This window comes from Mobula birostris, chromosome 4 (genome assembly GCF_030028105.1).
Source record: "Mobula birostris isolate sMobBir1 chromosome 4, sMobBir1.hap1, whole genome shotgun sequence".
NCBI classification, from domain to species: Eukaryota; Metazoa; Chordata; class Chondrichthyes; order Myliobatiformes; family Myliobatidae; genus Mobula; species Mobula birostris.
This window is the reverse complement of record NC_092373.1, coordinates 106,386,173-106,927,979: the sequence shown is the minus strand read 5'-3', so window position 1 is coordinate 106,927,979 and position 541,807 is coordinate 106,386,173. Positions and strand designations below refer to the sequence as shown.

The 541,807-nt window shown below is 44.8% G+C and overlaps 4 protein-coding genes across 5 annotated transcripts; 1 reads left to right on the top strand and 3 right to left on the bottom strand.

Moving 5' to 3' along the window:
- The first annotated feature begins 15,606 nt into the window (after positions 1–15,606).
- LOC140196530 (calcium uniporter regulatory subunit MCUb, mitochondrial-like) lies at positions 15,607–112,775 on the top strand. Its single transcript, XM_072255885.1, has 8 exons — positions 15,607–16,140; positions 83,765–83,840; positions 85,545–85,715; positions 99,765–99,869; positions 106,081–106,241; positions 107,536–107,739; positions 110,768–110,884; positions 111,882–112,775. Exons 1-8 carry the CDS (start codon positions 16,048–16,050, stop codon positions 111,957–111,959), a joined length of 1,005 nt encoding a protein of 334 aa, XP_072111986.1. The 5' UTR covers positions 15,607–16,047; the 3' UTR covers positions 111,960–112,775.
- A 17,483-nt stretch (positions 112,776–130,258) lies between these two features.
- On the bottom strand, positions 130,259–186,743 carry LOC140196527 (caspase-6-like). Of its 2 annotated transcripts, none has more exons than XM_072255873.1 (7): positions 186,502–186,743; positions 173,261–173,297; positions 169,434–169,583; positions 165,853–165,929; positions 158,774–158,949; positions 145,221–145,380; positions 130,259–131,401 (listed from the first exon to the last, which is right to left on the bottom strand). In XM_072255873.1, the coding sequence occupies exons 1-7, from the start codon at positions 186,518–186,520 to the stop codon at positions 131,163–131,165; spliced, it is 858 nt and encodes a 285-aa protein (XP_072111974.1). In that variant the 5' UTR covers positions 186,521–186,743; the 3' UTR covers positions 130,259–131,162. The 2 variants fall into 2 exon arrangements, with proteins under 2 accessions (XP_072111974.1, XP_072111975.1); XM_072255874.1 differs by lacking the exon at positions 186,502–186,743 and adding an exon at positions 186,423–186,487.
- Positions 186,744–222,547: 35,804 nt separating this feature from the next.
- cfi (complement factor I) lies at positions 222,548–457,946 on the bottom strand. Its single transcript, XM_072254679.1, has 13 exons — positions 457,866–457,946; positions 419,872–419,919; positions 407,083–407,356; positions 390,258–390,411; positions 301,222–301,424; positions 299,920–300,036; positions 297,751–297,858; positions 264,281–264,310; positions 263,298–263,413; positions 260,236–260,339; positions 249,707–249,990; positions 239,456–239,557; positions 222,548–223,393 (listed from the first exon to the last, which is right to left on the bottom strand). Exons 1-13 carry the CDS (start codon positions 457,926–457,928, stop codon positions 223,176–223,178), a joined length of 1,821 nt encoding a protein of 606 aa, XP_072110780.1. The 5' UTR covers positions 457,929–457,946; the 3' UTR covers positions 222,548–223,175.
- Positions 457,947–493,532: 35,586 nt separating this feature from the next.
- LOC140195990 (lecithin retinol acyltransferase-like) lies at positions 493,533–540,353 on the bottom strand. Its single transcript, XM_072254677.1, has 2 exons — positions 539,859–540,353; positions 493,533–493,765 (listed from the first exon to the last, which is right to left on the bottom strand). The coding sequence occupies exons 1-2, from the start codon at positions 540,306–540,308 to the stop codon at positions 493,613–493,615; spliced, it is 603 nt and encodes a 200-aa protein (XP_072110778.1). The 5' UTR covers positions 540,309–540,353; the 3' UTR covers positions 493,533–493,612.
- Between the last annotated feature and the right edge of the window lie 1,454 nt (positions 540,354–541,807).

Below are 541,807 nucleotides of genomic sequence, written 5' to 3'. Positions count from 1 at the left end.
GTTGAATCTCAAGTGGTAATGTACAGTAGTCAATTAGCCTTTGGGAGAAAACAGGAGCTGTCAGGAAAGCCATGTGATCACAAAGAGAATGTGCAATTCCCCAGGTTTAATTATATGTGAGGTAGCATACTGCTTTACCATGTTTATTCTGCACCTGTGGTATTCTATCAACAGATTACCAGATAATCTTCCAGTGCCACTAGTGAAGAGGGAAGTATTTCTATATGAAATGGAATATCCAGTAATCTCTTCATCCAAAGGGAGGCAGTGCTACCAAATTGGCATTTACTCATTCCAATTAGCACTGGAATATTGGCCCATTTCCTTTCATTGGTGCTGCATGACCCCTTTGAGTTTCTTGTTTATAGCATTGGAACATTTACCTAGTTCAGTTCCTATTGTGAAATTTGCTTCTGTTCCACTCTTCCTTTACCAACATTGGAAAGGTTGGTTATAACCCTTGAGTTAAGAAAATTACTGTTGTTTTGAACATTTTAACTCTTTTGGAATCTTCCTGTCTATTGTACTTAATTTTACATATCACAAAATAGAAATATAGCAAAATAGAATATAAGCATTCATATTATTTACAATCTACAGTGCCTTTTAGTACAGTCCCCAACCCTTAGTTCACATAAGTGAGTATTGCAACCAGCGAATTTTGATCAATTTAACTGAGAATTTTTATTTGTGAATCACATGCTCATGTTTTCACAGCAGAGCCCCAAAAAGGAAAAATTGTAAAGCATGGAAAACTTAAAATTCAAAACCTGAAATGTCAGCAGTTCAAAGTATTCATCCCCCTTTGCTCGGTACTTTGTTGAACCACCTCTCACAGTTATTACAGCCAATAGTTTTTTTGAATAAAACTCTATTAGGTGAGTAAACTCTCCTCAGGCTTCCAGCCAGGTATAGGCTCCCTAAGATACACACAGAAGCCTATCATCATCAGAGGGTTAGATTATCTGACTTACTACCTTGCTAAGCATTTAACAACCATGCTGTCTCCCTTTGGGGCTGTGAGCATCACATCACACCACACATTCCCCAAATTTTGTTAAAATGATAACCAACATCCAGCTGAATCTAGAGGACATAATGGTCAGTTTCAAACTGCTGTCCCTGTTCATGAGAGTTTCCATTAAGGACAGCTTGGTCCTCCTGTGGTCAAAGATACCATTTGCTTTTTTGAACAGACCCTTACATCAACATACTTCCTCTATAAGGGGAACTAGTGTGAACAAATGGACGGAGGGGCCATGGGATCACCCTTGTCACCGGCAATTGCTAATTTCTACATGAACTTTGAGGAGAAGGTTCAGAGATCATCGCCCTTACGCCCAAAATGCTTCTTCAGATATGTCTATGACACCTCCTTAATATGGCCTCATGGAGTTGAGGCACTCCAGCAGTTTCACGACCATCTGAACAGTATACATCAAAACATTCAATTTACAATCGAGATGGAGAAGAATGGTTGCCTCCTGTTCCTGGACATTCTAATATGACAGAAACTGGACGGTAGCCTTGGACATGGCGTCTATCAGAAACCCACTCACATGGACTTACAACAATAACAGCCACCATCATGCCTCCCAACATAAAGTGGTTCTTTCTGCTTTGGACCCAGAGAGTCTCCCCAAGGAAATAAGACAAATACACACAACACTCCAACAGAATGGCTACAAGGTGAAAGAAATCAATCAGGTCTTAAAAGGGCCGACATATAAACCAGTTAAACTAACAACAAAGTAGAACCTGTCGCTGCTGCCTGTCTTCCCTATATTTCCATGGTTTCTGGAAGGATCGTGAGGCATTTACAGAATTCCCTGTGAATGTGGAGCAGCGTATATCAGCCAGATGGGATGCACAATAGAAACCTACAGCAAGGAGCACAGGAGGTGTATCCTTTTGGGTAACCCAGAGAAATTGGTGGTAGCAGAACATTGCATTCACAATGGCCATAGGATTGACAAAACTACTGTGCCACACCAATGGCTTTTGGGACTGTCTGGTAAAAGAAGCCATTGAAATAAAACTAGAGAAAACAAATTTTAACAAAGACGAAGGTTTTGTTCGAAGTAAGAACTGGAAACTGATTGTAAAGAAGGTGGGAGAGTGGAAACCTGATTGGATAAGATCCAAACAATCAGGAGAAATAGGCCACAGGGGTATAAATACCACTAGACTAGACATGCCTGGGCATCAATCCTGATGAAGATGGCACAGTTTGTCATCAAAATGTGGATTATAATTGATACCTACATCTGACTGGAAGCCCAAGATGAGTTTATTCATCATATATGCCAGGAAAGCACTAGATCCTTTTTCAGTCTCGTAGCCTTGCAGAGTGTGATGGAGCAGGATTTGCTCATTCATCCTTGCAGGTAATTTGGGGAGCAGCGCTGGACAGCAATCTTAAGGTCTTACCAGAGATATTTGATCGGGTTAAGGTCAGGACTCTGGCCAATCAAGAGCATAAAGTTTCCTCATTTGAAGCCACTCCATGGTTGCTCTGGCAGTGTACTTTGGGTCATTGACCTGCTGAAAAACTAACTTCTCCAGTTTAAGCTTTCTGGCAGAGGCTAACAGGTTTTTATCTGGGATTTCTCAGTATTTAGCAGCATTCATCTTCCCATCAATTCTGAAGAGATTTTCAGTCCCGCTTAGCACTTGCTGTCAAAAATTTCCACTTTAGTCTCTACTGACTACAAAACATTCTTCCACATCTTTACAGTATTTTCTAAGTGAAGCTTTGCAAAGTGTTTATGAGTAAGGATATACTATTTTTTAGCAGTACATGTGGCATAAATCTAATACTGCATATCAGCCAGGTAAGGTAACACCATCCCTATTGTAAAGTATAGTGGAGGTAGCATCATGTTATGGGGATGCTTTTCATCAGGAGAGACTGGAAATTAGACATTTCAATCTGAGAAAAAGGTTGTCTACTCTATACCTCTCATAATCTTATAAATCTCTATCAGATCTACCCTCATCCTACGCCACTCCAGAGAAAACAACTTTGTCCAACCTCTCATTATAGCACATACCCTCTAATCCAGGCAGAATCCTGGTGTACCCTTTTCTGCACCCTCTCAAAGTTCAACATCCTTCCTATATTAAGACCATAAGATGAGGAGTAGAATTAGGCCAATTCCCTTTAAGCCCTGATCTCCTGCCTTCTTCCCATATCCCTTCATGCCCTAATCAAGAATGTATCAACCTCTGCCTTCAATATACCCAATGACTTGACCTCCACAGCCACCTGTGGCAACAAATTCCAGATTCACCCACTGTCTGGCTAAAGAAATACCTCCTCATTTCCATACTAAATAAACATCCCTATATTCTGAGGCTATATCCTCTGGTCTTAGACTCACCCTCTGAACCCTCTCTAATGTCAGCACATCCTTTTTTAGAAAAGGGTCCAAAACAGCTCACAATGCTCCAAATGAAGCCTCACCTGTGCTTTATAAAGCTTCAACATTACATTCTTGATTTTATATTCTAGTCCTCTCGAAATGAATGCTAACATTGTATTTGCCTTCCTCACATCTGACTCAACCTGTAAATTAATATTTAGGGAATCCTGAATGAGCACTCCCAAGTCCCTTTGCACCTTCGATTTTTGAATTTTCTTTCCATTTAGAAAATAGTCTATGCTTTTTATTTCTTCTACCATAATGCAAGACCAGACAATTCCTGACACTGTATTCCATCTGCCACTTCTTTGCTCATTCTATTAGTATGTCCAAGTCCCTCTGTAGACTTTCTGCTTCCTCAAAACTACCTGTCTCTCCACCTTTCTTCATATCATCCACAAATTTGGCCACAAAGCCATCAATTCAGATCATTGACATATAATGCAAAAAGAAGCAGTCCCAACATAGAACCCTGTGGAACACCACTAGTCACTGCCAGTGAACCAGAAAAGGCTTCCTTTATTCCCAGTCTTTGCCTCTGCCACTCAGCCAATGCTCTATTCATGCTAGTATTTTTCTGTAATACCATGGGCTTTTAACCTGTTAAGCAGCCTCATGTGTGGTACCTTGTCAAGGACCTTCTGATAATGAAAGTACATGAGATTGACTGATTCTCCTTTGTCTATCCTACTTGATATTTCTTAAAAGAATTGCAACAGAAATGTCAGGCAAGATATTACCTTAAGGAAACGATACTGACTTTGGCCTATTTTATCATGTGCCTCCAAATACCTGAAACCACATCCCTAACTGTTTGTTCCAACATCTTCCAACCACTAACTAGTCTATAATCTCCTTTCTTCTGCCTCTCTCCCTTCTTTAAGGATGGAGTGACATTTGCCATTTTCCAGTCCTCCAGAACCATGTCAGAATCTATTGATTCTTGAAAGATCATTATGAATACCTCCACAATGGGATGGTTTGGTAGCCTAATGGTTGGCGTGATGCTTTACAGTACAAGCAACCCAGGTTCAATTCCTGCCACTACCTATAAAGAGTTTGTACGTTCTCCCCGTAACCATGTGGGTTTCCTCTGGGTGCTCTGGTTTCCACCCACAGTCCAAAAAATTCCTGCTTGGTAGTCTAATTGGTCATTGTAAATTGGCCTATGATTAGGCGAGCATTAAATTGGGGATAGCCAGGTGTTGTGGATCGAAGGGCTAGAAGGGCCTACTCCATACTGAATCTCAATAAATAAATGTATAAAGCAATCTCTTCAGCCACCTCTTTCAGAACCCTGGGGTGTAGGTCATCTGGTCCAGGTGACTTACTTACCTTCATACCCGTCAGTTTTCCAAGCACCTTCTTCCTAGTAATGGCAACTTCACTTACTCCTGCCCCCTGGAACTCCTGAACTTCTGACATCCTGCTGGTGTCTTCCACAGTGAAGACAGATGCAAAATACTTATTCAGTTCATCGATATTTCCTTGTCCCCCATTATTACCTCTCCAGCATTGTTTTCCAGTGGTCCAATATCTATTCTCACCTCTCTTTTACACTTTATATCTGAAGAATCTTCTTGTGTCCTCTCTAATATTCTTGGCTAGCTTACATTCATATTCCATCTTTTCCTTCTTTGTGACTTTTTAATTGTTTTCTTTGGTTTTTAAAAGCATTCCAATCCTCTATCTTCCCACTAATTTTTGTTCTATTATATGCTCTCTCTCTCATCGGCTTTTATGTTGGCTTTGATCTCTTGTCAGCCATGGTTATATCCTGCTTTTTCTTTGGGATGTGTACATCCTGTGTCTTCCAAATTGCTCCCAGAAACTCCAGCCATTGCTGCTCTGCTGTCATCTCTACTAGTGTTCCCTTCCAGTCAATTTTGGCCAGCTCTATTTGTGTGTCTCTACTTCCCTTTACTCCCCTATAATACTGATGCATCTGACTTTAGGTTCTCCTTCTCAAATTGCAGAGTGAACTCTATAATATTACGACCACTGAACCTTAAGGATTCCTTTAACTTAAGCTCTCTAATCAATTCTGCTTATTTGCACAACACCCAAACCAGAATAGCTGACCCTCTGGTGGGCTTGAGCTGCTCTAAAAAGCTGTCTCATAGGCATTCTACAAATTCTCCATGTACAATTTTAAATTGAATTAGAGAATGACTGGCACAAATCGAAGAAGAGTTAACCAGCTTCAAAATTCGCAACCAATCCTCTGTTATCAAGGTCATATTAAGCTCTCTTTCCCAATCTTGCTTAATCTTAAGTAAAGGATAATTATCCTGTTGTAATAGTAAATTATAAATTTTCCCTATAAAACCTTTCACTAAAGGGTTCATTTTTAAAATAATGTCTAACAGGTCAGAGTCTTGTATATATAGAAAATTACTTAAATATTCTTGTAAGAAACGTCTGACCTGAAGAAATTGCAAAAAAATTTAGTTACTAATTTCTCAAAGGACATCAATCGACCTTCTTGAAACAAATCCATAAAGGAAAAAATTCCTTTATTCCTCCAAAGAGAAAAGGTAGGATCACTAAGTGAATTGTACAGGTAAAGGAGCTCCTAATAACCAAGTTATATGAAATTGTTTCACAATTTTCAATTCCAAATTAACCCAAGATGGTTGTTCCTTTTTATCGGTCCAATATAACCGAGAACATGCATAACGTATATTAACCGCCCAATAATACATTCTTAAATTAGGCAAAGTAAGACCTCCATCCTTTTTTAATTTTTGTAAATGACATTTTCCAATTCTTGGTCTTTTATTATTCCAAACAAAAGATGAAATAATAGAGTCAACCTGATCAAAAAACTTCTTAGTTAAAAAAAAGGAATATTTTGAAATACATATAAAAATTTTGTTAAAATCATCATTCTAACTGCATGAATTTGACCTGCTAACGAAAGTATAAGTGGATTCCATCTAGAAAAAAATTGCTTCATAAAATCCACCAAGGGAACTAAATTAGCTCTATAAAGGTCTCCATAATTAGACCTATTTCATTATTAAATGTGGATGCCAAAATTCTTTCAAAAATAATGGCTAATCGGACGGAGAATATACTACCTAAAATTATTTCTCAGGATCAAACGGGTTTTATAAAAGGCCGTTATTCTTTTTCTAACACTCGGAGATTGTTAAATATCATATACTCATCCCTCTCTAAGACTCCCCAGTGTGTTGTTTCTCTAGCTGCTGAAAAGGCATTTTCTGTTATTTAATTTGATGTTGGAACCTTTGGCTATTGCACTTCGTGAAGCTAAAAATATTCAAGGAATTTCTATAAATGGGACTATTCATAAGATCTCCCTTTATGCAGATGATCTTTTGGTTAATGTTTCGAATCTCAAAGAATCTATTCCTAGTTTATTGAAATTATTAAATGAATTTGAATTGTTTTCAGGATATAAATTAAACCTGCATAAAAGTGAATTATTTCCTTTAAATGATTCTGCTTCTATATATGATGACATTCCTCTAAAAGTTATGGATTCTTTTAAATATTTAGGCATATCATCACTAAAAATTCTACAAATTCTCTCTTGGGACCCAGCACCAAGCTGATTTTCCAAATCTACATGCATATTGAATTCCCCCATAAGTATCTTAACATTGCCATTTTGATATGTCTTTTCCATCTCCCATTGTAATTTGAAGAGGAAGTCAACTGTTAGGAAGTCTGCATATAACTCCTATCAACCAGAACTGTATGCAATACTCCAGATGCAGCCTAACTCGACTTTTATAAAACTGTAACATAACTCTGTAACTAATTGACTTTTGAACTCGATGCCTCAACTAATACAGGCAAGCATGATATATGTCATCTTAACCACCCCATCAACCTATGTAGCCACTCTCAGGGAGCTGTGAACTTGGACCCCAAGATTCCTCTGCTCATCAACACTTTTAAGGGTCTTGCTCTTAACAGTGTACTATCTCATTACATTTCACCTACCAAGATGCACATTTGGCCAAGTCAAACTCCGTCTGCCATCTCTCTGCCATACATATCTGATCTATATCTTGCTGTATTCTTTGCCAGTCTTCTACATTATCCACAAAACCACTAATCTTTATATCATCTGCAAACTTACTAACCCACCCATCTACATTTTCAACCAGGTTATTTATATCTATCACAAACAGCAGAGATCCAGTACAAACCCCTGTGGAACACCACAAACCATAGATCCCAGCTAGAATATGTTCCTTTGATCACTACAGGGGGAATGCCATACTAGGCCGACTAGGGGGAATGCCATAATAGATCTAGTACTAGGTAATGAACTGGGTCACATCACAGATCTCTCAGTGGGTGAGCATCTGGGGGACAGTGACCACCGCTCCCTGGCCTTCAGCATTATCATGGAAAAGGATAGAATCAGAGAGGACAGGAACATTTTTAATTGGGGAAGGGCAAATTATGAGGCTATAAGGCTAGAACTTGCGGGTGTGAATTGGGATGATGCTTTTGCAGGGAAATATACTATGGACATGTGGTCAATGTTTAGAGATCTCTTGCAGGATGTTAGGGATAAATTTATCCCGGTGAAGAGGATAAAGAATGGTAGGATGAAGGAACCATGGGTGACAAGTGAGGTGGAAAATCTAGTCAGGTGGAAGAAGGCAGCATACATGAGGTTTAGGAAGCAAGGATCAGATGGGTCTATTGAGGAATATAGGGAAGCAAGAAAGGAGCTTAAGAAGGGGCTGAGAAGAGCAAGAAGGGGGCATGAGAAGGCCTTGGCGAGTAGGGTAAAGGAAAACCCCAAGGCATTCTTCAATTATGTGAAGAACAAAAGGATGACAGGAGTGAAGGTAGGACCGATTAGAGATAAAGGTGGGAAGATGTGCCTGGAGGCTGTGGAAGTGAGCGAGGTCCTCAATGAATACTTCTCTTCAGTATTCACCAATGAGAGGGAACTTGATGATGGTGAGGACAATATGAGTGAGGTTGATGTTCTGGAGCATGTTGATATTAAGGGAGAGGAGGTGTTGGAGTTGTTAAAATACATTAGGACAGACAAGTCCCTGAGGCCTGATGGAATATTCCCCAGGCTGCTCCATGAGGCGAGGGAAGAGATTGCTGAGCCTCTGACTAGGATCTTTATGTCTTCGTTGTCCACGGGAATGGTACCAGAGGATTGGAGGGAGGCGAATGTTGTCCCCTTGTTCAAAAAAGGTAGTAGGGATAGTCTGGGTAATTATAGACCAGTGAGCCTTACGTCTGTGGTGGGAAAGCTGTTGGAAAAGATTCTTGGAGATAGGATCTCTGGGCATTTAGAGAATCATGGTCTGATCAAGGACAGTCAGCATGGCTTTGTGAAGGGCAGATCGTGTCTAACAAGCCTGATAGAGTTCTTTGAGAAGGTGACCAGGCATATAGATGAGGGTAGTGCAGTGGATGTGATCTATATGGATTTTAGTAAGGCATTTGACAAGGTTCCACACGGTAGGCTTATTCAGAAAGTCAGGAGGCATGGGATCCAGGGAAGTTTGGCCAGGTGGATTCGGAATTGGCTTGCCTGCAGAAGGCAGAAGGTCGTGGTGGAGGGAGTACATTCAGATTGGAGGGTTGTGACTAGTGGTGTCCCACAAAGGCCTGTTCTGGGACCTGTACTTTTCGTGATCTTTATTAACAACCTGGATGTGGGGGTAGAGGGGTGGGTTAGCAAGTTTGCAGACGACATAAAGGTTGGTGGTGTTGTAGATAGTGTAGAGGATTGTCGAAGATTGCAGAGAGACATTGAGAGGATGCAGAAGTGGGCTGAGAAGTGGCAGATGGAGTTCAACCCGGAGAAGTGTGAGGTGGTACACTTTGGAAGGACAAACTCCAAGGCAGAGTACAAAGTAAATGGCAGGAAACTTGGTAGTGTGGAAGAGCAGAGGGATCTGGGGGTACATGTCCACAGATCCCTGAAAGTTGCCTCACAGGTGGATAGGGTAGTTAAGAAAGCTTATGAGGTGTTAGCTTTCATAGGTCGAGGGATAGAGTTTAAGAGTTGCGATGTAATGATGCAGCTCTATAAAACTCTGGTTAGGCCACACTTGGAGTACTGTGTCCAGTTCTGGTCGCCTCACTATAGGAAGGATGTGGAAGCATTGGAAAGGGTACAGAGGAGATTTACCAGGATGCTGCCTGGTTTAGAAAGTATGCATTATGATCAGAGATTAAGGGAGCTAGGGCTTTACTCTTTGGAGAGAAGGAGGATGAGAGGAGACATGATAGAGGTGTACAAGATAATAAGAGGAATAGATAGAGTGGATAGCCAGCACCTCTTCCCCAGGGCACCACTGCTCAATACAAGAGGACATGGCTTTAAGGTAAGGGGTGGGAAGTTCAAGGGGGATAGTAGAGGAAGGTTTTTTACTCAGAGAGTGATTGGTGCGTGGAATGCACTGCCTGAGTCAGTGGTGGAGGCAGATACACTCGTGAAGTTTAAGAGACTACTGGACAGGTATATGGAGGAACTTAAGGTGTTGATCAGTATTGATCTTTCAAGAATCACTAGATTCTGGAATGGTTTGGGATGACTGGAAAATTGTAAATGTCACTCCACATTTCAAGAAGGGAGAGAGGCAGAAGAGGGGAAACTGTAGGCCAGTTAGTCTGAGATCAGTGGCAGGGAAGAAGTTGGAGTCGATTATTAAGGATGTGGTTCCGGGATACTTGGAGGCACATATGCTGTAGTCAGCATAGTTTCCTCCAGGGAAAATCTTACTTGACAAATCTGTTGGAATTCTTTGAAGGATAGCAGGATAGATAAGGGGAATCGGTGGATGTAGAAACATAGAAAACCTACGGCACAATACAGGCCCTTAGGTCCACAACGCTGTGCCGAACATGTACTTTCTTTAGAAATTACCTAGGGTTACGCATAGCCCTCTATTTTTATAAGCTCCATGTACCTATCCAGGAGACTCTTAAAAGACCCTATCGTTTCTGTCTCCACCACCATCGTTGGCAGCCCATTCCAGGCACTCACCACTCTCTACGTAAAAACTTACCTAACATCTCCTCTGTACCTGCTTCCAAGCACCTTAAAGCTGTGCCCTCTCATGCTCGCCATTCCAGTCCTGGGAAAAAGCCTCTGGCTATCCACATGATCAATGCCTCTCATCATTTTGTACACCTCTATCAGGTCACCTCTCATCCTCCGTCGCTCCAAGGAGAAAAGGCTGAGTTCACTCAACCTATTCTCAGAAGGCATGCTCCCCAATCCAGGGAATATCCTTGTAAACCTCCTCAGCACCCTTTCTATAGTTTCCACATCCTTCCTGTAGTAAGGAGACCAGGACTGAGCACAATACTCCAAGTGGGGTCTTACCAGGGTCCTATATATCTGTAACATTACCTCTCGGCTCCTAAACTCAATCCCATGGTTGATGAAGGCCAATACACCGAATGCCTTCTTAACCACAGAGTCAACCTACACAGCAGCTTTGAGTGTGCTATGGACTCGGACCCCAAGAGTCTTACCATTAATACTATATTCCAGGGGTCCCCAACCTTTTTTGCACTGCTGACCGGTTCCATATTGACAATATTCTTGCGGACCGGCCGACCGGGGGGTGGGGGGTAGGATTGCCAATGGACAAGAGTAGCAGTCAAATATGTTGTTTACCCCGTAAGACTACAAGGACCATGAAGCCTTGCGCGGGCACCAGTGCGCATACGCGATTTCTGCATGCATGTACATGCCGATCTTTCCTACAATTTGTTTTTGGCGATTCTGTTGGGGGGGGGTGCGGAATATGGGTGATAAGTGGCTAATACACTGAATTTCGTTTCTAAAAGGGTTTATCTAACGAATTTAATATTAAACACACAGCGCATATTTTCCTCGCATGAATATAGCGATAAGTCAATTATCGGGGAGGACAGGGGAGCTTGAAGTAAGTGTTGGACGAACTTCCAGTAGAAGTGGTAGAGGCAGGTTCGATATTATCGTTTAAAGAAAAATTGGATAGGTATATGGACAGGAAAGGCATGGAGGGTTATGGGCTGAGTGCAGGTCGGTGGGACTAGGTGAGAGTAGCGTTCGGCACGGACTAGAAGGGCAGAGATGGCCTGTTTCCCTGCTGTAATTGTTATATAGTTATATAAGTAAGTCAATAGCATCATAACATTTTAAGTAACGTTTGGATATTAAACACACAGCACATATTTTCCCCGTATGAACATATAAAATCATTGCAACATACCAATATCGCTGAATCAGTGGGAGCCCTGGGCTTGTTTCCCTGCAACAACATGGTGCCATCGAGGGGTGATGGGAGACAGCAATACTCGAAGGGGGTTCCTTATGTCCAGTCTATTCCGCAATTTAGTTTTCGTTGCATTCATTGCAGAGATATGATGGAAATGGAAGAAACATTTTCAGTGCTTTTGTGGCTATCTCAGGATATTTAGCCTTGACTTTGATCCGGAATGCTGGCAGAGATGTTATGTCAAACATACTTTTCAGCCCGTCGTCTTTTGCAAGCTCGAGGAGTTGATCTTCTTCCCGCGCTGACGTGGATGACGCGCAGGTAATGACCTTGCGTGCGTTCAAGCTCAACAGTGCGTGACAGGGAATGAGGAAAGGTGCAGCTGACTCATATCGCCAAATCATATCGTTTCCTCGCGGCCTGGTAGCGCATGCTTTGAGGTGGTTGGGGACCGCTGCTATATTCTGCCATCAGATTTGACCTACCAAAATGCACCACCTCACACTTATCTGGGTTGATTTTCATCTGCCACTTCTCAGCCCAGTTTTGCATCCCATTGATGTCCCGCTGTAACCTCTGACAGCCCTCCACACTATCCACAACACCCCCAACCTTTGTGTCATCAGCAAATTTACTAACCTATCCCTCCACTTCCTCATCCCGATCATTTATAAAAATCACGAAGAGTAGGGGTCCCAGAACAGATCCCTGAGGCACACCACTGGTCACCGATCTCCATGCAGTATATGACTTGTCTACAACTACTCTTTGCCTTCTGTAAGCAAGCCAGTTCTGGATCCAGAAAGCAATGTCTCCTTAGATCCCATGCCTCCTTACTTTCTCAATAAGCCTTACGTGGGGTACCTTATCAAATACCTTGCTGAAATCCATATACACTTCATCTACTGCTCTTCCTTCATCAATGTGTTCAGTCACATCCTCAAAAAATTTAATCAGGCTCATAAGGCATGACCTGCCTTTGACAAAGCCTTGCTGACTATTCCTAATCATATTATGCCTCTCCAAATGTTCATAAATCCTGCCTCTCAGGATCTTTTCCATCAATTTACCAACCACTGAAGTAAGACTCACTGGTCTATAATTTCCTGGGCTATCTCTACTCCCTTTCTTGAATAAGAGAATAACATCTGCAACCCTCCAATTCTCCGGAACCTCTCCCGTCCCCATTGATGATGCAAAGAACACTGCCAGAGGCTCAGCAATCTCCTCCCTTGCCTCCCACAGTAGCCTGGGGTACATCCCATCCGGTCCCATTGACTTATCCAACTTGATGCTTTCTAAAAGCTCCAGCATATCCTCTTTCTTAATGTCTTAATGCTCAAGCTTTTCAATCTGCTATAAGTCATCCCTACCCTCGCCACGATCCTTTTCCATAGTGAATACTAAATCTTGCATTCTTGGATTTCAGAAAGCCTGTGACAAGATTCCACACATGAAGCTGCTTAACAAGTTAAACACCCATGCTATTACAGTAAAGATACTGGCATTGATAAAGCAGTGGCTGATTGGCAGGAGGCAAATAGTTGGAATAAAAGGACCTTTTCCTGGTTGGCTGCTGGTGACTAGTGGTGTTCTACAGGGGCCTGGGTTGGACCTATTCTTTTTACATTATATGTCAGTGACTTGGATGACAGAATTGATGGCTTTGTTGCAATGTTTGTGGATGATACAAAGGTAGGCAGAGGAGCAGGTAGTTTTAAGGAACCAGAGAGCCTACAGAAGGCATTAGTCAGATTAGTAGAATAGGCAAAGAAGTGGCAGATGGAATAGTGATGGGAAATGTATGGTCATGCACTTTGGTAGAAAAATAAAAGAGTTGACTATTTTCTAAATGAAGAGGAAATTCAAAAATCTTTTCTTTGGAGTCCTTGGGTCCTGATGAAGAGTCTCGGCCTGAAACATCGACTGTACTCTCTTCCTAGATGCTGCCTGGCCTGCTGAGTTCCACCAGCATTTTGTGTGTGTTGCTTGGAATCCTTGAGCAGGATTCCCTAAATGTTAGTTTCCAGGTTGAGTTGGTGGAAAGGAAGGCAAATGCAATATTAACATTCATTTCAAGAGCACTAGAATATAAAAGCAAGGATGTAATGTTGGAGTGTTGTGAGCAGTTATGGGGCCTTTACTGGGACTGAGAGGGGAAAGGATATGCTGACACTAGAGTCAAAGGAGGTTCGTGAAAATTATTCCAGGATTACATGGCTTGTCAAATGAAGAGCATTTGATGGTTCTGGGCCTGTATTCACTGGAATTTAGAAGAATGAAGGGTGAGCTAATTGAAACAGACCAAATGTTGAAAGGCCTTGATAGAGTAAATCAGGAGAGGATGTTTCCTATGGCAGGAGAGTCTAGGACCAGAGGATACGGCCTCAGAATAGAGGGGTGTCCTTTTAAACCAGAGATGAGGAATTTCTTTAGAGAGAGTGGTGAACCTGTGGAATTCATTGCCTTAGGTGGTTGTGGAAGTCAAGTCTTTATGTATGTTTAAAGCAAAGGTTAATAAATTCTTAATTGGTCAGGACATGAAGATATGGGGAGAAGACAGGAGAATGGGACTGAAAGGGAAAATGGATCAGCCATGATGGAATGGCAGAGCAGACTCGATGGGCCAAATGGCCTAATTCTGCTCCTATAAGTTATGGTTTTATCTACTAGCACTCTCTGGCATCTCCCATGATATGTACTTAGAAAATAGACAGGAGAGTTTCAAGGTGTGTGGGCCAATTCCTGGCAAATGGAAGGGTTCCGGCCCGAAACATCAACTCATCATTTCCACGGATGCTGCCCGACCTGCTGAGTTCCTCCAGCATGTTGTGAGTGTTGCTTTGACCCCAGCATCTGCAGAGTATTTTGTGTTTTGAAATCAGTTTGCATGGCACCATTTTTGGCATGGATGCATTTGCCAAAGGATCTGTTTCTATAGTTTATGAATTCATATTCTGGAAATGTAAACTAAAAGCAGAAACAACTGGAAATACCCATTATCTCTGGCAATAGGTGTAGAGCAAGAGAAAGGTCAACACACACAAAATACAGGGGGAACCTATGTACCACCCACGGAGGGAAATGAACGGTCCCTTTCTGCCCAAACCCTTCATCAAGACTTAAAACGTCAACTGTTCATTTAGCTTCATAGCCCGGCCTTTCTGAGCTGCCTCAGCATTTTCTGTGTGTTGCTCAAGACTTACAACATCTGCAGAATCGCTGTGATGTTTCAGGTCTATTTCGTTATAATCTATTATTTATTTAACGAAGTCGTCCAGGAAACTTGATATTTGTATTCTTTCCTTTCACGTAGTAATGTATCAACAGTAATCTGATTTTAAATTATCTCTTCCATCAAGGCCTTAGCTTCCTCTTCTGCTAATTTGACTGCTGTTCTTTGTTTACAATTCATTGCTCCTGCTCCGCCCTCCAATTCACTACAAGTAGCTCCGGTTCAGCAAACCATCTTCACCTTATCCTTTTCCATGTAATTATTGTCTTTCAGACGTTCTTTAGATCCTGCTCCACGTTCGTCAGATCCAGCAAAAATAGCAATTACACTGCAAGCATTACCGGAATTTCCCGTTGTCTGTGATACTAGTTCAGTGTAATCCCCGCCCACCCCATCTCTCTTTGCATCATTATATCTCATTGATACAATATTGTTTTACATTTTAAAAGCCAAGAACAATACGTAATAAAAAAAAACAGCTCTGCCGACCGACAATGGATTAAAATAATTTCAGTTCGAGTACAGAGAAAAATCAATTTACTCACACATTTTGTTTTTTTTTCGGGTTTGAGCAGCAAGCTTGGAAACTCACTTATATTAAATCAATAAACATTTATTTGTATCTCAGCTACTGAGAGGAGGCAGACACAAGAATAAGACATTCTTCGTAGGGACACCGTAGGAAGTGCCTTCGATGCAAGGATGATGCAAACAAGGCAAAGCCGTATTTCGGGGAGCCGCCACTGAATAACTTGACGGTCCCAACACTTTATGGGAGCTTGTCAACACAATGTCTGCCCCGTTTACGGCCATCTTACCAACGGCAGCGCATCACGACATCTCGAAAGAAGTTATATGAACACACGTCTCTCTTATTACCAGCACAATTCCTCTAGCGTCGCATAGAACCAGTTCTGGATTTTTGTTTTAACATTGCCTCCTCGCCCATCACCTGTGAGGGCGTGGGACGGTGGTGAGCGGCGGCGGCAGAGGTCGCTCCGCTCCGCTCGGCTCGGCTCGGCTCGGCTCGGCTGGGCTGTCACTCGGCCCTGATTCAACGGCGGCTTCCTCCCGAGCCGTCCGGACTTCACTCGGCAGTTGAGCTCTGGGAGGATGCAGAGCGGCGCGGAGGAGTGAAGAGGGAGCTCAGCAAGGCATGGCGTGGGGTCGAAGAGCCTTCGGCGCGCTGCTCCCGCTCGGCAGGACCATCCCGTGGGCCGGCAGGTGGCCGGCGGCGCGGACACAGCTGGTGAGTGAGTAGTGGGCATCCCAGTCCCGACCCTTCTCAATGTACGCACCAAACTCCTCCCCACCCCCCGAACACCGAGAATACCACCCCTCTCCAAACACTGAACACAACCACCCCACCCTCTCCCAATCACAATGCAAGCTGAACCGGGGCAATATTTTTGGAGATAGACACACACTGTTCCCCGTTCCATGACCTCCTAACCATGGTGCAACGTATTAATAGACACCCCCCCCCCCGACATGGCAACACCATCCCTGAATGTGTACTCAACATTACTGTTCATACTAAGGAGGATAGTAAAAGCTTCTTTAGGTATGTGAAAAGGAAAAAAATTGTTAGACCAAAATTGGGCCCTTGAAGATAGAAGCCGGTGAATTTATTATGGGGAACAAGGAAATGGCAGACGAGTTGAACAGGTACTTTGGATCTGTCATCACTAGGGAAGACACAGACAATCGCCCAGATGTAATAGTGGCCAAAAGACCTAGGGTAATGGATGAATTGAAGGAAATTTATATTAGGCAGGAAATGGTGTTGGATAGGCTGTTGGGTCTGAAGGCTGATAAGTCTCCGGGACCTGATGGTCTGCATCCCAGGGTACTTAAGGAGGTGGCTTTAGAAATCGTGGACGCATTGGTAATCATTTTCCAATGTTCTATAGATTCAGGATCAGTTCCTGTGGATTGGAGGGTGGCTAATGTTGTCCCTCTCTTCAAGAAGGGAGGAAGAGAGAAAACAGGGAATTATAGACCAGTTAGCCTGACGTCGGTGGTGGGAAAGATGCTGGAGTCAATTATAAAAGATGAAATTATGACACATCTGGATAGTAGTAACAGGATTGGTCCAAGTCAGCATGGATTTATGAAGGGGAAATCGTGCTTGACTAATCTTCTGGAATTTTTTGAGGATGTAACTATGAAAACGGACAAGGGAGAACCAGTGGATGTAGTGTACCGGGACTTTCAGAAAGCCTTTGATAAAGTCCCACATAGGAGATTAGTGGGCAAAATTAGAGCACATGGTATTGGGGGCAGAGTACTGACATGGATTGAAAATTGGCTGGCTAACAGAAAACAAAGAGTAGCGATTAACGGGTCCCTTTCGGAATGGCAGGTGGTGACCAGTGGGGTACCGCAGGGTTCAGTGCTGGGAGCGCTGCTGTTTACAATATATATTAGTGATTTAGATGAGGGAATTAAAAGTAACATTAGCAAATTTGCTGATGACTCAAAGCTGGGAGGCAGGTTGAAATGTGAGGAGGATGTTATGAGAATGCAGGGTGACTTGGACAGGCTGGGTGAGTGGGCAGATGCATGGCAGATGCAGTTTAATGTGGATAAATGTGAGGTTATCCACTTTGGTGGTAAGAACAGGAAGGCAGATTATTATCTAAATGGAGTCAAGTTAGGAAAAGGGAAGCACAACGAGATCTAGGTGTTCTTGTACATCAGTTACTGAAAGCAAGCGTGCAAGTACAGCAGGCAATGAAAAAAGCTACTGGCATGCTGGCCTTCATAATAAGGGGAATTGAGTATAAGAGCAAAGAGGTCCTTCTGCAGCTGTACAGGGCCCTGGTGAGACCACACCTGCAGTACTGTGTACAGTTTTGGTCTCCAAATTTGAGGAAGGACATTCTTGCTATTGAGGGAGTGCAGCGTAGGTTCACAAGGTTAATTCCCGGGATGGTGGGACTGTCATATGTCGAAAGATTGGAGCGACTGGGCTTGTATACTCTGGAATTTAGAAGGCTGAGAGGGGCTCTTATTGAAACATATAAGATTATTAAGGGATTGGACACGCTGCAGGCAGGAAGCATGTTCCCGCTGATGGGTGAGTCCAGAACCAGAGGCCACAGTTTAAGATTTAGGGGTAGGCCATTTAGAACTGAGTTGAGGAAAAACTTTTTCACCCAGAGAGTGGTGGATATATGGAATGCTCTGCCCCAGAAGGCTGTGGAGGCCAAGTCTCTGGATGCTTTCAAAAAAGAGATGGATAGAGCTCTTAAAGATAGTGGAATCAAAGGTTATGGGGATAAGGCAGGAACTGGACACTGATAGTGGATGATCAGCCATGATCACAGTGAATGGCAGTGCTGGCTCAAAGGGCCGAATGGCCTGCTCCTGCACCTATTGTCTATGTTTCTATTACTCGCCCCCTCTCACAAGTAAATACACAACTCCCAAGCCAATATATTTGATAACTACATAGAATTTTGGATTATTACTTATTTATCCCAACAACTTGCAAATGTCTTCCTTGCTGCTGGGCTAGAAGACTCTTCCTCATGGGTCTGCACATTTTGTGTCCCAAACACACTTCTACTATTACGATTAACTAAGGTCACTAACTGCCTTCAATTGCAAAGCTGATCATTTTGCTTTGAAAGATATTCCTTTCAGGCAGCATAGCAATTATGTTAAGCTGTGTGATGGATATTCTGTCTCTGCTAATATTGCCATAAGCAACAAAACTGCTGCATGAAGATGGCCACACAAGCTGATAGGATGGTAAAGGTAGCAAAGGCATTCTTGCCTTTAATAGTGGACGCATTGAGTTCAAATGTCAGGAAGTTATGTTGCAGCTTTATGAAACTGGTTAGGCTGTATCTAGAGTATTGCAATCAATTCTGGTCTCTTCGATGTATGAAGGATATAAAGAGGGTTCTGAAGTTTTTGCGAAGATGCTGCTTGGATTAGAGAGTATGAGCTATAAGACAAATTCATACTATTTTCTCTGGATTGTCAGAGGCGGGGCTGAAGCTAACAGAAATTTATAAAATTCTAAGATTCTAGGGTTGACAGAATCTTTTTCCAAGAGTCAAATAGATTAAGGTGAGGGGGGAAAAAGGGGATGGAGTGGAGCAAGTTTTATATAGAGAGTAGTGGGTTCCTGGAAAGCGCTGCTGGAAGGTGATATTTAAGAGGCGTATGAATGTACCGAGAATGGAAGGTTGGGGGTCATCTGCATGCAGAATATATCAAGTGTCATTGGCTTAATTAGTTTGGCATGACATCTTGGGTCAAAGGGCCTGTTCCTGTGCTGGATTTTTCGATTTTCCTGATGAACTGTGCTCTGCGGTATTTGTCAGATGCTTGTTCACCATGGTTATAAACTAGCCAGATGTCAAAGCATTTCTCTTATTTCAAACTTCTTTTCTAGCTCAAGCAATTTAGCAATCCCATCCTGTGTCCAGAGAAATGGGTGCAAGTGTCACCTTGTAGTGACATCACCATCAGAACCACTTCCAGCTGCTCTTTAGGAATTATATAGAAATGGGTACTTCTGCCTGTGTTGCTGCCATAAGGCTACTCTGGACCTTGGAGAAATCCTGTTAATTTCATTACACCATTCACCCCTTTTCTCTTTTTCATGCCCACTTATTGCCCTGATTCTCCTACCACCCATCTGCAGTAAGGGTTATTTAACACACTAGCACATTCCATGTGATCACAGGGAGAATGTACAAATTCCTCACAGCACGCAAGTTGGAATTGAACCCAGGTGGCTGGAACTATGAGACAATAGTGATACCTGTACCTCTTGCCGGATCCTGAGGTATTCCTAGCATATTACCACTACTATGTCGACTCAGACCTAGGGGGCTAGCATCAGGCACGATGACAGACTCTCCACTTCTCCCCCCCCCCCCCCGCCCCCATCAGTGTGTTCAGTTCATCTACATTAGCCGCGCCGCTGTCTTCTAGGAGCGTGTTGACCATAGTCTTGGGAGGGTGCCCAGGGTTCATCCTCCCGTGCTTGGGCTCCCATATGATGACTAGGCTGGCAGGTAGCTCGGGGTGGTGTAGACAGTGCCCCGCTAGTTGCAGTCTTCTTGTCTCGATTTTAGTGGAGAGCATCGGTAGGTCGTCATAGAGCTCGACGTTTGTCATGTGCTGTTGCCAACTCACGACAAGAGCCATCCAGGGCATTCGTGTATAGCAACCATCTAGAGACTTTCGCATAGTCTTGGTGAGCGTCCACGTCTCGCATCTATACGTGAGAATGGACTCTATGACTGCTATGAAGATCCTCTTTTTAAGCCCCCGGTCAGGTTCGACTTCCAGATTTCCTTCATGTCGTTCATAGCCCTCCACGCCAGTGCCTTCTGTATCTTTATGTCCTCCTCTGAACTCGTCATTCTTGACCCGAGGTACTTGTAGTCAAAGACTTACTTAGTGGTATTATTCTTTATGGTCTTGAGAGTACTTTCGCTTTTAAACACCATGTACTCTGCCTTTTTAGTGTTTGGGTGAAGTCCAACTTTATTGCACTCAATTTCCACTTTTGTCAGTAGCTGCTGTGCTTCTTCCATCTGGTCAGAGAGCAAGACTATGTCATCTGGTCATAGAACATTGGATCTATATTGGTCACCCATAACATACAGAATGTCCTCACAATGTAGACATACATTGCATGTCTTCGAACACAAACACCACATGCCCTAGTACGTATTTCCTTCCAACAGGTAAAGCACAACTCCCTATGACACACAAACACAAATATCAAAACACTCCCCTAAAGCATGTAGTTCTGCTCTTCCCTTAGCACATTCTCCCCCCTCCACAATTGCACAATTTTTTCAGAAATGTTCTCACTTGACTGTCAGATGTAAATTGTATGAGGTTCTGGGCTATCAGAGGTAGCTGATGGTTTTGCTGAAGGCCTTTTTTTCAGTGAGGAGTCTCCATATTGAAAACAGCCTTCTGCCATAGTGAAGCCATTTGTCAAGTATTTTGAGAAGTTATTTATTTAGGGATCTAGCACTGTAACAAGGCCCTTCTGGCCCAACAAGCCTGCATGCCCTGTTACACCCATGTGACCAATGAACCTACAAACCTGTATGCCTATAGCTGTGCACTGAATCTAGGCGATGGCATTGAAATTGACTTCACTCACATTCTAGAAACTTTATGCTTCGGGAATAAAGTTCTTAAACCAACAGTAGGAGAATCTAGGGCCAGAGGGCACAGCCTCGTAATAGAAGGCCGTTTTTCAATGTGCCAAGCACGTGGCCTGGAAGACTAGTGCGCCTTCAGGGTGCCGGATTTTTCGTGGCTCTGGAGGTGGGCTGACTCGAGGTTGGTGTTGTCGCCTGATGTGTCATGGGAGTACATGGAAGATCGAAAGCAGCGAGCTGGCTGCTGGTTGTGTGCCCAGAGACCCGAGTTCTTTGGGCACAGAGCTTGGAAAAAGCGACATAACGGACTTTTAACACTATAAATTGGCGAGTTGTTTTGTGTCTCCCCTCTTGCTGTGAAATGGGGACATCCCTTTTTTCCCTTATTAGGGAAAGAGAGCCTGTTGTATGTTGAATACCAGGTGAATGAGTAGTCTTTGGGGTACTGCGTCTTTACTGATGCTTGAGTGCTTGGTGGGGGGTGCCGATGCTATTTTTGCTGGTGGGGGGGGGGGTCATTGCTTTGCTGCTGCTTATGCATGGGAGGGGAGAGTTGGGGGGGTCTTCGGGGTTCTAACATTTAACTGTCATTCATTTTTGGGACACTCCTCTGTTTCCGTGGATGTTTGCGAAGAAAAAGAATTTCAGGATGTATATTGTATGCATTTCTCTGAAATTATATGTACCTATTGAAACCTTGAGAGCAAGGGTGAGCACTTTCTTTAACCAGATGGTAGTGTATCTGTAATTCATTGCCACAGGAGGCTGTGGAGGCCAAATCATAGGGTGTATTTAAAGCAGAGGTTAACAGATCCTTGATGAGTAAGGGCTTCAAGAGTTACAGGGAGCGGCAAGAGAGTGGGTTTGAGAGGGAAAATAAGTCAGCCATGATCGAATGATCTAATTCTGCTGTTATGTTTTATGGTCAAGTGCAATGAAGGATTAAGTACTAATGCAAGTGCAACTGTAAAATGAAAGTGTTTCCTATAAAAATACCAAATAAGAAGACGTAGCTTAACTTGAGAAGTTGAGGATATAGGCATAAAATGATATTACAATTCACCAATGCAAGTGTAACACTTCTTTTGTTTCCAGAGTTGAATTCCATTCAGAAATCGAAAATGAATTAAATATTTTGTTTTGTCAGGTTGTGTATATATTGTTTGTTCTAAATTAGCATAGATTATGTTTTTTCCATGGAAATAAAGAATATAGGCAGATACATTGAGGATATTTTACTCTTAGATAGGCATATGGATGTTAGGAAAATGAAGGGCTATGCCAGAAGGCCTGTGTGGTCTGCGATGTTGTGCTGCTATGGTCTATGTTTTATATGTAAAGGATCTAATTTACCAAATGGAGCTTATTGCTGTAATGTTGTTGTGCTTCCAAAGCTATAACAACGCGTAATTATTTGTTTAAGAAAGATAAAATTCTGACATCATATGGTGCAGATTGTGCTAATTTTAATCCACTGGAATGAGAGTTTAATGTTCCTTTTAATTAAGCCTTGATTTGATATCAGATAATATGTCAGATGAACTAAATTTCCTCTCATTCTAAATCTGCACAACTGGAATTCAAAGGCCACCCTTGAGTGTGGAATTTCCTGGGATGATGTTTGAATTTTCTCTCTGCTTCTCTAATTGGTGATTGTACCCAGGCTGAGAGCCTCTGCAAGGAGCATCTTTAACTTATTATTTGTCTGGTTGCGCCAGACCATGGTGTCAACCAAAGGGGCTGGAAATACTGCTACATCATTCAAGAATGACTCTTTAAAAAATATTTCACCTTGTTCCCTTTTTTATTTTTGAGACCAGATGTCAGTCTCTGCAATTATTTGAACAGAAATGGTATAGGAACTGAAGACGCCACTCAGGTCAAGTGGGTTTCATTGTGCAGTTAATTCATGACTGATTTGCATCTTTAACTCTCTAACTTAACTTGGTCCTTATTGTTTTGAAAGCAAAACCTGACTACAGCTACTAAAGCTGCTTTTATACCTTCTGGGTAAGAAACTATTTACCTTACTGGGAAATTTCAGATAAGGGGGCAAGAAAATTGAAGACAGGTTGTTCAAAGCTGATGTGGGAACCACTTCTTCACACACTGCAGAGGTATTCAGGTGCTCACTCTCCACTATTAACGCAGAAGTTAGGGTTTAGTTAGAAATTCAAGCTGATGCTCAAATATCGGCTTTCCAGAGGTCAGAAAAAGGTTTTAATCAGAAAACAACCAAGCAAGCAGATGCAAACAATTAATTGTATGTAAGGTTGGTAAAAAGCTAGATATATTGCTTTATTACTACTCCCTAGATGTCTGTTGAAGTTGTCACATAGTGAAGATTACAAATTTTGTGCCTTCAAAATGCCAGAAGCTATAATTCAGGGAAGAGCTTCTCAGCCATTAGGAGGTGGTGATTGATGACTTTCTGTGAGCTAGATTGCAGGGAGACCCAACTGAATAGTTGGATTGTTTCCTTTTGCAAAGATAGTCAAAATTGCTGTACCTCTGATGTCCCCAGCTATGTCTTTCACATTCTAGATGTGGGCAGCAAGTTATGGATTCATAACTTTAGGTCCTCATTGCTGAATTTTAGTATATAAGCAGGGATACTGGCATTTCAGAGACTAAACTATTCTTATTTTCATATGGCCATTGATTTCTTGTCAGTTCTTGGAGGTTACTAGCTGAATCAAATAGTTTGCAGAGGGGCTAGAGTCAGGGGCAGTCTGGTGAAGGACAGAGTTGCAGTTGAAAAGATCCTTGAAGTGTTCTACTCAGTGTGTCTTTGAAGTTTGAATGTTCTTTGTTGCCAATGATGTGGGATACGCTGGAATTTTGGTTTGATGGCCTTCACAGCATTAGTTACCTGGAAGTAGTTGCAGAGCCTCCTTTGTTTTTTTTCCCCTCTAACTTTCTGTTCTTTTTGCAGAAGTTTTTCTCTTGGACTACAGTCTTCAGGGGCCTGTAGAATATGATTCAAATCTGTATTCTTGCAGTTGATTACCTTCTGGATTCTGGTTGTCTTTGGTGAAGGAACTAAGAGAGTCTTCACACTTGCTAATTATAGTGTACTTGAGGAAAGACTGTGTATGCTTTTAGGCACATATTGGTAATTAGTGCTGTCTAAGAACTTTTTTTCCTGTGATACTTGAGGGCTTCAGTACTGAAAATAGAATGGGAATAGGCTTTCCACCTTCAAGTCTGTTCTGCCGTGGGATCATAGTCAGTCATACAGCACAGAATCGGGAAGTGCAGTCCACCAAGTCCATGCCGATCTTTTTGCCCACCTACAAAAATCCCATTTTCCAGCATTAAGGCCATGTCCTCTTATTTTGTTTAGGTGTCCATCTAAATAAATGTCTCATAAATCATATAAAAGTGCCGATTCCATAATCACCCCTGTGTTTTGCACGCAAAACTTGCTTCTCAGATTCTCTTTAAAGCTGTTTCCTATTATCTTAGAACTATGCCCACTTGTCTTTGATACTCCCATTGTGCGGGAAAAGGTTTGATAAACTTCTATCATATCATCCTTCAATCAAGGGAAACATGCCTAGCCTGTAATATCTCTCCTCATAATTGCTGAGCCTCTGGCGATGATCTTTGCATCATCAATGAGGATGGGAGAGGTTCTGGAGGATTGGAAGGTTGCAGATGTTGTTCCCTTATTCAAGAAAGGGACTAAAGATAGCCCTGGAAATTGTAGACCATTGAGTCTTACTTCAGTGGTTGGTAAGTTGATGGAGAAGATCCTGAGAGGCAGGACTTATGAACATTTGGAGAGGCATAATATGATTAGTCAGCATGACTTTGTCAAAGGCAGGTCATGCCTTACGAGCCTGACTGAATTTTTTGAGGATGTGACTAAACACATTGACGAAGGTAGAGCCGTAGGTATAGTGTATATGGATTTCAGCAAGGCAGTTGATAGGTACCCCATGAAAGACATTGAGAAAGTAAGGAGGCATGGGAGCCAAGGGGACATTGCTTTGTGAATGCAGAACTGGCTTGCCCACAGAAGGCAAAGCGTCATATTCTTGTAGATGGGTCATATTCTCCATGGAGGTCAGTGACCAGTGGTGTGCCTCAGGGATCTGTTCTGGGACCCCTACTCTTTGTGATTTTTATCAATGACTTGGATGAGGAAGTGGAGGGATGGATTAGTAAGTTTGCTGATGACACAAGGGTTGGGGGTGTTGTGGATAGTGTGTTGAGCTGTCAGAGGTTATAGAGGGACATTGATAGGATGCAAAACTGGGCTGAGAAGTGGCAGATGGAGTTCAACCCAGATAAGTGTGAAGTGGTTCATTTTGGTAGGTCAAATATGATGGCAGAATATACCATTAATGGTAAGACTCTTGGCTGTGTGGAGGATCAGTGGGATCTTGGGGTCCGAGTCCATAGGACACTCAAAGCTGCTACACAGGTTGACTCTGTGGTTAAGGAGACATATGGTGCATTGGCCTTCATCAATCGTGGAATTGAGTTTAATAGCCAAGAGGTAACGTTGCAGCTCTATAGGACCCTGGTCAGACCCCACTTGGAGTACTGTGCTCAGTTCTGGTTGCCTCACTACAGGAAGGACGTGGAAACCATAGAAAGGATGCAGAGGAGATTTACAAGCACGTGGCCTGGATTGGGGAGCATGCCTTATGAGAATAGGTTGAGTGAATTCAGCCTTTTCTCCTTGGAGCGATGGAGGATGAGAGGTGACCTGATAGAGGTGTATAAGACAATGAGAAGCATTGATTGTGTGAATAGTCATAGGCTTTTTCCCAGGGCTGAAATGGCTAGCACGAGAGGGAAAAGTTTTAAGGTGCTTGGAAGTAGGTATAGAGCAGATGTCAAGGGTAAGTTTATTTACACAGAGAGTGCCGGTGATGGTGGTGGAGGCAGAAATGTTAGGGTCTTTCAAGAGACTCCTGGATAGGTACATGGAGCTTAGAAAGATAGAGGGCTATGGGTAAGCCCTGGTAGTTCTAAGGTAGGGACATGTTCGCTATAGCTTTGTGGGCCGAAGGGCCTATATTGTGCTGTAGGTTTTCTATGTTTCTATAATGGAAGTCTTCCAATCCAGGCAATGCAACCATCTGATGTATCCGCTCTACTCTCTCCAGTGCAATTATCCTTTCTGTAGAACTGAACACAGTATTTAAAGTATGGCCCAACCATTGTCCTGTAACATAAGCTCTTGCATTATATGCCCCACTGTATGAAGGTAAGCATATGACATGTCTCTTCATCACCCTATCCAGTTATGTTGCCACTCTGTGAAATATGAACTTCCACCTTATATCACTCTCTTCATGAGTGTTGTTTAATCCTATCTGATTTCTCAATCTGCTTTGTCTTGCACTTGTTAGTATTAAATTCTATCTGTCATTGCTTTGACTTTCCATCTGATCAGTATTTTGCTGTACATAGACAACCTTCCTTGTCATCCATAGCACCACTGATGTGTCGTCCACACCCACCTCCTGCATTGGTATCCAAATCATTGATATCACAAGAATTGTTGACCCTTATGCGAAGTTGTATACATGCCTCCACATAGTAGCCGTGATGTGGGGTACATATTACAGTGGGAGATAAAAAGGCATGTAAAAAGGGCAAGGTTATGATGGTCATGTGGGATTTCAATATGCAAGTAGATTGGGCAAATCAGCTTGGTACTGGATTCCAGCAGAAGGAATCTGTAGAATTTGAATTTGGATTCTGATTTATTTATTACATGTACTTCAAAACACATAGTGAAATGCTTCAACAACCAACACAACAGAAAGGATGTGCTGCCTATGAGATGGCTTTTTATAGCAGCTTATGGTTGAGCCCATGAGATAAAAGACAGTCAACAGGAATTCTGCAGATGCTGGAAATTCAAGCAACACACATCAAAATTGCTGGTGAACGCAGCAGGCCAGGCAGCATCTCTAGGAAGAGGTACAGTTGACGTTTCAGGCCGAGACCCTTCATCAGGACTCAGATTGCCGATTGCATCGCCTCTGATCTGGGCCGACAATTACGTGCTAGGCAGCACCTAATTAATTAGCATGTTTATTTCGGCTTTTTTCTTAAAGATGTGCTGTGTGCCTCCCGGCTACCGCTGCATTCTTCGTGAATCGGTACAGTATCTGTCCGGGGCCCGGGTGGTGGGACACGGGGGTGTCATCTCATCGTCGATCAGGGCAGGCAGCTCATCTTCTCCTGTGACTGCTCGCCTCGATGTCGAAGGTCGAGTTTTGTCGTCTGCTGTGGCTGATGTGGAAGGCTTGCTTGACTGCTGAACCGCGCGCATTTTTCTATCATACAGTTGTTTGTAAGCACTCAAACCATCTTGAAAATGTCCCCTAAACCTACGTGCTCTTTCAAAATTAAAGTCGTACTTTATCATTGCAGTGAAAATCTCACGCAGTTGCTTCATTTTCTGCATTCGGTTTTGATTGTTATCCTTTCCTCTTCCAATTGCATCAGCTCTTCATCTATCAGTTCTTGGTCATGGGATGCCAAAACCTGTTTAACATCATGTTTGTCAGCTTCCACAAGCCAAACTCACTTTGTCCTTACTTCGTTCACCACGATCGAAACGCTTAATCATGTCTAGTTTTACACTAAGTGTAACACCCTTACTCTTTCAGGCTTTTCCGACACCTTAGAACTCATCTTGATAACAGCTGCTCAATGCAACGTGTTTCAGCAATGCCGTTCCGAATCCGGGGCAGAGCGGCTGCTCGGGGCGCATGCTGATTTTTATCGCGCGCTGATTTTTTATCGTGCGCTGCCTTTCTTTGTAACAGTGAAAACACCTTCTGAAAGCGAAAACAGGGTACTAACGTAGGTCTTTCATAACAGTGAAGTTTTGTAAAGCGAACATTTGAAAAGCGGGGGACACCTGTAATATATTTCACCTTGCAGTTTGAGAAGGAGAAGCTAAAACCAGATATATCAGTATCACAGTTGGTTAAAGATGACTACAGAGGCATGAGAGTGGAGCTGGCCAAAGTTAATTGGAAGGGGATACTAGCAAGGATGATGGTAGAGCAGCAGTGGCTAGTTTCGGGAGTAATTCCGAAGATGCAGGATTAGTTTATCCCAGAAAAGCAGCAGCATTCTGAATGGAAGGTGAGGCAACAGTGGCCGACAGGGAAAGTCAAAGACAGCATAAAAGTAAAAATTAAATAAAAGCTTAGAGCAAAAGTAGTGAGAAGCAAATGGTTCGGGAAGATTTTTAAAAATCAAAAGAAAACAAGTTTTTAAAAAAAGCAATAAGCAGAAAAGGTGAAATATCAAAGTTCAAAGTAAATGTATTATCAAAATACATATATCATCATATATAACCTTGAGATTCATTTTATTGCGGGCATGCCTAGTAAATCCATAAAATAATAACCATAACAGATTCAATGAAAGAAGTGCAAAAGTGTGCAAAAGACCACAAATGTGCAAAAATAAAATATAAAAATAATAAATAAGCAATAAATATTCAGAACATGTGTGAGTGTTGTGGAAAGTGAGTTCATTGATTGTGGGAACATTTCAATGATAGGGCATTTGAAATTGAGTGAAGTTATCCCCTTTGTTTTAAAAGCCTGATGGTTGAGGGGCAATAACTGCTCCTGAACCTGGTGGCATGAGTCCTGAGGCTCTTGTACCTTCTAACCTGATGGCAGCAGCAAGAAGAGAGCATATCCTGGGTGGTGGGGGTTCCTAATGATGGTGCTGCTTTCCTGCAACAGCACTTCATGTAAATGTGCTTAATGGGGCTTTACCCATGATGGGCAGGGCCATATTCACTACTTTATGTAGGATTCTCCATTCAAGGGCATTGGTGTTTTCATACCAGGCTGTGATGCAACCAGTCAATATACTCTGCATTTTACATCTATACAAGTTTGTCAAAGTTTTAAATGTCATGGTGCATCTTTGCAAACTCCTGAGAAAGTAGAGGCGCTGCCGTGTTGTCTTCATAATGGCACTTTCGTGTTGGGCCCAGGACAGTTCTTCTACAATAATAACACTGAGGAATATGAAAATAAGTTAGCCAATAACAGAGAAATAAAAGAGAAAAACAAAACTATTTTTGCAGATATATAAAGAGTAGAAGAGAGGTGAGAGTGGGAATTGGACTGCTGGGAAATTATGCTGGAGAGGTAGTAATGGGGAATGAGAAAAAGATGGAAGAACTGTACAAGTGTTTCGTGTCAGTCTTCACTGTGAACACACAAGAAATTCTAGAGAGTCTGGGGGTAGAAGTGAGTGTAGTTGCTATTACTAAGGAGAAGGTGCTTGGGAAGCTGAAGAGTCTGAAGGTAGACAAGTCACCTGGACCAGATGGACTACACCCCAGGGTTCTGAAATAGCTAGGGGCCAGTCAGCAATCCGAAGGATGAGAGGACGTAGCTCACTCAGGTTTGCCGATTGAGTACATAAGGCATCGATTTGTGGCAGTTTAGTGTTTTGTGCAGCAGCCAATCTGTGATTGGAAACAATTGGCAAAAACAAATAGAAATAAAGCAGGAACAAATGAAGAGCCTTTGTTGGCATGGACAGTGTTAAAGTGGGGGTTTAGGCTTTATCTCTTCAAGGCATCATCGAGGAGTGGCTTGAGTGAGAGAAGGTGAAAAGGCTGTAGGCTATTTTTCCTCTGTTTATTTATTCTTTTCCTTTGCATTTGCACAGTGAGGACAGTAGGGATGCCAGGCAAGATAGCTAAATGCTCCTCTTGTGGGATGTGGGAAGGTAGTGAGACAGCCAGTATCCCTGATGACTACACCTGCAAGAAGTGCATCCGGCTGCACCTTTGAACGAACCATGTTAAGGGGTTGGAACTAGATGATCATTTGGGAGGTTCAGTGAGTGATAGACAGGACATATAGAGATGTAGTTGCACCCAAGGTGCAGAACACACAAGACTTGGGTGGCAGTCAGGAAAGGGAACGGGGTTAAACAGTCAGTGCAGAGTACCCCTGCGGCCATCCCCTCGACAACAGGTTTGGATACTGTTTGGTGGGGGGGTGGGAGATGACCTAGCAGAAGAAAATCACAGCGGCCAGGTCTCTGGCACTGAGTGTGGTTCTGTGGCTCAGAAGGAAAGGGGAGAGAAGAGATGAGCTGTGATGATAGGGGATTCATTAGTTAAAGGAGCAGAAAGGAGGTTCTGTGGAAGAGAACAAGATTTCCAAATGGCAAATTGCCTCCTGGGTGCCAAGGTTCAGGATATTTCTGATCAAGTTCTCAGCACTCTGAAGTGGGAACGTGAGCAGCCAGAGGTTGTGGTCCATGTTGGTACCAATGACAAAGGTAGGATGTGTGACGAGTTTCTGCATTGGGAGTTCATGGAGTTAGGTGCTAATTTAAGGACAGGACCTTCAGGGTTGTGATCTCAGGATTGCTATTCATGCCACGTGCTAGTGAGGCCAGAAATAGGAAGATTGTACACTTTAACGCATGACTAAGGAGACAGTGTAGGAGGGAGGGCATCAGATTTTGGGATCATTGGCTCTCCTCCAGGAAAGGTGGGACCTGTACAGAAGAGTCAGTTTGTACCTGAACTGGAGGGAAACTAATATCGTAGTGGGAAGCTTTGTTAATGCTGCACAGAAGGATTAAACTAGAGTTGCAGGAGGATGGGAACCAGAGTGCCACACAGTTGGGTGTTTGGGAGACATGTTGTTAAGACCTCAGGCAAAGTTAGGAATCAGAAGGTTGAGCATGGCACAACTAATGTTCTGAGCTGCGTATATTTTAAAGCAAGAAATATTGTAGGAAGGGCAGATGAGCTCAGGACATGGATCAACTCATGTAGTTATGATATTGTAGCCATTAGTGAGACTTGGTTGCAGCAGGGCCTAGACTGGCAGCTCAATATTCTGGTGTTCCATTGTTTTAGACATGATGGAATGGGAGGGATTAAAGGGGGAGGAGTGATGTTAGTAATCAGCGAAAATGTCATGGCAGTGCTCAGTCAGGACAAACTGGCCAGCTCATCTAGTGAGGCTTTATGGGTGAAAAGAAAATGTGATCCCTGGGGTATGGGTGCCAAAATCTAAGGTGGGGACAAATTATTGGGTATATTTAAAGCAGAGGTTGATAGGTTCTTGATTAGTCAGGATGTCAAAGGTTACAAGGAGAAGGCAGAAAAATGGGGTTGAGAGGGATAATGGAATGGCAGAACAGACTCGATAGGCCAAATGTCCCAATTCAACTCCTGTGTCTGATGGTCTTAATATGACATTGAATTTTTGAAGTCTGGTTGCATCTAGGAATAGAGGCGGAGTGAGTGGGTGTTAGTGTCAAAAAGAGTTTTCACAGTGTTGTCCTTGCATCTATTATATTTTCATGTGGCCATGTTGGGTTCTTCATTGGTCAGTCGACTGTTTCTGAGCCATCTGAGGTGTTTTGCTTGGATCCAGGTTCTTGATTAAATATTGTGGTTAATCATTCTTACCTTTGGAATAATGATCTCAACCCTACAGAGTTAAATTAGTTAAAATCCATTGAAGATGTAGAGAGCAGGGACTGCACACCGATCAAAATGGTGCTGAGCTGCAATCTGTCGAGGTCACGGTTCAGATTTAGTTACTTTTTAGGGGTTTTTGGTTGATGGGGATGGTTTTGGTGATGGAGAGGGTAGTTAGTGGTCAGGTTAGTGTTTGGAGATGGATGTGGGGGACTTGGAGAACAGGCTGGAGCCTAGGTCTAGGACACTGCTCAGTGGTCAAAGGCCAGCGGCATGAGTGTGGATGATGTCAGATGTCAGACGGGCAGATCGTGAGGCTCAGCGAGACTGGAGCTCAAGATCTAGTTTTCAAGGCCATGACATTGGCGAATGTGACATTCAGGGTCCACATCTATTATTATCTGTAAGTCCTGGGTCAATGCGGAAGATCAAAGCCCGAAGGCCAGTCGGAGTTCTGGTTGGAAATTCAGAGTTCAGATCATACCTGGAGTTATGGTGCAGAGCCCAGGATCCCAGACTGTAGGCCTGGATCAGAGGCCAGGGTCGGACGTCTGGATCGGGGCTCTGGTCTGGATGGAACGCCTGGAGATCTGGCCGCCGATTTTTGGTTGAGGTCCAATTACTGGAGCATCAAGTTTGTGAATCTCTGTGGGTCTGCTGGTGAAGTTAGGCCCAGTGTCTGTGAATCCAGGAGTCTGCTGGAAGCTGAAGACAGCCGGTCCTGAGAACTGCCTATGTACATGGGCAGGTTCCACTTGGTATGTTCTGTTTTATTGTTTTCTCTGTTGTTCCACTGAACATTTTGGGCATGCTATGTTGGTGCTAGAATGTGTTGTGACATTTGCGGGCTGTTCTCAGCACATCCTTGGGTGTGTTGATTATCAACTCAAATAATGTATTTCACTGTGTTTCGATGTGTTAAATAAATCTGAATCTGCAGTAGGGGAACTATTAATATGAAAATAATACTAGTCATCAGGATTTTGATTGTCCATGTTGAATGCCTTGTTGTCATGTTGATAAGCAGTTGGCGAACTAATTAGGACTCCTCTTGGTCCAGAATTGATTGCCCAGTCAATGCACTTTCCTAACATAGAGTTAGTGACATTATTCAAGTCTCCCACAGAGTTCTGAATTAAAGCCATTAATGTAGTGTATGGTTCCAATTAGTCTGAGCTCAATATGATTTTACAACCTTTCATCATTTTGACAATTTTGATTTTAAAAAAACGGAAGAATTGAAAATGCTGTGCTAGTATGGATTAATCTTCTGTGAGTGTATTTGAATTGTTCAAAATGGCTCTCCACATAAAGCCATTCGACTATTCCTCAAACTTGATGTCATTTTACATTTCATGCCTTTAGGCAAGATTCACTAAGTAAATATGATTTTTCCAAGGAGACAGTTGTTGTTTATAGTCTGATTGTTCTTGCTTCTGGAGGCCCAGTTTGTTTTGTATGAACATCACGTTACTTATGTAAGCTGTTTTTTACATCATTTCCTGCGCAGGTTAATTTGGATTTCAGTTTGAAGCACATGGTGGAAAGGCATCAATCTGCATCTTCTCTTTATTTGCCCTTGAAACAGCAATATCTTTTCACAAGTAAGATCTCATTTAAAAACCCTGAAGAAAGCTTCCATCTCGGGTGATTTTCGAAAAGATGTTTAACTCACTGCATAGCTTTTATCTTTAGTTTCAATCCATATGGTGGGGTGTATATACATTTCAAGCCATTAATGTGCTATACCATCTCATGAAAAGTAACAATAGACTTTTAAAGTCTTCTAAATTGCGTCATTGCATATGTGGCCACCAAATCTTCCAGCACAGTATTTGGTAATTGCAACAATACCATTTTTTTTTAAAAAAACGAGCTGCCTATAAACTCCCTTCTCTTACATTCTTTCTTTTAAAGTGGATGTCTAAATCCATTTGAAAGTTACTATTGTAATTGCTTCCACCAAGCTTTCATACAGTACAATTCATTTCAAAACTGTTTGCTTGAAAGAAATTCTTCTCATCTCTACCCTGATTATTTTGCAAGTTGTTTGAAATGAATAGAATTTTAAAATGATGCAGTGCAGAAACAGGTTGTTCAGCTCACTGTGACCAATCAGTACTTATCCTATTTCCCACGAATTGGCCTGTCACCTGCCATGCTGTTGCAATCCAATTCTTATTTAAGTGTTGTAAAAATACCTGCTGCCATTACCCCCAAAGCCATCGATTTCCTGTTTTCAACCACTCTCTGGGTGAACAATCTTCCTCCAATTCCCTGTAAACCTCTTACTCCTTACCTCAAGCCTGCACCCTTTGGTTACAGACACATCTGTAATGGTGTCAATGTTCCAACTTTCTGTCCTATAAGTGATTGTGCTTGAGAATTCTCCATAACCTTATCAGAATCAGAATCAGGTTTATTATCACTGGTATGTGATGTGAGATTTGTTAACTTAGCAGCAGCAGTTCAATGCAATACATAATCTAGCAGAGAGAGGAAGGAAAAAAAATCAAGAAAATAAAACATAAATAACAAGTAAATCAATTACATATATTGAATAGATTTTTTAAAGATGTGCTAAAACAGAAATGCTGTATATTTAAGAAAAGTGAGGTAGTGTCCCAAGCTTCAATGTCCATTTAGGAATTGGATGGTAGAGGGGAAGAAGCTGTTCCTGAATCACTGAGTGTGTGCCTCAGGCTTCTGTACTTTCCTACCTGATGGTAACAGTGAGAAAAGGGCATGCCCTGGGTGCTGGAGGTCCTTAATAATGGATGCTGCCTTTCTGAGACACCACTCCCTAAAGATGTCCCAGGTACTTTGTAGGCTAGCACCAAGATGGAGCTGACTAAATTTGCAACCTTCTGCAGCTTCTTTCGGTCCTGTGCAGTAGCCCCTCCATACCAGACAGTGATGCAGCCTGTCAGAATGCTCTCCACGGTACAACTATAGAAGTTTTTGAGTGTATTTGTTGACATGCCAAATCTCTTCAAACTCCTAATAAAGTACTGTACAGCCACTGCCTTGCCTTCTTTATGACTACATCAATGTGTTGGACCAGATTAGATCCTCAGAGATCTAATCAGGTCAACATTTAGCCTTCTCCATGCCAAAGACTAGAAAACCAGATAATTCAGTCTCTCCTGATGATTGAAACGTTCCTCTCCAGGCAACATGATCGTGAATTGCTTCTGTACCCTTTTGAGAGAAATCGCATCCTTCCTGTTGATTGCACATAGACTTACAGTGTTCCAAAATGAAGTTTTTTGAGCAGCATCTGTGGGAGGAAAGGACATTGCCGTTCCTTCTGTGGGTTGTTTTCTTTATCTATTGTGTAAGCTTTAGCTTTATTAGTCCTTGCATTTTTCAACATTAACCTCCAATATCATGCCCACATTTAGAAAGGTCTGCCATATTAGCTACTTGTCATACCAATTTGCACCAAAAACAAGCAGTGTGTAGATGAGAGGCCTTGATCATGTAGATAGTCAGAGGCTTTTTCCCGGGGCTGGAATGGCTAGCACGAGAAGGCACAGTTTTAAGGTGTTTAGAAGCAGGTACAGAGGAGATGTCAGGGGTAAGTTTTTTACGTAGAGAGTGGCGAGTGCATGGAATGGGGTGCGGCGACGATGGTGAAGGCGGATACAATAGGGCCTTTTAAGAGACCCCTGGATAGGTACATGGAGCTTAGAAAAATAGAGGGCTATGGGTAAGCTGAGGTAATTTCTAAAGTAAGTACATGTTCGGCACAGCATTGTGGGCCGAAGGGCCTGTATTGTGCTGTAGGTTTTCTATGTGTCTTGAACAGCCTTTATCAAGTCATTGTTACAAGTCTGAAAAAGCAGTTTTGAAATGCTGAAGAGATTTGGTAGAATTTGAGAGTGTAGCAGGTGTGTTAGATTTTTGGTGTTGGTGTGTCTGAAACTAGACATATCATTTGTATGTCAGTTTATTAAAATGATACGTCGTGCAGCAGCCTTTGTTTCATTGAAACTTCCTGGTGTAGTGAACCAGATTAAATGTGCCAAACAGACAGTAGTGACGTCAAAAGCAGGGATTCAGGAATTTCTGTTTCAATCTAATTGCAGTTAGACAATAAGACATAAAAGCAGAAATAGGCCATTCAGCCCATCATGTCTGCTCCACCGTTACATCATCGCTGATCCTGGATCCCACTCTGCCCCATACACCTGCCTTCTTGCAATGTCCTTTGATGCCCTAACCGATCAGGAAACTATCAACTTCCGCTTTATACATACCCACGGACTTGGCCTCCACCACAGTCTATGCCAGAGCATTCCACAGATTCACTACACTCTGGCTAAAGAAATTCCTCCTTACCTCTGTTCTAAAAGGTCGATCCTCAGTTTTGAGGCTGTGCCCTCTAGTTCTGGATACCCCCACCATAGGAAACATCCTCTCTATATCCACTCTATCTAGTCCTTTTGATATTTGGTAGGTTTCAATAAGGTGCCCCCACATCCTTCTAAATTCTAGTGAGTACAGGTCCAATGCTGCCAAACACTCCTCAATGTTAACCATTTAATTCCCAGAATCATTCTTGTGAACCTCCTCTGAACTCTCTTCAATGACATCACATCCTTCCTGAGATATGGGGCCTAAAACTGTTGACAATAGATAATAGTCTGCACTATTATTCCTTTTACGAAAATGCATTATCGTACATTTCCCTGTTCTGTATTCCATCTGCTACTTTTTCCCCACTCTTCCAATTTGTCCAAGTCCTGCTGCAATTGCATTGTATCCTCAGCATTGCCTACCCCTCCACCTATCTTTGTATCATCTGCAAACTTTGCCACAAAGCCATCAATTCCATTATCTAAATCATTAACAAACAATCTGAAATGTAGTGGTCCCAATACTGACCCCTGAGGATCACCACTAGTCATTGGCAGCCAACCAGAAAAGGCTCCCTTTATTCCCACTTACTCCCTCCTGCCTGTGAGCTATTCCTTTATCCACGCCCAGTATCTTTCCTGTTATGCCATAGGATTTTATCTTGTTAAGCAGGTGCCATGAAATTATCAAAAAAAGAAAACAGGCGGCACAGTTGTATAGCTAGTAGAGCGGCTGCTTCGCAACTGCCCGGGACTTGAATTCTGACTTTGGGTGCTGTCTTTTTGGAATTTGCTCATCCCCCTTGTGACAATATGGGTGTCCCCAGCTGCTTCTTTCCTCAGCCCAGATGTGCAGGTTAGTAGGTTTCCTCAACCCAGAGATCATAGAAATCTACAGCGCATTACAGGTCCTTCAGCCCACAACGTTGCGTCAACCATGTAACCTACTCTAGAAATTGCCTAGAATTACCCTACTGCGTAGCCCTCTATTTTTTGAAGCCCCGTGTACCTATCTAAGAGTCTCTTAAAAGACTCCATTGTACCACCTCTACCACTGTCGATAGCAGTGCATTCCATGCACCCCACCACTCTGTGTTTTTAAAAAAAAAACTTACCTTTGACATCCCCCCTTGTACCTACTTCCAATTACCTTAAAACTATGCCCTCTTGTGTTAGCCATTTCAACCCTGAGGGAAAAGCCTCTGGTCAAAGCCCCTTATCATTTATACACCTCTATCAGGTCACCTCTCATCCTCTGTCACTCCAAGGAGAAAAGGCCAAGTTCACTCAACCTATTCTCATGAGGCATGCTCTCCAATCCAGGCAACGCCCTTGTAAATCTCTGCCCTCTGGCTGTAGTATCCACATCCTTCCTGTAGTGAGGTGACCGGAACTGAACACAGTACTCCAAGTGAGGTCTAATTAAGGTCTTGTTTAGTTTTGACATTACCTTATAGCTCTTGAACTCAATTGCACGGTTGATGAAAGCCATCACACCATACGCCGCCTTAACATCTCTGTCAACCTGCACAGCAGCTTTGAGTGTCCTGTGGACATGGACCTCAAGATCTTGCTGGTTCTCCACACTGCCAAGAATCTTACCATTAATATTATATTCTGTCTTCATATTTGACCTACTAGAATGATCCTCTTCACATCTGGGTTGAACTCCATCTGCCACTTCTCAGCCCAGTTCTACATCCTATTGATGTTGATCTGTAATCTCCACCAACTTTTGTGTCATCGGCAAACTTATTACTTCCTCATCCAGGTCATTTATAAAAATCACAAAGATGGGGGATCCCAGAACAGATCCCTGTTGAACACCCCTGGTCACTATCCTCCATGCAGAATATGAACCATCTACAACCACCTTTGCCTCTGTGGGCAAGCCAGTTCTGGATCTACAAAGCAATGTCTCCTTGGATCCCATGCCTCCTTACTTTCTGAATGAGCCTTGCATGGGGAACCTTATCAAATGCCTTACTGAAATCCATATACACTACATCTACTGCTCTACCTTCATCAATGTGTTTTGTTACCTCCTCAAAGAATTCAATTAGGCTTGTAAGGCACAACCTGCCCTTGACAAAATCATGCTGACACTAGTCAGATTATGTCTCTCCATCTGCTCATAAGTCCTACCTCTCAGGATCTTCTCCAACAATTTGCCCACCTCTGAAGTAAGACTGGCTGGTCTATAATTTCCTGGGTTATCTCTACTCCCTTTCTTGAACAAGGAACAACATTTGCAACCTTCTAATCCTTTGGTACCTCTCCCGTCCCTATTGATGATGCCAAGATTATCGCTAGAGGCTCAGCAATCTCCTCCCTCGCTTCCCACAGTAGTCTAGGGTATATCTCACCTGGTCCCGGTGACTTACCTAACTTAGTACCTTTCAACAGCTCCAGAACATCCTCCCTCTTAATGTCTGTACACTCAAGCGTTTCAGTCTGCTATAAGTCATCCCACAATTGCCAAGGTCTTTTTCCCTGATGAATACTGAAGCAAAGTATTCATTAAGTACCTCCGCTAGCTTCCATGCACGTTTCCACCATTGCACCTGATTAGTCCTATTCTCACACGGGTCATCTTCTTGCTCTTCATATACTTGTAGAATCCCTTGTGATTTTCCTTAATCCTGCTCGCCAAGGCTTTCTCATGGTCTCTTCTAGCTCTCCTAATTCAGCTCTTCAGCTCTTTCCTAGCACCCTTGTAATTTTCTAGAGCTCTAACAGTACCTAGTTTCTTGAACCTTTCATAAGCTTTGCTTTTCTTCTTAACTAGATGTTCTACATCCTTTGTACACCATGGGTCTTTCACCCTACCATCCTTTCCCTATCTCAGTGGAACATGCCTATGCAGAACGCCATGCAGATGTTCCCTGAACATATGCCACATTTCTGCTGTGCATTTCCCTGAGAACATCTACTCCCAATTTGTTCCCAAGTTTCTGTCTAATGGCATCATATTTCCCCCTACCCCAATTAAATGTTTTTCCAAATTGTCTGCGCCTATCCTCCTCTAGCACTATGGTGAAGGAGATGAGAGTTGTGAACTCTACTTCCAAAATGCTCTCCCACCAAGAGATCTGACACCTGACCAGGCTCATCTTCCAATACCAGATCAAGTACAGCCTTTCCTCTAGTTGGCTTATCTATATATTGCGTCGGGAAACCTTCCTGAACACACCTAACAAACTCCACCCCATCTTAAACCCCTTGCTCTAAGGAGATGTCATTCAATATTAGGAAAGTTAAAATCACCCATCACAACAACCCTATTATTATTGCACCGTTCCAGAATCAGCCTCTCTATCTGCTCCTTGATGTCTCTGTTATCATTGGGGGGGGGGGGATTTATATAAAAAAAACACCCAGTAGAGTTATTGCCCTCTTCCTGTTTCTGACTTCCACCCACAATAACTCAGTAGACAATCTCTCCATAACTTCCTCCTTTTCTGCAGCTGTGATACTATCCCTGATTAGCAATGCCACGCCCCATCTCTTTCACCTTCCTCCCTGACCTTTTTGAAACATCTAAAGCCCTGCACGTTCAGCAGCCATTCCTGCCCTGAGACATCCAGGTCTCTGTAATGGCCTCAACATAATAGTTCTACATATTGATCCATGCTCCAAGTTCATCTGCCTTGTTTATGATACTCCTTGCCTTAAAATAGACACATCTTAAATCGTCTGGCGAAGTGCATCTTTGCTCTATCACCTGCTTATCCTTCCTCACAAACTCCCTACAAGCTGTCTCTGCCAGCCGCCCCATTCTTTGCCTCTTCACTTCGGTTCCCACCGCCCCTTCAAATCTAGTTTAAACCCTCCCCAATAGCATTAGTAAACCTCCCTCCCAGGATATTGGTTCCCCTCCAGTTCAGGGGCAACTTGTCCCACTTGTACAGGTCACTCGTTCCCTGGGAAAGGTTCCAATGATCCAAGAATGTGAAACCCTGTCCCCTGCACCATCTCCTCATTCATCTGCACTCCCTTCCTGTTCTGACCTTCCCTTGCTTGTGGCACTGGGAGTAATCTGGAGATTACCACCTTGGAGGTCTTACTCTTCAACCTCCTTTCTAGCTCCCTAAACTTACTGTGCAGGACATCTACCCCTCTCCGGTCTATGTCATTTGTACCAACATATACCACAATCTCTGGCTACTCACCCTCCTCTTTAAGAATATTCTGCAACCGCTCAGAGTCATCCTGGACCCTAGCACCTGGGAGGCAACACACTACCCTGGCATCTATTTTTGCTGCAGAATCTACCATCTATTCCCCTTACTATCGAGTCCCTTATGACTTCTGCTTCGCCAGACTTCACTCTACCCTTCTGAGATTCAGAGCTGGCCACAGTGCTATTGATCTGGCTGCTGCTGTTTTGCCCAGATAGGTCATCCTCCTCAGCAGTATCCAAAGGAGTATACCTGATGTGCAGGTTAGTAGATTTCCTTGACCCAGAGATGTTCAGGTTGGTAGATTAATTAACGGCTGTAAAATTGTCCCCAGTGTGTAGGTCAGTGGGGGAATCTCTTTGGATAAGTGTTCCCAACCTGGGGTCCACAGAGTCCTTGGTTACTGGTAGGGATCCATAGCATAAAAAAGTTGGGAACCACTGTCTTGGGGAGCTGGTGGGACTGGTAGCATAACTGGGTACTTGATGGTAGGTGCACCAAAGGACCAGAGTCCATGCTGTTTCTCCCTGTCACTCCAGCCTCCCATATGGGATCTGGCCAAAGGCCTTACTGAAATCCCTGTAGAGTAAATCAACCATGCTTCTCTATTCAACAGTCCTCCTTGCCTGTAAAGCCATGGCCCTGTATGAATTACGGTTGTCATAATTATGGTTCCCATATTTGTGATCCTTTGATCATCTGATACCTCATAATTATTCAGCAAAGATTTCAAAATGTTTGTTGGGGGCTAGTAATTTCCTCTCTCGCCTCCCTTAGCAGCCTGGGAAGTACTCCTCGGATGCTGGGAAATTATCCTCCTTTAAGATGCTAAAACATAATAAAACCATTTCCCCTATGTTTTCCACTGTAGAAACTGGGCATCTTGAGGAAACGCACACATTCATGGGTAGGATATATAAACTCCTTACATACGGCTTGGAATTGAACCCTGAACTCCAACACCCTGAGCTGTAATAGTGTTGTGCTGACCACTACGCTTCCATGTGCCCTCAGTAAAAAGTGACACAGTTTTTTAAAAAAAAGCATCTCTGTAAAAAAAAATCCAACTAGTTAATCTGTGATATTTTCAGAAAAGTTTGGTTTGTCTCCTGAAATAACTGCAATAGTTATTCCACAGGAGAGAGTAATTCAATAAATGTTGACCCATCCCTCAGCTTCCAAATCCCAAGAAAGATTACACTCACTGGTGTTCAAAGGTTAGTTAAAAGCCCTGAACAACTATATTAATGACCTTCTACTTTATGTTGCTAATCCCCATAAGGTGAAGAAGACATAGGAGCAGAATTGGGCCATTCACCCATCGAGCCTGCTGCACCATTCCATCATGGCTGATCCTGGATCCCACTCAACCCCACACACCTGCCTTCTCTCCATATCTTCTGATGCCTTGACCATTCAGGAAACGATCAACTTCCGCCCTAAATATACCTGCGGCCTCCATCTCAATCTGCGACCTGACTCTGGCTAAAATTCCTCCTTAGCTCAGTTCTAAAATGTCGCACCACAATTTTAAGGCTGTGCCCTCTACTTCTGGATACCCCCACCGTAGGAAACATCCTCTCCATATCCACCCTGTCTAGTCCTTTCAACATTCGGTTCGTTCCATTGAGATCCCCCAGTATCGTTCTAAATTCCAGTGAGTACAGGCCCAAAGCTGCCAAACGCTGCTCATGTTAACCCTTTCATTCCCGGAATCATCCTCTTGACCCTTCTCTGGACTCTTTCCAATGACAACACATTATTTCTGAGACATGGGACCCAAAACTGTTGACAATACTCCAAGTGTGGCCTGACTAATGTCTTATAAAGGCCCAGCATTATCTTCTTGCTTTTGTATTCTATTCTCTTTGAAATAAATGCCAACGTTGCATTTGTCTTCTTTACCACAGACTCAAACTGTAAATTAACCCTCTGGGAGTCTTGCATGAGGACTCCTAAGTCCCTCTGCACCTCTAATGTTTGAACCTTCTCCCCATTTAGATAATACTCCACTGTTGTTCCTTTTACTAAAATGCATTATCATACATTTCCCAACACTATATTCCATTTGCCACTTTTTTGCCCATTATTCCAATTTGTCCAAGTCCTGCTGCAATCGCATTGCTTCATCAGCAGCTCTACCCCTCCAACTATCTTTGTATCATCCACAAACTTTGCCACAAAGCCATCAATTCCATTATCTAAATCATTGACAAACAATGTCAAAAGTAGCGGTCCCAGTACTGCTCCCTGAGGAACACCACTAGTCACTGGTAGCCAATTAGAAAAGGCCCCTTTAATTCACACTCGCTGCCTCCTGCCTGTCAGCCATTCCTCTATCCATGCCAGTATCTTTCCTGTAATGCCATAGGATTTTAAGCAGTCTCATGTGTGGCACCTTATCAAATGCCTTCTGAAAATCCAAGTAAATGACATCCACTGCCGCTGCTTTGTCCACCCTGCTTGTTACTTCCTCAAAGAACTGTAACAGATTTGTCAGGCAAGATTTCCCTTTACAGAAACCATGCTGACTTTGACTTATTTTATCATTACTCTCCAAGTACCCTGAAATCTTATCAATAATGTACTCCAACACTTTCCTATCCACTGGGAACTGGCCTATAATCTCCTTTCTTTTGCCTTCCTCCCTTCTTAAAGAGCGAAGTGATATTTGCAATCTTCCATTCCTCTGGGACCATGCCAGAATCAAGAGATTCTTGAAAGATCTGTTATGAATCCACTATCTCATCAGCAACCTCTCTCAGGACTCTGGCATGTAGTCCATCTGGTCCAGGTGACTTATCCACCTGAAGACCTTTCAGTTTTAGCACTTTTTCCTTTGTAATAGCAATGGCACTCACGGACCTCTGGCACACTGCTAGTGTCTTCCATAGTGAAGACAGCTGCAAAGAATCCATTAATAGTCATAGTCATACTTTATTGATCCGGGGGAAATTGGTTTTCATTACAGTTACACCGTAAATAGTTAAATAGTAATAAAACCATAAGTAGTTAAATAGTAATATGTAAATTATGCCGGTAAATTATGAAATAAGTCCAGGACCAGCCTATTGGCTCAGGGTGTCTGACCCTCCAAGGGAGGAGTTGTAAAGTTTGATGGCCACAGGCAGGAATGACTTCCTATGACGCTCTGTGTTGCATCTCGGTGGAATGAGTCTCTGGCTGAATGTACTCCTGCGCCCAACCAGTACATGTAGTGCATGGGAGACATTGACCAAGATGGCATACAACTTGGACAGCATCCTCTTTTCAGACACCACTGTCAGAGAGTCCAGTTCCATCCTCACAACATCACTGGCCTTACGAATGAGTTTGTTGATTCTGTTGGTGTCTGCTACTCTCGGCCTGCTGCCCCAGTACACAACAGCAAACATGATAGCACTGGTCACCACAGACTGGTAGAACATCCTCAGCATCGTCCGGCAGATGTTAAAGGACCTCAGTCTCCTCAGGAAATAGAGATGACTCTGACCCTTCTTATAGACAGCCTCAGTGTTCTTTGACCAGTCCAGTTTATTGTCAATTCGTATCCCCAGGTATTTGTAATCCTCCACCATGTCCACACTGACCCCCTGGATGGAAACGGGGGTCACTGGTACCTTCGCTCTCCTCAGGTCTACCACCAGCTCCTTAGTCTTTTTCACATTAAGCTGCAGATAATTCTGCTCACACCATGTGACAAAGTTTCCTACCGTAGCCCTGTACTCAGCCTCATCTCCCTTGATGATGCATCCAACTATGGCAGAGTCATCCGAAAACTTCTGCAGATGACAAGATTCTGTGCAGTAGTTGAAGTCCGAGGTGTAAATGGTGAAGAGAAAGGGAGACAAGGCAGTCCCCTGTGGGGCCCCAGTGCTGCTGATCACTCTGTCGGACACACAGTGTTGCAAGCACATGTACTGTGGTCTGCCAGTCAGGTAATCAAGAATCCATGACACCAGGGAAGCATCCACCTGCATCATTGTCAGCTTCTCCCCCTGCAGAGCAGGGAGGATGGTGTTCATCTGCCATTTCTTTTTCCCCCATTACTACCTCACCAGCTTCATTTTCCAGTGGTCTAATAACAACTCTCACCTCCCTTTTACTCTTCACATAACTGAAAAATCCTTTGGTATCATGCTTTATATTATTGGCTAGTTTGCCCTCATATTTTCACCTTTTCCCTTCTAGCTTTTTAGTTGCCTTTTGTTGGATTTTAAAAGTTTCCCAATCATCCAACTTCCCACTCACTTTTGCTACCTTATATGCCCTTTCCTTGGCTTTTATGCAGCCCTTGATTTCCTTTGTCAGCCACAGTTGCCTACCCCTGCTATTTGAGATCTTCCTCTGTGGGACATGTCTATCCTGCGCCTTGCGAACTATTCCCAGAAACTCCAGTCATCTCTGATCTGCCGTCATCCCTGCCAGAACCCTCCTGCGATCCACCTGGGCAAGCTCCTCTTTCATGCCTTTGTAGTTCCACTGTGATACTGATACATGTGAGTTATGCTTCTCCCTCTTAAACTGTAGAATGAATTCAATCATATTATGATCCAATCCATTAATTACCCTGATTCCCTTCCCCACACTGCACCCCGATCCAAAGATAGATATTCTATCTGCTTTGGTAGGCTTATAGAATCCAGCCAAACTATTAGTGACTGGACCATCCCTAGGCTCTCATACGACAAATGCTTAATTTACCATAGCTTGCTGTATTGTATTGAAAAGCTAGTATATTGCTCATTCTCATACTACAACACATCTTTCAAGTTGCATCACTTAGAGATTGGTGTTGAAGTGGCATGAGTCATATGGAAATATTTCCTATGGAAATAGGGTGAACAAGAGTGCACTGCTGAATAGTAAAATGCAGCAGTTTTTACTTAGTTTTTCAAAAAGTTCAATTATTTGTTATCCTGTTTTCAAACACTTGCTTCTTCTGCCTCTGCACCTTCTACACGCCGAACTCTTAGTCAGTTGTCTGAAATTTGTCCTCTATCCCACAACTTTGAACATCTCTCGTTTGTCCTTTTGTACTGTCTAGAGAGCAGCAGAGCTTCTCCAATCTCTCCATACAATTTGAGTTGCTTATGTCTGGAATCTTTATAAATCTATCTTGCAGTACCTCTGAAACCTTGTCCTTCTGTCAAGATGTTGATCAGTCTTCTCAGTTCAGTATTAATTAGTATTTATAAGAAGAACAGTACTTACTTTGTTTTGTACTCTTCGTCTGTTTATACAGAGAGGCAGAGCAACGCGGTTTCATTTGGTTGTATTCATTGGTATTCATGTAGGGTTGAATAAATAACAATTAAACTTGAACTTATTTACTGGCTCCCTCAGCCTTTCCTTACACACCCTAAGTTTCCTTGTTCCTGCAGCTACTTTTGAAATTGTGCTGTTCACTTCATATTGCCCTTGGTTGTTCAGTGTTAGTGTCATAGATATGGGTTGTGCTCCTAATCCATTTGGTGTTACCACAAGAAACCAGCATAAAAACAGAATTTTGTTTAAATGAGCAGAAAGTAAAATTGACCATAACTTAGAGTTTGTGCAAAGAACTATTCAAATTGCAACACAGCACTGAAACTGAATTGAATGTAAAAAAGTTCAGGAGTATTATCCTTTACTGGGTACTGATTTTACTCTCTGTCATTGTGCCAGTAAAACTACTTGTCAGTTTCCACGTTCTCTTTTTCTGAGAGTAGATATCTCTTTGTGCCTTTTCCACGTACCTGTACAAAAGCAGGAGAAGGCGCAAGTGTGCAGAAGCCTTGTCGAACAAACGGTGGCTACAGTGGAATGTTCATTCACTGGTTTTTACATGAACAGACCATTAGTGTGATTGGTTAAATCTCTAAAAGTGTCAACCTGCTCATTTATGAGGAAGGTGGAGAAGGTTAAAAAAATGATTTCCTCCCTGGATTCCAGTTCCCCATTGATCTTGGTATGCCTTGATATATTCATCAGGCTTCTGTTACGTTGGCACAGACTGAAGTTGCTGAACTAGTTCTACCACTTCCCCTATTTACTGTTGATGCCAATCCCATTTTGGAGTTTCCATCAATTCCTGTGTAAGCACAATTTGCTGAATTGCGTGCAGTCATACTTATCAATGATTCATCTGAACAGGCTCCTTAAAACCTGAGCACAAGATATTCTGCAGATGCTGGAGATCTAAGGGTCTCAGCCCAAAATGTCAACTGTAGATGCTGCCTGACCTGTTGAGTTCCTCTAGCATTTTAACTGTGTTCTTTAAAACATGATGGCACTTTTGCAGTATGGCAGTTTTGGAGGGGTCTCCCTGTGTGCCGTCACCAGCGAGTGAGCTCTCTGACTGTGTTGGTACTTTACCTCGGCAGTGGAAGTGTAGACTGAGCCAATGAAGGGGAAGCTAGTTGCATGATGTGCTGCTGAGCTATGTCCACAACTTTGCAGTTTCTTGAGTCTTGGGAAGAGCAGATGTCATACCAAGTTGTGAACGTTTGGATAGGATGCTGTCTATGGTGCATCTATTAAAATTGGGTAGGGTTAAAGGGGACATGCCAATATATATTTTTAGCTTCCTAGGGAATAGAAACGCTAACGAACTTTCTGGCCATGATGTCTATGTGATTGGACCAGGATGGACTATTGGTGATGTTCACTCCTAGGAATTTCAAGCACTTAAATTTCTTGACCTTGTGTAGACAGGAACAGTGCACTATCCCCTTCCTGCAGTCAATAATCAACTCTTTTACTGACATTGAGGGAAACATTGTTGTCATGACCCCATACTACTAGGCACTCTCTCTTTCTTGTACTCGGAATCAACGTTATTTGAGATTTAGCCCAGTACATCTGTAAACTAGGGAGTAAAGTAACACCATATACAAGTTTGCTGACTACACCACTGCTGTGGGATGTGTCAAAGGTGGTGATGAATCAACTACAGGAGGGAGATTGAAAATTTGGCTGAGTGGCGTAATAACAACCTTGCACTCAATATCAATAGGACCAAGGAACTGATAGAGGGAAACTAGAGGTCCGTGAGCCAGTAATTCTTAGAGGATCAGAGGTGGAGAGGTCAGTAACTTTAAATTCCTGGGTGTCACTATCTTAGAGGATTTGTCCTGGACTTATTGTATAAATAAAATTGTGAAGAAAGCATGACAGCACCTCTACTTCCTCAGGAGTCTGTGGAGGTTTGGCATGTCATCAGAAACCTTGGCAAACTTCTATAGATGTATGGTGGAAAGTGTGCTGACTGACTGCATTATGGTCTGGTGTGGGAACACCAATGCCTTCAAGTGGAAAATCCTACAGAAGGTAGTGGATTCAGCCCAGTACATCCTGGGTAAAACCCTCCCAACCATTGAGCACATTTACATGAAAAGTTGTCGTAGAAAAACAGCATTAAAGATCCTCACCATCCAGGCCATCTCTTTTCTATCTGCTGCCATCAGGTAGAAGGTAGAAGGTACAGGAGCCTCAGGACTCGTACCACCAAGTTCAAGAACAGTTACTACTCCTTAACCATCAGGCTTTTAGATAAAAGGGGATAGCTACACTCGTTTGAGGACTCTTTTATCTTGTTATTTCATGTCATTATTTATTGCTATTTATTATCTGTATTTGCACAGTTTGTTTAGTTTACATCTTACAGTTTATAGATCCAGTTTATGGTTACTGTTCTATAGATTTGATAAGTATGCTCACAGAAAAAAGGGAAGGCCAGGGTTTCTATGCAGAGATATTTAAGTACTCTGATGACAAATTTTACTTTAAACTTTGAAAAGTAGAGGGCTGAGGATGCAGCCTTGTGTAGCATCAGTATTGACGAAAATTGTCGCAGAGGTATTACTGTCTATTCTTACTGATTGCAGTCTGTTGCTCAGGAAGGCAAATATCCAGTTGTAAAGTTAAGTGTTGAGTCCAAGGTCTAGGTGTTTTGAGATGTGTTTGCTTGGAATTTACATAAATTTGCTGACATCATTATGGTTATAGGATGAATTACAGTTGCAATGAGTCAGCTTCCTGGAGTGAGATAGGGCACCTGGTTGAGTTGTGCCACAATGACCTCTTGCTGAATCTCAGTAAAACTAAGGAGATGATTGTTGACTTCAGGAAGGGAAAGGAAGGCGACATGCACCTCAATGCTGGAAAGAGTCACTGAGCACTCTAACAAACATCTACAGATGTACTGCATTATGTCTGGTATGGCAACTCAAATGCATAGGAATGGAAGAAGCTGCAGGAAATAGTGGACTCACTCCAATACATCACGGGCACATTCTTCCCCCATTGGTGACCTCAACAGGAGGCACTGCCTCAAGAAAGGAACATCCATCATGGAAGATCCAGCCTTCCAGGCAGTCCATCTTCTCACAGCTACCATTGGGCCGGCATAGAAGTTTGGAGTCCTACGTCAGCACTTTTAAGAACAGTGCTTGTCTTCAACCACTTGATTCTTGAACCAACCAGCACAGCCCTATAACTACAATTTAGCAATTTGATCACTTTGCATTAAAATCGACTTGCTTTTGTTCATACTACTAATTAAAATTTCATATAATTTGATTTTTCTTGTGAATATTCCTTCTATGAAACTCAAATTCGTTACTGCAGAAGACAGTGGAGACTAAGTTATTAAATATATTCATGAAAAAATGAATATACAATCATCATGCCAAGATATCAAGAGAGGATAGTGCTGGAACAGTGTTCTGAGCGAACCAGGCCATGAGCTCATGAATACTCCCTCACTATTCTTCTTTTATACTATTTACTTATTTGTTGTAACTTTTAAGTCTTGCACTGTACTGCTGCCCCAAAATAACACATTTAATAATAAATGCCAGTATAATAAAACTGATTCTGTGTAGCCAGACATAACCCATGAAGCAAGCAAATTAGACTTGTTAATTATAAGATAGGCTTGAATGTGTAATGACTCTTGTGTTGGTGTGTGTACTGAATGAGTGGTTAAATTCATTTGCATTCCAAGATTAATCATAAATATGCTGATTTTAATTTTACATATAATGGGTACATTTTTTACGCAGAGAGTGGAAAGTACGTGGAATGGGCTGCCAGTGACGGTGGTGGAGGTGGATACAATAGGGTCTTTTAAGATACTCCTGGATAGGTACATGGAGCTTAGGAAAATAGAGGGCTATGGGTAACCCTAGGTAATTTCTAACATAAGGACATGTTCAGCATAGCATTGTGGGCCGAAGGGCCTGTATTGTGCTATAGGTTTTCTATGTATACTGACAGAAGGAAATTCAGCCATGATGATGCAACTGTTCCCTTCAGGAAGGGTAAGACGAGGGAACACGAACCAATCCTTATAGAAGGATCAGAAATAGAGTGAACAATTTCAAGTTTCTGGGTGGCAAGACCTGTTCCCAACATATCAATGCAGCTATAAAGAAGGCAAGACAGCAGCTATATTTCATTAGGAGTTTGAAGAGATTTGGCTTGTCAACTAAAACACTCAAGCTTCTATAGATGTACCATAGAGAGAATTCTGACAGGCTGCATCACTCTCTGGTGTGGGGGGCTACTGCACAGGACAGAGATAAATATAGAAACATAGAAAATAGGTGCAGGAGTAGGCCATTCGGCCCTTCGAGCCTGCACCGCCATTTATTATGATCATGGCTGTTCATCCAACTCAGAACCCCGCCCCAGCCTTCCCTCCATACCCCCTGACCCCCGTAGCCACAAGGGCCATATCTAACTCCCTCTTAAATATAGCCAATGAACTGGCCTCAACTGTTTCCTGTGGCAGAGAATTCCACAGATTCACCACTCTCTGTGTGAAGAAGTTTTTCCTAATCTCGGTCCTAAAAGGCTTCCCCTCTATCCTCAAACTGTGGCCCCTCGTTCTGGACTTTCCCAACATTGGGAACAATCTTCCTGCATCTAGCCTGTCCAATCCCTTTAGGATCTTATACGTTTCAATCAGATCCCCCCTCAATCTTCTAAATTCCAACGAGTACAAGCCCAGTTCATCCAGTCTTTCTTCATATGAAAGTCCTGCCATCCCAGGAATCAATCTGGTGAACCTTCTTTGTACTCCCTCTATGGCAAGGATGTCTTTCCTCAGATTAGGGGACCAAAACTGCACACAATACTCCAGGTGTGGTCTCACCAAGGCCTTGTACAACTGCAGTAGTACCTCCCTGCTCCTGTACTCGAATCCTCTCGCTATAAATGCCAGCATAAGCTACAGAAAGTTGTAAAATCTTGGGTATTAGCCTCCATGGTATCCAAGACATCTTCAAGGAGCAGTGCCTCAGAAAGGCAATGCCAATTATTAAGGACCCCCTTCTCCCAGGACGCGCACACAGTAATTCAGGGGCAGCAGCTTCTCCTCTGTCAGACGACACATAAATGGACATTGAACCCATGAACACTACCTCACTTTTTAAATATATATTATTTCTGTTTTTGCACTACTTTTAATCTATTCAATATACATATACTGTATATGCTTACTGTAATTTACTTTTTTTAAAATTCCTCTCTATATTATCATTGAACTGCTGCTAAGTTGACAAGTTTCATGATGTATGCCGGTGATAATAAACCTGATTCTGAACTGTCAGGTTGGAGGAGTGAAACCTCATATACCGTCTTGGTAGCCTCCAGCATGATGGCATGGATGTAACTTCTGGTCATTTTTTTCCCTCCCCTTCCCTCTTCTTACATTCCACACTCTGTCTCCCCTCTTCTCTTTACCTGTCTATCACCACCCCCCTCTTCCTTTTCTCCCTTGGTCCACTTCTCCTCTCCTATCAGATTCCTTGCCTTTCCCACCTATCAATTACCAGCTTCATCCCCCATTCCCCTCTCCACCCACCTGGCTTCACCTATAGCCTTCTAGTTTGTACTAGTTCCTCTTCGTTCACCTCCTTATTCTGGCTTCTTCCCCATTCCTTTCCAGTCCTGATGAAGGGTCTCAGCCTGAAACATTGACATTTCTCATTTCCAGTGATGCTGCCTGACCTGCTGAGTTTCTGTATCATTTTGTATGAAGTAGTGCATGTGTGACGTGTGCTGGGATTGAACAGCTCAACGAGCAATGGCTAGATGCAGAACTCCTATTGAGAAGATGGCATCATACTTGCATTCTACTCAAAGGGTGGAGTTTCTCATTAAGCACCAGCACAAGTATAGCAGCATAATGGTGACTTCATCTTTTGAAATTTGCAGTTTTGATGTGAAGATGCAGACTTTTAGCTATTTTGTTTTGATTTCTATTCTTTTGATGATTGCAGATAAGTATTAAATAGGAAATAGTTCTGATGGATATTCACTGTCCAGGGCCAGGGGGCCTTTTGCCAAGCTCAGCTTTCTACCAGAGCAGCTGACACTTGTTCTTGAGTAAGTTAAACTTCCAACCAACTCTTTGTTCAGCTTCTTGTCATAAACAAGAGCCAGTCTTCAGTACTTAATGTAAATGGAAAGCAGTAATGAGCCTTGGGTTAAAAGGACATTTTTGCAAATAAACAGTACTGTCTATAGAGCACAGACTGCAGGCCTACAGTATGGGGCTGATTGCAGTGTAAAACAATGGGATTATTTTAATTGGTCTGCATCAAACCAAATAACACTGCCTAATTTGTTTAGTTCAAGGAAGCTTGCAGACCAGATTGATACTTTCAGTTAGCACATCAAATAGCTGATCTATTAATAGTTGGTAGTTGGTACTCAGTAAGTCGGCTTCACAACATTAATTTTGGGTGTCCAGGATATCTGTCCCCATCTGTGTGAAAGAAATACCACATGTATGTGAGGTCACCAAGTGGCAAAAAAGCATGTGGATGTAAGAAAGCAGTCAGGCTTGTTAGGGATGGTCAAAAAATGACAAAGGTGGGCTGAACTAGAATTCATTCCCCTGCCTTCATTTTCTGTGGTGGTTGACTCGTTGGTTTGCAGTTCATTGGTATGTTCTTTTAGCTTAAGGGAATTGTACCTGTATGTGTTTTGGAAATCCTTTATGTTTTAGAAATCATTTGTAGTTTGAAAATCTATACAAGATTGAAATCCTGAGTTTTAAATGTGCACCGCTGAAATAAATGTTTAAACTACTTTGTCAGCTAGAAGTATCTTTTACTTGGTAGTGAAGGACGACCCACGACCCACTACTCAAATAGTGGGTATTGGCAGTTAAGCTTGCTATGGAGGATCCCCAGCCCCCACCCTCCACCCCTTTAGTGAGTGTACCCATTGCTATCTATATCAAATAGGGCTAAGGATCTTTCTCTGACTTTAGAACTTCAAGGTCAGCAAACCCAATGCCATCACACAGTAAGAGCACTATGTCTGCATTAGAATTTTAAAGTGCATCCAAAATGGGTGTTTTGTTCTTTTGTTAGAAGTTGATAAAGAGGAAAGAGGATTAAATCCATGATTGTCAGCATAATCACTGGAATCCGTTGGATGTGCAGAAAATAAGAGTCCATTATTTTAAAAGAGGAAATGTGTTTAGTCACAAGAGTGACTCAGGATTCGGTGCTGTTTCTTATTTGTCAAAACCTTTCTGTTCCAGGAAGTGCTTATGTGGCATTGTCCCAGCTGTTTTAAATTAGTCACAGGTTTCCCTGCTTTCCATAAGTAACTTGGGCATAAGAGACAAGTCCAGCACCCTTATTTGAAATAATGCAATTACACATTTCATAGAAATGTAAAAAGTTGCAGGACAGGAGAATGCTATCTAGTCCATCTTTCCTGTGCTAGCTTTCTTTTTTTAAAAAAAAGTAAAACTTGTTTCATTCCACTTTCTAGCTTTTTGTCATTAGCCATGTAAATATTTTATGCATTTACCCTAGACGTTATTTGTGGAGTTAGTTTCAGGTAAGACATTTCAACTGAGATAGAAACTTTTCCTCTTAGGTATATGTGCAGGAGTGGCAGTAGATCGCTTCTCAGTCTTTTGGCTAAGGTCAAGTGTAGTATCATGGTGGATGGCAGAGGACACCAGCATTGAGACAGAAGAGGGACTGATTGTTATCGGGGGGGGGGGGGTTTAACCTGCTGACATAGGGCTGTGGTTCCTTATGCTGATTGGGAAACCAGTCTACACCCCTTTGCAGCAATCAACATCAGCCAGTGCATTGATTGAAGGACCTGGGATCCAAAACACTGTCAGAGTGGTAGTGAAGGATCTCAGTAAGAGAAACCCCTTCAAGTGGGACTGTTTCTTTCAACTGTGTGGAAGAGGGCTCTGCAGGATTTTCAAATGAAAGGGAACAAGGCACAACTGTCGCTGCTGAAGGAGCAGCCACTTTTTATATTCTCCCCCCACCCCAGGAGTGTGTGATCATTTTTTTATATTCTCCCCCCCACCCCAGGAGTGTGTGATCACATGTTACATTCTCCCCCCACCCCAGAGGGAGTGTGTGATCATATTTTACATTCTCCCCCCACCCCAGAAGGAGTGTGTGATCATATTTGACATTTCCCCTCCACCCCAGGAGTGTGTGATCACATTTTACATTCTCCCCAGGCCCCCCAGGAGTATGTGATCACACTGCACGTGTTCAGCCCACATGTGCCCATTGTGGACGTCCTCACCTTCCTTGCCCCTAATGTTGAGGGAGCAGGAGCCTGTGGATATCGAAGCTGTATTCAGCATCTGGAGAAGCAAGCGCCAGGTGAAGCTCAAACTAAGGGTGGATTCGAACTGCTCCATCATCCACCCCCTCCCCCTCAGTCTTTGCCATCAGAGGGAACGTGTTTACAGGTGAATGCCCAGTGCAGTGCAGTGATCAGCGAGAACTGCGAACAGGAAGGTTGCCTGAAAAAGGACGGTCAGGAAGGCAAATGCTGCAACCTCTGTGGGGAGGCATGTCCCCTCTACAAAGCCTGCTCAAAACACACCTGCACCTGTGCACAGACAATAAGAGGGGGAGCTGGCACTGATGATGCTCAGGAAAATGCTAATATGCCACCACCAGCGCAGAGGCCACAGCCAACACCAAAACCCAGACTGACTGTCGAACGGCCGACCACCCTGCAGCTGAAAAACCCCAGGATGAAGTGTCCATGAGGAGGGGAAGGCAGAAGGACAAGAAATGGACTGGTGGGTGGTAAAGAGAATAAAGTCGCAGAAGGCACCATCCAAAAGACAACAGGCTGCCGAGAATAAAAGGAACAGGAAGAAAAAGGTCAGGGCAGCAAACAGATGGCAGCAACGTCTCTTCACTGGAGGATGAATTAAGCGCGGGAAAGTGATGAAGCACCAAACAACCGAGGGAAAAGGTGAAAGGAGCCACAGGCAATTATGGATGAAGAAGGAGTTCTGCTGACCAAACCCAAGCTCTGGGACAGCACAAAGGCCATTAGCCCTCAGCTCCAAGAGACTGGGAGCACAGCGTCCAATCAGAAAACCAGGAATTGCACAGGGGCCACTGGCTTCCAGCTCTGAGAGACTGGGAGCAACACAGGAGGGTGGCAGTCAACCTCCAGTTCTGAAAGTCCAGGAGCAGACCAGCGTCTGGCACATCTCAGCTCAGAGGTGGAGGGTGCGGATCGACCGGAGCTGGATGTTAGATGAGGAGCAGTGATCAACCTCCCACCAGGCACGTTACCAGTATCGCCCTGACCGGGAAGGATCATCCTCAGTATCTGAACCCACTAACAGTGTGGCAGTTTACCAAGGCTGTGGGCATAACACCACCTAATGAGTGACAAGTGAACTGTGATCCAAGAACTCAATCATGGTCATGAAGTATATGCACTCATCTTTGTATATGCACAGTGTGATATATCAAAGCCTTACAATACCTGAGCAAGGTCAAGGCCGATGTAATATATTTTTACGGGAGTGCAGGCCTCCACAACACCCACAAGGTGGTCATAATGGTGGCTGCATGGTTTGTCTGTGTGGTTGGAGGGCAGTGATTGTTGGCTTTCCGGCCTCGGAATTTTACTGCGGGGTGGCAACAACTTCTCAATAACCCAAGTCAGAGAGGTGGTTTGGGGGAGGGGCACCTCCTTGAGGCAAATGTAACATACTGAAACACTCCACTCTGGCGAATTAATGTATACACCCCACCTGGGCAGAGCAAGTGGCTGGCAATCCTGGAACATCTTTGCCACTGTTGGCAATACCACATCGAGTTGTTTTGGTCAGTTATTGGTCAATGCCACTGTGCCAGTCTGCACCCAACTGCTCTAGCTGAGTTGGGTCTGGACACCATTACTAGCCTTTTCAGCCAGTGCCCATGCAAGTAGCAAAGTTAGTTGTAATGCCCCTGTTAGTTGATATGAAGAACTCTAGGCCTGACTAGGTAGTGCATGGCATATAGTCCACAAGCCTCATAAGTATATGGGACATTTCATCTGGCCCTCCTCCATCAGCTCCCTTTCTGACCTGCATTTACTAGCAGTGGCAGCCTACTCCGCAGTGTAACCAAAGATCAGTACATCCCTGAGGAGCACAGGAAGCACAGGGCCATCCTGTGGTAAATAGTTAGAACCCCTTGTAGAAGTACCTTGGCAGCTGGTTAAATCATGTGGCCAGAGTTACTAACTGCCAAAACTGTTCAGAGCTTTCAAATGTCTGTAAAAAGAAAAAAAAATGTATCTAAAATCGCAGAGTTATACTGGCCTTATGGCCCAATTGGTCAATCCCTATATACTTCCATCCCCCATCAGGAAGGTCTCAAAACTCTCCGCTACTTTTTGGATTCCAGACCTAATCAGTTCCCCTCTACCTACTACCCCACCAGCCTCCGGGTCCAACATATAATTCTCCGTAACTTCCGCCACCTCCAACGGGATCCCACCACTAAGCACATCTCCCCCCCCCCCCCACCTCTGCTTTCTGCAGGGATCGCTCCCTACATGACTCCCTTCTGAGGATCGGAGCGGGAGTGCGGAGGAAACCATTTTTGAATTTTTTGGGTTGTTTTCCATGGGCGTTCAGAGAGGCGGGACTGTGCAGGCGTGTGACATCGGGCTGTGAAGCGCGGAAGATTTAAAAGGAACAGAGCCTCATACAGCGGGCTGCGGAGTGAGCTGGGAGCAGAGTGAAGGCTTAAGAGCTTTGGCTCAATGGGCTTAGGTGGAAACGGGCGAGGCGAGGAAGGTTTGGTATTCATTTTTTTTGTTATTTGAGGAGAGGGGCAGTATGAGTGTGAGGGCAGTTTGTTGTTCTCCGTGCTGGATGTGGGAGACCCTGGAGTCTCCAAGCCTCCCGGACATCCACATCTGCGCCAGGTGCACAGAGATGCAGCTCGTAAGGGACCGCATTAGGGAACTGGAGCTGCAGCTCGACGACCTTCGTCTGGTCAGGGAGAGTGAGGAGTTTAGATAGAGAGGAGTTACAGGCAGGTGGTCACACCAGGGCCACGGGAGGCAGACAAGTGGGTCATGGTTAGGAGGGGGAAGGGGAAGAGTCAGGTAATAGAGAGTACCCCAGTGGCTGTGCCTCTTGACAATAGGTACTCCTGTTTGAGTACTGTTGGGGGGGGGACAGCTTACCTGGGGGAAGCGACAGTGGCCGTGCCTCCGGCACAGAGTCCGGCCCTGTAGCTCAGAAGGGTCGGGAAAGGAAGAGGAGGGCAGTTGTAATGGGGGACTCGATAGTAAGGGGGTCAGATATGCGTTTCTGTGGACACAGTCCAGAGACCCAGATGGTAGTTTGCCTCCCTGGTACCAGGGTCCGGGATATTTCTGATCGCGTCCAAGATATCCTGAAGTGGGAGGGTAAGGAGCCAGAGATCGTGGTACACATAGGTACCAATGACATAGGTAGGAAAAGGGAAGAGGTCCTGAAAGGAGAATATAGGGAGTTAGGAAGGGAGTTGAGAAAAAGGACCGCAAAGGTAGTAATCTCGGGATTACTGCCTGTGCCATGCGACAGTGAGAGTAGGAATGCAATGAGATGGAGGATAAATGCGTGGCTGAGGGATTGGAGCAGGGGGCAGGGATTCAAGTATTTGGATCATTGGAACCTCTATTGACGCTGGTGTGACCTGTACAAAAAGGACGGGTTACACTTGAATCCTAGGGGGACCAATATCCTGGCGGGGAGACTTGCGAGGGCTACTGAGGTGGCTTTAAACTAGAATGGTTGGGGGGGGGGGGAATCAAATTAAAGAGACTAGGAGAGAGGAGGTTAGTTCACAACAGGGGGATGGGAACAAGTGCAGAGAGACAGAGGGGTGTAAAATGAGGATAGAGGCAAAAAGTAGTAAGGTGAAAAGTAAAAGTGGCAGGCCGGCAAATCCAGGGCAAAAATCAAAAAGGGCCACTTTTCAACATAATTGTATAAGGGCTAAGAGTGTTGTAAAAGCAAGCTTGAAGGCTTTGTGTGTCAATGCAAGGAGCATTCTTAACAAGGTGGATGAATTAAAAGTGCAGATTGTTATTAATTAATATGATATAGTTGGGATCACAGAGACATGGCTCCAGGGTGACCAAGGATGGGAGCTCAATATTCAGGGATATTCAATATTCAGGAGGGATAGACATGAAAGAAAAGGAGGTGGGGTAGCATTGCTGGTTAGAGAGGAGATTAACGCAATAGAAAGGAAGGACATTAGCCAGGAGGATGTGCAATCTATATGGGTAGAGCTGCATAACACTAAGGGGTGGAAAACACTGGTGGGAGTTGTGTACAGGTCACCTAACAGTAGTAGTGAGGTTGGGGATGGCACTAAACAGGAAATTTGAAATGCGTGCAATAAAGGAACAGCAGTTATAATGGGTTGCTTCAGTCTACATATAGATTGGGGGAATCAAATTGGTAAGGGTGCTGAGGAAGAGGATTTCTTGGAATGTATGCGGGATGGTTTTTTGAACCAACATGTCGAGGAACCAACTAGAGAGCAGGCTATTCTGGACTGGGTATTGAGCAATGAGGAAGGGCTATTTAGCAATCTTGTCGTGAGAGGCCCCTTGGGTAAGAGTGACCATAATATGGTGGAATTCTTTATTAAGATGGAGAGTGACATAGTTAATTCAGAAACAAAGGTTCCGAACTTAAAGAAGGGTAACTTTGAAGGTATGAGACGTGAAATAGCTAAGATAGACTGGCAAATGAAGGGTTGGCAAGCATTTAAAGATCTCATGGATGAACTACAACAATTGTTCATCCCAGTTTGGCAAAAGAATAAATCAGGGAAGGTGGTGCACCCATGGCTGACAAGGGAAATTAGGGATAGTGTCAATTCCAAAGAAGAAGCATACAAATTAGCCAGAAAAAGCAGCTCACCTGAGGACTGGGAGCAATGCAGAGTCCAGCAGAGGAGGACAAAGGGCTTAATTAGGAAAGGGAAAAAAGATTATGCAGACCATAATGAGAGAAAACTGGCAGGGAACATAAAAACTGACTGTAAAAGCTTTTATAGATATGTGAAAAGAAAAAGACTGGTTAAGAGAAATGTAGGTCTCCTGCAGCAGCAGTCCCCAACTACCGGGCCGCGAGGAAATGATATGATTTGGCAATAGGAGTCAGCTGCACCTTTCCTCATTCCCTGTCACGCCCACTGTTGAGCTTGAACGCACGTGAGGTCATTACCCGCACGTCATCCATGTCAGCGCGGGAAGATCAACTCCTCGAGCTTGCAAATGACAGCGGGCTGAAAAGTATGTTTGACATAACATCTCTGCCGGCATTCTGGATCAAAGTCAAGGCTGAATATCCTGAGATAGCCACGAAAGCACTGAAAACGTTGCTTCCTTTTCCAACATATCTCTTCATGAATACAACGAAAACTAAATTGCGGAATAGACTGGACATAAGGAACCCCGTTCGAGTATCGCTATCTCTCGTCACTCCTCGATAGGACAGTCTTGTTGCAGGGAAACAAGCCCAGGGCTCCCACTGATTCAGCGATATTGGTGTGTTGCAATGATTTTATATGTTCATACGGGGAAAATATGTGCTGTGTGTTTAATATCCAAATGTTACTTAAAATGTTATGATACTATTGACTTACGTAACTATATAACAATTACAGCACAGAAACAGGCCATCTCTGCCCTTCTAGTCCGTACCGAACGCTAATCTTACCTAGTCCCACTGACCTGCACTCAGCCCATAACCCTCCATTTCTTTCCTGTCCATATACCTATCCAATTTTTCTTTAAATGATAATATCGAACTTGCCTCTACCACTTCTACTGGAAGTTCGTTCAACATTTACTTAAAGCTCCCCGTCCTCCCCTGATAATTGACTTATCACTATATTCATGGGAGGAAAATATGTGCTGTGTGTTTAATATTAAATTCGTTAGATAATCCCTTTTAGAAATGAAATTGAGTGTATTAGCTAATTATCATCTATATTGCGGTCGTGATTAACACCCCCCCCCCCCCCGAACAGAATCGCCAAAAACGATTTGTAGAAAAAATCGTACACGCATGCGCACTGATGCCCGCGCAAGGCTTCATGGTCATTGTAGTGTTTCTGGGAAAAACCCAGCGTATTTGACTGCTACTCTTGTCCGTTGGCTATCCACCACCCCCCCCCCCCCACACCGGTCGGCCGGTCCGCAAGAATATTGTCAATATGAAACCGGTCCGCAGTGCGAAAAAGGTTGGGGACCCCTGCCCTACAGTCAGAAGCAGGTGAATTGATTATGGGGATCAAGGACATGGCAGACCAATTGAATAACTCCTTTGGTTCTGTCTTCACTAAGGAGGACATAAATAATCTTCCGGAAATAGTAGGGGACAGAGGGTCTAGTGAGATGGAGGAGCTGAGGGAAATACATGTTAGTGGGGAAGTGGAGGGATTAAAGGCAGATAAATCCCCAGGGCCAGATGGTCTGCATCCCAGAGTGCTTAAGGAAGTAGCCCAAGAAATAGTGGATGCATTAGTGATAATTTTTCAAAACTCTTAGATTCTGGACTAGTTCCTGAGGATTGGAGGGTGGCTAATGTAACCCCTCTTTTTAAAAAAGGAGGGAGAGAGAAACCGGGGAAATATAGACCGGTTAGCCTAACATCGGTGGTGGGGAAAATGCTAGAGTCGATTATCAAAGATGTGATAACAGCACATTTGGAAAACAGTGAAATCATCGGACAAAGTCAGCATGGATTTGAGAAAGGAAAATCATGTCTGACGAATCTCAGAATTTTTTGAGGATGTAACTAGTAGAGTGGATGGGGAGAACCAGTGGATGTGGTATATTTGGATTTTCAAAAGGCTTTTGACAAGGTCTCACACAGGAGATTAGTGTGCAAACTTAAAGCACATGGTATTGTGGGTATGGTATTGATGTGGATAGAGAATTGGTTGGCAGACAGGAAGCAAAGAGTGGAAATAAACGGGACCTTTTCAGAATGGCAGGCAGTGACTAGTGGGGTACCGTAAGGCTCAGTGCTGGGACCCCAGTTGTTTATAATATATATTAATGACTTGGATGAGGGAATTAAATGCAGCATCTCTAAGTTTGCGGATGACACGAAGCTGGGCGGCAGTGTTAGCTGTGAGGAGGATGCTAAGAGGATGCAGGGTGACTTGGATAGGTTGGGTGAGTGGGCAAATTCATGGCAGATGCAATTTAATGTGGATAAGTGTGAGGTTATCCACTTTGGTGGCAAAAACAGGAAAACAGATTATTATCTGAATGGTGGCCGATTAGGAAAAGGGGAGGTACAACGAGACCTGGGTGTCATTATACACCAGTCTTTGAAAGTGGGCATGCAGGTACAGCAGGCGGTGAAAAAGGCGAATGGTATGCTTGCATTCATTGCAAGAGGATTCGAGTACAGGAGCAGGGAGGTACTACTGCAGTTGTACAAGGCCTTGATGAGACCACACCTGGAGTATTTTGTGCAGTTTTGGTCTCGTAATCTGAGGAAAGACATTCTTTCCATAGAGGGAGTGCAAAGAAGGTTCACCAGATTGATTCCTGGGATGGCAGGACTTTCATATGATGAAAGACTGGATCGACTAGGCTTATACTCTCTGGAATTTAGAAGATTGAGGGGGGATCTTATTGAAACGTATAAAATCCTAAAGGGATTGGACAGGCTAGATGCAGGAAGATTGTTCCCGATGTTGGGGAAGTCCAGAATGAGGGGTCACAGTTTGAGGATAAAGGGGAAGCCTTTTAGGACCGAGATGAGGAAAAACTTCTTCACACAGAGAGTGGTGAATCTGTGGAATTCTCTGCCACAGGAAACAGTTGAGGCCAGTTCATTGGCTATATTTAAGAGGGAGTTAGATATGGCCCTTGTGGCTAAAGGGATCAGGGGGTATGGAGGGAAGGCTGGTACAGGGTTCTGAGTTGGATGATCAGCCATGATCATACTGAATGGCAGTGCAGGCTCGAAGGGCCGAATGGCCTACTCTTACACCTATTTTCTATGTTTCATCCCCCAATCCCTCCCCACTGATCTCCCTCCTGGCACTTACCCTTGTAAGCGGAACAAGTACTACAGATGCCCTTACACTTCCTCCCTTACCACCATTCAGGGCCCCAGACGGTCCTTCCAGGTGAGGCGACACTTCACCTGTGAGTCGGCTGGGGTGATATACTGCGTCCGGTGCTCCCGATGTGGCCTTCTATATATTGGCGAGACCCGACGCAGACTGGGAGATCGTTTTGCTGAACACCTACGCTCTGTCCACCAGAGAAAGCAGGATCTCCCAGTGGCCACACATTTTAATTCCACATCCCATTCCCATTCTGATATGTCTATCCACGGCCTCCTCTACTGTAAAGATGAAGCCACACTCAGGTTGGAGGAACAACACCTTATATTCCGTCTGGGTAGCCTCCAACCTGATGGCATGAACACTGACTTCTCTCACTTCCGCTAATGCCCCACCTCCCCCTCGTACCCCATCCGTTATTTATTTTATATACACACGTTCTTTCCCTCTCTCTCCTTTTTCTCCCTCTGTCCCTCTGACTATACCCCTTGCCCATCCTCTGGCTTTTCTTCCCCTCCCCCTTTTCCTTCTCCCTGGGCTTCCTGTCCCATGATCCTCTCGTATCCCCTTTGCCAATCAACTGTCCAGCTCTTGGATCCATCCCTCCCCCTCCTGTCTTCTCCTATCATTTTGGATCTCCCCTTCCCCCTCCAACTTTCAAATCTCTTAATAGCTCTTCCTTCAGTTAGTCTTGATGAAGGGTCTTGGCCCTAAACGTCGACTGTACCTCTTCCTAGAGATGCTGCCTGGCCTGCTGCGTTCACCAGCAAATTTGATGTGTCTTGCCTGGTCAATGCCAACCAAGATTCCCATCTAAGCTAGTCCTGTTTGCCTATGTTCGGCCATGTCCCTTTAAACTTTTCCTATTCATGTACCTGTCCAAGTTCCTGTTAAATGTTGCGAATATGCCTTCCTCAATCACTTACTCTGGCAGTTCGTTCCATATACTGACCACCATCCGGGTGAAAAACGTTATGTCTCAGGTTCAACCTCTTACCTTAAACATATATCCTGAGGTTTTTGATTCACCGACCCTGGGGAAAAGACTGTGCACATTGATCCTATCTCTGTACCTCATGGTCTTGCCTACCTCTAAAGGATCTGCTGTCATTCTACCACACTCCAAAATCTTACCTACCTCTATAAGGTCTTCTGTCATTCTACACTCCAAAGAAAACCACCCAACCTCTCTCCATTGCTCAGTTCTTTGAGTCCCAACAATATACTTGTAAACATCCTCTGTACTTACTCCAGCTTATTGGCATCTACTGTAACAGGTGACCAAAACAGAGCATTGTGTTCCAGTGCTGCTTCACCACCATCTTGAACAACTGCAACATAACATCCCAACTTGTATACTCAGCGTCCTGACTGATAAAGACCAGTGTGCCAGTAGCCGCCTTCACACTGTCTACCTGCAATGCTACTTTCAGGGAATCGTGTAGTTGCACTCCCAAGTTCCTCTGTTCCACAATGCTCCTCAGTACACTATTCTTTCTGAACGTCCTACCCTCATTGGTCTTCTCAAAATGCAGTACTGTGCACTTATCCGAATTGAACTCCTTTTGCCACTTACCCAGCTGATCAAGACTCCTCTGTAAATCATGTTAACCATTGACACAGTCAATAACACCATAGTTTAGTGTCATTTGCAAAATTAGTAACCAGGCTTTGTACATTCTATCCAAATTATTGACAAGGTTGACAGATTGCAGTGAGCCTAGTAGCAACCCCAGGGGAGAACCACTATCATGGGTCCCCAGTCTGAGAAATTATCTTCCTGTATCAATCAACAACACACACAAAATGCTGGAAGATCACCAGATCAGCCAAGAGAGGAAAAAACATTTGATATTTTAGGCCAAGACCCTTTATGAGGAAGAGGAAGAAAGTGAGGGAGAGGAAGGAGTACAAGCTGGCAGGTAATAGGTGAAACCAGGTGAGGGGGAAGGTGAGTGGGTGGGGGGAGAGAATAAAGTAAGAAGGTGGGAGCTGAAAGATAGAATAGGTAAAGGACTAAAGAAGAAAGAATCTGATGGAAGAGGACATTGCACCATGGGAGAAAGGGAAAGAGAAGAGGCACTAGAGTGAGAGGGTTCTCTCTTACTGCTTCTTACCAGATAGACAGGTGAGGAGGAATAAGAGAAGTCCATTAATCTCTGCTTCCTACCATCACATCAATTGTGCATTCAAATAGCTAGCTCTCCCTGGATTCCATGCAGTCTAAAAGATTAGAAGTGCTTACAATCTAAGAACAGTTAATTCTATTAAAATATTGCCAAACATTGAAAATTTTGGAGCTTTAATTGATGCTTTAGTTTAAATTTTCACTATCACATTATTGACTCTTTGGGGTATGTGTGTCTTTGACTTGCGAAGCTAACGACAAGCTTAGCACTTCCTGTAAAGGAATACAATGGAGGAATGCCCACAATGCATTTTACATAAGATAGCAATGAGTGATTATAACTGACGTTTCAATGGCAGACTCTGCCACTTTCTTCAGGGATAGTGGAGTTTGTCATCGAAACGTTGATTATTATCGATACCTGTACCCTGCAGGAAGCCCAAAAGGAGTTTATTTGTTATATACACCTGGAAAGCACTAGATCCTATTTTACTTCCCTGTATATCCTGGAAGCCCAAGATGAACTTATTTGTTATAGAGAGAAGTAGTTACACTCAGGCTGAAGGACGTGGGTAACTGGATGACTGTCAGGACGGGTAAAGGGGATAGGCAGGACACAGGTTATAGGATGTCTGTAAGGAAGGGGAAAGGAGATAGACAGCCTGGGTGGGGTATCCAGTGGCCATTCCGCTCAACGACAGGTATACTGCTTTGCGGAGTATGACCTAACAGAAGAAAGCTAGGTCTCTGGCACCAGAGATCTCTACCACATTCAAATTTTTGATCTCTGACTTTGTATGTAGGCTTAATAACATCTTTCCCCACACACCCCACTATCTATTTTGGCACTCTGGTTCCCATTCCCCTGCAACTCTAGTTTAAACCACCCCATGCAGCATTAGCAAACCTTCCCACTAGGATATTAATTCTCCTCCAGTTCAGGTACAAACAGTCCCTTCTATACAGGCCCCACCTTCCCTGGAAGGGAGCCCAATGATCCAAAAATCTGAAGCCCTCCTTCCTGCACCAACTCCTTAGCCATGTGCTAAATGGTATGATCTTCCCATTTCTAGCCTCACTAGCATGTGGCACAGGTAGCAATCCTGAGATCACAACCCATACAGGACCTGTGTCCTGCCTATCCCCTTTACCCCTCCTGACAGTCATCCAGTTACCCATGTCCTTCAGCTTGAGTGTAACTAGCTCTCTCTATGACAAATGAACTCTTCTTGGGCTTCCAGGATATTCAGAGCTGTGTATGCATCGATTCTAGGAGAATTGTAGAAACGATGGATGAGTTTAGGGCATTGATCAAGACATAGAATTATAACGTTGTAGCCACTAGTGAGATTGGTCACAGGAGGAATAGGACACCAGCTCGGTGTTCTGGGGTACCTGTGTTTTAGACATAATAACAGAGTGGGAGAGATTAAAGGCAAGGGGTAGCATTACTAGTCTGGGGAAATGTCACAGCAATGCTCAGACAGGAAAGACTGAAGAGTTCATCTAGTGAGGCTTTATTGATAAAACTGAAAGAAAGGTATGACTATGTTAATGGGGCCATATTATAGACCTCACAACAGTTTGCAGGAATTGAAGCAAATTTGTAGAGAGATCACAGGCTGTTGCAAGAAACGTAAGGTTGTTATAGTAGGTAATTTTAGCTTTCCACATTAATTCGGACTCCCATACTGTAAAAGGACTAGATGGAAAGGAGTTTGTCAATGTGTTCATGGGTCAGTTCCTTAATTCATACATAGAATCCCAATGAGAGAAATTGTGAAATTAGATTTCCTATTAGGGAGTGAGACAGGACAGGTGACAGAAGTTTGTGTAGGGGAACACTTTGCATCTAGTGATCATAATGCCATTAGATTCAAGGTAATTATGGAAAAGGTTAGGTTTGGTTCTCAAGATGGGATTCTAAATTGGAGAAGGGCCAATTTTTTTTTAGATTATGAGGACACACAGTCCTCTTTTATTGTCATTTAGTAATGCATGCATTAAGAAATGATACAATTTGTTCCTCCAGAATGATATCACAGAAACACAAGACAAACCAAGACTAAAAAAACCTGACAAAAACCACATAATTATAACATATAGTTACAACAGTGCAAAGCAATACCGTAATTTGATGAAGAACAGACCATGGGCATGGTTAAAAAAAAAAAGTCTCAAAGTCTCTCGAAAGTCCCATCATCTCACGCAGGCGGTTGAAGGGAGAAACTCTCCCTGCCATGAGCTTCCAGTGCCACAAACTTGCTGATGCAGCATCCTGGAAACACCCGACTACAGTCCGACTCTGAGTCCATCCGAAAACTTCGAGCCTCCGACCAGCCCTCCGACACCAAGCACTGAGCACCATCTCGGCCGAGCGCTTTGACCCTGGCCCTGGCAACAGGCAAAGCCAAGGATTTGGGGCCTTCCCCTCCGGAGATTCTTGATTGCACAGTAGCAGCGGCAGCGAAGTGGGCATTTCAGAAGTTTCTCCAGATGTCCTTCCATGCTTCTCATGTCTGTCTCCACCAAATCAGGATTGTGCACAAATACGATATCATTTTGGAGCGGCCGTGCGCACTGCGTCGCATCGCTATCTTCTCCCCCCCCCCCCCCCCCCCTTCAATTCTGATGGAATCACAGGATCTGGCCAGGTTGTTTTCTGGCAAATGTGTACGGAGCATACAGAAGTGAGGAAAAGCATGGAGGATGTAATGAACCATATACAGATGACAGAAGAGGAGCTGTTTGCTGTCTTGGGAAATTAGGGTGGATAAATACCCAGGGCCTGACAAGGTGTTTCTTTGTACCCTTTGCAAGGCTAGTGCAGAAGTTACAGGGGCCCTAGAAGGTGTCAATAAAATTGAGAGAGTACAGAGGAGATTTACTAAAATGTTGCCTGGGTTTCATCTCCTAAGTTATAGAGAAAGGCTGAACAAGTTAGGTCTTTATTCTTTGGAACGTAGAAGGTTGAGGAGGACTTAATAGAGGTGTTTAAAATTATGAGGGGGATTGATAGAGTTGACATGGATAAGCGTTTTCCATTGAGAATGGGGGAGATTCAAACAAGAGGACATGAGTTGAGAGTTAAAGGGCAAAAGTTTAGGGGTAACATGAGGGGGAACTTCTTTACTCAGAGAGTGGTAGCTGTGTAGAATGAGCTTCCAGCAGAAGTGGTTGAGGTAGGTTCGATGTTGTCATTTAAAGTTAAATTGGATAGATATATGGACAGGAAAGGAATGGAGGGTTTTGGGCCAAGTGCAGGTCGGTGGGACTAGGTGAGAGTAAGAGTTCGGCATGGACTAGAAGGGCCGAGATGGCCTGTTTCCGTGCTGTAGTTATTGTATGGTTATATAGAAGAGATATTTAAAGCATCCTTATCAATGGGTGAGGTGCTGGAGGATTGGAGGATAACTAATATTGTTCCGTTATTTAAGAAAGGTTCTAAGAATAAGCCTGGAAATTATAGGCCGGTGAGTCTGACATCAGTAGCGGGAAAGGTAATTGGAAGCAAGGGACCAGATATGTAAGTATTCGGAATACAGGGCTTTGTGCATGGTAAGTCATGTCTAATCAGTCTTGGAGTTTTTTGGGGGGAAATTACCAGGAGAGTTGATGAAGGCAAAGCAGTGGATGGTTGTCTACATGGACGTTAGCAAGGCATTTGACAAGGTCCCGGGCGGGAGTTGGTCAAAAAGGTTCAGTCGCTTGACATTCAAGATGATGTAGTAAATTCAATTAGACATTAGCTCTTTGGGAGAAGCTAGAGAGTGAGAATAGATAGTTGCCTTTCTGACTCAAAGCCTGTGACTAGTGGAGTTCTGCAGGGTCTGTTGTTGTTTTTCATCTATATCAATGATCTGAGTGGTAGTGTAATAAATTAGATTAGCAAATTTGCAGATGACAACAAGATTGAAGGACAGTGAGAAAGGCTATTAAAGCTTGCAGCAGGAACTGGACCGGATGGAAAAATGGACTGGAAAATGGCAGATGGAATTTAATGCAGTATGAAGTATGAAATGTAGCACTTTGGGAGGACCAACCAGTGTAGGTCTTACACAGTGAATGGTAGGACACTCAGCAGTGTGGTAGAACAAAGGCATCTGGGAATACAGATCCATCATTCCTTGAAAGTGGCATCACAGGTAGATAGGCTCATAAAGAAAGCTTTTGACACATTCCCTTCATAGGTCATTGTATTAGTACAAGAGTTGGGATGTTATGTTGAAATTGTATAAGACATCGGTGAGGCCTAGTTTGGAGTATTGTGTACAGTTTTGGTCACCCACCTACAGGAAAGATGTAAATAAGATTGAAAGAGTGCACTGAAGATTTACAAGGATGTTGCTGGGTCTTCAGGACCTGAGTTATAGGGAGAGGTTGAATAGGTAAAGACTTTATTCCCTAGAACGTAAAAGATTGAGAGGAAATTTGATAGAGATGTACAAAATTATGAGGGGTCTAGATAGGGTAAATGCAAGCAGGCTTTTTCCATTAAGATTGGGTGAGACAACAACTAGAGGTCATGGGTTAAGGGTGAAAAGTGAAATTTTTAAGAGGAACATGAGGGGAAACTTCTTCACTCAGAGGGTAGTGGGAGTGTGGAATAAATTGCCAGTACAAGTGGTAGGTGCAGGTTTGATCTCAACATTTAAGATAAATTTGGATAGGTACATGGATGGGAGGGTTATGGAGGTCTATGTTCTGGCTGCAGGTCGATGGGATTGAGCAAATTAATAGTTCTACACAGACTAGATGGGCTGAAGGGCCAGTTTCTGTGCTATATCGTTCTATGACTCCATGAGTGTCTGCTGCTTTTTTTGACATTAGTGAACATCACTGATGTTGCATATGTAATTGTATTAGGGACCAGTAGAACAGGAAAAAGTAACTCCGTCAACTTGGCCTTAGGCGCTGAAGTCAACTGTTGTTGCCCATAGGCTAAGCTAAGCTGGTCAAGTTGTGTTATTACTTTGTAGAAAACCTCTGTTCAGTCGCAGTAGTGAACTTGACCTTCCTGTAAAGTCGATGAAACAGTCCACTGAGTGGTATAGGTTTATAGGTACAGATGTGAACTGAGCTCCATTTGATAAAAGTGAGCTGTGGGAATTCAACAGCTAGTACTCAGATGCTAGCAACAAGAATGCTAGAGTCCAGAAGGCGGTTCCAGCACTCTGATATGGAGAGTAAATCACACAGGTTGTGCCACCTGAATCAGTGCGTTGTAGTGTGTGGGATGCAAGTCTACAGGGCAGGGTGGTGAGATTTATAAACACAGTAACAAACATATGGATGGTGTTACAAGGATTACCCCTTCATTATAATGATCAGTTAGGCACAGAGAGAATCTGTATTTACTGACAATTAAATTTATTACCTCAGTTCGCAAGCACGCAAATTCACACAACGGAATACCTGTGTACACATCTACTAAATGTCCCTGGCCCTTCAGGGACAGTCAATTAATAGAAAAGATATCCTGGGAAAAAGTCTATGTTGGCCAGGTGTTCTTTCAGCTCCTGATGTGACCTCCATGTGTTCGACATGGGGTCCTCTACATCCGTGATGATTATCTCCAGAGAGTTGTCACCAATAACTCCCAAAGTCCTCTATTCTTATACTTTTCCTCATCAGGTAAATCTAAGATGTTTCAATTTTGTTAGCTCAATGTTATCAGATGTGTCAGTCAGATTCCCATTGGGTGTAGCCATGTTGTTTTATGGCCTTTGCCTTTAAATTCATGTCTTAGGTGACTTGGTCTATTCAGCTCTGACTGTTCCAAACCAGTTAAACTGGGTCAACCAGACACTGTGTTCCAATGATGAGATTACTTCTGCAAACCTGCCATTTTACGCAATAAACAGATTCTTATCTGAGAATGGCCTTAGGTTTAGTAGATCATTAGCGGAAGCTCCTAGTGCCCACATCTAGTTGCTCTGATTAAATTATCAAAGAGTAGGAATCAGTTCACAAAATGGCAGCTGCGAGGACAATCTCACAAAATGGCCACCTCTATTCCTGTTCACTGATTGTAGTTCTTTCTGGTCAACAGTGGGCTGATTATCCATGCACAAAAGTTTTAGTGTAGGGAAAGGTTATTCGTAGTAATCCCCCAACGTATCTTTTTCCTTGTTACGTAGTCATATAATAAGCTTTCACTAAACTCACTCATTTTAAAGGGAGTTCCAGTGAGTTTTAAGGGAGCAGGAAATAGAATCCCATGGGTTTTAGCACAGCAGATACTTTATTTACATGTACTCACATTGCTTGGTCTATTGAACTCCCTCAAACACATGGCATATTTAGTCAGCACTGCACATTCCTCCAAAATCAAATCCACTGGAATGAGAAACAAGGAAATATCTTAAACATTAAAATACAAATTGTAGTCACGTGGTGTTGGGCAGGCTTTCTCCTTCACGTGCCAGAGTAAAGCTCTAGATACTGTTTTCCAAACATCACAGGAAAAGATTCAAGATCTCAAAGCCTCCTTGCAAGGAGGAGTTGACTCCTCCACTTATATCTGGGAATTTTGCTTGTTTCGTAGTATAATAAGTGTAGCAGTTAGAGCAAAGCTTTTACAGCTCGGGGCATCGGAGTTCACAGTTCAATCTCAGTATCAGGTCTTCCTTCCTGTGGAATACGTGGGTTTCCTCCAGGAGCTCCAGTTTCCTCCCACAATTCAAAGACGTACTGGGTACATTAATGATGAAAAATCCGATGAAGCCATGAACCCTGTAAGTTGTTGAGTGATTAGGTTAGGGTATAACCGGGGTTGTCACGGGTTGCTGGGTGGCACAGCTTGTAGGGCCAGAAGGGCCTATTCCGCACTGTATCTCTGAATAAAAATAAAAAACGTTTACTTACACCGAATTTTAAATGCGTAGTCCAGAATGCAAGGTGTAAAAACAATGGAAAATAAATATTGTCAGATTTGTGCCCACGATTTAATGTGATGAAAATATTTCCAGGTATCGGGGCCAAGTAATAATGCCTTGGATTAACAGGGTGAGACAAAACAGCTTCAGGCATCGTTAACATGGAACCAAGTAGAGCCATGAACCAAAGGAATGATAATTAGCACTATTTTAGTTTTGTACAGCTGAATCATCTTGTTGATTCATCTATATTTTTGTCGGCTTAACTATGCATAAATATTCACCTACAAACGTATATCAACAATTTATTGAAGGATTCTGCAAAATTTCTAATGATATTTTTGCTGTAAAATACATGTCATTCTTACAATGAAAGAAACCATTTCAATTACAAGATCTGTGTAGATTCATAGCACAGTATTCATATTTGTGTGTATAATTATGTGCAGATGCGATTATATTCCTGGAATGGAGTTAGAAATTTTTAAGTCATTTGTAAAGGTTTACAGAGATCAGCAACTCTCTGTCTGCTAATCGGATTGGGAGGAAATATTAGCATTGGTTTTTGATTATCAGATAAGTGTTGTTAAAGACAGGAAATGTGTGTCGCTGTGGTCTGTGGTAGAGCAGTAGCCTAGTACCAATACCAGAAAATACAACAAACTACCGGATTCGATAAAATGTTACACTTACTTTCTTAAAAGTTCCAGTTGGTCTGACAAAAAAGAAATATGTTAGAATGTTTTGGGAGGTGAGCAATGATAATTTTTTAATTTACTTTGTGAGATTTTGGCATGTCCCACATTTATTGCCTACCGCGAATTACCTTAAAGAAAGTGGAGTGAGTCATTTCTTGAATGGTTGCAGACATTGTTGGTCACAAGCTTGTTGTGAAATATGGAGAAGCTAAATTTGAAGGCTGTGTACAGAACCAGAAAGCAGCGGAGGAATAAGAAATTGCTGACAACACTACAAGTGGAGCAATGGATATTTTTCAAAACCCTTCCACCAGTTTTAGTGAAAACTGCTTTAAGCACAGTGCTTTACATTTCTTAAGGAACTCGAGGTCGAAGATGACATGCTTCCACTGAATTGAGAGTTCTGATAGAACCTAACACAACTGAGGCAGGAGAGTAGATAGTTTCTGAGGAGATTTGCTCTATTCATAGATAATCTGAGGCTGCTTTACTCTCAAAAATGTCAGGCTTGAATATTGTTGGAGCTGCATCAATCCATGAAAATCAGGAGTATTCTATTTTAATCTTGACCTGTGCCTTGTAGATACCAGCATTTTCTTCTTTAAACAGCCGGGGTGAGTTATTTACCACAGGAAAAAAAAACAGCTTCTTGTGTTTTTCATCAGTGGGTGACCAAGTGGGGGGCCTTTAAAAGTGTGATGTCAAGAGCTCAGGGCCTGGATCCTGGGGCCTACGTTGATAGGTTCTTGATTAGACAGGACATGAAAGGTTACGGAGGAAAGGCATGAGAATAAGGTTGAGAAGGATAATATATCAGCCTAATGGAACTGCAGAGCAGACTCAACGGACCAAATGGCCTAATTCTGCTCCTATGCCTTATGGTCTTGTGTTCCTCTTCAGTGAATGGGACAGAGTGTGGTTTTCAGGAACCCTAGCTGACAAGAGATATTCAGGCTCTGATTAGGAAAATGGAGGGAAGCATATACTGCGCCTAAGCATTTGGAAACTAGGGAATTTGTTGACTACAAGAACAGTAGGAATGCATTTAAGAAAGAGGTTAGGAGTGGAAAAGCGGATATGAGAAGGATCTGGCAGGGTAGCTGAGGAAAATCCTAGGACATGAGGTATATTGAGAGTAAAAGGGTGGCTAGGAAGAGGTCTCCTTGAAGATCATCGTGACTGTCTGTGTATGGAACTGAAGGAAATGAGAGAGAATTTTAATGAATATTTTTCTCTGTGGAGAAAATGATTGGAGCTAAGGAAATAAGGGGAATGAGTAGTGTTGCCTTGGAGCACACATGAAGTAGCAAGAAGGAGGAATTGAAGGCCTTGAGTATAGTTGTGTAGGAAAATCCCCAGGGCCTGACCTGATGTATTCTCCAAACATTTGAAGAGCTATAAATTTTTGTTTCATCTCTGGCTGGGAAAGAGTAGCAAAAACAAGCCATGCAGATGAATGTGAAATCAGTGGTGTGTAAATGGCTCAGTTACAGGATCTGAGAATGACACAGCCTGATTTGGGATATCAGTACGGATTGGTGCATATCTGACAAATCTCTTGCAGTTCTTTGAGAAGGTAAGCAAGCGGGTAGATGAGCAAGCGGCTGTGGTTGTTGAATATATGGTCTTGGGCATGCCCTTGACTAGGTCCTCATGGCAAGCTTGTCCAGAGGTTAGATCAGGTGGGATCCAGGGATAACAGCAGGTTGAATTCAGAATTGGTACAGTGGTAAGAAGTAGAGGGTAATGTTCGAGATTGTTTTTCACACTAGAGACTTGTGGTAGGCTACAGGGTCAGTTCTAGGACCATGGTAGCATGTAGAGGGTAATGTTCGATGCTGTTTTTCCACACTAGAGACCTGTAGTAGGCTACAGGGTCAGTTCTGGGACCTTTGTTGTTTGTAATTTGTATAAATGATTTGCATATGAATATACAGGACATGGTTAGTAACTTATTGGAAGATGCTATAAAAGATGTAGATGTGTAGTTATTACAGGAAGATGTTGAACAGTCAGCTGTGTTAGTTGAGATTGACAAATGTTTTTCAAACCAGATAAATGTGAGGTGTTGCATTTTGGGAGATCAGACCATGGTGAGACTTGTACAGTAAACAGTACGTCCCTGGGGAGTGTTATGTATCAGTGAACGGTACGTCTCTGGGGAGGGTTATGTATCGGTGAATGGTACATCCCCTGGGAGTGTTCAATAGTTCAACAGGTACATTTAATGTCAGATAAATACATACAATATATATCCTGAAATTCTTTTTCTTCACAAACATCCATGAAAACAGAAGAGTACCCCAACGAATGAATAACAGTTAGACGCTAGAACCCCAAAGCCTCCCCAGCTCCCCCATCCCATGCATAAGCAGCAGTAAAGCCATCAATAAAGTCACAGACTTGCAGTACCCAAAGATTACTCGTTCACCTGGTAATTCGACATACCACAGGCTCTCTCTCTCCTTAATAAGGGAAAAAGAGGTGTCTTCCATTCACAGCGAGAGGGGAGACATAACAAACAACTCACTGATTTATGATGTTAAAAGTCTGCTGCATTGCTTTTTACAAGCTCTGTGTCCAGAGAACCGGCCCTGGAAAGGTTCAGGTCTCCTGGACACATAGCTCCAGATGTTCTGTGTTTTCCCGTGACGCCTCAATCAGGGGCACCAGCTTTGAATCAGCCCATCTCCAGAGCTACGAAAATCTGGCACCCTGAAGGTGCACTTGCCTTCCAGGCTGTATCGTTGGCATATCAAAATGGCTGGTTGTGAGGCCCTAAGAGTGGGTACCATTCCTGCAAAGAACCGAAATGTGAGTGTTATGGAACAGTGAACGGTACATCCCCAGGGCGTGTTATGGAAAAGTTTTGATCACCCTGTTATAGGAAAGATGTCATTAACCTATAAAGGGGGCAGAAAAGATAAACCAGGATGATCAAGTTCAGTTTCAAGTTTATTGTCATCTGACTACATCTAAACAGGAGCAGGTGTTTGCTATTTTGACGCAAATTAGGGTGGACAAATCCAAGGGGCCTCCCAAGGAGGACGTTAGAAGGGCCTTCCTGAAGGTAAATCCAAGGAAGGCGATGGGCCCAGATGGCGTCCCGGGACGGGTTCTCCGGGCCTGTGCAAGCGAGATAGCTGGAGTGTTTGCTGACGTCTTCAACTGCTCCTTGCTTCAGTCTAAGATCCCCTCGTGTTTTAAGAAGGCAACGATAATCCCGGTGCCGAAGAAGAGCAAGGTGGCATGCCTGAATGACTATCGACCTGTGGCTCTGACATCAATTGCTATGAAATGCTTCGAACGATTGGTTATGGCACACATCAACCACAGCCTACCAGTCAACCTCGACACTTTGCAATTCGCCTACAGGAGCAACAGGTCAACAGCAGATGCCATCTCTCTGGCCCTACATTCCTCCTTAGAACACCTGGAGAATAAAGACGCATACGTAAGGCTCCTTTGCATTGACTAAAGCTCTGCCTTCAATACCATCATTCCAAATAAACTATAAGACCATAAGACAAAGGAGCAGAAGTCGGCCATTTGGCCCATCGAGTCTGCTCTGCCATTTTATCATGAGCTAATCCATTCTCCCATTTAGTCCCACTCCCCCACCTTCTCACCATAACCTTTGATATCCTGGCTACTCAGATACCTATCAATCTCTGCCTTAAATACACCCAATGACTTGGCCTCCACTGCTGCCCGTGGCAACAAATTCCATAGATTCACTACCCTCTGACTAAACAAATTTCTTCGCATTTCTGTTCTGAATGGGCGCCCTTTAATCCTTAAATTACGCCTTCTCGTACTAGAGTCCCCCATCATGGAAAACAACTTTGCCACATCCACTCTGTCCATGCCTTTCAACATTCGAAATGTTTCTATGAGGTCTCCCCTCATTCTTCTAAACTCCAAGGAATACAGTCCAAGAGCGGACAAACGTTCCTCATATGTTAACCCTCTCATTCCCGGAATTATTCTAGTGAATCTTCTCTGTACCCTCTCCAACGTCAGCACATCCTTCCTTAAATAAGGAGACCAAAACTGCCCACAGTACTCACCAGTGCCTTATAGAGCCTCAACATCACATCCCTGCTCCTATACTCTATTCCTCTAGAAATGAATGCCAACATTGCATTTGCCTTCTTCACCACCAACACAAACTGGAGATTAACCTTACGGGTATCCTGTACGAGGACTCCCAAGTCCCGTTGCATCTCTGAACTTTGAACTCTTTCCCCATTTAAATAATAGTCTGCCCATTTATTTCTTCTGCCAAAGTGCATAACCATACACTTTCCAACATTGTATTTCATTTGCCACTTCTTTGCCATTCTTCCAATCTATCCAAGTCTCTCTGCAGACTCTCCATTTCCTCAGTGCTACCGGCCCCTCCACCTATCTTCGTATCGTCAGCAAACTTAGCCACAAAGCTATCTATTCCATAATCCAAATCATTGATATACAATGTAAAAAAAAGCAGCCCCAACACGGACCTCTGTGGAACACCACTGGTAACGGGCAGCCAACCAGAATAGGATCCCTTTATTTCCACTCTCTGTTTCCTGCCAATCAGCCAACGCTCTATCCACGTATGTAACTTTCCTGTAATTCCATGGGCTCTTATCTTGTTAAGTAGCCTCATGTGTAGCACCTTGTCAAAGGCCTTCTGAAAATCCAAATATACAACATCCACTGCATCTCCCTTGTCTAGCCTACTTGTAATTCCCTCAAAAAATTGTAATAGGTTTGTCAGGCAGGATTTTCCTTTAAGGAATCCATGCTGAGTTCTGCCTATCTTGTCATATGCCTCCAGGTACTCTGTAACCTCATCCTTGACAATCGACTCCAACAACTTCCCAACTACCGATGTCAAGCTAACAGGTCCATAATTTCCTTTTTGCTTCCTGGTCCCCTTCTTAAATAGCGGAGTAACATTTGCAATCTTCCAGTCCTCCGGAACCATGCCAGAATCTATCAACTTTTGAAAGATCATTGCTAATGCCTCCGCAATTTCCACATCTACTTCCTTCAGAACACGCGGGTGCATTCCATCTGGTCCAGGAGATTTATCTACCTTTAGACTATTCAGCTTCCTGAGTACTTTCTCTGTCGTAATTGTGACTGCGCACACTTCTCTTCCCTGCCACCCTTGAGTGTCCGGTATACTGCTGATGTCTTCCTCAATGAAGACTGATGCAAAATACTTGTTCAGTTCCTCCGCCATCTCCTTATCTCCCATTACAATTTCTCCAGCATCATTTTCTATCGGTCCTATATCTACTCTCACCTGTCTTTTACTCTTTATATACTTGAAAAAGCTTTTAGTATCCTCTTTGATATTATTTGCTAGCTTCCTTTCATAGTTAATCTTTTCCCTCTTAATGACCTTCTTAGTTTCCTTTTGTAAGCTTTTAAAAACTTCCCAATCCTCTGTCTTCCCACTAACTTTTGCTTCTTGTATGCCCTCTCCTTTGCTTTAACTTTGGCTTTGACTCCTTTTGTCAACCTTGGTTGCATCCTTTTTCCATTCGAAAATTTCTTCTTTTTTGGAATATACCTGTCTTGCACCTTCCTCACTTCTCGCATAAACTCCAGCCACTGCTGCTCTGCCGTCCTTCCCGCCAGTGTCCCTTTCCAGTCAACTTTGGCCAGTTCCTCTCTCATGCCACTGTAATTTCCTTTACTCCACTGAAATACCAACACATCAGATTTTGGCTTCTCTTTTTCAAATTTCACAGTGAACTCAATCATGTTATGATCTCTGTCTCCTAAGGGTTCCTTCACCTCAATCTCTCTAATCATCTCCGGTTCATTACACAATACCCAATCCAGTACAGCCGATCCCCTAGTGGGCTCAACAACAAGCTGTTCTAAAAAGCCATCTCGCAGACATTCACAAATTCTCTCTCTTGAGATCCAGTGCCGACCTGATTTTCCCAATCCACTCGCATGTTAAAATCCCCCACAATTATCATAACACTGCCCTTCTGACAAGCCTTTTCTATTTCCTGTTGTAATTTGTAGTCCACATCACTGCAGCTGTTTGGAGGCCTATAAATAACTGCCATCAGGGTCCTTTTACCCCTGCTATTCCTTAGCTCAACCCATAAAGATTCTGCACCTTCCGATCCCTTATCACCTCTTTCTAATGATCTAATATCATTTCTTACCAATAAAGCCATGCCTTCCCGTCTTATTACCTTCCTATCCTTCCGATACACCGTGTATCCTTGGATGTTCAGCTCCCAGAGACATGCATCCTTTAGTCACGTCTCAGTGATGGCCACAATATCATACCTGCCAATCTGTAGCTGTACGACAGGATCATCCACCTTATTTCTTATGCTGCGTGCATTTAAGTATAACACCTTAAGACCTGTATTTGGTACTTTTCGCTTTGATTTCACTGCAACTTTATTGCACTGCAACTCATCCCAATGGCTACAAATTTGCCCCATCACGTGCCTGTCTTTTCTGACATCTTTACTGCTCTTTATCTTCGATTTATTTCTGTTTTCCCCTTCCTCTGCTCTATCATTCCGGTTCCCATCCCCCTGCCAAATTAGTTTAAACCCTCCCTAACAGCTCTATTAAACCTTCCCGCCAGGATATTGGTCCCCTTCGGGTTCAGGTGTAACCTGTCCATTTTGAACAGGTCATACTTCCCCCAGAAGAGATCCCAATTATCCAAGAATCTGAAGCCCTGCCCCCTGCACCAGTCTCTCAGCCACACATTCATCTGCCTGATCCTACTATCCTTGCCCTCGCTAGCACGTGGCACAGGTAGCAATCCCGAGATTACTACCCTGGAGGTCCTGCTTCTCAGCTTCCTTCCTAACTCCTGGAAATCTCTCTTCAGGACCTCCTCCTTTGTCCTATCTATGTCATTGGTACCAACATGTACCAAGACAACTGGCTGCTCACCCTCCCCCTTCAGAATATTCTGGACCCTAAATTCTGAAACTGATTCCTAAGCTCCAGAACCTGGGCCTTAGCACTCAGATCTGCAGCTGGATCTTCAACTTCCTCACAGACAGGACCCAGGGTGTACAAATAGGGGACAAGCTCTCCTCTACAATCACTCTGAGCACCAGTGCCCCACAAGGCTGTGTACTCAGCCCCCTGCTGTACTCACTGTACACCCATGATTGTGTAGCCAAGTTTCCATCAAACACAATATATAAATTTGCTGATGACACCACAATTGTAGGCCATATCTCAGATAAGGAGTTTGAGTACAGAGAGGAAATTAAGAACCTGGTGGCATGGTGTGAAGACTATAACCTATACCTCAACGTCAACAAGACGCGAATTGGTTGTTGACTTCAGAACGAATAGTGGATCGCACAACCCCATTTACATTGGTGGTGCGCAAGTGGAACAGGTCAAAAGCTTTTAAGTTCCTCGGGGTCAATATCACAAGTGACCTGATTTGGTCCAACCAAGCAGAGTCCACTGCCATGAAGGCCCACCAGTGCCTTTACTTCCTGAGAAAACCAAAGAAATTTGGCCTGTCCCCTAAAACCCTCACTAATTTTTATAGATGCACCATAGAAAGCATTCTTCTAGGGTGCATCACAACCTGGTATGGAAGTTTTCCTGTCCAAGACCGGAAAAAGCTGCAGAAGATCGTGAACACGGCGCAGCACATCACACAAACTAATTTTCCGTCCTTGGACTCACTTTACACCGCACGCTGTCGAAGCAGTGCTGCCAGGATAATCAAGGACACGACCCACCCAGCCAACACACTTTTCGTCCCTCTTCCCTCCGGGAGAAGGCTCAGGAGCTTGAAGATTCATACGGCCAGATTTGGGAACAGCTTCTTTCCATCTGTGATAAGACTGCTGAACGGATCCTGACCCGGATCTGGGCCGTACCCTCCAAATATACGGACCTGCCTCTTGGTTTTTTTGCACTACCTTACTTCCCATTTTAATATTTTCTATTTATGATTTATAATTTAAATTTTTAATATTTACTAATTTTTAGTATTTTTAATATTTTTAGTATTTAATATTTGTAATCCAGGGAGTGGGAAGCGCAGAATCAAATATTGCTGTGATGATTGTACGACGGGTGAGTTACTGGAGGATTGGAGGGAAGCTAATGTTGTTCAGCCGTGTAAGAAAGTCTCTAAAAATCAACCAGGAAATTGTAGGCCGGTGAGTCTGACATCAGTAGTGGGAAAGTTATTTGACGGTATTCTAAGGCAGTGGTCCCCAACCACTGTCTTAGGAAATGATATAATTTGGCGATATGAAACGGTATGAGTCAGCTGCACCTTTTGTCATTTCCTGTCACGCACTGTAGTACCCCCCCCCCACCCCGACAGCCGGTCCGTGGTGCGCAAAAGGTTGGGGACCCCTGCTGTAAGGGATGAGGTATGAGTATTTGGATAGATAGGCTGATTAGGAGTAATCAGCATGACTTAATGCATGGTAGATTGCGTCTAACTAGTCTTATAAAGTTTTTCAAGGAAGTTACCAGAAAAGTTGATGAGGACAAGGCAGTAGATGTGATTACATGAACTTCAGCAAGGCCTTTGACAAGGTTCCGCATGGGAGGTTGATCGAGAAGGTTCAGTCACTTGGCATTCTTGATGAGGTAGTAAATTGGATGAGACATTGGCTTTGTGGAAGAAACTAGAGAGTGGTATTAGATGGTAGCCTCTCTGACTAGTGGTGTGTCTCAGGTATTGGTGCTAAGTCAGTTGTTGTTTGTCATCTGTATCAAAGGTCTGGATGATGTGGTTAACTGGATCAGCAAATTTGCGGATGACACTAAGACTGGGGGTATAGTGGACAGCGAGGAAGCTTGCAGCGGGATCTGGACCAGCTGGAAAAATGGCCTGAAAAATGGCAGATGGAATTTAATGCAGACTAGTGTGAGATGTTGCAGTTTGGAAGGACCACTCAGGGTACACATTAAGTGGTTGGGCGCTGTGGAGTGTATAGGAGCAGAGATAGAAACATAGAAAACCTACAACACAATACAGGCCCTTCGGCCCACAAGGCTGTGCCGAACATGTCCTTACCTTAGAAATTACCTAGGGTTACCCATAGCCCACTATTTTTCTAAGCTCCATGTCCCTATCCAGGAGTCTCTTAAAAGACCCTATCGTATCCACCCCCATCACTGTCGCCGGCAGCCCATTTCTCACACTCTGGGTTTTTGAAAAAAAGAACTTACCCCTGACATCTCCTCTGTACTTACTCCCAAGCACCTTAAAACTGTGCCCTCTCGTGCTAGCCATTTCAGCCCTGGGAAAAAGCCTCTGACTATCCACACGATCAATGCCTCTCATCATCTTATTCACCTCTATCAGGTCACCTCTCATCCTCTGTTGCTCAAAGGAGAAAAGGCCGAGTTCACTCTACGTGTTCTCATAAGGCATGCTCCCCAAACCAGGCAACATCCTTGTAAATCTCCTCTGCACCCTTTCTATGCTTTTCACATCCTTCCTATAGTGAGGCGACCAGAACTGAGCACAGTACTCCAAGTGGGGTCTGACCAGGGTCCAATATAGCTGCAACATTACCTCTCGGCTCCTAAACTCAATACCGTGATTGATGAAGGCCAATACACCGTATACCTTCTTAACCACAGAGTCAACCTGTGCAGCAGCTTTGAATGTCCTATGGACTCAGACCCCAAGATCCCTCTGATCCTCCACACTGCCAAGAGAATGACCATTAATAACTATATTCTGCCATTATATCTGACCTACCAAAATGAACCACCTGACACTTACCTGGGTTGAACTCCAACTGCCTCTTCTCAGCCCAATTTTGCATCCTTTCGATGTCCCACTGTAACCTCTGACGGCCCTCCACACTATCCACAGCACCTCCAACCTTTGTGACAGCACTCAACAACAAGCTGTTCTAAAAAGCCATCTCGCAGACATTCTACAAATTCTCTCTCTTGAGATCCAGTGCTGACCTGATTTTCCCAATCTACTCGCATGTTAAAATCCCCCACAATTATCATAACACTGCCCTTCTGACAAGCCTTTTCTATTTCCAGTTGTAATTTGTAGTCCACATCCCTGCAGCTGTTTGGAGGCCTATAAATAACTGCCATCAGGGTCCTTTTACCCCTGCTATTCCTTAGCTCAACCCATAAAGATTCTGCACCTTCCGATCCTATATCACCTCTTTCTAATGATTTAATATCATTTCTTACCAATAAAGCCACACCTCCCCCTCTGCCTACCTTCCTATCCTTCCGATACACCGTGTATCCTTGGACGTTCAGCTCCCAGAGACATGCATCCTTTAGCCAGGTCTCAGTGATGGCCACAATATCATACCTGCCAATCTGTAGCTGTACGACAAGATCATCCACCTTATTCCTTATGCTGCGTGCATTTAAGTATAACACCTTAAGACCAGTATTTGATACTTTTTGCTTTGATTTCACTGCAACTCATCCCAATGGCTACACATTTGCCCCATCACCTGCCTGTCTTTCCTGACATCTTTACTGCTCACTATCTTAGATTTATTTCTGTTTTCCCCTTCCTCCACTCTATCATTCCGGTTCCCATCCCCCTGCCAAATTAGTTTAAACCCTCCCTAACAGCTCTATTAAACTTTCCCGCCAGGATATTGGTCCCCTTCGGGTTCAGGTGTAACTTGTCCTTTTTGAACAGGTCATACTTCCCCCAGAAGAGATCCCAATTATCCAAGAATCTGAAGCCCTGCCCCCTACACCAGTCTCTCAGCCACGCATTCACCTGCCTGATCCGACTACTCTTGCCCTCGCTAGCACGTGGCACAGGTAGCAATCCCGAGATTACTACCCTGGAGGTCCTGCTTCTCAGCTTCCTTCCTAACTCCTGGAAATTTCTCTTCAGGACCTCCTCTTTTGTCCTATCTATGTCATTGGTACCAACATGTACCAAGACAACTGGCTGCTCACCCTCTCCCTTCAGAATATTCAGGACCCGTTCCGAGACATCCCATCTCATGGTCATGGTAGTCTTTCCTGGGGTAAAGTGTCCCGGGATTTGACTGCTACTTTTGTCCTTTATTTGAGAGTGAGAAAGTTGGCAACCCTTACTGTAAAAGACATGTTGAGGTGAGTTTAACCCTAGTTGGATACCGCCCCCCCCCCCGAACGGCCGGTCCGCGGTGCAGAAAAGGTTGGGAACCCCTGATCTAACCACTGCTAACTTCTTTCATCATTCCTTTTTCTTTCCGCTCCTTCCCCTTTTACTTTGCCTCTGCCCCTTTGCCTTCCAGTCCTGATGAAGGGTCTCAGCCTAAAATGTCAATGTTCATTTCCCTCCGTAGATGCAGCCTGATCTGATGAGTTCCTCCAGCATTGTGCAAATGTGTGTGTGTGCATGTGTGTGTGCGCATGTGCGCGTGCGCATGTGTGTTAGTCAAGAATTCCAGCAGCTGCAAAATCTCTCATCTACATCTTGTTGCATTTATATAGGGTGAGACTACACCTGGAGTATAGGGCTGGCCTACCTCTCTAAAAGGGGATATGATTACAAGAGAATGCAGCCAAGGTTCATGAACAACAAACAACAGGAATTCTGCAGATGCTGGAGATTCAAGCAACACACATCAAAGTTGCTGGTGAACGCAGCAGGCCAGACAGCATCTCTAGGAAGAGGTACAGTCAACGTTTCAGGCCGAGACCCTTCGTCAGGACTAACTGAAGGAAGAGTTAGTAAGAGTTAGTTAGAAAGGTTCATGAGATTGATTCTTAGGATGCCAGTTATGTTATATGAGGAAAATCCAAGTAGGCTTAATTACAACCACACGATCACCTCAGTGTGTACACTCAGAGTTTAGAAAAAGGAGAAACAATCTCATGGAAACACATAAAATGAGTGCTCAACAAGATAAGTGCATCCTTCCCAAATCCGGTGAGCAGAGCTCCAATGTTATGCTAGCTGCAGGCTAGGTCATCAGATCATAAGGTCATAAGGGAGCTCTCTATGTGGCAGCTGCAGAACAGTTGCTTATAAAGTTGTCATGGAGGTGATTTTAAAAAAACATAGGGGAGAGGGAGACAGCAATCTTTTATGATAAGACACCCCTCATTATCTCTGAAGTCCAATGCCACAATTCCTGGACTAACGCAAGGATCTGAACGATCAACAAGGCAGAAGTTCCAGGATAATGGACTACGGTGTTTAAGGTAAAGGTTTATAATCAGTGATTGAAATAGCAATACTCATTTCTTGACCATTATATAAGGACTATGGTAGCCATAAGATGGTGTCAGAGAGAAGACCATTTAATTTTCCCTCATGACGCTCTACACATGCAGCAACTGTGGCAGAGCCTGCCGTTTTAGGATCGGCCTTAATAGCCACAGTCGACGCTACTCGACAAACCAGTGACTACCAGAGGTGCAGTACCCATGGTCGACCATGACTGACAGAGGCCACACACGCATTGATGATAAAAGTAGTTTTGCTCTTTTCTTTTAAATTACTGTCCTGTCTCATCTTTCATCACTCTTTCTAAATTTTAAATATTTTTATCATGAACTATCTGAAATCCACTCTAATCTTAGCAGCCAAGTGTTTAGATCCTTTTGGACTTGTTGTAAGATGTTTCACGTGCAATCTCTTATGTCCTGCAGCAAAAGGATTCAGAATCTCGCATCCACCTGAGACAAAGTACAGTGACCTTTCACAGCACCCTGGTTTCATCTGATGGTAGGTCAACACTATATTTTGAATAACTTTATAGTTTTCTACCTTATTACAGCATTATAGGCACCGACTGTTTTCCTTTTAGTAATCCTCTATTCTAGTTCAGAGGCAAATTACTTAGAAAGTTGAGTAACATGTACAAACTGCTGGAGGAACTCAGCTGGTCAGGCAGCATTGAGAGACAGGAATAAAAAGCCGACGTTTCAGGCCTAGATCCTCTATCAGGTGTCCTCCAGTGCTGTGTGTGTTACTCTGGATTTCCAGCATCTGCAAAAGCTCTTGTGTTTACTTGGAACATTTTCTTTTTACAAATAAAGATGACCAACTGTTATTACACTGTACCAATTAGTTTTTTAACAAAATATACTTTATTCAAAATAAAATAATTTACAATAAGCCATTCAATGACTCTGACTCCTTTACAGACATTACCATTCCATTCTATACATTTCCACACTTCCATCCACTCACGTGCCGCTCTGGTTTATCTTTACCCATCATTGTTGAGGGGTATACTCCCCACCACCCGACCCCTCCCACTCCTACGGGAGAAGAACCCTAAACCATGGTCCTTCCCCACCGGGCCCTTGCGGTGGCTGCACCGAGTTTCAGTGCGTCCCTCAGCACGTACTCCTGCAACCGAGAATGTGCCAGTCAGCAGCATTCTCCCACAGACATCTCCATGTGCTGGTAGATCATCAAGTTTCGGGCCGACCAAAGAGCGTCTTTCACCGAGATGATGATCTGCCAGCAGCACCGGATGTTGGTCTCCATGTGCGTCCCCGGGAACAGCCTGCAGAGCAGAGAGTCCTCGGTTACGCAGCTGCTGGGGATGAAGTGTGACACCCTCCTCCACACCTTCTCCGCAAACCCACAGTGTGAAAAGAGGTGGGTCACAGACTCCACCTCACTGCAGTCCTTCAGTGGGCAGTGGGGTGTAGAGATGACATGCCGGGCGTTCAGGAGGGATGTGACTGGGAGGGCCCCTGTCACCGCCAACCAGGCAAGGTCTTGGTGCCTGTTGGTGAGTTTGGACTCTTCAACTGGTGTTCTTGATATTTATTGCTTATTTATTTATTATTATTGTTTCATTTTTGTATTTACAGTTTGTTAATCTTTTGCATATTGGTTGTTTGTCCACCCTGTTGCAGTCTTTCATTGATTCTATTATGGTTCTTGGATTTATTGAGTATGTCTGCAATAATCTCAAGGTTATGGTGACATATATGTACTTTAATAATACATTTACTTTGAACTTTGAACAAAGCTCACCTCTACTCCAGTTCCAGTGAAAATGTATATTTCTTGTAAAAATTGGCTCTACAATTATAAAACTAATGACAAATTAAATTCTTTTTGTAGTGTTATTATTGTAATGTAGGAAGTAGAGCAGTCAGTTCCATGGCAATATGATAATAGAAACATAGAAAACCTACAGCACAATACAGGCCCTTTGGCCCTCAAAGTTGTGCCGAACATGTCCCTACCTTAGAAATTACTAGGCTTACCCATAGCCCTCTATTTGTCTAAGCTCCATGTACCAATGACAATTTATTTTTAGTAATGTGGAGTGAGAGATAGATATTGATCAGGATTACAAAACCAGCATCTCACTAAACACTGTCAGAGGTTTGGAAACCATACTTCATCATTTGTTTAATGTAATGAAAATGCAATTTGTGATTGAATTATGCTTTTATTTTCCAGAGGTGACTGTTGAACACAAGAATAGGTTTACAATAATTTCCATCACACTCCCCTCCAGAAATGAGCGCTGCCAGTTTATTGTGAAGCCATTGTTGGTGAACGTTGGAGACTTTCTCAAGGACATAAAGGAAGAGGATCAAGGCATCAGCAATGTTGCAATATTTTCAGGAGGTGATTATTGATATAATGATTTATATTGATATATAAATCCTACCCCTCTTGCATTAAACTTCTGCCCTATAGTTTTAGATTTTCCTACTTTGGGAAACAGACTTTGGCTATCTATCTATGTCCTTTATAATTTCAAAAATCCCTTGAAGATCAATTCTCAGCCTTCCTTGAGCAATGAAAAACAATCCCAGCCTATCCAATTTCTCCTCATACTGTATCTCAAACCCTCATTCTTACATTACACTTAGTCAGGTTGGAGACTACCCTGGCAGAATATAAGGTGTTGCTCTCCATCCTGAGTGTGACCTCCTTGTGGCAGTAGAGGAGGCCATGGACTGACATGTTGGAATGGGAAGCAGAATTGAAATGGGTGACCACTGGGAAATTGCAGCGAAGTTGTTCAATGAAGCGGTCTCCCATTCAACGCCGCTCCCAGTGTGCCTTCCTGTATATCAGTGAGGTGCTCCTGGTGTGACTTCCTGACTATCGGTGAGGTAAGTTACCGTATCCGATGCTCCCAGTGTTGGCCTTCTGTGTATCGTGAGGTCATCTACTGTATCTGATGTTCTTGGTGTGGCCTTCTGTGTATCAGTGAGGTCACCTATGTCAGTGAGACCCAATGTAGGTTGGAAGGCTGCTTCATCAAGCACTTTTGCTCCATCTGCCACGAAAAGCAAGATTTCCCGGTGGCCACCCATTTCAATACTATTTCTCTTTCCCATTCCGACATAAGACCATAAGATACTGTATATGAGCAGAATTAGGCTATTTGGCCCATTGAGTCTGCCCCGCCATTTCATCATAGGTGATCCATTTTTCCTCTCAGTCCCAATCACCTGCCTTCCCCTCCTCCCCCATATCCCTTCATGCCCTGACCAATCATGAATCTTTCAACCTCTGCCTTATTTATATATATATATATATATATAAATGAAAAGACTTGGCCTCCACAGCTGCATCTGGTAACAAATTCCACAGATTCACTACTCTCTGGCTAAAGAAATCCCTCCTTATCTCCATTCTAAAAGAATGTCCCTCTATTTTGAGGCTGTGTCTTTGGTCCTAGACTCTCCCACCATAGAACATCCTGTCTACATCCACTCTATCAAGGGCTTTTACCATTCAATAAGTTTCAATAAGGTCACCCCTGATTCTTTTGAATTGAATACAGGCCCAGAGCCATCAAAGGCTCTTCATGTTTAATCCTGGAATCATTTTCATGCACCTCATTTGAACCTCATCTGCATGTCCTTTCTAAGATAAGGGGAACAAAACTGCTCTCAATACTCCAAGTGAGGCCGTGCCAGTGCTTTATAAAGTCTTAACATTACATCCTTGAGCATGTCAATCCACGGCCGCCTCTACTGCTGCAATGAAGCCACACTCAGGTTGGAGGAGCAACACTTTGTATTCCTCCTGGGTAGCCTCCAACTTGATGGCATGAACATTGATTTCTCATACTCCTGGTAATTGCCCCTCTCTTCTCCCCGTCAACAATTGTCTGCTGAAAATATACTGTCTGATGCTCCTCCCCCTTCCCTTTCTTCCAAGGTCTTCTGTCCTGTCATCAGATTGCCCCTTCTCCAACCCTTTATCTCTTTCACCAATCAACTTACCAGCTCTTTACTTCACCTCTCCTGGTTTCACCTATCACCTGCCACCTTGTGCTATGTCCTCCCCTCCCCCCCAGCTCCTTATGCTGACTCCTTCCCCCTTCCTTTCCAGTCCTGATAAAGGGTCTCGTCTGGGAACATCGACCATTTACTCTTTTCTATAGATACAGCCTTGCCTGCTGAGTTCCTCCAGCATTATATGTCTGCTGTTTTGGATTTCCAGTATCTGCACCTTTTCTCATGTTTGTCAGCACTACTTCCTCCTTGATATCAACATATCCTGATTGTCGGCAGACCTCTACTATACCTTGCTGTCCTCCATGGCCTTTGCCTTGGGGAGTACTGATGTGGTACTAAGTACCTTACCCACTTCCTCTGGGTCCTGACATACATTCCCCTTTTTGTCCTTGAATGGTCTTTCCCTCTCCCAAGCTATCTTGTGGTTTCCATGTATATTTAAAGTCCCTTGGGATTTTCTTTAATCATATCAACCAAGGTAATCTCATGCCCCCTTTTAGCTCTCTTGATTCCTTGTATAAGATTTCTCCTGCTTCCTTTATATTCCTTAATGGCCCTGTTGGATTCTGGCTTTCTAAACCTTACACATACAACTCTTTCTAAACTCCCACTGAAACTCCTACCACATTTTCCGAAATGACTCTAGGATGCCCCTTCCTAGTTTGATCTTGTCATCCAAGATTCACAAGCCTTGTGATCTCTGTTTGTCTTACTTACAGGAACATCTTGGTCCTGAATTCATACTAGCTTCCTTTAAATGTCTCCCACATATCTGATGTGGGTTTGTCATCCTTCATCTACTCTTCCCAGCTCCTGTCCCTCAGTTTAGCACTTTGCACCAAAATTCAGTCTTATCCTCACCCATAAGTATCTGAAAACTTATGGAGTTAGGATCACTGGTCCAAAAGTGCTCTCCCCTTGAAACTCCTATCAGCTGGCCTACTGCAGTTCCCCAAACAAACTCTACAAAGCTCCTTCCTGGTTCTATTATCCTCAGTGGTACTTGTGAACTACCTGTTTACATTAAATTGTGTTGTTAATTTGTGTTGTTATTATGAATGCTCCGTACAATTGGATACAGTATAGTTGTCTTTTAAATATTTATATGGTGTTCAGATTTTTATTACAACCTATTCATCTTGTTACCATGTTTTCTTTCTTGAACCCACTTGCTGCTTTACCTTCCCTCTTCCTCACACAGTTTGGTTATCCTTCCCCAGGTCACTTTATAATGCCCCACTACTAATGCCCGTAGCTCTTGAATCAAAACTCTCACAGCATCCTTTGAACTGTAATACTGACCAGTTAATCTCAGAATCAACATCAGGTTTGTTGTTTTGTGGCTAAAGTATCTTGCAGTAACATAAAAGCACTCAGAAATTCAGGCAGAGCATTTGAGGAGGAACAGTTCAGGCAGTATATGTGGAGAGACTGTCACTTCTTTGCCCATTCTCCTGATCTAAGCCCTTCTGTAGACTCTCCACTTCCTCAAAACTACCTGCCCCTCCACCTATCTTCATATCGTATGCAAACTTTGCAACAAAGCCATCGATTCATCATCCAAGTAATTGACATATAATGTAAAAAGAAGCAGTCCCGCACAGACCCCTGTGGAACACCACTAGTCACTGGCAGCCAACCAGAAAAGGCTACCCTATTCCCACTCTTTGCCTGCTGCCAACCAGCCACTGCTTTATCTATATTTGTATATTTCCTATAATACTAGGAACTCTTAACTTGTTAAGCAGCCTCATGTGTAGCACCTTGTCAGAGGTTTTCTGAAAATCTAAATATACAGCTTCAACCGATTCTCCTTTGTCTTTGAGAATTACAACAGATTTGTCAGGCAAGATATTCCCTTGAGGAGAACATACTGATTATGACCTATTTGATCACGTTCCTCCAAGTACACTGAAACCACATCCTTAATGATCATTTCTTACATCTTTCCAACCACTGAGGTCTGACGAACTGTTTTAAAATAGTTTTATTTTCTTCTGCCTCTGTCCCTTTTTGAACATTGCAGTGACATTTGTAATTTTCCAGTCTTGCGGAACTATTCCAATATCTAGTGATCTTTGAAAGATATCTACTAATGCCTCCACAATCTCTTCAGCCACCTCTTTCAGAACTTTGGAGTATACACCATCTGGTTCTGGTGATATACCTACCTTCAGACCTTACAGTTTCCCAAGAATTTTCTTGCTAGTAATGACGACTTCACACATTTCATTACCTCTGACACCTGGAACTTCCAATATACTGCTCGTGTCTTCTACAGTGAAGACTAATGCAAAATACTTATTCAGTTTTTCCGTCTTCTCCTTGTCCCCATTACTACCTCTCCAGCAGTCCAATATCCACTCTCGTTTACACTTTATGTAACTGAAGAAACTTTTGGTATCCTCTTTAATATTATTGGCTAGCTTACTTTCGTATTCCACCTTTAACTTAATGACGTTTTATCTGCCTTCTGTTGGTTTTTAAAAGCTTCCCAATGTTCTAACTTCCCAATAATTTTTGCTCTATTATATGTCCTCTCTTTGGCTATAATGTTGGCTTTGACTTCTCTTGTTAGACACGGTTGTGTCATCTTTCCATAGAATACTTTTTCCTTTCTGGGTTCCAGATTACTTCCAGAAATTCCAGTCATTGCTGTTCTGTCATCATCCCTGCCAGTTCCAATCAATCTCAGCCAACTCCTCTCTCATGCCTCTGTAATTCCCTTTACTCCACTGTAATACTGATACTTCTGACTTTAGCTTCTCTTCTCAAATTTTAGGGTGAATTCGATCATATTATGATTGCTTTCTCCAAAAGGATCTTTTACCTTAAACCCTCTAATCAATACCGGTTCATTGCACAACATCCAGTCAAGAATAGCTAGTCAGCTATACTGGATTGGGTGTTATGTAATGAACTGGAGATGATTAGGGAGCTTAAGGTAAAGAAACCCTTAGGAGGCAGTGATCACAATATCAACTTGCAATTTGATAAGGAGAAAGTAAAATCTGACATAGCAGTATTTCAGTGGAGTAAAGGAAATTGCAGTGGTACAAGGGAGGAGGTGGCCAAAGTAAATTGGAAGGAGATGCTGGCAGGGATGACAGCAGAGCAACAATGGCTTCAGTTTCTAGGAAAAATGAGAAAGGTGCAGGATAGATGTATTCCAAAAATGAAGAAACACTCAAATGGTAAAATAGTACAACCATGGCTGACAAGGGAAGTCAAAGCTAATGTAAAAGCCAAAGAGAGGACATACAACAAAGCAAAAATTAGCAGAAAGATAGAGGATTGGGAAGCTTTTAAGAACCTGCAGAGAGCAACTAAAAGAATCATTCCAAGGGAAAAGATGAAATATGAAAGCAAGCTAGCAAACAATATCAAGGTGGATAGTAAAAGCTTTTTCAAGTATGTAAAAAAAAAAAAAAGGGAAATGGGAGTAGATATAGGACCACTAGAAACAAGGCCAGAGAAATAATAATGGGGGATAAGGAGAGATGGTGGATGAACTAAATGAGTGTTTTGCATCAGTCTTCACTGTGGAAGATATTAGCGGTGTGCTAGCTATTGAAGAGTGTGAAGGAGGAGAAGTGAGTGCAGTTACTATTACAAGGAAGAAGGTGCTCAAAAAGCTGAAAGACCTAAAGGTACACAAGTCACCCGGACCAAACGAAATACACCCTAGGGTTTTGAATAAGTTAGCGGTAGAGATTGTGGAGGCATTAGTATTGATCTTTCAAGAATCATTGGATTCTGACATGGTTCCAGAGGACTGGAAAATTGCAAATATCACTCCACTCTTTAAGAAAGGAGGGGAGGCAGCAGAAAGGAAATTATAGACCTGTTGGCCTTACCTCAGTGGTTGGGAAGATGCTGGAGTCAATTGTTAATAGTCATAGTTGTACTTTATTAATCCCGGGGGAAATTGGTTTTCGTTACAGTTGCTCCATAAATAATAAATAGTAATAGAACCATAAATAGTTAAATAGTAATATGTAAATTATGCCAGTAAATTCTGAAGTAAGTCCAGGACCAGCCTATTGGCTCAGGATGTCTGACCCTCCAAGGGAGGAGTTGTAAAGTTTGATGGCCACAGGCAGGAATGACTTCCTATGACGCTCTGTGTTGCATCTCGGTGGAATGAGTCTCTGGCTGAATGTACTCCTGTGCCCACCCAGTACATTGTGTAGTGGATGGGAGACATTGACCAAGATGGCATGCAACTTAGACAGAATCCTCTTTTCAGACACCACCGTGAGAGAGTCCAGTTCCATCCCCACAACATCACTGGCCTTACGAATGAGTTAAGGATGAGATTATGGAATACTTGGTGACACAGGACAAGATGGAACAAAGTCAGCATGGCTTCCTTAGGGAAAATGTTACCAAACAAACCTGTTGGAATTATTTGAGGACTACTTGAATTTACAAGTTGGATGCAGCGAATGTTGTATATTTGGACTTTCAGAACGCCTTTGACAAGGTGCCATACATGAGGCTGCTTACCTAGTTAAGAGCCCATGGCATTACAAGAAAGTAACTAGCATGGTTAGAGCATTGGCTGATTGGTAAGAGGCAGTGAGTGGGAATAAATGGATCTGTGTCTGGTTGGCTGCCAGTGACTAGTGGTGTTACACAGGGGTCGCTGTTGGGACCACTTTTTATGCTGTATGCCGATGATTTAGATGATGAAATAGGTAGCTTTGTTGCCAAGTTTGCAGATGATAGGAGAGTGGGCAAGGAATTGGGAAATGAAATACAATGTTGGAAAATGCATTGTCATTCACTTTGGTAGAAGAAATAAATGGGTAGATTATTTTTTTAAACGGGGAGAAAAACCAAAAATCTTAGATGCAAAGAGCCTTGGGAGTCTTTGTGCAGAACTCCCTAAAGGTTAATTTGCAAGTTGAGTGGTGGTCAGGAAGGCAAATACAATGTTAGAATTCATTTTAAGAGGTCTAGAATATAAGAACAGGGATGTGATGCTGAGGCTTTATAAAGCACTGGTGAGGCCTCACCTTGTGTAATGTGAACAGTTTGGGCTCTATATCTAAGAAAAGATGTGCTGACATTGGAGAGGGTTCAGAGGCAGTTTACAAGGATGATTCTGTGAATGAAAGAATTATCAGGGGAACTTTGGATGTCTCTGTGCCTGTACTCACTGGAATTTAGAAGCAAGAGAGGGGATCTGATTGAAATCTTTTGAATGTTGAAACGCCTAGACAGAGTAGATGTGGAATGGATGTTTTCCATGGTGGGGGGAGTCTATGACAAGGGGCCACAGCCTCAGGATAGAGGGGTGTCCATTTAAAACCGAGATGAGGAGAAATTATTTTAGCCAGAGAGTGGTGAATTTGTAGAATTTGTTACCACTAGCAGCTGTGGAGGCCAGGTTGTTGGGGTATTTAATGCAGAGATAGGTTCTTGATTGGCCACGGCATCAAGCGTTTGAGGAGAAGGTTTGTCGGGGTAGGGGGGAGAGGATCAGCCGTGATTGAATGGCAAAGCAGACTCAATGGGCCAAATGGCCTAATTCTTCTATGTCTTATGATCTGCTATTGAAATCCTCTATGAGTATTGTAAGATTGCCCTTTTGGCATTCATTTTCTATCTCCCATAGTAATTTGTAGACCACTTCCTTACTGTTGTTTGGGGGGTCCCTATATAACTCCCATCAGGGTCTTTTTACCCTTGCAGTTCCTTAGCTCTGTTCATAACAATTGCCTATAACCTTCCGATCCTATGGCATCTCTTTCAAATGATTTGATTCTGTTTTTTTTATCAACAGTCACCCTATCCCCTCTGCCTTCCTGACTGTCCTTTTGATACAATGTTTATCTTTAGATATTATGCTCTCAGCTATAATCTTTCAGCCATGGTTCAGTGATGCCCACAACGTCATGTCTGCCAATCTGTAACTGTGCTACAAGTTCATCTACTTATTCCGTATACTGCGCGCTTTCAAATACAACACCTGTATTCGCCTTTTTTGAATTTGTCCACCTTATACATTGCAACTCATCCTGTTGACTGCAATTTTGCCCTATCACCAGCCTCTCCTTGCTAGGAGTCCCACTACACACTGCCTCTGTTTGTAAACCTGCTACCTCATCTTCAGCACTATCACTCTAGTTCCCAGTCCCCTGTTAAATCTGTTTAAGCCCTCCTGAACAACTCTAGCCGACCTGCCCACATGGATATTGGACCCCTCGGGTTTAAGTGTAGCCTGTACCTTTTGTACAAATAAGCAAGAAATATCAAGAACACGAGTTGTAGAGTCCTTGAAAGTGAGTCCATAGGTTGTGGACTCAGTTCAGTGTTGGAGTGAGTGAAGATGAGTGAAGTTATCCCCTCTGGTTCAAGGCCTGATGTTTGAGGGGCAATGAATATTCTGAAATCTCGTGATGTGTGACCTGAGGCTCCTGTACCTGTAACCTTGCTGATGGCAGCAGTGAGAAGAGAGCATGACCTGGAAGGTGTGGGTCCTTGCTGATGGAAGTTGCTTCCCTGTAATAATGCTCCATGTAGATGTGTTCAATGGTGGGGAGGGTTCTAACTGTAATTGCAGTGGCTATATCCACTACTTTTTGTAAGTTTTTCTGTTCAAAGCCATTGGTATTTCCATACCAGGTTGTGTTACAGCCAGTCAGTATATTTTCCACCACGCATCCTCTAAGAAAGTATGTATGTTCTTCCCCTGAGTGTGTGGGTATTCCCCGGGTTCTGCAGTTTCCTCGCACAGTCCAAAGACGTACCAGTTAGTAGGTTAATTGGTCATTATAAATTGTCTTGAGATTAAGCTAGGGCTAAATAGATGGGTGCTGGGTAGTGCAGCTTTTTGGACCAGAAGGGCCGATTCCTCACCATATCTCTAAATAAATAAAAGTAAAAGTTTATCAAAGTTTTAGATGACATGCTGAATCTTTGCAAACTTCTAAGAAAGTAAAGGAGCTGCCATGCCTGCTTTGTATTGGCACATCGGTGCTGGACACAGGACCATAAAACCATATGGCATCAGAGCAGAATTAGGCCATTCAGCCCAACGAGTCTGCTCCACCGTTTCATCAGGACAGATCCGTGGAAATGGTAATGCCAGAAATTTACAGTTGCTGCCCCTCTATCTCTGATCCCTTGATGGATACTGGCTCATGGATCTCCAGTTTCCTCTTCCTGAGGTCAAGAATCAGCTCCTTGGTCTTGCTGACATTGAGTGAGAGGTTGTTGTTGTGGCACCACTCAGCCAAAATTTCAGTCTCCCTCCTATATGCTGATTCATCACTACCTTTGATTTGGCCCACACAGTGATGTCAGCAGCAAACTTAAATATGGCGTTGGAACTGTACTTATCCTTCAGTCATAAGTGTAAAGCAAGTAGAGCTGGGGGGCTAAGCACACAGCCTTGTGGTGCACCTATGCTAATGGTGATTGTGGAAGAGATAAATGGAACATAGAAATCTACAGCACATTACAGGCCCTTCGGCCCACAATGTTGTGCCGACCATGTAACCTACTCTAGAAACTGCCTAGAATTTCTCTACCACATAGTCCTCTATTTTTCTAAGCGCCATGTACCTATCTTAGTCTCTTAAAAGACCCTATTGTATTCACCTCTACCATCGTCATTGGCAGTGCATTTCACGCACCCACCACTCTAAAAAGTTACCCCTGATATCCTGTTGGTACCTATTTCCAAGCACCTTAAAACTATGCCCCCTTGTGTTAACCATTTCAGCCCCTGGAAAAAGCCTCTGACTATCCACATGATCAATGCCTCTCAATATTGTATACACCTCTATCAGGTCACTTCTCATCCTCCGTTGCTTCAAGGAAAAAAGGCCATGTTCGCTCAACCTATTCTCATAAAGCACGCTCTCCAATCCAGGCAACACCCTTGTAAATCTCTTCTTACTCTCTCTATAGTATCCACATCCTTGTTGTGAGGTGACCAGAACTGAGCACAGTACCCTAAGTGGGGTCTAACTAGGGTCTTGTATAGCTGCAACATTACTTCACGGCTCTTGAATTCAATCCCAAAGTTGATGAATCCCATCACACCATACACCTTCTTAACAACACTGTCAACCTGCGCAGCAACTTGGAGCTTCTTTTGGACATGGACCCCAAGATCTCGCTGATCCTCCTCACTGCCAAGAGTCTTACCATTAACATCATATTCTCTCTTTAAATTTGACCTACGGAAATGAACCATTTCACACTTATCTGGGTTGAACTCCATCTGCCACTTCTCAGCCCAGTTCTCCATCTTATCGATATCGCGCTGTAACCTCTGACAACCCCCGAGACTATCCACAACACCCCCAACCTTTGTGTCATCAGCAAACTTACTAACCAAGCCTTCTACTTCTTCATCCAGGTCATTCATAAAAATCACAAAGAGGAGGGGTGCCAGAACAGATCCCTGTTGAACACCGCTTGTCACCGTCCTCCATGTAGAATACGAACCATCTACAACCACGCTTTGCCTTCTGTGGGCAAGCCAATTCTGGATTCTCAAAGCAAGGTCTCCTTGAATCCTATGCCTCATTACTTTCTGAATGAGCCTCAAATGGGGAACATTATCAAATGTCTTACTGAAATCCATATACACTACTTCCACTGCTCTACCTTCATCAATATGTTTTGTTACCCCCTCAAAGAATTCAGTCAGGCTTGGAAGGCACAACCTGCCCTTGACAAAGCCATGCTGACTATCCGTAATCAGATTATGTCTCTCCAAATGCTCATAAATTCTGCCTCTCAGGATCTTCTCCAACAACTTGCCCACCACTCAAGTAAGACTCACTGGTCTATAATTTTCTGGGTTATCTCTACTCCCTTTCTTGAACAAGGGAACAACATTTGCAACCTTCCAATCCTCCAGTACTTCTACCATCCCTATTGATGATGTAAAGATTATTGCCAGAGGCTCAGCAATCTCATCCCTTACTTCCCCCAGATCTCACCCAATTCCGGTGACTTTTCTAACTTAGTAGCTTTCAAAGGCTCCAGAACATCCTCTTTCTTCATGTCTGTATGCTCAAGTGTTTCAGTCCGCTGTAAGTCATCCGCACAATTACCAAGGTCCTTTTCCCTAGAGAATGCTGAAGCAAAATATTCATTAAGTACCTTTGCTACCTCTTCCAGCTCCAAGTACATGTTTCCACTATCACACCTGATTGGCCTTATTCTCACATGGCTCATCTTCTTGCTCTTCATATACTTGTAGAATTCCTTGGGGTTTTCATTAATCCTGCTCACCAAGACCTTCTCATGGCCCTTTCTAGCTCTCCTAATTTCATTCTTGAGCTCCTTCTGGCACCCTTGTAATTTTCTAGAGCTCTAACAGTACCTAGCTGTTTGAACCTTTCATAAGCTTTTCTTCTTAACTTGCATCCTTTGTACACTATGATTCTATGCAGAATACTATGCAAGTATTCCCTGAACATTTGCCACCTTTCTGCCGTGCATTTCCCTGAGGACATCTGCTCCCAATTTATGTTCCCAAGTTCCTGCCCAATATCATATTTCCCCCAACCCTAATTAAATATTTTCCCAAATTGTCTGCTCCTATCCCTCTCTAGTGCTATGGTGAAGGAGATAGAATTGTGGTCACTACCTCCAAAATGCTCTCCCACCGAGAGATCTGACACCTGAGCAGGTTCATTTCTCAATACCAGATCAAGTACAGCCTCTCCTCTAGTTGTCTTATCTACATATTGAGTTGGAAAACCTTCCTGAACACACCTAACAAACTTCACCTCATCTACATCCCTTACTCTGAGGAGATATAAGTCAATATTTGGATAGTTAAAATCACCCTTCACAACAACCCTATTATTATTGCACCGTTCCAGAACCTGCCTCTCTATCTGCTCCTTGATTTCCCTGTTACTATTGGGGGGGGGTCTATAAATAAAAACCCAGTAGAGTTATTGCCCCCTTCCTGTTTCTGACTTCCTTCTTTTCTGCAGCTGTGATACTATCCTTGATGAGCAATGCCACGCCCCCACCTCCTTTGCCTCCCTCCTTTTTGAAATGTTTAAAGCCTGGCACCCTCAGCAGCCATTCCTTCCCCTGAGACATCCAAGTCTCAGTAATGTCCACAATGTCATAGTTCCACATATTGATCCACACTCTAAGCTTATCCACCTTGTTTATGATACTCCTTGCATTAAAATGAACATATCTCAAACCATCAGGCTGAGCATGTTTGCTGTACAGTATTGTCGGCTGAACTGACTGGGGTCTGCAAGTGAGGAAATTGAGACCCAAGTGCACAAGGAGGGATTGAAGCCAAGAACCTGGAGCTTACTGATTAGTTTTGGGGGTATGATGGTATTGAATGATGATCTGTAGTCGAATAAGAGCATCCTATTATATAGAAACATAGAAAACCTACAGTACAATACAGGCCCTTTGGCCCACAATGCTCTGCCAAACATGTACTTACTTTAGAAATTATCTCAGGTTACCCATAGCCCTCTATGCATCTAGACTGTCCAGATGTTCCAGGATTTAGTGAAAAATGAATGATATAGCAGCTGCTGTGGACCTGTTGCTCCTGTAGGCAAACTGGAGTGGATCCAAGTTGCCTCTCAGACAGGAGCTGATGGTTTCATCAGCAATATCTCAAAGCACTTCATCACTGTGGGTGTACGTGCAATGGGGGATAGTCACTGAGGCAGGTCACTACGTTCTTTGTGGGCCCTGGATAACTGAAGCCTGCTTGAAATGAGTGGGTACCTCAGATTTCTGAAGCAACAGGTTAAAGATATCAGTGACTACTGCAGCTGGTTGATTAGTGCAGATCTTTAGTACACAGCCAGGTGCTGCATCTGGGCTATCTGGCTTTTCATGGATTCACCCCATGAAGGATGATCTCACGTTGCCCTCAGAGACTGAAATCACCAGGTGTGGGAATTCGTGAAGGTGATTCCATGCTTTTTTGCAGTCCAAGCAAGCATAAAAGGCATTGAGCTCATCTGGGAGCAAAACCTTGTGTCACTTGGTTTCAAGTCCTGCCGCAGCTTTTGAGCCGTCTTCTGCGATTCAAGTTTGGTCCGGAATTGCCACTTCTCATGTGAGATGGCTTTCCAGAGGTTGTACCTATACCTCTTGTGTTTTACTTTTCACCCTGACAGATTGCAGAGTTCTTGGTTCATCCAGGGCTTTTGGTTGGGGAAGACTGAATGACTTTATGGGCATACAGTACACTTGTCCCCAACAGACTTTATAAATTCATGACAACCGTGCTGTATTCATTTAGATTCTCTGAGTCCTCAGTCCAGTCCACAGACTCAAAACAATCCTGCAGCTGCTGCTTAGCCTCCCACTACTACCTCTTTGTTGTCATTACCTGTGTATCATTGCTAGTTATGCCCTACCTCTTTGTTGTCATTACCTGTGTATCTTTGCTCATTATCATCTACCTCTTTGTTGTCATTACCTGTGTATCATTGCTAGTTATGCTCTACCTCTTTGTTGTCATTACCTGTGTATCTTTGCTCATTATCATCTGCCTGTATGCAGGCAGGAGGACAGCCAGATGATCCCGAAATATGGTCTAGGTATGGAATGGTAGGAATTCTTGTTGGTAGTGTAGCAGTGGTCAAGTGTGTTGGGACCCCTGGTGCTACAGGTGATATGTTAATGATAACTGGACAGAGATTTCTTCAAGCAAGCTTGATTGAAGTCTGTGGCAATGATTTGGAAAGCACCTGGACTGTTTTTTGTTTGCTTCTTGCAGTATTCAATACATCGAGTGCTTGCTTAACAGCTGCTTTTGGCGGTATGTAAACTACAGTCAGGATCATGGAGGAGAAATCTCTTGGTTAGTAGAACGGTGATACTTAAGTTTCATATACTTTTACAACATAGCTTGCTGATTCTTTTGTTAATGTAGTTGAACCATTTTTCAGTAATAAAGTAACATCCCCCCCAAAAAATTTCACCTCATTGTAAATATGCAATCAATAGCAATTTCTCAGTTTATAAATTATATCCTATGACTATAAAACTTTAGGGTGGTGTAATGTTAGTAACTGATTAACGTCCGCACATTGTTATTTGTTAGCCAGCTATGTTAACTCTCGTGAATCGTGCTAATTTTCATCAATTAAGAAGGAAAAATGAGTGATAGAGAAAAGATGTCTTCGCTTAATTTCTGAAAATTCAGTGTGAGAATTCTGTCAAGGTGAATATCATCTGGCAGTGGGAGTTGAGAATACCTTTGTCTCAATGAAGTTGTGTTGAATCCTAATAGAATGGTCAATACTGCTGCTCTTGATACTATCACTGGGGTCATTTATAGCTGGCATCGAGCACCATATCTTGAATAAAGAGTGAGAATAAAACATTTGAGTTCACTGGATTTTTTTCCTGTAACTTTCAAAGGTATTTTATTGTTTTCCTGCAGATGGCGCCAGAGTTTCTGCCTGCACACCAATGACTGTTCTGCTATCAAATAACTTTCAATTAGTTATTAACAAGGCAAATTATTTTGTAACACCTCCTCATAAAGGTAAGGTGAGCATCTTGACATTGGGTTACTTCAGTTAAGATATTTTTATTTATGATTTTCAGAGCTATTTTTCACTGTTTTCTTTAAAATATTCTTGTAAACAAGTAAAACTGTCTGATCAGATTAATTTCTGTCTCTTTACCTTGGACAGTACTGTAGCATAGCAGTTAGCACCAGCGCCCTGGATTCAGTCTCACCACTGTCTGTACATTCTTCTAGTGAATGTGTGGCTCTCCTCCACGTGCCCCGCTTTCTCTCACATTCCAAAGGTGTAAGGTTTAGTAAATTTTGGGCATGCTATGTTGGCATCGGAAGCATGGCGACACTTGAGGGCAGTCATTACTCATTGATGTAAGTGACACTTTTCACTGTACATTTTGTTGTACATGTAACAAATAAAGCAATCTTTCATCTTGCATTTGCATATGATCATTGCCTACATTCAGTCTAGTAAAGTACTAGAGCAAGATCTGAGTGTACATGACTGAATTGAAATTATTAAAGGCAAAATATTCAGTTTATTACCAGTTTTTAGAAGCCAGCGCCTGAATTTTATATTTATCTTGCTGTTAGTTTGCTGTCAACTCGCTGCACCCCCCCCCACCCCCACCATCGCCTTGCTGCAACACACATCAAAGTTGCTGGTGAACGCAGCAGGCCAGGCAGCATCTCTAGGAAGAGGTGCAGTCGACGTTTCAGGCCGAGACCCTTCGTCAGGACTAACTGAAGTAACTTCCTTCAGTTAGTCCTGATGAAGGGTCTCGGCCTGAAACGTCGACTGTACCTCTCCCTACAGATGCTGCCTGGCCTGCTGTGTTCACCAGCAACTTTGATGTGTGTTGTTTGAATTTCCAGCATCTGCAGAATTCCTGTTCCTTGCTGCAACCCCCTTGTCTGGCATGAATGTGTGATATTTAAGAAAGTTAAAAATGTTTAGTGTTGTGCTCAATTTCGAACAAGTTTAATATGGATTTACACATTGTAATATATAAAAGATTAAGGGCACATATGTTAGAGCTTTCCCTGTGCAGGGAAAGACATTACCTGAGAGATTACTGCCTTCAATCAAGGATGTGTCTACCTCTGTAACTAACAGGACACTGTGACAGGTAATAAGAGCCTATGGACACTATATCCATGTCATTTGGTTCAATCTTTGTACCATAAGAATCTGAATATATATTCTATTTACTTATTGTATATGAAGAGTAACCAGTGAGAGTTCAGTTCAGACACACCCCAGTTTATCTCCATGTCTGCTGTATGATCTTATTGCTCATTGCCTCCTATCATTTCATTCAAATAACAGTTTGGTTTTCACGGACACAGGCCATTGAGTTTACCACAGCCACATCAATCAATGGACACTCATCCATATTAATCCTATCTTCCAGCACTTGGCCCATTGCCTTCTACTCCAAGTGATTCAAGTGTTCATTGAGACTCTCCTTCATGCTGTCAGTGCTCTGCTGCCACCTCTCTCTTTGGCAGTTCATTCCACATACTCACCACACTCCCTCTCAGGTCCACACAAAATCTCATACACCCTGACCTAAATCAATGTCCTCTAGTTTTATTCAACAAGTTTTATGTAGTTTACACTATTTATGCCACTTATAAACATAGAAAGATAGAAAACCTACAGCACAATACAGGCCCTTCGGCCCACAAAGCTGTGCTGAACATGTCCTTACCTTAGAAATTACCCAGGGTTACCCCTAGCCCTCTATTTTTCTAAGCTCCATGTACCTGTCCAGGAGTCTCTTAAAAGACCCTATTGTATTCTCCACTACCACTGCTGCTGGCAGCCCATTCCACACACTCACCACTCTCTGTGTAAATTAAAAGAAAACTTACCCCTGACATCAATATCAGTCCTGTCCCTTCTAACCTCCACCACCCTTGCAAAGGCTAACCTAACTTCTCCTGTCTCGCCTCATAACTAAAACTCCATCCCAGGCAACATCCTGATGAATGTCCTCAGCACCCTATCATATCCTTAATGTAGCTTGATGACCAGAACTGTATGTCTAACCAATGTTGAATCATAACCTCTTCACTTTAGTATTCAGTACCCTGACTATTGAAGGCTGGTATCCTATGTGCACCTCAGTTTTCCTCAATATTTCATAGGACCTTACCACTCCTAGTGTATCACCTAGCCTCATTACAAATTGCACAATCACATTTATTAGGATTAAACTCCATCTGCCATGTTGTAGCCAAGTTGATCAGCTCATTGATGACACTCTGTAGCCTAATACTACCCTCTACATTATACACAACTCAGTCAATCTTCTTGTCATTTGCAAACTCATGATTGTGCCACCTAATCCAAATCTAAACCATTTATGTATATTGTAAGCAGCAAGGGCCCTAACAATGATTCCTGTGGAATATTACTAATCACTAGCAAAGTATACCCTCTGATCATCACTCTGTCTCCTTTTCCCAAAACAATTTTGGATCCCATGTGCTCTAACTTTTTGAAACAGAATCTCAAGCAAGACCTTGTCAAAGGGCTTGCTGAAGTCCCTGTAAACCATCTACTGTGAGAGACTTTGTCAAAGGGCTTGCTGAAGTCCCTGTAAACCACATTTACTGTGAGAGACCTTATCAAAAGGCTTATAAAGCCACATGTACTGCATTGTCCTAAATAAAATCTATTTATGCATCTAGTGTCTGGTTGTACTTTTACATATGTATTTTTAAATCCACATCCTAATGAGTGATAATGATGTATATGGGCACTGAGGAACTGGTAAGTGAAAACTGAGGTGTGTCATAATTGCGTTTATGGGGTGGCGAGAGGAGAATGGGGAATGTGTACAATTCTCTACCATACAGCAGGCTAGATCTTGGAAGTGTCTAGACAACAGTTCACCCTGAATTGATCCCTATGGCACACTGCTGATGTCACACCTCCAGTCTGAAAAACAACACTCAGCTACAACCCTCCAACTCTGGCTTGGTGCCAGTGCAGGGTGTGTTCAAGGACAGTCAGCATGGCTTTGTAAAGGGCAGATCATGTCTAACAAGCCTGATAGAGTTCTTTGAGGAGGTGACCAGGCATATAGATGAGGGTAGTGCAGTGGATGTGATCTATATGGATTTTAGTAAGGCATTTGACAAGGTTCTACACGGTAGGCTTATTCAGAAAGTCAGAAGGCATGGGATCCAGGTAAGTTTGGCCAGGTGGATTCAGAATTGGCTTGCCTGCAGAAGGCAGAGGGTGGTGGTGGAGGGAGTACATTCAGATTGGAGGATTGTGACTAGTGGTGTCCCACAAGGTTCTGTTCTGGGATCTCTACTTTTCGTGATTTTTATTAACGACCTGGATGTGGGGGTAGAAGGCTGGGTTGGCAAGTTTGCAGATGACACAAACGTTGGTGGTGTTGTAGATAGTGTAGAGGATTGTCAAAGATTGCAGAGGGACATTGATAGGATGCAGGAGTGGGCTGAGAAGTGGCAGATGGAGTTCAACCCGGAGAAGTGTGAGGTGGTACACTTTGGAAGGACAAACTCCAAGGCAGAGTACAAAGTAAATGGCAGGATACTTGGTAGTGTGGAGGAGCAGAGGGATCTGGGGGTACCCTCGCAGGTGGATAGGGTAGTTAAGAAAGTTGCCTCGCAGGTGGATAGGGTAGTTAAGAAAGCTTATGGGGTGTTAGCTTTCATAAATCGAGGGATAGAGTTTAAGTGTCATGATGTAATGATGCAGCTCTACAAAACTCTGGTTAGGCCACACTTGGAATACTGTGTCCAGTTCTGGTCACCTCACTATAGGAAGGATGTGGAAGCATTGGAAAGGGTACAGAGGAGATTTACCAGGATGCTGCCTGGTTTAGAAAGTATGCATTATGATCAGAGATTAAGGGAGCTAGAGCTTTACTCTTTGGAGAGAAGGAGGATGAAAGGAGACATGATAGAGGTGTACAAGATAATAAGAGGAATAGATAGAGTGGATAGCCAGCACCTCTTCCCCAGGGCACCACTGCTCAATACAAGAGGACATGGCTTTAGGGTAAGGGGTGGGAAGTTCAAGGGGGATATTAGAGGAAGGTTTTTTACTCAGAGAATGGTTGGTGCGTGGAATGCACTGCCTGAGTCAGTGGTGGAGGCAGATACACTAGTGAAGTTTAAGAGACTACTGGACAGGGATATGGAGGAATCTAAGGTGGGGGCTTATATGGGAGGCAGGGTTTGAGGGTCGGCACAACATTGTGGGCCAAAGGGCCTGTACTGTGCTGTACTATTCTATGTTCTATGTTCATGTGAATCTGTGCCGTCTTTTCATGGATTAATTCTATGAAAACAAATGATTGAGGCAGAGAGGAGAATTAGTTATGGGTCAAGGCTAAGTAGTAGCCAAAAGAAAACCATAATGTATTGGTACTCTATGCGACAGGTTAACATGGGGAAAATAACAATTCTGTGGACCAAACTGTAGACACAACAAACTGCAGATGCTGGATTCTGGAACTACATAAGATGTTGGAAGAATACAGTGGGTCAGGCAACATCTATGGAGGGAAATGAACAGTTGACATCTCAGATCAAGACCCAACAGCTGGCTCAGTATCATGCCTGTTACAATAAATTGTACCATTATGTACTTATTAAAAAATCAAATATGACGTGGAGTCAGATTAAAAATTCACAGGGTCAGATTTTTGGCTACAAATACTGAACAGGGAATGAAGTAGCTGCTGCTGAAAGAGTTCACATTTAAGAAATGATTAGAAGCCCTGTAAGGTCACAACAAAGTAAGGTCATGATGGCGTAACATTCTATCCTGTAAAGGTAAACATTTCATCTGCTTTGACAGCAATTCATTTAAATTTACTGAATATTTTATCTCTACATGAGGTGTCTTGCTTAATTAACATATACAGTATATATTTTTAGTAGTTATTTTCTGGATGAATGTGTACAAATGTCAGTGTTCTGAGTACATTGTCTGTGGTTTTCTTTTCAAAATGTTGAAAGTTGCTTTCTGTTTTAAGAGTCTGGGGGAATGTCAAAGCCAGCACAGCTCTACTTCTTCACAGCCTGTCCTCAGCACAATCCATTATGTTTAATACTTCAATTCAAAAAGACTTACATTTTGACCCAACTATTGACACTAACACTAATGTATCTGTTAAAGAGTGAAGGAGGAGTTTATTGTACATATTTACCCTCCAGCTTCTATATCAGAAGACTACAGATTCGAGCCACTTCTGAGGCTTAATATAATCAAGCCTGGACCGAATAAATGATCTGTTGTTGATGTTTTGAGCTGAGGTTCACTTGACCTTTATTGTGCTTTTATATATCATACTAGTATTTTGACCAACGTTACCTAACATTAACAAAGGTGAGACAGTGAAAATTCAGGGTCAGCATGTTCCCTGGAGCACAGAAAGCTAAGGGGTGAACTTATAGAGAGGTATTTAAAATCAATATATAGAGTGGGTGGTCAGTATTTTTCCCATAATAAGGCAAAAAATTGAAGAGTTAAGTTTTTCCCACAGGTAGGTATGTTAAACAATTTAACAGAGGATGTGGTATAGACAGGTACAATTGCAATATTTAAAAGGGATTTGAATAGGTGCATGAGGAGAGACAGGTACAATTGCAATATTTAACATGAAGAGCAGGGATTCCTAACCTGAGGTGCACAGACCCTTCGGGGATCTGTGGATAGATTCCAGTGGGTCTGTCCTTGGATGGGAAAAAATTTACATATTCACTTTCACTAACACCTGACTGAAATTTAGCATTTTCTTCAATTATTTGTTTATTTTTAAATATTTTGATAACTCTGTTTCCATATAAATGGTTTCTTTTGTGATCCAATGTATTTAAATACATTATTCTGAGAAGGGGTCCGTCGGCCTCAGGGCACTGCCAACGGGGTCCGTAGCATAACAAAAGTTAAGAACCTCTGGTTTAGAGAGAGATGGTAAATGGAACAAGCTCATTTAGTTTGTATGGGCCAGGTGAGCTGTTTCTATGCTGTATAATTATGATTCTATGACAGTAAAAACGTTGCTCTGGATTATTCAATTTCCCATTCTTCAGCTTCATCAGTAAGTTTATTCTTGATGAACATCGACATTAATTGGAAATGTTGTGATCTATATTGTGGTTTTGCAAAATGATCAGCTGATTTGATTGTTCAGACAATGTGTTAATTCTTTCTTGACTATTTTTTTCATCACCTTAGACCAGATAAGTAGTGAGCGGTCTGTGGAAATGGATGGTATAAAAGATTTGACTCATAAGCTTTACATGGCGTTTCATATACAAGAGCACCAACTGCACAAAGAGTGGGAACTCCTGGAGAAACTGGAAAATCTAAATGGACAACTACAGATTTTCAAACAGGTGAAACAGTTCATAGTAATTGTTCTTAAGCATTTTAAAAATCTATTTTGTCTAAAGATTGTATACACAACCAGTGGAGCAAGCAATGAGGTTTAATAATGTTGTCAGCTACAGGTGTTTCATTATCAATGTTAATGACTGAGCTAGTTCAGGACTATAGCTGAAAATGTCTCATAAAATTTTTCTGTGACATATGTGTGATTACTAACCATGAAATACAGTAAAAAGAGTGTGTCTGGCCTAGATTATCTAGAAAGGCCTAGGTATAGAGTGGATGTGGAGAGGATGCTTCCGATAGTGGGGGAGTCTCGGACCAGAGAGCATAGCCTCAGAATATATGGATGTCCAGGTGAGCAGGAATTTCTTTAGCCTAGGGGTGAGCAGGAATTTCTTTAGCCTAGGGATGGTGAATTTTGTTCCCACAAGTGCTTGTAGGGGCCAAGTTATTTAAGGTGAAGGTTGATAGGTTCTTGTTTAGTCGTGGGCGGGGAGAAGGCAGGGAATGGGATTAGGAGGGATAATGGATCAGCCATGAAAAATTACAGAGCACACTTGACGGGCCGAATGGCCTAATTCTGCTCCTATACTTTATGGTCTTATGGTCTACTGTATACTCTATAGTTGTAAGATAAAATGATTAAGAATATCTTGGTGATCAATTGGAGTGTTGGATCATGTTATTCATTATGATTTCATATGCATATAATTAGTTTTTAATATTTCATTTGGTATGACAGTCAGCAGTTATGAGCAGTCAGCTGATTCCCTGTGCATTTTGTTTTGGAATTGGTGAATTGAGTTATTGTAATAGAATTAATTGATTGCACAAGGGGATTAAGATAAAACTAGAATTAGAACATAGAATAGTACAGCACAGTACAGGCCCTTCAGCCCACAATGTTGTGCTGACCCTCAAACCCTGCCTCCCATATAACCCCCCACCTTAAATTCCTCCATATACCTGGACATAACAATTTTGCATTTGCTGTCAAATCATTAAGTGCTGCTCCAGTAGCTTGTCTCTTTCACAGTTGTAAAGAACCCTCAGGTGCATTTCCGGATAATGACCATTCTGGGTTAAAAAAAAAGCGCTATTGAACCAGTTCGTTGAGCCAACCATACATGTTCTGTGATACGGTTTTAAACTGCGATGTAAATGCTCTCAGGATCAGTGTGCTGTACAATAGAATCTAAAACTAATACAAAGCCTAGGTGTTTACAGACTGCAGCGATTATTCATGGTGTGTTTCAATTATACAAGACTTGTGAGTAACTATACCCTCCATGCCTCTAGATGAAGTCGCGATTATTCCTGAAAGCTGAAGCTAAATCCAGTCGGTTGCTGTGGATAGGTTTGGCTCTAATGTCCACACAAGCTGGAGCATTAGCCTGGTTAACATGGTGGGTCTACTCCTGGGACATCATGGAGCCTGTCACCTACTTCATAACCTGTGGGAGTTCCATGGTCTTTTATGCATACTTCCTCATCACTCGTCAGGTAACTATTACATAAAAGGGTGATTTTTGTTTTTCACTCTTCAGTCAAAAGTACCTTCATGTGCAAAAGCCTAAATAATTCCATCATTTGCTTCTGTATTCACCATGGAAGATATCAGCAGTATTTCAGAAATTCGAGAGTGTCATAGGACAAAATTGAGTGAAGTTGCTCGTGTTTGGGAAGCTGAAATGCCAGAAGGTAGACAAGTCACCTGGATCGGATGCACCCCAAAGTTCTGAAAGAGGTGGCTGAAGAGATTGTAGAGGCATTAATAATGATCTTTCAAGAATCACTAGATTCTGGAATAGTTCAGAAGGACTGGAATACTGTAAATGTCACTCCACTCTTTAAGTGGGGAGGGATGGCAAAAGACAGTATAATGTAGGCCGGTTTGGCATTTTATAGAGGGAATAATAGCATAGATGATTTTCGAAACAGAGCAAATTCAGAAGTCGGATGTGCAAAGGGACTTGGGAGTCCTCGTGCAGGATTCCATGAAGGTTAACTTGCAGGTTGAGTTGGTGGTAAGAAAGGCAAATGCAATGTTAGAATTCATTTTGATCAACAGTAGAATTAGAATTTTTCAAGATTCTGAATTCGGCTTACAGTTCAATACCAAGTAAATCAATTTCTCGATTTATAATGCCCTCTCTCATGCCAAAAATGAAAACACATTGTATATTAAAGAGAAGTGGGAGAAAGAAGCAGGGTTGGTACTTTCAGAGGAGGCTTGGGGGAAAATATGCAGCTTCCAGTGGTCTTCAACTAACTCTTTGATTTGGAGAGAACATTGTTGGAAAAATATTAATAATATACTTCAAGACCCCATACCAGGAAAAATATAAAGACACAAACGTGGAGTGTCGGAGAAGGTGTGGTTCCAAGGAGGCAAATCATTTCCATATTTTTTGGGATTGCCCTAAATTAAGTTTATATTGGGAAGGTATTCATAGAACATTAGTTACTGTATTTAAGACTCAGATACCTCTGAACTTTGAGACTCTCTACTTGGGCATGTATTGTTTTTGGAACAGAAGAAAGATATAAAGCTGCTGCAGGCCCTTTTAGCGGCAAGTAAGAAATCAATCACCAGAAAGTGGTTAAATCCAACATCACCTACATTAGAAGATTGGCATGAAATCATTTTGGAAATATTTAAAATGGAAAAGAATTTCTCTCTGAGAATTCAAAAGGAAAAAAATTATCAAATTTGGAATAAATGGATTGAATTTATAACCCCAGAGCGAGCAGACTTTAGATGATTCTCCTAATGGTTTATACTGTTTGTCTCACCAACATAGTAATGGTGTTAACGTAAGCACCCTTGGCTCGGCTTGAATGTTTGCTGTTTTTTTTGGAAAATGTGGAATTAACACAAGTAAAGAAAAGATCTGGGGAAATTTTAGACCAGAAAGAAATGGACCAGAAGAGATACATGGAAGTTAGTATTCAACCACAATTATTAATATTTTTTATAACAACTATTTTCATTATTTAGTTTAATAGAGTGGAATTACAATTGCACATAAACATCTATTTGGGTGCCTAATTATTTTCTATATTATCTCAATGTGCACTTGTGAATGTACAAATTAATATAGATTTACTCACATAAAAAATGGAAAAGGTTATATATGTTAAAAAAAGTTTGTGTATTACTTGTGAATACCTTATCCAAATTAAAATAAAATTAAAAAAAAAGAATTCGTTTTGAGAGGACTAGAATATAAAAGCAAGGATGGAATGGTGAGGATTTATAGGGCATTTGTCAGACCATATCATGAGCAGTTTTGAGCCCCTTATCTAAGAAAGGATATGCTAGAACTGGAGAAGGTCCAGAGGAGAGCCTGAGAATGATCCTGGGAATGAAAGGGTTAATATACGAGGAGCTTTTAATGCCTCTAGTACTCACAGGAGTTTAGAAAATTGAGGGAAGGGAATCGCAATAAAATCTATCAAATATTACAAGGCCTAGATAGAGTGGACATGAAGATGTTTCCTATAGCGGGAAAGTCTAGCCCCAGAGGGTACAGCCTCAGAATAAAAAGACGTTCCTTCAGAACAGAGATGAGGAGGTACTTCTTTTGCCAGTGAGTGGTGAATTTGTGGAATTCATTGCTACAGGTGGCTGTGGAGGCCAAGTCATTGGGTATATTTGAAGCTGAGGTTGACAGGTTCTTGTTTACTAATGGTATTAAAGGTTACAGGCTGAAGGCAGGAGAATGAGGATGAGAGGGATGAAATCAGTCGTAATGGAATGGCAGAGCAGACTCGATGGTCTGAGGGTCTGATTCTCTACCTATGTCTTATGGTTTTATATTAAAGAATGACATTTTTAGTGTTGATGAATTGACATTTATGACTTGTGAGCTGTAGTTTAGAGAGATTCAGAAAAATATTTAGTGGTTCCAAGCTTCATATCATTGAGTGAAGGATGGGATAAAAGGACAGATTATATGAAAATCATACCAACTCAGAGGATGTGCAGGAATCAAACTAGCTTATGCGTACATCTTTAAAAATTCCAAAATATAGAATTATGGAAAGACACCACAGAAACAAGCCTTTTGGCCTGCCGACTTCACGCACTAAATCTCAATTTCAGTATTTTATTCTTATCAATTCTCTACAGATTCTACTACTTATCTATAGGGGGGGGGGGTGGAGTGGATTCAAAGTAACCAATTAAACTACCATTTCCAGCATCTTGTTTCCCATCTAAATGCCTTTGGTTTGTGGGAGGGAACTGGAGAACCTGGAGGAAATCTTTGAAGGCAATGGAAAATGTACAATCTCCATACAGACAGCTGTTTCATCCCTCTTCAGGGAAGGAGATTAGCCATCCTTGTCCTGCATTGGATTTCGCTCTCATCTGCTTTAGATCAATAAGGACTAACAATAAATGCCAATGTTACCAGCAGTATACACATCTCGTGTACAAGTAAATATTTCTAGGATCTGTTTTATTTTGCTTTTTCATTGGATGGCATTTTTATACAATTTACTGAAATTGTGTCCTTTTTTTTAGGACTGGGTGTATAATGAAATGAAAGAAAGACAGAAACTTCACTACTTTCATCGATTTGCCAGAAGATGTAGATTTGATGTAGGAAACTACAACAAAATCAAGGAAGAGATAGCTAAGGTTAGGTAGCACCAAGTTCAAAGCATGAATTATTTGATCAGAAATCTTAGCCTCTGTTTTTCTCTGCTTATCTCAACACCAGAGCTGCCTTAGGGTCAGCAAGTGGTCAGCAATCTTGCCTTTGTTTTCCCTTCAGATAGTTTATTCATTTGCAAACAACTTCTGTTCAGCCACTATCTTACTTCAGATGAGTTCATTTTAAATCCTGGCTTTGTTTAAATCTTTGATCAGAGATACTTAATATTCTTGACGGTATGATGAAATTTGTGAGCCACAGATGTGGTAGAACTACCACCAAATTCAAATGGCAAAAACTAGAATCTTCAGCAGCCAGTGCAAACTTTGTGCCATTCCATTATTTTCAAACCCCTCTCTGCTCATTGCCACTTGCTAAAGGATGCTATTCAAAACATTTTGGTTCGCCTTTGTATCGTATCCGAAAAGTGCGTACTTCTATAACATTAACCATTCTAACCAACTTATTCAAACTTTATTTCCAGACTCAACAATTTTTCTGGCCAGGCTGCTACGTATGTAAACTTCAGTTCACCTGATACTCTGCCACCAAAAGATCTTAATATGCATGCTTATCTCTTTTCGACATTGCTATAAACTGAATAATGGGATCCAGAAATCAACATTTTAAAAAACAAAGCCTCGTGTTTGAGTCTCTCCATTGTCTGCTATTAGTATCCTTCAATTTCATAACCCACTACCTCCAACTATTGTCTCTTGTAGTAATTTCCTCACCATTCTCCATTTCCTTCCAAATGTCATTGGCAGCAATTTATTAGGCCGTCTATTACATATTTCAGAATTTGCCATTTAGACACTTCTACCACACTTTTTTTACCCATATGACACTCACTTCTCTCTCATTCTACTTTCTTTTCCTTTGGCATGGCACTTCATTTCCATTTAGTAATATCTTTGTTTAAAATGTGCAATTTTACTCCATGTTCGTGGTTTTTGCTGATCCAATGTCCTTATTTTGTAGGTAGAAGAGGATCTCAGACGACTGAGGAACCCTTTAAAACTGCATCTTCCGATTGAACAGTTAAACAGCAAAGACTGAAATTCTACAGCTGATGTAAATTCTACAGTAAATTGGGACTTGAGTTTGTATGACATATCCAAGATTTGATCACTCTTACTGTTCTGGTCATGTTTGATTTTATTCAATCCTTCTTTTTGGAAATACCCACTGCATTTTGTCAGTGAGGTGCTGTGAAAGTGATGTATATAATCTCTGCTTTCAGGGCACATGTCATGTTTTTGACATGATCCCTTGCATTTCTTACACTGAAAACTCACTGCTTTTTTATATATGCAACACACAGCCCAATTTGCCAGGCATCTTCCCTAAGGTAAGCTAGAACAACAGCTAGGACTTCGCATTGTCTCACTTAGAACACAGTTTTATAAGTGCTATCTGTCCAACATCTCATTACTGGGAGCAGGTTAGAGGCAGGAATGAGCCGTATGCACGGCTTCTCAAATTTGGATCAGATTTGTGTTTGAGTGAGTTTTCAATGACAGAATCTGAATCCGAATCCAAATCAGGTTTAATATCACTGCATAAGTTGTGAATTTTTTTGTTTTGCAGTAGCAGTACATTGCAATACATAAGAATAAAAACTATAAATTACAATAAAACATGCCTTATTATTAAATAAGTTGTACAAAAAGAGAACAAAAAAAGGTAAAAATAGGTAGTGTACATGTGTTCATTGTCCATTCAGACATCTGATGGCAGAGGGAAAGGTCACAAGTTAATTACAAAGCAATGGTCCTCATTAATAGAAAGCTTAGCAGGGTTGTGAAGTTAACAACACAATACAAATTTCCTTTACCAACTGATCATGAATAATCACTGATGTTCTAATTATTTTAGAAGATGAAAGGATTTTTTAAAGAGTTACTATAAGTAACTGCAATAAAAAGAGATCCAATTGATTTTGTTATGGAACTAAATTCCCGTATGCTTAAGGAGACAGATATGCAAGGATGGCAGTAAACTTATCTGATGAGGTGCTGTGATAAAGGAGATGTTTAAACTTTTATTTGAATCTGAGGAAGAGCAGAACTGGAGAATGATGCAGTCCTTCTACTGTGCTCAGTGATGATAGTTCCCATGGGGTTTATCTGTTGTAACAAACACAGCTATCCAGGTACTTTAAAATGGGTGTTTCACAAACCATACTCCACTGCCTTGGAAAAAAATTACAGTGGATGGAACAAGATAGGGTTAGGGTTAGCGTTAGGTTTAGGGTTAAACCCTAACCCCAAACCCCTCCCGGGAGCCAAGTACACCCCACATCACCAGCGCCACGTCACCCCATAAACATCTCCAACCCTACACCTCACCCTAACCCTAATTTCCAAGGGACCGTGCACCCCAACTAAACCGGACAGCACCCCAAATAACCCAAACCACACCACACTAAAGGGCTTATATAATAGTCCTTTGCCCTACCACTAAACCTAACACCTCCAACCCTGCTACACACCCCCAGAAACCCAAACCCTCACCCCATCAAGGGGCCAAATTCACACAATATCACCAGCAGTTGGGCTCCTATTTCAGCCCTCCCCTCTGCTGCAAGGGCAACCCCCCCCCCCCGCAAAACCATTTGCCACCCACCCCACCTCGCTTTGCCGTGAATCCTGAACAACCATTAACCTAACTCTACCCCTGGGCATGTCCTTCCCCACACACCCCTCAATTAGCTACTGCACAGCCCCCAGATCACAGCACGCAGGCCCTATAAAAAAAGTCCCCAAATCCAAAACACGATCCACAGGCAAGAACTCCACCATTTTAACTTAAACTCCAGAATGGAAGTCAAAGAGGAAGAAGATCCCAATAAAGGCAAGTTGCGGACTGAGATGATTACAACGTGGGCCAAAAACAAAGTGGCAGGGTGAAGTGATACTGCATCTCCAGTAAGAGATCCACAAATACGTGAGCGATATTTTGTCCACTACTCGCATCCTAGCCCAAGCCCTAGCCCATTCCCGAACCCTAACCCGAGCCAATTCCCTAACCCTGGCCCCAGCCCATTCCCTAACCCTGACCCGAGACCATTCCCTAACCCTAACCCCAGCCCATTCCCTAACTCTGACCCAAGCCCATTCCCTAAACCTAACCCCAAACCCATTCCCTAACCCCAGCCCATTCCCTAACCCTGACCCTAGACCATTCCCTAACCCTGACCCTAGACCATTCCCTAACCCTAACCCCAACCCTAGCCCATTCCCTAATCCTAACACAAGCCCATTCCCAAACGCTAGCCCTTGCCCTAACCCTAGCCCTAGCCCATTCCTTTACCCTAACCCTAATTGAATCTCAAGTGAAGAGATCAAAAAGCACAAGAGGGCTGATTTGTCCACTGCCCGCAGAGTCTCAACCTAACCCTAACCCAAGGGGGCACACACCCCGACAAACCCTCGGCACATCCCGATTATCTCTGCCACACCCCCACAAACCCGAGGCACACCCCGACTAACCCTGGGCACACACCCACAAACCCGATTACCTTTCTCAGGAGGGGTAAGATCCAAGAAAGGCAAGTGTTGCACCTGGTTAATGAAGGCATGGGCCAGATCAAAGTGGCAGAATTGCGTGAAATTGAATCTCAAGTGAGGAGATCAAAAAGCACAAGAGGGCTGATTTGCTCACTGCCCGCATACTCTCAACCTAACCTAACAGTGACACGCTCTTCATTCTCCCGGTCGACAAAATGCCAAGAAAAAAGCTCAGGTGCCCAGACGGCGAGAGAGAACCAGAAGGTTGGACACAAGCTGGGTCCACAGAAAACATGTCACCACTAAACTCAGGTGCAGAGACACCGAATGCCCAGTAAACACTGTCAATTTAACCCATGCAATCCCAGGCATACAGATGCCAGGTAATGATGTTTAAAAACGTCATTACCCTCATAGTTACATGCCTCTCATTATTCTGTTCCATGGGAAAACACAAGCCGAGCTTGATCAACTCTGGCTGGGTCGCCTCGGGGAGGGTGTCTAATGATGAAAGACCCGAAACACCCCATGATCCGAGGATGCATTACTGATGATGTGTCCCAGTGTACACCCGGTCCATTGAACCAAGTGGTGTCGGACCACAATAATGAAAGGCATGTGCCAGATTCACCTGGCTTCACCACATCAGCCTATGCGCCACAGCACCTCATACCTCACCACTCCAAACTCTGCAGCCTTACCTATCCCAGTCACATATACATCCACCAGCCCAACACTCAAACCTAATCCGAAAGTCCAAGGGGGCACACACCCCCACAAACCCTCGGCACATCCCAGAGATCATGCCACACCCCCACAAACCCTAGGCACACCCCGACTAACCCTGGCCACTCCCCCACAAACCCGATTACCTTTGTCAGGAGGGGCAAGATCCAAGAAAGGCAAGTGTTGGACCTGGTTAATGAAGGCGTGGGCCAGATCAAAGTGGCAGGGTCGCGTGAAATTGAATCTCGAGTGAGGAGATCAAAAAGCACAAGAGGGCTGATTTGCCCACTGCCCGCATGCTCTCAACCTAACCCTGACTCTAGCCCATCCCCTAACCCTAACCCTAGCCCATCCCCAACCCTAACCCTAGCCCATCCCCTAACCCTAGCCCATTCCCTAAACCTAACTCTAGCTCAAGCCCTTGCCGTTGCCCTAAACCTAGCCAATTCCGTAACCCTAACCCTACTCATTCCCTAACCCTAACCATAACCCTAGACCATTCCCTCGCACTAACCCTAACCCTAAACTTAGTCCATTCACATTCCCTAACCCTGACCCTAGCCCATTCCGTAACCCTAACCCCAACCCTAGCCCATTCCCTAATCCTAACACTAGCCCATTCCCAAACGCTAGCCCTTGCCCTAACCCTAGCCCATTCCCTAACCCTGGCCCATCCTATACCCTAACCGTAACACAAGCCCATTCCCAGACCCGAAACCTGACCCTATCCCATTCCCTAACCCTAACCCTGACCCTAGTCCATTCCCTAACCCTAACCCTAATTGAATCTCAAGTGAGGAGATCAAAAAGCACAAGAGGGCTGATTTGCCCACTGCCCGCATACTCTCAACCTAACACTAACCCAAGGGGGCACACTCCCCCACAAACCCTCGGCACATCCCGATTATCTCTGCCACACCCCCACAAACCCTAGGCACACCCCGACTAACCGTGGCCACAGCCCCACAAACCCGATTACCTTTGTCAGGATGGGTAAGATCTAAGAAAGGCAAGTGTTGGACCTGGTTAACGAAGGTGTGGGCCACATCAAAGTGGCAGGGTTGCGTGAAATTGCATCTCAAGTGAGGAGATCAAAAAGCACAAGAGGGTTGATTTGCTCACTGACCGCATACTCTCAACCTAACCTAACAGTGACACGCTCTTCATTCTCCCAGTCGACAAAATGCCAAGAAAAAAGCCCAGATGCCCAAACGGCGAGAGAGAACCAGAAAGTTAAACCCAAGCTGGGTCCACAGAAAACATGTCACCACTAAACTCAGGTGCAGACACCGAATGCCCAGTAAACACTGTCAATTTAACCCATGCAATCCCAGGCATACAGATGCCAGGTAATGATATTTAAAAACAACATTACCCTCATAGTTACATGCCTCTCATTATCCTGGTCCATGGGAAAACACAAGCCGAGCTTGATCAACTCTGGCTGGGTCACCTCGGGGAGGGTGTCTAATGATGAAAGACCCGAAACACCCCATGATCCGAGGATGCATTACTGATGATGTGTCCCAGTGCACACCCAGTTCATTGAACCAAGTGGTGTCGGACCACGATAATGAAAGGCATGGGCCAGATTCACCTGGCTTCACCACACGAGCCTATGCGCCATAGCACCTCATACCTCACCACTCCAAACTCTGCAGCCTTACCTCTCCCAGTCACACGTACACATCCACCAGCCCAACACTCAAACCTAATTCTAAAGTCCAAGGGGGCACACACCCCCACAAACCCTCGGCACATCCCAGTGATCATGCCACACCCCCACAAACCCTAGGCACACCCCGACTAACCCTGGCCACTCCCCCACAAACCCGAGTACCTTTGTCAGGAGCGGCAAGATCCAAGAAAGGCAAGTGTTGGACCTGGTTAATGAAGGCGTGGGCCAGATCAAAGTGGCAGGGTCGCGTGAAATTGAATCTCAAGTGAGGAGATCAAAAAGCACAAGAGGGCTGATTTGCCCACTGCCCGCATACTCTCAACCTAACCTAACAGTGACACGCTCTTCATTCTCCCGGTCGACAAAATGCCAAGAACAAAGCCCAGATGCCCAAACGGCAAGAGAGAACCAGAAAGTTAAACCCAAGTTGGGTCCACAGAAAACAAGTCACCACTAAACTCAGGTGCAGAGACACCGAATGCCCAGTAAACACTGCCAATTTAACCCATGCATCCCCAGGCATACAGATGCCGGGTAATGATGTTTAAAAACAACATTACCCTCATAGTTACATGCCTCTCATCATCCTGGTCCATGGGAAAACACAAGCCGAGCTTGATCAACTCCGGCTGGGTCATCTCGGGGAGGGTGTTTAATGATGAAAGACCCGAAACACCCCATGATCCGAGGATGCATTACTGATGATGTGTCCCAGTGCATACCCGGTTCACTGAACCAAGTGGTGTCGGACCACGATAATGAAAGGCATGGGCCAGATTCACCTGGCTTCACCACATGAGCCTATGCGCCACAGCACCTCATACCTCACCACTCCAAACTCTGCAGCCTTACCTATCCCAGTCACACATATACATCCACCAGCCCAACACTCAAACCTAATCCTAAAGTCCAAGGGGGCACACACCCCCACAAACCCTCGGCACATCCCAGTGATCATGCCACACCCCCACAAACCCTAGGCACACCCCGACTAACCCTGGCCACTCCCCCACAAACCCGAGTACCTTTGTCAGGAGCGGCAAGATCCAAGAAAGGCAAGTGTTGGACCTGGTTAATGAAGGCGTGGGCCAGATCAAAGTGGCAGGGTCGCGTGAAATTGAATCTCAAGTGAGGAGATCAAAAAGCACAAGAGGGCTGATTTGCCCACTGCCCGCATACTCTCAACCTAACCTAACAGTGACACGCTCTTCATTCTCCCGGTCGACAAAATGCCAAGAACAAAGCCCAGATGCCCAAACGGCAAGAGAGAACCAGAAAGTTAAACCCAAGTTGGGTCCACAGAAAACAAGTCACCACTAAACTCAGGTGCAGAGACACCGAATGCCCAGTAAACACTGCCAATTTAACCCATGCATCCCCAGGCATACAGATGCCAGGTAATGATGTTTAAAAACGTCATTACCCTCATAGTTACATGCCTCTCATTATCCTGGTACATGGGAAATCACAAGCCGAGTTTGATCAACTCTGGCTGGGTCGCCTCGGGGAGGGTGTCTAATGATGAAAGACCCGAAACACCCAATGATCCGAGGATGCATTACTGATGATGTGTCCCAGTGTACACCCGGTCCATTGAACCAAGTGGTGTCGGACCATGATACTGAAAGGCATGGGCCAGTTTCACCTGGCTTCACCACACAAGCCTAAGCCCCATAGCACCTCATACCTCACCACTCAAAACTCTGCAGCCTTACCTCTCCCAGTCACACATATAGATCCACCAGCCCAACACTCAAACCTAATTCTAAAGTCCAAGGGGGCACACACCCCCACAAATCCTCGGCACATCCCGATTATCATTCTACACCCCCACAAACCCTAGGCACACCCCGACTAACCCTGGCCACACCCCCACAAACCCGATTACCTTTGTCAGGAGGGGCAAGATCCAAGAAAGGCAAGTGTTGGACCTGGTTAATGAAGGCGTGGGCCAGATCAAAGTGGCAGGGTCGCGTGAAATTGAATCTCGAGTGAGGAGATCAAAAAGCACAAGAGGGCTGATTTGCCCACTGCCCGCATACTCTCAACCTAACCTAACAGTGACACGCTCTTCATTCTCTCGGTCGACAAAATGCCAAGAATAAAGCCCAGATGCCCAAACGGCGAGAGAGAACCAGAAAGTTAAACCCAAGCTGGGTCCACAGAAAACATGTCACCACTAAACTCAGGTGCAGAGACACCGAATGCCCAGTAAACACTGTCAATTTAACCCATGCAATCCCAGGCATACAGATGCCAGGTAATGATGTTTAAAAACGTCATTACCCTCATAGTTACATGCCTCTCATTATCCTGGTACATGGGAAATCACAAGCCGAGCTTGATCAACTCTGGCTGGGTCGCCTCGAGGAGGGTGTCTAATGATGAAAGACCCGAAACACCCAATGATCCGAGGATGCATTACTGATGATGTGTCCCAGTGCACACCCGGTCCTTTGAACCAAGTGGTGTCGGACCATGATGGTGAAAGGCATGGGCCAGATTCACCTGGGTTCACCACACGAGCCTATGCGCCATAGCACCTCATACCTCACCACTCCAAACTCTGCAGCCTTACCTCTCCCAGTCACACGTACACATCCACCAGCCCAACACTCAAACCTAATTCTAAAGTCCAAGGGGGCACACACCCCCACAAATCCTCGGCACATCCCGATTATCATTCTACACCCCCACAAACCCTAGGCACACCCCGATTAACCCTGGCCACACCCCCACAAACCCAATTACCTTTCTCAGGATGGGCAAGATCCAAGAAAGGCAAGTGTTGGACCTGGTTAATGAAGGCGTGGGCCAGATCAAAGTAGCAGAGTTGCGTGAAATTGAATCTAAAGTGAGGAGATCAAAAAGCACAAGAGGGCTGATTTGCCCACTGCCCGCATGCTCTCAACCTAACCCTGACTCTAGCCCATCCCCTAACCCTAACCCTAGCCCATCCCCAACCCTAACCCTAGCCCATCCCCTAACCCTAGCCCATTCCCTAAACCTAACTCTAGCTCAAGCCCTTGCCGTTGCCCTAACCCTAGCCAATTCCGTAACCCTAACCCTACTCATTCCCTAACCCTAACCATAACCCTAGACCATTCGCTCGCACTAACCCTAACCCTAAACTTAGTCCATTCACATTCCCTAACCCTGACCCTAGCCCATTCCGTAACCCTAACCCCAACCCTAGCCCATTCCCTAATCCTAACACTAGCCCATTCCCAAACGCTAGCCCTTGCCCTAACCCTAGCCCTAGCCCATTCCCTAACCCTGGCCCATCCTATACCCTAACCGTACCACAAGCCCATTCCCAGACCCGAAACCTGACCCTATCCCATTCCCTAACCCTAACCCTAATTGAATCTCAAGTGAGGAGATCAAAAAGCACAATAGGGCTGATTTGCCCACTGCCCGCATACTCTCAACCTAACCCTAACCCAAGGGGGCACCCTCCCCCTCAAACCTTCGGCACATCCCGATTATCTCTTCCACACCCCCAGAAACCCTAGGCACACCCCGACTAACCGTGGCCACAGCCCCACAAACCCGATTACCTTTGTCAGGAGGGGCAAGATCTAAGAAAGGCAAGTGTTGGACCTGGTTAATGAAGGTGTGGGCCAGATCAAAGTGGCGGGGTTGCGTGAAATTGCATCTCAAGTGAGGAGATCAAAAAGCGCAAGAGAGCTGATTTGCCCACTGTCCGCAGAGTCTCAACCTAACCTTACAGTGATACGCTCTTCATTCTCCACGTCGACAAAATGCCAAGAAAAAAGCCCAGATGCCCAAAAGGGGCGAGAGAACCAGAAAGTTAAACCCAAGCTGGGTCCACAGAAAACAAGTCACCACTAAACTCAGGTGCAGACACCGAATGCCCAGTAAACACTATCAATTTAACCCATGCAATCCCAGGCATACAGATGCCAGGTAATGACGTTTAAAAACATCATTACCCTCATAGTTACAGCCTCTCATTATCCTGGTTCATGGGAAATCACAAGCCGAGCCTGATCAACTCCGGCTGGGTCGCCTCGGGGAGGGTGTCTAATGATGAAAGACCCGAAACACCCGATGATCCGAGGATGCATTAATGATGATGTGTCCCAGTGCACACCCAGTTCATTGAACCAAGTGGTGTCGGACCATGATAATGAAAGGCATAGTCCAGATTCACCTGGCTTCACCACACGAGCCTATGCGCCATAGCACCTCATACCTCACCACTCAAAACTCTGCAGCCTTACCTCTCCCAGTCACACATATACATCCACCAGCCCAACACTCAAACCGAATCCTAAAGTCCAAGGGGGCACACACCCCCACAAACCCTCGGCACATCCCAGTGATCATGCCACACCCCCACAAACCCTAGGCACACCCCGACTAACCCTGGCCACAGCCCCACAAACCCGATTACCTTTGTCAGGAGGGGCAAGATCCAAGAAAGGCAAGTGTTGGACCTGGTTAATGAAGGCGTGGGCCAGATCAAAGTGGCAGGGTTGCGTGAAATTGAATCACAAGTGAGGAAATCAAAAAGCACAAGAGGGCTGATTTGCCCACTGCTCGCATACTCTCAACCTAACCTAACAGTGACACGCTCTTCATTCTCCCGGTCGACAAAATGCCAAGAAAAAAGCCCAGATGCCCAAACGGCAAGAGAGAACCAGAAAGTTAAACCCAAGCTGGGGCCACAGAAAACAAGTCACCACTAAACTCAGGTGCAGAGACATCGAATGCCCAGTAAACACTGTCAATTTAACTCATGCAATCCCAGACATACAGATGCCAGGTAATGATGTTTAAAAACAACATTACCCGCATAGTTACATGTTGCCTGGGCTTCATCTCCCAAGTTACAGAGAAAGGTTATACAAGTTAGGTCTTTATTCTTTGGAGCGTAGAAGGTTGAGAGGAGACTTAATAGAGGTGTTTAAAATTGTGAGGGGGATTGATAGAGTTGACGTGGTTAGTCTTTTCCAATTGAGAGTGGGGAAGATTCAAACAAGAGGGCATGGCTTGAGAATTAGAGGGCAAAAGTTTAGGGTTAACATGAGGGGAAACTTCTCTACTCAGAGAGTGGTAGCTGTGTGGAATGACCTTCCAGCAGATGTGGTTGAGGCAGGTTCTATGTTGTTGTTTAAAGTGAAATTGGATAGATATATGGACAGGAAAGGAATGGGGGTTATGGCCTGAGTGAAGGTCGGTGGGAATAGGATAGGGTAAGAGTTCGGCATGGACTAGAAGGGCCGAGACGGCCTGTTTCCATGCTGTAATTGTTATATGGTTATATATGTTTATAAGATAACCTTCTGCATGGATTTTATCTTTATTTGCAATGTAAATTAAAACACAATCTGAGCTGCTCTATCTTTGTTAAAGGCAAAAATAATTACCCAAGTCTGTTGTAGGAATTTTGGCTTTCTTTTTCACCATTGAACCGTACTGACAATTTGAGACCATTCTTCAGCATTGCTGCAAAAGGCCATAAGAATATTCTTCACGCTGTGGATTTCAAATGAGAAAGAACCTCATAAATTTTTCTATTGAACATAATTTTATATTCCCATTTGGTTATGAAAAACTTGGTTTTAGGGTATTTTTATAACTTCCAATAGTAATTTTAAAGCAAGTGCTGCAACTGCTCATGGCTAAGCTCCAGGGAAGTGTCAAAAGTGATTATATTTTCTATTTGTTACTGGTTCCTTAAGTCTTGCTTTAATTTGGAAAATTGGAAGTTGTGATCCTATTTGTTAATGTTCAAAGTAAATTAAGTATTAAAGTATATCACCATATACAACCTTAAGATTCATTTTCTTGCTGGCATACTCAATAAGTCCAATAACCATAATGGAATCAATGAAAAACTGCATCAACAGGGCATAGAACCGGTGTGCAAAGGACAGCAAATTGTGCATATTCGAAAAGAAAGAAGAAACATTCATGATAATAAATAAATAAATAAGCAATAAATATTGAGAACATCAGGTAAAGAGTCCTTTAAAGTGAGTCCAGTAGCCAACCGGAAAAGGCCCCTTTTATTCTCACTGTCAGCCAATCTTCTATCCATGCTAGCATCTTTCCTGTAATAACATTTGCTCTCATCTTGTTAAGCAACCTCATGCACAGCACCTTGTAAAAGGTCTTATGAAAATTCAAGTGCACAGCACCCACTGATTCTCCTTTGTCTATCATGCCTGTTGTTTCTTTAAAGATTTCCAACGTGCTTGTCAGGCAAGATTTCCCCTTAAGAAAACCATACTGACTTTTGCTGATTTTATCGTGTGCCTCCAAGTACCACAACACCTCATTCTTAATAGTGGACTCCAACATCTTCCCAACCACTGAATTCAGGCTAACTGGCCTATTATGGTGCATAAAAATAGCTACCTTTCAGTCAGGTCCGCGCTCAAGATTTAAAAAGCAGAACTTTGCGGCGATTTTCCCTGAGTTGGACGATCAATGTCAGGGGTGTGTAAAAAGAGCTAGCTTCTAACCAATCAATGCACACAAAATGCTGGAGGAACTCAGCTGGAAAATGCAGATGGAATTTCACGCAGCCAAGTGTGAATGACAGGGTACAGGGTACTAAGGAGTATGGCAGAACAAAGGGATTTGGGAATACAGGTCCATAATCCATTGAAAGTGGTGTTACAGGTTGACGGGGTCATAAAGAAAGCTTTGGCTACATTGGCCTTCATATATCAAAATATTGAGTGCAGGAGATGGGATGTTATATTGAAGACATTGGTGAGGCCTGATTTGGAGTATTATGTGCAGTTTTGGTCACCTACCTACAGGAAAGATGTAAATAGGGTCAAAAGAGTACAGAGAAAATTTACAAGGATTTTGCCATGTCTGGAAGACCTGAGTTATATGGAAAGATTGTATAGGTTAGGGCATTATTTCTTGGAATGTAGAAGATTGAAAGGAGATTTTGATAGAGGTAGACAAAATTATGGGGGGTATACATAGGGTAAATGCAAGCAGGCTTTCTTCATTGAGGTTTGGTGGGACTACAACCAGAGGGCATGGGTGAAAGGTGGAATATTTAAGGGGAACATAAAGTTCTTCATTCAGAGGGTTGTGTGAATGTAGAATGAGCTGCCAACACAAGTGGTGTATGCAAGTTAAATTTTTACATTTAAGAGGTGTTTGGATAGGTGCACGGATGGTGGGGGTGTGGAAGGCTATGGTGCTGGTGCAGTTTGATGGGAGAATGCAGTTTAAATAGTTCGGCACGGACTAGTTGGACTGAGGGGCCAGCTTCTGTGCTGTACTTTTTTATAACTCTATGATTCTAACTTCTCTCCTCGGCAGCCTGAGGTACCCGGCTGCTTAAAACTAGCTTCAGTCATGCCAATTCCCAAGAAGAACCTGCCTCAATGACTGTCATCCGGTAGCACTTACATCCACTGTGATGAAATACTTTGCGAGGTTGATCATGAAGTTTATCAACTCCTTCCTGAGGAGTGCCCTGGATCTGGCAACATCCTTGTAAATTTTCTCTGTACTCTTTCAATTTTATTTACATCTTTCTTGTAAGTAGGTGACCAAAACTAGACTCAATATCACAAATTTTGCCTCACCAACATCTTATGCAATTCAGTATAACATCCCAACTCCTATACTTTGTACTTTGATTTTGAAGGCCAATGTGCCAAAATTATTCCTTACAACCCTATCTCCCTGTGATGCCACTTTCAATGAATTATGCGTCTATATGCCCAGATCCTTCTGCTCCACTGCACTGCTCAGTGCCCTTCTGCTCACCGTGTAAGACCTACCCGAACACGTTGCCTGCATTAAATTCCATCTTAAACAAGAGAAATCTGCAGATGCTGGAAATTGAAGCAACACATCCAAAAAGCTGGAGGAACTCAGCAGACCAGTAGCAACTATGGAAAAGAGTACAGTTGACATTTCAGGCCGGAGCTCTTCAGCAGGACCTGTACGACTGAAGGATCTCAGCCCAAAACATTGACTGCTTACTCTTTTCCATAGTTGCTGCCTGGCCTACTGAGTTCCTCCAGCATTTTGTGTGTGTTGCTTAAATTCCATCTGTCATTTTTCAGCCCATCACAGGCCTCCAGTCAGAGGCAACCATCTAATACCTCTCTGGCTTCTCCCATGAAGCCAATGTCTAATCCAATTTACTACCTCATCCTGAATGCCAAGCGATTGAACCTTCTGACCTCCAACTGGGACCTTGTCAACGGATTTGCTCAAGTACATGTAGGCAATGTTTCCTTTATCAACTTCCAAGTTCATGTTAATTGTCATCTGACTAAACATATATACTGTACTGTACAACCAAATGAAACATTACACAAGTAAGCAGTAAACAGCTTGGTGTCCTAGAGATGAGACCTCAGTGGTGGCAGGGTATTCATTAGTCTCCCATCCCAAGGAAAGAAGCTATTACCTAGTCTGACCTAGGCCTAATCCTAGTCCTGATACTTCTGTACCTCCTTCCTGACAGTCCTGGCTCAAAGCAATTGTGGGATGGGTGGTAGAGATCGTCAACAATGCCTTGGGTCCTTTGTCTGCAACATTCCCAGTAAATGTAATAAATTGGGAGGAGGGAGACCCTGGTGATCCTCTTGGCAATTTTCATTATCCTCTGTAGGGTCTGGCGGTCCGATGCCTTGCAGCATCTATATCACACAATGATGCAGCCAGACAGGACATTCTGTAGAAAGTGGTTAGAATAGGGCAGGGATGCCTCAATCTCCTCAGAAAGTGCAGACACTGTTATGCCTTCATGACTGGTGAGGAGGTGTTGTGGGTCCAGGTAATATAGTCTGTTATGTTCACACCAAAGAACTTTGTGCTCTTCATTCTCTCCACTGATGTGCAATGAAGAGGCATCGACATGTGCCTTCCTGAAGTCTACAACTTCTTTCATCCATGTTCAGATTCAGGTTGTCGTTCTTGCACGACCTGACAAACCTTTCTGCCTCTTCTCTGTATGCTGACTCATCATTGTTGCTGAAGAGGCCAGCTACTGTAGTATCATCAGCAACCCTGATCATGTGGTTTGAGTTGAATCTGGCAGTGCAAGTGTGAGTCAGCAGTGGGCTGAGCACGCAGCCCTGGGGGGGGGGGGGCACCAGTTCTCATCATGATGGAGCTTGGGACGTTGCTGGCAAATTGGACTGACTGGGGTCTTCCCGTCAAGCTGCAGAAAGGGGCGTTGAGTCCCATCGAGGGCGGTTGACCCACCACCCTCTGAGGCATGATGGTGTTAAATATCGAGGGAAGTTAATGACAAAACTCTGGCATATAAGGCATGGTTTTCCAGGTGGGACAGGATGGAGTGGAGGGTCAAAGCTATGACATCATCAGTGGACCAGTTTGAGTGGTAGGTGAACTGGAAGGTGGGATTTCATGATTGTTGACGTCAGTGCCACTGGGGGGTAATGATTTAGGTCAGTTTCCATTATTCTTTCGGGCTACCTTCTAGCCTGCAGGGAGAGTGGACTGTTTCAGTAAGATATTGGAGATGTCTATTAGACCTCTGTTAGCTGGGCCACACAGTCCCTCAGAACCTGATCAGGTATGTTGTCTGGCCTTGTGGCTTTGCGTGGGCTTCCCCGACTAGGGTCCTCCTCACTTCACCTGTGGCCAGATAGGGTGCCCGTTCCTCAGGAAGAGAGAGGGCTTTCCTTGATGTCACATCATTCAATTGGTCAAATCGAGCATAGAAAGCATTTGGCCTATCAGGAAGAGGCTTCACTGTTGTTGGTGTGCAGGGTGGACTTGGTATTGGTTATGATTTGTATACCTTGCCACATGCTGCACGTCCCTGGGGTCACAAAGTGTCTGTGCATTTTCGGTGCATACTCATACCTTGCCTTCCTGATGGCATAGGAGAGTGCAGCTCTTGCTGACCTTTGACTTGTCCTGTCCCCCAATCTGACGGCAGTGTCCTGATCCCTAAGCAGTGCACAGACCTCTGCAGCCAGCCATGGTTTCTGGCTTGCCCAGATAATGTCATGTTTAATCACACTGACGTCCTCAATGCACTTTCATAAGTAGCCAGTCACCGATCCTGCATATTTGTCAATATTGGCATGATTTATTGAGATGCAGCACCAAATAGGCCGCTACAGCTCTTTGAGCTGTGACGCCCAGCAATCTCCCAATTTAACCTGAGCCTAATCACAGGGCAATTTACAATGCCCAATTAATCTACTAAACTTTGGATTGTGTGAGGAGACTGGAGCACTCGAAGGAAAACTACAAGGTCACTGGGAGAACAGACATATTCCTTATAGACAGCAGCAGGGACTGATCTCGGGTTGCCGAGACTGTAGAGCGTTGTGCTAACCTCTACATTACTAATGGTCGTAGGTAGCTGCCTCCTTGAGTTTGCTCCAGTCTGTGCTTTCGAAGCAGTCTTGCAGCACTGTGGTGTCACCTTCTGGCAAGGTCCTGATCATCCTGTGAACTGGTTTGACTTGCTTAACCAGTAGTCTGTGTTCAGGGATTAGCAAATGGATACATGGTTTGAGTATTCAGAGTATTCAATTAGAGTTGGAGCAATGGCAGATTGCTGTTACTCCATCAGCCACCACCAGGAAATCTCAGTTACCTCTCATCCTTCGTCACCCCAAAAAGTCATAGCTCACTTTCCTAATGGACATATTCTCTAATCCACGCAGCATTCTGGTAAATCTCTGTGTCTTCTCTAAAGCTTCCACATTCTTCCTATAATGATGCAACTAGAACATCATGTGTAGTCTAACTAGAGTTTTATGGAGCTGTAACTTTACCTCACAAGTGTTGAACTAAATTCCTCAACTAATGAAGGCCAACACACCTTAGACCATCTAAACCACCCTCCCAACCTAGGGACCCATGGACCTGGACTCCAAGATCTCTCTATTCCTCTGCCCTGCTGAAAATCCTTCCAAAGACCTTGTATTCCGTCTTCAAGTTTGATCTGATGAATTGTATCACTTCATACTTTTCCAGAATTAACTCCATCTGCCACTTCTCTGCCCGGCTCTAATCGAGGTGAGATTTATACAGTGAATGGTTGGGCCCTGGAAAGTATTGTGGAGCAGAAGGACCTGTGAAGAAGTTGATTGAAAGCAGCCATCACAGATAGACATGCTGGCTTTCATCAGTTACAACTCCACTGAAATTGCAACACTATGTTACAAGTGTTACAAAACATTGCTGAAACTGCACTTGGTGTTTTAATCGTCTATTATAGGAATGACATCCTTAAACTGGAAAGAGTGTGTAGAAGATTTACAAGGAAGCAGGATAAGAGCCTGAGTTATAGGGAGAGGCTGGGCAGGCTAGGAATTAATAACAAAGCACTGTAACAGGAGATTAGGACTCAACTGCTGACCCCGGAAACATTCTACAACTCTCGATGCCTGGAGTGCATTTGTAATACCATTAAAGACCGATTCCATCTGGGACACTGTCCGTTCAAATTCCTTCCATCTGATAAGAGATACAGAAACGTCTTGGCCAAGGAGATACGGAAACATCTTAGCCACGGAGATATGAAACGTCTTAGGCAAGGTGGTATAGAAACATCTTGGCCAAGGAGATACGGAAACATCTTAGCAAAGGCAGTGAGACTGACAAACAGTTTCTTCCTGAGAGCAGCTGTATAGCTGAATAACGCTACACCCCAGCTTGTCAGTGGCCTTTGAGTGTCATGGACTATCAAAGTCACTTGCTGCATGTAAATAAACATTATAAATATCCATTTTTGCACAGACTGGAGTAGCACTGCAATCTTGTCTCGAGCAATGACAATGAAGTTCTATTCTATGGAACTAGCAGATTGAGCGATGACCTTATGGAAGTGCAGAAAACAGTGAGGGGTATAGGTAGGCTGATAGCTGGACGGTGGTGTAGTGGCATCAACACCGGACTTCGAAACCAATGGTCCCAGGTTCAAATCCAGCCAGCTCCCTGCACACATTTCACCCATGCTGGGTTGAGCATCAAGCTAGCAACTCAGCCTCATAAAGAAAACAAACACTAAGGAAACTGCAAAAAAATGCCACCCCATGCACAAGGCTCAAAAAGGAACAAGAATAGATAGGGAAACGAGTAAACCTTCAGATGCAACACACACAAAATGCCGAGTCTCAGCAGGCCAGGCAGCATCTATGAAAAAGAGTACAGTTGATGTTCTGGGCCAAGACTCTTCAGCAGGATTGAAGGAGGAACCTTTTCCCCAGGGAAGGGAAATAAAAAAACAGAGGGTATAGCTTTAAGTTGAGAGGCGAACAATTTGAAAAGGGACCTGAGGGGCACAAACTCACAAAGGGTGGTGTGAACGTCAATCAGCTGTCAGAAAAAATGGCTGTGGCAAGTATAACAACATTTAAAAACATTTGGATAGGAGGGGTTTAGAAGGGTATGGGTAAACGTGAGGTAATGGGACTAGCTTGGTGGGCACCATGGCTGGCATAGATGAGTTGGACTAGCATGGATGAGTTGGGCTGAAGAGCCTGTATGATCCTAAGTGGCAAATGGTGCGGACGGGTTCTGAGGAGATTTTTTTGCCAGCCAGAGGATTGTCCATGGAGGGAATGGAATGAAGATTCACGAGGGGCAGTGTAGGTTTGCAATATAATATACAAGGGAGGGTAATAGGCAAGGCCTGTGTTCCCTTGAATTTAGGACAATGAGAGGCGATCAAAATGAAACTTTAAAACAACAGGAGTCAAGAATAGGTGCTTTCCTTCACTGAAGACTTCAGGACCAGTGGTCACAGTCTCAGAATAAAATCAGAATGCATAGAAATGCAACATACATAAAAGTTGCTAATGAATGCTGCAGGCCAGGCAGCATCTATTGGAAAAGGTACAGTCGACGTTTCGGGCCAAGACCCTTCGTCAGGACTAATGTTCAGGCCCGAAACGTCGACTGTACCTCTTCCAATAGATGCTGCCTGGCCTGCTGCGTTCACCAGCAATTTTTATGTGTGTTGCTTGAAATTCCAGCACCTGCAGATTTCCTTGTGTATGCATAGAAATTCCTCACTCAGCAGGTGGGGTGTTTTTGGAACTGCCCACCACAATCACTGATTTATTCAAAATACAGGTTCATAAACTTCTGGACATTAAGGGAGATGGGGTTGTGCAGAAAATGGAAAAGCCATAATCGTGAACAATGTGCAGCAGGCATTAAGGATTCAATGGCCTACTCCTTTTCTTTATGTTCCAATTTTCACGACAGCTGCTTGCATCGATGCCATGAACCAGAGTAGGTTCTTTCAATTCTGTAAATTCTAAAGCTTGTTGGGATATAGTCAAGCACAAGGACACCATCTAACTTCATAACCTATTAAGATTATTCTCCCAAAACTTAGCTTATTAATTATCAACATTTTAGAATGACTGGAATTTTCAACTTGTGTTATTGGTGCAAAATGCAAACATGATTATCAAAATCATTGTTCCAACATTTATTTAAAACTGTTTAAGATTATAAAAAATTCACATTATGTCTGTCTTACAAGAAAACAAATACACAGCTGACTTCACATCCACAGTCTATTTCTGTGAAATGGGTAAAGGCACTAAATTCTCACAAATGCCTCCAAGGAAGCTAAGTAAAGAAAAAGGGATTTGGAACAAATAGGTTGCCTGAGAATCTATGACAGAATTTTCCCCTGAACAGTACATTTAACACGAAGCTTGCACCAAGAAAAAGCCACATGCATTAAATCAATTGATTAGTGCTTCACTGAAGAGTATTGGAGGGAAGAAAATAGAATAAGCACCAGATCTACAAAAATAACTAGATTTTAAAAAAACGCTGGGTAGAAAAAATATCTTTCATTATTTTTTTTAAAACTCCCTTAGTTCATTTCTAAAATTAACTTACTGTATGAAGACAAGACTGCTATGTGATCATATCTAAAAGCATTATTTAATTGCCCTTCAGAAGTTTTGGAGACGAGCAGATGTCTATTTGAGCAGCACACTACACCCAGTTTTAATCAAAAATGGTACAGCCATATAATTTTAATTATTTTTAAAGATTGACATAATTCTAACTAAACGTTCTTATGACTTGATGGAAGCACAAGACAGCTCTTAGTAAACCAACTACGTAAATCATATTTTATGATTGTACAATTGTACAGTTATCACAGCCAAAATATTTGTATTAGTTGACTGTCAGTTTTGCTGTTCATTGTTTTATGTTCACAGTTGCACATCCAATAACCCTTTAAATATAACGTTTCAAAATTCATTCTACAAAAGCGCAGGTTATTAAATCACACAATGATTTAATAACTTTCCAATTTCCTCATCTGTCCAAATAAAACAGACACCTAAGCAAACAAATTATTAATGGCTATGAAGTCTTTGGTTTGAAATACAATTTCTTTGTAAGCATCGAAGAGAAGCAGGGGATTTGTTTCTTCCCTATTGCAGTACGATCAGCGCAGTTAAGCACACTTCGCTGTGACACCTTCCTATTCACCAGGGTGAGAAGTTCTGTGAACTCAAACTGTGAGCCATAGGTTTCGATTGCCTTGCAAAGATCCTGAATGTACCAGGAACCATTTATGGTTTCTCGATGAGAGTAGAAACCTAATGTAAAAAAAATCAGAAATTTAAGACAAAAAGGATATAATTTGAAGGTAAAAATCATATTCTAGTTTGCAAAGGTATTATTTTGGTTTTAAAAAGAGTTCCAGTTCTTCTCTCATACCACTGTAATTTTCTTTACTCCACTGAAATACTGCTACATTAGACTTTACTTCTTCCCCTTATCAAATTTCAAGTTGAACTTAATCATACTTTTTTTTTCTGCGGCAGTTGAACGGGGCACGACTGCGCAAGCACGTGTAAGTCGGACTGTGAGGCAGCGGGAGTATTTAAAAGAGAGCAGATTAACAGAGCGGGCAACGGAGTAGAGGGAGACAGAGTAGGAAGGCTTTGGCTCCTGAGGTTTCGGCGAGCAGAGGCTGAGGAAGAGCTTCACTCCAAGTGAGGTAAGGCCGAGTAAGTTCCTTTAATAAATCTAATTACCTTAGGAGTAGATAATGGAGGCAGCAGTCAGGGCAGTTGAGTGCTCTGTTTGCAGGATGTGGGAAGTCAGGGCGAGCACAATTGTCCCTGATAACTACACCTGCGAAAGGTGCATCCAGCTGCAGCTCCTGACAAACCAAGTTAGGGAACTGGAACCTGGAGCTGGATGAACTTTGGATCATTTGGGAGGCAGAGGCAGAAATAGAGAGGAGTTACAGGGAGATGGTCACCCCTGAGAGTCAGGAGACAGGTAGCTGGGTGACTGTCAGGAAAGGGAAGGGGAATAGACAGAATGAGCACAGCACCCCTGTGGCCGTTCCCACCAATAACAAGTACATCATTTTGGATACTGTTGATGGGGATGACCTACCAGGGACAAGTTGCAGTGGTTGCGTCTCTGGCACCGAGATAGGACCCTCAACTCACAAGGGAAGGAGGGAAAAGAGGAGAGCACTAGTGATAGGGGATTCGATAGTTAGGGGGACAGATAAGAGGTTCAGTGGAAGAGATCGAGAATCCCAGATGGTCTGTTGCCTTCCTGGTGCCAAGGTCCGTGATATCTCGGATCGAGTCCTCGGTATTCTCAAGAGGGAGGGTGAGCAGCCAGATGTCGTGGTCCATGTAGGGACCAATGGCGTGTGTAGGAAGAGTGTGGAGGTCCTGAAGGGTGAGTTTAGGGAGTTAGGCGCCAAGTTAAAGGACAGGACCTCCAGGATAGCAATCGCAGGATTGCTACCAGTGCCACGTGCAGGTGGGTTTAGAAATAGTAAGATAGCGCAGATCAACACGTGGCTGAAGACATGGTTCAGGAGGGAGGGCTTTAGATTTATAGATAATTGGGCAGTTTTCCAGGGACGGTGGGACATGTTCCAGTGGGCCGGTCTACATCTGAATTGCAGGGGGACAAATATTCTTGCAGGTAGGTTTGCTAGAGAGGCTCCGGTGGATTTAAACTAGATACGGGGGGGGAGGGGAACCAGAGTGTAAGAACAGATGTAGGGAAGGAAGAAAAAGAAAATAGTAAAGTTGTTTGCACCGTTAGTGATAAACAGAGAGAAAGAGGGGGAAAATTTCTTAAATGCATTTATGTTAAAGCTAGGAGCATTATAGGAAATGTGGATGAGCTTAAAGCATGGATTGATACCTGGAAGTATGATGTTGTAGCTATTAGTGAAACATGGTTACATGAGAGGTGTGATTGGCAACTAAAAATTCCTGGATTTAATTGCCTCAGGTGTGATAGAATCAGAGAGACAAGAGGGGGAGGTGTTGCATTGCTTGTCAGAGAAAATATTATAGCGGTGCTCTGACAGGATAGATTAGTGCGCTCGTCTAGGGAGGCTATTTGGGTGGAATTGAGGAATGGGAAAGGTGTAGTGACTCTTATGGGGGTGTATTATAGACCACCAAATGGGGATTGAGAATTGGAGGAGCAAATTTGTAAGGAGATAGCAGATATTTGCAGTAAGCACAAGGTTGTGATTGTAGGAGATTTTAATTTTCCACACATAGACTGGGAAGCCCATACTGTAAAAAGGCTGGATGGTTTAGAGTTTGTAAAATGTGTGCAGGATAGTTTTTTGCAGCAATACATAGAGGTGCCAACTAGAGAAGGGGCGGTGTTGGATCTCCTGTTAGGGAATGAGATAGGTCAGGTGATGGAGGTTTGTGCTGGGGAGCACTTCGGGTCCAGTGATCACACTGCTATTAGTTTCAATATAATTATGGAGAAGGATAGGTCTGGACCCAGGGTTGAGATTTTTGATTGGAGAAGGGCTAACTCTGAGGAGATGCGAAAGGATTTAGAAGGAGTGGATTGGGAAAATTTGTTTTATGGGAAGAATGTAATAGAGAAATGGAGGTCAATATATAGAGGGACCAACTAGAGGGGATGCAATATTGGATCTCCTGTTAGGAAACAAGTTAGGACAAGTGACGGAAGTCTGTGTAGGGGAGCACTTTGGTTCCAGTGATCATAACACCATTAATTTCAATTTGATCATGGACAAGGATAGATCTGGTCCTAGGGTTGAGGTTCTGAACTGGAAGAAGGTCAAAATTTGAAGAAATGAGAAAGGATCTAAAAAGCGTGGATTGGGACAGGTTGTTCTCTGGCAAAGATGTGATTGGTAGGTGGGAAGCCTTCAAAGGGGAAATTTTGAGAGGGCAGAGTTCGTATGTTCCTGTCAGGATTAAAGGCAAATTGAATAGGAATAAGGAACCTTGGTTCTCAAGGGATACTGCAACTCTGATAAAGAAGAAGAGGGAATTGTATGAAATGTATAGGAAACAGGGTGCTTGAGGAGTATAAGAAGTGCAAGAAAATACTTAAGAAAGTAATCAGGAGGGCTAAAAGAAGACATGAGGTTGCCTTGGCAGTCAAAGTGAAGGATAATCCAAAGAGCTTTTACAGGTATATTAAGAGTAAAAGGATTGTAAGGGATAAAATTGGTCCTCTTGAAGATCAGAGTGGTCGGCTATGTGCGGAACCAAAGGAAATGGGGGAGATCTTAAATAGTTTTTTTGTGTCTGTATTTACTAAGGAAACTGGCATGAAGTCTATGGAATTGAGGTAATCAAGTAGTGAGATCATAGAAATTGTACAGATTGAAAAGGAGGAGGTGCTTCCTGTCTTGAGGAAAGTTAAAGTGGATAAATCCCCAGGACCTGACAGAGTGTTCCCTCGGACCTTGAAGGACACTAGTGTTGAAATTGCGGGGGCCCTGGCAGAAATATTTAAAATGTCGTTGTCTACGGGTGAGGTGCCGGAGGATTGGACAGTGGCTCAGGTTGTTCCATTGTTTAAAAAAGGATCGAAAAGTAATCCGGGAAATTATAGGCCGGTGAGTTTAATGTCGGTAGTAGGTAAGTTATTGGAGGGAGTACTAAGAGAGAATCTACAAGCATTTGGATAGACAGGGACTTATTAGGGAGAGTCAACATGGCTTTGCGCGTGGTAGGTCATGTTTGACCAATCTATTGGGAGTTTTTCGAGGAGGTTACCAGGAAAGTGGATGAAGGGAAGGCAGTGGATATTGTCTACATGGATTTCAGTAAGGCCTTTGACAAGGTCCCGCATGGGAGGTTAGTTAGGAAAGTTCAGTCGCTAGGTATACATGGAGAGGTGGTAAATTGGATTAGACATTGGCTCAATGGAAGAAGCCAAAGAGTAGTGGTAGAGAATTGCTTCTCTGAGTGGAGGCCTGTGACTAGTGGTGTGCCACAGGGATCAGTGCTGGGTCCATTGTTATTTGTCATCTATATCAATGATCTGGATGATAATGTGGTAAATTGGATCAGCAAATTTGCTGATGATACAAAGATTGGAGGTGTAGTAGACAGTGAGGAAGGTTTTCAGAGCCTGCAGAGGGACTTGGACCAGCTGGAAAAATAGGCTGAAAAATGGCAGATGGAGTTTAATACAGACAAGTGTGAGGTATTGCACATTGGAAGGACAAACCAAGGCAGAACATACAGGGTTAATGGTAAGGCACTGAGAAGTGCAGTAGAACAGAGGGATCTGGGAATACAGATACAAAATTCCCTAAAAGTGGCGTCACAAGTAGATAGGGTCGTAAAGAGAGCTTTTGGTACATTGGCCTTTATTAATCAAAGTATTGAGTATAAGAGCTGGAATGTTATGATGAGGTTGTATAAGGCATTGGTGAGGCTGAATCTGGAGTATTGTGTTAGTTTTGGTCACCAAATTACAGGAAGGATATAAATAAAGTTGAAAGAGTGCAGAGAAGGTTTACAAGGATGTTGCCAGGACTTGAGAAACTCAGTTACAGAGAAGGGTTGAATAGGTTAGGACTTTATTCCCTGGAGCGTAGAAGAATGAGGGGAGATTTGATAGAGGTATATAAAATTATGATGGGTATAGATAGAGTGAATGCAAGCAGGCTTTTTCCACTGAGGCAAGGGGAGAAAAAAACCAGAGGACATGGGTTAAGGGTGAGGGAGGAAAAGTTTAAAGGGAACATTAGGGGGGCTTCTTTACACAGAGAGTGGTGGGAGTATGGAATGAGCTGCCAGATGAGGTGGTAAATGCGGGTTCTTTTTTAACATTTAAGAATAAATTGGACAGATACATGGATGGGAGGTGTATGGAGGGATATGGTCCATGTGCAGGTCAGTGGGACGAGGCAGAAAATGGTTCAGCACAGCCAAGAAGGGCCAAAAGGCCTGTTTCTGTGCTGTAGTTTCTATGGTCATTTAAAGGTGAAATTTTGAGAGTACAGAATCTTTATATTCCTGTTAGGTTGAAAGGAAAGGTTAAAAGTTTGAGAGAGCCATGGCTTTCAAGGGACATTGGAAACTTGGTTTGGAAGAAGAGAGATATGTACAATAAATATAGGCAGCATGGAGTAAATGAGGTGCTCGAGGAATATAAAGAATGTAAAAAGAATCTTAAGAAAGAAATTAGAAAAGCTAAAAGAAGATATGAGGTTGCTTTGGCAAGTAAGGTGAAAATAAATCCCAAGAGTTTCTACCGTTATAATAATAGCAAAAGGATAGTGAGGGATAAAATTGGTCCCTTAGAGAATCAGAGTGGACAGCTACGTGTGGAACCAAAAGAGATGAGGGAAATTCTGAACAATTTCTTTTCTTCAGTATTCATTAAGGAGAAGGATATTGAATTGTGTAAGATAAGGGAAACAGGTAGGGAAGTTATGCAAACTATGATGAATAAAGAAGAGGAAGTACTGGAGCTTTTAAGGAATATAAAAGTGGGTAAGTCTCCGGGTCCTGACAGGATATTCCCTCGACCTTGAGGGAAGTTAGTGTGGAAATAGCAGGGGCTCTGACAGAGATATTTCAAATGTCATTAGAAACAGGGATGGTGCTGGAGGATTGGCGTATTGCTCATGTTGTTCCATTGTTTAAAAAGGGTTTTAAGAGTAAACCTAGCAATTATCAGCCTGTGAGTTTGACGTCAGTGGTGGGTAAATTGATGCAAGTATTCTTAGAGATGGTATATATAATTATCTGGATAGACAGGGTCTGATTAGGAACAGTCAACATGGACTTGTGTGTGGAAGGTCATGTTTGACAAATCTTATTGAATTTTTTGAAGAGGTTACTAGGAAATTTGATGAGGGTAAAGCAGTGGATGTTGTCTATATGGACTTCAGTAAGGCCTTTGACAAGGTCCCACACGGAAGGTTGGTTAGGAAGGTTCAATTGTTAGGTATTAATATTGAAGTAGTAAAATGGATTCAGCAGTGGCTGGATGGGAGACGCCAGAGAGTGGTGGTGGATAACTATTTGTCAGATTGGAGGCCGGTGACTGGTGGTGTGCCTCAGGGATCTGTACTGGGTCCAACGTTATTTGTCATATACATTAATGATCTGGATGATGGGGTGGTAAATTGGATGAGTAAGTATGCAGATGATACTAAGATAGGTGGAGTTGTGGATAATGAAGTAGGTTTTCAAAGCTTGCAGAGAGATTTAGGCAAGTTAGAAGAGTGGGCTGAAAGATGGCAGATGGAATTTAATGCCGATAAATGTGAGGTGCTACATTTTGGTAGAACAAAATAGGACATACATGGTAAATGGTAGGGCATTGAAGAATGCTGTAGAACAGTGGGATCTAGGAATAATGGTGCATAGTTCCCTGAAGGTGGAATCTCATGTGGATAGGGTGGTGGAGAAAGCTTTTGGTATGCTGGCCTTTATAAATCAGAGCACTATAGCAGTTGGGATGTAATGTTGAAATTGTGCAAGGCATTGGTGAGGCCAAATTTGGAGTATTGTGTACAGTTTTGGTCACCGAATTATAGGAAAGATGTCAACAAAATAGAGAGAGTACAGAGAAGATTTACTAGAATGTTACCTGGGTTTCATCACCTAAGTTACAGAGAAAGGTTGAACAAGTTGGGTCTTTATTCTTTGGAACGTAGAAGGTTGAGGGGGGACTTGATAGAGGTATTTAAAATTATGAGGGGGATAGACAGAGTTGATGTGGATAGGCTTTTTTCCATTGAGAGTGGTGGAGATTCAAACAAGAGGACATGAGTTGAGAGTTAAAGGGCAAAAGCTTAGGGGTAACATGAGGGGGAACTTCTTTACTCAGAGTGGTAGCTGTGTGGAATGAGCTCCAGCAGATGTGGTTGAGGCAGGTTTGAAGTTGTCATTTAAAGTTAAATTGGACAGCTATATGAACAGGAAAGGAATGGAGGGTTACGGGTTGAGTGTAGGTCAGTGGGACTAGGTGAGAATAAGAGTTCGGCACGGACTAGAAGGGCCGAGATGGCCTGTTTCCATACTGTAATTGTTATATGGTTATATCTTGTGATCGCTGCCTCCTAGGGGTTCTTTTACCTTACATACATGGAATTATGATGTAGTGGCCATTACAGAGACTTGGCTGGCACCAGGGCAGGAATGGATTCTCAATATTCCTGGATTTCAGTGCTTTAAAAGGGATAGAGAAGGCGGAAAAAGTGGCGGAGGGGTGGCATTACTGGTCAGGGATACTATTACAGCTACAGAAATGATGGGTAATGTAGCAGGATCCTCTTTTGAGTCAATATGGGTGGAAGTCAGGAACAGGAAGGGAGCAGTTACTCTACTGGGGGTATTCTATAGGCCCCCTGGTAGCAGCAGAGATACAGAGGAGCAGATTGGGAGGCAGATTTTGGAAAGGTGCAAAAATAACAGGGTTGTTATCATGGGTGACTTTAACTTCCCTAATATTGATTGGCACCTGATTAGCTCCAAGGGTTTAGATGAGGCAGAGTTTGTTAAGTGTGTCCAGGATGGATTCCTGTCACAGTATGTGGACAGGCCAACCAGGGGGAATGCCATACTAGATCTAGTACTAGGTAATGAACCGGGTCAGGTCACAGATCTCTCAGTGGGTGAGTATCTGGGGGACAGTGACCACTGCTCTCTGGCCTTTATAATTATCATGGAAAAGGATAGAATCAAAGAGGACAGGAAAATTTTTAATTGGGGAAAGGCAAATTATGAGGCTATAAGGCTAGAACTTGCGGTGTGAATTGGGATGATGTTTTTGCAGGGAAACGTACTATGGACATGTGGTCGATGTTTAGAGATCTCTTGCGGGATGTAAGGGATAAATTTGTCCCGGTGAGGAGGATAAAGAACGGTAGGGTGAAGGAACCATGGGTGACAAGTGAGGTGGAAAATCTAGTCAGGTGGAAGAAGGCAGCATACATGAGGTTTAGGAAGCAAGGATCAGATGGGTCTATTGAGAAATATAGGGAAGCAAGAAAGGAGCTTAAGAAGGGGCGGAGAAGAGCAAGAAGGGGGCATGAGAAGGCCTTGGCGAGTAGGGTAAAGGAAAACCCCAAGGCATTCTTCAATTATGTGAAGAAAAAAAGGATGACAGGACTGAAAGTAGGACCGATTAGAGATAAAGGTAGGAAGATGTGCCTGGAGGCTGTGGAAGTGAGCGAGGTTCTCAATGAATACTTCTCTTCGGTATTCACCAATGAGAGGGAACTTGATGATGGTGAGGACAATATGAGTGAGGTTGATGCTCTGGAGAATGTTGATATTAAGGGAGAGGAGGTGTTGGAGTTGTTAAAATACATTAGGACAGATAAGTCCCCAGGGCCTGACGGAATATTCCCCAGGCTGCTCCACGAGGCGAGAGAAGAGATTGCTGAGCCTCTGGCTAGGATCTTTATGTCCTCGTTGTCCACAGGAATGGTACCGGAGGATTGGAGGGAGGCGAATGTTGTTCCCTTGTTCAAAAAAGGTAGTAGGGATAGTCCGGGTAATTATAGACCAGTGAGCCTTACGTCTGTGGTGGGAAAGCTGTTGGAAAAGATTCTTAGAGATAGGATCTATAGGCATTTAGAGAATCATGGTCTGATCAGGGACAGTCAGCATGGCTTTGTGAAGGGCAGATTGTGTCTAACAAGCCTGATAGAGTTCTTTGAGGAGGTAATCAGGCATATAGATGAGGGTAGTGCAGTGGATGTGATCTATATGGATTTTAGTAAGGCATTTGACAAGGTTCCACATGGTAGGCTTATTCAGAAAGTTAGAAGGCATGGGATCCAGGGAAGTTTGGCCAGGTGGAATCAGAATTGGCTTGCCTGCACAAGGCAGAGGGTGGTGGTGGAGGGAGTACATTCAGATTGGAGGATTGTGACTAGTGGTGTCCCACAAGGATCTGTTCTGGGACCTCTACTTTTCATGATTTTTATTAACGACCTGGATGTGGGGGTAGGAGGGTGGGTTGGCAAGTTTGCAGATGACACAAAGGTTGGTGGTGTTGTAGATAGTGTAGAGGATTGTCAAAGATTGCAGAGAGACATTGATAGGATGCAGAAGTGGGCTGAGAAGTGGCAGATGGAGTTCAACCCGGAGAAGTGTGAGGTGGTACACTTTGGAAGGACAAACTCCAAGGCAGAGTACAAAGTAAATGGCAGGATACTTGGTAGTGTGGAGGAGCAGAGGGATCTGGGAGTTCATGTCCACAGATCCCTGAAAGTTGCCTCACAGGTGGATAGGGTAGTTAAGAAAGCTTATGAGGTGTTAGCTTTTATAAGTCGAGGGATAGAGTTTAAGAGTCGCGATGTAATGATGCAGCTCTATAAAACTCTGGTTAGGCCACACTTGGAGTACTATGTCCATTTCTGGTCACCTCACTATAGGAAGGATGTGGAAGCATTGGAAAGGGTACAGAGGAGATTTACCAGGATGCTGCCTGGTTTAGAAAGTATGCATTATGATCAGAGATTAAGGGAGCTAGGGCTTTACTCTTTGGAGAGAAGGAGGATGAGAGGAGACATGATAGAGGTGTACAAGATAATAAGAGGAATAGATAGAGTGGATAGCCAGCGCCTCTTCCCCAGGGCACCACTGCTCAATACAAGAGGACATGGCTTTAAGGTAAGGGGTGGGAAGTTCAAGGGGGATATTAGAGGAAGGTTTTTTACTCAGAGGGTGATTGGTGTGTGGAATGCACTGTCTGAGTCAGTGGTGGAGGCAGATACACTAGTGAAGTTTAAGAGACTACTAGACAGGTATATGGAGGAATCTAAGGTGGGGGCTTATATGGGAGGCAGGGTTTGATGGTCAGCACAACATTGTGGGCCAAAGGGCCTGTACTGTGCTGTACTATTCTATGTTCTATGTTAAGCTCCCTAATTGTCTCTGGTTCATTACATAACACACAATCCAGTATAGCTGATCCCCTAGTAGGGTCAATGACAAACTGCTCTAAAAAGCCATCTCGTAGGCATTCAGCAAACTCCCCTTCTTGAGATCCATTTCCAACCTGATTTTCCCAATGAACCTGCATGTTGAAATCTCCCATGACTATAATAACATTGCCCTTTTGATATGCCTTTTCTATTTCCTGTTGTAATCTGTGGTCCACATCCCAGCTACTGTTGGGAGGCCTGTATATAACTGTCATCAGCGTCCTTTTAACCCTTTCTTAACTCAACCCACAAGGCTTCAACATCTTCCGATCCTATGTCAAATCTTTCTGCTGATTTGATGCCATGCTTTACCAGCAGAGCCATGCCAACCACTCTGCCTACCTTCCTGCCCCTCCAATAAGACGATATAAACTCTCTAATCAATTCTGGTTCATTACACAACACCCAATCCAGAATGGCTGATTCCCCTAGTGAGCTCAACCACAAGCTGCTCTAATAAGCCATCTCATAGGCACTCTACAAATTCTCCCTCTTGGGATCCAAATTCAGCACCAACCTGATTTTCCCAATCTACCCGCATATTGAAATCCCTCATAACTACGTAACATTGCCCTTTTGACATGCATTTTCTATCTCCCTTTGTAATTTGTAGCCCAAATCCTGGCTGTTGTTTGGAGGCTGTATGTAACCTTCATCAGCATTTTTTTTACCTTTGCATCTCAACTTAACCCACAACAATTCTACATCTTCTGATCCCGTCTCACCTGTTTCTAAGGATTTAATTTCATTTTTTTTTTTTACCAACAGAGACACCCCACCTCTTCTGGCAACCTGCCTGTCCTTTTGATAAAATGTGCATCTCTGGATGTTAAGCTCCTAACTCTAATTTTCTTTCAGCCGTGACTCAGTGATGCCCACAATCTCTAACTACACTGCAAGATCATCTACCTTATTCCACATACAGTGTGCATTCAAGTATAACACCTTCAGTCCTGTATTCATCATCCTTTTTGATTTTGTCACCGTTACACTGCAATTCGTCCCACTGACTGCTATTTTGCTCTGTCGATCTCCGGTCCTTCCTGATAGTCTCACTACACACTGCCTCTGTCTGCTCCATCCTCAGCGCAACCACTCTGGTTCCCACCCACCTCCCCAAAAGTTCTAGCAAACCTGCCCACAAAGATATTGGTCTCTCTCGGGTTTAGGTACAACCTGTTCCGTAACAGGTCATACCTTCTCCAGAAGAGATCCCAATGATCCAGAAATCTGAAACCCTGCCCCTGCACCAGCTCGTCAGCTACACATTCACCTGCCAAATCATCCCATTCTTACCCTCACTGATGCATGGCACAAGCAGCAGTCCAGAGATTACTACCCTGGAGGTCCTGTTTATGAGCTTTCTACCTAGCTCCCTAAACTCTCTCTTCAGGACCTCCTCCTTTTCCCGACCTACTTCATTGGTGCCAATATGCACCAAGACTTCTGGCTGCTCACCCTCCCCCTTTAAAATATCGTGGACCCCATCCAAGACATCCCTAACCCTGGCAGCTGTGAGGCAATATACCATCCGGGTGGCTCTATCGTGCCCACAGAATCTTGTGTCTACTGTTCTAACTGTGGAATCCCCTATCACTACAGCCATCCTCTTGTCCCCACTTCCCCCGAGCAACCATACCAGAGACCCAATTGCTATGTCTTCCCCTGGTATCCAAAGTGATAAGCTTGTTATTGAGGGAGGAGCACGGGCACAGGTGTACTCTGCACTGGCTGTCCGTTTCCCTTCCTTCTCCTGACAGTCACCCAGTTACCTGCCTCCTTCAACCTAGGTGTGGTAACCTCCCTGTAGCTTCCATCTATCACCTGAGTTTCCTATCTGAGTTGAAAGTTATCGAACTGCAGCTCCAGTGTAAATGAACTTCAGCGATTTCAAGGGGATAGAAAACATAGAAAACATAGAAAATAGGTGCAGGAGTAGGCCATTCGGCCCTTCAAGCCTGCACTGCCATTTATTATGATCATGGCTGATCATCCAACTCAGAGCCCCGCCCCAGCCTTCCCTCCATACCCCCTGACCCCCGTAGCCACAAGGGCCATATCTAACTCCCTCTTAAGTATAGCCAATGAACTGGCCTCAACTGCCTCCTGTGGCAGAGAATTCCACAGACTCACCACTCTCTGTGTGAAGAAGTTCTTCCTAATCTCGGTCCTAAAAGGCTTCCCCTCTATCCTCAAACTGTGGCCCCTCGTTCTGGACTTCCCCAACATCGGGAACAATCTTCCTGCATCTAGCCTGTCCAATCCCTTTAGGATCTTATACGTTTCAATCAGATCCCCCCTCAATCTTCTAAATTCCAACGGGTACAAGCCCAGTTCATCCAGTCTTTCTTCATATGAAAGTCCTGCCATCCCAGGAATCAATCTGGTGAACCTTCTTTGTACTCCCTCTATGGCAAGGATGTCTTTCCTCAGATTAGGGGACCAAAACTGCACACAATACTCCAGGTGTGGTCTCACCAAGGCCTTGTACAACTGCAGTAGTACCTCCCTGCTCCTGTACTCGAATCCTCTCGCTATAAATGCCAGCATACCATTCGCCTTTTTCACCACCTGCTGTACCTGCATGCCCACTTTCAATGACTGGTGTATAATGACACCCAGGTCTCGTTGCACCTCCCCTTTTCCTAATTGGCCACCATTCAGATAATAATCTGTTTTCCTATTTTTGCCACCAAAGTGGATAACTTCACATTTATCCACATTACATTGCATCTGCCATGAATTTGCCCACTCACCCAACCTATCCAAGTCACCCTGCATCCTCTTAGCATCCTCCTCACAGCTAACACTGCCACCCAGCTTCATCTCATCCGCAAACTTGGAGATGCTGCATTTAATTCCCTCATCCAAGTCATTAATATATATTGTAAACAACTGAGGTCCCAGCACTGAGCCTTGCGGTACCCCACTAGTCACCGCCTGCCATTCTGAAAAGGTCCCGTTTACTCCCACTCTTTGCTTCCTGTCTGCTAACCAACTCTCCACCCACACCAATACCTTACCCGCAATACCGTGTGCTTTAAGTTTGCACACTAATCTCCTGTGTGGGACCTTGTCAAAAGCCTTCTGAAAATCCAAATATACCACATCCACTGGTTCTCCCCTATCCACTCTACTAGTTACATCCTCAAAAAATTCTATGAGATTCGTCAGACATGATTTTCCTTTCACAAATCCATGCTGACTTTGTCCGATCATTTCACCACTTTCCAAATGTGCTGTTATCACATCCTTGATAACTGACTCCAGCAGTTTCCCCACCACCGACGTTAGGCTAACCGGTCTATAATTCCCTGGTTTCTCTCTCCCTCCTTTTTTAAAAAGTGGAGTTACATTAGCCACCCTCCAATCCTCAGGAACTAGTCCAGAATCTAACGAGTTTTGAAAAATTATCACTAATGCATCCACTATTTCTTGGGCTACTTCCTTAAGCACCCTGGGATGCAGACCATCTGGCCCTGGGGATTTATCTGCCTTCAATCCCTTCAATTTACCTAACACCACTTCCCTACTAACATGTATTTCCCTCAGTTCCTCCATCTCACTGGACCCTCTGTCCCCTACTATTTCCAGAAGATTATTTATGTCCTCCTTAGTGAAGACAGAACCAAAGTAATTATTCAATTGGTCTGCCATGTCCTTGCTCCCCATAATCAATTCACCTGTTTCTGTCTGCAGGGGACCTACATTTGCCTTTACCAGTCTTTTCCTTTTCACATATCTATAAAAGCTTTTACAGTCCGTTTTTATGTTTCCTGCCAGTTTTCTCTCATAATCTTTTTTCCCCTTCCTAATTAAGCCCTTTGTCCTCCTCTGCTGAACTCTGAATTTCTCCCAGTCCTCAGGTGATCCACTTTCTCTGGCTAATTTGTATGCTTCTTCTTTGGAATTGATACTATCCCTAATTTCTCTTGTCAGCTACGGGTGCACTACCTTCCTTGATTTATTCTTTTGCCAAACTGGGATGAACAATTGTTGTAGTTCATCCATGCAACCTTTAAATGCTTGCCATTGCATATCCACTGTCAATCCTTTAAGTGTCATTTGCCAGTCTATCTTAGCTATTGCTTTTGTGTTCACCTTGTGGGGTGAGAAGTTCCAAACAGTACACAAAGGATGGAAATAAGAAATAAACGACCATGTTGACCAAACCCGCTACAGTTTGTTACCTTCAGCTACTGAGTAGCACATGACGAAATCGGCGCCAGCTGGTAGTGTGTGCATCGTTCCAGCATCAACAACAACCTCGTTTTCTGCTCGGCTTTCACAGACTGAATCCACCTCATCTTTGGGCATCACTGGATCATCATGCTTGTCCCCTCGACATGCCTGAAAAATTATTAAGATGGGATTGATTAAAACAGAAAGAGTAATTCGCACAATATAATTATTGATGGATACCACATTTAGACCGTAAGATATCAGAGCAGAATTAGGCCACTCATCCCATTCGTCTGCTCTGCCATTCCATCATGGTTGATTTATCAGCCCTGCCTTCCCCCTGTAAACTTTGAAGTCCATAAGACAAAGAAGCAGAATTAGGCCATCTGGCCCATCGAGTCTGCTTCACCATTCAATCATGGCTGATCCTTTTTTTATCTCCTCCCCAACCCCATTTTCCAGCCTTCTCCCCGTAACCTTTGATGCTGTGTCTAATCAAGAACCTATCAATCTCTGCACTAAATACACCCTATGACCTAGCCTCCACAGCTGCATGTCACTCTCCCACCATGGGAAACATCCTTTCTACATCTACTCTGCCTAGTCTTTCAACATTTGGAAGGTTTCAATGAGATCCCGCCATTATCTTTCTAAATTCCAGCAAGTACAGACCCTGAGCCATCAAATGTTCCTTGTATGATAACACTTTCATTCCTGGAATCACTTTGAATCCTCTGGACCTCTCCAATACCAGCAAATCTCTTCTAAGATGAGGAGCCCAAAACTGTTCACTATACTCATGATGAGGCCTCACCAGTGCCTTATAAAGCTTCAGCATCACATCCCTGCTCTTGTATTCTAGACCTCTTAAAATGAATGCTCACATGGCATCTGCCTTCCTCACCACTGACTCAACCTGCAAATTAACCTTCAGGGTGTTCTGCACAAGGACTCCCAAGTCCCTTTGCATCTCAGATTTTTGGATTTTATCTCTATTTAGAAAATAGTCTGCATATTTATTTCTACTACCAAAGTTCATGGCCATTGATTTTCCAACATTGTATTTCATTTGCCACTGTCTTGTCCATTCTCCTAATCTGTCTAAGTCCTTCCATATCCTACCTGCTTCCTCAACACTACCTGCCCCTCCACCAATCATTGTATCATCTGCAAACCTGGCAACAAAGCCATCTATTGCATTATCTAAATCATTCATATACTGTGACGGGATCCTGAATTATCCCTTCTGGACTGTGCCTTTAAAAAGAGAGAGAGAGAGAGTGTGCAGCTGTACAGCACAAACAGCTTGTTACTGAGAGAGAGAGGGGTGAAGACTGCTCACAGTTTGTTTGGGATTTCTACAAGGACACTGCCAGTTTCTGAGTTCCTACAGAGAGAGGAGGGAGGAGCTACTTGATGGTCAGCTGGTGTTCAGCACAACAGTATTTAAACCAGCATAATTGCTTGTTTCACAGGACACGCAAACGCACTAAGCTGTGGTGAAGATACCACTATCCTGTTCAGCTGCCCACGAGTGTGGGACTGAGGATCGACTGAGAGGAATCGATCTGTGATTGTTAATGCGGGAAAGAGCGACCCTGTGGAGTCTATCAGTGTGTCTAACCTTTGCTGCGTTGGTAGACTATCACTGGAAGACGGTGCTCTTAAGTTGGTCAAGTTTGGCTAACTTGGAAGTTTCAGAGGACAAAGGGAAGAATCGATGGCATCAGCTCACTCGGACAACCACCATATCTCTCTCTCTCCCCATCACTACTCAACTCAATACCATGAACTGAACTGATTTCATTTACCCATCACTGTAAGACTGTATCCATTTACCCCCTAAGCTTGAAGAAGCCTGGTTTTTATATTTCCACACTTATATATATATAATCATTGCTAAGCTGTTTGATATACCTGAATTTATATTACTGTGTTATGTAGTTACTAATAAACGAGTATTAGTTAACAGCAATACCAGACTCCAAGGTGTTCTCCATTTCTGCTGGTTCTTTAACCCGTTACAGGGTACGTAACAAAACTGGGGCCTGCGCCTATGACTTGAACAAACTGGTTGGGAGCTTATTTGAATTGATTGGGGAAAATTCCTTTTGATTTGTTTGTGTGGAAAAACAGCAGAAATTGATGTTGATAAATTTCTGGAAGTGCCAACCTCTGAGGCACTAGAGGACGCCAGAAGGTTTGAGTTGTTGAGTATTGCTAGAAAGTTGAAACTTATTGAGATGAAATCAACCATGAGGGGGTTGCAGATACAGAGGATAATAGCCGAGTATTATGTATCTGAGGAGGTGTATAAAGTGGAGTTGGCGTTGTTTCCTGAAAGTAAACCTAGCGGGTTTGAGCACCAGTATCAGATGGAAAGATTAAGGATCGAGGCTGAGGAGAAGCGAAGACAGCAACAGCTCGAGTTTGAGTTCCGAGTGAAACAGCTCGAGGCTGAGGAGGCAGACAAGCAGAGGGATGAAGGAGAAAGACAGAGGCGGTTTGAGCTGGAGAAGATAGAGAAATTGCAGAAAAGAGGTTTAGTGTTAGACCCTGCTGATTTTTACAGCTTGAAAGAGCTGGTTTTGATTGAAGAATTTAAGAAGTGTGTCCCCGATGATGTAAGGGCATACCCAGATGAAAAGGATGCTGCTACCTTGCGGGAGTCTGCTAAGACAGCAGACGAGATTGTTTTAACCCACGAGGTTGAGTTTACTCCGGATGAGAGTTTTCCAGAGAGTAACTGGGAGGTTCGGGGTGACCTTGAATTTGAAACTGGGACTAGTGATGAAGGCCCAGAAGAGGCAGCTGTCCTGATTGCCTGTGTTCAGGTTGCTGAAGTACCTGTGGATTCACAGGGTACTGAACCTTGTGTTGAAACTCAGTTAAGGTCTGAGGTGTTTGACTCGGCTGAAAAGGAATGCGGTCCTTTTGTGTCAGATGGACTTGGTTCAGTGAATAAGGGGGTAATCTTGGTACCAGTGGAAATTGAGGATTTTCAGTCACTTGTATTAGGCAGTGTTCTAAAAGCGGGTGATGAGATGAAAATTGGTGAGGTTAATGTTACTTCACCAGTCCCATGGGAAAATAGCTTGGAAGAGGCCTTTGAAAGGAAGCTCTCCAAGTACGCAGGACTGGTCAGCAACTGTCAGCAGGCTGGATGGAGAGTGAGGTGTCTCCCAGTGGAGGTTGGTTGTAGGGGATTTGCTCCTTAGTTAGAGCCTTCAGCATTTTGGGCATCGAGGGACAGAGGAAGAGGAGAGCCATCCGCAGTACCACCGATGTGGCAGAGAGGGCCTCAAGATGACTGCTGCTCAAAAGGGGGGAGCCATGGAGTCATAAGTAGATAGCCATCTGGACATAAGCTGGGGTCTGATCAGCCCTGGCTGGGTCACCTGGAGGAGGGTGTATGATGTAGAAAGACCCGAAACACCCGATGATTCCAGGAACATCAATGAAGATGTGTCCAGAAGCATCAATAGATGTATGTACACAGCTTACTGAAGATATTGAGAAGGGTGCTGTTTCTGGACTTCTGAATAAAGTACTTTTGGAGTTTGGATTAGTTTCGCGACCTTTGACCCTGCTTTCAGGACAATGCCCTGCTAAAGTAGTATGTGCCACCCTGTTGAATTTTGTTTTAACATTTGGATGTAAACACCTTCAAGATTGTGGAATTGCTTTTCACGATTGCAACGTGGAGAAAAAGGATTGTTTTGGTTTTGAGAGGCCATTTGCAGAGATTACTATGGAGACAGCTCGAGCTAAAGGTTGTAGGAATGGAATAAATGGATTGTTTGGAATTTTTCACAATGGACACATGGTTTTCGTATTCTGGTGGTAGTGCTGAGTTTAGTAAACTTTGGGGGTAGGTTGACACCTATCCAGGGTGACGTTTATTCAGCAGTGCAGCTAATGAGCAAGCAGGCTGCTAAAGAGCCTCCCATGGATACTGATGTTTACCCTGTATGTGCAGCGACTCGAAGCCTGTCTAAAAATGCTGCTGATGCCCATGATGATTTATCAGAGACTTTCCTACGAGAAAGGCTTGTCCCTATATAGAAAGGAATTTATAGAAGAACAGAATCAAGATCCTGAAATTGTGGCTTTAAAGGAGACAGCTCTCTTGGAGAATGAAATTCAGAAAGAGTCAGTGGGATAATACCTTAAAGATGGGGTATTAATGAGGAAGTGGAGATAACCACTGTGCCTGCAAGTGAGGATTGGGCTATTGTGCACCAGGTAGTGGTTCCAAAAGTTTACAGGGCTGAAATTTTAAACCTGGCCCATAATAACCCTTTAGGTGGACACTTTGGGGTAAAGAAGACAGTGCACAGGATTATGAAGCAATTTTATTGGCCCAATGTGAGGAAGGATGTTGTGAATTATTGCAGAATTTGTCATACGTGCCAGGTGGTGGGAAAACCTAATCAGACCATCCCAAAAGCTCCACTTTGGCCGATACCTGCTTTTGGTGAACCATCTTCCTGAATCATAGTGGATTGTGTTGGCCCACTGCAACAAACAGCAGCTGGCCATCAGCACATGTTAACTATAAATGTGTGCTACTTCTAGGTTCCCTGAGGCAGTTCCTCTTCAAAATATTAGGGCTACAACAGTGGTGAAAGCTCTCATTAAGTTTTTTTACTATGGTTGGCCTGCCCAAAGAAATTCAGTCTGACTAGGACAGTAACTTTACATCCAAGTGCAATTTTATGGACCATACCAAATAATTAAGAAAATTGACTCTCTGGATTATGTTGTTGAGACTCCTGACCGGAGGAAGGCTACTTAAGTGGTACACATAAATATGATAAAGCCTTATTATTATGACTCAGAGATAGCACCTGTGAGTACTGTTATGAAAACAAGTGGAGTCGTGGAGGCTTGTAACGAGGTACAAGATAATTTTAACTAGCTAAGGATAGTCTCAACCAGGCTCGAGAATTCCATTGTTTTGAAAAACATTAATAACAAAGTCCATCATTTGGAGCGTGCACAGCAAAAACAATTGAAAGAATTAATTGGCAATTATGAGGATTTGTTTCCTGATGTCCCGAGATGGTGCACAGCTGCGGTGCATGACGTCACTGTAGGCTCAGCCGAGCCAAGCAAACAGCATCCCTGCAGAATGAATTTAGGAAAAAAGCAAAATGGTTGAAGAAGAAATTGGGTACATGCTAGCAACCGGTATCATTAGGCAATCTACCTTAGACTGGGTGTCGCCCTGCATTATTGTACCTAAAACGGACGGCAGCAGGAGATTCTGTACTGACTACAGGAAAGTTAATGCAGCAACCAAAACAGATGCTTATCCTATTGCAAGAGTGGATGACTGTATTGATAAAGTGGGAAAGGCTCAATACCTCACAAAAGTTGACTTTCTAAAAGGATACTAGTGTGTTTCCTTGACAGAGAGGGCTAGAGAAATCTCAGCATTTGTCTCACCATCTGGACTGTATGAGTATAATGTCTTACCCTTTGGGATGAAAAATGCTCCAGGGACATTCCAAACGATGATCAATTCTGTGATTCAAGGTTTAGGAAATACAGGGGCTTATATTGATGATTTGGTTGTATGGAATGACATGTGGGAAGAACATATTGTGGCAGTAGAAAAGCTGTTTGCCAGGCTTTCTAATGCCAGTTTTACTTTGAACCTGGTTAAAAGTCAGTTTGGTCATGCTACTGTTACTTACCTTGCTACATAGTAAGCCAGGGCCAACAGGCTCCTGTACAGGCCAAGGTACAAGCTATTGCTGAGGTTCCCATTCCGATGGGCAAGAAAGTTTTAAGAAGGTTTTTGGGAATGGTTGGGTATTATCGGAAGTTTTGTAAGAACTTCGCAGATATCGCTCTCCCCCTAATGAAACTACCAATTGAATGATTGAAAACTATTCTGTGTTACCAACCTGTGCTCAAAGCACCTGATTTTTCAAAACATTCTCTATAGCGACAGACGTTAGTGATGAAGCTGCTGGGGTAGTACTGTTACAGAAGGGTAAGGATGACATTGAACATCCTGTAGCGTATTTCTTGAAGAAATTTAATGTGCACCAGCAAGAACTATTCCACTGTTGAAAAGGAGTTGCTATCACTTATTCTGGCTTTACAACATTTTGAAGTCTATGTTTGTCCTGCCCAGAAACCACTGGTGATTTACACAGATCACAATCAGTTTGTGTTTCTAATTAAGATGAAGGATAAGAATAGAAGGTTATTAAACTGGAATCTGATATTGCAAGAATATGGCCTGAAAATAAAACATGTGAGAGGTACTGACAACATTATAGCTGATTGTTTATCCAGATGTTAAGTTAGAAGTTGAACATGTTTTGCTCTGTTATCTGATAATTATATATGTATTGTTTCAAACTTTGTAATCTACAGTTAGATAAATATCTTGCTCATTGATCAAAATTTTTGTGAAAGGGAAGGAAGTGTGATGGGATCCTGAATTATCCCTTCTGGATTGTGCCTTTAAAGGAGAGAGAGAGAGAGAGTGTGCAGCTGTACAGCACAAACAGCTTGTTACCGAAAGAGAGGGGGCGAAGACTGCTCACAGTTTGTTTGGGATTTCTGCAAGGACACTGCCAGCTTCTGAGTTCCTACAGAGAAAGAAGGGAGGAGCTACTTGATGGACAGATGGTGTTCAGCACAACAGTATTTAAACCAGCATAATTGCTTGTTTCACAGGACACACATATGCACTAAGGTGTGGTTAAGTTACACTATCCTGTTCAGGTGCCCACGAGTGTGGGACTGAGGATTGATTGAGAGGAATCGATCTGTGATTATTAGTGCGTGAAAGAGCGACCCTGTGGAGTCTATCAGTGTGTCTAACCTTTGCTGGGTTGGTAGACTATCACTTGAAGACGGTGCTCTTAAGTTGGTCAAGTTTGGCTAACTTGGAAGTTTCAGAGGACAACAGGAAGAATCGATGGCATCGGCTTACTCAGACAACCACAACATCTCTCTCTCTCTCTCCCCCCCCATGGCTACTCAACTCAATACCACAAACTGAACTGATTTTATTTACCCATCACTGTAAGACTGTATCCATTTACCCCCTAGGTTTGAAGAAGCTTGGTTTTTATATTTCCACACTTATATCAAACAGGTTAGCAATGATTTTATATATATATATCTGAATTTATATTACTGTGTTGCATAGTTACTAATAAACGAGCATTAGTTAGATTATGAGAACACTCAGTCCTCTTTTATTATCATTTAGAAATGCATACATGCATTAAGAAATGATACAATGTTTCTCCGGAGTGATATCATAGAAAACAAGACAGACCAAAGACTAACACTGATAGAACCACATAATTATAACATAGTTACAGTAGTGCAAAGCAATACCATAATTTGATAAAGAACAGACCGTAGGCACAGTTAAAAAAAAAGTTCTCAAAGTCCCGAGTTGATCGACTCCTGAGTCCCTGATAGTAGGCTGCAAAAGGGAGAAACTCCCTGCCATAAACCTCCAGGCACCGTCAACTTGCCGATACCTTGGAAGCAGCCGACCCCAAGTCCATCCGTCCGAAAACTTCAAGCTTCCAAGCAGCCTCTTGAGTGCCATCCTCTGCCGAGCGCCCTCGACCTCTCCCCGGCCGCTGAAACACACAAAGCCGAGGATTTCGAGGCCTTCAGCTTACCACACAGTAGCAGCGGTAGCAAAGCAGTCATTTCAGAAGTTTTCCAGATGTTCCGCTGTGCTCTCACGTCTGTCTCCATCAAATCAGGACTGTGCACAGTCCCCTACTTGACAAATAACAGATATTCATCACCGAAGTGGCTGCGTGCGCTGTCGTTGCACCGCCATCTTCTCCCTTCTTGCTTTTATAGTTAACAGCAATACCAGACCAAGGTGTTTTCCATTTCTGCTGGTTCTTTAACCCGTTACGGGGTACGTAACAATACAGCATAAAAAGAAGTGGTCCCAACACTGATCCCTGCAGAACACCAATAGTCACTGGCAGCCAGGCAGAAAAGGATCCTTTTATTACCACTCACTGCCTCCTACTAATCAGCCAATGCGCTAACCTTGTTAGTAACTTTCCTGTAATATCATGGACTCTCAACTTGGTAAGCAGTCTCATGTGTGACACCTTGTTAAAGACCTTCTGAAAGTCCAAATATACAACATCTAATGCATCCCCTTTATCAATCCTACTTGTAATCTTCTCAATGAATTCCAACAGGTTCACCAGGCAGGATTTTCCCTAAAGGAAACCATACTGACTTTGTCCTATCTGTCCTGTGTCACCAAGTACTCCATAACCTCGTCCTCAACAATCGACTCCAACATCTTCCCAACCACTGAGGTCAGGCTAACTGGTCTATAATTTCCTTTTTGCTGCCTTCCTCCTTTCTTAAAGGGTGGAGTGACATTTGCAATTTTCCAGTCCTCTGGCACCATGCCAGAGCCCAATGATTTTTGAAAGATCATTGCTAATGCTTCCACAATCTCTAACCCTAGGGTGAAGTTCCTCTGGTCTGGGTGACTTATGTACCTTCAGGTCTTTCAGCTTTTTGAGCACCTTCTCCCTTGTAATAGTAACTGCACTCACTTCTCTTCCTTCACATACTACAATATCTGGCACACTGCTAGTGCCTTCCACAGTGAAGATCGATGCAAGGCTCAGTGCTGGGACCCCAGTTGTTTACAATATATATTAATGACTTGGATGAGGGAATTAAATGCAGCATCTCCAAGTTTGTGGATGACACGAAGCTGGGTGGCAGTGTTAGCTGTGACGAGGATGCTAAGAGGATGCAGGGTGACTTGGATAGGTTGGGTGAGTGGGCAAATTCATGGCAGATGCAATTTAATGTGGATAAATGTGAAGTTATCCACTTTGGTGGCAAAAATAGGAAAACAGATTATTATCTGAATGGTGGCCGATTAGGAAAAGGGGAGGTGCAACGAGACCTGGGTGTCATTATACACCAGTCATTGAAAGTGGGCATGCAGGTACAGCAGGCGGTGAAAAAGGCGAATGGTATGCTGGCATTTATAGCGAGAGGATTCGAGTACAGGAGCAGGGAGGTACTACTGCAGTTGTACAAGGCCATGGTAAGACCACACCTGGAGTATTGTGTGCAGTTTTGGTCCCCTAATCTGAGGAAAGACATCCTTGCCATAGAGGGAGTACAAAGAAGGTTCACCAGATTGATTCCTGGGATGGCAGGACTTTCATATGAAGAAAGACTGGATGAACTGGGCTTGTACTCGTTGGAATTTAGAAGATTGGGGGGGATCTGATTGAAACGTATAAGATCCTAAAGGGATTGGACAGGCTAGATGCAGGAAGATTGTTCCCGATGTTGGGGAAGTCCAGAACGAGGGGCCACAGTTTGAGGATAGAGGGGAAGCCTTTTAGGACCGAGATTAGGAAGAACTTCTTCACACAGAGAGTGGTGAGTCTGTGGAATTCTCTGCCACAGGAGGCAGTTGAGGCCAGTTCATTGGCTATACTTAAGAGGGAGTTAGATATGGCCCTTGTGACTACGGGGGTCAGGGGGTATGGAGGGAAGGCTGGGGCGGGGCTCTGAGTTGGATGATCAGCCATGATCATAATAAATGGCAGTGCAGGCTTGAAGGGCCGAATGGCCTACTCCTGCACCTATTTTCTATGTTTCTATGTTTCTAAAATACTCAATTTAGTTCACCTGCCATCTCCTTGACCCCTATTATTTCTCCTGCCTAATTTTTTATATCTACTCTCATCTCTCTTTTATTTTTTACATACTTGAAAAATCTCCTTGCTATTCAAGTGTCTATCAACCTCTGCTTTAAATATACCCAATGACAGCAGTCTGTGGCAATGAATTCCACAGATTCACCACACTCTTGGTTTCAAAGGTCCTTGTATTGTGAGTCCTAGACTCCCCCACTACAGGAAACTACCTAGGCCTTTCAATGAGATCCCCACTCCCATTCTTCTAAACACCAGCGAGTACAGGCCCAGACTGCTCCTGATACGTTAACCCTTTCATTCCCAAGATCATTCTTGTGATCTTCCTTTAGTCCCTGTCTAATGCCAGCACATCCTTAGATAAGGGGCTCAAAACCACTGACAATGCCCAAGTGTGCTCTGCCTTATAAAGCCTCATCTTTTATATCATCCTTGCATTTATAATCTAGTCCTCTCAAAATTAATGCTAGCATAGCATTTGTCTTCTTTACCACTGAGCCAACCTGCAAATCAACCTCTAGGGATCCTGCACGAGGACTCCCAAATGCCTTTGCACCTCTGGTTTCTGAATTTGCTCCACTTCAGAAAATAATCTACTCCTTTATTCCTTTGACTAAAGTGCATGACCAGCACTGTATTCCATCTGATACTTCAATGCCTATTCTCCTAATCCATCTAACTCCTTCTGCAGACTGCCTGCATCAACCTGACCGGCCCCTCCAACTACTTTTGTATCGTCCACAAGCTTGGCCACAAAGCCATTATCCTGTCATCCCTATCGTTGGCATATAACCTAAAAAGAAGCAATCCCAACACCAATCCCTATGGAACATCACTAGAAACCATTAGCCAACCAGAAACGACTCTCTTTATTACCACTCTTTGCCTCCTGCTGATCAGCCACTCTATCCATATTAGTGTCTTTCCTGTAATACCATGGGCTCTAATCATGTTAAGCAGCATCACATGAGGCATCTGTCAACAGCCTTCTGAAAATCAGAGTAAACAACATCCACTGACTCTCCTTTGTCTATCCTACCTGTTATTTCCTCAAAGAGTTCCAACAGATTTGTCAGGTAAGATTTCCCCTTGTCAATTTTGGTTCCTGAGTGCAAAAGTACCCAAACTTTTCAACCTGACTAACTTTATTCACTAATCAACACCATACCTTGGTCACTACGGTTAGTCCTAGGATTGTTTAATGCTTTAGTAATTGAACTACAAATTATCAGAGAGACTCTTCACTCTTTGGTTCTCACACAAGGGAAATGAGTGCAGACCCCACACTAAGAATGTATTCCAGTGGCTGGAGATTACCGGGAGGCAAGCAAGACATTTTAAAAAAATGGAAAATGTTGGAAAGGCTTAGTTGATATGACAATGTACAGGTGTTACACATTTACCAGCAGCACTAAAGTAGATTCACCTTGATTACTATTCAGATTAAGGTCACAATTCAATCTTCTTTTTGAAGAAAGGTTAAGAAACTCAAGTCTCACTATATTCTCATTGTAACTCATATTTGTAATGTTTCTTGACTACAGTAAGTCCTGGAAAGTCATTTTGTCACAGTGGGGTGCTGGGAATGGACCCAAATGCAAGACACAGACACTGAAGTACAAGGATCAGGATTTGACTAGAGTAGGGACGTGACAGCATTCAGGCAAGGAGCAGGGACAAGAACACAGAGTTGAGCTAGGGAAAGCGGGACCAGAGCTAGGAACCATGGACCAGGAGACAAGGCTTGGACTCCGAGCCCAAGACTGGACAAGGACCCAGAACCGGCAAGGACATGACATGGCTTCAGGACAGGATGTGGCTGGGGTCTAGAGGCCTGAGCTTGGGGACAAGACAAGGCTCGGACTCCAAGCCCAAGACTGGACAAGGACCCAGACCTGCGTCTTGCCTTGGGCTCGGACCCCAGAACCAGGCTTGAGGCTGGGGTCTTGGATCTTGAGTTTGGCTTGGGATCCTCGAGGCTTGGGGTCTTGGGTCTTGAGCTTGGCTGGGGATCCTTGAGGCTTGGGTTCTTGGAGCTTAGCTTGGGATCCTCAAGGCTTGGGGTCTTGGGTCTTGAGCTTGGCTTGAGACTGGGGTCTTGGGTCTTGAGGCTTGGCTTGGCTTGGGATCCTCGAGGCTTGGGGTCTTTGTCTTGAAATGCAGAGGCTGCTAACTCGGAGATTGGAGCTAAGAGACAGACTGGGAACTGAGCCGGGACTTATCCTTCGACAAGCCAGGACTCATCTTTAACACAACACAAACATGAGACAGGACAGAACATAGACATAGAGCCGGGACTTATCCTATGACAAGCCGGGACTCAACTTCATCTCCACACCAAGGTGGGACAGATCCACCTGTTGGGTAATGGCAGGATGGCCAGACTTACCCAACGGAGGCAAAGATAAGACATGTCCCCGCACAAGGCAACGGCAAGATGGCCTGACTTACCCCACAGAGGCAAGGACAAGACAAGACATGAGCCCCCGCAGGGCAACGGCAAAACAGCCTGACTTACCCCACGGAGGCGAGGACAAGACTAGACAAGACCCCCCGTGGGGCAATGGCAAAACAGCCTGACTTACCCCACAGAGGCAAGGACAAGAAGAGACAAACACCAAAGAACGACGGACAGTTCCATCTCTGCTCCGGGGAAGCTCCGCGTCTCAGTTCGGCCAGCAACCTCAGCTGGCTACGGCAACAGCCAGATCCCTACCTAGCTTGGAGTGGCTGGCAGCCACTCAGCTGGCCTGGGAAACAGCCGAATCCATACTGCAAAGACCACTCCAATGAGTGGCAACAAGGCTCCATGAAGCAGTGGTCCTCCCACCAGGCCTAGAGATCACAAATGGTTTCACTAGCCTTTCATCAGCAGGTTGCTCCAAGGGGGACTGACAAGACAAACCAGCAGCCCACACTCAATCCCAAGGCTACTTATATTGCAAGCCCAAGGATGGGAATCAGGTGCCTTTGGTTTAGTCAAACAAAGGACAGCTGGAAGACCCGGAGTCCTGAGTCCATGGACCGGACCGTGAACCGGAATACGGACTTCATGGACCAGACCACGACATATTTAAATCGCAGATCTGCAAATTACTCATATTCTGCAGTTTAATAATGAAGCGTACAGCTAAGTACAAAATGGAGAGCAAGCCTTTGCCCATGCAGAAGGCTCCCCTTCTCCATGCAGCTGATGAATCCAAAGGAACTGCAGAGACTGACACAAGTTAGGAAATATGAAGAATTTGAAGGTATCGACAATCATCTTGATTGTTACAATAAAAATGAAGATTTGGATGATTCAATCGTTGACTGTATTGCATTGTATGAAGGCACTAGTATTACCTGCACTAGTATTGTTAGTGTTCAAATTTGTTGTATATTTCGTTAAAATACATAATTTATTACTCAGTTTGTCTTTTTTCATGCCTTTTAACTATTTCCATGAATCTTCAGCTAATTGTGGCAGCCGCTTAATTGAGCCAAAATGTACTGTTCCCAATGTGTCCCAATTAACCAGAATCCACTGTAATATTTTAAAAACCTGCCAAGTGACAAGTCATGGACTTTCATTATTTGAATTTTCTATGAATGCTGCTTTACCGATAATAGTACCACTACTTTGTGGCTGGTGAAATATAAATAGACATTTTGTGTAGACCTACAGAGAACTTAATAAACACCCTGTGCATTAAGACTGAAGGTTATCATTTAACTAATACGTTCCAATCACATATTAGTATCCCAAATGCAGCACCAATACTTAAAAAAAACCACTTTAATATCTTCAGAAAAATAGAAAGCATCAAGTATTTGCTCTTCTATTCACAAAATATTGTGATTTACTTTACCTGAATTATGAATATCTTAGGTTTTCCAACCAGAGAGGAGCACTTGTCTCCTCTAAAACGGGCAGTTATGTCCTGTAGGTTTATCTTTCCATCGTAAGCGAAAACATGATTGTTCTCCCCGTGACTGAGGAAGATGCATAAGAAGCAATCTGCATCAGAATGATCTGAAGTGGCCTCTTGTGATTAAAAGAAAAAACAATCAAACCCTGATTCAGAATATTAAGCAAATATCAAGAATATTATCACATACAGCCTAAGTCTTCATAACTGCAAGAGATTCTGAAGCATCTGGAAATCCAGAGCAACACACACACATAAACACACAAACTGCTGGACGAACTCAACAGGTCTGGCAGCATCAACGAAAGTGAATAAACACTTGACATTTCGGGCCAAAACCCTTCATCAGGACTGGAAAGAAAGGGAGGAAATGCTAGAATAAAGAGGTGGGTGGGGGCAAGGAGGCTAGCTAGAAGGTGATAGGTGAAGCTAGGTGGGTAGGAAAGGTACAGGGCTGGAGAAGAAGAAATCTGATAGGAGAGGAGAGTGGACCATGGGAGAAAGGGAAGAGGATGGACATCAGGGGGAGGAGATAGGCTGGTGAGGGGAAGAGGTAAGAGGCCACAGTGGGGAATAGAAGGAGGCTGAGGGAGGGGAGAAGTAAAAAGGAAAAAAAATAATCAGAAGAAATCGATATTCATGCCATCAGGTTAGAGGCTACTTAGGTAGAATATGAGGTGTTCCTTCTCTACCCTGAGAGTGGCCTCATCATGGCAAGAGGCGGCCATGGATCAACATGTTAGAACAGGAATTGGGGATAGGAGTTAAAATGTTTGACCACCAGTAAATTCTGCTTTTGGCAGATGAAGTGGAGGTGTTCGACAAAGTGGTCTCCCAATTTATATTGGGTCTCAGCAATGTAGAAGAGGGCCGCAACAAGAGCACCAGATACAATAGATGACCGAAGCAGATTCCCAGGCGAAGTGTTGCCTTGCCAGGAAGGACTGATTGGGGCCCTGAATTGAGGTGAGGGAGGAGGAGAATGGGTTGGTACAGCAAATGAGTGGAGGGAGCCAAATGTACAAGGAAATCATGCTGGAAGCGGTCCCTACGGAAACCAGAGAGTGGGAGTGGGGGGGGTGGGAAGAGGTAATGGTGTGCTTGATGGTAGGTAAGGAGAAGAGGAACTCATCAATTTTAAGGTGGTGGGAAGATGGGGTAAGCATGCAAGTCTGGAAAATGGATGAAATGCGGGTGAGGCAAGGAAGAAAGATGGGAAGGTACGCATGTGCGTGGACTATAGGACCCTGAACCGGTGCACTGTCCCCGACCAGTATACGGTCCTGAGGGAACCTTCGTTCCCAGTCATATGAGACAGCACTATCACCCCAAGAAATGATAACATGAACACCCATTGGCTAATAGCACCCTGCTGTCTGTATTAACCCAAGCAAATGTCTAGCTAGAGACTTTCTCAGCATTTAACATAACAAAGAAACCATTTTAATCCACATACACAGCAGTTTAAAAGATTAACATAACATAGAAGCCATTTTAAAGCTAACATGCAAAGAAGAACCCCCGTACATAAAATAAGGGGCCCAAAACTGCTCTCAATACTCCGAGTGAGGCCTCACTAGTGCTTTATAAAGCATCAATATTACATCCTTGCTTTTATATTCTAGTCCTCTCGAAATGAATGCTAACATCACATTTGCCTTCCTCACCACCAACTCAACCCGCAAATTAACCTTTAGGGAATCCTGCATGAGGACTCCCAAGTCCCTTTGCTCCACAGATTTTTGAATTTTCTCTCCATCTAGAAAACACCCTATACTTTTATTTCTTCTACCATAATACATATACCTCCTGACACTGTATTTCATCTGCCACTTCTTTTCCACTCTTCAAATCTGTCTAAGTCTTTCTGTAGACTCTCTGCTTCCTCAACACTCCCTGCCCTTCCACCTGTCTTTCTATCATCCACAAACTTGGCCACAGTTTCGTCATTCAAATCAATGATAGCGCAGAAAGCTGTCCCAAGATAGGTCCCTTTGGAACACCATTGGTCATCGGCAAACAACCGGAAAAGGTTTATTCCCACTGTTTACCTCCTACCAAGCAGCCAGTGCTCTCACCCTGTTAGTATCTTTTCTGTAATACCAAGGGCTCTTAACTTGTTAAGCAGCCTCATGTGTGGAACCTTGTCAAAGGCCTTCTGAAAATCCAAGTAAACAACATCAACAGAATCCCCTTTGTCTATCCTGCCATTTACTTCTTCAAATAATTCAAAAGATTTGTTAGGCAAGATTTTCCCTTGAGGAAACCATGTTGACCACCTATTTTATGACGTGCTTCAATCACCACCCTTTTTGATTTTGACCTCTTTTTACTTTGTAACTCATCCTGTTGACTGGAATTTTACCCTACCATCAGCCTCGCCTTGCTAGCAGTCTCACTGCACAAGTCTCAGTCCCTCTGTTTGCCAACTATCTCACCCTCAGCACTATAACTCCAGCTCCCATTCCACTGCCAAATGAGTTTAAACCCTCCCCAACAACTCTAGCAATGCTGCCCTCAACGATATTGGTCCCCTCGGATTCATGTATAACCCACCCATTTTCTACGTTGTACCTTCCCCAGAAGAGATCCCAATGATCTAGAAATTTGAATCCCTGCCCCCTGCACCACTCAAGATAGGTTTATAAAAGATGTCATTCGACAGCTTGTCTGCAGAGATGGAGACAGAGAGATCGAGAAAATGGAGAGACAAATCAGAAATGGATTGAGTGAACCTAAGGGCAGGGGTAGAAGTCAATAAAATTGACAAGCTGAGCATGGTGCAGGAAGTAGCACCAATATTGCACAGTTGTCAACGTTGCACAGAAAGAGTTGGGGAGCATTACTATGGAACGTTCCAGGAAGCCAATGAAAAGCAGGCATAGCTGGGGCCCACGTGGGTGTGTATGTCTGCACCTTGAGTTTGGAGAAAGTGGGAGCTGCAGAAGGAGAAATTGTTGAGGGTGGGGACCATTTCTGCCAGATGGAGGAGCATGGTCATGGAGGGAAACAAGTTGAGTGTTTTGCTGAGAAGGAAGCAAGAGAGCTTTAAGGGCTACTTGATGGGGGGATAGAAGCGTATAAAGACTGGATATCCATGGTGAAAATGAAGCAGTCAAGGCCAAAGAATTTAAAGTTGTTGAGGAGATCAAGAACGTGTGAAGTGCCAAGGGTGTAGGTGGGAAGGGCCTTTATAATGCCTTTTGAAATGAGATTTTACAACCCATTCTGTTGTAATAAATAACAGATCATAACCGTGATTTGAGGGGAGTCATTTCGTTTCCCAGGAATTAAAGATTTATCTGTTGATACAAACTAAGTACCAGGGCAAGGAAATGAATCACAAAAGTAAAACTCTCTCTTTGTCACATATGGAAGCTATGATCATGTGGAGTCATTCCAATTCTCAGACTCTTCCAAGAAAGAGGAGGATATTATTCAACTTCCATCACTTCATTGAGACGGGTGCCCCAATATCTCTATCAACTCTTCTGTGGATGATGTGTCTAAATGTCATCTCAATCCATTTTCTATGAATTACTCTTTATATGAATAATGGCTCATGAACATCCCACCTAGGGTCGGTTCCAACATTGGACTATTTCAGAACATTTCTACTGCATGCCATTCATGGTCAGAAGGTCTTGTTCAATCTTTGCTATTCCTACGGAAGTCAAATTTCTGTGGAATTTGAATTACCCATGTTCGTTAATGTAAACAAATTTAGAAATTGTTTTAGATCTAAGAATATTACTTCTATTGCCTCTTCAGAAAATACCCATGATAACTACTGCTCTCATCAGATTTCATCTGTTCCACTTCCCAACCTTTTGCCACTGACCAAAGCTATCCTACATTTGAAATCCCCTTTCTCTTCCCCTCCCCAGGCCATATGAGATTTCCATCTTTTCTCTGCTATAAGCAACCCAAGCCTAAAAGCTTCTCCCTCTCCAACTAGATTACTGCAATGCTTCTTCAATTAGCTTTCTTCTGTCGGCTATATCTGAATAAGCTTGCTTCTTTCTCCAGACAAAGAGGAATTCAAAATTGAGGTGAGAGAAAAGCTGCACAGAGAGAATAGTCCACATCTGAAATTCAGTGTCTGAAACTGTTGCAGAGGCAGAAATTCTCAATGTGTGCATGCAGATATCTCTAAAAAAACAGAGAGCTGTAACCTACCATGCTACAGGCCAAGACAGAGAGGGGAAAGAGCCCTATAGTTCTTCATCAGCTGTCATGGAATCAGTGGGCCAAGAGGAGCCACCTTGATCACTGTCACTGAGGACCTCCATCACTGTCACTTATGACCAGATTAATGGCCTACTAAATTTCAGTCACCTCAAAAGGCTCCCTAAGCTTTTGGCTGATAGTTATAAAACCAGGACAAAATACAATTCAGAATTCTTCATGATGACAAAGCTTTCATTTTGAAATAATTGCTTAACAAGGTACGAGGGATCAGAAGTGGAGAGAGTGAGCAGCTTCAAGTTCCTGGGTGTCAAGATCTCTGAGGATAGAACCTGATCCCAACACATAGACGTAGTTATAAAGAAGGCAAGACAGCGGCTATACTTTATTAGGAGTTTGAAGAGATTTGGCATGTCAACAAATACACTGAATAACTTCTATAGTTGTACTGTGGAGAGCATTCTGACAGGCTGCGCCACTGTCTAGTATGGAGGGGCTACTGCACAGGACCGAAAGAAGCTGCAGAAGGTTGTAAATCTAGTCAGCTCCATCTTGGGCACTAACACCAACACATATTCCACTCTCCCCTCCTACCCCTCCTCACAGTCATCCACCCTGCTCCCATGACTATATGACACGAAACCACCATGGGTGGGCTTCACAGTTGAACAGGTGAGAAGACAGCTGAAACGTCTCAACCCAAGCAAGGCTGCAGGACCGGATGGTGCCAGTACCAGGGTGCTCAAAGCCTGTGCTCCTCAGCTACGTGGAGTACTTCGCCATGTCTTCAACCTGAGCCTGAGGCTCCGGAGGGTTCCTGTGCTGTGGAAGACGTCCTGCCTCGTCACTGTGCCAAAGACGCCGCGCCCCAGCGGCCTCAATGACTACAGACCGGTGGCATTGACCTCCCACATCATGAAGACCCTGGAAAGGCTTGTTCTGGAGCTGCTCCGGCCTATGGTCAGGCCACACTTAGATCCCCTCCAGGTCGCCTACCAGCCCCGACTAGGAGTTGAGGATGCCATCATCTACCTGCTGATCCGTGTCTACGCCCACCTGGACAAGCCAGCGAGCACCGTGAGGGTCATGTTTTTTGACTTCTCCAGTGCGTTCAATACCATCTGCCCTACTCTGCTGGGGGAGAAGCTGACAGTGATGCAGATGGACTCTTTCCTGGTGTCATGGATTCTTTATTACCTGACTGGTAGACCACAGTACGTGTGCTTGCAACACTGAGTGTCCGACAGAGTGGTCAGCAGCACTGGGGCTCCACAGGGGACTGTCTTGTCTCCCTTTCTCTTCATTTACACCTCGGACTTCAACTACTGCACAGAGTCTTGTCATCTTCAGAAGTTTTCTGATGACTCTGCCACAGTTGGATGCATCAGGAAGGGAGATGAGGTTGAGTACAGGGCTACGGTAGGAAACTTTGTCACATGGTCTGAGCAGAACTATCTGCAGCTTAATGTGAAAAAGACTAAGGAGCTGGTGGTAGACCTGAGGAGAGCGAAGGTACTGGTGACCCCTGTTTCCATCTGGGGGGTCAGTGTGGACATGGTGGAGGATTACAAATACCTGGAGATACAAATTGACAATAAACTGGACTGGGCAAAGAACACTGAGGCTCTCTACAAGAAGGGTCAGAGCCGTCTCTATTTCCTGAGGAGACTGAGGTCCTTTAACATCCGCTGGACGATGCTGAGGATGTTCTACGAGTCTGTGGTGGCCAGTGCGATCACGTTTGCTGTTGTGTGCTGGGGCAGCAGGCTGAGGGTAGTAGACACCAAAAGAATCAACAAACTCATTCGTAAGGCCAGTGATGTTGTGGGGATGGAAATGGACTCTCTGACGGTGGTATCTGAAAAGAAGATGCTGTCCAAGTTGCATGCCATCTTGGACAATGTCTCCCACCCACTACATAATGTACTGGTTGGGCACAGGAGTACATTCAGCCAGAGACTCATTCCACCGAGATGCAACACAGAGTGTCACAGGAAGTCATTCCTGCCTGTGGCCATCAAACTTTACAACTCCTCCCTTGGAGGGTCAGACACCCTGAGCCAATAGGCTGGTCCTGGACTTATTTCCTGGCATATTTTACATATTACTATTTAACTACTTATGGTTTTATTACTATTTAATTAATTATGGTGCAACTGTAATGAAAACCAATTTCCCCCGGATCAATAAAGTATGACTATGACTAACCTACAATGTACCCGGGACATCTTTAGGGAGTGGTGTCTCAGAAAGGCAGTGTCCATTATTAAAGACCTCCAGCACCCAGGGCATGCCCTTTTCTCACTGTTACCATCAGGTAGGAGGTACAGAAGCCTGAAGGCACACACTCAGCGACCCAGGAATAGCTTCTTCCCCTCTGCCATCCGATTCCTAAATGGACATTGAAGCTTTGGACACTACCTCACTTTTTTAAAAAATATACAGTATTTCTGTTTTTACACATTTTTAAAAATCTATTCAAAATATGTAATTGATTTACTTGTTTATTATTATTTTTATTTTATTGATTATTATTACTTTTTTTCTCTGCCAGATTATGTATTGCATTGAACTACTGCTGCTAAGTTAACAAATTTCATGTCACATGCCGGTGATAATAAGCCTGATTCGGATTTTGATTATGTCACATCAAGCCCAAATCACTGTGTTTAATTGAATTAATTTTCAATCTAGAAGTTTCAAACAACTGTCAAGAGTTTTGTAATACCCACATTTCCTTGAGAAAAAGTACCACAACTGTCAGTATTGTAATACCCACACTTCCTTGGGAACAAGTAATTGCCGAACTAGGCTGGAATCTGACAGATTACCTTTGTGAATTATCTCCATGATGTCTATTGATTTGAGATTGTCGTAAGTAGACACATCAAAGCCCAGATCTCGTAACCTAATAGAAATGAATAAAGTATATTCCAAGTTACACAGCAGTAGCTTTAATGCAGCTTTTAAAGCCACACCCCTTTGAATCTGCCAAAATAAGTCCACACTAGTTAGCAACAATCACACTGTAAGGAAGATCGCTGCCATTGTACGTGCAAGTTTGCAGCCAGAGATTGTGTCTGGATGCATATTTCACCAGCTGAAACGTACAAACTTAAATTCACGAGGTTCTATTTCCTGTTACTTTTTTAACTCACTGAGCTCAGTATCCCACTGAATTTGAATTCAGTCGACCCCAACATCTTCCAAATAATCAAACAGAAACGTAATCTGAAGCAAACTTGGCTGGGGAACACAGTGGGTTGAGCAGCACCCTGATACATGACTTTAACCATTCCTTTACCTCCATGGATGCTGCACAACCTGCTGAGTTCTTTCAGTAGTTTGAAATAAAAGTGTGTTGGGTATTAACAGGAGTAACATTCAATCATCTAGAAAATCTTCCAGACCAGCATTAGTAAAATATACTGTAATATACATTCAGAAGTCACTTTAATAAGTACAGGAATGTACCTAATAAATTAGTTACAGGTGTGGAACCCAGTGTGATCATCTACTGCTGTAGCCCATCCAAGGGTCGACATGTTGTGTGTTCAGAGGTGCTCTTCTGCACACCTCTGTTGTAACACGTTCGAGTTACTGTCACCTATCAGTCAGGCCATTTTCCTCTGTCCTCTCTCATTAACAAGGCATTTTCGCGCACAGAACTGACACTCACTGGATTTTTTTTGTATTTCAATCCATTCTCTGTAAACTCTAAAGACTGTTATACATGAAAATCCCAGGAGATCAGCAGTTTCTGAAATACTCAGACCACCCCGTCTGGCACCAACAATCATTCCATAGTCAAAGTCACTCAGATTACATTTCTTCACTATTCAGATGAGTAGTCTGAACAACAATTGAACCTCTTGATGCTGTTGTGCATTGAGTTGCTGCCACATGATAGGCTGATTGGATATTTGTATTAAACCCATCTGGTTTGGATTGTAGATGGCGGTCCATTTGATCACAGAGGCTTCTACAGGGTCAACCAGAAGTATTATTGTCCTTTTTAAATACATCTTTTATGATCACATAATGCTGCTGGATATTAAGAACTTAGAAGTATTGTAGGTCTACCCCATCGGGGTGTCGCTTGTTGGTGGAGAAACTGAAGCAGCCGGATGGTGCGGATCAAGCTGCTGTCTGCATCAGAGGAGTCAATGCATGAAGAAGGTGTGTAGTCTTACAGCGAGTAATTGCCATACACCCTATCCTCGTTATATGCGTCTTCAGACAATGCCGATTCACAGTTATGCAAGGAGCCTATTTCTACCAACGTCTCCTTACATGCATCCAAAGCTCACAGTTATGCGAGGAGCACTGCCTTCCTGCCAATACAAGTCATGTGTGCATGCCTCACAGTCTCACTGTTGGGATGAGAAGCACCGCTTTCCCGCCAATACAAGTCAGGTGTGTGCGCCTCACATTCTCACTCCCGCCAGTCTCGCATTGGTTTTGGCAAGGTGTGGATAAGCGATCTTGCGTTCTTAAACTTTTGTTGGTTTTACCTACAGTGCAGTGATTTTGTGCTTGAAATATTTAACTATGCCTCCAAAGTGTCCAATGTCATGTCCTGGGCCATCAGCTGAGCGGCAGAGAACCACTTTAACACTTGTAAAAAGTTGGAAATTATAAACAGCGTGGCATCAGCTGAAGGTAACACAGCTCTGGGACGCTACTGCCAGGAACAGGATCTTGCCTTTAAAGTTCTTTTGTTGCTTAACAATGTGCCAGCCCACCCTAAACATTTGGACAGCACTCATCCTAATATAACAGTGCGTTTCTTGCCACCTAACACAACATCGCTGATTCAACCACTCAACCAAGGTGTGATCCACATTCAAGGCGTGTTCTTTTTTTCACGGTGAACTCTCTCAGATGTTGCAAGCAACAGACGATTTTAAAAATCCTGGGAGTTTACTAACAGTGAGGGAATGGTGGAAGTCGGAACACTTGGCACAAATGGCGATGGACATGGACCCAAGTTTAGAACGGAGTCTGCATTTCAGTCAATCCCTGCCGTCAACCCTTCTTCCCTACAAGCAAATTTATGCTGAAAAACAAAATGCTGCCAAGCAAACAACCCTCACCACTTTCTTCAAATCGGTTTCATCTCCTGTTGCCGGTAGTTCTAAGAGTTCTGTGAGTCTTCCTTCACCCCCTGCTGTGCTTGATATTATCCTGACAACCACACCATCCACCTTTTTCGTGTAAAGCTGCCCGACACCACAACAACCACTCATCTTCCAGAGTGAACACACCTGCCACTGTTGGTGAGTACTGTACACCCTAAGATGTTAACTTTCTATGATTTATTACATTGAATATTACCTTAAATTGATGAAATATAATACAAATGTTGTCTTGTAGTACTGCTTTTGTGTCGCATTGATATGAAAATGTGAATAAATTACAGATAAAACATAATTTAGGAAGCCCTCTGGAATGCATCCCTATTTTCTCCATTTAAATAATTATTCACATTATGCGTTGACTTCGAGGAACGTATCCCCTGCATATAACGAGGATAGGGTGTACTTATTTTTCTTGCAATCGCAAGACCCTGTTGGACACTGTTACTGTGCAATGCTACCAGTCTGATTCACTGATTTAATTGGTGGACAGTGGGGAAGCCGTGTAAGCCCAGTTGTGGTAAGGACTAGGCCTCAAGTTGCGGTTTCACATACTTACAGCCGTCCAGGACAGAGTTGTTGAAGTCGGTGAGCTCCCCAGGGCAGAGTGGCGCGGCGTTCAAGTTGGAGTCAGTGCTGCCCCCGAGTGTTCGCTCAGCAGAAGACAAGCTGTATTGTGTTCATCAGCAGATTTCTGCAATACTCATGGACTCATGGTCCAGAACTATTTTTTTTGTGTGACTGTATCTTACCAATATCTTATACGTGCCATATGTGCCTTGTGCTGTGTGTGATTATTGGTACCGTGTCTTGCACCCTGGCCCCCTAGTAACGCTGATTTGTTTAGCCATATGCATGTATGATTGAATGGCATTTAAATTAACCAAGTGTACAGGTGTGCCCAATAAAGTACCACTTAGAAGCAAAAGGAAATAGAGAAAGGAGAAAGATTGTTTTGAGAGGGAGAAAAGGAGATTACAGAAAATTTATCCTTTTTTGAAATATTATAAATCTTTTGGCAAGATTGATCAACTTCAACAGTAGGTCAGTAGGTCTGCTGTAGACAACCTCACATTTACACGAGATTAACAGTGAGGCTAAACCAGTCATTGTACATTATGCAGTGATTCATGACTCACTGCACACCTTTACAACGCAACATTGCAGAACTATTTATAAAATAACATATTCAAATATTGCACATGAAACTTAATATTGTTCCTAACATGTACTATGTTACTGAAGCAGTACAATGAAGACGATGGTCGATATACCTTCTTTCCAGGTTCATTTTGTCAGCGTTAGTACCTCCTCTGCTGGGCAAACCCAGATACCAGTAAAAGTGTTCGTGATTGAAGATTAGGGCAGTCCCTCGCCTGCGGTGTTTCATGTTGTATTCAAGACTTGGATCCATTTGATCAATACTGTGACAAAGAACATTGGGTCAAACTCCATGAAAGTAATAAGGTGCATTTGATAGCAAGTAAGAAAAGCTATGTGCCAAGAAAATACCAAGGCAAAAGCAGAGAAGTTTAATCAACTCTCAGTGACGTGAGGCAACAGAAGTTAGGAATTTTAAAATGCAAACAGCAGGAATTCTGCAGATGCTGGAAATTCAAGCAACACACATCAAAGTCGCTGGTGAACGCAGCAGGCCAGGCAGCATCTCTAGGAAGAGGTACAGTCGATGTTTCAGGCTGAGACCCTTCGTCAGGACTAACTGAAGGAAGAGTTAGTAAGGGATTTGAAAGTGGGAGGGGGAAAGTGGGTTAGGAATTTGCAATTTTTGAAAAATTCACTTGATCTCTTAAGCAAGTTTACCACACATATTTTAAAGTGTACAGAAATATCAATGACAGGTACCTCAACTATCTTGCTGTAGTATGGAAATAATTTTTATATATAAAAAGAATCAGAGTTGTACAACACAAAAATTAGCTTTAATCCAACTTCTCTATGCTAAGGGTGATGTCTGCGGTTATTTCATTTGCCTACATCTCTCCACTCACTTTCTATCCAAGTACTTGTCAAGTGCCAATTGTAACTGCATTGGACTTTACCAGATCCTCTGGTAGCTTCTTCTTCCATATAACCACCATCCTCTATTCCTCAAATCTCCTTTAGATTTCTCCCCTCTCATCCTGAAGCAATTCCCATCAATTTCTGACTCCACCATTTGAGGGAAAAGACTCTTTGTCTCTCAATTTTATAAACCTGGAAAGATTTTCAGGTTTATACCTTCCGCGGTCTCCAATGTTCAAATGAGAATAAATGCAGATGATCTACAGGGCAAACTGCAGGTCTCCATTCCCGTTTAATCTCTTTTGTACTCTTTCTAATGCTACCACATCCTTTATGATTTGATTCAATAAGTTAGGAAGTAATTAGTTCAACTTTTCTTTACCCAATTGCAATACTATTGTACTGCCATACTAATTGGGTAGATATTTATCCTTGATGAGTTTTATGACGTTAACAATTCTTTGAAGACACAAGTTGTATTTCTGAAGTACCTGGTTCTGAGGCTACAGCCAGCTCCTGATTTGGGTGCAGCATTGAACTGGCTACCAGATTGTGAGCTCACTTTTGAGGGCTAATGTTCTGTGGATTATTTTTTATCTTTTAATTATTTGCACTTTTTGTCCTTTCTTTTTCACACATTGGATGAATGACTGTCTTTGTGGTGTGGGGTTTCTCGTGAACTCTATTGCATTTCTTTGATCTTTGGCTGTCTGCAAAAAGATGGATCACAGGGCTGCGTGCCAGGGGATGCGTATGGGCTACAAACGTTGAATAATGCTGTGCACTAGTGGTCCTATTTATGATGGCGCTAGTGATCAACGCTACCAAAGGTGATGTCCTCAAGATCGGTCACAAATCAATTCCTTTCACATCTTTTTATTTGAGAAATTGCTCTGTTACTGTTAGAGCCTGTAATCTACCTTCTGGCTGTGTGATTTCAGGCCAACTGGGTGATCTGGTGCTTTGCTGCTTCTGTCAGGGTTCCATGAGGCTGCGACCAAAGCCTGTGGCCGGAGGCCACGAAGCCAGGAAATGCAACGCCAGCCCACTATCGTCTTCATCTCTCACCGAGAAGGGTACGCATGGTGGGTGAATTACCAGCCTCTCACTCCTGCTGCTGGAGTTGTCTGCACATGGTGGTCTCTCACTCACTGCTTCTGAGGGAAGGTCCTTGAATCCGAGTGACCCCTCTCTCCCTTGATGTTGTCGGTAGACGGTACTGTAGCAAGATTTAATTGACATGGATGGTAGATTTGGACTCTCAGGTTTATGACGTGTGCTAGCTCTGGTCACATTTTTTTGTTACTACTTCGGGTGATTTTTGAATGTGACTCCAGAGAACTCCCATACATTGCCACCAAACTCAGTTCCCCTTGCTTCTACCATCTACCTAACATCTACAAGCCTGACTGTTCAGGTATACCTACTGTCTCTGTCTGCTTCTGCCCCACTGAACACGTGGCCTCATACCAGCTATATTTTATCCACCTTGGTTCAGGCAAGCCTGCTGATAACGAACACTGAGCTGAACTGTATTGAAAGATGGCTTTTGTGTTTTGCATTCTGTGTGTCTTTCACTGCCGTTTGTGTTTTTTTTGGCTGGGGGAGGGGGTTGATGTTTGATGCTTTTCTTTGGGTGGGTTGGTTCCATGGTTCTTCTTGTGTCGTGACTGACTGTGGGGAAGACAAATTTCAGGGTTGTATACTACATACAAACTTTGATAAATAAATGTACCTTGAACTTTGACTTGGCTCTTAAGAGTCTCTAAAAAGACCCTATTGTATCTGCCTCCACCACTGTCACCGGCAGCCCATTCCACACACTCACCACTCTCTGCGTAAAAAACTTACCCCTGACATCTTCTCTGTACCTACTTCCAAGCACTTTAAAACTGCCCTCCAGTGTTAGCCATTTCAGCCCTGGGAAAAAGCTTCTGACTATCCACACGGTCAATGCCTCTCATCATCTTATACACCTCTATCAGGTCACCTCTCATCCTCCGCCGCTCCAAGGAGAAAAGGCCGAGTTCACTCAACCTATTCTCATACGGTGTGCTCCCCAATCCAGGCAATATCCTTGTAAATCTCCTCTGCACCCCTTCTACGGCTTCCACATTCTTCCTGTAGTGAGGCGACCAGAACTGAGCACAGTACTCCAAGTGGGGTCTGACCAGGGTCCTATATAGCTGCAGCATTACCTCTCGGCTCCTAAAATCAATGCACCGTATGTCTTCTTAACCACAGAGTCAACCTGTGCAGCAGCTTTGAGTGTCCTATGGACTCGGACCCCGAGATCCCTCTGATCCTCCACATTGCCATTAATATTATACTCTGCCATCATATTTGACCTATCAAAATGAACCACCTCACACTTATCAGGGTTGAACTCCATCTGCCACTTCTCAGCCCAGTTGTGCATCCTATTGAGGTCCTGCTGTAACCTCTGACAGCCCTCCACACTATCCACAACACCCCCAACCTCAGCAAATTTACTAACCCATCCCTCCACTTCCTCAGCCAGGTTATTTATAAAAATCATTAAGAGAAGGGGTCCCAGAACAGATTCCTGAGGCACACCACTGGTCACCAACCTCCATGCAGAATATGACCCGTCTACAACTACTCTTTGCCTTCTGTGGGCAAGCCAATTCTGGATCAACAAAGCAAGGTCCCCTTCGATCCCATGCCTCCTTACTTTCTCAATAAGCCTTGCATGGGGTACTTTGTCAAATGCCTTGCTGAAATCCATATACACTACATCAACTGCTCTACCTTCATCAATATGTTTAGTCACATACTTAAAAAATTCAATCAGGCTCGTAAGGCACAACCTGCCAGTATGCTAACAGGGACAGATTCACTTTCCACTCAACAATGGCAGAAGCCTAGGTGGAGGATATACCCTATATCAAGAAATTGGGAAGGTCAAATTCACCAGATTAATCCGAAATAGTAATAAAAATCCGACAAGTCTTCATGATGGATTTATCACATTGCCACCAAAGAGGAAAATGGTTAATTAAATATAAATATTGAAATACACATCATTAAAATAATTATAATTAAATCCATCTCATACCTTTGAAAAATTGTTGGATAGTCAACTTCAGTGGTATCTGAAAAAGAAAAGTATTTCCATCAGCACCAATTCGACTTTCCTTTATTTCTTTTAACCTTTACTAATTGTTGAGGTCTTCTGCTCTGATTTGAAGATACTGAAGCAGTCAAGACACTGAAAATACTGTAGCTCTTTGCTTCAACTTCTGTGTCAGACTTAGTAGTTGGATTTTCTCTTGTTAGACATCATTATTTCCCGACACTTCTAAGGCACAAATGTTACTTGCCATCTATTATCCCAGATCTGGACATTGTCCATGACCTACTGCAACTGGATGTTTATTTAACTCTGGAGCTCAGCTCTTTCATCCACACTTAGACAATGTCTTAATGTTCATAAAACAGTCAAAGTCCATAGATTTCACAATTATCTCAGAGGCCATTTAATAAGTATATAAGGAAGGAGCAAGAGGGTATCTAGGGAAATAGTTGATCCCCCAAGGAACTAAAAGTGTGGAGACAGAGGACGTAGGCAAGATCTTAAATGGATGCTTCTTGTTTATATTCACCGAAGAGAAGATAATGGGGCATAGCATGCTCAGAGAAGAACATGTTGCAGCATATCAGTATAAAGGGAGCTGAGGTGTTATTTACCCTGAAGTACACAAGGGTAGATACATTCCAAGGACTAGCTGAGATCCATCCCAGAATGCAATGGAAAAAGATATTGCTGGGCCCCAGTAGATACTTCTGCATCTTCGTTAGACATGGGTGTGGTACCAGAAGATTGGTAGAAAGCTAGTATTGTTCCTTATTTAAGAAGGGTAGCAGGGATAAGCCAGGTAATTATAGGTTGGTGAAAACAGTATGCTAGTGATAGGGAATCTATTGGAGGAAGTTCTAAGGGACAAGATTTGTGTACATTTGGAAAGGCTGAAATTGATTAGGGACTTGGTGAAGAAAAAAACTGGAAACACTGATTGAGTTTTCTGAGGAGGTAAAGGAATGAAAGCAGTGTGGTAGATATTGTCTACCTGGGTTTTAGTAGGGGATTTGATACTATAGGAAGGGTGCAACCATACTGTAGCAAGCACAAAGGAGATTCACCAAGTTATTTCCTGGACTGAGGACTTCAGTCATGGGGAGAGATTCAGTGTACTGATTTGATTGCTGCATGGTGAAAAGGCTTAAGAAAATAAGATCACAGACAGGGGAGATAACAACAATCCTTTTCCCATGTAAACAGAATCAATAACAAGACAGCATAGGTTTAAGGTGTAAGGAAGGTGCTTTAAAGGGGATATGAAGGGTACCTTTCCTTCTACAGAGTGCAGTTAATATATGGAACATGCTGCCAGAGGAGACTGCAATCAGGTACAATTACTACATTTAAGTGACCTAGAGACAGGCACTTAAATAAGAAAGACAGGGGAGGACACGGGCCCGGTGGGGAGAGGCAGGGGTGGGTATCGTCCCAATAGGAGCAATGGACCAAATGGTCCCAATAGGTGAACGCAGCTATTACCAACTGTTGGGAGGGATATGCCCATGATATATTGGGCAGAATCCACTACTCTCTGTAGGTTCTTACAATCTGCACATTCAATCTGACCATGATGCTGCCAGTCAGGACACTCTCCACAGTACATTTGTAGAAGTTAGAGTGTTTCTTTGTTAAGTGTGACAGCCCAACCTCATTATCTCCTTAGAAAGTAAAGAGACAGGCACGATTCCCTTAGGATTGCATCTATGTGCTGGGCTCAGAACACGTCATTTGATATGTTATTGCCCAGGAATTTTAAGCTCTGGAATCTCTCCACTGCCTATCCCCTAACTTACATACAATTAAAAATTAAATAATTTGCACTCTATCTTGTCTATGCCTGTCAGTAGCTTTTAGCTTTCTGTGCTCCATGGAAAGGAAAGTCAAAGTATCCCTATCTCCTCAACCATTTCCAGCAACATCCAGCTCCTTCCCTACAGGGAAGGAGAGGGGGATCCAGAGGGAGGTGATGGGTAGAATGAAAAGAGAAAGGGGGAGGGGAAGAAGTTAGAGAAATCAGTGTTTGTGCCATCAGATCAGATCATACCATCGTGTTACCCAGGCAGAACATGTGCTGTTGCTCCTCCAACCCAAGTTTGGCCCCACCAGACAGTAGAGACAGCCAAATGGATAGACAAGTCGAACTGAGAACAAGGAGTCAAACTGAAATGGGTAGGCATTGGGAGAGATTCCACCTTTTGTGGTGGACAAACTGAAGGTGCTTGACAAAGCGATTCCCCAACTGATGTAGAGAAGGCCACACTAGAGCACTGGATACAATAGATGATCCCAACAGATTCATCTGATTTATCACTGCACTGGATTTGTATGCTCAGGTCTCTGCAGTAAAACTGGAAATGATCTTAACATAGAAATGAGCTTTCTGGCCCATCATTCCATACTGACCCTTTTGCCTATCCTCACTAATCACACTACAACTGTATCTTTTTTATGCCTTGCCTAGTTAAAGTTTTTAAACATGATAATTGTATCTAACTCCACAATGTATTTTGGCAGTGTTTCCAATATTAACAACTCTTGAAAAAAAACACACGCCCTCAAGACCCCTTTTAAAATGGCTACCTCTCACATTAAACCTTCTTGTTTTTGATATCCTTACTCTAAGAAAAGAAAGTTTGGCTGTTTACCCTGTCTATGACTCTCAGAATCATATACACTTCTTCCAAGTCACCGCTCAAGGGAGCACAAGCCCAGCCTATCCAATCTCTCCCCATAACCAAAGTATTCTAATCGAAGTAATATCCTGATGAACCTCCTCCGTATTCTATCCAACATCATCACAATCCTTCCTGTAGTGTGCCAACACTGTATTCCATCTGCCATTCCTTTGTCCATTTTCCAAATCTGTCTAAATCCTGTAGCCTACTTCTTCAAAATGACCAGCCCCTCCACCTATCTTCATATCATCCGCAAACATTAGAACAAAGCCATCAACTCCATCAATCCAAATCATTGCCATATAATGTAAAAATAATTCATCCCAAAACAGACCCCTGTGGAACACCACTAGTCACTGGCTACCAGCCAGAAAAGGCTCCCTTTATTCCCCCTCTTTGCCTCCTACCAATCAGCCATTACTTTATCTTTCCTGCTAGAATCTTTCCTGTAATACTCTGGGCTTGTAGCTTGTTAAGCAGCCTCATGTGTGGCACCTTGTCAAAGGCCTTCTGAAAATCCATGTACACAACACCGCCCGATTCTCTTTTGTCTATCCTGTTTGTTATTTCTTCAAATAATTTCAACAGATTTGTCTGTCAAGACTTTCCCTTGAGGAAACCATGCTGACTACAGCCTATTTTACCATGTGCCTCCAAGTATCCTGAAACCTCATCCTTGGCGATCGACTCCAACATCTTCCCAATTACCGAGGTCAGACTAACTGGCCTAAAGTTTTCTTTCTTCTGTCTCTCTCCCTTCTTGAAGAGTGGAGTGACATTTGCAATTTTCCAGTCTTCTGGAACCATTCCAGAATCTAGTGATTCTTGAAAGATCATTACAAATGCCTCCATAATCTCTTCAGCCATCTCTACCTTCAGACCTTTCAGTTTCCCAAGAACCTTCTGTCTAGTAATGGTAACTTCAACACCATGACCCCTGACACTGGAACTGCCACTATACTGCTAGTGTATTCCACAGAGAAGACTGGTGCAAAATACTTATTCAGCTTGCCATTTCCTTGCCCCCCATTACTACCTCTCCAGCATCGTTTTGCAGCGGTCCGATATCCACTCTCGCACTTGATGTATCTAAAGACTTTAATATTATTGGGTGGCTTAATTTTATTCTATCTTTACCTTCTTAGTGATGTTTTTAGTTGCCTTCTGTTGGTTTTTAAATCTTCCCAAGCCTCTAGACACAGCCTAACACGTACAAAGCCATACTGACTATCCTTAATCAGTCCATGACTATCCAAATGCTCATGTATCCGGTCCCTTAGAATCCTTCCAATAATTTTCCCACTGCTGATGTCAGGTTCACCAGCCTATAGTTCCCTGGTTTATGCTTAGAGCCTCTCAAACAGCTAAACAACATTGGTTGCCTTCCAATCCTCTGGTACCTCACCTGTGGCAAAGGAGAATTTTTTTTACATATCTCTGTTAGGGCCTTAGGAATTTCTACATTTGCCACCCACTGTGTCCAATGAACACCTTGTCAGGCCCTGGGGATCTATTGACCTCAATTTGCCTCAAGACAGCAAACACCTCCTCCTCTGTAATCTGTATAGGGTCCATGAAGTTGATGCTACTTTGCTTCACTTTTATAGACTCTGTGTCCGTCTCCTGGGTAAATACAGATGCAAATTATTTATGATCTCCCTCATCTCTTTGTGCTCGATGCACGGATTACCATTCTGATCTTCCACTGGACCACTCCTGTCCCTTGCAATCCTTTTGCTCTCAACATATCTGTAGAATCCCTTAGGATTCTCCTTCACCTTGTCTGCCAAATAACTTCATGCCTTCTTTCAGCCTTCCTAATATTTTTCTTAAGTATTCTCTTGCATTTCATATGCTTCATAAGCCCCTCATTTGTTCCTCCCTGCCTATACCTGCTATTGACCTTTTTTTTCCTTAAACAAGTCTTCAACATCTCTTGAAAACTGAGTTTCCTTACACCTGTTCTTTCTACCTTTTATTTTGACAGCATATAAACTTTGTACTCTCAAAATTTCACTTTTGAAGGTTTGTCACTTACCAAGTACACCTTTACCAGAAAGTAGCCTGTCCCAATCCATGTTTACCAAATCCACTCTGATACTATCGAAATTGGCCCTTCTCCAATTTAGAATCTCAACCTGAGGACCAGACCCATCATTTTGAACGCAAACACAAGGAAATCTGCAGATGTTGGAATTTCAAGCAAATCTCTTACTACCTCTTCTTTCAGTTAGTCTTGATGAAGGGTCTCGGCCCAAAACGTCGACTGTACTTCTTCCTATAGATGCTACCTGGCCTGCTGCGTTCACCAGCAACTTTTATGTGTGTTGCCATCATTTTGAATATTTGTTTTGGAAGCTAATGGCATTGTGAGCACTAAATCCAAACTGCTTCCCAACACAAACTTCAGTCACCTGCCCTGTCTCATTCCCTAACAGCAGATCCAGTATCACACGCTCTCTTGTTGGAACTTGATTAAGGAAACTTTCTTAAACACATTTGACAAACTCTATCCCATCCAGTCCCTTTACAATATGGGTGCCGCAGTCAATATATGGAAAGTTAAAATCACCTACTATAACAACCTTATGTTTCTTGTAATAGTCTGCGATCTCTACAAATTAGTTCCACTAAATCATTCAGACTGATGTGTAGTCTGTAATTTAGCTCCATTAACGTGGTCATACTTTTCTTAATACTCAGTTCAACCCATAATGCCTCAGTAGACAAGCTGTCCAGTCTGTCCTGACTGAGCAGTGCTGTAACATTTTCCCTGACTAGTAACACCACCCCTCCCCCTTTAATCTCTCCTGCTCTATCACTGCTAAAACAACAGAAACCCAGAATATTGAGCTGCCAGTCCTGCCCCTCCTGCAACCAATTCTCACTAATGGCTGCAACATCGTAATTCCATATGTTGTTCCATGCCCTGAGACCTGCCTTTCCTATGATAGATCTTGCATTGAAACATACACAGCTCAGGACATTAGTCCCAACATGTTCAAACTTTTGATTCCTCACTTTCTCTGAAGACTTAACAACATCTGCCTCCACAATCTGTTCTGGCACTCTGGTTCCCATCCCCTACAACTCTCATTTCTGGAGGTCCAATCAGCAGCAGAAGCACAGCATGGTGGCAAGGTCGGTGACACTTGTTTAAAAGGAGAGCTCTGTGGGTGTTTGGACATGCCGGAGGCCCAAGCAGCGGCAGGAACAGAACACAATGAATTAAATAAAGTACAGAAGGGACAAGTGGGACGGCCGCTGTTGGGAGTAGGCCAGTGGTGAGAGTAGGAGTGTCCGGCTTTGGCTCAAAGGAGGCTTCAGCTCCGAAGAGACATTGGATCTGGGTAAGTATCTGTTAAGGCTCCCTTTTTCTCTCTCTCTTGCTGTGCCCATTGTCTGTTCCTCATGCCAGATGTTGGAGTCCTGAGAGACCCCAAGTCTCCCAGAGAACTACATCTGCGAGAAGTGCATCCAGCTGCAGCTCCTTGAAGACCGTGTTAGGGATCTGGAGCAGCAACTGGATGACCTTCGACTTGTACGGGAGAGTGAGGAGATGATCGATCAGAGTTACAGGGAAATAGTCACCCCAAAGTTGCAGGAGGCAAGTAGCTGTGTGACTGTCAGGAGCAATGGAAATGTGAATAGGCAGTTAGTGCAGAGCACCCCTGTGACCATTCCCTTCAACAAGTATACCGTTTTGGATGCTGTCATTTGGGATGACCTCCCAGGGGAATGCCATGGAGACCGGGTTAGTGGCACTGAGCATGGGTCCGTGGTGCACAGGGAAAAGAAGGAGAAGAGGGGAGCAGTAAAGATAGAGGGCTGACAGGACTGACTGTCAAGGGAACAGACAGGAGATTCTGTGGACATGAACGGGACACCCAGATGGTATGTTACCTCCCAGGTGCCAGGGTCAGGGATGCCTCGGGTCACGTCCACATCATTTTAAGAGAGGGAGGGGGAGCAGCCAGATGACTTGGTACATATTGGTACCAATGACGTAGGGAGGAAAAGCAATGAGGTCCTGAAGAGAAAATTTAGAGAGCTGGGCAGAAAGCTGAGAAGCAGGACCTCCAGAATAGTAATTTCTGGATTGCTATCTGTGCCAGTTGCCAGTGAGGGTAGAAACAGGATGATCTGGCAGGTAAATGTGTGGCTAAGAAGCTGTTGAAGGGGGCAAGGCTTCAGGTTCTTGGATCATTGGGATCTCTTCTGGGGCAGGTATGACCTGTACAAAAGTGAGGGGTTGCACCCGAACCTGAGGGGGACCAATATTCACTTGGGCAGGTTTGTTAGGGCTGTTGGGAAGGGTTTAAACTAATTTGACGGGGGGGTGGGAACCAGAGTGAAGGGACTTAGGATAGGACAGATGGTAAAAAAGCAAAGATAGCGTGCAGTCAGATTGTCAGGAAGGGCAGGCAAATGATAGGACAAAACTGCAGCCAGTAGAGCGAGTATCAGTGCATTAGAAATGCAGATTCAAAAAAGGGTAGCAAATACAATACTCAAGGTGTTATATCTCAATGTACAGAGTATAAGAAATAAAGTGGATGATCTTGTTGCACTATTACAGATGGTCAGTTATGACGTTGTGGCCATCTCTGAATCATGGATGAAGGATGGGAGCTGAATGTTCAAGGTTACACGTTCTATCAGAGGGATAGGAAGGTAGGCAGAGGGGGTGGTGTGACTCTGCTGGTAAAGAATGGCATTAATTTAGTAGAAAGATGTGACATAGGATTCGAAGATAACTGCCAAGGGTAAAAGGACCCTAATGGCAGTTATATACAGACCTCCCAACAGTGGCTGGGATGAGGACCACAGATTACAAAGGGAAATAGAAAGGGCGTGTCAAAAGGGCAATGTTATGGTAGTCATGGGAGATTTTAAACGGAGGTCAATTGGGAAAATCAGGTTGGAAATGGATCTCAAGAGAGTGAGTTTGTTGGGGTTTTACAGCAGTTTGTCGTTGGGCCTACTAGGGATCAGCTATACTGGATTGAGTATTGTGTAATGAACCAGAGGTGATTTGGGAGCTTCAGGTAAAAGAACCCTTCGGAGGCAGTGATCACAATATGATGAATTCAACTTGAAATTTGAGGGGGAGAAAGTAAGGTCTGACATTTCAGTGGAGTAAAGGAAATTACAGTGATAGGAGAGAAGAGTTGGCCAGAGTAAATTGGAAGGAGCTGTTGGCAGGGATGACAGCAGAGTAGCAATGGCGTGAGTTTCTGGGAATAATGCGGAAGGTGCAGGACATGTGTATTCCAAAAACAAAGAAATACTCAAATGACAAAATTGTGGCTGATAAGAGAAGTCAAAGCTAATGTAAAAGCAAAAGAGAGGGCAGACAACAAAGCAAGAATTAGCAGAAAGACAGACAATTGGGAAGCTTTAAAAAACCTAGACAGCAATTAAAAATTATTAGAAGGGAAAAGATGAAATATAAAAGCAAGCTAGCAAATATGATCAAAGTGTATAGTGAAAGCTTTTTCAACTATGTAAAAAATAAAAGAGAGATGAGGGTGGGTATAGGACCGTTAGAAAATGAAGCCGGATCTGGCAGGTGAACTAAATGAGTATTTAGCATCAGTCTTCACTGTGGAAGACACTAGCAGTATACCAGATGTTGTAGTGTGTGAAGGAGGAGAAGTGAGTGCAGTTGCTGTTACAAGAGGGAAAGTTCTCAAAAAGCTGAAAGACCTAAAGGTACATAAGTCACCCGGACCAGAGGAACTGCACACTAGGGTTCTGAAGGAGGTAGCAGTAGAGATTGTGCAGGCATTAGAAATGATCTTTCAAGAAAAATCATTGGACTCCGGCATGATGCCTGAGGACAGGAAAATTGCAAATGTCACTCCACTCTTTAAGAAAGGAGAAAGGCAGCAGAAATTCAGACCAGTTAGTCTGACATCAGATGATGTTGGAGTGATTTGTTAGGGATGAGGTGATGGAGTACTTGGTGACACAGGACAAGGCAGGACAAGGTCAGCACGGTTTCCTTAAGGGAAAATTGGAATTCTTTGAGGGAATTACATGTAGGATAGATAAAGGGGATGCAGTAGATGTTGTATATTTGGACTTTCAGAAGACCTTTGACAAGGTGCCACACATGAAGCTGCTTAACAAGTTAAGAGCCCATGGTATTACAGGGAAGTTACTAGCATGGTTAGAGCATTGGCTGATTGGTAGGAGGCAGCGTGTGGGAGTAAAAGGATCCTTTTCTGGTTGGCTGCCAGTGACTAGGGGTGTTCCGCAGGAGTCGGTGTTGGGACCACTTTGTTTTATGCTGTATATTAATGATTTAGATGATGGAATAGATGGCTTTGTTGGCAAGTTGTAGATGATACAAAGAATGGGGGAGGGGCAGATAGTGTTGAGGAAACCGGAAGGCTGCAGAAGGACTTAGGAGAATGGGCAAGAAAGTGGCAAATAAAATACAATGTTGGAAAATGCACGGTCATGCACTTTGGTAGCAGAAATGAATGTGCAGACTATTTTCTAAGAGGGAAGAAAATCCAAAAATCTGAGATGCAAAGGGACTGGGACTCCTTGTGCAGAACACCCTAAAGGTTAATTTGTAGGTCGAGTCAGTGGTGAGGAAGGCAAATGCAATTTCAAGAGGACTAGAATACAAGAGGAGGGCTGTGATGCTGAGGCTTTGTAAGGCACTGATGAGGCCTCACCTGGAGTATTGTGAACAGTTTTGGGATCCTCATCTAAGAAAAGAAGTTCTGGTATTGGAGAAGGTTCAGAGGAGGTTCACAAGGATGATTCTGGGAATGAAAGGGTTATCATACGAGGAACATTTGATAGCTCTGGGTCTATACTCGCTGGAACTTAGAAGGATGAGGAGCGATCTCTCTGAAACCTTTCGAATGTTGAAAGGCCTGGACAGCGTAGATGTGGAAAGGATGTTTCCCATGGAGGGGGAGTCTAGGACAAGAGGGCACAACCTCAGGATAGAGGAGTGCCCATTTATATAGCTAGGGGTGCACATAAATTTATATAGCTAGAGGGTGGTGAATTTGTGGAACTTGTTACCACAGGCAGCTGTGGAGGCCAGGTTGTTGGGTGTATTTAAGGCAGAGCTTGATTGGTTCTTGACTGGTCACGGCATCAAAGGTTACAGGGAGAAGGCCAGGGAATGGATTGAGGAGGGGAAAAAAGGATCAGCCATGATTCAATGGAGGAGCAGACTTGATGGGCCAAATGGCCTAATTCTGCTTGTGTCTTTTGGTCTTATGGAGCTGGAGAAATTGTAATGGGAGATAAGGAGATGGCAGAGGAACTGAACGAGTATTTTGCATCAGTCTTTACTGAGGAAGACATCAGCAGTACACCAGACACTCAAGGGTGGCAGGGAAGAGAAGTGTGCGCAGTCACAATTACGACAGAGAAAGTACTCAGGAAGCTGAATAGGCTAAAGGTAGATAAATCTCCCAGACCAGATGGAATGCACTCTCGTGTTCTGAAGGAAGTAGCTGTGGAGATTGCAGAGGCATTAGCAATGATCTTTCAAATGTCGATGGATTCTGGCATGGTTCCGGAAGATTGCAAATGTCACTCCGCTATTTAAGAAGGGGGCAAGGAAGCAAAAAGGAAATTATACACCTGTTAGCTTGACGTCGGTGGTTGGGAAGTTGTTGGAGTTGATTGTCAAGGATGAGGTTACAGAGTACCTGGAGGCATATGACAAGATAGGCAGAACTCAGCATGGATTCCTTAAAGGAAAATCCTGTCTGACAAACCTATTACAATTTTTTGAGGAAATTACCAGTAGGCTAGACAAGGGAGATGCAGTGGATGTGGTATATTTGGATTTTCAGAAGGCCTTTGACAAGGTGCCACACATGAGGCTACTTAACAAGATAAGAGCCCATGGAATTACGGGAAAGTTACATACATGGATAGAGCGTTGGCTGATTGGCAGGAAACAGAGAGTGGGAATAAAGGGATCCTATTCTGGTTGGCTGCCGGTTACCAGTGGTGTTCCACAGGGATCAGTGTTGGGGCCACTTCTTTTTACATTGTACATCAACGATTTGGATTATGGAATAGATGGCTTTGTGGCTAAGTTTGCTGACGATATGAAGATAGGTGGAGGGGCTGAGGAAACGGAGAGTCTGCAGAGAGACTTGGATAGATTGGAAGAATGGGCAGAGAAGTGGCAAATGAAGTACAATGTTGGAAAGTGTATGGTTATGCACTTTGGCAGAAAAAATAAACGGGCGGACTATTATTTAAATGGGGAAAGAATTCAAAGTTCGAAGATGCAATGGGACTTGAGAGTCCTCATACCGGATACCCTTAAAGTTAACCTCCAGGTTGAGTCAGTAGTGAAGAAGGCGAATGCAATGTTGGCATTCATTTCTAGAGGAATAGAGTATAGGAGCAGAGATGTGATGTTGAGGCTCTATAAGGCACTGGTGAGACCTCACTTGGAGTACTGTGGGCAGTTTTGGTCTCCTTATTTAAGAAAGGATGTGCTGACGTTGGAGAGGGTACGGAGAAGATTCACTAGAATGATTCGGGGAATGAGAGGGATACCATATGAGGAACATTTGTCCGACTTGGACTGTATTCCTTGGAGTTTAGAAGAATGAGGGGAGACCTCATAGGAACATTTCGAATGTTAAAAGGCATGGACAGAGTGGATGTGACAAAGTTGTTTCCCATGATGGGGGAGTCTAGTACGAGAGGGTATGACTTAAGGATTGAAGGGTCCCCATTCAGAACAGAAATGCAAAGAAATTTTTTTAGCCAGAGGGTGATGAATCTATGGAATTTGTTGCCACGGGCAGCAGTGGAGGCCAAGTCATTGGGTGTATTTAAGGCAGAGATTGATAGGTATCTGAGTAGCCAGGGCATCAATGGTTATGGTGAGAAGGCGGGGGAGTGGGACTAAATAGGAGAATGGATCAGCTCATGATAAAATGTCAGAGCAGACTCGATGGGCCCAACGGCCTACTTCTGCTCCTTTGTCTTATGGTCTTATGGTTTTATGAAATAAATGCCACCCCCTCCACCCCGTGCAGCACTAGCAAACCTTATAGGGGTAAGGGAAGGATGACAGAGGTGGATTTTCTTTTTAATACAGAGTGGTAGGTGCTTGGAACACGTTGCCAGAGTGGTGGTAGAGGCAAATACATTGAGATGTGCAAGAGACTCTTAGGCACGAGTGACATTAAAACAGAGGACTTCTGGGAGCGAAGGCACAGATTGATTTTGGAGTAGGTTAAATGATCGGCACAACATTGTGGGCCAAAGGGCCTGTACTGTTCTATGATGTAAATGATACACCTGCCATCTTGCTATATCTCAATGTCAATGGAAGCAAAGCATATTGAATTGTATCTACATTGGCTGAAAACCTCAAAGATAGTGTTAAGCTAAATTCACAGACTTGCTTTACTAAAGTAGATGCACTGGGTCATTTTTACACAGAGAACAAGTCAGATTGTCAGATACAGATTTGGGAATCCCATAACCTGACAGAATCCAAATGAACAAACACAAAAAGTTCTGGAGAACAGCAGGTTAGGCAGCATTCTATAGAGAGGCGTTTCCGGCAGAGGCCCTTCATCAGGCCTGGAAAGGAAGGGGAAAGAAGCCAGAATAAGGAGGTGGAAGGAGTACAAGACAGCAGGTGATAGGTGGAACCAGGTGAGGTAGAAGGTGGGTAACGTGAGAAGCTGGGAGGTGATAGGTGGAACAGGTAAAGTGATGTCTGAAAGAAGTATTGACCATGGGGGGAGTTGGGGCACCAGAGAGAGGTGATGGGCAGCAGGTAAAGAGATTAGAAGGAGTAAGAGGGGAATCAGAATGGGGAATGGAAAAGAGAGAGGGGGGAGAGAGAAATTACGGTCAGTTAACGAAATCGATGTTTATACTATTAGGTTGGAGGCTATGCAGAGGTGTTACTGCTCCAACTTGAGAGTGGGCTCATCATGGTTGTACAGGAGTCAACAGACTGACGGGTCGGAATGGAAAAGGGACTTTGTTATCACAAAAAACACATAACATTTTGGTGTCTCAGATTTCTGGTACCTGTAACATTTGCTCCCGTTTTGAGTTACGGCCTTAGTGGGCAAGCACAGCCCTGGTTACATTGAGACGCGTAATGGAGAGTGCTTCACATTAGGATGCAAAATAATACTCAAATCAGAATAGTGCAAGACCTAGAGGTGCATCTGAAGATCCTCCTATATCTATCTAATCAGGGCCAGATAATGTTCCTCAGCCTTCGCCTATTAATGCGCCTTGCTGCCGCAGAGAAAACAATGATGTCTCCTGAGTATTAACAAGGTTGTTTTGTTTAATGCAAAAAAAAACACCCTGCTGGAGGACCTCAGCCGGTTAAACAGCATCTGTGGAGGCAAAGGTACGGTCAACGTTTTGGATAGACCCCCTACAACAGGTAGCTGTAAACATTCAATCAAGGCTGAGTAACTGACCCGAGTCACAGACAGTGCTGTCACTAGTCTCTGGCAACACCACCACCTCAGTTCACCCAACGAATCCCCTCCACGTTACCTCTGGCCATATCTGCCATGATTGCAACAAAGACTTTAGCGACCGCGCTCAGTCCTCTCCACTATGGCCTCGTCCTTTGTCTTTCGGAGCAGAACTTCCTGGATGCCCCACCTGCTGCTTTCCCTCCCCCACCTCCCGGTGCGGATTGGCCGACAGGCTGTCAGTTACTGGCCGGAACGCCCCGGCCCCCGGCCCGGACGCTTTCAGGGGTATTCCCGTAGGGGGACGTCTCGAAGCATTTCATTGCTGGTCCGCTGCTGAGATTCTCTGCAGTGTGACCTGGAACGTGCAGAATCGGAGTTATATTTTCGCCCCACTCCTTGTATGCATGTCGTCAGCACGTCAGTTACGCCTAACCCATACCTACCGTACCAATCCGGTCAAATTGCGGTGGTTCATGCACCGAACTATATCTTGTTGTTCCGACTATCCCCAACGATGATTTAGTATTCTCACAAAATTGAAATCTAGTGGCTGATATCAACACGAGCTCGTTATCACAAAAACAGCCTTACTTCCTATTAGACGTGGTGCAGAGAGGGGTAGGGTGGGGTTGTGGTCTCCCGCAAGGAGTTTGCCCCCAACAAAAACTTTGATGAAGAAAAAGATGATAGGTTTGTTGAAGGACTCCCTTGCTCTTCCCGAACCTCGTCTTCCAGTGAAAGGAAGATTTGACAACAATCTAATATTTGCAGAGAACATAGTGCCCTTCTGTCACTGACCACTGTGGCGCTGGAGCCCATGTTTAAAAAATGTGGGAAAGAAAAAATATGTAATGCTGATACTGGGGAGATTGTGATAATGGATTTGTAAGGCAGTAGCGGAGTTTGGAGAGGGAATGCCCAAAGATGGGGAGAGCATTGAATCAGAGGTGAAACAGGAGAAGAGGGAGGCTCTGATTTGTCCTTGAGTTTGAAAGAAGAACAAGATAAAATTAAATGACCGATAATCACAAGATTGCAATTTCTTTTAGGTTACATTGAGATTCCTTTCCAATGATAAATGAACCTAAATAACATAATTATCAACTAAGAATATAAGACATAGGAGCGTAATCAAGCCATTTGGCCCATCGAGCCTGCCCTGCTATTTCATCATGGCTGATCCATTTCCCTCTCAGCCCCAATTTCTTCATATCTCCTCATGCCCTGACTAATCAACAATCATTCAAATTCTTCCATAAATATACATAAAGATTTGGCTTCCACAGCTGCCTTTGGCAAAGAATTCCACAGATTCACCACTCTCTGGCTAAAGAAACTCCTCCTCATCGCCACTCTAAAACGACAACCCTCTATTCCAAGGCAGTGCCCTCTGGTCTTAGACTCTCCCTCCTTAGGAAACATCGTCTCCAAATCCACTCTATCAAAGACTTCCACCATTTGATAGTTTTCACTGAGGTCACCCCTCATTTTTCTGAATTCTGGGGAATACAGGCCCAGAACCATCAAATGCTCTTCATAAGACAAGCCATTCAATCCTGGAATTATTTTTGTGAACCCCCTTTGAACCATCTCCAGTTTCAGCACACATCCTTTCTAGATAAGGGGTCCAAACCTGCTCACAATACTCCAAATGAGGCCTCTCCAGTGCTTTATAAAGTTTCAACATTGCATCCTTGCTTTTATATTCTAGACCTCTTGAATTGAATGCTAACACTGCATTTGCCTTCCTCACCACCAACTCAACCTGCAAATTAACCTTCAGGGAATCCTGTACAAGGACTCCCAAGTCCCTTTACACCACAGTTTTATGAATTTTTTCTCCATTTAGAAAGTAGTCATCCCTTTCATTTTTTCTCCAAAGTGCATGACCATACACTTTTCAACACTATTACCTCTGCCATTTCTTTGCACATTCTTCTAATCTGTCTAAATCCTTCTGTAGCCTCTCTACTTCCTCAAAACTACCTGTCCCTCCACCTATCTTCATATCGTACGCAAACTTTGCAACCAAGCCATCAATTCCATCATTCAAATCATTAACATGCAATGTAAAAACAAGAGGTCCCAACACAGACCTCTGTGGAACACCACTAGTCACTGGCAGCCAGTCAGAAAAGTCTCCCTTTATTCCCACTCTTTGCCTCCTGCCAATCAGTCACTGCTTTATCCATACTAGAATCGTTCCTGTAATACCATGGGCTCACAGCTTGCTGAGCAGCCTCATGTGTGGCACCTTGTCAAAGGCCTTCTGTAAATCCAAGTAAACAACATCAACCAATTCTCCTTTATCTATCTTGCTTGTTATTTAACCATATAACCATATAACAATTACAGCACGGAAACAGGCCATCTTGGCCCTTCTAGTCCGTGCCGAACTCTTACTCTCACCTAGTCCCACCGACCTGCACTCAGCCCATAACCCTCCATTCCTTTCCTGTTCATATATCTATCCAATTTAACTTTAAACGACAACATCGAATCTGCCTCAACCACTTCTTCTGGAAGCTCGTTCCACACAGCTACCACTCTCTGATAAAGAAGTTCTCCCTCATGTTACCCCTAAACTTTTGCCCTTTAATTCTCAACTCATGTCCTCTTGTTTGAATCTCCCCCACTCTCAATGGAAAAAGTCTATCCACATCAACTCTATCTATCCCCCTCATAATTTTAAATACCTCTATCAAGTCCCCCCTCAACCTTCCACATTCCAAAGAATAAAGACCTAACTTGTTCAACCTTTCTCCGTAATTTAGGAGATTATTTCTTCAAAGAGTTCCTGAAGATCTGTCAGGCAAGATTTTCCCTTGAGGAAAGTATGCTGACTATGGCCTACTTTATCATAGTCATAGTCATACTTTATTGATCCCGGGGGAAATTGGTTTTCGTTACAGTTGCACCATAAATAATAAATAGTAATAAAACTATAAATAGTTAAATAGTAATATGTAAATTATGTCAGGAAATTAGTCTAGGACCAGCCTATTAGCTCAGGGTGTCTGATCCTCCAAGGGAGGAGTTGTAAAGTTTGATGGCCACAGGCAGGAATGACTTCCTATGACGCTCTGTGTTGCATCTCGGTGGAATGAGTCTCTGGCTGAATGTACTCCTGTGCCCACCCAGTACATTATGTAGTGGATGGGTGACATTGTCCAAGATGGCATGCAACTTGGACAGCATCCTCTTTTCAGACACCACCGTCAGAGAGCCCAGTTCCATCCCCACAACATCACTGGCCTTATGAATGAGTTTGTTGATTCTGCTGGTGTCTGCTACCCTCGACCTGCTGCCCCAGCACACAACAGCAAACATGATAGCATTGGCCACCACAGACTCGTAGAACATTCTCAGCATCGTCTGGCAGATGTTGAAGGACCTCAGTCTCCTCAGGAAATAGAGACGGCTCTGACCCTTCTTGTAGACAGCCACGGTGTTCTTTGACCAGTTCAGTTTATTGTCAATTCGTATCCTCAGGTATTTGTAATTCTCCACCATGTCCACACTGACCCCCTGGATGGAAACAGGGGTCACCGGTACCTTAGCTCTCCTCAGGTCTACCACCAGCTCCTTAGTCTTTTTCACATTAAGCTGCAGATAATTTTGCTCACACCATGTGACAAAGTTTCCTACCGTAGCCCTGTACTCAACCTTTTCTCCCTTGCTGATGCATCCAACTATGGCAGAGTCATCAGAAAACTTCTGAAGATGACAAGACTCTGTGCAGTAGTTGAAGTCCAAGTAACCCGAAACCACGTCCTTAACAATCAACTCCAACATCTTCCCAACCACCAAGGTCAGCTTAACTGGTCTATAGTTTCCTTTCTTCTGCCTCTTTCCCTTCTTGAAGAGTGGAGTGACATTTGCAATTTTCCAGTCTTCCGGAACCATTCCAGAATCTAGTGATTCTTGAAAGATCATTACTAATGCCTCCAGGATCTCTTCAGCCACCACTTTCAGAACCCTGGGGTGGTCTAGGTGACTTATCTACCTTGAGACCTTTCAGTTTTCTAAGAGCCTTCTCCCTAGTAATGGTAACTTCACATGCTTCATACCCCCGACAGGTGAAACTTCCACCATACTGTTAGTGTCTTCCACAATGAGAATGATGCAAAATACTTATTCAGTATGTGCACCATCTCATTGTCCACCATTGCTACTCTCCAGCATTGTTTTCCAGTGGTCCGGTATCCATTTACACTTTGTGTATCCAAAGAAACTTTTGATATGCTCTTGAGTTACAAAATACACATGGACTAAGATGTTAACTGTCCTGTACTATCACCAGCGGGATCATCAGTTGATCTGCCACCTGTCTTCAGGAGTTTCGGCCCGCTTATGATCAAGACTCCCTCGAGGTGGTGGGCCAGCAGTGCTAAAGCACCACCTCCCACTGGTGAGCTCAAAAACTTGGCATCTGCCACTATCAGAGTTGTTGGTCACTTCCATCCAACAGATAGTCTACTCTTCAGGTGTCTATTTAACTACTGAAGGGTTTGCAAGATATGTATACACTGTCTGACTATCTGCCCCTCTGGACATACTTGGTCCACACCCATGCTGATCCTTTCTCTGCTGCCTCAGCTACAGCCCTGCTGGTTGACTTGATCTCCTTTCTAGTGAAGCTAAGGTCACGCAGCCACTTCTGGAGAGTGAACGCAATAAACCTACGGCAGCCTACTTCGAATGGATAGCATGAGACCTTCCACTCTCTGTCTCTGCACTCTGATCCTAACTCTGCATATTTGGTTAACTTGCGCTCATGGGCTTCATCGATGTTGTCTTCCCAGGGGACTGTGAATTCACCAATAACCACTTCTCTACTGCTGTCAGACCATTCGATTATATCTGGACGCAATGTTGTGAAAGCTATTTGCTCCGGGAAACTGCTCCAGGAAATTTGCTCCAGGTCAGCCTTGACACACCAATCATTGGCTGAAGAAAGTATGCTTGATCATGAGCCTATGCTGTACACCCTTGACTTGGAGCCTTCTTTCACAAATGATATGCGATGTTCTGTGCAGCATGGGGCATGAGATAAGTTGTGCTGTAGTACTCTCTGCTCAACCGCTTCTGTTACAACTTTGAGAACGTTGTTACGTCTCCAAGTGTACATGCCGCTGGAAAGATTGACTCTGCATGCACTCAAGATATGTTGAAGTGTTCCCTTCTCGCCACAAGCAGCACACCTGTCTGTCTTATCTTCATACCAGGTGCTGAGGTTGGCAGGTGTTGGGAGCAGATCGTACGCTGCTCTGCATAAAAAAGAAATGCGGAGTGGTTCCATCTGCCACAGAACATTCCAAGATAGATGTCATTGTTCAACACTTTCCCACCAGGTCCAAGCCCCTTGTTTGGCCAGGCCAGCTGTTTTAGTTAACCTCTTCTCCTCTTCTACCTCTGGTATCTCTTGCATTACAAGCTCACGGCGCTCCTTACCTGTAGAAGATGACCACCACTTGTGGGTTGTCCATCCAAGTCCCTGGTGGCCTAGCTGGATAGCCCCAACCGTCTCCTTGTGCTTCAATCTGGACTCTGCCTCATCAGCTGCTACACAGGCTGACCACTTCCTGCCTGATCTCACATCTGGCTGGGTGTTCTTGATGACAGGGTCTTTTGAGTCTCGAAGCATCAAGAATGATCTTACCTTGGCTACCTTGATCTCTTCAACAAGGGATTGCACTGGGATGGTAAGCTTTGTCTGGCTACTGTGGATTGCAACATTGGTGAGGCTGCTCGGTACTCCAAGCCACTTCTTCACATACTTGTTGATCTTCCGTTCCATTGCCTCAACGTGGGACATTGCCACTTCATAGACAGTTGGCGGCCACATTATCCGTGGCATCAGTTCCTACTGCAAGCACCACAACTTCAACTTGCCAGGCAAGCCACACTTGTCAACAGACATCAGACCTCTGCTGATCTGTTCTGCTGTCTCTTGAACCCTCTTGGTGTCTCTCAGCTCCTCTGTGTACCATCACCTGAGGCTCTTAACTGGTTGGTCCTGAATGGATGGAATCTCCTCTCCACAAAGGGTGAAATGAAAGTCAACCAGCTTTCCTCTCCTAAGAACAAGGCTCCTTGACTTCTTGGTCTTGAACTTCATTCTTCCCCAATCCATTAGCTCCTCAAGTCTAGATAGTACATTTTCCACTGCCTCCGTGCTGGGACCCAAAAGGGTGAGATCATCCATGAACGCTTGTATTGGTGGTAACTCCTCTCCGCCATCAAGTGCGACACCTGGTCCCACTGATTCTACAGCCCTCACAGTAACCTCCATGGCTAACACAAAAAGGATAGGTGAAGTTGCACATCCCAATGGGATTCCAACATCCAAGCTCTGCCACCTAGTTGTAAACTGCTGAGTGGAAAACCTCATCTGAAAATCGTTGTAGTACCGCATAACAAAGTTTCTCACCTTCGCAGGAATCCATAGGAATTCCATCGCAAACTCAATCAGGACATGGGGAACAGAACCATACGCATTTGCCAGATCAAGCCAAACTACAGCCAGATTTCTTCTCAACCTTTTTGACTCCTGGATGGTATGCCATATCATACTAGAGTGTTCAAGGCAGCCTGGGAAGCCTGGTATTCCTGCCTTCTGCACAGATGTATTTACCAATCCATTCTCTATCACAAATGAAGATATTCTTTCTGCCAGAATGCCAAACATAATCTTCCCCTTTAATATTATTGGCTAGCTTAATTTCACATTCCCTTTGCCTTCTTAATGATGTTTTTTAGTTACCTTCTGTTGGTTTTTAAAAGCCTCTAACTTCCCACTGATTTTTTTTCTATTATATGTCCTCTCTTTGGCTTTTCTATTGGCTTTGACTTCTCTCGTTAGCCATGGTTGTGTCGTCTGTCCTTTAGAATATTTCTTCCTCTTTGGAACGCATTGTTTCAGGAATTTCCGGCTATTGCTGCTGTCATCTCTGCCAGTGTTCTTTTCCAATCAGTTCCCTCATGCCTCTGCAATTCCCTTTACTCCACTGTAATACCGATACCTCTGACTTTAGCCTCTCCTTCTCAAATTTCAGGATGAATTCAATCATATTATGATCACTTTCCCCTCAGTGTTAAGCAGTCTAATCAATTATGGTTCATTGCTCAACACCCAATCTGGAATAGCTGATCCTCTAGTGGGCTCAACGACAAGCTGCTCTAAAAAGCCACCTCATAGGCATTCTGTTAAATTCCCCCTCCTGTAATCCAGCACCAACATGATTTTCCCAATCTTCCTGCATATTGAAGTCACTCATGACTACTGTAACATTGTCCTTTTGACATGCATTTTCTATCTCCCATTGTAATTTGTAGGACACATCGTTACGACCGTTTGGGTGTCTGTATACAACTCCCATCAGGGTCTTTTTACCCTTGTAGTTCCTTAGCTCTGTCCACAACGATTCAACACCTTCTGACCCTATATCATCTCTTTCTAATGATTTGCTTTCATTATTTACCAGCAGAGCCAAACCACCCCCCTGCCTTCCTGCCTATCGATCCGATACAATGTATATCTTTGGACGTTCAGCTCCCAGCTATAATCTTTTAGTCATGATTCAGTGATGCCCACAACATCATACCTGCTGATCTGTAACTGTGCTGCAAGTTCATGTACCTTCTTCTGTATACTGCACGCATTCAGATAGAATACTTGCAGCCCTGTATTCATCCTTTCGATTTTGTTACATCACACTCAATCTGTTGATCTCTAACTTCGTCTGAGGTCTTACCAACATCTACCTCCACAATCTCTCCACTAACTTTTCTGGCACTCTGGTTCCCATCCCCCCACAACTCTAGTTTAAACCCCACCATGCAACATTAAGTAACATTCCTGTTAGGATTTTAGTCCCTCTCCAGTTCAGGTGCAAACCATCCCTTCTGTACAGGTCCCACCTTCCCTGGAAGAGAGCCCAATGATCCAAATATTTTATGCCCTCCCTCCCACACCTACCCCTTAGCCTCATATTAATCTGTATAATCTTCTTAGTTCTAGCCTCACTCGCACGTGGCATTCTGTCTTCAGAATACTTTTTCTTTGGATGTACTGTATCCATCCTACACCTTCTGAATTGCTCCCAGACACTCCAGCCATTACTGCTGTCATCTCTGCTAATCAATTTAGCCAGCTCCTCCCTCATGCCTCTGTAATTCCCTTTACTCCACTGTAATACTGAAACATCTGACTTTAACATAGAAACATAGGAAACCTACAGCACGATACAGGCCATTCGGCTCACAATGAACATGTCCTTACCTTAGAAATTACCTAGGGTTGCCCATAGCCCTGTATTTTTCTAAGCTCTGTATACCTATCCAGGAGTCTCTTAATAGATCCTATACTATCCGCCTCCACCACAGTCGCTGACAGCCCATTCCACGCGCTCACCACTCTGCGTAAAAAAACGTACCCCTGATGTTCCCTCTGTACCTGCTTCCAAGCACCATAGCACTGTACCCTCTTGTGTTAGCAGGGGCGGCGCTAAGGTAGTGCTAGCTGGTGCTATAGCCCCAGCAGAAATTGCAATAGCACCACCGTAGCACCACCAAGAAATTAACTGAAATTTCACATATGAATTGCAGCTGCTTTGCTTTCTCTGTATAGTTTTGAATACAGCTTGTTTCTCCAGTTGATCTAGTGAAACAGTGCCCCCAATTACCATAGCACCCATGCAGCAATAAAGTTATAAACTCTGTCAGATCCACTCTACACTTCTGCTTATTTGTTCATTGTCAATGTCTTGCCGTTGCTGTCCTCAGATCAGTTAAGCTGTGGTGATGTCACTCACTCTCACTCACATGAGAGTTTGATAGTGTACAATCAGGCGCAGATCCATGGTCTCGTGAGACTAATGGATGCCCCACACACACACATTGGGCTTTTACAAGCTAGCGTAGGTCTGGTACGTGCATTATTTTGGCTGGCGTGAAAAATGGATCGATTTTTAGTGAGAAAGTGACCTCATCCAGAGGAATCGATGGTGTCTCAGCCTGAGCATGTCTTAATTGAAAGTGACATGCAGAAAAAAGTAAGTGGGGATGAGGACGACAGCAGTTCGTCGAAGGAGTGTGAGGGCGAAGTAGAGGAACAAGAAATGGAACGGGATTCGGAAGAGAATGTGGATGAAGCTGCTCTTAGTGCTAGTGGGAATACTGTTAGTGATGTTAGCCAGCAGCCTGAGGAAGGACCCTGTCGGCCTGCATTGAAAAAGAACCATTGAAAAAGCTCGCAACAGTTTGGCAATCAGCAAAGGAGTTTTATTCGTGGCTGGTTTGGTTGGCTGGAATATTCGATCAAAAAAGATACTACGTTCTGCTTCGCATGCAAGCATTTCCTGTGTGGAGGACATGGGTTCCATTCTGAGTCTACCTTCACTGTCACCGGTTACCGCAACTGGTGGAAAGCTAAAAAAGCTTTCAAAACCCAGCATGTAATCGAACAAGACTGTCCAAGATTGGGAAATATGCTTGACAAAGGACGTGCAAAGATTGTCCAAGAAAATCATGAGTATATGAGAGCAGTGGCTGAGTCTCTAGCAAGGACAGAAAGTGAATGACACAGTGGAATTTCTAGCTCCAATGAGACCCTACCACGATGCATTTACAGATTTATACAAACTAATCTGCATATCACTGACTCTACCTGTGTCACACCGGCGGGGCATTGGGTGCAAGGGTGGACCCAAATGCAAGACACATCTTGTAAGGTGAATTAGATTTAGTTTATTGTTCGATACCAAGAGAGCAAAGCAGAAGCGGGAATAGCGAACAGGATAAGGACTCAGGACTACGACTAGGCTGGGACCAAGGGTCTGGGCTTGGACTAGGAATCGGGCTCCTAGAACTAGAGGAGACATGAACAAGCTAGGGTACGGACTCCGAGCCCGAGACTGGGCAAGGACCCAGTACCTCGGTCTTGCCCCGGGCTCGGACCCCAGAACCAGACATGGACATGACATGGGCTAGGGAGAGGAGGAACATGGGAACACAGAGCCTCGGTCTAGGGAGAGCAGGTACATGGAACCATGGACACATACACAGAACAGAGAGCCGGGACCCCTCCTTGGGTACAGGACATAGAGCCGGGACTCATGACCCTCCGCAAGACGGCCTGACTTACCCCACGGAGGCGAGGACAAGACACGACAAGACATGACCCCCCATGGGGCAATGGCAAGACGGCCTGACTTACTCCACGGAGGCGAGGACAGGACAAGACAAGACACGACTCCCCGCGGGGCAACGACAAGACAAGACAAGACCAACACAAATGAACACCATACAGTACCTATCTAGCTCCGGTGATGGAACTAGACCGAAGTGCAGGCGGGGTCTGCAGATGAGGGCTAGAGGCGAGAGGGGCAGAGAAGGGATTCAGACAAGGAGGTAGGACAGGGATCACAGACCGCCAGGGCCAGGACTTGACTCAGAACTGGGAAGCCGCCAGGGTCAAAACTTGACTTGGTGCTTGAATGCCGCCAGGACCAGGACTTGACTTGGTGCTAGAATGCCGCCGGAGCCAGGACTTGACTTGGGGCCTCCGGGTAGTGGCGAGCTCTCGACTCGGCCCGGGAACAGTAGACAGCGGTTTTTGATTCCCTCCGGCGGGTTAACTGACGGACCCACCTCGGTGAGGAAACTTTGCAGGCTCGCTTTGGCGAGGTAACTGGACAGGGTTGCTCTGGTGAGGAAGGGTGAATTACTGGCACTCGCTTCGGCAGAGACTAGGCTTGCTCCAGCCAGATGACATCGGCACACCGTACCTTAGATGACTTTGCAGACGCTCCCGCCCCGAACAGCTGAAAGCCGGAGACTATAAACTACCGGTTCAGACGAGTGTTAATTGCCTCTAATCACCAAAGTCGAGGGACATGGGAAAACAGGGAATCAACGGTCTGGATCATAACATAAACAAGGTAAATTTAAAGGGACCCCGATCTGGACCATGACAACCTGTGACTTCTGCCTCATGCAAACGGAGTTTCTCTTGCCTCAGACGCCTCAAAAACTACTAAGGAATAGCAGCGGTGATGCTCAGAACAGCAACTTGGCCCTGTTGTCCGTAAACAGCCGGAGGACCAAAGCACTTGACATCCAGAAAATCATTGATGCTTTCGCCACCAATCACAACAACAGATGGATTGTGCTTCTCTGAAAACATCAATGGCGAGTGCAGTTGATTTTTTAAAAATTTGGGCCAAGTCTAATGGTGATTATTATTTTTATTATTTTGTGGTGGATATCCCATAGTCCTTATATTTCCTGCAAATCCTAAACTATTACATTTATTGCTATTAAGCCTACTGGTTTTGCTTAGACTTCCAAGCGGTGATTCTGTTGACTTTTGTTTTAAATTCAGTAGCCAAATTAATTGAGATATTGCATGGTCAGAGCATGATTTGTCCAACTCCTGGTAAAGCCTTGCATCTGTTTGTCTTATTTGACTTTAATAACAGTGTATCTTTTGGCATTGTCTGTCTATGTAATGCGAATAGCAGTGGATGTTGTGGGTTAGTGTTGTGTTTTTCAGTTGAAAAGCACGCATTTGACGCTGATTCCGGGATTGGTGCGTGATTCACGTTGTGCGCTGTGGGTCGGATGCTCTGTTGGTTTGTTTGTTTATGCTCTGTGTAGCCCGGGTTGTCTCTGATGCTGTTGACACTGTCACAGTTCACTTCTATATTATATTTATCAATTGCTGTTGCTTGTGAATCAACAGAGGTATTTATAGTAGGCACATAATGCTTGAAACTGACTTTTGAAACTGACTTTTGAACGCCACGCGTCTGGCCTTGAGAATACATATTACCATAGGGTTCATCCCTCAGCACCATCACTGAATAATTCAGCCCCACTGTAGCACCAGCAAGAAAAAAAATTTCTGAAGCCGCCACTGTGTGTTAACCATTTCAGCCCTGGGAAAAAGCCTCTGACTATCCACATAATCAATGCCTCTCATCATCTTATACACCTTTAATGGGTCACCTCTCATCCTTCCTCCCTCCAAGGAGAAAAGGCCAAGTTCACTCAACCTATTCTCGTGAGGCATGCTCCCCAATCCAGGCAACATCCTTGCAGATCTCCTCTGCATCCTTTCTATGGTTTCCACTTTAGCTCCTTCTTCTCAAATTGCAAGGTGAATTCCATCACATTATGATCTCTTGTCCCTAAGGGTTCCTTTATCTTAAGCTCTTTAATTAATTGTGATTCATTGCACAACATCCAATCCAGAATAACTGATCCCCTAGGAGGCTCAACCATAAGCTGTTCTAAGAAGCCATCTTGTACGCATTCTACAAATTCCCCTTCTTAGGATCCAGCACTGACCTGATTTTTGACCTTTTGATTTTGCCCCTTTAACATTTCAACTCATCGTGTTGACTGCAATTTTGCCTGATCATCAGCCTCTGCTTGCTAGCAGTCTCACCCCATACAGCCCTATCACTCCGGTTCCCACCTCGACCAAATTAGTTTAAACCTTCCTGAGCAGCTCTCGCAAACCTGCCTGCAAGGATATTGGTCCCCCACTTCTTTCCTACTTATGACATTGGTGTCAAAATGTACCAAGACTTCTGGCTGCTCACCCTCCCCCATCCTCCCTTTCATCATCTGCTGTCATTTCTTATTCTCTTGGTAAACCAGACAGCATATTCAAAGACCCCACCCACCCCACACATCCTCTCTACTCTCCCCCACGCCCCCGCCCCCATTGGGCAGAAGGTACAGGAGCCAGAAAGCATGTACCACCAGGCTCAAGGACAGCTTCTACCCCAATGTTGTATGGTTATTGCATGGTAATAAGATAAACTCTCAAACTCTCAACCCCACAATTTCCCTCCTATGGCCTTGCTCCTTATTGTCAACCTGCATGCAAAACGTTTTCTGCATTCTGTTTTTGTTTTACCTTGTACTACCTCTATGCGCTGCTGTTTGTCACTGTACTTCAGTACATGTTACAATAATAAACCAATTTACTCATCTTAAAAAAATCCCAGATGCCTAGACTTCAGAACAGCTACTTCACCTCTGAGCCAATCATATCTTTCACACCCCTTTCCCAGTTGTGCTGCCATAAATTGCACCTTTTTAGTTATTCTGTTACTGTTGCTTCAGCATTTATTTTTGTGCTACTTCAGCCTGCACTACCATCTTTGCACATTTATTGTGCCAGTCATTGTATTTATTGTTGCTACAGTATATTACTGTTTACACTGTGAACTTTAAGCGAACAAGAAATGTCATTGCACCCTGGCATACATGATAATAAACTAATCTAGTCTAATCAGTGAAACCTAAGATCGAAGTCCATACTTGTCTGGAAGTGGCAACACAGTTTGATAAATGGTGAGGAGGGCACAAGGAATGCATCATAAAAGTTGGCAGCTTATGTCCCAACTTTACAAAACACTGGTCAGGCCACCCACTTGAAGCACTGCATCCAACTTGGGTCCCCACACTACTGGACGGATCTGGAGAGAATGCCCAGGACATTAGATTAGATTATTAGATTATGAGGACACTCAGTCCTCATTTATTGTCATTTAGAAATGCATGCATTAAAAAATGATACAATGTTCCTCCAGAATGATATCACAAAAAACATAGGACAAACCAAGACCAAAACTGACAAAACCACATAACTATAACATACAGTTACAACAGTGCAAAGCAATACAGTAATTTGATAAAGAAGAAGACCATGGGCACGGTAAAAAAAAAAGTCTCAAAGTCTCGATAGCCTCATCATCTCACGCAGACGGTAGAAGGGAGAAGCTCTCCCTGCCATGAACCTCCAAGCGCTGCAAACTTGCCAATGCAGCACCATTGGAAGCACCCGACTGTAGCGGACTCTGAGTCTGTCTGAAAACTTCGAGCCTCCGACCAGCCCTTCGACAGCAAGCACCAAGCACCATCTTCTGCCGAGCACTTCGACCCCGCCCCGGCTGCCAAGCGACAAGCAAAGCCGAGGACTCGGGGCCTTCGCCTCCAGAGATTCTGGATCACACAGTAGCAGCGGCAGCAAAACAGAGATTTCAGAAGTTTCACCAGATGTTCCTCCATACTCTGACATCCGTCTCCATCAAATCAGGATTGTGCATGGCACCCTACTTGACAAGTAAGAGACATCACCACCGGAGTGGCCGCTGCGAGCTGCGTCGCGCAGCCATCTTCTCCACTCCTGGATTGCTTGGATTGGAGAGCTTTAGTTATGGGAAGAGGTTGAATAGGTTGGGCTTGTTTTCCATCAAGCAAAGGAGACTGAGAGGTAACCCAATGAAATTAATATCTGTTTCCATTTGACCTATCTCTCATAATTTTGTATATCTCTATTAAATCACCTCTCATTCTCCAACACTCCAGGGGAGAAAAGATCCTAATCTATTCAACCTTTCTGTATAATTCACATCCTCAAGTACCAGCAACATCTTTGTGAATGTTCTCTGTACTCTTTCACTTTATTAATATCTTTTCTGCAGATAGGTGACCAGAAACACATACAATTCTTCAAAGTAGGCCTTACCAATATTATCAATTTCAACTCAACATCCCAACTCATATATTCAATACTTTGATTTATGAAGGCCAATGTGCCAAAGCTCTCTTTAGACCCTATCTCGCTGGGACACCATTTTCAAGGAATTATGTATCTGTATTTCTGGACCCCTCTTTTCCACTGCACTCATCAGTGCCCTGTACTCGCACTGTGCTACTTCAGCCTGCACTACAATCTTTGCACATTTAGTGCAAAGTCTGTGTAAGACTTACTTCTCAAAATGCAAAACCTCGCACTTGTCTGCACTAAATTGCATCTGCCATTCTTCCTGCTGGTCCAGTTTCCACTGTAAGTTTTAATAGGCTTATCCACTGCCCACTATGTTCCCAATCTTGGTGACATCCATAAATTCACTGATCCAGTTAACTACATTATCATCCAGGTCGTTGATATAGATGACAAACAACAATGGACCTAGCACCGATCCCTGCGACACATCACTAGTTACAGTCCTCCAGTCAGAGAGGCAACCCATTTACTACCATTCTGGCATGTTGAATCAAAGTTACTACCTTATCCTGAATGCCAAATCACTGGATCATTTTGACCAGTCTCCCATGCTGGAATTTGTTAAAAGCCTTGCTAAATTCCATGTAGACAGCACCCACTGCTTTTCCTTCAACTTTGCTGGTAATCTCTTTGAAAACTCCATAAGATTGGCTAGACATAACCTACCATGCACCTCACCCATAGCTTGGGACATTTTAGGTGTCTCTGCCAGGGTCCCTGTAATTTCTGCATTAGCCTCCCACACTGTCCGAGGTGCCACCTTGTCAGGGACTGATCCACCCTAAATTACCTCAAGACAATAAGCACCTCCTCTTCTGTAATTCGTAAATAGTCCATGAACTCACAGCTGTTTTGACTCAGATCTATAAACTCTGCATCCTTCTCTAGAAGCAAAAAATCCATTGAAGATCCCCCCGCCCCACATCCATTTTGGCTACATGCACAGATGATCACAGTCAGCCAATTTTGCCCCTTGCTATCCTTTTCCTCTTAATAAATCTGTAGAGGTCCTGGGGATTCTCCTTCATGCCTTCTTTTAGCTTTCCTGATTTCCTTCTTAAGTGTTCTGATACTCCTCAAGTTCCTCATATTTTCCTTGCCAAGCACCTTCTTCTTCTTAAGCAGAGCCTCAATATCTTTTGAAAACGAAGGTTCCCTAAACCTGTTCTCCTTTCCTATTACCCTGACAAGGACACATAAGTTCTGTATTCTCAAAATGTCACTCTTGAAGGCCTCCCATATACCAAGTATTCCTTTGCCAGAAAACAACCTATCCCAATCCACACCCTCCAGATAATTTCCAATGCCATCACACTGGGCTTTCTCCAAGGATGAGTCCTCACCATCTCCATAATTATCTTGAAAATAATGGAATAATGATAACTGGATCCAAAGTGTTCCCCTGCACACACATCTGTCAAATGCCCCATCTTGTTCCCTAATAGGAGATCCAATATTGCACCCTTTTGAGTTGGGACCTCAATATATTGATGAAGGAAACTTTCCTGAATACATTTGACAAACTTTATCCCATTGAGTCCTTTCACAGCATGGGAGTTCCAGTCACTATGTGGAAAGCAAGATGGTGCTGGTGAGGCACAACGACATTTTGCAGGCTGCAAACAAAGCTACTTATCATTCTATTAACTACACCTTTTTTGAAGTACCATCGCTGCAATCTGCAGTCTGTAATTTCCCTTTGGGAGTTGTGCTTTTAAGGCAGATGAACAATCTGGTGTTTTGCAGTACCCTGAAGCATTTGGTGAACTGGACCTTCAAGAATGCAGGTACGGCCACGTCAGCCATTTACGGAGTGGACTTGGGTCCGGATTGAAACTTTGGGCTGGATTGAAGCAGTGGGGCTCAGGCCTGAGAGCAAAAATGAACCAACATTTAGCTGACGAGCACCAAGCCAGATTAAAAAGATCAAGAATTTGAGGCTGAGGGTGAAAGGACAAGCTGGTGTCCAGTTCACTACTCTGTGAGGCTTTATTCACCTCAGCCAGCGCTGAACTGTCTCTGCAGCTGTGGCCTGAAGCTCCATCGGGCTCCTGGACCAGCTGCAGCACTGTACTTGCTCGGGGCTGTGGACTCACTTTTGAGGACTGTGTGGTTCATGTCCTGTGTGTTATTTGTTTACTTTTTTATTGTCTGCACAATTTGTTCTTATTTTTGCACATTGGGTGTTTGATAGTCTTTGTTGTGTGGGGTTTTCTTTAATGAATTCTGTCATGTTTCTTTGTTTTGTAGCTGCCTGCAAGAAGATGAATCTCAAGGTTGTGTATTGTATACATATTTGGTAATAAGTGTACTTTGAACTTTGAAAATCATCTACTGTCATTACTTTTCATGCAACTGCATGCTATCTCTCTTCACTCCCCTGAATCCCACAGACTATTGGATGGTCTATAATATAATCCCATTAATGTGGTCATCCCTTTCTTATTCCTCAGTTCCGCCCATGTAGCCTCTATAAATGAGCCCTCCAGTCTCTCTGGGCACTGCCATAACATTTTCTCTGAGTAGTAATGCCATCCCTCCCACTCCATTCAGTCTGAAACAATGGAACATCAAAACATTCAGCTGCCATTCCTGTAACCAAATCACTAATTTCTACAATGTCATAATTCCATGTGCTCATGGGCCATATCTACAATACTCCTTTCATTGAAATTAGTCATATTCATAGTCATAGTCATAATTTATTGATCCCGGGGGAAATTGGTTTTCATTAACACAACTCAAAACATTATCCCCACCAGGCTCAACCTTTTGATTCCTGTCTCTGTCTATAGGTTTAACTTCATCTTTCTCCATAGCCACACCACTATCTGCTCTGGCACTCTGGTCTCTATCCCCTTGCAACTCGAGTTTAAACCTTCCCTCCAGTTCAGGTGCAAACCTACCCATCTGCATACATCCAACTTTCCTTGGAAGAGAGTGTAATAGCCCAAAAAACTGAAGCTCTGTCTGCTGCACCATCTCCTTGCCACATGTTAGACTACTTTATCTTCCCATTTCTGGCCTCACTAACACAAGGCATTGGTAGCAATCCTGAGATCATCTCACAGGAGATCCTGTGCTTTAACTTAACTCTCAGAACTCACTTTGCAGGACCTTATCATCCTTCTTGCCTACATCATTGGTCCTGACATGGACCACGACCTCAGTCTGCTCATTCTCCCTTTAAGAATGCTATGGACTGGATCCAACATGTCCCTGATCCTGGCAGATGGGAGCTAACATAATATTCAGCATCTCATTCTCATGCACAGAACCTCTAGTCTGATCCCATAACCAATGATTTCCCTGTTACCACAGCTTGCCTTTTCTCCCCCCTTCCCTTCTGAGTCACAAAGACAAATTCAGTGCTAGAGGTCTGGCTGCTGTAGCTTTTCTCGGTTAGGTAGATTCGTCCTCTCTCCCAAACACTATCCATGCCAAAATGCTTGTTTTATTGGGTATAACAATAGGGTACCTTGCACTGGCTCCTTACCCCGTTTCCCTCTCCTGACAGTCAACCATTTACCTGTGATCTGCACCTTAGGTGTAACTACCTTGTATTTCTTGTCAAGCAACTCCACAGCCTCCTAAATGATCTGGAGTTCATCCATCTCCATCTCCAGCTCCCTCTCACACTCAGTCACCACAAGCAATGGCTTGTGTGATCTGAAGCCTGCTGAATGTCCTGACTCACCCTCCGTGATTTTTAGGTCAGTTAGGCTGTACATGGAATACTGTGTGCACTTCTGGCCATCCTTTTCCAAAGAGGACATAGAGGCTTTGGAAAGAGTACAGAAAAATTCACCAGGATGCTACCTGGACTCAAGGAGCATTTGGACAAAATTGTGTTGTTTTTTCTGAAGCATCAGAGATTGAATGAAGACTTGATAAAAAAATATAAAATTATGGGAGGCAAAGACTGAGTAGATAATCAAAATCTTTTTCCCATAGTAAAAATGTCATAGAGGACACGATGTTGAGAGGGGGAAAGGTTTTCCACACAGTGTCTTGGAGGTGCCTGGAATGGGCTACTCGGGTTAGTGGTGGAAGTATTGGAGGATGTGGATCATATACAGGTAGAAAAGATTTAGTTTGGTTTAGCATGGTGTTCAGCACAGACATCATATTATGAGGAGCCTGTTCCTATGCTGTACTGTTCTATTTTTTGTGTTCTAAGCTCAGGTGAGAGTAGATAATCAAAGTTATTTACCCAGGGTAGGGGTATTAAAAACAAGAAGGCATGGTCTTAAGGGGAGAGGAAGGAGTTTTCAGGAGGAACAAGGGATAAGTTCCACTCTTTCAAAGGAGGTGGTGGAATTAAATGCATTTACTGTGTTAAGAGGCATTTAGGCAGATACTTGTAGGCAAAGCATACACAGCTCTTATGGGGCAAATAAGAATAGTGTAGAAGGGTTAAAAGGCTGGTGGATGTGATAGAATGAAGGGCTTGTTTCTGTGCTGTATTCTCATCATCCTCAGCGATCACTTGTAGTTGACTATGATTCTTCTCCTGGTGGTTGATCTGGTCACTTGTGGGTCTTGAAATGACTGAAGAGGCCGATCCGTGATCCACAAGTCCTATTGCAGTGTTGGCAGGTGTAGGTCATTGAGGTGGTGGTGGAGGTAGCTGGCTGGGCCTTTCCCAGTCTCTCCTTCTCTCCTTATGTTGAAGCCACTTAGTCTCAGCGGCATGCGGAGGCATTCTTTGAGCTGTGCAGTTCCCTCATACAGTGTCCTTCTCCAGCTTTTCCTATCCGGTGCTAATTTCTCCCAACTATACAGGTTCATGCGGCACTTCCTCAGCTGGGTCTTGATATTGTCCTTGAACCACTTTTTCTGCCTTCCAGGAGTGCACTTTGCATTCTTGAGTTGGCCAAACAGGAGTTGTTTAGGGTAATGGGAGTCACGCATAGGGGTGATGTTATAATTTGTTTGGGGTGATGGGGGTCAAGTATGTGGGTGATATTATAGTTTGTTTAGGGTAATAGAGTCAGACATAGGGGTGATGTTATAGTTTGTTTAGGGTAATGGGAGTCAAGCATAGGGGTGATGTGGCCAACCCATTGCATTGGTATTGAGCCACGATTGTAGCTATGGAGTTAATGTTATCTTCCTCCAGGATGGTGGAATTAGTATGTCTGTTCTTCCAGCCAATTCTCAAAATCTTTCAGAGGCTTCTTACATTGAAGTTTCTAGGGATTTTATACACCTGCTGTTATGTTGTCCATGACTCTGCTCCAAATAGCAAGGAGGGGAGGGCGATACCTTTATCGACCAGAAGCTTAGTGTTCATCTTGATATCCGGATCTTCAGAAACCCTCTTTCTCAGCCTGGCAAAAGCTCCACTTGCACAGCCTATTCTGCGATTTATTTCAAGGTCAATGTTGGCTCTTGAACAAAGAAGGCTACCAAGATATGGGAAATGATCAGTATTCTCCAGAGGGATGTTGTTGTGGTTGGAGGTTTAGGAGCTTGATCTGGAGCAGGTTGGTGCAGGATTTGAGTTTCCTTGATGTTTAGATCAAGTCCCAGGCATAGTTCTCTCTAAGCTGTGCGCGTGTGCACACACGTTTTTCAACCAGCGCACAAAGGAAATTAATGTGCGCACAAAAGGTTAGTTATTTAAAATAATGTAGTAGTTAATAATTATACTTATTGAAAATAATCTTTTAGCTAACTGTTTCTGTTAACTAGTTAGTTGGTTTTTCAAATACCACAATGCACATCACTAATTTACGTCACCTCACCTATCCTGTTCCGGTTTGTACAGCTGCATCACGGCGGTAGCCATGTTTGGCGGACAGTGTTCATATCGTAAAGTTTGCAAAGATCTATTTCAAGTCCTGTAGATAGCTTATTAAGTTTTTGTTGGAAAAATATTGATTCACTATGTCGAATTCAAAAGAAGTGAAGGGTGTGAAGCACAGAAGAACTGCAAATTTGTTTAAAGTTGAATGGCTTAACAAAGTAGTAGAAACTATTACACCGTAAGCTCATGAGGTCATGGACGTTCAGATATGAGAAATATTTATGTATGATTCGGGAACTGGAATTATCTGTTTGTATTGTCGTGATGCAAAAGTTGCTGGAGAATTTGCTAGTGGAAAGAAATGGGATGATAGTTGGAAACTTGACTTTTTGAAGCGTCATTTGGCAAGTAAATCGCATTTGGACCGTGTACAAAAGCTCAGGCAACAGAACCGGTCATTACCCGTTACAGGAGTGCTTCGCATGTTACGGTTGAGTGCAGATGAACAAGAGTGAAAATGATCAAACTCAAAGATCAAAGTTGAGGTACAAGAATGGTCAGCTTTTGATTTCTCCACATTTGCAGATTGGGACTTCACATTTGGCGATGAACAAGTTAATGCCTTGTCTAAAATATCATGATTTTCTAACTGAAAATATTGTAATAGTTAGACAGTTTAATGATTTCAAATTTTCCGTGCAAGAAAAAATTAAATCCAAACTGATTTCAAACTTTGCTCAAATGGTGGCATTTGTACTTCAAAATGAACAGTTTTGCTACCTTGCACAGTTGATGGACATTGGGGGAAACTGTCTTGTGTCTAGTGCGGACTGTGAACGAGGTTTTAGCCTAATGAATCAACTCAAAAACAAGCTGAGAAACCGTTTAGGTGAATGTCATTTGGATATGTTAATGAGAATCAATATCTATCAATGGGTTGGAAGTTCTATTAGTCGAGATAGAGTTTACAAAGAATGGGTAAATGCTAACGACAGGAGAGAGAAAAATAACTGAGTGACTTAAATATGATAATAATTAGATATCTCCAACCTGATGGCATGAACATTGACTTCTGTAATTTCCGTTAATGCCCCTCCTCCCTTTGTACCCCATCCCTTATTTATTTATTTATTTATTAATTATTATGATTTTTTTCTTTCCCCTTTTTTTCTCTCTTTTTTTCTCCCTCTGTCCCTCTCACTATAACTCCTTGCCCATCCTCTGGGCTTCCCCCCAGACTTTCTTTCTCCCTGGGCCTCCCATCCCATGCTCCTCTCCCTTCTCCAGCCTCATATCCCTTTTGCCAATCAACTTTCCAGCTCTTAGCTCCATCCCTCCCCCTCCTGTCTTGTCCTATCGTTTCGGATCTCCCCATCCCCCTCCCACTTTCAAATCTCTTACTATCTCTTCTTTCAGTTAGTCCTGACAAAGGGTCTCGGCCCGAAACGTCGATTGTACCTCTTCCTATAGATGCTGCCTGGCCTACTGTGTTCACCAGCATTTTTTGTGTGTGTGACTTAAATATGTATGTTATTTTGTTGTTATTCTGTGCAGTTTTATGTCAAATATTTTGTAAACCTACATAAACTGTCCCATGTGTGCATTCAGTGCGCACACACTTTTGTCACAGGAAAAAAATTTGCACAACATAAGAATTTTGCGCACACTGACTACTAAAAATTAGAGGGAACATTGGTCCCAGGAGCTTGTATGCTCTGGCAAAAGCATCCATTATGCACTGCAGATCCTCCTCAGTAAGCTAAGATGACATTGTCGTCTGCATATTGGAACTCCATGATGGAAGTAGTTGACACTTTGCACTTTGCCTTGAACCTGTTAAGGTTAAAGAGCCCCCCCCCCCCATCTGTCTGATAGAGAATCTGGACTCCTTGTGGGAGGTCTTGGCCTGTGTGATGAAGAATAGTTGCAATGAAAACAGCAAACAGAGTGGGGCAATGATGCACCCCTGTTTGACCCCGGTCTCAACCTTAAAAGGTGCTGTTGCTGATGACTGCTTCACTCACATCATTGTGTAAGAGCTGCAGGATCTTGAGGTATTTCTGTAGGGACCTGATTTTGGACAGTACCTGCCAAAGGCAGGACGATTTACAGAGTCAAATGCTTCTATAAGGTCTGTGAAACCCATATAAAGTGGGAGATTTTGTGTCACCCCTTCTGAAGAGTGACAATCAAGGCAACCCTCCGTTCAGCTGGAATCTTCTCCTGGTCACAGATCTTGACAAGATCACGAATATAATTTAAACATTCTGTTCCACATTTCTTGAAGATTTCTGCTGGAATCCCATCAGCCGAGTGTTGTTCCTCAATTTCTTGCAAACCATCAGCACCTCTTTGATACTAGGAGGCTTACTCATGTCCTCCTTCATGGGTCGTTGTGGGAGCTGGTTGTTGACTTCAATATAAACAGTGGTGTCATGATTCCATAGCTCCTGAAAGTGTTCCTTCCATTGTAAGTAGATGGCATCATTGTCCTTTATCAGCCTTTGTCCATCTTTGGAGGGGATTTAAACATAGAAACATAGAAAACCTACAGCACAATACAGGCCCTTCAGCCCACAGTGCTCTGCCAAACGTGTACTTACTTTAGAAATTACTTAGGGTTACCCATAGCCCTCTATTTTTTCTAAGCTCCTTGTACCTGTCCAGGAGTTTCTTAAAAGACCCTGTCGTATCCGCCTCCACCACCCTCGCCGGCAGACCATTCCACGCATTCACCACTCTCTGTGTTTTACAAAAAAACATACCCTGACATTCCCTCTGTACCTGCTTCCAAGCACCTTAAACTGTGCCCTCTCATGATAGCCATTTCAGCCCTGGGAAAAAGCCTCTGACTATCCACACAATCAATGCCTTTCATCATCTTGTACATCTTTATCAGGTCACCTCTTATCCTCCGTTGCTCCAAGGAGTAAAGGCCAAGTTCGCTCAACTTGTTCTCATAAGGCATGCTCCCCAAATCCAGGCAACATCCTTGTAACTCTCCTCTGCACCCTTTCTATGGTTTCCACATTCTTCCTGTAGTGAGGCGACCAGAACAGAGCACAGTACTCCAGGTGTGGTCTAACCAGGGTCCTATATAGCTGTAACATTACCTCTCAGCTTCTAAATTCAATCCCATGGTCGATGAATGCCTTCTTAATCACAGAGTCAATCTGCATAGCACCTTTGAGTGTCCTATTGACTCGGACCCCAAGATTCCTCTGATCCTCCACACTGCCAAGAGTCTTACCGTTAATACTATATTCTGCAATCATATTCAACCTACCAAAATGAACCACCTCACATTTATCTGGGTTGAACTCTATCCATCACTTCTCAGCCCAGTCTTGCATCCTATTGATGTCCTGCTGTAACCTCTGACCACCCTCCACACTATCCACAACATCCCCAACCTTTGTGTCATCTGCAAATTTACTAACCCATCCCTCCACTTCCTTATCTAGGTCATTTATAAAAATCACAAAGAAAAGGGGTCCCAGAACAGATCCCTGAGCCACACCACTGGTCACCGACCTCCATGCAGAATATGACTGGTCTACAACCACTTCTTTACTTCCGTTGGCAAGCCAATTCTGGATCCACAAAGGAATGTCCTTTTGGATCCCATGCCTCCCTACTTTCTCAATAAGCCTTGAATGGGGTACCTTATGAAATGCCTTGCTGAAATCCATATACACTATATCTAATGCTCTATCTTTGTCAGTATATTTAGTCACATCCTCAAAGAATTCAATCAGGCTCGTAAAGCACGACTTGCCTTAGACAAAGCCATGCTGACTATTCTTAATCATATTATGCCTCTCCAAATGTTCATAAATTCTGGCTCTCAAGATCTTCTCCATCAATTTATCAACCACTGAAGTAAGTCTCACTGGTCTATAATTTCCTGGGCTATCTCTACTCCCTTTGTTGAATAAGGGAACAACATCTGCAACCCTCCAATCTTCCTGAACCTCTCCCATCCCCATTGATGATGCAAAGATCATTGCCATCTCCTCCCTTGCCTCCCACAGTAGCCTGGGGTACATCCTTATCCAACTTGATGCTTTCCAAAAGCTCCAGCACATCCTCTTTCTTAATATCCACATACTCAAGATTTTCAGTCTGCTTCAAGTCATCTCTACACCCGCCAAGATCCTTTTGCGTAGTGAATACTGAAGCAAAGTATTCATTAAATACCTCTGCCACTTAAATCTCCCACCACGGACAATCCTGTTATTTAGGCCATGATGGTTTGGGCCTTACACCGGTTCCATACACATTTTTCCACTGTCACACTTGATTGGTCCTATTCTCTCACATCTTATCCTCTTGCTCTTCACATACTTGCAGAATGCCTTGGGGTTTTCTTTAATTTTGCTCGCCAAGGCCTTCTCATAGCCCCTTCTCGCTCTCCTAATTTCATTCTTGAGCTCCTTCCTGCTAGCCTTATAATCTTCTAGATCTCTATCATTACCTAGTTTTTTGAACCTTTCGTAAGCTTTTCTTATCTTCTTGACTAGATTAACAACAGCTTTTATACACCATGGTTCCTGTATCCTACCCTGTCTCATTGGAATGTACCTATGCAAAACTCCATGCAAATATCCCCTGAACTTTTGCCACCTTTCTTCCATACATTTCTCTGAGAATATCTGCTCCAATTTATGCTTTCAAGTTTCTGCCTGATAGCCTCATATTTCCCCTTACTCGAATTAAACACTATCCCAACTTGTCTGTACCTATCCCTCTCCAATGCTACGGTAAAGGAGATATAATTGTGATCACTATCTCCAAAATGCTCTCCCACTGAGAGATCTGACACCTGACCAGGTTCATTTCTCAATCCCACATCAAGTACAGCCTCTCCTCCTGTAGGCTTATCAAGGTCAAGTAACTTGACCTTGTGGCAAGGAACCTTCCTGAACACACCTGACAAACTCCATCCCATCTAAACTCCTTGTCCCTTTGTTCTTGGGACATGCCAATCAATATTTGCGAAATTAAAATCTCCCACCACGGACAATCCTGTTATTTAGGCCATGATGGTTTGGGCCTTACATTGCATTGGTGCCAATAAAGAAACCCCTGATATCACCAGAGTCAGCAAGCTGCTGTTTTTCTACAGCCCTCTCAGTCCACCACTGATTCTTTATTTCACTGAATCATAGAATCATATTCTATGATTCTATAAATACAATTTAGATATGAGAGAAACAGGCAAAATAACTAGAAGCCAAAAAATATATGGATCAGAGGGAAGAGCGAAAAGTTTTTAATTTACCGGAGATAAACGGATTGTCTTAACGACCATCATCCAGTTGCACTTACATTTATGGTGATGAAGTGGTTTGAGAGGTTGGTTATGGCTAGACTGAACTCTTGTTTCAGCACGACCTGGATCCACTGCAATTTGTCAATCACCACCATAGGTCACGGCGGATGAAATCTCATTGGCTCTTCACACAGTCTTGGATCACCTAGACAATGCAAATACCTATGTCAGGATGCTGTTTATTGACTACAGCTCAGTGTCTAAAACCTTCATTCCTACAGTTCTGATAGAAAAGCTCCAGAACCTGGGCCTCTATACCTCCCTGTGCAACCTGATCCTTGACTTCCTAACCAGTAGACCACAAACTGTGAGGATAGGAAACAAATCTCCACCTAACTGACAATCAACACTGGCACATCTTAGGGATGTGTGCTTAGCCCACTGCTCTACTCATTCTATACCCATGACTGCGTGGCTAGACACAGCTCAAATGCCATCTATAAATTTGTTGATGACACAACCATTGTTGGAAGCATTTCAGATGGTAATGAGGGGGCGTATAGGAGTGAGATATACCATCTGGTGGAGTGGTGTCACAGCAATGACCAACATCAGGACGACCAAAAATCTGATTGTGGACTTCGTTAAAATAAGGAAACATACATCCGTCCTCATAGAGGGATCAGAAATGGAAAGAATGAGCGACTTCAAGTTGCTGGCTGTCAGTAACCCTAAGGATTTTACCTGGACCCAAGATATCAAAGCAGTTAAAAAGAAGGTATGTCATTGATTTTATTTCATTAGGAGTTTGAGGAGATTTGGTTTGTCACTAAAAACACTCAAAAATTTCTACAGATGTACCGCAGAGAGCATTCTAACTGGCTGTGTCACCACCTGACATGGTGGGGGTGGGGTGGGGGTGTTGTTACTGCACAGGATCGAAGTAAACTCCATCATGAGCTCTAGCCTCTGTAGTATCCAGGACATCTTCAGACAGCGATGCCCCAAAAAGGTGACATCCATCATTAAGGACATGCCCTGTTCTCATTGCTACCATCAGGAAGGAGGTACAGAAACCTAAAGCATACATTCAACGATTCAGGAACAGCTTCTTCCCCTCTGCCATCGGATTTCTGAAAGGGCAGTGAACCCATGGACACTACCTCACTTTTTACATATATATTATTTCTGTTTTTTGCATGATTTTTAATCTATTCCATATACGTATACTGTAATTGATTGATTGATTGATTGATTTCTTTATTTATTTTCTTCTTCTATATTATGTATTGCATATGTTACATACCCCGTAACTGGGTTGCCAAACCAGCAGAAATGGAACACTTGTTGGAGTCTGGATTACTAGGAACTAATAAAGTTTTATTAAAGAAACAAATAATACAGTACTCTAATCATAAGGATATAAATGTAACAGGTTAGCAATGATAATACACACCTATACACAGAACTAGGGTAATAGGAATCAACCAAGCTCTATCGCAGTCTAGGGGTAAAATGATCATTCTTACAGTGACGCAGAGTTCATTTCAGCTTGCTGCAGTTCGCAGTAATCGCTGTTGTTCCGTTGGAAAGAGAGAGAGAGGGGGGGGATGCAATTTGGTTCAGGCAGACCTTTGATGTCTTTGCAGTTGGTTTCGGGCAGACCCTTTTTGATGTCTTCTATCCCGCTGGGGTCACCGACTGTGACCCCTCCGTTCCGGATACGATCGTTCTTCTGCGGTGAACGCGGCACCCAGGCAAGGGCGGACACACACCCCAGGTTCCCACCGATCGTACTTTTACACCCTGTGAGCCTATGGTTGGTTCCCACAAACCAGACCTCCATATTCCCACCACTTGTGGGGGCACACCGCTCTTTCCAGGGTCTCGTTGTCTTGTGGTCTTGTGGTGTCCCGTGCCTTAGCGAACCTGCTCTTTTTATCCCCCTGCTGGGGTATCACCTGTCCATCAAACTTCAAACAGTTCTGGTTCAAAACAACCGGTCTGTCAGTATTCTGAATTGTGTTTCTTTTCCGTTAATCCCTCTGTTCTCTGTTATTAGCATTTTGAATGTTTCTCCATTGTCTCTCTTATCTCTCTCATTAGCATCAATCGTCCGATAGCCTGGTTTGGCGTTACACATAGAACTGCTGTTGTTCAGTTAACAAATTTCACGACATATGCCGGTGTTATTAACCCTGATTCTGATTCTGATTCTGTCACGAGTGACGGGGTGGGAAGAGGTTTGGTCACGAGTGACGGGGTGAGAGGAGGTTTGGTAACGTGTGACTTGGTGGGAGGAGGTTTGGTAATGAGTGAGGGGGTAGGAAGAGGTTTGGTCACGAGTGACGGGGTGGGCAGAGGTTTGGTAACGAGTGACGGGGTGGGAGGAGGTTTGGTCATGAGTGACGGGGTGGGAGGAGGTTTGGTAACGAGTGACTTGGTGGGAGGAGGTTTGGTAATGAGTGAGGGGGTAGGAAGAGGTTTGGTCACGAGTGACGGGGTGGGAGGAGGTTTGGTCAAGAGTGACGGGATGGGAGGAGGTTTGGTAACGAGTGAGGGGGTGGGAGGAGGTTTGGTAACGAGTGATGGAGTGGGAAGATGTTTGGTCACGAATGACAGGGTAGGAAGAGGTTTGGTCACAAATGATGGGGTGGGTAGAGGTTTGGTCATGAGTGACGGGGTGGGAGGAGGTTTGGTAATGAGTGACTGGGTGGGAGGAGGTTTGGTAACGAGTGAGGGGGTAGGAAGAGGTTTGGTCATGAGTGAGGGGGTAGGAAGAGGTTTGCTCACGAGTGACGGGGTGGGAAGAGGTTTGGTAACGAATGATGGGGTGGGAGGAGGTTTAGTAACAAGTGACCGGGTGGGAAGAGGTTTGATCACGAGTGACGGGGTGGGAAGAGGATTGGTCATGAGTGATGGAGTGGGAAGATGTTTGGTCACGAGTGACAGGGTAGGAAGAGGTTTGGTCACGAGTGACAGGGTGGGAAGAGGTATTACTATACACCGTCAGAATAGATCTGTAGAATCTCTCAAAAGCAGAGGTGGAGGAGTATGCCTCATGATCAACTTTTCTTGGTGCACAAATATATCAGTGCTGTCCCAATTCTGCACACCAGACCTAGAATAGCTAGCAGTTAAGTACTGTCCTTTTTATCTACCGTGGAAGATTTCCAGGATCATTTTGGTAACAGTATACATTCCACCTCAGGCCTACATCAATACTTGCTTATTGCTGTTTTTTTTGCACCACGTATTTAATGTAACAATTTTATATTTTATTACTGTAATTCAGTTTTTTCTATTATTATGTATTGCATTGTACTCCTGCCACAAAGTCAAAAAATTTCACAAGATATGCCGATGATATTAAACTTGATTTGATTCTGATTCTGATGATGGGGATGGCTGTGCCTGTGATGGACTGGACTGTATCCAAAACATTTTGTAGAACTTTTTTGTTCCTGGGAACTGGCGTTTCCACAAAAGGCTGTGATGCAACCAGTCAGGATACACTCCGTGGTGCCTCTATAGAAACTTGTCGAAGTTTTAGATGATGTGTCGAATCTATGCAAACTTTTAAGAAAGTAGAGGCACTATCGTACCTTCTTTATGATGGCATGTGCGTTTTGGCCCTCGGACAGACGCTCTGATATGATAATGCTCAGGAATTTAAAGCTACTGACCCTCCCCACCTCTGATCCTGTAATGAAGACTGGCTTGTGGATCTTTGGCTTCTTCCTGCTCTTTGGTTTTGCTGACATTGAGTGAGAGGTTGTTGTGGCACCACTCTACCTGAATTTCAATCTCCCTCCTCTCTGCCCTTCTGTCACTACTTTTGATTCAACCAACCACACTAGTACCATCAGCAAACTTAAATATGGCATTGGAACTGTACTTGGCCACAAAACTCCAATGCCATATTTAAGTTTGCTGATAATACCGTTGTTGTTGGCTGAATCAAAGGCGGTGACCAAGTCTGTGAGCTGAGGATTTCTACATGTCTTTCAAACCACTTAAATGTGAGGTACTGCATTTTGGGATATCAAACCAGAGTAGCACATACAGTGAAAAGTAGGGCCTTGGTGAGTGTAATTAAACAGAGATCCCCTCAGTGCAAGTGTGTTGTTAAACCATGCATTTGGGGATGGAAGAGGTTCAGGAAGATTGGAGGGTTGCAGCTGTTGTTCCCCTATTCAATAAAGGGAGTAGAGATAGCCAAGGAAATTATAGACCAGTGAGTCTTAATTCAGTGATTGGTAAGTTGATGGAGAAGATCCTGAGAGGTAGGATTTATGAACATTTGGAGAGGTATAATATGATTAGGAGTAGTCAGCATTGCTTTGTCAAGGTCAGGTCATGCCTTATGAACCTTATTGAATTTTCTGAGGATGTGACTAAACACATTGATGAAGGAAGTAGATGTAGTGTATATGGATTTCAGCAAAATAAGGTACCCCATGCAAGGCTTATTGAGAAAATAAGGAGGCATATTATCCAAGGGAACATTGCTTTGTGGATCCAGAACTGGCTTGCCCACAGAAGGCAAAGAGTGGTTGTAGACGGGTCGTATTCTGCACGGAGGTCGGTCACCAGTAGAGTGCCTTAGGGATCTGTTCAGGGACCCTTACTTTTCATGATTTTTATAAATGACCCGGATGAGGAAGTGGAAGGATGGGTTAGTAAGTTTGCTGATGACACAAAGGTTGGAGGTGTTGTGGATAGTGTGGAGGGCTGTCAGAGTTTACAGCGGAACATTGATAGGATGCAAAACTGGACTGAGAAGTGGCAGATGGAGTTCAACCCAGATAAGTGTGAAGTGGTTCATTTTGGTAGGTCAAATATGATGGCAGAATACAGTATTAATGGTAAGACTCTTGGCAGTGTGGAGGATCAGAGGACTCTTGGGGTCCGAGTCCATAGGACACTCAAAGAAGCTGTGCAGGTTGACTCTGTGGTTAAGAAGGCGTATGGTGTATTGGCCTTCCTCAATCGTGGAATTGAATTTAGGAGCTGAGAGGTAATGTGGCAGATCTATAGGACCCTGGTCAGACCACACTTGGAGTACTGTGCTCAGCTCTGGTCGCCTCACTACAGGAAGGATGTGGAAACCATAGAAAGGGTACAGAGGAGATTTACAAGAATGTTGCCTGGATTGGGGAGCATGCCTTATGAGAATACGTAGAGTGAACTCGGCCTTTTTTCCTTGGAGCGACGGAGGATGAGAGGTTACCTGATAGAGGTGTAGAAGATGATGAAAGGCATTGATCCTGTGGATAGTCAGAGGCTTTATCCCAGGGTTGAAATGGTTGCCACAAGACGACACAGGTCTAAGGTGCTGGGGAGTAGGTACAGAGGAGATGTCAGGGGTAAGTTTTTTTACTCAGAGAGGGGTGAGTGCGTGGAATGGGCTGCCGGCAATGGTGGTGGAGGTGGATACGATAGGGTCTTTTAAGAGACTTTTAGATAGGGACACAGAGGGCTATAGGTAAGCCTAGTAATTTCTAAGGTAGGGACATGTTCGGCACAACTCTGTGGGCCGAAGGGCCTGTATTGTGCTGTAGGTTTTCTATGTTTATAAGTTCCTTGTATAATAAACTTTTCATTCCCAGAATCATCCTTGTGAACCTCCTCTGGACCCTCTCCAATGCCAACACATCTTTTCTTAGATGAGGAGCCCAAAACTGTTCACAATATTCAAGGCAAGGCCTCACCAGTGCCTTATAAAGCTTCAGCATCACATCCCTGCTCTTGTATTCTAGACCTTTTGAAACGACTGCTAGCATGGCTTTTGCCATTCTCACCACTGACTCTACTTGCAAGTTAACCTTTGGGGTGATCTGCACAAGGGTTCCCAAATCCCTTCGCATCTCAGAATTTTGGATTTTCTCCCCACTTAGAAAATAGTACATTTATTTCTACTACCAAAGTGCATGACCATGCATTTTCCAACATTATATTTCATTTACCACTTTCTTGCCCATTTACCTAATTTGTCAACACCAACGCCAGAAAAGGACCCTTTTATTCTCATTCACTGCCTCCTACCAATCAGCCAATGCTGTAACCATGCCAGTAACTTTCCTGTCATACCATGGGCTCCCACTTGGTAAGCACCTTGTTAAAGGCCTCAAGAAAGTCCAAATATACAATATCCACCACATCCCTTTATCTATCCCACTTGTAATCTTCTCAAAGAATTACAACAGGTTTGTCAGGCAAGATTTTCCCTTAAGGAAACCATGCTAACTTTGTCCTATCTTGTCCTGTGTTATCATGTGCACCATAACCTCATCGTTAACAATTGACTCCAACATCTTCCCAACCACTGTGGTCAAGCTAATTGGTCTATAATTTCCTTTTTGCTGCCTTCCTCCTTTCTTAAAGAGTAGAGTCACATCTGAGTGCCGGTGCCCCACAAGGCTGTGTACTCAGCCCCCTGCTGTACTCACTGTACACCCATGATTGTGTAGCCAAGCTTCCATCGAACTCAATATATAAGTTTGCTGATAACACAACAGTTGTAGGCCGTATCTCGGGTAATGATGAGTTTGAGTATAGAGAGGAAATTAAGAACCTGGTGGCATGGTGCGAAGACAATAACCTATCCCTCAACGTCAGCAAGACGAAGGAATCGGTTGTTGACTTCAGAAGGAGTAGCGGACTGCACGACCCAATTTACATCAGTGGTGCACAAGTGGAACAGGTCAAAAGCTTTAAGTTTCTCGGGGTCAATATCACAAATGACCTGATTTGGTTCAACCAAGCAGAGTTCACTGCCATGAAGGCTCACCAGCGCCTTTACTTCCTGAGAATACTACAGAGATTTGGCCTGTCCCTTAAAACCCTCACTAATTTTTATAGATGCACCATAGAAAGCATTCTTCTAGGGTGCATCACAACCTGGTATAGAAGTTGTCCTGTCCAAGACCGAAAGAAGCTGCAGAAGATCGTGAACACGGCGCAGCACATCACACAAACCAATCTTCTATCCGTGGACTCACTTTACACCGCACGCTGTCGGAGCAGTGCTGCCAGGATAATCAAGGACATGACCCACCCAGCCAACAGACTTTTCATCCCTCTTCCCTCTGGGAGAAGGTGCAGGAGCTTGAAGACTCGTACGGCCAGATTTGGGAACAGCTTCTTTCCAACTGTGATAAAATTGCTGAACGGACCCTGACCCAGGTCTGGGCCGTACCCTCCAAATATCCGGACTTGCCTCTCGATTGTTTTGCATTACCTTACTTCCCATTTTTCTATTTTCTATTTATGATTTATAATTTAAATTTTTAATATTTACTAATTTTAACTATTTTTAATATCTTTAATATTTAATATTTGTAATCCAGGGAGTGTGAAGCGCAGAATCAAATATTGCTGTGATGATTGTACATTCTAGTACCAATTGTTTCACGACAATGAAGCATAAAGTGCATGAATTGAGGTACCTCAGAGAGAGTTTCATGAGATAGGGAGGAAGTTAAAAAGACAAAACTTCAATGCTTATATTACTCCCAGTGCAGTGCGCCAGTGAAAGTAGAAATAAAAAGATTAAGATATGGCTGGAAGCACAGTGCAGAGGAACATCCTTGGTCAGTTCACTTTCACACCAGATAGGAAGGTGTTATGTCTGGATCTGATAAAGAAAATGAAATTAATTTGTAAACCAAATGGGAATAAAAGTTGCGTAAGTATGATCATCATATTATAACTCTTCAATTCAATCTAGAGGCCACCATGGTACAATCTAGAACATCTAAAGTGGAATTGGGCTAAGTTTGATGGAATGAGAAGACCCACAAGCTCACTAGGGAATGTGTAACCTCCAGCACACCCTGGTGCACTATTTTGGGGTTGAGAATGACTTGTTTCAAGTTCATTTTAAAGAAATAGAAGGTATCTATACTTTGCACATCTGAGCTTGATAGGAGGAAGCTTGAGTGTAATGGTATAGTCCAAGATGATTGGAGATGGGCTTTATTCCATAAACTTTAGTGCCTGCATATAACATGGTGCAGCCCCTAGTACAAGCACAACCCCTTTCTCAGCTCTCCCAACATAACACCTTCCTGCTGTGGTTCTTTGCCCCTTCTCTCCCCAACATTTGCACCCCCCAATTCCCAGCTCTCTGCCCCTTCCTTTCCCTTCAAATCCCTCCTCTTACTTTTCACTACTATGTAGGGCCACCTTCACCCACATGTGCATGAATCATAATGGGCATGATTTTTTTGTGGTTCAGTGGCAAACCTGACAGATTACAAGTTGGAGTTATGACAGGAGAAGATCACACAATGCCTCATGATATACTCCAATACATGACATGGATTAAGTGGGTGGGAGCATCAGTACCAGTGTGCAGTTTTATGAAATACAGCTGTAGCATCCACACTGGTTTTAACACAGAAACCAAATGCTGTATGGAAGCTGTACCCACAGGAATTGGAATAAGATGGGCAGTATTTGTAGGACAGGGAAAATACTGTAATTATTTATTCAGAAATGGAGGAATGCAATGTTCTCTGAGCAATGGTACTCTGTGTAACATTCCTTCGAGCATACTGATAAGAGGATATAGCTTTTAATGCTATTAAATTGTCGGTGAAAATCAAGAGATATACAAAAATCAATTTTCCTACTTTATACCACCTTTAACCAAAGATTTAACGCAAATAAAACAAGTCCTGGGTTAGACTTGTCTACCCTTTTGAAGCAGAAAAGTGAAAACACACAGGGCATGACCAGTATAAAGATTAGATTATATCAGATTAGAGGATAGTTTGGACAGAGGTACAAATGAAAGGATACATCCTTGAACAAGGATTATATGCAATATATTTTTGATATTATGATTTATATTGGTATTTATCTTATTAATAAAGATGTATGTGCAGTGTAAAAGACAGATAATGGAATTGTTCAAAGAACCAGCCACGTATATAAGTATTATATTTTACAGAATTAATAAATAGTATAAAATGTAGATAGCTAAGGCCGTAAGATATAGGAGCTGATTTAGGCCATTTGGTCTCCTAAGTCTGTTCCGCCATTTCATCACGGCTGATCCATTTTCCTCTCAGCCCCAGTCTGCTGCCTCCTCCCCATATCCCTTCATGCCCTGACCAATCAAGAATCTATCAACCTCAGCCTGAAATACACCCAATAAGTTGGCCTCCACAGCTGCCTGTGGCAATGAATTCCACAAAATCACCATGATCTGGCTAAAAAAATTCCTCCTTAACTCCATTCTAGAAGATGTCACCACATCTCAAATGTCCTCTTTCTTTAAGGATCGTGGTTTCCCTTCTACCGTCATCAATGATGCCCTCACCTGCATCTCCTCCATTTCCCGCACTTCGGCCCTCACCCCATCCTCCCGCCACCACAACAGGGACAGAGTTCCCCTTGTCCTCACCTACCACCCCACCAGCCTCTGGATCCAGCACATTATCCTCCGTAACTTCCGCCACCTTCAACAGGACCCCACCACTAAGCACATCTTTCCCTCTCCACCCCTCTCCGCAGAAGCAGAGATCGGTCCCTCCCCACGGATCTCCCACCCGGCCCTTATCCCTGTAAGCGTAATTGCTACACCTGTCCCTACACCTCCTCTCTTGCCACCATTCAGGGCCCAAAACAGTCCTTCCAGGTGGGGCAACACTTCACTTTTGAGTCTGTTGGGGTCATCTATTGCATCCGGTGCTCCTGGTGCAGCCTCCTCTACATCGGTGAAACCCAACGCAGATTGGGGACTGCTTTGTCAAGCACCTCCACTCCGTCCGCCTCAACAGACAGGATCTCCCAGTAGCCACCCAATTCAACTCTGCTTCCCATTCAGATATGTCCATACATGGCCTCCTCTACTGCCATGATGAGGCTAAACTCAGATTGGAGGAGCAACACCTCATATACCATCTAGGTAGTCTCCAGCCCCTTAGTATGAACATAGAATTCTCCAACTTCCAGTAATTCCCTCCCCCTCCCTTCCTCTATCCCTATTTCACTCTGCCACCTCCCCCAGCTGCCTATCAACTCCCTCATGGTTCAGCCTCCTCCTACTACCCATTATGTTATCCCATATTCCTTCTTCACCTTTCCTGCCTGCCACCTCCCTGCTTCCCCTCCCCCACCCCTTTATCTTTCCCCTTACTGGTTTTTCACCTAGAACCTACCAGCCTTCTCCTTCCCACCCTCCCCCCACCTTCTTTATAGGGCCTCTGTCCCTTCCCTCTTCAGTCCTGACGAAGGGTTCCGGCCCGAAACGTCGACTGATCATTTCCACGGATGCTGTCCGTGTTGTGAGTGTTCCTCTATTCTGAGGCTGTCCCCTCTGATCTTAGATTCCCCCACTATAGGAAACATCCTCTCCACATCCACTCTATTCAATGGGTTTCAATGAGGTCACTTTTCACTCTGCTACAATATGTTGTCTACTGATCCTCTGTTCTCTTCACATTAGATGTGATTAGTTAAATAATTTTATACACTAGTCATAGGTTTGTGGAGATAAAAGACATTTAATGAAATCAAGTGATGGTAAAACAGCTTGTTCTGTTTTACAGATGACAGGAAAAGGAACTTGACTGGAATCATTGACTCTCTTACTCTCCCCACAGCTGTTGTTTGACCTGCTGAATGCTTCCAGTATTTTCTGCTTTTGTATTGAAAATCTTGTTTGACATAAAGTTTACTTAGATGAACAATCAGGCCTTTCAAAATTTCAAGACCCTCATTTAAACATCTTCCAGCAACATCAACAGAATGCAGATGAAAGAAAGAGTAAGTTCTTACTAGGTAATTGTTTTTTCTTGATTAATCTTTTGGTTTCAAATGGAAACAATCTGAATAGTCTCAATATTATGACTTTGAAAAGACTGGCATTTTACACAAGGTAGCTCAAGGCTGCAATAATGCCATGTCTCTTTTGTAGTACAAAGTTTTGGGCAAAAAACTCCTCTGTTTCTCAATGTTTTTTATACTTCCTAATAACAATGTATTAATTATGTCTGCAATTGATTTTGGAATGGTATTTAATTATGATTTTTTATAATCTTTCTGATAAAAACATGAGTTGCAAAGTTTGAACTAGAAGCAGGATATCTGTGCTGCCAGAACTGAATTGACACGAAACAATCAGGCATTATATTTAGAAATAACATTTCTACCAATATGATCACTTATCCAATTGAAGTAATGAGACACTTTTGTGTAAACACCGGGATATCCGGGTTGACCGCATTTTTCACCCCAGCTCACTAGTCCCCACACATAAGCTTCGTTTCTTTCATCAGTACAGACTAAAGGTCCTCCTGAATCTCCTTGGCAGGAATCAGCAGTTCCATCAAGTTTTCCTGGAAAAGAAAAATAACATTTATATATTTGTAATAAATTGAAATACAAATGTTTGCCCATATCTAAATGATTCAAAACAAAATTAACAATTTCATTTTAAGACTGAATTTTGAAATATTAATATCACTTTGAATGATTGAAAGTTTTGGTGTGATGAAAGCATTAAATAATTTGGAAAATATTCACAAAAACATTTGATTTGGGAAAAGGGACTGAGCAAACATCTCTGAAAAAATCAGTAATTGCTCAATTAGAAAAAATTGTCACCTGCTTCCATTTTATAAAATTCCATGCCTCTGAAAGCTCTATATGGTCCATTTTCAATCCTGCTAATCAGAATCAGATTTACTATCACTGACCTATCAAGTGCAATTTGATGTTTTGTAGCAATATAGTGCAGGGCATAAAAAATACTTAAAGTAGTGCAAAAGATCGATAACAAGATGGATGGTGGAAGGGAAGGAGCTATTCTTAAAATGGGTCTTGAAGTTCCTGTACCCCCTCCCCAGTGGGACATGATCCTATATGATGACCGCTGCACTCTTAAGGCAGTGCCTCTTGAAGATATTCTCAATGGAAAGGAGGATAGTAACTGTGATGGAACTGCCTGAGTCTACAACTGTCTGCACTGGAGGCTCCATACCAGGCTGTGAGGCAACCTGTCAGAACATCTCCACCATGGGCCTGTAGAAATTTGCATGACTTTGGTGATATACAGATTTCTGCAAACCCCTAATGAAGTAGAGCCACTGGTGAGCTTTCTTTGTGATTGTATCACTTTCCTGGGCCTGGATAGATCCTCTGAGATGTTGACTAGGAACTTGACCCTGCTCACTCTTTCCACCAATGAATTCTCAATGAGTACTAGTGTGTTCTCCCTATTTTCCCTTCATGAAGTCCATCATTATTCCTTGGTCTTTAGGATTCTAGCAATATTTGGTGCTTTCTTTTTACTATCTCAGTGTTATGGCAAGAGGACAGGAAATATTGAATATTCCCAAAAGTTTGCACATTAATGATGTAGGTGAATGTGGCTAGAAATTCATATGCTCCTCTTTTGGAATGCTTTGTAGCGCTCCCAGGCTGCATCATAGCACCAGAACATTTCTGTCAGGAATCTCTTGCATGTGATATTGTAATTCAACCAGGAAGCAATCACGTGTTGACTGCAGTGCTTTAACTGCGAGGGACAGCTCTCACAGCAGCCTAATCCAAACACATGCTACATTTAAAGACATAGCTTTGCAATAAATCACTATTTTCCCCACTTTATTTCAGTGAAAGCATATCGGTTGATCGTGGGAGAAGGGTAATCTCAAACGAGAGACAGACACAGAAAGAAAAAACAATGCACATGTCCAGAGAACAGATCAATATGTAGTGGGAGGGAGGGGGAAGTGGGAAGTGGTTATTGCTCTAAAAGAAATAGATCCATACATTACAAGAACCTCTCTAGTGAGTATGTCTTGTGTTCTCTTCTTATCAAACAATCCTTTCTGAAATATCTAAAAAGTACACTTTCTCCTACATTTGTCCTTTCCTCCAGAAGCACCCGGAATATTGCTTAGCCGTGAACAGCTGGTGCAGGGTATTGCGAGAACATACCATTTGCTCCCTACAGCCCAACTAACAGCACAGCAAGAGGATCAAAAACAAGCTAACCAAGCCAGGGACGATGATACACAAAAAAAAAAAGCACAAATGTCCTCACACTGACACTCCAGTATCTTCTCAGGTACTGATATTAAGGCCAGATGATAGGAGGCTGGAAACTGCACAGATATCTGCTCTGGTAAATGCAATGGGAGAGGATGCATTGATAAGTTGATGTGGAATCTTTATTTTTGGGTGAGGTTATGCAGCATTTAAATGTTAAGGAAGTGGAATATTTGAACAAGAGCCTGAATCTCATAAATATAGCCAAAGACTGGCTGAAGGTTAGAAAGTCTGACAATGCTACAAGTCCATGCTTAAGAAATTGCCTTCTCATCAGTAAAGGGAAAGTTGAGGAAGTTCCTTCTCTTTGAACAGAGTGCCAGCAGCAATTGTTTATATTAATTTTCATAAAACATATTGACTAGGTAGGCCATTCGGAGGGTGGTTCTGAGTCGAGCACAATGTAGATATGAAGTCACAAAGGGACTGCCAGGTAACAATGGCAGTTTTTCATGCTGATGGCTTTGATCATAATCGGGTAATTTCACAGGGTCATCATTAAGCAAGAAGTCAGGACAGGCTAATCTGGAACTAAATAAAACTTTATTTCTGCAAGTAGAATTTGAACTAATGTTTCTGGATTATTTATTCAGGTCTGTGGCCCAACTGTTTGGTCTTTGGGTCACTGTTCCCATCCCTAACTCTACCATCAGCACCCTGGTAGTTATCCAGAAACTCAACTAGGTCAGCTACAAGCCTTTGGTGCAGGCCAGAGGTCTATAAACTTTAATAAGTCATTCACCCGCTGGCATACCAAAGCCTTTCAACCATGTATGAGGCACCAATCAGGAAGGTGATGGAATCCTTGTCTGGTTGAGTTCTACTTCAATAACATGCTAGAACTTCAACAGTGTCTGTAACAAAGCAGCCCAATTTATTATCAAACCATCCACTGTCCTTAACATTTCTCATTCCATCAGTGATGTTTAATGCCTATAGTGTTTCATCTACAAAATGCAGTACTGTCAATCTCCTAGGCCACTCCAACAGCACCAGCCGAACCTGTGGTCTTTATTACCAAGAAGTACAAGAGCAGCAGGCACATGAATACACCATGGCCTTCATGTTCCCCTGCAAGTCACACACCATTCTGACCTAGGAATATTATTTAGTATATTACTTGACTATGAACAATGGGTATCTTCATCGTTATCATGCCGACAGAGGCCAATGAGTTGCATTGAAACGCAAACTAACATATGTGGACCTCTTGGTTGATGTTACAAATATCGTTTAGCTGAAATAAATGAAGCTAGAAGCCTCGAAAATAAAGATAATCCTATCTGTTCCCCAAATACAAACACTTGGTGAGCTTCCTGTTTGCCTCAGCTACTCTTTGTGGAGATTAGTTCCACATTCCAACCACTCTTTGGGTAAAGAAGATTCTGAACTCCCCATTTGGTTTCTTGGTGAGTTCCCTGTCTGCAGGGAATCAATCATAAGCCACTACTAACATTTGGAATCAGGAACTCAGGTTGCACAAGCTTTCAGAGTCAACACTCCATAGGACGGAAGGCCTAGAATTTTTGAGTAATTGGAATTGGGCAAACTAGATGCGAGTAAGCCAACAATCTAGGATGATCATGCAGATTATATTCTTTCTGCCACTTCAGTTCCTGCAGAATACAATCTCTAAATCAGAGTTATTTCTTGCAAATTTAGAAGTGCATAAAACCCATTTTGGGGGAAGCAAGCATGTAATCATTTCAGGTTGGTTTTCTACTATTTATGGTATTGCTGGAGAAGACTGAACTAATGTCAGGACCAATGAGATTTTCAACTATATAAGCCATATAAATTTAGAATCTTTTGTTTCCTGAGAAATACATTTTTAATTTTTGATCAGTTATTTACTTTCCAGGTTCAAATCTTGTAACCAGCATGAAGCTTCCCCGTATGGAATGGAAGGTGCATCTCATTCATCTCCTTGTTCTTGCTCTGCTGTTCAATAACATAATGGCTTATTGACCATAAGACCACAAGAGTTTGAAGCAGAATGAAGCCACTCAACTCATTGAGTCTGTTCCACCATCTCATCATGGTTGATCCATTTCCTTCACAACCCATTCTCCTGCCTTCTCCCTTAACCTTTCATGCCCTATCTAATCAAGAGGTTATCAACCTCCACTTTAAGTATACCCAATGGTGGCTTTCACAGCCATCTATGCAACAAAGTCCACAGATTCAAAACACTCTGGCTAAAGAAATTCCTCCTCACCTCTGTTCTACATAGGAAAGAGGGGTGTCCGAGGTTGTGACTCCCCCACCGTAGGAAACATCCTCTCCACATCCATTCTATTTAGGCCTTTCAACATTCAATAGGTTTCAATGAGATCCCCCCACTATTCTTCTAAATTCCAGTTAGTAAAGGCCCAGATCCATCAATTACTCCTCATATGATAAGCCTTTCATTTGGACCTCCTCTGTTCCATCTCCAATGGCAGCATATCATCCCAAAACTGCTCACAATACTCCATGAGGCCTCCTCAGTAGCTTATAAAGCCTCAGCATTACATCCTTCCTTTTATATTCTATTCCTCTTGAAATGAATGCCAACATCGCATTTGCCTTCCTTACCACTGACTCAACCTGCAAGTTAACCTTTAGGGAATTCTGCACGAGGACTCCCAAGTTCCTTTGCACCTCAGATTTTTGATTTTTCACTCCACTTAGAAAATAGTTTCTGCTTTTTATTCTTTCTACCAAAGTGCATGACCATACACTTTCCTACACTGTATTCCATTCGCCACTTCTTTGCCCATTCTCTGAATCTGTCTGGGTCTCTCTGTAGCCTTCCTGCTTCCTTAACACTACCTGCCCCTCCACCTATCTTTGTATCATCTGCAAACTTGGCCACAAAGCCATCAGTTCTGTCATCTAAATCATTTACATACAATGTACATTAATGCACCTCAGCACCACTTCCCTAAAGTGACTTTATATCCCATAAGATCATATATAGGAGCAGATTTAGGCTATTTGGCCCATCAAGTCTGCTCGGCTATTACATCATGGCAGATCCATTTTCACTCTCAGCTCCAATCTCCTGCCTTCTCATGCTTTGACTAAGCAAAAATCTATCAATTTCTGCCTTAAATATACCCAGTAATTTGGCTTCCATAGCAGCTTGTGGCAAAGAATTCCACAAATTCACGATTCTTTGGCTAAAGAAATTCTTCCTCATCTCCATTCTAAAAGGATGCCCCTCTATTCTGAGACTGTTTTCTGGTCTTAGACTCTCCTCTAACATTGGAAACATCCTCTCCACATCCACTCTGTCAAGGCCTTTCACCATTCAATAAATTCTCCTTCATTCCAAAAAGAAATCTCACTTTTGAATATACCCAGTGACCAAGTCTCCATAGCACTCATAAGTAGGAAATTCCAAAGATTCATTTTGCTCAGGGTAGAAATGAAGATCTAGAATTCTTTGTAGATAAGGCTATAGAGAGATCATTTGGAACTTTCGCCTTCATTAATCAAAGTATTGAGTACAGGAGCTAGGATGTTATGTTGAAGTTGTATAAGACATTGGTGAGGCCTAATTTGGAGTATTGTGTGCAGCTTTGGTCACATACCGACAAGAAAGATATCAATAAAATTAAAAGTGCAGAGAATATTTATAAGGATTTTGCAAGGACTTGAGGATCTGAGTGTTAGGGAATGATTGAAAGGGTTAGGACTTTATTTCCCATAGGATAAGGAGAGGAGATTTGAAAGAGGTATGCAAAATAATGAGGGGGTATAGCAGGCTATTCCCACCAACGTTAGGTGGGACTACAACTAGAGGTCATGTGTTAAGGGGAACATGTGAGGGAACTTCTTCACAGAGGGTGGTGAGAGTTCAGAATGAATTTCCAGCGCAAGTGGTGGGTTCGATATCAACATTTAAGAGAAATTTGTAGAGGTACATGGATGGGAGGGGTATGGAGGGCTATGGTCTGGGTGCAGGTCGTTGGGCATGCCAATAGTTTGACACGCCAATAGTTTGACATGGACTAAATGTACCAAAGGCCTGTTTCTCTGCTGTAGTATCCTATGACTCTACATAGAAGTCTTAGAAAGACCATAAGATATAGGTGCAGAAGTAGGCCATTCGGCCCAAAGTCTGCTCTGCCATTCAATCATCACTGATTCAATTCTTCCAGTCATCCGAACTCCCCTGCCTTCTCCCCATACCCTTTGATGCCCTGGCTAATCAAGAACCTATCTCTGCCTTAAATGCACCCAATGACTTGAGCTCCACAGCCACTCGTGGCAACAAATTCCACAGATTTACCACCCTCTGACTAAAGTAATTTCTCCACATCTCTGTTCTAAATGGACATCCCTGAATCCTGAAGTTGTGCCCTCTTGTCCTAGACTCCCCTACCATGGAAAATAACTTTTCCATATCCAATCTGTTCAGGCCTTTTAACATTTGGAGTGTTTTTATGACATCCCCCTCTCATTCTCCTGAACTCCAGGGAATACAGCCCAAGAGCTGCCAGACGTTCCTCATACGGTAACCCTTTCATTCCTGGAATCATTCTCTTGAATCTTTGAACCCTTTCCAATGTCAGTATATTCTTTCTAAAATAAGGAGCCCAGAACTGCATACAATACTCCAAGTGTGGTCTCACAAGTGCCTTATAGAGCCTCAACATCACATCCCTACTCTTATATTCTATACCACTAGAAATGAATGCCAACATTGCATTCACCTCTTCACAACCAATTCAACCTGCAGGTTAACCTTCAGGGTATCCTGCACAAGAACTCCCAAGTCCCTTTGCATCTCTGCATTTTGAATTCTCTTTCCATCCAAATAATAGTCTGCCCGTTTAGTTCTTCCACCAAAGTGCATGACCATTCACTTTCCAACATTGTATTTCATTTGCCACTTCTTTACCCATTCTCCTAAACTATCCAAGTCTTTCTGCAGGCTGACTGTTTCCTCAACACATTCCGCTCCTCCACCTATCTTTGTATCATCAGCAAATTTAGCCAGAAATCTATTAATCCCATAGTCCTAATCATTGACATACATCGGAAAAAGATAGCAGTCCCAATACCAACTCCTGTGGAACTCCACTGGTAACCGGCAGCAAGCCAGAATAGGATCCCTTTATTCCCATTCTCTGCTTTCTGCCAATCAACTGATGCTCCACCCATGCCAGTAAATTCCCTGTAATTCCATGGGCTCTTATCTTGCTATGCAGCCTCATGTCAAAAGGCCTTCTGAAAATCCAAGTACACCACATCCACTGCATCTCCTTTGTCTACCCTGCTTGTAATTTCCTCAAAAAATTGCAGTAGGTTTGTCAAGCAGGACTTTCCTTTCAGGAAACCATGCTGGCTTTGCCCTATCTTGTCATGTGCCTCTAGGTACTCTAATCTCATCCCTAACTAGTGATTCCAACAACTTTCCAACTACTGATGTCAGACTAACAGGTCTATAGTTTCCTTTCTGCTGCCTCCCACACTTCTTAAATAGCAGTGCAGAAGTGATTCACCACGATACACCTGAACTAGAGGGCATGTCATTTGGTGATAAGTTGAGCAAGCTAGAGCTTTTCTCTTTGGAGTGAAGGAAGATGGTGAGGACAGGTGTGTGTTCCCTCGACTTCTCCTTCCTGAAGTCCACAATCAATTCCTTTGTCTTACTGAAGCTGAGTGCAAGGTTATTGCTAATAGGAGATCAAGTATTGTAAACTCTCTCGTTGGGTCCTCTATGTACTATTTAAGGAAACTATCCTGGATGTGTTTGACAAACTATCTCATCCAGTCCTCTTACAATATGAGAGTCCCAGTTAATATGTGGAAAGTTAAAATCACTTACTATGGCATCTTTATGTTTCTTGCAACAGTCTGTGATCTCTCTACAAATTTTTTCCTTTAGATCCAGCTGACTGTGGGTGGTCTATAATGTAATTCCATTAGCCTGGTCATCCCTTTCTTATTCCTCAGTTCCTTCCTATACAGAGGTGACCAGAACTGAACACAATACTCCAAGTGTTTTATAGGTCTTCAACGTTACCTTGTGATTCTTGAACTTAATCCCCCTACTAATGAAGGCCAACATGCTATAGACCTTCTTAACAACTGTATCAACTTGTGCGCCAACTTTGAGAGATCTATGGAAATGGACCCCAATTTCTCTGTTCCTTCACATTGCCAAGAACCCTGCCATTAACTCTGCCTTCAAATCACACATCGCATGCTTTTGTAGTTATCCACCCTACCACAACCAGCTCACATCACATGCTTTTGTAGTTTGCTTCACTTAGATTTAATACACTAGTTTTAGATTGAAATGGATCACTTTCAATCAGAATGTAATCTCATGTTATCATTGTTTGTGAAAGGCTATAACTATAGATTAATAATTAGCCCTTTTCTTTGTATGATTGCTCTAAAGTAACTGGTTTCCCGGTTGGTGGCACAAGATTTAAAGAGTTTAAAATTCATTTGTCATGTATACAGTACAAAGCACACAGTGAATGTGTTGATTGTGTCAATATCCAACACAGTCCGAGATGTGCTGTGGCAGTCTGCAATTGTCACTATGTTTCCTAGACCAACATAGCATGCACAGAGCTTACCTACCCTAACCTGTACATCCTTAGAATGTGGGAGGAAACTGGAGCACTGAGGATATCTACATGGTCAATAGACAATAGGTGCAGAAGTAGACCATTCAGCCCTTCGAGCCTGCACCGCCATTCTGAGATCATGGCTGATCATCTACTATCAATACCCGGTTCCTGCCTTGTCCCCATAACCCTTGATTCCCCTATCCATAAGATACCTAACTAGCTCCTTCTTGAAAGCACCCAGAGAATTGGCCTCCACTGCCTTCTGAGGCAGCATGTTCCACACCTCCACAACTCTCTGGGGGAAGAAGTTCCTCCTCAACTCTGTCCTAAATGACCTATCCCTTATTCTTAAACCATGCCCTCTGGTACTGGACTCTCCCAGCATCTGGAACATATTTCCTGCCTATCTTGTCCAATCCCTTAATAATTTTATATGTATCAATCAGATCCCCCCTCAATCTCCTTAATTCTAGTGTGTACAAGCCCAGTCTCTCTAACCTCTCTGCATAAGATAGTCCGGACATCCCAGGAATTAACCTAGTGAACCTACGCTGCACCTCCTCCACAGCCAGGATGTCCTTCCTTAACCCTGGAGACCAAAACTGCACACAATACTCCAGGTGTGGTCTCACCAGGGCCCTGTACAAATGCAAAAGGATGTCCTTGCTCTTGTACTCAATTCCCTTTGTAATAAAGGCCAACATTCCATTAGCCTTCTTCACTGCCTGCTGCACTTGCTCATTCACCTTCAGAGACTGATGAACAAGTACTCCTAGATCTCTTTGTATTTCACACCATTCAGATAATAATCTGCCTTCCTGTTCTTGCTCCCAAAGTGAATAACCTCACACTTATTCACATTAAACGCCATCTGCCAAGTTTCTGCCCACTCACCCAGCCTATCCAAGTCACCTTGAATTCTCCTAACATCCTCATCACATGTCACACTGCCACCCAGCTTAGTATCATCAGCAAACTTGCTGATGTTATTCACAATGCCTTCCTCTAAATCATTGACATAAATCGTAAACAGCTGTGGTCCCAATACCGAGCCCTGTGGCACCCCACTTGTCACCACCTGCCATTCCGAGAAACACCCATTCGCTGCTACCCTTTGCTTTCTATCTGCCAACCAGTTTTCTATCCATGTCAATATCCTCCCCCCAATGCCATGAGCTCTGATTTTACCCACCAATCTCCTTTGTGGTACCTTATCAAATGCCTTCTGAAAGTCAAGGTACACCACATCCACTGGATCTCCCGCATCTATCTTCCTGGTTACATCCTCGAAAAACTCCAATAGATTAGTCAAGCATGATTTGTCCTTGGTAAATCCATGCTGGCTTGGCCCAATCCTATCACTACTATCAAGATATGTCGCTATTTCATCTTTAATAATGGACTTTAGCATCTTCCCCACTACTGATGTTAGGCTAGCAGGGCGATAGTTCTCTTGTTTTCTCCCTCCCTCCTTTCTTAAAGGGTGGGATAACATTAGCCATTCGCCAATCCTCAGGAACTGATCCTGAATCTAAGGAACATTGGAAAATGATCACCAATGCATCCGCAATTTCCAGAGCCACCTCCTTTAGTACCCTAGGATGCAGACCATCTGGACCCGGGGATTTGTTAGCCTTCAGTCCCATCACCGTTTCCTTCCTAATGTCAATCTGTTTCAGTTCCTCTGTTACCCTATGTCCTTGGCCCATCCATACATCTGGGAGATTGCTGGTGTCTTCCCTAGTGAAGACAGATCCAAAGTACTTATTAAATTCATCTGCCATTTCTCTGTTTCTCATAACAATTTCTCCCAATTCATTCTTCGAGGGCCCAACATTGTTCTTAACTGTCTTCCTTCTCTTCACATACCTAAAAAAACTTTTGCTATCCTCCTTTATATTCCTAGCTAGCTTGCATTCATACCTCATTTTTTCTCCCTGTATTGCCTTTTTAGATAAGTTCTGTTGCTCCTTAAAAATTTCCCAATCATTCGTCTTCCCACTCACCTTAGCTCTGTAATACTTTTTTAATGCTATGCTATCTCTGACTTCCTTTGTCAACCACTGTGGCCACTTTCCCCCCTTTGAATCCTTCCTTCTCCAGGGGATGAACTGATTTTGCACTTTGTGCATTATTCCCAAGAATACCTGCCATTGCTGTTCCACTGTCTTTTCTGCTAGGATATCCAACCAATCAACTTTGGCCAGCTCCTTCCTCATGGCTCCATAGTCTCCTTTGTTTAACTGCAATACTGACACTTCTGATCTGCCTTTATCCCTCTCAACTTGCAGATAAAAACTGATCATATTATGGTCACTACCTCCTAATGGTCATGGGCAGAATGTACAATGAGGTATTAATTATTTAAATTTTGTGCCCACAGTGGGAATTGAACCCCAGTCTTTTCTAACCAGCTATGCTACCATACTGCCCCAATCTGAAGTATGCACTTCAGAAACTTGTTATCCATGCTGTTACTAATAAATTGATTTCAGCAGCCCATATGTCAATTAGGTCCCCCATGGTTACTTAATAATCTTTGGTATATGTGCCTTGAATTTTCTGATTCATATTACACTCTGAACTACCATCATTGTTTAAAGGCCTACAGATAATCCGCCCACATCACACTGGAGGAACTCAGCAGGTTGGGCAGCATCAGTGGAAACGATGAGTCGACATTTCAGGCCGGAAACCTTCATCAGGACTGAAGAAAGAAGGTGGGGAAGGGTTGGAAGAAGGCTGGTAGGTTCAGTTGAAAAACCAGTAATTTGAAAGACAAAGGGGTGGGGGAGCGGAAGCAGGGAGGTGATAGGCAGGAAAATAACGGGCAGTAGGAGGCGGAACCATGAGGGAGGTGATAGGCAGCTGGGGGAGGGGGCAGAGTGAAATAGGGATAGAGGATGGGAGGGGGAGGGAATTACCGGAAGTTGGAGAATTCTATGTTCATACCAAGGGGCTGGAGACTACCAAGACGGTACATGAGGTGTTGCTCCTCCAACCTGAGTTTAGCCTCATCATGGCAGTATAGGAGGCCATGTATGGACATACCTGAATGGGAATGGGAAGCAGAGTTGAATTGGGTGGCTACTGGGAGATCCTGTCTGTTGAGGCGGACAGAGTGGAGATGCTCGACAAAGTGGTCCCCCAATCTGTGTTGGGTTTCACCAATGTAGAGGAGGCTGCACCGGGAGCACCGGTTGCAATAGATGACCCCAACAGACTCACAGGTGAAGTATTGCCTCACCTGGAAGGACTGTTTGGGGCCCTGAATGGTGGCAAGAGAGGTGGTGTAGGGACAGGTGTAGCACTTACTCTTACAGGGATAAGTGCTGGGTGGGAGATCTGTGGGGATGGAAGTGTGGATAAGGGAGTCGCGGAGGGACCGATCCCTGCTGCAAGTGGACAGGGGTGGAGAGGGAAAGATGTGCTTAGTGGTGGGGTCCTGTTGAAGGTGGCAGAAGTTACGGAGGATAATGTGCTGGATCCGGAGGCTGGTGGGGTGGTAGGTGAGGACAAGGAGAACTCTGTCCCTGTTGTGGTTGCGGGAGGATGGGGTGAGGGCCAAAGTGCAGGAAATGGAGGAGATGCAGGTGGGGGCATCATTGATGACGGTAAAAGGGAAACCACGATTCTTAAAGAAAGAGGACATTTGAGATGTCCTGGAACAGAAAGCCTCATCCTGGGGGCAGATGCGGCGGAGACGGAGGAGCTGGGAATAGGGAATGGCATTTTTGCATGTGGCGGGTTGGGAAGAGGTATAGTCGAGGTAGTTATGAGAGTCAGTGGGCTTGTAGAAGATGTCAGTGGACAGTCTGTCTCCAGAGATGGAGACCGAGACATCGAGAAAGGGGAGAGAAGTGTCCGAGATAGACCAAGTGAATTTGAGGGCTGGGTGGAAGCTTGAAGTAAAGTCGGTGAAATTGACAAGCTCAGCATGGGTGCAGGAAGCAGCACCAATGTAGTCGTCAATGTACCAAAGGAAAAGTTGGGGAGCAGTACCAGAATAGGTTTGGAGCACAGACTGTTCCACATAACCAATGAAGAGGTAGGCATAGCTGGGTCCCATGTGAGTTCCCATAGCTACACCCTTAGTCTGAAGAAAGTGGGAAGAGCCAAAAGAGAAGTTACTAAGTGTGAGAACCAGTTCTGCTAACCGGAGGAGGGTAGTGGTGGTGGGGAACTGGTGAGGGCTATTATCCAGGAAGTAGTGGAGGGCTTTGAGGCCTTCTTGATGGGGAATGGAGGTGTACAAGGATTGAACATCCATAGTAAAAATGAAGCGGTTGGGACCGGGGAACTGGAAGTTATTGAAGAGGTGGAGGGCCTGGGATGTATCCCAGATGTAGGTGGGGAGGGACTGAACTATGGGTGACAAAATGGAGTCCAGGTAGGCAGATACCAGTTTTGTGGGACAGGAGCAGGCAGAAACTATGGGTCTACCTGGACAGTCAGGCTTGTGTATCTTTGGGAGGAGGTAAAACCGAGTGGTACGGGGTGTGGGAATAATGAGCTTAGCGGCTGAGGATGGAAGGTCTCCGGAGTTGATAAGGGCAGTGATGGTGCGGGAGAATGTTTTTTGGTGGGGTCCTGTTCCAGGGGTAAGTAAGAGGAGGTGTCAGAGAGCTGCCGTTTGGCCTCAGTGAGGTAGAGGTCTGTCCGCCAGACTACTACAGCACCACCTTTGTCAGCAGGTTTGATGGTGAGGTTGGGATTATTGCAGAGAGAGTGGAGGGCAATGTGTTCAGAGGGAGTGAGGCTGGAACAGGAGAGAGGAGTGGTGAAGTTGAGACGGTTGATATCTCGGCGACAGTTGGATCAACTGCCTGAGCAAGGAACTGGACCTGTTGCAATTTCCCTAATGCCACAATCTACAGCGGATGAAATCTCACTGGCTGTCCACTCGGCCCTGGATCACCTGGACAGTAGCAATATCTACGTCAGGCTGATTACAGCTCAGCATTCAACACCATCATCCCCTCAGTACTAATCAACAAACTCCAAAACCTGGACCTCTGTACCTCCCTCTGCAACTAGATCTTTGTCCTCCTCACTGAGAGACCACAGTCTGTATGAATCAGAAATAACATCTCGCTGACAATCAACAATGGTGCATGAGTTTTACACCCATGATAGGCACAGCTCAAACACTATCTATAAATCTGCCAATGACAACTGTTGTTGGCAGAATTTCATATGGAGACAAGGAGGCATACAGGAGCGAGACAGATTAGCTGGTTGAATGGTGTTGCAGGACTCGACGCGAGTTAGACCAAGGAACTGACTGTGGACTTCAGGAAGGGGAAGTCGAGGAAACACATACCAGTCCTCTCTGAGTGATCAAAAGTGGGAAAGGATGAGCAATTTCAAGTTTCTGGGTGTTACACCTCTGAGGATCTATCATGGGTCCCACATATTGAAGGAATTACAAAGAAGGTATGACTGGCTATCTTTCATTAGGAGTTTCAGGAGAATTGGTATGTCACCAATGCCACTTGCAAATTTCTACATACTAACCAAATGCATTACTCTCTGGTATGGGGGGGGGGGGGGGGGGGGACACTGCACAGGATTGAAATAAACTGCAAAAAGTTGTAAACACAGCCAGCTCCATCATGGGCATCCCCAGCATCAAGGATTCTCTTCTAAAGTCTTTCAAAGCCTTCACATCTTTCCTGTAATGGGACTGCCAGAATTGCGCACAATACGTACTTCAAATATGGCCTGACCAAAGTTTTATATAGCTGCAACATGACATCCTTACTCCTATAATCAATACCCTATAATCAAAGGCAGCAAGCATGCCTACATCATCTTTATGTCTCAATCTACTGGTGCGGCCACTGTTAGGGAGCAATGGATTCAGGTACCAAGATTTCATATACTTGACTACCCAAAGTACAGTATTTCACACTTGTTAAAGTACTTTTTGTTCGGGGGGGGGGGAGGAGAGTGGGAGGGTGGGAGTTGAGGGTCAATGTTCTTTTGTGTTTCGTGTGGAGGAAAGGTTTGGATGCTGATGTCCTTGTTGTGTTTTTGTGCGGAGGGAGGGACACTTGTGGGTTGATGATTGTGTTGCAATGCTTTTTTTTTGTGGGAGACGTGTGGGGGTTTGCTGTTTCTCTTTGAACTTACTTCCATTACTTTGTTTTGTGGCTATCTGGAGCAGAATCTCAGAGTTCTATATTACATATATACTTTGATAATAAATGAACCTTTGAATCTTTACACCTTTACTCATACATTTTATGAATAATGCATGCATTCAGATATTGATTTTCCCTTATTTTAACTCAAACAACAGGTTTTACCTTTATGTTTATAAACCAGAGTCATAGAAAAGTACAACACAGAAACAGACCCTCTGACCCATCTAGTCCATGTTGAACATTTAAAGTGCCTACTCCCTTTGACCTGCACCAGGACCATAACCCTTCATACCCTTACCATCCATGTACCTATCCAAACTTCTCTTAAACGTTGAAGTTGAGCTCACATGGACACTTGTGCTGGCAGTTCATTTCACTCATGACCTTCTGAATGAAGTTTCCCCTCAGGTTCCACTTAAACTTTTCACCTTTCACCCTTAACCCATGACTTCTAGTTGTAGTCCAACCCAACATCAGTGGAAAAAAATCTGCTTGCATTGCCTTATCTATACACCTCATAATTTTGTCTACCTTTATTAAGTCTCCTCTCAGTCTTCTACATAAATCTATTCAATCTTTCCTTATAACTCAGGTCCTTCAGATTTGGCAACATCCTTGTAAATTTTCTCTGTACTCTTTCAACCTTATTTACATCTTTCCTGTAGATAGGTGACCAGATCTGCACACAATACTCCAAATTAGGCCTCACCAACATCTTCTACAACTTCAACATTGCATCCCAACTCCTGTACTCAGTACTTTGATTTATGAAGGCCAATGTACCAAAAGCTTTCCTTATGACCCTATCTACCCATGATGCCACTTTCAATGAATTATGGATCTGTATTCCCACTGCCCTACTGTTCACTGTGTAAGATCTTTCGTGTTTGGTCCTACCGAAGTGCAACACCTCCCACCTGGCTGCATTAAACTCCATCTGCCATTTTTTAGCCTATTTTCCCAGCTGGTCCAGATCTTGCTGCAAGCCATGATAGTCTTTCTCACCATCCACTACATTCCCAATCTTGGTGTCATCCACGAGTCTGGTGATCCAGTTGACCACATTATCATCCAGTTCATTGATATATATGACAAACCTGTTACTAAGGATGATTTAAATATCTCTGCTAGGGGGCTCAGCAATTTCTGCAGTTGCCTCCTGCAGGATCCAAGGAAACTATGCTAGGCCCTGGGGATTTATCTACCCTAATTCACCTCAGGACAGCGAACACCTTCTCCTCTGTAATCTGTAGTCTCTATGGTTATCATTTTCATTTTGCTACTCTGCATCGTTCATTGCTTAACTTTCTATATTTCCCCTGAAATGAATCTTCATCAATAAGTTCAGTATTTATTTCCCATCCTTAATCCCTTCAACTGAGTGGTTTGCAGCCATTTCAGAGGATAATTAAGTATCAACAAAATTGCTGTCATTCTAGACTCTCAAAGGAATCAGCTGGATGAAGTGAGGCCGACACCTCATCATCTTCACCAGAAGTCATTTACTGTCTGATTCATTCGTGCCCCAGATCTGACGATAAAGATTCAAGTCTTCTGGGTCTGTACAGTAAAAGACCAACCTTGCTTTTCCTGAATGAGATCAAAGTTTTAATCTTACCTGCACATTCCATTCCTTTAAAAAATGCAGATTTGTAAATTGACGAACAGTTTCCAATTATGTCAACCTCAGCCCAACGTAGAATGCTTACTCTGTCGTTTCCTATAATTGGAAATTGCAGCAAAATGACATCACAATTCAATCTTCCACAAGATGTTTAATATAATTTTGCAGATGGAGAATTGAATACTTGAACAAAACTAGTTAAAATGGGGTTAAAGGAATTTTAAACAATTGATCACTAGTTTACTTAACTTAGTGTATACATAGTTCAGAAACCTTATAAATTTTTTACTTTATACTTTATTGTCGCCGAACAATTGGTACTAGAACATACAATCATCACAGCGATATTTGATTCTGCGCTTCACACTCCCTGGATTACAAATATTAAATATTAAAAATAGTTAAACTTAGTAAATATTAAAAAAATTTAAATTATAAATAGAAAATAAAAAAAATGGGAAGTAAGGTAGTGAAAAAACCGAGAGGCAGGTCCGTTTATTTGGAGGGTATGGCCTTCCAAATAATAGGGATTGCAAATAATTAGTCATCCAGTGCTGAGTCCTGAAATCTTGTTCAAGCTTTGGGCATCTTAAATCATTTCCACATAAACTGGCATTAGAAGAATTTGAACAATGAGGCACGTTTTTGATGACCACACAAATTCATTGCAAGGGCACTGTTTGTAAGGTTTCTGAACTGAGAAAACTGTTCAGATTATTGCTGCCTCTGAGCCGATTATGTGACAGCATACTTTCTTTGATACTGATACCCAGTTCTTCTCAGCTCATCAGCTGCCAAAAGTGCCATTCATGCTTTTCGTAAGACAATAAGACATACCAGGGGTGATTGATAAGTTAGTGGCCTAAGGTAGAAGGAGTTAATTTTAGAAAACCTAGCACATTTATTTTCAACATAGTCCCCTTCTACATGTACACACTTAGTCCAGCGGTTGTGGAGCATAAGGGTCCCTTCTTTGTAGAATTGGTCCACAACAGGGGTGATTAACAAGTTTGTGGCCTTGGGTAGAAGGAGATAAGTTATTAACTTCAAACTTTCTGCATGATCACTCGAAGAGTTGAACCACATGTGCATGTAACAAGAGCTTCTTGTACCTTCAGGTGGTCCATAGCAGGGGTGATTGATAGGTTTGTGGCCTAGGTAGAAGGAGATGAGTTATACAGCTCTTGTTACATGCACGTGCAGTTCAACTCTGAGTGAAAATGCAGAAAGTATAGAGTTAATAACTCATCTCCTTCTACCTTGTGTTGGGTACGTGGCCAAGTGGTTAAGGCGTTAATCTAGTTATCTCAAGGTTGCTAGTTCGAGCCTCAGCTGTGGCAGCATATTTGTGCCCTTGGGCAAGGCACTTAATCATACATTGCTCTAGTCTGTGCGAGGAGTGGCGCCCCACACAGACTTCTAATGTGCACCTTGTAAGGCGTGAAAATGCCCGACGCAGGCCTCTCATGGTCTGAGTTAAAGTACGATGACATTCCTTCTACCTTAGGCCGCAAACTTATCAATCACCCCTGCTGTGGACTGCTTCTGGAGGTCCAAGACGCCGACTTCTGCAAAGTAGGAATCCGTATGCTCCATGACCACTGGACTAAGTGTGATACTGAAGGACTTATCCTCAGATCAAATACTCCACATTCTTTCGCAATATCATTCCCTACCCGACTAAAGGTATCCCTCTGAAACCTCCCATTTTCCCAGCACTCCTGCAACACTCCTTTAGTAGGGTGAGAATCATTGTGCCCCTGCAAGCTAGCCCAGTAGTTTGCCATCAGTTGCATCCTTCTTAGTTCCAAAGGCATTATTCCCATTTCTACCTGTAGGGCTGACACTGATGACGTTTTAAAAGCCTGAATCACATCCAGTTTCCTTATAAGAGACCTAGCTGCTGATCCATATACTATATTTCCATAATCCAATACAGATCTTACTAAAGCCACATACATTCTCTTCAAAGCTGAACAACTTGCTCCCCATTCCCTACCAGTCAAACATCTCATCACATTTATTACTTTTTACATTTCTCCTCAACTTTCCTGATATGGTCTGCCCATGTTAATTGTGAATCAAATATAACTCCCAGAAACTTAAATGATGCAACCTTTTCTAATTCAACCCCATACATCCTTAACTTCTTCCCTACCTCAACCCTTTTCCTGGTAAAAAATACAGATTGAGTTTTGTCTACTGAAAATCTACACCCCCAATCATAACCCCACTCCACCACTTCATCAATTGCTTCTTGTAGTTTCCTGATTCTATGGTCCATGTTCCTGCCTCTTTTCCACAAGGCCCCATCATCCACAAACAGTGACCTACCTATATCCACTGGTACCTTTGTGAAGACATCATTGATCATAATGATGAAAAGTAACGGGCTAATCACACTACCTTGAGGTGTGCCATTTTCCACTATGTACTGTTTTGATAATTCTGATCCAATCCGAACTTGAATTTTTCTACCAAACAAAAAATCTTTAATCCAATTAAAAACTCTCCCACCAACCCCCATCTTGTGCAGTTTAGTTAATAATCCTTCTTTCCACATCATATCATAGGCTTTTTCAATGTCAAAGAACACTGCCACTACTGACTCTCTATTTGTCTGGGCCTTCCTTATTTCAGTCTCTAACATAATCACCGAGTCCATGGAATTCCTTCCCTTTCTAAAACCACTCTGATAACTTGCCAACATTCCCTTTTTCTCAAGCTCATACAATAACCTTTCTGTTATCATCCTTTCCATTATCTTACATATACTTGATGTTAATGCAATTGGTTTGTAGCTAGTGGGTTTTGACAGATCCTTGCCAGGCTTCCTTATTGGAATTACTACTGCTTCTTTCCATGCACTTGGTAATCTTCCCTCCTCCCACACTGTTATAAAAATGCAGCAACTTCAAGAGCACTCCTCTCCTAGATTTTTTAGCATCACAGAGCATATCAGATCTTTCCCTGGGGAGGTTAGTCTTGATCTCTTTATTGCTCTCACCATTTCTGCTAATGTAAATGGATCATCAATTATATCATCTGTTCCTTCCCTCCTGCTTAACACACCTGGGTGTTGGCTCATTATTCTTTCCCTTCTTCTCCCTTCTTCAGACAAATTTTCTGAACTGTGTATCAGTACAAATGACTTGGCCATGACCTCAGCCTTATCCCTACTGGAGACTGCAGTTTCCTCCTCAGATATCATTACTGGATATTCCCATTCCCTTCTATCTTCTCCCATCCTCTTAATCATTCCCCATATCTCTCCCACAGGTGTTGTTCTTCCTACCTTGTCGCAAAAACTCCTCCAACTTGCCCTTTTAGCTTGACGTATAGTTCTTCTCACCACTGCCTGTGCTTTCTTATATTGAACCAAATGCTGCATATTATGGGTTCTTTTAACTAGCCTGAATGCTCTATTTGTTTTTTTTATAGCCTGACAACATCCCTCTGTCCACCATGGTACCAGTTTTCTATTCATCCTATTTTTACTCCTAGGTATAGATCCTTCTGCTGCCATGATATTTGCTGAAGTCACCTGACTGCTTAATTCATCTACATTTCCAGAAATATCAATCTTTGTCAACCCTTCTTCACTCAGTTTCTGGAACTTACCCCAATCTGCTTTTTCAAGCACCCACTTTGGGGTTCCGCCACCTGGTCTTACTTCAACTCTTTCACCCACTGAACACAAAACTGGGTAGTGATCACTGCCTACTTTTGAAGTAGACCAAACTCCCCAGTTACTAATGCCAGCCAAGGTATTAGACACTAACGTAATATCTAACACTGACTCAGTTCCTGTTGTTATATCTATCCTTGTGCCGCTACCATCATTCATGCACACCAAATCCCTTTCTTCCATCAAATCTTCAATTACCTTTCCATTTGGATCTGTAATCTGATCCCCCCATATTGTGCTATGAGCATTGAAATCTGCACACCACACTACTTTGTCTGTTTTGTCCTTGTATCTTTAATAGGCTGTCCAAATCCAACCTTTTACATGGATTGTAGTAGTTAATTATAACCACTCCCTCCCCTCTCTCCCACACTTCCACCACTATGTATTCCTGATCATCTTTTTCCAGTACCCTATATGGTATACCTTGCTTGATTAACATAGCACAACCCCCTCCTCCCCCTAGATTTCTATCTTTCCTTATCATTGTATACCCATATACCACAAAGTCTAAAGTTGGTTTTAACCAAGTTTCCTGAATACACACTACATTCGGTTTTACAACCATTTCTTTAATAAAGTGCTTGAATTCCTGGCTATTGGCCAGTAAGCTCCTTGCATTCCATTGTAAAAGAATCACCATAATTAGTATTAACCAACACATGACACTTCCTGGCGTGATTGATTACTGAGCTTCTCCCTCACTTCCTCCCATGTCAGTCCTACTAACCCTAAATGGTTTACTGCTGCTTTTACCACCAGCTGAATTTTGTCACTTTTTGACTTTACCTCAGCCGTACTATTAGTCACTCCTGCAATGAATGTTACTAGAGCCTTTTTGTCTACATAAATCCTGTCATTTGTTCTTTATTGCATCTCTCGTATCCCTATTGCTCCCTGTTCATTAGGAGCATTATTCTGTTCTCTTGACATTCTTACAGCTTCTGCATAAGTGATCTTTCTTTTCACTCTTATTTCTTGAATTTTAGTCTCCCATCTGACAACCTCATACCCACTATATGCAACATTATGAGCTCCTCCACAATTGCAGCATTTTGGTTGAACTCCTGTTCCGCACTTTCCATATTCATGATCACCCCCACATCTAGCACATCTCCTCTGCCTTTTACAGTTTTTAGCTATGTGTCCAAACCTTTGACAATTATAGCACCTCAGTGGCTTTGGCACATACACCCTTACTGGGTAATTCATGAAACCCAGGAACACCTTCCTTGGCACTCTTTCTTCTTCAAATTCAATCAATACTGATTCACTTTCCTTTTTCACTCCCTCCTTTGTTGTTTTCAGTCTTTGAACATTCATTACTTTCCCTCCTTTGATATTCCTCTTTATCTCCTCCATATTTATACTCATTGGTATCCCCGTGATCACTCCTTTACGACCACTGTTTTGTGCTCCCACCCTGCCAGTGTATTCCACCTTGCATTTTCCTATCTCTTTTAGCTTGAGTGCTTTCTCAAGTTGTTCTTCATTTGCACATCTTACCAATAAGTTGCCATCATTAAGGACTTTTGCAAATACTATTTCCCCTACCTTATTTGTCAGAGTTGTTGTTAGCACAAACAGGTTAATTTTCTTCATATGTCCCTGAGCCTTCTCATTAAACCTAATTATGACAACACCTCCTCTGAGCTTGTTCATCTTCCTCACTTTCAGAGTTTTCTCCACAATCATTTCTTATTCTTTTATTCCCTTTGTCTTGGTTTTTATTCATCCAACCCCTCACTACCTCTTCATTTCCTTTATTTCTCCCTTCACAATAATCCACCTCTCCCCAGCTGCCTACCTCTGGTCCCAAGTCTCTATCCCTCTCCTTCTCCACTTTCTTTCCCTCAACCCCACCTCTTATCTTGTCCACCATTACCGGACCCACACAACCCCCTCCCAGCAATTTCCATTCCTTCCCCACTCTCTTTCCCTCAACAGGTTCCAAACCACATTCACACATCAAGCAAAACACAGCCCACTTCCAGTCAAGCCACCTCGAGTCAGCATCCCCAGTCAGAGGCTGTCTATTTGTATCTTGTTTTACGGAGGTTGGCATCCAGCTTAATGGTGCATTACCACCACCCTCTGCTCCAGAATGTGCACTAGACATACATTCTAAATCCCTTCACCCAATCTCTCACACACACAAACCTACACTTCACCCTCCCATCTTTGACCATCCTAGTATCCTATTCCTGTTTATTCGTCATATTCTATAAAAAACCCCTGTACCCCTTAAAAACGCTAAAAATACCCAGACTTGTGCTCTCTCACCCATGCCCAGCAACCCTTTTAATGTTAATTCCTGCATCCCCAACTCCCTTAATTTATTTCTCATCATCTCTCTCTGTATCCCATACTTCCTGCAACACAAAACTACATGTTCTACTGACTCATCTTCCTGACATTCCTGTCTGGTGTTTCCCTATCATTTTCAATGTTTTGTTTAATACACAATGCCCCAGCCTTAACCTAGTCCACACAATTTCCTCTCCCCTGTTTCCATTACCTACCCTAGTAACTGCAACACTCTTTTGTATTTGATATAAATGCCTCCCTTTCCCCTCCCTGTCCTATCTTTCTTGCCACATTCGGTTGACTTTTTCCCAGATTACACACTTAACCTCTGCTTTACTGATACTAATGTGCATTTCCACATTTTCTTTCTTTAACGCCCTCTTTGCCAACTCATCCACCCTCTCATTCCCCTTCACCCCTACATGTGCTGGAACCCATAGAAATTTTACCTGACCTCCCTGATTTGCAATTCTTGTAACTAACTGAAGGACTTCATAAAGCACATCTTGCCAACTGTTTGTGTGAAAAGACCTTAAACTTGCTAGAACTGAGGATGAATCTGAACATATCAATGCTTTGACTTGTCTGGCTTTCTGCACCCATTGCAAGGTAACCAACGCCGCCAGCTTCTCCACTGTAAACACTCCTAACTTATTAGATGTTCTTCTGCTGATTCCAATTTCTTTTGCTGGTATGACCACCCCAAACCCTGTCACTCCTGTTGCAGGTTCCTTCGCACCATCCATATAAATGTGAGTATAATCACTATACTTTTCCATCACATGACAGTTAAATGCATTTACCAAATCTGTTTTATATCTTTCTTTCCCTTTTACCTCTAACAAATGCCAGTCTATGTCAGGCCATACAAGCTTCCATGGAGCTACAACCGGATAAACTGCTGAAGGACTTATCCTCAGATCAAATACTCCACATTCTTTCACGATATCATTCCCTACCCGACTAAAGGTATTCCTCTGAAACCTCCCATTTTCCCAGCACTCCTGCAACACTCCTTTAGTAGGGTGAGAATCATTGTGCCCCTGCAAGTTAGCCCAGTAGTTTGCCATCAATTGCATCCTTCTTAGTTCCAAAGGCATTATTCCCATTTCTACCTGTAGGCTGACACTGATGATGTTTTAAAAGCCCCACTGCACACTCTCAAGGCCTGAGCCTGAATCACATCCAGTTTCCTTATAAGAGACCTAGCTGCTGATCCATATACTATATTTCCATAGTCCAACACAGATCTCACTAAAGCCACATACATTCTCTTCAAAGCTGAGCAACTTGCTCCCCATTCCCTACCAGTCAAACATCTCATTTATTACTTTTTTACATTTCTCCTCAACTTTCCTGATATGGTCTGCCTATGTTAATCGTGAATCAAATATAACTCCCAGAAATTTAAATGATGCAACCCTTTCTAATTCAACCCCATACATCCTTAACTTCTTCCCTACCTCAACCCTTTTCCTGGTAAAAAAAAAATACAGATTGAGTTTTGTCTACTGAAAATCTACATCCCCAATCATAACCCTACTCTACCACTTCATCAATTGCTTCTTGTAGTTTCCTGATTATATGGTCCATGTTCCTGCCTCTTTTCCACAAGGCCCCATCATCCACAAACAGTGACCTACCTATATTCACTAGTACCTTTGTGAAGACATCATTGATCATAATCATGAAAAGTAATGGGCTAATCACACTCCTGAAACTATTTATGAAGTCAGCCTAAATGAGAATCAGCTGCCGCAACAGAAACTAGGGTAAACCAGAAAACCTGGAATAAGGAATATGGACTGGACTGTGAACCGGAATGCAGATTTCACAGACCAGACCATGACAAGGTTTGCTACCAATACAAAGGTGGAAGGGCAGGTAGTGGAGAGGCTAGAGAAGGACTTAGCCAGATTAGGAGAATGAGCAAAGAAACAGCAGATCAAATATAGTGTTGGAAAGTGTTTGATCATGCACTTTGATAAAAGGAATAAAAACATAGACTATTTACTAAATGGGGTAAGAAATTTCAAAAATCAGAGGTGCAAAGGGACTTGGGTGTCCTCATGCAGGATTCCCTAAAGGTTAACTTGCAGGCTGAATCAGTGGTGAGGAAGGCAAATGCAACGTTAGCATTAATTTTGAAAGGACTAGAATATAGGATGTAATGCTGAGGCTATATAAGGCACTGGTGAGGCTTCACTTAGAGCAGCGTGAGCAGATTGGAACCCTTATCTAGGAAAGCATTTGCTGACATTGGAGAAGATTTAGAGCAGGCTCACAGGAAGGATTTCAAGAATGAAAGGTTTATCATATGTTAGAGGTGTACAAGATAATAAGAGGAATAGATAGAGTGGATAGCCAGCGCCTCTTCCCCAGGGCACCACTGCTCAATACAAGAGGACATGGCTTTAAGGTAAGGGGTGGGAAGTTCAAGGGGGATATTAGAGGAAGGTGTTTTACTCAGAGAGTGGTTCGTGTGTGGAATGCACTGCCTGAGTCAGTGGTGGAGGCAGATACACTAGTGAAGTTTAAGAGACTACTGGACGGGTATATGGAGGAATTTAAGTTGGGGGCTTATATGGGAGGCAGGGTTGGAGGGTTGGCACAACATTGTGGGCCGAAGGGCCTGTACTGTGCTGTACTATTCTATGTTCTATGTTCTATATGAGGAGAGTTTGATGGCTATTGGCCTGTACTCGCCGGTATTTAGAAGAATGCGTGAGGATCTCATTGAAACCTATCGAACGTTGAAAAGCCTCAATAGAATGGATGTGGAGAGGATATTTCCTATGGTGGGGGAGTCTAGGACCAGAGGGCACAGCTTCAGAATAGAGGGACATCCATTTAGAATGGAAATGAGGAGGAATTTCTTTAGCCAGAGGACAATGAATGCCGCAGGCAGCTGTGTAGCCCAGGTCATTGGGTATTTGTGGTTTCTACTGCTCTCTGGCTCTCTGGCCACATCCTTACCAAAACTTGTTTGCCTAATGCAGGGTTTTGACCTGAACTGTCAATAGTTTGGTTCTCCCATAGGTGCTGCATAATCTGTTGAGTTGCTTCCGCAGACTGCATCTACATTGTCCATGACTGAAATAATGTATGTGTACTTTTAACAATGTGTGAATACATTGTAAATATTACAGACTTGGAAGATTTTAGATATGTGCTTTGTGGCTGTTTTTGTTCAAGCCTTCCCGTGTGTTTATAATTGTGGATGTGTTTTTGTATGTTACAATGTGTATATACACTTACTTGTATGCTTCCATTTGTGCACATGCATGTGTGAGCAAATATATTGGGAAGAGTTCAAAGAGGAAAGGGGAATCAGAAGAAAGTGCTATGGAAACCAAATATTTTTCCCACTTTTATCATTGATCATTAAAAGGCAGTAAGGGCCTTTTGTGACTTTTCTTTATGTAGATTTTTAGATTATAATTAGGAACAGTGATTTCTTGATAATGGACATATACCCTGAAGAATTTCAGTTTCTCTTGTTTGTTATTGGTTTGAGCAACATCAGACAACAGAAGTGAAAGTTAACCATAAAGTATTAAAGCCACATTTAGGCATATTAATCTAAGGATACAAGACCTAACCTATGCAGATGTACATATCTTGAAGTCAGTTGACAATGTTGAAGGGAAGGAACCAGAAATCAGAAATATGTAAGAAATAAAACTCTAAAATTCTAATTAGAAACATAGAAACATAGAAAACCTACAGCACAATACAGGCCCTTCAGCCCTCAAAGCTGTGTCGAACATGTCCTGACCTTAGAAATTACCTAGGGTTACCCATAGCCCTCTATTTTTCTAAGCTCCATGTACCTATCCAGGAGTCTCTTAAAAGATCCTATTGTATCCGCCTCCACCATCATCGCCAGCAGCCCATTCCATGCTCTCACCACTCTGTGTAAAGATCTCACCCCTGACAACTCCTCTGTACCTACTTCTAAGCACCTTAAAACTATGCCCTCTCGTACTAGTCATTTCAGTCCTGGGAAAAAGCCTTTGACTATCCACACGATCAATGTTTCTCATTATCTTGTACACCTCTATCAGGTCACCTCTCATCCTCCGTCGCTTCAAGGAGAAAAGGCCGAGTTCACTCAACCTATTCTCAAAAGGCATGCTCCCCAATCCAGGCAAAGTTAATTTTCTCTTAAAGTCATTAGTGACAATTTTGTCAGAAATGCATCTTTTTAAAGTAAAATCTTCAGAATATTTAGCACATAGTAAAGTTACCTTTTGCTTGACCCCAGCCTGAAATGATACAAGATTTGTTAGGTCTGAATAAGTACTCAGTCCAGGGAACACAGACTGGTAGAACATCTTCGCTCAGTGGAATGCATTCTTCATTTTTATAAATATGTTTTATTTTTAATAGGGCAATGTCGTTCTCATATGTTTTGGAATTGTATTTATAGTGAACAACAATCTTCTCGACTGGTAAAATCTCTTCACTCTTCGAAACATTTCTTTTATTATACTTTCCAATCCTCACTACATAGTTGGAGGACTGGTGGGATCTAGAATAAGAATGAAATACAGCATAAGACATCACAAATACAGCATAATACATCACAAATCTTGTCAAATACAGCATTATACCAATGACATAGGACAGTAATGCTGGATAAATAGCATATTTCCAATCTCCAAGGTCTTTTAATGATTACTTTATTCTTTTTGGGCTGCTAACTATCCTGATTACTGGTGTAAATTCCTTTCCAGTCCTGAAGAAGGGCTTTGGTCTCAAAATGTTGACTGTTTATTCATTTCCATTGATGCTGCCTGACCTGCTGAGTTCCTCCAGCATTTTGTGTGTGTTGCTTTGGACTTCCAGCATCTGCAGATTTTCTCTTGTTTCTAAAGCCCATTTGTCCATCCACAGAATGGAAACCATTGGAAAAATTGCCAATCACAAAAATGGTGGTAAATTAATTATTTGAGCAAAGAGTGAATGGAGGATGTCAACATATAGGCAGCGAAATAATAAATGATAAATATTTATTTAAACTAAAGGAAAACTGACACAAACCAAGCAACAACTCATTGGTCTTGAGTCATTTAGTAACTGTATGTATTTGGAATCTGGGTGAAGATCAGCTTGCATTTTAAGTATCAGATAAATCAGACAAAGTATTTTGCTGTTATAATTATTAGATTTCATTGCCCAAATTTGAATAGAAAAAAGGAGAATTTTACATTGACCTGTATCATGTTTGAAATAAGAATATTTACAGTCAGAATATTTGGTTTGCATTCATTGTGGTCACTTATACCAAACACCCATGGGGTTAGCATCTGATGAAGGATTCTTCCCGAAACAGAGATTGTAGGTATGGCAGAAGATTAGCTTCCTACACTCATGGAAACAGTTTTGCTGGCAGTCCTTAAAAGAGCTTCCAGGTCAAAACATATTCAGACATCAGTTTTAAAAAAGTTTCTGCTAGATTCTTCTCTGTCCCTTGTGTTCACTTCCTCAAATCCTACAGACACCTTATTTCACAGACAAGTTTCCAGAACCTGTTACTCTAGAATCAATGGGACTTGAAACCAGTTTCTGTCAGGCCTTGATAACAGACGTTCAGCATTAGAAATGCTCGATTTATGTTAAGTGGTAAAGATTCCTATATTTTGCACCATATTTGCTCCAGATTTTAGCATCTGTAGTCTCTTGTGACTACCAACTACCTTGTTGCTTTTACATCTTTCCATCACCTGCCTCTATCTGCTTCTCTCTCAGTTGCCGGCTACTGGGATGGCTATTGTTTAGCCCCATCATTGTGATTGAACCTTTCCTATTCCTAATATTGACTGAGTCTTCCTGGATGTTCTCTATAAATACCATTGTGACATTCCCCTTGATCAATAATACTATTCTCCCAGCTCTTTTACACCCCCCTCTATTGCATTGGAAACATCTAAATCCTAGAATGATGAACTAACATTCCTATGTCTTGCTCAAATAAATAACTGTACTGGCCAGAACATCAAAGTTCAATGTACGTTTGTACTAACTTAGACCCTAACTACAATTAACTTATCCATAATATTTGATTGAAATGTGGAACCAGAAAGAGAGAGTTGTACTTAACAGGTTTTTGTAATTTCAGATTGACTAATCAATGGAATATAATATTTTATATTCACAAAATATGTAAGGTATGAAAATTAAATGTTTTAATCAGAGGCAGTTATCAAATATTTCCAGGAAACAAGCTGCACTTTGAAATGGTAGAATGGGGAGTGCAGGATAATTAACATATCATCACTGTGCCTCTATTGATGCTTAAAATTCATTTGATAAAGTCCACAGTAAGAAAATTGTGGCAATGCTAAGGCACATTAAAGAAATTCAAATACAGTCAGAGAACTGCAAAATGGATAAAATTAAAAAGCAGCACAGTCGATCAGAAGGAACGACTGGACCTTTGTGTGTGTCTACCAGAATAGTTTGGACCGACACAACCACACACACACAGGCATTAACAGAATTTGTTCTTACATACAGACAGCATAACTTAAAACTTAAAACTTAATTTGTGTAAGTGTGAATGCAGAAAAATAAACTCATGAAAAGGCTAAATTGCAGTTTCAGTTTTATTAATGTGGTCTTGTAATTCAAGGTTTTAAAAAGTACAGATTAATTTGTATGGCTTTGTATGGCTTTGTGAAGGGCAGATCGTGTCTAACAAGCCTGATAGAGTTCTTTGAGGAGGTGACCAGTCATATAGATGAGGGTAGTGCAGTGGATGTGATCTATATGGATCTTAGTAAGGCATTTGACAAGGTTCCACACGGTAGGCTTATTCAGAAAGTCAGAAGGCATGGGATCCAGGGAAGTTTGGCCAGGTGGATTCAGAATTGGCTTGCCTGCAGAAGGCAAAGGGTCGTGGTGGAGGGAGTACATTCAGATTGGAGGGTTGTGATGAGCGGTGTCCCACAAGGATCTGTTCTGGAACCTCTAATTTTCGTGATTTTTATTAACGACCTGGATGTGGGGGTAGAAGGGTGGGTTGGCAAGTTTGCAGATGGCACAAAGGTTGGTGGTGTTGCAGATAGTGTAGAGGATTGTCGAAGATTGCAGAGAGACATTGATAGGATGCAGAAGTAGGCTGAGAAGTGGCAGATGGAGTTCAACCCGGAGAAGTGTGAGGTGGTACACTTTGGAAGGACAAACTCCAAGGCAGAGTACAAAGTAAATGGCAGGATACTTGGTAGTGTGGAGGAGCAGAGGGATCTGGGGGTACATGTCCACGGATCCCTGAAAGTTGCCTCACAGGTAGATAGGTTAGTTAAGAAAGCTTATGGGGTGTTAGCTTTCATAAGTCAAGGGATAGAGTTTAAGAGTCGCGAGGTCATGATGCAGCTCTATAAAACTCTGGTTAGGCCACACTTGGAGTACTGTGTCCAGTTCTGGTCGCCTCACTATAGGAAGGATGTGGAAGCATTGGAAAGGGTACAGAGGAGATTTACCAGGATGCTGCCAGGTTTAGAGAGTATGCATTATGATCAGAGATTAAGGGAGCTAGGGCTTTACTCTTTGGAGAGAAGGAGGATGAGAGGAGACACGATAGAGGTGTACAAAATAATAAGAGGAATAGATAGAGTGGACAGCCAGCGCCTCTTCCCCAGGGCACCAGTGCTCAATACAAGAGGACATGGCTTTAAGGTAAGGGGTGGGAAGTTCAAGGGGGATATTAGAGGAAGGTTTTTTACTCAGAGAGTGGTTAATGCGTGGAATATACTGCCTGAGTCAGTGGTGGAGGCAGATACACTAGTGAAGTTTAAGAGACTACTGGACAGGTATATGGAAAAATTTAAGGTGGGGGGTTATATGGGAGACAGGGTTTGAGGGTCAGCACAACATTGTGGGCTGAAGGGCCTGTAATGTGCTGTACTATTCTATGTTCTCTGTATAAAGTATTAGACTGCAGTTAGTGTCCAGGAGAAAATAGATGTTTCGATAATGTAATAGGATAAAAACATTTCATCAGGTTGAAAATGAGTGAAAATTATTGCCAATTTTAAATTGATTGATAAAACAGAGGTTTGGATATTTCTTTTTACACAGATGATTGCTTTCGCAATCACAGAGAATGATTTTAAGAGAATATTGAGGATATTTGAAAAAGAGAATATTTGAAACAGTAAGATACAAGAATTTAGCAAGCCTAAAATTGTGAAATTAGATTAGCTTCCTTGCTGCAAATATCTATCTTACTATAAACAGCCAGACAGAAGAAACTGTGCAATATAGGCCCACTGGCCGTTAAGGACACAAATAATTATGACCATTAAAAAGGGGAATGTGAATCTTTAGGTTTGCATCTGATGGGTAAAGGAAATAAAATTGAACTCACTTATATCACATTTGGAAAAGTACAAGTAGAATTAGAACATATAGAACATAGAATTGTACAGCACAGTACAGGCCCTTCGGCCCACAATGTTGTGCCAAACCTCAAACCCTGCCTCCCATATAATCCCCACCTTAAATTCCTCCATATACCTGTCCAGTAGTCTCTTAAACTTCACTAGTGTATCTGCCTCCACCACTGACTCAGGCAGTGCATTCCATGCACCAGCCACTCTCTGAATAAAAAAACCTTCCTCTAATATCCCCCTTGAACTTCTCACCCCTTACCTTAAAGCCATGTCCTCTTGTGTTGAGCAGTGGTGCCCTGGGGAAGAGGCGCTGGCTGTCCACTCTATCTATTCCTCTTAATATCTTGTATACCTCTATCATGTCTCCTCTCATCCTCCTTCTCTCCAAAGAGCAAAGCTCTAGCTCCCTTAATCTCTGATCATAATGCATACTCTCTAAACCTGGCAACATCTTGGTAAATCTCCTCTGTACCCTTTCCAATGCTTCCACATCCTTCCTATAGTGAGGCGACCAGAACTGGACACAGTACTCCAATGTGGCCTAACCAGAGTTTTATAGAGCTGCATCATTACCGCACAACTCTTAAACTCTATCCTTTGACTTATGAAAGCTAACACCCCATAAGCTTTCTTAACTACCCTATCTACATGTGAGGCAGCTTTCAGGGATCTGTGGACATGTACCCCCAGATTCCTCTGCTCCTCCACACTACCAAGTATCCTGCCATTTACTTTGTACTCTGCTTTGGAGTTTGGCCTTCCAAAGTGTACCGCCTCACACTTCTCCGGGTTGAACTCCATCTGCCACTTGGCAGCCCACTTCTGCATCCTATCAATGTCTCACTGCAATCTTCGACAATCCTCTACACTATCTACAACACCACCAACCTTTGTGTAATCTACAAACTTGCCAACCCACCCTTCTACCCCAACATCCAGGTCGTTAATAAAAATCACGAAAAGTAGAGATCCCAGTACTGATCCTTGTGGGACACCACTAGTCACAACCCTCCAATCCAAATGTACTCCCTCCACCACGACCCTCTGCCTTCTGCAGGTAAGCCAATTCTGAATCCACCTGGCCAAACTTCCCTGGATCCCATGCCTTCTGACTTTCTGAATAAGCCTACGTGTGGAACCTTGTCAAATGCCTTACTAAAATCCATATAGATCACATTCATTGCACTACCCTCCTCTATATGCCTGGTCACCTCCTCAAAGAACTCTGTCAGGCTTGTTAGACATGATCACAAAGCCATGTTGTCTGTCCCTGATCAGACCATTATTCTCTAAATGCCCATAGATCCTAGCTCTAAGAATCTTTTCCAAAGCTTTCCCACCACAGACATAAGGCTCTATAATTACCCAGACTATCCCTACTACATTTTTTGAACAAGGGGACAACATTCGCCTCCCTACAATCCTCCAGTACCATTCTCGTAGACAACGAGGACATAAAAGTCCAAGCCAGAGGCTCAGCAATCTCTTCCCTCACCTTGTGGAGCAGCCTGGGGAATATTCCGTCAGGCCCCGGGGACTTATCCATCCTAATGTATTTTAACAACGCCAACACCTCCTCTCCCTTAATATCAACATGCTCCAGAACATCAACCTCACTGATATTGTCCTCACCGTCATCAAGTTCCCTCTCATTGGTGAATACCGAAGGGAAGTATTCATTGAGGACCTCGTTCACTTCCACAGCCTCCAGGCACATCTTCCCACCTTTCTCTCTAATCAGTCCTACCTTCACTCCAGTCATCCTTTTCTTCTTCACATAATTGAAGAATGCCTTGGGGTTTTCCTTTACCCTACTCGCCAAGGCCTTCTCATGCCCCCTTCTTCCTCTTCTCTGCCCCTTCTTAAGCTCCTTTCCTGCTTCCCTATATTCCTTAATAGACCCATCTGATCCTTGCTTCCTAAACCTCATGTATGCTGCCTTCTTCCACCTGACTAGATTTTCCACCTCACTTGTCACCCATGGTTCCTTCACCCTACCATTCTTTGTCTTCCTCACCGGGACAAATTTATCCCTAACATCCTGTAAGAGATCCCTAAACATTGACCACATGCCACGGGGTTCCAATGTTTCAGATGTGATCGAGGCAGAGGAATGAAAGGTGGGGGAGTAGCATTGCTTGTTAGGGAAAATATTACAGCAGTGCTCAGGCAGGACAGATTAGAGGGCTTGTCTACTGAGTCCTTATGGGTGGAGCTGAGAAACAGGAAAGGTATGGCCACATTAGTGGGATTGTATTACAGACCACACAATAGTCAATGAGAATTGGAAGAGCAAATCTGCAGAGAGATAGCAGGCAACTGCAGGAAACATAAAGTTGTGGTGGTTAGGGATTTTAATTTTCCATATATTGATTGGGACTCCCATACTGTTAGGGGTCCTGATGGTTTAGAGTTTGTAAAATGTGTTCAGGAAAGTATAGAGGGACCAACTAGAGGGGATGCAATATTGGATCTCCTGTTAGGAAACCAGTTAGGACAAGTGACGGAAGTCTGTGTAGGGGAGCACCTTGGTTCCAGTGATCATAACAGCATTAGTTACAACTTGATCATGGATAAAGATAGATCTGGTCCTTGGGTTAAGGTTCTAAACTGGAATAAGGCCAAATTTGAAAAAAATAGAAAGAATCTAAAAAGTGTGGATTGGGACAGGTTGTTCTCTGGCAAAGATGTGATCGGTAGGTGGGAAGCCTTCAAAGGAGAAATTTTGAGAGTGCAGAGTTTGTATGTTCCTGTCAGGATTAAAGGCAAAGTGAATAGGAATAAGGAACCTTGGTTCTCAAGAGATATTGCAACTCTGATAAAGAAGAAGAGGTTGTATGACATGTATAGGAAACAGGGAGTAAATCAGGTGCTTGAGGAGTATAAGAAGTGCAAGAAAATACTTAAGAAAGAAATCAGGAGGGCTAAAAGAAGACATGAGGTTGCCTTGGCAGTCAAAGTGAAGGATAATCCAAAGAGCTTTTACAGGTATATTAAGAGCAAAAAGATTGCAAGGGATAAAACTGGTCCTCTTGAAGATCAGAGTGGTCGGCTATGTGCGGAACCAAAGGAAATGGGGGAGACCTTAAATAGGTTTTTTGTGTCTATATTTACTAAGGAAACTGGCATGAAGTCTATGGAATTAAGGGAAACAAGTAGTGAGATCATGGAAACTGTACAGATTGAAAAGGAGGAGATGCTTGCTGTCTTGAGGAAAATTAAAGTGGAAAAATCCCCGGGACCTGACAGGGTATTCTTTCGGACCTTGAAGGAGACTAGTGTTGAAATTGCAGGGTACCTGACAGAAATATTTAAAATGTCGCTGTCTACAGGCGAGGTGCCGGAGGATTGGAGGGTGGCTCATGTTGTTCCGTTGTTTAAAAAAGGATCAAAAAGTACTCCAGGAAATTATAGGCCGGTAAGTTTAATGTCGGTAGTAGGTAAGTTATTGGAGGGAGTACTAAGAGACAGAATCTACAAGCATTTGGATAGACAGGGACTTATTAGGGAGAGTCAACATGGCTTTGTGTGTGGTAGGTCATCTTTGACCAATCTATTGGAGTTTTTCGAGGAGGTTACCAGGAAAGTGGATGAAGGGAAGGCAGTGGTTATTGTCTACATGGACTTCAGTAAGGCCGTTGACAAGGTCCCGCATGGGAGGTTAGTTAGGAAAATTCAGTCGCTAGGTATACATGGATTAGACATTGGCTCAATGGAAGAAGCCAGAGAGTGGTGGTAGAGAATTGCTTCTCTGAGTGGAGGCCTGTGACTAGTGGTGTGCCACAGGGATCAGTTCTGGGTCCATTGTTATTTGTCATCTCTATCAATGATCTGGATGATAATGTGATAAATTGGATCAGCAAATTTGCTGATGATACAAAGATTGGAGGTGTAGTAGACAGTGAGGAAGGTTTTCAGAGCCTGCAGAGGGACTTGGACCAGCTGGAAAAATGGGCTGAAAAATGGCAGATGGAGTTTAATACAGACAAGTGTAAGGTATCGCACGTTGGAAAGACAAACCAAGATAGAACATACAGGGTTAATGGTAAGGCACTGAGGAGTGCAGTAGAACAGAGGGATCTGGGAATACGGATACAAAATTCCCTAAAAGTGGCGTCACAGGTAGATAGGGTCATAAGGAGAGTTTTTGGTACATTGGCCTTTATTAATCAAAGTATTGAGTATAAGAGCTGGAATGTTATGATGAGGTTGTATGAGGCATTGGTGAGGCCAAATCTGGACTATTGTGTTCAGTTTTGGTCACCAAATTATAGGAAGGATATAAATAAGGTTGAAAGAGTACAGAGAAGGTTTACAAGGATGTTGCCGGGACTTGAGAAACTCAGTTACAGAGAAAGGTTGAATAGGTTAGGACTTTATTCCCTGGAGCATAGAAGAATGAGGGGAGATTTGATAGAGGTACATAAAATTATGATGGGTATAGATAGAGTGAATGCAAGCAGGCTTTTCCCACTGAGGCAAGGGGAGAAAAAAACCAGAGGACATGGGTTAAGGGTGAGGGGGGAAAAATTTAAAGGGAACATTGGGGGGGCTTCTTCACACAGAGAGTGGTAGGAGTATGAAATGAGCTGCCAAACGAGGTGGTAAATGCAGGTTCTTTTTTAACATTTAAGAATAAATTGGACAGATACATGGATTGGAGGTGTATGGAAGGATATGGTCCTTGTGCGGGTCAGTGGGACTAGGCAGAAAATGGTTCGGCACAGCCAAGAAGGGCCAAAAGGCCTGTTTCTGTGCTGTAGTTTTTCTATGGTTTCTATGTCCATAGTACATTTCCCTGCAAAAACATCGTCCCAATTCACACCCAGAAGTTCTAGCCTTATAGCCTCATAATTTGCCCTTCCCCAATTAAAAATTTACCTGTCCTTTCTGATTCTATCCTTTTCCATGATAATGCTAAAGGCCAGGGAGTGGTGGTCACTGTCCCCCAGATGCTCACCCACTGAGAGATCTGTGACATGACCCGGTTCATTACCTAATACTAGATGTAGTATGGCATTCCCCCTCGTCAGCCTGTCAACATACTGTGACAGGAATCTGTCCTGGAAACACTTAACAAACTCTGCCCCGTCCAAACCCTTGGAACTAAACAGGTGCCAATCAATATTAGGTAAGTTAAAGTCACCCATGATAACAACCCTGTTATTTTTGCACCTTTCCAAAATCTGCCTCCCAATCTGCTCCTCGGTATCTCTGCTGCTACCAGTGGGCCTATAGAATATTCCCAATAGAGTCACTGCTCCCTTCCTGTTCCTGACTTCCACCCATACTGACTCAACAGAGGAGCCTGCTACATTACCCACTCTCTGTGTAGCTGTAATAGTATCCCTGACCAGTAATGCCACCCCTCTTCCCCTTTTTCCCCCATCTCTATCCCTTTTAAAGAACTGAAATCCAGGAATATTGAGAATCCATTCCTGCCCTGGTGCCAGCCAAGTCTCTGTAATGGTCACTACATCATAATTCCATGTATGTATCCAAGCTCTCAGTTGTCACCTTTGTTCCTGATGCTTCTTGCATTGAAGTACATGGACTTTAGCCCTTCTACCTTACTACCTTTACACCCTTTATTCTGCTTCTCTTTCCTCAAAGCCTCTCTATATGTTAGACAACAGGAATTCTGCAGATGCTGGAAATTCAAGCAACACACATCAAAGTTGCTGGTGAACGCAGCAGGCCAGGCAGCATCTGTAGGAAGAGGTGCAGTCGACGTTTCAGGCCGAGGCCCTTCGTCAGGACTAACTATATGTTAGATCTGGCTTTACTCCATGGACTTCTTTCACTGCTCTATTGCTCCGAGTCCCATCCCCCTTTCAAATTAGTTTAAACCCTCCCGAACCATGCTAGCAAACCTACCTGCAAAGATATTGCTCCCCCTCGAGTTCAAGTGCAACCCATCCAATCTGTACAGGTCCCACCTTCCCCAGAAGAGATCCCAATGATCCAGAAATCTAAAACCCTGCCCCCTGAACCAACTCCTCAGCCACGCATTCGTCTGCCAGCTCCTCCAATTCTTACCATCACTGTCACATAGCACTGGCAGCAATCCTGAGAACGCCACCCTTGAGGTCCTGTTCTTCAGCCTTCTGCCTAGTTCCCGAAACTCACACTTCAGGACCTCACCCCTCATCCTGCCTATGTTGTTGGTGCCAACATGTATCACGACTTCTGGTTGCTTTCCCTCTCGTACCAGGATGTCGTTCACCCGGTCAGAGACATCCTGGACCCTGGCACCTGGGAGGCAACAAACCATGCGGATTTGCCTCCATTTTAAACAAAATGCATAAAAGTAATGAAAAAAGTGTCATGAAGCTTATTTAGAATTAGAATTTGAGGTCCAGTGAGGACAGGATTCACACCTTAAACAATGTGCAGCTGTTAGAATCCAACAACCACCAATGAAGACTCCCCCACAGTTCAGAAATTCACCATCATAAACAGCTATTTGCCAAGGGAATTGACCCTGTGGAGACAAAATAATGTAATTTTGTTGTACTTATAAGAGTGTATCTGAGAAAAGAAAGGTGCAAAATCTATTATATAAGTTAAATGTTTCAAGCAGAGCAGAATATTCATACAACATAGAGCATGAACATAATCCCACTGACACAACACCTCCAAATACCAACCAGCACATGCTCTCTTACGGCAGCATTTCCTCTTGTACCCTCAACTCCCCCACAATTCTCCTGCCATCCATTCACTGCTAGGGGCAACTCACAGCAGCTAACTAACCTCCCAACCAGGATGTAGGTGGAGATCAGAGCACCTGGGGGAAACCAATATAGCCACTAGGAGAGCATACAAAGCCTACAGTGATAGCACCTTAAGATCAAGATCGAACCTGGGTTCTGGATCTGTGAGGCTGCGGTGCTAACTAGCATCATCCTGCTAAGACTCATGCAAGATACAATGTTTCTGATCTAAATATCCAGGATGATCTTCTAAACTTCCTCTTATTTTAACTTCCAAATGACTGCTAACTTTACAGCCAGACAATAACTGTGGAATTCAGCACATTTTATCCTAAAGAGTTTTGGTTGTACAGAAAATGAACTTAAAAGATCAGCTCATATCTATCTTGCACCCTGCTTCCCACAGTGGCTATTAATACACCCTTTGCGGATCAACACTATCATTGATGAATATCTGGTTATGTTCTGCAAAGGTATAGTATCAGAACAATGAAACAATCTGTCTTTAATAATGGCTTACCGCTGGCAAGACATTCCACAGTTTGCTGCTTATGCTCCCATACATGTGCTACTGGGGAGGAAAGTCTAAGGTCTGGCATGAGGGGCTCCAACCATTACTATTCTGCAGGGCATCATTAAGAGGCTGGCCTTAGGTGGCACTCCTAAGATATTTCTATGTATTCTCCCCAACGTCATGAGAGATGTGCCTCCAATTCACCTTTTAATCTAAATTCACCTTTGAGATTCGAGTGTGTTCTGTTGAGACTTCTAAGGAAGACAACGTTTCTCTGCCATTTCAAAAAAAAAGCATTATTTTGTTGTCTGAGATTAAAACCTGCACTTATATGTGATATCCTTTGAATGTCATACATTACAAGTGAGAGGGCATGAATTCCATGATGTCAAAATGTTGGGTGGCATTCTCCTCATCCTCAGCATGTCCTGGGTGGGTGTATCAATATTTTTGTGTCATCTGCTGACTTAATGTGACGGGATCCTTATGAACAGTGCTTTTAAAAAAAGAGAGTCAGAGCTGTACAGCACAAACAACTTGTTATTAAGAGAGAGAGAGAGGTGAAGACTGTTTACAGATTGTTTGGAATTTCTGAAAGGACACTGCCAGCTTCTGAGTTCCTACAGAGAGAGAAGGGAGGAGCTACTTGATTGACAGCTGGTGTTAAGCATGCTGAGATAAATAGAAGGTCAGCTAGTAGACAGACAGACATATGATTTTGGACACTGGATGAGCTTTGTTGTGCTCCAAGAAAGATGGGTTTTTGGAGGATCGATCAGGAGAATCGACCAGTGGCTCTCGCAGTGTGGAAAAGGGGTGACCAGTGGGAAGTTAAGAGTGTGTCCAACCCTCACCTGGGTTGATAACTCCACCACATAAAATGGTCCCCTTGTTGTGGTCACATTCAGTGACTGCTAAAGGATTTCAGAGGACAACGGGAAGATTGATGACATTGGCTTACTCGAACAACCACAACACCTCTCTCTCTCCATCACTACTCAACTCAATACCACGAACTGAATTGAACTTTACTCATTATCGTAAGACTGTGTACATTTTACCCTTAGGCTTGAAGAAGCTTGGTTTTTATATCTCTACACTTATATATATATAAAATCATTGCTAACCTGTTCGATATATCTGAATTTTATTACTGTATTGTGTAGTTACTAATAAACGAGTATTAGTTAATAGCAATACCAGACTCCAAGTTGTTTTCCATTTCTGTTGGTTCTTTAACCCGTCATGGGGTACGTGACACTTAATAATAATCACTCTTACATTCACATCCAGATCATTAATGTATGTAACAAACTCTGAGGGTCTCAGACCTCCCTTCCCCCCCCCATAGTCACAGCATTCTAATCACAAAAACAAACCTCCCCACAATGACTTTAGAACCCCTCCCACTATTTTTCCCACTAACTTCCTGGTCACCTGTGTTAGACTCATGTGCCTATTATTATCTGACTTATCCTTGTTATCCTTGAATAAAGGTATGAGGTGGAATCTGAAGGATGTCAATGCAGGACAGAATGGAAAATGGTGTGAAGAAGCCTTGTACAATGTCTCCCCAGCATTGTCAATCAACACACCCGGACTTGCCTTGCCTGTGACCACCAGCAAACTTTCCCCACGGAGAAGTGTGAGGAATAGCCACCTCTGGAAAAAGTTTTATATAATTTTCTTTGCCAGAAAACTGGAAATGAGACAGTGATATCTTTGTTAGGACTATAGAAAATATATTGTAATTCTTTCATTGATATGTGATGCATATGATGCATGATGTAAGTAGGCGAGGGTATAGTTATGAATCAGAAGGAAGTGGAATTTTGCTGTGAATGTAGAAGAGTGCAGAGAAATTATAGATGAAGAGACACTGTAAAGAGATTTAAAATGATGCACATTTGATAGAATAAGATGATTGAGTTTGTATCTTGACAACACTCGTGGTTTGATTGAGATTTCAGTATTACAGCCATTTTCTGGGAGCTAAGCTCCTGCAGTTTGTTCTTCCCTGAGTTGACAAAGGAATTGCCTCGAGGGCAATCAAAGGAACAAAAAATTAAAGGATGATGTGCAGCAGGGTGACCAACTAAATTCCTCGTTTTACAGATTTGCATAATAGTCAAGATCCACCTTGAGTTCTTAATTTCAAAAGGGAGCGAGAAAAGGGACATTTAAGGTAAAGAAATGAGAATTCTAATTTTACCTGTGAAGCCTCTGTACCTCCTATAAGCCTCTTAGCTCTCCTGTTCGCCGTGTTTAGAGTAACATTTGTAATCCCACAGGATAGTTTAGATATTGATGACTTGAGTTGGCTTCTTTCTAAAGTACAGTAACATACTAATTATGAGCCAGGTAATACATGAAGATTAGGACCATTCACACCAACAACAATCTTGTATGTTTGTGGCCCCAAAACAAGATTATTTCTACATGTGGTACTTCTTACAACTTTACTAATTTTCATTTAATACCCATTGTGTTTACTTGCACCCTGATTAATCTACACAAGGCATAATTGGTAATTAAAAATCAACTACCTATGTGAGCGTAGGTAACAGCTTCCATATTTCCTTTACTTGGTTGGAGAAAATAAGATTGGAGAGATTTCTATTCAGTTGATGCAGAGTCAAGTTTTTTCCTTTCCATTTCAGGTCCCTTATGCTTCAGTGAAGTTCAACATTTGAAATATCTATTACTGAACTGCTCTCCAAGTAGAAAGATTCACTGTGAGACCCTGCAAAACATAGGTTACTTCCTGCATGTTGGGAGCCAATGCCAGAGAAAGTCAGGCATCGATAAAGCCAATCAACTCTGTTTTGATATCTAATTATACTCCATTTACTGTGTTGTTGGCATGTCTATCCCAGATTCTTGAAACAGACACTTTGTTCAGAGATCTGTCATGGAAACAGTGAGGAAAAGATTCAAGGATATGCTCAAAGCCTCTATAAAGAACTATAATACTCCCAGTGACTCCTGGGTACTCTTGACCATGCCTACTCAAGACAGGGAAGGCCCTATCTATGTCAAATCTGGTTGCGGAAAAGCATTGTTGCACCAGCTAAGATAGAACTTTGATGAGTGAAATGTTATCTGAGAGTTTAGACTATGGTGTTGTATGAATTGGAAACTTAGTTTAAAGTACTTTCACACTATTTCTAGAAAGCAAATAATATGTTTGCCTACCTGTTTCATAATCTTTAGTTGTATTCACTTCTTCATGAAACAAAGATCATAAGAAAATATATTAATCATATGCATATTAGTACCATCCTTTTCATGTAATACCTCTCACATTATTTCTTTAATGACTTACAATAGCCTCTAATACATAAATATACCCACACAACGACTAAAAAACCAACTCATAATCAGGTTAGTCCAATCAGGGTAGTTAGTCCAGTTAGGGTAGTTGGCCCAGTTAGGGTAGCTAGTCCAATAAGGGTAGTGTTTCCAATACGGGTAGCTAGGCCAAGAGGGGTAACGTTTCCCATGAGGGCTGCTAGTCCAATGAGGGCATCTACTCTAATGAGGGTATTTGATCCAATGAGGGTTGTTAGTCCAATAAGGGTACCTAGTCCAATAAGGGAAGCTAGTATAAGTTTAGCAAATCCAATAAGGGTAATGTTAGAATAAGGGTAGCTAGTCAATTAGGGGTAATGTTTTCAGTAAGTGTAGCCAGTCCAATATTGTAACTAGTCTAACCAGTGCAGCTAGTCCAATAGGGTAGTTAGAACCAGAAGGCTAGCTAGTCCAATTAGGGTAGTTGGTCCAATTAGGGAACCTACGAGGGGTGATTGATAAGTTCGTGGCCTAAGGTAGAAGGAAATTAGTTATTAACTTCAAACTTTCTGTATTATCACTCAAAGAGTTGAGCTGCACATGCATGTAACAAGAGCGTCTTGGACCTCCAGATGGTCCACAGCAGGGGTGATTGATAAGTTCGTGGCCTAAGTTAGAAGGAGATGAATTATGCAACTTTTGTTACATGCACGTGCAGTTCAACTCTTTGAGTGATAATGCAGAAAGTTTGAAGTTAATAACTTATCTCCTTCTACCTTAGGCCACGAGCTTATCAATCACCCCTGCTGTGGACCAGTTTCTGGAGGTCCAAGATGCCCACTTCTACAAAGAAGGGATCTGTATGCTCCACGACTGCTGGACTGTGTGTGTAAATGTATGAAAAATAAATGTGCTAGGTTTCCTAAAATTGACTCTTTCTACCTTAGGCCATGAACTTATCAATCACTCCTCGTAGTCCAAAGGTAAACATGAGGTATTCTGCAGATGCTGGAAATTCAAGCAACACACGCCAAAGTTGTTGGTGAACGCAGCAGGCCAGGCAGCATCTCTAGGAAGAGGTACAGTCGACGTTTCGGGCCGAGACCCTTCGTCAGGACCTGTTGAAGATCATGGCTGATCATCTACTATCAATACCCGGTTCCTGCCTTATCCCCATAACCCTTGATTTCCCTATCCATAAGATACCTATCTAGCTCCTTCCTGAAAGCATCCAGAGAATTGGCCTCCACTGCCTTCTGAGGCAGCATGTTCCACACCTCCACAACTCTCTGGGAGAAGACGTTCCTCCTCATCTCTGTCCTAAATGACCTACCCCTTATTCTTAAACCATGCCCTCTGGTACTGGACTCTCCCAGCATCTGGAACATATTTCCTGCCTCTATCTTGTCCAATCCCTTAATAATTTTATATGTCTCAATCAGATCCCCCCTCAATCTCCTTAATTCTAGTGTGTACAAGCCCAGTCTCTCTAACCTCTCTGCGTAAGATAGTCCGGACATCCCAGGAATTAACCTAGTGAACCTACGCTGCACCTCCTCCACAGCCAGGATGTCCTTCCTTAACCCTGGAGACCAAAACTGCACACAATACTCCAGGTGTGGTCTCACCAGGGCCCCGTACAAATGCAAAAGGATTTCCTTGCTCTTGTACTCAATTCCCTTTGTAATAAAGGTCAACATTCCATTAGCCTTCTTCACTGCCTGCTGCACTTGCTCATTCACCTTCAGAGACTGATGAACAAGTACTCCTAGATCTCTTTGTATTTCACTCCATTCAGATAATAATCTGCCTTCCTGTTCTTGCTCCCAAAGTGAATAACCTTACACTTATTCACATTAAATGCCATCTGCCAAGTTTCTGCCCACTCACCCAGCCTATCCAAGTCACCTTGAATTCTCCTAGCATCCTCATCACATGTCACACTGCCACCCAGCTTAGTATCATCAGCAAACTTGCTGATGTTATTCACAATGCCTTCCTCTAAATCATTGACGTAAATCGTAAACAGCTGTGGTCCCAATACTGAGCCCTGTGGCACCCCACTTGTCACCACCTGCCATTTCGAGAAACACCCATTCACTGCTACCCTTTGCTTTCTATCTGCCAACCAGTTTTCTATCCATGTCAATATCCTCCCCCCAATGCCATGAGCTCTGATTTTACCCACTAGTCTCCTATGTGGTACCTTATCAAATGCCTTCTGAAAGTCAAGGTACACCACATCCACTGGATCTCCCAAATCTATCTTCTTGGTTACATCCTCGAAAAACTCCAATAGATTAGTCAAGCATGATATAAACTAGTATAGTAAATGTAGCAAGTCCAATAAGGGTAGCTAGTTCAACAAAGGTAACGCTTTCATTAATTTTAGCTAGTCCAACAAATGTAGCTAGTCCAATAAGGGTAACGTTTCCAATATGGGTAGCTATTCGCATATGGGAAGTCAGTCCGATAAAGGTAGCTGGTGCAATGAGGGCCACTATTGCAATGTGATCACAATATCATTAGTTTCAATATAATTATGGAGAAGGATAGGACTGGACTCAGGGTTGAGATTTTTGATTGGAGAAAGGCTAAACTTTGAGGAGATGTGAAGGGCTTTAGAAGGAGTGGATTGGGACAATTTGTTTTATGGGAAGGATGTAATAGAGAAATGGAAGTCATTTAAAGGTACAGGATCTTTATGTTCCTGTTAGGTTGAAAGGAAAGGTTAAAAGTTTGAGAGAGCCATGGTTTTCAAGGGATATAGGAAACTTGGTTCGGAAAAAGAGAGGGATTTACAATAAATATAGGCAGCTTGGAGTTAATGAGGTGCTCGAGGAATATAATGAATGTAAAAAGAATCTTAAGAAAGAAATTAGAAAAGCTAAAAGAAGATATGAGGCAGCTTTAGCAAGTAAGGTGAAAATAAATCCAAAGGGTTTCTACAGTTATGTTAATAGCAAAAGGATAGTGAGGGATAAAATTGGTCCCTTAGAGCAGCGGTCCCCAACCACTGGGCTGCGGACCGGTACTGGGCTGCAGAGCATGCGCTACCGGGCCGTGAGGAAGCGATATGAGTCAGCTGCACCTTTGTCAATATTAAACCGGTCCGCAATGCAAAAAAGGTTGGGGACCCCTGTATTAATGATCTGGATGATGGGGTGGTAAATTTGATTAGTAAGTATGCAGATGATGCTAAGATAGGTGGCGTTGTGGATAATGAAGTAGGTTTTCAAAGCTTGCAGAGAGATTTAGACCAGTTAGAAGAGTGGGCTGAAAGATGGCAGATGGAGTTTAATGCTGAAAAATGTGAGGTGCTACATTTTGGTAGGACATACATGGCATTGAAGAATACTGTAGAACAGACGGATCTAGGAATAATGGTGCATAGTTCCCTGAAGGTGGAATCCCATGTGGACACGGTGGTGAAGAAAGCTTTTGGTGTGCTGGCCTTTATTAATCAGAGCATTGAGTATAGGAGTTGGGATGTAATGTTGAAATTGTATAAGGCATTGGTAAGGCCAAATTTGGAGTATTGTGTGCAGTTCTGGCCACTGAATTATAGGAAAGATGTCAATAAAATTGAGAGAGTACAGAGGAGGTTTACTAAAATGTTGCCTGGGTTTCATCTCCTAAGTTACAGAGAAAGGTTGAACAAGTTGGGTCTTTATGCTTTGGAGCATAGAAGGTTAAGAGGGGACTTGATAGAGGTGTTTAAAATTATGAGGGGGGTTGATAGAGTTGACGTGGATAGGCTTTTTCCATTAAGAGTGGGGGAGATTCAAACAAAAGGACATGAGTTGAGAGTTAAAGGGCAAAAGTTTAGGGGTAACATGAGGGGGAATTTTTTTACTCAGAGAGTGGTAGCTGTGTGGAACAAGCTTCCAGCAGGAGTGGTTGAGGCAGGTTTGATGTTGACATTTAAAGTTAAATTGGATAGATATATGGACAGGAAAGGAATGGAGGATTATGGGCTGAGTGCAGGTCGATGGAACTAGGTGAGAGTAGGAGTTTGGCATTGACTAGAAGGGCCGAGATGGCCTGTTTCCGTGCTGTAATTGTTATATGGTTAATGTGGTTACCTAGTCCAGTAAGGGTACTTAGTCCAGTAAGTATACCTTGGCGAATAAGGGCAGTTAGACCAAAAGATAGCAAGTTCAATAAGGGCAACCAGTCCAATAAGGGTAGTGGTTCCAATACAACAAGGGTACCCAGTCTAACTAGGGTAGCTTGCCATTTAGGATAGTTAGTTCAATAGGGGCAGCAAATCCAATAGGGGTAGTTAGTGCCATAAGGGTAAGTAGTTAATTAGGATAGCTAGTCAAATAAGGGTAGCTAATCCAATTAGTGTAGCTAGTCCAATTAGGGTAGTGTTTCCAATAAGTGTAGCTAGTCCAGTAGGGGTAATGTTTCCAATGAGGGTTGCTAGTTCAATGAGGGCAGCTACTCCAACGAGGGTAGTTAGTCCAATAAGGGTACCTAGTCCAATAAAGTGAAGCTAGTATAATAAGTGTAGCAACTCCAATAAAGGTAACGTTACAATAAAGGTACCTAGTCCGATATAACATTTTCATTAAGTGCAGCTAGCCCAATAATTGTAGCTAGACCAATAAGAGTACCTTGGACAATAAGGGTACCTAGTCATATAAGGTAGCTTGGCCAATAAGGGTAATGTTTCCAATATGGGGAGCTATTTCCATATGGGAAGTTAGTCTGATAAATGTAGCTGGTCCAATGAGGGCAGCCAGTCCAATGACAGCAGTCAGTCCAATACAGGTAGCTAGGCCAATAAGGGTAACTAATCCAATAGGGGGAAGCTAATTGAATTAGAGTACCTAATCCAATTAGTGTAGTTCAATTAAGGTAGTTAGTCCAATTAGGGTACCTAGTCCAATCAGGGAAGCTAGTATAATAAGTGTAGCTAGTCTGACAGGGATAACGTTTTTATTAAGTGTAGCTATACTTAATGAATAATTGTAGCTAGCCCAGTCAGGACAGTTAGTCCAATAAGGGTCGCGAATCCAATGGTGTTTCATTTTCATTAAGTGTAGCTAGTCCAATAATTGTAGCTAGTCCGATAAGGGTACCTAGTCATATAAGGTTATACAGTCCAAAAGGAATGCTAGTCCATCAGGGTGACAAGTCCAATAAGGGCAGCGAGTGCCATAAGGGTAGATAGTCAATTAGGGTAGCTAGTCCAATAAGGGCGGCTAGTCCAATAGGGGTAATGTTTCAATAAGGGCGGCTAGTCCAATAAGGGTAACGTTACAAAAAGGGAAGTTAGTCCAATAAGGGCAGCTGGTCCAATAAGGGTAGTTAGTCAATTAGGGTAGCTAGTCCAATAAGGGTTATATTTCAATACGGGTAGCTAGACCCATGAGGGTACCTAGTCCATTTAGGTTAGCTAGTCCAATTAGGGTAGCTAGTCTAATTGGGGTAACATTTCCAATGGGGGCAGCTAATCCAATGAGGATACCTAATCCAATTAGGGTAGCTAATCCAATGAGGGTAGTTAGTCCAATAAGTGTAGGTAGTCTAATAAGGGTTATGTTTCATTACAGGTTGCTGGTCCAAAAAGAATAGCTAATCCAATTAGGGTATCTAGTCCAATTAAGGTAGTTAATTCAATAAGGGTAGTTTGTCCAATAATGGTAGCTACTCCAGTAAGGGTAACGTTTCCAATGAGGACAGCTGGTGCAATAAGGGTAGCTAGTCCAATTAGGTTATCTAGTTCAATAAGGGTAGCTAGTCCAATTAGGTTATCTAGTTCAATAAGAGTAGCTAGTCCAATAAAGGTAACGTTACAGAAAAGGTAGCTAGTCCAATAAGGGTAATGTTTTCATTACATATAACTAGTCCAATAATTGTAGCCAGTCCAATAAGTGTAGCTAGTTCAAATACTGTATCTAGTCCAATTAGGTTACCTAGTTCAGTTAGGGTAGCTAGTTCAATTAGATTAGCTAGCCCAAATGAAATGATATCATATTTCTTAAATTGGGGGCTGTGCACAATTCTGATTTGATGGAGACAGACGTGAGAAGCACAGAAGAACATCTGGAGAAACTTCTGAAATGCCTGGTTCGCTGCCGCTGCTACTGTGCGATCAAGAATCTCTGGAGGGTAGGCTCCAAATCCTCGGCTTTTCCTGTTGCTGGCAGCCGGGGCTGAGGTCGAAGCGCTCGGCAGAGGTGGTGCTCGGTGTCGGAGGGCTGGTTGGAGGCTCGAAGTTTTCGGACTGTGGTCGGGTGCTTCCAGGATGCTGCATCAGCAAGTTTGCGGTGCTGGAAGGCTCATGGCAGGAAGAGTTTTCTTCCTTCTCCCGTCTGTGTGAGACCATGGGACTTTTGAGAGACTTTGAACTTTTTTTTTACCGTGCCCATGGCCTGTTCTTCATCAAGTTACGGTATTGCTTGCACTGTTGTAACTATATGTTATAGCTATGTGATTTTTGTCAGTTTTTCTGTGGTATCACACCGGAGGAACATTGTATCGTTTCTTAATGCATGCATTACTAAGTGACAATAAAAGAGGACTGTGTGTCCTCATAATCTAATCTAATCTAATTAGGGTAGCTAGTCCAATAAATGTAGAAAGTCCAGTAAGGGTAATGCTTTCATTAACAGTAGGTAGAAAAACATAGAAACATAGAAAACCTACAGCACAATACAGGCCCTTCGGCCCACAATGCTGTGCCGAACATGTGCTTACTTTAGAAATTACCTAGGGTTACCTATAGCCCTCCATTTTTCTAAGCTCCATGTACCTATCCAGCAGTCTCTTAAAAGTCACAATCCTATCCGCCTTCACCACTGTCACTGGCAGCCCATTCCATGCACTCATCACTCTCTGCGTAAAAAAAACCTACTCCTGACATCTCCTCTGTACCTACTTCCAAGCACCTTAAAACTGTGCCCTCTTATGTTAGCCATTTCAGCCCTGAGAAAAAGCCTCTGACTATCCACACGATCAATGCCTCTCATCATCTTATACACCTCTATCAAGTCAGTTCTCATTCTCCGTTGCTCCAAGGAGAAAAGTTCACTCAACCTATTCTCATAAGCCATGCTCCCCAATCCAGGCAACACCTTTGTAAATATCCTCTGCACCCTTTCTATGGTTCCCACATCCTTCCTGTAGTGAGCGAAGTACTTCAAGTGGGGTCTGACCAGGGTCCTATATAGCTGTAACATTACCACTCGGCTCTTAAACTCAATCCCACGGTTGATGAAACCCAATATTGTTGACGTTTCAGGCTGAGCATTTCGGCAGGATTGGAGAAAAAAAAAGCTGAGGAGTACATTTAAAAGTTCTGGTAACTTTGCACACTTTTGTGCAGTTCTACAATGATAACCCCTCAGGAAGCTGGTGGCCATTTGGGACTCTGGGAGGATGGTGGGATACTGTTTTACAATGTGCAGTTCCACAATTATAACATCTCAGGAAGCTGGCGGCTATTTGGGACTCTGGAAGGATGGTGAGATACTGTTTAATATTATGGAATAACCATTGGAGTAATAATGATACCAATAATCTGATTACGATTATTGTGCTCAGTCGTATGCCCAAAAAGGAGGGGACATCAGCGCTCTGGGTCCTCATAGGTAATGGACAGGATAAAAGGGAAAAGAAAGCTTTGAGAGCCGAAGCATTATCACCTTAAAGACATCACTCACTTCGTAAGGTCCTGATAATATTGGATGTCTGTTGTCAATGAATAACAAAGAGGAGTACTTGTAAGTACTTGATGTGACAAAATGGAGTTGTACAAAGTCCAGAGTGCTGTGCTACTATGTTGCAATATATGGCTGTGACTAAAGTAGCAGGGTGAAACTCCAAAGAATGTGCTGACTAAAGGAACACGTGACTGCAAACACTGAACATTGTGCAAAAATGAGGAAGTAGCAGAGAGGACTCAACCACAGATGGAAGCCTACAACAGATGTATCAGAAAGACTGAGCTCACTGGAAATAGTAACCTTGTCTCGTTCTTATGTACAGAAGGAACATTTTGTAAATGCTATGTTTGAAGTCCCCTATAATCCCTGGTGAGAATGGAGGTGAAATTTCTCCTTCCAGATAATAAAGAATGAAGGTGCTTGATAAAGATCACTCAATGTCGGTATTGTCTTTTGTGAGACTTAGCAGAGAGATACTTGACAATGGGTTAAGGGTGAAAGGTGGAATATTTAAGGGGAACATCTGGTGAAACGTCTTGAGGGTCATGAGAGTGTGAAATGAGCTTAACCCACCCACAAAATGGGTTCCCCTGAATGGGGTTGAGCCCAAAAGTGTGGTTCCCTCAAATAAGCTGGTGCCAACCAGAGACCAGGGTCTTGGGGCTGATTTGGTGCCACCAGAAAGCATGATGTGTGCCCCTGGTGATCGACACACCTATGGTAGCTGTTGGCACTTGGGGGAGCCAGTGTTGCACTTGTATGGGTGGGCAGAGATATCTCAGAGTCAGCAGATGGGAGGTCTTGGTATCAGTTGTAACAGGGGTTACCCAACAATCACCTCTCCAGTGCCAGTACAGTAACACTTAGCTGAGCCTGGAGCTGGAGCACGGTAGGTTCCTGTTGCTGCTGTGGACATGAGGTACAACATGGGGGAAATCCCATTGTCAAATTTCACCAAGAAGTAATCAGACCAAACAACATCAGGCAGAACTGGTCAGGATGACAAGCACACATTGGCACACAGAAATGGCAACTTTTAAAATTAGAAATAAATCAATGTAAAAACAAATGTAGAGGTGGAAGAGTGGCCCCTCTGATCCCAGGATGGATGGGATGGAAATGGTGAGGCGACCTAGGTGGCCACAAAACTCTCCCTGGGCCCTGCCCTTCATTCTGTATGTTCTGCTCTGGTTTAATTTACCAACATCCATCAAATGCTACTTAAGTTCAACCTACCATTCCTTTGCCCACTTTCCCGGTTGGTCTTTATCCCATTGTAACCTCAGACAACCCTTACTTTCACCACACACCAGTTTTGGTATCATCCACAACCTCACTAATTGTTCGACCTACATTCTCCTCCAAATCATTAACACATGTGACAAACACCAGATTACTACAAGAAGACAAGATCATTTATACACATGTAGCAGATGAATGGTCCCTCCCAAATATGAACTTACTGGTGTAGTCCAATAATTGTAGCTAGTGCAATAAGTTCAGCTAGTCCAATAATTGTAGCTAGTCCAATAAGGGTTATATTTCAATATGGGTAGCTAGTCCCATTAAGGTATCTAGTCCAATTAGGTTTACTAGTCCAATTAGAATAGCTAGTCCAATTAGATTAGTGTTTTCAATAAGGGTAGCTAGTCCAATATGGGTACCTAGTTTGATAAGGGTATCTAGACCAATTAGTGTAGCTAGTCCAATTAGGATAGTTAGTCTAGTAAGGATAGTCCAATAAGAGTAGCCAGTCCAATTAGGGTACCTAATCCAGTAAGGGTAGCTAGGCCCATAAGAGATGCTAGTATAATAAGAGTAGCAAGTCCAATAAGGGTAACGTTTTTATTAAGTGTAGCTAGTCCAATAATTCTAGCTAGTCTAATAACTGTAGCTAGTCCAATAAGGATACCTAGTCATGTAAGGGTACACAGTCATATAAGGAAAGCTTAGCCAATAAGGGTATTTATCGCCATAAGGGTAATTAGGCTGCTTAGGGTAGCCAATCATATAAAGGTAGTTAGTCTAATAATGGTAGTTAGTCAATTAGAGCAACTAGTCCAAAAGGGTAGTTAGTCAATTGGGGTAGCTAGTCCAATAAGAATAATTAGTCCAATAAGGGTAGCTAGTCCAATAGGGGTAACTTTCCAATGGGGGCAGCTAGTCCAATGAGGGTAGTTAGACCAATTCGCATATCTAGTCCAAAAGGGCACCTAGTCCAATAAAGGAAGCTGGTATAATAAGTGTAGCAAGTCCAATAAGGTTAATGTTATATTTATGGTAGCTAGTCCAATTAGTGTAGCTAGTCCAATTAGAGGTTAGTCCAATTAGGGGAGTTAGTCTTATCAGGGTCGCTAGGCTAATAAGTGTAGCTAGTCGATCAGGGTAGCTAGGGCCTCCGGTCTGGGCCAGTTGCTGGTTGGAGGGGCTGGCTGTGTTTTGCTTGATGCGTGAATGTGGTTTGGAACCTGTTGAGGGAAAGAGAGTGGGGAAGGAACGGAAATTGCTGGGAGGGGGTCGTGTGGGTCCGGTAATGGCAGACAAGATGAGAAGGGGGGTTGAGGGAAAGAAAGTGGAGAAGGAGTGGGATAGGGATTGGGGATCAGAGGTAGGCAGCTGGGGAGAGATGGATTATTGTGAAGGGAGAAATAAAGGGAATGAGGAGATAGTGAGGGGACAGATGAATGAAAACCAAGACAAAGGGAATAAAAGAATAAGAAATGATTGTGGAGAAAGCTCTGAAAGTGAGGAAGATGAACAAGCTCAGAGAGGAGGTGTTGTCATAATTAGGTTTAATGAGAAGGCTCAGGGACATATGAAGAAAATTAACCTGTTTGTGCTAACAACAACTCTGACAAATAAGATAGGGGAAATAGTATTTGCAAAAGTCCTTAATGATGGCAACTTATTGGTAAGATGTGCGAATGAGGAACAACTTGAGAAAGCACTCAAGCTAAAAGAGATAGGAAAATGCAAGGTGGAATACACTGGCAGGGTGGGAGCACAAAACAGTGGTTGTAAAGGAGTGATCACGGGTATACCAATGAGTATAAATATGGAGGAGATAAAGAGGAATATCAAAGGAGGGAAAGTAATAAATGTTCAAAGACTGAAAACAACAAAGGAGGGAGTGAAAAAGGAAAGTGAAACAGTATTGATTGAATTTGAAGAAGAAAGAGTGCCAAGGAAGGTGTTCCTGGGTTTCATGAATTACCCAGTAAGGGTGTATGTGCCAAAGCCACTGAGGTGCTATAATTGTCAAAGGTTTGGACACATAGCTAAAAACTGTAAAAGGCAGAGGAGATATGCTAGATGTGGGGGTGATCATGAATATGGAAAGTGCGGAACAGGAGTTCAACCAAAATGCTGCAATTGTGGAGGAGCTCATAATGTTCCATATAGTGGGTGTAAGGTTATGAGACGGGAGAATAAAATTCAAGAAATAAGAGTGAAAAGAAAGTTCACTTATGCAGAAGCTGTAAGAATGTCAAGAGAACAGAATAATGCTCCTAATGAACAGAGAGCAATAGGGATACAAGAGGTGCAATAAAGAACAAATGACAGGATCTATGTAGACATAAAGGCTCTAGTAACATTCATTGCAGGAGTGATTAATAGTACGGCTGAGGTAAAGTCAAAAAGTGACAAAATTCAGCTGGTGGTAAAAGCAGCAGTAAACCATTTAGGGTTAGTAGGACTGACATGGGAGGAAGTGAGGGAGAACCTCACTAATCAGTCAAGCCAGGAAGTGTCATGTGTTGGTTAATACTAATTATGGTGATTCTTTTACAATGGAATGCAAGGAGCTTACTGGCCAATAGCCAGGAATTCAAGCACTTTATTAAAGAAATGGTTGTAAAACCGAATGTAGTGTGTATTCAGGAAACTTGGTTGAAACCAACTTTAGACTTTGTGGGATATGGGTATACAATGATAAGGAAAGATAGAAATCTAGGGGGAGGAGGGGTTGTGCTATGTTAATCAAGCAAGGTATACCATATAGGGTACTGGAAAAAGGAGATGATCAGGAATACATAGTGGTGGAAGTGTGGGAGAGAGGGGAGGGAGTGGTTATGATTAACTACTACAATCCATGTAAAAGGTTGGATTTGGACAGCCTATTAAAGATACAAGGACAAAACAGACCTAAAGTAGTGTGGTGTGCAGATTTCAATGCTCATAGCACAATATGGGGGGATCAGATTACAGATCCAAATGGAAAGGTAATTGAAGATTTGATGGAAGAAAGGGATTTGGTGTGTATGAATGATGGTAGCGGCACAAGGATAGATATAACAACAGGAACTGAGTCAGTGTTAGATATTACGTTAGTGTCTAATACCTTGGCTGGCATTAGTAACTGGGGAGTTTGGACTGCTTCAACAGTAGGCAGTGATCACTACCCAGTTTTATGTTCAGTGGGTGAAAGAGTTGAAGTAAGTCCAGGTGGTGGAATCCCAAAGTGGGTGTTTGAAAAAGCAGATTGGGGTAAGTTCCAGAAACTGAGTGAAGGAGGGTTGACAAAGATTGATATTTCTGGAAATGTAGATGAATTAAGCAGTCAGGTGACTTCAGCAATTATCATGGCAGCAGAAGGATCTATACCTAGAAGTAAAAATAGGATGAGTAGAAAACTGGCACCATGGTGGACAGAAGAATGTTGTCAGGCTGTAAAAAAACAAATAGAGCATTCAGGCTAGTTAAAAGAACCCATAATATGCAGCATTTGGTTCAATATAAGAAAGCACAGGCAGTGGTGAGAAGAACTATACGTCAAGCTAAAAGGGCAAGTTGGAGGAGTTTTTGCGACAAGGTAGGAAGAACAACACCTGTGGGAGAGATATGGGGAATGATTAAGAGGATGGGAGAAGATAGAAAGGAATGGGAATATCCAGTAATGATATCTGAGGAGGAAACTGCAGTCTCCAGTAGGGATAAGGCTGAGGTCATGGCCAAGTCATTTGTACTGATACACAGTTCAGAAAATTTGTCTGAAGAAGGGAAAGAATAATGAGCCAACACCCAGGTGTGTTAAGCAGGAGGGAAGGAACAGATGATATAATTGATGATCCATTTACATTAGCAGAAATGGTGAGAGCAATAAAGAGATCGAGACTAACCTCCCCAGGAAAAGATCTGATATGCTCTGTGATGCTAAAAAATCTAGGAGAGGAGTGCTCTTGAAGTTGCTGCATTTTTATAACAGCGTGGGAGGAGGGAAGATTACCAAGTGCATGGAAAGAAGCAGTAGTAGTTCCAATAAGGAAGCCTGGCAAGGATCTGTCAAAACCCACTAGCTACAAACCAATTGCATTAACATCAAGTATATGTAAGATAATGGAAAGGATGATAACAGAAAGGTTATCGTATGAGCTTGAGGAAAGGGGAATGCTGGCAAGTTACCAGAGTGGTTTTAGAAAGGGAAGGAATTCCATGGACTCAGTGATTTATGTTAGAGACTGAAATAAGGAAGGCCCAGGCAAATAGAGAGTCAGTAGTGGCAGTGTTCTTTGACATTGAAAAAGCCTATGATATGATGTGGAAAGAAGGATTATTAATTAAACTGCACAAGATGGGGGTTGGTGGGAGAGTTTTTAATTGGATTAAAGATTTTTTGTTTGGTAGAAAAATTCAAGTTCGGATTGGATCAGAATTATCAAAACAGTACATAGTGGAAAATGGCACACCTCAAGGTAGTGTGATTAGCCCGTTACTTTTCATCATTATGATCAATGATGTCTTCACAAAGGTACCAGTGGATATAGGTAGGTCACTGTTTGCGGATGATGGGGCCTTGTGGAAAAGAGGCAGGAACATGGACCATATAATCAGGAAACTACAAGAAGCAATTGATGAAGTGGTGGAGTGGGGATGTAGATTTTCAGTAGACAAAACTCAAACTGTATTTTTTACCAGGAAAAGGGTTGAGGTAGGGAAGAAGTTAAGGATGTATGGGGTTGAATTAGAAAGGGTTGCATCGTTTAAATTTCTGGGAGTTGTATTTGATTCACGATTAACATGGGCAGACCATATCAGGAAAGTTGAGGAGAAATGTAAAAAAGTAATAAATGTGATGAGATGTTTGACTGGTAGGGAATGGAGAGCAAGTTGTTCAGCGTTGAAGAGAGTGTATGTGGCTTTAGTGAGATCTGTGTTGGACTATGGAAATATAGTATATGGATCAGCAGCTAGGTCTCTTATAAGGAAACTGGATGTGATTCAGGCTCAGGCCTTGAGAGTGTGTAGTGGGGCTTTTAAAATGTCACCAGTGTCAGCCCTACAGGTAGAAATGGGAATAATGCCTTTGGAACTAAGAAGGATGCAACTGATGGCAAACCACTGGGCTAGCTTGCAGGGGTACAATGATTCTCACCCTGCTAAAGGAGAGTTGTAGGAGTGCTGGGAAAATGGGAGGTTTCAGAGGGATAACTTTAGTCGGGTGGGGAATGATATCGCAAAAGAATGTGGAGTATTTGATCTGAGGATAAGTCCTTCAGTAGTTTATCCGGTTGTAGTTCCATGGAAGCTTGTATGGCCTGACATAGACTGGCATTTGTTAGAAGTAAAAAGGAAAGGAAGATATAAAACAGATTTGGTAAATGCATTTAACTGTCATGTGATGGAAAAGTATAGTGACTATACTCACATTTATACAGATGGTGCAAAGGAACAGGAGTGACAGGGTTTGGGGTGGTTATACCAGCAAAAGGAATTGGAATCAGCAGAAGAACATCTAATAAGTTAGGGGTATTTACAATGGAGATGCTGGCAGTGTTGGTTGCGTTGCAATGGGTGCAGAAAGCCAGACAAGTCAAAGCATTGATATGTTCAGATTCATCCTCAGTTCTAGCAAGTTTAAGGTCTTTTCACACAATTTGAAGAAATTTGAAGAAATGAGAAAGGATCTAAAAAGCGTGGATTGGGACAGGTTGTTCTCTGGCAAGGATGTGATTGGTAGGTGGGAAGCCTTCAAAGGAGAAATTTTGAGAGTGCAGAATTTGTATGTTCCTGTCAGGATTAAAGGCAAAGTGAATAGGAATAAGGAACCTTGGTTCTTAAGGGATATTGTAACTCTGATAAAGAAGAAGAGGGAGTTGTATGACATGTATAGGAAGCAGAGAGTAAATAAGGTGCTTGAGGAGTATAAGAAGTGCAAGAAAATACTTAAGAAAGAAATCAGGAGGGCTAAAAGAAGACACGAGGTTGCCTTGGCAGTCAAAGTGAAGGATAATCCAAAGAGCTTTTACAGGTATATTAAGAGCAAAAGGATTGTAAGGGATAAAATTGGTCCTCTTGAAGATCAGAATGGTCGGCTATGTGCGGAACCAAAGGAAATGGGAGAGATCTTAAATAGGTTTTTTGCATCTGTATTTACTAAGGAAACTGGCATGAAGTCTATGGAATTAAGGGAAACAAGTAGTGAGATCATAGAAACTGTACAGATCGAAAAGGAGGAGGTCTTTGCTGTCCTGAAGAAAATTAAAGTGGATATATCCCTGGGACCTGACAGGGTGTTCCCTCGGACCTTGAAGGAGACTAGTGTTGAAATTGCAGGGGCCCTGGCAGAAATACTTAAAATATCGCTGTCTACAGGTGAGGTGCCGGAGGATTGGAGAGTGGCTCATGTTGTTTCCTTGTTTAAAAAGGGATCGAAAAGTAATCTGGGCCAGTAAGCTTAGGCCAGTAAGTTTAACGTTGGTAGTAGGCAAGTTATTGGAGGGAGTACTAAGAGACAGAATCTACAAGCATTTGGATAGACAGGGACTTATTAGGGAGAGTCAACATGGCTTTGTGCATGGTAGGTCATGTTTGACCAATCTATTGGAGTTTTTCAAGGAGGTTACCAGGAAAGTGGATGAAGGGAAGGCAGTGGATATTGTCTACATGGACTTCAGTAAGGCCTTTGACAAGGTCCCGCATGAGAGGTTAGTTAGGAAAATTCAGTTGCTAGGTATACATGGAGAGGTGGTAAATTGGATTAGACATTGGCTCAATGGAAGAAGCCAAAGAGTGGTAGTAGAGAATTGCTTCTCCGAGTGGAGGCCTGTGACTAGTGGTGTGCCACAGGGATCAGTGCTGGGTCCATTGTTATTTGTCATCTATATCAATGATCTGGATGATAATGTGGTAAATTGGATCAGCAAATTTGCTGATGACACAAAGATTGGAGGTGTAGTAGACAGTGAGGGAAGTTTTCAGAGCCTGCAGAGGGACTTAGACCAGCTGGAAAAATGGGCTGAAAAGTGGCAGATGGAGTTTAATACAGACAAGTGTGAGGTATTGCACGTTGGAAGGACAAACCAAGGTAGAACATACAGGGTTAATGGTAAGGCACTGAGGAGTGCAGTAGAACAGAGGGATCTGGGAATACAGATACAAAACTACTGAAAAGTAGCGTCACAGGTAGATAGGGTCGTAAAGAGAGCTTTTGGTACATTGGCCTTTATTAATCAAAGTACTGAGGATAAGAGCTGGAATGTTATGATGAGGTTGTATAAGGCATTGGTGAGGCCGAATCTGGAGTATTGTGTTCAGTTTTGGTCACCAAATTACAGAAAGGATATAAATAAGGTTGAAAGAGTGCAGAGAAGGCTTACAAGGATGTTGCCGGGACTTGAGAAAGTCAGTTACAGAGAAAGGTTGAATGGGTTAGGACTTTATTCCCTGGAGCGTAGAAGAATGAGGGGAGATTTGATAGAGGTATATAAAATTATGATGGGTATAGATAGAGTGAATGCAAGCAGGCTTTTTCCACTGAGGCAAGGGGAGAAAAAACCAGAGGACATGGGTTAAGGGTGAGGGGGGAAAAGTTTAAAGGGAACATCGGGGGGGCTTCTTCACACAGAGAGTGGTGGGAGTATGGAATGAGCTGCCAGATGAGGTGGTAAATGCGGGTTCTTTTTTAACATTTAAGAATAAATTGGACAGATACAGGGATGGGAGGTGTATGGAGGAATATGGTCCGTGCGCAGGTCAGTGGGACTAGGCAGAAAATGGTTCGGCACAGCCAAGAAGGACCAAAAGGCCTGTTTCTGTGCTGTAGTTTCTGTGGTTCTATGGTTTAAACAGTCAGCAAGATGTACTTTACGAAGTCCTTCAGTTAGTTACAAGAATTGCAAATCAGGTAAAATTTCTATGGGTTCCAGCACATGTAGAGGTGAAGGGGAATGAGAGGGTGGATGAGTTGGCAAAGAAGGCGTTAAAGAAAGAAAATGTAGAAATGCACATTAGTATCAGTAAAGCAGAGGTTAAGTGTGTAATCTGGGAAAAAATCAACCAAATGTGGCAAGAAAGATGGGACAGGGAGGGGAAAGGGAGGCACTTATATCAAATACAACAGAGTGTTGCAGGTACTAGGGTAGGTAGTGGAATAAAAGAGAGGAAACTGTGTGGACTAGGTTAAGCCTGGGACACTGTGCATTAAACAAAACATTGAAAATGATAGGGAAACACCAGACAGGATTGTGTGAGGAATGTCAGGAAGAGGAGTCAGTAGAACATGTAGTTCTGTGTTGCAGGAAGTATGGGATACAGAGAGATGATGAGAATTAAACTAAGGGAGTTGGGTGTGCAGGAATTCACATTAAAAGGGTTGCTTGGCATGGGTGAGAGAGCACAGATTAGGGTATTTTTAGCGTTCTTAAGGGGTACATGGTTTTTTTATAAGATATGACGGATAATCAGGAATAGGGTACTAGGATGGTCAAAGATGGGAGGGTAAAGTGTAGGTTAGTGCGTGTGCGTGTGCGAGCGAGAGAGATTGGGTGAAGGGATTTAGAATACATGTCTAGTGCACATTCCGGAGCAGAAGGTGGCGGTAATGCACCATTAAGCTGGATGCCAACCGCCGTAAAACAAGACAGACAGACAGACAGACAGGGTAGCTAGTCCAATAAAGGCAGTGAGTCCATAAGGGTAGTTAGCTAGTAAGGGCAGCTAGTCCAATTAAGGTAGCTAGTCCAATTATGTAGTTAGTCCAATCAGGGCAGCTGGTGCAATGAGGGTAGCTAATCCAATTAGTGTAGTAGGTCCAATAAGAGTACCTAATCCAATTAGTGAAGCTAGTGTAATAATTGTAGCAAGTCCAATAAGGGTAACGTTACAATAAGGGTAGCTAGTCCGTTAGGGGTAATGCTTCCATGAAGTGTAGCTAGGCCAATAATTGTAGCTAGTCCAGTAAGGGTAACTTTACCAAATGGGGCAGCTAGTCCAATGAGGGTAGTTAGTCCAACTAGGGTTCCTAGTCCAATAAGGGTAACTAGGTTAATAAGGGAAGCTAGTATCATAGGTGTAGCAAATCCAATAAAGGTAACATTACAATAAGGCTAATGTTTTCATTAAGTGTAGCTAGTCCAATAAGGGCTGCTAGTCCATTAGGTGTAATGTTTCCAAATGGGGCAGCTAATCTAATGAGGGTAGTTAGTGAAATTAGGGTACCTAGTCCAATAAGGGAAGCTAGTCTAATAATGGTAACTGGTCCAATAGCGGTAACGTTTCAAATGAGGGCAGCTGGTGCAATGACGGTAGATAGTCCAATGAGTGTACCTAGTCCAATAAGGGTTAGTTTTCAATATGGGTAGCAAGTCCAATAGGGGTAATATTTCATTGTGTAGCTAGTCCAAAAGGGGTAATATTTCATTAAGTGTAGCTAGTCCAATAGGGGCAGCTAGTCCAAATAATGGTAGCTAGGCCATAAGCGTAGTGTTTCCAAAAATGGTAGTTAGGCCAATAAGGTCAGCTAGTCCATTAGGAGTAGTTAGTCCAATGTTGGTAGTTAGTACAATGAGGGTAGCTAGTCCAATAAGGGTACAATAAGGGTTACAATAAGGGTAGATTGGCCAGTAATGCTACCTAGGCCATAAGGGCAGTGTTTCCAAAAGAGGTAGTTAGGCCAATATGGGTAGCTGGGACAATAAGGGCAGCTAGTCTAATAGGGGTAGTTAGTTCAATGATGATAGTTAGTGCAATGAGGGCCACTAGTCCAATAACGGTAGGTAGTGCAATGAGTGTAGCTAGACCAATAAGGGCAGCTAATCCAAAAATGGCAGATTCTCCAATAAGGGCAGAGAGTCCAATAACAGTAGCTAGTCCATAACGTTTCCAATAAGGGTAACATAGGAACGTAGAAACATAGAAAACCTACTGTACAATACAGGCCCTCCGGCCCACAATGCTGTGCCGAATATGTACTTACTTTAGAAATTACCTAGGGTTACCCATAGCCCTTTATTTTTCTAAGCTCCATGTACCTATCCAGGAGACTCCTAAAAGACCCTATCGTATCCACCTCCACCTCCGTTGCCAGTAGCCCATTCCATGCACTCACCACTCCCTGCATAAAAAACATACCCCTGACATCTCCTCTTTACCCGCTTCCAAGCACCTTAAAATGGTACCCTCTCGTGCGAGCGATTTCAGCCCTGGGAAAAAGCCTCTGACTATCCACATAATCAATGCCTCTCATCATCTTATACACCTCTCATCCTCTGTCGCTCCAACCTATTCTCATAAGGCATGCTCCCCAATCCAGGCAACATCCTTGTAAATCTCCTCTGCATCCTTTCTTTAGTTTCCACATCCTTCCTGCAGAGAGGTGACCAGAGCTGAGCTCAGTACTCCAAGTGGGGTCTGACCACGGTCCTATATAGCTGCAACATCACTTCTCGGCTCTTAAACTCAATCCCATGGTTGATGAAGGCCAATGCACCGTATGCCTCCTTAACCACAGAGTCAACCTGCGCAGCTGCTTTGAGCATCCTATAGACTCGGACCCCATGATCCCTCTGATCCTCCACACTGCCAAGAGTCTTACCATTAATACCATATTCTGCCATGGTACTTAACCTACCAAAATGAATCACCTCACACTTATTTGGGTTGAACTCCATCTGCTACTTCTCAGCCCAGTTCTGCATCCTATCAATATCCCGCTGTAACCTCTGACAGCCCTCCACAACACCTCCAACCTTTGTGTCATCAGCAAATTTACTAACCCATCCTTCCACTTTCTCATCCAGGTCATTTATAAAAATCACGAAGAGAAGGGGTCTCAGAACAGATCCCTGAGGCACACCACTTGTCACCAACCTCCATGCAGAATATGACCCATCTACAACCACTCTTTGCCTTCTGTGAGCAAGCCAGTTCTGGATCCACAAAGCAAGGTCGCCTTACTTTCTCAATAAGCCTTGCATGGGGTACCTTAACAAATGGCTTGCTGAAATCCATATACACTACATCTACTGCTCTACCTTCTTCAATGTGTTTAGTCACATCCTCAAAAAATTGAATCAGACTCGTAAGGCATGACCTGCCTTTGACAAAGCCATGCGGACTATTCCTAATCATATTATGCCTCTCCAAATGTCCATAAATCCTGCCTCTCAGGATCTTTTCCATCAACTTACCAACCACTGAAGTAAGACTTACTGGCCTATAATTTCCTGGGCTATCTCTACTCCCTTTCTTGAATAAGTGAGCAACATCTGCAACCCTTCAATCCTCTGGAACCTCTCCCGTCCTCATTGATGATGCAAAGATCATTGCCAGAGGCTCAGCAATCTCCTACCTCGCTTCCCACAGTAGCCTGGGGTACATCTCGTCCGGCCCCAGTGACTAATCCAGCTTGATGCTTTCCAAAAGCTCCAGCACATCCTCTTCCTTAATATCTACATGTTCAAGTTTTTCAATCCACTGCAAGTCATCCTTACAATCGCCAAGATCCTTTTCCGTAGTGAATACTGAAGCAAAGTATTCATTAACTACCTCTGCCATCTCCTCCGGTTCCATACACACTTTTCCACTGTCACATTTGATTAGTCCTATTCTCTTACGTTTTATCCTCTTGCTCTTCACATACTTGTAGAATGCCTTGGAATTTTCCTTAATCCTGTCCACCAAGGCCTTGTCATGGCCCCTGCTGGCTCTCCTAATTTCATTCTTAAGCTCCTTCCCACTAACCTTATAATCTTCTAGATATGTATCATTACCTAGATTTTTGAACCTTTCGTAAGCTCTTCTTTTCTTCTTGACTAGATTTTCAAAAGCCTTTGTACACCACTGCTCCTGTACCCTACCATCGTTTCCCTGTCTCATTGGAACGCACCTATGCAGAACGCCACACAAATATCCCCTGAACATTTGCCACATTTCTTCAGTATATTTCCCTGAGAACATCTGTTCCCAATTTATGCTTCGAAGCTCTTGCCTGATAGCATCATATTTCCCCTTACTCCAATTAAACACTTTTCTAATTTGTCTGTTCCTGTCCCTCTTCAATGTTATGGTAAATAAGATAGAATTGTGATCGCTATCTCCAAAATGCTCTCCCACTGAGACCTGACACCTGACCTGGTTCATTTCCCAATACTAGATCAAGTACAGCCTCTCTTCTTGTAGGCTTATCTACATATTGTGTCAGGAAATCTTTCTGAACACACCTAAAAAACTCCACCCCATCTAAACCCCTTGCTCTAGGAAGATGTCAATCAATATTTGGGAAATTAAAAACTCCCACCATGACAACCCTGTTATTATTATTACACCTTGCCAGAATCTGTATCCCTATCTGCTCCTCGATGTCCCTGTTACTATTGGGTGGTCTATGAAAAACACCCAGTAGAGATATTGACCCCTTCCTGTATTGAACTTCCATCCACAGGGACTCAGTAGACAATCCCTCCATGACGTCCTCCTTTACTGCAGCCATGACACTATCTCTCATCAGCAGTGCCACACCCCCAGATCTTTTGCCTCCCTCCCTGTTCCTTCTGAAACATCTAAAGCCTGGCACTCTAAGTAACCATTCCTGCCCGTGAGCCATCCAGGTCTCTGTAATGGCCACAACATCATAGCTTCAAGTACTGAACCACATTCTAAGCTCATTTGCTTTGGTAGTTAGTCCAATAAGGGTAGCTAGGCCAATAAGGGCAGCTAGTCCAAGTCGGGTAAAGTTATAATAAGGGCAGCTAGTCCAATTTGGGTAAAGTTATACTAAGGGTAGCTTGGCTAATAATGGTATTTAGGCCATTAGGGTAGCGTTTCCAAAAATGGTAGTTGGGTCAATATGGGTAGCTAGGCTGCTCGTCCAGTGATGGTAGTTAGTACAGTGATGGTAATTAGTTCAATGAGGGTAGTTAGTACAGTGAGGGTAGTTAGTACAATGAGAGTACTTAGTACAGTGATGGTAGTTAGTACAGTGAGGGTAGTTAGTACAATGAGGGTAGTTAGTACAGTGAGGGTAGTTACCATAGAAACCACAGCACAGAAAAAGGCCCTTTGGCCCTTCTTGGCTGTGCTGAATCATTTTCTGCCTAGTCCCACTGACCTGCACATGGACCATATCCCTCCATACAACTCCCATCCATGTATCTGTCCAATTTATTCTTAAATGTTAAAAAAGAACCCGCATTTACCACCTCGTCTGGCAGCTCATTCCATACTCCCACCACTCTCTGTGTGAAGAAGCCCCCCCCTAATGTTCCCTTTAAACTTTTCACCCCTCACCCTTAACTCATGTCCTCTGGTTTTTTTCTCCCCTTGCCTCAGTGGAAAAAGCCTGCTTGCATTCACTCTATCTATACTCATCATAATTTTATATACCTCTATCAAATCTCCCCTCATTCTTCTACGCTCCAGGGAATAAAGTCCTAACCTATTCAATCTTTCTCTGTAACTGAGTTTCTCAAGTCCCGGCAACATCCTTGTAAACCTTCTCTGCACTCTTTCAACCTTATTTATATCCTTCCTGTAATTTGGTGACCAAAACTGAACACAATAGTCCAGATTCGGCCACACCAATGCCTTATACAACGTCATCATAACATTCCAGCTCTTATACTCAATACTTCGATTAATAAAGGCCAATGTACCAAAAGCTCTCTTTACCACCCTATCAACCTGTGACGACACTTTTAGGGAACCTTGTATCTGTATTCCCAGATCCCTCTGTTCCACTGCACTCCTCAGTGCCTTACCATTAACCCCGTATGTTATACCTTGGTTTGTCCTTCCAATGTGCAATACCTCACACTTGTCAGTATTAAACTCCATCTGCCATTCTTCAGCCCATTTTTCCAGCTGGTCCAAGTCCCTCTGCAGGCTCTGAAAACCTTCCTCACTGTCTACTACACCTCCAATCTTTGTATCATCAGCAAACTTGACAATGAGGGTACAATGAGTTAGTACAATGAGGGTAGCTAGTGTAAAGAGGGTAGTTAGTACAGTGATGGTAGTTAGTACAGTGATGGTAATTAGTACAATGAGGGTAGTTACTACAATGAGGGTAGTTAGTACAGTGATGGTAGTTAGTATAGTGATGGTAGTTAGTACAATGAGGGTAGCTAGTGCAAAGAGGGTAGTTAGTACAATGAGGGTAGCTGGTGAAAAGAGGGTAGGTAGTACAATGAGGGTAGTTAGTACAGTGATGGTAATTAGTACAGTGAGGGTAGTTAGTACAATGAGGGTAGTTAGTACAGTGAGGGTAGTTAGTACAATGAGGGTAGGTAGTACAGTGAGTAGTTAGTACAGTGAGGGTACTTAGTACAATGAGGGTAGCTGGTGCAAAGAGGGTAGGTAGTACAATGAGGGTAGTTAGTACAGTGAGGGTAGTTAGTACAATGAGGGTAGGTAGTACAGTGAGTAGTTAGTACAGTGAGGGTACTTAGTACAATGAGGGGAGTTAGTACAGTGAGGGTACAGTGATGGTAGTTAGTAAATGAAGGTAGTTAGTACAGTGATGGTAGTTAGTACAGTGATGGTAATTAGTACAGTGAGGATAGTTAGTACAGTGATGGTAATTAGTACAGTGAGGGTAGTTAGTACAATGAGGGTAGTTAGTACAGTGATGGTGGCTAGTGCAAAGAGGGTAGCTAGTGCAAAGAGGGTAGTTAGTACAGTGTTGGTAGTTCGTACAGTGATGGTAATTAGTACAATGAGGGTAGTTAGTACAATGAGGGTAGTTAGTAAAAAGAGGGTAGTTAGTACAGTGAGGGTAGATAGTACAATGAGGGTAGATAGTACAATGAGGGTAGTTAGTACAGTGAGGGTAGTTAGTACAGTGATGGTAATTAGTACAATGAGGGTAGTTAGTACGGTGATGGTAGTTAGGACAAAGGGTAATTAGTACAATGAGGGTAGATAGTACAATGAGGGTAGTTAGTACAGTGAGGGTAATTAGTACAATGAAGGTAGCTGGTGCAAAGAGGGTAGTTAGTACAAAGAGGGTAGTTAGTGCAAAAGGGGTATCTGGTGCAAAGAGGGTAGTTAGTACAATGAATGTAGTTAGTACAGTGATGGTAATTAGTACAATGAGGGTAGTTAGGACAGTGATGGTAGTTAGGACAAAGGGTAGTTAGGACAAAGGGTAGTTAGTACAATGAGGGTAGTTAGTACAATGAGGGTAGATAGTACAGTGAGGGTAGTTAGTACAGTGAGGGTAGATAGTACAGCGAGGGTAGTTAGTACAATGAGGGTAGCTGGTGCAGAGAGGGTAGGTAGTACAAAGATGGTAGTTAGTGCAAAGAGGGTAGTTGGTGCAAAGAGGGTAGGTAGTACAGTGAGGGTAGTTAGTACAGTGAAGGTACAGTGATGGTAGTTAGTCAATGAGGGTAGTTAGTACAGTGATGGTAGTTAGTACAGTGATGGTAGTTAGTAAATGAGGGTAGTTAGTACAGTGACGGTAGTTAGTACAGTGATGGTAATTAGTACAGTGAGGGTAGTTAGTACAATGAAGGTAGTTAGTACAGTGATGGTAGCTAGTGCAAAGAGGGTAGCTAGTGCAAACAGGGTAGTTAGTACAGTGATGGTAGTTAGTACAATGAGGGTAGTTAGTACAAAGAGGGTAGATAGTACAATGAGGGAAGATAGTACAATGAGGGTAGTTAGTACAGTCATGGTAGTTAGTACAGTGATGGTAATTATTACAATCAGGGTAGTTAGTACAGTGATGGTAGTTAGTACAGTGAGAGTAGCTAGTGCAAAGAGGGTAGTTGGTACAGTGAGGTAGTTAGTACATTGAGGGTAGCTAGTGCAAAGAGGGTAGTTAGTACAGTGAAGGTAGTTAGTACAATGAGGGTAGTTAGTACAATGACGGTAGTTAGTGCAAAGAGGTTAGCTGGTGCAAAGAGGGTAGTTAGTACAATGAGGGTAGTTAGTACAGTGATGGTAATTAGTATAATGAGGGTAGGTAGTACAGTGAGGGTAGTTAGTATAGTGAGGGTAGTTAGTACAGTGAGGGTAGTTAGTACAATGAGTGTTGCTGGTGCAAAGAGGGTAGGTAGTACAATGTGGGTAGTTAGTGCAAAGAGGGAAGCTGGTGAAAAGAGGGTAGGTAGTACAGTGAGGGTAGTTGGTACAGTGAGGGTACAGTGATGGTAGTTAGTAAATAAGGGTAGTTAGTACAGTGAGGGTATTTAGTACAAAGAGGGTAGTTAGTACAAAGAGGGTAGTTAGTGCAATGAGGATATTTAGTACAGTGATGGTAGTTAGGACAGTGAAGTTAGTTAGTACAATGATGGTAGTTAGTATAGTGAGGGTAGTTAGTACAGTGATGGTAGTTAGTACAATGAGGGTAGTTACTACAATGAGGGTAGTTAGTACAGTGATGGTAGTTAGTATAGTGATGGTAGTTAGAACAGTGAGGGTAGTTAGTACAATGAGGGTAGCTAGTGCAAAGAGGGTAGTTAGTACAATGAGGGTAGTTAGTACAATGAGGGTAGTTAGTACAGTGAGGGTAGTTAGTACAGTGAGGGTACAGTGATGGTAGTTAGTAAATGAGGGTAGTTAGCAAATGAGGGTAGTTAGTACAGTGATGGTAATTAGTACAGTGAGGATAGTTAGTACAGTGATGGTAGCTAGTGCAAAGAGGGTAGTTAGTACAATGAGGGTAGTTAGTACAGTGATGGTAATTAGTACAGTGAGGGTAGTTAGTACAATGAGGGTAGCTAGTGCAAAGAGGGTAGTTAGTACAATGAGGGTAGTTAGTACAATGAGGGTAGTTAGTACAGTGAGGGTAGTTAGTACAGTGAGGGTACAGTGATGGTAGTTAGTAAATGAGGGTAGTTAGCAAATGAGGGTAGTTAGTACAGTGATGGTAATTAGTACAGTGAGGATAGTTAGTACAGTGATGGTAGCTAGTGCAAAGAGGGTAGTTAGTACAATGAGGGTAGTTAGTACAGTGATGGTAATTAGTACAGTGAGGGTAGTTAGTACAATGAGGGTAGCTAGTGCAAAGAGGGTAGTTAGTACAATGAGGGTAGTTAGTACAATGAGGGTAGTTAGTACAGTGAGGGTAGTTAGTACAGTGAGGGTACAGTGATGGTAGTTAGTAAATGAGGGTAGTTAGCAAATGAGGGTAGTTAGTACAGTGATGGTAATTAGTACAGTGAGGATAGTTAGTACAGTGATGGTAGCTAGTGCAAAGAGGGTAGTTAGTACAATGAGGGTAGTTAGTACAGTGATGGTAATTAGTACAGTGAGGGTAGTTAGTACAAAGAGGTTAGTTAGTACAATGAGGGTAGTTAGTACAGTGATGGTAGTTAGTACAGTGATGATAGTACAAAGAGGGTAGTTCGTACAAAGAGGGTAGTTAGTACAGTGATGATAGTACAAAGAGGGTAGTTAGTACAGTGAGGGTAGTTAGTACAATGAGGGTAGGTAGTACAATGAGGGTAGGTAGTACAATGAGGGTAGTTAGTACAGTGAGAGTAGTTAGTACAATGAGGGTAGCTGTTGCAAAGAGGGTAGTTAGTACAGTGATGGTAGTTAGTACAGTGAGGATAGTTAGTACAGTGATGTTAGTTAGTACAGTGAGGGTAGCTAGTACAATGAGGGTAGTTAGTACAGTGAGGATAGTTAGTACAGTGATGTTAGTTAGTACAGTGAGGGTAGCTAGTACAATGAGGGTAGTTAGTACAGTGAGAGTAGTTAGTACAATGAGGGTAGTTAATACAGTGAGGGTAGTTAGTACAATGAGGGTAGCTGGTGCATAGAGGGTAGTTAGTACAATGAGGGTAGCTGTTGCAAAGAGGGTAGTTAGTACAATGAGGGTAGTTGGTACAGTGAGGGTAGTTAGTACAATGAGGGTAGATGGTGCAAAGAGGGTAGTTGGTGCAAAGAGGGTAGCTAGTACAGTGAAGTTAGCTGGTTCAATGAGGGTAGCTGGTGCAATGAAGGTAGCTAGTGCAAAGAGGGTAGTTAGTACAGTGATGGTAGTTAGTACAGTGATGGTAGTTAGTACAGTGATGGTAGTTAGTACAGTGATGATAGTACAAAGAGGGTAGTTCGTACAAAGAGGGTTGTTAGTACAGTGAGGGTAGTTAGTACAGTGAGGGTAGTTAGTGCACAGAGGGTAGTTAGTACAGTGAGGGTAGCTAGTACAGTGAGGGTAGTTAGTACAGTGAGAGTAGTTAGTACAATGAGGGTAGCTGGTGCATAGAGGGTAGTTAATACAATGAATGTAGTTAGTGCAAAGAGGTTAGCTGGTGCAAAGAGGGTAGTTAGTACAATGAGGGTAGTTAGTGCAGTGAGGGTAGTTAGTACAATGAGGGTAGATGGTGCAAAGAGGGTAGTTGGTGCAAAAAGGGTAGCTAGTACAGTGAAGTTAGCTGGTGCAATGAGGGTAGCTGGTGCAATGAGGGTATTTAGTACAATGAGGGTAGTTAGTACAATGAGGGTAGCTGGTGCAAAGACGGTAGGTAGTACAATGAGGTTAGTTAGTACAATGATGGGTAGTTAGTACAGTGAGCGTAGTTAGTACAGTGATGGTTGTTAGTACAGTGATGATAGTACAAAGAGGGTTGTTAGTACAGTGAGGGTAGTTAGTACAAAGAGGGTAGGTAGTACAATGAAGGTAGTTGGTGCAAAGAGGGTAGTTAGTACAGTGAGGGTAGTTAGTACAGTGAAGGTAGTTAGTACAGTGAGGGTACAGTGATGGTAGTTAGTAAATGAGTGTAGTTAGTACAGTGATGGTAGTTAGTACAATGAGGGTAGTTAGTATAGTGATGGTAGTTAGTACAGTGAGGGTATAGTGATGGTAGTTAGTAAATGAGGGTAGTTAGTACAGTGCTGGTAGTTAGTAAATGAGTGTAGTTAGTAAAGTGATGGTAGTTAGTACAGTGAGGGTAGCTAGTACAGTGAGGTAGTTAGTATAATGAGGGTAGTTAGTACAGTGATGGTAGTTAGTACAATGAGGGTAGTTAGTACAGTGAGGGTAGTTAGTACAATGAGGGTAGTTAGTACAATGAGGGTAGCTGGTGCATATAGTTTAGTTAGTACAATGAGGGTAGTTAGTGCAAAGAGGGTAGTTAGTGCAAAGAGGGTAGCTGGTGCAAAGAGGGTTGTTAGTATAATGAGGGTAGTTAGTACAGTGAGGGTAGTTAGTAAAATGAGGGTAGATGGTGCAAAGAGGGTAGATGGTGCAAAGAGGGTAGTTAGTGCAATGAAGTTAGCTGGTGCAATGAGGGTAGCTGGTGTAATGAGGGTAGTTAGTACAATGAGGGTTGTTGGTACAATGAGGGTAGCTGGTGCAAAGAGGGTAGTTAGTCCAATAGAGGTAAGGTTTTCAATAAGGGTAGTTAGCCCAATAAGAGTAGCTAGTTGATAAAGGGTACCTAGTGCCCTAACGGTAGCTTGGCCAATAAGGGCAGCTAGTCCAATGAGGGTAGTTATTGCACTGAGGGAAGCTAGTTCAATGATGGCAGCTAGTCCTATAAGGGTGATAGTCCAACATGGGTAGCTGGTCCAATAAGGGTAGCTAGACCAATAAAGGTAGCTCGTGCAATTAAGGTAGTTAGTCCTATGATGCTAGCTAGTGCAGTGAGGGTAGCTAGTCCAATAGGGGGAAAAATAAATAAATACATAAATAAATAAGGGATTTGGTAAGAAGGGGAGGAGGGGCATTAATGGAAGTTAGAGAAGTTAATGCTCATGCCATCAGGTTACCCCATCATTCATTAATTCATTTATTATTTTTAATTCCCCCCCCCCCCACTTTTTTCTCTCTCTCTTTTTTCTCCCTCTGTCCCTCTCACTATAACTCCTTGCCTGCTCTCCATCTTCCTTTGGGATTCCCTCCCCCTTTCTTTCTCCCTAGGCCTCCTGTCCCATGATCCTCTCCCTTCTCCAGCCTTGTATCCCTTTTGAGAATCAACTTTCCAGCTCTTAGCTTCATCCCCCCCCCGTCTTCTCCTATCATTTTGCATCTCTCCCTCCCCCTCCCACTTTCAAATCTCTTACTATCTCTTCTTTCAGTTAGTCCTGACAAAGGGTCTCCGCCCGAAACGTCGACTGTACCTCTTCCTATAGATGCTGCCTGGCCTGCTGTGTTCACCAGTATTTTGTGTGCGTCGCTTGAATTTCCAGCATCTGCAGATTTCCTCGTGTTTGCGTTTCCAATAAGGCTAATTAGTCCATTAAGGGTAGCTAGGTCAATAAAGGTAGTGAGGCCAATAGGTTTAGCCAGTCTAATATGGGTAGCTAGTCCAATAAGGGCAGCTAGTCCATAACAATATCGTCCTTCCTGTACTGAGGCGACCAGAACTGAGCACAGTACTCCAAGTGGGGTCTGACCAGGTTCCTATATAGCTGCAATATTACCTCTCAGCTCTTAAACTCAATCCCACGACTGATGAAGGCCAATGCTCCATATTCCTTCTTAACCACAGAGCCAACCTGCGTAGCAACAATGGGCAGCAGGATAGATTGTGCAATGAGGGTAGTTAGTGCATTGAGGATACCTAGTGCTTTGAGGGTAGCTGGTCCAATAACAGTAGCTAGTCCAATAAGTGCAGCTAGTGAAATAAAGGCAGCTAGTCCAGTAAGGGTAATTAGTCCAATAAGGGTAGTTAGTCCAATAAGGGTAGCTAGTCCAATGGGAGTAAGGTATTCAATAAAGGTACTAGGCCAGTAAGGGCAACTAGGCCAATCAAGGCAGCTAGTCCAATAAGGGCAGCAACTCCAATAAGGGGAGCATTTCCAGTAAGAGTAGTTAGTCCAATAAGGGTAGTTAGGCAAATAAGGGTAGCAAGTCCAATAGGGGTAACCCTTTCAATAAAGGTAGCTAGGCCAACAAGGGTAACGTTGCAATCAGAGTAGCATTTCCAATAAGGGTAGCTACTCCAGAAAGGTCATCTACTCCAATGAGGGCAGCTAGGTTAATGAGAGCAGTTCATCCAACAGGGGTAATGTTTTCAATAAGGGTAGCTAGTCCAATAAGGACAGCTAGTCTAGTAGAGGTAATGCTTTCAATAAGGGTAGCTAGTTCAATAGGAGTAAGGTTTTCAAAAAGGGTAGCTAGTCTACTGAGGGTCGTGTTTCCAATAGGGTAGCTAGTCCAATAGGGTAAAGTTTCCAATGAGAGCAGCTAGTCCAATGAGGGTAGTTTGTCCAACAAAGGCAGCTAGTCCAATAAGCGCTGCTAGTCCAATTCAGGGTAGCTAGTCCATAAGGGTAGCGTTTCCAATAATGGTAGTTAGTCCAATAAGGGTAGCAAGACCAATAAGGGCAGCTAGTCCAATAAGGGTAGCTAGACCATAACAGTAGCATTTCCAGTAAGGGTGGCTAGTCCAATAAAGTTAGCTAGTCTAATAAGGGTTGCTGGTCCAATAAGGGTAAAGTTTTCAATAAAGGTAGCTCGGCCAATGAGGGCAGCTAGTCTAAGCAGGGTAGTTACTGCCATCAGGGTAGTTATTCAATTAGGGTAGCTAGTATAATAACGGTAGATTTTCAGTAAGGGTAGTAAGGTTTTCAATAATGGTAACTAGTCCATAACGGTAGCAATTCCAATAAGGGTAGGTAGGCAAATAAGGGGAACTAGTCCAATAAAGGTAGCTAGTCCAATAGGGTTAACGTTTTCAATAAGGGTAGCTAGTCCAATGAGGGGAGGTACTGCAATAATGGTAGTTAGTCCGATTAGGGTAGCTAATCCAATAAAGGTGCTTAGTCCAATAAGGGCAGATAATCCAATAAGGGTAGCTTGGCCAATAATGGTAGCTCGGCCATAAGGGTACCATCTACAATAATGGTAGTTAAGCCAATATGGGCAGCTAGGCCAATATGAGTAGTTAGTGCAATGAGGCTAGCTAGTGCATTGAGGGCAGCTAGTCCAACAAGGGCAGCTAGTGCAATAAGGGTAGGTTGTCCAATTCAGGGTAGATAGTACATAATGGTAGTGTTTCCAATAGTGGGAGTCAGACCGATAAGGGTAGCTTGCTCAATAAGGGAAGTAAGTTGGATTAGGGTTGCTAATCCGATAAAGGTAGTTAGTCCAATCAGGTCAGCTAGTCCAACAAGGGCAGCTAATCCAATAAGGGTAGTTAGTCCAGTGAGGTTAGTTAATGCAATTAGGATAGCTAGTCCAGTAAGGGCAGCTGGTCCAATAACAGTAGCGAGGCCAATAACGGTAGCTAGTCCAATTAGGGTAACCAGTCCAATAAGTGTAGTTGGTCCAATAGGGGTAAAGTATCCAATGACAGGAGCTAGCCCAATCAGGGTAGAAAGTGCAATAAGGGCATCTAATCCAATAAGGGTAGGTATTCCATAACAGTAGTGTTTCCAATAAGGATAGGAAGGCCAATAACGGCAGCTAGGCCAATAAGGTAATGTTACAATAAGGGTAGCATTTCCAATAAGTAAAGCTAGTTCAATAGGGATCGCTTGTCCAATAAGGGTAGCTAGTTAAATCTTTTTCCTATGGTAGAGGTATCAAAAACAAGAGGGCATAGACTTGAGATGAGAGGAACAATTTTTAAAGAGGATCTGAGTGTGAAATGATATTTATATTTGATATCTATAACATGATTCTGGGAGAGATGGTGAAATCAGATAAAGTTACTATTTTGAAGAAGCATTTAGACAAATATTTGAAAAGGCAAGAATTTGAAGACCCTAACATGGGTGACTATCATTAGATTGATGAGCAAAAATATCGGCAGAGAAGGGCCCATGTCTATGCTGTCATGGTCTGGATCGGGGTCCCTTTAAATTTACCTTGTTTATGTTACGATCCGGACCGTTGATTCCCTGTTTTCCCATGTCCCTTGGCTTTGGTGATTAGAGGCAATTAACGCTCGGCTGAACCAGTAGTTTATAGTCTCCGGCTTTCAGCCGTTTGGCACGGGAGCGTCTGCAAAGTCATCCAAGGTACGGTGTGCCCATGCCATCTGGCTGGAGCAAGCCTAGTCTCTGCCGAAGCAAGTGCCAGTAATTCGCCTCTCCTCACCGGAGCAACCCTGTCCAGTTACCTCGCCAAAGCAAGCCTGCAAAGTTTCCTCACCGAGGTGGGTCTGTCAGTTAACCCGCTGGAGGGAAACAAGAACCGCTGTCTACTGTTCCCAGGCCGAGTCGAGAGCTCGCCACTACCCGGAGGCTCCAAGTCAAGTCCTGGCTCCGGCGGCATTCTAGCACCAAGTCAAGTCCTGGTCCTGGCGGCATTCAAGCACCAAGTCGAGTCCTGGTCCTGGTGACATTCAAGCACCAAGTCGAGTCCCGGCCCTGGCGGCACTCTAGCTCCAAGTCAAGTCCTTTCCCTGGCGGCTTCCCAGTTTTGAGACAAGTCCTGGCCCTGGCGGTCTGTGATTACTGTCCTACCCCCTTGTCTGAATCCCTCCTCTGCCCCTCTCACCTCTAGCCCTCGTCTGCACCCCCCGCCTGCACTTCCGTCTAGTTCCATTGCCGGAGCTAGGTAGGTACTGTCTGGTGTTCATTCGCGTTGGTCTTGTCTTGTCTTGTCCTCGCCTCCGTGGGGTAAGTCAGGCCATCCTGCCGTTGCCCCGCGGAGGGTCATGAGTCCAGGCTGTATGTCCTGTACCCAACGAGGGGTCCCGGCTCTCTGTTCTGTGTGTGAGTCCTGGCCCTCTGTCCTGTACCCAAGGAGGGGTCCCGGCTCTCTGTTCTGTGTATGTGTCCATGGTTCCATGTACCTGCTCTCCCAAGACCGAGGCTCTGTGTTCCCATGTTTCTCCTCTCCCTAGCCCATGCCATGTCCATGCCTGGTTCTGGGGTCCGAGCCCGAGGCAAGACCCAGGTACTGGGTCCTTGCCCAGTATCGGGCTCGGAGTCCAAACCCTAGCCTCTCATGTCTCCTGTAGTTCTGAGAGCTGATCCAGAGTCCTAGCCCAGACTCTTGGTCCCAGCCTAGTCATAGTCCTCAGTCCTTGTCCAGTTCGCTACTCCTGCTTCTGCCTAGCTCTCCTGATATTGAACAGTAAACTAAATTTAATTAACCTCACAAGATGTGTCTTGCATTTGGGTCCACCCTTGCTCCCTATGCCCCCGCCATTGTGACATATGCAGCATGGCTAATCGTCTATAACCTCATTCTCTACTTCCACTCACTCATTGATCAGATAACCTTGTTTACAGATTATCCCTATGATCATCCAGGTTTTACCCTATGAAATGTCTTTCCCATCCTCCAACCTCCCTATTGCTTAACAGACTTACTATCTAACCTTCCCAGTTCTGTCAAAGGGTCTTTGATCATACAAATTTACATCTACAGAGAATGTTCCTGAGTCCAGAGTCAGGGACATTTCCTCTTTTGTTGTATGGGGAAAAATTATAATTCCAATTTCTTTGGAATTCTGGTCACAAGCTAACCACTCAGAGCCAGAATTAAACTGTAAATGCTGGAAATATCCTTGAATCTGGCAGCATTATGGAGGGAGAGAGAGAGTAATCTTGAATATTATTTCTTACCAATACAGTTATTCTCATCACTTCCATCCAAGCAATCATCTTCGCCATCACATAATGAAAAATTTGGAATACATACGCCGGACTTGCAGGAATAAGAATGGTGGCAATCTATTTTAGCAAGAGAAAAAGATATCAAGCTTGAGGAAATGCCATGGGCTCATTTGGTTACATTTTCATTGCACTGATGATATTCCCTGGCACAGGGGAACAAGCAGCTGCTACCTTATATCTCTAACGAAATGGGGTTGATTCTGATCGATGTTGCTGCCTGTTATGGTGATCGTGTGGAATTCTCCTAGGTGCTCAGCTTTCCCTCCACATGTCAAAAATGTGTCCATTGGTAGGTTAAATTGGCTATTATATAGAACATAGAACATAGAATAGTACAGCACAGTACAGGCCCTTCGGCCCACAGTGTTGTGCCCACCCTTATACCCTGCCTCCCATATAACCCGCCACCTTAAATTCATCCGTATAGCTGTCTAGTAGTCTCTTAAACTTCACTACTGTATCTGCCTCCACCACTGACTCAGGCACTGCATTCCACACACTATCCACTCTCTGAATAAAAAACCTTCCTCTAATATTCCCCTTGAACTTCCCACCCCTTACCTTAAAGCCATGTCCTCTTGTACTGAGCAGTGGTGCCTTGGGGAAGAGGCACTGGCTATCCACTCTATCTATTCCTCTTAATATCTTGTATACCTCTATCATGTCTCCTCTCATTCTCCTTCTCTCCAGAGAGTAAAGCCCAAGCTCCCTTAATCTCTGATCATAATGCATACTCTCTCAACCAGGCAGCATCCTGGTAAATCTCCCCTGTACCCTTTCCAATGCTTCTACATCCTTCCTATAGTGAAGCGACCAGAACTGGACACAGTACTCCAAGTGTGGCCTAACCAGAGTTTTATAGAGCTGCATCATTATCTCGCGACTTTTAAACTCTATCCCTCGACTTATGAAGGCTAACACCCCATAAGCTTTCTTAACTACCCTATCTACCTGTGAGGCAACTTTCAGGGACATGTACCCCCAGATTCCTCTGCTTCTCCACACTACCAAGTATCCTGCCATTTACTTTGGACCCTGCCTTGGAGTTTGTCCTTCCAAAGTGTACCATCTCACACTTCTCCGGGTTGAACTCCATCTGCCATTTCTCAGCCCACTTCTGCATCCTATCAATGTCTCCCTGCAATCTTTGACAATCCTCTACACTATCCACAACACCACCAACCTTTGTGTCATCTGCAAACTTGCCAACCCACCCTTCCACCCCCACATCCAGGTCGTTAATAAAAATCACGAAAAGTAGATGTCCCAGAACCGATCCTTGTGGGACACCACTAGTCACAACCCTCCAATCCGAATGTACTCCCTCCACCACGACCCTTTGCTTTCTGCAGGCAAGCGAATTCTGAATCCACCTGGTCAAACTTCCCTGGATCCCATGCATTCTGACTTTCTGAATATATTGCTCCTGGTGTGTTGGGGAGAGCTGATATGAACTGTGCAGAAAGTAAGAAACATTAATTGAAGGAATAGGATTGCTTGGTGTGTTGCCATGGATTCAATGGGATGAACTTCTTGTATATCATAGGGGCAATATAAAATCAAATAAAGCTTGTTTATCCAGTATCATACATCTGGAATTCTTGTGCAACCAGTAACAATATTTATTTCATAGAAACAAGCCCGAGCAGCGCACTTTATTTTAAGCATTACTGAAAATATATGTGAGAACACAGTATTAGTTTATTTATAATGGCAGTGCAGTTGCAGGCTGATTAGAAGGAGCATCTCTTTAAGGATTTGGCAATCACATGTGGTGGTGAGAACAATCAATCATTTGGAAGTCAGTCACATCCCTGGAATATAGATTTGCAGTTTAAAACACTGCTTTTTAGTGGGTGAGGATATGACATATAATGCATGAGGTTGGTTCAAGATTTATGCATAGAAAATTAACGTATGATGTACAGTAATTATTTTTGATTAATTCTCATGTAAATAGCATATGATTGAACCAGTACCTCCCGTTCCCTGTGAATGCTGAATGGCTGAGAGTATAATGTATATGAAAGAGTATAACGTATATGAATTTACAGAACATTAGCTAATATCAAAACCCCTGTGACATGAGTAGAAGAGATCAAGGTTGTGTACTTATACCTGTACAGCACAGCTCATCACTTAAGTCAGCACAGTCATCAATGCCATTGCAAACTTCCATCAGTGGGATACATTTGCCATTTACACATTTAAATTCATTATTATTGCAATTCTTATCTGGTAACAAAAGAAAGGAACAATTTTAGCAAAAGCAATATATTAAGTCATATTAAAAGTAGTGACAGCATAATTCAATATCTCACTTGCCAGACTGGGAACTGGTGAATGACTGTCACAGGTAAATTCTGAGTGAAGTTCAAATTATACTTATAGCTTGATTGGATGATTGTAACCTGGCATAACTCATTCAGTTTCATTGATGACATTGCCTTCTGTGTATAACTGAGCACTGTCTGGGAATCAGAAATCCACCACAAATATTCTCTGATTTTCCTCTTTGAATCTTCTGAGGAAACGGCGACTCCTTTGCTTGCATCTTCGGAAACAGCTCTATTTCCATCTTTAATATCTCTATTTTTTCCTTTCAGGGTTCTTTTGAAGACCCTGACCTGGAGTTACATGCTGACTACGGTTCTTTGCAGGAATGGGACCTACTCTCGGGGTTTCACGACTGGCCGTTATTCGGCACGCCAAGGGCTCAGCCTAAGAGCTTAGCTCGCCTTCGGAGGGCCAAGATTTCGTGGCTCTGGAAATGGGCGGATTGAAGGTCGGTATTCGGACAGGAGATCAGTGTGTCGTGGGAGATGGAAGATCTAAGGCTGTGTGCCCAGAGACCCGAGATCTTTGGGCACAGAGCTCGGAAAAAGCGATGCAATGGACTCTTATCATAAACCAGCGAGTTGTTTGTTATGTCTCCCTTCTCACGGTGAAACAGAGACACCTCTTTCTCCCTTATTAGGGAGAGAGAGAGCCTGAGGTATGTCGAATGCCACGTGAACAATGTAGTCTTTGGACTACTACAAGTCTGTGTCTTTGCTGTTGCTTTACTCACACTTGAGTGCTGATGCTTTTTTTTTGCCGGTGGGGGAAGGGGGCATCATTGCTTGCTGCCATTTACACGTAGGAGGGAGGGGAGCTGGGGGGACTTTGGGGTTCTAGCATTTAACTGTCATTCATTATTTGGGGGCACTCCTCTGTTTTCCGTGGATGTTTGCGAAGAAAAAGCACTTCAGGATGTATACTGTACACATTTCTCTGACATTAAATGTACCTTTGAAACCTTTGAAAGATAAGCAAGAAAGCATCTCGACTTGAGAGTTTCCTAATGGTCTCCTTGGCAATTCAAGCACAGTGGCACAAAGCTCTCTAATCAATGGCATATAATGAAAAACAATCAAAAACCTGGAGGATGATTGTAACATTGAACTGCGGCAATATGCATTCCCTCGCAGCCATCCTGTGGTCTTCCAATGTCCGCCAGTTGGAAACATTCTGATAGGCTTGTCTCAAAGCCTCTGCAGCGTGTCCTATTAGACCAGATGACCATTGTGCTGTTCTTCCATTTGTGCCAAACTTCCCTATTTTTTAAGAGATTCTTTGCTCCCCTGCAAAATGAGTAAGACTTTAATAACAGGGGCACAGAATTTTTGCCCACTGAGTCTGTGCTAACCGTTGCATATTTGTTTACACCGATCATCTTCTATTTTCTCGTATACCCATCACTCGGCCGCAATTCTAGTGTGCACTTACACACTAGAGGCAATTTACAGTGGTCAATAAACATAACAACCTCAGGTGTGGGAGCAACCTGGTGAACATGGAGAAAATGCATTGATCACAGGGAGAATGTGCAAACTCCACTCAGTCAGAGTTGGAGATCTTTGGGGAGAATGTGGAACGTGCATATCATCAAAGCAAACATTGAAACTCTACTCAGACGGCGTTGGAGATCTTTGGGGAGAGTGTGCAAGCTGCACTGAGACAGTGTTGGAGGTAATTGGGGAGAGTGTGTAAATTCTATTCAGATAATGTTCAAGGTCATCAGGGGAATGTGAAAATTCCACTCAAACAACATTGAAGGTCATCAGGGAGAATGTGCAATCTCCTTTCAAAAAGCACTGGAGGTCTTTGGGAAAAATGTGCAAAGTGCACTTAGGCAGTGTTGCAGATCAATTGGTAGAGTGTCTTCAATTCATACTGCAATCTGAGGGGGAGAAGTATAACTCACATGTATCAGTATCACAATGGGATAAAGGAAATTACAGAGGCGTGAGAGAGGAGCTTGCCCAGGTGGATTGGAAGAGGATACTGGTGGCTATGACAGCAGAACAGAGGTGGCTGAAGTATCTTGGAATAGTTCACAAGGTGCAGGATAGATATGTCCCACAGAAGAAGTTCTCAAATGGCTAGGGTAGACAACTGTGACTGGCAAGAGAAGAGTTCAGGACTTCATAAAAACCAAGGGAAGGGCTTATAAGGTAGCAAAAGTGAGTGGGAAGTTGAATGATTGGCAAGCTTTTAAAATCCAACAAAAAGCAACTAGAAAAGCTATAAGAAGGGAAAAGATGAAATGTGGGGGCAAACTAGCCAATAATATAAAGCAGGATACTAAAAGTATTTTCGGTTATATAAAGAGTTAAAGGGAGGTGAGAGTTGATATTGGACCACTGGAAAATGATGCTGGTGAGGTAGTAATGCGGAACAAAGAAATGGCAGATGAACTTAACGGGTACATTACATCTGTCTTAACTGTAGAGGACAATAGCAGTGTGCCAGAGGTCTGTGAGTGTCAGGGAGCAGGAATGAGTGCCATTGCTATTACAAAGGAAAAAGTGCTAGGCAAACTAAAAAAGTCTTAAGGTGTATAAGTGACCTGGACCAGATGGACTACATCCCAGAGTCGTGAGAGAGGTTGCTGAAAAGATAACAGATGCATTGGTTATGATCTTGCAAGAATCACTTGATTCTGGCATGGTTCCGGAGGGCTGGAAGATTACAAATGTCACTCCAATCAGAAGGGAGGAAGGCAAAAGAAAGGAAACTATAGACCAGTTAGCCTAACTTCAGTGGTTGGGAAAGTGTTGGAGTATTATTAAGGACGAAGTTTCAAGATACTTGGAGACTAATGATAAAATAAGTCAAAGTCAGCATGGTTTCTGTAAAGGGAAATCTTGCCTTATGAATCTCTTAGAGTATTTCAAGGAAATAACCAGAGGAGAGGCAGCGGACGTCATTTACTTGGATTTTCAGAAGGCTTTTGATAAGGTGCCACACATGAGGCTGCTTAACAAGACAAATTCCTATGGTGATACAGGAAAAGTACTGGCATGGATACAGGAATGGTTGACAGGCAGGAGGCAGTGAGTGGGAATAAAAGGGCCTTTTCTGGTCAGCTGCTGGTAACTAATCGTGTTCCTCAGGGATCAGTATTGGGTCTGCTACTTTTCACATTGTTTGTCAGTGACTTAGATAATAGAATTGATGGCTATGTGGCAAAGTTTGTGGTTGATATAAAGATAGGTGGAGGGGTAGGTAGTGTTGAGGAGGCAATGCCATTACAGCAGATCTTGGACAAATTGGAAGAGTGGGCAAAAAAGTGGCAGATGGAATATAACGTTGGGAAATATATGATATGTATTTTGGTAAAAGGAACAATAGTGTGCACTATTATCTAAATGGGGAGAAGGTTCAAACATCAGAGGTGCAAAGGGGCTTAGGAGTCCTCGTGTAAGACTTCCAGAAGGTTAATTTACAGGTTGAGTCTTTGGTAAAGAAGGCAAATACAATGTTGGCATTTATTTCAAAGGGAGTCAATTATAAAAGCAAGGAGATAATGCTGACTTTATAAGACACTAGTCAGGCCACATTTGGAGTATTGTCAGCAGTTTTGGGCCCCATAACTCAGAAAGGATCTGTTGTCTTTGGAGAGAGTCTAGAGGAGATTCACAAGGATGATTCCAGGGATGAAAAGGTTAACATATGAGAAGCATTTCAGGCAGCATCTATGGAAAAAAGTACAGTTGATGTTTTGTGCAGAAACCCTTCGGCAGGACTGGAGAAAAAAAGCTAACGAATAGCGGAATAATGTTTCGGCACAGACTAGGAGGGCCAAACGGCCTGTTTTCTGTGCTGTAGTGTTCTATGGTTCTATGACCAGTAGATTTAAAAGGTGGGAGGACTGTACTCTTATCCATAGATGCTGCCTGGCCTGCTGAGTTCCTCCAGCATTTTGTTTGTGTTGCTCGGATTTACAGGATCTCCTGATTTTCTCTTGTTTGAAGAGCATTTGGCAGCTTTGGGCTTGTACTCACTGGAATGTAGAAGAATGCGGGAGTGGGGTGGGGGGATCTTATCAAAACCTACCGAATGTTGAAAGGACTAGATAGGGTGGACGTGGGGATGATGTTTCCTAAGTTGGAGTATCCAGATCTAGAGGGCACAGCCCTAAAATTGAGGGGTGACCTTTTAGAAAAGAGGTAAGGAGGAATTTTTTAGCCAGAGATTACTGAATTTGTCGAATACTCTGTCACAGAATGCAGTGGAGGCCAAGTCTGTGGGTACATTTAAGGAGGAAGGTGATCATTACTCGATCACTCAAGGCATCAAAGGATATGGTGAGAAGACAGGTGCAAGGGTTTGAGTGGGATCTGACATCAATCATGATAGAATGGCAGAGCACTTTCGATGGGCTGAATGGGCTATTTCTGCTCCTATGTTTTATGGTCTTCTGGGAGACTATGCAAACTCCACTCAGTCGCTGCTGGAGGTCTACAGGGAGAATGTGAAAGTTCTACTGAAACAGTTTTGAAAGGCATTGGGCAGAAGGTACAAACTCCACTCAGAGAGTGTTGGAGGTTATTGGAGAAAGGGTACAAACTCGACTCAGAGAGTGCTGGAGGGCATTGGGGAGAGGGTACAAACTCCACTCAGGGATTATTGGAGGGCATTCAGGAGAGGGTACAAACTCCACTCAGAGAGTGTTGGAGGACATTGGGGAGAGGGTGCAAATGCCAATCAGAACGTGTTGAAGGGCATTGGAGAAAGGGTACAAACTCCACTCAGAGAGTGTTGGAGGCCACTGGGGAGAGGGCACAAACTCCACTCAGAGAGTGTTGGAGGGCATTGGGGAGAGGGTGAAAACTCCACTCAGAGAGCGTTGGAGGGCATCGGAGAGAGGGTGCAAACTCCACTCAGAGAGTGTTGGAGGGCACTGGGGAGAGGGTAAAAAACCCCACTCAGAGAATTTTGGAGGGCATCAGAGAGAGGGTGCAAACTCCACTCACAGTGTTGGAGGGCATCAGAGAGAGGGTGAAAACTCCACTCAGAGATTATTGGAGGGCATTGGGGAGACGGTAGAAACTGCACTCAGAGAGAGTTGGAGGGCATTGAGGAGAAGGTGCAAACGCTACTCAGAGAGTGTTGATTAGGGCATTAGGTAGAGAGTACAAACTCCACTCAGAGAGTGTTGGAGGGCATTGGGCAGAGGGTGAAAACTCCACTCAGAGAGTGTTGGTGGGCTTTGGAGAGAGGGTACAAACTCGACTCAGAGACTGTTCGAGGTCATCGGAGAGAGGGTAAAAACTCCGCACAGAGAGTGTTGGAGGGCATTGGGGAGAGAGTACAAACTAGACTCAGCGACTGTTGGAGGGCATCGGAGAGAGGGTGCAAATTCCACTCGGGGAGTGTTGGCAGGCATTGGGGAGAGGGTGAAAACTCCACTCAGAGAGTGTTGGAGGGCACTGGGGAGAAGGTACACACTCCACTCAGAGAGTGTTGGAGGGCATTGGGGAGAGGGTGACAACTCCATTCAGAGAGTGTTGGAGGGCATTGGGGAGAGGGTGAAAACTCCACTCACAGAGTGTTGGAGGGCATTGGGGAGAGGGTGACAACTCCATTCAGAGAGTGTTGGAGGGCATTCGGGAGAGGGTGCAAACTCCACTCAGAGAGTGTTGGAGGGCATCGGAGTGCTGGTGCAAACTCCACTCAGAAAGTATTGGTTGGCATCGGCGACAGGGTGAAAACTCCACACAGAGTGTTGGAGAGCATTGGGGAGAGGGTAAAAACTCCACTCAAAAAGTGTTGGAGGGCATCGGAGAGACGGTACAAACTCAACTCAGAGAGTATTGGAGGGCATTGGAAGAGGGTGCAAACTCCACTCAGAGAGTGTTGGAGGGTATCGGAGAGAGATGCAAACTCCACTCAGAGAGTGTTGGAGGACATCGGAGATAGGGTGAAAACTCCACACAGGGAGTGTTGGAGGGTATGGGGGAGCGGGTGCAAAATGCACTCAGGGAGTGTTGGAGGTCATTGGGGAGAAGGTGCAAATTCCACTCAGAATGTGTTGGAGGACATAGAAACATAGAAACATAGAACATAGGTGCAGGAGTAGGCCATTCGGCCCTTCGAGCCTGCACCGCCATTTATTATGATCATGGCTGATCATCCAACTCAGAACCCTGCACCAGCCTTCCCTCCATACCCCCTGATCCCCGTAGCCACAAGGGCCATATCTAACTCCCTCTTAAATATAGCTAATGAACTGGCCTCAACTGTTTCCTGTGGCAGAGAATTCCACAGATTCACCACTCTCTGTGTGAAGAAGTTTTTCCTAATCTCGGTCCTAAAAGGCTTCCCCTTTATCCTCAAACTGTGACCCCTCGTTCTGGACTTCCCCAACATCGGGAACAATCTTCCTGATTCTAGCCTGTCAAATCCCTTTAGGATTTTATACGTTTCAATCAGATTCCCCCCTCAATCTTCTAAATTCCAACGAGTACAAGCCTAGTTCATCCAGTCTTTCTTCATATGAAAGTCCTGCCATCCCAGGAATCAATCTGGTGAACCTTCTTTGTACTCCCTCTATGGCAAGGATGTCTTTCCTCAGATTAGGGGACCAAAACTGCACACAATACTCCAGGTGTGGTCTCACCAAGGCCTTGTACAACTGCAGTAGTACCTCCCTGCTCCTGTACTCGAATCCTCTCGCTATAAATGCCAGAATACCATTCGCCTTTTTCACCGCCTGCTATACCTGCATGCCCACTTTCAATGACTGGTGTATAATGACACCCAGGTCTCGTTGCACCTTCCCTTTTCCTAATCGGCCACCATTCAGATAATAATCTGTTTTCCTATTTTTGCCACCAAAGTGGATAACTTCACAGTTATCCACATTAAATTGCATCTGCCATGAATTTGCCCACTCACCCAACCTATCCAAGTCACCCTGCATCCTCTTAGCATCCTCCTCACAGCTATCACTGCCGCCCAGCTTCGTGTCATCTGCAAACTTGGAGATGCTGCATTTAATTCCCTCATCCAAGTCATTAATATATATTGTAAACAACTGGGGTCCCAGCACTGAGCCTTGCAGTACCCCACTAGTCACTGCCTGCCATTCTGAAAAGGTCCCGTTTATTCCCACTCTTTGCTTCCTGCCTGCTAACCAATTCTCTATCCACATCAATACCTTACCCCCAATATCGTGTATTGGAGAGAGGGTACAAACTCCACTCAATGAGTGTTGGAGGGTATCGGAGAGAGGGTGAAAACTCCACACAGAGAGTGTTGGTGGGCTTTGGGGAAAGGGTACCATCTCCACTCAGGGAGTGTTGGCGGGCATTGGAGAGAGGGTGAAAACTCCACTCGGAGTGTTGAAGGGTATTGGGGAGAGGGTGCAAAGTCCACTAAGGAAGTGTTGGAGGGCATTGGGGAGAGTGTACAAACTCCACTCAGAGTGTGTTGGAGGGCACTGGGGAGAGGGTGAAAACTCCACTCAGCGACTGTTGGAGGGCATCAGAGAGAGGATGCAAACTCCACTCAGGGAGTGTTGGCGGGCATTGGGGAGAAGGTCCACACTCCACTCAGAGAGAGTGTTGGAGGGCATTGGGGAGAGGGTGAAAGCTCCACTCACAGAGTGTTGGAGGGCATTGGGGAGAAGTTGCAAACTCCACTCAGAGAGTGTTGGAGGGCAATCGGGAGAGGGTGCAAACTCCATTCAGAGAGTGTTGGAGGGCATTGGAGTGCTGGTGCAAACTCCACTCAGAAAGTATTGGTCCGCATTGGCGACAGGGTGAAACTCCACACAGAGTGTGGGAGAGCATTGGGGAGAGGGTGAAAACTCAACTCAGAAAGTGTTGGAGGGCATCGGAGAGACGGTACAAACTCAACTCAGAGAGTGTTGGAGGGCATTGGAAGAGGGTGCAAACTCCACTCAGAGAGTGTTGGAGGGTATCGGAGAGAGATGCAAACTCCACTCAGAGAGTGTTGGAGGGCATCGGAGATAGGGTGAAAACTCCACACGGAGTGTTGGAGGGTATGGGGGTGAGGGTGCAAACTCCACTCAGAGAGTGTTGGATGGCATTGGGAAGAAGGTGCAAATTCCACTCAAAATGTGTTGGAGGACATAGAAACATAGAAACATGGAAAATAGGTGCAGGAGTAGGCCATTCGGCCCTTCGAGCCTGCACCGCCATTTATTATGATCATGGCTGATCATCCAACTCAGAACCATGCACCAGCCTTCCCTCCATACCCCCTGATCCCCGTAGCCACAAGGGCCATATCTAACTCCCTCTTAAATATAGCCAATGAACTGGCCTCAACTGTTTCCTGTGGCAGAGAATTCCACAGATTCACCACTCTCTGTGTGAAGAAGTTTTTCCTAATCTCGGTCCTAAAAGGCTTCCCCTTTATCCTCAAACTGTGACCCCTTGTTCTGGACTTCCCCAACATCGGGAACAATCTTCCTGATTCTAGCCTGTCCAATCCCTTTAGGATTTTATACGTTTCAATCAGATCCCCCCTCAATCTTCTAAATTCCAACGAGTACAAGCCTAGTTCATCCAGTCTTTCTTCATATGAAAGTCCTGCCATCCCAGGAATCAATCTGGTGGACCTTCTTTGTACTCCCTCTATGGCAAGGATGTCTTTCCTCAGATTAGGGGACTAAAACTGCACACAATACTCCAGGTGTGGTCTCACCAAGGCCTTGTACAACTGCAGTAGTACTTCCCTGCTCCTGTACTCGAATCCTCTCGCTATAAATGCCAGCATACCATTCGCCTTTTTCACCGCCTGCTGTACCTGCATGCCCACTTTCAATGACTGGTGTATAATGACACCCAGGTCTCGTTGCACCTCCCCTTTTCCTAATCGGCCACCATTCAGATAATAATCTGTTTTCCTATTTTTGCCACCAAAGTGGATAACTTCACATTTATCCACATTAAATTGCATCTGCCATGAATTTGCCCACTCACCCAACCTATCCAAGTCACTCTGCATCCTGTTAGCATCCTCCTCACAGCTAACACTGCCGCCCAGCTTCGTGTCATCCGCAAGCTTGGAGGTGCTGCATTTAATTCCCTCATCCAAGTCATTAATATATATTGTAAACAACTGGCGTCCCAGCACTGAGCCTTGCGGTACCCCACTAGTCATTGCCTGCCATTCTGAAAAGGTCCCGTTTATTCCCACTCTTTGCTTCCTATCTGCTAACCAATTCTCTATCCACATCAATACCTTACCCCCAATACCGTGTATTGGAGAGAGGGTACAAACTCCACTCAGTGAGTGTTGGAGGGCATCGGAGAGAGGGTGAAAACTCCACACAGAGAGTGTTGGTGGGCTTTGGGGAAAGGGTACCATCTCCACTCAGGGAGTGTTGGTGGGCATTGGGGAGAGGGTACAAACTCCACTCAGAGAGAGTGTTGGAGGGCACGGGGGAGAGGATGCAAGCGCTACTCAGAGAGTGTTGGAGGGCATTGGAGAGAGGGTGCAAACTCCACTCAGCGAGTGTTGTAGGGCATTGGGGAGAGGGAGCAAAGTGCACTCAGAGAGTGTTGGAGGGCATTGGGGAAAGGTAGAAACTCCACTCAGGGAGTGTTGGAGGGCATGGGAGAGTGGGTACAAACGCCACTCAGAGAGTGTTGGAAGACATTGGGGAAAGCGTACAAACTCCACTTAGGGAGTGTTGGAGGGTATTGGGGAGAGGGTGCAAACTGCCCTCAGGGAGTGTTACGAGCATTGGGGAGAAGGTGCAAACTCCACTCAGGGAGTGCTGGAGGGCATCGGAGAGAGGGTGAAAACTCCACACACAGAGTGATGGAGGGCATTGGGGAGAGTGTGCAAACTCCACTCAGAGAATGTTGGAGGGGATTGGGGAGTGTGTACAAACTCCATTCTGAGAATGTTTGAGGGTATTGGAGAGACGGTACAAACTCGACTCAGAGAGTGTTGGAGGTGATTGGGGAGAGTGTACAAACTCCATTCGGAGAAAGTTGGAGGGCATTGGAGAGACGGTACAAACTCTACTCAGTGAGTGTTGGAAGGCATGGGGGAATGGGTGCAGACGCCACTCAGAGAGTGTTGGAGGACATTGGGGAAAGGGTACAAGCTCCACTTAGGGAGTGTTGGAGGGTATTGGGGAGACGGTGCAAACTGCCCTCAGGGAGTGTTACGGGCATTGGGGAGAGGGTGCCAACTCCACTCAGAGAGTGCTGGAGGGCATCGGGGAGAGGGTGCAAACTGCACTCAGAGAGTGTTGGAGGGCATTGGGGAGAGGGTACAAAATCCATTCTGAGAATGTTGGAGGGCATTGGAGAGAGGGTACAACCTCAACTCAGAGAGTGTTGGAGGGCTTTGTGGAGAGGGTACAAACTCCACTCAGGAAGTGTTGGCGGGCATTGGGGAGAGGGTGCAAACTGCACTCAGAGAGTGTTGGAGGGCATTGGGGCGAAGGTACAAACTCCACTCAGGGAGTGTTGTAGGGCATGGGGGAGAGGGTACAAACTCCACTCAGAGAGTGTTGGAGGACATTGGGTAGAGAGTATAACCTCCACTTAGGGAGTGTTGGAGGGTATTGGGGAGACGGTGCAAACTGTCCTCAGGGAGTGTTACGGGCATTGGAGAGAGGGTGCCAACTCCACTCAGAGAGTGCTGGAGGGCAGCGGGGAGAAGGTGCAAACTCTGCTCAGAGAGTGTTGGAGGGCATTGGGGAGAGGGTGACAACCCCTCTAAGAGAGTGTTGGATGGCACTGGGGAGAGGACGCAAACTCCACTCAGAGAGTGTTGGAGATCATCAGAGAGAGGGTGCAAACTCCGCTCAGAGAGTGTTGGAGGGTATTGGGGAGAGGGTGGAAACTCCACTTAGAGAGAATGTTGGAGGGCATTCCGGAGAGGGTATAAACTGCACTCAGAGAGTGTTGGAGGGCATTGGGGAGAAGGTACAAACTGCACTCAGGGAGTGCTGGAGGGCATCGGGGAGAGGGTGAAAACTCCACACAGAGCATGTTGGAGGGCATTGGGGAGAGGGTGACAACCCCTCTCAGAGAGTGTTGAAGCCCATTGGCGATGAGGTACAAACTCCACTCAGGGAGTGTTGGCGAGCAATGGAGAGTGGGTAGAATATCCACTCAGGGAGTGTTGGCGAGCAATGGGGAGATGTTTTAAAACTCCACTCAGAGAGTGTAGCTGGGTATTGGAGAGAGGAGAGGATGAAAACTCAACACAGAGAGTGTTGGAGGGCATTGGGAAGAGGGTGACAACTCCACTCAGAGAGTGCTGGATGGCACTGCGGAGAGGGTGCAAACTCCAATCAGAGAGTGTTGGAGGGCATCAGAGAGAGGGTGAAAAATCCACTCAGAGTTTATTGGAGGGCATTGGGGAGAGGGTACAAACTCCACTCGGAGACAGTTGGAAGGTATCGGAGAGAGGGTGCAAACTCCACTCAGAGAGTGTTGGAGAGCATTGGGAAGAGAGTGACAACTCCACTCAGAGAGTGCTGGATGGCACTGCGCAGAAAGTACAAACTCCACACAGAGAGTGTTGGAGGGCACTGGGGAGAGGGTACAAACTCCATTCTGAGAGTGTTGGAGGGCATTGGAGAGAGAGTACAAACTCCACTCAGAGAGTGTTGGAGGGCATTGGAGAGAGGGTACAACCTCGACTCAGAGAGTGTTGGAGGGCTTTGTGGAGAGGGTAGAAAATCCACTCAGGGAGTGTTGGAGGGCATGGGGGAGTGGGTGTAAACGCCACTCAGAGAGTGTAGGAGGACATTGGGTAGTGAGTACAAACTCCACTTAGGGAGTGTTGGAGGATATTAGGGAGAGGGAACAAACTGCACTCAGGGAGTGTTATAGGCACAGGAGAGAGGGTGCAAACTCCACTCAGAGAGTTCTGGAGGGCATCGGGGAGAAGGTGCAAACTCCACTCAGAGAGTGTTGAAGGGCATTTGGGAGAGGGTGCAAATTCCACTGAGAGAGTGTTGGAGAGCATCAGAGAGAGGGTGCAAACTCCGCTCAGAGAGTGTTAGAGGGCATCGGGGAGAGGGTGGAAACTCAACACAGAGAGTGTTGGAGGGCACTGGGGAGAGGGTGAAAACTCAACACAGAGAGTGTTGGAGGGCATTGCGGAAAGGGTGACAACCCCTGTCAGGGAGTGTTGGATGGCACTGGGGAGAGGGTGCAAACTCCACTCAGAGGGTGTTGGAGGTCATTGGGGAGAGGGTACAAACTGCACTCAGGGAGTGCTGTAGGGCATCGGGGAGAGGGTGAAAACTCCACACAGAGAGTGTTGGAGGGCACTTGGGAGAGAGTACAAAATCCACTCAGACAGTGTTGCAGGGTATTGTTGAAAGTGTGCAAACTCGATACAGAGAGTGTTGGAGTGCATTGGGTAGATGGTATAAACTCGACGCAGAGAGTGTTGGACGGCATTGGGGAGGGTAGAAACTCCCCTCAGGGAGTGTTGGCGGGCACTGCGGAGAGGGTAAAAACTCCACTCGGAGGGAGTCTTGGAGTCCATTGGGGGGAGGGTGCAAAATGCACTCAGAGAGTGTTGAAGCGCATTGGGGAGAAGGTACAAACTCCACTCAAGAAGTGTTGGCGAGCAATGGAGAGTGGGTAGAATATCCACTCAGGGAGTGTTGGCGAGCAATGGGGAGATGTTTTAAAACTCCACTCAGAGAGTGTAGCTGGGTATTGGAGAGAGGGTAGAAACTCCACACCGAGAGTGCTGGAGGGGATTGGTGAGAGTGTACAAACTCCATTCTGAGAATGATAGAGGGCATTGGAGAGACGGTACAAACTCCACTCAGTGAGTGTTGGATGGCATGGGGGAGTGGGTGCAAACTGCCCTCAGAGAGTGTTATTGGGCATTGGGGAGAGGGTACAAACTCCACTCAGAGAGTGCTGGTGGGCATCGGGGAGAAGGTGCAAACTCTGCTCAGAGAGTGTTGGATGGCACTGGGGAGAGGGTGCAAACTCCACTCAGAGAGTGTTGGAGGGCATTTGGGAGAGGGTGCAAACTCCACTCAGAGAGTGCTGGAGGGCATCGGGGAGAAGCAGCAAACACCACTTAGAGAGCATTGAAGGGCATTGGAGAGAGGGTGCAAACTCCACTCAGAGAGTTTTGTAGGGTATTGGGGAGAAGGTACAAACTGCACTCAGGGAGTGCTGGAGGGTATCGGGGAGAGGGTGAAAACTCCACACAGAGACTGCTGGAGGGCTTTGGGGAGAGGGTGACAACCCCTCTCAGAGAGTGTTGGATGGCACTAGGGAGAGGATGCAAACTCCACTCAGACAGTGTTGCAGGGTTGGTGAAAGGGTGCAAACTCGAAACAGAGCGTGTTGGAGTGCATTAGGTAGAGGGTATAAACTCAACTTGTGTTTGTTGGAGGGCATTACGGAAGGTAGAAACTCCACTCAGGGAGTGTTGGAGGGCACTGGGGAGAGGGTAAAAACTCCACTCAGAGAGAATCTTGGAGGGCATTGGGGAGAGGGTGCAAACTCCACATCGAGAGTGTTGGGGAGCATCGGAGAGAGGGTGCAAACACCACTCAGTGAGTGTTGGAGGGCATCAGAGAGAGGGTGAAAACTCAACACAGAGAGTGTTGGAGGGCATTGGGAAGAGAGTGACAACTCCACTCAGAGAGTGCTGGATGGCACTGGGGAGAGGGTGCAAACTCCACTCAGAGTGTGTTGGAGGGCATCGGAGAGAGGGTTCAAACTCCACTACAAGAGTGTTGAAGGGCATCAGGGAGAGGGTACAAACTGCACTCAAAATGTGTTGGAGGGTATTGGGGAGAGGGTGCAAACTCCACTCACCGAGTGTTGGAGTGCACTGAGGAGAGGGTACAAACTCCACTCAGAGAGTGTTGGAGGGCCTTGGGGAGAGCCTACAAACTCCTCTCAGAGACTGTTGAAGGTAATCGGACAGAGGGTGAAAACTCCACTCAGAGAGTGTAGCTGGGTATTGGAGAGAGGGTAAAAACTCCACACAGAGAGTGTTGGAGGGCATTGGGTAGAGGGTACAAACTCCACTTAGAGAGTGTTCGAGGGTATTGGGGAGAGCGTGCAAAGTGCACTCAGGGAGTATTGGAGGTCATTGGGGAGAGGGTGCAAACTCCACTCAGAGAGTGTTGGAGAGCATCAGAGAGAGGGTGAAAAATCCACTCAGAGAGTGCTGGATGGCACTGCGGAGAGGGTGCAAACTCCACTCAGAGAGTGTTGCAGGTCATTGGGGAGAGGGTGCAAACTCCACTCAGAGAGTGTTGGAGAGCATCAGAGAGAGGGTGAAAAATCCACTCAGAGGTTATTGGAGGGCATCAGGGAGAGGGTGAAAACTCCATACAGAGAGTGTTGGAGGGCACTTGGGAGAGAGTACAAAATCCACTCAGACAGTGTTGCAGGGTATTGTTGAAAGAGTGCAAACTCGAAACACAGAGTGTTGGAGTGCATTGGGTAGGTGGTATAAACTCGACTCAGAGAGTGTTGGACGGCATTGGGGAGGGTAGAAACTCCACTCAGGGAGTGTTGGCGGGCACTGCGGAGAGGGTAAAATCTCCAATCGGAGGGAGTCTTGGAGTCCATTGGGGGGAGGGTGCAAAATGCACACAGAGAGTGTTGAAGTGCATTGGGGAGAAGGTACAAACTCCACTCAAGGAGTGTTGGTGAGCAATGGAGAGTGGGTAGAATATCCACTCAGGGAGTGTTGGCGAGCAATGGGGAGATGTTTTAAAACTCCACTCAGAGAGTGTAGCTGGGTATTGGAGAGAGGGTACAAACTCCACACAGAGAGTGTTGGAGGGCATTGGGGAGAGGGTACAAACTCGACTCCGAGAGTGCTGGAGGGGATTGGTGAGAGTGTACAAACTCCATTCTGAGAATGTTAGAGGGCATTGGAGAGACGGTACAAACTCCACTCAGTGAGTGTTGGAGGGCATGGGGGAGTGGGTGCAAACTGCCCTCAGAGAGTGTTACGGGCATTGGGGAGAGGGTACAAACTCCACTCAGAGAGTGCTGGAGGGCATCGGGGAGAAGGTGCAAACTCCGCTCAGAGAGTGTTGGATGGCACTGGGGAGAGGGTACAAACTCCATTTAGAGAGAGTGTTAGAGGGCACTCCGGAGAGGCTATAAACTGCACTCAGAGAGTGTTGGAGGGCATTGGGGAGAGGGTGCAAACTCCACTCAGTGAGTGTTGGAGGGCATGGGGGAGTGGGTGCAAACTGCCCTCAGAGAGTGTTGGCGGGCATCGGGGAGAAGGTGCAAACTCCGCTCAGAGAGTGTTGGATGGCACTGGGGAGAGGGTGCAAACTCCACTCAGAGAGTGTTGGAGGGCATTTGGGAGAGGGTACAAACTCCATTTAGAGAGAGTGTTAGAGGGCACTCCGGAGAGGCTATAAACTGCACTCAGAGAGTGTTGGAGGGCATTGGGGAGAGGGTGCAAACTCCACTCAGAGAGTGTTGGAGGGCATTTGGGAGAGGGTACAAACTCCATTTAGAGAGAGTGTTAGAGGGCATTCCGGAGAGGCTATAAACTGCACTCAGAGAGTGTTGGAGGGCATTGGGGAGACGGTAGAAACTGCACTCTGGGGGTGCTGGAGGGCATCGGGGAGAGGGTGAATACTCCACACAGAGAGTGTTGGAGGGCATTGGGGAGAGGGTGTCAACTCGAAAGACTGTTAGAGGGCACTTCAGAGAGCGTACAAAATCGACTCAGACAGTTTTGAAGGGTATTGGTGAAAGGGTGCAAACAAGAAACAGAGAGTGTTGGAGTGCATTGGGTAGAGGGGATAAACATGACTCAGAGTGTGTTGGAGGGTATTAGGGAGGGTAGAAACTCCACTCAGGGAGTGTTGGAGGGCATCAGAGAGAGGGTACAAACTCCACCCAGAGAGTGTTGGAGGGCATTGGAGAGAGGGTGTCAACTCCAAAGACTGTTGGAGGGCACTTGGGAGAGGGTACAAAGTCCACTCAGACAGTTTTGCAGGGTATTGGTGAAAGAGTGCAAACTCGAAACAGAGAGTGTTGGAGTGCATTGGGTAGCGGGGATAAACATGACTCAGAGAGTGTTGGAGGGCATTAGGGACTGTAGAAACTCCACTCAGGGAGTGTCAGCGGGCACTGGGGAGAGGGTAAAAACTCCACTCAGAGAGAGTCTTGGAGGGCATTGGGGAGAGGTACAAACTCCACTCAGAGAGTGTTGGAGGACATTGGGGAAAGGGTACAAACTCCACTTAGGGAGTGTTGGAGGATATTGGGGAGAGGGTGCAAACTGCCCTCAGGGAGTTTTTCGGGCATAGGGGAGAGGGTGGAAACTCCACTGAGAGAGTGTTGGAGAGCATCAGAGAGAGGGTGCAAACTCCGCTCAGAAAGTGTTGCAGGGTATTGGGGAAAAGGTACAAACTGCACTCAGGGCGTGCTGGAGGACATCGGGGAGAAGGTGCAAACTCCGCTCAGAGAGTGTTGGAGGGCATTGGGGAGATGGTGACAACCCCTCTCAGTAACTGTTGGATGGCACTGGGAAGAAGGTGCAAATTCCACTCAGAGAGTGTTGGAGGGCATTTGGGAGAGGGTACAACCTGCATTTAGAGAGAGTGTTAGAGGGCATTCCGGAGAGGCTATAAACTGCACTCAGAGAGTGTTGGAGGGCATTGGGGAGACGGTAGAAACTGCACTCAGGGAGTGCTGGAGGGCCTCGGGGAGAGGGTGAAAACTCCACACAGAGAGTGTTGGAGGGCATTGGGGAGAGGGTGTCAACTCCACTCAGTGACTGTTGGAGGGCACTTGGGAGAGGGTACAAAATCCACTCAGACAGTTTTGCAGGGTATTGGTGAAAGAGTGCAAACTCGAAACAGAGTGTTGGAGTGCATTGGGTAGAGGGGATAAACATGACTCAGAGAGTGTTGGAGGGCATTAGGGAGGGTAGAAACTCCACTCAGGGAGTGTTAGCGGGCACTGGGGAGAGGGTAAAAACCACTCAGAGAGAGTCTTGGAGGGCATTGGGGAGAGGGTACAAACTCCACTCAGTGAGTGTTGAAGGGCATTTGGGAGAGGGTGCAAACTCCACTGAGAGAGTGTTGGATGGCACTGGGGAGAGGGCGCAAACTCCACTCAGAGGGTGTTGGAGGGCATTCCGGATAGGGTATAAACTGCACTCAGGGAGTGCTGTAGGGCATCGGGGAGAGGGTGAAAACTCCACACAGGGAGTGTTGGAAGGCACTTGGGAGAGGGTACAAAATCTGTGTTGCAGGGTATTGGTGAAAGAGTGCAAACTCGAAACAGAGAGTGTTGGAGTGCATTGGGTAGATGGTATAAACTCGACTCAGAGAGTGTTGGACGGCATTGGGGAGGGTAGAAACTCCACTCAGGGAGTGTTGGTGGGCACTGCGGAGAGGGTAAAAACTCCACTCGGAGGAAGTCTTGGAGTCCATTGGGGGGAGGGTGCAAAATGCACTCAGAGAGTGTTGAAGCGCATTGGGGAGAAGGTATAAACTCCACTCAGGGAGTGTTGGCGAGCAATGGAGAGTGGGTAGAATATCCACTCAGGGAGTGTTGGCGAGCAATGGGGAGATGTTTTAAAATTCCACTCAGAGAGTGTAGCTGGGTATTGGAGAGAGGGTACAAACTCCACACAGAGATTGTTGGACGGCATTGGGTAGAGGGTACAAACTCCACTTAGAGAGTGTTCAAGGGTATTGGGGAGTGCGTGCAAACTCCACTCAGTGAGTGTTGGAGGACATCGGAGAGAGGGTGCAAACTCAAATCAGAGAGTGTTGGAGGGCATTGGGGATAGGGTGGAAACTCCGCTAAGAGAGTGTTGGATGGCATCCGGGAGATGGTGAAAACTCAACACAGAGAGTGTTGGAGGTCATTGGGAAGAGGGTGACAACTCCACTCAGAGAGTGCTGGATGGCACTGCGGAGAGGGTGCAAACTCCACTCAGAGTGTGTTGGAGAGCATCCGAGAGAGGGTTCAAACTTCACTCAGAGGGTGTTGCAGGTCATTGGGGAGAGGGTGCAAACTCCACTCAGAGAGTGTTGGAGGGCATCAGAAAGAGGGTGAAAAATCCACTCAGAGGTTATTGGAGGGCATTGGGGAGAGGGTACAAACTCCACACGGAGACGGTTGGAAGGTATCGGAGAGAGGGTGCAAACTCCACTCAGGGAGTGTTGGAGAGCATTGGGGAGAGGGTGCAAACTCCACTCAGAGAGTATTGGCGGGTATCGGGGAGAAGGTGCAAATTCCACACAGAGAGTGTTGGAGGGCATCGGAGAGAGGGTGATAACTCCACACTGAGAGTGTTGGAGGGCATTGGAGAGAGGGTGCGAACTGCACTCAGAGAGTGTTGGAGGGCGTTGGAGAGAGGGTACAACCTCGACTCAGAGAGTGTTGGAGGGCTTTGTGGACAGGGTACAAAATCCACTTAGGGTGTGTTGGAGGGCATGGGGGAGTGGGTGCAAACACCACTCAGAGAGTGTAGGAAGACATTGGGTAGAGAGTACAAACTCCACTTAGGGAGTGTTGGAGGGTATTAGGGAGAAGGTACAAACTGCACTCAGGGAGTCTTATAGGCACAGGGGAGAGGGTGCAAACTCCACTCAGAGAGTTCTGGAGGGCATCGGGGAGAAGGTGCAAACTCCACTCAGAGAGTTTTGAAGGGCATTTGGGAGAGGTGCAAACTCCACTGAGAGTGTATTGGCGAGCATCAGACAGAAGGTGCAAACTCCGCTCAGAGAGTGTTGGAGGGCATTGGGGAGAGGGTGAAAACTCAACACAGAGAGTGTTGGAGGGCATTGGGGAGAGGGTGACAACCCCTCTCAGAGAGTGTTGGAGGCCATCACGGAGAGGTTGAAAACTCAACACAGAGAGTGCTGGAGGGCATTGGGGAGAGGGTGACAACCGCTCTCAGGGAGTGTTGGATGGCACTGGGGAGAGGGTGCAAACTCGACTCAGAGAGTGTTGGAGGGCATTGGGGAGAGGGTACAAACTCCACTTAGAGTGTTAGAGGGCATTCCGGAGACGGTATAAACTGCACTCAGAGAGTGTTGGAGGACATTGGGGAGAGGGTACAAACTGCACTCAGGGAGTGCTGTAGGGGCATCGGGGAGAGGGTGAAAACTCCACACAGAGAGTGTTGGAGGGCACTTGGGAGAGGGTACAAAATCTGTGTTGCAGGGTATTGGTGAAAGAGTGCAAACTCGAAACAGAGAGTATTGGAGTGCATTGGGTAGATGGTATAAACTCGACTCAGAGAGTGTTGGACGGCATTGGGGAGGGTAGAAACTCCCCTCAGGAAGTGTTTGCAGGCACTGCGGAGAGGGTAAAAACTCCACTCGGAGGGAGTCTTGGAGTCCATTGGGGGGAGGGTGCAAAATGCACTCAGAGAGTGTTGAAGCGCATTGGGGAGAAGGTACAAACTCCACTCAGGGAGTGTTGGTGAGCAATGGAGAGTGGGTAGAATATTCACTCAGGGAGTGTTGGCGAGCAATGGGGAGATGTTTTAAAACTCCACTCAGAGAGTGTAGCTGGGTATTGGAGAGAGGGTACAAACTCTACACAGAGAGTGTTGCAGGGCATTGGGGAGAGGGTAGAAAGTCGACTCCGAGAGTGCTGGAGGGGATTGGTGAGAGTGTACAAACTCCATTCTGAGAATGCTGGAGGGCATTGGAGAGACGGTACAAACTCCACTCAGTGAGTGTTTTGAGGGCATGGGGGAGTGGGTGCAACTGCCCTCAGAGAGTGTTACGGGTATTGGGGAGAGGGTGCAAACTCCACTCAGAGAGTGCTGGAGGGCATTGGGGAGAAGGTGCAAACTCCGCTCAGAGAGTGTTGGAGGGCATTGGGGAGATGGTGACAACCCTCTCAGTAACTGTTGGATGGCACTGGGGAGAGGGTGCAAATTCCACTCAGAGAGTGTTGGAGGGCATGTGGGAGAGGATGACAACCCCTCTCAGAGCGTGTTCGATGGCACTGGGGAGAGGATGCAAACTCCACTCAGACAGTGTTGCAGGGTTGGGGAAACGGTGCAAACTCGAAACAGAGAGTGTTGGAATGCATTAGGTGGAGGGTATAAACTCAACTTGTGTTTGTTGGAGGGCATTACGGAAGGTAGAAACTCCACTCAGGGAGTGTTGGCGGGCACTGGGGAGAGGGTAAAAACTCCACTCAGAGAGAGTCTTGGAGGGCATTGGGGAGAGGGTGCAAACTCCACTCCGAGAGTGTTGGGGAGCATCGGAGAGAGGGTGCAAACACCACTCAGTGAGTGTTGGAGGGCATCAGAGAGAGGGTGAAAACTCAACACAGAGAGTGTTGGAGGGCATTGGGAAGAGAGTGACAACTCCACTCAGAGAGTGCTGGATGGCACTGGGGAGAGGGTGCAAACTCCACTCAGAGTGTGTTGGAGGGCATCGGAGAGAGGGTTCAAACACCACTACAAGAGTGTTGAAGGGCATCAGGGAGAGGGTACAAACTGCACTCAAAGTGTGTTGGAGGGTATTGGGGAGAGGGTGCAAACTCCACTCACCGAGTGTTGGAGTGCAGTGGGGAGAGGGTACAAACTCCACTCAGAGATTGTTGGAGGGCCTTGGGGAGAAGCTACAAACTCCACTCAGAGACTGTTGAAGGTAATCGGAGAGAGGGTGAAAACTCCACACAAAGAGTGTTGGAGGGCATTGGGGAGAGGGTGCAAACTGCACTCAGGGAGTGTTGGAGAGCATCAGAGAGAGGGTGCAAATTCCGCTCAGAGAGTATTGGAGGGCACTGGGAAGAGGGTGACAATTCCACTCAGAGAGTGTTGGATGGCACTGGGGAGTGGGTGGAAACACCACTCAGAGAGTGTTGGAGGGCATTGGGTAGAGGGTACAAACTCCACTTAGAGAGTGTTCGAGGGTATTGGGGAGTGCGTGCAAAGTGCACTCAGGGAGTGTTGGAGGGCATTGGGGAGAGGGTGCAAACTCAAATCAGAGAGTGTTGGAGGGAATTGGGGATAGGGTGCAAACTGCGCTCAGAGAGTGTTGGAGGGCTTCGGAGAGAGGGTTCAGACTCCACTCAGAGAGAGTTGCAGGTCATTGGAGAGAGGGTACAAAATCCACTCAGACAGTGTTGCAGGGTACTGATGAAAGGGTGCAAACTCGAAACAGAGAGTGTTGGAGTGCATTAGGTAGAGGGTATAAACTCAACTTGTGTTTGTTGGAGGGCATTACGGAAGGTAGAAACTCCACTCAGGGAGTGTTGGCGGGAACTGGGGAGAGGGTAAAAACTCCACTCAGAGAGAGTCTTGGAGGGCATTGGGGAGAGGGTGCAAACTCCACTTCGAGAGTGTTGGAGGGCATCGGAGAGAGTGTGAAAAATCCACTCAGAGATTATTGGAGGGCATTGGAGAGAGGGTACAAACTCCACTCGGAGACGGTTGGAAGGTATCGGAGAGAGGGTGCAAACTCCACTCAGAGAGTGTTGGAGAGCATTGGGGAGAGGGTGCAAACTCCACTCAGAGAGTATTGGCGGGCATCGGGGAGTAGGTACAAACTCCACACAGAGAGTGTTGGAGGGCAGTGGGGAAAGGGTACAAACTCCATTCTGAGAGTGTTGGAGAGCATTGGGGAGAAAGTAGAAACTCCACTCAGAGATTGTTGGAGGGCTATGGGGAGAGGGTAGAAACTCCACTCAGAGAGTGTAGGAGGGCATTGTAGAGAGGGTACAAAATCCACTTAGGGAGTGTTGGCGGGCATTGGGGAGAGGGTGCAAACTGCACTCAAGGAGTGTTGGCGGGCATTGGGGAGAGGGTGCAAACTGCACTCAAGGAGTGTTGGCGGGCATTGGGGAGAGGGTACAAACTGCACTCAGGGAGTATTATGGGCACAGGGGAGAGGGTGCAAACTCAACACAGAGAGTGTTGGAGGGCATTGGGGAGAGAATGACAACCTCTTCCAGGGAGTGTTGGATGGCACTGTGGAGAGGGTTCAAACTCAACACAGGGAGTGCTGGAGGGCATTGGGGAGAGGGTGACAACCCCTCTCAGGGAGTGTTGGAGGGCATTGGGGAGAGGGTAGAAACTCCACTTAGAGAGAGTGTTGGAGGGGATTCCGGAGAGGGTATAAACTGCAATCAGAGAGTGTAGGAGGACATTGGGGAGAGGGTGAAAACTCCACACAGGGAGTGTTGGAAGGCACTTGGGAGAGGGTACAAAATCTGTGTTGCAGGGTATTGGTGAAAGAGTGCAAACTCGAAACAGAGAGTGTTGGAGTGTATTGGGTAGATGGTATAAACTCGACTCAGAGAGTGTTGGACGGCATTGGGGAGGGTAGAAACTCCACTCAGGGAGTGTTGGCGGGCACTGCGGAGAGGGTAAAAACTCCACTCGGAGGGAGTCTTGGAGTCCATTGGGGGGAGGGTGCAAAATGCACTCAGAGAGTGTTGAAGCGCATTGGGGAGAAGGTACAAACTCCACTCAGGGAGTGTTGGCGAGCAATAGAGAGTGGGTAGAGTATCCACTCAGGGAGTGTTGGCGAGCAATGGGGAGATGTTTTAAAATTCCACTCAGAGAGTGTAGCTGGGTATTGGAGAGAGGGTACAAACTCCACACAGAGAGTGTTGCAGGGCATTGGGGAGAGGGTGCAAACTCCACTCAGAGTGTGTTGGAGGGCATCGGAGAGAGGGTTCAAACTCCACTACAAGAGTGTTGAAGGACAACAGGGAGAGGGTACAAACAGCACTCAAAGTGTTTTGGAGGGTATTGGGGAGAGGGTGCAAACTCCACTCACCGTGTGTTGGAGGGCAGTGGGGAGAGGGTAGAAACTCCACTCAGAGAGTGTTGGAGGGCCTTGGGGAGAGGCTACAAACTCCACTCAGAGACTGTTGAAGGTAATCGGAGAGAGGGTGAAAACTCCACACAGAGAGTGTTGGAGGGCATTGGGGTGAGTGTGCAAACTGTACTCAGGGAGTGTTGGAGAGCATCAGAGAGAGCGTGCAAACTCCGCTCAGAGAGTATTGGAGGGCACTGGGAAGAGGGTGACAACTCTACTCAGAGAGTGTTGGATGGCACTGGGGAGTGGGTGCAAACACCACTCAGAGAGTGTTGGAGGGCATTGGGTAGAGGGTACAAACTCCAATTAGAGAGTGTTCGAGGGTATTGGGGAGAGGGTGCAAACTCCACTCAGGGAGTGTTGGACGGCATCGGAGAGAGGGTGCAAACTCCACTCAGACAGTGTTGCAGGGTACTGGTGAAAGGGTGCAAACTCGAAACAGAGAGTGTTGGAGTGCATTAGGTAGAGGGTATAAACTCAACTTGTGTTTGTTGGAGGGCATTACGGAAGGTAGAAACTCCACTCAGGGAGTGTTGGCGGGAACTGGGGAGAGGGTAAAAACTCCACTCAGAGAGAGTCTTGGAGGGCATTGGGGAGAGGGTGCAAACTCCACTTCGAGAGTGTTGGGGAGCATCGGAGAGAGGGTGCAAACACCACTCAGTGAGGGTTGGAGGGCATCGGAAAGAGGGTGAAAACTCAACACAGAGAGTGTTGGAGGGCATTGGAGAGAGGGTACAAAGTCCACTCAGACAGTGTTGCAGTGTATTGGTGAAAGGGTGCAAATTCGAAACAGAGAGTTTTGGAGTGCTTTCGGTAGCGGGGATAAACATGACTCAGAGAGTGTTGGAGTGCATTAGGGAGGGTAGAAACTCTTTCAGGGAGTGTCAGCGGGCACTGGGGAGAGGGCAAAAACTCCACTCAGAGAGAGTCTTGGAGGGCATTGGGGAGAGGTACAAACTCCACTCAGAGAGTGTTGGAGGACATTGGGGAAAGGGTACAAACTCCACTTAGGGAGAGTTGGAGGGTATTGGGGAGAGGGTGCAAACTGCCCTCAGGGAGTTTTTCGGGCATAGGGGAGAGGGTGGAAACTCCACTGAGAGAGTGCTGGAGAGCATCAGAGAGAGGGTGCAAACTCCGCTCAGAAAGTGTTGTAGGGTATTGGGGAGAAGGTACAAACTGCACTCAGGGAGTGCTGGAGGACATCGGGGAGAGGGTGAAAACTCCACACACAGAATGTTGGAGGGCATTGGGGAGAGGGTGACAACCCCTCTCAGAGAGTGTTGGATGGCACTAGGGAGAGGATGCAAACTCCACTCAGACAGTGTTGCAGGGTATTGGCGAAAGGGTGCAAACTCGAAACAGAGCGTGTTGGAGTGCATTAGGTAGAGGGTATAAACTCAACTTGTGTTTGTTGGAGGGCATTACGGAAGGTAGAAACTCCACTCAGGGAGTGTTGGCGGGAACTGGGGAGAGGGTAAAAACTCCACTCAGAGAGAGTCTTGGAGGGCATTGGGGAGAGTGTGCAAACTCCACATCGAGAGTGTTAGGGAGCATCGGAGAGAGGGTGAAAACTCAACACAGAGAGTGTTGGAGGGCATTGGGAAGAGGGTGACAACTCCACTCAGAGAGTGCTGGATGGCACTGCGGAGAGGCTATAAACTGCACTCAGAGAGTGTTGGAGGGCATTGGGGAGGGTAGAAACTCCACTCAGGGAGTGTTGGCGGGCACTGCGGAGAGGGTAAAAACTCCACTCGGAGGGAGTCTTGGAGACCATTGGGGGAGGGTGCAAAATGCACTCAGAGAGTGTTGAAGCGCATTGGGGAGAAGGTACAAACTCCACTCAGGGAGTGTTGGCTAGCAATAGAGAGTGGGTAGAATATCCACTCAGGGAGTGTTGGCGAGCAATGGGGAGATGTTTTAAAACTCCACTCAGATAGTGTAGCTGGGTATTGGAGAGAGGGTACAAACTCCACACTGAGAGTGTTGCAGGGCATTGGGGAGAGGGTACAAACTTCACTCAGAGTGTGTTGGAGGGCATCGGAGAGAGAGTACAAACTGCACTCAAAGTGTGTTGGAGGGAATTGGGGAGAGGGTGCAAACTCCACTCACCGAGTGTTGGAGGGCAGTGGGGAGAGGGTAGAAACTCCACTCAGAGAGTGTTGGAGGGCCTTGGGGAGAGGCTACAAACTCCACTCAGCACTCAGAGACTGTTGAAGGTAATCGGAGCGAGGGTGAAAACTCCACACAGAGAGTGTTGGAGGGCATTGTGGAGAGGGTGCAAACTGCACTCAGGGAGTGTTGGAAAGCATCAGAGAGAGGGTGCAAACTTCGCTCAGAGAGTGTTGGAGGGCACTGGGAAGAGGGTGACAACTCCACTCAGAGAGTGTTGTATGGCACTGGGGAGTGGGTGCAAACACCACTCAGAGAGTGTTGGAGGGAATTGAGTAGAGGGTACAAACTCCACTTAGAGAGTGTTCGAGAGTATTGGGTAGAGGGTGCAAACACCACTCAGTGAGTGTTGGAGGGCATCAGAGAGAGGGTGAAAACTCAAAACAGAGAGCGTTGGAGGGCATTGGGAAGAGGGTGACAACTCCACTCAGAGAGTGCTGGATGGCACTGCGGAGAGGCTATAAACTGCACTCAGAGAGTGTAGGAGGGCATTGTAGAGAGGGTACAAACTCCACTTAGGGAGTGTTGGCGGGCATTGGGGAGAGGGTACAAACTGCACTCAGGGAGTATTATGGGCACAGGGGAGAGGGTGCAAACTCAACACAGAGAGTGTTGGAGGGCATTGGGGAGAGAATGACAACCTCTTCCAGGGAGTGTTGGATGGCACTGTGGAGAGGGTTCAAACTCAACACAGGGAGTGCTGGAGGGCATTGGGGAGAGGGTGACAACCCCTCTCAGGGAGTGTTGGATGGCACTGGGGAGAGGGTGCAAACTCGACTCAGAGAGTGTTGGAGGGCATTGGGGAGAGGGTAGAAACTCCACTTAGAGAGAGTGTTGGAGGGGATTCCGGAGAGGGTATAAACTGCAATCAGAGAGTGTAGGAGGACATTGGGGAGAGGGTGAAAACTCCACACAGAGAGTGTTGGAGGGCACTTGGGAGAGGGTACAAAATCTGTGTTGCAGGGTATTGGTGAAAGAGTGCAAACTCGAAACAGAGAGTGTTGGAGTGCATTGGGTAGATGGTATAAACTCGACTCAGAGAGTGTTGGACGTCATTGGGGAGGGTAGAAACTCCACTCAGGGAGTGTTGGCGGGCACTGCGGAGAGGGTAAAAACTCCACTCGGAGGGAGTCTTGGAGTCCATTGGGGGGAGGGTGCAAAATGCACTCAGAGAGTGTTGAAGCGCATTGGGGAGAAGGTACAAACTCCACTCAGGGAGTGTTGGCGAGCAATAGAGAGTGGGTAGAATATCCACTCAGGGAGTGTTGGCGAGCAATGGGGAGATGTTTTAAAACTCCTCTCAGAGAGTGTAGCTGGGTATTGGAGAGAGGTTACAAACTCCACACAGAGAGTGTTGCAGGGCATTGGGGAGAGGGTGCAAACTCCACTCAGAGTGTGTTGGAGGGCATCGGAGAGAGGGTTCAAACTCCACTACAAGAGTGTTGAAGGACAACAGGGAGAGGGTACAAACAGCACTCAAAGTGTTTTGGAGGGTATTGGGGAGAGGGTGCAAACTCCACTCACCGTGTGTTGGAGGGCAGTGGGGAGAGGGTAGAAACTCCACTCAGAGAGTGTTGTAGGGCCTTGGGGAGAGGATACAAACTCCACTCAGAGACTGTTGAAGGTAATCGGAGAGAGGGTGAAAACTCCACACAAAGAGTGTTGGAGGGCATTGGGGTGAGTGTGCAAACTGTACTCAGGGAGTGTTGGAGAGCATCAGAGAGAGCGTGCAAACTCCGCTCAGAGAGTGTTGGAGGGCATTGGGGAGAGGGTAGAAACTCCACTTAGAGAGAGTGTTGGAGGGGATTCCGGAGAGGGTATAAACTGCACTCAGGGAGTGCTGTAGGGGCATCGGGGAGAGGGTGAAAACTCCACACAGGGAGTGTTGGAAGGCACTTGGGAGAGGGTACAAAATCTGTGTTGCAGGGTATTGGTGAAAGAGTGCAAACTCGAAACAGAGAGTGTTGGAGTGTATTGGGTAGATGGTATAAACTCGACTCAGAGAGTGTTGGACGGCATTGGGGAGGGTAGAAACTCCACTCAGGGAGTGTTGGTGGGCACTGCGGAGAGGGTAAAAACTCCACTCGGAGGGAGTCTTGGAGTCCATTGGGGGGAGGGTGCAAAATGCACTCAGAGAGTGTTGAAGCGCATTGGGGAGAAGGTATAAACTCCACTCAGGGAGTGTTGGCGAGCAATAGAGAGTGGGTAGAATATTCACTCAGGGAGTGTTGGTGAGCAATGGGGAGATGTTTTAAAACTCCACTCAGAGAGTGTAGCTGGGTATTGGAGAGAGGGTACAAACTCCACACAGAGAGTGTTGCAGGGCATTGGGGAGAGGGTGCAAACTCCACTCAGAGTGTGTTGGAGGGCATCGGAGAGAGGGTTCAAACTCCACTACAAGAGTGTTGAAGGACAACAGGGAGAGGGTACAAACAGCACTCAAAGTGTTTTGGAGGGTATTGGGGAGAGGGTGCAAACTCCACTCACCGTGTGTTGGAGGGCAGTAGGGAGAGGGTAGAAACTCCACTCAGAGAGTGTTGGAGGGCCTTGGGGAGAGGCTACAAACTCCACTCAGAGACTGTTGAAGGTAATCGGAGAGAGGGTGAAAACTCCACACAGAGAGTGTTGGAGGGCATTGGGGTGAGTGTGCAAACTGTACTCAGGGAGTGTTGGAGAGCATCAGAGAGAGCGTGCAAACTCCGCTCAGAGAGTATTGGAGGGCACTGGGAAGAGGGTGACAACTCTACTCAGAGAGTGTTGGATGGCACTGGGGAGTGGGTGCAAACACCACTCAGAGAGTGTTGGAGGGCATTGGGTAGAGGGTACAAACTCCAATTAGAGAGTGTTCGAGGGTATTGGGGAGAGGGTGCAAACTCCACTCAGGGAGTGTTGGACGGCATCGGAGAGAGGGTGCAAACTCCACTCAGAGAGTTTTGGAGGGCATCGGAGAGAGGGTCTAAACTCCACTTAGAGAGAGTATTGGAAGGCATTCCGGAGAGGGTATAAACTGCACTCAGAGAGTTTAGGAGGGCATTGGGGAGAAGGTACAAGCTCCACTCTGAGAGCGTGTTGGAGGGCATTGGGGAGAAGGTACAAACTGCACTCAGGGAGTGCTGGAGGGCATCGGGGAGAGGGTACAAACTGCACTCAAAGTGTGTTGGAGGGTATTGGGGAGAGGGTGCAAACACCACTCACCGAGTGTTGCAGGGCAGTGGGGAGAGGGTAGAAACTCTACTCAGAGAGTGTTGGAGGGCATCGGAGAGAGGGTGAAAACTCCACACATAGAGCGTTGGAGGGCATCGGAGAGAGGGTGCAAACTCCACTCAGAGAGTGTTGGAGGGCATCGGAGAGAGGGTGGAAACTCCACTCAGAGAGTGTTGGAGGGCATTGGGGAGAGGGTACAAAATCCTCTTAGAGAGTGTTGGAAGGCATTGGGGAGAGGGTGCAAAATCCACTCAGAGAATGTTGGAGGGCATTGGGGATAGGTTGCAAACGCCACCTAGAAAGTATTGGAAGGCATCGCAGAGAAGGTGAAAACTCCACCAGAGAGGGTTGCAGGGCTTTGAGGAGAGGGTACAAACTCCACTCAGGGAGTGTTGGAGGGCATTGGTGAGAGGATGAAAATTCAACGAAGAGAGTGTTGGAGGGCATTGGGAGGAGGGTGACAACTCCACTCAGAGTGTGCTAGATGGTACTAGGGAGAGGCTGCAAACTCCACTCACAGTGTGTTGGAGGGCATCGGACACACGGTGCAAACTCAACTCAGTGAGTGTTGGAGGGCATCGGAGAGAGGGTGAAAATTCCACACAGAGAGTGTTGGACGGCATTGGGGAGAAGGTACAAATTCCACTCAGGGATTGTTGGAGGGCTATGGGGATAGGTTGCAAACGCCACCTAGAAAGTATTGGAGGGCATCGCAGAGAAGGTGAAAACTCCACCAGGGAGGGTTGCAGGGCTTTGAGGAGAGGGTACAAACTCCGCTCAGGGAGTGTTGGAGGGCATCGGAGAGAGGGTGAAAATTCCACACAGAGAGTGTTGGACGGCATTGGGGAGAAGGTACAAATTCCACTCAGGGATTGTTGGAGGGCTATGGGGATAGGTTGCAAACGCCACTCAGAGAGTGTTGGAGGGTATCGCAGAGAAGGTGAAAACTCCACCAGAGGGGGTTGCAGGGCTTTGAGGAGAGGGTACAAACTCCACTCAGGGAGTGTTGGAGGGCCTTGGGGAGAGGGTACGAACTCCACTCAGAAACTGTTGAAGTTAATTGGGGAGAGGATGCAAAATCCACTCAGGGAGTGTTGGAGGGCATCGGAGAGTGTGTGCAAACTCCACTCTGAGAGTGTAGGAGAGCATTGGGGAGAGGGTAGAGACTCCACTCAGAGAATTTTGGAGGGCATTGAACAGAGGGTGCAAACTCCACTCAGAGAGTGTTGGAGGGCATCGGAGAGAGGGTGAAATATCCACTCAGAGATTATTGGAGGGTATTGGGGAGAGGGTACAAACTCCACTCAGAGACTATTGGAGGGTATCAGAGAGAGGGTGCAAACTCCACTCAGAGAATGTTGGAGGGCACTGGGGAGAGGGTACAAAATCCTCTGAGAGAGTGTTGGAAGGCAGTGGGGAGAGGGTGCAAACACCACTTAAAGTGTGTTGGAGGGCACTGGGAAGAGGGTGAGAACTCCACTCAGAGAGTGTTGGATGGCACTGGGGAGTGGGTGCAAACACCACTCAGAGAGTGTTGGAGGGTATTGGGTAGAGGGTACAAACTCGACTTAGAGAGTGTTCGAGTGTATTGGGGAGAGGGTAGAAACTGCACTCAGGGAGTGTTGGAGGGCATTGGGGAGAGGGTGCAAACTGCACTTAGAGACTGTTGAAGGTAATTGGGGAGAGGGTGCAAACTACACTCAGGGAGTGTTGGAGGGAATCGGAGAGAGGGTGCAAATTCCACTCAGAGAGTTTTGGAGGGCATCAGGGAGAGGGTACAAACTGCACTCAAAGTGTGTTGGAGGGTATTGGGGAGAGGGTGCAAACACCACTCACCGAGTGTTGCAGGGCAGTGGGGAGAGGGTAGAAACTCTACTCAGAGAGTGTTGGAGGGCATCGGAGAGAGGGTGAAAACTCCACACATAGAGTGTTGGAGGGCATCGGAGAGAGGGTGCAAACTCCACTCAGAGAGTGTTGGAGGGCATCGGAGAGAGGGTGAAAAATCCACTCAGAGATTATTGGAGGGTATTGGGGAGAGGGTACAAACTCCACTCAGAGACAGTTGGAGGGTATCAGAGAGAGGGTGGAAACTCCACTCAGAGAGTGTTGGAGGGCATTGCAGAGAGGGTACAAAATCCTCTTAGAGAGTGTTGGAAGGCATTGGGGAAAGGGTGCAAACTCCACTCAGAGAATGTTGGAGAGCATTGGGGATAGGTTGCAAACGCCACCTAGAAAGTATTGGAGGGCATCGCAGAGAAGGTGAAAACTCCACCAGAGAGGGTTGCAGGGCTTTGAGGACAGGGTGCAAACTCCGCTCAGGGAGTGTTGGAGGGCATTGGTCAGAGGATGAAAATTCAATGAAGAGAGTGTTGGAGGGCATTGGGAGGACGGTGACAACTCCACTCAGAGTGTGCTAGATGACACTAGGGAGAGGCTGCAAACTCCACTCACAGTGTGTTGGAGGGCATAGGAGATACGCTGAAAACACCACACTGTGAGTGTTGGAGGGCATTGGGGAGAGCGTGCAAACTGCACTCAGAGAGTATTGGAGGGTATTGGGGAGAGGGTGCAAACTCCACTCACCGTGTGTTGCAGGGCAGTGGGGAGAGTGTAGAAACTCCACTCAGAGAGTGTTGGAGGGCATTGGAGAGAGGGTGAAAACTCCACACATAGAGTGTTGGAGGACATTGCGGAGAGGGTGCAAACAGCACTCAGAGAGTATTGAATGGCACTGGGGAGTGGGTGCAAACACTACTCGGAGAGTGTTGGAGGGCATTGGGTAGAGAGTACAAACTCCACTCAGAGAGTGTTGGAGGGCATTGGGTAGAGGGTACAAACTCCACTCGGAATGTTAGAGGGCATCGGAGAGAGGGTTCAATTGCCACTCCAAGAGTGTTGGAGGGCATCGGAGAGAGGGTGCAAACTCCACTCAGTAAGTGTTGGAGAGCCGTGAGGAGAGGGTACGAACTCCACTCAGAAACTGTTGAAGGTAACTGCGGAGAGGGTGCAAACTCCACTCAGGGAGTGTTAGAGGGCATCGGAGAGTGGGTGCAAACTCCACTCAGAGAGTTTTGGAGGGCATCGGAGAGAGGGTGCAAACTCCACTCAGAGAGTGTTGGAGGGCATCGCAGAGAGGGTGAAAAATCTACTCAGAGATTATTGGAGGGTATTGGGGAGAGGGTACAAAGTCCTCAGAGAGTGTTGGAAGGCATTGGGGAGAGGGTGCAAACTCAACTCAGAGAATGTTGGAGGGCATTGGGGAGAGGGTACGGACTACACTCAGAGAGTGTTGAAGTGCATTGGGAGAGGGTGAAAACTCAACGAAGAGAGTGTTAGAGGGCATTGGTAAGAGGGTGACAACTCCACTCAGAGAGTGCTAGATGGCACTGGGGAGAGGCTGCAAACTGCACTCAGAGTGTGTTGGAGGGCATTGGAGAGACGGTGCAAACTCAACTCAGTGAATGTTGGAGGGCATCGGAGAGAGGGTGAAAATTCCACACAGAGAGTGTTGGAGGACATTGGGGAGAAAGTACAAACTGCACTCAGGGAGTGCTGGAGGGAATCGGGGAGAGGGTGCAAACTCTACTCAGTGAATGTTGGAGGGTATTGGGGAGAGGGTGCAAACTCCACTCACCGTGTGTTGCAGGGCAGTGGGGAGAGTGTAGAAACTCCACTCAGAGAGTGTTGGAGGGCATCGGAGAGAGGGTGAAAACTCCACACATAGAGTGTTGGAGGACATTGCGGAGAGGGTGCAAACAGCACTCAGAGAGTATTGGATGGCACTGGGGAGTGGGTGCAAACACCACTCAGAGAGTGTTGGAGGGCATTGGGTAGAGGGTACAAACTCCACTCCGAGAATGTTGGAGGGCATTGGGGTGAGGGTGTAAACTCCACTCGGAGAGCGTTGGGGGTCATTGGAGAGAGGGAACAAACTCCACTCAGTGAACGTTGGAGGGCATCGGAGAGAGGGTTCAATTGCCACTCCAAGAGTGTTGGAGGGCATCGGAGAGAGGGTGCAAACTCCACTCAGTAAGTGTTGGAGGGCCGTGAGGAGAGGGTACAAACTCCACTCAGAAACTGTAGAAGGTAACTGCGGAGAGGGTGCAAACTCCACTCAGGGAGTGTTAGAGGGCATCGGAGAGTGGGTGCAAACTCCACTCAGAGAGTTTTGGAGGGCATCGGAGAGAGGGTGCAAACTCCACTCAGAGAGTGTTGGAGGGCATCGCAGAGAGGGTGAAAAATCTACTCAGAGATTATTGGAGGGTATTGGGGAGAGGGTACAAAGTCCTCTTAGAGAGTGTTGGAAGGCATTGGGGAGAGGGTGCAAACTCAACTCAGAGAATGTTGGAGGGCATTGGGGAGAGGGTACGGACTACATTCAGAGAGTGTTGAAGTGCATTGGGAGAGGGTGAAAACTCAACGAAGAGAGTGTTGGAGGGCATTGGTAAGAGGGTGACAACTCCACTCAGAGAGTGCTAGATGGCACTGGGGAGAGGCTGCAAACTGCACTCAGAGTGTGTTGGAGGGCATTGGAGAGATGGTGCAAACTCAACTCAGTGAGTGTTGGAGGGCATCGGAGAGAGGGTGAAAATTCCACACAGAGAGTGTTTGAGGTCATTGGGGAGAAGGTACAAACTCCACTCAGGTATTGTTGGAGGGCTATGGGGATAGGTTGCAACGCCACTCAGAGGGTGTTGGAGGGCATCGCAGAGAAGGTGAAAACTCCAGCAGAGAGGGTTGTAGGGCTTTGAGGAGAGGGTACAAACTCCAATCACGGAGTGTTGGAGGGCCTTGGGGAGAGGGTACTAACTCCACTCAGAAACTGTTGACGGTAATTGGACAGAGGGTGCAAACTCCACTCAGGGAGTGTTGAAGGGCTTCGGAGAGCGTGTGCAAACTCCACTCGGAGAGTGTTGGCGAGCACTGGGGAGAGGGTACAAGCTCCAGTCAGAGAGTTTTGGAGAGCATCGGACAGAGGGTGTAAACTCCACTCAGAGATTATTGGAGGGTATTGGAGAGAGGGTACAAACTCCACTCAGAGACTATTGGAGGATATCAGAGAGAGGGTGCAAACTCCACTCAGAGAATGTTGGAGGGCATTGGGGAGAGGGTACAAAATCCTCTTAGAGAGTGTTGGAAGGCACTGGGGAGAGGGTACAAAATCCTCTTAGAGAGTGTTGGAAGGAATTGGGAGATGATGCAAACTCCTCTCAGAGAGTACTGGCGGGCATCGGGGAGAAGGTACAAACTTCACTCAGAGAGCGTTGGAGGGCATTGGAGAGAGGGTAGAAACTCCACTCAGTGAGTGTTGGAGGGTATTGGGGAGAGGGTGCAAACTGCACTCAGAGAGTATTGGAGGGTATTGGGGAGAGGGTGCAAACTCCACTCAGAGAGTATTGGCGGGCATCAGGGAGAAGGTACAAAGTCCACTCAGGGAGTGTTGGAGGGCATTGGGGAGAGGGTACAAACTCCATTCTGAGAGTGTTGGAGGGCATTGGAGAGAGTGTACAAACTCCACTCAGTGAGTGTTGGAGGGCATCGGAGAGAGGGTGAAAAGTCCACAAAGAGAGTGTTGGAGGGCTTTGGGGAGAGGGTACAAACTCCACTCAGAGAGTGTTGGAGGGCATCGCAGAGAGGGTGAAAAATCTACTCAGAGATTATTGGAGGGTATTGGGGAGAGGGTACAAAGTCCTCAGAGAGTGTTGGAAGGCATTGGGGAGAGGGTGCAAACTCAACTCAGAGAATGTTGGAGGGCATTGGGGAGAGGGTACGGACTACACTCAGAGAGTGTTGAAGTGCATTGGGAGAGGGTGAAAACTCAACGAAGAGAGTGTTAGAGGGCATTGGTAAGAGGGTGACAACTCCACTCAGAGAGTGCTAGATGGCACTGGGGAGAGGCTGCAAACTGCACTCAGAGTGTGTTGGAGGGCATTGGAGAGACGGTGCAAACTCAACTCAGTGAATGTTGGAGGGCATCGGAGAGAGGGTGAAAATTCCACACAGAGAGTGTTGGAGGACATTGGGGAGAAAGTACAAACTGCACTCAGGGAGTGCTGGAGGGAATCGGGGAGAGGGTGCAAACTCTACTCAGTGAATGTTGGAGGGTATTGGGGAGAGGGTGCAAACTCCACTCACCGTGTGTTGCAGGGCAGTGGGGAGAGTGTAGAAACTCCACTCAGAGAGTGTTGGAGGGCATCGGAGAGAGGGTGAAAACTCCACACATAGAGTGTTGGAGGACATTGCGGAGAGGGTGCAAACAGCACTCAGAGAGTATTGGATGGCACTGGGGAGTGGGTGCAAACACCACTCAGAGAGTGTTGGAGGGCATTGGGTAGAGGGTACAAACTCCACTCCGAGAATGTTGGAGGGCATTGGGGTGAGGGTGTAAACTCCACTCGGAGAGCGTTGGGGGTCATTGGAGAGAGGGAACAAACTCCACTCAGTGAACGTTGGAGGGCATCGGAGAGAGGGTTCAATTGCCACTCCAAGAGTGTTGGAGGGCATCGGAGAGAGGGTGCAAACTCCACTCAGTAAGTGTTGGAGGGCCGTGAGGAGAGGGTACAAACTCCACTCAGAAACTGTAGAAGGTAACTGCGGAGAGGGTGCAAACTCCACTCAGGGAGTGTTAGAGGGCATCGGAGAGTGGGTGCAAACTCCACTCAGAGAGTTTTGGAGGGCATCGGAGAGAGGGTGCAAACTCCACTCAGAGAGTGTTGGAGGGCATCGCAGAGAGGGTGAAAAATCTACTCAGAGATTATTGGAGGGTATTGGGGAGAGGGTACAAAGTCCTCTTAGAGAGTGTTGGAAGGCATTGGGGAGAGGGTGCAAACTCAACTCAGAGAATGTTGGAGGGCATTGGGGAGAGGGTACGGACTACATTCAGAGAGTGTTGAAGTGCATTGGGAGAGGGTGAAAACTCAACGAAGAGAGTGTTGGAGGGCATTGGTAAGAGGGTGACAACTCCACTCAGAGAGTGCTAGATGGCACTGGGGAGAGGCTGCAAACTGCACTCAGAGTGTGTTGGAGGGCATTGGAGAGATGGTGCAAACTCAACTCAGTGAGTGTTGGAGGGCATCGGAGAGAGGGTGAAAATTCCACACAGAGAGTGTTTGAGGTCATTGGGGAGAAGGTACAAACTCCACTCAGGTATTGTTGGAGGGCTATGGGGATAGGTTGCAACGCCACTCAGAGGGTGTTGGAGGGCATCGCAGAGAAGGTGAAAACTCCAGCAGAGAGGGTTGTAGGGCTTTGAGGAGAGGGTACAAACTCCAATCACGGAGTGTTGGAGGGCCTTGGGGAGAGGGTACTAACTCCACTCAGAAACTGTTGACGGTAATTGGACAGAGGGTGCAAACTCCACTCAGGGAGTGTTGAAGGGCTTCGGAGAGTGTGTGCAAACTCCACTCGGAGAGTGTTGGCGAGCACTGGGGAGAGGGTACAAGCTCCAGTCAGAGAGTTTTGGAGAGCATCGGACAGAGGGTGTAAACTCCACTCAGAGATTATTGGAGGGTATTGGAGAGAGGGTACAAACTCCACTCAGAGACTATTGGAGGATATCAGAGAGAGGGTGCAAACTCCACTCAGAGAATGTTGGAGGGCATTGGGGAGAGGGTACAAAATCCTCTTAGAGAGTGTTGGAAGGCACTGGGGAGAGGGTACAAAATCCTCTTAGAGAGTGTTGGAAGGAATTGGGAGATGATGCAAACTCCTCTCAGAGAGTACTGGCGGGCATCGGGGAGAAGGTACAAACTTCACTCAGAGAGCGTTGGAGGGCATTGGAGAGAGGGTAGAAACTCCACTCAGTGAGTGTTGGAGGGTATTGGGGAGAGGGTGCAAACTGCACTCAGAGAGTATTGGAGGGTATTGGGGAGAGGGTGCAAACTCCACTCAGAGAGTATTGGCGGGCATCAGGGAGAAGGTACAAAGTCCACTCAGGGAGTGTTGGAGGGCATTGGGGAGAGGGTACAAACTCCATTCTGAGAGTGTTGGAGGGCATTGGAGAGAGTGTACAAACTCCACTCAGTGAGTGTTGGAGGGCATCGGAGAGAGGGTGAAAAGTCCACAAAGAGAGTGTTGGAGGGCTTTGGGGAGAGGGTACAAACTCCACTCAGAGAGCGTTGAAGGTAATTCGGGAGAGGGTGCAAACTCTACTCAGGGAGTGTGGAGGGCATCGGAGAGTGTGTGCAAACTCCACTCAGAGAGTGTTGGAGGGCATCGGAGAGAGAGTGAAAAATCCTCTCAGAGATTATTGGAGGTATTGGGGAGAGGGTACAAACTCCACTCAGAGACTGTTGGAGGGCATCGGAGAGAGGGTGAAAAATCCTCTCAGAGAATATCGGAGGGCATCGGGGAGAGGGTACAAAATCCTCTTGGAGAGTGTAGGAAGGCATTGAGGAGAGGGTGCAAACTCCACTCTGAGAGCACTGGCGGGTATCGGGGAGAAGGTACAAACTCCACTCAGAGAGTGTTGAAGGGCATTGGGGAGAGGATACAAACTCCAATCTGAGGGTGTTGAAGGGCAGTGGAGAGAGGGTACAAACTCCACTCAGTGATGTGTTGGAGGGCATAGGAGATACGATGAAAACACGACACTGTGAGTGTTGGAGGGCATTGGGCAGAGCGTGCAAACTGCACTCAGAGAGTATTGGAGGGTATTGGGGAGAGGGTGCAAATTCCACTCACCGTGTGTTGCAGGGCAGTGGGGAGAGTGTAGAAACTCCACTCAGAGAGTGTTGGAGGGCATTGGAGAGAGGGTGAAAACTCCACACATAGAGTGTTGGAGGACATTGCGGAGAGGGTGCAAACAGCACTCACAGAGTATTGAATGGCACTGGGGAGTGGGTGCAAACACCACTCAGAGAGTGTTGGAGGGCACTGGGTAGAGAGTACAAACTCCACTCAGAGAGTGTTGGAGGGCATTGGAGAGAGGGTGAAAATTCCACACAGAGAGTGTTGGAGGAAATTGGGGAGAAGGTACAAACTCCACTCAGGTATTGTTGGAGGGCTATGGGGATAGGTTGCAACGCCACTCAGAGGGTGTTGGAGGGCATCGCAGAGAAGGTGAAAACTCCAGCAGAGAGGGTTGTAGGGCTTTGAGGAGAGGGTACAAACTCCAATCACGGAGTGTTGGAGGGCCTTGGGGAGAGGGTACGAACTCCACTCAGAAACTGTTGAAGGTAATTGGGCAGAGGGTGCAAACTCCACTCAGGGAGTGTTGAAGGGCATCGGAGAGTATGTGCAAACTCCACTCTGAGAGTGTTGGTGAGCACTGGGGAGAGGGTACAAGCTCCACTCAGAGAGTTTTGGAGGGCATCGGACAGAGGGTGCAAACTCCACTCAGAGAGTGTTGGAGGGCATCGGAGAGAGGGTGAAAAATCAACTCAGTGAGTGTTGGAGGGTATTGGGGAGAGGGTGCAAACTGCACTCAGAGAGTATTGGAGGGTATTGGGGAGAGGGTGCAAACTCCAGTGAGAGAGTGTTGGAGAGCATCAGAGAGAGGGTGCAAACTCCACTCAGAGAGAGTTGGAGGGCAATGGGAAGAGGGTTACAACTCCACTCAGAGAGTGCTGGATGGTACTGGGGAGTGGGTGCAAACTTCACTCAGGGTGTATTGGAGGGCATCGGAGAGAGGGTGCAAACTCCGTTCAGAGAGTTTTGGAGGGCATCGGAGAGAGGGTGCAAACTCCAATCAGAGAGCGTTGGAGGACATCAGAGAGACGGTGAAAAATCCACTCAGAGATTGTTGGAGGGCATTGGGGAGAGGGTGCAAACTCCACTCAGAGAGTGTTGCAGGGCATTGGGGAGAGGGTGCAAACTCCACTCAGAGAGTGTTGGAGGGCATTGGGGAGAAGGTGCAAACTCCATTCTGAGAGTGTTGGAGGGCATTGGAGAGAGGGTACAAACTCTACTCAGGGAGTGTTGGAGGGCATCGGAGAGTGTGTGCAAACTCAACTGAGAGAGTGTTGGAGAGAATCAAAGAGAGGGTGCAAACTCCGCTCAGAGAGCGTTGGAGGGCACTGGGAAGAGGGTGACAACTCCACTTAGACAGTGTTGGATGGCACTGGGGAGTGGGTGTAAACACCACTCAGAGAGTGTTGGAGGGCATTGGGTAGAGGGTGCAAATTCCACTTTGAGATTGTTGGAGGGCATTGGGGAGAGGGTGCAAACACCACTCAGAGAGTGTTGGAGGGCATTGGGGAGAGGGTGCAAACACCACTCAGAGAGTGTTGGAGGGCATTGGGGAGAGGGTGCAAACTCCACTCAGTGAGTGTTGGAGGGCATCGGAGAGAGAGTGAAAAATCCTCTCAGAGATTATTGGAGGTATTGGGGAGAGGGTACAAACTCCACTCAGAGACTGATGGAGGGCATCGGAGAGAGGGTGATAAATCCTCTTGGAGTGTGTAGGAAGGCATTGAGGAGAGGGTGCAAACTCCACTCAGAGAGTACTGGCGGGCATCGGGGAGAAGGTACAAACTCCACTCAGAGAGTGCTGAAGGGCATTGGGGAGAGGATACAAACTCCAGTCTGAGGGTGTTGGAGGGCAGTGGAGAGAGGGTACAAACTCCACTCAGTGATGTGCTGGAGGGCATAGGAGATACGCTGAAAACACGACACTGAGAGTGTTGGAGGGCATTGGGGAGAGGGTGCAAACTGCACTTAGAGACTGTTGAAGTTAATTGGGGAGAGGGTGCAAACTCCACTCAGGGAGTGTTGGAGGGAATCGGAGAGAGGGTGCAAACTCCACTCAGAGAGTTTTAGAGGGCATCGGAGAGAGGGTCCAAACTCCACTTAGAGAGAATATTGGAGGGCATTCCGGAGAGGGTATAAATGCACTCAGAGAGTGCTTGAGGGCATTGGGGAGAAGGTACAATCTCCACTCAGAGAGAGTGTTGGAGGGCATTGGGGAGAAGGTACAAACTGCACTCAGGGAGTGCTGGAGGGAATCGGGGAGAGGGTGCAAACTCTACTCAGTGAGTTTTGGAGGGCATCGGGGAGAGGGTACAAACTGCACTCAAAGTGTGTTGGAGGGTATTGGGGAGAGGGTGCAAACTCCACTCACCGTGTGTTGCAGGGCAGTGGGGAGAGTGTAGAAACTCCACTCAGAGAGTGTTGGAGGGCATCGGAGAGAGGGTGAAAACTCCACACATAGAGTGTTGGAGGACATTGCGGAGAGGGTGCAAACAGCACTCAGAGAGTACTGGATGGCACTGGGGAGTGGGTGCAAACACCACTCAGAGAGTGTTGGAGGGCATTGGGTAGAGAGTACAAACTCCACTCAGAGTGTGTTGGAGGGCATCGGAGAGAGGGTGAAAAGTCCACAAAGAGAGTGTTGGAGGGCTTTGGGGAGAGGGTACAAACTCCACTCAGAGAGCGTTGAAGGTAATTCGGGAGAGGGTGCAAACTCTTCTCAGGGAGTGTGGAGGGCATCGGAGAGTGTGTGCAAACTCCACTAAGAGAGTGTTGGAGGGCATCGGAGAGAGAGAGTGAAAAATCCTCTCAGAGATTATTGGAGGTATTGGGGAGAGGGTACAAACTCCACTCAGAGACTGATGGAGGGCATCGGAGAGAGGGTGAAAAATCCTCTCAGAGAATATCGGAGGGCATCGGGGAGAGGGTACAAAATCCTCTTGGAGAGTGTAGGAAAGCATTGAGGAGAGGGTGCATACTCCACTCTGAGAGCACTGGCGGGCATCGGGGAGAAGGTACAAACTCCACTCAGAGAGTGTTGAAGGGCATTGGGGAGAGGATACAAACTCCAATCTGAGGGTGTTGAAGGGCAGTGGAGAGAGGGTACAAACTCCACTCAGAGAATGTTGGAGGGCATTTGGGTGAGGGTGCAAACTCCACTCGGAGAGTGTTGGGGGGCATTGGAGAGAGGGAACAAACTCCACTCAGTGAGCGTTGGAGGGCATTGGAGAGAGGGTTCAATTGCCACTCCAAGAGTGTTGGAGGGCATCGGAGAGAGGGTGCAAACTCCACTCAGTAAGTGTTGGAGAGCCGTGGGGAGAGGGTACGAACTCCACTCAGAAACTGTTGAAGGTAACTGCGGAGAGGGTGCAAACTCCACTCAGGGAGTGTTAGAGGGCATCGGAGAGTGGGTGCAAACTCCACTCAGAGAGTTTTGGAGGGCATCGGAGAGAGGGTGCAAACTCCACTCTGAGAGTGTTGGAAGGCATCGCAGAGAGGGTGAAAAATCTACTCAGAGATTATTGGAGGGTATTGGGGAGAGGGTACAAATTCCTCTTAGAGAGTGTTGGAAGGCATTGGGGAGAGGGTGCAAACTCAACTCAGAGAATGTTGGAGGGCATTGGGGAGAGGGTACGGACTACACTCAGAGAGTGTTGAAGTGCATTGGGAGAGGGTGAAAACTCAATGAAGAGTGTGTTGGAGGGCATTGGTAAGAGGGTGACAACTCCACTCAGAGAGTGCTAGATGGCACTGGGAAGAGGCTGCAAACTGCACTCAGAGTGTGTTGGAGGGCATTGGAAAGACGGTGCAAACTCAACTCAGTGAGTGTTGGAGGGCATCGGAGAGAGGGTGAAAATTCCACACAGAGAGTGTTGGAGGACATTGGGGAGAAGGTACAAACTCCAATCACGGAGTGTTGGAGGGCCTTGGGGAGAGGGTACGAACTCCACTCAGAAACTGTTGAAGGTAATTGGGCAGAGGGTGCAAACTCCACTCAGGGAGTGTTGAAGGGCTTCGGAGAGTATGTGCAAACTCCACTCTGAGAGTGTTGGTGAGCACTGGGGAGAGGGTACAAGCTCCACTCAGAGAGTTTTGGAGGGCATCGGAGAGAGGGTGAAAAATCCACTCAGAGATTATTGGAGGGTATTGGGGAGAGGGTACAAACTCCACTCAGAGACTGTTGGAGGATATCAGAGAGAGGGTGCAAACTCCACTAAGAGAATGTTGGAGGGCATTGGGGAGAGGGTACAAAATCCTCTTAGAGAGTGTTGGAAGGAATTGGAGAGAGGGTAGAAACTCCACTCAGAGAGTGTTGGAGGGCATCGGAGAGAGAGTGAAAAATCCTCTCAGAGATTATTGGAGGTATTGGAGAGAGGGTAGAAACTCCACTCAGAGACTGATGGAGGGCATCGGAGAGAGGGTGATAAATCCTCTTGGAGAGTGTAGGAAGGCATTGAGGAGAGGGTACAAACTCCAATCTGAGGGTGTTGGAGGGCAGTGGAGAGAGGGTACAAACTCCACTCAGTGATGTGTTGGAGGGCATAGGAGATACGCTGAAAACACGACACTGAGAGTGTTGGAGGGCATTGGGGAGAGGGTGCAAACTGTACTTAGAGACTGTTGAAGGTAATTAGGGAGAGGGTGCAAACTCCACTCAGTGAGTGTTGGAGGGCATCGGAGAGAGGGTGAAAATTCCACACAGAGAGTGTTGGAGGACATTGGGGAGAAGGTACAAACTCCACTCAGGTATTGTTGGAGGGCTATGGGGATAGGTTGCAACGCCACTCAGAGAGTGTTGGAGGGCGTCGCAGAGAAGGTGAAAACTCCAGCAGAGAGGGTTGTAGGGCTTTGAGGAGAGGGTACAAACTCCAATCACGGAGTGTTGGAGGGCCTTGGGGAGAGGGTACGAACTCCACTCAGAAACTGTTGACGGTAATTGGGCAGAGGGTGCAAACTCCACTCAGGGAGTGTTGAAGGGCTTCGGAGAATATGTGCAAGCTCCACTCTGAGAGTGTTGGTGAGCACTGGGGAGAGGGTACAAGCTCCACTCAGAGAGTTTTGGAGGGCATCGGACAGAGGGTGCAAACTCCACTCAGAGAGTGCTGGAGGGCATCGGAGAGAGGGTGAAAAATCCACTCAGAGATTATTGGAGGGTATTGGGGAGAGGGTACAAACTCCACTCAGAGACTATTGGAGGATATCAGAGAGAGGGTGCAAACTCCACTAAGAGAATGTTGGAAGGCATTGGGGAGAGGGTACAAAATCCTCTTAGAGAGTGTTGGAGGAATTGGAGAGAGGGTAGAAACTCCACTCAGTGAGTGTTGGAGGTTATTGGGGAGAGGGTGCAAACTGCACTCAGAGAGTATTGGAGGGTATTGGGGAGAGGGTGCAAACTCCAGTGAGAGAGTGTTGGAGAGCATCAGAGAGCGGGTGCAAACTCCGCTCAGAGAGTGTTGGAGGGCAGTGGAAAGAGGGTGACAACTCCACTCAGAGAGTGCTGGATGGTACTGGGGAGTGGGTGCAAACTTCACTCAGGGTGTATTGGAGGGCATCGGAGAGAGGGTGCAAACTCCGTTCAGAGAGTTTTGGAGGGCATCGGAGAGAGGGTGCAAACTCCAATCAGAGATTATTGGAGGGCATTGGGGAGAGAGTACAAACTCCACTCAGAGACTGTTGGAGGGTATCAGAGAGAGGGTGCAAACTCCACTCAGAGAACATTGGAGGGCATCAGAGAGAGGGTGAAAAATCCACACAGAGATTATTGGAGGGCATTGGGGAGAGAGTACAAACTCCACGCAGAGACTGTTGGACGGTCTCAGGTAGAGAGTGCAAATTACATTTTGAGATTGTTGGAAGGCATTGGGGAGAGGGTGCAAACTCCACTCAGAGAGTGTTGGAGGGCATTGGGGAGAGGGTGCAAACTCCACTCAGAGAGTATTGGCAGGCATCAGGGAGAAGGTACAAACTCCACTCAGGGAGTGTTGGAGGGCATTGGGGAGAGGGTACAAACTCCATTCTGAGAGTGTTGGAGGGCATTGGAGAGAGGGTACAAACTCTACTCAGGGTGTGTTGGAGGGCATCGGAGAGTGTGTGCAAACTCAACTGAGAGAGTGTTGGAGAGAATCAGAGAGAGGGTGCAAACTCCGCTCAGAGAGCGTTGGAGGGCACTGGGAAGAGGGTGACAACTCCACTCAGAGAGTGTTGGATGGCACTGGGGAGTGGGTGTAAACACCACTCAGAGAGTGTTGGAGGGCATTGGGTAGAGGGTGCAAATTCCACTTTGAGATTGTTGGAGGGCATTGGGGAGAGGGTGCAAACACCACTCAGAGAGTGTTGGAGGGCATTGGGGAGAGGGTGCAAACTCCACTCAGAGAGTGTTGGAGGGCATTGGGGAGAGGGTGCAAATTCCACTCAGAGAGTATTGGCGGGCATCAGGGAGAAGGTACAAAGTCCACTCAGGGAGTGTTGGAGGGCATTGGGGAGAGGGTACAAACTCCATTCTGAGAGTGTTGGAGGGCATTGGAGAGAGTGTACAAACTCCACTCAGTGAGTGTTGGAGGGCATCGGAGAGAGGGTGAAAAGTCCACAAAGGGAGTGTTGGGGGGCTTTGGGGAGAGGGTACAAACTCCACTCAGAGAGCGTTGAAGGTAATTCGGGAGAGGGTGCAAACTCTACTCAGGGAGTGTGGAGGGCATCGGAGAGTGTGTGCAAACTCCACTCAGAGAGTGTTGGAGGGCATCGGAGAGAGAGTGAAAAATCCTCTCAGAGATTATTGGAGGTATTGGGGAGAGGGTACAAACTCCACTCAGAGACTGATGGAGGGCATCGGAGAGAGGGTGATAAATCCTCTTGGAGAGTGTAGGAAGGCATTGAGGAGAGGATGCAAACTCCACTCAGAGAGTGCTGAAGGGCATTGGGGAGAGGATACAAACTCCAATCTGAGGGTGTTGGAGGGCAGTGGAGAGAGGGTACAAACTCCACTCAGTGATGTGTTGGAGGGCATAGGAGATACGCTGAAAACACGACACTGAGAGTGTTGAAGGGCATTGGGGAGAGGGTGCAAACTGCACTTAGAGACTGTTGAAGGTAATTGGGGAGAGGGTGCAAACTCCACTCTGGGAGTGTTGGAGGGAATCGGAGAGAGGGTGCAAACTCCACTCAGAGAGTTTTGGAGGGCATCGGAGAGAGGGTCCAAACTCCACTTAGAGAGAATATTGGAGGGCATTCCGGAGAGGGTATAAATGCACTCAGAGAGTGCTGGAGGGCATTGGGGAGAAGGTACAATCTCCACTCAGAGAGAGTGTTGGAGGGCATTGGGGAGAAGGTACAAACTGCACTCAGGGAGTGCTGGAGGGAATCGGGGAGAGGGTGCAAACTCTACTCAGTGAGTTTTGGAGGGCATCGGGGAGAGGGTACAAACTGCACTCAAAGTGTGTTGGAGTGTATTGGAGAGAGGGTGCAAACTCCACTCACCGTGTGTTGCAGGGCAGTGGGGAGAGTGTAGAAACTCCACTCAGAGAGTGTTGGAGGGCATCGGAGAGAGGGTGAAAACTCCACACATAGAGTGTTGGAGGACATTGCGGAGAGGGTGCAAACAGCACTCAGAGAGTATTGGATGGCACTGGGGAGTGGGTGCAAACACCACTCAGAGAGTGTTGGAGGGCATTGGGTAGAGAGTACAAACTCCACTCAGAGAATGTTGGAGGGCATTGGGGTGAGGGTGCAAACTCCACTCGGAGAGTGTTGGGGGGCATTGGAGAGAGGGAACAAACTCCACTCAGTGAGCGTTGGAGGGCATCGGAGAGAGGGTTCAATTGCCACTCCAAGAGTGTTGGAGGGCATCGCAGAGAGGGTGAAAAATCTACTCAGAGATTATTGGAGGGTATTGGGGAGAGGGTACAAAGTCCTCTTAGAGAGTGTTGGAAGGCATTGGGGAGAGGGTGCAAACTCAACTCAGAGAATGTTGGAGGGCATTGGGGAGAGGGTACGGACTACATTCAGAGAGTGTTGAAGTGCATTGGGAGAGGGTGAAAACTCAACGAAGAGAGTGTTGGAGGGCATTGGTAAGAGGGTGACAACTCCACTCAGAGAGTGCTAGATGGCACTGGGGAGAGGCTGCAAACTGCACTCAGAGTGTGTTGGAGGGCATTGGAGAGACGGTGCAAACTCAACTCAGTGAGTGTTGGAGGGCATCGGAGAGAGGGTGAAAATTCCACACAGAGAGTGCTTGAGGACATTGGGGAGAAGGTACAAACTCCACTCAGGTATTGTTGGAGGGCTATGGGGATAGGTTGCAACGCCACTCAGAGAGTGTTGGAGGGCATCGGAGAGAGGGTGAAAACTCCACACAGAGAGTGTTGGAGGGCATCGGAGAGAGGGTGAAAAGAACACACAGAGAGTGTTGGAGGGCATTGGGAAGAGAGTGACAACTCCACTCAGAGAGTGCTGGATGGCACTGGGGAGAGGGTGCAAACTCCACTCAGAGTGTGTTGAAGGGCATCAGGGAGAGGGTACAAACTGCACTCAAAGTGTGTTGGAGGGTATTGGGGAGAGGGTGCAAACTCCACTCACCGAGTGTTGGAGTGCAGTGAGGAGAGGGTACAAACTCCACTCAGAGATTGTTGGAGGGCCTTGGGGAGAAGCTACAAACTCCACTCAGTGACTGTTGAAGGTAATCGGAGAGAGTATGAAAACTCCACACAAAGAGTGTTGGAGGGCATTGGGGAGAGGGTGCAAACTGCACTCAGGGAGTGTTGGAGAGCATCAGAGAGAGGGTGCAAACTCCGCTCAGAGAGTATTGCAGGGCACTGGGAAGAGGGTGACAACTCCACTCAGAGAGTGTTGGATGGCACTGGGGAGTGGGTGGAAACACCACTCAGAGAGTGTTGGAGGGCATTGGGTAGAGGGTACAAACTCCACTTAGAGAGTGTTCGAGGGTATTGGGGAGTGCGTGCAAAGTGCACTCAGGGAGTGTTGGAGGGCATTGGGGAGAGGGTGCAAACTCAAATCAGAGAGTGTTGGAGGGAATTGGGAATAGGGTGCAAACTGCGCTCAGAGAGTGTTGGAGGGCTTCGGAGAGAGGGTTCAGACTCCACTCAGAGAGAGTTGCAGGTCATTGGAGAGAGGGTACAAATTCCACTCAGTGAGTGTTGGAGGGCATCGGAGAGAGGGTGAAAACTCCACACAGAGAGTGTTGGTGGGCATTGGAGAGAGGGTGCAAACTCCACTTCGAGAGTGTTGGGGAGCATCGGAGAGACGGTGCAAACACCACTCAGTGAGTGTTGGAGGGCATCAGAGAGAGGGTGAAAACTCAACACAGAGAGTGTTGGAGGGCATTGGAGAGAGGGTAGAAACTCCACTCAGTGAGTTTTGGAGAGTATTGGGGAGAGGGTGCAAACTGCACTCAGAGAGTATTGGAGGGCATCGCAGAGAGGGTGAAAAATCTACTCAGAGATTATTGGAGGGTATTGGGGAGAGGGTACAAAGTCCTCTTAGAGAGTGTTGGAAGGCATTGGGGAGAGGGTGCAAACTCAACTCAGAGAATGTTGGAGGGCATTGGGGAGAGGGTACGGACTACATTCAGAGAGTGTTGAAGTGCATTGGGAGAGGGTGAAAACTCAACGAAGAGAGTGTTGGAGGGCATCGGAGAGAGGGTGCAAACTCCACTCAGAGAGTGTTGGAGGGCATCGCAGAGAGGGTGAAAAATCTACTCAGAGATTATTGGAGGGTATTGGGGAGAGGGTACAAAGTCCTCTTAGAGAGTGTTGGAAGGCATTGGGGAGAGGGTGCAAACTCAACTCAGAGAATGTTGGAGGGCCTTGGGGAGAGGGTACGGACTACATTCAGAGAGTGTTGAAGTGCATTGGGAGAGGGTGAAAACTCAACGAAGAGAGTGTTGGAGGGCATTGGTAAGAGGGTGACAACTCCACTCAGAGAGTGCTAGATGGCACTGGGGAGAGGCTGCAAACTGCACTCAGAGTGTGTTGGAGGGCATTGGAGAGACGGTGCAAACTCAACTCAGTGAGTGTTGGAGGGCATCGGAGAGAGGGTGAAAATTCCACACAGAGAGTGCTTGAGGACATTGGGGAGAAGGTACAAACTCCACTCAGGTATTGTTGGAGGGCTATGGGGATAGGTTGCAACGCCACTCAGAGAGTGTTGGAGGGCATCGGAGAGAGGGTGAAAACTCCACACAGAGAGTGTTGGAGGGCATCGGAGAGAGGGTGAAAAGAACACACAGAGAGTGTTGGAGGGCATTGGGAAGAGAGTGACAACTCCACTCAGAGAGTGCTGGATGGCACTGGGGAGAGGGTGCAAACTCCACTCAGAGTGTGTTGAAGGGCATCAGGGAGAGGGTACAAACTGCACTCAAAGTGTGTTGGAGGGTATTGGGGAGAGGGTGCAAACTCCACTCACCGAGTGTTGGAGTGCAGTGAGGAGAGGGTACAAACTCCACTCAGAGATTGTTGGAGGGCCTTGGGGAGAAGCTACAAACTCCACTCAGTGACTGTTGAAGGTAATCGGAGAGAGTATGAAAACTCCACACAAAGAGTGTTGGAGGGCATTGGGGAGAGGGTGCAAACTGCACTCAGGGAGTGTTGGAGAGCATCAGAGAGAGGGTGCAAACTCCGCTCAGAGAGTATTGCAGGGCACTGGGAAGAGGGTGACAACTCCACTCAGAGAGTGTTGGATGGCACTGGGGAGTGGGTGGAAACACCACTCAGAGAGTGTTGGAGGGCATTGGGTAGAGGGTACAAACTCCACTTAGAGAGTGTTCGAGGGTATTGGGGAGTGCGTGCAAAGTGCACTCAGGGAGTGTTGGAGGGCATTGGGGAGAGGGTGCAAACTCAAATCAGAGAGTGTTGGAGGGAATTGGGAATAGGGTGCAAACTGCGCTCAGAGAGTGTTGGAGGGCTTCGGAGAGAGGGTTCAGACTCCACTCAGAGAGAGTTGCAGGTCATTGGAGAGAGGGTACAAATTCCACTCAGTGAGTGTTGGAGGGCATCGGAGAGAGGGTGAAAACTCCACACAGAGAGTGTTGGTGGGCATTGGAGAGAGGGTGAAAACTCAACACAGAGAGTGTTGGAGGGCATTGGAGAGAGGGTAGAAACTCCACTCAGTGAGTTTTGGAGAGTATTGGGGAGAGGGTGCAAACTGCACTCAGAGAGTATTGGAGGGTATTGGGGAGAGGGTGCAAACTCCAGTGAGAGAGTGTTGGAGAGCATCAGAGAGAGGGTGCAAACTCCGCTCAGTGAGTGTTGGAGGGCAGTGGAAAGAGGGTGACAACTCCACTCAGAGAGTGCTGGATGGTACTGGGGAGTGGGTGCAAACTTCACTCAGGGTGTATTGGAGGGCATCGGCAAGAGGGTGCAAACTCCGTTCAGAGAGTTTTGGAGGGCATCGGAGAGAGGGTGCAAACTCCAATCAGAGAGCGTTGGAGGACATCGGAGAGACGGTGAAAAATCCACTCAGAGATTATTGGAGGGCGTTGGGGAGAGAGTACAAACTCCACTCAGAGACTGTTGGAGGGTATCAGAGAGAGGGTGCAAACTCCACTCAGAGAAAGTTGGAGGGCATCGGAGAGAGGGTGAAAAATCCACACAGAGATTATTGGAGGGCATTGGGGAGAGAGTACAAACTCCACGCAGAGACTTTTGGACGGTATCAGGTAGAGAGTGCAAATTCCATTTTGAGATTGTTGGAGGGCATTGGGGAGAGGGTGCAAACTCCACTCAGAGAGTGTTGCAGGGCATTGGGGAGAGGGTGCAAACTCTACTCAGTGAGTTTTGGAGGGCATTGGGGAGAGGGTGCAAACTCCACTCAGAGAGTATTGGCGGGCATCAGGGAGAAGGTACAAACTCCACTCAGGGAGTGTTGGAGGGCATTGGGGAGAGGGTACAAACTCCATTCTGAGAGTGTTGGAGGGCATTGGAGAGAGGGTACAAACTCTACTCAGGGAGTGTTGGAGGGCATCGGAGAGTGTGTGCAAACTCAACTGAGAGAGTGTTGGAGAGAATCATAGAGATGGTGCAAACTCCGCTCAGAGAGTGTTGGAGGGCACTGGGAAGAGGGTGACAACTCCAATCAGAGAGTGTTGGATGGCACTGGGGAGTGGGTGTAAACACCACTCAGAGAGTGTTGGAGGGCACTGGGAAGAGGGTGACAACTCCAATCAGAGAGTGTTGGATGGCACTGGGGAGTGGGTGTAAACACCACTCAGAGAGTGTTGGAAGGCATTGGGGAGAGGGTGCAAACTCAACTCAGAGAATGTTGGAGGGCATTGGGGAGAGGGTACGGACTACACTCAGAGAGTGTTGAAGTGCATTGGGAGAGGGTGAAAACTCAACGAACAGTGTGTTGGAGGGCATTGGTAAGAGGGTGACAACTCCACTCAGAGAGTGCTAGATGGCACTGGGAAGAGGCTGCAAACTGCACTCAGAGTGTGTTGGAGGGCATTGGAAAGACGGTGCAAACTCAACTCAGTGAGTGTTGGAGGGCATCGGAGAGAGGGTGAAAATTCCACACAGAGAGTGTTGGAGGACATTGGGGAGAAGGTACAAACTCCAATCACGGAGTGTTGGAGGGCCTTGGGGAGAGGGTACGAACTCCACTCAGAAACTGTTGAAGGTAATTGGGCAGAGGGTGCAAACTCCACTCAGGGAGTGTTGAAGGGCTTCGGAGAGTATGTGCAAACTCCACTCTGAGAGTGTTGGTGAGCACTGGGGAGAGGGTACAAGCTCCACTCAGAGAGTTTTGGAGGGCATCGGAGAGAGAGTGAAAAATCCTCTCAGAGATTATTGGAGGTATTGGAGAGAGGGTACAAACTCCACTCAGAGACTGATGGAGGGCATCGGAGAGAGGGTGATAAATCCTCTTGGAGAGTGTAGGAAGGCATTGAGGAGAGGGTGCAAACTCCACTCAGAGAGTACTGGCGGGCATCGGGGAGAAGGTACAAACTCCACTCAGAGAGTGCTGAAGGGCATTGGGGAGAGGGTACAAACTCCAATCTGAGGGTGTTGGAGGGCAGTGGAGAGAGGGTACAAACTCCACTCAGTGATGTGTTGGAGGGCATAGGAGATACGCTGAAAACACGACACTGAGAGTGTTGGAGGGCATTGGGGAGAGGGTGCAAACTGTACTTAGAGACTGTTGAAGGTAATTAGGGAGAGGGTGCAAACTCCACTCAGTGAGTGTTGGAGGGCATCGGAGAGAGGGTGAAAATTCCACACAGAGAGTGTTGGAGGACATTGGGGAGAAGGTACAAACTCCACTCAGGTATTGTTGGAGGGCTATGGGGATAGGTTGCAACGCCACTCAGAGAGTGTTGGAGGGCGTCGCAGAGAAGGTGAAAACTCCAGCAGAGAGGGTTGTAGGGCTTTGAGGAGAGGGTACAAACTCCAATCACGGAGTGTTGGAGGGCCTTGGGGAGAGGGTACGAACTCCACTCAGAAACTGTTGAAGGTAATTGGGCAGAGGGTGCAAACTCCACTCAGGGAGTGTTGAAGGGCTTCGGAGAATATGTGCAAGCTCCACTCTGAGAGTGTTGGTGAGCACTGGGGAGAGGGTACAAGCTCCACTCAGAGAGTTTTGGAGGGCATCGGACAGAGGGTGCAAACTCCACTCAGAGAGTGCTGGAGGGCATCGGAGAGAGGGTGAAAAATCCACTCAGAGATTATTGGAGGGTATTGGGGAGAGGGTACAAACTCCACTCAGAGACTATTGGAGGATATCAGAGAGAGGGTGCAAACTCCACTAAGAGAATGTTGGAGGGCATTGGGGAGAGGGTACAAAATCCTCTTAGAGAGTGTTGGAGGAATTGGAGAGAGGGTAGAAACTCCACTCAGTGAGTGTTGGAGGTTATTGGGGAGAGGGTGCAAACTGCACTCAGAGAGTATTGGAGGGTATTGGGGAGAGGGTGCAAACTCCAGTGAGAGAGTGTTGGAGAGCATCAGAGAGCGGGTGCAAACTCCGCTCAGAGAGTGTTGGAGGGCAGTGGAAAGAGGGTGACAACTCCACTCAGAGAGTGCTGGATGGTACTGGGGAGTGGGTGCAAACTTCACTCAGGGTGTATTGGAGGGCATCGGAGAGAGGGTGCAAACTCCGTTCAGAGAGTTTTGGAGGGCATCGGAGAGAGGGTGCAAACTCCAATCAGAGATTATTGGAGGGCATTGGGGAGAGAGTACAAACTCCACTCAGAGACTGTTGGAGGGTATCAGAGAGAGGGTGCAAACTCCACTCAGAGAACATTGGAGGGCATCAGAGAGAGGGTGAAAAATCCACACAGAGATTATTGGAGGGCATTGGGGAGAGAGTACAAACTCCACGCAGACACTGTTGGACGGTATCAGGTAGAGAGTGCAAATTACATTTTGAGATTGTTGGAAGGCATTGGGGAGAGGGTGCAAACTCCACTCAGAGAGTGTTGGAGGGCATTGGGGAGAGGGTGCAAACTCCACTCAGAGAGTATTGGCAGGCATCAGGGAGAAGGTACAAACTCCACTCAGGGAGTGTTGGAGGGCATTGGGGAGAGGGTACAAACTCCATTCTGAGAGTGTTGGAGGGCATTGGAGAGAGGGTACAAACTCTACTCAGGGTGTGTTGGAGGGCATCGGAGAGTGTGTGCAAACTCAACTGAGAGAGTGTTGGAGAGAATCAGAGAGAGGGTGCAAACTCCGCTCAGAGAGCGTTGGAGGGCACTGGGAAGAGGGTGACAACTCCACTCAGAGAGTGTTGGATGGCACTGGGGAGTGGGTGTAAACACCACTCAGAGAGTGTTGGAGGGCATTGGGTAGAGGGTGCAAATTCCACTTTGAGATTGTTGGAGGGCATTGGGGAGAGGGTGCAAACACCACTCAGAGAGTGTTGGAGGGCATTGGGGAGAGGGTGCAAACTCCACTCAGAGAGTGTTGGAGGGCATTGGGGAGAGGGTGCAAATTCCACTCAGAGAGTATTGGCGGGCATCAGGGAGAAGGTACAAAGTCCACTCAGGGAGTGTTGGAGGGCATTGGGGAGAGGGTACAAACTCCATTCTGAGAGTGTTGGAGGGCATTGGAGAGAGTGTACAAACTCCACTCAGTGAGTGTTGGAGGGCATCGGAGAGAGGGTGAAAAGTCCACAAAGGGAGTGTTGGGGGGCTTTGGGGAGAGGGTACAAACTCCACTCAGAGAGCGTTGAAGGTAATTCGGGAGAGGGTGCAAACTCTACTCAGGGAGTGTGGAGGGCATCGGAGAGTGTGTGCAAACTCCACTCAGAGAGTGTTGGAGGGCATCGGAGAGAGAGTGAAAAATCCTCTCAGAGATTATTGGAGGTATTGGGGAGAGGGTACAAACTCCACTCAGAGACTGATGGAGGGCATCGGAGAGAGGGTGATAAATCCTCTTGGAGAGTGTAGGAAGGCATTGAGGAGAGGATGCAAACTCCACTCAGAGAGTGCTGAAGGGCATTGCGGAGAGGATACAAACTCCAATCTGAGGGTGTTGGAGGGCAGTGGAGAGAGGGTACAAACTCCACTCAGTGATGTGTTGGAGGGCATAGGAGATACGCTGAAAACACGACACTGAGAGTGTTGAAGGGCATTGGGGAGAGGGTGCAAACTGCACTTAGAGACTGTTGAAGGTAATTGGGGAGAGGGTGCAAACTCCACTCTGGGAGTGTTGGAGGGAATCGGAGAGAGGGTGCAAACTCCACTCAGAGAGTTTTGGAGGGCATCGGAGAGAGGGTCCAAACTCCACTTAGAGAGAATATTGGAGGGCATTCCGGAGAGGGTATAAATGCACTCAGAGAGTGCTGGAGGGCATTGGGGAGAAGGTACAATCTCCACTCAGAGAGAGTGTTGGAGGGCATTGGGGAGAAGGTACAAACTGCACTCAGGGAGTGCTGGAGGGAATCGGGGAGAGGGTGCAAACTCTACTCAGTGAGTTTTGGAGGGCATCGGGGAGAGGGTACAAACTGCACTCAAAGTGTGTTGGAGTGTATTGGGGAGAGGGTGCAAACTCCACTCACCGTGTGTTGCAGGGCAGTGGGGAGAGGGTGAAAATTCCACACAGAGAGTGTTGGAGGACATTGGGGAGAAAGTACAAACTGCACTCAGGGAGTGCTGGAGGGAATCGGGGAGAGGGTGCAAACTCTACTCAGTGAATGTTGGAGGGTATTGGGGAGAGGGTGCAAACTCCACTCACCGTGTGTTGCAGGGCAGTGGGGAGAGTGTAGAAACTCCACTCAGAGAGTGTTGGAGGGCATCGGAGAGAGGGTGAAAACTCCACACATAGAGTGTTGGAGGACATTGCGGAGAGGGTGCAAACAGCACTCAGAGAGTATTGGATGGCACTGGGGAGTGGGTGCAAACACCACTCAGAGAGTGTTGGAGGGCATTGGGTAGAGAGTACAAACTCCACTCAGAGAATGTTGGAGGGCATTGGGGTGAGGGTGCAAACTCCACTCAGAGAGTGTTGGGGGGCATTGGAGAGAGGGAACAAACTCCACTCAGTGAGCGTTGGAGGGCATCGGAGAGAGGGTTCAATTGCCACTCCAAGAGTGTTGGAGGGCATCGGAGAGAGGGTGCAAACTCCACTCAGAGAGTGTTGGAGGGCATCGCAGAGAGGGTGAAAAATCTACTCAGAGATTATTGGAGGGTATTGGGGAGAGGGTACAAAGTCCTCTTAGAGAGTGTTGGAAGGCATTGGGGAGAGGGTGCAAACTCAACTCAGAGAATGTTGGAGGGCATTGGGGAGAGGGTACGGACTACATTCAGAGAGTGTTGAAGTGCATTGGGAGAGGGTGAAAACTCAACGAAGAGAGTGTTGGAGGGCATTGGTAAGAGGGTGACAACTCCACTCAGAGAGTGCTAGATGGCACTGGGGAGAGGCTGCAAACTGCACTCAGAGTGTGTTGGAGGGCATTGGAGAGACGGTGCAAACTCAACTCAGTGAGTGTTGGAGGGCATCGGAGAGAGGGTGAAAATTCCACACAGAGAGTGCTTGAGGACATTGGGGAGAAGGTACAAACTCCACTCAGGTATTGTTGGAGGGCTATGGGGATAGGTTGCAACGCCACTCAGAGAGTGTTGGAGGGCATCGGAGAGAGGGTGAAAACTCCACACAGAGAGTGTTGGAGGGCATCGGAGAGAGGGTGAAAAGAACACACAGAGAGTGTTGGAGGGCATTGGGAAGAGAGTGACAACTCCACTCAGAGAGTGCTGGATGGTACTGGGGAGTGGGTGCAAACTTCACTCAGGGTGTATTGGAGGGCATCGGAGAGAGGGTGCAAACTCCGTTCAGAGAGTTTTGGAGGGCATCGGAGAGAGGGTGCAAACTCCAATCAGAGAGCGTTGGAGGACATCGGAGAGACGGTGAAAAATCCACTCAGAGATTATTGGAGGGCATTGGGGAGAGAGTACAAACTCCACTCAGAGACTGTTGGAGGGTATCAGAGAGAGGGTGCAAACTCCACTCAGAGAAAGTTGGAGGGCATCGGAGAGAGGGTGAAAAATCCACACAGAGATTATTGGAGGGCATTGGGGAGAGAGTACAAACTCCACGCAGAGACTTTTGGACGGTATCAGGTAGAGAGTGCAAATTCCATTTTGAGATTGTTGGAGGGCATTGGGGAGAGGGTGCAAACTCCACTCAGAGAGTGTTGCAGGGCATTGGGGAGAGGGTGCAAACTCTACTCAGTGAGTTTTGGAGGGCATTGGGGAGAGGGTGCAAACTCCACTCAGAGAGTATTGGCGGGCATCAGGGAGAAGGTACAAACTCCACTCAGGGAGTGTTGGAGGGCATTGGGGAGAGGGTACAAACTCCATTCTGAGAGTGTTGGAGGGCATTGGAGAGAGGGTACAAACTCTACTCAGGGAGTGTTGGAGGGCATTGGAGAGTGTGTGCAAACTCAACTGAGAGAGTGTTGGAGAGAATCATAGAGATGGTGCAAACTCCGCTCAGAGAGTGTTGGAGGGCACTGGGAAGAGGGTGACAACTCCAATCAGAGAGTGTTGGATGGCACTGGGGAGTGGGTGTAAACACCACTCAGAGAGTGTTGGAGGGCATTGGGTAGAGGGTGCAAATTCCACTTTGAGATTGTTGAAGGGCTTTGGGGAGAGGGTGCAAACACCACTCAGAGAGTATTGGCAGGCATCAGGGAGAAGGTACAAAGTCCACTCAGGGAGTGTTGGAGGGCATTGGGGAGAGGGTACAAACTCCATTCTGTGAGTGTTGGACGGCATTGGAGAGAGTGTACAAACTCCACTCAGTGAGTGTTGGAGGGCATCGGAGAGAGGGTGAAAAGTCCACAAAGAGAGTGTTGGAGGGCTTTGGGGAGAGGGTACAAACTCCACTCAGAGAGCGATGAAGGTAATTCGGGAGAGGGTGCAAACTCTACTCAGGGAGTGTGGAGGGCATCGGAGAGTGTGTGCAAACTCCACTCAGAGAGTGTTGGAGGGCATCGGAGAGAGAGTGAGAAATCCTCTCAGAGATTATTGGAGGTATTGGGGAGAGGGTACATACTCCACTCAGAGGCGGATGGAGGGCATTGGAGAGAGGGTGAAAAATCCTCTTGGAGAGTGTAGGAAGGCATTGAGGAGAGGGTGCAAACTCCACTCAGAGAGTACTGGCGGGCATCGGGGAGAAGGTACAAACTCCACTCAGAGAGTGCTGAAGGGCATTGGGGAGAGGATACAAACTCCAATCTGAGGGTGTTGGAGGGCAGTGGAGAGAGGGTACAAACTCCACTCAGTGATGTGTTGGAGGGCATAGGAGATACGCTGAAAACACGACATTGAGAGTGTTGGAGGGCATTGGGGAGAGGGTGTAAACTGCATTTAGAGAGTGCTCGAGGGTATTGGGGAGAGGGTGCAAACTGCACTCAGGGATTGTTGGTGGGAATTGGAGAGAGGGTGCAAACTCCACTCAGAGAGTGTTGGAGGGCATTGGGGAGAGGGTGCAAACTCCACTCAGAGAGTATTGGCGGGCATCCGGAAGAAGGTACAAACTCCACTCAGAGAGTATTGGAAGGCATTGGGGAGTGTGTACAAACTCCATACTGAGAGTGTTGGAGGGAATTGGAGAGAGGGTACAAACTCCACTCAGTGAGTGTTGGAGTGCATCAGAGAGAGGGTGAAAAGAACACACAGAGAGTGTTGGAGGGCATTGGGAAGAGAGTGACAACTCCACTCAGAGAGTGTTGGAGGGCATTGGGGAGAGGGTGCAAACTGCACTCAGGGAGTGTTGGAGAGCATCAGAGAGAGGGTGCAAACTCCGCTCAGAGAGTATTGGAGGGCACTGGGAAGAGGGTGACAACTCCACTCAGAGAGTGTTGGATGGCACTGGGGAGTGGGTGGAAACACCACTCAGAGAGTGTTGGAGGGCATTGGGTAGAGGGTACAAACTCCACTTAGAGAGTGTTCGAGGGTATTGGGGAGTGCGTGCAAAGTGCACTCAGGGAGTGTTGGAGGGCATTGGGGAGAGGGTGCAAACTCAAATCAGAGAGTGTTGGAGGGAATTGGGGATAGGGTGCAAACTGCGCTCAGAGAGTGTTGGAGGGCTTCGGAGAGAGGGTTCAGACTCCACTCAGAGAAAGTTGCAGGTCATTGGAGAGAGGGTACAAACTCCACTCAGTGAGTGTTGGAGGGCATCGGAGAGAGGGTACAAAATCCACTCAGACAGTGTTGCAGGGTACTGGTGAAAGGGTGCAAACTCGAAAGAGAGAGTGTTGGAGTGCATTGGGTAGAGGGGATAAACTCAACTTGTGTTTGTTGGAGGGCATTACGGAAGGTAGAAACTCCACTCAGGGAGTGTTGGCGGGAACTGGGGAGAGGGTAAAAACTCCACTCAGAGAGAGTCTTGGAGGGCATTGGGGAGAGTGTGCAAACTCCACATCGAGAGTGTTAGGGAGCATCGGAGAGAGGGTGCAAACACCACTCAGTGAGTGTTGGAGGGCATCAGAGAGAGGGTGAAAACTCAACACAGAGAGTGTTGGAGGGCATTGGGAAGAGGGTGACAACTCCACTCAGAGAGTGCTGGATGGCACTGCGGAGAGGCTATAAACTGCACTCAGAGAGTGTTGGACGGCATTGGGGAGGGTAGAAACTCCACTCAGGGAGTGTTGGCGGGCACTGCGGAGAGGGTAAAACCTCCACTCGGAGGGAGTCTTGGAGACCATTGGGGGGAGGGTGCAAAATGCACTCACCGAGTGTTGGAGGGCAGTGGGGAGAGGCTACAAACTCCACTCAGAGACTGTTGAAGGTAATCGGAGCGAGGGTGAAAACTCCACACAGAGAGTGTTGGAGGGCATTGGGGAGAGGGTGCAAACTGCACTCAGAGAATGTAGGAGGACATTGGGTAGAGAGTACAAACTCCACTTAGGGAGTGTTGGCGGGCATTGGGGAGAGGGTACAAACTGCACTCAGGGAGTATTATGGGCACAGGGGAGAGGGTGCAAACTCAACACAGAGAGTGTTGGAGGGCATTGGGGAGAGGGTGACAACCCCTTTCAGGGAGTGTTGGATGGCACTGTGGAGAGGGTTCAAACTCAACACAGGGAGTGCTGGAGGGCATTGGGGAGAGGGTGACAACCCCTCTCAGGGAGTGTTGGATGGCACTGGGGAGAGGGTGCAAACTCGACTCAGAGAGTGTTGGAGGGCATTGGGGAGAGGGTAGAAACTCCACTTAGAGAGAGTGTTGGAGGGGATTCCGGAGAGGGTATAAACTGCAATCAGAGAGTGTAGGAGGACATCGGGGAGAGGGTGAAAACTCCACACAGAGAGTGTTGGAAGGCACTTGGGAGAGGGTACAAAATCTGTGTTGCAGGGTATTGGTGAAAGAGTGCAAACTCGAAACAGAGAGTGTTGGAGTGCATTGGGTAGATGGTATAAACTCGACTCAGAGAGTGTTGGACGGCATTGGGGAGGGTAGAAACTCCACTCAGGGAGTGTTGGCGGGCACTGCGGAGAGGGTAAAAACTCCACTCGGAGGGAGTCTTGGAGTCCATTGGGGGGAGGGTGCAAAATGCACTCAGAGAGTGTTGAAGCGCATTGGGGAGAAGGTACAAACTCCACTCAGGGAGTGTTGGCGAGCAATGGGGAGATGTTTTAAAACTCCACTCAGAGAGTGTAGCTGGGTATTGGAGAGAGGTTACAAACTCCACACAGAGAGTGTTGCAGGGCATTGGGGAGAGGGTGCAAACTCCACTCAGAGTGTGTTGGAGGGCATCGGAGAGAGGGTTCAAACTCCACTACAAGAGTGTTGAAGGACAACAGGGAGAGGGTACAAACAGCACTCAAAGTGTTTTGGAGGGTATTGGGGAGAGGGTGCAAACTCCACTCACCATGTGTTAGAGGGCAGTGGGGAGAGGGTAGAAACTCCACTCAGAGAGTGTTGGATGGCACTGGGGAGTGGGTGGAAACACCACTCAGAGAGTGTTGGAGGGCATTGGGTAGAGGGTACAAACTCCACTTAGAGAGTGTTCGAGGGTATTGGGGAGTGCGTGCAAAGTGCACTCAGGGAGTGTTGGAGGGCATTGGGGAGAGGGTGCAAACTCAAATCAGAGAGTGTTGGAGGGAATTGGGAATAGGGTGCAAACTGCGCTCAGAGAGTGTTGGAGGGCTTCGGAGAGAGGGTTCAGACTCCACTCAGAGAGAGTTGCAGGTCATTGGAGAGAGGGTACAAATTCCACTCAGTGAGTGTTGGAGGGCATCGGAGAGAGGGTGAAAACTCCACACAGAGAGTGTTGGTGGGCATTGGAGAGAGGGTGCAAACTCCACTTCGAGAGTGTTGGGGAGCATCGGAGAGAGGGTGCAAACACCACTCAGTGAGTGTTGGAGGGCATTGGAGAGAGGGTAGAAACTCCACTCAGTGAGTTTTGGAGAGTATTGGGGAGAGGGTGCAAACTGCACTCAGAGAGTATTGGAGGGTATTGGGGAGAGGGTGCAAACTCCAGTGAGAGAGTGTTGGAGAGCATCAGAGAGAGGGTGCAAACTCCGCTCAGTGAGTGTTGGAGGGCAGTGGAAAGAGGGTGACAACTCCACTCAGAGAGTGCTGGATGGTACTGGGGAGTGGGTGCAAACTTCACTCAGGGTGTATTGGAGGGCATCGGAGAGAGGGTGCAAACTCCGTTCAGAGAGTTTTGGAGGGCATCGGAGAGAGGGTGCAAACTCCAATCAGAGAGCGTTGGAGGACATCGGAGAGACGGTGAAAAATCCACTCAGAGATTATTGGAGGGCATTGGGGAGAGAGTACAAACTCCACTCAGAGACTGTTGGAGGGTATCAGAGAGAGGGTGCAAACTCCACTCAGAGAAAGTTGGAGGGCATCGGAGAGAGGGTGAAAAATCCACACAGAGATTATTGGAGGGCATTGGGGAGAGAGTACAAACTCCACGCAGAGACTTTTGGACGGTATCAGGTAGAGAGTGCAAATTCCAGTTTGAGATTGTTGGAGGGCATTGGGGAGAGGGTGCAAACTCCACTCAGAGAGTGTTGCAGGGCATTGGGGAGAGGGTGCAAACTCTACTCAGTGAGTTTTGGAGGGCATTGGGGAGAGGGTGCAAACTCCACTCAGAGAGTATTGGCGGGCATCAGGGAGAAGGTACAAACTCCACTCAGGGAGTGTTGGAGGGCATTGGGGAGAGGGTACAAACTCCATTCTGAGAGTGTTGGAGGGCATTGGAGAGAGGGTACAAACTCTACTCAGGGAGTGTTGGAGGGCATTGGAGAGTGTGTGCAAACTCAACTGAGAGAGTGTTGGAGAGAATCATAGAGATGGTGCAAACTCCGCTCAGAGAGTGTTGGAGGGCACTGGGAAGAGGGTGACAACTCCAATCAGAGAGTGTTGGATGGCACTGGGGAGTGGGTGTAAACACCACTCAGAGAGTGTTGGAGGGCATTGGGTAGAGGGTGCAAATTCCACTTTGAGATTGTTGAAGGGCTTTGGGGAGAGGGTGCAAACACCACTCAGAGAGTATTGGCAGGCATCAGGGAGAAGGTACAAAGTCCACTCAGGGAGTGTTGGAGGGCATTGGGGAGAGGGTACAAACTCCATTCTGTGAGTGTTGGAGGGCATTGGAGAAAGTGTACAAACTCCACTCAGTGAGTGTTGGAGGGCATCGGAGAGAGGGTGAAAAGTCCACAAAGAGAGTGTTGGAGGGCTTTGGGGAGAGGGTACAAACTCCACTCAGAGAGCGATGAAGGTAATTCGGGAGAGGGTGCAAACTCTACTCAGGGAGTGTGGAGGGCATCGGAGAGTGTGTGCAAACTCCACTCAGAGAGTGTTGGAGGGCATCGGAGAGAGAGTGAGAAATCCTCTCAGAGATTATTGGAGGTATTGGGGAGAGGGTACATACTCCACTCAGAGGCGGATGGAGGGCATTGGAGAGAGGGTGAAAAATCCTCTTGGAGAGTGTAGGAAGGCATTGAGGAGAGGGTGCAAACTCCACTCAGAGAGTACTGGCGGGCATCGGGGAGAAGGTACAAACTCCACTCAGAGAGTGCTGAAGGGCATTGGGGAGAGGATACAAACTCCAATCTGAGGGTGTTGGAGGGCAGTGGAGAGAGGGTACAAACTCCACTCAGTGATGTGTTGGAGGGCATAGGAGATACGCTGAAAACACGACATTGAGAGTGTTGGAGGGCATTGGGGAGAGGGTGTAAACTGCATTTAGAGAGTGCTCGAGGGTATTGGGGAGAGGGTGCAAACTGCACTCAGGGATTGTTGGTGGGAATTGGAGAGAGGGTGCAAACTCCACTCAGAGAGTGTTGGAGGGCATTGGGGAGAGGGTGCAAACTCCACTCAGAGAGTATTGGCGGGCATCCGGAAGAAGGTACAAACTCCACTCAGAGAGTATTGGAGGGCATTGGGGAGTGTGTACAAACTCCATACTGAGAGTGTTGGAGGGAATTGGAGAGAGGGTACAAACTCCACTCAGTGAGTGTTGGAGTGCATCAGAGAGAGGGTGAAAAGAACACACAGAGAGTGTTGGAGGGCATTGGGAAGAGAGTGACAACTCCACTCAGAGAGTGTTGGAGGGCATTGGGGAGAGGGTGCAAACTGCACTCAGGGAGTGTTGGAGAGCATCAGAGAGAGGGTGCAAACTCCGCTCAGAGAGTATTGGAGGGCACTGGGAAGAGGGTGACAACTCCACTCAGAGAGTGTTGGATGGCACTGGGGAGTGGGTGGAAACACCACTCAGAGAGTGTTGGAGGGCATTGGGTAGAGGGTACAAACTCCACTTAGAGAGTGTTCGAGGGTATTGGGGAGTGCGTGCAAAGTGCACTCAGGGAGTGTTGGAGGGCATTGGGGAGAGGGTGCAAACTCAAATCAGAGAGTGTTGGAGGGAATTGGGGATAGGGTGCAAACTGCGCTCAGAGAGTGTTGGAGGGCTTCGGAGAGAGGGTTCAGACTCCACTCAGAGAGAGTTGCAGGTCATTGGAGAGAGGGTACAAACTCCACTCAGTGAGTGTTGGAGGGCATCGGAGAGAGGGTACAAAATCCACTCAGACAGTGTTGCAGGGTACTGGTGAAAGGGTGCAAACTCGAAAGAGAGAGTGTTGGAGTGCATTGGGTAGAGGGGATAAACTCAACTTGTGTTTGTTGGAGGGCATTACGGAAGGTAGAAACTCCACTCAGGGAGTGTTGGCGGGAACTGGGGAGAGGGTAAAAACTCCACTCAGAGAGAGTCTTGGAGGGCATTGGGGAGAGTGTGCAAACTCCACATCGAGAGTGTTAGGGAGCATCGGAGAGAGGGTGCAAACACCACTCAGTGAGTGTTGGAGGGCATCAGAGAGAGGGTGAAAACTCAACACAGAGAGTGTTGGAGGGCATTGGGAAGAGGGTGACAACTCCACTCAGAGAGTGCTGGATGGCACTGCGGAGAGGCTATAAACTGCACTCAGAGAGTGTTGGACGGCATTGGGGAGGGTAGAAACTCCACTCAGGGAGTGTTGGCGGGCACTGCGGAGAGGGTAAAACCTCCACTCGGAGGGAGTCTTGGAGACCATTGGGGGGAGGGTGCAAAATGCACTCACCGAGTGTTGGAGGGCAGTGGGGAGAGGCTACAAACTCCACTCAGAGACTGTTGAAGGTAATCGGAGCGAGGGTGAAAACTCCACACAGAGAGTGTTGGAGGGCATTGGGGAGAGGGTGCAAACTGCACTCAGAGAATGTAGGAGGACATTGGGTAGAGAGTACAAACTCCACTTAGGGAGTGTTGGCGGGCATTGGGGAGAGGGTACAAACTGCACTCAGGGAGTATTATGGGCACAGGGGAGAGGGTGCAAACTCAACACAGAGAGTGTTGAAGGGCATTGGGGAGAGGGTGACAACCCCTTTCAGGGAGTGTTGGATGGCACTGTGGAGAGGGTTCAAACTCAACACAGGGAGTGCTGGAGGGCATTGGGGAGAGGGTGACAACCCCTCTCAGGGAGTGTTGGATGGCACTGGGGAGAGGGTGCAAACTCGACTCAGAGAGTGTTGGAGGGCATTGGGGAGAGGGTACAAACTCCACTTAGAGAGAGTGTTGGAGGGGATTCCGGAGAGGGTATAAACTGCAATCAGAGAGTGTAGGAGGACATCGGGGAGAGGGTGAAAACTCCACACAGGGAGTGTTGGAAGGCACTTGGGAGAGGGTACAAAATCTGTGTTGCAGGGTATTGGTGAAAGAGTGCAAATTCGAAACAGAGAGTGTTGGAGTGTATTGGGTAGATGGTATAAACTCGACTCAGAGAGTGTTGGACGGCATTGGGGAGGGTAGAAACTCCACTCAGGGAGTGTTGGCGGGCACTGCGGAGAGGGTAAAAACTCCACTCGGAGGGAGTCTTGGAGTCCATTGGGGGGAGGGTGCAAAATGCACTCAGAGAGTGTTGAAGCGCATTGGGGAGAAGGTACAAACTCCACTCAGGGAGTGTTGGCGAGCAATAGAGAGTGGGTAGAATATCCACTCAGGGAGTGTTGGCGAGCAATGGGGAGATGTTTTAAAACTCCTCTCAGAGAGTGTAGCTGGGTATTGGAGAGAGGTTACAAACTCCACACAGAGAGTGTTGCAGGGCATTGGGGAGAGGGTGCAAACTCCACTCAGAGTGTGTTGGAGGGCATCGGAGAGAGGGTTCAAACTCCACTACAAGAGTGTTGAAGGACAACAGGGAGAGGGTACAAACAGCACTCAAAGTGTTTTGGAGGGTATTGGGGAGAGGGTGCAAACTCCACTCACCGTGTGTTAGAGGGCAGTGGGGAGAGGGTAGAAACTCCACTCAGAGAGTGTTGTAGGGCCTTGGGGAGAGGATACAAACTCCACTCAGAGACTGTTGAAGGTAATCGGAGAGAGGGTGAAAACTCCACACAAAGAGTGTTGGAGGGCATTGGGGTGAGTGTGCAAACTGTACTCAGGGAGTGTTGGAGAGCATCAGAGAGAGCGTGCAAACTCCGCTCAGAGAGTATTGGAGGGCATTGGGAAGAGGGTGACAACTCTACTCAGAGAGTGTTGGATGGCACTGGGGAGTGGGTGCAAACACCACTCAGAGAGTGTTGGAGGGCATTGGGTAGAGGGTACAAACTCCACTTAGAGAGTGTTTGAGGGTATTGGAGAGAGCGTGCAAAGTGCACTCAGTGTGTGTTGGAGGGCATTGGGGAGAGGGTGAAAACTCAAATCAGAGAGTGTTGGAGGGCATTGGGGATAGGGTGCAATCTCCGCTCAGAGAGTATTGGCGGGCATCGGGGAGAAGGTAGAAACTCCACACAGAGAGTGTTGGAGGGCACTGGGGAGAGGGTGCAAAATGTACTCAGAGAGTGTTGAAGCGCATTGGGGAGAAGGTACAAACTCCACTCAGGGAGTGTTGGCGAGCAATGGAGAGTGGGTAGAGTATCCACTCAGGGAGTGTTGGCGAGCAATGGGGAGATGTTTTAAAATTCCACTCAGAGAGTGTAGCTGGGTATTGGAGAGAGGGTACAAACTCCACACAGAGAGTGTTGGAGGGCATTGTGTAGAGGGTACAAACTCCACTTAGAGAGTGTTCGAGGGTATTGGGGAGAGCGTGCAAAGTGCACTCAGGGAGTGTTGGAGGGCATTTGGGAGAGGGTGCAAACTCAAATCAGAGAGTGTTGGAGGGCTTTGTGGAGAGGGTACAAAATCCACTTAGGGTGTGTTGGAGGGCATGGGGGAGTGGGTGCAAACACCACTCAGAGAGTGTAGGAGGACATTGGGTAGAGAGTACAAACTCCACTTAGGGTGTGTTGGAGGGCATGGGGGAGTGGGTGCAAACACCACTCAGAGAGTGTAGGAGGACATTGGGTGGAGAGTACAAACTCCACTTAGGGAGTGTTGGTGTGTATTAGGGAGAGGGTACAAACTGCACTCAGGGAGTGTTATGGGCACAGGGGAGAGGGTGCAAACTCCAATCAGAGAGTTCTGGAGGGCATCGGGGAGAAGGTGAAAACTCAACACAGGGAGTGTTGGAGGGCATTGGGGAGAGGGTGACAACCCCTCTCAGAGAGTGTTGGTGGCCATCACGGAGAGGGTGAAAACTCAACACAGAGAGTGCTGGAGGGCATTGGGGAGAGGGTGATAACCCCTCTCAGGGAGTGTTGGATGGCACTGGGGAGAGGGTGCAAACTCCACTCAGAGAGTGTTGGAGGGCATTGGGTAGAGCGTACAAACTCCACAGGGAGTGTTCGAGTGTATTGGGGAGAGGGTGCACACTCCACTTAGGGACTGTTGAAGGTAATTGGGGAGAGGGTGCAAACTCCACTCAGGGAGTGTTGGAGGGCATCGAAGAGAGGGTGCAAACACCAGTCAGACAGTTTTGGAGGGCATTGGAGAGAGGGTGCAAACTCCAGTTAGAGAGAGTATTGGAGGGCATTCCGGAGAGGGTACAAACTGCACTCAGGAAGTGTTGGAGGGCATTGGGGAGAAGGTGCAAACTCAACAAAGAGAGTGTTGGAGGGCATTGGGAAGAGGGTGACAACTCCACTCAAAGAGTACTGGATGGCACTGGGGAGATAGTGCAAACTCCACTCAGAGTGTGTTGGAGGGCATCGGAGAGATGGGTTCAAACTCCACTCCGAGAGTGTTGGAGGGCATTGGGGAGAGGGTGCAAAGTGCACTCAGGGAGTGTTGGATGGCATTGGGGAAAGGGTGCAAACTCCACAAAGGGAGTGTTGGAGGGCATTGGGGAGAGGGTGCAAACTCCACTCAGAGAGTGTTGGAGGGCATTGGCGAGAGGGTGCAAACTCCACTCACAGAGTGTTGGAAAGCATTGGGGAGAGGGTGCAAAGTCCACTCAGAGAGTTTTGGAGGGCATCGGAGAGAGGGTGCAAACTCCACTCAGAGAGTTTTGGAGGGCATTGGGGAGAGGGCGCAAACTGCACTCAGAGAGTGTTGGAGGGTATTGGGGAGAGGGTGCAAACTCCACTGAGAGGGTGTTGGAGAGCATCAGAGAGAGGTGGCAAACTGTGCACATAGAGTGTTCGAGGGCATTGGGAAGAGGGTGTAAAATCCACTTAGAGAGAGTATTGGAGGGCTTTCCGGAGAGGGTATAAACTGCACTCAGAGAGTGTTGGAGAGCATTGGGGAGAGGGTGCAAACTCCACTCAGAGAATATTAGCGGGCATCGGGGAGAAGGCACAAACTCCACTCAGAGAGTGTTGGTGGGCATTGGGGAGAGAGTACAAACTCCATTCGTAGAGTGTTGGAGGGCATTGGAGAGAGGGTACAAACTCCACTTAGTGAGTGTTGGAGGGCATCGGAAAGAGGGTGTAAACTCCACACAGAGAGTGTTGGAGGGCATTGGGGAGAGGGTGCAAACTCCACTGAGAGAGTGTTGAAGAGCATCAGAGAGAGGGTGCAAACTCCGCTCAGAGAGTGTTGGAGGGCACTGGGAAGAGGGTGACATCTCCACTCAGAGAGTGTTGGAGGGCATTGGGAAGAGGGTACAAACTCCACTTAGAGAGTGTTGGAGGGCATTGGGGAGAGGGTGCAATGTGCACTCAGGGAGTGTTGGAGGGCTTTGCAGAGAGGGTGCAAACTCAACACAGAGAGTGTTGGAGGGCATCGGAGAGAGGGTGCAAACTCCACTTAGAGAGTTTTGGAGGGCATCGGAGAGAGGGTGCAAACTCCACTTAGTGAGAGTATTGGAGGGCATTCCGGAGAGGGTATAAACTGCATTCAGCGAGTGTTGGAGGGCATTGGGGAGAAGGTACAAACTCTACTCAGAGAGAGTGTTGGTGAGCATTGGGGAGAAGGTACAAACTTGACTCAGAGTGCTGGAGGGTATTGGGGAGAGGGTGCAAACTATACTCAGAGAGTGTTGGATGGCATTGTGGAGAAGGTAAAAACTCCACTCAGGTTCTGTTGGAGGGCATTGGGAAAAAGGTGCAAACTCCACTCAGTGAGTGTTGGAGGGCATCGGGGATAGGGTACAAACTGCACTCAAAGTGTGTTGAGGGTATTGGGGAGAGGGTGCAAACTCCACTTAGAGAGTGTTGGAGGGCCTTGGGGAGAAGGTACGAACTCCACTCAGAGACTGCTGAACGTAATTCGGGAGAGGGTGCAAACTCCACTCAGGGAGTGTTGGAGGGCATCGGAGAGAAGGTGCAAATTCCACTCAGAGAGTGTTGGAGGGCATTGGGGAGAGGGTGCAAACTCGACTGAGAGAGTGTTGGAGAGCATTGGGGAGAGGGTGCAAACTCCACTCTCAGGGAGTATTAGCGGGCATCGGGGAGAAGGTGCAAACTCCACTCAGAGAGTATTGGAGGGCATTTAGGAGGGAGTGCAAAGTGCAGTCAGGGAGTGTTGGAGGGCATTGGAGAGAGGGTACAAACTCCACTCAGTGACTGTTGGAGGGCATAGGAGCGAGGGTGAAAACTCCACACAGAGAGTGTTGGAGGGCATTGGGGAGAGGGTACAAACCTGACTCAGAGTGCCGGAGGGTATTGGGGAGAGGGTGCAAACTATACTCAGAGAGTGTTGGACGGCATTGTGGAGAAGGTAAAAACTCCACTCAGATTCTGTTGGAGGGCATTGGGAAAAAGGTGCAAACTCCACTCAGTGACTGTTGGAGGGCATCGAGGATAGGGTACAAACTGCACTCAAAGTGTGTTGAGGGTATTGGGGAGAGGGTGCAAACTCCACTTAGAGAGTGTTGGAGGGCCTTGGGGAGAAGGTACGAACTCCACTCAGAGACTGCTGAAGGTAATTCGGGAGAGGGTGCAAACTCCACTCAGGGAGTGTTGGAGGGCATCGGAGAGAAGGTGCAAATTCCACTCAGATAGTGTTGGAGGGCATTTAGGAGGGAGTGCAAAGTGCACTCAGGGAGTGTTGGAGGGCATAGGAGCGAGGGTGAAAACTCCACACAGAGAGTGTTGGAGGGCATTGGGGAGAGGGTGCAAACTGCACTCAGAGATTATTGGAGGGTATTGGGGAGAGGGTGCAAACTCCGCTCAGAGAATGTTGGAGGGCACTGGAAAGAGGGTGACAACTCCACTCAGAGAGTGTTGGATGGCACTGGGGAGTGGGTGCAAACACCACTTAGAGAGTGTTGGAGGGCATTGGGGAGAGGGTGCAAAGTGCACTCAGGGAGTGTTGGAGGGCTTTGGGGAGAGGGTGCAAACTCAGCTCACGGAGTGTTGGAGGGCTTTGGGAAGAGGGTGCAAACTCAACAAGGAGAGTGTTGGAGTGCATTGGGAAGAGGTTGACAACTCCACTCAAAGAGTGCTGGATGGCACTGGGGAGAGGGTGCAAATTCCACTCAGTGTGTGTTGGAAGGCAGCGGAGAGAGGGTACAAAATCCACTCTGAGAGTGTTGGAGGGCATCGGAGAGAGGGTGAAAAATCCACTCAGAGATTATTGGAGGGCATTGGGGCGATTGTGTGAACTCCACTCAGAGACTGTTGGAGGGGATCGGAGAGAGGGTGAAAACTCCACTCAGAGAGTGTTCGAGGGCATTGGGGAGAGGATGCAAACTCCACTCAGAGAGTGTTGGAAGGCATTGGAGAGATGGTGCAAACTCCACTCAGACAGTATTGACGGGCATCGGGGAGAAGGTACAAACTCCAGAGAGTGTTGGAGGGCGTTGGGTAGAGGGTAAAAACTCCACTTAGAGAGTGTTCGAGGGTATTGGGGAGAGGGTACAAACTGCACTCAGGGAGTGTTGGAGGGCATTGGAGAGAGGGTACAAACTCCACTCAGTGACTGTTGGAAGGCATCGGAGAGAGGGTGAAAACTCAACACAGAGAGTGTTGGAGGGCATTGGGAAGAGGGTGACAACTCCACTCAGAGAGTGCTGGATGGCACTGGGAAGAGGGTGCAAACTCCACTCAGAGTGTGTTGGAGGGCATCGGAGAGAGGGTTCAAACTCCACTCCGAGAGTGTTGGAGGGCATCGGAGAGAGGGTGCAAACTCCACTCAGTGAGTTTTGGAGGGCAGTGGGGAGAGTGTATGAAGTCCACTCAGAAACTGTTGAAGGTAATTGGGGAGAGGGTGCACACTCCACTCAGGGAGTGTTGGAGGGCATCGGAGAGAAGGTGCAAATTCCACTCAGAGAGTGTTGGAGGGCATTGGGGAGAGGGTGCAAACTCGACTGAGAGAGTGTTGGAGAGCATTGGGGAGAGGGTGCAAACTCCACACTCAGGGAGTATTAGCGGGCATCGGGGAGAAGGTGCAAACTCCACTCAGAGTGTGTTGGAGGGCATTTAGGAGAGGGTACAAACTCCACTCAGTGAGTGTTGGAGGGCATAGGAGCGAGGGTGAAAACTCCACACAGAGAGTGTTGGAGGGCATCGGGGAGAGGGTGTAAACTGCACTCAGAGAGTATTGGAGGATATTGGGGAGAGGGCGCAAACTACGCTCAGAGAATGTTGGAGGGCACTGGGAAGAGGGCGACAACTCCACTCAGAGAGTGTTGGATGGCACTGGGGAGTGGGTGCAAACACCACTCAGAGAGTGTTGGAGGGCATTGGGTAGAGAGTACAAACTCCACAGGGAGTGTTCGAGGGTATTGGGGAGAGGGTGCACACTCCACTTAGGGACTGTTGAAGGTAATTGGGGAGAGGGTGCAAACTCCACTCAGAGAGTGTTGGAGGGCATTGGGTAGAGAGTACAAACTCCACAGGGAGTGTTCGAGGGTATTGGGGAGAGGGTGCACACTCCACTTAGGGACTGTTGAAGGTAATTGGGGAGAGGGTGCAAACTCCACTCAGGGAGTGTTGGAGGGCATCGAAGAGAGGGTGCAAACACCAGTCAGACAGTTTTGGAGGGCATCGGAGAGAGGGTGCAAACTCCAGTTAGAGAGAGTATTGGAGGGCATTCCGGAGAGGGTACAAACTGCACTCAGGGAGTGTTGGAGGGCATTGGGGAGAAGGTGCAAACTCAACAAAGAGAGTGTTGGAGGGCATTGGGAAGAGGGTGACAACTCCACTCAAAGAGTACTGGATGGCACTGGGGAGATGGTGCAAACTCCACTCAGAGTGTGTTGGAGGGCATCGGAGAGATGGGTTCAAACTCTACTCCGAGAGTGTTGGAGGGCATTGGGGAGAGGGTGCAAAGTGCACTCAGGGAGTGTTGGATGGCATTGGGGAAAGGGTGCAAACTCCACAAAGGGAGTGTTGGATGGCATTGGGGAGAGGGTGCAAACTCCACAAAGGGAGTGTTGGAGGGCATTGGGGAGAGGGTGCAAACTCCACTCAGAGAGTGTTGGAGGGCATTGGGTAGAGAGTACAAACTCCACAGGGAGTGTTCGAGGGTATTGGGGAGAGGGTGCACACTCCACTTAGGGACTGTTGAAGGTAATTGGGGAGAGGGTGCAAACTCCACTCAGGGAGTGTTGGAGGGCATCGAAGAGAGGGTGCAAACACCAGTCAGACAGTTTTGGAGGGCATCGGAGAGAGGGTGCAAACTCCAGTTAGAGAGAGTATTGGAGGGCATTCCGGAGAGGGTACAAACTGCACTCAGGGAGTGTTGGAGGGCATTGGGGAGAAGGTGCAAACTCAACAAAGAGAGTGTTGGAGGGCATTGGGAAGAGGGTGACAACTCCACTCAAAGAGTACTGGATGGCACTGGGGAGATGGTGCAAACTCCACTCAGAGTGTGTTGGAGGGCATCGGAGAGATGGGTTCAAACTCTACTCCGAGAGTGTTGGAGGGCATTGGGGAGAGGGTGCAAAGTGCACTCAGGGAGTGTTGGATGGCATTGGGGAAAGGGTGCAAACTCCACAAAGGGAGTGTTGGATGGCATTGGGGAGAGGGTGCAAACTCCACAAAGGGAGTGTTGGAGGGCATTGGGGAGAGGGTGCAAACTCCACTCAGAGAGTGTTGGAGGGCATTGGCGAGAGGGTGCAAACTCCACCCACAGAGTGTTGGAAAGCATTGGGGAGAGGGTGCAAAGTCAACTCAGAGAGTTTTGGAGGGCATCGGAGAGAGGGTGCAAACTCCACTCAGAGAGTTTTGGAGGGCATTGGGGAGAGGGTGCAAACTGCACACAAAGAGTGTTGGAGGGCATTGGGGAGAAGGTACAAACTCCACTCAGAGAGAGTGTTGGTGAGCATTGGGGAGAAGGTACAAACTGCACTCAGGTAGTGCTAGAGGGCATCGGGAAGAGGGTGAAATCTCCACTCAGAGTGTTGGAGGGCATTGGGGAGAGGGTACAAACCTGACTCAGAGTGCTGGAGGGTATTGGGGAGAGGGTGCAAACTATACTCAGAGAGTGTTGGACGGCATTGTGGAGAAGGTAAAAACTCCACTCAGATTCTGTTGGAGGGCATTGGGAAAAAGGTGCAAACTCCACTCAGTGAGTGTTGGAGGGCATCGGGGATAGGGTACAAACTGCACTCAAAGTGTGTTGAGGGTATTGGGGAGAGGGTGCAAACTCCACTCAGACAGTATTGACGGGCATCGGGGAGAAGGTACAAACTCCAGAGAGTGTTGGAAGGCGTTGGGTAGAGGGTACAAACTCCACTTAGAGAGTGTTCGAGGGTATTGGGGAGAGGGTACAAACTGCACTCAGGGAGTGTTGGAGGGCATTGGAGAGAGGGTACAAACTCCACTCAGTGACTGTTGGAAGGCATCGGAGAGAGGGTGAAAACTCAACACAGAGAGTGTTGGAGGGCATTGGGAAGAGGGTGACAACTCCACTCAGAGAGTGCTGGATGGCACTGGGAAGAGGGTGCAAACTCCACTCAGAGTGTGTTGGAGGGCATCGGAGAGAGGGTTCAAACTCCACTCCGAGAGTGTTGGAGGGCATCGGAGAGAGGGTGCAAACTCCACTCAGTGAGTTTTGGAGGGCAGTGGGGAGAGTGTATGAAGTCCACTCAGAAACTGTTGAAGGTAATTGGGGAGAGGGTGCACACTCCACTCAGGGAGTGTTGGAGGGCATCGGAGAGAAGGTGCAAATTCCACTCAGAGAGTGTTGGAGGGCATTGGGGAGAGGGTGCAAACTCGACTGAGAGAGTGTTGGAGAGCATTGGGGAGAGGGTGCAAACTCCACACTCAGGGAGTATTAGCGGGCATCGGGGAGAAGGTGCAAACTCCACTCAGAGAGTGTTGGAGGGCATTGGAGAGAGGGTACAAACTCCACTCAGTGAGTGTTGGAGGGCATAGGAGCGAGGGTGAAAACTCCACACAGAGTGTGTTGGAGGGCATTGGGGAGAGGGTGCAAACTGCACTCAGAGAGTATTGGAGGATATTGGGGAGAGGGTGCAAACTCCGCTCAGAGAATGTTGGAGGGCACTGGGAAGAGGGTGACAACTCCACTCAGAGAGTGTTGGATGGCACTGGGGAGTGGGTGCAAATACCACTCAGAGAGTGTTGGAGGGCATTGGGGAGTGGGTGCAAAGTGCACTCAGGGAGTGTTGGAGGGCTTTGGGGAGAGGGTGCAAACTCAACTCACGGAGTGTTGGGGGGTTTGGGAAGAGGGTGCAAACTCAACAAGGAGAGTGTTGGAGTGCATTGGGAAGAGGTTGACAACTCCACTCAAAGAGTGCTGGATGGCACTGGGGAAAGGGTGCAAACTCCACTCAGAGTGTGTTGGAAGGCAGCGGAAAGAGGGTACAAAATCCACTCCGAGAGTGTTGGAGGGGATCGGGGAGAGAGTACAAACTGCACTCAAAGTGTGTTGGAGGGTATTGGGGAGAGGGTGCAAACTCCACTCCCGAATGTTGGAGGGCAGTGGGGAGAGGGTAGAAAACCCACTCAGAGAGTGTTCGAGGGCCTTGGGGAGAGGGTACGAACTCCACCCAGAAACTGTTGAAGGTAATTGGGGAGAGGGTGCAAACTCCACTCAGAGAGTTTTGGAGGGCATCAGAGAGAGGGAGCAAACTCCACTCAGTGAGTGTTGGAAGGCATCGGAGAGAGGGTGAAAACTCAACACAGAGAGTGTTCGAGGGCATTGGGGAGAGGGTGCAAACTCCACTCAGAGAGTGTTGGAGGGCATTGGGGAGAAGGTGCAAACTCCACTCAGACAGTATTGACGGGCATCGGGGAGAAGGTACAAACTCCAGAGAGTGTTGGAGGGCGTTGGGTAGAGGGTACAAACTCCACTTAGAGAGTGTTCGAGGGTATTCGGGAGAGGGTACAAACTGCACTCAGGGAGTGTTGGAGGGCATTGGAGAGAGGGTGACAACTCCACTCAGAGAGTGCTGGATGGCACTGGGGAGAGGGTGCAAACTCCACACAGAGTGTTTTGGAGGGCATCGGAGAGAGGGTTCAAACTCCACTCCGAGAGTGTTGGAGGGCATCGGAGAGAGGGTGCAAACTCCACTCAGTGAGTTTTGGAGGGCAGTGGGGAGAGTGTATGAAGTCCACTCAGATACTGTTGAAGGTAATTGGGGAGAGGGTGCACACTCCACTCAGGGAGTGTTGGAGGGCATCGTTGAGTGGGTGCAAACTCCACTCTGAGAGTGTTGGAGAGCATTGGGGAGAGGGTACAAACTCCACTCAGAGAGTTTTGGAGGGCATCGGAGAGGGTGAAAAATCCACTCAGAGATTATTGGAGGGTATTGGAGAGAGGGTACAAACTCCACTCAGAGACTGTTGGAGGATATCAGAGAGAGGGTGCAAACTCCACTCAGAGAGTGTTGGAGGGCATTGGGAAGAGAGTGTAAAATCCACTTAGAGAGAGTATTGGAGGGCATTCCGGAGAGGGTATAAACTGTACTCAGAGAGTGTTGGAGAGCATTGGGGAGAGGGTGCAAACTCCACTCAGAGAATATTGGCGGGCATCGGGGAGAAGGCACAAACTCCACTCAGAGAGTGTTGGTGGGCATTGGGGAGAGAGTACAAACTCCATTCGTAGAGTGTTGGAGGGCATTGGAGAGAGGGTGCAAACTGCACTCAGAGAGTATTGGAGGATATTTGGGAGAGGGTGCAAACTCCACTGAGAGAGTGTTGGAGAGCATCAGAGAGAGGGTGCAAACTCCGCTCAGAGAGTGTTGGAAGGCACTGGGAAGAGGGTGACATCTCCACTCAGAGAGTGTTGGAGGGCATTGGGAAGAGGGTACAAACTCCACTTAGAGAGTATTGGAGGGCATTGGGGAGAGGGTGCAATGTGCACTCAGGAAGTGTTGGACGGCTTTGCGGAGAGGGTGCAAACTCAACACAGAGAGTGTTGGAGGGCATCGGAGAGAGGGTGCAAACTCCACTGAGAGAGTTTTGGAGGGCATCGGAGAGAGGGTGCAAACTCCACTGAGAGAGTTTTGGAGGGCATCGGAGAGAGGGTGCAAACTCCACTTAGTGAGAGTATTGGAGGGCATTCCGGAGAGGGTATAAACTGCAGTCAGCGAGTGTTGGAGGGCATTGGGGAGAAGGTACAAACTCCACTCAGAGAGAGTGTTGGTGAGCATTGGGGAGAAGGTACGAACTGCATTCAGGTAGTGCTGGAGGGCATCGGGAAGAGGGTGAAATCTCCACTCAGAGAGTGTTGGAGGGCATTGGGGAGAGGGTACAAACCTGACTCAGAGTGCTGGAGGGTATTGGGGAGAGGGTGCAAACTATACTCAGAGAGTGTTGGACGGCATTGTGGAGAAGGTAAAAACTCCACTCAGATTCTGTTGGAGGGCATTGGGAAAAAGGTGCAAACTCCACTCAGTGAGTGTTGGAGGGCATCGGGGATAGGGTACAAACTGCACTCAAAGTGTGTTGAGGGTATTGGGGAGAGGGTGCAAACTCCACTCAGACAGTATTGACGGGCATCGGGGAGAAGGTACAAACTCCAGAGAGTGTTGGAAGGCGTTGGGTAGAGGGTACAAACTCCACTTAGAGAGTGTTCGAGGGTATTGGGGAGAGGGTACAAACTGCACTCAGGGAGTGTTGGAGGGCATTGGAGAGAGGGTACAAACTCCACTCAGTGAGTGTTGGAAGGCATCGGAGAGAGGGTGAAAACTCAACACAGAGAGTGTTGGAGGGCATTGGGAAGAGGGTGACAACTCCACTCAGAGAGTGCTGGATGGCACTGGGAAGAGGGTGCAAACTCCACTCAGAGTGTGTTGGAGGGCATCGGAGAGAGGGTTCAAACTCCACTCCGAGAGTGTTGGAGGGCATCGGAGAGAGGGTGCAAACTCCACTCAGTGAGTTTTGGAGGGCAGTGGGGAGAGTGTATGAAGTCCACTCAGAAACTGTTGAAGGTAATTGGGGAGAGGGTGCACACTCCACTCAGGGAATGTTGGAGGGCATCGGAGAGAAGGTGCAAATTCCACTCAGAGAGTGTTGGAGGGCATTGGAGAGAGGGTACAAACCCCACTTAGTGAGTGTTGGAGGGCATCGGAGAGAGGGTTTAAACTCCACACAGAGAGTGTTGGAGGGCATTGGGGCGAGGGTGCAAACTGCACTCAGAGAGTATTGGAGGATATTTGGGAGAGGGTGCAAACTCCACTGAGAGAGTGTTGGAGAGCATCAGAGAGAGGGTGCAAACTCCGCTCAGAGAGTGTTGGAGGGCACTGGGAAGAGGGTGACATCTCCACTCAGAGAGTGTTGGATGGCACTGGGGAGTGGGTGCAAACACCACTCAGAGAGTGTTGGAGGGCATTGGGAAGAGGGTACAAACTCCACTTAGAGAGTGTTGGAGGGCATTGGGGAGAGGGTGCAATGTGCCCTCAGGGAGTGTTGGAGGGCTTTGCGGAGAGGGTGCAAACTCAACACAGAGAGTGTTGGAGGGCATCGGAGAGAGGGTACAAACTCCACTGAGAGAGTTTTGGAGGGCATCGGAGAGAGGGTACAAACTCCACTGAGAGAGTTTTGGAGGGCATCGGAGAGAGGGTGCAAACTCCACTTAGTGAGAGTATTGGAGGGCATTCCAGAGAGGGAATAAACTGCATTCAGCGAGTGTTGGAGGGCATTGGGGAGAAGGTACAAACTCCACTCAGAGACAGTGTTGGTGAGCATTGGGGAGAAGGTACAAACTGCACTCAGGTAGTGCTAGAGGGCATCGGGAAGAGGGTGAAATCTCCACTCAGAGAGTGTTGGAGGGCATTGGGGAGAGGGTACAAACCTGACTCAGAGTGCTGGAGGGTATTGGGGAGAGGGTGCAAACTATACTCAGAGAGTGTTGGACGGCATTGTGGAGAAGGTAAAAACTCCACTCAGATTCTGTTGGAGGGCATTGGGAAAAAGGTGCAAACTCCACTCAGTGAGTGTTGGAGGGCATCGGGGATAGGGTACAAACTGCACTCAAAGTGTGTTGAGGGTATTGGGGAGAGGGTGCAAACTCCACTCAGACAGTATTGACGGGCATCGGGGAGAAGGTACAAACTCCAGAGAGTGTTGGAAGGCGTTGGGTAGAGGGTACAAACTCCACTTAGAGAGTGTTCGAGGGTATTGGGGAGAGGGTACAAACTGCACTCAGGGAGTGTTGGAGGGCATTGGAGAGAGGGTACAAACTCCACTCAGTGAGTGTTGGAAGGCATCGGAGAGAGGGTGAAAACTCAACACAGAGAGTGTTGGAGGGCATTGGGAAGAGGGTGACAACTCCACTCAGAGAGTGCTGGATGGCACTGGGAAGAGGGTGCAAACTCCACTCAGAGTGTGTTGGAGGGCATCGGAGAGAGGGTTCAAACTCCACTCCGAGAGTGTTGGAGGGCATCGGAGAGAGGGTGCAAACTCCACTCAGTGAGTTTTGGAGGGCAGTGGGGAGAGTGTATGAAGTCCACTCAGAAACTGTTGAAGGTAATTGGGGAGAGGGTGCACACTCCACTCAGGGAGTGTTGGAGGGCATCGGAGAGAAGGTGCAAATTCCACTCAGAGAGTGTTGGAGGGCATTGGGGAGAGGGTGCAAACTCGACTGAGAGAGTGTTGGAGAGCATTGGGGAGAGGGTGCAAACTCCACACTCAGGGAGTATTAGCGGGCATCGGGGAGAAGGTGCAAACTCCACTCAGAGAGTGTTGGAGGGCATTTAGGAGAGGGTACAAACTCCAGTCTGAGAGTGTTGGAGGGCATTGGAGAGAGGGTACAAACTCCACTCAGTGAGTGTTGGAGGGCATAGGAGCGAGGGTGAAAACTCCACACAGAGTGTGTTGGAGGGCATTGGGGAGAGGGTGCAAACTGCACTCAGAGAGTATTGGAGGATATTGGGGAGAGGGTGCAAACTCCGCTCAGAGAATGTTGGAGGGCACTGGGAAGAGGGTGACAACTCCACTCAGAGAGTGTTGGATGGCACTGGGGAGTGGGTGCAAATACCACTCAGAGAGTGTTGGAGGGCATTGGGGAGTGGGTGCAAAGTGCACTCAGGGAGTGTTGGAGGGCTTTGGGGAGAGGGTGCAAACTCAGCTCACGGAGTGTTGGGGGGTTTGGGAAGAGGGTGCAAACTCAACAAGGAGAGTGTTGGAGTGCATTGGGAAGAGGTTGACAACTCCACTCAAAGAGTGCTGGATGGCACTGGGGAAAGGGTGCAAACTCCACTCAGAGTGTGTTGGAAGGCAGCGGAAAGAGGGTACAAAATCCACTCCGAGAGTGTTGGAGGGGATCGGGGAGAGAGTACAAACTGCACTCAAAGTGTGTTGGAGGGTATTGGGGAGAGGGTGCAAACTCCACTCCCGAATGTTGGAGGGCAGTGGGGAGAGGGTAGAAATCCCACTCAGAGAGTGTTCGAGGGCCTTGGGGAGAGGGTACGAACTCCACCCAGAAACTGTTGAAGGTAATTGGGGAGAGGGTGCAAACTCCACTCAGAGAGTTTTGGAGGGCATCGGAGAGAGGGAGCAAACTCCACTCAGTGAGTGTTGGAAGGCATCGGAGAGAGGGTGAAAACTCAACACAGAGAGTGTTCGAGGGCATTGGGGAGAGGGTGCAAACTCCACTCAGAGAGTGTTGGAGGGCATTGGGGAGAAGGTGCAAACTCCACTCAGACAGTATTGACGGGCATCGGGGAGAAGGTACAAACTCCAGAGAGTGTTGGAGGGCGTTGGGTAGAGGGTACAAACTCCACTTAGAGAGTGTTCGAGGGTATTCGGGAGAGGGTACAAACTGCACTCAGGGAGTGTTGGAGGGCATTGGAGAGAGGGTGACAACTCCACTCAGAGAGTGCTGGATGGCACTGGGAAGAGGGTGCAAACTCCACTCAGAGTGTTTTGGAGGGCATCGGAGAGAGGGTTCAAACTCCACTCCGAGAGTGTTGGAGGGCATCGGAGAGAGGGTGCAAACTCCACTCAGTGAGTTTTGGAGGGCAGTGGGGAGAGTGTATGAAGTCCACTCAGATACTGTTGAAGGTAATTGGGGAGAGGGTGCACACTCCACTCAGGGAGTGTTGGAGGGCATCGTTCAGTGGGTGCAAACTCCACTCTGAGAGTGTTGGAGAGCATTGGGGAGAGGGTACAAACTCCACTCAGAGAGTTTTGGAGGGCATCGGAGAGGGTGAAAAATCCACTCAGAGATTATTGGAGGGTATTGGGGAGAGGGTACAAACTCCACTCAGAGACTGTTGGAGGATATCAGAGAGAGGGTGCAAACTCCACTCAGAGAGTGTTGGAGGGCATTGGGAAGAGAGTGTAAAATCCACTTAGAGAGAGTATTGGAGGGCATTCCGGAGAGGGTATAAACTGCACTCAGAGAGTGTTGGAGAGCATTGGGGAGAGGGTGCAAACTCCACTCAGAGAATATTGGCGGGCATCGGGGAGAAGGCACAAACTCCACTCAGAGAGTGTTGGTGGGCATTGGGGAGAGAGTACAAACTCCATTCGTAGAGTGTTGGAGGGCATTGGAGAGAGGGTGCAAACTGCACTCAGAGAGTATTGGAGGATATTTGGGAGAGGGTGCAAACTCCACTGAGAGAGTGTTGGAGAGCATCAGAGAGAGGGTGCAAACTCCGCTCAGAGAGTGTTGGAAGGCACTGGGAAGAGGGTGACATCTCCACTCAGAGAGTGTTGGAGGGCATTGGGAAGAGGGTACAAACTCCACTTAGAGAGTATTGGAGGGCATTGGGGAGAGGGTGCAATGTGCACTCAGGAAGTGTTGGACGGCTTTGCGGAGAGGGTGCAAACTCAACACAGAGAGTGTTGGAGGGCATCGGAGAGAGGGTGCAAACTCCACTGAGAGAGTTTTGGAGGGCATCGGAGAGAGGGTGCAAACTCCACTGAGAGAGTTTTGGAGGGCATCGGAGAGAGGGTGCAAACTCCACTTAGTGAGAGTATTGGAGGGCATTCCGGAGAGGGTATAAACTGCAGTCAGCGAGTGTTGGAGGGCATTGGGGAGAAGGTACAAACTCCACTCAGAGAGAGTGTTGGTGAGCATTGGGGAGAAGGTACGAACTGCACTCAGGTAGTGCTGGAGGGCATCGGGAAGAGGGTGAAATCTCCACTCAGAGAGTGTTGGAGGGCATTGGGGAGAGGGTACAAACCTGACTCAGAGTGCTGGAGGGTATTGGGGAGAGGGTGCAAACTCCACTTAGAGAGTGTTGGAGGGCCTTGGGGAGAGGGTGCAAAGTGCACTCAGGGAGTGTTGGAGGGCTTTGGGGAGAGGATGCAAACTCAACTCACGGAGTGTTGGAGGGCTTTGGGAAGAGGATGCAAACTCAACAAGGAGAGTGTTGGAGTGCATTGGGAAGAGGTTGACAACTCCACTCAAAGAGTGCTGGATGGCACTGGGGAGAGGGTGCAAACTCCACTCAGAGTGTGTTGGAAGGCAGTGGAGAGAGGGTACAAAATCCACTCCGAGAGTGTTGGAGGGGATCGGGGAGAGAGTACAAACTGCACTCAAAGTGTGTTGGAGGGTATTGGGGAGAAGGTGCAAATTCCACTCACCGAATGTTGGAGGGCAGTGGGGAGAGGGTAGAAAACCCAGTCAGAGAGTGTTCGAGGGCCTTGGGGAGAGGGTACGAACTCCACCCAGAAACTGTTGAAGGTAATTGGGGAGAGGGTGCAAACTCCACTCAGAGAGTGTTGGAGGGCATCAGAGAGAGGGTGAAAAATCCACTCAGAGATTATTGGAGGGCATTGGGGCGATTGTATGAACTCCACTCAGAGACTGTTGGAGGGGATTGGAGAGAGGGTGAAAACTCCACTCAGAGAGTGTTCGAGGGCATTGGGGAGAGGGTGCAAACTCCACTCAGAGAGTGTTGGAATACATTGGGGAGAGGGTGCAAACTCCACTCAGACAGTATTGACGGGCATCGGGGAGAAGGTACAAACTCCAGAGAGTGTTGGAGGGCGTTGGGTAGAGGGTACAAACTCCACTTAGAGAGTGTTCGAGGGTATTGGGGAGAGGGTACAAACTGCACTCAGGGAGTGTTGGAGGGCATTGGAGAGAGGGTACAAACTCCACTCAATGAGTGTTGGAAGGCATCGGAGAGAGGGTGAAAACTCAACACAGAGAGTGTTGGAGGGCATTGGGAAGAGGGTGACAACTCCACTCAGAGAGTGCTGGATGGCACTGGGAAGAGGGTGCAGACTCCACTCAGAGTGTGTTGGAGGGCATCGGAGAGAGGGTTCAAACTCCACTCCGAGAGTGTTGGAGGGCATCGGAGAGAGGGTGCAAACTCCACTCAGTGAGTTTTGGAGGGCAGTGGGGAGAGTGTATGAAGTCCACTCAGAAACTGTTGAAGGTAATTGGGGAGAGGGTGCACACTCCACTCAGGGAGTGTTGGAGGGCATCGGAGAGAAGGTGCAAATTCCACTCAGAGAGTGTTGGAGGGCATTGGGGAGAGGGTGAAAAATCCACTCAGAGATTATTGGAGGGTATTAGGGAGAGGGTACAAACTCCACTCAGAGACTGTTGGAGGGTATCAGAGAGAGGGTGCAAACTCCACTCAGGGAGTGTTGGAGGGCATTGGGAAGAGGGTGTAAAATCCACTTAGAGAGAGTATTGGAGGGCATTCCGGAGAGGGTATAAACTGCACTCAGAGAGTGTTGGAGAGCATTGGGGAGAGGGTGCAAACTCCACTCAGAGAATATTGGCGGGCATCGGGGAGAAGGCACAAACTCCACTCAGAGAGTGTTGGTGGGCATTGGGGAGAGGGTACAAACTCCACTTAGTGAGTGTTGGAGACATTGGAGAGAGGCTGTAAACTCCACACAGAGAGTGTTGGAGGGCATTGGGGAGAGGGTGCAAACTGCACTCAGAGAGTATTGGAGGATATTTGGGAGAGGGTGCAAACTCCACTGAGAGAGTGTTGGAGAGCATCAGAGAGAGGGTGCAAACTCCGCTCAGAGAGTGTTGGAGGGCACTGGGAACAGGGTGACATCTCCACTCAGAGAGTGTTGGATGGCACTGGGGAGTGGGTGCAAACACCACTCAGAGAGTGTTGGAGGGCATTGGGGAGAGCGTACAAAATCCTCTTAGGGCGTGTTGGAAGGCATTGGGAGAGGGTGCAAATTCCACTCAGAGAGTGTTGGGGGGCATTGGGGAGAGGGTACGAACTCCACTCAGAGAGCGTTGAAGTTAATTCAGGAGAGGGTGCAAACTCCACTCAGAGAGTGTTGGAGGGCATTGGGGAGAGGGTACAAACTCGACTCAGAGTGCTGGAGGGTTTTGGGGAGAGGGTGCAAACTACACTCAGAGAGTGTTGGAGGGTTTTGGGAAGAGGGTGACAACTCCACTCAGGAGTGCTAGATGGTACTGGGGAGAGGCTGCAAACTCCACTGTGAGTGTGTTGGAGGGCATCGGAGAGACGGTGCAAACTCAACTCAGTGAGTGTTGGAGGGCATCAGAGAGAGGGTGAAAATTCCACACAGAGAATGTTGGAGGGCATTGGGGAGAAGGTACAAACTCCACTCAGGGATTGTTGGAGGGCTATGGGGATAGGTTGCAAACGCCACTCAGAGGGTGTTGGAGGGTATCACAGAGAAGGTGAAAACTCCACCAGAGAGGGTTGCAGGGCTTTGAGGAGAGGGTACAATCTCCACTCAGGGAGTGTTTGAGTGCCTTGGGGAGAAGGTACAAAATCCTCTTAGAGAGTGTTGGAAGGCATTGGGGATAGGGTGCGAACTCCACTCAGGGAGTGTTGGAGGGCCTTGGGGAGAAGGTACAAAATCCTCTTAGAGAGTGTTAGAAGGCATTGGGGAGAGGGTGCAAACTCCACTCAGAGAGTGTTGGAGGGCCTTGGGGAGAAGGTACAAAATCCTCTTAGAGAGTGTTAGAAGGCATTGGGGAGAGGGTGCAAACTCCAGTCAGAGAGTGTTGGAGGGCATCGGAGAGAGGGTGCAAACTCCACTCAGGGAGTGTTGGAGGGCATCGGAGAGAGGGTGCAAACTCCACTCAGTGAGTTTTGGAGGGCAGTGGGGAGAGTGTATGAAGTCCACTCAGAAACTGTTGAAGGTAATTGGGGAGAGGGTGCACACTCCACTCAGGGAGTGTTGGAGGGCATCGGAGAGAAGGTGCAAATTCCACTCAGAGAGTGTTGGAGGGCATTGGGGAGAGGGTACAAACTCCACTCAGAGAATGTTGGAGAGCATTGGGGAGAGGGTACAAACTCCACTCAGAGAGTTTTGGAGGGCATCGGAGAGAGGGTGAAAAATCCACTCAGAGATTATTGGAGGGTATTAGGGAGAGGGTACAAACTCCACTCAGAGACTGTTGGAGGGTATCAGAGAGAGGGTGCAAACTCCACTCAGGGAGTTTTGGAGGGCATCGGAGAGTGGGTGCAAACTCCACTCTGAGAGTGTTGGAGAGCATTGGGGAGAGGGTACAAACTCCACTCAGAGAGTTTTGGAGGGCATCGGAGAGAGGGTGAAAAATCCACTCAGAGATTATTGGAGGGTATTAGGGAGAGGGTACAAACTCCACTCAGAGACTGTTGGAGGGTATCAGAGAGAGGGTGCAAACTCCACTCAGGGAGTTTTGGAGGGCATCGGAGAGTGGGTGCAAACTCCACTCTGAGAGTGTTGGAGAGCATTGGGGAGAGGGTACAAACTCCACTCAGAGAGTTTTGGAGGGCATCGGAGAGAGGGTGAAAAATCCACTCAGAGATTATTGGAGTGTATTGGGGAGAGGGTACAAACTCCACTCAGAGACTGTTGGAGGGTATCAGAGAGAGGGTGCAAACTCCACTCAGAGAGTGTTGGAGGGCATTGGGGAGAGCGTACAAAATCCTCTTACGGCGTGTTGGAAGGCATTGGGAGAGGGTGCAAATTCCACTCAGAGAGTGTTGGGGGGCATTGGGGAGAGGGTACGAACTCCACTCAGAGAGCGTTGAAGTTAATTCAGGAGAGGGTGCAAACTGCACTCAGGGAGTGTTGGAGGGCATTGGAGAGAGGGTACAAACTCCACTCAATGAGTGTTGGAAGGCATCGGAGAGAGGGTGAAAACTCAACACAGAGAGTGTTGGAGGGCATTGGGAAGAGGGTGACAACTCCACTCAGAGAGTGCTGGATGGCACTGGGAAGAGGGTGCAGACTCCACTCAGAGTGTGTTGGAGGGCATCGGAGAGAGGGTTCAAACTCCACTCCGAGAGTGTTGGAGGGCATCGGAGAGAGGGTGCAAACTCCACTCAGTGAGTTTTGGAGGGCAGTGGGGAGAGTGTATGAAGTCCACTCAGAAACTGTTGAAGGTAATTGGGGAGAGGGTGCACACTCCACTCAGGGAGTGTTGGAGGGCATCGGAGAGAAGGTGCAAATTCCACTCAGAGAGTGTTGGAGGGCATTGGGGAGAGGGTGAAAAATCCACTCAGAGATTATTGGAGGGTATTAGGGAGAGGGTACAAACTCCACTCAGAGACTGTTGGAGGGTATCAGAGAGAGGGTGCAAACTCCACTCAGGGAGTGTTGGAGGGCATTGGGAAGAGGGTGTAAAATCCACTTAGAGAGAGTATTGGAGGGCATTCCGGAGAGGGTATAAACTGCACTCAGAGAGTGTTGGAGAGCATTGGGGAGAGGGTGCAAACTCCACTCAGAGAATATTGGCGGGCATCGGGGAGAAGGCACAAACTCCACTCAGAGAGTGTTGGTGGGCATTGGGGAGAGGTTACAAACTCCACTTAGTGAGTGTTGGAGACATTGGAGAGAGGCTGTAAACTCCACACAGAGAGTGTTGGAGGGCATTGGGGAGAGGGTGCAAACTGCACTCAGAGAGTATTGGAGGATATTTGGGAGAGGGTGCAAACTCCACTGAGAGAGTGTTGGAGAGCATCAGAGAGAGGGTGCAAACTCCGCTCAGAGAGTGTTGGAGGGCACTGGGAACAGGGTGACATCTCCACTCAGAGAGTGTTGGATGGCACTGGGGAGTGGGTGCAAACACCACTCAGAGAGTGTTGGAGGGCATTGGGAAGAGGGTACAAACTCCACTTAGAGAGTGTTGGAAGGCATTGGGGAGAGGGTGCAATGTGCACTCAGGAAGTGTTGGAGGGCTTTGCGGAGAGGGTGCAAACTCAACACAGAGAGTGTTGGAGGGCATCGGAGAGAGGGTGCAAACTCCACTGAGAGAGTTTTGGAGGGCATCGGAGAGAGGGTACAAACTCCACTCAGAGACTGTTGGAGGGTATCAGAGAGAGGGTGCAAACTCAACTCAGAGAGTGTTGGAGGGCATTGGGGAGAGCGTACAAAATCCTCTTAGGGCGTGTTGGAAGGCATTGGGAGAGGGTGCAAATTCCACTCAGAGAGTGTTGGGGGGCATTGGGGAGAGGGTACGAACTCCACTCAGAGAGCGTTGAAGTTAATTCAGGAGAGGGTGCAAACTCCACTCAGAGAGTGTTGGAGGGCATTGGGGAGAGGGTACAAACTCGACTCAGAGTGCTGGAGGGTTTTGGGGAGAGGGTGCAAACTACACTCAGAGAGTGTTGGAGGGTTTTGGGAAGAGGGTGACAACTCCACTCAGGAGTGCTAGATGGTACTGGGGAGAGGCTGCAAACTCCACTGTGAGTGTGTTGGAGGGCATCGGAGAGACGGTGCAAACTCAACTCAGTGAGTGTTGGAGGGCATCAGAGAGAGGGTGAAAATTCCACACAGAGAGTGTTTGAGGTCATTGGGGAGAAGGTACAAACTCCACTCAGGGATTGTTGGAGGGCTATGGGGATAGGTTGCAAACGCCACTCAGAGGGTGTTGGAGGGTATCACAGAGAAGGTGAAAACTCCACCAGAGAGGGTTGCAGGGCTTTGAGGAGAGGGTACAATCTCCACTCAGGGAGTGTTTGAGTGCCTTGGGGAGAAGGTACAAAATCCTCTTAGAGAGTGTTGGAAGGCATTGGGGATAGGGTGCGAACTCCACTCAGGGAGTGTTGGAGGGCCTTGGGGAGAAGGTACAAAATCCTCTTAGAGAGTGTTAGAAGGCATTGGGGAGAGGGTGCAAACTCCACTCAGAGAGTGTTGGAGGGCCTTGGGGAGAAGGTACAAAATCCTCTTAGAGAGTGTTAGAAGGCATTGGGAGAGGGTGCAAACTCCAGTCAGAGAGTGTTGGAGGGCATCGGAGAGAGGGTGCAAACTCCACTCAGGGAGTGTTGGAGGGTATCGGAGAGAGGGTGCAAACTCCACTCAGTGAGTTTTGGAGGGCAGTGGGGAGAGTGTATGAAGTCCACTCAGAAACTGTTGAAGGTAATTGGGGAGAGGGTGCACACTCCACTCAGGGAGTGTTGGAGGGCATCGGAGAGAAGGTGCAAATTCCACTCAGAGAGTGTTGGAGGGCATTGGGGAGAGGGTACAAACTCCACTCAGAGAATGTTGGAGAGCATTGGGGAGAGGGTACAAACTCCACTCAGAGAGTTTTGGAGGGCATCGGAGAGAGGGTGAAAAATCCACTCAGAGATTATTGGAGGGTATTAGGGAGAGGGTACAAACTCCACTCAGAGACTGTTGGAGGGTATCAGAGAGAGGGTGCAAACTCCACTCAGGGAGTTTTGGAGGGCATCGGAGAGTGGGTGCAAACTCCACTCTGAGAGTGTTGGAGAGCATTGGGGAGAGGGTACAAACTCCACTCAGAGAGTTTTGGAGGGCATCGGAGAGAGGGTGAAAAATCCACTCAGAGATTATTGGAGGGTATTAGGGAGAGGGTACAAACTCCACTCAGAGACTGTTGGAGGGTATCAGAGAGAGGGTGCAAACTCCACTCAGGGAGTTTTGGAGGGCATCGGAGAGTGGGTGCAAACTCCACTCTGAGAGTGTTGGAGAGCATTGGGGAGAGGGTACAAACTCCACTCAGAGAGTTTTGGAGGGCATCGGAGAGAGGGTGAAAAATCCACTCAGAGATTATTGGAGTGTATTGGGGAGAGGGTACAAACTCCACTCAGAGACTGTTGGAGGGTATCAGAGAGAGGGTGCAAACTCCACTCAGAGAGTGTTGGAGGGCATTGGGGAGAGCGTACAAAATCCTCTTACGGCGTGTTGGAAGGCATTGGGAGAGGGTGCAAATTCCACTCAGAGAGTGTTGGGGGGCATTGGGGAGAGGGTACGAACTCCACTCAGAGAGCGTTGAAGTTAATTCAGGAGAGGGTGCAAACTCCACTCAGAGAGTGTTGGAGGGCATTGGGGAGAGGGTACAAACTCGACTCAGAGTGCTGGAGGGTTTTGGGGAGAGGGTGAAAACTCAACACAGAGAGTGTTGGAGGGCATTGGGGAGAGGGTACAAACTCCACTCAGAGAGTTTTGGAGGGCATCGGAGAGAGGGTGAAAAATCCACTCAGAGATTATTGGAGTGTATTGGGGAGAGGGTACAAACTCCACTCAGAGACTGTTGGAGGGTATCAGAGAGAGGGTGCAAACTCCACTCAGAGAGTGTTGGAGGGCATTGGGGAGAGCGTACAAAATCCTCTTACGGCGTGTTGGAAGGCATTGGGAGAGGGTGCAAATTCCACTCAGAGAGTGTTGGGGGGCATTGGGGAGAGGGTACGAACTCCACTCAGAGAGCGTTGAAGTTAATTCAGGAGAGGGTGCAAACTCCACTCAGAGAGTGTTGGAGGGCATTGGGGAGAGGGTACAAACTCGACTCAGAGTGCTGGAGGGTTTTGGGGAGAGGGTGAAAACTCAACACAGAGAGTGTTGGAGGGCATTGGGAAGAGGGCGACAACTCCACTCAGGAGAGCTAGATGGCACTGGGGAGAGGCTGCAAACTCCACTCTGAGTGTGTTGGAGGGCATCGGAGAGACGGTGCATACTCAACTCAGTGAGTGTTGGAGGGCATCAGTGAGAGGGTGAAAATTCCACACAGAGAATGTTGGAGGGCATTGGGGAGAAGGTACAAACTCCACTCAGGGATTGTTGGAGGGCTATGGGGATAGGTTGCAAATGCCACTCAGAGGGTGTAGGAGGGTATCGCAGAGAAGGTGAAAACTCCACCAGAGAGGGTTGCAGGGCTTTGAGGAGAGGGTACAAACTCCACTCAGGGAGTGTTGGAGGGCATCGGAGAGTGTGTGAAAACTCCACTCTGAGAGTGTTGGAAGGCATTGCGGAGAGGGTGCAAACTCCACTCAGAGAGTGTTGGAGGGCCTTGGGGAGAGGGTACGAACTCCACTCAGAGAGCGTTGAAGGTAATTCGGGAGAGGGTGCAAACTCCAGTCAGAGAGTGTTGAAGGGCATTGGGAGAGGGTGCAAACTCCACTCAGAGAGTACTGGCGGGCATCGGGAGAAGGTACAAACTCCACTCAGAGAGTGTTGGAGGGCATTGGGGAGAGCGTACAAACTCCATTCTGAGAGTGTTGGAGGGCCTTGGGGAGAGGGTACGAACTGCACTCAGAAACTGTTGAAGGTAATTGTGGAGAGGGTGCAAACTCCACTCCGGGAGTGTTGGAGGGCATCAGACAGTGGGTGCAAACTCCACTCTGAGAGTGTTGGAGAGCATTGGGGAGAGGGTACAAACTCCACTCAAGAGAGTTTTGGAGGGCATCGGAGAGAGGGTGCAAACTCCACTCAGAGAGTGTTGGAGGGCATCGGAGAGAGGGTGAAAAATCCACTCAGAGATTATTGGAGGGTATGGGGAGAGGGTACAAACTCCACTCAGAGACTGTTGGAGGGTATCAGTGAGAGGGTGCAAACTCCACTCAGAGTGTGTTGGAGGGCATTGGGGAGAGGGTACAAAATCCTCTTAGAGAGTGTTGGAAGGCATTGGGGAGAGGGTGCAAACTCCACTCAGAGAGTGTTGGAGGGCCTTGGGGAGAGGGTACGATCTCCACTCAGAGAGTATTGAAGGTAATTCGGGAGAGGTTGCAAACTCCACTCAGAGAGTGTTGGAGGGCATTGGGGAGAGGGTACAAACTCGACTCAGAGTGTTGGAGGGTTTTGGGAAGAGGGTGACAACTCCACTCAGGAGTGCTAGATGGCACTGGGGAGAGGCTGCAAACTCCACTCTGAGTGTGTTGGAGGGCATCGGAGAGACAGTGCAAACTCAACTCAGTGAGTGTTGGAGGGCATCGGAGAGAGGGTGAAAATTCCACACAGAGAATGTTGGAGGGCATTGGGGAGAAGGTACAAACTCCACTCAGGGATTTGTTGGAGGGCCTTGGGGAGAGGGTACAAACTCCACTCAGGGATTTGTTGGAGGGCCTTGGGGAGAGGGTACAAACTCCACTCAGGGATTTGTTGGAGGGCTATGGGGATAGGTTGCAAACGCCACTCAGAGGGTGTTGGAGGGTATCACAGAGAAGGTGAAAACTCCACCAGAGAGGGTTGCAGGGCTTTGAGGAGAGGGTACAAACTCCACTCAGGGAGTGTTTGAGTGCCTTGGGGAGAAGGTACAAAATCCTCTTAGAGAGTGTTGGAAGGCATTGGGGAGAGGGTGCGAACTCCACTCAGGGAGTGTTGGAGGGCCTTGGGGAGAAGGTACAAAATCCTCTTAGAGAGTGTTGGAAGGCATTGGGGAGATGGTGCAAACTGCACTCAGAGAGTGTTGGAGGTAATTCGGCAGAGGGTGCAAACTCTAGTCAGAGAGTGTTGAAGGGCATTGGGAGAGGATGCAAACTCCACTCAGAGAGTTTTGGAAGGCATTGGGGAGAGGGTGCAAACTCCACTCAGAGAGTACTGGCGGGCATCGGGAGAAGGTACAAACTCCACTCAGAGAGTGTTGGAGGGCATTGGAGAGAGGGTACAAACTCCATTCTGAGAGTGTTGGAGGGCATTGGAGAAAGGGTGAAAACTCCACACAGAAAGTGTTGGAGGGCCTTGGGGAGAGGGTACGAACTGCACTCAGAAACTGTTGAAGGTAATTGGGGAGAGGGTGCAAACCCCACTCAGGGAGTGTTGGAGGGCATCAGACAGTGGGTGCAAACTCCACTCTGAGAGTGTTGGAGGGCCTTGGGGTGAGGGTACGAACTCCACTCAGAGAGTATTGAAGGTAATTCGGGAGAGGTTGCAAACTCCACTCAGCGATTGTTGGCAGGCATTGGGGAGAGGGTACAAACTCGATTCAGAGAGAGTGTCGGAGCGCATTGGGGAGAGGGTGCAAACTGCACTCAGGTAGTGTTGGAGGGTATTTGGGAGAGGGTGGAAACGCCAGAGTTTGTTGGAGGCTACTGGGGAGAGGGTACATACTCGACTCAGAGAGTGTTGGAGGGCATTGGGGAGAGGATCCAAACTCCACTCAGAGAGTTTTGGAGGTCATCGGAGAGAGGGTCCAAACTCCACTCAGTGAGTGTTGGAGGGCATTGGGGAGAGGGTGCAAACTCTACTCAGAGAGCGTTGAAGGGTACTGGGGAGGTGGGGCAAATGTCACTCAAAGATCGTTGGAGGGCATTCGGGAGCGGGTGAAAACTCCACTCAGGAAGTGTTGGTGGACATCGGCGAGAGTGTGAAAGCTCCACTCAGAGAGTCTTTGAGGGCATTGGGGAGAGGGTGAATATACAATGGAGACACATTCAAAATGCTAATAGGTGAGAAGAGAGGGATTAACAGGTAAGAAACACAATTCAGCTATTGACAGACCGTTTGCTTTGTACCTGATCTGTTTGAAGTTTGATGGACAGGTGATACGCCAGCAGGGGGATCAAAGGAACGGGTTTGCTAAGGCACGCAAGACACCACGAGACCCTGGGAAGAGCAGTGTGGCCCCACAAGTTGGCGAGAGTTTGGAGGTCTGGTTCACGGGAGCCGACCAGAGGCTCACTTGGTGTAAAGGTACAATCGTTGGGAACCTGGGGTGTGTGTCCGCCCTTGCCTGGGTGCCGGGATCACCGCTGAAGAACGAGCATATCCGGAACGGAGGGGTCACAGTCGGTGACCACAACGGGATAGAAGACATTAAAGGGTCTGATCGAAACCAACTGTGAAGACATCCATAAGGTCTGCCTGAAACCAAATTGCCTCGCTCTCTCTCTCTCTATCTCTCTCTCCAATGGCACGACAACAACGATTACTGCAAACTGCACTAAACTAAACTGAACTGAACTCTGCTTCACTTAAGACTGATCACTTTACTCCCTAGACTGCGATAGAGCTTGGTTGATTCCTCTTACCCTAGATCTGTGTATATGTGTATACTATCATTGCTAACCTGTTACATTTATATTCTTACGATTCAAGTACTGTACTACTTATTTCTTTAATAAAACTTAATTAGTTCCTAGTAATCCAGACTCCAACGAGCGTTCCATTTCTGCTGGTTTGGCAACCCAGTTACGGGGTATGTAACAGTACAAACTCCACTCAGAGAGTGTTGGAGGGATTGGGGAGAGGGTACAAACTCCACTCAGGGAGTGTTGGAGGGTATTGGGGAGAGGGTGCAAACTCCATTCAGAGCGTGTTGGAGGGCATCGGGGAGAATGTACAAACTCCACTCAGAGAGTGTTGGAGGGCATTGGGGAGAGGGTACAAACTCCACTCATCAGGGAGAGGGTGAAAACTCTGGATTGGAGGTCAGGCTTACTGGAGCTGCAAGGCTGCTGCAACATTGTACTGCCTTCATGTGTAATTTATAATCTACAAGTATCCTCTAACAGGCATTCGTAAGCACAGGTTTAAATTATTTCAAAACCAGAAATCTTTTTGTAATTTCTTACAGTCTAAAGCTGAGTTGTCTGCAGACTACATTTGCCTCATGCATTGTCCAATTCTTCTCCTTTAGGCAGACCGGTAATTCTTCTAATGTATGATTGAAAGTGAATAAAACAACTCCTGAAGAATCAGAAGCATTCAAATGAACTTCAGCATGTCCTAAAATGAAAATCAAATGAATTTAATCTACATGTTTGTGTATACAATTATTCACATGACAACTTATTACTGTGGATGGAACCATTCAATCTTGAATATTGTTTGCATTATAAATTATATTAAGGAGAAATTTACCGTTGAATTGGACAAGACTCGCTGAAGAAAACAAGCTACCTGAAGTTGATTAGCAGCAGAAATTCCTGGGAGTACGGGAGAAGGTAGCCTGAGACGGGTGAAACTGAAATATGGGAAAAAATTAAGAACAAAGTTCTGGGGAGAGAGTACTAGTGTGAGATAAAGAACACAATAGTGATTCGAGATTCAACATGAGTGAGAGAGGATGAGTGATGAGTGAGGGAGAGAGTAGCATGAGGGAAGATAAAGTGTTGGAGATGGAGAAGGGAAGTGATACTATTGATAAGGAGTGGGAACAGTGTGAGGATAAAGAGTGGACAAGGGAGAGACAAAAGGAGGTTATGAAGCAGAAGCAAGGCGGTGGGAAGTGAGGATAAAGGATCAGCGGGGAAATGAAGATAAAGAGTAGGAGCATGGGGTGGAGGAATAGAAAGCAGGAGAGTAAGGGAGCAACTACTGATGGAGTGCTGTTGACTTAAAAGGGATTGAGAATGAAAAGGCAACTGATGATAAAGAGCAGCAGATCAAGGAAGTGGGTGAAGGATTCGAAAGCATAAAGTGTGTGAAATGAAAGGCGATAAAGAGTATGATGGCGAGACACAGCAGAATGAAGGAATGGGTAAAAATAAAGAACATGTGAGTGAGAGGGCAAGTGGGCATTAGAAGACAGAGAAACAGGTTACTTCAAAATGGCTGAGAGAAAGGTGAAAGTCAAAAACAGATAAAGCAAAAGTGAAAATGTAAATCAAAAGTGAGAGAACAGGACTGGTAATGAAGGATTGGTGATGAGTGGTCTAGATAAAATAAAATCATCAAAGAGGGGGATGTGAAGATCAAGAATGCAGAGGCAAGGAATGTGAAGATAAACAGTGGGAGATTCAGTGAGAAAAGATGTGTGAGATTGAGAAGGTTATGAAGGTAAGAGAGCAAAAGTCTGAGAATAAGGAGAAAGTGAATGAAGAGATTTAAAGGCTGCAAAAGGGAATGAATGTGTGAATGAGTGGTATAACTGGGCAGAGTGAGTGAGGAGTAAGAGGGGGAAGCTGAGTGAAGAAGAAGTCTGCAAAGGGAAAGGGATTTGTGAGGATAACGGTCCACAATTGCAATCGGGTGAGTGCATATGATGACTGGGAGAAGTGAGGAGTAAGAGAGAAAAGAGGCCTGAGACATGAGCAAAAGAGCAGAAAAAGATAAAGGTTGTGTAGCAGTTAGCATGATGCTGTGACAGCTCAGGGTGTTCCAGAGCTTAGAGTTCAATTCCTTCGCCATTCTGCAAGGACCCTCTGTACGTCACCCCCATCGAATGCACAGCTTTTCCCCTGCTCTGGTTTCCTACCACACTGCAAAGACGTAAAGGGTAGGTTACAAGGGAGGAGAAGATGGCGGCACGATGCAGCTCGCAGTGGCCACTCTGGTGGTGATGTCTGTTATTTGTCAAGTAGGATCGCCGTGCACAATCCTGATTTGATGGAGACAGACGTGAGAGCACGGAGGAATATCTGGTGAAACTTCTGAAATGCCTGCTTCGCTGCTGCTGCTACTGTATGGTCCAGAATCTCCAGAGGGGAAGGCCCTGAGTCCTCGGCTTTGCTTGTAGCTCAGAGGCCGGGGTGGGGTCGAGGCGTTCGGCAGAGGATGGTGCTCAGAGAGGCTGTGTCAGAGGGGCTGGTCGGAGGCTCGAAGTTTTCGGACGAACTCAGAGTCCGCTGCGGTCGGGTGCTTCCAATGGTGCTGCTTCGGCAAGTTGGCGGCGCCTGGAGGTTCATGGCAGGGAGAGTTTCTCCCTTTGGCCTGAAACATTGACTGTACCTCTTCCTAGAGATGCTGCCTAGCCTGCTGCGTTCACCAGCAACTTTGATATGTTATAATTATGTGGTTTTGTAAGTTTTAGTCTTGGTTTGTCCTGTCTTTTCTTGTGATATCATTCTGGAGGAACATTGTATCGTTTTTTTGATGCATGCATTTCTAAATGAAAATAAATGAGGACTGAGTATCCTCATAATCTAATTTGGACAGTGTCAATTGTCCCATGATTTGGTTAACATTAATCTGGGTTGTGGGTTTACTGGGGCTGGAAGGGCCTACTGCACACTTTATCACGAAAATAAAATCAAATTTAAAAAAAATATCAGAGGGCAAGTGAGGAGTAAGAGCAGGATGTTGTAAAGGATTGGGGAAAGTGAGTGAGAGAGAGCAGGATGTTGTAAAGGATTGAGGGAAGTGAGTGAGAGAGAGCAGGATGTTGTAAAGGATTGAGGGAAGTGAGTGAGAGAGTGTCATGGTCCCTTTTGGCAATCCCCCACCTTGCTATTTACCTCAGGAATTGGACTTCAATCCCTTCATTTAAATTCCAATCATTCCCAGGTTCCACTATCTACGCACACCTGCTTCCCATCAGAAAATGCAGGATAAAGACCCTGTGATCACAACAAGGGGCTGCCAGCTTGTTGGTTGACTTTGGTGTGAGTAACCTCGTTTCATGGTTCTTAGGGCTGTCAGTTCTAAGTCCAGCATCGCTCCTTGATTCTCTCCAAACCTAGGACTTTGGGTAAAGACTCTCCTGGATACCGATTCCATGCTTGCTACGTCAATAACGCCTCCTGACTCTGCCTCCGCCCATGTTCTGCACTTGGGTTTGTCCACTGCCACGCCTGTGTAACAGAATGAATTGGCCATAATGAACCCAGTGGACACGGATCCCATACAACAGGCCCTCGCCAACCAGGTTTACCTACTGGGTGCCCATGACCAACTACGTAGGGAGGTCATGGAAAACCTTTGGACGCTATCCATGAATGTACGGAAGGTCAGTGAGCAGGCAGACCGAGTTTCCGCTTCTCTTTCTCCGTCCCCTCCAAGAACCCTGTCTACCCAAACTGCACCGCGCAGGATGGCGTCGCCCCTGGGATCAACAACACAGTCTCCTCGAGAGCCATACGTACCTGAGCCCGAACCCTATGCTGGGGACCCAAGGAGGAGCCGGGTCTTCTTGTTACAATGCTCTCTGGTCTTTGAGCTGCAGCCACATACCTATACTTCAGAAAATCCAAGATTGTGTACATCATGGGGCTGTTACCAGGGGATGCCTTGGCTTGGGCAACCGCGATATGGGATAACCGACCAGAGGTTTGTTCCTCCTTCCCCTCCTTTGTTGCTGAAATGAGGAAGGTCTTTGAACATCCCATTCGTGGTAAGGACGTCGCTAAACACTTGCTGACTTTTTGTCAGGGTTCGCAAAGTGTAGCAAGGTATTCCATCAAGTTCCAAACTTTAGCCACAGACTCTGGGTGGAATGACGAGGCCCTACGGGAGGTGTTTTGACAGGCCTCTCGGACAAGATAAAGGATGAACCGGCAGCGAGGGATGACCCGGACTGTCTGGACTCTCTGATCTGGCTAGGCACTAGATTAGGTAATTGAGTTCAAGAGCGGCTGAGAGAAAGAGCCAGTTGCCCCGCTCCTCGGGGAAGCCCACAGTCCACCTTATCAGTCTCAGCCAGCCTCCCTTCCCCAACTGCTCCAAGTGTAGCTCCTGCTCTGACCATCCCCACCACCGTGGAGGAGGAACTGATGCAGCTGGGACAGAGCCATCTTTCCCCAGCCGAACAACTTCGGAGGTGGAGAGCTGGGGATTGCTACTATTGTGGCCAGCCAAGACATTTTTGGGATACCTGCCCTCAGCGGCCAAAAGGGAGGGCTCACCAGTGAAAAGGGGGGCCCTGGTGAACTGGATGATACTCCCTTCAGCCTCCCAGATTCAGATGCAGATCTCAGCTACCGTGAATTACCAACGACAGTCCCTGTCCCTATCCGCTTTGGTGGATTCTGGTGCCGAGGGCAATCTGCTGGACGAAGACATAGCCTCTCAGGCTGGAATACCTCGTGAGCCACTAACTACCCCACACCCCCTGGAGGCCTGGACCCTGGACGGAAAACTGCTGGCTCCGGTGTCCCACTGTATGCCGCCCCAGACCTTGATCTTATCCGGCAACCATCGGGAGGAGGTATGATTCAATCTCATTCATTCACCTCAAGCCCCGGTAGTTCTAGGGTATCCATGGCTGAACCAACACAATCCCCATATCGGCTGGTCTACCAGGAGGATCGCCGAATGGAGCCAGTCTTGCCACGCCAACTGTCTACGGTCAGCCCCATCTCCCAGGGAATCTACCACAACCCCGCCTGTCCCGGAACCCCTCGACTTGTCCCGAGTCCCCACAGAATAGAACCATAGAAACTACAGCACAGAAACGGGCCCTTTGGCCCTTCTTGGCTGTGCCGAATCATTTTCTGCCTAGTCCCACTGACCAGCACACGGACTATATCCCTCCATACACCTCCCATCCATGTATCTGTCCAATTTATTCTTAAATGTTAAAAAAGAACCCACATTTACCACCTCGTCTGGCAGCTCATTCCATACTCCCACCACTCTCTGTGTGAAGAAGCCCCCCCAATGTTCCCTTTAAACTTTCCCCCCTCACCCTTAACCCATGTCCTCTGGTTTTTTTCTCCCCTTGCCTCAGTGGAAAAAGCCTGCTTGCATTCACTCTATCTATACCCATCATAATTTTATATACCTCTATCAAATCTCCCCTCATTCTTCTACGCTCCAGGGAATAAAGTCCCAACCTATTCAACCTTTCTCTGTAACTGAGTTTCTCAAATCCCGGCAACATCCTTGTAAACCTTCTCTGCACTCTTTCAACCTTATTTATATCCTTCCTGTAATTTGGTGACCAAAACTGAACACAATACTCCAGATTCAGCCTCACGAATGCCTTATACAACCTCTTCATAACATTCCAGCTCTTGTACTCAATACTTCGATTAATAAAGGCCAATGTACCAAAAGCTCTCTTTATGACCCTATCTACCTGTGACGACACTTTTAGGGAATTTTGTATCTGTATTCCCAGATCCCTCTGTTCCACTGCACTCCTCAGTGCCTTACCATTAACCCTGTATGTTCTACGTTGGTTTGTCCTTCCAACGTGCAATACCTCACACTTGTCAGTATTAAACTCCATCTGCCATTTTTCAGCCCATTTTTCCAGCTGGTCCAAGTCCCTCTGCAGGCTCTGAAAACCTTCCTCACTGTCTACTACACCTCCAATCTTTGTATCATCAGCAAACTTGCTGATCCAATTTACCACATTATCATCCAGATCATTGATATAGATGACAAATAACAATGGACCCAGCACTGATCCCTGTGGCACACCACTAGTCACTGGCCTCCACTCAGAAGCAATTCTCTACCACCACTCTCTGGCTTCTTCCATCGAGCCAATGTCTAATCCAATTTACCACCTCTCCATGTATACCTAGCGATTGAATTTTCCTAACTAACCTCCCATGCGGGACCTTGTCAAAGGCCTTACTGAAGTCCATGTAGACAATATCCACTGCCTTCCCTTCATCCATTTTCCTGGTAACCTCCTCGAAAAACTCCAACAGATTGGTCAAACATGACCTACCACGCACAAAGCCATGTTGACTCTCCCTAATAAGCCCCTGTCTATCCAAATGCTTGTAGATTCTGTCTCTTAGTGCTCCCTCCAATAACTTACCTACCACTGACGTTAAACTCACTGGCCTATAATTTCCCAGATCACTTTTCGATCCTTTTTTAAACAACGGAACAACATGAGCCGCTCTCCAATCCTCTGGCACTTCACCCATAGACAGCGACATTTTAAATATTTCTGCCAGGGCCCCTGCAATTTCAACACTAGTCTCCTTCAAGGTCCGAGGGAACACTCTGTCAGGTCCCGGGGATTTATCCACTTTAATTTTCCTCAAGACAGCAAGCACCTCCTCCTTTTCAATCTGTACAGTTTCCATGGTCTCACTACTTGATTCCCTCAATTCCATAGATTTCATGCCAGCTTCCTTAGTAAATACAGACGCAAAAAACCTATTTAAGATCTCCCCCATTTCCTTTGGTTCCGCACAAAGCCGACCACTCTGATCTTCAAGAGGACCAATTTTATCCCTTACAATCCTTTTGCTCTTAATATACTTGTAAAAGCTCTTTGGATTATCCTTCACTTTGACTGCCAAGGCAACCTCATGTCGTCTTTTTGCCCTCCTGATTTCTTTCTTAAGTATTTTCTTGCACTTCTTATACTCCTCAAGCACCTGATTTACACCCTGTTTCCTATACATTTCATACAACTCCTTCTTCTTCTTTATCAGAGTTGCAATATCCCTTGAGAACCAAGGTTCCTTATTCCTATTCAATTTGCCTTTAATCCTGACAGGAACATACAAACTCTGCACTCTCAAAATTTCCCCTTTGAAGGCTTCCTACCTACCAATCACATCTTTGCCAGAGAACAACCTGTCCCAATCCACGCTTTTTAGATCCTTTCTCATTTCTTCAAATTTGTCCTTCTTCCAGTTCAGAACCTCAACCCTAGGACCAGATCTATCCTTGTCCATGATCAAATTGAAACTAATGGTGTTATGATCACTGGAACCAAAGTGCTCCCCTACACAGACATCTGTCACTTGCCCTAATTCGTTTCCTAACAGGAGATCCAATATTGCATCCCCTCTAGTTGGTCCCTCTATATACTGATTTAGAAAACTTCCCTGAACACATTTTACAAACTCTAAACCATCTAGACCCCAATCAGTATGGGAGTCCCAATCAATGTATGGAAAATTAAAATCCCCTACCACCATAACTTTATGTTTCCTGCAGTTGCCTGCTATCTCTCTGCAGATTTGCTCTTCCAAGTCTCGTTGACTATTGGGTGGTCTGTAATACAATCCCACTAATGTGGCCATACCTTTCCTGTTTCTCAGCTCCACCCATAAGGACTCAGTAGACAAGCCCTCTAATCTGTCCTGCCTGAGCACTGCTGTAATATTTTCCCTAACAAGCAATGCAACTCCCCCACCTTTCATTCCTCTGCCTCGATCACATCTGAAACATCGGAACCCTGGAATATTAAGCTGCCAGTCCTGCCCCTCCTGTAGCCAAGTTTCACTAGATGCTACACCATCATAAATCCACGTGTCAATGACCTGGGACCGGTATTCAGTAAACAATGGGCCCTTTCCCTTCCTCTGCACCGCCCATATGATTGTGCCATTGACCTTCTCCCCGGGGCCTTGCTACCCACCAGTCACCTTTTTAACCTATCCCGACTGGAGAGAGAGGCCATAGAGAAGTTCATTAGCAAGTCCCTCGCAGTGGGCATTATCAGACCTTCATCCTCCCCGGTAGGTGCTGATTTCTTCTCTGTAGAAAAGAAGGACGGTTGCTTCATCCTTGTATTGATTACAGAGGCCTAAACAGTATAACAGTTAAGAATAAGTACCCTCTACCCCTCATTAGTTCAGCTTTTCAACCACTGCATGGAGCCACCATCTTCTCAAAGCTGGACCCTCGCAATGCCTACCATCTAGTCAGGGCGAGGGAGGGGGACGAGTGGAAGATGGCCTTCGATACACCTCTAGGCCACTTCGAATATTTGGTCATGCCATTTGTCCTCACCAATGCTCCCGTCGTTTTTAAGCCCTAATCAATGACGTACTGAGGGACTTTATTAATCTGTTCGTATTCGTTTACCTCGATGATATCCTGATATTTTCTAGCACCCCCCAAGAACACGTTCACCATGTCCATCAAGTCCTCCAGAAGCTGTGGGAAATCCAGTTACTTGTGAAGGTGGAGAAATGTGAGTTCCATGTATAGACCGGTTAGCCTAACGTCGGTGGTGGGGAAACTGCTGGAGTCAGTTATCAAGGATGTGATAACAGCACATTTGGAAAGCGGTGAAATGATCGGACAAAGTCAGCATGGATTTGTGAAAGGAAAATCATGTCTGACGAATCTCATAGAATTTTTTGAGGATGTAACTAGTAGAGTGGATAGGGGAGAACCAGTGGATGTGGTATATTTGGATTTTCAAAAGGCTTTTGACAAGGTCCCACACAGGAGATTAGTGTGCAAACTTAAAGCACATGGTATTGGGGGTAAGGTATTGGTGTGGGTGGAGAATTGGTTAGCAGACAGGAAGCAAAGAGTGGGAATAAATGGGACCTTTTCAGAATGGCAGGCAGTGACTAGTGGGGTACCGCAAGGCTCAGTGCTGGGACCCCAGTTGTTTACAATATATATTAATGACTTGGATGAGGGAATTAAATACAGCATCTCCAAGTTTGCGGATGACACGAAGCTGGGTGGCAGTGTTAGCTGTGAGGAGGATGCTAAGAGGATGCAGGGTGACTTGGATAGGTTGGGTGAGTGGGCAAATTCATGGCAGATGCAATTTAATGTGGATAAATGTGAAGTTGTCCACTTTGGTGGCAAAAATAGGAAAACAGATTATTATCTGAATGGTGGCCGATTAGGAAAAGGGGAGGTGCAACGAGACCTGGGTGTCATTATACACCAGTCATTGAAAGTGGGCATGCAGGTACAGCAGGCGGTGAAAAAGGCGAATGGTATGCTGGCATTTATAGCGAGAGCATTTGAGTACAGGAGCAGGGAGGTACTACTGCAGTTGTACAAGGCCTTGGTGAGACCACACCTGGAGTATTGTGTGCAGTTTTGGTCCCCTAATCTGAGGAATGACAACCTTGCCATAGAGGGAGTACAAAGAAGGTTCACCAGATTGATTCCTGGGATGGCAGGACTTTCATATGAAGAAAGACTGGATGAACTGGGCTTGTACTCGTTGGAATTTAGAAGATTGAGGGGGGATCTGATTGAAACGTATAAGATCCTAAAGGGATTGGACAGGCTAGATGCAGGAAGATTGTTCCCGATGTTGGGGAAGTCCAGAACGAGGGGTCACAGTTTGAGGATAGAGGGGAAGCCTTTTAGGACCGAGATTAGGAAAAACTTCTTCACACAGAGAGTGGTGAATCTGTGGAATTCTCTGCCACAGGAAACAGTTGAGGCCAGTTCATTGGCTATATTTAAGAGGGAGTTAGATATGGCCCTTGTGGCTACAGGGGTCAGGGGGTATGGAGGGAAGGCTGGTGCAGGGTTCTGAGTTGGATGATCAGCCATGATCATAATAAATGGCGGTGCAGGCTCAAAGGGCCGAATGGCCTACTCCTGCATCTATTTTCTATGTTTCTATGTTTCCTTCGGTCAGCTTCCTAGGTTATATCATTGAGAGCAGGCGGGTGAGAGCAGACCCCGAGAAGATTCCAGCAGTGGAAGAATGGCCTAGGCCCACGACCCGCAAACAACTTCAACGATTCCTGGGGTTTGCAAACTTCTACCGCTGACTTATCAGAGACTACAGTTGAGTGGCGGCCCCCCTTACCCGGCTTACCTCGCCTACCACACCGTTTTGCTGGGACTCCAAAGCGGACTCAGCATTCACCAACCTGAAGAGACATTTCACCACCGCTCCCATTCTGGTCCATCCAGACCCATCACGCCAATTCATCGTTGAGGTGGACGCCACTGACTCCAGGATAGAAACATAGAAACCTAGCAGGAGTAGGCCATTCGGCCCTTTGAGCCTGCACCGCCATTCAGTATGATCATGGCTGATCATCCAACTCAGAACCCTGTACCAGCCTTCCCTCCATACCCCCTGATCCCTTTAGCCACAAGGGCCATATCTAACTCCCTCTTAAATATAGCCAATGAACTGGCCTCAACTGTTTCCTGTGGCAGAGAATTCCACAGATTCACCACTCTCTGTGTGAAGAAGTTTTTCCTAATCTCGGTCCTAAAAGGCTTCCCCCTTATCCTCAAACTGTGACCCCTTGTTCTGGACTTCCCCAACATCGGAAACAATCTTCCTGCATCTAGCCTGTCCAATCCCTAGCAGTCCTGTCCCAACGATCAAGTTTGGTCGAAAAGCTTCACCCCTGCGCCTTCTATTCTCACCAACTATCCCCCGCCGAGCAGACTTACGACATAGGGAATCGGGAACTCCTGGCGGTCAAACTAGCACTGGAAGAATGGAGGCACTGGTTGGAGGGGGAAGAACACCTGTTTGTGTTGTGGACTGAACATAAAAACCTGGGGTATTTTCAGACCGCCAAACGTTTGAATTCCCGCCAAGCCCGTTGCACATTATTTTCTGGACGGTTCAAGTTTTCCCTCACATACTGTCCAGGGTCCAAGAACGGGAAGCTGGACGCGCTCTCCCGCCAATACGACTCCAAGGAGGACACTTCCAGCCTGGGGACTATCCTCCCAGCATCCTGTGTGGTTGCCACCCTCACTTGGGAGATCGAGTCCAGAGTAAAAGAAGCCCAACCCCAGCAATGGACCCGGCGATCGCCTGTATGTGCCTGTTTCCATCAGGTCTCAGGTTCTCCAATGGGGGCACACATCTCGGTTCACCTGCCACCCCGGGAGTGATCGGACCCTAGCGCTCCTGAAAAAACACTTTTGTGGTCTTCCATGGAGGCGGATACCCGTTCCTATGTCTCTGCATGTTCTGTCTGTTCCCAGGAAAAAGCCTCTCATCGACCACCTGCGGGGTTACTTCGTCCTCTACCTATCCCTGGTCATCCCTCATCACACATCACCCTAGACTTTGTCACGGTCTATCCCCTTCACAAGGAAACACCACCATACTCATTGTGGTAGACCGGTTCTCCAAGGCAGTGCACTTTGTAGCCCTCCCGAAACTCCCTTCTGCTCAGGAAACTGCAGATCTTCTCGTCCGCCACGTCTTCCACCTCCATGGAATTCCCGCAGACATCACTTCCGATTGAGGTCCCCAGTTCGTCTCGCAGGTATGGAAGGCATTCCGTCAAGCCTTAGCTGCATCGGTCAGCCTGTCATCCGGCTTCCACCCACAGATGAACGGGCAGACAGAACAGGTCAACCCGTCGACCTGGAGCGACCACCTCCCGTGGGTTGAGTACTCCCACAACTCTCTGGTGAGCTCTGCCATTGGATGGTCTCCATTCGAGTGCTTCCTGCAGTACCAACCCCCACTGTTTGCCGCGCAAGAAGAGGAGATTGCGGTACCGTTGGTTCAGGATCATATTGATCGGTGCCTTAAGGTTTGGGAGGAGACACGCACGGCCCTACTCAGATCAGCAAATTGCAGTGAGAAGATGGCCGACCGACACCAGGCTCCGGCGCCTGAGTACCAACCTGGGCAGATGGTGTAGCTCCAAGGACATCCTGCTCAAGAATGAGCAGAGGAAACTCGCCCCTCGCTTCCTGGAACCATTCAAGGTTGAAAGTGTTATAGTCCTGCAGCGGTCCACCTAAAACTTCCAAGTTCTATGCGCATCCACCCAACTTTTCATGTGTCTCAGTTAAAGCCAATTTCCGGGTTCCACAGGGTAGGCTTATTCAGAAAGTCAGAAGGCATGGGATCCAGGGAAGTTTGGCCAGGTGGATTCAGAATTGGCTTGTCTGCAGAAGGCAGAGGGTCGTGGTGGAGGGAGTACATTCGGATTGGAGGGTTGTGACTAATGGTGTCCCACAAGGATCTGTTCTGGGACCTCTACTTTTCGTGATTTTTATTAACGACCTGGATGTGGGGGTAGAAGGGTGGGTTGACAAGTTTGCAGATGACACAAAGGTTGGTGGTGTTGTAGATAGTGTAGAGGATTGTCAAAGATTGCAGAGAGACATTGATAGGATGCAGAAGTGGGCTGAGAAGTGGCAGATGGAGTTCAACCTGGAGAAGTGTGAGGTGGTACACTTTGGAAGGACAAACTTCAAGGCAGAGTCCAAAGTAAATGGCAGGATACTTGGAAGTGTGGAGGAGCAGAGGGATCTGGGGGTACATATCCACAGATTCCTGAAAGTTGCCTCACAGGTAGATAGGGTAGTTAAGAAAGCTTATGAGGTGTTAACTTTCATAAGTCAAGGGATAGAGTTTAAGAGTCGCAATGTAATGATACAGCTCTATAAAACTCTAGTTAGGCCACACTTGGAGTACTGTGTCCAGTTCTGGTCGCCTCACTATAGGAAGGATGTGGAAGCATTGGAAAGGGTACAGAGGAGATTTACCAGGATGCTGCCTGGTTTAGAGAGTATGCATTATGATCAGAGATTAAGGGAGCTAGGGCTTTACTCTCTGGAGAGAACGAGAATGAGAGGAGACATGATAGGGGTATACAAGATAATAAGAGGAATAGATAGAGTGGAGAGCCAATGTCTCTTCCCCAGGGCACCACTGTTCAGTACAAGAGGACATGGCTTTAAGGTAAGGGGTGGGAAGTTCAAGGGGGATATTAGAGGAAGGTTTTTTACTCAGAGTGGTTGGTGCGTGCAATGCACTGCCTGAGTCAGTGGTGGAGGCAGATACACTAGTGAAATTTAAGAGACTACTCGACAGGTATATGAAGGAATTTAAGGTGGGGGGTTATATGCGAGGCAGGGCCTGTACTGTACTGTTCTATGTTAGAAAGGAGTGGGGAAAATGAGTGTGAGAGAGAGAGAGAGAGAGAGAGAGCAGGACGTTGGAAAGGATTGGGGGACACTGAGTGACAGAGAGAGCAGGATGTTGGAAAGGATTGGGGAAAGTGACTAAGAGAGCAGGGTGTTGGAAGGGATTGGGGGACAGAGAGAGAGAGAGCAGGATGTTGGAAAGGATTGGGGAAAGTGAGAGCAGGATGCTGGAAAGGATTGGGGGACAGTAAGGAGGGAGAGCAGGATGTTGGAAAGAATTGGGGAAAGTGAGTGTGAGAGAGCAGGTTGTTGGAAAGGATTGGGGGAACAATGAGTGAGCGCAGGATGTCCGAAATGATTGGGGACAGTGAGAGGGCAGGATGTTGTTAAGGATTGAGGGACAGTGAGAGAGAGTGGGAAAGAGCAGGATGTTGGAAGGGATTGGGGGACAGTGAGGGGTGAGCAAGGACAGACTGCATAAAATATACAGAGTAAGAGGGTGAGTAAGGACGGATGTATAAAGTATACAGAGTAAGAGGGTGAGTAAGGACCATATAACAATTACAGCTCGGAAATAGGCCACCTTGGCCCTTCTAGTCCGTGCCGAACTCTTACTCTCACCTAACCCTACTGACCTGCACTCAGCCCATGACCCTCCATTCCTTTCCTGTCCATATATCTATCCAATTTAACTTTAAACGACAACATCGAACCTGCCTCAACCACTTCTGCTGGAAGCTCGTTCCATACAGCCACCACTCTCTGAGTAAAGAAGTTACCCCTAAACTTTTTCCCTTTAACTTTCAACTCATGTCCTCTTGTTTGAATCTTCCCCATTCTCAATGGAAAAAGCCTATCCACGTCAACTCTATCAATCCCCCTCATAATTTTAAGCACCTCTATCAAGTCCCCTCTCAACCTTCTACGCTCCAAAGAATAAAGACCTAACTTGTTCAACCTTTCTCTGTAACTTAGGAGATGAAACCCAGGCAACATTTTAGTAAATCTCCTCTGTACTCTCTCAATTTTATTGACATCTTTCCTATTATTTGGTGACCAGAACTGTACACAATACTCCAACTTTGGCCTTACCAATGCCCAATACAATTTCAACATTACATCCCAACTCCTATACTCAATGCTCTGATTTATAAAGGCCAGCATACCAAAAGCTTCCTTCACCACCCTATCCACATGAGATTCCACCTTCAGGGAACTATGCACCATTATTCCTAGACCCTTCTGTACTACAGCATTCTTCAATGCCCTACCATTTACCATGTATGTCCTATTTTGATTAGTCCTACCAAGATGTATCACCTCACATTTATCGGCATTAAATTCCATCTGCCATCTTTCAGCCTACTCTTCTAACTGGCCTAAATCTCTCTGCAAGCTTTGAAAACCTACTTCATTATCCACAATGCCAACTACCTTAGTATCATCTGCATACTTACTAATCCAATTTACCACCCCATCATCCAGATCATTAATATATATGACAAACAACATTGGATGCTGTACAGATCCCTGTGGCACACGGCTACACACTGTCTTCCAATCTGACACACAGTTATCCACCACTACTCTCTGGCGTCTCCCATCCAGCCACTGCTGAATCCATTTTACTACTTCAATATTAATGCCTAAGGATTGATCCTTCCTAATTAACCTTCCGTGTGGAACCTTGTCAAAGGCCTTACTGAAGTCCATATGGACAACATCCACCACTTTACCCTCGTCAAATTTCCTAGTAACCTCATCAAAAAGTTCAGTAAAATTTGTCAAACATGACCTTCCACGCACAAATCCATGTTGACTGTTCCTAATCAGTCTCTGTATATCCAGATAATTATATATACCATCTCTTGTATATACCTTCCATCAACTTACCCACCACTGACGTCAAACTGACAGGCCGATGATTGCTAGGTTTACTCTTAGAACCCATTTTAAGCAATGGAACCACATGAGCAATACGACAATCCCCGTTTCTAATGACATTTGAAATATTTCTGTTGGAGCCCCTGCTATTTCCACACTAACTTCTCTCAAGGTCCTAGGGAATATCTTGTCTGGACCCGGAGACTTATCCACTTTTATATTCCTTAAAAGTGCCAGTACTTCCTCTTCTTTAATTGTCATACTTTCCATAACTACCCTTCTTGTTTCCTTTACCTTACACAATTCAATATCCTTCTCCTTAGTGAGTACCAAAGAAAAGAAATTGTTCAAAATTTCCCCCATCTCTTTTGGCTCCACACATAGCCATCCACTCTGATTCTCCAAGGGACCAATTTTATCCCTCACTATCCTTTTGCCACTAACACAACTGTAGAAATCCTTTGGATTTATTTTCACCTTACTTGCCAAAGCAGCCTCGTATCTTCTTTTAGCTTTTCTAATTTCTTTCTTAAGATTCTTTATACATTCTTTATATTCCTCGAGCACCTCATTAACTCCAAGCTGCCTATATTTATTGTAGATCCCTCTCTTTTTCTGAACCAAGTTTCCTATATCCCTTGAAAACCATGGCTCTCTCAAACTTTTAACCTTTCCTTTCAACCTAACAGGAACATAAAGATCCTGTACCCTCAAAATTTCACCTTTAAATGACCTATTACATTTCCCTAGGACAGATGTATAACTTATATAGAGTAGGAGGGTGAGCAAGGACGGATGTATAAACTATACAGAGAAAGAGAGTGAGTAAGGATGTACTGTATAAACTACACAGAGTAAGAGGGTATGTTAGGATGGATTTTTTTCAAGTATACAGAGCAAGAGGGTGTGTAAGGATGGACAGAATAAAGTATACAGTGTAAGAGGGTCAGGTGAGACGGATGTATAAACTATACACAGTAAGACGGTGAGTAAGGACAGACAGTATAACGTACACAGAGTAAGAGGGTGAGTAAGGACAGATGTATAAACTACACAGAGTAAGAGTGTGATAAAGGACAGACTGTATAAACTGTACAGTGTAAGAAGTTGAGTAGGGACGGATGTATAAACTAAACAGAGTAAGAGGGTAAGAATGGATGTATAATCTATACAGAGTAAGAGGGTGATGAAGGACTGTTGTATAACCAATACAGGGTCAGCAGGTGAGTAAGGACTGACTGAATAACGTACACAGTAACAGGGTGAATAAGGACAGACAGTATAACATACACAGAGTAAGAGGGTGAGTAAGGACGAACTGTATGAACTATACAGAGAGAGGGTGAGTAAGGATGGGTGTATAAAATATACAGAGTAAGAGGGGGAGTAAGGACTGATGTATAAAGTATACAGATTAAGAGGGTGAGTAAGGATGGATGCAGAAACTATATAGAGAAAGAGGGTGAGTAAGGATGGACTGTATAAACAATACAGAGTAAGAGGGTGAGTAAGGATGGATGTATAATCTATACAGAGTCAGATGGGAGTAAGGACAGACTGTATAAACTATAGAGAGTAAGACTATGAGTAAGGACGGATGTATAATCTGTACAGAGTAAGAGGGTGAGTAAGGATGGACTGTATAAACTACAGAGTAAGGCAGTTAAATTAAGAAGGATAGGTGAATGAGGATTAAGGAGTGAGAATTTTGGGTCAGAAAAAAATGGATGAGGTCTAACTGTGGAAAGATTGATTGGAATAAGAAGAGAGTAGCAACAAGAGAGCAAGAGTTACTTGGTGAATAAGGATGACACTAAAGTTACTGTCAGCTGTGGCAGGATGGATATTGCATGCAAAGTGTGCAAATGAGATGCAGATGCAGATAAACTTTAATGTGGGGAAATATGAGGTCATACATCTGGCTAGGAAGAATAGGTGAGGCAATATTGATTAAAGGATATTGTACCAAAAAGGGAGTGGAAGCAGAGGGATCGTTGAAAACAGAAGCACAGATTTAGTGGAAGGCAGGAGACAAAATTCTGGGCTTTATTGACAGAGGCATAAAATCTAAGAGAAGGGAAAATTGAAGTTTGGACTTCAATTCAGGATGTCTCATTATAGGAAAGATGTATAGGCATTAAAAAAAAATACAGCAAAGAATTACGAGAGTGATTTCTAGGTTGAGGGATTACATCTGAAGATCAATAGTTTTGGGCGAATGGCTCTGTATGAATGGCTGTTTTTTTTCTATTCTAATGGCGGCAAGTTACAAATTATCTATTGCAATTATTTTTAAATCCTTACCTAATGAACACATTCCAGAGTGAGAGAACCTTTCGGAACCTTTCAGACATTCCATACTTTTCAGCTGGCAGTATGACCTGTAAAGCTTTTCTTTGGTCGAGCAGACATTTTTCTCATTCTTCGGACATTGATAAGGCAGCTTGCATATGCAGTGCCCACGAGCACATCTTTCCCAGGGTTGACAGAAGACTTTATGGCAGGATTTGTGGGTGTACCTTTTATTTAAGCATTCCTGAGACAGTCTTTGATTGTCTTTGTCCGGAGTTTTTGGAATCTTTTTTAGATAGAAAATTATGATGAACAATGTTTTAATTATTAATTTTTCCCACCTATACCCACATGAGGACACTGATTACATGACTGTATGGCATAGCTCTGTTTGAGATCTTATATCAGTTTACTCTTTTGGGGAGAATCTTCTTTACAAAAAACTATTTATCATACAATCAATGCAGTGGTCAATTTAACACAAAAGCTATGGTGAGTTTGCTCCTAGTGACAACAAATCATTCTGATTATCATTACCTTAAAGTTTAGGAAAGTCATATCATGATAATGCTTCTGAGTTATCACTGTGCAGTGATCTGTATTAGAAAGTGATGTGTGCAGATCACTTCGGATTGGCTGGACTACACACATCTGGACAAAATACGGAATAGCTCTAGCTGTTACTTCAGGACAAATATGAAGTACTTTAAAAACAAGGCTGGAAATGGGAAAATATTGGACAAATAGGCAGAGAAGAGTTGTGTACTGGGCTTTTAATTTCATGGATATTTTTAGGATCCACCAAACTCATTTATTATGGCAGCCCTTCATCCTGTCTGTACATCAGAAAGGAACAAAGACCCCAAATGACAAGTTTTAAGAGCAGCCCTATCATTACAAATTATGTTAAAAATGAAAAGAAATAAGAAAATGAAATGTAAGCACTGCCCGTGACAAGGAGACTTTCAATTATTTTGACAAAGGTTTGCAACACTGTTGATTATTTGATGAGATGTTTAAAACCAGTGAAAATGTATTTATTGAGCCTGTAGCTCAAGGAGTTTCCGGTACGTGCCACAGGACCTGAGGTTTCCATATCAGTGAAGATTTAGATGCACAGGACACTTGATACACACTAATTTAACCCTCTTCAAACACATTTATATAAAAACTAATTTACTATACACTTCCAATGTATTGATGTTTAACTCCAGACCCCTCATGAACATTTTCAGTTGCCATATGTTTACCAAAGTTTGGTCTGAAAAGTTTGTTTAGAATTACTCTGAAATTTGAGAATTCACTATTTCTGACCTCTGTTTTATGACCATGAAGTTGAGACAGTGGATCCTTCAAATCCCATTGATACTGCCTCTATGAAAGATTTCCATTGGCAGCATGGACCCTACTTGCAGTTCTTGACCCACACCAATCGTCAACGCACGCTATTATTTGAATCAGATCAGATACTGAAGACCCAAGTGACTAACATTCTTCTTTTCAAGTTAAGTAGAAACATTAGAGCCCATTTAATTTATTAAATCAGTGATAAATGAGTTATTTAGAGAGCTGCTGTAGAATCTGTTTTCAAACTTTCAGACATTGCAAATAATATTTTGATATTAATATTTTTAGTATAACCTTTGTTTCTATTGCCAAATCTGTGATCCTTATCATTTGAAAAGAAGTTTCTTTTTTACAGACAAGAAAGTGAAGGGAAATCTCAAAGTGGATTAAAATGTCATCACAGCAGAAAAATGAGTGTAAGGATGCTGAAATCGAGCTCGCATGCACCACTTGTGCTGCAGCTCTTTGCACACTCTCATGGTCCTCTGAGAGAAGAAGTTTCCCCTCATGTTCCCCTTACATTTCTCACTTTTCACCCTTACCCCATGACCTCTATTTGTAGTTCCACCCCTCAGTGGATAATTTTCCATACTTCTATCAAATATATACTCAAACTTCTTTGTTCTAAAGGATACAGTCCGAACCTATTCAATCGTTCCTTATAACTCAGGTCCTCCAGATCCGGTTAATTCCTTATAAATTTTCTCTGTACTCTTTTGAACTTATTTACAACTTTCCTATAGGTAGGTGTAAAACTGCACACAATACTCCAAATTAGACCTCACCAAGATCTTATACAACTTCAACATAACATCCCATCTCCTGTACTCATTACTTAAATTTATGATGGCCAGTGTTGCAAAGGCTTTCTTTATGACCCTATCTACCTGTGACATTATTTTCAATGAACTATGGACCTGTATTCCTTTATACTCCCCAGTGCCCTCCCATTCACTGTGCAATACCTACCCTGGTTGGTCCTACCAAAGTGTAAAACCTTGTACTTACCCATTTTCCATGTGAGATGAACAAAGTCTGTATTCACAAAATAATCTGCAGATGCTGGGATCAAAGCAACACTCACAACACGCTGGAGGAACTTAGCAGTTCGGGCAGCATCCGTGGAAACAATGAGTTGACATTTCGGGCTGGAACCCATCGTCAGGACTGAAGAGGGAAGAGGCAGAGGCCCTATAAAGAAGGTGGGGGAGGGTTGGAAGGAGAAGGTTGGTAGTTTCAGTTGAAAAACCAATAATTTGAAAGACAAAGGGGTGGGGGAAGCAGGGAGGTGATAGGCAGGAAAACAATGGGTAGTAGAAGGAGGCAGAAACATGAAGGAGTTGATAGGCAGCTGGGGGAGGGGGCAGAGTGAAATAGGGATAGAGGAAGGGAGGGGGAGGGAATTACCGGAAGTTGGAGAATTCTATGTTCATACCAAGAGGTTGGAGACTACCTAGTTGGTATATGAGGTGCTGCTCCTCCAACCTGAGTTTAGCCTCATCATGGCAGCAGAGGAGGCCATGTGTGGACATATCCGAATGGGAATGTGAAGCAGAGTTGAAGTGGGTGACTACCAGGAGATCCTGTCTGTTGTGGCAGACGGAGCAGAGGCGCTCGATGAAGCAGTCCCCCAATCTACGTCGGGTTTCACCGATGTAGAGGAGGCCGCACCGGGAGAACCAGATGCAATAGATGACCCCAACAGACTGACAAGTGAAGTGTTGCCTCACTTGAGTGGTGGCAAGAGAGGAGGTGTAGGGGCAGGTGTAGCACTTACGCTTACAGGGATAAGTGCCGGGTGGGAGATCCGTGGAGAGGGACGTGTGGATAAGGGGGTCGCAGCGGGACCGATCCCTGTGGAAAGTGGAGAGGGGTGGAGAGGGAAAGATGTGCTTAGTGGTGGGGTCCTGTTGAAGGTGGCGGAAGTTGCAGAGGATAAAGTGCTGGATCCGGAGGCTGGTGGGGTGGTAGGTGAGGACAAGGGAGGAACTGGGAATAACTTCTCTTATGGCCCTTCCCACTTTCTTCAGACTAAGGATGTAGCTATAGGAACTTGCATGGGCCTGAGCTATGCCTGCCTCTTTGTTGGTTATGTGGAACAGTCTGTGCTCCAAACCTATCCTGGTACTGCTCCCCAACTTTTCCTTCAGTACATTGACGACTATGTTGGTGCTGCTTCCTGCACCCATGCTAAGTTCGTCAATTTCATCGACTTTACTTCAAACTTCCACCCAGCCCTCAAATTCACTTGGTCTATCTCGGACACTTCTCTCCCTTTTCTCGATGTCTCGGTCTCCTTCTCTGGAGACAGACTGTCCACTGACATCTCTACAAGCCCACTGACTCTCATAACTACCTCGACTTCCCACCCTGCCACATGCAAAAATGCCATTCCCTATTCCCAGTTCCTCTGTCTCCGCCGCATCTGCTCCCAGGATGAGGCTTTCCGTTCCAGGACATCTCAAATATCCTCTTTCTTTAAGGATCGTGGTTTCCCTTCTACCGTCATCAATGATGTCCTCATTTTCCCGCACTTGGGCTCTCACCCCATCCTCCTGCCACCACAACAGGGACAGAGTTCCCCTTGTCCTCACCTACCACCCCACCAGCCTCCGGATCCAGCACATTATCCTCCGCAACTTCTGCCACCTTCAACAAGACCCCACCACTAAGCACATCTTTCCCTCTCCACCCCTCTTCACTTTCCGCAGGGATCAGTCCCTCCGCGCCTCCCTTATCCACACATCCCTCCCTACGGATCTCCCACCTGGCACTTATCCCTGTAAGCGTAAGTGCTACACCTGTCCCTACACCTCCTCTCTTGCCACCATTCAGGGCCCCAATTTTCTCTTCACCATTTATACCTCAGACTTCAACTACTGCACAGAGTCTTGTCATCTTCAGAAGTTTTCTGATGACTCTGCCATAGTTGGATGCATCAGCAAGGGAGATGAGGCTGAGTACAGGGCTACGGTAGGAAACTTTGTCAAATGGTGTGAGCAGAATTATCTGCAGCTTAATATGAAAAAGACTAATGAGCTGGTGGTAGACCTGAGGCAAGCTAAGATACCGGTGACCCCTGTTTCCATCCAGGGGGTCAGTGTGGACATGGTGGAGGATTACAAATACTTGGGGATACGAATTGACAATAAACTGGACTGGTCAAAGAACACTGAGGCTGTCTACAAGAAGGGTCAGAGCCATCTCTATTTCCTGAGGAAGCTGAGGTCCTTTAACATCTGCCGGACGATGCTGAGGATGTTCTACAAGTCTGTGGTGGTCAGTGCTATCATGTTTGCTGTTGTGTGCTGGGGCAGCAGGCTGAGGGTAGCAGACACCAAAAGAATCAACAAACTCATTCGTAAGGCCAGTGATGTTGTGGGGATGGAACTGGACTCTCTGACGATGATGCCTGAAAAGAGGATGCTGTCCAAGTTGCATGCCATCTTGGACAATGTCTCCCCTCCACTACATAATGTACTGGTTGTGCACAGGAGTACATTCAGGCAGAGACTCATTCCACCGAGATGCAACACAGAGCGTCATAGGAAGTCATTCCTGCCTGTGGCCATCAAACTTTACAACTCCTCCCTTGGAGAGTCAGACACCCTGAGCCAATAGGCTGGGCCTGGACTTATTTTCCTGGCATAATTTACAGATTACTATTTAACTATTTATGGTTTTATTACTACTTAATTATTTATGGTGCAACTGTAATGAAAACCAATTTCCCCCGGGATCAATAAAGTATGACTATCACTATGACTAAACAGTCCTTCCAGGTGAGGCAACACTTCACTTATGAGTCTGTTGGGGTCATCTATTGCATCCGGTGCTCCCGGTGCGGTCTCCTCTACATTGGTGAAACCCGACGCAGATTGGGGGACCACTTCGAGTACCTCCGCTCTGTCAGGCAGGATTTCCCAGTAGCCACCCACTTCAACGCTGCTTCACATTCCCATTCGGATATGTCCATACATGGCCTCCTCCACTGCCATGATGAGGCTAAGCTCAGGCTGGAGGAGCAACACCTCATATACCGTCTGCGTAGTCTCCAGCCCCTTGGTATGAACATAGAATTCTCCAACTTGCGGTAATTCCCTCCCCCTCCCTTCCTCTATCCCTATTTCACTCTGCTCCCTCCCCCAGCTGCCTATCGCCTCCCTCATGTTTCTGCCTCCTTCTACTACCCATTGTTTTCCTGCCTATCACCTCCCTGCTTTCCCTCCCCCACCCCTTTGTCTTTCAAATTACTGGTTTTTCAGCTGAACCTATCAGCCTTCTCCTTCCAACCCTCCCCCACCTTCTTTACAGGGCCTCTGCCCCCTCCCTCTTCAGTCCTGATGAAGGGTTCTGGCCCGAAACGTTGACTCATCGTTTCCACGGATGCTGCCCAACCTGCTAAGTTCCTCCAGCGTGTTGTGAAAGTCTATATTCAATGGACATGGGCATGGGATTAAAAGTTTGTTTTCATGTTCCATGACTCTATTAAGCTCATGGATGAATATTTGCATGAATTATTAAGGACTTGCAGGAAGTCATAGAGTAGCACAGCATGGAAATCGGTCGTTTGACCCACATCATCTATGCGAACCATGGTGCCCACCAAACCCATCTTATTATGTTGATTTTAATTGTTGTTACTGTAGTTGCCTCAATCATTTCCTCTGCGTGTAAGGCTTGTCCCCTCAGGTTCCTCTGAAATTTTTCACATCACACCTTCTACCTATGTCCTCTAGACTTTTGTTCCCCTTCCCTGAGGAGAAGTCTATGTCTGATCACACTATGTATTGATGATTCTCTATCACAGAGGTTCCCAACCTTTTTTTGACATGGACCAATACCATTAAGCAAGAGGTCCTTGGACCCAGGTTGGGAACGCCTGCTCTATAAGGTCACCCCTCAATACCCTACATAACAAGAAATATTCAATCCTGCGTAATCTCTTCCTATTTCTCATCCTCTAAGTTATCTGGAAGCAGTTATATTTACTGCTTTTCACAAGTCCTTGTCCAAATGTTTGCAAGTGCTATAGAATCATATACTGCAATATTGTCTTGAAGGAAAATGTTAGGATATGATCATTTAAGTAAAAATTAAATTTTAAAACATTGGCTTACCACTGAGAGTCAGTGGGTCAAGTAACATTTATGGAGAGAAATGGACAGTCAATGTTTTAGGTGTAGACCTTTCAGTGAGTCTCAACTCTTCATACCCTTCCTGCCCATAGAGACTTCATACCACACTAAGTTCCTACACTGGCACCAGATTCCAGCATTTGCAGTTCTTGGCTCTGAATATTGTTGACATTACTTTTTTGCTGATGGGACAAAATCTTGAAGCTACCTGGAAGTAACTTCTGTACTTACCATGGCCTTCTCAAGGATTGTTGCCAATTGTGAAGCCTGACATCTTGCCCACATCTTAAGATTTAATGAGGAAATTTACATCTCACTAGGCCTTCGTAAGTCTGGTCACACCAATCTTTCTCTACCTCTCTATACTCCATAGCTTCCTGAGAGTCACCGCACAAGTTTATAATGGTGGTAAAGAAGGCTTATGCCAAGCTTGCTTCATTGGATGAGGCACAGAGTATGAGAGCAAGAAACTATGTTGCACCTATATAAAACTTAGGTTAGGCTGCACTCAGAGTATGTAGTGCAATTCTGATCATCACATTGAAGGAAGGATGTGGCACTTTGGAAAGGATAGAGAAGAGGTTTGAAAGGATGCTGTCTCGATCAGAGGGCATGAGCTATATAGACAGGTTGGACAAACTTGGTTTGTTTTCTTTGGTACATTGGAGGTGAATGAAGACTTGATAGAAAGGTATGAAATTATGAGAAACGACAGGTAAGGTAGACAATCTGAATCTTTTTCACTGAGATAGAAATGTCAAGAACTAGAGGACAGGTATTTAAGGGGAGAAAGGGAAGAGTTAAAAGGGCAAGCTTTTTTCCCCAGAGAGTGGTGAGTGGCTAGAACAGTGGTGAGTGTCTGGGGTGATGATGGAACAAGTTATGACACTGTCCTTTAAGAAACTGTTAGACATACAGACAGGTGAGCCCTGGGCTGGACGTCCTGTTACTTAAATGTTTAATTTTCATGAAAAAATTATTTTTTATCAGAATCTGTCAGCATATCACAAAGCAGGTGAAACATTTTCCATAGCCTCTCCTTTCCAGGTGTAGTGACCGCCTCAGTACCACTGTTTGGCTTGTCTGTGCTGTCATGTTCTATATTCAACGTTGATGCAAGAAACACATTTTTTCTTGCTTTGTCAAGTTGTCCAACATTCGGTTAGTTATGGTTGCTTCTCTCCGCCCCCGTGGCTCATCGGGCAGCAACCTTCCCACTTCTTCAGCAGTTTTTTATTCTTATGAAGCGGAGTCGCTAGCTTGACACTCAAGCACAAATGGAAAGCGTGCAAGGAGCTGGCCGAATTTGAACCCGGTACCACTCGCCTCGAAGTCTGGTGCCGATGCCACTACACCAACTGGTAGTTGGAACTGCTCAATTATGCTTACTTCCTCTTTCCATAAGTGAGAAACTTGTCCATGTAAGGACAAATGGCAGTAAATTGCAACACGTCTGTGGAATCATATACTGCTATATTGTTTTTAATGAACATTTTAGGATATAATTATTTAAATAAAAAATAAATCTTAAAACAGAGACTTGCTACTGAGGTGGCATTATTGTCGCAACACACATAAAAGTTGCTGGTGAACGCAGCAGGCCAGGCAGCATCTGTAGGAAGAGGTGCAGTCGACGTTTCAGGCCGAGACCCTTCATCAGGACTAACTGGCATTATTGTCCATTGTTTTGTGATATGTTGACAGATTCTGATTAAAAGAATTATTTTTACATGAAAATTAAACATTTTTCCCATAGAGATTAGCCATGAGGTACCTTTTGCAACTCTGACACAAGTTAATCAGAAACATGCTCAAAATTATATTTTTACAACTCTTATTTTTAAACACATCACAGAGCCAAATAATTTCTGAAGGCTTAAGCTGTGTATTGTATCTAAGCCATGAAGGCAGCTTATCACCCCCTAATGAACATATGTAATTTATTGTGCCATTTTCAAACCATTCAGAGGTTATTTGAGCATGTTGCCTTTCTGATTATGTGGCCTTTCCTCTGGCAGATGAGTTTTATTTCAAATGCACTGGAGGGAAGGAAGTAGAACTTTGTGGAACTATAAAGACAGGGTAAATATGCAAAGCATTATGAATAGTGATGGTAAAAGTTTGTTTCATATTCCACAGGGACTACCTTAGGGCCCATTGATTCATCCTGCACAAAAAGAGTAACAAATGCAACAGGGAGAAGGGAATGAGGAGAGACGATTTGCTGTTGCAAAGAACACAATGGATACCATTTCTTCCTTTGATAGAGGCCTTCTCAATACAGTAATGATCTGAAAGTGAGAATAGAGTGGATCACTGAAGGTTCACAAGGTACACAGCAACTCATTTGGAGAGGTACCATTAAAATAAGATGTCATAGAGTCATAGAAAAGTACAGCACAGAAACAGGTCTTTTCTGAAAAATGTAAACTGCCTACTCCCTGTGACCTGCACCCGGACCATAGCCATCCATGCCCCAACCATAAATGTACCTATCCAAACTTCTCATGAATGTTGAAATCGAAATTGATTCCAGCTCATTCCACACTCTTATGACACTCTGAGTTTCCCCTTAAAATGTTCACCTTTCACCCTTCGCCCATGACCTCTGGTTGTAGTCCCACCCAGTCTCAGTGGAAAAAGCCTGCTTGTGTTTACCCTATCTACACCCCTCATAATTTTGTATACCTCTATCAAATCTCCTCCCAATCTTCGAAGTTCAAGGAATAAAGTCCTAACTTTATAACTCAGACCCTCCAGACCTAGCAACATCCTTGTAAATTTTCTCTGTACTCTTTCAGCCTTATTCACATCCTTCCTTTAGGTAGGAGACCAAAACTGCACACAGTACTCCAAATAAGGCTTCATCAATGTCTTATACAACTTCAACATAACATCCCATCTCCTGTACTCAATACTTTGATTTATGGAGGCTGATGAGCCAAAGCCTTTCTTTATGACCCTATCAATGATGACACTTTCAATGAATTATGAACCTATATTCCTAGATCCCTTTGTTCTACCACACTCCTCAGTGCCCCACCGCTCACTGTGTAAGACCTACCCTGGTTGGTCCTACTGAAGTACAACACCTCACACTTGCCTGCATTAAATTCCTTGCTGTCTGCTACACCCCCAGTCTTGGTGTCACCTGCAAATTGGTGCCTTCTTTTAGCCCTCCTGATTTCTTTCTTAAAAATTCTCTTGTGTTTCTTATACTCCATTTCTTATACTATAAATTCTCTTGCATTTCTTATACCTGCCCATACCTGCTAGACACCTTTTTTTTTTCCTGAACCAGGGCCTCAATATCTCTTGGAAACCCAGGTTCCCTAAATCCGTTATCTTTACCTTTTTTTCTGACAGGCACATACAAGTTTTATAATCTCAAAATTTCACTTACCAAGTACACATTTGTCAGAAAACAGCCTGTCTCAATCCACACTTGCCAGATTCTTTCTGATACCATCAAAACTGGCCTTTCTCCAATTTAGAATCTCATCCTGTGTACCAGACCTATCCATTCCCATAATTACTTTGAAACTAATGGCACTATGATCACCAGATAGTGTGCTCACTGAGATCTTAATCCCTCGCTTTAGGCAGGCTTCAATTTTACCAGTGCCAAGAAGAATGTGATGACCTGCCTCAATGATTACCAGCACTTAAATCCATGGTGATGAAGTGATTTGTGAGGTTGGTGTTGAAACATATCAATTCCTGCCTGAGAAGCATACATCAGGATGCTCTTTATCAATTACTGCTTAGCATTCAATACCACCATCCCCTCAAAACTAATCAGGAGTTTGGCCTCAATATCTCCTTATACAATTGGATCCTGGATTTCCTCACTTGCAAACCCCAGTCAATTTGGGTTGGCAACAATGTGATCTCCATCAGCATAGGTGCACCATAAGGCTGTGTGCTTAGTCCCCTGCTCTCCTTGCTTCCTGCCTATGACTTTGAGACTAATCACAGCTCCAATGTCATAATCAGGTTTGCTGATGACACCACTGTCACAGGCAGAATGAAATGTGGTGATGAATCAGCATACAGGAGGGAGATTGGAAATCTGGCTGATGGTGTCACAACAACAACTTAGTGTCAACAAGACCAAGGAGATGACTATAGACTTCAGGAAAAGAAAACCAGAGGTCTATGAGCCAGTCCTCATCAGAGGATCAGAGCTGGAGAGGGTCAGCAACCTTAAGTTCCTAAGTGTTATTGGAGGACCTGTCCTAGCCCCAGCACATAAGTGCAATTATGAATAAAGCACATCAGCATTTCTACTTCCAAAGAAGTTTGTGGAGATTGTAGGAAAGTAGCATCCATCATCAGGGATGGAAGAAGGTACAGGAGCCTCAAGGTCACATCACCAGGTCCAGGAACAGTTATTACACCTCAACCATCAAGCTCTTGAACCTCAGGGGATAACTTCATTCAACTTCACTTAACCCATCTTTGAAATGTTCCTACAGCCCATGGACTTACTTTTAAGGACATTTCATTTTATGTTCTCAATATTTATTGCTTATTTATTTGTTATTGTTATTTCTTCTCTTTGTAGTTGCAGTTTATTGACTTCTGCATTCTAGTTGAATGCCCTAATTGGACACTTTCATTGGTTCTGTTACGGTAATTATTCTATAGTTTTCTGGAGTATACCGGCAAAAACTGAATCTCAGGATTGTTTATGGTGACATATATGGACTTTGATATTAAATTTACTTTGAACTTTACTTCTAACAAACCTCTGTCACATTTCCACATAGCAGATCAAGTATTGCACGCTCTCTCATTGGGACTTCTATGTACTGATAAAGGAAGCTCTCCTGAACGCATTTGACAAACACTATCCCATCTAGTCCTTTTACACTATGGGAGTCCCAGTCAATTTGTGGAATGTTAAGTCCCCTATTCCAACAACCTTATGTACTTGTGCATATGACAATAAACTCAACTTTGACTTTGACTGATTTTCCAAGTTTAGGAATACCTAGGGATACCGCGGCCTTTTTGCAAAGCAATACCCATCAGTCTCTGCAATTTCAAAGTTCTCTCTCTGAAGTGACAATACCCCAGAGTCCATATTACAATTTGTTTTAATTGTCAGCAAACATAGATATACAGTTCTGAAGCTTCATCATCCAAATAACTCACAGGAGTTGTGAACAGGTGGGATCCTGGCAACAGTCACAGCATCACCCTCTGGCTATCAACACAATGATAATCTGTTTATTAGCACATTCTGTTTTCTGTGCATTAACCAGTCCTCAGTCCAGATCAGTATATTGCTACACTAATTCATTTAGCTTTTTCCTGAGTGGCCCTGAAGTTAAAGGTCTTCTGATATTCTAAGTATACCACAACCACTCATTCCCTCCTTATCTCTTATAACAGAACTAAGCAGCATGGCAATAGGCCATTAAACCTGGCACACTCATGCTGATCAGTGGGCACCCATTTTATTAATCTGATCTTCCAGCTCTTGCCCAGTAACCTTCTCTGCCAAGGTAATGCAAGTACACGTCAAGACTCTATTGGTTACAAATTCAATAAAACACAGTCCTCCATATGATAATAGATAGCTAGAGGAATTGAATTTAAATTTGCAGAGAACATTTTATACTTCACTCTTAAAAGGGAAGGTGAGCAGCCAGAGATTGAGGTCCATGTAGGTACCAATGACATAGGTAGGAAGAGTGATGAGGTTCTGCAAATTGAGTTCAGGAAGATAAGTGCTAAGTCAAAGGGCAGAACCTCCAGGGTACTGATGTCTGGATTGCTACCCATGCCACGTGCTAGTGAGGCCAGAGAAAGGAAGATCATCCAGTTTAACATGTGGCTAAGGAGTCAGTGTAGGAGGGAGGACATAAGAGTTTCGGATCATTGGGTTCTCTTCCAGGGAAGGTGCCAGAGGTAATGGTGGAACCAGAGAAGGTAGTGGCATTTAAGTGTCTATTAGATACACACAAGAACATTCACAGAAGGGAGTATATGGACCATATACAGGAAGAATTTTAGTTTAATTTTTCATTGCGTTGCTGTACTGTTCTTGATTCAACCAGCATGTATGATTGAGCTTTCTTTTTGCTTTGCCAAGTTGTTCATCACTCTGATAGTTGCTACTGCTCAATCAATACTTATTTTCCCTCAACACATATTGTTTCCATAAGTGGGAAACCTGCCCATATAAGGACAAATGATAGCAAACTGTAACACGTCTGCAGAATCATATACTGCTATAACGTCTTCAATGAACATTTCAGGATATGATCACTTAAATAAAAAAATAAATCTTAAAACAGAGACTTACTGCTGAGGTGGGATTATTGTCCTTTGCGTTGTAATTTGTCGACAGTTTCTGATAAAAAAAAGATATTTTTTTCCCATAAACAGATAAGCCATGAGAATGTCTTCAGTAACTCTGGCACAAGTTAATCAAGAACATACACACCATAATATTTTTACAACTCTAGGAATCCCCTCGTGCTGACAGAATAACACAAGTGAATGGCTTTTATTCCTTCTATGATGCACTTGTTACAGCCAATGTTCACATTTCATTCCTTCTTCTAACTGGTCCTAAGCACACCAAAGAGCAGTTAAGAGTCAATCTAATTTCTGTAGGTAAACTATGTATTGATGATACTGCATAAGAAGGCATATTTTTTTCTCTTAATAAAATTATAAAATGTATTTATAAAGGGAATTTTTGTTGCCTTTCTGATTATGTGGCCTTTCCTCTGGCAGATGAGTCTTATTTCAAATGCACTGGAGGAAGAGAGTAGAACGTTAAGGAGCTGTAAAGGCGATATGTCATTGGACAGGGTGAATATGCAAGGCATTATGAATAGTGACGGTAAAAGTTTGTTTTATATTCCACCGGAACTAACTTAGGGCCCATTGATTCATCCTGCCTGTTTTTAAGCTCCACAAAAAGAGCAACAAATGCAAGAGGAATAAGTGAATGAGGAGGGACGATTTGCTTTTGCACAGAACACAATGAATACCATTTCTGTCTTTGATGGAGGCCTTCTCAGTACAGTAATGATCTGCAGGTGAGAATAGAGTGGATCACTGAAGGTTCACAAAGTGCACAGCAACTATCTGGTGAAATGACAATGAAATTCAATGTCCTTTTGACTGCATACAGTAGATGTTGGAACTTCCCTCTCTTTTGGTCCCAGTTTCATTCCGTCAAATTTCTTGTTCTTTTTCAACACATAGAGGTAGATCATCCAACCAGAGAGGTGTCAGTATTTGACCTAATCTTAGGGAATGCCACTGGAAGAGCACTTTGAAGAGACTAACCATGTTGTAAGACAGTGACAGAAGTTGATACTGATGGTGTGCCCAGTGGCACTGCTACTTCCCAGCACCAGAGCCTTGGGTTCAATCCTGATCTTGGTTGTTGTCTGTGTGGGGTTTGCATGCTCTCCCTGTGACCCACCATAAGCCTATAAGATTGAAGTGACAGAAACGGCTTCTGATGGGCAACACAGTGGCAGAGCTAGTAGGCTGCTACCTTACTCCAGCAGAGAGTGGGCTCCATTCTGACCTTGACTGTTTTCTGAGTGGAGTTTGCATGTACTCCCTGTGGCACTGTGGGCTTTGCATTTCCTCCCACATCCCAAAGATCTGTGGGTTTGTATGTCAATTGGCCGCCGTAACTTTCCCCTAGTGTGTGTAAGTGAATGTAGGGAATGTGAGAATCTCCGCAGGTCTGACCTGCAGAGGGCTATTTCAAGAGCAAAGAAACAATTCCGAGCGAGGTTGGAGGTGACATCAACTCTGGCAGTTTATTACTTCCTACAAAGCAAAACCCAACTTCATGAGCACTTCACTACCAGACAAGCTCCACACCTCTTATGCTCGCTTAGAGAATAAAAATATAACTACAGCTGTGAGGATCCCTGCTGTGCTCGGTGACCATGTGATCACTTCCTGAAGCCCCATGTCAGGCTGTCTTTCAGAAGGTGCACACTTACAAGGCGGGAGTACCTGGTCAGACTCTGAAAACTTGTGCCAACCAGCTGGTGGGTGTATTCAAAGACATTTTCAATCTCTCACTGCTACAGTCGGAAGTTCCCACCTGCTTCAAAAGGGCAACAAGTATACCAGTGCCCAAGAAGAGTAGTGTGAGCTGCCCTAATGACTATTGCCCAGTAGCAATGACATCTACAGTGATGAAATGCTTTGAGAAGTTGGTTATGGCTGGAATCAACTCCTGCTTCAGCAAGGACCTGGACCCACTGCAATTTGCCTATCGTCACAATAGGTCTACTGCAGATGTAATCTCAATGGCTCTTCACACGGCCTTAGATTACTTGGACAATACAAACACCTATGTCAGGATGCTGTTCATCGCCTATAGCTCAGCATTTGTCCTTCCAAAGTGCAATACCTCACACTTGTCTGTATTAAACTCCATCTGCCATTCTGCAGCCTATTTTTCCAGCTGGTCCAAGTCCCTCTGCAAGCTTTGAAAACCTTCCTCACTGTCCACTACTCTTCCAATCTTTGGATCATCAGCAAATTTGCTGATCCAATTTACCACATTATCATCCAGATCATTGATATAGATGACAAATAACAATGGACCCAGCACTGATCCCTGTGGCACACCACTAGTCACAGGCCTCCAGTCAGAGAAGCAATTCTCTACTACCACTCTTTGGCTTCTTCTATTGAGTCACTGTCTAATCCAATTTACCACCTCTCCATGTATACCTAGCGAATGAATCTTCCTAACTAACATCCCATGTGGGACCTTGTCAAAGGCCTTACTGAAGTCCATGTAGACAACATCCACTGCCTTTACTTCATCCACTTTCCTGGTAACCTCTTCGAAAAACTCCAACAGATTTGTCAAACATGTCCTACCACGCACAAAGCCATGTTGACTTTCCCTAATAAGTCCCTGTTTATCCAAATACTTGTAGATCCTATCTCTTAGTACTCCTTCCAATAATTTACCTACTACCGATGTCAAACTTACCAGCCTATAATTTTCCTGATTACTCTTTGAGCCTTTTTTTAAACAAGGGAACAACATGAGCTATCCCCCAATCCTCCAGCACTTCACCCGTGGATACCGACATTTTAAATATATCTGCCAGGGCCCCTGCAATTTCAACAGTAGTCTCCTTCAAGGTCAGAGGGAATACCCTGTTAGGTCCTGAGAATTTCTCTACTCTGATTTGTCTCAAGATAGCAAGCACCTCCTCCTCTTCAATTTGTATAGGTTCCATGACCTCACTACTTGTTTGCCTTATTTCTATTGACTCCATGCCAGTTTCCTTAGTAAATACAGATGCAAAAAAACTATTTAAGATCTCCCCCATTTCTTTTGGTTCTATACATAGCCGACCACTCTGATCTTCAAGAGGACTAATTTTATCCCTTACAATCTTTTTACTCTTCATATACCTGTAGAAGCTCTTTGGATTATCCTTCACCTTGACTGCCAAAGCAACCTCATGTCTTCTTTTAGCCCTCCTGATTTCTTTCTTAAGTATTTTTTTGCACTTTTTATATTCCTCAAGCACCTTATTTGCTCCCTGTTTCCTATACATGTTATACATCTCTCTCTTCTACTTTATCAGAGTTCCAATATCCCTCGAGAACCAAGGTTCCTTATTCTTACTCACTTTGCCTTTAATCCTGACAGGAACATATAAACTCTGCACTCTCAAAAATTTTTCCTTTGAAGGCCTTCCACTTACCAATCACATCCTTGCCAGAGAACAACCTGTCCCAATCCACACTTTTTAGATCCTTTCTCATTTCTTCAAATTTGGCCTTTTTCCAGTTTAGAACCTCAAACCGAGGACCAGATCTATCTTTATCCATGACCAAGTTGAAACTAATGGTGTTATGATCACTGGAACCACAGGTTTCCCCTACACGCACTTCTGTCACCTGTCCTAACTTGTTTCCTAACAGGAGATCTAATATTGCATCCTCTCTAGTTGGAACCTCTATATATTGATTTAGAAAACTTTCCTGAACACATTTTACAAATTCTAACCCGTCTAGACCTTTAACAGTATGGGAGTCCCCATCAATATGTGGAAAATTAAAATTCCCTACTATCACAACTTTATGTTTCCTGCAGTTGTCTACTATCTCTCGGCAGATTTGCTCCTCCAATTCTTGCTGACTATTGGGTGGTCTATAATACAACCCTATTAATACGGTCATACCTTTCCTGTTTCTCAGTTCCACCCATATGGTCTCAGTAGACAAGCCCTCTAATCTGTCCTGCCTGAGCACTGCTGTAACATTTTCCCTGCCAAGCAATGCCACACCCCCCCCCACCCTTCATTCCTCTGCCTCTATCACATCTGAAACATCGGAACCCTGGAACTGGCAGTCCTGCCCCTCCTGTAGCCAAGTTTCACTAATTGCTATAATGTTGTAATTCCATGTGTCAATCCATGGCCTCAGCTCATCAGCCTTCCCCACAATACTCCTCGCATTGAAATAGACACACTTCAGAAGATTATTACCACCAGGCACAACCCCTCTGTTTGTGACTTTGCATGAACTTTTAACATCATTTATTTTCACCCCCGCTCCACTATCTGCTCTGGCGCTCTGGTTCCCATCCCCCTGCAAATCTAGTTTAAACCCTCCCCAAAAGCACTAACAAACCTCCCTGCAAGGATATTGGTCCCCTTGTAGTTCAGGTGTAACCCGTCTCTCTTGCCATCTGCCCCAGAAGAGGTCCCAATGATCCTGAAATCTGAAACCCTGCCCCCTACACCAGTTCCTCAGCCACGTTTTCATCCGCCAGAGCATCCTATTTTTATCCTCATTGGCATGTGGCACAGGTAGCAATCCTGAGATTACCACCCTCGGGGTCCTGCTTTTTAACTTCCTACCAAGCTCTCTATACTCACTCTTCAGGACCTCCTCACTCTTTCTTCCTATGTCATTGATACCGATGTGTACCATGATATCTGGCTGACCACCCTCCCACTTCAGAATGTTGTGCACGCAATCAGAGACATCCCTGACCCTGGCACATAGGAGACCACAAACCATCCGGGAGTCTCTGTCACGACCACAGAACCTCCTGTCTGTATCTCTAACTATTGAGTCCCCTATCACTACCGCTCCCCTCTTCTTTCACCCTCCCTTCTGCACTGCAGAACCAGACTCAGTGCCAGAGATCCACCTGGGCAGCTTGTTCCAGGTAAGTCATCCTCTGCAATAGTATCCAAATCGGTATACTTGTTATAAAGAGGTGAGGGAAGGGTTGAGACACAACGTGCCTCCTAAGCACTTCTCCTACAATTATACAAAGTGCAACACGTTACTACACTTCCGTGAGCTCCTCGGTCAACTGTTCATTAACACCTTGTGCATAACATTGACTATCTGGCTGTGAAGTTTGATACCTCATGCTAGGCACATAGTCTACTAGCACAAAGCATAAATTGCTATATTATGACAAGCCAAAGCATCCAACATCTATTGGTCAGATGGCAACCAATCACAGGCTGGCTTTCACTAATTGATCCTTGTTCCAATGAACATCTTGAATGTGCTTTGGGTAAACCATTTAAATAGTTGTGCTTTGAGTTTAGAGTTTTGAGATTTGTAGTTGCGTGGCTTTTCTGAACGGAGAAGCATTTCAAGTTCTGACTTTGTCCTATCTCTTGGCTTTGAGTCTCATCAGTAGTTATAGGTGAGCAAACACAAAATGAAGACAAGGTGCTGTATTATATTGACATGCCAATTTCAGCAGAAGTCTTGCGCGTGATTCTACAACAGAAGCAAGCTCAATCTGAGGCGGCCCAGATGAAGTTAATCAATGCCTTGCCACAAATTCAAGTATGAAAGGGCTGACTACGAATACCTCCCGACACCAAACTTACCAGATCCGGCGAGATCAGAGACAAAGGCTGAAGTCAGAACATCAAATCTCATCATGAACGTACACGCTCAGTCATATGTCCCCCAACACATTCCCCCAGTTAGCACGCCACCTGCAGCAGAACCCTTGGCACAGTATTTAGCGCGACGAAACCTCATCAATTCAGGACTGTACCAGTTTGATGATAAGCCTGAAAATTACTGTGCATGGTACTCCTCATTCACCAGTGCCACCGGCCGAGTCCAGCTCACAGCAACCCAAGAGTTGTACCTTATGACTAAATGGCTGGGAAAGGAGTGTCAGCCAAGGACCACACTAAATTACGAGAACTCGGAGATGTACTCATGGAGATTCAAGGTGCTAAAGAAGACAGCTATTTAACTGACCTGTTGTATCTGGATACTTCACGCGGAGTTGGACCAATTGTGGACAAGCTTCCATTTGGGCTGCAGGAAAGGTGGGTGTCTATTGGCTCAGAGTACAAGGAAGAGAATGGTGGTCGATTCCTTCCCTTTGAGTATTTTAGTAGGTTTGTGTGCAAGGAGGCGAAGAGGCGAAACGACCCTAACTTTATGAATCAAGGCAGCACCACAACTCACACCAAGCTAGTCAAACCCATTTTGAACGATTTTGTCATCAATAAACCCGTCTCAGTGCATAAAACCGAAGTCTTCGCAATCAACGATGACCCTAGCAAGAATTGTCCATTGCACAACAAACCCCAGCCCCTCAAAAAATGCAGAATGTTTCGAAACGAACCCTTTGACAAAAGAAAGGCACTTCTCAAGGAAAAAAGAATATATTTTAAGTGCTGTTCCTCTACCTCCGACCTTGCTAAAGAGTGTACGTTCCCCGTAAAGTGCTCGGAATGTAACAGCACTAATCACGATGGAGCCATGCATCCCGGCCCATCACCGCAAACTGCCAAGGCTCCTCTGCTCCCACAAGAGGATGGCGGGGAGGGAGAACATCACTCTGATACAACTATTGTCAGCTCGAGCTGAACAGAAGTTAGCAGTCCAGGTCAGTCGAGCTATTTGCGCTCAAAGATCTGCTTCACTGAGGTATACCCTAAGGGAGACAAAGACAAGACCATCAAAGCCCATGTAATTCTGGACGACCAGAGCAACCGCTCACTAGTGAGACCAGAGTTCTTCGAGTTGTTCAGTGTAAAGGGTAATCCATTCCCATACTATTTCAGAACTTGCTCTGGCTTCACAGAAACATATGGCAGGAAGGCAGAAGGCTTCCAGCTCGAGTCGCTGGATGGCAAAGTCGTCATCAGTCTCCCTCCACTCTTAGAGTGCAATGAGATCATGAATAACCGATCTGAGATTCCGACGCCAAAGCAGTGCTACACCAGCCCCATCTCCACCACATTGCCGAGCGCATCCCAGAACTGGATCCGGAAGCAGAAATACTCCTGCTACTCGGAAGAGACATTCTTAGAGTGCACAAAGTCAGGCAGCAGGTCAATGGACCACACAACGCCCCTTTTGCCCAATGTCTGGATCTGGGCTGGGTGGTAAATGGAGAGGTCTACCCTGGCAACGTACACAAAACGACAGTTAACGCGCTCAAGACTAACGTGCTAGAGAGAGGCCGCCATTCAATTTCTCAGCCCTCCACAAGTGTTATGTGTGTCAAGGAAGCACAACAAAGGCATGAGCATAGTAAAGTAACTGAGAAGACACTGGGACAGTCAGTCTTCGCTCAAACTAAGCATGATAATAAACTTGCTCCATCGGTGGAAGACGCCATCTTCTTAAAAATAATGAACACAAAGGTTTTTAGAGACAAAGCGAATAACTGGGTCACCCCACTACCATTCAGAGTACCGTGCCAGCGCTTACCGAACAACAAAGAGCAGGCAGTCAACCGGTTCACATCCTTACAACGAACCCTGAAAAGGAAACCTGAGACCAGTTACAGAGGTTGTTCTATTTCTACCTAAAGACTGATCGAGAGACTAAAGTTCTATACCATGTTTATAGTGACCTTACAAAGGTCAGGTGAGGAGTGTGTTGCCCTTAAGGCATTTATTTGACTTTGTTGGCTCTACGGTTTAAATGGTTTGTTTGTAACTATTTTCTAGTTGAAGTTAAAGATTGATAATTATATTACGGTATAACAAAGGTAAATTCATTGTCTATGGTATATCGCGACATGCGATGACGTCACCTCCAGTTTCGCCGCGTCTTATGTGTAACCTCCGGTTCGGTGAAGGTGTGAAGGTGGGTGCCATGCGTGCAGCATGATCGTGAAGAGCTACGTGTCTACCCACAAGAAACATTATAGAAGCAACGCTGTAAGTTCCTATGAAAGTATTTGAAGTAAAAATATTAACGCGGTTTCTGTTAAGGAAGCGGCGGTTCGGGTGGTGCGCGTGTCAGCTTTTCAATTTAAAACGTGGGGTGGGCTCGGGACCGATGGTGGTTTGATGGGACCCCCCTCGCTCCCTATTTGGGGCGGCTGGAGACACTCGCTAAAAGAAGAGAGCGTGCGTAGTCTCCAGAATGAAACAGACGCTGTATATGTTTGTATTTTTTTTATCAACAGTTTTCACCATACGACGTTAATGTGGAAGAGTGAACAGTAAATGATTAACCTTACTACGACTCTGTCTTCATTGGCTCCGATTTAACTTGGTGTTTAGTCAGAGTTTCAACACATTGCACGAGAACACTACAATGCTATTCCGATGTTGCAGGGTTGAGTGAAGTGCCAATGACATGACATCCGCTGTGGAAATGTTCTAGGCAAATTGGAGCAGATCTAAGTTGCTCCCAGGCTGAAGTTGATATATTTCATTGCCAATCTCACAAAACACTTCATCACTATGGATGTAAGTGCTACTGGATGATAGTCATTGACGCAGGTTAGCATGTTCTTCTGAGGCACTGGTATAACTGAAGCTGCATGAAGCAGGTGGGTAGCTCAATCTGCCACTGCGAGAGGTTAAAAATCTCAGTGAACACCCCAGCCTGTTGATCAGCACAGGTTCTTTAGTGGTTGGCATGGTACCCCATCTGGGCCAGATACTTTTTGTGGGTTTACCCTCCTGAACAAAGCTCACACATCAGCCTCAGAGACTGAAATTGGGGGGCAGATGGAGCGAGTGATGGTTTCTCCATGATTTGACAGTTAAAATGAGAATAGAAGACATTGAGCTCATCTGGAAGCGAAGCCCATTGTTGCCTGTGTTGCTTGATTTTACTTTATAAGAGGTGATAGCATTCATGCCCTGTCACAATTCAAATGTCAGTTTTATTTGCTTTTCAGGCACCTGGTGATGCAGACATTTGTAAACAGCTTCTGGCCAGATTGGAGCAAGACCCTGCTATGACTTTATAAGCTGAGACTCCAGAAAAGCTGCATCTGATCAGCCTGAAATACAATTGCAGCCTGGTCAAAGAGAACCATCTCAATGCAGTTTCCAATGGCCCAGACATCAACACTCAGCAAGTCTCTAAGTGGCCCAACACAGCTTGTTGGAACGGTGGTGTGTGGTATTATGCAAGAAACTGCCAACACAAGAAACACATTTGCAGGAAATGCCAAAGCCCTGGTCACAAATGCAGCTTTTTCTATCCTTCACTGTTTTATAGGTCAGTGAAACACAAGGACAAGGAGTTTCAAAAGCCATCAAAATCTACAAGCAATTTAATGGTTACATTCAAAGTTGACTTCATCCCCAGGAGAGAAAGTACGTCAATGTAATTATAAATTGGAGAAGCTACAGCCAGATCTGAATGTCCTTGGCACTGACGGGATGGACAAGTCTGATCTCTGGAGCATCCCTCTGGATGAAGTTTGTATGAAGACATTGGCCTTTCAAATCATGTCACCATCAGTCTGTGAGATCACACAATGGCAACTACAACAGCGCTATGCCGCAATCTTTCAATTCCTAGGTTGCTGCACCAAATTGCAAGCAGACGCAATGCCAGTCTTCTGTCCAAAAGACCAGTCCGGTACACTTCCTTACCAATCATGGGGCAAGAGCTAGATTGTCTGAAACAAGTTGAGACTACACTTTGGGCAGCTCTGGTAGTCATTATCAAGGAAGCCAATGATACAGAGTGCAGATTTCTCAACTGGTCTCAATGAGGTTCTGCAGGCATGTTACCCACTACCAGTTCGGGCAGATCTCTTTGCAAAATGGAATGGTGGTCTCTATTTTGTGAAGTTGAACTTGGTTGAAGCCTACCTCCAGGTAGAAGTGGCAGAGCATTCTCAGGAGTCTCTCATCATTACAACACATAAGCAGTTGTTTTTCTTCCTCTGTCTGCCTTTTGGGGTAAAGGCAGCTCCTTCAAATTTTTCAACCCCTTATGGACACTATGCTGAATGGTATTGATGATGTTGCCGTTTACCTCAACGACACCATTGCGATGGGCACAGATCAGACAGAACCAGATGGGTGCCTGGATCACACTTTGAGCAAACTACAGGAGTTTGGATCATGTCTTCAGGCAGAAAAGTGTTGCCTCCTGAAGTCATCAATTAAGTACCTGGGATTAACCATCGATGAACACAGTTGCTGATAAGATCCTGAGGACATCACTGCTATCTTAAAGTTGCCTCCACCATCAGATATCTTCATTTTACAATCACTTTTGGGCATGATCAGTCATATTCAGCATTCCTCCTCCCTGAGGGAACTGCTCAGCGCTCTGCTCATGGTTGGAGGAGGTATGTGTGAATCTTTCCCTGGCTTGAAAGGGCTGTTTGTGTCACTGGATGGTGGTGAGGGAGGGTGTGTTATGGACAGATGTAGTACTTCCTAAGATTGCATGGAAAGTGGATGGGAGGGGTGGGTGAGCAGACCAGAGATGTAGAGAGTGTGGAATGCAGAAATGGGTGTGGAGAGGAACATAGAACAGAGAATGTAAGCCCTTTGGCCTAAGATGTAGTGCTGATATAGAACAGGAACAGACCCACAATGTTGTGCTGAACCAATTCAATTAGTAATCAAATGGCCAACTAAACTCATCTCTTCAGTCTACACAATGCCAGTATCTTTTCATTTTCCTCACATTAATGCATCTATCTAAACGTTTCTTAAACCCTCCAATATTTCTTCTTCTACCAGCACCCCAAGCAGAGTATTCCAGGCACCACCACTCTCTGTATTAAACTTGCTCCTTACATCTCCTTTGAAATTACTTCTTTTCACCGAAAGTGCAGGCCTTCTGGTATTTGACATTTCTGTCTACTCTATCTATGCCTGTCCTAATCTCTTAACCCTCTATCAGATCTCCCCTCAGCCTGTGATGCTCCAGAGAAAACAAGTTTGTCTAACTTCTCGTTATAGAACATGCCTTCTAATTGAGGTACCATCCGGGTAAAACTTATCAAAAGGCCTTTGACAAGGTGCCACACATGAGGCTACCCCCACAATCTCTTCTCTTGCCTCACTCATTAGCTTGGGGTATATCCTATCAGGCCCTGTGGACTTTGTCCACTTGAATGCTCTTTAACAGACCCAACACCACCCCCTCCTTTCTCTTGAAATGCCCTAGTATATCAATACAGTCAGCACTGACCCACCCCTCTATGCTGCACGTCCATAAGACTACAAGACATAGGGGCAGAATCAGGCCATTCAGACCATCGAGTCTGCTCACCATTCCATCATGGCTGATCCCGGATCCCACTCAACCCCATACACCTGTCTTCTCGCCATATCCTGATTGATCAGGAAATGATTAACTTCTGCCTTAAATATACCCACAGACTTGGCCTCCACCACAGTCTGTGGCAGAGCATTCCACAGATTCACTACTCACTGGCTAAAAAGCTTTGTCCTTACCTCTGTTCTCTCAAGACTGTAGAGAATGATACCATTAAGAAAGTCTTTGACTACAAGAACTTCAGGTCAAGAATGATAAGTTCGGAGAAGGACATAAAGATACGGAAGGCGCTAGCGTGGAGGGCTATGAACGACATGAAGGAAATCTGGAAGTCGAACCTGACCAGAGGGCTTAAAAAGAGGATTTTCATAGCAGTCATAGAGTCCATTCTCACATATGGATGCAAGACGTGGACACTCACCAAGACTTTGCGAAAGTCTCTAGATGGTTGCTATACATGAATGCTCCGGATGGCTCTTGATGTGAGTTGGCAACAGCACATGACGAACGTTGAGCTCTATAACAACCTACCGATGCTCTCCACTAAAATCGAGACAAGAAGACTGCAACTAGCAGGGCACTGTCTACGCCACACCGAGCTACCTGCCGGCTTAGTCATCATATGGGAGCCCAAGCATGGGAGGATGAACCCTGGGCACCTCCCGAAGACTATGGTCAACACGCTCCTAGAAGACAGCGGCGCGGTTAATGTAGATGAACTGAACACACTGATGAGGGAGAGGGAGAAGTGGAGAGTCCATCATCGTGCCCGACGCCGGCCCTCTAGGCCTGAGTCGACGTAGTAGTAGTAGTAGTTACCTCTGTTCTAAAAGGTCACCCCTCAATTTTATGTCTATGCCCTCTAGTTCTGGATACTCCCACCATAAGAAACATCCTTTCCACATCTGGTAGGTTTCAATGAGATCCCCACGGATTATTTTAAATTCAGTCAGGACAGGCCCAAAACTGCCAAATACTTCTCATATGTTAACCCCTTCACTCCCAGAATCATCCTTGTGAACCTCCTCTGGACCCTCTCCAATGACAACACATCTTTTCTGAGATAGGAGGACTAAAACTGTTGACAATATCCCAAGTGCAGCCTGAGTAGTGTCTTATAAAAGCTCGTCATGATCCCCTTGCTTTTATATTCTATTCCCTTTGAAATAAATACCAATACTGTATTGCATTTACCACAGACTCAACCTGTAATTTGAACCTTCTCCCCATTTAGATAATAGTCTGTACTATTGTTCCTTTAACCAAAATGCTTTATCATACATTTCCCAACACTGTATTCCATCTGCCACTTTTGTTGGCCATTCTTCCAATTTGTTTAAATCCTGCTGCAATTGTATTGCTTTCCCAGCACTACCTATCCCTCCACGTATCTTCATATTATCCGCAAAGCCATCAATTCCTTTTTAAGACCAAAAGACCATAAGACAAAGGAGCAGAAGTCGGCCATTCGGCCCATCGAGTCTGCTCCGCCATTTTATCATGAGCCGATCCATTCTCCCATTTAGTCCCACTCCCCCGCCATAACCTTTGATGCCCTGGCTTCTCAGATACCTATCAGTCTCTGCCTTAAATACACCCAATGGCTTGGCCTCCACTGCTGCCCGTGGCAACAAATTCCATAGATTCACCACCCTCTGACTAAAAAAATTTCTTTGCATTTCTGTTCTAACTGGGTGCACTTCAATCTTTAAGTCATGCCCTCTTGTACTAGACATCATGGGAAACAACTTTGCCACATCCACTCTGTCCATGCCTTTCAACATTCGAAATGTTTCTATGAGGTCTCCCCTCATTCTTCTAAACTCCAAGGAATACAGTCCAAGAACGGACAAACGTTCCTCATATGTTAACCCTCTCATTCCCGGAATCATTCTGGTGAATCTTCTCTGTACCCTCTCCAACGTCAGCACATCCTTTCTTAAATAAGGAGACCAAAACTGCCCACAGTACTCCAAGTGAGGTTTCACCAGCTCCTTATGGAGCCTCAACATCATATCCTTGCTCCTATACTCTATTCCTCTAGAAATGAATGCCAACATTGCATTTGCCTTCTTCACTACTGACTCAACCTGGAGGTTAACTTTAAGGGTATCCTGTACGAGGACTCCCAAGTCCCATTGCATCTCCGAACTTTGAATTCTTTCCCCATTTAAATAATAGTCTGCCCGTCTATTTTTTTCTGCCAAAGTGCATAACCATACACTTTCCAACATTGTACTTCATCTGCCACTTCTCTGCCCATTCTTCCAATCTATCCAAGTCTCTCTGCAGACTCTCCGTTTCCTCAGCACTACCGGCCCATCCACCTATCTTCATATCGTCAGCAAACTTAGCCACAAAGCCATCTATTCCATAATCCAAATTGTTGATGTACAATGTAAAAAGAAGCGGCCCCAACACAGACCCCTGTGGAACACCACTGGTAACCGGCAGCCAACCAGAACACACTCTGTTTCCTGCCAATCAGCCAATGCTCTATCCACGTATGTAACTTTCCCATAATTCCATGGGCTCTTATCTTGTTAAGTAGCCTCATGTGTGGCACCTTGTCAAAGGCCTTCTGAGAATCCAAATATACAACATCCACTGCATCTCCCTTGTCTAGCCTACTGGTAATTTCTTCAAAAAATTGTAATAGGTTTGTCAGGCAGGATTTTCCTTTAAGAAATCCATGCTGAGTTCTGCCTATCTTGTCATATGCCTCCAGGTACTCTGTAACCTCATCCTTGACAATCGACTCCAACAACTTCCCAACCACCGATGTCAAGCTAACAGGTCTATAATTTCCTTTTTGCTTCCTTGCCCCCTTCTTAAACAGCAGAGCCACATTTGCAATCTTCCAGTCCTCCGGAACCATGCCAGAATCTATCAGCTTTTGAAAGATCATCGCTAATGCCTCCGCAATTTCCACATCTACTTCCTTCAGAACACGTGGGTGCATTCCATCTGGTCTGGGAGATTTATCTACCTTTAGACTATTCAGCTTCCTGAGTACTTTCTTTGTCGTAATTGTGACTGCGCACACTTCTCTTCCCTGCCAACTTTGAGTGTCCAGTATACTGCTGATGTCTTCCTCAGTGAAGACTGATGCAAAATACTCATTCAGTTCCTCTGCCATCTCCTTATCTCCCATTACAATTTCTCCAGCATCATTTTCTATCGGTCTTATATCTACTCTCACTTGTCTTTTACTCTTTATATACTTGAAAAAGCTTTTAGTATCCTCTTTGATATTATTTGCTAGCTTCCTTTCATAGTTCATCTTTTCCCTCTTAATGCCCTTCTTGGTTTCCTTTTGTAAGGTTTTAAAAACTTCCCAATCCTCTGTCTTCCCACTAATTTTTGCTTCCTTGTATGCCCTCTCCTTTGCTTTAACTTTGGCTTTGACTTTTCTTGTCAACCACGGTTGCATCCTTTATCCACTCGAAAATTTCTTCTTTTTTGGAATATACCTGTCTTGCACCTTCCTCACTTCTCACATAAACTCCAGCCACTACTGCTCTGCTGTCTTTCCCGCCAGTGTCCTTTTCCAGTCAACTTTGGCCAGTTCCTCTCTCATGCCACTGTAATTTCCTTTACTCCACTGAAATACCGGCTTCTCTTTTTCAAATTTCACAGTGAACTCAATCATGTTATGATCACTGCCTCCTAAGGGTTCCTTCACCTCAATCTCTCTAATCACCTCCGGTTCATTACACAATACCCAATCCAGTACAGCTAATGCCCTAGTGGGCTCAACAACAAGCTATTCTAAAACGCCATCTCGCAGACATTCCACAAATTCTCTCTCTTGAGATCCAGTGCCTACCTGATTTTCCCAATCCACTCACATGTTAAAATCCCCCACAATTATCATAACACTGCCCTTCTGACAAGCCTTTTCTATTTCCTGTTGTAACTTGTAGTCCACATCCCTGCAGCTGTTTGGAGGCCTATAAATAACTGCCATCAGGGTCCTTTTACCCCTGCTGTTTCTTAGCTCAACCCATAAAGATTCTGCACCTTCCGATCCTATATAACCTCGTTCTAATGATTTAATATCATTTCTTACCAATAAAGCCACGCCTCCCTCTCTGCCTACCTTCCTATCCTTCTGATACACCGTGTATCCTTGGACGTTCAGCTCCCAGAGACATGCGTCCTTTAGCCAGTTCTCAGTGATGGCCACAATATCATACCTGCCAATCTGTAGCTGTACGACAAGATCATCCACCTTATTCCTTATGCTGCATGCATTTAAGTATAACACCTTAATACTTGATACTTTTCGCTTTGATTTCAGGGCAACTTTATTGCACTGCAACTCATCCCAATGCCTACAAATTTGCCCTGTCTTTCCTGACATCTTTACTGTTCACTATCTTAGATTTATTTCTGTTTTCCCCTTCCTCCGCTCTGTCATTCCGGTTCCCCCCCCCCCCCGCCAAATTGGTTTAAACCCTCCCTAACAGCCCTATTAAACTTTCCTGCCAGGATATTGGTCCCTTTAGGGTTCAGGTGTAACCTGTCCTTTTTGAACAGGTCATATTTCCTCTAGAAGAGATCCTAATTATCCAAGAATCTGAAGCCCTGTCCCCTGCACCAGTCTCTCAGCCACGCATTCATCTGCCTGATCCTAGTATTCTTACCCTCGCTAACACGTGGCACAGGTAGCAATCCCAAGATTACTACCCTGGAGGTCCTGCTTCTCAGCTTCCTTCCTAACTCCTGGAAATCTCTCTTCAGGACCTCCTCCTTTGTCCTATCTATGTCATTGGTACCAACGTGTACCAAGACAACTGGCTGCTCACCCTCCCCCTTCAGAATATCCAGGACCCGATCCGAGACATCCCGTACCCTGGCGCCTGGGAGGCAACACACCATGTGGGTATCTCGATCAGGCTCACAGAATCTCCTGTCCGTTCCCCTGACTGTGGAATCCCCTACGACTACCGCATTCCTCTTCTCCCTCCTTCTCTGCTGCACAACAGCGCCAGGCTCAGTGCCAGAGACCCAGTCACCATGGGCGTCCCCTGTCAGGTCATCCCCCTCAACAGCATCCAGAACAAGATATTTGTTGCTGAGGGGGACAGCCACAGGTCTGCTCTCCACTATCCGGGCATTTCCCTTCCCTCTCTTGACAGTGACCCAGTTTTCTGACCCCTGTAGCCTAGGGATGACTACCTCCCTGTAGCTCCTGTCTATCACCTCTTCACTTTCGCTAATAAGCAGTAAGTCATCAAGCCGAAGCCCGTTGAAGCCAAAGCCCTACACTCTGCTCCCACTCACTCCGCTGCCCGCTGTATAGGGTGGTCTCCTTTTTAAACTCTCCGCGCGGTCCTGTTGACGTCACGGGCCTGCGCAGTCTCGCCTTTCTTGCACTCAAAGAAGTTTTTTAAAAAACTGCCTTCCTTCAGAATTCAGCTCCCACGACGCTCTGTAGTCCCGATCTAAATCATTGACAAACAATGTTCCAATACTGACCCCTGAGGAACACCACTGGCAGCTGACCAGAAAAGGACCCCTTTATTCCTAATTCCTGCCTCCTGCCTCTCAGCCATTTCTCTATCCATGCCAGTATCTTTCCTGTAATGCCATAGGATTTTATTTTGTTAAACAGCCTCATATGTGGCACCTTATCAAACGTTCCTCTCCTTGGTAAATACCGATGCAAGTACTCATTGAGGGCCTCACCCATATCCTCTGATTCCAAACAAATGTTCCTCTGTGGTTCTACCCTCTCCCTGGTTATCCTCTTGATGTATGTACAGGATGCCTTGGGACTCTCTTTAATCCTACTTGCCAAGGACATTTCATGGCCCATCCTGGCTTTCCTAATTGTATCCCTGAGGCTTTTTTTTTGGCTTTTATAATTCTCAGGGGCTCTGTTTGATTCTAGCTTCCTAAGCTATACATACTTCCCTTTTTGTTCTTAACTAAATTTATCACCTCTGTAAACATCTAAATTTCTCTTACCTCACTATCCTACTTGCTGAAATATACCTGTCCCGTCCTCTGTGCAGTTGGTCTTTAAACACCCTCCATGTGTCAGATGTGGACCTGCCCAACCTGATCATCTTTCCCTAGCTCTTCCCTAATTCTCTCATAATTTTCCCTGTTCCAATTACTTGGATGAGGAAGTGGAAAGGTGGAATAGTAATTATGCAGATAACTAGGGTTGAAGTGTTATGGATAGAGTAGAAGGCTCTGAAGGGTTACAATGGGAAACTGACAGGATGAAGAGCTGGCCTGAGTAGTGGCAGGTGGAGTTCAACACGGAAAAGTATGGTGATTCACTTTGGAAGATCAAATTTGAAGACAGAGTACAGGGTTAATGGCAGGGTTTTTAGCAGTGTGGAAGAATGGAGGTATTTTGGGATCCAAATCCACAGCTCCTCAAAGTTGCTGTGCAAGTTGATGGGGTTATTAAGAAGGCATATGGTGTGTTAGCCTTCATTAGTCAGAAGGTTGAGTTCAAGAGCCACAAGGTAATGTTACAGTTCTAAAAAACTCTGGTCAGACCACACTTGGAATACTGTGTTCAGTTCTGGTCACCTCATTATAGGAAGGATGTAGAAGCTTTGAGAGAGTACAGAGGAGATTTACCAGGATACCTCCTGGATGGGACAGCATGAGGAAATGTATTTATTTATTTATTTATTTATTGTGATACAGCACAGAATAGACCCTTCCAGTCATGTCACTCAACAATCCTGAATTTAATCCTAGCCTAATCACGGGACAATTTGCACTGACCAATTAACCTATCAACCGGTACATCTTTGGACCATGGGAGGAAACCAGAGCACCCAGAGGAAACCCACATGGTAATATGGAGAACATACTAACTCCTTACAGACAGCAGTGGGAATGCAACCCAGGTTGTCTGTACTGTAAAACATTGTGCTAACCATGTCTCCAAATCTATCACACTGTTCTTTGTGGGCTTTACATGGCAGTTATCATGGGGAACTTCAACTTCCCAAACATAAACTGGGACCTTCTGAGAGCAAGAAGTTTAGATCAGGCAGAATTTGTTTGGTGCAATCACAAGGATTTCTTAAATCGATGTTCAACAATACTTGGTGTTGGGTAATGAACCAGGCCTGGTGATTAACCTTTCAGTGAGTGAGCAGTCAGGGAACGGTGGCTTCCATGCCTCCTGACTTTCTGAATGAGCCTACCATGGGAACCTTATCAAACACCTTGCTAAAATCCATGTTCTCCACATCCACTGCTCTACCTTCATCAATGTGCTTTGTCACATCCTCAAAGAATTCAATCAGGCTTGTGAGGCATGATCTTGATCCTCACAAAGCTATGCTGACTATCCCAAATCAGACTATGTTTCTCCAAATGCCGTCAATCCTGCCCCTGAGAATATTCTCTAATAATTTGGTCACCACTGATGTAAGACTCACTGATCTATAATTCCCAGGCAATCCCTACTTCCTACCTTGAACAAAGCAATAAGATTTGCCACTCTCCAATCATTTGGTACTACCGTAGCCAGTGAGATCATCACCAAAGGCTTCCTGAGGCAACCTGGTGTACATTGCATCCAGCTCTAGGGACTTAATGCTATTATTATAAAGTACTGTTTGCTTTGTCAATACCAATTTATTTATTTCTGCATGTTTTATTCCATATCCATCCCTTAACCGTGAACTTAACTAGCTTCTTTTATATATATTTTTTATTCTTTATACGTTATTGTTGAATGTTGTTTTTTGTTGCATGTCATATCCTGACCAACACACCACAACAAGTTCCTAATACATGTGGAAAAAAAGTTGATCCTTGATCCTAATGTTTTTCAAATGTCCCTGTACATCCTCTTTCATAATATCAAAATACTCTAGCATATCAGCCTGTTTTACACTGCATTCAGTGTCCCTCTCACTGGTGAGTATGGATCTCCCCCTACTTCTTCAGACTCCAGGCTCATGTTTCCTCTTCTATCCCTGATCGGTCCTTCCCTCACTCTAGTCATCCTCCTGTTCTTTACATATGTGTAAGGAACCTCATGGTTTTCCTTAATCCTATTGTCCAAGATCTTCTCAATCCCCTGCTTCTAGCTCTCCAAAGTACATTCTTAAGTTTCTTACTGGCTGCCTTGTAATTCCCTAAAGCCTTGTCTGATCTTTGATTCCTGAACCTTAAGTATCCAGTCACAAACAAGAGAAAATCTCCAGATGCTGAAAATCAAAATAATGCACACAAAATGCTGGAAGAACTCAGCAGGTCACGCAGCATCTATGGAAAAGATTAAACAGTCGATGTTTCAGGCTGAAATCCTTCATCAGGACTTTAGTAAACAGTACTTCTTTCTTTCTCTTGATGAGATGTTCCACTTCTCTTGTCAAACATAGTTCCTTCACCCTACCTTGAGACAAATCCACCAAGAAGCCCATGCAAAACAACCTCCACAATAATACAAACAACAGGAATTCTGCAGATGCTGGAAATTCAAGCAACACACATAAAAGTTGCTGGTGAATGCAGTAGGCCAGGCAGCATCTCTAGGAAGAGGTGCTGCCTGGCCTGCTGCGTCCACAATAATACTGTGCATTTCCCTGAGTACATCTGTTCCCAATTTATACTCCCAAGTTCCTGCCTAATAGCATCATAATTCCCCAAAATGTGAATGATTGTGGGATCCTGTTGCAGCTGTTGGAAATGATGGAGGCTGATAAGATGAAAGGTGAGGACCAAGAGAACACTATTCCTGTTCTGTCTGTGGGGAGGATAGGTGAAAGCAGAATGCATGGAAATGATCCCTATTCCCCTCTGACATCCAGACTACCAATAGCAAGCATTTCAAGGCATTGGAAAAATGCCACAATCATGGTCTTTTCAAAATCTTCTGAATTCAGAAGGAAATTAAGGAAATATCCCCAGCCTTGGGGACTGGCATGTCCAACATCAATCTTCTGTAACAGAGTAGTGACATAAGCAGGGGGCATTGGTGGCAGACCCAAATGCAAGACACAGACACTGAAGTACTAGGAACAGGACTTGACTAGAGAGTGGGACAAGAACACAGACTTGGGCTAGGACATTGGCTAGGCAAGCAGGACCAGGACCAGGAACTGGGAACTAGGAGCCTGGACTTGGACTCCGAGTCGGAGACTGGACAAGGACCCAGAACCTGGGTCTTGACTCAGGCTTGGACTCCAGAACTAGACGAAGACATGACGTGGTCTTGGGAGACAGGACTAGGCGAGGCTACAGGACATAACGAGAGACTCCTGAGCAAGACGAGGGAACTCCAGCACAAGACGAGCGAACCCCAGCACAGGACGAGGGAACCCCAGCACCGGGTTGGGTGAGGTACTCCTGGGCTGGGCGAGGTACATGGACAGGACGAGAACACGAAGCCTTGACTTGGTCGAGGGAGACAGGAATGCAGAGCCTTGGTTGAGGGAGACAGGAACATGGAACACAGAGCTAGGACCCCTCCTTGGGAACAGGATGTAGGGCCAGGACTTATACACAGAATGCAGAACACGATGAGACAGTTCCCAACACTAGATAGCGGCAAACAGCTGGACCTACCTAGTGAAGGCATGGACACAGACACGGTTCCCAACACAGGGTAGCCAGTATGTTGTAGAAAACGGGACACCTCAGGGGAGTGTAGTGAGTCCAACTTTATTCTCCATTTTGATAAATTATATATTTGTAAATATTCCAACGGAAGTGGGGAGGCCATTGTTTGCAGATGACGGGGCTTTGTGGAAAAGAGGGAGAAATATTGAACATATATTTACGAAAATGCAAGATGGAATTAATCAAGTTGGAAAGTGGGGGACAAAGTGGGGTGTTAAATTTTCAGTGGAGAAGACAAAAGCTATGTTCTTTACAAGGGAAAAGATCAGGGGACTTAATTTAATATGTAGTGATTCTGTATCGGCCCTTGCAAGCATTAAGGCGGGTACAGCTAGAGGTCACCAGGATCTGCTTTATGAAATCCCGTTTGCAAATTCAAGACTGGCTAGACAAGGCAAAAATATCGTATTCATGTGGGTTCCAGCACATTCGGGTATTATGGGAAATGAGACAGCATACAAGCTGGCAAAAACAGCAGTCAAAAAAGGGTCTATAGAGGTCAATATTAAACTATCAGAATCAGAGGGGAAGATCATAGTGTGGAGAAGGATAAATCAACAGTGGCAGCAGCATTGGGATAGAGCAATAAAAGGAAGATATTTACATTCAATTCAGAACAGAGTAGATGTGGGAAGAGGTAGGGGAGTAAAACAGAAGGAGCAAGTAATTATAAGTAGACTGAGAATTGGGCACAGCAACCTTAATGGTACTCTGGCTATCATAAATAAACATCCAACAGGTTTTTGCAATCTATGTCAGGAGACTGAAACAGTAGAGCATATCCTTATTTCATGCAGGAAATTTGCACAGGAAAGACAACAAATGTTACAACAATTACGCAAAATAGGACTGGTAGAGAACAGTGTTAAAGGTTTATTGGAATGTGGGGAGAGTGATCAGGGGAGGAAATGATTGTTTAATTTTTTAAGGGTGACGGGACTGGAAAGACGGCTTTAAAGTGGACGGACAATGAGGGACAATAAATCCTGAAGATGGCAGTAATGCAACAGTGTGGATGCCAACTGGTGTGAAAACTCAAGGAAGAAGAAGAAGCAGCTTCAATTCCTGGACTGTTCCCTTCCCTTCACTTTCTGCCTGAAGCCTTGCTTGCAACCTCGCCTGCGTCCTTGCCTGTATCGCTGTCAAGTTCTACCGCCGGAGCTAGATCTGAGCCTTGCTGTGCCTAGATAAGGAACTGTCTTTTGTTGTTTGGAACTGGCTTAATAGCTCTGATCCTATCTTCACCTGAATAGTTCTCCCATTTAAAAAGTCCTTAACCCAATTGAAGGATAATCCAAAGAGCTTTTACAGGTATATTAAGAGCAAAAGGATTGTAAGGGATAAAATTGGTCCTCTTGAAGATCAGAGTGGTCGGCTATGTACAGAACCAAAGGAAATGGGGGAGATCTTAAATAGGTTTTTTGCGTCTGTGTTTACTAAGGAAACTGGCATGAAGTCAATGGAATTAAGGGAAACAAGTAGTGAGATCATGGAAATTATACAGATCGAAAAGGAGGAGGTCTTGAGGAAAATTAAAGTGGATAAATGCCCGGGACCTGACAGGGTGTTCCCTCGGACCTTGAAGGTAACTAGTGTTGAAATTGCAGGGGCCCTGGCTGAAATATTTAAAATATCGCTGTCTACAGCTGAGGTGTCGGAGGATTGGAGATGGCTCATGTTGTTCTGTTGTTTAAAAAAGGATCGAAAAGTAATCCGGGAAATTATAGGCCAGTAAGTTTAACGTCGGTAGAAGGTAAGTTATTGGAAGGAGTACTATGAGACAGAATCTACAAGCATTTGGATAGACTGGGACTTATTAGGGAGAGTCAACATGGCTTTGTGCGTGGTAGGTCATGTTTGACAAATCTATTGGAGTTTTTCGAGGAGGTTACCAGAAAAGTGGATGAAGGGAAGGCAGTGGATATTGTCTACATGAACTTCAGTAAGGCCTTTGACAAGGTCCCGCATGGGAGGTTAGTTAGGAAAATTCAGTCGCTAGGTATAAATGGAGAGGTGGTAAATTGGATTAGACATTGGTTCGATGGAAGAAGCCAGAGAGTGGTGGTAGAGAATTGCTTCTCTGAGTGGAGGCCTGTGACTAGTGGTGTGCCACAGGGATCAGTGCTGAGTCCATTGTTATTTGTCATCTATATCAATGATCTGGATGATAATGCGGTAAATTGGATCAGCAAGTTTGCTGATGATACAAAGATTGGAGGTGTAGTAGACAGTGAGGAAGGTTTTCAGAGCCTGCGGAGGGACTTGGACCAGCTGGAAAAATGGGCTAAAAAATGGCAGATGGAGTTTAATACTGACAAGTGTGAGGTATTGCACGTTGGAAGTACAAACCAACGTAGAACATACAGGGTTAATGGTAAGGCACTGAGGAGTGCAGTGGAACAGAGGGATCTGGGAATACAGATACAAAATTCCCTAAGAGTGGTGTCACCGGTAGATAGGGTCGTAAAGAGAGCTTTTGGTACATTGGCCTTTATTAATCGAAGTATTGAGTATAAGAGCTGGAATGTTATGATGAGGTTGTATAAGGCATTGGTGAGGCCGAGTCTGGAGTATTGTGTTCAGTTTTGGTCACCAAATTACAGGAAGGATATAAATAAGGTTGAAAGAGTGCAGAGAAGGTTTACAAGGATGTTGCCGGGACTTGAGAAACTCAGTAACAGGGAAAGGTTGAATAGGTTGGGAATTTATTCCCTGGAGCATAGAAGAATGAGGGGAGATTTGATAGAGGTATATAAAATTATGATGGGTATAGATAGAGTGAATGCCAGCAGGCTTTTTCCACTGAGGCAATGGGAGAAAAAAACCAGAGGACATGGGTTAAGGGTGAAGGGGGAAAAGTTTAAAGGGAACATTGGGGGGGGTTTCTTCACACAGAGAGTGGTGGGAGTATGGAATGAGCTGCCAGACGAGGTGGTAAATGTGGGTTCTTTTTTAACATTTAAGAATAAATTGGACAGATACATGGATGGGAGGTGTATGGAGGGATATGGTCCGTGTGCAGGTCAGTGGGACTAGGCAGAAAATGGTTCGTGCCGAGAAGGGCCAAAAGGCCTGTTTCTGTGCTGTAGTTTCTATGGTTTCTATGAACATTGCTCCCCGATTCCCATTAAATGTAGCTTGATTAGGAGCCCCTCTTTCTATAACATATCATAAGCTTTCTCAACATCAAAAAAAACTGCAACCACTGTCTCTTTATTTACTTGAGCTTTTCTTATTTCGTCCTCTAGACACAACACAACATAGTGTTCCTTCCTTTCCTGAACCCGCTTTGATATGTAGCCACCATAGCTCTATTTTCCAAGAAGTACACTATACCTCTCATTTATCATACGTTCCATAAGTTTACATACACGTGACATCAAGGCAATTGGCCTGTAGTTTCCTGGCCTGCTGGCATCTTTTCCAATTTTCCTTATTGGAATAACTATTGCCTCTCTCCAGCTCCCTGGTATTCTCCCTTCAACCCAGACTTTGTTATACAGAAGCAGTAGTTTTTCCAGACTTCCTTCACTCAAGTGTTTTATCATACTATAACATATTTCATCTTCACCTGGCGCACTCTTTCCTGATTTATCTACTGCCTTTCTTAATTCTCCCATGCTGAAAGGGACATCTTGCACACCGTCAAAGTTAGTTTTCCTACATAAAGCCTCCATATTTTCAGCTTTTGTTCTCTCTCTACCTCTTCTTTCCTTCTCAGACAAATTATCAGAACTATGTACCATAACAAAAGTGTTTGCCAACAACTCTGCCTTTTCCTTATGTGTTACTGCAGTCACATTTCCATCAACCAGAACTGGGTACCTCCACTCTCTCCTGTCCCCTCCCATCCTTTTCATCATCCCCAACACCTCTCCTACCTGAGTTGTGTTTCCAATTGAATCACAATACTTTCTCCAGTGCGTCCTTTTAGCATGTCTTATTGTCCGCCTGAGCTTGTTTGTACTGAATTGTATGTTGGAAGTTATGAGTTCTTTTAACCAGTTCAAATGCCTTATTTCTATTTCTCACTGCTTCCTTACAATTATCATCCCACCATGGTATTACTCTCTTCTTTGTTCTTCCTTTACTTTTAGGAATGGATTCTAATGCAGCTGATATTATACCTTGTTTTAATATGCTGTCAAGTGTTTCTATGTCCATTCCATCACTGACCTGACTTAGATATCTATCACTTTTTTCCAGAAATTTCTCCCTATTGGATTTCTCAAGGATCCATTTCCCACTTGTATTCTCTGTGACCAATGAGGCAGAAATATTTATCTTGCACCAGATTGGGTAATGATCACTCCCTACAGTTCCTTCTTGGTACACTAACCAATCACACACTGAAGCAATGGAGTTTGATACTAATGTAAGATCAAGCACAGATTCTTTACCTGTATTAACATCAATTCTAGTACTACTGCCATTATTTAGGCACACTAAATACTTCTCATCTTGCAACTCCTCTGTTACCCGACCATTGATGTCTGTTCTGTCACTCCCCCATTATACATTATGTCCATTAAAATCACCACACCAAACAATATTACTACTATTCTGCCCTTCTATCTCCTCAAGCTTGTTTAACTCTAGTCTTCTGCATGGATTATAATAATTTACAATCACCAACTCTTTCCTTTCAGCCCATACTTTTACTACCACATACTCTTGTTCACTTCCTATACCTAGTATTCTATAAGGAATACCTTGTTTTACATAAGTTGCACATCCTCCTCCTCCTCCACCCTCTCTCCTGTCTCGCCTTACTGCCTCATAACCATATAAAGCAAAATCCAAATTAGACTTTAACCAGGTCTCCTGGATACACACAATATCTGGCTTTTCTCTCCTGCTAGCTATAAACTGCTTGAAATCTTGTCCATTAGCAATCAGGCTTCTTGCATTCCATTGAAGAAGTAGCATTATTAGTAATATCAACCCACACATACTGTCTCTTGACTTGACTGTACCCTGAGTTCATCGTTTACTTCTTCCCATTTTAATCCTATCATATCCAAATGGTGCTCTGCAACTTTCACAATAATCTGAATCCTTTCAGTTTTAGATTTGATCTCGTAAGTTGCGCTTACCACTCCTGCTATAAAGGTCACCAATTTCTTCTTCTCTATCCATGCATTCTTCTTATCTTGCCTTTCTTTAGCTGCCGCTTGCTCTTTGCTACATCCTCCCTCATTCATTTTCTTCTGTCCTGCCAACTTGACTGCCTCAGCGTATGAGACTTTTTACTTCACCCTTATCTGCTGCACCTCCACCTCTTTTTTCAACACTTCACATCCCCAGTATGCTACACTATGGTTACCTCCACAAACACAGCACTTTGGTCTCACTCCCTCTCCAAATTTTTCATATTCATGCTCCCCACCACACTTTGCACATCTTCTCTTTCCTTTGCACACTTTGGCCACATGCCCAAACTCCTGGCAATTGAAACACCTCACAGGGTTTAGTATATATTCTTCTACACTGTAATCCAGAATATAACTCCTTTGGAGGCACCTTATCCTCAAATTCTACCAGAACTGTTTCAGTTTCCCTTTTCTCTGCTCCCCTTGTCATTCTTTTCACACTCTTCACTGAATTATTCCTCACCCTCAAGTTCTCCACTAGCTCCTTCATATTAACACTGAGGGGAACCCCGGAGATCACCCCCTTGCAACCATTGACCCTTTGTGCTCCAACTCTTACAACCCTGGACACTTTGGCTTTCCCAACATTAGTCACCTTCATTACCTTCTCCATCTGCTCTTCAGTTTTACATCCTATCAGCAGGTTTCCATCTCCTAAAATTTTCTTCACCTACCTGCCCTCTGATAATTTTTGTTAGCTTAAGCAGATCGATTTTCTTTACTGCCCCTTCCCCTTCAAATCTTAGCACTACATTTAGCAATTTTGCCCTCAGGCCCTTCTCCTCAACTTCTCTTCCCTCACTTTCCGATCTACCTACACTAGATCCACCTCTTTTCTTTCTCTTCCAACCCATGACCTTCCTGTTCTCAGTCCCTCTCCCCACCTCTTCCCACTCAAACTCTGTGTTGTTGCTGTCACCATCAGTCTTCCTCCCTGCCATCCTATCAGAGTTTGCAAAGAACCATGTACAAATACCATTCCAGACCTATACAGGCCGTCAGTTAATATTCCCACAGAATGTCTCCCACAACATGCCAGCCAGCCAGTGAAGCTGAACCAAGGAGCTATTTAGCAGCCAGCCCAAAATGTGAATCATCAGCTGCCTCAATTAGAGCACCCAACAGAAAAAGGGAAAACCAGAAAACATGGAATAAGGAATAATGGACCGGACCGTGAACCGGAATCCAGACTTCATGGACCGGACCATGACAAGTAGTTTAACTCCAAGCTGTATTAGAGGAGGCAGAGGGAAGGATTCAGGATACACTTGAGGTTTCATTGAAATTTCCAATTCTACTTGGAATTTCTGAACCTTGGCAGCTGAAAGGGAAAAGGGAGCATTTGAGAGCCTTGAGATGATGCATCAGGAGCTTATAGTGGCCTGCACCATCATGAAAAGTCTACAATTCCCTCATTGCCCTGATCAGTCATGAATGAAACTGGAGAAAGCGAGTCATCCTGAAATCCAAGGATTGCCCCCAGAAGAAGATATGTATTTGTTTAGCAATAGCAGCCAAGTCATCAGTGACTTTAATGGGGACAACCATCGGGAGGGGAGTATAAATCGGCTGATGGTAATGTATTTGCTAATGGGACCTGGGTGAACTTCTATCTCTTGATTGTTCAGTTGGGATGATTGGTCAAAGACATGATGGAGAAAAACATAGTTTGTCTGACAGTAATCACAATAAGGAGAAAGGAAATTTGCTTTATTAATGCCCTGGCAATGCAAGTCTACCAGCCTTTCTGTTCTTTTAAATTTCCCCTCCTCAATATTTAGCCACTTACTATTAAAGGTATTGTAATCTGTCTCAACAGGCATGTGATCAAGCATTCTGTGATCAAGCAGAAATACTTCTCCATGATCACTTACAGTAGTTGTTATAATTTGTCTCCACTCACTGTCAAAGTTGCAAACCATTGACAAGAATCTTACAGAAGTAATCTTACAGAAGTAATTGCATGTTGGAAGGACAAACCAAGGTAGAACATACAGGGTTAATGGTAAGGCACTGAGGGATGCAGTGGAACAGAGGGGTCTGGGAATACAGATACAAAATTCCCTAAAAGTGGCGTCATAGGTAGATAGGGTCGTAAAGAGAGCTTTTGGTACATTGGCCTTTATTAATCAAACTATTGAGTATAAGTGCTGGAATGTTATGATGAGGTTGTATAAGGCATTGGTGAGGCCAGATCTGGAGTATTGTGTTCAGTTTTGGTCACCAAATTACAGGAAGGATATAAATAAGGTTGAAAGAGTGCAGAGAAGGTTTACAAGGATGTTGCCGGGACTTGAGAAACTCAGTTACAGAGAAAGGTTGAATAGGTTAGGACTTTATTCCCTGGAGCTAGAAGAATGAGGGGAGATTTAATAGAAGTATATAAAATTATGATGGGTATTGATAGAGTGAATGCAAGCAGGCTTTTTCCACTGAGGCAAGGAGAGAAAAAAAACCAGAGGACATGGGTGAGGGGGGGAAAGTTTAAAGGGAACATTAGTGGGGGCTTCTTCACACAGAGAGTGGTGGGAGTATGGAATGAGCTGCCAGACGAGGTGGTAAATGCAGGTTCTTTTTTAACATTTAAGAATAAACTGGACAGATACATGGATGGGAGGTGTATGGACGGATATAGTCTGTGTGCAAGTCAGTGGGACTAGGCAGAAAATGGTTCGGCACAGCAAAGAAGGGCCAAAAGGCCTGTTTCTCTGCTGTAGTTTCTATGGTTTTCTATGGTTCCAAAACTCCTCATAATTTTGAAAACTTTCTCTGTACTAACTCTGTTTCTATTTTAAAATATTTAGAAATTAGGATGCCAGGTGGAAAATATTCAGCCCCTTGCCCTTACACAAGTTCACTGTTTGTCTTAATCTATTTTCAGGCCACCTCTCAGCATGTCCATTCTGTTATACATCAAAGGCTCTCTTTCTTCCCTAGTATTATAAATTTATATTTAATTATACTCATTTGGAGAAAATTTCACATTGCTCCTGTATGTTCCAGAGGAGAGGAGAAGATAGCAGCACGACGCAGTGCACGCAGCCACTCCGGTGATGAGTATCTGTTATTTGTCAAGTAGGGTGTCGTGCACAATACTGATTTGATAGAAGCAGACGTGAGAGCACAGAGGAACATCTGGTGAAACTTCTGAAATGCCTCTTTCGCTGCCGCTGCTACTGTGTGATCCAAAATCTCAAGAGGGGAAGGCCCCGAATCCTTGACTTTGCTTGTTGCTCGGCGGCCGGGGTGGGGTCGAGGCGCTTGGCAGAGATGGTGCTCGGTGCACGGTGTCGGAGGGCTAATTGGAGGCTCAAAGTTTTCAGACGGACTCAGAATCTGCTGCGGTCGGGTGCTTCCAATGGTGCTGCATCGGCAAGTTTGCGGCGCTGGAGGCTCATGGCAGGGAGAGTTTCTCCCTTCTACTGTCTGCGTGAGATGTTGGGGCTATCGGGACTTTGAGACTTTTTTTTTTACCATGCCCATGGTCTGCTCTTATCAAATTGCTTTGCACTGTTGTAACTATATGTTATAATTATGTGGTTTTTGTCAGTTTCAATCTTGGTCTGCCCTGTGTTTCTGTGATATCATACTGGGGGAACATTGTATCATTTTTTAATGCATGCATTTCTAAATGACAATAAACGAGGACTGAGTGTCCTCATAATCTAATCTAATCCAATTCTTGGCTTTGACATCGGTTCTGTCTTTCAGACTACAAGTCCGTAAGACATAGCAGCAGAATTAGGCCATTCTGCCTATTGGATCTCCTCTGCCTTTCAATCATGGTTGATCTGTTATCCCTCTCAAACCCATCCTTCTGTCTTCTCCACAAAAACTTTGATACTTTTATTAATCAGGAACCTATCAACTTCTGCCTTAGATATTCCCAGTGATTTGGCCTCCATAGCTGTCTGTAGCAATGAATTTCACTGATTTGCCACCCTCTAGCTAAAGAACCTCTCTGTTGTCAAGTGACCTCCTTCTATTCTGAACCTGTACACTCTGGTCCTAACTCCACCACTATAGGAAACATCCTTTCTATCTCCACTCTATCTATTCTTTCAATACAGTATTCAATAGGTTTCAATGAGATCCCTCCTCATTTTTCTAAACTCCAGTGAGTACAGGCCCAGAGCCAATCAAAGTTCCTTATATATATATCTTTCATTCCCAGAAACATTCTTGTGAACCTCCTCTAAAGCCCCTCCAATACCAGCACATCATTAGATACAGCACCCAAAACCGCTCACAATACTCCGAGTGCAGTCTGACCAATCTTATTAAAGCCTCAGCATTACATCCTTGTTTTTATATTCCAGTTCTTTCAAAATGAATGCTAACATTATATTTACCTTCCTTACTCAACATGCAAGTTAACCTTTAGGGAATCCTGCATGAGGATTCCCAAGTTCCTTTGTATCTGTCTTGTAAGACCAAGGAACTGATTGTGGACTTAAGGGAGGGGAGGTCAAGGGAACACAAGTTTCTCATCGAGGGATCAGAAGTGGGAAGGGTGAACAGTTTCAAATTCCTGGGTGTCAACATCTCTGAGGATCTATCCTGGGCCCAACCAGTTGATGCAATTACAAAGAACAACAGCAGCTATTTCTCATTAGGAGTTTGAGAAGAATTGGTTATGTCACCAAAGACAATTGCTACTTTCTGCAGAAGTACCATGCAGGGCATTCTAACTGTTTGTGTCAACGTCTCATAATGAGGGCCACTGCAAAAAGCTGCAGAAAGTTGCAAACTCAGACAGGTCCATCACAGACACTAACCTCCCCAGCATCAAAGACAGTTTCAAAAGGTGATGCCTCAAACAGGCAGCATCTACCATAAAAGAGCCCCACCACCCAGGACATGCCCTGTTCTCATTGCTACTTTCAAGGAGGAGGTACAGGAGCGTGAAGACGCGCACTCAATGTTTCAGGAACAGTTTCCTCCCCTCTGCCATCAGATTTCTGAAAGGACTTTGAACCCTACCTGACACTACCTCAGTTTTATCCCCTTCTCTGTTTGCACTACTTAATTAATTAAATTTTCTCTTTATCTACAATACTGTGCAACAGTCTCAGGCACATACAATATATATAGCTAGGGTGTCTAAGACTTTTGCAAAATACTGTAGTATTGCACTGTACTGCTGCTGCAAACAAAAACATATTTCATGGCATACAGTGTCTATAAAAAGTTTTCACCGCCACCCCCGGAAGTTTTCATGTCTTATTAATTTACAAAATTGAATCACAGTAGGTTTAATTTGGCATCTTTGACACTGATCAAAAGAAAAAGACTTTTTCTTGTCAAAGTGAAAACAGATCTCTACAAAGTGATCTAAATTAATTACAAATATAAAACACAAAACAATTGATTGCGTAAGCATTCACCCCCTTTAATATGACACATCAGATCATCGCTGGAGTAGCCATTTGGATTTCGAAGTCACATAATTAGTTAAATGGAGATCACCTGTGTGTAATCAAGGTGTTTCAATTCATTAAAGTAAAAATACACCTGTATCTGGAAGGTCCAACTGCTAGTTATAGGGAATGTAAGTATAAAGGCATACAGGTTTTTACAGATGGTTCAAAGGATCCAGAAACAGGTGCAACAGGGTCTGCAATTGTTGTACCAAGTTATCGTGTGGAAATTAGCAAGAGAACACCTGATTGCTTGAGTGTATATGCAGTTGAAATGTTTGCCATATTGTTAGCACTAGAATGGAGTGAGCAGGTTGATTGTAATAATATTATGATATGTAACGATTCTGTGTCGGCCCTTGCAAGCATTAAGGCAGGTACAGCTAGAGGTTACCAGGATCTGCTTTATGAAATCCTGTTTGCAAATTCAAGACTGGCTAGCCAAGGCAAAAATATCACATTTATGTGGGTTCCAGCACATTCTGGTATTATGGGAAATGTGACAGCAGATAGGCTGGCAAAAGCAGCAGTCAAAAAAGGATCTATAGAGGTCAATATTAAACTATCAGAATCAGAGGGGAAGATCATAGTGTGGAGAAGGATAAATCAACAGTGGCAGCAGCATTGGGATAGAGCAATAAAAGGAAGACATTTACATTCAATTCAGAGCAGAGTAGATGTGGGAAGAGGTAGGGGAGTAAAGCGGAAGGAGCAAGTAATTACAAGTAGACTGAGAATTGGGCACAGCAACCTTAATGGTACTCTGGCCATCATAAATAAACATCCAACAGGTTTTTGCAATCTATGTCAGGAGACTGAAACAGTAAGGCATATCCTTATTTCATGCAGGAAATTTGCACAGGAAAGGCAACAAATGTTACAACAATTACGCAAAATAGGACTGAGAGAACAATGTTAAAGGTTTATTGGAATGTGGAGAGAGTGATCAGGGGAGGAAATGGTTGTTTAGTTTTTTAAGGGTGATGGGACTGGAAAGATGGCTTTAAGGTGAATGGACAATAAAGGACAATAAATCCTGAAGAGGGCAGTAATGCAACAGCATGGATGCCAACTGCCATAAAAACTCGAAGAAGAAGAAGAAGAAGAAGAAGCAGAAGGTCCAACTGCTGGTGAGTTAGTATCCTGGCAAAAACTATGCCATAAAGACAAAAGAACACTCCAAGCAACTCCATGAAAAGGTTATTGAAAAGCACAGGTCAAGAGATGGATACATGAAAATTTTAAAGCCACTGAATATCCCTTGGAGTACAGTCATCAAGAAATGGAAAGAATATGGCACAGCTGTAAATCTGCCTCAAGCAGGCTGCCCTCAAACTGAGTGACTGTGCAAGAAGGGGTCTAGTGAGGGAGGCCACCAAGTGACCCATGACAACTCTGGAGGAGTTACAAGCTTCAGTGGCTGAGATGGGAGAGACTGCGCATACAACAACTGTTGCCCGGGTGCTTCACCAGTCGCAGCTTTATGGGAGAGTGGCAAAGAGTGGCACTGTTGAAAAAAACTCACATGAAACCTCAGATGGAGTTTGGTAGAAGGCATGTGGGAGACTCTGAAGTCAGTTGGAAGAAGGTTCTATGGTCTAATAAACCAAAATTGAGCTTTTTGTCCAACAGACTAAATGCTATGTTTGGCATAAGCCAGACACCGCACATCAACAAAAACACACCATCCCTACTGTGAAGCATGTTGGTGGTTGCATCATGCTACGGAGATGCTTCACTGCAGTAGGCCCTGGAAGGTTTGTGAAGGTAAAGGGTAAAATTAATTTTGGCAAAATACAGGGAAATCCTGGAGGAAAACCTAGTGTAGTCTGCAAGGGAACTGCGACTTGGGAGAAGATCTGTTTTCCAGCAAGACAATGACCCAAGCATAAAGCCAAAGTTACACAGGCATGGCTTAAAAGCAACAAGGTTAATGTCTTGGAGTGTCCAAGTCACAGTCTGGACCTCAATCCAATTGAGAATTTGTGGCTGGAGTTGAAAAGGGTTGTTCACTCACATTCCCCATGCAATCTGACAGAGCTTGAGCAGTTTTGTAAAGAAGAATGGGGAAAAATTGTAGTGTCCAGATGTGCAAAGCTGATAGAGACCTATCCACACAGACTCAAGGCTGTAATTGCTGCCAAAGGTGCATCTACTAAATACTGATTTGAAGGGGGTGAGTAACTATGCAATCAATTACTTTGTGTTTTATATTTGTAATTATAATCTGTGTAGAGATCTGTTTTCGTTTTGACACAAAAGAGTCTTTTTCTGTTGATCAGTGTCAAAAAGGCCAAATCAAATCCACTGTGATTCAATATTGTAAAAGAATAAAACATGAAAACTTCCAAAGGGGTGAATACTTTTATAGGCTCTGTATGTGAGTGATGATAAACCCGATTCAGTTATGGGTCTCTATTATGGACTGACAGTGGGAAAGGGGCAAGGAGAGGGGAGGCATGATTGAGGGAAGGGGAGAGGGTAGAGAGTGGGAAGAACCAAATGAACATTCTGTAATGATCTATAAACCAATTGTTTGGAAGCAAATGATCTTGTCTGTTGTCTCAGGGTAGGGTGTGTCTGCACCCATGCATGCCCCCCCTGCCCATTGGCCCCTGGTATTCCTTCTTTGCCACTTGTACCACACCCCTCCCACAGTGGTTCACCCTCACCATTCTCAGCATCCTTTGCTTCCACCAGATTTACAAACTTTACTCTACATTGACGAATACAGTACTGAACAAAGTTCTTACGCACCCTAGCTATGTATACACAAAATGTGCTAAGACTTTTGCACGGTACTGTATATACTTTTTATAGTCTTTATTATTACATATTGCAATGTACTGCTGCTGCAAAACAACAAATTTCATGACATATGCCAGTGATATGAAACCTAATTCTAAATATGATTCTGATCTCTGATTTCTGAATTTTCTCCGTTTTGAAATTCGTCTACGCCTTTATTCCTTCCACCGAGGTTCATGACCATACACTTCCCTGTGCCTTATTCCATCTGCCACTTCTTGCCCAATCTTCTAACTGTCCAAGTCCTTCTGCAAACTCCATGCTTCCTTAACACTGCCTACCCCTTCACCAATCTTTGATTATCTGCAAACTTGGCCACAAAGCTACCATCCAAGACATATAAAGTGAAAAGAAGAGGTCCCAACACTGAACCCTGTGAAACTCCACTAGTTATCAGTAGCCAACTAGAAAAGGCTCCCTTTATTCCCAATCTTTGCCTCCTGCCAGTCAATCTTCTGCCCGTGCTTGTATCATTCCTCCAATACCATCTGTTCTTATCTTGCTAGGCAGCATCATGCAAGGCACCTTGTCAAAATCCTTTTGTGAACATCCAAGTAAACAGCATCTACTGACTCCACTTTGTCCAACCTGCCTGTTATTTCCTCAAAGAATTCCAACAGGCAAGATTTCCCATTAGGGATAAAGGAGCTTGGCCAGAAATGTCGACGATGCTCTTTTCCATAGGTGCTGCCTATCCTGCTGAGTTCCTCCAGCATTTTCCAGCATCTGCAGATTTTCTTTTGTTCATACTGACTTTGGTCTATTTTATTATGTGCCTCCAAATACACCGAAACCTCATCCTTAATAATGGATTCCAACATCTTCCTGATTACTGAATTGGACTAACTGGCCTATAATTTCTTGTCTTTTGCTTCCCTTCCTTCTTAAAGGGTGGAGTTTGCAATTTTTCCATCCTCCAGAACCTTTCCAGAATCTTGTGATTCTTAAAAGATCACTACGAATATCTCCATAATACTGATATCCACCTTTCTTTTTGCCCTGCTTTTACTCTTTATATCTCTGAGCAACCTTTTGGTATCCTCATTTACATTCCTGGCTATTGGCTTTCCTGCCTTACTAATTATTCCTCCATTTCTTTATCCTCCAAATCTAAAACGAGTATTCTTGACCAATAAACAAAATGTTGGAGGAACTCGGGTAACACCTATGGAGGGAAATGGACAGTTGATATTTTGGAGTTCAAATGAAGGGTCTCAACTCGAAACTGGCTGACAGTTTCCCTCCATAGAATCTTCATACCCTGCTGAGTTCCTCGACTGCCTTTGAGGTTTGTTCCAGCTTCCAGCATTTCCAACCTTTTTATTGGCATTACTTTTTAGCTGATGGGACAAAATCCTGGAGCGTCCTGCTGAGTACCACAGCAGAAGTAACTTCTGTACTTACCATGGCCTTCTGAAGGGTTGCTTCCAATTGTCAAGCTTGTCAGCCTGCCCACATCTTAATTCTTAAGAAACTCACCTCTCACCAGGCCATCATCTGTCTGATCACCCAAACTTTCTCTCCCTCTCTTTTCTTCATAGCTTCCTAAAAGTCACCACACAAGTAGATAAAAGTGATAATGAAAGCATATGGCCTGCTCGCCCACAATGGTTGGGGCACTGAGTATAAGGTTGCAGCTATCGTAAACCATGATTAGGCTGCACTTGAAGTGTAGTGTGCAATTCTGATGATCCTGTTAATGGAAGGATGTGGAGGCTTTGGAAATGGTATAGAGCAGTTTTGGAGAATGCTGTCTGGATTAGAGGGTATGAGCTATAATGAGAGATTGGACAAACTTGTGTTGTTTTCTTTGCAGTATTGAAGACTGGCTGATGACCTGATAGAAAGTTATAAAGTTAGGAGACACATGGGTAGGTAGATGGTCAGAAACTATTTTCCTGGGATAGAATCATCAAGTACTGGAGGACATGTATTTAAGGTGAGAAGGAGAAAGTTTAAGAGAGAGTTAAAAGGGCAAGTAGGGATAATGGTGGAGCCAGATATGATAGTATTTAAGAGTTGGATACACACATAAATGTTCAGAGAATAGGGGGAAATTGGTCAAGTACAGGCTGAATTTTATTGTAGACATCCTGGGCTAAAGGCCTGTGCTGCACTGCTCCATGTTCACCTTGAAGCAAGATCCACATTTCCTCTGTTTGGTCAAGCTTTCCATTGCTCTGGGAGTTTGTACCACACAATTGATGCTTATTCTCTCTCAAAAATGAATGAGAAATGAGCTGTAATTTTTCTTTCTAGTGGAGGGTCTAAAAGGCAAGATCGAATTTCTCACACTAAATTCTTTTACTTGAAGATACAAATTATAACCCAAGGGGTTATGTTGACATCATACAATCCAAGAAGATAAACTGAAAGAGCTGTGCGTCAAATCATTCTGCATTTGTGAAGCATGATGCAGCAAGTAATGCAAACAACGATGGTTGGGTTGGACAAACGTGCACAGGTCACATTTAATAAGAATTCCACCTTGCAATATTTATTTCAAATCAAATTTTGTTACCTTTTTGCTTTGGAAATTATAGACCAGAGTCAGTAACTTCGGAGGTGTTGGTAACATTTAATATGAGGGTATGATTTTTCAAAAATTAGAACTTTCGTTGTGCGTTTAACATCAGAAGACATCTTGAGACACTGAGGATTGGTGCTTTTAGACGAAAGTTCCCAACAAGGTATACAAAGTGCTATTGAGGCAGGTAATTAAAACCTGGGCCAAAGTGATGAAACTCCTGAAAAAGAGGGAAAGATGCTAAACTTCTGTAGTAAGAACTTGAGAGATTATGCCTTTGACAGCTCAACATTAGAGCGATTAAGCTGTGTGAGCAAAAGATCAAAACTGGGGAATGCAGATAGCTATGATGCAAGCAAGATGTTGCTGACTCAGCATCCCATGTACATCAGCAAGTGTCGAGGTAAACAGCAGTTGTGCAAGACTGAACATGTGAAACAAAGATTTGGGTAATCTCACGTTAATGGATGACAGAATATGGGGAACAGGCCAGAAGAGTTTTGGAAAAGAGTCAAGACTAGAGGTAGCAATGCATAGATGAAGGTTTCAACAACAGATAAACTGGGACAAAGTACTTCAGCTGTGCATCTTTTTTGTGAAAACTGAGCAAAGGGAGGTAACCAAGTAGATGGTGTTGGAAAATAAACATAATATTGCTGGGAGAACAGCAAGTTGAACAATTGCAGAAAGTAGATTAATAGATTCAATAGTCCTTGAATCTTAGATAATTAACATGATTTATAGTATGGTGACAGACATCACAAGGCTGACATCTGTAAGATGAACCGAAGTTATAAAAGACAAAGGTGTGCTCAAATAATGTAGAGGAAAAAAAGCCACTTGCAAGGTTCACAAACATAAACAAACAGAAATTAATAAAAGCAACAAACAGAAAATAACTAAAATTGAAAATGTATAGAGCCAAGGGTTTGACTTGTAAATGCTATTGGGAAAACCAGGAGCATTCTTTATTTAACCATATGGATTAACAGAGCAGAATGAATCTCATCCTGGTCTGATGCTGGAAGTGAGCAACTTCCAGCAGTGATCCCTCTGTAACTGGAGAACACTGAGACCCATTGAAGAAGCTAGAATTTCCTACCTGCCAACAAGACATAGACCTTGGACAGAGTCACAAATCTTGCAGATTCGATACGCTCAACACTGCAGCATTCATTACACATTCTTGGGGTCACTTAAGCCACTAGGCATCACAGAGAAATCATCTGAATTCATCACTATTATTATCAGTGAAAGTTTGTTTTACCTTTTGTTCATCTGCAGCAACAAAGAAGCACATCAGTAGGAGTACAGGCACAGGGAGAATCATGGTAACATCCACTACCACAAAACCTCCTCGCTTTACTGACAAACAGCAAATTTCATCCCCAAATCGATGTTCACTGATTAATTTTCAACCAACCATTGTGTAATTGCAGTCAGCTATCAGACTAGTCCGACACTGAAACCATTGAAAGCAGTTTTGTTCGAACATTAGAAAGATTTTGATAAAGAACAGGCCTTCCGGTCCAACAAAGCCTGCCAAATTCCTATTCCAATTGTGTGTTGAAATAACTATCGAGTTTAGATTTGAAAGTCTCTAAAGTACTACTCTCAGGTGCACACTAGGTAGTTTGTTCCATTTGTCCACAACTCGCTGTGTAAAGAAATGCTTCCCGGGGGGGGGGGCTGTTGAGCCGTGAGCAAGCAGGACGCACCCTCCTGTAGCTCCAGCATATCTGATATTAAAACTTCATTTTCACAAAGTTAATTTGAGGTTTCGGGTGGCAAACGAAGGGGAGGTGCTCCTCAATACCTACCAGAAGGAGGAAGAGCGAAGGAGTGCGCTACAAAATGCCCAGAAGAGGAACGGCTAAGGCAGAGACGAGCGAAGAAACAGGCCCAATTGACGCCTCGGAGCTCACGAGTGAGGGCAACGTGGAGCCACGTGCACAGAGTATGGACAACAATGTGGTATTGGTGGCCATAGGGTCGCTACGTGCAGAGCTAACTACGATGAAGTCAGACATCTGTAAGAAAATTGAAGAAAAAGTTGCAGAGGTAGCGGTCACTTTGAGAAACACACATCAAAGTTGCTGGTGAACGCAGCAGGCCAGGCAGCATCTCTAGGAAGAGGTGCAGTCGACGTTTCAGGCCGAGACCCTTCGTCAGGACTAACTGAAGGAAGAGTGAGTAAGGGATTTGAAAGTTGGAGGAGGAGGAGGAGATCCAAAATGATGGGAGAAGACAGGAGGGGGAGGGATAGAGCCAAGAGCTGGACAGGTGATTGGCAAAAGGGGATACGAAAGGATCATGGGACAGGAGGTCCGGGAAGAAAGACAAGGGGGGGGGAGGGACCCAGAGGATGGGCAAGAGGTATATTCAGAGGGACAGAGGGAGAAAAAGGAGAGTGAGAGAAAGAATGTGTGCATAAAAATAAGTAACAGATGGGGTACGAGGGGGAGGTGGGGCCTAGCGGAAGTTAGAGAAGTCGATGTTCATGCCATCAGGTTGGAGGCTACCCAAACGGAATATAAGGTGTTGTTCCTCCAACCTGAGTGTGGCTTCATCTTTACAGTAGAGGAGGCCGTGGATAGACATGTCAGAATGGGAATGGGTTGTGGAATTAAAATGTGTGCCCACTGGGAGATCCTGCTTTCTCTGGCAGACAGAGCGTAGATGTTCAGCAAAGCAGTCTCCCAGTTTGCGTTGGGTCTCGCCAATATATTAAAGGCCACATCGGGAGCACCGGACGCAGTATATCACCCCAGCCGACTCACAGGTGAAGTGTCGCCTTACCTGGAAGGACTGTTTGGGGCCTGAATGGTGGTAAGGGAGGAAGAGTAAGGGCATGTGTAGCACTTGTTCCGCTTAGTGCCAGGAGGGAGACCAGTGGGGAGGGATGGGGGGGACGAATGGACAAGGGAGTTGCGTAGGGAGAGATCCCTGCGGAATACAGAGAGGGGGGGGAGGGAAAGATGTGCTTAGTGGTGGGATCCCGTTAGAGGTGGCGGAAGTTACGGAGAATAATATGTTGGACCCGGAGGTTAGTGGGGTGGTAGGTGAGGACCAGGGGAACCCTATTCCTAGTGGGGTGGCGGGAGGATGGAGTGAGAGCAGATGTACGTGAAATGGGGGAGATGCGTTTAAGAGCAGAGGTGACAGTGGAGGAAGGGAAGCCCCTTTCTTTAGAAAAGGAAGACATCTCCCTCGTCCTAGAGTGAAAAGCCTCATCCTGAGAGCAGATGCGGCAGAGACGGAGGAATTGCGAGAAGGGGATGGTGTTTTTGCAAGAGACAGGGTGAGAAGAGGAATAGTCCAGATAGCTGTGAGAGTCAGTAGGCTTATAGTAGACATCAGTAGATAAGCTGTCTCCAGAGACAGAGAGAGAAAGATCTAGAAAGGGGAGGGAGGTGGCGGAAATGGACCAGGTAAACTTGAGGGCACGGTGAAAGTTGGAGGCAAAGTTAATAAAGTCAACGAGTTCTGCATGCGTGCAGGAAGCAGCGCCGAAGCAGCGCCAATGCAGTCGTCGATGTAGCGAAGGAAAAGTGGGGGACAGATACCAGAATAAGCACGGAACATAGATTGTTCCACAAACCAATAAAAAGGCAGGCATAGCTAGGACCTATATGGGTGCCTATAGCTACACCTTTAGGTTGGAGGAAGTGGGAGGAGCCAAAGGAGAAATTATTAAGAGTAAGGACTAATTCCGCTAGATGGAGCAGAGTGGTGGTAGAGGGGAACTGATTAGGTCTGGAATCCAAAAAGAAGCGTAGAGCTTTGAGACCATCCTGATGGGGGATGGAAGTATATAAGGACTGGACATCCATGGTGAAAATAAAGCGGTGGGGGCCAGGGAACTTAAAATCATCGAAAAGTTTAAGAGCGTGAGAAGTATCACAAACATAGGTAGGAAGGGATTGAACAAGGGGGGATAAAACCGTGTCGAGGTATGCAGAAACGAGTTCGGTGGGGCAGGAGCAAGCTGAGACAATAGGTCAGCCAGGACAGGCAGGTTTGTGGATCTTGGGTAGGAGGTAGAAACGGGGAGTGCGAGGTGTGGGAACTATAAGGTTGGTAGTAGTGGATGGGAGATCCCCTGAGCGGGTAAAGTTGGTGATGGTCTGGGAGACAATAGCCTGGTGCTCCTTAGTGGGGTCACGATCGAGGGGTAAATAAGAGGAGGTATCTGCGAGTTGTCGCTGTGCCTCGGCAAGGTAGAGGTCAGTACGCCAGACTACAACAGCACCCCCCTTATTGGCGGGTTTCATAATAAGGTTAGGATTAGTGCGGAGGGAGTGGAGAGCAGAGCGTTCCGAAGGAGCGAGGTTGGAATGGGGACAAGGTGCGGTGAAGTCGAGACGGTTGATGTCCCGTTGGCAATTAGCGATAAAGAGATCCAGAGCAGGCAGAAGACCAGAGCGAGGTGTCCATGAAGAAGAGGAGGGTTGAAGACGGGAGAAGGGGTCATCGGTGGGGGTGGAAGAGTCCTTGCCAAAGAAGTAGGCTTGGAGACAGAGACGGCGGAAGAAAAGTTCCGCATCATGGCGAACACGGAACTCGCTGAGGTGTGGGCGAAGGGGGACAAACGTGAGGCCCTTACTGAGAACAGAGCGTTCTGCCTCCGACAGTTGAAGGTCGGAGGGGATGGTAAAGACCCGGCACGGATGAGAGCTGGGATCAGAGGGGGGAGGGGGGAGGCTGGGGGTGTCAATGGAGAGGGGAGGGTTGGGGTGAGAGGAAGATGGAGCCTCTGAGGGCCCAGGAGTTGACGGTGGGATCTGAGGAAGACAGGGCTGCGGAGTGGTAGTGGGGGAAGGGGAGACGGGAGTCACAACAGCAGCACATAAAGACCCGGCCTGGAGTTCAAGGCTGGCGTCTCAGTTGGTGGTTGCGCAATCGCTGTGAAGGTGTCCATGGTCGTTGCTGGAGTCCGAGTTTTGAATATGCCCTGAGGTATTGGAGCCAGCGAGATCAATGGCAGGAGCCGCAATCTGAAGTTCATGCCTGCTAGTTTCAGGGCCAGCAGGCTCTGGAGTCCGTAGATGTAGGATCTTGCGATCTTTGCCTAACATGACAAAGTCAAAAAAACGGCGATTGCAGGCGTGAATCCGACGGAGGATGAAATAACGGGTAGGACCATTACAGACGGCGAAGAAAGTGTCCCGAAGGTGTGGAAGGATCTGGGATAGGGACACCAAGTACCTCCTCATGGCGGAGAGAGTCGCCTTCAGAGCTTGACGGGAGAAGCGGCGAGAGGCAGAGTCAATAAAATGTGAGTACCTGGGATCCTCAGAAGGTCCAAATTGAGAGGCTTGGAAACGAATCCTAAAGCCAACTGGAGTAAGTTGGCGACGGAGGCACGTTCCAAGAAAGGATATATGGCTGTGATAGGATATAGGATATAGGCTGTGATAGTCATATAGGATATATGACTTTGAGAAGTGAAATTGCTTTGTTGAAAGTGGAAAATGACGCTGCGATTACCACATTGAAAGCTCAGTTGAATACACAAGATCAAACACTGAAAGAGATAGCAGAGTTGGCTAACGGAGATTCAGACCTAGCTGTGGAGCTGGAAAGCAAGGTGAAACGACTTTGTGGGCAAGTTGAACAACTTTCTGAAAAATGCCTGGATTTAGAGGGACGTTCGAAACGACGGAATCTGAGAATTGCGGGCCTATGAGAGGGGAAAGAAAATGGACAGAGGGCAAGAGATTTCACAGCACAGATGCTAAAAGAAGCTCTAAACCTGGAAGAAGCTCCGGTGATAGACCGAGCACATAGAGCACCTCAGAAACACCCGGGGGAACGACGAGCTGCCGCGACACCTGATCGTGAGAATCCATTATTGACATGTACTTGAAGATATAATGCGGAAGGCGATAGGTACCAAGAATCTACAATATCAAGGACAAAGGATTCAGATCTTTAGGGACCTTCCATCTACGGTGGCTAAACGATGTGCAGCTTTCACACCGGTCAGGAGGTTGCTGCGGGATAGACCCGGAGTCAAGTTTGGCCTCCTCTATCCCGCGAAGCTACGGGTGACAATTAATGGAACCGAGGCGGTGTTTACAGATCCAGAAGAAGCTCGCCGGTATGCGGAACATCATTTGGGAAATGCTGAGAAGTGACTCTGCACAGTGAGAAGAAACCCCTTACAGAATGAAGATGCCCCAAGTAAAACTCCGTGATAGGAAATTGTGAACGTTTTGAACATTAATGAGGCCCTGCCTCTAATCCCTGTAGAAAACAGGACTCTGAGTTATATTTGGATTGTATTATGTCGGATTAAGGCCCTATGAGTGCGCAGGTAGTAAGAAGAGTTGGTCTAAACTGGTGTTGTATGAGGAGTATGTTGTTAATGGTGCTAGACTTTCTGGTGCTAGGGTAGTTATAGCTTTGAGAATCACACTTACTTTAACATCTCAATAATCTGTTTGCTAGTTTTTCTCAGTTTTTTCATTCCGATGCCAGATTTGGCTTTATGACCATCTATATAACTGGGGAGCTACTAAATTAGTTCAGAGAAGTGTAAGAGGTCAAGAAGTTATTCCTAGAGTTTTGACTAGGTGTATTTGTGTATGGAGATATGGTTTTTTTTGTTGGTTATTTTGAGCTTCCAAGGGTGATGGGGGTTGTGGGGGGAGGGAGGGCAGGGATAAGGGAATGCTGTTTAGGATCTATTCATTTCTAATGACCGATAGATTTACAAGGTCCAGAACAGATCAAAAACATTATCATACAGATATTAAATACTGAGATGGTAGGAGGTCAGGGGACAAGAAATCGCATTACTTTTTGTTCCTGGAATGTAAATGGGATTAATGGGCCGGTGAAAAGGGATAAAGTGCTGTCTCACCTAAAATCGCTACAGGCCGACGTGATCTTCTTGCAGGAAACACATTTGAAGAATGAAGTTCACTGTAAAATTAGGGCCAAGTATATTCCTCAAAGTTTCTAATGAAATCTAGGGGTGTAGCAATAATAATTCGCAGAAACATTCCATTTCGTCACCTAACAACAATAATGGACAAGGGTGGGAGATATGTTATAGTTACTGGGGAAATATAATCTATGCCAGTTACCTCACTGAATATCTACGGACCAAACTGGGATGACCTGGAATTTTTTAGACAAGTTCTAGGATTGATACCAGAGGTCTCCAGCACTAACCTGATTATTGGAGGGGATCTTAATTTTGTTCTAGATACATATTTAGACAGATCTTCCAATCAGAGGGCATTACCATCAAAGGCAAGTAACCTGCTGAAAACATATATAGACAATATGAATCTGTGTGAGATATGGAGACTATTCAACCCAACAGGGAGAGAGTATCCATTCCACTTTAGAGTTCATAATGTATATACTTGGATTGACTACTTCCTCCTTGATGACAAAATACTGTCGATAACAGTATTTAGAATAACAGTATTTATTTAACACATAAGAAGTCGCTAACGTAAGATATCAATATTGTCATCTCAGACCACAGCCCTGTTACTTTTTTCACTGGAGCTGGGTGAATCGACGCAAATACATTTGTACATAGAAATTGGAGGTTTAATCCTCAGCTACTTACAAACCCAAAATTTTGTGAGTATTTAGAATCCCAAATTTTATTTTTGAGACAAATGATAATAGTGAAACACCCCCAGAACTACTATGGGAAACATTTAAAGCTTATGTTAGAGGACGTATAATTTCTTTTCAGTCTCCCCTAAGGAAACGCAGTAGAGCAGAACAAATAGAACTAGAAGAACAAATATGTAAACTAGACACAGAGAATGCACGACAACCATCCACAAAAAAATACAACAGAATTTCAGCTTTAAAATACAAACTGAACCAAATACCCTCAGAAAGGATGTGCAGAGCCTTTATGTTTACAAAACAGAATTTCTTTCAATTTGGTGACAGACCGCACAAATTGCTGGCAAGACAGCTACGCAAATTGGAAAGTGATCGGGCCATTCATAAAATTAAATCAGACTCAGGCGCTCCGTTGATGTCCCACAAAGATATTAATCAAAGATTCCGTCAGTATTATAAAAAAATACATGCTTCTCAATCTAATGTACCGACGGGGAGCGTGCACACATTTCTGGATACTTGTAGGCTACCTTCACTCAATCTGACGGAGTGTCAGGCTTTGGAAGCAGAGATTACAAATGACGAAATAGTAAGGACAATAAGATCCCTGAAAAATGGCAAGAATCCAGGTTCAGATGGAATAGGTAATGAATTTTATAAGAAGTTTAGTGACTTATTAGCACCTTAAATGGTAAGGACATCAAATTGTATGGACATCAAAAGAAGAATAGGGATGGCAAAAGACACCTTTACGAGAATGAAGAGTATACTGACCAATACTAAACTAGGCATGACAACCCGCCTCAGAGTACTGAAATGTTACGTTTATCCAGTTATGTTATATGGCTCAGAAAGTTGGACAACATCTAGTAACATGAGGAAACAAATTGTAGCAGCAGAGATGTGGTTTTTGAGGAGGATGCAAAGAATATCATGGACGAAACGAATATCTAAAGAGGATGTCATGAACAGAGCAAACACAAAAAGAGAAATAATGTATGAGATCATGAAAAGGCAACATAACTTCGTTGGACATGTGATTAGGAAAGAGGAGTTAGAATGCACGGTAATTATGGGAAAGATTGAATGGAAGAAAGCAAGAGGAAGACAAAGACAAATGATGATGGAGATAGCAGCCAGAGAACTGGAAATGAAAACCAATGAATTGATCCACTTGACCCGTAACAGGAGAGTGTGGGCCATGGCAGTCAAAGCTCAAACTGGGCATGGCACCTGATGATGATGGTAAGGATGTATAGAAAGTCGTTTGAAACTGGCAGGTTACCCCAAACCCTGAACGAGGCCATTATCGCGCTTATTCCGAAGAAAGACAAAGACCCAGAGGAGGTCGGATCTTATAGGCCGATTTCACTGCTAAATTTGGGTCAGAAAATTTTGGCTAAAAACTGGCAAGGAGACTCAGTCAGCAGATAAATAAATTGGTACACTCAAATCAAACAGGGTTTATCCCTAAAAGGAATTATTTCCATAACATCAGGTGCCTTCTTAACATAATGTATTCCCCAAGACATCCTAAGGAAGATCTTATAATATTAAGCCTAGTTGCTGAGAAAGCATTTGACCAAGTGGAACGGCAAAACCTCTATGAGGTTTTGAAAGAATTTGGAATGGGAGACAAATTTATAACTTGGATTAAGCTACTGTACAGTAACCCTAGTGCTAAGATACTAACTAATCAGACCCTCTCGGAACCATTCAGTTTGCACAGGGGCACAAGACAGGGCTGTGCGTTAAGTTCCTTATTGTTTGCGTTGGCCCTGGAATCACTGGCGGAGACTATACATTCTCACTGTGAAATTTATGGGTACAATACAGAATATACTATCAACAAAATTTTCCTTTATGCGGATGATGTTTTGTTGTTTGTAACAAAGCCATATATTACTATATTCCTGACAAAGGGTCTCAGCCTGAAATGTCGACTGTACGTCTTCCTAGAGATGCTGCCTGGCCTGCTGCATTCACCAGCAACTTTGATGTGTGTTGCTTGAATTTCCAGCATCTGCAGTATTCCTGTTGTTTCCATATATTACTATTCCAGTTTTACTGGAAATAGTCAATTTATTTGGCACTTTCTCGGGGTATAATATTAATTGGGGGGAAAAGTGAATTCCCAGTCCAAGTAGAAGAATAGGAGGCGCTTAAACAATTTCCATTCAAAATAACCCTTGAGAAGTTTACTTACTTTGGAATTGTAATACCCAAAAACTATAGTTCTCTATTTGAAGCAAATTTTATCCCTCTAATTGAAAAGATTAAAAAGAAAATAGAATTTTGGAAGACACTCCCAATTTCTTTAGTGGGTAGAGTAAATGCAGTCAAGATGATCTTTCTTCCCCAACTGCTCTATCTATTTCAAACCTGCCCCTCTATCTTACCAAAACCTTTTTTAAAGGATTGGATTTGATAACTCTACCTTTTTTATATGGAATTATAAAGCCCATCAAATTAGGAAAGAACATCTCTGCAAGAATAAGACTAGTGGGGGGCTGGCACTACCCAACGTTATTTTTTATCACTGGGCTGCTAACATTAGCCATAGAGCATACCGGATAGATGATACAGTTGTACTTCCTGGATGGTTGGAGATGGAGCGTGAGGATTGTCTACCATATTCCATAGGGGCAATCATTATGTCCCCTATTCGGTTAAATAAAGCCTGTTATAGAGGCAATCCCATTATCCATATCACCATACAGATGTGGAGACAAATGGGGAAGCATTTAAAACTCAGAACATCATCTTTTCTTGTACCTATATCAGTGAACCCCTCTTTTATCCCCTCACCCATAGATGGGGCCTTTGATGCATGGCAAGAATTAGGGATATGCAGCGTTGGAGGCTTATATATACAAGGGATTTTTACGTCATTTCAGCAGCTCCAGGACAAATTTGGATTGCAAAAGAGTCATATTTTTCAGGTATCTCCAGCTAAGACACATCTTTCTGGTTTTGAGACTGCAGAACCTGGTAAATTAGATAAACATTTAAGATCATGTTTAGGGACAGAACACACCATCACCTATCTGTATGATGCCATACATAACAGGTGTCATACAACAATGGATAATATTAAAAAAGAGTGGGAAAAGGAGTTGAGTACAGAGGTAGAGGAGGTTATATGGAATAAGGCTTTGGAGTATGATAACTCCTGTTCCATCAATGCCAGGCATTGTTTAATACAATTTAAAATCCTACATAGACTACAATACTCAAAAGTAAGGATTCATAAAATATTCCCAGAGGTGCCCCCAATGTGTGAGAAATGCAAGACCTTGGAGGCAAATCTGTTACATAGTTATGCTTTATGTCCCAGGATACAAGAGTATTGGAAGCACATACTTGAGGTCCTATTGAAGGTACTAAAGGTTCAGATAATACCAGACCCCATTTTAATAATTTTTGGAACTTCTGCGAGGTCAAATAAATTCCAGGCTACCCAGCAACAACTCCTGACCTATGGCATACTTAATGGAAAGAAACTCATACTGATGTTCTGGATAAAGGAGAAAACTCCATCACTCAGACAATGGCTGGCTGCATTAATGGATACTCTGCATCTAGAGAGGATAAGATACGTTATCAAGGGCAGACTCAAGGAATTTGAAAAAATCCGGCAACCATTACTGTTGTATTTAGAAGAGACGGACAGCTGAACTAAGTGTGGGGGGCGGTAGGACCTAAACAGCACATACAGGAGGGGTGAGGGGAGTGAGGGGTGGGAAGGGCTGGGAAGGGGAAAGGAGATGGGGTGGTAGGGGTTTCCTTTGCTTTTTGCTTGTTTACTATACATACATTCATTTGACTTTCATTATGTTGTTATAAGCAAGAAAAGAAAAAAGAAGCATTGTACTTCAGGACATTGTTGGTTGTGGTTAAGCTGATGTTGCTTCACAATAAAAACATTTGAAAACAAGAAATGCTTCCTGATGTTCATTTGAAATCTCTCCTTAACCAGTCTCCACCTATGGCCCCGTGTCCTTGATGGTGGATTAATTTTGAAGTAGCAGCTGGCATCCACCTTACTTATACTTCCCATTATGTCTCCTCTCATTCTACATCTACTTAGGCCAAGAAGATTTAATTATTTCTATCTGTCTTCATAGCTCATACCCTGCAGACCTGGAATGAGTCAGTTACCTTTCTCTGAACTCTCTCCAGCGCCTTCACCTCCCTCACACAATATGGCGACTAAAATTGTACACAGTATTCAAGGTGTGGCCTCATCACAAGAGCATTATACAGCTTCAAGAGAACGTCTCTAGACTTGGAACTCCACTGAGTGCATTATATAGCCCAACATTCTATTAGCCTTCCTAATCGCTTCTGTGCATTGTCTAGATGTTGATAGTGATGTCTACTAGGATGCCCAAATCCTTCTCATACAGTGTCCTTTCTAACTCAAGACCCCCATTGTTTATTTATATCTAATATTTCTACTTCCTCAATGTAATCCTTTACATTTATTTGCATTAAATTTCATCTGCCATTTATCTGCCCACATTTTTTCGGAGGCCTGTAGCTTCCATCAGGGTCTTTTTATCCTTGCAGTTTCTTAAATATACCCACAAGGATTTTCCAATCCTAAATTGCCTCTTTCTAAGTATTTGATTTCATTTTCACCAGCAGAGCCACCCCACCCCCTCTGCCTACCTGTCTCGCCTTTCGAGACATAGCGTATTCTTGGATGTTAAACTTCCAACTATGATCTTCTTTCAGCCACGACTCAGTGATGCGCAAAAAAGTCATGCCTGTCAATCTCTAATTGCGCTACAAGATCAAAACAATTTCATAGAAACATAGAAAATAGGTGCAGGAGTAGGCCCTTCGGCCCTTCGGGCCTGCACCGCCATTTATTATGATCATGGCTGATCATCCAACTCAGAACCCTGCACCAGCCTTCCCTCCATACCCTCTGATCCCCCTAGCCACAAGGGCCATATCTAACTCCCTCTTAAATATGGCCAATGAACTGGCCTCAACTGTTTCCTGTGGCAGAGAATTCCACAGATTCACCACTCTCTGTGTGAAGAAGTTTTTCCTAATCTCAGTCCTAAAAGGCTTTGCCTTTATCCTCAAACCGTGACCCCTCATTCTGGACTTCCCCAACATCGGGAACAATCTTCTTGCATCTAGCCTGTCCAATCCCTTTAGGATTTTATACGTTTCAATCAGATCCCCCCTCAATCTTCTAAATTCCAACGAGTACAAGCCTAGTTCATCCAGTCTTTCTTCATATGAAAGTCCTGCCATCCCAGGAATCAATCTGGTGAACCTTCTTTGTGCTCCCTCTATGGCAAGGATGTCTTTCCTCAGATTAGGGGACCAAAACTGCAGACAATACTCCAGGTGTGGTCTCACCAAGGCCTTGTACAACTGCAGTAGTACCTCCCTGCTCCTGTACTCGAATCCTCTTGCTATAAATGCCAGCATACCATTCGCCTTTTTCACCGCCTGCTGTACCTGCATGCCCACTTTCAATGACTGGTGTATAATGACACCTAGGTCTCGTTGCACCTCCCCTTTTCCTAATTGGCCACCATTCAGATAATAATCTGTTTTCCTATTTTTGCCACCAAAGTGGATAACTTCACATTTATCCACGTTAAATTGCATCTGCCATGAATTTGCCCACTCACCCAACCTATCCAAGTCACCCTGCATCCCCTTAGCATCCTCCTCACAGCTAACACTGCCGCCCAGCTTCGTGTCATCCGCAAACTTGGAGATGCTGCATTTAATTCCCTCATCCAAGTCATTAATATATATTGTAAACAACTGGGGTCCCAGCACTGAGCCTTGCGGTACTCCACTAGTCACTGCCTGCCATTCTGAAAAGGTCCCGTTTATTCCCACTCTTTGCTTCCTGTCTGCTAACCAATTCTCTATCCACATCAATACCTTACCCCCAATACTGTGTGCTTTAAGTTTGCACACTAATCTCCTGTGTGGGACCTTGTCAAAAGCCTTTTGAAAATCCAAATATACCACATCCACTGGTTCTCCCCTATCCACTCTACTAGTTACATCCTCAAAAAATTCTGTGAGATTCGTCAGACATGATTTTCCTTTCACAAATCCATGCTGACTTTGTCCGATGATTTCACCGCTTTCCAAATGTGCTGTTATCACATCTTTGATAACTGACTCCAGCAGTTTCCCCACCACCGATGTTAGGCTAACCAGTCTATAATTCCCCGGTTTCTCTCTCCCTCTTTTTTTAAAAAGTGGGGTTACATTAGCCACCCTCCAATCCTCAGGAACTAGTCTAGAATCTAACGAGTTTTGAAAAATTATCACTAATACATCCACTATTTCTTGGGCTACTTCCTTAAACAGTCTGGGATGCAGACCATCTGGCCCTGGGGATTTATCTGCCTTTAATCCCTTCAATTTACCTAACACCACTTCCCTACTAACATGTATTTCGCTCAGTTCCTCCATCTCACTGGACCCTCTGTCCCCTACTATTTCTGGAAGATCATTTATGTCCTCCTTAGTGAAGACAGAACCAAAGTAATTATTCAATTGGTCTGCCATGTCCTTGCTCCCCATAATCAATTCACCTGTTTCTGTCTGTAGGGGACCTACATTTGTCTTTACCAGTCTTTTCCTTTTTACATATCTATAAAAGCTTTGACAGTCAGTTTTTATGCTCCCTGCCAGTTTTCTCTCATAATCTTTTTTCCCCTTCCTAATTAAGCCCTTTGTCCTCCTCTGCTGAACTCTGAATTTCTCCCAGTCCTCAGGTGAGCCACTTTTTCTGGCTAATTTGTATGCTTCTTCTTTGGAATTGATACTATCCCTAATTTCTCTTGTCAGCCACAGGTGCACTACCTTCCTTGATTTATTCTTTTGCCAAACTGGGACGAACAATTGTTGTAGTTCATCCATGCAATCTTTAAATGCTTGCCATTGCATATCCACCGTCAATCCTTTAAGTATCATTTGCCAGTCTATCTAAGCTAATCCACGTCTCATACCTTCAAAGTTACCCCTCTTTAAATTCAGAACCTTTGTTTCTGAATTAACTATGTCACTCTCCATCTTAATGAAGAATTCCACCATATTATGGTCACTCTTACCCAAGGGGCCTCTCACGACAAGATTGCTAATTAACCCTTCCTCATTGCTCAAAACCCAGTCTAGAATAGCCTGCTCTCTAGTTGGTTCCTTGACATGTTGGTTCAAAAAACCATCCCGCATACATTCCAAGAAATCCTCTTCCTCAGCACCTTTACCAATTTGGTTCACCCAATCTACATGTAGATTGAAGTCACCCATTATAATTGCTGTTCCTTTTTTGCACACATTTCTAATTTCCTGTTTAATACCATCTCCAACCTCACTACTACTGTTAGGTGGCCTGTACACAACTCCCACCAGCGTTTTCTGCCCCTTAATGTTATGCAGCTCTACCTATATTGATTCCTCATTTCCCGGCTTATGTCCTTCCTTTCTATTGCGTTAATCTCCTCTCTAACCAGCAATGCTACTCCACCTCCTTTTCTTTCATGTCTATCCCTCCTGAATATTGAATATCCCTGAACGTTGAGCTCCCATCCTTGGTCACCCTGGAGCCATGTCTCTGTGATCCCAACTATATCATAATCATTAATAACAATCTGCACTTTCAATTCATCCACCTTGTTACGAATGCTCCTGGCATTGACACACAAAGCCTTCAGGCGCTCTTTTACAACACTCTTAGCCCTTATACAATTATGTTGAAAAGTGGCCCTTTTTGATGCTTGCCCTGGATTTGTCGGCCTGCCACTTTTACTTTTCTCCTTACTACTTTTTGCTTCTACCCTCACTTTACACCCCTCTGTCTCTCTGCACTGGTTCCCATCCCCCTGTTCACCCACTCAATCTTGATGCCATGGCAGAACAAAAATTAAACCAGGTAATGTTGTGGGTTTTCTTTATTAATATAATGAATTGGAGTTCTCGCAGTACAAATGTTCAAGAAAACCCACCCCACGTGACAGTGCTGTCCATCAAAACTCAGTGACTCGGCAGACTCCCTCAGAAAGGAATCATGCTTCTGAGAAACATTGGGTCAGTCACAAGTTGGACATTGAGTGAGTTGAAATTAGTGCTGCTACTGTAAATGTATTAACTTTTTTTCCCTGTTCTCATTCACTAAGGCAAAATAAGCCAATTCTTGGTTGAAAGGCAGCATACTCACTGAAGAAAAATGCTCTGGAATACAAAGTAATCCACAAGAAATAATGGTATTACAGAAGAATTAATACAAGTGAGAAGAAGGCCATAAAACAAAGGAGCAGATTTAGGCCATTCAGCCCATCGAGTCTGCTTCGCCATTTCATCACGGCTGATTTATTATCCCTCTCAACCTCATTCCCCTGCCTTCTCTACATAACCTTTGATACCCTGACTAACTAAGAGCCTATCAATCTCTGTTTTTAATATACTCAATGACTTGGCCTCAACAGCTGTACATGGCAATGAATTCCAGATTCGCCACCTTCTGGCTAAAGAAGTTCCTTCTCATCTCTGTCCCTCTATTCTGAGGCTGCCCCTCCTGTTTCTAGAGTCACCCAGTAGAGGAAATATCCTCTCTGTATCCACTCTATCTAGTCTTTTCAATATCTGCTGGGTTTCAGTAAGATACCCCATCATTCATTTAAACTCCAATGAGTATAGGCCCACAGACATCTAACACTCCTCATGTGTTAAACTTTTCACTCCCAGACTCATTAAACTCCTCTGGACACTCATCAATGCCACCAAATCTTTTCTTAAACAAAGGAGCTAAAACTGTGCACAATACTCAGGTGTGGTCTTATAAAGCCTCAGCAGCACATTCTTGCTTTTCTATTCTAGACCTCTGCAAATGAATGTTAACACTGCATTTGCCTTCCTTACCAACAATTCAACTTGCAAGTTAACCTATAGGGAATCCTGTACGAGAATTCTCAAGTCCCTCTCCAGCTCTAGTTTTTGAATTTTCTCCCCATAAAGGCATAGAAAATAATCTATATCTTTATTCCTTCTATCAAAATGAATGACCATACATTTTCCTACACTATATTCCATCTACTACTTTGCCCATTCTGCTAATCTGTAAAAGATGGAAATAAAAATGTTTTCTTGCTTAAAATATTAAAGAAATGTGTCATCTTTAACTTTACGCCTTTTGGAAATCAGTTAATCTTTTACTCGCTTAGCTATTCACAGTAACAGAAATTTTGACCAGGGGAGACCAAACTTTTGCATGCCATTGTACGCCAGCGCCATCTTTGAATGAGCCAACCTTGGGAGTCTTTTCCATTGCCTTACTAAAATCCATATACACCACACACAAGAATGAATTAAGCACAGGAATGTCAATAATACACGTTAGTTTTGTAAAATCACTTCATGATATTAATGTATTTTCCCGTGTATTATCTGCACAGGATAATATTAGGTATTGTAGGGGGAAATTTGCAATTATTAACTCATCTATTTCAGTATTTACTTTGCTGAATTTGTTCCTATTTGTCAAAGCTCTATATACTTGGAGTGAACAAGAAAATTAAAGTACCAGATTTGTAGAAATTTACTGAAACTTAATTTTCTTTGTAAATGTGATTTTGGACCTACTAGATATTAATTGCAGCTGTTAGTTAATTGCAGATATCTATATACTACTAAAACTCTCATGCTCTGTCTGTCTGTTTGTGACCTCCAATTAGCGCAAACAGTGCATTACAGTGGCACTTTTGTGGCTAAATCGAATTAAAATGCGCTAACTTACAGAATGCAGGCAAAGTTCAGGATTATATATTCATATAAAATTGCTCATTCGCCAAAAATCAACAGGCTGGCTTTCACCCGAGACCCGATCGGCCATCATGGAAATCGGGACGCAACAGCCCGACGCATGCGCACGGCCAGCCTCGCAGTGACACCTACCGGAGCAAAAGGGCAGGGCAGCTCTATTTCGAGGGGTCACATTCTGCAAATCACCATCAGCATGTGCAGGATTGTGACAGATCTAACTGCCAACCATCAATAAGAGATAATTAAATCTTATTGTAATGACGTACTTCGAGACACGCATAAAACCCTTTGCTGCAGTCAAAGGACAGCGGTGACTATATCACGTCCACTTAGAAGAGCGCCAACCACATCATCAAGAATAAACAGCACCTTTTGGTGTTAGTACTTCGTATCTTCTATCCAGCATTAGGGTAAAAAAAATGGTCAGCTTAATTATGCCTCGTGGAAAGGGAAGGGGGCATTATGGTCAAGAGATGACGCCAAACGTCGTCAGGAAGCGGCAAGGAGAGGGAGAGAACAAGAATTGGTTGAGGCCAGGGCCGCATGACTCCAGGATCAAAGAGTCAGGACAAAAAAAAAATGAGAGAAGAAGAGACAGAGGAGGAGAGGCATGCATATCTCCAGGATCAGAGATAAACAACAAACAGCAGAAGAGCAGAAAAGACCGGGGGGGCTGAAAAGGCTGCACGACTCCAGAATGAAAAAAACAGGCTCAGAAGGAGGAGAGAGGAAGAGACAAAGGAGCTGAGAAATTCACACCTCCAGCATCAGAGACAAAGAACAAACAGCAGAAGAGATGAAGAGACGGGGGATGAAAAGACTGCACATCTCCAGAATGACAACGAGAGGCACAAGGGTGGCAGATAAGCCAGAAATGATGCCATCAAAAGTGTCCTTTGTTAAATTAGGAGCAACTATATTTGCTTTGCTACGCCTTTGCTACGCCTTTCATAAACTGGGGTTTTCTACTTCAGTTTCCAAAGCAAAGTGATACCAATAGCATTCAGGAAAATTTAACACTCATTCTGGTCGCATCAGACTGCACTACCCTTCTCTCAAAGGGTGCCCCAACGGGTGACTCCGTTGTCTAGTTAATTAATCTATTTCCTTTGTACTAGACAAAACAAAATAAATACAAATATTTACATCTTACTTTTCCACAAATTGGTTTCCACAATGATTACCTAAACTTTGGGGTTTCAAATGTCATTATAATTATGCAGCCCCTTATGTAGATATAAAATTTTAGGGACATAACTGAGTTACCTCCAAACCGAAGAAGGGATATTTAATATGTAATTATCTTCACACCAATACATATTTAATTGTGCTTCAGGCAGTGCGGTAAATTGCTAACGAGGAAGTCTGCAGATGCTGGAAATTCAAGCAACACACACAAAAAATGCTGGTGAACGCAGCAGGCCAAGCAGCATCTATAGGAAGAGGTACAGTCGACGTTTCGGGTCGAGACCCTCCATCAGGACTAACTGAAAGAAGAGATAGTAAGAGATTTGAAAGTGGGAGGGGGAGGGGGAGATCCGAAATGATAGAAGAAGACAGGAGGGGGAGGGATGGAGCCAAGAGCTGGAAAGTGATAGGCAAAAAGGATACGAGGCTGGAGAAGAGAGAATCATGGGACAGGAGGCCTAGGGAGAAAGAAAGGGGGAGGGGGGGAAACCTCAGAGGATGGGCAAAGAGTTATAGTGAGAGGGACAGAGGGAGAAAAAAGAGAGAAAAAAAAGGGGGAAAGCAAATAAATAAATAAGGGATGGGGTATGAAGGGGAGGTGGGGCATTAACAGAAGTTAGAGAAGTCAATGTTCATGCTATCAGTGGTAAATTGCTGCTCTATATGACTACATCCAATATTACCCATGTTACCTGTGTGACATGGCATGTTGGGTTGCAATCCTAAAAAAAAGTCCCTAACACGAATTTTCACAATACAAAGCCTCATCAACTGCATATAGGTCAAGAAACACAAGAGAAAAAATATAAATTATGTGTTAGTTATTTCCATTCTTTCCACATAAACTCTGTGAGAGTGAATTTTGATTCTGGATCTCAAGTTTTTGGATAGTGCTTTGTGAATTATTTGAATTACTCTAACTGTAACTGTAATGTAGTGAGCAAGCAGCATCATTGTAGACCCATCACACCCTGGACATCACCTGTTTCAACTCCTTCCTTCTGGTAGGCGCTTTAGATCACTGTATGCCAGGACAAATAGGTACAAGAACAGTTTCTTTCCATATGCCATCAGTCTTATGAACATTTGAATTTTAGTCTATTATAAACCAAGTCTACCTGTACATACACAGGTATACCTCATTGTATATGTTCACGATTATATGCACTATTATTTTGTTTGCTTCTTGATTCTGTACAGTGAGAGCTTAGGGAAACCTGCATCAAATTAACTGTATGTGTCCACATACTTGGCGATAATAAAGAATTCTGATTCTGATTATAATGTGGGGATCATCTGTATTCATTGGCTGCAGGCATCAGTAAAGGGCCAATAGTTTAAGTGGAGGTGCTACCCAGTTACTTCCTGCAACTCTTAAAGGGGGAACAGAATCATATTTATTATCAATTATAGTTATAATAATCCTGATTAAGGATAGTCAGCATGGTAGGTCATGTCTAACCAATCTTATCGACTTTTTCAAGGAAGTTACCAGGAAAGTTGATGAAGGCAAGGCAGTGGATGTTTACATCGACTTTAGCGTGGCATTTGACAAAGTCCCACGTGGGCGGTGGTCAGGAAGATTCAGTTGCTCGGCATTGAGGTAGTAAATTGGATTAGACATTGGCTTTGTGGAGGAAGCCAGAGAGTGTTGGTAGACGGTTACCTCTCTGACTGGAGGCCTGTGACTAGTGGAGTGCTGCTGGTATCGGCGTTGCGTCTGTTGTTGTTTGTCGTCTATATCAACATTCTATTTGATAATGTGGTTAACTGGATCAGCAAGTTTGCAGATGACACCAAGATTAGGGGTGTAGTAGACAGAGAAGAACCCTATCAAAGCTTACAGCATGATCTGGGCCAGCTGGCAAAATAGGCTTAAAAAATGGCAGATGGAATTTAATGTAGACAAGTGTGAGCTGTTGCACTTTGGTAGGACCAACCAGATTAGGTCTTACACAGTGAATGATCAGGCACTGTGGAGTGTGGTAGAATAAAGGGATCTGGGAATATGGGTTCATAATTCATTGAAACCGTTGTCACAGGTTGATAGGCTTGTAAAGAAAGTTTTGGCACACTGGCCTTCATAAATCAAAGTATAAATCTCATCAGGAGATGGGATGTTAAGTTGAAGTTGTATAAGATGTTGGTGAGGTCTAATTTGGAGTATTGTGTGCTGTTTTGGTCACCTACCTACAGGAAAGATGTAAATAAGGTTCAAAAAGTACAGAGAAAATTTACTATGTTGCCAGGCCTGGATGTCCTGAATTATAAGGAAAGATTGAATAGGTTTAGCCTTTATGCCTTGGGACTTAGAAGATTGGGAGGAGATGTGATAGAGGTATACAAAATTATGAGGGGTATACACTAGATAGGTAAATGCAAGCTGGCTTTTTCCACTGAGGTTAGGTGGGACTACAACCAGAGGTCATGAGTTAAGGGTGAAAGGTGAAAAGTTTAAAGGGAACATGAGGTGAAACTTCTTTACTCAGAGGGTCGTGAGAGTGTGGAATGAGCTGCCAGTGCAAGTGGTGCATGCAATTTTGATGCCAATGTTCAAGAGAAGTTTGGATCGGTACATAGATGATACGGGTATGGATGGCTATGGTTCTGATGCAGGTTGATGGGAGTAGGCAGTTTAAATGGTTTGGCATAGACTAGATGGGCTGAAAAACCAACTTCTGTGCTGTACTTCTCTATGACTATCACTAATTCAAACAGCATGAAATGAGTTGTTTTGCAGAACAGTACAAAGTCGTAAAATTACTATCAGTTACAAAATAAAGAAATTGTGCAAAAAATAACAAAGTAGTTTTCATGGACTGTGCAGGAATCTGATGGTGGATGGGGAAGAAGTTGTGTCTGAGTCATTGAGTGAGAATCTTCAGGCTCCTGTATTTCCTCCCTTAAGGTATTGAAGAAGAGGGCATGTCCCAGAGGGTACCTGGGCTCACCAGATTCTGCAGGGATTGTGAGATCATGAATGATCAGAGGGAAAGATATATTGAAGCTAAAAGAAGAGGCAGTAGTTTTTTTGAACAGAAGAATCTGTGCTAGGATATATTGACCAGTGTCTGAATACATGAGTAAGTCAGCATCCATCTGTACAAATACACATTTGAGTGTCTTAATGGAAGAAGTGGAGAGATGAAAGATATCTGCAAGGAAGAGAGGAAGTCCTTGTTCATATTCAGGAAGCTGTACAAACAAGTAATGGTGGAAATCAGTGTTGTTCTAGAAGTGTAGATGCAGTGCAGGAAACGTTTAATCAATCTTTGCATGAATTGTCAACACCAAAACCATTGCAGCATTTGAATTGATACACTTGGCTCTTACAGGATAAGTTGCCCAGGAAAGAGTGCAGTCAGAATGGAGGAGGCTGCTTTGAGAAAGTATTGCTGGTAGGGCTGAACAGGGACACACAGCATGTGAACAAGCTCCATGGCCAAACGCGTGCATGACATCCAAGATGTCTGTATCTATATGTGCACCTTTCCCAATATCCATTAAATTCTGCTGGTGTACCTGCCGCCAACACTTCTCTGGCACATTTTCGTTTGTAGTACCCACTGCCCTCTGTAAGAAAAACTTGTCTCTCAGGTTGCCTTTAAATTGTATTCCTCTCACCTTAACACTATGTCATCTGGTTTTAGATTCCATGTGATCCTGACTCTGCCCTCCTGCACTATTACAGCACATGCCTGCCTGTATAGATTAAGGCATTTGATATGTGATCTCACGTTGCCTTGGTAATGCTACACTTAGATCACTGCATATAGATCTAGTCACCAAACTCTAGGAAAGATAGGATATTATTAAAGTTCAAAGTTCAAGATAAATTTGTTATCACAGTATATATACGTCACTACACTGAAATTTAGTTTCTTGCAAAAGAAACTAAGGAATCTGGAGCAGCAGCTGGATGACCTTCGACTCATAAGGGAGAATGAGGCAGTCATAGATGAGAGCTACAGGGAGGTAGTCACACCTAGGCTGTCGGAAGCAGGTCGTTGGGTGACAGTCGGGGGGGGGAAGCAAAGGTGAGCAGACAGGTAGTGCAGAGCACCCCTGTAGCCATTCCCCTGAATAATAAGTTTACCATCCTGGATACTGTTGGCGGGGACGACCAACCAGGTGTGAGCCACGGTGGCAGGGCCTCCGGAACTGAGTCTGACCCTGTGGTGCAGAGGGGTGGGACGGAGAAGAGGAGAGCTGTCGTCATTGGAGACTCTATAGTCAGGGGAGCAGAGAGGAGATTTTGTGGACGTGAGAAGGACACCCACATGGTTTGTTGCCTCCTGGGTGCCAGGGTCTGGGATGTCTCTGACCGGGTGCACGACATCCTGGTACGAGAGGGAAAGCAACCAGAAGTCGTGATACATGTTGGTACCAACGACATAGGCAGGAAGAGGGATGAGGTCCTGAAGTGTGAGTTTCAGGAATTAGGCAGAAGACTGAAGAACAGGACCTCAAGGGCGACGTCCTCAGGATTGCTGCCAGTGCTACGTGACAGAGATGGTAAGAATTGGAGGAGGTGGCAGTTGAATGCGTGGCTGAGGAGTTGGTGCAGGGAGCAGGGTTTTAGATTTTTAGATCATTGGGATCTCTTCTGGGGAAAGTGGGACCTGTCTGGGGAAGGTGGGACCTGTACAGGTGGGTTGCACCTGAACTCGAGGGGGAGCAATATCCTTGCAGGTAGGTTTGCTAGCATGGTTCGGGAGGGTTTAAACTAATTTGCAAAGGGGATGGGACCCAGAGCGATAAAGCAGTGAAAGAAGTGCATGGAGTAAAGCCAGATCTAACATACAGAGAGGCTTTGAGGAAAGAGAAGCAGAATAAACGGTGTAAAGACAGTAAGGTAGAAGGGCTGAAATGTGTGTACCTCAATGCAAGAAGCATCAGAAATAAAGGTGATGAACTGAGAGCTTGGATACATACATGGAATTATGATGTAGTGGCCATTACAGAGACTTGGCTGGCACCAGGGCAGGAATGGATTCTCAATATTCCTGGATTTCAGTGCTTTAAAAGGGATAGAGAGGGCGGAAAAAGGGGAGGAGGGGTGGCATTACTGGTCAGGGATACTATTACAGCTACAGAAAGGGTGGGTAATGTAGCAGAATCTTCTTTTGAGTCAATATGGGTGGAAGTCAGGAACAGGAAGGAAGCAGTTACTCTACTGGGGGTATTCTATAGGCCCCCTGGTAGCAGCAGAGATACAGAGGAGCAGATTGGGAGGCAGATTTTGGAAAGGTGCAAAAATAACAGGGTTGTTATCATGGGTGACTTTAACTTCCCTAATATTGATTGGCACCTGATTAGTTCCAAGGGTTTAGATGGGGCAGAATTTGTTAAGTGTGTCCAGGATGGATTCCTGTCACAGTATGTGGACAGGCCGACCAGGGGGAATGCCATACTAGATCTAGTACTAGGTAATGAACCGGGTCAGGTCACAGATCTCTCAGTGGGTGAGCATCTGGGGGACAGTGACCACCGCTCCCTGGCCTTTAGCATTATCATGGAAAAGGATAGAATCAGAGAGGACAGGAAAATTTTTAATTGGGGAAGGGCAAGTTATGAGGCTATAAGGCTAGAACTTGCAGGTGTGAATTGGGATGATGTTTTTGCAGGGAAATGTACTATGGACATGTGGTCGATGGTTAGAGATCTCTTGCGGGATGTAAGGGATAAATTTGTCCCGGTGAGGAAGATAAAGAATGGTAGGGTGAAGGAACCATGGGTGACAAGCGAGGTGGAAAATCTAGTCGGAGGAAGAAGGCAGCATACATGAGGTTTAGGAAGCAAGGATCGGATGGGTCTATTGAGGAATATAGGGAAGCAAGAAAGGAGCTTAAGAAGGGGCTGAGAAGAGCAAAAAGGGGGCATGAGAAGGCCTTGGTGAGTAGGGTAAAGGAAAACCCCAAGGTATTCTTCAATTATGTGAAGAACAAAAGGATAACAGGAGTGAAGGTAGGACCGATTAGAGATAAAGGTGGGAAGATGTGCCTGGAGGCTGTGGAAGTGAGCGAGGTCCTCAATGAATACTTCTCTTCGGTATTCACCAATGAGAGGGAACTTGATGATGGTGAGGACAATATGAGTGAGGTTGATGTTCTGGAGCATGTTGATATTAAGGGAGAGGAGGTGTTGGAGTTGTTAAAATACATCAGGACAGATAACTCCCCGGGGCCTGATGGAATATTCCCCAGGCTGCTCCACAAGGCGAGAGGAGAGATTGCTGAGCCTCTGGATAGGATCTTTATGTCCTCATTGTCCACAGGAATGGTACCGGAGGATTGGAGGGAGGCAAATGTTGTTCCCTTGTTCAAAAAAGGTAGTAGGGATAGTCCAGGTAATTATAGACCAGTGAGCCTTACGTCTGTGGTGGGAAAGCTGCTGGAAAAGATTCTTAGAGATAGGATCTATAGGCATTTAGAGAATCATGGTCTGATCAGGGACAGTCAGCATGGCCTTGTGAAGGGCAGATGGTGTCTAACAAGCCTGATAGAGTTCTTTGAGGAGGTGACCAGGCATATAGATGAGGGTAGTGCAGTGGATGTGATCTATATGGATTTTAGTAAGGCATTTGACAAGGTTCCACACGGTAGGCTTATTCAGAAAGTTAGAAGGCATGGGATCCAGGGAAGTTTGGCCAGGTGGATTCAGAATTGGCTTGCCTGCAGAAGGCAGAGGGTCGTGGTGGAGGGAGTACATTCAGATTGGAGGATTGTGACTAGTGGTGTCCCACAAGGATCTGTTCTGGGACCTCTACTTTTCGTGATTTTTATTAACGACCTGGATGTGGGGGTAGAAGGGTGGGTTGGCAAGTTTGCAGACGACACAAAGGTTGGTGGTGTTGTAGATAGTGTAGAGGATTGTCAAAGATTGCAGAGAGACATTGATAGGATGCAGAAGTGGGCTGAGAAGTGGCAGATGGAGTTCAACCCGGAGAAGTGTGAGGTGGTACACTTTGGAAGGACATACTCCAAGGCAGAGTACAAAGTAAATGGCAGGATACTTGGTAGTGTGGAGGAGCAGAGGGATCTCAGGTACATGTCCACAGATCCCTGAAAGTTGCCTCACAGGTGGATAGGGTAGTTAAGAAACCCTATGGGGTGTTAGCTTTCATAAGTCGAGGGATAGAGTTTAAGAGTCGCGATGTAATGATGCAGCTCTATAAAACTCTGGTTAGGCCACACTTGGAGTACTGCGTCCAGTTCTGGTCACCTCACTATAGGAAGGATGTGGAAGCATTGGAAAGGGTACAGAGGAGATTTACCAGGATGCTGCCTGGTTTAGAAAGTATGCATTATGATCAGAGATTAAGGGAGCTAGGGCTTTACTCTTTGGAGAGAAGGAGAATGAAAGGAGACATGATAGAGGTGTACAAGATAATAAGAGGAATAGATAGAGTGGATAGCCAGCACCTCTTCCCCAGGGCACCACTGCTCAATACAAGAGGATATGGCTTTAAGGTAAGGGGTGGGAAGTTCAAGGGGAATATTAGAGGAAGGTTTTTCACTCAGAGAGTGGTTGGTGCGTGGAATGCACTGCCTGAGTCAGTGGTGGAGGCAGATACACTAGTGAAGTTTAAGAGACTACTAGGCAGGTATATGGAGGAATCTAAGTTGGGGGCTTATATGGGAGGCAGGGTTTGAGGGTTGGCACAACATTGTGGGCCGAAGGGCCTATACTGTGCTGTACTATTCTATGTTCTATGTTCTTACATTGACTGTGTCTGCCCAGAAGACAATTAATCTCAGCATTATTGTATAAGGCAAGCATTTCCAGTAAATACAGAGAAACACGTTAGAATCAATGAAAAGTGACACACAAACCAAGATAGATAAACAATCAATATGAAGAAGGCAACAAATTGTACAAACGCAAAAAGAAAAACAACAAACATGTAAGTAATAAATAATATTTAAAACTTGAGTTGTACTGTCCTGGAAAGTGAGTCCATTGGTTGTGGAATCAGTGCACTGTTGGGGTGAGTGAAATTATCCACTCTTATTCAGAAGCCTAATGGTTCCACGTGGTGGTGTGGAACCCAAAGCTCTTGTACATCCTTTCTGATTGCAGCAGCGGGAAGAAAGCATGGCTTGGATGGTGGGGGCTTTTGACGATGGAAGTTGCTTCCCTGCAACATTGTTGCTTGTAGATGTGCTCAATGGGGAGGGCTTTAACTGTAATGGACTGGGCTGTGTCAATAACTTTTGTAGGGTTTTCCATTTAAAGCCATTGGTGTTTTCATACTAGACTGTGATGCAACCAATCAATATACTCTCCACACTGGATCTATAGAAGTTTGTCAAATTTGTAGATTGATGTGCTGAATCTTCGCAAACTTCTAAGAAAGTAGAAGTGCTAGTGTGCCTTCCTTGTGAAGGCATTTTCATCTGGATCCAGGACAGATCCTCTGATATGATAATGCCAAGGAGATTAAAGTGGCTGACCCTCTCTACCTCTGATCCCCTGTTGAGGATTGGCTCAAGACCTCCAGTTTCCCCCTCTTGTAGTCAAAGCTTTTTGGCTTTGCTGCTGTTGAGTGAGAAGTTGTTGTGGCACCATTCAGACAGATTTACAATCTCCCTCCTATATACTGATCTGACACCAAATTTTGATTCAGCCTACAACAGTGGTGTCATTGGTAAACTTAAGTGTGGCATTTGGGCTGTACTTGGCCTCGCAGTCATAAATATAAAATGAACAGAGCGGGATCTAAGCATACAGCCTTGTAATGCACCTGTTTGAGGGTGATTGTTGAGGAGATATTGTTTCCGATCTGAATTAAGTGGGGTCCGCAAGTGAGAAAATCGAGGATCCAATTGCACAAAGAGGTATTGAGTCCTAGTTCTTGGAGCTTATTGATTAGTTTTGAGGGGATGATGGTGTTGACCGCAGCTCTGCATTCAATGAAGAGCATTCTGATCCAAATGTCCAGAGTTGACTGAAGAGCCAATGAGATGGCACCAGCTGTTGATGTTATGTAAAATGGAGCAGATCCAAGTCATTCCTCAGGCAGGAGTCGAGGTTTCATGAATAACCTCTCAAAGCACTTCGTCACTGTGGATGGAAGTGTTACTGGATGATTAGTCTTTGAGGCAGGTTACCACATTCTTCTTGGGCTCTGGTATAACTGAAGCCTGCTTGAAGCACATGGTTACCTCAGGCTGCTGAAGCAAGGGTTTAAAGACCTCAGTATGCACTCCAGCCAGTTGATCAGCACAGGTCTTCGGTACTTAGCCAGTAACACCGTAGGGGCTGGATACTTCACCCTCCTGAAGCATGTTCTCACATCACCTCAGAAATTGAAATCACAGGGTCTTCGGAAAGAGTGCTGAAAAGACTCACCGGGATGTTGCCTGGAATGAAGGTTTGAAGTTGTAGAGAGGGACTGATTTATTCTCACTGGAATGTCGAAGTTGAGGGCTGGCCTTAGAGCTTTATAAAATTGTGATGGGCTCAGAGTCTTTTTTTCCTAGAGTGTCTAGAACTAGGGCCCATGGGTTTAAGGAGCTAGAGGGGAGAAACTGAAGGAAGACTTTTAGAGGCAGGTTGGCCATACAGAGGCTATGGTTATATAGAATGAGCTTAGTACCAGAGGGAATGGTACAGGAAAATACAACTATAATGTTTAAAATGTTTTATAGATTGAAACTAGGAGTAGATGGATGCTGGTCTAATGAACCTAAATGGGATTAGGAATAATGTTTCACATGGACGAATTGGGCAGAAGGATCTTTCCCCATGTTCGATAAATCTAGGCACTTTTTTCAAGTACACTGTTATTTTCAGGAAACTTGTGTGAGCATAAAAACATGCTGCTCTGATTTATTTGTGCCAAGTGTAGCCAAACACAGGTTCCAGTTTAAGATATCAAATGTTTATTTATTTAGAGTTCCAGTGTGGAACAACGTACAATGACCAATTAACCTACTGCAGGCATGTCTTTGTGGTGCTGGAGGAAACCAGAGCACCTAGAAGAAACCCATGTGTACTAACTCCTTCATATGGTGTTGGACTTGAACTCTGAACTCCGACACACTAAGCTGTTCATCTCCTAGAACGTAGAACATTACAGTACATGATGTTACCAAATCTAAGATCAATCTAACCCTTCCCTCCTACAGAAGCCTCCACTTTTCTATGATCCATGTGCCTAAGAGTCTCTTAAATGAAATATTGTGGAATATTGGTAACTTGGGCTGGCTATTTGGAAGTTTGGTTGATCACCGAGCTTAGTAAAACGTTTGCAGACATTTCAGCTCCCATCCAGAAGCCATCATCAGAGCACAGTTGAGGGTGCTGCCTCTCAGAATGCTGGCTTGTACACTCCTCCAGGGTCTGAATGGACATCGTGGTCTGGTTGGCTGGCTCTATACACTGCAAACAGTTTAGCAGTAGAAGGTTCTGATTGGCTAGCTTTGAGGGAGGTCCACTGGACGTATTTGCTTTGCTGTCCAGATCCTGAGATTACTGGATATTCATTTATTTTTGACATGCTTGACATTTTCTCCGTAAGGGTTCATACACCAGATCTATGTCCACGTGTTTGTTGATGGATCCTTCTGTAGAGAACCACGCTTTGAGAAACTCTCTTTTCTTGTTCTTGCTTGATTCAAGACTCTGACTGTTGTCCAGTTGAAATTGAATTGCCAGTAATCTCTGGATCTGGACAGCAAAGCAAACACATCCAATGGACCCCCCAGGACTGTGCACTGTTAATGGCTTCTTGATTAGAGCCAAAACGCCTGCAAACATTTTGTAAGCACTGCGATCAACCGAACTTCCAAAATCTCTTAAGTATTCCAAATGTATCTGTTTCTACCAACAACCCAAGGAAAACCCCAAAGCATTCTACAAGTATGTGAAGAGCAAGAGGATAAGACGTGAGAGAATAGGACCAATCAAGTGTGACAGTGACAAAGTGTGTATAGAACCGGAGGAGATAGCAAAGGTGCTTAATGAGTACTTTGCTTCAGTATTCACTTGATGATTGTAGGGATGACTTACAGCGGACTGAAAAACTTGAGCACGTAGATATTAAGAAAGAGAATGTACTAGAGCTTTTGGAAAGCATCAAGTTGGGTAATTCACCAGGACCAGATGAGATGTACTGCAGGCTATTGTGGGAGGTGAGGGAGGAGATTGCTGAGCCTCTGGCGATGATCTTTGCATCATCAATGGGGACAGGAGTGGATCCAGAGGATTGAAGGTTTGTGGATATTGTTCCATTATTCAAGAAAGGGAGTAGAGATAGCCCAGGAAATTATAGACCAGTGAGTCTTACTTCAGTGGTTGATAAGTTGATGAAGAAGATCCTGAGAGGCAGGATTTATGAACATTTGGAGAAGCATAATATGATAAGAATAGTCAGCATGGCTTTGTCAAGGGCAGGTCATGCCTTACGAACCTGATTGAATTTTTTGAGGATATGACTAAACACATTGATGAAGGTAGAACAGTCGATGTAGTGGAAATGGATTTCAGCAAGGCATTTGACAAGGTACCCCATGCAAAGCTTATTAAGAAAGTAAGGAAGCATGGAATCCAAGGGGACATTTCTTTTTGGATCCAGAACTGGCTTTCCCATGGAAGGCAAAGGGTGGTTTTAGACGGGTCATATTCTGCATAGAGATCGTGACCAGTCAAACAGGTACAGCACTTCATGGGGTTTGCAAACTTTTATTGCCACTTTATCAGAAACCTCAATTCCATCATGGCTTCCATAAGTTCACTCACCAAGAAGACCTCTGCAGAATTCTTTTGGACAAGTGAAGCAGACCAAGCATTCTCAGATCTCAGTTCTGCGTGGAGGCCGGTGACCAGCGGTGTGCCTCAGGGATCAGTTCTGGGACCCCTACTCCATGAGTTTTATAAATGACCTGGATGAGGAAGTGGAAGGATGGGTTAGTAAACTTGCTGATGACACAAAGGTTGGAGGTGTTGTGGATAGTGTGGAGGGCTGTCAGGGTTTACAACGGGATATTGATAGGATGCAAAACTGGGCTGAGAAGTGGCAGATGGAGTTCAACCCAGATAAGTGTGAGGTGATTCATTTTGGTAGGTCAAATATGATGGCAGAGTATAGTATTAATGGCAGTGTCGAGGATAAGAGGGTTCTTGGGGTCCGAATGCATAGGACACTCAAAGATCCGCACAGGTTGACTCTGTGGTTAAGAAGGCATACGGTGCATTGGCCTTCATCAATCATGGGGTTGAGTTTAGGAGCCGAGAGGTAATGTTGCAGCTATATAGGACCCGGGTCAGACCCCATTTGGAGTACTGTGCTCAGTTCTGGTTGCCTCACTATATGAAGGATGTGGAAACCATAGAAAGGGTACAAGGAGATTTCCAAGGATGTTGCCTGGATTGAGGAGCATGCCTTATGAGAATAGGTTGAGTGAACTCTGCCTTTTTTCCTTGGAGCAATGGAAGATGAGATGTGACCTGATATAGGTGTATAAGATGATGAGAGGCATTGATCGTGTGGATAATCAGAGGCTTTTTCCCAGGGCTGAAATGGCTAGCACGAGAGGACACAGTTTTAAGGTGCTTGGAAGTAGGTACAGAGGAGATATCAGGGGTAAGTTTTTAACGCAGAGAGTGGTGAGTGCGTGGAATGGGCTGCCCGCAACGGTGGTGGAGGCGAATACAATAGGGCCTTTTAAGAGACTTTTGGATAGGTACATGGAACTCAGAAAAGTAGAGGGCTGTGGGTAACCCTGGGTAATTTCTCAGGTAAGGACACGTTCAGCACAGCTTTGTGGGTCGAAGGGCCTGTATTGTGCTGTAGTTTTTCTATGTTTCTATGTTTCTATCCCAGGCAGGGTATCCCATCCATTGCACTCTGTGTAGGAAAAATTACCAATAGAGTGCTCAAGGAGAATATATTTACCAAAAATTACTTAATTATGGACAGTGAAATAATTGCTATCTATAAACTTCCTGCATTCAAAACTACTTCAAATATTCAGACCAAAAAATGTATGTGATATAGAATTTGAAGTGTGACATGTTTAAGACCAGAAGCTATTGGAGCAGATTAAGAGCACCTGATCCACTGGTCCTCTCCGCCATTTCATCATGGCTGATCCATTTATCCTCTCAGCCCCAGTCTCCTGCCTTCTCCTTCTTCTTCATGCCCTGACCAAGCAAGAATTTATCAACCTCTGCCTTCAATATGCATAACGACTTGGCCTCCACAGCCGCCTGTGGCAAAGAATTCCACAAACTCACCACTCTCTGGCTAAGGAAATTCCACCTCATCTCCATTCTAAAAGGACGCCTCTGTATCTGAGGCTGTGTCCTCTGGTCTTAGACTCTCCCACCACAGGAAACATTCTCTCCACATCCACTCTATCAAGGTTTCAATGAGGTCACCTTTCATTCTTCTGAATTCTAGTGAATAGTGGCCCAGAGCCATTAAACGTTCTTCACTTGACAAGCCTTCAATACTGGAATCATTCTTGTGAACTTGCTTTGAAACCTCTCCAATTTCAGCGCATCCTTTCTAAGATGAAGGGCTCAAACTGTTCACAATACTTCAAGTGAGGCCTCACCACATTTTTTCAACCAAAGTTACATGACCATACGCTTATCAAAACTGTATTCCATCTGCCATTTCTTTGCCTATACTCCTAATCTGTTTGGCTCTTTGTAGGCTCTCTACTTCCTCAAAACTACCTGCCCCTCCACCTATCTTCATATCATCTGCAAATTTTGCAAAAACCCCATCAATTCCATCATCCAAATCATTGACATACAACATAAAAAGAGTCTGTCCCAACACAGACCCCTGTGGAATATCACTAGTTACTGGCAGCCAACCAGAAAAGCCTCCTTTATACCCACTCTTTGCATCCTGTCAATCAGCCACTGCTTTATCCATGCTAGAAACTTTTCGGTAATACCATGGGCTCGTAGCTTGTTAAGCAGCCTCATGTGTGGCACCTTGTCAAAGGCCTTCTAAAAATCCAAATACACAACAAGAAATGTTATTTCTTTCAATGAACACCTACAGATTTGTCAGGCAAGATTTTCCCTTGAGGAAGCCATGCTGACTTAGAGACTATTTTATCTTGTGCCTCCACATACCCTGAGATCTCATCTGTAATAATCGACTCCAACATCTTCCCAACCACTGAGGTCAGACTAACTGGTCTATAATTTCCTTTGTTCTGCCTCTCTCCATTCATGTGGAGTGGAGTGACATCTGCTATTTTGCAGTCTTCTAGAACTATTCCAGAATCTAGTGATTCTTGAAAGATCATTACTAATGTCTCCACGATCTTTACATCCACCTCTTTCAGAACTCTGGAGTGTACAGCATCTGGTCCAAGTGACTTATCTACCTTCAGACCTTTGAGTTTCCCAAGAACCTTCTTTCTGGTTATGGTAACTTCACACACGTCATGACCCCTGACAGCTGGAACTTCCACCATACTGTTAGTGTCTTCCACAGTGGAGACTGAGGCAAAATACTGATTCAATTTGTCTACCATTTTCTTGTCCCCATTACTACCTCTCCAGCATCATTTTGCAACCGTCCAAATAAACTTTTGGTATCATCTTTAATATTATTGCCTAGCTTATTTTCGTATTCCATCTTTACCTTAATGACTTTTTAGTTGCCTTCCATTGACTTTTTTAAAAGCTTCCCAATCCACTAACTTCCCACAAATTTTTGCTCTCTTATATGCCCTCTTAGACTTTTATGTTGACTATGACTTCTCTTGTTGGGCACAGTTGTGTCATCTTTCCTTTAGAATACCTCTCCTCTTGGAGATGTATATATCCTGTGCCTTCTGAATTATTTCCAGAAATTTCAGCCATTGTTGCTCTGCCATTATCCCTGCCACTAAACTTTTCCTATCAATTTAACCTTCTCCTCTCCACAAGAGAGGAGAAGATGGCGGCACGACGCAGCTTGCAGCAGCCACTCTGGTGAATGATATCTGTTATCTGTCAAGTAGGGTGCCATGCACAATCTTGATTTGATGGAGACAGACATGAAAGCACGGAGGAACATCTGTGAAACTTCTGAAATGCCTGCTTCGCTGCCGCTGCTACTGTGTGATCCAGAATCTCTAGAAGGGAAGGCCCCGAGTCCTTGGCTTTGCTTGTTGCTCGGCGGCCGGGGTGGGGTTGAAGCGCTCGGCAGAGATGGTGCTGGTGCTTGATGTTGGAGGGCTGGTCAGAAGCTTGAAGTTTTCGGACGGACTCAGAGTCGGCTGTGTTTGGGTGCTTCCAATGCATCGGCAAGTGTGCAGCGCTTGGAGTTCATGGCAGGGAGAGTTTCTCCCTTTTATCGTCTGTGTAAGATGATGGGGCTATCGGGACTTGAGACCTTTTTTTTACTGTGCCCATGGTCTGCTCTTTATCAAATTAGGGTATTGCTTTGCACTGTTGTAGCTATATGTTATAATTATGTGGTTTTGTCAGTTTTAGTCTTGGTTTGTCCTGTGCTTCTGTGATATCTTTCTGAAGGAACATTGTATCATTTTTTAATGCATGCATTTCTAAATGACAATTAACGAGGATTGAGTGTCCTCATAATCTAATCTAATCTAATCATCTCTTGTGCCTCTGTAATTCGCTTTACTCAACTGTGATTGACTCATCTGACTTTAGCTTCAACTTCTCAAATTTCAGGGAAAATTCAATCATATCCTGACGAAGGGTCTCGGCCTGAAACGTCGACTGTACCTCTTCCTAGAGATGCTGCCTGGCCTGCTGCGTTCACCAGCAACTTTGATGTGTGTTGCTTGATATTATAATCATTTACCCCTTAGTGTTCTCTTACCTTAAGCTCTCTAATCAATTCTGATTCATTGCACAACAGCCAATCCTGTAGTGGACTCAACCATGAGCTGCTCTAAAAAACCATCTCACAGGCACTCTGCAAATTCCCCCTCCGGTAATCCAGCACCAGCCTGATTTTCCCAGTCTACCTGCATATCTCCCATTGTAATTTGTAGGCCTCATCCTTGCTACTGTTTGGGGCTGTATACAACTCCCATCAGTGTCTTTTTACACTTTCACTTCCTTAGCTCTATCCATAATGATTCAACACCTTCCGATTTTATGTCACCTCCTTCTAATGATTTGATTTCATTTTTTACCAACAGAGCAACACCGCCATCTCTGCCTTCCTGCCTGTCCTTTCAATACAATGTGTATCCTTGGACATGAAGTTCCGAACTATAATCTTCTTTCAGCCACGATAGAGTGATGCCTGCACATCATACATGCCAGCCTGCAACTGCACTGTAAGTTCATCTATCTTATTCCGTATACTGCACATATTCAAACATTACACCTTTAGTCCTGTATTCACTTTTTTTAATTTTATCCACCTTTTACATTGTAACTCATCCTGTTGACTGCAATTTTGCCCTATCAACAGTCTCTCCTCACTACACATTGCCTCTGTTTGTAAACCAGCTGCCTCATCTTCGGCATTATTATCTGCCTTTCCTATGATACTTCTTGCATCGAAATATAGGCAGCTCAGGACACTAGTCACACCATGCTCAACCTTTTGATACCTGACTTTGTCTGAGGTCTTACCAACTTCTGCCTCCACAACCTCTCCACTAACTGTACTGACACTCTGGTTCCCATCCCCCTGTAACTCTAGTTTAAACCCCACCGTGTGGCATTAACAAACCTTCCCGCTAGGATATTAGTCCCCCTCGAATTCATGTACAAACCATCCCTTCTGTACACGTCTCACCTTCCCTGGAAGAGAGCCCAATGATTGAAAAATCTGATGCCCTCCCTCCTACTCCAACTCCTTGGCCACGTATTAAACTGTATCATCTTCCTACTTCTGGCCTCACTAGTATGTGGCATGGGTGGCAATTCTAAGATCACAACCCTGGAGGTTCTGCCTTTTAACTTAGCACTTGACTTGCTGAACTCTCAATGCAGAACCTCATTACTTGTCCTACCCATGTCATTAGTACCTACATGGACCACGAGTTCTGGCTGTTCACCCTCCCAATTTAGAATGCTGAGGACTCGATCGGAGATATCCTGGACCCTAGCACTTAGGAAGCAACATACCATCCAGAAATCCACAGAACCTGTGCCTTCTCCTAACGAACGAATCCCCTAACACCACAGCATGGCTTTTCCTCCCCCTTTCTCTGAGTAACAGAGGCAGACCGTGACTTTTCTCTGTTAGGTCTAACCTCACCACCCCCCCCCCGACCAACAGTATCCAAAAGTGATATACTTGTTGTTGAGAGGGTACGCTGCACTAGCTCCTTAACCCTTTTCCCCTTCCTGACTGTCACCCTGTTCCTGTGTCCTGTACCTTGGGTGTAACTACCTCTCTGTATGTCCTATTGTCACCCCTTCAGCCTTCCAAATGATCCAGAGTTTATCAAGTTCCAGCTCCAAATCCCAAATGAGGTTTGTTCGAAGCTGCAGCTGAATGCACCTCTCACAGATGTAGTCACTGGGCACAGTGGAGGCCTCCCTACCTTCCCACATCCTGCAAGAGAAGCAGTTCACTACCCTGCTTGGCATCTCTACTCTCCTAGCTGAGCAGATATAAGGAAGGGATGGAGAAAATCTTGAGCTTTTCTTTTCTTTAGCTTTCTCTGACTGAAGCCTCTCTTTGTGGCCTTAAGATTATCACTCTGACTGTGTGCACTCAGAGAACAGCTGCTGCAACAATGGCCATGGTGCCTGCCCCTGCATTCCTTTAATTTGCTCTTACTAATCAGCTGCAAACACCGACTGGTCACTGGTCAAAGCTCTTTCTCGCTGTAGCAACCCGTTGCTGCTTTTTGTTCTCAGGTCATGGACCTGATTGAAGTCCCCTCCTCTCAAAACTCCCGACTGGCTGCTGGTCAAAGCTACTTTTCGCTTTTTAAAATATTTTTTATTCACGCTTGATTCGTATACGAACACTTGTAGACTAAATAAATATACTCATTATAACACCATTTAAAAAGAACATGTTTTATTTCTTAATCAGAAGATGTTTTAGGACTTGACAAAGTATTTAGTGTTAACATTTTTTTTTAATCCTAGATATTAATATTCTGTGTGCAAATACCCATTTGTACAACCTGTGTTGGCCAAAATCGTGAGTGGTTAACATAAAGAAGTGAAAAGAATGCAGCAAAGCACAAAAGCATTTTTAAACATTTCAGAATATCACAGTAACACAGTAATTGTTATGAAATAGTTAGTTACATTAAAAAAGTGATTAAAGTACACAGCTTTCCATTGCAAGGTCATATGAGCTTACATGGAAAGATAAATAAACACACGTATTGATGGAGCTACATCACAGAAAAAGGCCCACAAATTTATACATCATATCCATCCATTCTGTATATAATCACTGTGCTATATCACATATTTACACTCCATCTGAGATCCTGCATGTTAGCCAGCCATCCACAGGAAGAAGGGTATAAGGATAGTCGGGAGAGTAGTGGAGGGTCCAAAGCCCAAACAAAAAATTCCAGCCAGTCCCAATGCAGCTGTGACAAAAATACTCCTCTGGTCTCTTATTATAGTCTTCACTGTTTCACAAAACTGCAAAACAAAAATCATTATTCTACTAAAAGATTGCAGGTTATCAAAATGATACAAAAGAACATAAAGAGCAGAAACAGGAATGGACAGAATGACCCATTGGGCTTGCTTGGACTGACCCAATAGCACTTTTCCCTCACTCTTCCCATACCCTTCAATTGCCTTGCATTCCCCAACCTCCGCCTTGAATAGAGTGAATGGCTCTGCTTCCATCATTTTTTGGGGGCAGGTAATTCCGAAAATTTGACTTTGAGAGGAGAAATTTCTTTCCTTGACCTGGTATTTTGAAACGGTCTCCTTGTTCTAGATAGTCTCAATGAAGGAAAATCCTCAGCATCCAGCCTGTCAACCCCCTCAAAAGGTACAAGTTTATTGCAGTTCAACAGGCACTTCAAGTACACAACTTGACACATTTGAATTTTAAATTGGCCAAGAATTACCATTTAGGAAAAGGGAAGGAAAGAATAGGGAACTGTAAAGTAGTTAATGTCACTGTTAGCAAACCACAGAAATACATTACTAAAGAAGTGGTAACAAAACACCTAAAATAACAACATAGTCATCATAGCTTTAGGAATGTGCTTTGTGTTTGACAGGATAATAAGTGCTTGTAGCATATATATTTTCAAAAGGCACTTGAGAAGGTATACTGTGAAGTTCAAGTGGAATTGAACTTATTAAAAACAACAGGAATTCTGCAGATGCTGGAAATTCAAGCAACACACATCAAAGTTGCTGGTGAACGCAGCAGGCCAGGCAGCATCTCTAGGAAGAGGTACAGTCGACGTTTCAGGCCGAGACCCTGCGTCCTGAAGGGTTAATAGTGTCAATGATCCAGGTTAAATTCTGCCACTGTTGAATGGAAATACTTATTTAACGTTTTAGAGAAATTCAACTTTGGTACTAATTTTAATAAGTAGTTTAGAATGATATATAAAAGCCCTATTGCTACTGTTATTACTGATAATTGCAGATCTCCTTTTTTTTGACTTTCACGGGGTATAAGACAAGGATGTCCATTAAGTCCTCTGTTATTTAATTTGGTGTTGGAATCCTTGGCCATTGCACTTCGTAAAGCTAAAGATATTCATGGAATTTCTATAAATGGGACAATTCATAAGACCTCCCTTTATGCTGATGATCTCTTAATTTATGTTTCGAATCCTGAAGAATCCATTCCTAGTTTATTGAAATTATTAAATGAATTTGGAAAGTTTTCGAATTATAAACTAAACCTTTATAAAAGTGAATCATTTCCTCTAACTGATTCTGCTTCTATATATGATGACATTCCTTTTAAAGTTATGGACTCTTTCAAATATTTAGGTATTATCATCACTAAAAATTATAAAGACCTTTATAGAGCTAATTTGGTTCCTTTAGTGGATTTTATGAAGCAATTATTTTGTAGATGGAATCCACTTACATTTTCATTAGCTGGCCGAATTCATGCAGTTAAAATGATGATTTTACCAAAATTTTTATATGTATTTCAAAATATTCCTATTTTTTTAACTAGCAAGTTTTTTGATCAGGTTGATTCTATTATTTCATCTTTTGTTTGGAATAATAAAAGACCAAGAATTGGAAAATATCATTTACAAAAATTAAAAAAGGATGGAGGTCTTGCTCTGCCGAATTTAAGAATGCATTATTGGGCTGTTAACGTATGTTATGTGTGTTATTGGTTATATTGGACTGATAAAAATGAACGAACACCTTGGGTTGATTTGGAATAGATGGATCTGTTCCAAGATGGATCTTCATGGATCTGTTCCAAGATGGTCGATTGATGTCTTTTGAAAAACTAGTAACTAAATACTTTCTCTAGTACTCACATTTCTTGCAATATCTTCGGGTCAGACATTTCTTACAAGAATATTTAAGTAATTTTCCATATATACGAGATTCTGACCTGTTAGACATTATTTTAAAAATGAATCCTTTAGTGAAAGGTTTTATTGGGAAAATTTATAATTTACTATTACAACAGTACAATTATCTTTTACTTAAGATTAAGCAAGATTGGGAAAGAGAGTTTAACATGACCTTGATAACAGAGGATTGGTTGCGAATTTTGAGGTTGGTTAACTCTTCTTCGATGTGTGCCAGTCACTCTTTAATTCAATTTAAAATTGTACATCGGTACTATTTGACAAAGGAGAGACTGTCTAAAATATTTCCTAATGTTGATAGTCAGTGTGATAGATGTAAAACTGAGACAGCTATATTGACACATGTTTTGGTTGTGTTCTGTATTGAAACAGTTTTGGAAATCTATTTTCTCTACAATTTCTTAAGCTTTAAAAATTAATTTACAACCTAATAAATTGACAGTTTTGTTCAGTATAATCCCTCAATATATTCATGGTATTTCTATATCAGACCAACATGTAATTGCATTTGTTACATTATTGGCCAGAAGGGCTATTTTATTGAAATGGAAAGATGCCTCTGCTCCCACTTTGATACAATGGTTCTCTCGGGTGATGCTGTGCCTTAGTTTAGAGAAAATCAGAAGTCGAACTTTTGATCCTTGATTTGACTTTGAGAAAAGGTGGGGTTCTTTTGCCCGCTACTATCATTTGATTTGAGTTTATTAAGATGGTTCCCTTCTGATTCTTGTTTAAATGGATTTGAGTTGGCGGATTGATATTTTTCTTTTATGAAAGCTTGTATGGCGTATAGCTCTGGGGTTGTGCTCCCAATGGTTTTTATTTGTTTTTTTTTTCTGTTAGTAGGGTTTTTTTTTAGTTAGCAGGGTTCTTTTTTCCTTCTTTCTTTTTTCCCCAAAAAATAGTTCTAACATTTTATTTTTTCTTATTATTATTGATATATTCTTTAGCTTTGTTAATCAGTTAATTTGATAATTTAATTCTCATTGTACATATTGACATGTTGACTTGATTAATGTATTTTTGTTGATCTTCAATAATAATTAATAAAAAAGATTTAAAAATGAAAATGAATTAGGTTGGCAGAGGATAAAAGCTGTTAGTATATTGTTAATAGTGTCAATGATCCAGGTCAAATTCTGCCACTGTCTACAGACGTTTGCATGTTCTCCCCGGGTTTCTTCTGGGTGCTCTGGCTCCCTCCCACATTCCAAATACATACGGGTTAGTAGTTACAAACACAAGAAATCTGCAGATGCTGGAAATCCAATGCAACACGCACACAATCCTGGAGGAACTCGGCAGGTCAGGCAGCATCTATGGAAAAATATAAACAGTCAACGTTTCAGGCTGAGACCCTTCTTTATGTCTCAGCCCAAAATGTCTGCTCGTTACTCTTTTCCATAGATGCTGCCTGGCCTGCTGAGTTCCTCCAGCATTTTGTGCATGTTAATGAGTTAATTGATCACATGTAGCAAAGACTGTGATATATATACATGTGTCTGTGGAGGAACCTCTTGGGATCTATAGATCACAATAGATCATAGCTCTGTAAGCTTCAGGATAGTCATGGAAAAGTAGGAAGTTGTTCCTAGAGTTTGGGCTCTAAGCTTGTGTAAGGTGGGTTAGGTTACAACTGAGCAAGGCAGGAGCAGGGAGAAGTAGCCCGGGGCAGTGCCCAACATCTGATACGGGGCAGTCACTTAAAAACAAGCTGGTGAGAGTTTAGAGCTAAGACAGTAAGAAAAGGGAACCATGATTATTGAAGGTTTGACCAGGGAAAGGACGGTATCTGAAATTGGTATCAAATCCTTCATCCTTTGATAGAGAATATAGGACACGGAGGCCAGAAGGACCAGTTTGTTTCTGTACAGATTTATGACTTTAAGGCTGTTGATTAAAGGACTCCTGGACACTGGGCTATGCTGCCAGGATTGGTTAATAAACAGAAATCGGAGTGCGAAAATTAAAGGATCTTTTCATGTTTGTGGTTTGTTACTAAGATGCTATAATGCTTAAATCAATAGTTAACAATTTGAGTTGTAAGAATGCAAAGAATTTGTCAAAATGTTTTCAAGAAGAAGGGTACAGGCAACCCCCATGTATGGTTGTTCAATTTACAAAATAAATTGCCCTCACAGGCAATTTACCAATGTGAGATTTATTTTTATTTTAGCACGTAGACTCTTCCTGCACTTTGAACCAAGCCGCCCCATCAACTCCCGACAAACCAGATTAACCCTAAACTAATCACGGGACAATTTACAGCGACCAATTAGCCTACCTGGTACGTCTTCGAATTGTGGGAGTGTTGTGACTTTTAATATTTCAGTAATACTTGAATAAGCTTGTATATATTCTGTACACCGGTTGATTAAGCATTCTTGTTCATTTAAATAATTCATTGCATGCATAAATACGTGCATCGGCATATGGCAGGGTGCTACCAGGTGCTACATGGTAGCCTCGCTTAAATTAAAACACAAAGTTAGACTCACATTCCCGGTTATGATTGGGGATGTAGATTTTCAGTAGACAAAACTCAAACTGTATTTTTTACCAGGAAAAGGGTTGAGGTAGGGAAGAAGTTAAGGATGTATGGGGTTGAATTAGAAAGGGTTGCATCATTTAAATTTCTGGGAGTTATATTTGATTCACGATTAACATGGGCAGACCATATCAGGAAGGTTGAGGAGAAATGTAAAAAAGTAATAAATATGATGAGATGTTTGACTGGTAGGGAAGTTGGAGCAAGTTGTTCAGCTTTGAAGAGAATGTATGTGGCTTTAGTAAGATCTGTATTGGATTATGGAAATATAGTATATGGATCAGCAGCTAGGTCTCTTATAAGGAAACTGGGTGTGATTCAGGCTCAGGCCTTGAGAGTGTGCAGTGGGGCTTTTAAAACGTCACCAGTGTCAGCCCTACAGGTAGAAATGGGAATAATGCCTTTGGAACTAAGAAGGATGCAACTGATGGCAAACTACTGGGCTAACTTGCAGGGGCACAATGATTCTCACCCTACTAAAGGAGTGTTGCAGGAGTGCTGGGAAAATGGGAGGTTTCAGAGGGATACCTTTAGTCAGGTAGGGAATGATATTGCGAAAGAATGTGGAGTATTTGATCTGAGGATAAGTCCTTCAGTAGTTTATCCGGTTGTAGCTCCATGGAAGCTTGTATGGCCTGACATAGACTGTCATTTGTTAGAGGTAAAAAGGAAAGAAAGATATAAAACAGATTTTGTAAATGCATTTAACTGTCATGTGATGGAAAAGTATAGTGATTATACTCACATTTATACGGAAGGAACCTGAAACAGGAGTGACAGGGTTTGGGGTGGTAATACCAGCAAAAGAAATTGGAATCAGCAGAAGAACATCTAATAAGTTAGGGGTGTTTACCATGGAGATTCTGGCAGTGTTGGTTACCTTGCAATGGGTGCAGAAAGCCAGACAAGCAAAAGCATTGATATGTTCAGATTCATCCTCAGTTCTAGCAAGTTTAAGGTCTTTTCACACAAACAGTCGGCAAGATGTACTTTATGAAGTCCTCCAGTTAGTTACAAGAATTGCAAATCAGGGAGGTCAGGTAAAATTTCTATGGGTTCCAGCACATGTAGGGGTGAAGGGGAATGAGAGGGTGGATGAGTTGGCAAAGAGGGCGTTAAAGAAAGAAAATGTGGGAATGCACGTTAGTATCAGTAAAGCAGAGGTTAAGTGTGTAATCTGGGAAAAAATCAACCGAATGTGGCAAGAAAGATGGGACAGGGAGGGGAAAGGGAGGCATTTATATCAAATACAAAAGAGTGCTGCAGTTACTAGGGTAGGTAATGGAAACAGAAGAGAGGAAATTGTGTGGACTAGGTTAAGGCTGGGGCATTGTGCATTAAACAAAACATTGAAAATGATAGGGAAACACCAGACAGGATTGTGTGAGGAATGTCAGGAAGAGGAGTCAGTAGAACATGTAGTTTTGTGTTGCAGGAAGTATGGGATACAGAGAGAGATGATGAGAAATAAATTAAGGGAGTTGGGGATGCAGAAATTAACATTAAAAGGGTTGCTGGGCATGGGTGAGAGAGCACAAGTCTGGGTATTTTTAGCGTTTTTAAGGGGTACAGGGGTTTTTTATAGAATATGACGAATAAACAGGAATAGGATACTAGGATGGTCAAAGATGGGAGGGTGAAGTGTAGGGGTGTGTGTGTGTGTGTGTGTGTGTGTGTGTGTGTGTGAGATTGGGTGAAGGGATTTAGACTGTATGTCTAGTGCACATTCTGGAGCAGAGGGTGGCGGTAATGCACCATTAAGCTGGATGCCAACCGCCGTAAAACAAGATACAGACAGACAGACTCACATTCCCGGATACCCGTGTCTTCCTTTGAATTTGTTTAATGTTTTGAAATTTCAAAACAGAACAGTGGTGGCGAGGTATTTTTAAAAAGAGCTTGAGATAACACCGACCTGTTGAAGCACAGCGAGGAACAGTCGAGTTTAAAAAAAGCACAGTGAGTAAAAAAACTATACAGCATGTACAGAGACGGTTGGGTTTTACAAAAAAAAAAGGCAAAATGGAAGAATTCCGTGTTCATTAATAGTGAGTACTGGGTGATAATAATCATTGCTTTAAAATCAGAAATTGCTAGCTATGTCGGAAAGATTGCCACTTTTGATTATAAACCATATAACAATTACAGTATGGAAACAGGCCATCTCGGCCCCTCTAGTCCACGCCGATTATACAACAGATATACTGAACCGGGGGACGACCTACCTGGGGGAAGCAACAGTGGCCGCGCCTCTGGCACTGAGTCCGTCCCTGTGGCTCAGAAGGGTAGGGAAAGGAAGAAGGCAGCAGTAATAGGGGCCTCTATAGTTAGGGGGTCTAGGGGGTCTAACAGGCAGGAAAGAAAATCTGATGGTTGGCCCAGGTGCCAGAGTCCGGGATGTTTCGCGTCCGCGATATCTTGAAGTGGGAAGGTGAACAGCCAGAGGTCGTAGTACGTACTGACAACAGCGACATGGGTAGGAAAAGGGAGGGAGTCCTGAAAACAGACGACAGGGAGTTAGGAAGAAAGTTGAGAAGCAGGACCGCAAGCAGGGATTGTCTACAGGGTCTCCCTGGGTGATAGAAACAGGAAGGGGTCAATAACTATTGGGTGTTTTTTATAGACCACCCAATGGTAACAGAACAGATAGGGAGGCAGATTCTGGAAAGGTGTAATAATAACAGGGCCGTTGTGGTGGGAGATTTTAATTTTCCAAATATTGATTCAGATCAATATTGGTTTAGATGGGGTGGAGCTTGTTAGGTGTGTTCAGGAAGGTTTCCTGACACTATGTGTAGATAAGCCTACAAGGGGAGAGGCTGTACTTGATCTGGTATTGGGAAATGAACCTGGTCAGGTGTCAGTTCTCTCAGTAGGAGAGCATTTTGGAGATAGGGATCACAATTCTATATCCTTTACTATAGCATTAGAGAGTGATGGGAACAGACAAGTTAAGAAAGTGTTTAACTGGAGGGAATCATATTATGCCTCCAAATGCTCATAAATCCTGCCTCTCAAAATCTTTTCTGAGAGGGAAAGGTAAAGGGAAATATGAAGCTATCAGGCAGGAACTTGGAAGCATAAATTGGGAACAGATGTTCTCAGAGAAATGTACGGAAAAAATGTGGCAAATGTTTAGGAGATATTTGTGTGGGGTTCTACATAGGTACGTTCTAATGAGACAGGGAAAGGATGATAGGGTACAGGAACCGTGGTGTACAAAGGCTGTTGAAAATCGACTCAACTTTTGGATAGGTACATGGAGCTTAGAAAAATAGAGGACTATAGGTAAGCCTAGTAATTTCTAAGGTAGGGACATGTTCGGCACAACTTTGTGGGCCAAAGGGCCTGTATTGTGCCGTAGGTTTTCTATGTTTCTAAGTAAAGAAAAGCTTACAAAAGGTTCAAAAAACTAGGTAATGATAGAAATCCTGCTAGCTTTATAATCTTATAGAAGGAGCTTAAGAATGAAATTAGGAGAGCCAGAAGGGGCCACAAGAAGGCCTTGGCGAGCAGGATTAAGGAAAACCACAAGGCATTCTACAAGTATGTGAAGAGAAAGAGGATAAGACATGAGAGAATAGGACCAATCAAGTGTGACAGTGGAAAAGTGTGTATGGAACCAGAGAGATAGCAGAAGTACTTAATAAATACTTTGCTTCAGTATTCACTACGGAAAAGGGTCTTGGTGATTGTAGGGATGACTTACAGCAAATTGAAAAGCTTGAGCATATGGACATTAAGAAAGAGGATGTGCTGGAGCTTTTGAAAAGCATTAAGTTGGATAAGTCACTGGGACCGGACGAGATGTACCCCAGGCTACTGTGGGAAGTGAAGGAGGAGATTGCTGAGCCTCTGGCAATGATCTTTGCATCATCAATGGGGATGGGAGAATTTCTGAAGGATTGGAGGGTTGCAGATGTTGTTCCCTTATTCAAGAAAGGGAGTAGAGATAGCCCAGAAAATTATAGACCAGTGAGTTTTACTTCAGTGGTTGGTAAGTTGATGGAAAAGATTCTGAGAGGCAGGATTTATGAGCATTTGGGGGCATAATATGATTAGGAATAGTCAGCATGGCTTTGATTGAACTTTTTGAGGATGTGACTAAATACGTTGATGAAGGTAGAGCAGTAGATGTGGTGTATGCGGCATGGTACCCCATGGAAGGCTTATTGAAAAAGTAAGGATGCATGGGATCCAAGGGGACATTGCTTTGTGAATCTAGAACTGGCTTGCCCACAGAAGGCAAAGATGGTTGTAGACGGGTAATATTCTGCATGGAGGTCGGTGACCAGTGGTGTGCCTCAGGGATCTGTTCTTGGACCCCTTCTCTTCGTGATTTTTATAAATGACCTGGATGAGGAAGTAGAGAGATGGGTTAGCAAATTTGCTGATGACACAAAGGTTGGGAGTGTTGTGGATATTGTGGAGTTAGGAAGGCATACGGTGTATTGGCCTTCATCAACCATGGGATTGAGTTTAGGAGCCGAGAGGTAATGGTACAGCTATATAGGACCCTGGTCAGACCTCACTTGGAGTACTGTGCTCAGTTCTGGTCACATCACTACAGGAAGGATGTGGAAACGATAGAAAGGGTACAGAGGAGATTTACAAGGATGTTGCCTGGATTGGGGAGCATGCCTTATGAGAATAGGTTGAGTGAACTCGGCCTTTTCTCCTTGGAGCGGTGGAGGATGAAAGGTGACCTGATAGAGGTGTATAAGATGATGAGAGGCATTGGTTGTGTGGACAGTCAGAGGCTTTTTCCCAGGGCTGAAATGGCTAACATGAGAGGGCACAGTTTTAAGGTGCTTGAAAGTAGGTATAGAGGAGATGTCGGGGTAAGTTTTTTACGCAGAGAGTGGTGTGTGCGTGGAATGGGCTACCGGAGACGGTGGTGGAGGCAGATACAATAGGGTCTTTTAAGAGACTCCTGGATAGATACATGGAGCTTAGAAAAATAAAGGGCTATGGGAAATCCTAGGTAATTTCTAAAATGTTCGGCACAGCATTGTGGGCCGAAGGGCCTGTATTGTGCTGTTGGTTTTCTATGTTCTATGAACCATCGTAACAATATTTTGAAGCAAGTTGAACAGCCAATGAGAAATGAGTGGGTGGTAACTCTGTGGAATTTGTTGCCACGAGCGGCTGTGGAGGCCAAGTCATTGGCTGCATTTAAGGCAGAGATAGATAGGTTCTTGATTAGCCAGGTCATTGAAGGGTATGGGGAGAAGACAGGGGAATGGGGATGACTGGGAGAATTGGATCAGCCCATGCTTGAACAGCGGAGCAGACGCGATAGGCTGAATGGCCTACTTCTGCTCCTTTATCTTATGAGTAGATAAAAATAAATGGACTACACAGGGAAGAGAAAAAGCTAAAAAGTCACGTTGCAGTTTTAAAAAAAGAGCACTAATCTGCATTCTGTTGATGAAAATTTTGATAATGATGAGAATGATACAAGACTAGGCAGCCTTGAGACTTACAGTGTGAAAACTAACAATAGACAAGCAACACACATAAAAGTTGCTGGTGAACACAGCAGGCCTGTTGTTGGCGTTTAAATAGACAAGCAATGTGGCTTGCACTCAGAAGTGAACAACAAATTAATTAAAATGGAAATGGTCATTCCACAAAATGAGTTTGAACGGCATTTTAAAGATATTGAACTGAAGCCTGCTAAGATCTTATACTGGAGAAGAGAGAACTCTTGTGGGAATGACGTTCGTAAAAGGGAAATGCAACAATCAACAAGCCACATTTGGCTTCTGTGTGATAAAAGTGAGAGGACCAGCATTGTGGGGACAAGAGTGGCTGAAACAACTATAACTTATTTGGAGATCCAGCCACCATTTGTTTGCCACATCCCCTGCGATAAAGCCATCTGAAAGCGAATTAAGAAAGTATTGGAAGATGCCACAGCAATGTTCAAGGATGGTACTGGAAAACTCAAACATATAAAGGGTAAAATAAATGTTAAAGGAAAATGTCGTGCCCAGGTTTTGCAAAGCCCATCTAGTTCCTTATACCATCCATGATAGATGGTGAGCTAGGTTGCATGGAACTTGAAGGAATTCTTTCCAAGGTTCAGTGGAGCCCATGGGTAATGACAGTGGTCCCAGTAGCCAAGTTGATTGCTTCTATTGGGATCTATTGGGATTTGTGCTGATTTTAAGGTTACCATCAACCTAGATCAATATCCTCTGCCCTGGATAGAGTTATCTTTGCAAACCTTTCTATAGGACAACACTTCAGCAAAGTGGACCAAGCTGAGGCCTACCTGTAGATGGAGATGGAAGAAGAGTCCAAAGTGTTTCTCACCATAAACACGCACAAAGAGCTGTTTTGCTATCATAGGCTTATTTCTGGAGTAGCATCTGCACCTGAGCTCTGGTAGGAAGCCATGGACCGGGTACTGCAAGGCTACCCAGGCACTCAGTGTTACCTGGATGACATCATTGTTACCGGTGAGGATCACACGGAACATTTCCCAAACCTCAAGACAGTGTTAAAAAGATTGTAAGTTCATGGCCTCAGAGCATAACACGACAAGTGTGATTTCTTAAAACAAAGTATTACTTACTGTGGCCACACCACTGAGAACAAGAATTGCACAAGTGAGCTGAGAAAAGTCAAGCAGTGGATGATGCCCCAAGGCCAAAGGGCATGTCACCATAAGACATAGGAGCAGAATTAGGCCATTCAGCCCATCAAATCTGCTCTACCATTCAATCATGGCTGATCTCAGATCCCATTCAATCCTGTACACCTCCCTTCTCACCACATCCTTTGATGCCTGACCGATTGGGAGACTATCAATTTTCGCCTTAAATATACGCAAGGACTTGGCCTCCACCACAGTCTGTGGCAGAGCATTCCACAGATTCACAACTCTCTGGCTAAAAAAAAATCCCTCCTTAACCCCTGTTCTAAAGGGTTGCCCTCCAATTTTGAGGCTGTGCCCTCTAGTCCCGGATACCCCCACCATAGGAACTATCCTCTCCACGCCCCCCCCCTTATCTAGTCCTTTCAACATTTGGTAGGTTTCAATGAGATACAAGTGTTGAAAAGACTAGATTGCTGCAGTCCTTTAGGATTTGTCAACTACTATAATAGGTTCCGCCAAACCTGGTGACTGTACTCCACCCCTTGAACGCATTGCTGCAGATTGGGAAGAAGTGGAAATGGATGAAGCAGTGTGAAGTGGCTTTCAAAAAAGTAAAGTAGGTGATGATGTCAGACACTATACTCCATATTATGATCCCTATCCCCCAGTGAAGCTTGACTGCACCTGCACTATAAGGTGAGGTATCACAGGCATGTCACAGGTTATGAGGGATGAAAGTGAACACCTTTACATCACGTTCCCTTTTCAGTGCAGAGGAAAATTGCACACAGATTGACAGATAAGCCTTAAGTCTGGTTTGGGGTGTAAAACATTTCAACCAGTACTTGTATGGGAGAGAGTTTACCCTCATTACTGATCATCAGCTACTAGTGTTCATTTTCAATCCACAGAAGGGTGTTCCAATTACAGCAGAGATGGACTTTGTTTCTTGGAGGACACAATTACAAGATTGAATTCAAGATGATGACTAATCATGGAAATACTGATGGATTGTCCAGTTTACAGTTGGAAATTGAAATACTGGAAAAATTTACAAAGGAAAGACGCATCTCTTGGCATATTCTCTCTATCGCAAATTAAAAGTCACCTTATTATGGCAGAGATGATCCAATGGAAACCAGAAAAGACCCCACCCACACTGTCTCAGTTCTACATGGCCACTCTAAATGGCTGGAATGTGCAGCAGAAACTCCATTTCCCCCATTTTTACCAGCACCAGGATGAACTTGCCCTTGCCAGAGGTTATTTTATGAGGGTATTGAGAGTTGCTGTGCCATCCAAGTTGAGAGCTAAAGTGTTGGAGGAACTATATGCTGGTCATCTATGCCTGGTCAAAATGAAAGCGTTGGCCCGAAGCTTTGTCTGGTGGGCTGGGATAGATCAGCAGATTGAGCAGCTTCCGTGCACTGTTCAGGATGCCAGCAATCCAGGAGGTGGCAAGAGCAGAACATCTCCGTCTGGGGAATGCTCTGCATTGCCCTGTCAGAGGATTCATGTGGATTTTGCCAGACCACTCAGGGGCATATTTCCTTAGCAGTAATGGATGCAGCTACAAAGTGACCAGAAATGTTTCCAATAGCCTCCACTACACCCTTGCACACTGTTAATGTATTGAGAAGCCTCTTCTCAAGGACTGGTGCTCTAGACACTTAGTCAGTGACAATAGACCACAGTTTGTTGTGAAATAGTTTCACTCATTTCTGAAAATGAATGGAATTAGAGATATTACATCTGCACTGTACCACCCAGCTACAATTGGCTCGGCAGAAAGGTTTGTCCAGAGTCTAAAGAATGCACTGTGAGCAATGTCAGCAGAACACACCATACTGACACTGAATCAGAAGCTCACCAATTTCCTCCTTGCATATGGCAATGCAGCACACTCCACAACCAACTTACCAGCTATGCTGTTCCGGGGTCGTCCCTCGTGTTCATGCTTAGATCTGCTCAAACCCAGTCTCAGAAGGTGTATGCAGGAAAAATAGCTGAGACAAACTGTTACTCCTCAAACAAGGAGGTTCAGTGCTTCACTCCTGGACAAACAGTCCTGGCGAGGGACTACAGAGGTGATCAAAAGATACTTGGAAAGATTAAGGACAGAATTTGACCACTCTCCTACACAGTGGACATTGCCTCCAGATGATATCAGACCCAATGTATTGATCAGTTGAAGACAGCAGAATCAATTGTTAGAGAGGAAGGGTGTCTAGAGCTGTCAGAACCACTTCCTGCAGTCTCAGAGTCAACTCTACAACCACCACAGAAGAGGCTCCAGAATCTGAGACTGTTTCACAGCCACAAGTTTCACCTTCCAGGCAGAGTGATCCCCCTTGTCAGGAAAAACATTATCCCACAAGAGTAATAAATCCTCCACAGCGATTAAGTCTTTCGGCCTGAATCGGACAATTTAAATTTTAATTATACTATGGATATGTGTATATGTTTGTAGTATTTGTATTATATAACATACTGTGTCTATAGTTGAGAGGCATTCTCTGTTGAGTTGAAGTTTATAGTTAAGCAATGAGGAGTGTTGTGTATTTACTATTTGAGTTACCTTAGTCATAGAGAAGTACAGCAGAGAAGCAGGCCATTTGGCAAATCTACCTGTATCAAGTTATTTAATCTGCCTATTCTCATCAACCTGCACTGGGACTATAGTCCTCCATTCCTCTATCATCCACGTACCTATCCAAACTGCTCTTAAAGTTGATCTGAGAGGGAGTTAGATATGGCCCTTGTGGCTAAAGGGATCAGGGGGTATGAAGAGAAGGCTGGTACAGGGTTCTGAGTTGGATGATCAGCCATGATCATACTGAATGGCGGTGCAGGCTCGAAGGGCCGAATGTCCTACTCCTGCACCTATTCTCTGTGTTTCTATGTTTCTATGTAAACAGCGGTTGGGAAGATGTTGGACTCGATTATTAAGGATGAGGTCTCAGGGTACTTGGATGCACATAACAAAATAGGCCGTTGTCAGCATGGTTTTCCCAAGGGAAAAACTTGCCTGAAGAATCTCTTGGAATTCTTTGCAGAAATAACAAGCAGGTTAGACAAAGGAGAATCGATTGGTGTCGTGTACTTGGATTTTCAAAGGCTGCTGTCAGTTGCATATGAGACTGCTTAATAAGCTACGAGCCCATGGTATTACTGGAAAGATTCTAGCATGGCAGATTGGCAGGAGGCAAAAAGTGGGAATAAAGGGAGCCTTCACTGGCTGGCTTCTGGTGACTAGTGGTGTTCCACAGGGGTCTGTGTTGGGATCAATTCTTTTACTTTATATGTCAAAGTTTTGTCTTTCCTATGAAACTTTTTGCATTGAACTATATGCAGCTCAGAGCATTAGTCACACCATGCTCAACCTTTTGACTCCTGAATTTGTCTGATGTGTTACCAACATCTGTCTCCACAACCTCTCCACTAACTGTTCTGGTACTCTGGTTCCTATCTCCCTGCAACTCAAGTATAAACCGCTTCATGCAGCACAAGTAAACCTTCCCGCTAGGATGATTGATTAAACATTCTTGCCTGATTGATTAAGCAGTTTTGTTCATTTAAGTATTTCAGTACGAGTTATATGTATAAATAGATAAAATGCATATATCATGATAGAAACATACATAGAAAATAGCTACAGGAGTAGGCCATTCGGCCCTTCAAGCCTGCACCGCCATTCAGTATGATCATGGCTGATCATCCAACTCAGAACCCTGTACCTGCCTTCTCTCCATACCCCCTGATCCCTTTAGCCACAAGGGCCATATCTAACTCCCTCTTAAATATAGCCAATGAACTGGCCTCAACTGTTTCCTGTGGCAGAGAATTCCACAGATTCACCACTCTCTGTGTGAAGAAGTTTTTCCTCATCTTGGTCCTAAAAGGCTTCCCCTTTATCCTCAAACTGCAACCCCTCGTTCTGGATTTCCCCAATATTGGGAACAATCTTCCTGCATCTAGCCTGTCCAATCCCTTTAGGGTTTTATATGTTTCAATAAGATCCCCCCTCAATCTTCTAAATTCCAGACAGTATAACCCTAGTCGATCCAGTCTTTCATCATATGAAAGTCCTGCCATCCCAGGAATCAATCTGGTGAACCTTCTTTGTACTCCCTCTATGGCAAGAATGTCTTTCCTCAGATTAGGGGACGAAAACTGCACACAATCCTCCAGGTGTGGTCTCACCAAGGCCTTGTACAACTGCAGTAGTACCTCCCTGCTCCTGTACTCGAATCCTCTTGCTATGAATGCCAGCATACCATTCGCCTTTTTCACCGCCTGCTGTACCTGCATGCCCACTTTCAATGACTGGTGTATAATAACACCCAGGTCTTGTTGCACCTCCCCTTTTCCTAATTGGCCACAATTCAGATAATAATCTATTTTCCTGTTTTTGCCACCAAAGTGGATAACCTCACATTTATCCACATTAAATTGCATCTGCCATGAATTTGCCCACTCACTTAACCTATCCAAGTCACCCTGCATCCTCTTAGCATCCTCCTCACAGCTAACACTGCCGCCCAGCTTCGTGTCATCTGCAAACTTGGAGATGCTGCATTTAATTCCCTCACCTAAGTCATTAATATATATTGTAAACAACTGGGGTCCCAGCACTGAGCCTAGCGGTACCCCACTAGTCACTGCCTGCCATTCTGAAAAGGACCTGTTTATTCCCACTCTTTGCTTCCTGTCTGCCAACCAATTCTCTATCCACATCAATACCATACCCCCAGTACCGTGTGCTTTAAGTTTGCACACTAATCTCCTGTGTGGGACTTTGTCAAAAGCGTTTTGAAAATCCAAATATACCACATCCACTGGTTCTCCCCTATCCACTCTACTAGTTACATCCTCAAAAAATTCTATGACATTTGTCAGACATGATTTTCCTTTCACAAGTCCATGCTGACTTTGTCTGATGATTTCACTGCTTTCCAAATGTGCTGTTATCACATCTTTGATAACTGACTCTAGCATTTTCCCCACCACCGATGTTAGGCTAACCAGTCTATAATTCCCTGGTTTCTCTCTCTCTCCTTTTTTAATAAGTGGGGTTACATTAGCCACTCTCCAATCCTCAGGAACTAGTCCAGAATCTAAAGAGTTTTGAAAAATTATCACTAATGCATCCAATATTTCTTGGGCTACTTCCTTAAGCACTCTGGGATGCAGACCATCTGGCCCTGGGGATTTATCTGCCTTTAATCCCTTCAATTTACCTAACACCACTTCCCTACTAACATGTATTTCCCTTAGTTCCTCCATCTCACTAGACCCTCTGTCCCCTACTATTTCTGGAAGATTATTTATGTCCTCCTTAGTGAAGACAGAACCAAAGTAGTTATTCAATTGGTCTGCCATGTCCTTGTTCCCCATGATCAATTCACCTGTTTCTGACTGTAAGAGACCTACATTTGTCTTAACAAATCTTTTTCTTTTCACGTATCTATAAAAGCTTTTACAGTCAATTTTTATGGTCCCTGCCAGTTTTCTCTCATAATCTTTTTTAACTTTCCAAATTAAACCCTTTGTCCTCCTCTGCTAGACTCTGAATTTCTCCCAGTCCTCAGGTGAGCTGCTTTTTCTGGCTAATTTGTATATTTCTTCTTTGGAATTGATACTATCCCTAATTTCCCTTGTCAGCCACGGGTGCACTACCTTCCCTGGTTTATTCTTTTGCCAAACTGAGATGAACAATTGTTGTAGTTCATCCACGTAATCTTTAAATGCTTGCCATTGCATATCCACCATCAACCCTTTAAATATCATTTGCCAGTCTATCTTAGGTAATTCATGTCTCATACCTTCAAAGTTACCCCTCTTTAAGTTCAGAACCTTTGTTTCTGAATTAACTATGTCACCCTCCATCTTACTGAAGAATTCCACCATATTATGGTCACTCTTACCCAAGAGGCCTCTCAGGACAAGATTGCTAATTAATCCTTCCTCATTGCTCAATACCCAGTCTAGAATGGCCTGCTCTCTAGTTGGTTCCTCGAGATGTTAGTTCAGAAAACCATCCTGCATACATTCGAAGAAATCTTCTTCCTCAGCACCCTTACCAATTTGGTTCACCCAATCTATATGTAGATTGAAGTCACCCATTATAACTGCTGTTCCTTTATTGCACGCATTTCTAATTTCCTGTTTAATGCCATCCCCAACCTCACTACTACTGTTAGGTGGCCTGTGCACAACTCCCACCAGTGTTTTCTGCCCCTTAGTGTTATGCAGCTCTACCCATATCAATTCCACATCCTCCCGGCTAATGTCCTTCCTTTCTATCGCGTTAATCTCCTCTCTAACCAGCAATGCTACCCCACCTCCTTTTCTTTCATGTCTATCCCTCCTGAATATTGAATATCCCTGAATGTTGAGCTCCCATCCTTAGTCACCCTGGAGCCATGTCTCTGTGATTCCAACTATATCATATTCATTAATAACAATCTGCACTTCTAATTCATCTACCTTGTTACGAATGCTCCTTGCATTGACACACAAAGCCTTCAGGCTTGCTTTTACAACACTCTTAGCCCTTATACAATTATGTTGAAAAGTGGCCCTTTTTGATTTTTGCCCTGGATTTGCCGGCCTGCCACTTTTACTTTTCACGTTACTACTTTTTGCTTCTACCCTCATTTTACACCCCTCTGTCTATCTGCACTTGTTCCCATCCCCCTGTTGTGAACTAACCTCCTCTCTCCTAGTCTCCTTAATTTGATTCCCACCCCCCAACCATTCTAGTTTAAAGTCACCTCAGTAGCCTTCGCAAATCTCTCTGCCAGGATATTGGTCCCCCTAGGATTCAAGTGTAACCCGTCCTTTTTGTACAGGTCACTCACTGTCGCGTAGCACAGGCAGTAATCCAGAGAATACTACCTTTGTGGTCCTTTTTCTCAACTCCCTTCCTAACTCCCTATATTCTCCTTTCAGGACCTCTCCCCTTTTCCCACCTATGTCATTGGTACCTATATGTACCACGACCTCTGGCTCCTCACCCTCCCACTTCAGGATATCTTGGACGCAATCAGGAACATCCTGGACCTTGGCACCAGGGAGGCAAACTACCATCCAGGTCTCCGGACTGCGGCCACAGAACGCCTATCTGACCCCCTTACTATCGAGTCCCCTATTACTACTGCCCTCCTCTTCCTTTCCCTACCCTTATGAGCTACAGGGCCGGACTCTGTGCCGGAGGCACGGCCACTGTCGCTTCCCCCGGGTAAGCTGTCCCCCCCCAACAGAACTCAAACAGGAGTACCTGGTGTCAAGGGGCACAGCCACTGGGGTACTCTCTGTAACCTGACTCTTCCCCTTCTAACCGTGACCCACTTGTCTGCCTCCCGTGGCCCCGGTGTGACTGCCTGCCTGTAACTCCTCTCTATCAACTCCTCACTCTCCCTGACAAGACGAAGGTCGTTGAGCTGCAGCTCCAGTTCCCTAACGCGGTCTCTTAGGAGCTGCATCTTGGCGCACCTGGTGCAGATGTGGACATCCAGGAGGCCTGGAGACTCCAGGACGTCCCACATCTGGCACCGAGAACAACAAGCTGTCCTCACACTCATACTTCCCCTCTCCTCAAACAACAACAAAAAATGAATACCAAACCCTCTTCGCCTCGCCCATTTCAACCTAAGCCCCTTGAGCGGAAGCCCTTAAGCCTTCACTCTGCTCCTGGCTCACTCCGCTGCCAGCAAAACTACACTGCCCGCTGTATAAGGCTCTTTTCCTTTTAAATCTTCCGCGCTTCACTGCCTGACGTCACACGCCTGCACAGTCCCGCCTCTCTGAACGCCAATGAGAAAAAAAAATGAAAAATTCAAAAATGGTTTCCTCCGCACTCCCGCTCCAATTCTCAGACTTCCTTCTCCGAATTAAACCCGAATCAGGATTTCTGTTCTTTTAAATCTTCCGCACTTCACTGCCCGACGTCACACGCCTGCGCAGTCCCGCCTCTCTGAACGCCGATGGGGAAAAAAAAACGAAAAATCCAAAAATGGCTTCCTCTGTACTCCTGCTCCGATTCTCAGACTTCCTTCGAATATCACATGATGCTACCATGTGATATGTGCGTGCCTCGTTTAAAGTAAACCACAATTTTAGACTCTCATTTTGGACTCCTGTGTCTTCCTTAACATAACGGAGGAAACAGAAGCATCCGGGGAAAACTCGCGTATTCTGCAGGGAGGATGTACAGAATGGCACCGGAATTCAACTCCAAGCTCCGGATTCCCCTGCGTTGTAATAGTGTTGTACTAACTGCTAAAAAAGACTAAATACAGAATAATTTATACAGAACAAAATACACATAATATAGAACAAAATACACTCTCACAAAATTTATGCGCAAGTGAAGAAACACATTTATTCTTTTCCATTTTCAATTCTTGGCACGTGCATAGGATACAGATTCTGGTTTTGGAAAATCAATGATACGGATTGCTTTCTAGGACTGCAATCCTCCACCACCACCGGCTCCCCTGTGTAACAAGGAAGTCACTTGTAAATGCAGGGAAATATGAAGCATTTACTGGGGTAGTTAAGAATAGAAAATCTGATTTGTTTTAAATTCTGGGAAACTGATAAATGTTGACTGTGTAATTTTTCTCATTATAGTGCAATATAATGAGGCATATTATTGACAGAAAACACAATAAATGGATTAATGTTAGTTTGGGAGGTGGTAGCTATGCCAGACTCAATCGACTGTGAATAATGAAGATTTTTATGGCTAAAGATTCCTGAGAGCTGACAGTACCATTCAATTCCAGGTGGTCACCATAGTCTCCAGGATCAGAGCTGCAGTCTCAGCTTCAGTAAAGGCAATTGTAATGGTATGAAGGTAGGATTCTCTAAGAAGAACTGGAAAAGTAAGCCAAAAGACGAGTCAGTAGATGAATAGAGGGAAATATTCAAACAGCTGGTCTACAGCACTCAACAGGAATTTATTCCAATGAGGAAGGGGGATTTTTCCATCAGTCTTCATCATGGGGGACAATACAAATATCCCTAAAATAACACATGAATCTGGAGGAACTTGTAAAATCAAAACATTAGAAAAGCTCATGGGGCCAAATGGCTTGTAACTGACAGTTTTAAAGGAAGTGACAGCAGAAACACTGGACCGATTAGTTGAAAATTTTCACAACTCACTAAATTCAGGGATGGTACTAGAGAGTAGGGAAACAGCCAATCTTACTCCTAAGATTATTTTATTCCCCTCCATAGAGGCTGCCTGGCATGCTGAGTTCCTTCAATATTGTGTGTGTGTTGCTGAAGATTTCCAGCATCTGCAGAACCTCTTGCATTTATAATGTGCAAATCTATTCTCCAATTTTGTTGATATACAGGAGGAAGAAATACAGTGGAAAATATAGAGCAGTTAGTTCATGATCCATTGGTGGGTGAGAGAAAGACAGGACTGGCAGCTCAGTATTTCAGGGGTATAGAAGTGACAGGAAGCATGTAAAAGAGGTGGGAGATATTGCATTACTGATTAGGGAGAATGTCACAGTGCACTAAGAGGGCAGATTGGACAGTTCAGCCAGCAAGATCATATGGACAGAACTCTGAAAAAAGAAAGGTGCAATCGCTGTTAAGGTAGGCCTCCCAATAGCCAGCAGGAACTAGAGGAACAGCTATGCAGACAGAGTTTCAAAAGATGTAAGAACAACAAGTTTATTGTAAAAAGGGCTATTTTAACTTCCTAACCTTGACTGGGGCTCACTTAGTGCAAGGATTTAGATAAGATGACATTTGTTAGATTCATCTAGAAGAGCTTCTTGAAAAAATATAGATAGTTGAACCTGGGAAGCAGCCATTCTAAAGCATCCGTTGGTAAGTGTGCAAGTTAGGTGATGGAGTTTCAGTGGGAGAGCATTTTTGGAACTGTGACTATTCTGCAAGTTATGGATAAGTTAAGATAGTTATAGATAAGGATATGTCTGGTCCTTGGGTAAAGATGCTAATCTGGGGGGAGATTAACTGCAACAGTATTACAACAGAACTGGAGAAAGAACATAGAACATAGAATAGTACAGCACATTACAGGCCCTTCGGCCCACAATGTTCTGCTGACCCTCAAACCCTGCCTCCCATATAACACCCACCTTAAATTCCTCCATACACCTGTCTAGTAGTTTCTTAAACTTCACTAGTGTATCTGCCTCCACCACTGACTCAGGCAGTGCATTCCACGCACCAACCACTCTCTGAGTAAAAAACCTTCCTCTAATATCCCCCTTGAACTTCGCACCCCTTACCTTAGAGCCATGTCCTCTTGTATTGAACAGTGGTGCCCTGGGGAAGAGGCGCTGGCTATCCACTCTATCTATTCCTCTTAATATCTTGTACACCTCTATCATGTCTCCTCTCACCCTCCTTCTCTCCAAAGAGTAAAGCCCTAGCTCCCTTAATCTCTGATCATAATGCATACTCTCTAAACCAGGCAGCATCCTGGTAAACCTCCTCTGTACCCTTTCCAATGCTTCCACATCCTTCCTATAGTGAGGCGACCAGAACTGGACACAGTACTCCAAGTGTGGCCTAACCAGTTTTGTAGAGCTGCATCATTACCTTGCAACTCTTAAACTCTATTCCTCGGCTTATGAAAGCTAACGCCCCATAAGCTTTCTTAACTACCCTATCCACCTGTGAGGCAACTTTCAGGGATCTGTGGACATGTACCCCCAGGTTCCTCTTCCTCCACGCTGCCAAGTATCCTGCCATTTACTTTGTACTCTGCCTTGGAGTTTGGCCTTCCAAAGTGTACCACCTCACACTTCTCCGGGTTGAACTCCGTCTGTCACTTCTCAGCCCACTTCTGCATCCTATCAATGTCTCTCTGCAATCTTCGACAATCCTCTACACTATCTACAACACCACCAACCTTTGTGTCATCTGCAAACTTGCCAACCCACCCTTCTACCCCCACATCCAGGTCGTCAATAAAAATCACGAAAAGTAGAGGTCCCAGAACAGATCCTTGTGGGACACCACTAGTCACAATCCTCCAATCTGAATGTACTCCCTCCACCACGACCTTCTGCCTTCTGCAGGCAAGCCAATTCTGAATCCACCTGGCCAAACGTCCCTGGATCCCATGCCTTCTGACTTTCTGAATAAACCTACCGTGTGGAATCTTGTCAAATTCCTTACTAAAATCCATGTAGATCACATCCACTGCACCACCTCAAAGAACTCTATTAGGCTTGTTAGACATGATCTGCCCTTCACAAAGTCATGCTGACCGTCCCTGATCAGACCATGATTCTCTAAATGCCCATAGATCCTATCTCTAAGAATCTTTTCCAACAGCTTTCCCACCACAGACGTAAGGCTCACTGGTCTATAATTACCCGGACTATCCCTACTACCTTTTTTGAACAAGGGGACAACATTCGCCTCACTCCAATCCTCCGGTACCATTCCCGTAGACAACAAGGACATCAAGATCCTAGCCGGAGGCTCAGCGATCTCTTCCTTCACCACCTGGAGCACCCTGGAGAATATACCGTCAGGCCTCGGGGACTTATCCATCCTAATGTATTTTAACAACTCCAACACCTCCTCTCCCTTAATATCAACATGCTCCAGAACATCAACCTCACTCATATTTTCCTCACCATCATCAAGTTCCCTCTCATTGGTGAATACGGAAGAGAAATATTCATTGAGGACCTCACATCAAAGTTGCTGGTGAATGCAGCAGGCCAGGCAGCATCTCTACGAAGAGGTACAGTTGACGTTTCGGGCCGAGACCCTTCGTCAGGCCTAACTGAAGGAAGAGTTAGTAAGAGATTTGAAAGTTGGAGGGGGAGGGGGAGATCCAAAATGATAGGAGAAGACAGGAGGGGGAGGGATGGAGCCAAGAGCTGGACAGTTGATTGGCAAAAGGAGTATGAGAGGATCATGGAACAGGAGGCCCAGGGAGAAGGAAAAGGGGGAGGGGGGCAAAAACCCAGAGGATGGGCAAGGGGTATAGTCAGAGGGACAGAGGGAGAAAAAGGAGAGAGAGAGAGAAAGAATGTGTGTATATAAATAAATAATGGATTTTCCTCCAACCTGAGTGTGGCTTTACCTTTACAGTAGAGGAGGCCGTGGATAGATATATCAGAATGGGAATGGGCTGTGGAATTAAAATGTGTGGCTACTGGGAGATCCTGCTTTCTCTGGCGGACAGAGTGTAGGTGTTCAGCAAAACGATCTCCCAGTCTGCGTCGGATCTCGCCAATATATAGAAGGCCACATCGGGAGCACCGGATGCAGTATATCACCTCAGCCGACTCACAGGTGAAGTGTCGCCTCACCTGGAAGGACTGCCTGGGGCCCTGAATGGGTAAGGGAGGAAATGTAAGGGCAGATTGTGTCTAACAAGCCTGATAGAGTTCTTTGAGGAGGTGACCAGGCATATAGATGAGGGTAGTGCAGTGGATGTGATCTATATGGATTTTAGTAAGGCATTTGACAAGGTTCCACACAGTAGGCTTATTCAGAAAGTTAGAAGGCATGGGATCCAGGGAAGTTTGGCCAGGTGGATTCAGAATTGGCTTGCCTGCAGAAGGCAGAGGGTGGTGGTGGAGGGAGTACATTCAGATTGGAGGATTGTGACTAGTGGTGTCCCACAAGGATCTGTTCTGGGACATCTACTTTTCGTCATTTTTACTAACAACCTGGATGTGGGGGTAGAAGGGTGGGTTGGCAAGTTTGCAGATGACACAAAGGTTGGTGGTATTGTAGATAGTGTAGAGGATTGTCAAAGATTGCAGAGAGACATTGATAGGATGCAGGAGTGGGCTGAGAAGTGGCAGATGGAGTTCAACCCGGAAAAGTGTGAGGTGGTACACTTTGGAAGGACAAACTCTAAGGCAGAGTACAAAGTAGGATACTTGGTAGTGTGGAGGAGCAGAGGGATCTGGGGGTACATGTCCACAGATCCCTGAAAGTTGCCTCACAGGTGGATAGGGTAGTTAAGAAAGCCTATGGGGTGTTAGCTTTCATAAGTCAAGGGATAGAATTTAAGAGTCGCGATGTAATGATGCAGCTCTATAAAACTCTGGTTAGGCCACACTTGGAGTACTGCGTCCAGTTCTGGTCACCTCACTATAGGAAGGATGTGGAAGCATTGGAAAGGGTACAGAGGAGATTTACCAGGATGCTGCCTGGTTTAGAAAGTATGCATTATGATCGGAGATTAAGGGAGCTAGGGCTTTACTCTTTGGAGAGAAGGAGGTTGAGAGGAGACATGATAGAGGTGTACAAGATTATAAGAGGAATAGATAGAGTGGATAGCCAGCGCCTCTTCCCCAGGGCACCACTGCTCAATACAAGAGGACATGGCTTTAAGGTAAGGGGTGGGAAGTTCAAGGGGAATATTAGAGGAAGGTTTTTTACTCAGAGAGTGGTTGGTGCGTGGAATGCACTGCCTGAGTCAGTGGTGGAGGCAGATACACTAGTGAAGTTTAAGAGACTACTATACAGGTATATGGAGGAATCTAAGGTGGGGGCTTATATGGGAGGCAGGGTTTGAGGGTTGGCACAACGTTGTGGGCCGAAGGGCCTGTTCTGTGCTGTACTATTCTATGTTCTATGTTTTCTGCATGTATAGCACTTGTTCCGCTTACAAGGATAAGTGCCAGGAGGGAGATCAGTGGGGAGGGATGGGTGGGGGGGGGGCGAATGGACAAGGGAGTCGCATAGGGAACGATCCTTGCAGAGGGAAAGAAAGATGTGCTTAGTGGTGGGATTCCGTTGGAGGTGGCAGAAGTTACGGAGAATAATATGTTGGACCCGGAGGCTGGTGGGGTGGTAGGTGAGGACCAGGGGAACCCTATTCCTAGTGGGGTGACGGGAGGATGGAGTGAGAGCAGATGTGCGTGAAATGGGGGAGATGCGTTTGAGAGCAGAGTTGATGGTGGAGGAAGGGAAGCCCCTTTCTGTAAAAAAGGAGGACATCTCCCTCGTCCTGGAATGAAAAGCCTCATCCTGAGAGCAGATGCGGTGGAGACGGAGGAATTGTGAGAAAGGGATGGCATTTTTGCAAGAGACAGGGTGAGAAGAGGAATAGTCCAGATAGCTGTGAAAGTCAGTAGGCTTATAGTAGACATCAGTAGATAAGCTGTCTCCAGAGATAGAGACAGAAAGATCTAGAAAGGGGAGGGAGGTGTCGGAAATGGACCAGGTAAACTTGAGGGCAGGGTGAAAGTTGGAGGCAAAGTTAATGAAGTCAACGAGCTCAGCATGTGTGCAGGAAGCAGCGCCAATGCAGTCGTAGATGTAGCGAAGGGAAAGTGGGGGACAGATACCAGAATAGGTTTGGAACATAGATTGTGCCACAAAGCCAACAAAAAGACAGGCATAGCTAGGACCCATACAGGTGCCCATAGCTACACCTTTAGTTTAGAGGAAGTGGGAGGAGCCAAAGGAGAAATTATTAAGAGTAAGGACTAATTCCACTAGACGGAGCAGAGTGGTGGTAGAGGGGAACTGATTAGGTCTGGAATCCAAAAAGAAGCGGACAGCTTTGAGACCTTCCTGATGGGGGAATGGAAGTATATAAGGACTGGACATCCATGGTGAAAATAAAGCGGTGGGGGCCAGGGAACTTAAAATCATCAAAAAGTTTAAGAGTGTAAGTAGTGTCACGAACATAGGTAGGAAGGGATTGAACAAGGGGGGATAAAACCGTGTCAAGGTATGCAGAAACGAGTTCAGTGGGGCAAGAGCAAGCTGAGACAATAGGTCTGCCAGGACAGGCAGGTTTGTGGATCTTGGGTAGGAGGTAGAAACGGGAAGTGCGAGGTGTGGGAACTATAAGGTTGGTAGCAGTGGATGGGAGATCCCCTGAGCGGATAAAGTCGGTGATGGTGTGGGAGACAATAGCCTGGTGCTCCTTAGTGGGGTCACGATCGAGGGGTAAATAAGAGGAGGTATCCGCGAGTTGTCGCTGTGCCTCGGCAAGGTAGAGGTCAGTACGCCAGACTACAACAGCACCCCCCTTATCGGTGAGTTTAATAGTAAGGTTTGTTAATAAGAGTTTATTAGTGCGGAGGGAGCGGAGAGAAGAGCGTTCAGAAGGAGTAAGGTTGGGATGGGAACAAGGTGCAGTGAAGTTGAGACGGTTGATGTTCCGTCGGCAGTTAGCAATAAAGAGATCCAGAGCAGGCAGAAGACCAGAGCGGGGTGTCCATGAAAAGGAGGAGGGCTAAAGACAGAAGAAGGGGTCATCGGTGGGGGTGGAAGAGTCCTTGCTGAAGAAGTAGGCTCGGAGACGGAGACAGTGGAAGAAGAGTTCCGCATCATGGTGAACGCGGAACTCGCTGAGGTGTGGGGGAAGGGGGACAAAGGTGAGGCCCCCCATCCCTTCCCACTGATCTCCTTCCAGGCACTTATCCTTGTAAGTGGAACAAGTGCTACACATGCCCTTACACTTCCTCCCTTACCACCATTCAGGGCCCCAGACAGTCCTTCCAGGTGAGGCTACACTTCACCTGTGAGTTGGCTGGGGTGATACACTGCGTCCGGTGCCCCCAATGCGGCCTTCTATATATTGGCGAGACCTGGTGCAGACTGGGAGATTGTTTTACTGAACACCTACGCTCTGTCCGCCAGAGAAAGCAGGATCTCCCAGTGGCCACACATTTTAATTCCACATCCCATTCCCATTCTGACATGTCCATCCACGGCCTCCTCCACTGTAAAGATGAAGCCACACTTAGGTTGGAGGAACAACACCTTATATTCCGTCTGGGTAGCCTCCAACCTGATGGCATGAACATTGACTTCTCTAACTTCCGTTAATGCTCTAACTTCCGCTAATGCTCCACCTCCCCCTCGTACCCCATCCATTATTTATTTATATACACACATTCTTTATCTCTCTCTCTCTCTCTCTCTCTCCTTTTTCTCCCTCTGTTCCTCTGACTATACCCCTTGCCCATCCTCTGGGATTTCCCCCCCCCTCCCCGTTTTCCTTCTCCCTGGACCTCCTGTCCCATGATCCTCTCATATCCCTTTTGCCAATCACCTGTCCAGCTCTTGGCTCCATCCCTCCCCCTCCTCTCTTCTATCATTTTGGATCTCCCCCTCCCCCTCCCACTTTCAAATCTCTTACTAGCTCTTCCTTCAGTTAGTCCTGATGAAGGGTCTTGGTCCAAAACGTCAACTGTAACTCTTCCTAGAGATGCTGCCTGGCCTGCTGCATTCACCAGTAACTTTGTGTGTTGCTTGAATTTCTAGCATCTGCTGAATTCCTCGTGTTTACATTGAGGACCTCGCTCACTTCCACAGCCTCCAGGCACATCTTCCCACCTTTATCTCTAATCGGTCCTACCTTCACTCCTTTCATCCTTTTGTTCTTCACATAATTAAAGAATACTTTGGGGTTTTCCTTTACCCTACTCGCCAAAGGCCTTCTCATGCCCCTTTCTTGCTCTTCTCAGCCCCTTCTTAAGCTTTCTTGCTTCCCTATATTCCTCAATAGACCCATCTGATCCTTGCTTCCTAAACCTCATGTATGCTGCCTTCTTCTGCCTCACTTGTCACCCATGGTTCCTTCACCCTACCATTCTTTATCTTCCTCACCGGGACAAATTTATCCTTAACATCCTGTAAGAGATTTCTAAATGTTGACCACATGTCCATAGTACATTTCCCTGCAAAAACATCATCCCAATTCCACCCGCAAGTTCTAGCCTTATAGTCTAAGAAGGTTGGGAGAAATGCTTGAGGGCAAATCCATGTCTGACATATGGGAATCCTTCAAAGAGCAGCCAAGACCAGCATGTTCCTGTGAAAATGAAAGATAAGGATGGCAAGGTTGCAGCATCTTGGATTCCAAGACCTATTATAAGTTTAGTCAGAAAGAGGGAAAAAAATTGCACCTACTGTATGTCTGATTTTGGAATCTGGAATCAGAAAGGGCTGTTGGAGAATATAAAGGAAGCAGGAAAGAGCTTACCCAATGAATTAGGAAGGCTAAAAGGAGCCATGAAATGTCCTTGTCATGTACACCCTAAATATATCTTTTTATATCCTATCTCCCCAACTAGTAGGTTCTAGGTAGCTAGCAGTTTCTATCTGAGAAGAAACTTGCTTCTTGCATCTCCTTTAAATTTTTCTTCTCTCATCTTAAACCTGTGCCCTTTAATATTTGACATTTGGATCCAAAGTCGACTAGTTAGGTAGATCCAAATCTGGCAGAGGGCAGTGGAGAAAAATCATTTTACGATTTTCTGATTGGAAGTCTGTGACTAGTGTTGTATGATTGGTAATTGATTGTGGACGTCAGGAAGAGGAAGTCAAGAGAACACATTGAGGTTGAGCAGTTTCAAGTTCCTGGATATCAACATCTCTGTAGATCTAAGCTGATTCCAACATATTGATGCAATTACAAAGAAACCATCACAGTGGATATATTTCATTAGGAGCCTGAGAAGTCATTGTATGTCATCAAAGAGACTTGCAAATTTCTACAGATGTACAATGGAGAGGATTCTAACAGGTTACGTCGCCGTCTGGCACGAAGGGGGGCCACAGCACAGGATCCGAAAAAGCTGCAGAAAGTTGTAAACTCAGCCAGCTCCATCATGGGCACGAGCCTCCCCAGCACAGAGGAGAGGACACCTTCAAAAGGTGATGCCTCAGAAAAGTGGCATCCACCATTACAGATCCCCAACACCCAGGACATGCAAGGAGGGGGTACAGAAGCTTAAAGGCACACGCTCAACCTTTCAGAAACACCACATTCAGCCAGAGACTCATTCCACCGAGATGCAACACAGAGTGTCATAGGAAGTCATTCCTGCCTGTGGCCATCAAACTTTACAACTCCTCCCTTAGGGGGTCAGACACCCTGAGCCAATAGGCTGGTCCTAGACTTATTTCCTGGCATAATTTACATATTACTATTTAACTATTTATGGTTTTATTACTATCTATTATTTATGGTGCAGCTGTAACGAAAACCAATTTCCCCCGGGATCAATAAAGTATGACTATGACTATGACTTCCCCTCTGCCATAAGATTTCTGAATGGACAATGACTCATGAACACTACCTCACTATTTTACCCTCTATTTTGCTCTACTTAATTTAATTTTCTTTTTATACTGTATATAAAAAAGGATCTGGTGCTTTCCCAGTGTATATGATGAATAAACTCTTCTCAGCTTCCAGATGGATACAGGTATCAATTATAACTGACGTTTCTCTGACAAACTCTGCCATCCATCAGGGTTGATGCCTGGGCATGTCTGGTCTGGTGGTATTTATACCCCCGTCGTTCCGTTCCTCCTGATTGGTTAGTCCTCATCCAATCAAGTTTCCACTCTACAATCAAATTCCAGTTCTTACTTAGTTTTTGTTAAAATTCTTTTCCTCCATTTTCATTTCCATGGTTTCCTTCACCAGGCAGTCCCAAAAGCCACTGGCATTGCACCTTAGTTTTCTGCCGTCGAAGTCAATCCTATGGTCATTGTGAATGCAATGTTCTGCTACTGCTGATTTCTCCAGGTAGCCCAAACAGATACATCTCCTGTGCTCTTTGATGCAGGTTTCCACCGTGAGTTCCATCTGGCTGATATACGCTCTGCATTCACAGGAATCCTGTAAACGCCAGCCGTCCTGAGTCCAAGGTCATCTTTGATCCACATAAGTTGTGACTTGAGCTTTCTTACGGGTTTGTGGATGCTATTAATCCGGTATTTCTTCAGGATCCTGGCGATCCTTCGAGAAACTGTGCAAATACAGGGAAGACAGGCAGTAGCAACAGGTGGAAACCCACCTGGTAAAGGAAGCCAAGCAAAATGCTGGAGGAACTGTACATTTTTCCACAGATGCTGCCTGGCCTGCTGAGTTCCTCCAGCATTTTGTGTGTTTTGCTAGGATTTCCTGTATTTGCAGATTTTCTCTTGTTTGTGGTTGGTGAAGGAAGCCATTGAAATAAAAGTAGAGGAAAAGAATTTTAATAAAGACAAAGGTCTTGCTCTAAGTAAGAACTGGAATTCGATTGTAAGCAAGGTGGGACAGCGGAAACCTGATTGGTTAGTCCTCATTCAATCAGGAGGAATGAAATGACGGGGGTCAGGACTAATCAATCAGGAGGAATGAAACCACCAGACTAGATATGCGCAGGCATCATCCCTGATGAAGATGGCAGAGTTTATCAGAGAAACGTTGGGTTAAAATTGATACCTGTACCTGACTGGAAGCCGAGAAGAGTTTATTCATGCTTGTAGGTATTGTAATTTATAATGTTTTATTTATTGTGTATTTCAATGTACTGTTGCCTCAAATCTCATGTCATATGCCAGTGATATTCAACCTGATTCTGATTCAAGGCTGTGACGTTTGCTGTTTGTGATAAATGTGAATGACTTGGTTGTGAATGTAGGAGTTATGATTAGTAAGTCTGTGGATGACATGAAAATTGCTGGTGTTGATAATGACGAAGATAGTTTAAACTTACAGCAGAATGTACAAATGTTTGTAGATAAGAAAGAAAGTTGGGTGGAGCATTGTTAGATGGAGTTTAATCTCAACATGTATGTAGAGATGAATTTTGGCAAAATGGATCTCATGCTTTTCTGGTGTACCTGATGCTTAAAATCTCTTCTCGGGCTTTGGGCGAAGTCAAATGTATCAAACACTAAACACAGGTTGGACCATAGAGTACGATAGTTGGGATATTATGTTGTAACTTTTTGTATATTGTATGCAGTTCTGTGTGCCAGACTATAGGAAGTATGTTATTCTGCTAGAGAGAACACAGGGGTGATTCACCAGGATATTGCTGGATTGGAGGACATAAGTTATGGGGAAAAATTGGATAAGATTGGGCACGTTTTCCCTGAGGAAATTTATCAGGGTAAATTAAATAAAGGGTATGGGTAGGGTAAAATCTTTTTCTCTTGGTAAAGGAATCAAAAAAAAGGTAACATAGGTTTAAGATGAGACAAAAGAGTTTTAAAAGAGAGATTGTTATCTTGAACATGCTGTCAGAGGAGGTGGTGAAATCATTTCATTGGGCGTTAGACACGCTTAATTTGGCGAGATAGAAGGATACAGACCAAATGGGTGCAAAGGAATGGGTGAATGGATTGGTATGGTTGTGGTGGGACAAACGACCTGCATCTGTGTTCTATAACTCTCTAAGCAACACCTAGTTGCTGACATCTGCGCTGTACTGGATTCATCAGGCATGGTGACTGCCAGGAAACTACAAAGAACAATGATAAACCATACCAAAAGTACCAAGAAAATAACTGACAATAGAAGTTTCAGAAGTTCTGGCTCAGTGCGTGGTAGGTCATATTTAACCAATCTATTAGAGTTTTTCGAGGAGGTTACCAGGAAAGTGGATAAAGGAAAGGCAGTGGATATTGTCTACCTGGACTTCAGTAAGGCCTTTGACAAGGTCCCACATGGGAGGTTAGTTAGGAAGATTCAGTCGCATGGAGAAGTACTAAATTGGATTAGACATTGGCTGAATGAAAGAAGCCAGAGAGTGGTAGTGGAGGATTGCTTCTCTGAGTGGAGGCCTGTGACTAGTGGTGTGCCACAGATCTCAGTGCTGGGTCCATTGTTATTTGTCATCTATAGCAATGATTTGCTGATGATACAAAGATTGGAGGTGTAGTGGACAGTGAGGAAGGTTTTCAAAGCTTGCAGAGGGATTTGGACCAGCTGGAAAAAGGGGCTGAAAAATGGCAAATGGAGTTTAATACAGACAAGCGTGAGGTATTGCACTTTGGAAGGACAAACCAAGGTAGAACATACAAGGTAAATGGTAGGGCACTGAGGAGTGCAGTAGAACAGAGGGATCTGGGAATACAGATACAAAATTCCCTAAAAGTGGCATCACAGGTAGATAGGGTCATAAAGAGAGCTTTTGGTACATTGGCCTTTATGAATCAAAGTATTGAGTATAAGAGTTGGAATGTTATGCTGAGGTTGTACAAGGCATTGGTGAGGCTGATTTTGGAGTATTGTGTGTAGTTTTGGTCACCAAATTACAGGAAGGATATTAAAAAGGTTGAAAGAGTACAGAGAAGGTTTACAAGGATGTAGCCGGGACTTGAGAAACTGAGTTACAGAGAAAGGTTGAATAGGTTAGGACTTTATTCCCTGGAGTGTAGAAGAATGAGGGGAAATTTGATAGAGGTATATAAAATTACGATGGGTATCAGGTAGAGTGAATGCAAGCAGGCTTTTTCCACTGAGGCTAGGGGAGAAAAAAAACCAGAGGACATGGATTAAGGGTGAAGGGGGAAAAGTTTAAAGGAAACATTAGTGGGGGGGGCTTCTTCACACAGAGAGTGGTGGGAGTGTGGAATGAGCTGCCAGATAAAATGGTAAATGCGGGCTCACTTTTAACATTTAAGAAAAATTTGGACAGGTACATGGATGAGAAGTGTGTGGAGGGATATGGTTCAGGTGCAGGTCAGTGGGACTAGGCAGAAAAATGGTTCAGCACAGTCAAGAAGGGCCAAAAGGCCTGTTTCTGTGCTGTAATGTTCTATGGTTCTATGAAGTTGCGCCTACATGATTAAAACTTTAAAAAACTGGGTCGTATTGTGGGTCACAAAATCAGTTTACTGGTGACCAGATCAAATTTGGATATGATAGGGTCTTTTAAGAGGCTTCTGGATAGGTACATGGAGCTTAGAAAAATGGAGGGCTATGGGTAACCCTAGGTAATTTCTAAAGTAATTATGCTTGTACATGTTTGGCACAGCATTGGGGGCCGAGGGGCCTGTATTGTGCTGTAGGTTTTCTATGTTTCTAAATATGGAAAATATAATCAATCAGCAGAATACTCTCACGCATTCCAAGCCACTATGATTACACTGAAACCAGGACCAGAATAACTCATCACGATTACACCTGATGCCAATGATAAGACCGGATGACAAGGAATTGGGACTTTTCAGAGAAAAGTCAGGAGACTTGTTCAAAAGCAAGGATAGTGGAAAAATGATTCACACTTCATTCAAACAAAACAAACAATTTAATTTCGAGCTGAAAAACTCTATTCAAAAAAGGAACAAGAGAATAACCTGGGAACTATAGACCAGTGAGTTTTGCGTCAGTTGTAAGGAAATTGCTGGAGAAAATTCTTAGGGACAGAATACATGAGCAATTGGAAACCCATGACCTAATTAGGGAGATCCAGCATTGCACTGTGCAGGGCAGGTCGTGTCTTACCAACTTGATTGAATTTTCTAACAAAGTGATGAGAGAGATTTGAAGAGATTAGGGCAGTGGATGTTGTCTACATGGATTTTAGTAAGGCACTTGACAAAGACCCTCATGAGAGACTAATCCAGAAGATTAAGACACATGGGGTCCATGCGAAATGGCTGTTTAGATTTAGAGCTGGCTTGTGCACAAAAGACAGGCTGATGGTTGAAGGGACTTATTCAAGCTGGTGGTCTGTGATTAGTGGAGTTCTGCAGGGATCTGTGCTGGGACCTCTGCTGTTTGTGATGTATAGAAATGATCTGGATGATAATGTAGATGGGAGGGTTAGTAAATTTGCGGAATGTATCAAGATTGGTGGAGTTGTGGATAGTGTAGAAGACTGCCAAAGAATACAGCACAATATTGAAAAATTGCAGATATAGGCTGAGAAATGGCAGATGGAGCTTAACCCAGATAAATGTGAGGTATTACACCTCAGTAGGACAAATGCAAGGAGGCAGTACACTGAGGTGGGTAAGAAGGCTTGTGGAATGATTGTTTTTATCAGTCGAGGCATTGAGTTTGAAAGTCAGGAAGATATGTTGCAACTTTATAAAGCTCTGGCTAGGCCACATCTGGAGTATCGCATACAGCTTTCATCGCCCCACTAAAGGAAGGATGTTGAGGCTTTGGAGGAGGTGCAGAAGAGGTTTAGCAGGATGCTGCCTGGTTTAGAGGACATGAGCTATCATGAGAGGCTAGATAAACTTGGGTTTTTTCCTCTGGAGCAGTGGAGGCTGAGGGGAGATCTGATGGAGATTTACAAGATTATGAGCAACATAGATAGAGTGGACAGAGAGTGTCTGTTTCCCAAGTCTGAAATGCTTAACACTAGAGGGCATGCATTGAAGGTGGGGGAGAGGGGTGGTGGGGTAGGTTAAAGGAGGATGTGAGTCATAGATGCCTGGAATGCACTGCCTGGTATGGTGGTAGAGGCAAATATATTAGAGGCAAAAAATTTAAGAGGCATTTGGATAGGCACATGGGTGTAAGGAAGATGGAGGGATATGGACATTGTGTAGGTAGGATGGATTAATGTTTGGGTGTTTTTGATTTGCTATTTAGCTGGTTCTGCACAACATTGTGGGCCCAAGGCCTGTTCCTGTGCTGTACTCTTCGGTGTTCTGAAAACTGCACCATTCCCCAATTCACACAACCCATAGAGCTTTGAATTGTTGCATCCTCCCCTGAAGTCCCTTCAGGTAGCTACCTCTCTATATTTTAAATAAGACAACTGGCAGGGCTGCACTCTGCTGTTCCAAGGAATTGCTGAAGATTCCTGGCACAACACTCCCTGTTGCTGTATAACTGTGAACCTGGCACAATCGTCGTTGCTCTGTGTGACTGTGAAACTGGCACAATGCTCATTGCTCTGTAACTGTGAAACTGGCACAATGCTCATTGCTCTGTGTGACTGTGAACCTGGCACAATGCTCATTGCTCTGTGTGACTGTGAACCTGGCACAATGCTCATTGCTCTGTGTGACTGTGAACCTGGCACAACTCTCATTGCGCTGTGTGACTGTGAACCTGACACAACTCTCATTGCGCTGTGTGACTGTGAAACTGGCACAATGGTCATTGCTCTGTGAAACTGGCACAATCCTCGTTGCTCTGTGTGACTGTGAAACTGGCACAACCCTGAAGCTCTGTTGCAGGAAAGAATGGGCCAGGGCTCTATGAAGAGAGGCTGATGTGAGGTCTGGTGTTGGGAGGGATTGGGTGAAGGGATGTGGGTCTTGGAGCCAAACCCTAGCTGGCATGGTAAGTGAAGGCAATCTGGTGGCTGACAGTAACTGCTCAGTATGTTAACCATCTGCCTGGATGCTTTACAGTTTCCCTCAGCACATCTTGTTGGATGTGGTGGAAGCTGCTGTTTCTCCTTTTCTTCCTCTGGCTTTGCAGCTCTTTCAAACCTAGAGATTTGTCCATGGTAACTGGTTTCCTGCCATTGTACTTGTTACCATAGAGCTCTCTGGGTAAATAAAGAGCCCTACAGTCTACAGCATCCATTACAGCCAACAGATTGTGCTGAGAGAGATGGGTGGTCTGTTAATACAGGCACCTTCTGCAGCTGGTCCCCTGCAATGATCTACATTTACAATGACAGTCACGAAGGAGGCTTGAGCCATGCATGTCAATGCTGAGGGGCTGCACCATTCACGCTAGTATATCCTCACAGGCAGATTCCACTTCACCACACTGAACTGTGCAGCAATTCAAAACACCTTCCTGACACAAGCAGCATGCAGAAACCAGAAGGGTAGGAACTCAAGTTAGGCTCCCATTAGCCAGCACTGTCAATAATACAGAACATCCTTCTCTACAGCACAGGGCAGTAGAAGACAGGTCCTTCGGCCCACAATGTTGTACCAAACTACTAGTCCATTTTCCCCACACATTGACCTTCTCTGCTTATTCCTGTGCCTATGTAAAAGTCTTTAAAAGCCCCTACATTATCTGTCTCTGCTATCAACCCTGGCAGTGCCTTTGCATTTTACCCCTTTCACATTTCAATCCTAGGCAAAAGGTACTGGCTGTTTACTTTATCTACACCTCTTGCAATTTTATTTACCTTCATCAAATTTCAGCTTAGTCTTTGCCACTCAAGGGAAACAGGCCCAATTTGTCCAACCTCTCATCATAGTGCTTGTCCTCTAAACCAGGCAGAACCCTGGTAAACCTCTTCTGCACCCTCTCCCAAGCCTCAGCATCCTTCATGTAATCGGTGGGGGGAGGGTGCTGCAATATCTTAAGCAGAGTTTTACAAAGCTGTATCATAACATCCTGGTCCTTGGACACAGTGCCGCCTTGTTTCAGGTGGCTCTGGTGAAGCACAGTGATGCACTGCCAAGGACAGCTTCCTTTCTGCTGTATAAGACTCTGATGTTATAGGTGAAGTCTATCTTGTTATGGCCTTTGCATTGTACTGCCTATCTAACTGCTCTTTCTCTATATTCGAAATGCTGTTATTGCTTCCTGTATGTAGCATCTCAAAGTATTTAAGTTTCAAAATGGTCTGTTGTCCTGTGGGGGGGGGGGGGTGCATGCCTTATTCTGATTGTTGAAAGTCGCTTCCATTGTAATTGGTTAGTTTAGAAACCGCAGCTGCTTTTCCCATTGGTTAAATCCCTGGTGTCCAGTTTCAAATATCCTGGGTATACAGAAGGGGCTTGCTCCCTACTTCCTTTGCTTTAGGCACATGATGATTGAGAAGGTATATGCTGTGAGCTTTTAACCAGGTATGTTTGTTGAATATTCAGCTTTGTAGTGTCTGTAACTTGGGGAACATGGATGTTTGGTTGAATTTTTACTGTTTGTAAATAAAATATTAATATACCTATTCAAAGTCAACATATTTCCTGTCTCATCTGCAGACCTGTGAACCTGATTCAATACTACATCTCTATGGATGGAAAACAAAGCTTTTCACTCTATCTCAGTACATTTCAAAGGTTTCAAAGGTACATTTAATATCAGAAATGTATACAATATACATCCCGAAATTCTTTTTCTTCGCAGCCATCCACGGAAACAAAGGAGTGCCCCAAAGAATGAATGGCAGTTAAATATTAGAACTCCAAAGCCCCCCCCCAGCTCCCCCCCATGCACAAGCAGCAGCAAAGCAACCCTCCCCCACCAGCTAAAACAGCATCAGCACCCCCTCCCCCCCAAACGAGCACTCAAGCGTGCAGCAAAGCATCAATAAAGACACAGGCTTGCAGCCCCCAAAGTCTACTCGTTCACCTGGTAATTCGACATACCACAGTCTCTCCCCCTCTCTCCCCCTCTCTAATCAGGGAGAAAGAGGTGCCCCTGTTTGACAATAATAAACCATTTCCAATTGCTTATCCCTGAGGGTAAAGTTGTACTTTTAAGGTCTGGGGGAGAACATCTTCACCAACAAGACCATGCAGCCTCCAACATTATGAGGGGTATAGATAGGATAAATGCAAGCTGCCGTTTTCCACTGAGGTTGGGTGGGACTTCAACCAGAGGTCATGGGTTAAGGATTAAAGGTGAAAAGTTTAAGGGGAACATAAGGGGGAACTTCTTCAGTCAGGGTGGTGAGAGTGTGGAACAAGCTGCCAGCACAAGTCGTGCATGCAAGCTCGATTTCAACATTTAAGAGAAGTCTGGATAGGTACATGGATGTTAGGGGTATGGAGGGCTATGGTCCTGGTGCAGGTCGAAATAGTTGAGCACAGACTAGATGGGTTAAAAAGCCTGTTTCTGTGCTGTACTTTCCCTTGAAACTGTTCAAGGAAAAATGTCCCAAACTTTCCAATGCCACCTTGTTAGAGACTATAATGCCCTCTTATCATTGTTACTATCAGGAAAGAGGTGCAGAAGTCTGAAGGCACACACTCAGCAATTCCACAACAGCTTCTTCCCCTCTGCCATCCGATTCCTAAATGGACATTGAACCCATGAATACTCCCTCACTTCTTTATTATTTCTGTTTTTGCACTATATACAGTAATTTTTTTTGCAATATATATCTTGAATTATATTGTACTGCTGTAATGTTAACAAATTTCACTACGTACGCAGGTGATATTAGATCCGAACCTGATCCTGATTCTAGTAACTCAACTCAAGCTCTCTTTTCTCTGTCACTTCCAAGTGAAGGAACACACACAACATGCTGGAGGGACTCAGCAGGCCAGGCAGCATCTATGGAAAAGAGTAAACAGTCGACATTTTGGGTCAAGACCTTCATCTGGACTAGAAAGGATGAGGAGGTCAGAGAAAGAAGGTGGGGGCGGGGGAGGAAGTACAAGGTGGTAGATGATAGATGAAACGGGAGAGAAGGAGAGGGTGAAGTAAAAACCTGAGAAGTTGATTGGTAAGAGATAAAGTGCTGGAGAAGGCAGAATCTGAAAGGAGAGGACAGAAGTAAGGGAAGGAAGAGGAGCACCAGAGGGAGATGATGGGCAGGTAAGCAGATAAGGTGGGAGAGGGAATGAGGAATGTTGAAGGGGGAGAGGCAATTACTGGAAGTTCAAGAAAACAATGTTCATGCCATTAGTGTGGAGGCTACCCAGACAGAATACAAAGTGTTGCTTCTCCAACCTGAGTATCGCCTCATCGCGGCAGTAGAGGAGGTCATGGACTGACATGTCGGAATGGGAAGTAGCCTTGAAATGGATAGTCACCAGGAGATCCCGCTTTTTGTTGTCTCCTTAACTACGTTGGGTCTCACTGCTGTACAGAAAGCCACACCAAGAGCACCAGATACAGTAGATGACCCCAGTAGATTTACTGGTGAAGTATTGCCTCACCTGGAAACACTGTTTGGGGGAGATGGAGGGGAAGGTGTGGCATTTATTCCATTTGCAAGCATAAGTACCAGGAGGAAGGTCTATGGGGAGGGCCAGGTGGATAAGGCAGTCATGTTGGAGTGATCCCATTGCAGATGGCAGTAGTTACGGAGAATTACATGTTGGACGCAGAGGCGAGTGCAGTGGTAGGTGAGAAAAGGAACCCTATCCCTGGTGTGACAGTGGGAGGATGTGTGTGAAATAGAAGAGATGCAGGTGAGGGCAGCATTCATGGTGCAGGATGAGAAGCCCCTTTCTTTGAAGAAGCAGTACATGTCAGTAATTCTAGGATGAGAAACCTCATCCTGAGAGCAGATGCAGCAGAGACAGAAGAATAGAGATAAGGCGATGGAATTTTTACAAATGATGGGGTGAGAAGAGGTTTGGTCACGAGTGACGGGGTGGGAAGAGGTATCACTATACACTGTCAGGATAGATCTATAGAGTCTCTCAAAAGTAGAGATGGAATAGTCTGCCTCATGATCAATTCTTCTTGGTGCACAACTATATCAGTGCTGTCCCAATTCTGCTCACCAGACCTGGAATATCTAACAGTTCAGTGCCGTCCTTCTTACCTACCGCGGGAGATTTCCAGGATCATTCTGGTAGCAGTTTCGGGCCAATGTCAGTCAGGCTTTAGATGATGTGAGCAATGAGATCAACATGCACGAAACATGCACAAAACCAGATTTTAACAAGGCCAATCTGGAAAATATCACTAAGCAACTGCCATGAACAGATCACTTGCAATAACAGAGGAAACAGCACAGTGGACCCTTGTTACACCACCATCAAGAATGCCTACCATGCTATTCCACACCCTCACTTCGGGAAGTCTGATCACCTGGCTGTACTTCTACTCCCTGAGTATAGGCAGAGACTGAATACTACAGCACCAGTAGTGAGGACCAAGAAGATTTGGACAAGGGAAGCACAGGAGCGCCTACAAGACTGCTTTGAATTGGTGGACTGGACTGTATTCAGGGATTCATCTTCAAACCTGGCTGAGTATGCTGCAGTTGTTATTGTCTTCATTAAAACCTGTGTGGATGAGTGTGTGCCTACAAAGACTTACTGTGTATTCCCAAACCAAAAGCTGTGGATAAACCAGGAAGTACATTGTCTGCTGAAGGCTAGATCTGTGGCATTCAAGTCTGGTGACCCAGGTCTGTACCAGAAAACCAGGTATGATTTGCAAAGGGCCATTTCAAGGGTGAAGAGACAATTTTGAATGAGGTTGGAGGTGAAATCAGATGTACAACAACTCTGGTAGGGTTTGCAAGACATGACTTCCTACAAAATGAAACCCAATAGCATGAATGGCAGTGATGCTTCACTACCAGACAAATTCAATCCCTTCTATGTCTGCTTTGAAAGGGAGAATATAACTACAGCTGTGAAGATCCCTGCTGCACCTGATGACCCTGTGATCTCTGTCTGAGGTTGATGTTAGGCTGTCTTTAAAGAGGGTGAACAAGGTGGAATGTCCCGATGGAGTACCTGGTAAGGCTCTGAAAACCTGTGCCAACCAACTAGTGGGAGTATTCAAGGACATTTTCAACCTTTCACTGCTATGGGCTTAAGTTCCCACTTGCTTCAAAAAGGCAACAATTATACCAATGCCGAAGAAGAATAATGTGAGCTGCCTTAATGACTATTGCCTGGTAGCACTCACATCTACAGTGATGAAATGCTTTGAGAGGTTGTTCATGACTAGACTGAACTCCCTCTTCAATTGGATCCTTGGCTTCCTAATTGGAAGACCACAATCTGTGCAGATTGGTGATAACATCTCCTCCTTGCTGATGATCACCACTGGTGCACCTCAGGGGTGTGTGCTTAGCCCACTGCTCTAATCTCTCTATGCCCATGATTGTGTGGCTAGGCATAGCTCAAATACCATCTATAAATTTGCTGGTGATACAACCATTGTTGATAGAATCTCAGATGGAGATGAGAGAGTGTACAGGAGCGAGATATTTATCTGAGATTATTATCTGAATGGTGGCCGATTAGGAAAAGGAGAGGTGCAACGAGACCTGGGTGTCATTATACACCAGTCATTGAAAGTGGGCATGCAGGTACAGCAGGCGGTGAAAAAGGCGAATGGTATGCTGGCATTCATAGCAAGAGGATTCGAGTACAGGAGCAGGGAGGTACTACTGCAGTTGTACAAGGCCTTGGTGAGACCACACCTGGAGTATTGTGTGCAGTTTTGGTCCCCTAATCTGAGGAAAGACATCCTTGCCATAGAGGGAGTACAAAGAAGGTTCACCAGATTGATTCCTGGGATGGCAGGACTTTCATATGATGAAAGACTGGATTGACTAGGCTTATACTCGTTGGAATTCGGAGATTGAGAGGGGGATCTTATTGAAACATATAAAATCCTAAAGGGATTGGACAGGCTAGATGCAGGAAGATTGTTCCCAATATTGAGGAAGTCCAGAACGAGGGGTCACGGTTTGAGGATAAAGGTGAAGCCTTTTAGGACCGAGATTAGGAAAAACTTCTTCACACAGAGAGTGGTGAATCTGTGGAATTCTCTGCCACAGGAAACAGTTGAGGCCAGTTCATTGGCTATATTTAAGAGGGAGTTAGATATGGCCCTTGTGGCTAAAGGGATCGGGGGTATGGGGGGAAGGCTGGTATAGGGTTCTGAGTTGGATGATCAGCCATGATCATACTGAATGGCAGTGCAGGCTCAAAGGGCCGAATGGCCTACTCCTGTACCTATTTTCTATGTTTCTATGTTTCTATGTGCCAAGTAGCAGAGTGGTGTTGCAGCAACAACCTGGCACTCAACGTCAGTAAGATGAAAGAACTGATCGTGGACTTCACAAAGGGTAAGACAAAGGAGCACATACCAATCCTCATAGAAGGATCAGAAGTGAAGAGAGTGAGCAGTTTCAATTTCCTGGGTGTCAAGATCTCTGAGGACCTAACCTGGTCCCAACATATCTATGCAGTTATGTAGAAGGCAAGACAGTGACTATACTTCATTAGGAGTTTGAAGAAATTTGGCTTGTCAACAAGTATACTCAAAAACTTCTATAGATGTACCATGGAGAGCTTTCTGACAGGCTGCATCACTGTCTGGTATGGGGGGTGGGCGGTGTACTGCACAGGAGCAAAAGAAGCTGCAGAGGTTTGTAAATTTAGTTGGCTCTATCTTGGGTACTAGCCTACAAAGTACCCAGGACATCTTCAAGGAGTGGTGTCTCAGAAAGGCAGCGTCCATTATTAAGGTCCTCCAGCACCCAGGGTATGCCCTTTTCTCACTGTTACCATTAGGTAGGAGGTACAGAAGCCTGAAGGCAGACACTCAGTGATTCAGGAACAGCTTCTTTCCCTCTGCCATCTGATTCCTAAATGGACATTGAACCCTGAACACCACCTCACTTTTTTAATATACTTTGTATATTGTTCCTATTTTTTGCATGATTTTTAATCTATTCAGTATACGTATACTATAATTTATTTATTATTATTGTACTTATTTATTTTCTTCTATATTATGTATTGCAGAGAACTGCTGTTGCTCAGTTAACAAATTTCACAACACATGCCAGTGTTAATAAACCTGATTCTGATTCTGTCACAAGTGACAGGGTGGGAAGAGGTATTGTTACAAGTGATAAGGTGGTGAATCTAGTCCTAGTGAATCTTTTTTGCACCATTTCCAGCTTACTTACATTCTTTCTATTGTTGGGTGATCAGAACTATGCACAATTCTCCAAGAGTGGTCTCATCTAATCTTGTGCAGCTGTAAAGTGATGATGCAGATCATATACTCAGTGCCCTAGCTGATGAAGGTAAGCACATCGAGTGCTTTGTTCGCCATCCTTACAATCAAGTGATTGGCCCCTCGATCTCTCTGTTCTTTATCACTATCCGGGGTACTGCCACTTGTCGTGTAAGTTCTGCCTTGGTTTAACTTCCCAAAATTCACCACTTCACACTTTTGGAGTGAAATCCATCTGCCATTCCCCTTGGCCCGTTTTCCCAGGTGATCTAGATTCTGTTGTAATCTTGTATAACTTTATTCACTGTCCACTAGATCACCAGTTGTAGTTTCAGCTGCAAAACTCACTAATTATCCTCCATACTGTATATTATCAGCCGAATTATCAATTACAGATGCTGAACAATAGGGGGCGGGCCCAACACTGATCCCAGCTTGTCACAGGCCTTGATCTGCAAAACTATCCACTAGCATCCTCTGCCTCTTTGCAGCAAGCCAATTTTGTATTCATTTGGCTAGCTCAACATAGAAACATAGAAAACCTATAGCACAATACAGGCCCTTCGGCCCACAAAGTTGTGCCAAACATGTCCCTACCTTAGAAATTACTAGGCTTACCCATAGCCCTCTATTGTTCTAAGCTCCATGTACCTATCCAAAAGTCTCTTAAAAGACCCTACCATATCCACCTCCACCACAGTTGCCGGCAGCCCATTCTATGTCCCATTCCCATTCTGATATGTCTATCCATGGCCTCCTCTACTGTAAAGATGAAGCCACACTCAGGTTGGAGGAACAACACCTTATATTCCGTCTGGGTAGCCTCCAACCTGATGGCATGAACATTGACTTCTCAAACTTCCGTTAATGCCCCACCTCCCCCTCGTACCCCATCCGTTATTTATTTTTATACACATTCTTTTTCTCTCTCTCTCTCCTTTTTCTCCCTCTGTCCCTCTGACTATACCCCTTGCCCATCCTCTGGGTTCCCCCCTCCCCCTTTTCTTTCTCCCTGGGCCTCCTGTCCCATGATCCTCTCATATCCCTTTTGCCAATCAACTGTCCAGCTCTTGGCTCCATCCCTCCCCCTCCTGTCTTCTCCTATCATTTTGGATCTCCCCCTCCCCCTCCCCTCCCACTTTCAAATCTCTTACTAGCTCTTCTTTCAGTTAGTCCTGACAAACGGTCTCAGCCTGAAACATCGGCTGTACCTCTTCCTAGAGATGCTGCCTGGCCTGCTGCGTTCACCAGCATCTTTGATGTATGATCCTTAAAGGGACCTGTTTTCACCCATCATCTTTTGCACTTAATATGCTTGTAGAATTAAGGTCTTTGTCTCCTATTTGAAAGACTACTAAACACTGGTCTGTAAAGTAGTTATAATTTGGAAAGTATGGCATTATAGAAATGTCAGGTGAGAGCTGTTTTTAAAATCTCTCCTTTCATCTGAAATCCTTCTTAATGAAGCACCTGAGTCATGGTTGAAAAGCGATTCTGTGCAGACACCTAACCCTGGATGAATAGTATCAATTGTAATTTTATGTCTCTTTTTATCCCCTGAATCTAATGTTACACCAACTTTACCCTAATCCTATTTTCTTTTCCCTAATCTCATTCTTCAGGAAGGTGGGAATGCTCCTTTTACATCAAAGAAAAGTTGAAAAATTCAAGCCCCTATGACTGAACATCACCAAGGGCTTGTCCTGGCCCAATCATGGCCAGGAGACCATGCCAGTGACTACTTCCTCAGGAAGCTGAAGAAATTTGACCCTCACTAATTTCTATGGATGCACCAAAGAAAAAATTCTATCTGCATGCACCAGAACTTGGTATCCCTATTGCTCTGCCAGTGACTGCAGAAACTATAAAGAGTTGGGGACACGGTAGGGCACAGCACAACACAGCATGGAAACGAGCCATGGATTCTGTCTACATCTCTCGGTGCTTTGGTGTTCTTTCTACTCTTTTCTACCCCCCCCCCCCCCACCTCCATCTGCCAGAAGATTCAAAAGCCAGGCTCAAGGAAAGTTACAAGACTAATAAGAATGGATTCTTGACCTCCTACGCTACTCGTTATGGCCTTATGACCCTACGTCTTATTATCTGACTGCACTGCACTTTCTCTGTAACACTTTATTCTGCATTCTTTCTTTATGTGTTACGTCAAAGTCCTGTCTAATGGCATGATCTGAATGAATGGCATAAATGATACTTTTTTCATTGTACCTCATACATGTGACAACAATAATATGTAAACCAAACCTATATTCCGCACATTCCCATCAGCACACTAATATTTCACCACCCCTGTACTAGAGGCAATTTACAGAAGCCAAGCACGAAGCAAATCAAACTCTTTGGAAGTGTGGAAGGTAAATGAAGCGGGGTGGGAGGAACTACCCAGTGATTTGAAAAAAGGAAAGGAACATCGCATCTGGAGTTTCTCTGGTTAGCGGACGATTTCCTTCCAGCTCGTAACCCATCACGGATGGAAAGCTTACAGGGAAGCCAGCTGGATTTGAACTCACGACCTTTCGTCCCAAAGTCTGGCACTGGTGCCACTACACCACCAGCCGGGTCTCAGTGATTTGACCCTTGTGAAATAGTAATTATATCAGAAGAGATGGTACCCAAATGGAACTTGGATCTAGTAAACCCCAAAGACAAAATAGAAGCAAAAATTAAATGAAATAAATAATCGAATGCACTTCAAAGATTAAAATAAAATCGGAAGCCCGGCGATAAAGGTCATTAAATTCATTGATAACTGGTTGCATTGCAAGAAATAAATAGAAAACAAATGGAACTGTAGATACAGGAATCTGTTAGACAGGCATAGTGGCAGAGTTCAGCGTGGAATCTACTTGTGTTAAGTAGGTTTGCAGTAATAGCTGCATTAGTGAGAGAGACACTCGGAATGTTTTGTACCCAGAGCCAATGATTCGGCAAATGTGTGCAACAGTTGGAAGCGACAACCTGCCCTTCGGAAATGTCACGGAAAACAGTATTAATCAACCGGAACAGATGCCGAATAAGCTTTGAGTCTTTTACTAAGTATGAACGGAAATCGCAAGATCATGTTCAGAAAGCGGGGTTAAGGGGGGATTTAGTTACGTAACCAAAAAACCTACGCAGGAAAATTTTAAAAAATTAAACTGTTCCTCATTTGGGAATCGGATCTGGATTTAGTAAGGACTGAAAAAAAGGAGGACTGATTCAAGTATACACTCCGGATTGCGTATACAACTGTCGATTTTCGTAGAGCGTTGACGCCGATATACTAGAATTCATTATTCAGAGAAATTATGCCTTGAACCGTAGACAAAACACGTTTTCGAGATACACTCGGTCTATCTCCAGTCTCCGACTGAGTCAATATTGAAGTCTCCGTTGACTTCATTACTGCTTCAAAGTGGGAGGCAGTCGATATAAAGACAGGAGGAATATTCAGGAGCCATTTTAAAAGTGCACGCTGCTTTAAACTCCAACTAAACCTTTGACAACATGAATAGTATTTACAAGAAAGAACCTGGGTATACTTGAAATCGTGTTACCTCGGGAGAAAATCAACTGCAATAGAAGATCTAAGGAATCTTGATCGTAATCTTGCTCTTTGCTATAATTAAAATTATATAATCAAATGACTTTTGTACCAGAAGTATTAAACAAGTGAGCGTTACGGACAAAGCTTGAAGTTTCTTTGCGAACTTTACCTTGTCCGTCTGGATACTCACTGCAGTACCATATCTACAGTGGGTAACAAAATGTTCACAGTTATTCCACAACAGGCTGTAGTCTGTGCTTCCAACCAGCTTCTCTGCTCTTCTTGCAACCTCTTCATTGGGAAGTGCCGGTTTCTTGTACATTAGTCTGTCCATCTGGTTGACAAGAATGCAGGCTCCATACGCAAAATCTTCCACTGTGTCCACTCTAATGCTAGCGTTCCTGGAGATGACGCCCAGGATGAGCCGTTGGTTTGTCACCACGTCGCGGATCATTTTTTCATCTTCAGTGAACACTGGCAGGATGTCGGGCATCAGATGAGCAACTTGTCCATCTCCCAGGTAGATACCATAGTGCGTAAACAGAGTCCTGGGAACTTCCAATAGATCCCCTCTTTTAAACGAGAACGTCTCACAATTCCTGTCTGACTCGGAACTCATTCTCTTAGCGATGATGGCTGGAACTGGCAATCGCTCGGCCCTCGCTTCGGCCCCCTTGCTAGCCTCGACCGTGAGATCAATCAGCAGTGGCGGGGCGTCTCTTCATATTGCCGGGAGTCCAGCACTAACCTCAAACCCTGATTGGCCAGCGATAGAACCTCGGCGTCGCCATTGGTGGATGCACAATTTCCCCGGGCTTGCGTTCGACGAGCTGCCCGTGCAGGCAGAACTAACCATAGCTCCCAACACCCAGACCAGCCTCCATCGCCAACATCACCCAGATCCAGACTACGAATTAGCCCCGACATGCGTTCATCCCAGGACCGGACCGCAACACCCAGACCCAGAGGTGCAGACGCTGATCCAACCCCAATCACCCAGACCCGACAACTACATGACCTGCACATAGTACCTGTATGAACAAAAGATGTTCACACTCAGAACAAACCCACACGATACGAAACACCCCAAGTGTCAGAGCGGACATAAGTTATTGTCAGTCTCCACACTGATGACCTCTTCGGCCTTATCTTCCGATTTTCAGTCTAGGATGCCATTAAGTTAGGAAAGTAATTTTGGCCAAACAACTGAGTCCTGAGCGGTTAGAATAAGCTCCTGTTCATGGCGCGCAAATCATTCGACAATAGGAGCAGTCTTAAAGAGGCAAAGAGTGAAGAGAAAGAAGCAGTGATTTTTAACGAAAATATAGAATGGAAGGTAATTGCATATAAATTAAGAGTGCGAGTTGAATCAACAGACAGGTCAGACCTGACTGGTGACGTTCTCAATTCTATGTTTACTGATGATGTTGTTCAGCGGTGCCTTATTACAACCCGAATCTCGTTTTATTTTATACTCTGATCTTAAGTGATCACTTTTCTGCTGCCCGTTGTAGCTTTAAAAAACCTCCAAAGCCAAGATGCTAACAGTAGTTCTTCATTGGGATGAAGGCGTCGGTAATCCGTCAGTTCCTCATTTATAGGAACGCGTAGCTTCTTACGGAGTATCAACAATTTACCTTGTGATGAGAGTACTGACGAGATGAAACCACAGTGAAATCGACCTTTATGCTCACTGCTAGATCAGCAGGTGGGGAGACCTGCACATTTTACGATCACTGGCAACATTATTAGCCGATTTTACAAATTATTCTTGCAAGTACCTCACGATTGCTGTTTGTAATTGACATAAATTAATTATAATACGATTTGATTTACAAGTCATTTAATCGTGTGTCGTACTCTGCTGCCCACCAAATAAGGGGCGGCGTGGACTTTGTTACTTCACTTGCTTCACTTCTTCCACAATGCTTCACTTCCGCAACACTTGATTAAAGAGGGATAATTTCGAAACAAAAACACAATTCACGATATACCGACCCACTTTTAGTTAGTCTGTGAGATGGCCTCTCAGGAAGCAATTAGCACAAAGCTCCCCGTTTACTTTTCAGGTTAAAACTTCACTTAAATTAAAAAAAATGATTGATCACATGGCCACTT

What these genes read in the sequence shown, in the direction of transcription:
- cfi (XM_072254679.1), bottom strand. Translation starts at nt 457,928, where the DNA reads ATGATTCTCCCTGTGCCTGTACTCCTACTGATGTGCTTCTTTGTTGCT. An exon ending in TTGCTGCAGATGAACAAAAG is followed by an intron (nt 419,920 to 457,865) that starts GTAAAACAAACT and finishes TTTTTTTATCAG; the next exon opens with AAACTGTCGACAAATTACAA. An exon ending in TGATGAGAATAACTGTATTG is followed by an intron (nt 264,311 to 297,750) that starts GTAAGAAATAAT and finishes TGTTTCATGAAG; the next exon opens with AAGTGAATACAACTAAAGAT.
- LOC140196530 (XM_072255885.1), top strand. Translation starts at nt 16,048, where the DNA reads ATGGCGTGGGGTCGAAGAGCCTTCGGCGCGCTGCTCCCGCTCGGCAGG. An exon ending in ACTTCCTCATCACTCGTCAG is followed by an intron (nt 107,740 to 110,767) that starts GTAACTATTACA and finishes CCTTTTTTTTAG; the next exon opens with GACTGGGTGTATAATGAAAT. An exon ending in TCAAGGAAGAGATAGCTAAG is followed by an intron (nt 110,885 to 111,881) that starts GTTAGGTAGCAC and finishes CTTATTTTGTAG; the next exon opens with GTAGAAGAGGATCTCAGACG.
- LOC140196527 (XM_072255873.1), bottom strand. An exon ending in TATCCAACAATTTTTCAAAG is followed by an intron (nt 169,584 to 173,260) that starts GTATGAGATGGA and finishes TCTTTGTCACAG; the next exon opens with TATTGATCAAATGGATCCAA. An exon ending in CTAAGATATTCATAATTCAG is followed by an intron (nt 145,381 to 158,773) that starts GTAAAGTAAATC and finishes ATAATTTTTCAG; the next exon opens with GCATGTCGAGGGGACAAGCA.
- LOC140195990 (XM_072254677.1), bottom strand. Translation starts at nt 540,308, where the DNA reads ATGAGTTCCGAGTCAGACAGGAATTGTGAGACGTTCTCGTTTAAAAGA. An exon ending in TGAGTATCCAGACGGACAAG is followed by an intron (nt 493,766 to 539,858) that starts GTAAAGTTCGCA and finishes TTTGTTTTGCAG; the next exon opens with TTTTGTGAAACAGTGAAGAC.